The sequence below is a fragment of the Cricetulus griseus genome, chromosome 2 (genome assembly GCF_003668045.3).
Source record: "Cricetulus griseus strain 17A/GY chromosome 2, alternate assembly CriGri-PICRH-1.0, whole genome shotgun sequence".
Classification (NCBI taxonomy): Eukaryota; Metazoa; Chordata; class Mammalia; order Rodentia; family Cricetidae; genus Cricetulus; species Cricetulus griseus.
Window position 1 is genome coordinate 436,425,329 of NC_048595.1, and position 430,918 is coordinate 436,856,246.

The 430,918-nt window shown below is 43.1% G+C and overlaps 3 protein-coding genes and 1 pseudogene across 3 annotated transcripts; 3 read left to right on the forward strand and 1 right to left on the reverse strand.

The window, feature by feature from the left end:
• Positions 1-55,197: 55,197 nt before the first annotated feature.
• On the forward strand, positions 55,198-75,182 carry LOC100753170 (annotated as a pseudogene).
• Positions 75,183-129,564: 54,382 nt separating this feature from the next.
• Dner (delta/notch like EGF repeat containing) lies at positions 129,565-416,591 on the reverse strand. The gene is made up of 13 exons (XM_035441073.1): positions 416,316-416,591; positions 302,950-303,273; positions 300,106-300,200; positions 297,747-297,913; positions 267,062-267,207; positions 227,277-227,430; positions 212,194-212,307; positions 191,099-191,323; positions 166,853-166,975; positions 154,814-154,927; positions 145,266-145,397; positions 134,626-134,872; positions 129,565-129,682 (listed from the first exon to the last, which is right to left on the reverse strand). The coding sequence occupies exons 1-13, from the start codon at positions 416,589-416,591 to the stop codon at positions 129,571-129,573; spliced, it is 2,229 nt and encodes a 742-aa protein (XP_035296964.1). The 3' UTR covers positions 129,565-129,570.
• On the forward strand, positions 170,250-170,597 carry LOC100757655 (40S ribosomal protein S26). Its single transcript, XM_027397397.1, has one exon. It carries the CDS (start codon positions 170,250-170,252, stop codon positions 170,595-170,597), a length of 348 nt encoding a protein of 115 aa, XP_027253198.1.
• LOC113833620 (peroxiredoxin-1-like) lies at positions 296,332-296,973 on the forward strand. Its single transcript, XM_035441074.1, has one exon. It carries the CDS (start codon positions 296,347-296,349, stop codon positions 296,884-296,886), a length of 540 nt encoding a protein of 179 aa, XP_035296965.1. The 5' UTR covers positions 296,332-296,346; the 3' UTR covers positions 296,887-296,973.
• Positions 416,592-430,918: the final 14,327 nt, after the last annotated feature.

Sequence of the window (430,918 nt, forward strand, 5' to 3'; positions counted from 1 at the left end):
ATTTGTTGTTTTCTTTAAGCTAGCTAGCCAAGGATTACTGACCTCCCCCCTAAAAAAAATCATGTAAGTAAATTAACTGCAAAATACCACAATTATAATGACAATTTTAAACCCTCCTTATCACTTAAATATCTACATGGTCATCGTGAAAAATGAGACAAGGCTGGGGAAATGTCTTAGTGGATGAAGCACTTCTTTCACATGTATGAGGACCGGCCATTGGATTCCCAGCTCCCGTATAAAAGCTAGGCAGGTATAGCAGCCAACTGAAATCCTGGGAGGTTGTGGGTACATATGCAAGGTTGAATAGGCAGTGACTGGGTGAGAGAGTCAATATTTCACTATTATTCTATTTTACAGTTGGTTCTTGTTTCATTTCTGTTGCTATGACAAACACCCTAGCCAAACGTGACTCAAGGAAGGAACTCATGTAGCTTTCAATTAATTCCAGGTTAGTGCCCATCATTTTAAGGAAGTCAAGGCAGGAACTCAAATAGAGAATTGTATAGCATCCACAGTCAGAAGCAGAGAGACAAATGCACCCATGCTGCCTGTTTCCTATTCCACATCGTATTTCCTGTCATCAAGGAGCTTGCTTCACACCAAAGCAGTGAGGCAAGAATCACAGAGGATGCCACTTGCTGGGTGACAGACAGGCTTATTGAATGCTCAGGACCACTAGGGAGTAGTGTCACCCACAGTGGGCTGTGCTCTCCTCCATCAATTCATAATCAAGACAGTTCCCTATAGACATGCCCACAGGTCAATATGATCAAAGCCAGTTTTCAAATGAAGCTCTCTGTTCATGTGATTTTAGGCTGTGGCAAGTTGAGATTTAAAGCTAACTTGAACATAGTTCTCAAGTAAAACATCTTTCAGCATGTTTACTGCAAACTCACACTTTCTGTGACTATTTATTTGGGTCTTGTTTATCTTTTCCACAGTGGCTATAAGGCTGTATATTAATAAAATAGGCTGTTAGCTTGTCAAATGTTTTGCAGTATATTTTTCCTTATTGTATCATTTGTCTTTCAGTGGTCTATAGTATAATTCTGTAAAAAAGGAAAGTTTTGAATGCTTATTCAGTTAACTACAGTAAAGCAGAGAAGGCTTCAGTTTTTTGTTTTGGGTTTGTCATTGTTCATTTCTTTTTGTGAGAAGAGTCTATCTATGTAATTCTGGTAGTCCTTGAAACCATTAGATAATTCAGGCTGTCCTTGAAATTATTACAATCGTCCTACCTCCAATTACCCAGTTCTGAGATTATAAGCATGTGTCTCCTAGCCATAACATGAAAAAAGAAATACCACAGGCACTTTTGGACATTCCTTGTAGCCTCCAGAGTCCTGACTCAAGCCTCATTGGGGGTATTATCTGAAAAATGCTCTGTGTATAGACAGGGCCAGGCTTGAACCCAGAGCCTTGCTGTTCAGGACTAAACTCTGATAAGGCACACATATCATAAACCCAAATGTGTGCACAGACATGGCAGTAGAAACTGTAATGAAAGCCAGGAAATAATAGATATCAGCACACACATAGGTCTTCATCAAAACGTACTGGCGTGCTAAAACCCAGTCGCTGACATGGTCAGCCATCTCTAACACCACCCTGTTATGTTCTCTAAATAATGCAAAGTCCTTTTACTATCAAAACACGTGTGGCGCACCTGAATTATCTCTGCTGGAACTGGCTTAGAAATCACTGACTACTGGAAAGAGGACAACATTCACCATATGGAGTGGGGTGGCTTCCTCAGTAACCCATGTCATTCAGCTGGGCATGTGGCTGTAAGAAAGGCCTTCGTAAGGTGGGGTCCTTGCAACTTGGCCTTGTGCCTCATCACAGGCTCCTAAGCAGCAGCAGAACAAACCAGGAAGAGGGCTTTTAACAACAGCTGGTTACAGACAATTGTAGGGGAAATGTTGGCCACACCCACTTGGAGGCTGGCACAGGTGATGCAGATTATGCACACTTGGGCGTGGTCAGAGTGACGCAGCAAGACTTTAAATATGAGGGTCGCATGCATGCGGCTCTCTCTGTTCCCTGGTCCGTCTGGTAGGGACTGACTCGGTCGGGTGAGCACTTTCCTATTAAACATCTGTTCATCAAACTTGCTCTGACTTCATTGCGATCCGCATTTTATTGCGTTTCACGATAGACCTGGAGGCTCTCTCAACAGGTCTAGCAGTGATGTTATTGGTGGATACATGGAAGGAACAGACACTTAGCCAAGGTTTTTCCTCTGAGACCTGAGTAGACACTGTCAGTCTGCTTACCTAGTGCCACCTCATTAGCCACATTGCTGGACACCATCAGTTCTTGTGTCTTTGCCTCCTAAAATGATGGTGTGAGGGGCAGCCGAGACAGTGACCAATGAAAAGTTAATATGTACATGATGACAGCCAGCATCCAGATGACTATGGGTACCAGAGGGGAGATCAGAAAAATGATGGAAAAGCTAGAGCTATGGCTAAATGTGTCAAAGTTCTTGCCACCCAAGCATGAGAACTGTAGTGTGGATGCCACCACCCCATGTGAAAAGCAATGCATGGCCACATGTGTCTTTAAACTCATGACTGGTAAGATCATTGGGTTTATGGCCACTAACCTACCTCCAGATTCCTGGATAGACACTGTTCAAATAAATAAGGGACAGTGATAGAGCAGGACAGCCAGTGTCCTCCTCCAAACTCTATGTGATGCACAAAGGCATGTGCATCCACACTCATTGTGCATACGCCACATACACAATACTCACACACACACACCATCACACTCCATCACACACCTTCACTGACACACCATACACACACACACACACACACACACCACACACCACACACCATCACACTCACACACACACACACACACACACACACACACACACACACACACACACCACCACCATACAATATCACACACCTTCACTGACACACCATACACACACACACACACACACACATACACCATCACACTCCATCACACACCTTCACTGACACACACACACACACACACACACACACACACATACACATCACACTCCATCACACACCTTCATTGACACACACACACACACACATACACCATCACACTCCATCACACACCTTCACTCACACACACACACACACACACACACACACACACACACACACACACACCTTCATACACTATCACACATAAACAAAAGCAAAGGGTTAGAGATGCAATGAATTCAAGACTCCATGAATTAAATTCTTAGATTTCAATCTTTTAAAACATGTACAGACAATCCTTGAAGTGTCAAATTCTCATAAAATCAATACAGCTGTATTTCTTGCTGTGCATCTGTGAGTCTATTGTAAGTGTGTGTCCATGCTAAAAGATATGCAAGGAGGTCAGAGGGCATCCTTGGGTGTCAGTTGTTGCCCTCCCAGTTGCAGAAGACAGGGTGGCTTCACTGATGCAGAAGCAGGCTAGCTAGCAGGCTACAGTCTCCCGTTTCTCTCTCATCTCTCAGCAAGACACTTGCACTCCTGCATCAGGCTTTCACACGGCTTCTGGGATCCAAACTCAGATCGTGAGACTTGTGGGGCAAAAGCCTCACCCCGAGACATTTGGCCTATTCTTCTGTGATTCCTTAAACTGTGTCCTCACAGAACCTGGAATGCCATGCTTTTCAGATGAGGGAACTGGTGCATGGAGGGGGAACCATGAGACCCAAAGCCACAGATGATGTTTCTGCTGTCATCATCCCTTAATTTTCTCCATAAAGGGGAACCTTCAAGGTCTCTTTCAAAACAAAACTATTTTAAAGGAAGGAGGATTTTTTAATGCATAAAACATTTTTATTAGAACTCTCTATTAGGGTGTAAGTGGAATCTACAGATCTCAAGAATAGATTCACTTTTTTCTTTTTCATAAATAATATATATACATACATATATATGTACACATACACACATATGTATTATATATATTATATATATATATGTATGTATGTATGTATAATCTCATAGGCTACTCAGAAGTATTTATCCCAGGCTAGTCCCAAACTCATGACAATCCTCCTAGCTCAGCCTCCTAAGAGTTGAGATTACAGATGTACACCACCACACTAACCTAAATTCAGCTTTGGAATAGATAAATGGGAGGAGCTAGGGATGTAACTCGGTGGGAGATTGCATGTTTAGCAATTTGGCATTCCTTCTGAGGTCCTTTCTAGCACTGAAAAAGCAGAAAAGGCTAAAACCCTAGTCCTGGACTCTACATTCCACATTGTGGGGAAAGGCTAGCCACAAGTGCCCTTTACTTCCCATCAGCCTCTTGAACAAAACAGCCAAGGGAGGATGGAACTCATTTCTTCCAGGACCCACAAGGCACTTCAGACCCATCACAGCTGGGGGCCAAACTCTACAGGATGAGATGCAGACAGTAATGCGCCATGAAGAAAGTTACATCGCAATGAATGTGTGCACTAGGTAAGCTCCAAATTTAATTTATTTTATGCAGATGAGGTTTATGAGTCTTTGAAAACATGAAGCTCAGCTGTTGAGGATTTGCTTTGTTGGCTTTTCTGTAATTAATGATAGTGCCTTGCTGGACAGGGAACAACATCAAGTAAATACACTCAGAAATAATCCATTCTTTGGCCCAGGCTCTGAAGTGAATGAGATTTGTCAATCTCACTGGGATTAGAGAATTAGAGAGTTGGAGGCAGGGGATCAGATAGCTCCATCTGGAGATAGGGAGGAAGCCAATGAAAACACACATCCACTCCCAAGGAGGTCATGGTTACTATACTGTTGGCAGCTTCTGAGAGAAGCCAGGATGCCTTGTCTTAACAAACAAGACCCTCAAAAGCGCCACATAATTCAGAGACACCCAGCTCCTGAGAGTTATCACCAAGCTCCACACATACTGACTCATCCATTTAGACTTCACTATTCAGGTTTTTGCAATAACTTCCTTTTGCCATCAGAAAATCTCATCTGCGACAGAGATGGCTAGGCTGTTAGGAGTACCTACTGCAAAAGACCAGAGCTCAAGCCCCAGCACCCAAAGGAAGAAGGCCCACAACTGTGTATACTCCATGGGATATGGAGTATCCCATGGGATATCGTCCATGGGATCTGACTCCCCAGACTTCTGCAGGGACCTACACTCGTGTGCATACACTATCACATGGATACACATAGAAAAACATGTAATTAAAAATAAAATCATTTTTAAAGAGAGTCTACTCATCACAGCATTGCAAGGTAGCTGTGACCACAGTCCCTGTTTTTTCCCAGCCCCCGAAACCAGCCCATTCATTAAGCATGTCTTCTTACAAAGCCTGTATCTATACTATTTGCTCTACATAGGATGCCCTAAAAGATCTGGTCTCACTGCAAACTATAGGATACCAGTACCACGAACTCCAAAATCTGTCGTTTCTACAACAGCCCTTTGTTTTCATTAAGCGGTGATTAGAGTTCTCCTCCAATGACATATTCCAGTGATGTACTAACTCATTTTCAGAGGCCAAAACCAGAGGCCTGAAACAGACCTAGAATATACCAGGTGAGCAATTCAATATGAATGAATACAAGGCACATGACATAGATTTTTTATAGATAATTTTATGAAATTCTTGTCACCTGAACAGAAATTCTCCACAATTCTGTTTCTTAGTAAATAAGTAGACAGATGGGTAAGTGGAGAGAAAGAGAGATAGATACATGGATAAGTGGAGAGAGAGGGCACATGATAATGATAGATGGCAGACTGACAGGTAGATATATGGGTAATACATAGGTAGGTATATAGATAAATATGTAGGTGAATAGATATAGTAAGTGTGGATGGATAGATAGATAATAAGTAAACAGTTGGCTAGATTATAGGGAGATCATTAGAGAGAGATGAGTGACATAACTAATAAGCATCTGATGAAGAACAATAATAATAAATGCGGGAGTATACACAGTGCTCAGTAATCTATACACAACAGTCATTAAACTCTGTGATGCCAATAAACCACTTTATATAGAGAAACTAAGGCACAGGACTGGGTGTTGGGTGGCTTATGTGGAATAGCAATTAGCCAGGAGAGAGTCTCAGACCCAGGGAACCTTGGAGACTCCTTGACTCACAAACACTGCTCTCCATCCTCACAGAAGGTCAAGTCACAGAGAGCTAGAGGTCAGTCGGCCCCAACTCCATACAAGTTGACCACCAGAACACCAACAGACCCTGTTCTCCAGTGAACCAATAAGCAATACTGTTGGAAGGCAATGCCAAGGAACAGTCAGTGGTGAGAGTCCAACACCAGGAGGTGGTAGCAGTCAGGACCCAGCTGGGAAAATAAGAAGTAACTTCAAATTCAGTGGGCTCCATTCCATTGACATGGGTATTTTATAAGACTACAGACGTGTTAGCATTGTGTGTGTTTAAATAGCATGCTCTCACGTACCAATAAGTACTATACCTCCTCATTAGTGCAAATTAATGAGGTGTTGTTATAGGTTTGTATTCCCCTTGGCATAAAATTAAAACAAAATAAATAAAACAGTAATTGGGAAACTCAATAAGGAAGCTATTTAGATTTAAACTGTCGATGTTTTCACCAGGGGTTTTTGCCATGATTTAACTATGTAACTGTCTTGATTTTTTTTTTTTTTTAGCTAAAGAAAATTTAAAGAACAAAATTCTCAGCTCCACTCCCCCTGCCCAGAATGTCACTTGATTGCTTCAACTACAAAATATTTTCAAACAATATTCCTGACTCTGTCCCAGTGAATCAGCTGCTCAGGACCTGTTCCTCATGTTGCTGCAAAACAGCACCACACGCATCTAGCCGGCATCTTCATTGAGCTTTCATTTCTCTTAGAGAACATGCATTTCAGTCTTCATAGTTTAGACTAGAGTGAGCAACCCATTGAGAGAGCTAGACTGAGTGAGGCTGACTCCTGTCCCAGCATGGAGGAGACTTGTCCAGGATGTTGAAGGTCTTCAAGGGAGCACATGCTCTTGTCCTGATCTGAGGCATCAGCTCTCCTGGGCCTGTGGGTTTTCTGCATTATCACATACAGTCTGCCTCCTTCCCCTTTCCTCCCTCTCCGTGTACTAACACACACACACACACACACACACACACACACACACACACACACCCTCAGGCACATAATCTCATAGTTTGTTGAGTCACTTCTCGGAGGGCCTTCAACTGGTTTCCAGTTTCTTGCCACTATAATTATTGCCACAGTAAACTTTTTCTTACTTATGAATTCTGTTGCCCTGTTAACAATGGCCCCAGGAGAAACTGCCGGGGGTGAAGTTGCTGGGTCTGTGTGTGTGGAAATTCTATGATACCTTACAACTGTTGTGAAATTGATTTTCTGAAGAGATTATACATATTCCATAGTCACTACACCAAGAGTCTTATTATTTCCTAGCATTGGCCTAAAGAATTTTTTTAATTATTCATTTTGAAGTGTGGAAAATGACACTTGGTTAATATTTTAATTTGCACACATTTCATTACTGATTAGCTTGCTTTTTGAAGAAAGCATACTCAGGCGTTGTATTTTGGTGTCCATCATGTCCCTTGTCAATTTATCAACACAGTGTTACATGTGTGTCAACTAAACTACATCACAAAATTAAAGCCTTTGGCCATCATGCCAGATGTAAACACAACCCCTGGTTTTTTCTACTGCTGGCTTCATGCTACATCATTATTTATCTTATGGTGATCTAGTAAGTCTTCTGTATAGGAACTTCTCATTTCTTCTTTTATGCTGTTTTAATACTCAAGGTAAAAAGAAATCACAACACTGCTAGATAGATCAGCTGTGGATTGTGGCGTCAGAAACCTCAAGGCCCTCCCTGGGCTGCATCCTCATCTGTTAAGGGGCCACTAGAAGAATTGGGGGTCTCAACTATCTCATCCCTAACTCCTAGATATGGGCTATTATGAAACTGGATGAGAAAGCACTTCCTAAGCTCAACATTGCAACTGCTTCTGTGAGTACAAGAGCAAGAATGGCAGCCATTCTTCCATTCAGCTCCTGCTAGTCTCCATAAATTAAAGATTGACCATGTGACTTACTTGGAATTAATTTAAGGATTTGGTATTTCATCTGAACTTTTTTTTCTGAAAATTATTACCCACTTACTTAAAGATTTTCTTTTTGGTTTGGATTCATGCATTATTTCCTTGAAATTTTGTTTGTTTGTTTGTTTGTTTGAGATAGTATTTGTCTGTGTAGTCCTGGCTATCCTGGAAGTCACTCTGTAGACCAGGCTGGCCTCAAACTCAGAGATCTGCCTGCCTCTGCTTCCAAGTGCTGGGATTAAAGGCAGGTACCACCACTACCTGACTACTTGAACCTTTTTAAACTTTTTTTTTTTTTTGGTTTTTTGAGACAGGGTTTCTCTGTGTAGCTTTGGAGCCTATCCTGGCACTCACTTTGGAGACCAGGCTGGCCTCGAACTCAGAGATCTGCCTGCCTCTGCTTCCAAGTACTGGGATTAAAGGCAGGTACCACCACTACCTGACTACTTGAACATTTTTAAACTTTTTTTTTTTTTGGTTTTTTGAGACAGGGTTTCTCTGTGTAGCTTTGGAGCCTATCCTGGCACTCACTTTGGAGACCAGGCTGGCCTCGAACTCACAGAGATCTGCCTGCCTCTGCCTCCCAAGTGCTAGGATTAAAGGCGTGTACCACTAACGCCCAGCTAAACTTTATTTTTTTAACTTTATTTTTATTTCATCTTTTGCTTGTATGTACCTCTGTGAACCAGATGCATACAATAAGTATAGAGCCAAGAAGAGGGTGTCATATGCCTTGGAACTGTAATAAGAGATGAGTTGCCATTTGGTGCTAGGAAACAGACCTGGGTCCTCTGTAAGAGCAACAAGTGCTCTTAACCACAGAACCGTTTCTCCAGCCCCCCACACACACACACACAAATATAGGCCATCATTATTTGAAGGTTCTTCAAATGAGCAAAATGAAAAATCATGTTACATAAAGTAAAACACAGATTAACAATAGTCAGAACATTAGGCTGGCTAACATAATTTTGATTTTCTATGTTGCTTCAGGTTTGGGCTTAACTTAGTAAAACTGTTTCTACTGCCACCATTTTCTAATGAGCAATTTAGTGTAGTTTACTGACCAATGGATTGAGAATCAAAAACCCTAAATTCCACTGTCAGTCATGAGATTGTCTGGAAATAGTCATTTGCCCCCAAAACTAATACCTTTGTCTCCTCAAGGAATATTATAAGACACCATGAGATACTACATGTAATGTGTAAAGAGGTCCATTCCTCCTCTTGTTACAACCATGATTCTTACACAAGGCTTGGTGACCTTTAACCACTGATACATCCCCACAAGCACAGTAGTTATGCCTTGGATATGGGAGTCTGGAAAGAGGCCAGGCCACTGGAATCTGTCATTGGTCAACATATCTTCCTTAAGCTTCAATCTTCTTATTAGTAAGCAGAACTTTTGAGACGATGGAATTACCACGTGTATGAAAGAGTTATCAGCCTTGGCACACAATGGAACCATACACACGACAGCACCATGGTGGTCACTTTCTTTGACCCTCAAGAGTCATCCTCCATCTTTGGGTACTGCATTCTTGACCTGCCCACAGACTTATAAGAGGAGCCAGGAAGAGGATGGGAAGCTTCTAGAAAAAACTACTCTAAGAATACTACCGGCTCTCCTGTCGTTCTACCAGGGACAGGGTTATTTCCAAGGCTGTTCTTCTGAACCCAGGAATGTAACTCCTATTCAGGGGCCTCTCCTCCAAGGCCAGAGATCTGGGTCCTTTTTAAAGATTAGAGGTAACAAGTACTTCCCACCAATAGCATCTGCTGATATTTCATTAGCTCTCATTTGTTCCCCCAATCTTACCCAGCCTCCTGCAGATATAAGCCTCTCCACCATTACCCCTTTGAGCAAGCTCTCTGTTTGCAGCCAGCATCATTGTTTGTTTTAACTGATAAGTCAACTCTTCATAGTACTGTAGCTCTACATATCTGTAGGTTCTCCATCCTTAGATTCATCCAACCGCTGCTAAAAGTGCTTTTCTTTTTTTTAATTTAGAAAGTTTCAAAGAAGCAAAACCTTAATCTGCTACATGCCGGTGCCCTATGCTGAATCCGCATTAGTGAAGGGATATGGGCACACCTTGCTGTGACCTCCTGCCATTCCACCCCAAATTAGCACTCAGCTGAGCATTGTTTAGGTGATGCATTTCTCATATGCTGCACAGTTAGACCTATGACAGTTGAATACAGACCTTTTCCTGCCATGTTCCAAAAACAGTACAACTGATGTATCATTTAGATTCTACTTACAACTGTAAGTAATTACAACTGTAGAGATGAATTAAGTACACGGAAGAACATGTCTACCTGATATGTAAATAATTGCAAAAAGCATACCATTTTATGTAAAGGACTATTAGTATGAGTATTAGTACCTACTGAGGGCCCTGGTACTAATTCCCACTGTACATCAGTTACTACAATCCTGGCACTTAAACAGCAATGTTCACTTCCCAAGTAGATCTAATCAAAGTCAAGCATTTTCCATGTACTTTCTTTTTAAGAATTAGTTTAACAATTTCTTTTAAAAGTGTAGAATTTCCCCTCAGAAAATTCTATTACTTATTTCTGAATTATCACACAAAAGTCAAGGGATATACAGTTGGAGCAAAAAGTCACTGAAACAGTAGAATTTGGATGGCCAAAATGACTTGCTGTCATTTGTCCTGGCAAAACTCAACACAGCATGATGCCTCCCAAATCCATGTGGCACCACCCAAGTCACTAGACCTCTGAGTTCCTGTGATGTTTCCTATTAACACATCTGAGGTCCCTACCCTTCCAGCTTGGCCATGTTCATCAGAGCTCTGTCCAAAGAGCACTGGCAGACTGCTCACCAACACCCGAGTGTGAGGACACCAGAGATGGGAAGGCCTCTCAACACTGCAAGTTCCTCAGCTCCTCCTCAAATATTTCTTTCTCATGAAACTTGCCAAGAATAAAATGAAATCCAAAATAAACTCACATGTTTCTGAGCTTGGGATCATTTCATGATGTGTGTGAGTGTGTTGTGTGTGGCAGGGCTGTACTGGTGGTTTATATAACAGTAGAATTCAAGGAGGCAAGTGGTCCCTATATGAATCATTTTGCTCCATTGTCACTACAATGGCATTAAAGGGGTGCTGCAGAAGGAAATGGGCTGTTGGTACATATTTTTTTTCTTATACTTGTGCTAAGTTTTTTTTTTTCACTATAAGAGCAGTCTCCAGATTAGAATTTAGAAATCTGTGCTTGAACAAAGCAAAATACAAAGCAATTGCAGATCAAAGCAAAATACAAAGCAATTGCAGATGAATGAAAAATAAAAACATATATGGAATGAAAGACTATTTGGAAATGCGCATGCTTTGTAAGACCAAGAGCTCTACCCAGTTAAGATGCCTATGGATCGCATCAACAGCCAGAATGGCACAATAAACCTGTAGGGACAGTGGAGACACTCATAATTAGGCAGTAACCGAAACCTCTCTGTGTGGCCTGAAGAGCTGTTCAACAAGAGGGAGGCCATGCAGTTAACTAGAAGCCTAGTTAACTACTCCACACTAGTAAAATTGCAGTTATTGGAGGAGATTCTATGATCACAAATTTACTAAACCAGCATAATCCTTAACAATATATAAACATTTGTCCTTATACACACAGAAAAGCATAGTCCTTACTCCTCATCAAGGAGGCTTTTCTTTACAACAGATGGAGATCACTATAGAAAACCACAACAAATCAAAAGGCAGACTTGTGGAGCCCAGTCCCAGTGAATACAACCACAAAACACTCCCATACCTGAAGCACAGGGAACATTGCAGAAGAAGGGATAGGAAGATTGTAAGAGCCAGAGGATCAGAGAGTTTGCTGTGAGATTGTGTCTCCTTCTAATATCAGAAGCTACACCCACAAATTCTCAATAACATGATTGCCCAAACATGAACTGAACAAGGAGAACACCAGTAAACATGTCAGACTGGAAGGAGAAAATTCCATGAGACCACAACCCTACACAAAGAACCACATGCAACTGAGAAAAGCTGGGACCAGGAGAATCAATCCTACCTAGGGAAGAGAATACCAACTATGTGTCCAATGCCAAATGGTCATCCCTAAAAAAAAATACCTACTACTGACATTATACAGACCAAACATTATATTTAGGAACATATTCACGTGCATGCATGCAATAACAATTAGTTAAAAAGAGGGCATGAATTTGAAGAAGAGTATGAGAGATTATATATGAGGGTTTGGAGGGAGAAATATTGTAATTAAATTATAATTAAAAAACAAAAGAACACACGTAACTACAAAAGATTACATCTACAAATGTGGATCCCATGTTTCAAAATAATTCAGATGAGTCATCTAATTGGTGTGGTCCAAACTGGTAGCCACATATGTCTATTTAAATTAAAATTAAATTTATTTTTAAAACCACTTCTTTAGTCACAATAGCCATACTCTGAAGGCTTAAGAGCCACCTGTGGTCAGCAGCCAAGGTCATGAAAAGTGACAAGGGAAAGCTACCAAGTGTTTTCACCCTCACAGCACTGAATTAAAGAACTTTAACCTGTGCATGAGCACATCCTCCCAATGGCACATCAGTAGCACCAAATCATACTCCACTAACTTTGCAGATCTCATCGCTGGCACTAATTATCCACTCCCACTTTCCTAGGCCTTCCCCCTCAGAGGTTACTGGTGCTAGGAAAGCATGATAGGGTTGGGATCTAATTCTAGCCAATAGGATGCAAAGAGGACAAAATAATGCAGGGTGGAGAAATGCTTAGCAGCTAAAATATATGCCATGCCAGCAAGAGGCCCAGAGTTCTTATCCCCAAAACCCACATAAATGCTGGGTGGGTCTAACAAGCTAGACTGTAATTCCAGTCTCAAGAGGCAGAGGCAGGGGAAGCCTGAAACAAGCTACCTAGACAGACTAGACACATCTGAAAGTTCTGGGGTTGAGACACTGCCTAAAGAATAAGGTGGAAGAATTAAGACTCCCGACATTAACTTCAGGCTCCTACACACACACACACACACACACACACACACACGCACGCACGCACGCACGCACGCACGCACACATGTGTCTTAAAGTTTCTATTGCTGTGATAAAACACCATGATGAGAAGCAACTTAAGGAGGAAAGAGAAATTCATCATATACATTCTGGGAAGTACTCCACCACTGAGGGATACAGGGAAGAAACCTGGAGATCAGAATTCAAGCAGAAGCCAGGGGGGAGTGCTCCTCATGGCTTACTCAGCTGCATTCTTAGACAACTCAGGACCACCTGCCTGGGGTTGGCACCACCCATAGTGAGCTGGGCCCTCCCACATCATTCATTAATCAAAAAAAGAAACGCTCCACACACTTGCCCATACGCCAGTCTTATGGAGGCATTTTCTCAGTTGAGAGTCCCTCTTTCCAAATTACTCAGTTTGTGCCAAGTTGACATAAAACTAACCAACACAAGTATAATAAAAAGAAATTTAATATAGAGGTTTGAATACCTATTTGTTCAAAGCACTGCTTGAAGGGTTTCTATGAGGTAAACTCACATTTATTCTGGCGTTGTTAATCCACAATGGGAAGGATCTGTAGCTAATCACCCTAACACCTAAAGTAACACAGGATCATTTGAATCAGTAGATCTAGAACAATCCACCAGCTAACTACAATTCACACTTACCTTTACTTTCTTGTCAAGAGTCCCATTTATTTAAGCTGAAAACATAATCACAAAAGAATTTGATTGGAACTAGAAGAAACCATCCTGAGCCAGGTAACACAGTCACAAAAAGACAAACATGGTATGTACTCACACATATATAGATTTTAGACATAGAGAAAAGGATTACAAGCCTACAATCCACACTGCCAGAGAAGCTAGGAAACAAGGAGGACCCTAAGAGAGACATACATGGTCCCCCAGAGAAGGGAGAGGGACAAGATCTCCTGAGCTAATTGGGAGCATGAGGGGAGAGGAGAGAGAGGTAGGAGAAAGAGAAGGGAGAAGAGGAGGGGATAGAAGGACATGAGAGAGCAGGAAGATTGAGTCAGGGGAAGAATAGAGGAGAGCAAGATAAGAGATACCATAATAGAGGGAGCCATTACAGGTTTAAAGAGAAATCTGGCACTAGGGAAATGTCCAGAGATCTACAAGGATGACACCAACTAACAATCTAAGCAATAGTGGAGAGGCTACCTTAAATGCCCTTCCCCGATAATGAGATTCATGGCTACCTTATATGCCACCCCTAGAGCCTTCATCCAGTAGCTGATGGAAGCAGAAGCAGACACTCAGAGTTAAACACTGAGCCGACCTCCTGGAATCCAGTTGCAGAGAGGGAGGAGTGATGAGCAAAGGGTCAAGACCAGGCTAGAGAAACCCACAGAAGCAGTTGAACTGAACAAGGGGGAGCTCATGGACCCAGAATGATACCTGGGAAACCAGCATAGGACTGATCCAGACCCCCTGAACATGTGTGTCAGCAAGGAGGCCTTGGCAATCTATGGGGCCTCTGGTAGTAGATCAGTATTTATCTCTAGCATACGAATGGACTTTGGGAGCCCACTCTACACAGAGGGATACTCTCTCAGCCTAGACACACTGGGGAGGGTCTAGGCCCTGCTCCAAATAATATGAAAGACTTTGAAGATGCCCCATGGAATGCCTCACCCTCCCTGTGAAGCAGAAAGGGGATTGGGGGGCAGGGCAGGAGGGGAGAGAGAGGCAACTGGGATTGACGTGTAAAACAAGCTTGTTTCTAATTTAAATTAAAAAATAGAAAAACGATTAAATTTACACTTACTATTTGATACATGTATGTATGTATGTATGTATGCACATACATATAGATATTGAAAATAGGTATATTTCAATTTTTGAAGCATGTTGAGAAACTGCAGACTACATGACAATATACAAAAGAGCCTTGAAGATTTTTGGGAATATCTGGGTATGTCTTCTGCTCTAAAACTGTTTCTCGGTGGACATATTCTGTATTGTAAAAGTATGAAAAATCGATAAGCATCTGAAACACATGTAGATAGATAATTTCACACTATATACTTAAACAAAAAAAATGTGTCTATTAGAACAATAATGCAATTGCTTAAGCAAAGATTTATCTGTTAAAACCTTGCTGCAGATGCTTTCCTGAAATGATCTTAAAGACTCATGGGAGGATCTCTCTACCCACAGGAAGGTCATTAGTGTGTGAATGCCAACTATAAGAACCACTGTTACTATAAGAAAAACAGGCGTTTAAAAGCCTGTAAAGCATTCAGTTCTCCATGGGGAGAGACCATATCCCTTGACAGTCTTTAGCATTACATAATTTGAGAAATACTCCTTATCTCAAAAAACGTGCCATTGGAGTGCAATGGCACGAAGTTTCTTGAAAATGCAAGGCAGATGTAGTCTCATGAACTTGCCTTGGTGACATTTAGGGAAGCCTAATGCTACCCCTAAGTTAATTTGTGATTAGTAAAAGATTGCCATTAATAGGAGGTGAATGAGTCCATGAATAACAAGCAATGAAATCCATGCTTCACTCTGGAGCCAAAGGCTTTCTTTTACAGTAGCACATCTTGCATGGCAGTCTACCATCAAGGTGACCTTGAAGTCACATGACTCTTAGGGGGTCATTCTGCACTGCAGTGTCTGAAGCTGTCCATTAGGAATATTCAGACCAACTTAAAAACTGATTAGATGTTTCACATTGTCATTTGACAATGAAAATTAGTTCTTATATAATTTCTACTCAATCAAAAATGAAGACAACTCAAATGTGGACTATGCATGGCTCTCAAGTATATGCCACTTGGCTCCTCCCATAGATGCCACTTACAGATGGAGCAACACTTCATCTTCAAATTTTCAGAGGTGAGATCCCATCTCGACTCCTTGTACCCTACAATGTGATGTTCAGATTCTGCAGTCTGAACTTGGCATAAAGCAGAAGTTTTAGTCAATAACTTGACTCAGGTGATCCATTAAATTTTATTTAGCTCTTTTATTTACACATATGGTACATATTAGGACTTTTATGAAAACATGAAGCATGCTGGGAAAAAGCGCTGCCTTAGACTTTGCAAAGCAAAACAAATATCCCAGTTGATATTTTTCTGGCATTTGAGTTCATTGTTTATACACTACTTTAACTGTGATGTTCAACCTTGACCTGGGAATGAATGACAATCTAAAACAAAATAATCATTTCTAATAAACTGCCTTGGAGAGTTTAGATATATCCATGGATAAATTAAAGGTATGTGGAACTTGGAACTGTGAGTTGGTGCCAAAAGCATGCCCCATACTATACTATGCTATTGAAAGGGTTAGAGAGGAAGAGGGAGAAGGGGAGGGAGCAGGGGAAGGAAGGTACAGAAAAGAAGGGATAAAAGGAAGAAAGGAAGAAGGAAAGGGAATAAGGAAGAGTGGGAAAGGGAAGAGAGAGGAAGAAAAGAGGACGGGAGGGAGTCCTGAGCTTTAGCCAGTGATACAGATAGCATGAGTTTTAAAGCGCAAGAACTCCTCAGTTAGCCCTGTGTTTTACAATATAAACTCTTCTGTATGTTCATATTAAACACCACTCAGATCCAAAACCTGTTTATCTGTTTTTTCAATAGGAAGTTTTCCTGTGGAAAGCTTCTACAAGCCCCTTTGGTATAAAGTGCCCTTAAGTTAATCGAGTTTGTCAGCACTCTGATTCTACCATTTGTTTCAAGAACGCAGGCCCTAATGGAATCTAAATCAACAAGAAGAAGTTATTGCTGCCTTTGGGGCTTTTGTAATATTTGATTGTGATTTTTTTTCTGAGTTTTGGGGATTACAAAACTATGTCTTTAAATTTTTGTATCAGATCAGAATCTGCTTTTCAAAACCAGCACAATTTAATTTACAAAGAAACATGCTTTTTACATACACATCATTTTGGGAGGTATATATACATACATACAAACATATATATATATATATATATATATATATATATGTGTGTGTGTGTGTGTGTGTGTGTGTGTGTGTGTGTGTGTGTGTATGTATGTGTGATTGAGTATGGGTGTGAACATACATATATTTAAACAATATAAAATACAGTATATAGGTATATAAAATACATGACATTTTTTTCTCTTAATTTTTTTCTATTTCTTTCATGGAACAATAGTATTATTATACTGAAAACTGTCCCAGCACGTCCTCATAATACAATCATGCAAGTCACTGGACTTTTCTTAGCTTCTGTCATAGTCAATATTGTCAACTAGACAGGATCTGGGATCCCCTAGGAGAAAAGACCCTGCATTTGAGGGATTATGTAGTTTAACCGAGGTGGGAAGATTCACCTGAAGTGTGGGCAGACCATGCTATGGGCTGAGGTCCTGGACTGTAAGTAGGAAAAAGCAAGTTGAACCCAACATTCATCACTCCCTGCCTCAAGCTCCTGCCACTATCTCTTCCCTTTCATGATGGACTATATACACCCTGAAGGAGTGGACTATATACACCCTGAAGGAGTAAGCCAAAGTAAATCATCCTTCCTCAAGCTACACACATGCATGTATGCACACACATGCACGCACGCACACACACACACACACCAAGAAAGCCAGGATTCAACCTCAGTGTCATTCCTCAGTATCCATCTACCTTTGATTTTGAGACTAAGTCTTTCACTGGCTTGGATCTGGCTGAGTAGGCTTGGCTGGCTGGTCAGTGAGCCCTGAGAATCTACCTCTCTCCACTACCCCAGTCTTGGGATGGGATGTCACCAACATGTGCTACTGTACCAGGCTTCCTTACTTGGGTCCTGTGGCTCTAACTTAAGATGACACTTGCATGATTTTACTGACCAACCATCTAGCCTTCTTAACCTTGGAAACCTTGCATGGAGAGAATCAGCCGGGTCAAATAGTCAGAAGTCAAAACAGGAACAAAGAAGAAGGAACAAAATGCATGCACCTCCCCACCTCCTTCCACATGGAAATTAGATGAGAAGATGCAGGGTGAACTTCCACTGGCAGCCAGTATAACCAGCGAAGCCAACCATCAACAGGCAAAGTATGTTTCAAGTAAGCCACAGACTTCTAATTCAATGACCTCAGACCGAAGCCCTCCCTTTGGTTTATGGGAGAGTCACTCAAACTCCAAACCAGCCTTCTATTGTAATCCCATTCCTTTGTGTGGGATTTATTCACCCTGAGAATAAGTCATCATATGGGTATGTCTTATCTCCCATCACATTGGTTATGTCACATGGAAACCACTTGCTCAATACCTGCTAGGTAACGCACATTTTACTTACATGCTGTGTAGCCCTTCGAGGAAAGTACTGATCCAATTTTACAGATAAACACAGTGAAGATCAGGTACTCTGTAGTAGCCTAGGGCTACTTCCCTAACTGAGAAGTAGAGCCAGAAATTATCTCCCAAAGTTGTGTGGCTTTGGGGCCACTAGGGTTTTAAAGGTAAAGAAGAATTCCTGCGACTGCAGCTAGCATTCCCAAACTCTGATGAGATTCCCTGGTGATGTTTGACAATGTGTGCTTCCACTGTTGTACTGTTACTTTCTAGACATAGAATGCCATTTGCAGAATTCACCTCCCACGACTCTTTCCCTCTTTGTCGCGGTGCATTTGTGCTGCTATAAAAACATGCCACAGTCTAGTTAATTCAAAAAGAACAGATGGCTCAGTGGTTAAGAGTACTGGTTGCTCTTCTAGAGGACCTGGGTTCAATTCCCAGCACCCATATGACAGCTCACAACTGTCTGTAACTCCAGTTCCAGGTGTTATGATACTCTGTTTGACTTCTGTAGGCAACCTGGCATGCACACAGTACATAGACGTATATGCAGACAAAATATCCAGATATATAAAATAAATAAAACTTTAAGTAGAAGGAAAAAAAATCACAGGAATTTGTTCTCTCCCAGTTCTGGAGGTTGGAAAGTTCAAGATCAAGATAGTAGCAGTTCAGCTTCCTGATGACAGCTACAGCCTCAGGAAGTGAGAAATATCCTTTCATAGCAGAAGGTAGGTCAGGTGAGCTAAACACTGTGGAAAGCCATTCATCCCACTCATGAGAAGAGCACTTATGATCCAGTCATCACCTAACACCATCCCACGAGTCATTAGGTTTAACAATCGAATCTGCTGGAGTAGACGTGTCTAACCGGAGCACTCCTCGACCCTGTAAGAGATGGCTGTCAGAAAGAGGACATCTCCCAATATTCCCTCTCTCATACCACTTCCGCTTCCATTCCACCAAAACATGTAAATTTGCATGTGTCTTCCACATATGCAAATGTCGTCTACACACCTATGTGTGCTCCCAGGAGACTCACACAGGAAGGAAACTGCTAAAAATATGAGCTGTGTGAAAGTATGTGGGAACTGCTTCATTGCAAACTGGAGCAACAGAAAATCGTTCTGAACTAAAATTGGAGCATGTGGATCTCAAGTCAGCTTCTCATCTTGTAGCCACAGAAATAGCCCCATGTTCCATATCTTCAGAAAGCTGAATTCAGCTGAGAAGCGCCAGGGCTCTTACTACCAGAGAGGGCACAAGGGGAAGGCAGTTGGATTCTTCATAAACCGCCAGCCCTTAGCCTGATTTTGTTACAAATTTTTAAAAACTAAAACACAATGGTTAATTTGTCTGTATTATTACTCAAATTATTGAAATAGGGGATTATCTGCTAACTAACCTATTTAATGATCTCTTATTTCACAATGTAATTTGAATTATCCTGACCAGATTAGTTGTTGGTTGTTCAAAGCAGAATGGGACATTCCACATGTACAGGGAGGTGGCAAGGGTGAGGACTGTATAAAGTGTGCTGGCGTGGAACTTTCGGAGATTCAGGGCTGACTGGCTGTGTGACAAGGTCTTGGAATCTCTGGGTAACTCCAGATATCTGTCTACACATGGACATGGTTTGGGAGGTGAGGTGGGGAGTACTCAGCACAGACCCATGCCATGTTAGAAAAACCTGGCCATGGTTGAATACAGAAGGCACATCAAGTTTCTGGAAAATGGAAAAGGCAAAGAAAACTGTCCTCCTCATGAGCCTCCAGAAGAAAATCCAAGCTACATACGCTTAAGTCTAGTGAGACCCACTTTAGATTTCTGACTACCTGACCCATCTACATAACACCTCTGCATTATTTTATTCTCATTGTGTACCCTATGATGACTTCCAACTCACAATCTTCCCATTATTTGGGGTGGAAAAGGAAAAAAACTGTCACGGGACCACCTTCACTTATTCTTTAAGTGTGACCTCTAAAAGCATTGCCTCATCAAACTGCCCTGAAATACATTGCTTTCTAGATAGCACATAGGTTGTATGTGTGTGAGAGAGAAAGAGAGAGACAGAGAGACAGAGAGCGAGAGAGAAAGAGAGAATCTGTAGTAACACTCTGTGCAATAGAAAAATATTTGAAACAGTAAAGGACAAAAGCTTTCCCTGTGTTTGTGACTCCATGTGGAGAAAGGAGGGCAGGGGACAGGCTCAATGGAAAGGAAGGAAGGAAAAATTATACTCCTTCTACAGGGAATCTGCTTAAGATTGAAATTTACCCTAGCAGAAAGGGAGTATGATTGACATTTCTGAAGTAACTATATATTTCTTGTCCCCTCTCCATAACTACACACATGCACACCTACACACACACACACACACACACACACACACACACAGAGAGAGAGAGAGAGAGAGAGAGAGAGAGAGAGAGAGAGAGAGAGAGAGAATTTTTCTTAACTTTAGGGGTGCCCGGCAAGCATTCAGTTATTGAAATGGACCGTGGGAGGTAAGTCTGGAATTACTGATACTGGAGTTAATTTATATTGACACTGTAATTCATTTCTACTGACGTACACAGAGTGAAATAAATTGTTCCCTTTTAAATCAATGCCCTTCTTTTCTTCTCCTCTGCTAAATTGAATCTACATGATAGGCATGATGGAGCTAACATAAAACTAACTGGTAACTTTGAAGGTTACTTTCAAATTTTGCTTTTCTGTTGCCATATGGTCACATTAAAATGCAATTTAGGGAACCTCTTCCCCTCTACTTAATATTCTGTGTCTTGTCTTCCTTTTAATTGGTGGTGGTTAAGAAAACAAAATGCCTTAGAGGTAGAGTCCTGGGTTCTCATGAACGAAACCTTAAGAGCTATTTTTCATCATCCAATAAAGCCTTTCAAGTAGGGAGGGTGAGCTTCAGTCAGTAGGAAGGGGTCTCCATTCAAGCAGTAACTGCTTTTAAAATCATCCAACTGCATAGATACAGTCTCTGCCATATAAAATGCCAAACCACATCACCGCTCAGTTGCTCTTGGAAAGCTTCAAAACCACAAGCCAGAGCCCAGAGATCAGTCAAATTTATGACTTCCACAATGAGATAAACTTTTCAAAGAAAAGAAGCTGCAAATATTTGTTTACAAAAAGCAATAAAATTTAATGTTTATGCTCTGTGATCAAGGTAGCTTTAGATATTCATTTAAATGGGAGATGGGATAAGCCACAAATAAACTGGCAAGACGGGAGCTTATCTATAAGCACATGAACTTTGGCTCCACTTCTTGGATAACTTTAATAGGAATGAACAAGTCTGTAGCCTTATAGGAGCTACACAGACAGGGGCAGGAGATGATGGGCCAGTCTGAAGCCTTAGGTAGTACTACTTGGGGTTTATGGCATCTAAGTTAGTACTAACTGACGAAGCATCAAAATTCTAGAACCCTTGTTCAGCTTGACAGTGGCCAACGTCTTCCTTGTTGTAAAACAATAGTGATGATGGCACAGACCTGAGGGATGCTATCAAGCATGAAAGGAGTTCAAGATTCCAGAAGGCTTAATCCACAGGCAAACATTCAGTAAATATGAGTTCCTTCCAACTCTTATTAAATTACCTTTTATACTTCACTAACCTGAAACATGGCTCTCATCCTAATCTGTTCCCACCCTAGCTAGAACCCCTGGATTTCACTTCACTCCTGTTGCTGAGTGATCAACAGAATAGAAATGGCCATTTGAGTGCTTTCCCTTTCTCTTGGATGGTGATTCTCAACCTCCTTGCAGCTGCAGACTCTCCAGGGTATGTGGCTTCTCTAGAACTGATTAGAAACCCCACAGTCAAGTCTCAGATTTAATACGCTGGCAGAAGGATCTGGAATATACATTTCTACCATGATTTCAAAGGATTGACGCTGAAGATTGCTCCAGGAATTGCCAAGTCAAGAGCCACTGCTGGAAATATCTTAGGAGACTGGCTTAGAGGGAAAAGAGACTGAGATTCACAAATTCCCTGAGGAAATAAGAAAAACAAAAAATGCAAATATATGATTGTCCACTATGTTTTTTTTTTTTTGTTTTTTTCTGGATTGGTAGATTGTTTTCTTTGAGAGGCTCTTGTGTAATCTGAGATGACCTGGAGCTTGCTATGAAAGCAAGCTCAGCCTTGAATTCTTCTACCTTTCACCTCCAAGTGCAAGGGTTACAGGCATGTGCCATCATCCCCAGATTATGCAGTGCTAGGGATTGAACCCAGGACTGCAAGCATGCTAGGCAAGGCTTCCACCAACTGAGCTATGTGCTCAGGTCCCCTTGTAACGGTCAATCACCACCCGGGTCAATCAGTGCCGAGGCACTAGGAGTCTGGGGAAAACTCAAACTCAGCCATGGGAGGAAACACATTAGACTTTAGGATTTAGGAATAAGAGATGGGAATAGCAAACAAATTCAAAACGAAGTAAGTTATCTCCTAAACTCTGTTTCCCTGGCACCCTCCAAGACAAGATCATATCATTCAGTCACAAAGGACTAAGCCACTTAATCCCTCACTGAATTAAATTCAAGACATTGGAATTCTTCTTTAATTAGATGCTCAAGTCTTTTGCAATTAGTTCCGAACTACTTTCACAACTCGATTTTTGATGCATTTACTTTGCAATACCTAGTATATAGCTACAAGTAAGAGTACATATAAATACTGAAGAAATAGAGACCCAAAAGGTAACGATTTTATTGTAATGCAATTCAATCTATATTCCTGGCATTGTTACACTCATAAAATATGCATTGAAAACTCTAGGTGGGAATTCTATTTTCATGTATATCTAAATAGTCTAACAAAGCAGCTCTGAACAGTTTAGCCCTGCTGGAAAATATTTCACCTGGCAATAATCCAAAGCCAATCAACTCTGAAAGTGTGTTATTAGAGGAAAGAAAGGGCAATATAGATAAAAACCACACGTTTTCATGATTATAGACTCAAAAAGCTATATTGCTAATTATTTCCCAAAATCACTTCAACCTGGAATATCATAAAAATAAACATAAGGAATAAATGTAATCAAATTCCATTCCTGAAGTTGAGCATTTCCAGAAGTATTTCACAAACAGAATCCCCTGAGACAGTCTGTGAATAAGTAGTTTATGGCCTACATCAACAACAAAAACACCCAAACACTGGAAAGTTGGTGGATGAGAGATGAAACTTTTTAGAAACTCCCATATGATGAGAAATTAAATAATGTTGCATGTTATTTTCCTTAACTCACTGGTTCCCAGATATTTTGGACATGGAGCAACCCCAAAGATACATGTGTAGGCAGGCCCTGAGAGTGTCAGTATTAATGAGCTAGCATGAATTTTTAAGAGGCAGGGTATGGATGCTCCTCAAAGCGCTCCCAGGAGAACAGGCTTCTTCTCTGCCTCCAATACTGTGAGCTAAATAAACCTTTGTACATTAGCTGCCTCAATTGTTGTGCTGCAGTGCTGTAAAGCTGACTAACAGCAAACAAGGAAGCAAACACTCCCACTTGCATACATGCAGTGTATCTCCCCAGACAGAGAGGTGTGAGCTAACAGAATGTTGTTCTCCTGCAACTCATGCAACGAGGCACTGTCGATGACTTCTGCATGTACTCATACCTGCCACTGCTCTTTGATGTATGGAGAGTACATCATTGTTTACTGTGCCTGATTTCCAAATTTCCTCATCATTTTGATTCTTTTCATCTCTAACTATATTTTGTTTACATGTGGTTTTGTTTGAGTTTTCTCTCATTTAGATTTTTGAAAGGGCCTTAGATCTGTAAATTAGTACTTTCTAACAAATCTGGGAAAGTTTTATATATTAGTCATTAAAATAGTGTTCTCTGAAGGAAGGAGGAGTGAACGGGGGAAGGAGAAGGGAGAGCGGACTTGGAGGGGAGGAGGGAGGGAAACTGTGGTTGGGATGTAATATATGAGAGAAAAATAAATAAATTTTTTAAAGATTTAAAAAAATAGTGTTCTCTGTGTCTGTGATAGTTAAAATTGATTGTCAACTTGCCAGGATCCAGGATGGTCTAGGAGACAAGCCCCTGGCTATGTGGTAGAAGATTATTTTGACTGGGATAACCCAGGTGGGAAGGACCCATCCTAAAGTTGAATGGCACCATACCCTTGGCTAGAAAGGAAAAAAGTAGGCCTTCACTTCTCTCTACTTCCTGACTGCATATGCGATGGGACCAGCTCTTTCAAGCTCCTGCTGCTGCTGACTTCTTCATGTTGAACCAAAATAAGCCCTTCCTTCTTTATGTTGCTTCTTCCAAGCTATTTTATTACAACAACAGGAATGTAACTCCAGTTCCTTGGGAATATTCATAGCTGCTAATTTGTCATCGCTATTCCAACTCCATGCCATTTTAGGGTCTGTTTTTATTGACTTCTTTTCCCCTTGTCTCTGTGTTTCATTTTCCTGTCATATTTTTAATTTATGCAAACTATACCAGATGATATATTTTAGATCATGGTGGGGGGGGTTGAGGGAGTTCTGCTGTTGTCATGAAGTAAGAGGACTGTGGATTTATAGCCAAGGAACCAGCTACCATTGCTCAACAATCACCCCATACTTAACTTGTGGAACTTGCATTTTATTGTTTTATAGGATGAATCTCATTTTCATCTTCAGTCAAGATGAAAAATCCCACTTACCCAGAAAACCCATAAAATTCTGCTTATCTAGGCATAGTATGTATAAATATTGCACACCACATACAAAAATAATATGAGAAAGTATTCTTTATGTAAGCACAAGTTTTCAATATGTCCAGTTCCTCCATTATTACTCTGGAAGATACTCAAACTATTTTTTTCCTAAGAATTCAGTGAAGTTTTTAAGCAACACACACACACACACACACACACACACACACACACACCTACATGTACATACATATACACGTGCATATACACATAAATACACACACAGCACTGTGTGTAAATCAAGCTTAAATCATTTTCGTACAGACAACCAAGTCTTAAAGGCCATATAAAAACCAAAATACTTTCTCAACTGATCTGCTGATGTTAGAATGTGTTTTTAATCTTTCAGCTGTAAACCCATCAAAGTTGTCTTCTTACAAGAATCAAATATAACAGTATAATATAAATCCAATTTGGTTCAGTTTTCAGCACATTTAGCAAACCCATTATCCTTCATTGGTGTCAGTTTTCTTCACCATAAGATACTTGTCACAGGCAACTCAAGCACAACCAAGTATAGAACTATCATTGGGGAGAAAGACCATGGCCCTTAGATCATGAGGTGCAAAGGGATACTTAACCCAGCAACTGAAATACAGCTTTCCTTTTCTGTCTGATGAGAAGCCACCTAGATTAGGACTCACAAGTGTGCCATGAGTTACCTTACATTGTTTAACATGTTCTACATGCCCTCATACTAAAATAGGCACAATTTTTGCACCCAGACTGTCTCACAGTCACTACAGCCTTCCTCACCCTCCAGAACCTGTCTGCTTCTATCCTCACACGCCACTATTTTGTCCAGCCTAAAATCCCTACCACCCTCCTCGGTATGCCCTTGCCTTCTCACACGCTGTCATTGCATCCTGTTATTCTTGTTTCTAATCTATCTACCACCCAGCTCGGGTCATTGCTCATAATGATGGCTTCTTCCCTTTTAGCCTGTCACATTTGCAACGGCCTCCTAAGTTCTTTCTTTGCTTTTTTTTAAAACACATTTTATATTCTACTATAAAAATGATCTTTCTAAAATTAGCATCTATAAAAATTTTGTCTCCTTTAAGCTCACTGCTTTCTCTTGTGCTTAAAAGATAAAGTCCATGGTCACAAACATCCCACAGAACAATCATTCCAATTACTCCTACGTTTTTTGTGTTTTTTTGTTTTTTTGTTTTTTTTTTTTTGAGATTCCACATCCTTCTACTCCATCATCCTCATGTTATCCAGCCACCAGATCATGTATACTACAATCGGGACAAGCCTGAGTTCAGAGATGGGCCCAGGCTCTTTCCTGTGACTAGGAAATGTCTCCCACCCCTTCCTCTACATTCTGAATGTAGAGTAGATGGTTAGACTACTCTTTGTAGAGTCTCTGCTCTCTATGAAGATTTCTCCTACTCTGTGGTCTTCTATCCTATGTGAAGGGTTCACCTATTCAATGGAGGTGCCCTCCTCTGTTGAGGGTTCCCATGTTCTGTGGAGGGTTCCTGGGCTTTGCAAAGGGTCTTCTCATCTGTGGAGAGTTTTCTTGCTCTGAAGAGTTTCTACATAGGACAGGGCTCATAACTCTCTTTCTCTATTTTATGGCAACACCAATGCCATTGCACTATGGTCACTCATTTGCAGGTCTAATGCACCCCAAGGCTGTGAGCTTCCAGAGAACAGTACAGAGTGTGACTCAGAAATCAAGCTCAGGAAAAAATAGCCATGCTGATCTAATAAATAAATATCACCTTTCCTTCACCTTTGTGCCTTACATATTATAGATATATTTCATTTACATATTAAAGCTCTGAGATGAAAAAGCAATAATGGAAAAATGGATAATCTAACCACACAAGGGAAACTATCAAAGAGAATGAGAAGCATGGAAGACATAGCATTAATCTCAATCTTAAGCTGCATTCCTTCCATACCAAAAGGAATAAAAATCTGTTTTCACAAGATCAAGGTCACATCTAACACTGGTCAGAGCCCAACACAGCAACTCTCTGCCCTTCCTAACTCATGTGTTTTGCTTCTAATGCCTTTCTTTTTGATTATCTAATGTTAATAAGAAGAACAAAACCATCCTCACTAGGTTTTTTTGTCAAGCAAAGATTAATATTGCATACTTTAATCACAAAATTCATGTTTGGCGCCAAGCCTTGGCACAGAGCCTCACATGTACTTTTTCTAGAACTAAATTACCCATTTATAATACAAACATGGGAATAAAGAGAAAGCAGCACTGGGTAAACAAAATATGTTGCTTTCCAGTTCTGAACAGAGCAGGAGTGAAGTCTTGCATAACCACAATGTTAGGAACATTTGGAGTTCCCACACCAAGCACAGAAGGCAAGGTCCTTACATAGAGAGCAGCACACGCCCAGAGGACCCCATCCGCCATGACTTTTTGTATGGTCAAACTTTTAAGTAGTTCAGCATTGCTTTGTTTCGTTTTTTTCAAATAAAGAAAACAATGACAACAACAATAACAAAAAATTAATAATGTATCCCTGATTCTTCTCATCATACAAACAACTGCAGCCAGCTATGAAAAACAGGAGTCGGATGGAAGCTGCAGGCAATCTCTTGAAGCCACCAAGTGCACCTGCATTTTCCACAATTACTCACGACCCTCTTTCCCGAAATTCCTACCCTACAGACATTAGCATTAGACAAAAGTGGATCAACCCTTCAAAATGCTTTAATTTTTCTCCATCTTGACTCAACTAAATTAGGCAATCTTTTATAAGAAGCCTGATCACAAACTTTTGATTATGTAGATTACATTTTACATTCCCCAAGTAATTTATTTGCTGCAAAATGCAAATTTTCTCTTTTATCTCCACAATCAGTGAATACTTAACCTACAAAAGCCATGGTCTGTTGATAGGGAATGTCCTTCTCTGTATATGTTTATCTTATTAGTAGTTGAATAAAGTACTGTTGGCCAATGAAGAAACAGGGTAGGTGGACTAGGAATCAAGGAGGATTCTGGGAAATGTAGTAAAAGGAAATCTTGTGATACAGGCAGGAAGTGACATAGCAGACAGACTCATATAAGCAAGGGCAAGAAGGAAGTTGCTCCTTTTTCTCTTCCTCCTGCTCTCTGCTCTGGAGCTGCCATGTGATCTCGGCAAGAGAAAATGCCAGCTGGTGTCCGATAAGATAAGTCTTTATGGTTGATATTTAAGACTAAGCTAGCAAGTAAGAAATCCTAGTCAGTTGGCCAAGCAGCATTTGTTCCTAATATAAGTCTCTATGTATTACTTGGGGCATTAATGTGGTGGCGGGCAGAACTCGGGAATCCTGGCAGAAGGCGCCCATGTGGCAGCAGGACTCGGGTGGCTTTGGCTTACCATTACAACATGGTGTCAGAAGTGGGATCACCCACATCCGAGGTTCCCAGAGGAAGCAGGGAACCTACTGCCAGCTGCCCGGGTTCTGCCACCTTTTGACTAGTCTTGGCAAGGCAGCTTGCAGTGACTGGCAGCTCGGAAGTGGTGAAAGAGCAGAATTCTGACCCCTCTAACTCTCGAGGGCTGCAGGCCATCTCAGGAGCACCAAGTCCAACCTCCAAGAGCGCTGGATGGTGCATGCGTACTGAAGCTGCCCCATGCCGAGTAGCAGCCTGGTTTTTTGTTTGTTTGTTTTGAATTTATCTATGAGGAGGTATATTCCGAGAGAGTGTGTGTGCACAAGTATGTACGCACATGCCTGTGAACAATCCTTCAAAAGACATTGGGTGTACACTATTCCTTTCTCACTTTCTCATGAGACCTACAGATCCTAAACTTTGACCTCTAAATCATTCTCAGAAATGTGGTTCAGAAACATAGACTCCACAACAACCATCACAGTGTATGCTTACTTCTGACTGTGTTAGCTGAAGAGCCTGTGTGGCATTAGTGACTTTGGAACTCAAAACAATAGGAACAATCCTGGAAAACTCCAAAATCACACAGGCAGAAGCCTCAGGTAATATACAGGTGTGGTTAATTTGCTTCTCAGTTGCCTAATGTCAAAATCTGACACATAGCTCTGCTCATCTCCACCAGGAAACAAATTTTCCTTTATGTTTAACAGCTAAGTTAATTAAAGCATTTGCATAGTCTCTTGAATAATGTTCTACAAAACCCACTTGTGCGAAATCCTTGACACAAAGTCTCTTGCACTTTCGGGTTGGTTCCCAGCACAGGAGTTTGTCATGTTTATTTCTGTTTTGGGTTTTTTTTTTTTGGGTTTTTTTTTTTTTTTGGTTTTTTTTTTTTTTTTTTTTTTTGGTTTTTTCGAGACAGGGTTTCTCTGTGGCTTTGGAGGCTGTCCTGGAACTAGCTCTTGTAGACCAGGCTGGTCTCGAACTCACAGAGATCTGCCTGCCTCTGCCTCCCGAGTGCTGGGATTAAAGGCATGCGCCACCAACGCCTGGCTCATGTTTATTTCTTAAACACAGGCTTTTGGGGATGGAGAGGTGTGGTTAAAAGTTCTCACTGGGGCAGTGGGGGCACACGCCTTTAATCCCAGCGCTTATGAGGCAGAGGTAGATGAATCTCTGTGAGTTAGAAACCAGCCTGGTCTATTTTCCAGCACCCATCATCAGGTAGCTCACAGTCACTCTTGACTTCAAGGATCTAATGTCCCTTCTGGTCTCTCTGGGCACTGCACACATGGGGCAGACATTCCAGAGATATTCACAAATACATATTGTTATGGTGGAAACTTCACCCCAGCCCCTGGCTTCCATCTACCCAAAGAGTCTGGAATGTTATGGTGGAGGTTCCACCCAAGCAAGCCCCCTCCCCCATCTCCCTCCAAACCCTGCTGCATCTCACAAAGCCTGCAAAATGATGGCCCCTCCCCCAGAGATTCTCAAGACCACTCCCACATGGTATTTAAACTGCCCCCCCAGAAAATAAATGTGTGGTTTTCCGTTCTCTCTTTCTTGTCTCCTCTCTGGGGGACTGGAAGACCATCCGAGAGCTTTGTGTCCATTAAACATGGACATTTTCTAATTTGGTTTGATTTGGTCTGATTTGGATTGCTCCATCAGCAGAGAGGCTTATTGGGGTACAAAAACTTTTCACATATAAATTTAAAATAAGGTGAATCTTAAACAGAAGCCATTCACCATTCCAGACAGCTCTGAGATGAACACAATGCTTTTTTTTTTTTTTTAACACCCCAGACCTCTGGGAAAAGATGGAGTTGGCCTGGGCTCTTTAAGCACTTCTTAACTCTTTCCAAGGTCAAAGGAAAAGGCACTGTACTTCTCTTTTGCCTTCCTTCCCTCTCATGAGTTTCTAACAACAGCAGCAAAAAAATCCTGACTATATGAGAAAGGTTCTCATTTTTATCAGCATAGATCTCTATCCATCAAGCCAGAACTTCTGACACATCCATATAAACATCCCTGTTATCTACAATGCAAATTTGTAGGAGCTGCTTACAAGGAAACCCAGCCTACAAGCCTGAGGAGGACGTGCCACTCCTTTAATTAGTTTACTGCTAATGAACACTTAAGTGTATTTTACAAAATGTTTGTACTTGTGTGATCTCATCTTGTACTCAAAACTGTGAGAGGCCATTATTATTCTGCTTTTTTTGATGACTGGGAAACCAGGGCTCTTTGGTCATGAAGAGGGTACCACATGGGTTCCTCATGACAATTTACTGATGTAGCACGTCTCCTTTTTCTGTCATCCAGGCCCATGTTGGCCAACGGGAATACTTGCATGTTTCAAATACATCCCTCCAGATTTTGGTTTTGGTTTAGATGGTTGTAAGCTATCTTTGGTGCATCATTTGTTTGTTTTGTTTGGCTGACCAAATTGTGATGGGGGATTCTATTGTGACTGAGCTAAAATTAAAATTAAAAACCAAGGTTGTTTGTTCTCCTTTTCTGTAAGAATAAAAATAAAGTCTGCACATAATAGCCATCAACAATTCCTGTCTGGGCAGTTTGGAGTTTCAAGAGTGGGAGGGCTTCACCCAGGGCAGCTCCAAATAAATCCTTTTCATTTAAGTAATTACCAGCTATCTTTCAAATTCATATTAGTCAGGGAGCCAATTCAGCCAGCCTATCCAAAGAAATCATGTTTCAAACTCCATAGCTGTCAGCACTTAGGCCATAAAATAACATTACAGTGGAAATTATGCAAATTAATGCAATCTTCATTCATGTAACATCTGAAGAAAAAATGCTTACAGGAAAAAGAGGGAACACCAGGTCCATTTTCAACTTCCCGTACTCTGTATTCCACTCCCCAAAAATAGGCACACACATAACTGAGGAGGGAAGCCCACTACTTACACACCCACCTAACAATAAACAAGCTGAAGTCGGTTACTCTATTTGTGCTGTGCTGTGGGCACACACACCCATTTATTATCTGTAGGACTGGCTGTGCCACAAACCTTAGTAGCAATAAATAGTTTCAAAGGAGGCACTGTCCACCAAATCCTTCAGCTAAAGGAATCTTTAAAATAGTCTAAATTTTTCCTGTTTTTTTTTTAATTTATTACTATTATTCCAAGTTCTGCCCCTTCACATCCTGTCTCCAGTTGGGTCAGATGGGACAAGAAATCTCCTAAGAAAGCCAGTTCTCAAATTTTGTTCAGAAGGAATTTAGTAACTCCTTCGCGGAGAAGGTTTGCTCTGTTGGAGGAAAAAGGAAGCGGTGGGTATTCTCAACATGAAGAAACCCCAAACCACAGATACTGAAGACCAGCTCAAGGATAGAGAGGGAGTCCAAATCACAACAGGGAAGTTCTCCTCAGAGAAAACAGACACAAAACAAAACAAAACAGAGAGTCGGAATAGCTTTCATAATCACACGTCTACAACACAGATGGAATGTGAAACTCCAAAGAGGGACAGAAGTTTTAGGGTGGCCTGTAGTGGATAAATGTAGCGGACCGCTAGGGATGCTTTCAGATACAAATGTAGAAGGAAGTAACAGTTTTAAAAGAGAGATACTATTGCCCCAATCATATAGATGAAGTTTGAAGTTAGTGTGCTGTGACAGCAGGGATCTATTAGACTACTATACTGTTTTTAATTTGTTTTTGTCTGTCTCTCTGCTGTTTTGTTTTTTTAATCTATTGTTTAAGAATTTTATATCTGCATAGAATACATTTTTAAATAACTTTTATTAATTCTTAGAGAATTCCATGCAATGCATTTTAATTGTATTCACCCCTGCCCCCCCACACACACACTGCTCCCCTTAACTCCTCCCAGATCCATTCCTCCCTATAACCCCTCAATTTCATGTCCTCTTTTGTTGTTGTTGTTTACTTAGTAACCCACTGACTCCAATGGGTGTGGGGTCATGCACTGGCATTTGACAGATCTAGAAGGAAGCACATCCTTAAAGAAAAGGGACTCTCTTTCCACTGAAGCTGTGACTGTCTGTGACCCCTTAGTTAGGGTTGGAGTTCATTAGCTCCTCCCACTCCATGCTAGAATGTTGACTGACTGGCTTAATCTTATGCAGGTCATGTCCAGGCAACAGATATGGGATATGAATGTTCTATTATGTCTATCACACATTCTCCCACTCAAACACCAGCCATCATATTCATATTCCTCTTGGAACAGAGGAAAAGGTCTAGAGAGGCAGACTCCCTTTAATATCCCTCTGCTTATACCCACTGGCCACAACTATTTTCTTTCAGGACTTGGACAGAACAAAATATTTCTTTACAATTGGCACTTCTAACCATGAGGACATAGATAGTCACTAAAATTTCAATATTCAATAAAAATTTTCATCTGAGTGCTTATATGCGATAGAGAAATAAGTCTAGAATTTTTGTTTGAGTTTTAAAAATCAAAATGTTCTGACCCACACCAGGAATTTTGATGCTCAATGAATAAAAATATGTAGGAAATCTAGGAGCCACTATGAAGAGATAAGGATATGCAGAAATTATGCCTTTTAGTAAAGTTAGATGATTTGAAAAGTAACTGGCACATTATCATAAGGTGTTTTCTCAGCACATAGGAAATGTCCACTACATTAAAGTGAGGCAGGCAAATAGGGAATAGTTTAGGAACCTGGGACTCTACTAAACTTGGACATCCTTCTCTGAACAATGCACCTAGTAACCTGCTAGCCACCTGGCTCCTCACACCCGATTTAAACAATGGCAATAAATTATTCACCTTAGAAATAAAATGCCCCATTTCTACTCAAGCACATCCAGTACAAAATGCAGGAACCATAAGCAATGAGCAACCCAGTCTAGAATGGTTTGGGGATGCATGTACATTAAGGCAAACTATGTTCTCAAAGTGAACTTTTAGGGAGAACCGCTTATGTGTCTATGCATAATTGGGCATGTATATGATTAAAGTCAGATGCATTATGAGAAGTGATATGTGCAGTGGTGAAGAAAGACCTATGTAATCTATATCTGTCAATCAAAATAGAGACTCCCCCAAACTATCCCACTAGTAAGCAAATTCATCCCTCTCTTGAACTCTATATGCCCAATAATCCAGGTCCTTGAGTGTCCTCATCCATTAAGCAACCATCAGTCTTGGCAGTGTATTTCTCTCTCATTTGTTCTACCACTTTGCTTTAGATAAAATTTCCTCACTACTTCACAATCACTGAGGGCTTTTATTTCATTCTGAAATAAGAGGCCAAGAGCCTGAAAATACATAGCCTACCTCCTGACTAGCTATAACAGAAGGTTAATGATTGTCTTAACGCAAACCCATGAGCCCTTAGAGTTCCAAGATCCATTGGTCAAGAATTACTAATGAACAATCAGAACTCTTTGATGGAGTCTACTCTACGGCCAGAATCTACTGAGCTCCCAGGATATGAGCTCTCATGAGCTTGCTTTCTACTGTGGCCAAGCTTAATCTTGCTTTGATTTCCTAATCTGGATTCTGCTCATATTTACAATGTGATATTTTTCCGGTGCTAACAATTATGAAATTGTTATGTCACATAAAAATCCCTTCCGGTCTAAGATACACAAAGAAATGAAAGAGATAAAATTGATCATTCTGCCATGCCATCTCTTATTGACCAATAAGCATTAAGAGTTTAGACACCCCCCCTTGCTCCTCACCCCTCACCATCTGCAACAGACAGATGAAGGAGCCAACCCTCCCCTTTACCAGCGGCAGCACTCAGGAGAGTGAAGCAGGCCCTGCTCCTCACCTGGGCAGCACAGTAGAGATGACCCTGTTGGCAGAGGCACAGGTGAGGTGGCCCTTAGGCTGTGACAATGGGATAGCTGGCCACATCTGCCGCATCTGCCATGTGGTGGTGAGGATAAGGGAAAGATGCCCTCCTCCCACCTTGCCTCTGCCACCTGTGGTGGGAGAGGGAGCTGACCCTCCTCCTTGCTAACTTCAGCACCTTGACCAGCATAGTAGAGCTGACTCTATTGGCAGAGTTCTGGGTGGGTCATCCCAAGAATGTGAGTATGGGATATCTGGCCCCACCCCTCATCTGCCCTATGGTGGTGTGGATGGGGAAAAGATGCTCCACCCCCAGCCCTCCTGGCCTGTGGCAGGTGGGAGAGCTGGCCCTGAGATAACAAGAACAGGGGAGCTCTCCCTGCTCCCCCACCTGCTGCAGCACTTGGGAGAGTGGCTCCTGCACCTTGTCTGGACAACACAGTAGAACTGACCTTATAGATGTAGGTAGGGAGAGCTGACCCTGAGGATGTCAAAGCAGGAGAATGGCCCCTGCCCCCTTGCTGACCTCCAGCCAGAGCAAGACTGGAGAGCTCACCCTGGTGGTAAAGACAGGGGAGAGCTGGTGGGCTGGCCCAGAACCAGGGTTATGAGTTGGCACACCCAACATCCACCCCATCGGGGATCTGCTGGAGCATGTGAAGGGACTGGTCCTGTAGACCCAAAACAACACAGGGCAACAACAGGATATCCAAGAGGAGTCCCAGTGAGGGCCCAGCATCGATAGTGTACTAGAAACCAGACGCCTCAAACCAGACCAATGACTCTTTGCAATGAACACTTGCAAGTAAAGATACATGGATAAAAGGGTTTGTTGTGTGACTCACTGTGTCACACTACAGCTTCCATGCTGACATTTTTTTCTTTTTGCTTTTTTTCTTCTTTTCTTTCTTTCATTTCTTTTCTTTAAAATTTTATTTTATTTATTTTGGGGGTGAGGTTGCAAGGACAGAGGGCAGATACAAAGGGACGATGGGAAATGAAAGGCATAGAAACGCATGATAGTCAAACACTCTACCACTGAGTCACATTCCAGCATTTTTCTCTTCGGTTATAACCCAAAGAAATAAGTCTTGATGGCCATCTAATACAAACATAATACCCTTCTAACTAAAAGCCAGAAGAAGAAAAAAAAGAAAGAGAGAAAAACAACAAAGCAATAGCTTTGATGCAACAGCCAAATTTGGTTTTGCTCAATGTGGTTGTGACTTCCAGCCCACCAAGAGCCCACGGCTGCTGGAAAAGCAAGAGGGGACTAAGAAGAGGTGGCGATCCACCCTTGGAAAAGCTGTTTTTTTAAAAAAGTAGCCAAAAGGCTCAGCAGTTCTTTAGAGATTGCAAAGAAAATCAGGATAGACCAAGCTTCATTAGCTAAAATTGGGGGAAAAGAAGAGAAGTAAAAAAGGAACGTGAGGATAGAAGAATGGACCCAAATTTCAGAGCAATTCCACCTTCCACATAAAATCAGGACCCTCATAAATGCAAATTAACTTTTATTTCCAAAGGACTCTTTCCAAGTTTTTATTGGATGTTGTCCCTTCTCCTCAGCGGCCTGCCCGTGAGTGCATGCCCTCTTTTGAGAGCAAACACACAACTCAAGGGCCAACCTCTGCTCAGCAAAGGCATTAAATTATGTTTTGAAGAAAAATAACAATTCTCTGGGCCAAGCATCAGATATGTCTGCATTGAGCTGTTTACCATGAACAGAAACATAAATCAGTAGGTGTTTTCAAACTTCAGACTTTTCATTCCCCTTCCAGAAAATTTACTGAACTACAACACTCCTATCAACTTCCTAAAGCAGATCCAGGCTAGATTCTACACCTGAATATTTCAATGTAACTCCGCCAAGGATACCCCCTTCTAAGGGAATACTAATTTGAATCTGCTTTGCTTGTGTACTTGCCCAAAATTCGCACATTCTGCAACCACCGTTCATTTTTCTATAAAACGTCACGCTCCTAGACAGTAGACAGAGGGTGAGTGGGAAGCAGGGTGGGGGACCCGCCAAACTAACTTATGCCAGATGAACTTTCCTGGATCCAGAGAGCTTTGTTTTGAAGATTTCTGCCTTGCATTAAATCAAAGCAGAAAAGCGAGTCTCGAGGACTAGGGGATATCACAGTCCCTCTCCAGAGGGTCAGGACTGCCCATGACAGAGGTATTTAACTTTCTGGCCTAAAGAAACCTACACTGTCCTCAGATGAACTTACAGAGCCACTCACATTGTTAACCAGTGACCACAAATGTTCCTCGAGAAACGGAACCCAAACGAACAGCCTGAGACCGTGTCTTCTTGACAATTTTGGTCCAAGCAGCTGTTTGCATGCTTAATAGCGTTCCCATTCCAGACTCAGAAACGAGAGGTGGTTCTCTGTGCAATGCACACCAAGATGGCTTGATTTGTTTTGGATGCAGTAAAAGCATCATTACTTACAGTGGTGACACTCTGCTTTTTTAGCGCAGAGATTTTGGCAAGAAGGTGGGAGCAACAGCCAAGTTACAAAAAAACTTTAAGATTTATAGCAGATGCCAAGAACAGGCCCACACCCTGATCAACATGGATGGAAATCTTCCGGGGATGTACCAGATCAGGGAAGCCATGGGCCAGGAATATGGCAGATTCAGGATTATGTTTCCTCAGTGACTTAATAAAATAAGGACATGGACAATGGAAGGATGTGTCACCTCTTTTCTGTTCCCCACAGGAACAGTCGGCTCCATGAATAGCCTTCTAGGAAAGAAAACAAAAACTAAACATTTGTCTTCAGGGGGAAGGCCGACCTGTCTGTTCATCAGAACTCAGTGCTTGCAAGTCATCACACCAGCTGTAGCTCACTTAGCAAGGTGCCTGACCTCAGGGGGAGAAACCGGCTCCTTTCAACTTCCATGTCACTACACTAAAGATTCCAACTTCAGGGATCTAAGCTTAGGGCTCCCACTGGCCTACCACCAAAGGACCACATGTTAATGTAATGGACAGACAACCCCCCCAACACACACACACACACACACACACACACACACACACACACACACACACACACACACACACACACACGCACACACACCCCACCACCACCACCACCACCACCACCACCACCACCACTACACCACACAGGTCTTCATACTGAAGTAGGAGAAAAATGGAAAGCTTTTCAACCAGGCTGCTGTTAATGGAAGATGGGGAATGAAACTGAGCAGAAGCAAGCAAACAAACAAACAAAAACCAGATGTCACTTCTACTTCCACAAAAGCAGCTCACTGTGCCTATTGAATTATTTTTCAATTCCTAGGGGCAACTTTGGTGAAAACTATAGCCAACACAGCATCCAAGTCTGAGGGACAGCATCTCCTACAAAGAAACCAAATGACACACTGGGGATATAGAGTCACGTGTGTGAGGCTCTAAATTCAATCCCAGCATGAGACATACACACACTACACACAGAGAAAAGGGAAAAATGAATCTCTTGATACATTCAAGATGGGCTCAAGTTATCTGCACTCATACACTTTGTAGTGAGACTAAGTAACTCTTCCTGTTTATCTTACTTGAGCTACCAGGACATTCAGAGAGGAAAGTTATCTGCCCCCTCTATAATTTTAATTTTAAGTTTTCAAATATGACTAAATCCCTCCTTTTGTTACATGACTGGTATTTGAGGAATTTAATTCTGGTCTTGTTTTAATGGCATTTTAATCTTTTACTAAAAATTATTCCAAAAAAAATGATTTTCCCTGTATTAATCCAAAGTTAACCTACGCAGAACTATGTAGGGATAAAATGCACATTTGTAATTTGGCTTTGTACATTGGCTAGGACTTTGTATTCTCTGGACAACCTCACCCTTTCATTTTTGTCCTTGTAACAAGAAGCTTGTGAGTGAAATATTTCAGAAGATTTTTCCAGTTTTTAAAGCCACTATGGGAAAAGAGATCCAATAATATAGATAGATGGAGTTGTGGCTTGGATGAGAAATGGCGCCCATGGGCTTATATATTTGAACACTTGGTCCCCAGCTGGTGGCGCTATTTGGGGTTATCAAGCCTTGAGGACGTGGAGCCTTGTTAGAGGAAGTATGTCCCTAGAGATGGACTTTGACAGCTTATAGCCTTACCCAACTTCCTGCTCTCTCTTTCTCTGCTGCCTGTGTGTAACTGAGATGCCATTTCTCAGGTCCCTGCTCTGCTGCCATGGATTTCCCACCTTTATGGGCGCCTATCTCTCTGGAACTGCAAGCTCTTAAGTTACCAAGATAAGCTCTTAAGTTGCCTTTGTCCGTGGTATTTTATCACAGAAACAAACTAACAAAATGTCTAAATCGGAAGTATAGGTAGGCAGATACATAGAAAGATGATAGATTTGAGTGTGATTATAATGAGCAATGATTTTAGAAAAGTTAATGACGTTTATATTTTAATGGAAAGCGGGAACAGATAATTGTCTTAAAGCTACAGTTAGGTAACTTTATCTATCTCAAACAGCTAATGGAAACTTCCAGAACTAAGAAAGGCATATGTATAAGGCAAGAAGGTGGGTTGAGGGCAAGCGATCTAATTCACTGCTACAGAACTCAAGTCACTGTGTGATTAATTCCAGGAGCTTTGCTTGCTGAGAATAGAATCTAAATAGCAATGGGTGGTGGTGAGGGTAGGCAAAACAGAAACCAGGAGGCTCCCAAGATGACCAGAAGATGTCTGCAAAGGGATAATTAGCATCTTCCTAATGAAAACAGGGGTTCTTTAAGTATGAGGGGTGGCCACCTTGAGGATGTCTTTCATTTGGGGCTTTCTGAAAGATACCGCACAGGCTGATAATATACATGTTGAAACTCGCCACATTAAAAACTACCTACTCACCTTCAGATTTCCCCTCTCTGAGAATACTGTTTGGCATCCCCCCAAATGAGCCAATACTATGACTGTAAGAAGTTCAGTTGTCTGGAGTGGTAGGTAGAAGAGAAGTGGTCTTCATCTAGTTTAAAGAAGCCACTTGCTCCTGCCTGCAAAGCCCTCCCTAGGCTTTGGCTTAAGAAATCTGATGAGCAGCCACACTTCTGGCTCTGTGCCAGGGCTTGCCCAGGAAGAAAGAGCTGGGGTGTCCCCATTCCAGTCACACAAACTCCAGAACACACATCCCCAGAGAAGAGGGGACTACCAAAGAGTGTTTATAGGACAAATGGACGGTGATAAACAAGGCATCTTAATCCACACTCTCTAAACTCAGGAAAGCAAGTGATCTGAAGTTCATTTTCCATGTCATAAAGTGAAGGAGTTGAACTAGATCAGGATTCCTAGCTCAGGAACCTGCACTGACCACCAGGCTATGCAACTTAATGAAACACACCAACGCAGCCTGGGACAAGCCGAATGCTTCCATGCTTTCTACCAAAGGAAAATACAAGCCCTGCCTCTGACCCTCTTATTTCCAAAAAAAAAAAAAAAAATCAGAAAGTCCAACTTGCCTCATAAATTCCTGTGATTTTTTTCAACCCCAGAAACTAATTTGTAAAATTTTTATATGTACTGAAAGAGCCAAAGGCAGCATTTCTGCAAGCTGGAGCCAAACCTCAGGCCCATGTGGTGGCAACTTAAGGAGTCCATGCTCTGCAATGAGGCCCCAAGGGCTGTGGAGTTCCTACTGGGAAGGATCTGGGACTGTCACCTCTCTCTTGGAAACACATGGAGCTCTGACCTCTAAGAAGTCCTGTCATGCAGGACCAGACTTGGTTTGTTTCACCTGTGGCTTCCCAAACTTGTTCAAACTCTGAACTCTTCGGGTAAGATCTATGTGAACAACTTGCTGAATCCATGCCCCAGGGAAAACACTGAAGCTCTATTCTCTACTCAATTCTAAAGTTGTATATTTCTCTTCTGCATTTACCCTTGGAGCTAAATTAATGTTTACTGACCCCAGTGGTGTAGTAGAGACCATGCAAAGCTCTTTACAGACCATAAATATACTTCAGTTAACATTCATAGCATCTAAGAGCTAAATATTATTATCCCCCATTTTCAGGTTGAGGAAATATACATACAAACACAAAGCAGAGTCTCTGGGGCAATCCCCAGGGAGTAAGCAAGCAAGGTGTGCCTGCAGGGTGTCCTATTCAAACGCTCCCCATCCTCCCCCAGTCAACAGCCTGTGATGCAAAGGATTGATTCTCACCATTTCACATTTGTCTCCAACTGTGGCTTTGGAGATATGTATTACATATTCAAGTCAGTCTCTGGATTTGTTATGTGCAGGGCTAATGTTAGTTTAAAATAACCAGGTGATCTACAAGCTTTTAGGCCTTGAAAAGATGAGTCCTGGAATGTCTGTGCTGGACATACTAACACACAGGAGTTGCACTTAATGAATGTTCTCACTCTGAGTCATATATGTTCCAGATTCAGTGCCAGTTAAGTGTGTGGTCCCCTTTACCCTTGGGTTTCTTCCTGCCCATGGGTGCACAGCCTGTAGCTCCTCAACTTGACCTTGTTCCCTCTTCCTGACTTTCTTACCTAGCTTTCATCTTTCTTCTCAGTCTATCTCATTAAAAAGGGTTTGACCTGGGCCAGAGAAATGGCTCAGCAGGTTTTTTAAAAAGAGTTTGCACCCAAGCTGAGTTAGCTGCCTGCAGCCCACATGGTGGAAAAAGACGACTGGCTCTTGCTTGCACTCCAAAGGGAACATAGTTAAGAACAAACACTTAACATTCTACCTACAGCTCTACATGGGACTCCCAGCTTTATTCTTCTTCCAGTTAATTAAAAGCAATGTCTCTGGCATGTCACTATCACTCCAGATTGGACAATCTGCCACATGGCCTCTTTACATACTTCTTAGAGTCTTATTGCCTTGAGTGTAAGGGAGATTGAGTGCAATGTCTCAACTCTTCCTCCTGGGGAGGAACATTTTAAACATTTAGCTTAAAGCCATTCATGTGAGTCAATGGTTGATGATCCAGCTCCTCCATCCTATCTGTGTGCTTCAGTTGTCATGCTCCTGAATTATTCCTCAGAGAAGCCAGCCCTTCCATCTGTGGGGCATATGACTTGGAGACACAAATTAAAGTCCAAAGCCACTAATGATGTGGTTGATGCATTCCCTATGTGCTCTCTATACTGAAAGGAAAAACAGGAGAAGATGACCCAGAGGGCCACACGGGCAAAAACAGTGTCCCCTTTCTCCAGAATGCTCTCTGAATCTACAGACAAGAGGACTGGAGCTGGGCACTGGGATACAGGGTTTTAAAATCCCTTAATGTACTGGGAAAAAAACAGTACATATGGAAGAAGTGCCAAACCCTTGAGCGTGGAGCTTGAACAAGAAGCAGGGCCATGAAGAACGACTATTAGTAAGACCCCACATCTAACTTTCCACCTTTGACCTGGATTTCTTGTTCAGCCACAGGTTTTACCCTAAGACCTTTAGGTAAACAAGAATGGATCTGAAAATGTCATGTCATCCCAGTGTGGTGGCACATGCCTGTAATCCCAGTCCTTGGGGGAAAGGGGAGGGGGGGCGGGGAGGCTAGAAGCTACAGTACCAAAAGTTTGACAACCTTGGGCTACAGAGTAAGACTTTGACAAAAAAGAAAGGAGGGGAAAGAACTAAAAATGTCATTTCAATAACTAAGTAGAGAGTTATTTTCAATGTAGAAAACTATATGAAAAAAAAGAGGCCATTATTTAGATGGAAGCCACAGAGAATTCTCAGGATTAAGAGCAAACTAGAGAATGCATTGCTAGGTCCTTCAACGGCTAGCACAAGACCTTGCATACAATCTTGCATGTATGCATGCACACTTAGTCTTATACACTTACACACACGTACACCTTTTAAGTGTTTTTCATAGGTATAGATACCATAAAATAAATCACACTATTACATACAGCTTGAGTCATGCATAAACCCAGGAAAACTGCTGCTATAATCAAGATACGGACACACTGTTACTCCTAAACTTCTCCAAACCCCTTCTTCTCAGTCCATTCACAGACAACATTGCTCTGTTGACAGTCCAGTCCCACCACAGCACCTGGGAACTCTGACTCCTCACCCACACACATGGTTTCAACCTCATGTGTTCGTTTTACATTTTATTTACTTATTTTGTGGGAAGTGGAGAGAGTATATACCATAAGACACATGTGCAGGACAGAAGATAACTTGCAGGTGTCTGTCGTCTCCTTCTACCATGTGGGTTCTGGAGATGTAAGTCAAGTTGTCAGGCTTGGAGGGATGTACCTTTGCCAGCTGAGCCATCTCTCTGGCCCAGTGTCCTGTAGTGGCACTTCCTTGTGGCTTTAATTTTCACTCCCCCCCCCAGTCATTAATGTTATTGATCATCTTTTCATGTGTTTTTCTGCAAACCACATGGCTTTTTGTGCAACAATATGCCCATTTTAATGGCGTTATTTACCCTGTTATTAAGTTCTGACAATTTATTTTCTTATATATCCAGATTCTGAGTCCTTTATTGTATGCATGACAGGCAAATTTTTCCTCTCTTATCTTTCTATTCTCTCATCAGCCTCTTGTAAAAAACACAAGTTTTTAAAGTTTGGGTGTAGTCCAATTTGTTATTGATTGTGTTTTTGTCGTTACTCTGTAAAAATCCCTCTCTAACTCAGAGATTTTGGACGTGATGCAATGTCCATCATCTTGATTGCAGCAATGGTTCCAGTTATACAACTTTGCAATGTTTCTTACAGTACTGGAGACTGAACACAGTGTTCCATCTATGCTAGTCAAGCCTTCTACCCCTGAGCTACCTCCATAGCCCAATATAGAGAAATTTCTTCAAACAGTGATTTACATGGAAAACACAAAATAACATGGATATACCCTAAGCACCTCAAAAATGAGGGACTGGAGGTAAAATGCATTTTAAAAACTTAAAAAATGCCTGGGAAAAGTAAGCCAGGAGACAACACTAAACTAGAACAAACAGATAACAAGGGGCTTCCTTTTTGAATAAAATTGGGAATGGGGTACAGCACAGGGTTATGCACTTCTGTACATACTTTAAACAGACTGTGACCTTAAGCAGACAAGTTTATACAATTGTAAATCCAATCAAGTATGAAACAGTAACCATAGCAGCCAGCAGATATAGTCTGTATCTCCTACCTGCACTTCCACTTTGAAATAATTTTTGCTCTTATTTGTTTCAATGGTTAACCAAGAAGGAAGAAATGCATCAGTGGATGGAAGAAGTCAAAAGTAAGACTCTTAGTAAGTGTTGTGGATTGAGGAAATGGAAACATTGGGAACATGGTGGGGCGGGGAGATATCCTGTGTTGAAACCCTAATCCCAGGATCTCAGAAACTGACTTCAATTGAATATTGGGAGATCATGCCTGCAATTAGCTAACAGGACACCACCCTTGAGTAAGGTAGCTCTCTGATCTAACAAGACTGATGTACTTGTGTAAAGGGAAATTTAGACATGCGGACAGTGCCATGTGAAGAAGAGAACTATGTTGCTACAGACCAAGGAATGCCAAGGACTGCCAGCAACTCTCAGATCCAGAGAGAGGCCTGCAACAGATTCTCTCTCACTACCTCAAAAGGAGCCAGACCCGACCATACCTTGATCTTGGACTTCAGCTTCTAGAAGTGGGACACACACTATTGCTATGGCTTAAGCCACTCAGAACATGGTAGTGTGTTAGGGCAACCTTATAAAATTTATTACTCAGAGACCAAGAGTTCAACTCTAACAGCAAAGTAGAGCATCCACAAGACCACATCCCATAGCTCAGTCCTCAGGGAACAAACTGAAAAAACTCAGGAAGTGAATGTCAGTGTCCACTGTCCCACAATAAGGGTAGTTTTACAGCAGCATGCCACTTACATAGAGAAAAGTGGGCCACTCCCAATGCCCTGGCAGCCACATGTGCTGAGCTAAAACATCCGTCTTTAGTCTTAGACTTCAATAACAGAGCAACATAGAGAAGGGTTTGGTGTTAATGGAATAAGATAGGTTCTGTCCTGAGGGAGTGTGATAGTTTGAAATCACCCAGGAGACACACCCCTGGGCATGTCTGTAACAGTTTGCAAGGAGGATTGAGTCAGGGGAAGACCCACCCCTGAATGTGAGTAGTACCATCCCATGGGCTAGGATCCAGGACTGAGTGGAAGGGAGGAAAAAAGGAAGCCATCTGAGTGCCTGTATTCATATCTGTCTTTTTTATCTACCCAGACGTGTGAAAGCTCTGCTTCCACAGCTTTTAGCTGTTCCAAAGGCTCTAACCATGCCCTCCAACCATAATGGACAACATTCATTCAAACCATGAGCCAAAATAAACCTTCTTTCCTTCAGTTGCTTCTTGCTGATTATTTGGTTTTAGTGACAAGAACCATGACTAATACAGGGTGAATGGCAGTGCAGCATCCCTTGCTCCCAGTGACTGTTCACTTCCCCCATCCCTAGGCACATAGGCAATACCAGCTTCTGAAGAAAAGAATGAAAAGCCAGGCAGCAGGTAAAACTTACAGTTACCCCTTGAAGAAACACAGGCCAAAAGGCAACTGGACTGCAACATAGATGCCCTGTCTTCACGGCCTAAGGATAAAAGATGCCCGTGTCTCTCATGGCTGTTAAACCTAAAAGATGAACTTGCCAGGAAAGAAGTTCTTCTGATTCCTGGTAACACTCACTTTCATCTGGAAGGTGACTTCCAAAACCAAAATTAATTCTTCCTCAAAATATCTGATTTAGGGACCAAAGAAGACAATACAAAAAAAAAAAAAAAATAGAGAACCAGATACAGTCAACCTGACTGAACACAATGAGGCTGTCCAGGAAGGAGGTCCAGGTGAAATTTACGCCTCTGTGCCTCTGGTATGCTTTCCCAGCTGGGAAGAGGCAAACTACACAGTTCAGCTCCCATAGTCTACCAGGAACATTTGAGAACAAGATTCTAAATCTTCATGTCCCCTTGGGCCCAGAGAATTGGGGAAATTCTAGTCAGCTCTATCTGAAGGTGACATCACAACAGGCACAAGATCGTATCTGATACCGAAGTTTACTGACTCCAGAGTAAAGTGCATTGCTGTCATTTCCCAGAATCCCTGACTTCAGGGACAAAGCACATGTCATATACAAGGTGTTCAGTCTTAGAAGTCTTAGAAGGCTGACCAGAAAAGGATCAAAGAGAAAGCACAGGTTGCTTGGAATTTCTCTCTGCCCCCACTATCTCCAAAGTTAAAGTAGTTCATATAAAGAGGAAATTCACTACGACCAAACACAGGACATCTGGGAACAGGCAAACTGGTAGACATACATGAACAAACTAAGAGGGTAACAGGCTTTGATTCATGTGAGATCCCTAGCCCTAGAGGAAGAGATTACACCAACTAGGAAAACAACAGGAATTTATTCACTCACAATTTTGAAAGCTAAAAGGCAAAATTAGATATGTTAGCCAGCCATGTTCTATCAAAGGCTTTGGGGAAGAATGCTTCCTGGACTCTCCTGGTTTCTGGTATTTTCCACTGATCCTTACTTAGCTTGAAGCAACAGAATCCATTCTTCTGCCTCCATCTTCAAGTGGCCTTCCTTTGTGTCTTGTGCATGCCTGTAAATCTGGCCTTATAAGAACAGCATCCATTGGTCCCAGGGCTCTTGATACTGCAGTTTGGCCTCATCTTCGCCTGATTACATCTACACAAAGGTTTTCTTTTTTTTTCCAAATAAGGTCACATTTGCAGGTATCAGAGGTTGAAGTTTCAACATAACTGTCGGGAAGACATAGTTTGGCTCATAACAGTAAGGTGTGGAGACCTTAGTTGAACCTGAATTTTGGTTCCATGTTCATTGTGTCAAATGATACATAAACGATACTAAAGTTCCAAGTCATACAGCATGCATACTTAAATAATAAAGGAAGCTGGCATAGTACAATATAACTTTGCCTTGGGTGGTAGGTTGCCCAGATGCTTAACCATCCAAATTCCTTCCTTCTTACCACTCCAGCTTCTTACATATTGGGTTTTAGCTTTACTTCAACATTGTTGTGAATCACAACATGGCTACTGAGATGTCAGCCATTATATTTATACTCAAGACAAGAAGACAGAAAAGTAAGAAAGACTATTCCCTCAAGAAGCTTCATTTGTTATTCCTAAAGGTAAGCCATCTGTGGTAGATTTACCTCTATGTTATAGTGGCTCCAAATTGACCTCTGAAACTCCTTAGATCATGTGTGAGGAGATGGGTCTATACCACCTTTCCTGACCCAGTCACTTCTCTGTTAACTGAGGGTCATACTGCAGAGCTGAGGATAACTAATGAACTAATCATCATCTGCGGTCATCCATTCTATCACCATTAAAAGAGGAAAAATCCCTTAGGATTTTCTCAGGGGTGCAACATATTTTTCATACACAGCAAAACACTTTCTACATGACACAGGACCACAAAACACAGGATGCAGGCCTTGAAGGCAGAAAGCCAGACACACGCTCCAACTCTTCCTCTGAGAAGAGCTGGGAGGATAAGGAAGCTCCAGAAACTCGGTATTTTGGTTTAAAAGAGAATGTCCCCCCTAGGCTCAGATATTTGAACATTTGGTGTCCAGATGGAGGTGCTGTGTGGGGAGGTGCACCCTTTCTGGAGGAAGTAAAGGCCACCTTTGAGAGTGTATAGTGTCACCCATTTCCTCTTCACTTACTGCTTCCTGTTTGCAGTTGAACATGTGCTCTCCAGGTTCCTGCTCTAGTAGCCTACCCCACTATCCACTATTCTCTCTCCCTCTCCCTCTCCCTTTCCCTCTCCCTCTCCCTCTCCCTCTCCCTCTCCCTCTCCCTCTCCCTCTCCCTCTTCCTTTCCCTCTTCCTCTCCCTCTCCCTCTCTCGATCCATAAGCCAAAATAAATTCTTTTTCTATAAGTTGCTTCTGGTCATGACATAGTATCACAGCAACACAAAGGAACTGATACCCTTAGAAAGTATTATGCAAAAAAACTGGCTGCTGTTATCATTATTATTAATAATAATAACCATTGTCTATGAATGTAAGTTTGCAGCAACAAATCATTACCATTTTCATTATCTCCCTACATTAATTGAAACTGGCCAAAATGTTAAAGGCCCTGGCAATTGACAGCTCATGAAAGAGCATCACTGGGGTGTAAGAAAGCATGGCCCATAGCTCCTGATCACAATGCCATTTCTTTGCTGCCCTTTGGGCAACAATATCCCTGAGAGCACCTAAAAGCTTCATTCTTCCAGCTGTAAATACCTGAGAGCGACTATAGATAAGTGAGAGCAAGTGTGGACTTGGAAACTTGTAGAATTCCATAAGTAGCTAAAAATTTCCCCTGGAGACATAGCTCTCAAGCCCAATTTACACAGAACTTTGTAAGAATCGACTCCTATATGATATCCCTGGAGATGTTTGTGACATGGCATAAACCAAGGATGTGGCAGCATCTCAACACAGACTTATCTCCACTACACTCACAGCCAGGTTCCTTCAAAACAGGGAGCCTAATGGTCAGGGCCACAGAGTGTGTGACACCCCACCTGCCTCCCAAGATACAACCCAGCTCCCAGCCCCACCCTCACTCTCGGAAGTGTATGAGAAAGAGCTGAGCACTGGACCCATGTTCTCAGCTCCCATCTGTGAGGATAACTCCATGCAATGACTCACCCAATCTTATTAGACAAGTCTAAAAGAGCTTCCCCAAGTGAAACTCAACCACCAAGAAGTTTATAACATCCACGTAGCCTCTGGCTTAGGAAAGCCAGGATCATCAGAAACAGTGAAAGCTGCAAAGTACACCAGGGGACAAAATAATATTAAGTCCAACTTGCAGCCAAAAAAAAAAAAAACCAATTACTCCAAAATATAAAATCATATCCTTCCTTTCTTGAAGCTCCCTCTGTTGGCCTTCACTCTGCAGGGGGCTTGGGACCTGGAAGATGTATGATAATTGGAGAGAGCACAAAACCTCTGACATGGATACAGTAACAGTACTGTCTCTAAAGTCACCAACCTTAAGACACATGCTTCTGCCCAATGAGGGTAGCCTATGTTCCAAAACCTCAGCAAAGAGGCTCTTTCTATGGCATAGATAGAGAAAGCAAAACTAGAAAAGTTATAGGACTAAACAATGGGGCTGGAAAGATAGTTCAGAAGAAAAGCTTCCTCCAGTTAAGCAGGATCCAAGTTTGCTCTCCAAAATGCCGTGCGCTTTTAATGACAATACTAGGAAGGTAGTGACAGGAGGAGCCCTGGGACCCCACTGGTCAGCCAGTTTTATAGATGCAATGGGAGACTCTGTCTCAAAAAGGAACTCAAGGTGATGGTTCCTGAAGCGCAGCTCCCAAGGTGGTCTTCTGGCCTCCACGTTCAAATGCACACACAAAAACCTATACACATATGAACAAGCACACACATGTTCAAACACATACAAAATCTAAACTATAGCCTTCTTGGTAAATAACGTAATCAAATTTATTTATGAAGAGACAAGTTTACTTCTTTGGTTACTTTTTAGCCAAATGATGCCTGATTTCTGGACAGCCTGCTCAAAAACATTATTATAGGAAGGCTCCTTATCCAGGTGAGGTTGCAGGGCAAAGAGAAGACTACAGAAAGGGTTTGTGTCATCAAACATGGGAAAGGAGACCTTGCTCAGACACTGAAAGTACTGAAAAGTCCACAGCTATGAACTAACTCTGTCCCTCTCCTATGGCACCTTCCCTTGTCAGTCCTCAGGCCCACCCCAAGGTCGGATATGGTGAGCACACTATGGTGTTGCATCACTAATTAGCTGCTAAGTTGGGATCAGAACTTGGTTTTTAGCTAATGTATGATGATGGTAAGCTAATTACACCGGACATTGAGGAAGGCTATGGACAAACACCTCAACTATTTTCTCCTGTTCTCCTTCTACGGAGCCTCTGTTCAGATCTGAGCCCCTGGGGACCCAGAGGCACACTGGAGCTATTGAGCACTGTAGCTCTGAACCAGTTTTATTTGCTGGCCAATAAGGTGATCTGCTGCTATTCGGGGAGTCACACAGCAGTCCTGTGGAAACCAGCCCGATTTCTAGTGGCTTCAGAGCTACAGACTGACTCCACCAGAGTCTCATCCAGGGCCAAGGGACAGGGCAGAATGGAGTCAGTGTGCAGGGAAGTGGGGGAGAGATGATCTAGAACATCAAACAAAATTGCCCAATGCTGGAAGATAAACCAGAAGAGTCAACAAGAAACATTAAGCAATGGGGAGCCAGCGGGCTGGGAGTCTTCCAATGCCAGTGTTTCGCAAATCATTTGGTGGTGATTTTGCTGACTGGCTTGGAGAAAGTCAATGATATAAAACAGCAACTCATGTCTGGAAGAAGGGAACTCATGTTTGATTAATGACTTAATGACCACTCCAAGTTCTCTTCATGGAGGAGAAGGCGTAGTGCTGTGTGCTTTGCTATAAGAGATGCAAAAACTGCAAACTTCAGGGTGGACTTGGTGGGAAGGTAGGGCCTCTGAGGAGAAGGTTCTTCAAAGCTACAGACTGACTCCACCAGTTCTTCAAAGCACAAGCTCTGGGTTGTTGCAGCCCCCACCCATGTCTTATCTGAACTCAGGCAACCAAGTTTGACTTAAAGTGTCCAGACAAATACCGTGTGCTCCATTGGAAAAGTATCTCAAAGGACACTTTGGAATTCCAGCCATCGTGTGACTGAGTAGCTTATTTCTCTCAAAGACCTGAGCCACCAAACCTTAAAGAACCCTGGGTCAACATGGTCAACCACACTGCTGCAATAGGAAATAAGAGTAAACATGGGATGGAAATGCACACTGACACCACAGGTTCTCAGAAAGCAGAAGCAGGAGGACTACAAACCTCAGGCTAGCCTGGGCTATGGAGTGAGATCAGAGTCAGCCTAGGCAACTGGATGAGGCCACAGCTCAAACTAAGAAATATAAGTAATGGCTGGGATGTAGCCTCATTGATAAAGTACTTGTGTACCATGCATTAAGCCCCCAGGCTTGGTCCCCAGCACTATGTAAAATGGAGGTAGTGGCATAAGCCTGTAATCCCAGAGCACAGGAAGTACAGCAGGAGGACCAGGAGTTCAAGGCTACCTTGAGTTTACATGAGCCTGGGATACATAAGTCACCCACTGAACGAACAAACAAACAAATTAATAAAGCCTGAGGATGCAGTGTAGAAGGAGACCATCTACCTAATGTATGTGCCAGGCGCTAAGTTCAATCCCTCACGCTAGAAAAGAGGGTAGATAGCTCTCTGAGAAAAAGGTGACCATCATTCTCATTGTATGTATTTGTAGCATCAGCACCAATATGTCCATCACACCCTTCCTTGTCTCACACTCCTACAGATCAGTGAAGTGGGTAGCCAGTGTGGCTTACACCAAACCTCCTTGGTCAAACTCTGGCTCAGTCCATTTCTTGTTACCTGACCCTGGTCAAATCATTTCAACTCTCTGGTCTCCCATCTCTTTATCTATAAAATGGGAATAAAACCAATAAAACCGGGCATGGGAAATGATTCGGATAACTCATATAAAATTCAATGTAGTGCCACACAGAACAGGTGTTGGACAAGTGGGCTGCTATCGCCTCCCTGCCCTTCTCTGTGTTCCTGGTGTCAATTTGGTTCTGCCTGGCAAAGTGTCCAACTGCCCAAGTTTTCAGTCTGCCTGATGAGCCGGGTCTAATGGTCTCCAGCTGCTGTGATAGCTAGCAGTCAGTGTCGCTTCTGGGGGACAAGGGAAACTGACATAATAACAGAGAGACATCAACTGGGAACAATCCATTAAGCATCAAGAAAAGACACAGCAGGCATGATGCAGCAGGGCAAGCAGTTTGGAGGAGCAATATAGTCTTTCCCTCCTAAATCCTTCAAGCAACATTTTAGTGGGAAACTTTGGTCATGGTTTAGATGTGAAATGCTCCTCATAGGTGTATGTGCTTGGGTGCTTGGACCCCAGCTAGTGGATCCATTGTGAGAGGTGGGGCCTAGCTGGAGGAAGCCGGCCACTGAGTAGTGAGCTAGACCCCACCTCTCCTCCTCGCTCTGTGTTTGCTGAGATATGAAGGGTGGAGAAGCCTAGCAGCATGTTCCCCTACCATGGAGCCCGCTGTGACAACACATCTCCAGTACAGAGGACTGCATTCCCTCAAACCATGACCCAAGAGAAACCCTCCTTGCAAGTCACTTCTGCCAGCTATGCTGTCACAGCCCCAGCAAAGGTCACTAATATAAACTTCAACCTCTTTGTCAGCCAGATGTTTAACAGGAAACCAGAAGGAAGGCAGGGCAGCAATGGTTTTCCCTATGGCCATAGTTTTCTTTCTATACTTCCTCATTTTGTCCAAGGCACAGGCGTTGCTAAATGAGAGTGAAGAGACAAAGAAGGGTCCCAGTCTTGAGCAAACAGAACCCAGATGCAGGGATAAACAATGGAAAAGATGTGATCTCCCAGAAATGACTCGATTGGAACCTTTATGGAGCATCTTAGGAAAGGGTGGTTTATATGCAGTCATAGAATTTGCTGGAACTTATCTGCCAGGCTTTGTTAGGATTGAGTCCCCACTCCTTAGGATATGTTAGCTTTCTTTGTTGTGACAGTCCTGCTTTAATCTCCATCCTTCCTCTCCTCGGAGGACTTACATAACTGTCCCACCTTCACCTGGTTAGGTCGGGTCTTTCTAAAGACCACTAGAAGCAATCATTAAATCCACTGGAAACCCCAGCCAGATTTTGAGGTAGCAAAGCTGAAGTAATAATCTCTATTTGAGAACAAAAAAACAAAAGACTTAGCCTTTTCTAGCGAAAGAAGGTCCCCTCTGCTTGTCTAAATAGATCCTGCCTCAAATGGCCTCTTTAAAAATCTGTAACTCTCGTGAGTCTCCACAAGAAAAAAAAAAAAAAAAGTCAACTGCTGAAAAGAAGGTGAAAAAGGAGGAATTCATATTTACATTTTAAGAAAAATTGGGAAGGTGATTTGAGTCTTCATGTCCCTTTTGATCCTATTATATGTTTAATGGCAAAGGCATCCAGGAAAGAACTTGAGTGCAACACAGCAGTTTTAACATTCAAGGGAGCAGATGAAGTGGCCACAATTCTTGTGACTGAATAAGAAATTACCCAGCTCAGCCCTGCCCAGGGCAACAGGACTGGATTTGGGTCAAAGAACTAAATTTCAGATCAGAAAAGAAAAGCAGCATATTTTTTTTTTTTTTTTTGCTGGCAAGTAGATAATGATGACAATAATAATTCCGTCTGATGAAAGATTCCCCAAGCTCCTTAGCCCTCACTGCATTCACTGAAAAGACAGTCAGTCAGAGGGTGAATGTCTGGGCTCAGCAAAGTTGGGCCACATTCCCAGACCCTCTGAGCTTTCCAATGGGAACTGATAAAAATCAATTAAGAAAGGATGCCGTTCTTTGCTCCTGGACCTCTTCTGTGTCTAGGTGTTTATACAACTGATGGATGGCCCAGCCTGGTCGGGAAGTTCATGGAATGCTTCCTTGAAGGATTTCCTGTGCTCTGGCTCCTCTCAAAATGCTTGCATTGAAAATCAGCGAGGGACAAAAATAAGTGCGGCTGTAGGACAGAGCTGAAGATATCTAAGCAGGGAGCAGGGCTTAAGATCAGTGGAAAAGTAGGGCTCACTGGCAGTTTCCCCACCCAATACCATCCCCAAAGCCATGTGCATGCCTTTTGTGTCTAGACATGGAAACACATCAGAACCAGAAACCATTTTGTATGAATGGTTGTATCTTGAGGACCAAAGGAGGCTGAAAATCATCTCAAACTTCAGAGACTTGACAGAGATACCCAGGCAAGCAGCATCAATAACTTATTACAAGCAGCTCTCTTGCCAACTCAGCCTCAAGAGTTCCCTCTCACAGAAGCAAAAGCCAAAAAACCCTATAAACTGTGTGTCTTTAAGAAGAAACCAGGAGCAGTTTTGGAAGAAGTCATGAGCATGAAGAACACGCTGCCCATTTGGCTGGCTTGTACAGATCTCAAGATTTGAGATCGATTTTTAAATTTGGAGCTATGTAGTGGTGCTGGCTGTAGGTAAGTCCCTCCAGCAGGGACTGGCTGTTTCACCCTCTTTGCTACAGCTTTCCAGCAACCTAAAATCCAGGCTCTTTCAACATGGCGCCTTGAAATAAAGCAAACTCATAGCATACCCAAACTATAAGATGCTCACACCGAAATATATGTGCATGTTTTCTGTACAAGGAAACATGTCAATCAAGGAGCAATATCCACAGGGAATGAAAGCCAGACCACTTGCCTGCCAAGGGTCATGTGCTGCACAGCTGAGAGGAATGAAATAGGCCAGTAAGAATAACTTCAATGGGTGAAAATATACAAATAGTTCAGAGGCACAGAGTCCCAGGCAATACACACCACCTTGAGGACCTATGACCTCATCTCTCAAAGGACTTCCAAGACTTCTCACAACTTGAATGGTAACCACCACCTCCACTCACTCATTCTGATTCTCTGGAATTGAATTCAGGCCTTGAACCAGAGGAGGGATTTGAATGCATCGCTGACATCTGATACCACTTATAAAATATACTTAGATTACCGTGTGCCAGTTGCCCCAGGGGCACTCTGATGTTCTCTTAATAAACTAGAGAGGGGCTCAGGAGACCGGCACCACCTCTTCATCTCCGAAGTTATCCAAGGGTTTTGATTTAATCTATTTGAGACCTGAAAGAATTGGCCTGGAATCTGGGACTCTGTAAGTAGGAACATGTTCTCCCCAAGTTGTAGTCCTGGGGAACATTGGAAAGGGCTTTTTTGTTGGGTGGAGGGCAATCTGGTTCTGCAAAATGCAATGTGCCCCCTGCAGGCTAAGGCTGGGTATAAGGGCTGGGAGGCAGAGTTGGCTTTGCTGAGCATCTGACTGTGTTTGGAGCTTGGAATGCTCTTTGAGAACAGTCCCAAGTCAGCCAGGATCTTGGCCTCTCCAACCTAAGTCTCCCGGCAATGCTCAGCCTCCAACCGCGCTGTACTTGTACTACTTAACCACTTCTTCAAAGTTTACTATACAACAGTGTGGCCCCGAGTCTGCCAAAAGTCTAGCTGCAGGATTTAGAGACTAGTTGCTGCTGCTCCCTGCAGAGTATCTGTGAGCAAATGGCAGTCATCAAACCTTCCAGCCAGGGCCACCCCAAGGACCAAAGTGTCACTGGATGAGTCCGATCTGGAAGAACTCCCTTCTCCTCTCCCTGCTCCCTAGTCTTCGGAACCTAAATCAAAGACCCTGTGACATTTCAGAGGACATCAAAGAAAAACTTTTGGTGGGATGACCTGGGACATCATCATTCCAGGCTGAAATTAACTTTTGCCTTTCAAATTTCTGCAGGCACTTGGATTTAGGGGACATGAAGGGAGGAGAGTGCCAATGAATACGGGGGGGGGGGAGAAAATACATCGCATACCACGACCAAGCCAAACCAAGCTTGACATTTCCAAATTATATTGGCAAATGCATGCTTTCGCAAATCATTTATTCTGTCTTTTCCTAGAGACGAGAGAGAGAGAGAGAGAGAGAGAGAGAGAGAGAGAGAGAGAGAGAGAGAGAGAGATCTGGATTCAAATATCCTAATCCCAGACTAGTAAATTGTGTCAGTGGGATGCAATCTTAAATCCTGTTCAAAAAGTCTAACGGTATTTATGTCAAAATACGCACTAACACCTCCAAGCCAAAAGTTGTAAGGCTGGAGGCAGCCCTTTAATCAGTTTCATCATTCCCTGACCCGGGATGGGTGCAGGGCTCTGGGTTGAGCCCACAGCATCCAGTTCCTATAGATGCATCTTACAGGATTGGGAGGGGGCTCGGGGGTAGATAGGGATGTACATCTCCGAAAATGGGCCAAAGCATCATTGGCTACTTCAGCCCAGCACCTCCTCCTCCAGGCTGGCCCCGAGCCTCTCGGGTGCCCCTTACCTGCAGGCGCTCAGTAGCCGGCTGCCACATCTTCCAGCCTTGGGGTTTTGGCAGCAGAGACGCAGGCGAGACTCTGTGGATCGTGCGGGGAAGGAGAAGGGGCCAAGGTCCCGCTGTCACATCTGGGGTCAACGTCTGCGGGCTGAGCGTCCTGGCGCCGGCCCCAGCCGGTGGGCACAGGGGCTGCGAACGGGACGAGGTGGCGCTCAGCTGCCGGCAACTTGTGGGCTCCGCTCCGGCCGCCAGTCGGTGCGCAGCTCAGACGATTGCGCAGCTCCGCCCGGGCCCCAGCGCCACGGCCGCTCCCTCCTCCCCCCGCCACCACCCGGACCTGCGCGCTCTGAGCATGCCCGGGCGGGCGTCTGCAGGGGGGAACCAGCGCCCTGGGCTGTGGGGTCTGCACCCCGCAGACCCCCCGGCAGCCAGCAAACCCTGGAGAGTGACCAGCACAGAGGCAAGAAGCTGGTGAAGCCCCCACGTTGGGATCTGGAAGACAGCACAAGTGGCTGGGGAGAAAGGGCCTGGTGGAAAGAGAGTGATGCCCCACCGGGTTCAATTCAGTGGGAGTCTCTAAATCACTTGGGACATGCATGGCATGATGCTAGGGAAACACTTCTATTCCTTAAGTTATCCGCCTGCTACTCTAAGTTCCTGAGATATGGTGGTGCTCAGCAGAGGACAAGAGCATACCCCTCCTGAGCTTACATTGCATGAGGGAGGAGGAAAGACCCACTGGAAGTAAATGCTGGGAAGAAAAGCAGAAGAGCTGGTGCATGGAGAAAAGCAGCGGAGAGCCTCCTCAATGGGGCCTTTGGAAATGTCTTCAGGAAGACTTGAAGACAAGAGGCATTTGCATGGCATGGAGCTCTCTGCTGGATAAAGGACCTGGGAGCCTGAAGAGAGAAGCCGCCACATTCTAGCTCGCCAACAACCATCCCCAGATCTGCCAGGTGCCAAAGGAGCTCTAGGGACCCATGGGGACACCATAAGGGCTTCCCAGGTCCTGAGATCCCCAGGTTAGTGCTACTCTTCACAAAGCACCCGTGCAGGCCTGCTTTCCCCCATCCTCTGGGCACTTATGCAAGACCAGTGTGACTAGCTCCAGAGTGTCAATGGAACTGAGGCATGTGGAGTTTGGCTCACCGATCCAGGTTACAAGGCCAGAGATTGGCTTGAACAATGCACTCAGATGCCATGGAGGTGGGAGTCCCTGGCCAGGAATATACTTTGGGACACAAACCCATCTAAGATAGGGGCTTGGGGGTGGGGGCGGCAAGATGGGTCTACAGCTGAGAAAGAATGCGGGAACAAGATATGTGCGGGAAAGCTTCTGAGGCAGAAGAAATAGAGGGGCATAGAAAACATGGCCCCAACTACTGCGAGGGAAAGTTCAGAGGCCAGCAGAGCTGGTATGAACACATTATGAGACCTCACACAGCCTAATTACCCATGTGAAGTCAACATCAGCACGGGTAGAGTGCTTTCCACAGAATGAAGTAGTCCAGAGTCTACTTCTCAACTGGATAGACACCCCATTTCTCAAGCTGCACAGAGCCATGTGAGGAGGGCATCTGCTATTCAGACCCTATGCTCCAGGCTTTTGGATCTTGAAGTTGCTATATAAGTCCCAAGTAAATCCAGCACCTCAGGTGTCCCACTGAGCTGATGGCAAAGCCACAGAGTTGCCACAAGCTGGTCTTTATCTCACCAGACATCCACATGGCTCTCCTGATCACTTGAACCTTCTCAGCCCATCCTGAATCCCAGATCCTTGCTCTGGACCAGACTTAAACAAAACAAAACAAAACAAAAAACCCTGTTCACCCCACATAAGTAGGTGCCTCAGCCCTGTGTGGAAATGTTCCTTTCAACTTTGCTGATGTGGTTGGTCCCTGTCATTTTCAGATGAGAATTTTTTTCCTTTTTCTAATAACTCGTTCCCCTGCATTCTCTTAACACCTAGCAAATTCCTGATAAGATACATCCATCTGATCTCCTACTTCTCCTTAATCACAGCGCCAAGTTAAAAGAGATGCACTTCATTTAATAAAATCTAGCAATTCCAAACGTCCACATGAAACCCCTCTGTCAACTAAACTAGGAATCTACAGATGCCCGGGATGTCTTCAGACGAGCTTTGAAACCACCCTTAGCTGCAGATACTTTCATAGGAGGGGAAAAAATGATTTTGTTTTAAATAGCAGCGGGATGAGATAACAGCCTAAATTCAAATCGTATTAGAGCGTTAAATCCCGTCTTCTCACCTCCGAATGTAATTAATTGTTATGACTCAGTAATGCTGCCTCGAGTTGTGAGCATGGTGCTATTTAAAGAAAAGAGGCTTCAGCTTTCAGCTCAGGGGAGAATGCGCTCAGTCACCACCAGTCCCTACTTAGTGAAGCTGAGGATGCATTTATACCCAAATCACCTGTCCCAACTTCTCCAAGGCAGTGAATCAGGACATTTGGTAACTGGAGAGAAGAGGGGCCAGATATGAGATGGTGGAATGGGACAAAAGGGATGACTCCCACTCGTAGGTTTTCCAAGTGTTCCCATTCAGGAGGAACCGGCAGAGGAGGGTGAGTGAAACAGAGCCATCTACTGGCCAGAGTTGGAATGTGCATGTAGGTCCCGCTCAGCAAGGCCCTGGTACTTGAAGCTAGCCCATCATGACCATTCAGAAAACGCTCTTGAAAGGGGCAAACAGGTTTGTTCTTGGCGAGGGACCATTCCTGAAGTATGCAAAAGGCGCTTGGCTGCTGTGAGGGAAAACATTAGATTCATAAGTACGTGCCTAATTTCATGTATTTAATCGCTGCCAATTATCTAAGCAGGTCTAATCATGTCACTAAAAACAAGCACAAGGAAAATGACAGAGGGAGAAAAAAAGACATGTGACCCACAAAATCATTACAAACACTTTAACAATTTTACTAAACCAAATTCTGTCTAATTCAGAGTTCTAAGCCCTAATCTAAGCAACTTAGACGGTCACATCAGGGTAATGATGAAACAAATATGCCCAGCTTCCCCAAACTGTGTTAAAATACCATGAAACCACCAAGATTGTGACTGTAAAGTGTGGGAGCTAAGAAGTATTTAGGATACAATTATGTTTTCAAAGTAGGCTAAATAAAACGCATAATTTTAATACATATATAAGATATACCTGAATCAGAATAAACATTGGAAATAAGTAGGACAAGGGGAAGACTAAAGTTAAATCCTGGCCTTCGAATCCCTTCCATCCATAGTAAGTCATTTGCCTTGCAGAAATCTGTAAAGAGTAATAATACAGCCTAATACTTAGGAATATAATATATAACCTGCCCTGCCGTGGTAGGTATACGGAAAACATCAGTTTGTGTCCCTATTATATTTCTTTCCCTTTTTGTTACTGGGGAAATAAGATTCTTATGAAGTAGCCTGTGCTTCCCTGGATTAAGTCATTCCCACTTGAAATATTTGGAGATTTCATTATTCCACTTAGTTTCCCAAATAAAAATGATAGGCCCCATGAAAGCAAACCTACCCTTCTAATTTAAACAGATGCCCAGGGAGGTTTGTTATAGTTGTCTATTTAGCAGGAGTGAGCATAAGAAAGTCCTTTTGGGGGCTTCATTGACTTTATTTCCAAGTCCCTAAGACCATTGTACATATGATTTTTTTTTTTACAAAAAAATCTGAAAATTCAGGGGCTAGAGAGATGTTTCAGCAGTTAGGAGAACTTGCTGCTCTCCCAGAGGGTTCAGTTCCCAGCATCTGCATCTGATAGCTTACAACTGCTTGTAACTTCAGCTCTAGGGAACCTGACATCTTCTTCTGGACTCCTTAGGTATTTGCATAGAGAGAGCATGTACTCACACAGATGCACACAAATATACATACATAGAAACAAATCTTAAAAAAATAAGATGTATTAAACCATTAACACTTCCCTGTAGTGACAGAGCCTCTGGCTTTTGTGCCCACATTAGTGGAGGGTGTTTATTGGAATATTAATACGATCCTTTCTTCCTTTAAAAGAAAGCATTCATCGTTCATCTTTTCAAACTTGGTTAAAAATTAAGGACTAGTTAATGTGTGTGCTGGAACACAACTACTTGTGATTCCCTTGTTCTCAAATCAGTTTAATTATTTGACAGGTAATTTCCAAAGATGGCCACAGGTCTCTCTCTCTACCCAGTGAGCCACACATTGTAACTTGCCTATTTCTCCCATCAAGAGGTAGAGGTGTGTGTGTGTGTGTGTGTGTGTGTGTGTGTGTGTGTGTGTGTTATATGACATGTGCCTATGTGAGTAGAGGCATGTGTAAAAGAGTCAGAGGGAAGCCTTACATGTTGGTGTTCCTCTTTCACTATTTTTGAGATAAGTTCTATCTTGTTTGCTGCTGTGAAAGCACTCTAGCTCCACCCACCACCACCCCCCCCCAAGAAGTTCTGAGGATATTTTGTCTCTACCCACCCCCTTCATCCCCTTGTAGGTATAGGCTGGGATTGCAGACCCATGAGCTACTGTGTTCAACTTTTCATGAGTTTGGGAGCATACTCAGATTGTCATGCTTGCTCTCTCTGTGAGGTAGAATCTACCCAGCCTCCTCCATTCTGCCATGCACATGTGATTTCGCTGGCCTGTTTAAATGCTGTATGCATGGAACGTCCAAACGCAGGGCCCCAAAGACCTGGCAGCTCTGCTCTCACCTTCTTGGAACCCACAAGTATATTGCAATGAAGCCAAGACAAGCCTTTTAATGATGAGAACCACAGAGGGAGGCCAAGCCAAAAGGGAGCACTCCTGGCCAAACACGTGTATAAGTTCAACTTAGAATACACAGCTCCAACTACTAGAAGACAACAGCCATAAGAGTGACCCTCAGGCATGACAGTGTAAGAACTGCTCAGCTGAGACCATCCCGAGTTATGACATAGAATCATGAGCACAAAACTCAGCTATCTTCAATCCATCAATGTCAGGGAGGTTTGTCAGGTGGTAAAAGACAGCTAATGGGGAAAGCATCACCAAGAGACTTTCCCATTAATCCTCACATCCATCTCAGCATTGCCAAGCAACCAATAGAAAAAGAAAAGAATCGTCAATAATTGAAGTCCATCCAAAAGACTCTCTTCCTTTCCTGGCTCTGTTCTGCTCTGCCAAACATCCTGCATCCACACCTCCATCCTAGGCTCTAATCTGGAGGGTCAGGCTTCCAGGTCCCACCAGTTTAGCTGTCTAACAAATTACTCCTAAAGAAGAGGCTAAGTGGGCTGAGCATTGGCCAGAGAATGGTCAAGGAGAATTTTGTTTCTGACATGATTTGAAGTCCAGGTGGTATTATCTGTTGCCTTTCCAGCTGCCTCTGAACAAATGTCCTGTCTGTGTCAGCCAGCCTTCTGTCATGCAGCAAAAATACCCAAGGACCGCTGGGCATTGGTGGTGCAGCCCTTTAATCCCAGCACTTGGGAGGCAGAGGCAGGCAGATAAGCCAATTGCTTATCAATGGATTCATCCACAGAGGAAGCTGACACCTTTGAATAATCTAATTACTTCTCAATAGCGCCACCATCTGGGGACACAAGAAAGCCTTTGGTTCTATTCTATACATAACCCTAACATCCACTGGGTGGATAAATAGGACTTCTGCAGTCACAGAGGGCCAGGTTGGGAGTGAACTGGAGAACACTGCGTTGGTCTGCAGCAACCACATGTAAATTGGAAAGGGGCAGCTCTGTACACCCTCGTTCTTGGCAGCCCCCCACCCTCTCTCTCTCTCTCTCTCTCTCTCTCTCTCTCTCTCTCTCTCTCTCTCTCTCTCTCTCCCTCTCTCTCACACACACACACACACACACACACACACATACACACACTTATCCTGACCAAGTGATAATAAAGACGAACCCACAAAAGTTGTGCCATGATACCTGTTAGACTTTCCCCACACTTATCCATTCTCCATCTGAGCTGATTTCACACAGAAAAAAAAAAAATCTCTTTGCTTCTATTTTTTTCTCTCTTCTCACATCCATCACCAAAGCCAAGAATTACTTATTCTGAAACCTGAAAGAAATGTGTTGGGTATGACTTGTAGAAATGAAGCTGTCTAGAGAAAACATCTCCACAGTAAGAAGGATCCTTCCTGACCCTTAACCTTCGCTGAGCTCAGAACCGCTGCACTCCGCCCTGCTGTGCAGAACTGGGGCTGGGAACATGGCACCCCTGGCTAGACAGTTCCTGCTCTCCCTCCCAAGAGTCACAAACATATTCCAATATAAAAAGTAGGAGGGGAGAGCTAATTGAGAGCATGAGGGTAGGGAAGTGGGTGCTGCCACAATAAGAGCACAAGATGAAGAGTAGAGGAGAAGAAATGGAGGAGCAGATATATTGAGTTGGGGGAAGAATAGAGGAGAGAGAGCAGGATGAGAGATACCATATCAGAGGGAGTCACTATAGGTCCGAGAAGAGATCTGGAACTAGGAAGATCTCCAGAGACCTATAAGGATGACACGATCTGACAGTCTGGGCAGTGGAGGAGAAGTTGGCCTAGAAACCCTTCCCCTAGAATGAGATTGATGAATACTCTCTATGCTATTCTAGAGTCCTCATCCAGTGGCTGATGAGAGCAGAGACAGACATCCACAGAAATACACTGAGCTGAAATCTGGAACTCAGTTGAAGAGAGGGAGGAATGAAGAACGAAGGGGTCTGTACCTGGTTGGAGAAACCCACAGAAACAGTTGGCCTGAAAAAGGGAAAGCATATCGACCCCAGATGCTCTTTGGGAGGACAGTACAGGACTAATCCAGCCCCCTGATCATGGATGCCAATGGGGAGGCCCCTGCACTCCTGGGATTTTTAGACATAGAGCAAAGGTTTACCAGCCTATAATCCTCTACCCCAAGGAAACTAGAAATCATGAATGACTCCAGAGGGAGGTGGACTGGCGTTTTGCCCTGGTGGGTGGGAGGGACTTCGAGAGCCCATCCCACTTGAAGGGATTCGCTCTGTCTCTGAACACATGGGGAGGGGCCTAGGCCCAGCACAGGAAGATTTGGTGGACTTGGTGGAACCCTGGTTGGGGGCCCTACCCTGCCTGGGGAGTGGCGGGTGGATGGGGTGGGGGGTAGGTTGGAGGTGGGGGAGAAGGAATGGGGGTGGGGGGAGGGAGAGGGAGAGGGAAAGTATATGTGAAAATATTAATAATTTAATAAAAAAAGAAAAAAAAAAGTAGGAGGGGAGACAAGGAATGCAGCTCAGTGGTAGAGCCCTTGCCTAGTACTTGTAAGGCCCTGGGTTCAATTCCCAGCTCCGAAAGCAAACAAACAAACCTTATAGGAGATAACCTCAGTGAGCAAAGCATGGGCCTGAGAACAAGAACCCGAATGAAAGTCAATCGAGCATGGCAGCACAACGTCAACTCTGCCTCCTTTGCAGGCACAGGTGGGATTTCTGGAGCTGACTGTCGAAATTAGCCTCAGAGGCAGGTTCTGGGTTCAGTGAGCGATGCTGCCTCGATAAGTGTATAATATGAAAACCATCAAAGAAGATACCAGATGTCCTTGGCCTTCACACGCACGCGCGCGCGCGCACACACACACACACACACACACACACACACACACACACACACACAAACAGTCCATATACATATATTTATACAAAAAAAATGTAAATTTTTTGTATAAAATTTTTTTTTAATCAGGAGGTGGTTTGTGAAAAACTGGTAGCCTTGTGGATAACAGATAACATTCATCTTCAACAAAGTCTGTGTATGGTGCTCAGGCACCAGACAGGAGAGACTGAAGCAAAGTGCTCTCTCTCTCTCTCTCTCTCTCTCTCTCTCTCTCTCTCTCTCACACACACACACACACACACACACACACACACACACACACACACACACCAAAAGCAAGCAAACAAAACAAAACAGAAGCACACACCCCCCCATCCACCCAAGACTTCATGATGAAGAGAATGGTGTCCCACCATTCCAGGTGATGCTTTGTCAAATTTAAATCTCAAATGGGGAAAAAATTGACACCCGAGGACTTGAGGACTCGAATTCCTAGAAGAGCTGATATTCTCTCAACCCCCAAAAGAAGCCCACCTCTTACAAGAAAACGACCTGAAGCGTTTTACAGAGCACTGTGTACAGCAGTGGGTTGTCCACTCTTCATAAGCACATGCGCACACAGACTCTCAGCTTCTCCTCAGTATGTTCAAAGAACAGAAATTATGCTAAAAACAAACACATGCAGAACCTGGGGTCTCCTGCACCTGAGCAGCTTGGAAACCTGAGGATCGACCTGATATTTGACGATAAGAGAGTGGCTCTCTGACCACACAAGATTGACTCACAAGTCTGTAGCAGAGGATGCTTTCTAAGCTAATGCTTGGTAATATTTAGGAATTGAACAACACTCCATTAAATAACTGGCAGCTCGAAGACAAAATCATGAGGCAAAATTTAGACATTATATACTTCAGGATTAAGCAGTAGCCTACCACCAATTTTGTATGCAACCATCCACAGTAGGGATATATGTGACATCCTCAGAAAATACATCTAGATTTGACCGTCGGTGGTGGTGCACGCCTTTAAACCCAGAACTCCAGAAGCAGAGGCAGGAGGATCTCTGTGAGTTCAAGGCAGCTTTGTCTACAGAGAAAGTTCCAGAACACCCAGGGCTACACAGAGAAACCCTGTCTTGAAAAACCAATTTTAAAAAAAGATATCTAGATTCCATTTTCTAAGCCTCCCTCTTGAGAATCTAAGAAAGGAAAAAAGAAAAAAGGTGTGGGCTGCCGGGGACTCTTTCATGTTACCACTTAGAATATAAAATGTCACAACTATTTCAGAAAATCGCTTAGCAGTTTTCCATAACACTGAACATATGCTTGTCATATGACCCAGCAATCCCATTTCTAGGTATTTACTCAAGAAAAAGATGAGAACATATGTCCACACAAAGCCACAAGTATTTATAGTAGCTTTATTCATCGATGGCCAGATTGGAAGCCACCCAAGTATGAATAATCAAGAGATAAACGACTCACTATGTCATGGTATATCCTTACAGTGGAATAGTTCTTGGCAGTGAAAAGGGAGAAATGACTAGCCTATGCAACAACATAGGTGAACTTTAAAATATTGTATTGAGAAAAATAGAAGCTAGACACAAAGCCCTATTAATGAAGGGGCTCTAGCCAGCCTGAGCAGAGCAAACATGACTCTGGAAGGCCCTATTCCCTCTTCCTTGCAAAAAAACAAAAAACAAACAAACAAACAAAAAGCATTAGTTTTCACTCTTAAAACTAGCCACCAAGATTTATTCCCTTATTGGGTCACTTCCTCCCCTGAGGCTGACTACCAAGTTCCAGGTATCAAAGTATTGAAGTTCAGCAATCAAAAGCCCCCTTGTGGCTGCCCCAATTAACCTGTCCAATCAAAATTAAACACCTCATCGTAACACAGGATTTTCCATTTTACCTTTATAAACCGCCAATAACCTATGGGCCACATTCATCTCCTCTCTACCCAGAGGTAGTCCTTTGTCCCTCCAGGACAAATATCCCTTCCCCTTTCCCCTGCCCTATATCTCCCTGTGTTTGTTTCTTATTCCCTGTCTTCTGCCCCTCTGGGGCAAATAAATCTCCTTTGTGTTGAGAACTTAGTCTTGGGTGTCTTGTGCCAAATACCAGTCCCTTCAATTATGCCATCCCATTAAGAGTAAAGTCCTTTAAAGGTAAAGCTTATGGACATACACATAGGCAGAAGTTATCTGTTTCTAAGGGTTGGTGAGTGTTGCCAGCAGGTAAAGAATAGAAATGGATATGAAGCAGACTTCTGGTGTGATAGGAATGGCCTACTTCTTTTTTTAAGGTTTATATCTTAATTTTTATTATTAATGTGTTATATGAGTATATGTTTACGTGTGTGTGTGTGTGTGTGTGTGTGTGTGTGTGTGTGTGTGTGTGTGTGTGTGTTGGGGGGATGCCTGCAGAGACCAGAAAAGGGCATTAAATCCTTGGAACTGGGTTTATGGGTGCTTGTAAGCTACTTGATGCAGGTAACTGGATCCAAACTCCAGTCCTCAGGATACAACATCAAACGTTATTAAGCACTAAGCCAACCCTCCAGCCCAGAAATGGCCTGTCATTTGACTATGGCAGCAATAAGTCAAAACTCAGTAAAATGTACACTGGAGACATTTTCTTTAAATTTCATGTCAATCATGCCTTAATGCAGCACATTTTCTAAAAGCTTTGAAAGGTGTGATACCTCTGTCCAGTTTCTTTGGATCCTACTGCCAAAAGACAACAAGTTAGGAAAGTACACACCCTGCTACAGAAATCACCCTGCTACACAGATCTCCTGATCTAGAGATCTCCCTGCTGCAGAGATCTCCCTTCTCTACCCAGAAGATGGAAGGCTACTTACTCTTCCACACAGAGTCAGGGAAGAAAACACTTGGACACCTGTGTGGCACACTGGAGTGTCACATACACATCTCCTGCAGAGCTGTAAGGTAAATAGATGAAAGTAGTATGTATTGTTTCCACACAGTGTTACTGTGTCAAGAAAGCAACTATAGAGCCACAGAGATGGCTCAGCCCATAAAGTGCTTCTGCCAAGCCTGATGGTCTGAGCTCAATTCCCAGAACTCGCTCACAGGTGGAAGGAAAGAATGGACTCCCACAGATTGTCCTCTGACCACCACAGGCAAGCTGTGGCATGTTTGTACACATACACAGACACCAAGTAAACAAACAAACAAACAATAAAACATAACACATACTGACCTTTGAATTTTAAGCATGGGGGTCTACTTCTTTGTAGGCACTCAGATAAGTAAACAACTGTGTGTGTGTGTGTGTGTGTGTGTGTGTGTGTGTGTGTGTGTAGTTTATACAGAGCTATGCGTTGGTCTAAGGACAAGTATATGTTCTGATAATACACCATGAGTAGGTCTTATGATTACACTGACTTCACTGAATATAATTATATTAACACAGATGGCCTAGGTTAGATACATAATGTGGCCTCTGCTGCAATCTGGTGTGAGGTGTGCCTTATGCTGTGACTGTTATAACACTATAATTATTTATAGTAAACATTTCGTAAGTCATATATGCTAAAATAATAATGAATCAGTATATTACAGTAAATATACTCATTTTAGTAACATTTATTTTCAAGTAACTTGACTTGTTTTAATTTTGCTGATGAGCTTTTATATGATTGACAGCAAGAATGTTTATGAATATTTCATCAAAGACACATTGTGCCATAGCATGTGACAATGGACATCATAACTCCATTTAATCTCATGGGGCCACTACTGGCCAAAACTTCATTATGTGGCATGTCTATACATTCAGTTTTGAGTCCTGCCCATCACCACTTCCTGGACACCTTTGTCCATGGAGAAACCCAGGTCCAGAAGTTAGGTGGTATTTCCAGTTCAGTCCTGGTTTTATTTCTCACAGATAAAATTAAATTCACACTCTAGGGAAAGAATGGATAGAAAATAATTGATATGTCATATATTCCCAATTAAAGTTAGAATTGCAGCCTGATTCTGCTTGGTGAAAAGTGTGTTTGGGGTAGGGTTGGCCCCGTGGGTCAGTAATAAAATACAAAATGAAGTCATTCACTTCGACCCAGTGCCCTTCATAGATCACTGGTTTTTCTGCTTCCTCGAACCCAAAGTTTCAATCTGTTTAAAAAGGTTATGAAATCAGGCTAGCAAATCATGGTTGGTCAGTACTGCGAAAACAATAAATACCTTGGGTAGAAAAAAATAGAATTTAAGGTATCAAGGCGTTCCACACACAATAAAGTAAAACTTTTTAACATATTTGTTTTGGCAGTGCATATGTGCATGTGTGTAACATATCATGATGAAAAATGTATCCATGTGTCCCATTGTCAAATAGCACTGAAAAAATACTTCCAAGGCCAGGTATAGTGGGGCGTACCTTTAATCACAGCACCTACAAGGCAGAGGCAGGTAGACGTTTGTGAGTTTCAGGCTAGCCTGGATTGTAAGTATCAGGAAAGCCTGGACTATGTAGTGAGAGGGAGGGAGTGAAAGGAGGAAGGGAGTGAAAGGAGGGAGGGAGGGTGGGAGGAGGGAGGGAGGGAGGGAGGGAGGGAGGAGGGAGGGAGGGAGGGAGGGAGGGAGGAAGGCATCTTTCAAAACACTATTCAGGCAGTCAAAAATTCCCAGTCTATCTCCAAATGCCCTACTTCCTCCCACGTCCCCACATCCTCACATGTGTGCATGAACACACACACACACACACAAACGCACGCACGCACGCACGCACGCACGCGCACACACACGCGCACGCACACACACGCGCGCGCGCGCACGCACGCACGCACGCGCACACACACTCACACATGCGCGCGAGCGCGCACACACGCGCGCGCGCGCACACACACGCACACGCACACGCACACGCACCTTGGCTTCCATGTTTTCTATGGTTTCAAAAGGAATTACATCAGTAATAGAAATAAAGAGTCTAAGGAATTATGATAGAGGAAGAAATAATAAAAGTAATTTTATAGTCAAAAATTATAAAAGGAAAGACACTATCAAACTATCATGATGGCTTTCTCTGAAGAATGTCCATAGGTGACTTTTAATTGTGCTTTGGCTGTCTATGATTTGCAACTTTCTAGTAGCTAGGAGCTCAGACTCCAAAATCAAGCAGATTTGTTCTCAGTTATGATCCCTGAAACTCTCCAGAAACCAAATCATCCCAAACAGTCCCTCTGTATCTGGCAATAAACAAAACATTCTGTGCTTTTTAAATTTTTAAAAATATTTCTATGTAAGATTTCATTCTCTTCCACTAAGAACACATTATGAGATTAAGCAATGGTCTCTCAGTGTTCCCACTGAGACAGTTGCAGGCACATTTGAGAGTCCCTCTGGGACTTTACACACAGCTAGACATCTTTTCTCCTTGCTATGGAATTTTTTTCAGCGTGTCTGAATTAAAGGCTATAGTGACGATGTTTCTCTGGTTTTACCCTGTGGTGAATTATTGACCTTAAGAACCAATCTTCAGGGTTGGTGTCTGTCATGTCACATTTTTGAAGTTCTAACTCTTCACAAATTCTCATCAAAGACAAGAGCGCATCAGCAGGGTCCTTGCTTTCTTCTCTACAATATATTTCACAGGAGCTTATAAACCCCCGTGTTTCTTGTCCCCCGAGACAATCAGTGTCCTGTGACATCATCATGAAACCCAGGAAGATCAAGAACTTTAGCCTGGGATGATAATGTGTTGATGTGTTCAGAGTCCAGGATTGAGGACCAGCCCCAGCCTACTACTCAGTCGCCAAGTGACTTTGACAAAGCCACTTAACCCCTCTCAGGCTCATTTTCATCATCTTTGAAATAAGTGATCTGGGTTCCTTTACCTCCAAGCTTAGTTCTAGCTTTAATTTTTTATTATTCTATCCTTTGGCTAATGATCCTATTAAAAGAATATAATGTGGCACATCAATAATGCTAATGGAATTAATTTCTTAAGTCTTGTGACTCTTCAGAGTTTTTCACCATCATTTGAATCTATTTTTAGATTTGAGTAGCTAAATCGGTATTTGTCCCTCAGGTCTCTCCAAGTACAGTGTGTGGAAAGAAAGGTGGAGAAGGGTAAAAGCGTGGGAGTAGAATTTGTGTTATTTTAGATCATAACCTGTTAGTATAAATATATACATATATCATCAACATATGTATGTATTGCTAGCATAGATGATAGACTATGGAAGGATAAATGATGATAGATAGATAGATAGATAGATAGATAGATAGATAGATATCTGATACATTGGTGTAAGACAGGTAAATCATTTAAAAAGGAATTACCATCCCATCCCACAAAACACTGAATCTTCAGTTGCTTGAAAGCCTGGCTGCCATGTGGTTAGTAATGGTACCACCCATTTTAACAGGTTTTCCTGAAACTGACCAATTCTAAACACATGTTCAAACTTTGACAGAATTCCATCTGGTTTTTAATTCATGACTCAGTTTCTATCCACTCTGTGGCTTTTCCCAGGTGATTCTCTCATCTTTGATCCTCACTGCTGCCCAATACCTACTTACTCCTCCTCCAGACATGGCTTCAATGGAGAAGGAATGGACTATAAAAATTTTGTGGCAAAAAATAATATGATTCTTCAAAATTCTGAACCTACCTAGAAGCAAAAACAAATCATCCCTACAAAAATATTTGAATTTGAATTTGCAACATAAATTATAGATAGTATATGTGAACAATAGAGTATTTGAGATTAGAGTGGATGATAGATTTTAAGCAACCTTGTTATTGGAAAGAAAGAAAGAAAAAATCCACAACAGTATGTTTCTACCTATGTTAGGATCCTGCTAGCATGGCTACCTTCTACTAAACTCTTACCCTTGCCACCACTCTACTGGAACATTATATAGCTACCATCTCCTGGAGTCTTTGCAACAAATCTTTATCAGTGCCATGTTGTCAGTGAAGAAATGGAGAGAAGTAAATAATATGCCCATTTGCATTGCTACAAATTGGTGTGGGATTTACAGGTAGGTATGTCTGGCTTCAGTCCTTTTAGATCTTGGCATTAGACTACACAAAACTATCTCAGTAAGTTTCTAAGCCTGCTGGGAGAGCTCATCCATTCCATCCCAACTATCTGAGATTAACAGTGTGTCCAAACTCACCTGGCAAGCTCATGGCTAGCTAGGGATAGACCTCTAGAGTGCACAGCAGATGTATTGTGGCACATAGAAGTCAAGATTTAAGATCAGAATGTTCCAGACACTGAGCTACACACAATAGGTATATATACTATCTCATTAGTCCCATCAATAACTCCAGATATTTGTGTGTGTGTGTGTGTGTGTGTGTGTGTGTGTGTGTGTGTGTGTTGTGTATATGTTCATGTGTGTGTACATGCATGTGGGAGTGTTTGCTCATGTGTGTAGAGATCAGAGGTATTTTTATCAGTTGTTCTTCACCTTATTTTTTGAGATGGGGTCTCTCAATAACCCTGAAGCTCACCTCTTTGGTTAGGCTTGCCGGCCAATGAGCTCTAGGCATCTTCCCATGTCTAACCCCCACATCACACATTCTAGAATTCCAGAAGCTTGTGATCACCCAGATTTTGTGGGTGCTGAGGATTTGAACACAGGTCCTCATGCCTGTGGGACTTCTCTGCAAACCCCCCAGGCACTATTTTTTTTATCTCTATGAAAAGTGAAATGGAAACAAAGGACGCTATGGGCATACAGCCAATGACCCAGGCTTTACACCCTTCTCTGCAGTCCCCAAGCATATACTCAAGACAGGAACTAGGCCAGCAGTACAGTTCTGGGGTTCTTCTTCTGTAGGGCAGGCCCGAGTCCTGTCACAGGTGTTCTGTGTCTTTGTGAGTTCACTCCCTCTGTGGCTTGGCACTGCCCACAGAACTACGCCACTTCCTGAGTGCATGTCCAGAGTGCATACTGCAGCAGTTCCACAAACTTTCCTGACACAAACGCAACAGTGTCCAGTCAAATTCCTCAATTTTTCCAATGTGTCTCAGTCTCAGAAAATATTCTGCAAGGGTTGTGCAATGCTCTCAATGCCTCCGTGATTCACTGGCAAATAGTCTGCAAGGATTCTGAAAATAACAAGGATTCTGAAAATGAAGTAAGGAATGTCACCAGAATCACATAGTCTCACTAGATTCCATTAGAAACCTTTATTCTTGTAGTTATAGGTAAAATTAAATTTTATTGCTGAATGTCAAACACCTTTAAGGCCATATTATTCTGATTGTATTTTTACAAATACTACACATTTTTTTCTCAGAATTATCTGTTAATATGTTTTTATTTAGATAGCATTTTTGGTGTCCCAGTTGCCAACTTCATATTTTGCATTTGTTTATGCTACATTGTGATTTTCTAATACTCTGCTACAAAGAATTATAATTTAGGGGCTGGAGAGATGGCTCAGAGGTTAAGAGCACTGACTGCTCTTTCAGAGGTCCTGAGTTCAATTCCCAGCAACCACATGGTGGCTCACAGCCATCCGTTATGAAATCTGGTGCCCTCTTCTGGTGTGCAGATATACATGGAAGTAGAATGTTGTATACATAATAAATAAATAAAAAATTTTTAAAAAAGAATTATAATTTGTTGTTTTGTTTATGTGTGAAATGGCCTACTTTAAAAGTATTTCAAGTGTACTTGGGGTAAAGTATATTTTAATTTTGAGAATACAAAGCTTAATAAATCTTTGGATCTTTGTAGTTATTTACATTCTCTGTATCTTTATCTTCCAAAATTAATTTTAGTGTCAAAATGTCACATGCACACATAATTTTTCTCCTTATATTTCAAAGAAACAATACATCATAGATGACTTTGTGGCTATATTATTGGGCTGGCACGACACAGCTTCTCTTCCAGTTACTTGCTAGGACTCTTGATGCTGTCTACATAAAATAATTATTCAATTCAGCCATTTTGTTAATTTGTATCTAATGATATTGATGTCTTGGCTTTATTTCATTTACAGCACACTGACATGTTGCATACTTTAGTTGCTAATATTTCAGTATCATTTTCATGTCTTGTTTTTCTCAAATGTTGCCTCCATTTCTATCACTTGGTCATTCCTAAATTAATGCCCACTACTGTAGTTGTTTTTCTGGACTCCTTTAACTCTTAGATTTTACTTTTTCTCACTACTAATTTTTCAAATTAGCTTATTATGGATATTTGTCTACTTCATTTTTATCTTCTTGGTTTCTAAAAGTATAGTGTTATTGCTTTGAAATTCCACTTGGAACTTCATAAAATATTTTGGTGGTATGTTTTCACCCTGTATTTTATGTCACTTTAAAAGACAACCTATTTTTTATTCCATTCACAGTGAACTAGAACTTTATGTTTATCATTTTATCCTTTCATTCTTTAAATAGTAACTCGTGTTGATGACAAAATCCCTTAAGAGACGTTGGCTGGTTGCATAGGGTACAGTCCATCAGTGCAGGGAAGCATGGTGAACGGCTCTGCTCAGTCTGTGACAGAGAGAGTTTGTGTTACAGCTTCTTCACATTTTGGCAGACCAGAAAGCAGACAACAAGCAGTTGGGATTGACTGAACTCAACTTTCCTAAAGTGTGTAGTGGTCATTTCTTTTTGCAACAAGCCCAGCAGGATGAAAAACACATCTCTCACTGACCTCACAAGACAGGGCTAGAATACAACCAAATGGGGCTGTGTGGGGTATTTTATGAACCAAGTAGGGAGGAGTATTTCCTTACACATGAACAGCATCCAAGAAGAGAGACTGACAAGACATTGTCCTCTTAAAATCTGGCCCTAGGAAACTCCACCCGGTAGTTTAGGTTCTGAGGTAACACCACCACGCACATCCTGTCTTTTGAAACGGGACACTTGTTCTGCTGAGAGTTTTCATTATTTCCCTCAGCTTCCCCAAATCCTCATTTCATGCTACAGACTTTGAGCTTGTTTCAGCAAAAACAGAAGCAAGACACTAGGAAAACATACTCTCAATATTTTTCACCTCTTCTATTTCATCATGCAGAGGGTTCGTGTTCTCTGTGTGTTGTTCTCTTGCTCTAGACACAAGTCATGTGTCCTCCACGTCCCATTTTCAAGAATGAGCTGTGACTGACATGAGACAGCCCTTGCTGAAGGGCAGTCTGCCTGTGATCCTTGCTCTGATTCCAATAACAGCAATTTCTTTCCCTTCATGGGGATATTGTTTTTCATTTTCAATGTTTTCTTTCATTACACTGGAGAAAATACTGGATAAAAGTACATTTAAAAGTGAGCTGCAGTGGCTCTGCCCAGGCAAACTGGCCGTGCTTTCTCTGTTGAGGTCTCCTCTGTATTTGAGGGTCCTAAATTCTCAGGAGTAACAGATGCTATAGTGTCATAAAGACCATGATAATGGCATGTCAGAAACAGATGAGGCAGGAAATGCAGAAAATGGTGTTCTGATGAGGCCTGGATCATGAGTCCTGAAAGGACATAGTGGTTGGCTCCCAGCAAATGCCATGGGCTTCCTTTGTTTGTCTCTGTAACTACCTCAATCAGTGTTCTTCACAATCAAGCATCCTGTGATCACCTGCCCTTATGCGCGAAAAACAAAGGGGCTTCATTCTGCTTTGATTTAAGGACGAGCATTCTCTGCATTAAACAGAAGTTTGGGGGAGATGTGTTCTCAGTCAGTGTAACAAATAACCTAAAGCAGGGAGAGGGTTAGACAACTATAGTGGTGAGACAGATCCAAGGCTGGTCCTCGGATCATCTTAACTTCTATACTCAAATGTTCCCTTCAGTGAAAGTTAGGGAAATTCATATAACTTCTCTAAAGTTCTTTCCCCAATGCCATGTTGCAACAAGTGCTTCTCGAAGAGTATTTGCTTGCAACTTTATTTACAACTCAAAGAACTACCAACACAATAACAACTCAGGCTTCTGTCAGACCCCCAGGTTGGGGGTGCCCGCCTTCCCCATAGCTGGTCACCTGGCTTCAGACTTGCCTTTTCACCTCTACCAGGTGGCAATTATGGGTCAGAAAGATTGGAGCCCACTGGGTGGACCCTCAATCATGGCTAAGCTTCCAAGGGCCTCCAGGTGGACCTGGAATTGGACCAGGGGTTGAACCAGGCTCAGAATCATTGGGGATCTCCTCATGTTCCCCACAATATATGTTCTGTGAAGGGATGGTGTTACAATAAATCTTTCTGCCAAGACTGCCTGACCCCACCACCATGTGTGAGCTTTACGCCAGCCGCCCACACGAGTTAGGCCCAAATGAATACACAGAAACTTGTATTAGGTTCAAAGCTGCTTGGCCAATGACTAGGATTCCTCATCTATTAGCTCAGTCTTAATTATCATAAATCTATATATTTTATAAGACTTATCGACGTCTTATTGGTGTCCCTCCTTGACGGTGGATCACATTGTGCTGCTGGAGCAGGAGCAGAGGGGAAAAGAGACACACTTCCTGTTTCTCCTTCTTTAAATATGAGACTCCTTGCTATATCACTTCCTGCCTGGATCACCACTTCTCTACTACATTTCCCAGAATCCTCTTTGACTCCTAGTCCCGTCTAACTTGCTGTCTCATTGGCCAAACAGTATTTTATTTAACAATCAATAAGATAAACATACACAGTACATTCCCCATAAGGATGACATACTGTAAACCTCGGGGCAGACTGGGCCTACTGCCCAAGTTGGCCTGGAGACTTTGCAGCCTTAGGGTCAGGCAGGAGCAGGAGTAGAGAGCAATTTGGAGGGGACATCCCCTGGGCCCTGTACTGTCCACCCCAGTGACATAAAGTTGGAGAAGGTGGAACCAAGTCCCAAGGAGTTCCAGGACATGAAAGTTCTGCATAAGGAACTAGAGAAGTTTGCCAAGCTGCCAAAGCAGAAGAGCACCTTGGGGTACGCCCAGGCTAATGTAGGGATCACTCTGAGCATTCTCTTTGGAAAGCCAGCCAACCATCTGCCACCTTTGGCCTTGCAGCTCAGCTTCAAGAACTTGTGAAAGCTGCTGGAGAAATGGGTGGAGGAAGCCGACAACAATGAGAACCTTCAGGAGGTATGCAAAGCAAAGACCCTGGTGCAGGCCGGCAAGAGAAAGCAGATGAGTATTGAGAACTGTGTGGGACGGAACCCAGAGAACATGTTTCAGCAGTGCCGAAAGCCCAACCTGCGGCAGACCAGTATAATCACCAAGAAGCTTGGGCTAGAGAAGGACGTGATTTGTGTGTGGTTCTATAACCGTGCCAGAAGGGCAAATGATCAAGCATTGACTATTTCTAAGGAGAGCTCTCCCATGCATTCAAACTGAGGTGCCAACTCTGCGTGGGCACGAGGTGAGCAGAGGCAAAGGAAAGGAAGTAATGAAGAGAACTTGGAGCCACCACAGCTTTGGGGTTAAGTTCATTTACTGAGGAGGGAGGAATCAGAAGCCCAAAAAGGGTTGGGGTAGGGGGGTGGGGAGGCTGGGGTGGGATGGGGGGTGGGAGGGTTTGAAGTTCAGTGATGCTGTTGATCTTGAGCCAGTCACTCGTCATTTTGGTCTTAAATTAAGAAGCCTGGAACTTATTTTAAAATAATAATAATTCAGTTATTTTATTTCCTTTTTCTGATACATGTATAACTGTTCTTTGGAGATGTCAATCAATAAGAGATAAACATAATTAACACATTAAGCTAATAAAATAGTTGCCAGAGGCAATAAGCTACTTTGGTTTGCTCTGATGATCTTATCACAGGAAAATGCATGGTTTCTGTAAAGTTCTCAGAAAAGCTGAAATTAGTTTTGAACTCTTGTTACTCTATGAAAGTGAGGGGGTGAGAATTGGTTATCACATTTCTCTTTAGTGGATGACTTCTGAGGCGCTACAATACTAGCCCTGTCAACTTAGATAAAATAAACAAACAGACTAGAATGAAGAATCACAGTAGAGAAAGAATCAAAGAACTATGCAAGGCCTGCCTCGATGCACAAAAATCATAACAAATTGTGTTTGTAAGCTTAAATGTTAAAAATAGCTATTTGCCTCAGAGTTCAATAAGCCTTGTTGCATGTATCTTCTTCAATAAAGGATACTTCCAAGAGAAACTTTAGCTTTTAGCCTGATCCTTGGTATCATAATCAGCCCATCAAAATAACATGTCAGGCACATATTCATGCAAGACGCCATATGAGATGTAACTCTTAGCTGCTGATGGCTTGCTTACCAGTTACCTCAACAGAATGTAAATTTCTTTGACTCTAAATCTTCCATTAATGCTAGCCTGCCTTATCCCCTCTCCAGCCACCTCAATGATTAAAAATGAGACCCAAACTCGATTTGTCTATCAAGGCTCTACAATCTAGCTTAGATCTATAACTTCAATCCCATTCCTTCTTCAGTTCAGTCCAATTAAACAAATATCGGCAGGTGCTTTCTATATGGCACATCCATTGTTGGAAAATCAGTGTCCTCTGGATGTGAGACAAACATGCAGTGGTGGTGGTTATTTATAGAAGACCTGCTTACGACAGGACCCTTCATCCTTCCATCATGGATAGGGAGGAGCTGAGGAGGCCCCACCCCCACCCCTGAGGAGCCAATGGCAGTTAATGGCTCCTAGGGAGTGAGAATTATTTTCTCCTGTAGTATAACCACTGTTGAGTTGCCCATGTTCCAGTAAATAGCCATCCACTTATGCTCAGGTGGGCAACTCTAATTCAATGGGTCACATGCAAAGAAAGACATTGTTAAAGTAAGAAGGGAATTGTTGGACAGAAGGAGGAGTTCAACAGGAGGAGGGGACAAAAGAGGATAATGGAAGGGTGAAAATGATCAAAAAGCATTTTATACATACATGAAATTGTCAAGGAATAATTTTGAAATTTAAAGAAAATATAGATTAAAATGATCAAGATTCTCAACTAAAAGATGCATACAGCCTCTTAATCCAAGGAAGGAGATAACTGACACATATTCAACAAAACATACCAGTCCCTGCCTTACTGGACCTTTGTAAGGATTAAATGAAATATATGTGAGTCAGTCTACATGGGGCTAGACATAGGATGGCATCTGGCTAAAATGGCATGGCCAGACAAGACACACATACTGTGAGTCATTTTGACCTCCTTACTCTTTCTCATGCTACTTTGAGACCAGTGGTTTATTGTTCCAGATTCCAAAGAGATCCAACCACAAAGTCACAAAGTATATTTGCAAGTCATTTAGATCCCACAAAAAAAAATTAAAGAAATGGGGAAGGACATGTAGAAGGAAAACATAATTTTAAAAATCTCCATTAAGTATTTCTGGGCTTCCCCAGATCATATCAGAATCTTCCATTCATCTCTCCACTCACTACCACTTCCTACTTTCATACTAGACAAAATCCATTCCCTTAGTCTGAGCTCTAACCCTGTCTGTGTAGGGAAAAGGTGACTTAATAAAGACTGTGGCACCATAGAATGAACCTTGGCTTTTATATTTTGTATATGCATTATTGGCTATTGTTCTAGGGGAGTTCTAGGGAGATCAGGCTTTTATCCACTCACACTTTTACCTGATGAAAATCAGAGTCACTGTATTAAATAGGGACTGATACTGTTCTCCCAAGAAAATAATATATTCTGCATGACTTGGGACTTAGAATTACTGGTCAAACTTGTTTGGACTTGCAAATGTCACCAGATGATCTCTGTCATTAAATGTCAGCCAAGCTCAGGAGCAGAGAAAGGAAATTTCTTCACATGGAGTTCACTCCTGAACTTGTCCTGGAGATTGCTGTCAGGTCAAGGGCTCAGTTTTTCTAGTCCACCCCAAAATCCGTCCCTCTGTGCTGTGTGTTCTTGGGTACTCACTGGTGCATCTATACAGTTCTCAGACTCCACCCACTCCCTATGGATTGAGAATATGGAATCATGGTTCTGAAAGCTGAAAAGGGCATAGTCTGTATAAAGGTGCTCTTGTTGTTTCTTGCTACTTGCTTTGTATCCTTTCCCATTATATCTCATTAGAACCACAAATTTATATCAGTGCTGAATTAAACTCCCAGCAGTATCTCCCTCTTCCCAACTCCGTGATGCAGCTCCTGAGTTCTTTGTTTTACATACAACTTCCACAGAAGTGAGGGTCAAAGAACCACACATACCACACTGAGTGGTGGAGCTGTGTTCTGTATCTTTTATGTAGAACTAACTTTGTGCCTTTTTTGCGTGTTGGTCCCTCTAGACATCATTAAAAAATGAGGCATCATAAAGGGGTCCAGACCAGGCTGGTGAAACCCACAGAAACAGCTGTCCCAAACAAGGGGGAGCCCTAGGTTCCCAGACTGATAGCTGGGAAACCAGCATGGAACTGATCCAGACCCCATGAACGTGGGTGTCAGTGAGGAGACCTCAGAAATCTATGGGGCCTCTTATAGTAGATCAGTACTCATCCCTAGCATAGGAATGGACTTTGGGAGCCCATTCCATACAGAGGGATACTCCCTGAGCCTAGACACATGGGGGTTGGCCTAGGCTCTATCCCAAAGGATGACAGACTCTGAAGACTCCCCTATGGAAGGTCTCACCCTCTCTGGGGAGAAGAAAGGGTATGGGATAGGTAGGGTGTTAGTTGGGGCGGCAGAGGAGGAGGGGAGGGAGAGGGAACTGGGATTGACATGTAAAACAATCTTGTTTCTAATTCAAATAAAAAATGGAGAAATAAACAATGAGACATCATATTAAATTTGGCTAGATTTTGTGATTGGTATGTTCATCATAAGAAAAATAGCTTTGCTGTGACCTTAGAAGATTCTTGGCACCTGCTATCCTGTCTGGTTTTATGTCAACTTGGCAAAAGTTATAGTCATATGAGAGTAGGAACATCAGTTGAGAAAATGCCTCCATGAGCTTGGTCAGTAAGCAGCATTCTTCATGGTCCAGCATCGACCCATGCCTGCCTCTACATTGCTGCCCTGCTTGAGCTCCTGCCCTGACCGCCTTTGATGATGGACTGTCATTCAGGACACATAAGACAAATAAACCTCTTCCTCCCCAAGTTGCTTTTGGTCATGGTGTTTATCACAGCAATAGGAACCCTAACTTAGATGCTGGTGGACCTCTTTCTACTCAGACCTCAATTCTTTAGACCTTTGGGATACCAGAAGAAAGAAGTTCAAGTGAACCCTTTCCCCTACACCCAAGGAAGGCTTATATATTCTGCCACAGAATCACAGTCTCAATAGGAAGATAGAATGTGATCAATCAACATTTTCCTTAGGAGTTCTGTTAGTCTGTTTCCCATGATTGTGATGAAATACCTGAGCAAAAGTACTCCATGGAGGAAATATTTCCTGGGGCTCCCAATGTCAGAGGTTTCAGAACATCATGGTGAGGAAGGTGTGGTAGACCAGAAGGCTGGGAAGCTGGGAAACCAGAGTACATGCACTATCGGCTTTCTCCTTCTTCCCTTTTTATTTTTCTTGGTCGTCTAGCCCATGTGATGTTGCCACCCATATTCTTTCCATCTAGTTCATCTACTATGGAAATGGCCTCAAAGACATAAAGTTCATCCTGGCTGATCTTAACCCTTCTCCACCCAATCAATCTGAAAGCCAAATTTATCATCACAGAAGTCTTGGCAGAGTTAACACTGCTTTGTTATAAAGTAAGTGAATCCACACCCCACCACCTAGAACCACCCAGCAGCTCGCCGTCTCATCTCCTGGGAAAGTCTACTGAAACCCAACAGCGAAGAGCATTTCTCCAGCTTGTCAAGAGCCTCAGGATTCCATTCCCACTTCATGCAGCTGCTTCCCTTGGCACCCAAGCTAAGCTGGCTCTCTTTTTATTCGATCAAGATGTTCCTTGTTTCTGATAATGACTATTAATAATAATATTTACATGAACAAGCCTTCGTTGTGCCAAAGGATCTTCATGTGCTTCAGCAGCAGTCTATGACATAAATTCAAGGCCAATTCCAGGAGAATCCATGATGATCTTCAGAGATCGACCAGCTGATACCTGGCCGACCGAGCACAGCAAAGGGGACACTTCCTGCCCAATGGGAATTGTTAGTGTACCAACTGCCAGTTGGAAGGGAGTAGTGTGGGGAATGTGACAAAACAAAAACTGTGCTACTCGAATATGACTCTCCTATACTAAAGAAGCTTCAAGTCCCCATCTGCTGCCTTTTGGCTACCAATTCCCCACTTCCCCCTTCTGAAACATCACATTCTTTATTTCTCTAGGGAAATGGGCTCAAGGGAATGAAATGATTTCTCTACTGGAAGTACATTGTACTTCTAGCAATGAAATGGCCAGTGGCCCAATAAAGGTGGCTAGTTCATCCCTTCTTGGTACATAGGGGAATATTGGAGATGTGATGCTGGAAGAGAAAGAAGCTGTCTTCTGCAGCAGAGCTTTTGAGTGATTCCCGCACCTTCCAGGAGCTGCCCATTTCTTTGCCCTTCCACTGAGGAGTTCCTTAGTGATTCTTGCTGAGTCTCTGTCGTGCTTTTGTTGTTGTTGTTGTTGTTTAAGCTTGTCATTTCCTGTTATTTCACACTTGTACACACATGCATACACACATTCATGCTTAGTTTAGCCAACTTGCATCCAAAAAAATCTCTGCTATAAGGAGGTCCAGTGTCTTATGAAATACACTTGAGGGAAGTAGCTTAATCTTATACAGTTTGGATTTTATGCTTATACAACCCAGCATGAAGGTAGAATTTGGGGTGGATACAGGGTTCACAGAAGACATAAGCAGAGCCAGAGCAGTATCAGAAGTACCACCAGCATTGGATGGCTAGACATGGTGAGTGATTTTCAACTAGCAGATATTTTAATTATGCAAAACCTTCCTTAGACTACTGTCTCCTTTAGACACATGATAAATCAAGAGAAAATATCAGACTAATTCATTTTGAGGTTTACTTGGACTACAGGCAAACTGTGATTGGCTATGTTGCTCTGGCTTGGGATACAGAGACAGAGGGCTGAAGTAGGGTTGGAATGCACTTGAGGTCCTTGAATGGTCATCCTATTCATGGTCATGTGACACAGAATGTCCCCTCATTGATTGTATGTGCCTGTAGTTGTCATCCACCATGGACTGTAGTGGTATATTTTTTTATGATTTATTAAAGCTTGCCTGAGGATTCAGAAAGCAGTTAGCCACAGCTATAGTGGTGGCAGTGGTGGTACACACCTTTAATCCCAGGACTCAGGAGACAAAGGCAGATGGATTTCTCTGAGTTCAAGGATACGGAGGCCTAAACAAGATTGAATCAGTCTAAAAGAGTAACAGGTACACAGCTTTTCCCAGGACTCAGGAGAGGTATTTAAGACAGGAACAGGGTCTCAGAGCTGGCATTCATTCGCCAGAAACATTGAGCATACATAGGAAGACACTAAAGTCTCAGGATTCTCAAGCCACGTTGAAGAGAGCATAGCAGTCTGGGATTTCAGTCTGAGGCAGAGGTAAGAGCCAGTGGCTAGCCCCTTTGCTTTTCTGATCTCAGCTTGAAGCTTGAACCCCAAAATCAGTCAGTGGGTATTTTATTTTTCATGCTGCAATGAACCAGGTAGTCCCAACTACAGACCCCCATGCTGAAAAACAAATGCAACAGAAAACTGAGAAATTCCAAGTATTCCCCCAGTTAACTCCCCACAACCCAAGACATACTAGTGCTATGAACAACTGTAGACTATTTCAAACAAGGAATTTTGTTTCTTCTTGAGAGGAAGTCAGTATTGGAATGAGAAACTTGTTTCAGTGAAAATAAACATCTTAAACTGCTTCTACAACTGGGTAATCTTTTGTGTTGATCTCTTAGGAGAAATAAAATATCTAACCTGAGAGACCCACAGCCAAACATTAGGTAGAGCTTGGGGGATCCTGAGGAAGAGGGGAAAGGAAGGATTGTAGGAGTCAGAGGGGTCAAGGACAGAACATGAAACTGACCTAGGCCCTCTGCATATATGTCATAGTTGTGGAGCTTGGTTTTCATGTGCGACTCCTAACAGTGGGAGCAGGGGTTGTCTCTGATTCTGTTGCCTACATTGGGAACCCTTTCCTCCTACTGGGTTACCTTGTCCAGCCTTAATAGAAAAGGAGGTACCTAGACTTACTGTAACTTGATATACCATGGCTGGTTGATATCCATGGAAAGCCTTTTCTGAAGAGAAATGGAGGAGGAAGAGGAGGAGAAGGAGGAGGAGGAGGAGGAGGAGGAGGAGGAGGAGGAGGAGGAGGAGGAGGAGGAGGAGGAGAAGAAGTGGCTAACATAGGGGGAGAGGGACTGGGAGGAGAGGATGGAGGATAAACTGCTATTAGGCTGTAAACCAAAATAAATAAATGCATACATACATACATACTATATATATGCATATATATATATTGAAATTTAAAGCTTACTTTGAGTGTGGTCTATATTTGTCACAAAGTAGGCATAACTCAGCAAATCTTGATCTATGGAGAAGATCAAACAATAATTGATATGGATGAATGGAGTGCTAAGTTTATAATGCTGCAATAACAAAATACTACCGACTATACGGTAAAAACCACAGAGGGTGTATTTTTCAGCTGGAAAACTTTCAGTAGGTTTGCATTCTCCCAAAGCCTCCATTTTATGCGTGGAGATGCCACTTTCCCACAGGGTCCAATGTCCATCTGTCTGTCTTAATCTCCTCCTTTCAAATTTCTTAAAATCATATTTTTTAGTTGCCAGTATTAACACTCCAGATATTTATTATGCTCTTTACAAAGTGATTGTGTGTGTATGTCTGCAGGCGAGTGTGTGTTTGTATATGTGTGTAGGATATGTGGTTCTAAGCACCACTCACTTCAATTTTTTAGATAGAACTTCTGCTTACCGGGAGCTCAAAAAATAGGCCATCCTGAGTCTCTAGAGCTAAGTTTGTAAGCATAAACACCACATCTTGGCTCTCTTGTTTTTATGTGGATTCTGGAAGACTGAATTTAGGTTTTCATACTTATTACAAAAGGGATCTACTAAGTTATTACCCTAGATTCCCACATATTTTTAAAATAGGTACTTTTGGATCTTTGTTCTATTTCTGGTAATTTCTATTGCCTTCTTTGTTCCTTAACTTCTGTGTAGGGTGAGTGAATTATAGTCCCAACTGGACAGTTGCTCTCCTTGCCTTTGTGATGGTTTCCTTCCAACTCTGTTTCCATCTGCTGTGGAAGCATCTCCACTATGTCTGACTAGTAGGTAGTAGTAGACAGTCTACTCTATTTTCTACTTCTTGTTAAGTCACACTGTGCTTATATGCTATAGCTCAGTGGCTGAGCAGCATTGCTCCATGGCCTGGGATCTTGGAATGCATACAAAGGGAGAAGTGGGCGGGACAGCACCAGCATTCATCTCTTCCTGCTTCCAGGCTGTAGATGCAATGTGACCAGCCACCTCAGGTTCCTTCTGCCATGGCTTTCCTACCATGATTGACTATACCTCAAACTGTAAGCTACAATAAACTATTCCTTCCTTAGGTAGCATTTGTCAGGTATTTTGCCATAGTAACAAAAAGAGTAACCAGAATAGTAACTCAACTCATTGGTCTTCCAGTATTCACCAACATAGCAAAACTCAGATAATTCTCACTAGTGTTTGTCCTAGTACACTTAGATTCATGACCCAAATAACCTATAGCATGAATGAGAAGGGGAGTGGAAGAGGGATGCTGAGGACATGAGGGAGCAGAAAATATGAGTCAGGGGAAGAATACAAGATAACAAGAATGGAGATATCATAATAGAGGGAGACATTTTGGTTTACAGAGAAATCAGGCACTAGGGAAATGTCTGGAGATCTACAAAGATGACACCAGCTAACTATCTCAGCAAAGCAGGAGAGGCTGCCTTAAATGCCCTCCCCTGATTATGAGATTGATGACTGACTTATATGCCTTCATGACCAGCTGGTGGAAGTAGCAGCAGACACCCATAACTAATCACCAATCTGAACTGGAACTGAAAGACCCCTGCCCCTTAGCCCTTTCTTTCTCAAGTTTGCCTCCTCCTCTGGTCGGCGGCTTCCCCGATCCCCAACCCCCGCCGGCCTCCACTTCCCCCGCTGCCCCTTAGCCCGCCCGGCCCGAGAACGAGCACCAGGTGGGCCGGCACGAGAACAAACACCAAGTGAGCCGGCCTGGAGCCCTGCCCTGAGCCCCTGCCCGATGAGAAACACTCTGTCCCAAGGTCTCCGCCCCCAAGGTCAGCCATCAGGAAGCAGAGGGGGGGAATTGAGTCTGTTGTACCAGACACCAGACACCAGACCTTGAGAATATGCTGATCTGGAATGGCTCTGTGTCTCATTTGAACCATCCAATAGAAATGATTCTGTATTTCGCCTCATTTGAAAGACTCTGTGTTTCACCTCATTTGAATAACTCTGTACTTCGCCTCATTTGAATAACCCTGTATAGCGCCTCATTTACATTGACCAATGGGAATAGCTCTGTACAATGCCTCATTAGAATTATCCAATAGAATCCCTGCTTCTAGCTTGCACCTTTTTCCCTATATAAGGACCCCTTTCCCTTGGCTCGGCGCACTTGGCCTCACAGAAGCTAAGTCGCCCGGGTACCCGTATCTCCAATAAAGCCTCTTGCGGTTTTGCATCCAAGTTCATGGTCTCGCTGATTCCTGGTTGCGGGTCTCCCTCTATGAAAGTACCTCTTCGGGGGTCTTTCAGAACCCAGATGCAGAGATGGACCAGTGAAGAGCACAGAGGTCCAGACCAGGCTGGTGAAACCCACAGAAACAGCTGACCTGATCATCCAGGAACTCTTGCTCCCCAATCTGATAGCTGGAATACCCGCATGGGACTGATCCAGACCCAAGGAACATGGGTTTCTGTGAGGAAACCTCAGAAATCTATGGGACTTCCTGTAGAAGCCCAGTAATTATCCCTAGCATAGGTGTGGACTTTGGGAGCCCAGTCCATATAGAGGAATACTCCCTGAGCCAAGACACACAGAGGTGTGCATAGGCCCTACCCCAAAGGAAACGAAAGACTCTGATGACACCCTATGGAAGGCCTCACCATCCAGGGGGAGCAGAAAAGATATGTGACAGATAAGGTTTTAGTTGAGGGGGTAGGGGAGGACGGGTGGGAGAAGGGAACTGGGATTGTCATGTAAAACAATCCTGTTTCTAATTCAAATAAAAATTTGGAAAAAAAAGAATCAAACAAATCAAAGATATAATTTAATGAGAAGTCCCTTCTTAGCATGGATTATTAGACCTTTCTACTCTTATCTCAATTTAATTTGGCTTCTATGTATCTTGCCTTTTATCTACAAAGTTAGTAAATCATGTCTTTTTGCTGAGATTGCTGCAACACTCACACATCTTCTTGGAAGACATGAAATGATTCTCTCTTGGTGATGTCAACTTTGGAAGAACAAAATGAGTTAATGCTATGGGGATGGTGTGTTCATGTTCAGTCCAGTACCACAACATGCCTGGTGCCGGCCTCAGATTCTTTTCCTAAATGTGCTTTTGCTGCAACCACTTTCAATGACATGATGCTCTGAAAAGTTCTAATTAATGATCGTTGCAGTGCGTCACAGTAAAATAAGATCAAACAGAAAGATTCTCAATCAATTTCAAGATGGCAACAGGAAGCAAGACAAAACCAACAGATCAATCCATGCATAGAAAAGACATGAAAATAGTCATTGAGCCACAGAAAATACATCATGATTTTTCTCACATGCACACTCATTCGTGGAGCCTCGCCCATAAGAGAAGAGCTTTCTTTGGTGCAGATTAAAGAGACAGAGAGAGAGGAAGGGAGGGAGGGAGGGAGAGAGAGAGAGAGAGAGAGAGAGAGAGAGAGAGAGAGAGAGAGAGAGAGAGGTGGTAAGTCCTTCAAGCACAAAAAATTGCAGAACTTAGAAAATATTTTTGCACCACTTACCCCCAAGAATGATGAGAGTGGCAGAGCTATGAATGCCAGTTGGGGAAGTGAATTGGAGAACTGGTTTCTTCCCCTACCAAAGGGAAGGGGGCAGATTACTATATTATATTAGAGTAGTATAGTGCACCTTCCAAATGTTTCAGGGATGCCAACTGCCCCTTTCCCAGGGATCCGACCAAGAGTTCACTGGTCAAAGTGCACAGCAGCAACACAGTACCAGGTAAAAGATGCAACAGAGAACCAATATAAACTAAGTCAAGTTCTCCAATAGGCTAAGCTTCTGTGCACCAAGCACATAGAGATCCTGTGGTTAATTGCACTGTTGATTAAACATGAAGTGGTTGACCCAAAGAGAAGCTGGCATGAAGTCCAAAGGCAACAGCTATAAAAGTTCTTGGGTCTGCTAACCTTTATGCCATCATCCATCAATGAAAACCATATGTGACTCCCTTCCTGATAGATAGGTTGGAGCAGATTAATGCAGAGGGACTAGAGCCTTCTCTGCCTTCCCTGTGGTCATCATTAATAACACCTTATTTATAGTAAGTATGTGCTGAATAAATGGAGCAGGGTTGTAATTGATCACTGGGTAACAGGCCAGTTAGATTTTTAATTAAAAAAAAAATCAAATAACACACAGATGGCCTGTTAAAAAGGCACGGGTTTCATAAAGCCATACTAACAAAAATACCTCATTTCTTTCTCAAAAGAACTTGTGGAGCAGGGAGGGGTGGGATAGAGTGAGATAGTTAGCAAATGTGAGTGCCTTCTTCCCCGTCCCTTAGCCACACCCACACTAGACTACCTCGCCTCATTGCACAGGCAGTTTAGAATTCCAAGAGACACAAGGAACAAAGAGATGAACTACAAGAAAGGTGGGGAAATGTTTACAAAAGAGAGACAGAAAGTTAAAAAAGGAAGGAAGAGATATCAATTGAACATGGCATAGCATGATGCTGTAAGAATAGACAAACCCTCATATCAAGGCTGGACAAGGCCTGCTCTTTTCTGAAGGGAAACTGAGCAGCAGTGGGTCTGGAGGAGACGGGAGGGGAGGGGAGGAAGGAGGAATGGAGGGGAGAGAAATTCTATCAGCCAGTGTTTATGAGAGCAACATTAAAAGTTGCTTAAAATTCTCAAAGATTGTGCTTATGATGTTATAGATCTCTAAAAACATGCAGGACTTAATCCCTCTTTTAAGCCCTTAGGAGGTGTGCTCTTTCAGAATTATGGCAGCATCAAAGAAATTCATAGCATAATCTGGGTTTGCAGGTTGCCATTCAAGGTCCATTTCTCCATCCCTCCTCCCCTAAAGCCACTCACTTAGCTCAAGACTCCCTATGATGTGAATTAAGCCAACACTAGTGAAGGAACATGGGGTCCAGACCAAGATGCATTTCATTTTATTTTTCCCTCAATAATGAACAGTTGAGAAGACCACCTGTAACAATATTATCAAGAATTTGTTCAAGTTTTTAGTGAGTATCTTAAAGCTACATTGAGACTCAGAGGAATCATCTCCTCTCCCTAATGCTGTATCACTTGACTCCTGTTTGCTGAGGTGAGTAAGTAACAATTTAGAGGATAAGCATGGATGCTTCTCCAAACATCAACCTCAATTCAGTTTCATATGTGTCCTTCAGGGAGATCTCAGAGACCATAGCACAAGTCTGGTCTGATTTCATCCCTCAGTCTTTTATCCTCTTTTGAAGAAAAATGTTCCAATCTGTAATAGTTAGCTTCAACTGTCGACTTGAAATAGCCTAAAATTATCTCAGAAGAGTATCAGTGAAGGATTGTTAGTGTTGGGCTGTCCTGTAGGGGACTTCCTTAATACATGATTTGATGAGAAAAGACCCAACCCTCTGTGGGCAGCACCATTTCCTAGGCATGGGTTCCTGAGCTTTGTAACATTGGGGGAAAGGGAGCTTAGCATCAGCAAGCAGGCATGAGAAAATGTCTGCTTTCATTTCTCTTTGTTCTTGACTGAGGATATGATGTGACTAGCTTCCTAAAGTCCCTTGACTACTCCGCAATGATGGACTGTAACCTGGAATTTTAAGCTGAAATAAACCCCTTTCTTCCTTGAGTTGCCTTTAGGCATCTTATCACAGCAACAGAAATTAAGCTTGAACATCATCTGAAGTTCCCACACCTGGTAAACCTCGAAAAACCTTCATCCATTTGTCTGGAGACTATCTCTGATTCAAGGTACATCCTGGACAGCACATTCACTCCAACTATTTCTGTGTCTCATATATAGCAATAATTATGTCACTCTAATTCTATTACTGATATTCATTTTGACCAGTTTCTACTCAAAACTAGTTTATATCTCAATCCAGCCGTAAAATCTCACTGAAAATACTTAAAACAACTATGATGTCTTTGTTATACATATAGAACAATATAAATCATGGGAAAAGAAGGAAAAGAAGGGTGAAAAAGTGATGGCAGGGTAAAAATAATGAGAGGGAAGAGAAGAGAAGAGAAGAGAAGAGAAGAGAAGAGAAGAGAAGAGAAGAGAAGAGAAGAGAAGAGAAGAGAAGCGGTGTTGATGACATACAAGGTGTTTCCAGACAAATATGCCTTCTGCATGAACCTCTAATTTTCCCTTTAATGTCATGTTCCCTGCCACACATATCAACAGCACATGCTTTCACCCAGCCCTTCATTTTCTTCTGGTGACTCCCCTAATCACTCTCTTCATGTTCAAATATGTAGGCCATGCCATCATCTTTTCTCACCCCTCTGCCCTTGATCTGTGGCAATCAGATTGTCTCTCTATTCTCCCAGAAGCTTTATTGACCAATATCATTTCCAATCTTCATTTGAAAAGCATTTCACTTTAAATGTTTTAGGCCTGTGATCCTGTGTGACCTCATGGCAGTGCTAAGCATTGTGGATCAATTCCTTCTGCAATTGTCCACCACATTCCTTCTGTGATGCTGACTGTCCTGGAATCCTATTCTCTGTTCCTTGAACATCTTCTAAGCACAATACCCCCAGACTTCTCACAGATTTATATTTACCAGCTCTCGTCTTCATTTACTTCACACATACATATTTCTATGGAAATCATAGTCAAGGGTTCAACTTCAGCCTAGCTGCAGTTTTCTGAGTTGGCCTTAAATGTACATTTACAGATAGCCCAGGGAAAGAAAGACTTTTAAGGGCATTATAATATTATACCTGACTTCTCAGCCACATACTACTAAGTCCACAAAAGAAGCCAAGTTCAATGTCAATCATTAAAGCAGCGGTGGTTCATAGACATTTCTGTCTATCAAGCTGCTAAATAATAGGAAAATGAAAATACAGAATTTGAGCATCACACTCAGAGACATAGTATATCAGACTAGAGACCAGGGCCATGGGATCCAGGATAAGAAGGAGTGCTCAGTTATTGTAGACTTCAGGTAGAAGCAAGGACTGTGGTCATGACTTTAGCAGCAGTCTTAAAGCATGGCTGAAAGTGCTGATTGAAGACTTTTTTTTTAATTCCTACCTAAAGCCAGGGAAATATGAGAGCCGTGTCTCAGCTATAAAACAGCTGGAGTCTACAGTGGCTGTTAAGAGGGTAAGGGCTCAGAAATTTGGGCAGGTCATTAACATTCTGGTCCTATGAGGTTCTAAGTATAGAATTTTACATTTACCCGTATTAAATTTTATCTTTCTGGTGTCTGCCTGGTGTCCTGATGTCAAAATAATATTAAGTCTCAATTCTTGCATCTGTCATATCCGTTCTTTCTGTTGCTCAGCTAATATCATCTGCAAATGATGTGGCCTTCTAATGTCCTTGGCTGAGCAATTGGTAAAATGTCGATGTGATCCAAGGACCAAGCCTCACATCTCTCTTCAGTATTTCTTCCAGTTAACATCAGCCTATTTATCAACATTTCCCTTGGAAGCATTCAACCAGCCACAGTTTCACCTGACTGTCCCCATACTCAGCTAACATGGCATTACTCTGTCTGCCAGGAATCATTTGTATTTGGAAAATCTCTGTTGAAATCAAAACAGGCTGTTCTAAAGATTTCCCCCAATGTTCTCCACTCCACTGATGTAGTGGCATTAAGAAATAAAACGGGATGATTCTGATTCTGGCGTGACTTCTCCTAATGACTCAGTGCTTCCTCTTCTCGGTACTCACAGCCATCTGCCTAATATTCTATTTTAGAAGTTTTCCCTGGGCTGAAACCTGATTTCTCAATGTGCAATTTGCAGAATTCCTTTTTCAAAACTGAGAAAGTGTTTTGCTCGCTGCCAGTCTCCTGGCCATGCTTTCTTCTCTCTGGGGTTAGATGGACCAACCATTCTTGAAGGGGAACTCTGAACTCCCCAAGGAGTTTATTCTCTTTACTTCTTGTAAAATAAAGCCATCAGAAATTTCTAAATGCTTTTATTATTTCATTGCTATCTTTTTTTCCTCACTTGATGGAGAAACTATAGGGGAAAAATCAACTTCATTACCAACAGACACAATTTTTTTCTTCATTGTCACCTGTTACAGTCTCATTATCTGCCCCAAGCATTTGGACTCTGTGCAACCCTTTCACTCAACACATCGAATATACATCGAATATACATCCTCCATCTTATTCAGCCACTCAGACCTTAGCATATTCTGAGCTTCTGTCTCCCAACGATGCTCGGCATGGTCCACTTGCTCTATTGACCTCTAATGGATATTCTTTTAACTATGATTTTTATCTAAGGATTTCTATAAAGTCATATCAATCCACAGTCATCAGCTCTTCAGGATGTCATAATTCCTCTTCAGAGGTCATCTTCCTCCTGACAGCAGTACAGCATCACAGACCTAATGCCCAGGACCTTGCTCAAGCCAATCCCCTTGGGTCTCACATCATCCAAAGGCAGTAGCAGTCATGTCAGGAAACATCTCAGCTTATTTATGCTAAGTAGTCTGATCTCATGCCAAAGAGGTTCTTCTATAGTAAGGGGCAACTCTTCTATTTAACGATTTAACTCAATCCCTAACCCATGGTCTCCCCTCAAACTCTTTGAAGTAGGTTTCTCTTGAGTCACTGGCTTTTCTCTCCTGGTGGCCATTCTATAGCTCTCCCTTCATCATTTCTGGAATGCCCAGCGAGCCATTTACCAACACAATTTTGGACCCTCCTCTAACAGCAAATCAGACTTATTTTAATTTTCTGGAAATTGAAGGAGTGGATGGCAGAGGCAGGAGGGTCAAGAAGAGTCAGTAGAATCCAAATAGATTAGGCTCAAGTACAATGAGTAGAATCTATTAATTAGAAATGTCTCACAGAACAATCTGAAGAGACAGATGTCAGTAAATTTCTTGCACGCAAGCATAACAACCTGAGTTTGGTCCCCAGCACCCACATTTTAAAAGCCAGGCTTTCTGGCTCTGCTTGCAATTCCAGCATAGGTAGATCCATGCAGCTCTCTCTGGCCACCCTGCCTGGCCTACTATAGTGGCATTTTGCCTTGCCAGTGAACTTGAGGTGGTGGCCACACCCTATGGACGTGACTTCAGGTGTCCAGACCTGAGCCCTTATAAGGAAGAGGAAGGGCTGGTTTGCTTTCTTAGGTTGTGCTGAGAGCATAGGATGGGCATCTTCTGGAGCAGGAAGAACGTCACAGTTATTTACTATTATTGGTGTAGGTGCTTCCCTAATAAATACCTATTTATCATTTATCTTACATCTGATGGAGTCATTTAAACCCCACACACACCAAGCAAGTAATGAGTCAAATAGAGACCCTGTCTCAAGAGCCATATGGAAACCAACCACTGTAGAAGTTTCCTAAAATATATACATATAAAAAGGAGTTTAAAAGAAGTTACCATTTAATGGGAAAGACAAATCCCACTAGGCAGCAAATGTGGCCAAATAACACCCCCAGTACCAGGAATAGATCACATCTTAGATCCTGCAAACATTACAGTCTACTTATTGCTATGATATAGGCTACTCTCCATGACATGACAGTCAAGACTCTATTGCTGAGCATATAACATATTTATATCATAGAACAAAAAGAAATCTAGCTGATACTGGAAGTTTCATCGCTGCTGATTAACATTCATGGTACTAGAAGGAACTACATATACCACCAGAGGAGAAAAGTAATTATCAATTTCACCCAGCTATGAACCCTATGTGTTAAAATAATATCTTTCCTGTAAGCATGCAATAGTGGCACAAATATTATGGGAATATATATATATATGTATATATATATATGCAATTTTATTATTTTTCCATTTTATTTAAATTAGAAACAAGATTGTTTTACATGTCAATCCCAGTTCCCTCTCCCTCCCCTCCTCCCCTAACACCATCCAACTAAAACCCTACCTATCACATACCATTTCTGCTCTCCAGGGAGGGTGAGGCCTTTCATGGGGGGTCTTCAGAGTCTGTCATATCCTTTGGGGTAGGGCCTAGGCCCTCCCCCATGTGTCTAGGCTGAGTACCCCTCTATGTGGAATGGGCTCCCAAAGTCCATTCCTAGGCTAGGGATAAGTATTGATCTACTACAAGGGGCCCATAGATTTCTGAGGTCTCCTCACTGACACCCACATTCAGGGGGTCTGGATCAATCCTATTCTGGTATCCCAGCTATCAGTCTGGGGACCAAGAACTCCCTGTTGTTCAGGTCAGCTGTTTCTGTGGGTTTCACCAGCCTGTTCTGGACCCCTTTGTTCATCATTCCTCCTTCTCTGCAACTGGATTCCAGTTCAGTTCAAGGTTTAGCTGTGGGGTGTCTGCTTCTACTTCCACCAGCTGCTGGATGAAGGCTATAGGATGGCATATGTCAGTCATCAATCTCATTATCACGGGAGGGCATTTAAGGGAGCCTCTCCACTGTGGCTTAGATGATTAGTTGGGGTCATCTTTGTAGTTCTCTGGACATTTCCCTAGTGCCTGATTTCTCTTTAAACCTATAATGTCTCCCTCTATTATGGTACCTCTTATCTAGTTCTCCTTTATTCTTCCCCCGACTCAACCTTCTTGCTCCCGCTGTCCTCCTCTCCCCTCCTCTTCTCCCCTTCTCATTCTCCTAGCTCCCTCTCTCCTCCCCCTATGCTCCCAATTTGCTCAGGAGATCTTGTCCCTTTCCCCTTCTCTGGGGGACCATGTATGTCTCTCTTAGGGTCCTCCTTATTTCCTAGCTTCTCTGGTGGTGAGGATTGTAGGCTGGTAATCTTTTGCTCTATGGCTAAAATCCACATATGAGTGAGTACATACCAAGTTTGTCTTTTTGTGACTGGGTCACCTCTCTCAGAATGGTTTTTTCTAGTTCCATCCATTTGCCTGCAAATTTCAAGATTCCATTGTTTTTTTTTTTTCCTCTGAGTAGTACTCCATTGTGTAGATGTACCACATTTTTTCTATCCATTCTTCAGTTGAGAGGCATCTAGGTTGCTTCCAGGTTCTGGCTATTACAAATCATGCTGCTATGAACATCGTTGAACAGATGTCCTAGTTGTATGAAGTGCTTCTTTTGGGCATATGCCTAAGAGTGGAATAGCTGGATCTTGTGGTAGACTGATTCCCATTTTCCTGAGGAATCACCACACTGATTTCCAAAGTGGCTGTACAAGTTGGCACTCCCACCAGCAGTGAAGAAGTGTTCCCCTTTCTCTACATCCTCTCCAGCATAAACTGTCATTGGTGTTTTTGATTTTAGCAATTCTGATAGGTGTAAGACGGTATCTCAGAATTGTTTTGATTTGCATTTCCCTGATGGCTAAAAATGTTGAACACTTTCTTATGTGTCTCTCAGCAATTTTAGATTCCTCTATTGAGAATTGTCTATTTAGTTCTGTCTATTTACCCTACTTTTTAATTGGATTGTTTGGTGTTTTGGAGACTAGCTTCTTGAGTTCTTTGTAAATTTTGGAGATCAGCCTTCTGTCAGATGTGGCCTTGGTGAATATCTTTTCCCAGTCTGTGGGCTGCCGTTTTGTCTTGCTGACTGTGTCCTTTGCCTGACAGAAGCTTCTCAGTTTCAAGAGGTCCCATCCCCATCAAAATCCCAGCACAATTCTTCACAGACCTTGAAAGAACAATTCTCAACTTTATATGGAAAAACAAAAGACCCAGTATAGCCATAACAACCCTGTACAATAAAGGAAATTCTGGAGGCATCACTATCCCTGACTTCAAGCTCTATTATAGAGCTATAGTCCTGAAAACAGCTTGGTATTGGCACAAAAATATACAGGTAAACCAATGGAATCGAGTTGAAAACCCTGATATTAACCCACACACCTACGAACACCTGATTTTTGATAAAGAAGCTAAAGTTATACAATGGAATGAAGAAAGCATCTTCAACAAATGGTGCTGGCATAACTGGATGCTGGCATGTAGAAGACTGCAGATAAATCCATGTCTATTGCCATGAACAAAACTTATGTCCAAATGGATCAAAGACCTCAACATAAATTCAGCCACACTAAACCTATTAGAAGAGAAAGTGGGAAATACCCTTGAATTAATTGATACAGGAGACAACTTCTTGAACATTATTACACCAGTAGCACAGACATTGATATCGGCAAAATATATTTTTACTGGATTTAAGACCTGTTCCATGAAATAGAATTCATATCTGATACTGTTGACCCAAACCTGAGACTAGACAGGTTATGAACCCTAGAGGGAAGTCTACTACTATCATTCTGCTAAAAGAACATAGCAATAAAATGACACCTAATACCATATGGCAATCCCCATAGATCAGTGCATCACTCGACCTTTATCAGAGAGGCTTATTCTTACAGCAGATGATGATTAACAGAGACTCCCAGCTGGACAACATGCAGAGAGAGAGAAACTTTAGAGTTGCTCAACCCTAAATGTGATGTCTTTATCATTAATTACCTCTCTCCTCAAAGCTCAGGAGTCATGGAAAAGAGGAATGGAAAGATTCGAAGATCAAGAGATAGTAGATAATTCAAGAAAAACGACATTTTCTATATCTGACAGGGTACATAAGCATATGAATACACTGATACTTTGACAGTTTATATAGGACCTGCACGAGCTCAAGCCAGACAGACTACCACAACAGAGGAGGGGAAATGGGCACAAAGCCCCACTGCTCGACAAAATGCCACTAGCAACTGAGCTTCTGGGAGAAGGAAAAGCAGTTTTCTTCAGTGAAGTGACACTGGGTATATTCATATTCCTTGGCAGACCCAATGCTCAGAAGGAGCTGTTCAACACAAAACAGTGTATGAATTTTGGGATTTTTTTGGGGGGGTCTTTTATTTTCTTTTGTTTCTAAGAGAGAAAGAGAACATGAATTTACCTGAGTTGGGAGGTGGAGAAAGATCTTGGAGGGAAGGGAATATGATCAAAATACAGTGTATAAAGTTCTCAAAGATTAATTAAAAGCATAAAAATGTAGACAAAGTCAGAGAAATTACGCAAGACTCATTAAATGTCTCTCCTTCATATAAACACATGTACCACATGATTACACACAAACAACACACACACACACACACACACACACACACACACACACACACACACACACACACACACACACACAACACATACACACAACACACACACACCTAAAAACTAAGGTGAAACAAATGATTCACAGGGAGGGTTAAAGAGGACAATGCAAGGATATGGTCAGAGCTGCTGAAGAACGGGACCCAATCCCCAGAGAGATGGGAGGAGCACCCTTAGACTCCACAGCAAGGGACCAAAAGGAGGCAGGGAAGTTGGAGCTAGTACAGCCATCATGACCCAGCAGCAGAGGCTAGTTATGAAATTCCAGACACTGTCCCTAAACTGTGCCAATAACAGATGCCCTTCCCATATAATGAAATTGATGACTACCTTGAATGCCATCATAGAGCCTTAACCCAGTAACTGACAGAAGCAGAAACAGAGATTCACAGTTGAGCACTGAGCCAAACTCCGGGAATACAGTTGTAGAGAGGGAGGAGTGATGAGCAAAGGGGTCAGGATGATGCTGAAGAAACCCACAGAAACAACTGACCTGAACAAGTGGGGAGCTCACCACCCCCAGTCTGACAGCTGGGGAACAAGCATAGGACCAAACCAGGCCCCCTGATCATAGGTGTCAGTCAGTTGGGGGGGCAGGAGGGACATGGGCACTCTATGGGGCCTCTGGCAATGGAACCAGTATTTATCCCTAGTGAATGAATGGGCTTTGGGAGCCCATTCCCTATTGAGGGATACTCTCTCAGCCTAGATACATGGGGAGGGCCTAGGTCCTGCCCCAAATAATGTGACAGACTTTGAAGCTCCCATAGGAGGCCTCACCTTCCCTGAGGAGTGGATAGACGATGGGACAGGGGGGTTCATGGGGGGATGGGAGGATAGGAGAGGGAACTGGGATTGGTATGTAAAGATTGTTTTAATTTAAATAAAATTAATTTAAAATAGAAAGGAAAATGATAGCCAGTCAATGGTAACACGTGTTTTAATCCCAGCACTTGGGAGGAAGAGACAGGCAGATCTCTGTGAGTTCGAGGCCAACCTGACCTACAAAGCAAGTACCAGGAGAGGCTCCAAAGCTACACAGAGAAACCCTGTCTCAAAAAAACAAAAAAAAAAAGAAAAAGCTAATATGCTATGAGCCAAGTTATCGATCATTGAGTCTGTCAAGCCTGCATCTCTCTATTGGTGCCGGCTGAGGCTGAGTGCAGCAAGGCAGGAGTGGACAGATTCTGCAATCCTACATGCTTAGTGTAACACTTTAACTTCTGCAGAACCTGAAACACTGTAAGACTGCCCGTGTTGAGGAGTATCTTCAAATTCAAAGTGATAAAAAAAAAAAGAAAGAAAGGTATATGGTTCAACTTTTGGATTTGGCTAAACTCACCTCAGTGTTTTTTCTTTACTGAAGAATTATACTGATCATTCTATGTACGCAAGCTGTTTAGTCTTCATTTTTAAAAATATGTAAACATGCTTTAGAGTTTAATTCACTTCCTCCTGTGGATTTTTTTTAACAAAAGTAACAGGCATTGAATTGTAATGTGTTTCTCTGCACAAGCATGTGAGATAACTTGCATTCAAATATGCATTTATTTGCACAGACATTTATGACCCACCTACTTCCTGGTCTATGACACCACATCAAGCAGTGAGGGTGCCAGGCATGAAATTACAAATAGCATTTTCTAGCAGGTTAAATATCCGCCATTTATCATCCTTAAACTAGGAGATTATTAGAATGTACTTAAGGCATTGTTCTACACAAAAAAATGTCTTCGATCCTTGGGGACTGTGGATTCCAGCTACCTTTGAATCTGATTAGCCCTTAAGTTGTAAAAAACAGTTTTTAACTTTTGTTGAGTCTGTTCTTTGATCATTTCAACCATGTATATATTGCATTCTGGTTACTCTCACCTCGCTCTACACCATTATCGCCCCCAACCCCACCCACCACCCGTCTCTCCCTACAGCTCTTTCTCATATCCATGCCTTTGTGTTTGGTTTGTGAGTCTGTGAGTTTAAACAGGCCCATCTATGTGACCATCGACACAGAGCCTCCCAGTGGAGACTGGTGAACTCCCTGGTAGGTACTCAACTGCAGACAATGGCTGCCCTCCTAAGATTCCATCAGCAACCAATAGTTTAGGAGGAATAGGAACCCATGTGTCCCTCCCTGGTCCATGTTTGGACAGCTGACAGTCATACTGTATGTCCTGAGCAGGCAACCCCAGCTATGGTGAAATCATGATTGCACTCTTATCTTCTGGCATAAACATCCCAACAAAGGAGCCATGTACCCTGTCACCATCAGGCACATGGATCAAGAACTCTCTGCTCTCCTCAGTCTTTGCAAACCTTCCCATCCTCTTTTCTTGCCTTTATCTCACTAACAATTGGAGTTTGGTGTTAGTCCTTCTACTGGCCTTCCTTTCATCTTCATGTCTTCCAACTGTAAGATGCATTCTTCCCTGGGTTACTCTGAGTGGAACTGGACTGAATGTGACTCTGTGGCTCTTGGAGGCAGAGCTGCAGTTCGCTTTTCATAGACCTTATGTGTGACCACCCACATCACTGGACACCTAACAATTGCCTCTGCCAAGTGATTGCAACCATAATGGAAATTCAGCCTTCAGCTAGGCTGACTCCAATTTCCTCTCTTAAAACTCTAAGCTGAAAGGCAAGCACAGACATTTTCTCATCACCTTCACTGTGGTTCCTGCCATCCCTGGGGGTGGACTTCTTCATCCAACTGGATGAAGGCTATAGGTAACCCAGTGCCTGGGCAGCTCTTTCCCAATTCTCTGAAGCATGTCTCCAAGCAGCTGGGCCTCCTCCATTCATTTATTGCTCCACTGAGCCTGTGTCTCATTCAGCCAGCTCGCTAGCCTTCTTGGTTTGAGAACAATAAGTGCTTGCAAAAATTTTACATTTTAAGACCAACATGGTGAAAAGGCCTGCAGGGGTTTTTATTTAAATAACCTAGGCAATATTCATTTTACTACAGACTGTGCTGTTATCCCCTCTCTCCAAATTTCATCAAAAGCCTTTAACAACAGCTGGTTTCCCCTCCAGGGAACCTTCATAGCAGCTGGCAATGAGCCCATAGGATCTAGGAATAAGCCATTCTCAGTAGCTCCCAGCCCCCCCACCCAGATGCTTCCTGGTACCAGGGAGTCCTCAATTTGTTTTCCTACCAGAACATTTTAAGGAACCTCACAACTTTGCTTGTGCCTTTTACTTTTTATTTCCCTTCTTATGCTCTTTATTTCTCATCTTTACTTGACATCCATGTTTTTACTCTTAACTGTTTAATTGTATCTTGTGCCCTTCGCTTCCTGATGTGCTCATATTTACATGGTGTGTGTGTGTGTGTGTGTGTGTGTGTGTGTGTGTGTGTGTGTGTGTGTGTGTTGCCTGCAGGTAAATCTTGAGTAAGTGGTGATGAGCATACCAGAGCACTCACAGACTTGGATCACAATCTAGTTTATGGTACCATCGTAAGTATTTGGATCCTCTGCAATGTGTGTGATTTCCTGTTAGCCAAAGATAGTTTATATGAATCATTTTTTCTGTAGCTTCACTTCAGTCTTGCCATCAGAGCCTCCTTGCTTCTGCTCGTCTTTGTCATAGTGTCCAGGTTCCTGGGGCTACATGCATGTGTTTCAATCTCAGCTCTCACTTTTCCCAGGGAATGACCTCAGGACCTGTGAGCTTCAGTTTCCTGTCTATGAATTTGAGTGATGACAGTCTTCACCTTAGACAGAACTCTGGGGAAGATGAGATAAATTTATCTACCAAAACACTTAATATAGGCATTGGATGTGTTCAATCATATTAGCTATTATTACTTTCCATACCTTTAAAACTATATTTTGATGTATTTACTTGATGTGTATGAATGGTTTGTGTGTGTGTGTGTGTGTGTGTGTGTGTGTGTGTGTGTGTGTGTGTGTGTGTGTAAGTCAGCTCAAGAATGTATTGGAGGCCTTAAAATGGGAGGTACAGATAATTATGGGCCACCATGTGAATGGTGGGAACTGAACCCATGTCCTCTCCAAGAGCAACAACTGCTCTTAAACACTGTGCATCTTCCAGCCCCTTATTTTCCACATCTTTTATAAGTCCAATGTATTGAAATATAATCGTAATTTATACCTTAGTTGCCTTTAAATTACTTTGTAGTAAGATATGGTCTCTATTTTTCTTAAACTCCCTAAAGCATCCAAAGAGAAAAAAATCATTGATACCAGAAGAGCTGAAAAGAACATTGGCTTTCATGTTAGAGGGCTTCTGTTCATTAACATTCTTTACTTATATTTATGTACATAGTTCCATGTAGCCATGTGTACAAATATATTAGCTGGTAGAGTCACTGTATCAGGATGATGAAAATTGGAAGTAAAACCCTAAGTTTGTCAGTTAACCTCAAGTAAGACCTTCCAGAAACCCAAGAATCCATCCCCAAGAGATGGGATGCTATAAAAATCCTTGATTTAATCTAGCCATGTGATCTTTGCATTTTTATAGCCACAGTGATTATGTCTTATAGGGGAAAAGTTTCTTAGCTGTGTTTTTCCATAATTGATATTAATATTTAAAATCACCCATTTGATACTACCTTCTGTCATCTTTCAGCATTACTGTCTCCACCACTTTTTTCTCACAGTTTAAGGATAAAATGTATTTTCAATACACACCAGTTCTCTCCATTCTGTTTTGTAGATCTGTTGACCTACCTCATGCTCAAGGCCTTCCAGCTGATGTTCTAAGGCAGGCAGCTTTCTGCTTAAATTCTCAAAAAGGGGGTCTCATGGAAATCCACAAACAACCCAGGCTGATGCTAAGACAAAAGGTTTCCCTCCACAAACTGACAATGAAGGCCCCATTGCCAAAGACAACACCCACAATAAAGTTTACATGCTGTCACATTTGAGAAAATTCGTAAAAGGGAATTCTTCTGCATCTATTTTTTTTCTTAACTTTAAATTGCAAGTTTTTTTTTAACTCATCCTGAGTGAGATAACACAAACCCAGAAAGACAAATATGGTATGTATTTACTTACAAGTGGGTATTAGTCATTAAGTAAATGGTAACCAAGCTACAATGTATAGAACCAGAGGAGAGGTCTAGGGGGGAATGTATGGATCTCCCTGGGAAGGGGAAATACAATAGATTTTATGGGTGGACTGCGGTAGGTGGATATGGGGGGAAGGATCAGATTGGGGGATGGCGTCAAGGGAGAGAGTGTAGAAGAGAGATGGCTGGAATTGGGGGGCATTTGGGGAGAAGTGTGGAAATCTAGTGCAGTGGAAACTTCCTGGAATCTTTGAAGGTGGTCCTAATGAGGACTCTCAGCAATGGGGGATACAGAGTCTTAACTGGCAATCTCTTGTAGCCAGGCAAGGCTTCCAGTGATAGAACTGAGCTATATTCAACTGGCCAAAGAGGTCTCATGGAAACCCCAAAACTATCCAGGCTAATGCTAAGAAAACAGATTTCTGTCCACAAACTGATAGTAAAGGCCCCATTGCCAAGGACAACACCCACACAACTCACTGGACATGGAGAAGTAGAGCTGGTGCCTATGTGGAGCCATCACCCCTATGGTCTGGTCTTCTCAATGTAGAAAAGTACTCCAGTGGTCACTGAAAGGTAAACATGGGTACCACCCCACCCCCAGCCACAAAACCTTTTCTACCTACACTCTTTTCTAACTGTAAAATATGCTAGGGCAGCAGAGGCATAGAACCTGTGGGAGTAGCCAAGCAATGTCTGATTTTACTTAAGGCCCACTCCATGAGAAAGAACTCATACCCAACACTGCAAGGGTAACCAAGAACCAGAGACTACACAGCCCACAGGCCTAGGGTAAAAGCAAACATGACTGGCCACAAACAAACAAACAAAAACAATAGTATGATTGCTAATGATATTCTGCTATACTCACAGACCAGTGCCTTATCCAGCCATCATCAGAGAGGATTCCTCCAGCACCAGATGGAAACAAATACAAAGATCCACACCCCTGGCCTGATGTTATGTGGAGAGGGAATCTAAATTTGGAAGTCTCCATCAAATCCCTCCCCTCAGAACTCATGGAATCCCCTGGAGGCAGAAAGATTTTAGGGGGGGTGGGAAATTGAGGACACTGAAGAGAACAAGGCATTCTAAATCAACTAAGAAAGGCACATGTGAGCTCACAGAGATTGAAGCAGCAAGCACAGGGCCTACATAGGTCTGCATCATGTCCTCTGTGAATGTGTTATAGCTGTATATGCTATAGCTATTAGCTTAGTATTTTTATGGGACCCCTGATATGGGACCTCAGACTCTCCTCTATGATTGAGGCTCTTTTCCTACAGTTGGGTTGCAGTGTACAACTTCTATATGAAAGTTTTTGCTTCATTGTATTATATAAAAAGATTATGAACAGCGTGATAGTGCACACCTTTAATCCCAGCATTCGGGAGGCAGAGGCAGGAGGATCTCCATGAGTTTGAGGCCAGCCTGGATAGCAAAGCGAGTTCCAGGACAGCCAGGACTGTTAGAGAAATCATGTCTCAAAAAAAAAAGAAAAGAAAAAACATTTTTTTAACTTAACAGGTATAAGAATCAACTACAGACCTTGTTAATACAGGTTCTTGGTCCTACAGGCAGGCCAGGAAGCTGCGGATTGTTTGACAGTAAACAAATCTTCTAACATGCTGCCCAGGGCCTCATGCTTTCACAAATCTACCTTGGGAAAACATTGTCCTCTGTTAGAAATGTGCTGGTATTATTTTGAATTATAATAGCCCATCTATCTTCCAAAATCATATTCATCTGTCTCTGCAACCAGCTTACATACTGCATTTGGTACTGGACTCCCTATGTCTCCCCACACACTGATTCCTCCAGACTCCCCAGCTGTGATGATATGGTGACCATGAGCCCCATCATCTAAGCCAACCCCCTGGGAATTCCATGCACAGTGTTATAGGCAGAGTAAGGTGTTCGTGAACACTCAGATAAAAGAACATCAAATATTGATTTGGGGAACACTTACACAATGAGGTAAAAAGGATGCCTCTCTCAGTTCTCCACAACCACCTAGAAGAGTGCCAGCCTGCTGCTCCCAGTGGGCCCATAGCACCTTAGACACCACCCCAAAGGGGCTGGTACCTCAAAGACTATTGGCTGAATGAGTTCTCACAACACAGTGTCATCTCACTCTCCTCTAACCACTTACATCCACCAACTCCCAAAATCGACTCTGTTGTTCTGTGTCTCCGTTGAAACTATATCACTGCAGGTCCAGTTCACTTATTCTAATTTCATGAAATCTCATGTGTTTTCCAATGGCTCTCAAGCTCTTCCAGTACATGTTTCCACCAATTTCAGCATGACCTTTCCTATATAAACACATCAGTCATTCAACTTGCAAAGCTTTGAGGACAAAGTCAGATGACTGACACTGAAGTCTAGAGTCTGGCTATTCTGAACCTCATTATCCTAATATCCCAACTCTCCTGCCCAAAGACCTACAACTACAATCATGACTTTTGAATGCACATGCCAACCTGCCATTTCAATTTTTTTCCTTGGGCCAAAAGTCCTTTCCAACTTTATTAGGCTAGAAAATTCTCCATATCATTCCAAACCATATCCAAATATCTCTGCAAAACCCTTGATGAAAATTAAGAGACAGATTAAAGGGAATTTGGCTTTCTTACAGGGGAAAGACCAGAAATGTAGTGAGATATAGTGAGAGAACTGTGAGAAACATTTTTTAGAGAAAGAGAGAGATAGCCATGCTATCTCTGTGTTGCTAAAAACAGGGATAACCTTTTATTTCCATCAAACAAGGAGAGCAAGGTATGCCAAATGATCCCTAAGTATATTGGATACTTTTCTATTGCTGTGATAAAACACCATGACGAAGGCAACTGATAGGAGGAAGTGTTTATTTGGACTGGTGGTTCCAGAAGGATGGGCATCTGTCATGGTGGGGAAGCCTGCCACAAGGAAATATGTCAGCTAGAGCTGCAGCTGTGAGCTTTTATCCTGAACCACAAGCAGAAAGCAGGGAGACTGAACTAGAAATGGCACCAGTCTTTAATTTCTCAAAGCCCACCTCCAGTGGCATACCTCTTCCAATGAGGCCACACCTCCTAAGCATCCCCATCCACCAGATGGGGACCAATTCAAATGCCAGAGACTATGGGAGATATGTCATCTAGACAAGGACATGAAGCAGCAAGAAAAGTAAATTTCTCTAAAAGGCATGGGCTACTACTTGTACCTACTGTTCAGTGATTAGGTTAAACTCAAGACTTCCTTTGTAAGCAACTGGAAAACTGGACAAAACGTAAGAAACAATTATGTTTCAGATATCAGACAACTGGCATTATACTGGTTTTCTGTCTAGAGAAACCCTGGCTTATATGAAAGGAATTGCAAGCAGAGCACAAGGATTTAATGAGTACAGGGTACATAAATTATAGGGTGGGGATACAGCTGGAATTTGTAGAGGAGAGAGAGGAAAAGGAGAAAGAGAGGGGAGAAGGAGACAAAGAGAGAGAGGAAGGAGGAGGGAGGGAGAGAGGGATGGAGGGACAAAAGGATGGAGGAACAGAGGGATGAAGATAATGTGAGCCAGATGTCATCTTGGGCCCATTGATCATGTGATTTATCAGTGATTTACCAGTACAGTAGATCCCCAGCAATGAACAAACATGACAGGACTATAATCTCGGTAATTTCTAGAGTACATGAGGGCAATGAGACATCTGCACTCTGACCAGCCATATAGGGGACACTGTGTTAACCATCACAATCCTGTGGTATAGGAAAAACATATTAAGAATAGAACAACTAATCATATGGTAAGTGTTATCCTAAAGCTGTCGCCATAGAGCATAAACTGTCTTAAAGGATCTATTTTTAATTATGTGTATATGTATGTGTCCACGTGTGAGTTTGTCTTTGCAAATGAGTACCCACAGAGGCCCGAGAAGGTGTCAGATCCCTTGGAACTGGATCTACAGGTTACTATTGCCGTCACTCCCAGCCAATATTTCTCTGTTTCATTTGAAGCCAGGCATAGTGATAGATGCCTGTAATTCTAGCTATGCAGAAGGCTGAGGAAGACCATCTGAGCTCACAAGTTTGAAGCCAGCCTGATTAACATAGTAGAACCCTATCTCTAATTAATGAATTAATTAAATTAAATGCTTTGATGGATAATCTTATCTATAAGCAATCTAACCACCAGCTATGCCAGGAGATAATGTTATAAAGGAGATAACAAGCCCCAGACACACAATACTGTAAAAATACTAGTCTCATTGCAAGGAAGTCACAAAGGCAGAAGCTAGAGATGGCTAATCATATCACATCTACAGGTGAGAGCAAAGAGAAACAAATGAGCTCATGTTGCTTGCTTGCTTATTCTCAGCCAGTTCCCTCCACTCTTATATACAGCCACAACCCCATGCCCTGGGAATGATGCTACCCACAGTGAGCTGGTAACAATATAGATAGTCTCTCACAGACATACCTAAGGGCCATACTGATCTAGGCAATCTCTCAATTAAGATTCCTTTCTCAGGTGATTCTTGTGGGGGGTTGACAGTTAAAACTATCACAGATTCTCTGTTCAGTGCTCCTTCCTCTGGGGCAAGGGACAGGAGCACATCTGAAATGGGGTTTTATCATCAGAGACTGTCTTCATAGCCAGGTATAAGCTGGATAAGTAGGGGGTAGGGTTAAGAGCATATTTTTACCACTTTGTGGTTTCCATAGTCCAACTTGGGAAGTAAAATAAACAGGAGGGAGGAGGGGAGAAGATGGTGGAGATGGGAAGAAGGAAACAGAACAGGGAGAGAAAGTGAGCAAGAGGGAAACACAGAGAGAGAACAAGAGAGAAACACACACACACAAGAGGGGGCGGGGAGGGATTGATTTACTTTCTGAGACCTCCTTCTAAGGTCAAAAGCATCCAAACATCATGCTAGTCACAAGAGCTGTGGGTGTGATGAGCCCTGAGCCATGAGTGAGAACAAAAGCAAACCAAAGGAAGCAAAGGAAAACATGTATCATATATCCCAAGATGTGAAAAAAGAGGAGATAACTAAATGAATGTCTGCAGATAAAAAATAAACACAGTCTGAAATAAGAAATACACTAGACACAGAAGCAAAATATTAGACATTAGACACATCAGATGACCGATGAGCTGGAAGCCCTAACAAATACCCAAAATGAAGCCCCAGAAGAAAAGCAAACACACCAAAGAAGACTTTAAAGGAAGAGAGTAAAATATGGGCAAAAGCTATTTTTTAAAGAGTAATTCTTTAGAATTTTTTGAAATTATAAATTCACATGTTCAAGAAGCTGAAACAAAGCTAAGCAGGATAATCATGAGTAAAATAATGGACTAGAAGTTGTACAATCAAAGGAACCCAGTGGAAGGAAGGGAGAATATTAATGTTTGTGAAAGAAAAAGACAAACTACATCTATTAAAAAACAAGATAAGGCCGGGTGTTGGTGGCGCACGCCTTTAATCCCAGCACTCAGGAGGCTGAGGCAGGCGCATCTCTGTGAGTTTGAGACCAACCTGGTCTACAGAGTGAGTTCAAGGACAGGCTCCAAAACAATACAAAGAAACCCTGTCTTGAAAAAAAAACAGAAACAAAACAAAACAAAAACACAATATAATGGCTACAATTTTCACATAAACACTATAAGAGCCCAAATGCAATAGAAAAACATTTCATATGTTTTTATGTTAAATAAAAGCATACCATGAAGTCAAAATTGTATAGACCATGAAACTATATTTCAAAATACAGATGTGCAGCAAAGTACACATCCTAGTATTCACCAATATTAAAGACTATAAGAAACCATCTAACATTTTTCAAATGAATTTAGGACTAAAATCCTAACAATTTTATTTCCTGACCACCAAAATTTCTGATAAATTAATCTTAAAATATGTTAAAATTAAACAGGAGTGGAGAGAAAGAAAAAACAAGAATATTCTTAATTAAATGAAAACAAAACTATTAAATATCATGGAACACAATTGAAATGGAACATTTACAGCCTTCAAGTGTTTACAGTGGAAAGGAATAAATATCTTATACCTGGTGATATTAAAGTCAATATCGTATACCTTAAAGAAAAATAAGTACAAATAGAAGGAGATAATAAAGATTTTAAAAATCAATTAAATAGAAAGTAGGTGAATAGGAACATTGGAGCTAATTAAAAAATACACACAGTAACTTATACATCAGGGACATACTTCCCTTGAAGTCGTGGTTCTCAGGCCTTGGTGTACACTGGAGTTGAAGGAACACTTACTGACATATGGATTATTGGACTTGATCCCCAGAGTTTCTGGATCACCAGGTTCAGAATGGAGTCATTGATTCTCATTTCCACAGGGTGATTGTAAAGCTTCTGTAAATTGAATTTTAAGAGCCAGAGAGCTAAACTAATCACAAAAAAGATGACCAATACAGGAATAAGAATGAAACTATCACTGTAGGTCTTGTAAATATGATAAGGAAAGGATGCTCATTGTGGTAGAATTATTTTATTATTTTAAGTGTGTGACTTTTGTTTATGCTGCATTTCTTAACTCTGTGAAGTTGTGATTCTTTGTCTGTCTAAAACACCTGATGATCTAATAAAGAGCTGAAAGGCCAATAGCAAGGCAAGAGTAAGGATTGGTAGGGATGGCAAGCCAAGAGTATAAATAGAAGGAGAAGCAAAGAGGAGGAGGAAGAGAACTAGGAGAGGAGGACACCAGGGGCCGCCACCCAATCACCCAGACAGCCATGGAGTAAGAAGGAAAGTAAAATATACAGAAATAAGAAAGATACAAGCTCAGAGGGAAAAGGTAGATGGGAAAACTTAAGAAAAGCTGGAAAAAAAAAGAAGCCAAGGTAAGGTCAGGTATTCATAACTGAGAATAAGCCTTCATGTGTGATATATTTGGGAGCTGGGTGGTGGGCCCCTCAAAAAGGCCAAAGAGTAAAAGGAGCAAAAACATCACACTACAGCTCACCAATACTACTTAAATCCTCTATGTCCCCCCACAGGCTAATGTATTTGAATGTCTTGTCCTCAGATGGTGGCGCTGTTTGGAGACACTGCAACCTTTGGAACCTAGAACCTGGGAAGCTGACTAAGCCAATAAGGGAGCCTTGAAGGTTGTAGCCCTGTCTTGCTTTGGTTTCCCTCTGCTTCTTGACCTGCCAAGACCTAAGTTCCTCTTCCATGGACTTTCACAACTACACCACACCCTCATTGGCCATACCTTCCTTTCCATGATGAACTGAAATGATGAACAAAAACAAACCCTCAGTCTCATTCCTTGTCTAGTTCTCATATTTGGTCACAGTGGTGAGAAAAGTAGCTAGCACTGTAGCCAGGTGATGAGCACTAAGAATCCTGTGCTAGATATTTCAATATTTCTATGGCAGTTGTCTATTCCTTAGAGGGCATACATACAACAAATGCCAAAAGACAAAAGAAACCTGAGAGGCTTATAGTTACTGAATTCAAACAAACTGAATTTATAAAATTATCCACAGAGAAAAAATTAAAAGTACAGAAAGGAAAATTTCTCAGTTCATGAGAGGATGTTAGCATCCCCTGGCACCAAGAAAACAGCAAGGGACAGGGAGACAGCTCATCAGTTAAGAGCATGTACTGCTGTTCATGAGAATCAGAGTTTGATTCTCAGCACCCACATCAGGTGGCACATAATTTAATATTAGAAAATAATTTAAAGAAAAAGCTAATAACAAACTGATCTCTCTCATAAATATAAACCCCCAAATCTTTACTAAAGAAATAAATCCCCAATAAAGAATAGTATCTCATGATCAAGTATAGTTGATCCTCTGAAATCAAGCTTTATTCAGAAAGTCTACCAACACTCAACCATATTTTAAAAGGGTAAATGTAAAGAATCACTTCCATGTGTGAGAGAGAAAATTTAGTTGCAATGAACATGTATTTATAGCAAAAATAATGACTCATAAATATGAAATAGGATGAACTTTTCAAAATCTGAGTAAGGCATATGTGGAATATGCACAATTACGGTCATGGTTGGTGGTAAGGTGTTCAGTGATTTTTCCTCCACGACCAGGAATGTGACAAGGATAAACAGACTGTGTAGAGGCAACACTGTCCTGGAAGTCCTAAGCAACTCATCAGGAAACAAAAAGCAGGAAGAATGAAAAGGAAGGCATTATATCTTTTGTCCAACATCTTTGGGAAATCATTTAGTAGCTTCGTACAAGGTTAACCCCACCATATCCTGCTGGTCCACTTCTCATTGTTTCTTGAAGTGGGAACTCGCTTTTCATAAAGTCTGAACACATCGGTGGTTCATAGCTTTTTGTGCAGCAATCCAAAAAGTGAAAGTCTGAATGACATAAGCTTATCCAGTAAGCATCATGGTATGTTTGTCCAGTGCATTATTTGTAATATTAGGTAGTTTAAGGGAGCAAACAGTGGCATCGTTAAGTCTCATGAAGAGATTCATAATCACACAGAAAAGCATCATCCTGCATTATCCCATGTGTGTGTCATAAAATCCGCTGGAATCCAAGCTAGGGTGGCAGACAAAGGGGTCCTTGAAGGATGGAGAAAGAGGCAAGAAGGATGCTGACCACAGGGGTCATGGAGAAGCCTTCTGCAGGCCGACAGCTATGCACTCTATCCTGACTGTCGTGCTTAAATGAACTCAAACCCTTGTCGATCTCACTCTTAAAACGAGTACATCTTTTCGTGTATGAATTATGCTGTTAACATTGAACCTGATGAACAATGGTCCTCACTGGAGAAAGAAGTTCTTGAGGAAAGATGGGCAATGCGGAGGATGGTAGGGATCTCCTGAGAAGGGCACCAGTGAGGACAGTGAGGATACTCATGACGCGATGGCTTAAAGGCTTTGAGGACTTAGTAATGGTATATCGTGAGCCACTGAAACATAAAGCTTGTGTCATTACCTCTTTATTAAGTTCCACCGTACCCTCAGGTACCCTGAGTGGATTACTGATTTTCATTTGATAAAGTAGCCACATGAGATTTTTCCAGCCAGCGCCAATTCGACTGGCGATGCTTCACTTCTGTGTTTCAGAGACTCGCTCCAAACCATTATCTTTTAATATAATTCCAGAGCTTGTGTGGGAGGTTTTTGTACAAAATGAATGAGCTCGATTTCAGGGTCAGAGTTGAGCAGAGAAAAAGAAGTAAAGCACGTTAGCTTTGGGTTAGGTTTCCAGAGTTAAAAGGAACCATGAGTCCATGAGACACTGAAAATCAACAGAAGTTTGGGGCATGGTAGGAGCTCTTGCATCTCATGAACTAAGAGGCTGGAGTCAATTTTATCTACATTTCAAAGACTATCTGGAAATGGGTGATGTGCTTGCATTCACCCCACAAGCTATGGAGTCACTTTCTTTCTGATGGTGCCTGTGCCTTGTCCAGAGGCCTGTGGTCAATCTACAGCTTGTCACGGGAAGTCTCCAAACTTCTAGGTGAGTTGAGACCTAATTAATAATTATACCCCAGCACCTACACATTACTTGACCCAGAGACCCCCTTCATCCATTGCCTATAGAAATAACCTTTTGGTTTTTCATAAGGCTGAGACTCTAATAATTCACTGAGTATTGGCCCCATGTGTCTGCCACAAGGAGCCTGCTTAGAGGGTTCACTTGCTTCCTCCTCCTGGGTTCCCCATTTCTTTATTTGTTCACTTACATCTGGTTTCACTTCCTGCTTGGTTTTGGCATTCTTGGAGCACCGGACTTGGAGACAGTACCCTCTTATATTAGCTTCCTTAATGTTACTGGTGCTGATGCAACCAATGCAAAGGTTGCATAGTTGTCGTATGGACATGTAGCAACTTCTCTACTGAGCCTCACTGAGAGCCACTGTGCTGTTGGAAGGATCTGGCCTGGAAGGGAATAGGAGCAGGCCAGTGGCCCACATTAGAAGTGTCTATGAGCACCTGGAACCTGTCTCTTATTGACTAAGAGACTTTGGGCAAACACCTGTCTTCCCCTAGTTCTCTAACTTCTGGTGGACATAATAATAGTTCAGTGACCTCCAAACTCTCCCTTGAAAGACTAAGTCAAACTAGATTGGATTCATGAAAACACAGATGCCATTGTTATAACTGAATATGGAGAAGGAAACCACACCTGTCACACCTGAGTCCTGGAGAATGATGCTCACTGTCTCTGGGGGAGCTTGCCTTTCCAGTTTGTAAACAGCATCCTCACCAAGATGATCCTTCTGCTGTTGATGTGCCCTCTTAGGGGATATTGTCTAGATCCATGATCTGTCTTCATAAGGGATCTCTCCCATTATCTAAAGCTTCTTGACTTGGAAATACTAGGTAGAAGCCACCCATCCATCAGCCATCACCGCCAGTATTTCCAGCTCCGCAAGTGTATCCATCCTCCAGCACTGCCTTCTTAAGGCACATTAAGATGTGTGGGGGCAGAGGCAGAAGGCAAGGTCTGCATCCATGTAGACAGCTACCGTGCATGTCTGGCCCAATCATATCCTTACCTACAGCTTCATTGTCTTACCACTGGGGTTCCAATGAGGCCTCCATTTCCTTCTAGCTCTAGTCGTCTTAAGAGGGAAATTAACTCAGAGATGGGGGATTTTGCCTATATACAGGACTGGAAACCTACACACAATCTCAGAGGCACCATAAAGAAAACAAAATGCCCATCTAATCTATGGATTTTGTTTCTGGTGATTGGTTTGTTAATTTTAAATTTGTGAGATTCAAGATATAATTTGGGAAATGGCCTCCAAGTTGTTATACAGGCATTGAGCCAAGTATTTCAAATACTTATGAATATCATTATATAATTATATTTACTGTCATTAATAGTCATTAATCTCATGTACATGGAGAGGAGCTTTTTGGAGCAAATGGCTGTGGCTAGAACCATCTCTGTCCATCCCTAATGGGAAGCAGTCTTCCATGCTCTGCCCATAGGGTTGACCATCCTGCCTGAACACCTTGTTCTGTATCCTCCTCAATCCTAACACCTCTGCCTTCCCCTAAGCAATGAAAGGCCCCATTCAGTGCCATGTAACTAACTTAATGGAGCTCTTTCTGTATACCAAAGCCTGTGGCCACCAAGATAGACACTCTACTTCATCAAAGGAACTCAGTGTGGTGTCTGAAACTGGAAAATAACCAACCATTCTGACTTCAGTGGCCTCTGCAATGGGAAAAAGATGGAAAGGGGCCAGTGAGATGGCTTGGTGGTTAGGGGTACTGGCTGCTCTTCCAGAAGATGCATGAAGGCTCGCAATCATCTGTAACTATAGGTCCAAAGGACCGATACCCTCTTCTGGTTTCTGAGGGCATGCACATGTCGCATAAGACATATATAAGCAGACAAAACATCCGCACACAAAAAAATAAAAATAAGTACATCTTTTTTTTAAAAGAAAGGTAGGTGAGCATGAGCAGGCAAGCATGCCAGGAAGCATCTTTTCTTCACAGCTTTAGCTTCACTTCCTGCCCTGACTCCCCTCAGTGATGAACTGGTACCTGGAAGTATAAGCCACGTGAACCCTTTCTTCCCCAAGTTGCTGTTGGTTGGAGTGTCTGTAATAGCCATGGACAAGAACTAAAACAGCCTCTTCTTCTTTCCCTTGATCCACAGTCCCCATTATTACCTCCTGACACTTTTCTCTTATACTGCAGAGTGCGGCTCATTCCCGAGCAATAAACCACAACACGGTTTTAGTTCAGTGATGGAGAAGATACAAGCTTAAAAGCATATTTGATTTTAACTGAACTTCATTCAAATCAGATACCGTGAGTTAAAAATAAGCACCACAGGATTTGAGAGCACAGTTTCTTTCTCCATATGGGGTAGCTGTTCATGTGTCAACAGACAGGCTGTTCCTAAGGCCCATGTTTCTTCTGCAGTTGTGTTTGTATGTTGGCTTCTGGCAAGAACAAACTGTTTACTTATGACCTTGAGAAAATGCAGACATCACCTCACCAGGTCTCATCAAAAGCAGAACTGGCCCTCCCATTCATCTTTGTCAGACCAGGAGCAGCAGCCATGTCGGGTCAACCAGGGTCACTGTTGTTGCCTCCACCAAGGGCAGGGGGAGGTTAAAGCTTGGGTGTGCTTTAACCCCATGAGCTGGTAATGATCCAGCCAGCCACAGCAGCTCCCTCTAGACTGTGTCACCCTGCAATCAGGAAATGAAACGGGTCATTGGGTAAGTCTGTAGTTGGATTTCAAAGGTGCTCAGGGTTGCAGTCCTGAACTCCTGGTATATTATTCCTTTTTAAACTCGGGGATCCCACAGGTCTAGATTCTGTTGGGGGTTAGGCTTCCAAACTTAATGCTCCTACCCTCCCTAGCTTACATCTTCACGCTCTCCATAAGGCCAGTTTTAAGGATGTTGTGGAGTCTAGGAGAAAGCCAGTGGGGCTTCTGCCAATCTGAAAGTTGGAGAATTGTTTATCTTATTAGCAAAACCCAACTGAGTTTGCTTTACTCGCCACTGAAATTTTCTTAAAGCGCTGAGTAGACTCTGTCAGGTTATTTTGGAAACTGTTAGAAGAAGGGGTCTGTTCAATGTTGTTTACAACTCAGTAAACCCTAGCAGTTCCCTGACTGAGCCAGTTTCCTAACTGACCAGACCAAACTCTGCAAAGTTTCTCTATTCCTTAGCATGTATGGTCAGCTCATGCTAACTCCTTGCTAGACCAGCATTGTAGCCTGAGCACAGAGCCACCACGACCCCAAGTGATGGGCACACATCTGACAGTCACAGTTCTGAATCACTGGGGACAGACTGGGAAGGGTGAACGTACAAGATGGCCAAGGAGTTGGGATTGACATCTGTCGGAGAAACTTTTGGAGTGTGAGTAACAGCCCTAATTCAGGCCCAGTCTGCAGAAAAAGAAAACAGTCCATAGGTTACAGTACATGCCTGGATTAAAATGATAACTACAGCAGAAATACATAGATAGCTGTTGTTTATAAACATTGGCCATGCTCCCCTGGGGGCAGGGGTGACAAAGACTCTCTATCCCCTGGCAGCCATCCAACTGTCCTAGCTGACTTTGTTTTTTAATCTCCCAGACAATTCCAATGTTAGACCTACAACTTACAGAACCAAAAACTGAAATGCAAGAGGCTCAGTTAAATTGGAATTTTACATAACAACTAATAAATTGTTTAGCATAAGTATGCCCCAAATATTTCATAAGATATACTTTTAAAGGACTTGTTTGTTCTTTATCTAAATTCCTATTTACTCTGAATTTTATCTACTTCGCTTCTCTTCCCCACCAACACCTCATAGTCAAGTGTAAGAACAGGCCTTCACAGATACAGAGACCCACAGCCAAGCACTTGACTGAGCTCGAAGAGTTCAGTTGAAGAGAGGGCGTAAGGATCATATGAGCAAGTGGTATCAAGATCATGGCAGGAAACCCACAGAGACAGCTGGCCGGAGCTCATGGAAGCAAAGGGACTCTAGACCAACAGCTAGAGAGCCTGCATGGGACCAAACTAGGCCCTCTGCATGTGGGTCACAGTGGTATAGCTTGGTCTGTTTGTGGGGCCCTTAGCAGTTGGACCAGGATCTGTCCCTCTTGTATGAACTAGTTGACTTTTTGGAACCTATTCCCTATAGTGGGATGCCTCTCTCATCCCTGATGCAGAGGGGGAGGAGCTTGGTCCTGCCTCGACTTGATATGCCATGCTTTGTTGACTCCCATGGGAGGCCTTACCTTTTCTGAGGAGTGGGATTTGGTGGGGAGGGGTAGAAAGGAAATGGGGAGGAAACAGGAGGAGAGGAGGTAGGGGAAGCTGTGGTTGGTATGTAAATAAATTAAATTTTTTAATTAATAAAAGAACAGGGCCATGCATTGGTGGTGCACACCTTTAATCCTAGCACTCGGGAGGCAGAGGCAGGTGGATCTCTGAGTTCGAGGCCAGCCTGGTCTCCAGAGCAAGTGCCAGGATAAAAAAACAAGAACAGGGCTTCAGAGAAAGTCTTTTGATACAAGGGGCTCCAAGCAGCGCTTCAAAATCATGATGCTCCTTCAAGCTTTGTCAGTGATGTACTGTGCTTAACCTTTATTGTCAACTTGAATGAATTTTTTTTAACCACTCAGGAAGATTAGTGAGTCATACCTCTCAATGTATCTCTGAGGGTGTTTCTAGATATCATTAAGGGAAGAGGAAAGAGTCACCCTGAGTATGGGTGGCATCATCCCATGGGCTGGAGCCTGGAAGGGATTAAAGGAGAAAGTGAGGTGAGCATCAGCATCTCTTTCCTTCTCTGTTTGCCCTCTACCACAGTATGGACTCTTCATCCACCCGTTCCTCACCATGATGGGCCACGCCCTTTGAAACCATAAGCAAAGTAAGTACTTCACCCTAAGTTCTTTCTCTCACACATATGGATACAGTGATAATAAAAGTAACTAATCTGAATGCTGGCAGCAGCCAGGTAGGGTCTTTGCTGTCACAACCTGGTGGTGAGGTTCCTAAACCTTTGGAACTGGCTTTAAAAAAGAATTTGGTAGAGCCTGTAGATATATGTTGGAGAAGTTCTAGGCTACTCTAAGCAGAACTTGGTGGATGATTCTGAATGCCGAAGAGCAATATGTCAATACACATGCAAACAGCAAAGATTATACTTGGGAACAAGGACTCTGTTGGTCAACTGTCCAGCAGCTACTTCTTTTATATTCTGGCAAATTATGTGTCTACATGTTGTGCATGTCCCAAAACATTGGAGATGGCTAAGTATAAAGGTGATGGACCAACTGATCTGGTGGAAGAAATTGCAAGGCACTTTTACAATTAAGCTGTAGTGTGGTTATTGCTGGATGCTCCTAGCCAGGTTTACAGTGAGACTAAAGAACAAAAAGTATAAGAGACGGGTTTGAAAAATGTGCAGCTTTACCAGAAAAGAAGCAAGCTGAAAGTTGTGGCAGGTAAGTAGGGTTATTTAAAATAAGCATTTTGCACTGGGACCATGAGAAACTACCTGGACACCACAGGCTCCAGAGTGTACAGTTGTAAACACATTTGAAGAAAATACCCTATGTTTGTGCAAACAAAAAACATTAAAATGATGAAAAGAGAAAAGCCAGACGGGGGACCTAGTTTCTTTTCCAGACAGAAATGGCAGGGTGGTAGAGAAAATGCTGACAAATGGTCCACCACTGCCAACTCCTAGTAGAGTAGCCACCAGCTGGTACCTTGACTTCATCAGTGGCCACAGCCATGCTAAGAGAATCATTCCACAGATCCATCTACCCTCCTAAAGTCATCTGTGTTTTATAAATGATTCAGTTAGTACCAGGTGGGATTTCTGGCTGCTGCTGCCCTGGTTCAACATGCTTGTAACTTACCCTACAGTTCCATAAGCAGAAGGTTTTTCCCAGCATGCATTTTCCTCTTTGGTTACTATTTCCTTCAGATTTCTACCCATGAAACAGGTATCCATGGAACACCAAGATAGGCTCTGCTCTGCCCTAGACAACACAGACTAGCTCTCATCCCAATAGACACCAAATCCAAGACAGGCAACAAATGGATGAGAAGAGGGAAACATAATGGCTAGGACATCTATAAGAGCACATATGAAGGAATTGGGGGTAAAGCTAGGTATCTCAGGCTACCAGCTTCCATCATCCCTGTTCTCCACTAGGGACAGCCTCCCCTACCCCCCTCTCTCTCTCTCTCTCTCTCTCTCTCTCTCTCTCTCTCTCTCTCTCTCTCTCTCTCACACACACACACACACCTCACCTTACCTCACCTTACCTCACCTCACCTCACCTCTAGTGCCTCCCTCCTGGCCACATGATCGATTACAATCCACAAAGATCTCAAAGACATGCCTCTGAGGTTAAGACTATGATATTCTGTTTCTTCACTGAGGTTCTCCCAGAACCTTGGAAGCCACAAGACCCTTCCTGGGGCAGCCAGGCAAACAGCCCAGTTCATGAGACTGCCTGAGATTGCTGGCAGCAATCAGTGACCACAGTGACTCATGTGGCAGCTATCCACCCACAAGGACTCCATGGGTGAGGACACCATCTGGCCAGCAGGGACAGTGTCACAGTGCCAGGCCACCCTGGAGGACTGATGAGACAGGGGCTAAACTCCCCAGGGTACAGATGCTCATCCTTCCCCTCTTGCCACCCATCAGGGTCATTCACAAGGCATTCCTTGACACATTCCAGCATGTTCTGAGCTCTACACTAGCCAAATGTGTGCAGCAGATGGGTGAAACAGATGCTGGCCTCAAAAATTTTAACACACAAATCTAAAAGATGGGAAGAGAAAGAGGAAGCCCTCCTGGAAGGAAGATAAAAGAGTGTTTTGACATCTGGGGAAAGAGATAGGAAGGGCAGATGGTGAGAAAGGTAACTCCACGAGCAGACCTGGTGTGACCTCCTAATAAAGCTACATCTAGACATCTGGTAGAGGAAGCCACGAGACTGGGAGGGAGGTACACTGGGGTGGGCACAAGAGTCTCCCTATTGAGGGTAGAACGTTGGAAATTCCCTTACTGACCACCTGTTGACACATCATTAAAACTTGAGGGAGCAGCTACAGGAGAGTTAATTACCCATCATTCTTTCACTGTGTGTCTACTCCATGATAGCTCAAAGCCTGACCCTGGGGACCTGGATGTGAGCATGGTGACCCTGGGGGTCTGGGTGTGAGCATAGTACAACTTACCAGCCTCATCACATGGTGGAATACACGTGTATGCCTGACAACTTTCTCTATTCCAATCAGAGGTGATTTTAATGATTAATAGAGATTTGTGGCCTTTATTTGAAATAGATGGACAAATGGCCAGAAGACCATTAGGTGCCCACATGCAGGGATAAATGCAGTGACAAAGCAAATCACAGGCTGTGTGCATGGTCATACTTCAGGGAGAAGCACATGCTATAAAGTGTGTGTGTGTGTGTGTGTGTGTGTGTGTGTGTGTGTGTGTGTGTGTGTGTGTGTAAAATACAGTATATATTGTTACGTGATATTTTTTGAAAAATATAAATCTGAATGAAGGTGGTAAATTCCTCGCAGAATATAGTGATTCACACAAGTCAGAGCCATGGACTAATGAGAATAAAGTCTTTCAATGATCACCTTTCTTCTGGACAACTCTGAGCCACCCACCCCACCCCTACAGAGCCACGGAAGGTTAGGAATACATGTTGAACAAGCCCTGTTCATTGATGCTGTCCTACCATGCATCAGAAGAGGAACTAAGAAAAAACAGCTACTGCGCTCTTGAAGCAGCTGTGGTGAGGATGGGACTGGTGACCTCCCACAGACCAAGGAAGTGCTCAGCCCCTGAGCCACAGCCACAGCCTACTCAGTTCCAAGGCAAGGTATGAAAACAGCCAGTGAGAGACCAGTCTGGAAACTCCTGGTCACAGATGCCCGCCTTGCCCTCCAGATTTCAGACTGGTGAAGAGGATGGCAATCACCAGAGAGGCTTTCCCAAAAGTCTAACAGAGAGTTATCAAATCAACCTTGATCCTCCTGGTCCCTCAGACTACTTTCTTGGCATAGAAAGAGTCCCATATAGTTATTTTGCCCTGAGGACATTTTGAACAGTAATGTTTGCTTTGGTATTTTTTTTTAAATTGTATGTGTACAGGTGTTTTGCCTGTGTGTGTCTGTGTATTACATGTGTGCCTGGTGCTCACAGAGGCCACACATATGTCAGAACACCTAGGCCTGGAATTACAGACATTTGTGAGCCACCAATTTGAATCCCCTGAGAACAGCTGAGCCATCGCTCCAACCCCACAACACTTGTTTTTAATATAAATTAATTAAATGTACAATCAGTAGATTCAAAATGTGGAACCAGAAGTTAAAGGTTGAGTTCAGTTATAGCCAGATCTACATGTTTAACAGTGTTGCAAACATTCTTTAATTTACCAGACCTTGTTTTGGGCACTTGCGGGTTCTTCATTGGGGTGGTGGGCTTTGAAAACACAGCGAGGGCTCTACCCACTTCCCAAAGGCACCGAGCTCAGCACAGGTTCTATCGCTAGTGGCTTCATAACAGCCACATTCACTAATGGGGATTTTTATTGCCAATAGCCAACACAAGCACACAGTTAACTGACAACCATGTTTGAATTGCTTTCTTCCTCTGATTGACACAAAGGCCCAGTTCATGGTGTAAGCAGCAACCTTTAACACGGAGGAAGTAGTGCCTGGCCCTTCTACCTCCGAGCCTCTGCCACCTCCCCCCTGCACAGGAACACTGCAGTATTTTGTCTATGCTTTCAGAAGACTCTATGAGTTGCATCATACTGTGTTCATATGGTAAACTACAGAGCTAAATTATCTCTCCGGGATCCTTACTCACTTCCCTCTGTCACCTGTCTTCCAGTTCCCAGCTGACCTCTGTGTGGCCAATGGAGACCATGGAGGAAAAGTAAGTGGCTTATGGGATGTGAACGACAGTGCCAGGAAATGTGATATTACTCCTGGCTCATGATTCTCTTGGTGGCTTTTAGTAGCACCCTGTCCCATAAATCTCAGCAAAGCCACCACCCCCTCTTCCTGGGCCTCCCCTAGCTGATCTGCAAAAGGAGGGTTGCGGGACATGATTCCAAACATCTCAACTGTCCACAACAGTTTAGCCAAGTCAGTGTGTGAGGTTCTGCTAGCTCACAGAAAGTGCCCTCTGCACAGACAACTGGCACAGGAAATGCAGTTAATTCTTTCTCTCTGTCTTACCACCTGAGAGTCAGCATGGCTTCTCTGTACCCAGAGCTATTCAGAGATACAGCAGCAGATTCCTGGGCAAGTGTGGCATCTATCCATGGCTGTGGGCACGTCCTACCCCATCTGCTATCCTGGTGTCTTCAACATCCCTCACATAGCAAAGCGTGAGAGACTGGCTTGATAACACATAGTATGTATTCTATGAATATTTACTTACTGTATGATACATTTAGGAAGGGTCAGGTGTAGCACGATAAAGACCCAGACACAGATATTGGGGTTCAAGCTGAAGATCAGAGAAGCGAAACAGCCAAGTCAGTAGATCTTACCTCTATGCAGCTGAAATGGCAATCCTGTCTCAAATCCTCAGAGGCAAAAAGCTCTGAATTCCTGTCTCCACCTCCTTAGATTCCTTTCTCTGCCCAACCATATCTTCCTGTCTCCACCTCCCCGGTGCTGAGATCACCTTTGTGTGAGCTGTTTCTTTTAGGACTCCATCAATTCATGTAGTCAGTGTGACCTTGATCTAACAGAGATCCATCTACCTCTTAATCCTGAGTCCTGGGATTAAAGGTGTGTGCCTAATTTCTACTGATAACTAGTATGGCTGCTTTGCTATTTTGATCTCCAGTGGCTTTAATAAATCATAAACAATATATCACCACAGTCAGGATCCCCAGGATAGCTACAAATGTGCCCATCCTGGCTTTATTCTGTAACTGTGATTAAAATAGCCTGACCAAAAGTAGCTTGGAGGAGGAAAGGGTTCGTTTTAATTACAATGCCAAGTTACAATCCATCATTGCAGGGAAGTCACGGAGGCAGGTGCCGAAGACAACTGCTCACATCACATCTACAGTCAAGGGCAGAGAAAACCTAATGTGCCAACGTCACCGGCTTGCTGCTGCTTCTGCTCAGCTAGTCTTCTTTACTCTTCTTCAGTTCGGGCCCCAGCCCATGAAAAGGTCCCACCCGCAACCATGGTGCCTCCTCTCATCTCAGTAATCAAGATGATTCCACAGCAGTGTCCACAGCCCAACCTGATCCACATAATTCCTCACGGGAGACTTTGTTCTCAGGTGAATCTAGTTTGGATCAAGTTGACAGTTTAAGCTAACAAGTGCAGGTCCCACCATATTTGGAATTGGCAATGTCATGTTGCAAAGTCAAAAGTCTGAAGACTCCTGGGTGGATGGGTAGGTGGATGGTGACTAGGAGGAGGGTTTTAAAATGGCTCTGTGTCTTTAAAACTGAGGGGCCTTGGGAAGCTAAATAAACTCTCTAGATCTTAGTTCCTCTCTCAAGACAGGCAGTAATAAAGATTCCTATCACAGAGAGTCATGGTAAGGATTAAGGGATAGGATTTGTACAAACCTCTTAGAACTCCATCCAGTATGAAGCTGGCTTTAATAAAAGCTGAGAATCTTCAGTGGACTATTGAGTACGTGGGATGTTCTCACAAAAACCTTCAATCTCTCTAAATCATCAAGAAGCAAGGTATTTCAGAGTTAGTAGCACACTGCCAGCATCCATACCTAGACAGGTGTGCCACACCGGCAGGTGAGGGTGGGGTGGAGCATTTGAGAACCTATCCATCAGGCACACAGTGGGGTTCCAGGCAGGTTTACGGTCTGAATGGGTGGAATGAATGAGACAGAACGAGTGGACAGATGGACAACATGAAGAGGCTCCAAGGGAAGGACAGTGTGTCTGCTCAGTGGCTCTCACTCAGATGATGTGATTTACTACCCAAAGGCTATTTGACTGATCTCCAGACTCAGTTTTGGTCACCTTAGCTGAGAGGGACTGCTGGTTTCCAGTGCTAAGAGGCCAGAGATGTTGTTTGGCATTCTGCAAGGCTTAAGACAGCCTCTAGCAAAGAACGGACCAGCCTAAATGCTCTGTGTGTGTGTGTGTGTGTGTGTGTGTGTGTGTGTGTGTGTGTGTGTGTGTGTGTAAGACACACAGACACTGTCTTTGTAAGCAGTAGGACACATGAATATGTGTGTTGGGGCTCAGCTAAAACCCGTTTGTGTGCCTCATGTGCCCTTTGCACCGGGTTCCACAGAAGCTTGTCTGTGAGAAGGACTGTGCCCCCCCATGAGTTAACTCGAAATTCCCAGTGGGAGCCACATTTCAGAAGGGCTTGCAAGCGTTGCTTGGCTTCAGTAGAAGGAAGCCACAATATTTGAATTTCAAATTGTTGAGGGCCCTTTTGGGTTGAGAAAGCAGGAAATTGCCTTATTAAAAGATAATTTGCCCGTGGAGTGTTCTCCACACAGGGTAGTTTAATAAGAAAAGGATTTCAATTTTGTGAGCATTCATTCTCTTTAGCCCTTTGGAGTTTTCAATGAAGCCAGCAGGAAAATGACAATTGATTGTCTGTTGGCCTGCTCTGCCCTCCCACAGCCAGGAAATGTGTTTGTGGGAGAAATTTTAATCTGCAGATTAGAAAATTTAAATAACCAATGTGGAAACTCATCTAGGCAAAACTTACATTATAAAACCAGGAAGCTTCTTATTCTGTCCAGCAGCTGAAGTTCCTAAGACACTATTCAATCTCTCTCTCTCTCTCTCTCTCTCTCTCTCTCTCTCTCTCTCTCCCTCTCCCTCTTTGTGTGTGTGTGTGTGTGCACGTGTGCGCTCGCTCGCACCCGCGCACACCTTGCCTGTGTGTAAGTGTGGGGATGCACCAGCCACAGTGCACATAGGAAGGTCAGGGGACAATCCCAGGTGCAGAGGCCAGGCTAGACATCCCACGAGCTTCCAATGACTCTCCTGCCTCTTTCCCTCATCCCTTCAGAGGAGAATGCTAAGATCATACACACATAGACGACTGTATCTGTTTTACATGGTGTAGTCAGGGCATCAGGTTTCCAGAGCAAGCCCCTTCCTCTCTGAGCAGTCTCCACAGCCACAGTTCAACACAAAGTCCTGTCCTGTGGCCTCCCTTCCCCCAGCATGGGGCATTCCCCCTCCCTATCCAGATCACCCTCTAGAAGCCCTCTGCCTCAACCCACCTCTCTGTCTTCAATCTTACCCACTCTATTAGACTTTTTGGTGGTCCTATCTTTCTAAGCTTTCTTGGTGTTTTAGTATTTATTTAGATCTCACGTCGCTCCTTGGTCGGCATGTGGCAAGTGTATTTTTTCCCTTACTGTCTCTAAAATTTCAGTATGGACTCTTCCTTCAGGCCCCTTTCCCAGGCTCCCCCACACCCACCTCCAGGCTCCAGAGGCAAATGCCTGCGTTTGGATTTCTCTCACTATAATTTGACTATTTCCCCAGTCTGGCATTTCACAGGAAGGGAAATCTCATTCCCTCCTCTGATGAGACTTGCTGTTTGGTGTTCACACCTGCATTGCTGTGTGTCTCACAAGTTCTATCATTTGCTTTTAAGTGCTTTTGTAGAATCCCGGGGGACCACTGTGGTGATATCTTGCTTGTACAAATAAAGTCTGTCTGAGGGTCAGAGAATGGAGCTTGCCACTCACTAACCATAGAGGTCTAGAGGTCTGTACAGACAGACAGGAAGTGATGTAGTGGGCAGAAACAGGATATAAGCAGGGAGAAACAGGAAATTGCTGAGGTAGGTGTGGCGTGGCTTACTCCTTCTTTCTCTCTGATCTCTCAGCATTTCCCTCTGACCCTCAGACAGGCATTATTTGTACAGGCAAGAAGGCACCACAGGCCACTGTAAATAAAATAACTGTAAATACTCTTGTATGGAACTTTCTAAAACATGCTTTTCTAGCTCTTGGGCAGATACATACACAGAAGAGAAGTAGTTGGTTGTACAGCTGCAGCTGTTTCTGATCTCCATTGATACTGCAACCTGGCTGTCCTTCAGCTCCTCAGAGAGAATGTGAGCCCACCTGAGACTTCATACATCTTCCCTACCCTCTACATGAGTAATCCTTTTCCCTTCTTCGGGTTTTGACTTAGTTGTCACACAGCAGGTAAACTTCCCTCACCTCCATAGGATCTACCTGAGCCTTCTAGCTAGGATTGTCTATGATATCCTGTGAACAGGGCCTGATGTGCCTGTTTCTGGTATCTGTATTAATCCTAGCCTCCTGCATCCTCATGTCCACTTGGTTGTGAGTTAGTAATTAGCTGACTTGGTTAGCTGTAGGCACCAGCTTCATACATGCTGAGATCCCTGTTAGTACCTGTTGGATAAGTGGATGAGCTGAAGGACAGGCAGGTGAGAAGCCTTGGTGACTGGCCTCTTGAAATACTTATGCCTCATAAAAAAGGGGGGACCTCTTGGAATGGCCCTTTAGAAACCACTGAACCTAGGTATGACATCAAGAGAAGGTCAGAGGGACTGAACACCAGAGCCCCTCATTCCACAGAGGAACGTGAAGCAAAAGTAGTTGGGCAAATAAGTCATAAGTGGGAACTGACTTCATTGTCAATGACAGGGTTACAATGAAGCCAGAAGTGTGCCCCTTGACCTAGAAGGCTTCACTTCCATTTAAGCCATTTGCTGTCATATGTAAAGTATAAATTTTCAATGTAAACCAGATCATTGATTGCGTATTGAGGGGGGACAGACGGACAGAGGGTGGGAGGGAGCGAGAGAGGGAGAGAGGGGAAGAGATGCCCTTAAGCTATGAATAAATTCTATAGAATTCAGCATACACAAGGTATAGTCGTTTGTATAAGAAAATAATTTGGAATATTCCCGAAGCCTAGACACACAGGGGAGGGCCTAGTCCCTGTCCCAAATGATGTGACAGACTTTGATGATCCCTCTTGGAAGGCCTCGCCCTCCCTGGGGAGAAGAAGGGGGATGGGGTGGAGGGTTGGCGGGGGGCATGGGAGGATGGGAGGGAGAGGGAACTGGGATTGATATGTAAAATAAGATTGTTTCTAATTTAAATTAAAAATCTAGAGAAAAGAAAATCAATTGAAGCAACTTAAATAGTAATATTCTTTTAATAAAGTCAATACCCACCCCAAGTCAACATATGCAAGGAACCAAAAGCTTGCCAAGGCTTTGCACTGCCCAATGGTGCATGTTAGTGTGTTAGTGTGAGGTTCGCCTTCACACACAGTCTATAGTATATTGATTGTTCTCTGACATACAACCTTCTCTGTCTTCTGTCGATCATCTTTCAATGTGCTATTTGATCAATTAGAACAGTGCTGGTGAAGACAATGCCACACGCTGGGGAATTTACTAAAGTTTAATAAAGCAGAGGGACACATTCTGGGGAGGGACACACTCATATGTGACCCATACCTGAAGTGAATATGCACAGTGCTGGCTCAGAGAGGGTGCATCCACATATGCTATGAACCATCTCTTCTGTGGAAGCTGCTCAGACAGAGAGAGGCTAGTCAACTTTACAAAGGTCAAACGAGTCAGTAGTTTTGGCTCTGGTGCCTAAGATGTAGCTGTTTGAATAGTAAGGAAGAAATGAAAGCTCCCAAGTTGTTCATCAGTGAACAGCAAAATAATAATTGAGTCATTTTTCGTATTTAAGTCTGCTAATGAAAGGGATTCTCTAGGGGATCTGGAACATTTTTTGCTTAATCAAATTGGGAAGCACTCTTCCATAGGAGCCACTCACTGACATCAAAAGAACCACGGCTGATTTGAGGTTGGGGCAGAAATTGGAAAGACTGACCTTGAGCATTTCCTTGTGCCAGAAAACAAAAAATGGTATGCACATTCATGGGGCATGCACACACACAATGGGGGCATGCCAAATCAATAATACAGTTGCCACTGGAAGTTCTCAATGTCAATAAGATAGATGGTGTTTGGTTATACTCCAAAATATTAATAACCGTAAATCCATTCTGGTGTAAATAAATCATCTGACAAGAGAATAAATAAATTTCCCAGGCAGAATTTCAAATAATTTATGGAGATATTGCCCTTAATGAGGTAGACATAACTCCCCATTGCTTAAATGGGGTCATTGCAGACAACGAGTACAGTAGAGAAAGAGGGTGATGTGGAGTACTTTTATGGCAAGCATGGCTTCAGAAGGTAATGTAGATAAGCCGGTGTTGACAAAAGGTCCTCTTGATAGGATACGATGAAACCTACATTGGATCTCTGTGGATCTCCTCCCCAAAACTATAGACCCTGGTTGGTTGTGAGTCAAACATCCACAAGTGTACAAAGAAGAACAATAAATACAATACTTGGCCAATACTACTGAGAACTGTTAAGAAACAAGGAAGATATGAGAAATCACCTCAGCTGAGAGTTGCCTTGGAAGAGGTAAAGATGGGATCCAAGTTTACCAACACCTGGTCTAAATTAACCACTTTTACCTTCTTCGCTTTGTGGAGGGTGAGGGTGAGGGTGAGTAACAGTGGAGTCAAATTAGGGATGGTGGGATCCTGCTAGGATGAACACAAAGGTCCAGATCCTTTCTGTTGTAGCAGGAGAGAGTTGGGGTTCCCCTTATTGGAAACATCCAAGGATTCTCTAGTAGAGTCCCATCACTCCTTGGGGAGGGTGAAATACTTTTAGGAAGTCCCAGGAGATTTCCTTTAAGGTCCCACAGACCAATACCAAAGCCATGTGTTCAGCTCTAAGAACAAAGGGAGCTGAGAAAGATGACACTTGACATTGCTAGTTCTCTGATGCATCCGGAAGAGGGGTCAAGGAATGGCTGGGGTAGCAGCAGCCCATGGTACAGAGTGGTTATATAGCTACTTAAAACTCAGTGATTGGCATATATTTTCTTTGTTGTGGTCCTTCACATCTGTCCCTATTAATAAGCTATAAAATCTATCATGTCTAAAAATTTTGATTTTGATGTACTTGTGCCTACAATTTTTTAAAGCTTGTTGTAGAACATCATTTGAGAAAAGGATCTAATGAGCTCCACAGTTCTGGTGGAAAAGATAACCAGAGCAAATCATTCAAATTACAATTTCTACACATAGCCTCACAGAATTAAGCAGAAGCCACTAGGGTAGAATGACTGCTTGACCAAGGTAGAGGTTGACGATCTGAAGACAGGAATTCTGAGCCTCCTTGTGCTAAGTAGAGACTGCAGGTATATCAAGAAATGAAATAAGCAAACGATTGCCAAAAACCTTGTTAAACAACTTATTGGTGTGTATCTTGACCACTTCACTGCAAGAAAGGAGAGCTTAGAAAATCCCTCCCGAGTGGGCTGGAGACTTTACTGCATCATTCGTAGACTAGAGCTTTTTCTGTCCATATAGAATTGTGGAGACACTGCTGTGCCATTTGTAGACTAGAACTATGCCTGTCCATACAGCCTTGTGGGAGCATGTGGATAGAACAAAGTTGACTTGACCCCACAAAGTCAGAAGCCATCACAAGCTCCTGCGGTCCCAAGCACAGTTAGTCTTACTTATCAAATGCTGACTTCATGGGTAGTACAGAGTGACAACTTCAGTGTGATTCTGGAGGACTTGACACCTTGGAGATGATGCTCCCTGCTGTATTACTGTTAGTACAGCAGGACACACTGTGGGCCATAAGCACTTACCATCAAAAAGGGCATATTAACCTACTTTGTGACAATAGCCACATCTAAAAATAAGAACACCAGCAACCATAATAACAAGAGACATGCTGAATGCTTCACATATACTGGAGGTGGCAAACACAATATACATGCAATCTTCTCTGGCATTATCAAAACCTCTTTTCCAAATCATGAAGCTTAAGCACACACGGTTACTTGCCCAAAGCCATTTTCAAGTAAGTGATTAAAGCAAAGTTTTAATCTGCTCTGCTATAAATACATTGCCACAGGTCAGGGTTCATCTGCCCTTCAGTGTGTTCATAGATGGGTAATTATATATGTATTTGCTTACTAGACGAAAGGCTGATATAAAGCAAGCCAAACTTGCAAGCTAGGATTCTTCTCTGTAGCTCTTGTTGTTCATATCTACCCAACCCAGAACTAGTGCTCTGTGAGATGAGTACCCATCGTGGTGGGGGACATGGCTTTCTAGGCAAGAGCACGAACTGTTCAAGCATAGGAACCTGGGTTTGGATCCCCAGCAACCAGGTAAGAGCACAGTATACCCTCACTTTCCCATAAGGCCCGTGAAGCAAAAGGGGGTAAGATGAGGATGCCTGGGGCTTGCTGACCGGCCAGCCTAGACAAAGAACTGGTGAGCTCCAGAACTCAAAAGGAGAAGTGGGGGTCACAGAACAGGACATCTGTGGCTCCTTTCTGTGGCTCCCACATGTGCAGGCACACACCTGCATACAACACACATAAAGACAGGGAGAGGAGAGAGTCAGAGACATATAGACAGACAAAGAGACAGCACAGAGAGACTGAGAGCCATATAGTTTTAAAAATCAGAGAGGGTGGAAATGACCTAAGAGGACGTTCAACCCTGTGGACACTACTCTGGAGCTCTGAGGGAAAATCCATAGAAATAGAGTTGTAGTAAGCCAGTATTGCCTGGCCCTCTCCTGTCCTCCGTCCAGATGTCTTTATCTACAACGACTCTGCAGTGTGTTTCCAGAAGTTATGTAACTAAGAGAGTTAACATTTCATCCTTACTTTATTTCCAAACACTTAGAATGCTAGCATATTGCACTGTGTTGTTTAATAACTAGGGTGTAGGTGTACTGTTATGTCATTTGTTAGATGAGGGGCAGATGTTCTGAGGGTAGCGAGAGATGGAGAAGCATCTGAAATTACTTTTGCCTTAATGCCCTCCCTCCCACCTGATTTCCTGATGTCTTTTGGCCTCATCAAATGGTTCCATGTGAAGTTAAAGATACATCCCCTCCCCCCAAAAAAATGATAGTGGGATTTCGATACAGGGTACGGAGAAGAGTGAAATTGGATGCATAGAGACTCTAAACTGCCTTCAGGTTTCTAAGGGTGAGGAGCTGTTCTCTGGGGCAATTTCATTCCACCTACAAAGAGGAGCAGCACGGAAGATATTTCTTGAGGTACCTGCCTATTAGCAGTGGGCATGTCCTTAGATCTCATGTCGGTTCAACACTGACACAACCTGTGTCTCATAAGCAAATGCAAATTCATGGCTTTAGACAAGAATTTCTCTGATTCTCGTCCCACTCTTCATGTTGACAAACAGCACCAACCATCAGGAAGCTGCTGTGGGATTTTGATCGGTTTAGCCAATAATGTTGGGGGCAGCAAAATATCCGATGTGAGCTAGTTTTATAAAGAAAGAGGGGCCTATTGAGCTCCAAATAGAGGCTCAGATTCAAAGATGAAGTGAAGGACTCATGGTGGATGGTCTCTTAATGGTGGGAGTCATGGTGTCATAAAGGAAGCCAGAAAGACACTCGGGATCTGAACTGTCTTGTAATGGGTTTTCGAGAGAATTACCATAGTCCTAATCTTAAAGACCTTTCCCCAAGCCACACCCTCTTAAAGGTCCCATGTCAATTCTTGGGGATCATGCCTTTAACACATGAACCTCTTAGAGATACATTCAAACCATATCCAAGCTGTCCCTCAGGCTTTTTAAATGTCATGAACAGTTGGATGGGCTGATAGCCAATATCATATTTGAAACAGTTCAGGTTAATTTTTAAAGAATGAGACAAGTAGATCCTCGACCTGCTAACGTTTATTCAATATTCTTTGAAATTAGCAAGAATCATAAGAAGCACATATCAATCAAATACAGCCACAAAAATGTCTTGGGTATAAATAAAGGTGCACTATGAGAAACACTACAGAAGGGACCGGCACCTTTTACATGTCACTACCTCTTAGCAAGAAACACCTGCAACGTAATTTAATCCACTCATAATTAAAAAGAAAAACACTTGACTTTTAAAAGGGAAAATATATATATATATAGGTTGAAGCTGATCAGTGTTCGCCTCCCTAGACCCTTCCCTTGTTTGTGTTTACAAGGTCAAGTTCAAGGATGGATACAAAAATGACTAAAACAAACTCGAAAGAACAACATTTCCTCAGAGTTCAACAGAACAGTGCAGAAAATAAGTTACTTACCCATGCACAGAATAAGGCAGAGGCTAATTTCATTCGGGTTAGGAATAATAAATGTAACTAGTTTTCTTTTTCACAAAACAAACATCTCAGACATCACATCGTATTAAGTAACGGTTATACTGAATTACGCATCATACACTACTTATTTTCCTAACTCTACTCGGAAAGCCGGCACTCACACGTCAAAAGAAATTCTTCCTATGCAAGACCTAACTCTGTCACAACCACAGAAGTCCATCTGGGTTTCTTGGTAGGGTCTACTGTCAAAAGAGCCCATCCTTGTCGAAGCAGACAGTGTTGAGAGCTGAAGGTACATTAAAACATAGTCTAGGGATTTCACAAATTCTGGGTTTTTTTTAAAATACTTTTTTTTCCAACTAAAAGCTGCAGAAACTTAGTTCCTCGGTAGTCTACTGAAAACTCGTGAGCAGCTAACATTTTTAAATTTCTTAAGCTTTTTAATTTTCTTAAAAATATTTAAATGATCTTAGTATCTCATCTTTTTTGAAAAATAATCCAAAAAAATGAAGATTACAAATCTTTTGTTTTAATCAGGGTGACCAAGGGCTTGTCATCAGGGCTGTAATCCTCGTAGGCAATGGGAGTCACATCGTACATTGCAGGCCGAGATTTCTTCCCAAACCTGGAAGCACAAACAGAGCAGATACTGTTTACATAAGTATTGGACCCCAGGTTCTATTAAAGGTGAATGGTAGGAATGATTCGGGGAAAGACTAATGTTCTGGAAACTTAGTAGGCAGAACAACCAAGAAAGTAGCTGCTCATGGACTTCCGGCCTACACACACTCACACATACATTCACATACATACATACATACATACAACATACACATATACAGGCATAACCTCCGTACAATACACACACATACACTCCCATACCTACATGTAGCAGACATACAAGCATATATGTGTGTGTATACACATTACATACAAGAAGTTAACATTCAAGAATCGAGCGGAACAATAAGAATGCTCCCTAAGTATATTCTTTAGCATGTAGAAAAACTTGAGGCACCCTGATATTAACACTAAAGGGGAATAAACATTAGTCTTTAGTCCAGGAGACAAATTGGATAAATGTTAAAGCATCCAGGTTAAATCTTGGCGAGTCAGGCAGGACATCTCCATGCCAGATTTAAGAAAAATGTGTATCCATTTCTCCTTTTCTTCAAGACTATAAATATGTGCAGAGACGGTTGTGTTTTACATCCCCTCTCATAACTAGCAGGCAGTAGTCCCCAAGCAGCACTCAGACAGCTTCTCCCCTGGGGGTTTGGAGAGAACACGGGAAAGATTCTGAGGTCATCTGAAATCCCAACACAAAAAGCACAGCACAAAGAAAACGACCAACAACAAATGTCTACAAACGCTTCCAGGGCTCACCATCAAATCCCACCCTTCAGTTTTCTCAGCCCCCAGGGGTATTCTTTTTTTCTGAGTACCAAGCTATTGTCCCAACAGACCTAAGCATATTGACACTGTCGCCTCGGCAGCAGGAGTGATGCCCAGAAGCCAGAGGAGTCAAAACTCCAAGTGCAAGACTTTCTGCCAACCCAGTCTTCAGAGAGTAATTATTAAAACATGGCCAGTTCAACTTCTGGGTGGTCTCTTCCTAGTTGAGACCTCACTTTCCCCAAAGCCTCTGGAGTAAAACAGTTTAAAGTCTTCCAAGGGAACCTACCATGGTTTCTTCTTATATATGGCTTTTTAAAAAAATAACTTGTTTTACTTCCAACAGGGCTCATTAGAAAGAGATTAAAAAAAAAAAACCACCTTAAATTTTAAAAAGGTTAAGAATGGTCCCCAAGGAATCAGAGGGGGTTATTTACCATGGCTCCCTCCCCCATCCTCTCTCTCTCTCTCTCTCTCTCTCTCTCTCTCTCTCTCTCTCTCTCGCTAACTTTTGAATGTCTCCTTTCTCACATACAAAGATAAAAAGTAGGAGCCAGAGGGGAATGAGAAAGAGAACACTCTTCAAGTAAGATTTGATTTGGGGGGTTGGAAGACGGGTTCTTCGAGACAAGGTCTCACTCTGTAGCCTAGGCTGGTCTGGAATTTGCTATATAGCCCAGGCTGGCCTCAAATTCATAGAAATCCTCCTTACCGAACACCCAAAAACTGTGTTGGCATTGACATGGGGTTGAACCTCAGCATATAGCCTGTTAATCTGCCTGAATGAGGCCCATGCAAGCCTAGGATGGGAAAAGTAGCCATTCCATAATGCTTGCTAAATTCTATACTTTTCTCAAGTGAAAACATAGGAAGCTACTTAACAATAGAAAATTTTGACAAATTATTTTTCATAAAATAGCTAGATGCATTTATAACAACAGTGATGATTTAAAATAAATAAATAAAAAACTAACAACTCGGGAGCTTCCTTTGCCCTAGCCTGGTGGCCCTGGGATATTTTCCTGTGAGGTGAGAATGAATCATGCCTTAGCTGACTAAATTAATTGATTGTTTGGCCAAAAGAAAAGCAATGAGAACAACCGAACAAGCTCAATGCACCATTTAAAGCCACTTGTTATATGGTTTCAGTTAGAAAAAGATTCCGTTTTCTTAAAACTTAGAAAATTAGATGTCTCTGTGCCATGTTTTAACAAGCAGTGATTCAAATGACTAAGAACTTAAGTGCCACCATGGTGCTGAAGACTGATAAGGAAAGTTTGAGAAAGAGTGTTGCAAATCCATTGAGCATGACAGCCAAAGGATAGGTCCACTCACTTGCATGTGTGCAAAGAGGATGTGTTAACAGGGCACCTTGCCTTGTGTCTAGACTCACTTGCGTGGTTAGATGGCACAATGCCAATGAAATCATTTGCATGGATCAGAAAGTGTCATGCTGGTGACAAAAGCTGGGTGAGGTCACACTAACACACCTAAGACAAGAAGAGTGGACCCACAGACTAGGAGCTGCCATCCGGTACTTCAAGTCCCTAACTAGAGGGCACTCCTTTTCCTCAAGGCAGTACATAAATGGCTATGAACAGTCGTACTGGAACTCTGACTGCCTTTCATATGTCTTTGTTCCTCAGAACTAGCCTTTGCTCCCAGAGTGTCCCCTATATACTGGCCACTTCCAGAGACTGTACCCTCCTTTTCTCTTCTCTGTACTACAATTTCATCTACAAGCTCAAGAAACACACAATTTACCAAAACAAACCAACAAAAGGGATGTATATATATAAGTTTACCGTTTTGTACTGGGCTACATTTATAGCTCTCCTGAGCCATCTGCAGCCAATGGGCTACAGGTGGGCCACCCTAGTTGGTCTCAGTACTCATTCTCTGAAAGAATAAAAGACGCTACAGCCAGTCATAAATAAGGCAGAAAAAGGCACATTCTCCTAGCTCAGAGTCCCCTGAAAGCAGAAAAAAAAAAAAAAAAAAAAAAAAAAAAAAAAAAAAACACCACAAAGAAAGTCAGGTGGATCTGATCGTAAGCAAGGCCTGAATCTGAAGGTTTGGTATTTGAGGACAAGAGAATGTGTCTTTCTGTCCTCCTTTCCCTGTTTTCTGTGGGTAAACACTTCTAGATGATAGCCCTAGGCACCAAGATATAACCTCACTGTCTGGCCAGGGCGAGCCATGGATCTGCGCCTGCTGATAGTGACAGTCACTCTACTACCTAGGTGTAAGCAAAGCATCTGTGGGACAGGTGGCTTTTGGGACAAAGGAGAATAAATGCCTTCTCAATCTAGCTGATAGCTATTACCAGAGGTGCCAGATGCTTTCTTGATCCGTCATGAATGTCTCAGGTGACCCACTTGGAATGTACCTTGTGTGACCACTGGGCTATGGTCATTCCTACTCAGTATCACTTCCAGGCTAGCCACCAGGAAACGGCCTGTGAAATGGGCATTTGCTATGGGCCATGTTTGGGAACTAGAGAGAAGGGAACATCAAAAGGACTGAGTTTGGCCATGATCTTCCTAGAGTTTCCAGGAACAGAGGGAGCAAAGAAGGCCAATTTGCCAGCGGTCTGGCTGCAGCCTCTTCATGGCAGGCAGCAGATCAGGTTGTAGCTGCAGTGCCCTTCAGGCAAGAAATAATCCTGAATTCCAGATCCTTGGGAAGGTGTGGCCTTCCTGTGGACTGTTTTCCTCTGTAATTACTACAGGACACCGGAGCTTGCTGGCTAGGATTATGCACTGTGAAATTTTATAAAGCTGAGCAACAAATAGGAATCAGGTTTGTAACATGCAGAAGCATCGTACCCCACAGCATTCCTCTCAAATGATCTGGGCCCGATGTGCCATATTCTGCCACTTGGGGGGAGGGGGTCACAAAGGCTCTGAGTCACAGATCCTCTGAGATAGGTAACTCTCATTTCTGGGTCTCCCAAACATCCAAGTATAACATTATACTCTTGCTTCCTCCTATGAGCTAAGTTCTTACAGGAGTACAAGAGAGACTTCAGCACCAAGGAAACTTGTCAGTTCTCCACTCTCCTTTGCATCCTCTGCCTCCAGCCCAGTGATTTAGGATGCTGGAACTAGTCCTGTTGGCTGGGACCATAGTACTTGGGGACTCAGACAAGACAAAACATCCTATGCCAACACAAACTGAGATCATCCACTCATGTCAGACCTCAGATTTTAGTGACATTTGCTATGTGCCAGGACCTGTTGGAGAGGCAGGACTGAAAGGGGAGGTTTAAATAAACAGTGGGGCTTGTATGGATTGGTCCTGGGCTTCCTGGAAGCTGGGTTGCTGGAGCTGACCCTAAGAGGAAGCATCCAGATACATAGCCATGTGGGTGGGTCTTGAGTCTACCAGGTCTTCTCCCTCATAGCCACAAGAACCCCAGGGTACAGCTCCCAGTGAGGCATTGAGGCAGATACTCCAAGTCATCCAAATTCACTTCTCTGGCTCCTCTCCCTGGAAACAGGCTCTATTCCTGTTTCTGTAGCAACAATGTCACTGTTAAGTGTGAAACCTGGATTGGGGAACTTTCCCCTTGGGAAAGGAAGACTCTGAACCTCTTATCTCCTGCTTCCACTCTACAGATTTGGGGCCCGTTTGTGTCTTTACTGAGACACCATCCTAATAAAGACAATACTGCCAACAGTTTCCACAGCCCTACTCTTGATACCAACCCCAGGGAGCTGGAGAGATGTCTCCATGGTTAAGTCCTTGCTGCTCAGTAGGGCATTGGTGGTGCACACTTTTAATCCCAGCACTCGGGAGGCAGAGACAGGCGGATCTCTGAGTTTGAGACACATACACACACACACACACACACACACACACACACACACACACACACACACAGAAGCGACATGCACAGGCATCCATACATACACATGCACACACAGAGACATATTTTTTAAAATGTTCAATGCACAGTGGTGAAAATCATGTGTGTACAGTTGCAGGTTAACACAACTAGCCACAGGTTTAAAGGGCTGCTCATGAAATGGGCTGGAGCTCTGTCTTGATACCTTGTTCAGCCTGTGTTTTATTTTTTAAGACCCTCCCTTGTGGCTGTACAGTCTTAATGGTAGCATAACCTGGGAGCCCAGGTGTGATGTCTCCCTCATTGCAGACCCTGGAGCTCACCTGGCATGCCGGATGGACGCGATGGCATTGCTGAACTCGCTGTCAATGCTGCGGCAGTTGTAAAATTCCTCGTAGGCTGGCCGGGAGGAGCCCTGGTACTCAATGCGGCTGATGCGGCAGATGCCCACAATCAGGATGATGAGCATGAGCACGAAGGCCACACAGAGAGCTCCGATGATGATGTAGAGTGAGTGCCGGGGCATGTTGGTGAGACTCTCGGCCATGTGCCCAGACTTCCACTGCAGGTCTGAAGGCAGAGACAGAGAAACGGCACAGCATGAATAGTCACCGTCAGCATGACACCACTAACTCCACGTAAGGGTCATCGAACCCAGGAAAGATTATTTTCTGTGAGTAATCCAAATCAAGATTTAATATCTTTAACTTTAAGGGTCACTGACGAATTATAAAGAAAAACCAAGAGTACACCTATTTTGGTTCGGATGTGAAATGTCACCAAAGGACCATGTGTTTGAATACCTGGTTCCCAGTTGATGGATGTGTTTGGGAAGGATGTGGAACCTTTAAGAGACAGAGCCTTACTAGAAGTCTAGAGTCACTTGGGGGCGGGGCTTGAGGTTTTTACCACAGCCCCACTTCCTGTTCACACTCTACTTCCTGACTGCATGTGTTTTCCCCACCATGATGGACTGTTTCCCTTCTGAATGAGAGCCAAAATAGAGCCTTCCTTCTGGATGATGCTTCTCTTCAGATAGTGTGTCATAACCAGAAAAGTAATTAACTCCATAGTCATTTTCGAAACACAACTCTTCTACCTTTTGCAAATATTTCAAAATGACAGAAACCACAATTGAGGAGAATACAGAAATGGAGTCTGCAAAATGATACTTGACCCTTCTGGTGAACTCAATGATAGAACTTCACCCCAGATATGGCCACTTCAGACTCCCTGCTGCAGAATTAGGCCTGTAAATGTTCAAAGCTCAGTGTATAAGAATATTCACCTTGAGTCATAATATTTAAGTGTTAAATAATCAACCATCACATATTTACAAACAGCTCAGAAAATAAGGTCAGGCCCCTTATAGTTACCTCTCAGAGCCAATAAATATTAATAGTTTATCATTTTGCCTTATATTTCTTTTATATGTTTTTCCTCTTGTTTATTAATTTATTTTTACATTCCAGTCACAGTTCCCCCTCCCCCTCCCACTCCCTCCATCCTCCCCTCCTCCCATCTGCTCCACAGAGAGGGTAAGGCCTCCCATAGGAAGTCTACTAAGTCTGTCCCATCATCTAATTGAGGCAGGACCAAGGCACCTCTCCACCCCCACACCCCTGTGGCTAGTCTGGGCAAGGTATCTCTCCATATAGAATGGGCTCCACTAAGTCAGTTTGTACATTAGTGTTAGATCTTGGACCCACTGCCAGTGGCCTCATATATTGTCCCAGTCACACCACTGTCATCTATATTAAGGGAGTCTAGTTCGGCCTTATGAGGGTTCCCCATTTGTTAGACCGAGTCAGTGATCTCTCACTAGCTCAGTCAGCTGATTTGTGGGTTTCCCCATCACGGTCTTGACTCCTTTGTTCATATTTTTGCTCCTCCCTCACTTCGATTGTACTCCAGGAGCTTGGCCCATTGGTTAGTTGTGGACTTATGCATCTGCTTCCATCTGTTTCTGGAAGAGGGTTCAAGCTTCTCTGGGGTTATGGATTATAGGCTGGATATCTTTTGCTTTGTTTCTGATATCCACTTATGAGTGAGTACATTCTATATTTGTCTTTCTGGTTTTGTCTTTTATATGGTTTTTAAAATAAATAATATGTTGCAGATAAAGATGAAGTTCCCCTACTATAATGTCCTCTCCTCACCCCACCAACCCCAAAACAATTTACAAGAGTCAAAAGGAGGAAAACAATGCAAATATTTAACTCTTAGTGAGGCAAAAAGAAAGATATTCATTAAACAGTACAACCAAATAAAACAATTCAGTCAAATGAGACATACTCATGTGGTAAAAATAATTCAGCAATCACAGTGAGTTTAAAACGGTTACTTGGACATTGAAAAGCTCAAAGTAGGGTCATAACACTAGCAAGTGTTCACCGCTTCCCTAGGTGACTAAGATCTTTAGAGACATCTCCTTTAATCGTAACTACGAGAACATACAATTTTCCCACCTCACCCCCACATGAGAGGCAGTCTGGGAAGCTGACATCCCTTTAGTGGAAGCAAGATAGAAGCTAAAGTTTGCATGTCCAGTGTGCATCAATAGTGATTGTCTCTAGAAGAACAGGATTATAAGTGATTTTAGGGTCTTTTGTAGACTTTTCAATCATTTTTAGAAATAATGACCTATTTTTATATAATCCAGAAATGAACAATAAGTTGTTGGTATAAACACCCATAAGAGGACCCCCACGTAGCAGTTGAAAGAGCATAGGCTTTCTGATCACAACGGCCTCAGTTTAACCCCAGCTCCAACATTTGATACACCTCCCTGAGCCTCTGATCCATCCTGTGCAACAGGGAAGCACCAATGCCTGCTCCACTGGTCTGTCATGAGCATAGACTAGAAAACTGTGAAAAAGCAAATGAGAAAAGGCACTTGGGGGTGGTCCTTCAGCAGGGACAGCTGAGATGCTGGAAGAAGGAAGGACAAAGAAGAGAACACACTTGTGAGGCAGAAGCTCTGGGCTGAGGATTTTAAAATATTTGCTGCCCCTGACCTTCCATCAGCCTCTGTCAACAGGGGCAAAATGGAAGGACCGGATATCACCTCTGGTTGGCATCGGTTGGTAATGTGATATGATGTCCTGTTTGCAGACCTGCGTACAAATGGAAATGTCTGGCTATTATGAACAGGATGCAAAAGGAAACTGCAAATCAAAAGAAGCTGGGTTTTCTCTATTGTAGTCATACCATTGCCACCGTCATTACCCTGCAGAGTCATCACTGCCACAGTAGGACTTTGCCTGGTGTCTAGATAGAGGATTCAGAGAGGGGTAGGGACAGGAACACACCTCAAGGCACTTTTCACTAACCTGGTTATGTGAGAGTTCTGTCACATACTCAGCTACATCTTTAGTGATCAGTGATCATGGCCTCTGAGAATCGACTATTCTTGACCTTGAAAAGGACATTCTGAAGGAAAGGACAAGAACTGATATAGACAAGGGACCAGGCCTGTGGACCCATTTCTTAGAGGTCTAACAAAAAAGTGGGCCCTGCTCTTAGTCTTGAAGATTCTGGAAAGCCTGAAGAAATGTGGTGAATGAAGAGTCTTCTTAGCCAGCCACCAGGTCATCCTATCCCTGAATATCTTGTAGAGGCCTGTGACATCTGGCTTGACATTTCCATCCAAGACTGCCTGCCCGGCTGCTAAGGCAGCAGAGGGAGCTCAGAAAGCAACCGTATCCTCAGGGTACTCACTCCTCAGCTGAGTCAATAGACAGAGACAAGGAGAGCAACGTAACACTGCAAAGAAATAGCCTGTGCAGACAGCAGAAGGTGTTTTATGAAACCAGAACTGAGGCTCGCTCCCCAAGTCAGCAGCCCTTTCTCTTGGCAATAGCTACTGCCTGCTTGGAGAGACGCCTCTGTTTTCTGGCTGAAAAAGTAAGTGTGGTTCACTTGATTTCCAAGTATTATAGCATCCATTCCCTTAAAAATTCAGCAGCAGGCTGGAGTCCAAAGCTCAACAGAACATGTTTTATCATCCATTTAGCATCAACATGAGGGTGGCCAAAATGGTTTCTACTCCAACCCGAGGAGTGCTCAGATCTGATGGCCACAGAGGATCAGAATTGTTTTTGATTATGTGTGTGTGTGTGTGTGTGTGTGTGCGCGCTCACTAGTGCATGTCACAGCACAAGTAGAGGTCAAAGGACAACTTCCACCATGGTATTGTTCTCTCCTTCCATCATGTGAATCCTGGGTATGACACTCAGCTCAGGTCATCAGCCTTAGCAGCAGGTATCTTTATCCACAGAGCCATCCCTCCAGCCCTCACAGGAGTTCTCAGTGAGCTTTTCAGCTTTATGCATGCTCCGTGTGCTAAGTACAGGCACATCATATTGACTGTGACACACATGTTCACACCCACATGAGAACCACCGTGAAAGAAAACATTGTGCCTCATCACACGGTCAGTACGACAGCATCCGGTACGTGGTGGGTTGCCCACAGTTTGCATGTCCCTCCGTTTGCACCTCTTCTCAAGTATTTGCATTCCAAGGTGTTTAGACATTAAGGAGAAATCTATCACAATTTCTCAAAAAAAAAAGATGTTTTTCTTTATCCCCTGCCTTCGTCTTTAAAGCTAGATTCATCTTTGCTGTCATCTTAAATGTTCTTGACAGAAGTGAAGGTGGCTGCTTTCGCAAGCTAATTGGTTTAGTAGCCAGCCTGGACTGGCATAATCCAACACCCAGTCTGAGAGGCATCAAATGTACCCTCACCAGGTGGCTGCAAATGCCATCTCCCAGCCAGGCTTCGCCTTCATGAGGCATCGATTTTCCACATCCCCTGAGTCCCATTGCATGAATCATTTACTGTGTTGGCTACAGCCCAGCCTGGAGACGAAATCTTAAACCTGAACGTGCAGAGTGGGGCTATCTCCTGGGCCCCAGCAGGTGTGCGACCAGGAATGCTCGCTCAAGAACTGTTTGGGGAAAATTTCATAAATGTCCCACTTGTAAGTTTCAAGGATCATTTGCATTTTTGTTTAAATTTGTCTGAAGGTCTGTGTTTTTCCGAGGGTGTTTACATTGAACATTTTGGAACTGCTGGGAGCTGGGTAGAGAAGCTGTTCAAGGTGAAACAGGCAAGCTGATGGCAAAATCATATCTATCCAAATTAGGCTTCAGCTTATGTGCATAATGTATTCTAAAATAAATTGTCCACATCTATTTTGTAATTTACCTTGGTGAACATAGCTATGCTGACTCACTTACTCATCCATGTGATTTAAAAAGCAACTGGAAAGGATCATGTTTGTGATGATGTCATTTATTAATTAAACAATTCTGAAGGCCATCTGCTGCCTACAACCACAAGGTAAGATTTCAAATTATGTCATGTTTTCCACAGCTGAAGGTAAGCTTGTGAAAAATTAGCAGTCACTGTTGACCTTCAGATGATGAGTAGACAAGGAATTGTGCTGGCTTGAATGAAAACGGCCCTCATAGGCCCAAAGGGAGCGACACTATTTGGCAGATTAGCAAATGTAGCCCTGTTGGAGGAAGTGTCACTGGGGGTGGGCTTGAAGGTTTCAGAAGCCCAAGCCAAGCCCAGAGTCACTCTCTCTTCCTGTTGCCCATACATCTGGATGTAGTAATCCCTGCTTTCTCTCCAGCACCATGTCTGCCTGTGTGCCACCCTGCTTCCCACCATGATGATAATGGACTAAACTCCTGAAACTATAAGTGAGCAAAAGTTAAATGCTTTACTTTATAAGAGTTGCTGAGGCCATGGTGTCTCTTCACAGCAATCGAACAGTGATTGAGACATAGTGGAACATTCTACTCCTTCATAAAAACCCATTCACAGAACTAGGACTTGAGGGCTCTTTGTGTCCCGTTGTAAAGCATGGAGAAAGACAGTGGGGTCCTGAGACCATAGAACATCTCCAGATCAGGAAGTCTTTCCGTTTGGCCTGCCACTGCCCTGGAGAGGCAGTTCTGGGTATCAGGAGAGCAGACTGTGGCAAACTAAAGCACAGAGGCAGCAGTGGTCTTGGCTAAGGCAGGGAGGTGCATATGGAGAGACAGCCCTGCCTTTGCTGACTGTGTACAGCGCTCATCAGCTAAGCATAGGCGTGGGGTTTGATCATGCTAAACCTGAGGCCAGTGAGTTGATCTGATCCTAAAGCCACATGTCTGTCCTCACAGCTGTCAAGACTGAGAATTCTAAAGGTCCATAACAGGGCGCACACGACTCCCAGAGTCACATTCCTCCAGCAGGGTGATTCATACTCTAGAGGTCTTGGAACTATGAAGATAGGTCTCTGCCTGACCCAGTCTTGGTGCTGTGACCAAGTCCTATGCACCAGGAGGACATCTCCAACTAAACTTTAGTCACTCGAGGTCTATGACCTGAGGATTTCTCCAGAGACAATGGTGTGTACAATCTACAGAATGGAAAGCAATGTGGTCAACCTCTCTCTGGTCCCTGCTACACGAAGAATGGTAAGTGCTTGCATGAAGATGACTCTTCAGACATCAGACAGACTCAGTAACTGAGGAGCCTGAAGCCTAACTGACACCCACCCCCATGTGTGTAACTGCCGCTCTAATTTTCAAGGAGCAAGAAATAAGCTGGCCCAAAACTTCATCATTTGTTCCTTCTTGGTAACCCTTGTGAGGCTCCCTTTTTAAGATCTTTATTTTATGTATGTGGTGCTGTGGAATAATCCTTCGGAACACTGTGTAAATTACACTGTGATTAGCTTAATAAAGAAGCTGACTGGCCAATAGCTGGACAGGATAAGATTGGATGGGAGAATCAGACTGGGAGAACTCTGTGAAGAAATGGGGAGGAGTCAGAAGAGCCGCCAAGAGATGAAGAGGGAGCAAGACAGGGGAGAGCAGGTAAAGCCACAAGCCACATGACAGCACATAGAATAACTGAAATGGGTTAATTTAAGTTGTAAGAGCTAGTTAGTAATAAGCCCAAGCTATCAGCCAAGCATTTATAGCTAATATGGAGTCTCCATCTTGGTTCTTTGGGAACTGGTGGGTAGAAAAGAAAAGTTCACTTACAGTATAGGTGTTTTGTGTGCATGTGTAGCACATGCATGCAGTGTTCTTGGGAGCCAGAATAGGGTTCAGATTCCCGGGAACTGGAGTTACAGACTGTTGTGAGCTGGCATATAGGAGCTAGGAACCAAACCACCCGGGCCTTCTGAAAGAGCAGCCAGTTCTCTTCACAGCTGAGCCATCTCTCCAGCCCCCACTCTCTTACTGTGTGCATTTGGATGGGTCTTGCTTTGTGGTATTTTTAAGAGTTTTTATGCTTTTACTTTCTATTTCCCTCCATATCTTCATCTAATTCTATCTATAATTTTTTCCATTCAAGAGGAATTTTTTTCTTTTCTTTCTATTTCTGTCTTGTCCTCTCTGCTTCCTCTTTTTCATTTCTTCCTACATTTAGCAGTATTCTGTTACTTTTAATACTATCGTGTTTCAATTTTGTAGTTCCCTGATAGCTTCCTGATTTTCCTTCTGAACTTTGTCATTAATGAGAAATCACTTTTTTATTTTCCTTTTCTTTAAATTACTTTCTCTTACCCTCTCTACGGCTTTCTCCACCCACCTCCCTTCTTTCTCCTGATTATTTAACCTTTCTTCTCTCTCCCCTGTTTCTCCCCTTTCTCTGCTCCTTCCCTTATCTCATCCATTTACTATTTCACACTTACTTATTGCAAAAAAATTTTTTAGCTTCATGAAATACTCTAGAGTAGTTTCGCCATTTTTAGTTTTATAATCATTGGTGATATATTGATGTGCCATATCTGATTTTTAAGTTTATTTCTGCATTTTTTATAGTGTGAGGCAGTTGCCTCTAAAAACAGTTTGTTCTCTTTCCACCTAGTTGTACTGGGGAATTGGGCCTTCCAGAGTAGGCTGTCCAATAAAAAGACAGCATATCTCCCAAACCCAAAAGAGATATCTAAATCAATAGATGTACAGATTGCAACTTAAAAAAAAAAGTGTGAAGGGCACGAGAAAACAAGGCAACATGACTTCCCCAAATGTTCCTAACTCTGATACTACTGAACTCACTTAAGTGGCTCAAGCACCAGGTAAAGATTTCAAAAGTATTACTAGTAAGAATGATGAGTGACCAGCAAAAGAACACAAACAGATGAATCCAGTCCAGGGCCTGGAGAGGAAAGTCAGCAACATGGAAGGAAAATGGGAGGAGAAGCCAGGAAAATGAATGAGAACATCAAAAATAAGGATGAAAAAGTCGGCAACACAGGAAAGTCTCAGCAAGCAAATTGTGATTCTGAAAAAAATAAAAATAAACAAAAGGGAATGTTGGAAACAAAAAATCCTCAAGGAATAAAATTTAAAAACACAAAGGAATGCATGACCAATAGCCACAATCAATCAGGAAAAAAAGACTCTAAGGGGTGGAGGACAAAGTTAATCGAATACTACAATCAAACATCTCTAACAAAAAGTAAATAAATTAAAAGAACATGACCACAAGATCTCAAAACTCTAGGATGTGGTCAAGAGACCAAACCTAAGAATCCATTGGCTGAAGGAATTGAGATGAACACTAAAAGCATAGCAAATGTGGCCAGCAAAATTATAGCAGAAAATTCCCCAACTCTAGGAAAAGAATCAGACATACAAATACAAGAGGCATCTAGAACCCCAAATGGACATGACCAGAGAAGAATATCTCCATAATAGATTGAAGTCAAGATGTCAAAACTACAACACAAAGAAACACTATTAAAAACTGTAAAAGAAAACAACTCTCCTACAAATGCAAAAAGTCGGAATAACCTCAGATCATCAACAACCCTCAAAACCAGGGAATCATGAAATAATATATTTCAAGCCCTAAAAGTGATAGATGTCTACCCAGATCGCTATACCAAATTAGGAGTACATGAACATCAGCCTAGGAAGGGTTACCATCAATCCCAGTTCTAGATGGGAACATACTAACTTTATCAATTCAGAAGACAGTGGTCTCCTGAATATGCATCTTTGAAGACTTGGATAATACAGGACGGGCATAAGTATGTTTAACATACAAAGGAAGCAGCAACAGTTAGCATCAATCAACAGAAAAACTAAACAAAGGTTCCTTATATATATTAGCTCTGCTTCTACTCTTGAAATAAAATTTAGAATCTTCGGCTTGGTAAAATCATACATCTACATCACTGACAAAAATAAAAACTTCAAAACACTGTAGGGAATTATCACAGACTCATCTTCTGATGTTCACGTGTGTCTCCTAATCAGTAATGTCTTCACAGAAGTTTGTCCAGAGATAATGGAGGAAGTTATCAGAATGGAAATAATGTCATGCTTACCACCAGAGAGGCTAAAGCAGGAAGACTGTGCATCTAAGGGCAGTCTGGATTTCATAGTGAGACCATCTCTTATAGCAAAAAAATAAAATAAAATGGAGTCACTTGTGCCAACCCTTCCACGAGTAACTAAAGCCAAGATGCTCCGGTGTGGTGGCTCTTATGACTGGCTACCAGGCACCATCTTCTAATCCTGGATCTTTGTTTAATTCTTTTTATAATATTTGCCTCAGGTATGGGCATATTTCAGGAATCTTCACATCAAACCTCTCAAGATGGAGGTCTAAAAACAAATTGCAACCATTCTGGTACAAAAGAAAATAGTCTAAAGAGACATGCTTGTGTCTTTCCTTTTGACTATCACATTATTGTAACAGTACACTCTCCAAGGAGTTGTAATTTTCCCAGGAATCTCTCTCTGGATGAAGGGGATAGCCAAAACCCTGCTGTGGTCAGAAATGGAACTTGCCTATCAAGAAAAGATGGCACACAGTTTTGACACTGTGTCAGACCACCTTATAGAACAGACTAGAGCTGAGACACTGATGTCAAAGACAGGAGGGACCACACCTTGACCAGGAAAGCTCAGCCTCAGGTGTTGTTCCTCAGGAGCTACCCACTTTAGTTTGGTTTTGTTGTTTGTTTTTGAGACAGGGTCTCTAAATGGGACCTGTGGACCATGGATTTGGCTAAGTTAACTGGCCAGCAAACCTGAGGGATTATAAATACATGCCACTACACATGGCTTCCTGTGTAGGCAATAAGGCTCTAAACTCAGGTCTGCATACTTGTCCACAAAGCGCTGGCTGAGCCATCCCCTCCAAGCCCACGTTACTCTTGTCCCTCAGAGTACAGCAGCAATGAGAAGGTTCAGGAAGAAGCACTTTGCACACCACTCCAATGCAGAGACTGATAAACTGGGATTGGGAGGCAGCACTCCCAGAGCCAGCCTGTTGGGTAAGATGAAACTTTACCACCCTGAGTAAATAGGAAAAATGCCTTTCAATGGTGAATATTTGCCAGCTTTCAAGACAGATAAAAACAAAATCCCATGTCAGTCATTGTCACCTCCGTCAGGGTGCTACACTGTTCTAGTACATCAGACCCTGATTTCGAAATTTCCAAATTTCAGGTAATTCACCAGCAGCCCAGTGCTTTTAAGCTCTTCTCTCCATGTTCAACCCTACTGGACTTTTCTTCTTCAAGCAACTGAAGGAACCTGCTATATTCAGAGACACTTGAAAGCACAAAAGCAGCGTGAATTCAAATCCTGTGCTGCTTTTTAGACTTTCCAGAGTGGAGGCTGCATTTTTTATGGTATTCTAACACTTGTCTGTGAAGCATATTTTTTGGCTGACCAAGTAGCAATGAACTTTGGATGACATCTGAAGATGCTCATCACCAGTGGAAAGCTGGATGCAATCTCAAGGAGCAGGCATGGTGGAAAGCAAGAGACAAAAGTACTACTTGGACTCTGGAGATGGAGATGACTGAAGTGTTCCCTCTGAGCCTCTGGACTTTACTGTCATTGATATGGGGGCTTTCTGGTCATAGTTAACATCCTCTTCTTGCTAAAGGAAAAGCACATACTAAGTAGCCCACAGCTGAAATACTTACGGATCTCACAGTTTGCCCCCACCCAGCCATGAGGGCAGTGGCAGGTATAACCATTGGGCTGGTCCAAGCAGGTTCCAGCATGATGACAAGGGTTACTGTCACATTCATTGATGTCAATGTCACATTCTTCACCTAGGAGGATAAAGAAAAGTAACAGTGATTGGCTGTACCCATATCACTTATGAGTTCCTTAAAAAAGAAAGGAAGGAGGGAGAGGAGGGGAGAGAGAGGGAGGCAGGGAGAGAGGAAGGAACAAAGGAACGAAGGGATGAAGGAAGTGCTGGAGAGATGGGTCAGTGGTTAAGAGAACTGGCTGCTCTTCAAGGGGACCTGGGTTCAATTCCCAGCACCCACATGGCAGCTCACAATGGTCTGTAACTCCAGTTCCAAGGGATCTGACACCTTTACAGGCATATATGTGGGCAAAACACCAATACACATAAAATAAAAAAAATAAATTATTCTTGAGAGAGAGAGAGAGAGAGAGAGAGAGAAGTAAAGGAAAAGAAAGACAGAAACTCAAGCTAGTGACCATGATCTCCAGCCAGGGAGCCCAGCCTACTATTTGTACAAAGTAAGGAGCTCTTGGAAAATTCCAGACATGGAATTTACACTTAAGTAAAACTGAATAAAGAAAAAGCATTGTGGGGCTAGAGAAATGGCTTAGTGGTTAAGAGCACTTGGCTGTTCTTCCAAAGTTCCAGGTTCAATTCCCAGCACCCATATGGCAGTTCACAATTGTCTGTAACTCCAGTTCCTGGGGATCTGACACCTATGCACATAAAGTAAAGTTAAATAAATTATTTTTTAAAAAAAATCATTGCTAAGGAGACTCTCTCCTTGAACCCATGAAGAAGTAAAGTTACTCTCACATCTGAATAAACCTTTGGAGGTTTACCTGAAAGGCAAACTTAGGTTCCCAATGTTGTTAAAGTCCACTCTACTTTTGAGTCAGTAGTTGAATCTCATGCCATTTTCTGAATTTCCAGGAGGCAGAACACTCACAGTTTATGATTCTTTTGTAGCCAACCAAGTATTTGAGTTTGCTGGTTTAGACATTGGCTCTTTAGTGGACACAGTTGTATACCCAGCTCAAGTCATTTATGAAAACTGATTCTCCTTTCTTAATTCCTCTATATACTTGGATTCAGCAGGGAAGGGCCTGAAAATCTCAGGGGGAGCATCAGTCATAGTTTGTAGTGTGACAATTACAAACACGAGATTAACCCAAATCTGACACACTGCTTCCTGGAAAATGGTGGTCCAAAGGATGCTCACATCCACTCCAGTCTGTTCTTCCCCCACAACGAAGATGGCCAGACCCTGGCTGCTAAGACCCAGCATCCTAGGCTTTCTGACCTGCCTACAGAGCCTGCTGTAACATGCCAAACCAGCCCACAAACCAGCATCACTATGATCCAAACATCCCCATAGAGGAAGTATCTTTCTGGCAAAAGTTTCATGAACAAAGGACACTCTTGAACAATTTTACAGCCATGACACTCAACAGATACAAGATGAATACACTCCTTAAGCCTAAGGGCCTCTCATCAAAGCTGAAGAGGACATTTCACAACAAGGCAATCTCTCTTTAAAGAAAACAAGTGGAAAAGAGAACTTTTAAAAATAAGCCCTCATTTGCTTAGATAAATGCAGAAAGGGAAGTGGGGTGGAGGTGGGGACAACAACACTACTCTCATCACCACAATCAACTAAGAGAAAAACCAAATATTTTGTTCCTATCTTTGGGAGACAACAATGCAGGGTATTCATGTAATTACTTCCAGGCTTATTAAGCATTACATTGCTTTTCTATCTGCTGTTGGTTTACTTCACATTTATAAAACTGCTGTATGCTACTCACAGATTATTTCAGAGGAAGAATCTCACGCTGAAAGGTCTCATGTCTGTTCCATTCCACACTCTATGCATACCTAGCATCTGACTATTGCAACTCAAACCTGTCGGACAAAACACTCACTGTCTCTGAGCCATCCTAAAATGGTTGTAATCCAGTCCCATCAGGTAAATTTGTTTCTTGCAATAAATTTGTAGTAATTTATGGTGATAGAAGGGACACAAAGTTGACTGCCTCTTGCTAACCTGTTTTAACCTGTTTAAAATGTGGTCACTGCGTATCGGTGGGGTGATCACTCTAAGAGGAGAAGGGCATTGACTGACTGCACCACTACAGATGGCATCACAGTGATAGACTGGATTGAAAAACACATCAACTGAGAAAGGCTGAAGGATAAAAATCAAAGCTCTGACAGATAGATACATCAGTGCCACTTTCCACCCATTTAGGAAGTCACCCTTAATGGAGATATTTACTAAACAATAGTTTGTTCAGCTGGGGATCTGGACATTGAAAATTCTGAAATGAGATGCCTGTGACCTGAACAGCAACAGTGACAGCAACAGCCTGGCTCTTCCAACCTTCACAGCCACAGTCTGGCAAGTCCCAAGCCCCACTCTGCTCCAGCAAGTCCAAGGCCAATGCCACACCCTCTGTTCACCACGTGACCTCAAACTCATGGCAGGCCTCAAGCTTCAGCTTCCCAAGTGTTGAGGTACAAGCAAGGCCCCACCACACCCAGGCAAGCATCAGTCTTTCCATGCATTTCAACACACTGGCATTGTTTCCAGTCAACATGAATTTTATCTGGAAGGGCTCTTAGTGAGAGTTGTGTGTATTTACCAATCGTCAACTTAATGAATCTGAGATTTGTGAGCCTGAGACAGTTGTCTTTCTAGTTGACCTGTTTACTATTTTCTTTCACCTAAATTAGAAAAAAGAAATGCAATGCTCTTACATGACTGCTATTCTTGAATAGCACTTGTGAAGACATGCAAAATGACATTTCTCCTTGACGAAGGCTACCAATTAGGACCTGAACATGAAGTCTCTTCCAATTTCCTTTCAATCTATTGTTCTCTCTCCCTCTCCTCCCTGCTCCCTGTTTCTCTCTCTGAACTCGAGTGTACACACGTGCACATAGATTTACATATCTGTGGAAGTCAGAGGTGAAGTTAGGTGTCTTTCTCATCATGTTCCATTTTTTTTTAATGTGTACAAGTGCTTTGACTTCATAAATGTCTGTGTACAACATACATGATTGATGCCAGAAGAGGCCAGAAAAAGGTATCAGGTCCCCTGGAACGGAAGTTATAGATGGTTGTGAGTCACCATGTGGGCGCTAGACAGCAAACTCAGGTCCTCTGGAAAAACAGCCAGTGCTCTTATCTGTGGAGCCATTTCTCCAGCCTCCATCTTATCTTTTGAGACAAAGTCTCTCACTGGACCCAGAGCTCACTAACTAGCTAGACTGGCCAGATAGTAAGCAAGCCATGGGGACCCCTACTTTTTCCAACCTCCCCTTCCCAGTGCCCCACTTTTCACATGAGTGTGGAAGATCCAAACTCCGGCACTTGCATGGCAGGCACTTGACTAGCTGAGCCATTTCTCTAGCCCTCAATCTACTGTTTGCTAAGAGGCAATGTGGATAATGTGTATACTAGGTAGTGCCTATAGAAGGCTATAATCATATTGATTCATTTGTAATGCTTCCCTTATGTAAGTTAGGGAATGTAAGGCAACCAAAAACTATCCAAAGTTATTATTGTTAGTAAAGCCTTGAGTTAGCAAAGCCATGCTCAAAGTATAGATGGCAATCCCTGCAACCACACTATCTGCATTGAGCATATGGCAGGCTCCAGGCGGGCACTTTAGCTTGTTCCTTCATACTTTCATAGGATCTTATTACACACAAAGCAAGGTTCAGAAACATTATTTAGAGCTTTTCCTATCATGGTGTAAAAACTGGAACCTGTCTTAACCACTCCTATAAACTAGAAAGCTGAATGAAATTTATGAAAAATAAAACTCTTTAAAGAATGAGACACCAAGCAACACCAGTGTCTAGCTGCAAGAAGCAAAGCAGGCAACTGAGCACCACAGTCCCCCTGGACTTCCACCTGCAGCCAGATCTCAAACAAAATGGTTTCCGTGAACTAAGGAGACAAAAACTGGAGTTGGTGGAGGCCGGGATCGTATGTAAGGAATGCTGCTACAGGGAAAGCACGTGATAAATACAGCACGTGGAATACTACAGTAAGTACTCTGTATCCTGGAATGATGCTCTCTCTCACTAGAGTTTGCTATCAAATAGTGTGTGTGCACTGAATTCAAGAACCCTGACAACTAGGGTAAGAGACAAGAAGCCCCCAAACTTGTAGCAGATGAAGAGGAATTCACGGTTCACCACCCACAGTGCAAAAGGAGTAGGACACAACAACCACTACAGTAGACAGTAAAACCAAAAATGATCAATATAAAGAGATTAGCATTTTAAAAAGATGGTCTATCACTCACCACATTAACATACAATGGCCAGCATCCAAACAAATTTGAAAAAATGGGGGGAGAGAGGATGAAGTGGTAGAAGTCCACCTGCCTGCCCACTTTCAAAAGTCATGTGGCGACAATAAATTTTAGGCATCGAGGCTGTATGGCAACTGAACAGCCACATCAATCAACAAAAAAGAACGAACTCAAAATAGAGCCACACAAATATTTGCCAACTGATTTTTTACCAAGGTTCAAGAGCACTTCAATAAAAGAGAAACAGATGGCCTTTTTAACTAATGAAACAACATTTAAAAGGAAAAATAAGTAAATAACATCTAGTTGGGAAAGTCCAGGATGGAATACAGTGTATGAAGAGAAGCAACTAGGCCAGAGAAGCCTCAGTGAAGGGCAAGGCTGCAGCAGGGGAGCTGCTGACCTAGTAACTTTGAAAATGAGTTGAATTAGGACGCTGCTGTCATCTGAGACAGGGTCTTACGTAGCCCAAACTGGCCTTGAACACACTATGTAGCCAAGGAAGACCTTGAACTTATTTCCTCCTGCCTTCACCTCTGGAGTGCTGTCGTTATAGGCTTGAGGCACTATGTCTGGTTTAGACCTGGTTAAACTAAATGAGTATGAGCTCTAAGAAGACCCTGTATTCTAGTTGGAAAAGTGACTTTCTAAAAGTAGCAATTTTGATACTGCTAAGCACATGTTGGAATTAGATGATAGAGTGAATGGCGTGGGAACCACTTACAATGCTATTCTTGTGTGTTGGGGCAGGGGGAATGGATAAATAAAAGACCAGAATGGCCCTGGTGGTGCTGGATTCAAATTTGGACAACACCATGAATTCCCATTAAACGTAATAAAGGTACAGAGAGCTTCAGAGTAAGATGTCTGTGCATAGTAAGATGCACACATTAGTACATTCATGCACACTCCCTTGCTTGTCAGCCAAGACACTCCGATAGCAGTGACATCCTAATAGCAACAAGTACTTTTAGTACCTAGAGATCTACTTCAATTATTCTCCAAGAAGGAGCTGGGAGACCTTGGAGAAATGGATGACACCAGGATGAGGGCAGAAAAAAGACACGATGAGACTGAAGAGTCTTAAACATCAGGAAGTCCACAAGTGCTGAAACACAACACAACAAAGCAGCAGCCCCCACACCCATATGGGGATATGCATGTGGACACGGGAGTCAATGAAAGTCTTCCCAATACCCAAAGTTGGAACATTGTGAGCAATAAAATAAACTAAAATGTGCTGTCCTGTAACACAAACCATACACTAAGTACCCATAAACCCTAACTAATATAAATAAATGATTGAACAAACTAATAAATGAGGGGGAATAAACAAATCTCTCATGGAAAGTATCCTAAGTAGTCCTTTAACTACCCTACCCTCATACAGGGGAGCATAGCCTCCACTCATTAAGGGTTGGTTATGCCAAGTGACTTCCTTCCACACAGTGTCACATGGTAGAGGAGGGAATGCGAAATGATGGTGGAAAACCTAATGAGCACCACCCTCAGCTGGTGAACAAGGCCATCAGCAACCACAAGCTATGCTGATGGGGGAGGCCTTGATGTGCTATGACAGGATTGGGAAATGCACAAAAGACAAGAGACCGTTCACCATGGAGGATATCCAGATATTAAAATAAAAAAACATAAAATTGTTTATCATCATTTTACCGAAGAGAAACTCATACTAAAGCCATGGGGAGCTCTCACTCCCCGTGATGAAGAAAGCTTTGGAGGAAAGGGTGGATGCTGAGCCAATAACTGAAAGATGGAGAGGATTGTCCTATGGAGAGAGCTGTGCAGAAGAATGCCAGGCTTGGAGATCAGGAAAGCACCACTCCATCAATGAAGACGCACTTACTCAGTCACTAGTTGGCCAGCTGCAAGTTTTACTAGATCTCAGATACACTGAAAGAGAAGCAGGTAAGCAAAAAAAAAAAGAAAAGAAGGTAAGGGGTTGGAGAGATGGCTCCAGAGGACCTGAGTTCAATTCCCAGTGCCCAGGTGGTGGTTCACAACCACCTGTGAATCCACTCCCAGGGGTTTGTGTACTAGCTTCAGGTCTCTGTAGACTCTAAGCACACATGGTATACATACATACAGCTAAGGATCAAAATCATTCCACAGTTTCCAGGCAGAGCAATTTACAGTGCCAATAATACCATCTGAAGTACTATCCAACATTTAAGCACTTATAGCAGAAAACAAATGATAATCTATGAATTTGGTATTGCTTGATATCTCTCAGACAGTTTACTAAATTGGCAGTTGGAGATCCACTAAATATTCTGTAGTGAATATTCTACTTTCTCACCTAAAAAAATTATCAAAGCAAATTTCAAATAAAGATTTAAATGCTCAAAATTAACTCATACATGGTTATAATGATATACGAGGATATTAATAAAGCTTCGATAGTTAAAGCCATTTGATAAACAAGAACAAAAAGGAGGTCAAGATTTAATTATGTAAAGCTGAAACATAATACATATAAAGCAAAATGCTCTGTACATATTTGAAAGGCAAGGAAAAAAGAAAAAATAGCTATGACCTTGACAGATAAAAGGTAATACACTTGAACTAAATGGCTAGAAAGAAAGATTAGCGTGAATGGTCTGGCAGAAAAGCAGACAAAGTTATGAGAAGAGTGTTCATAAAATAAGAAACACAGCCAACATGAAATGTCTTTTAAAGTTTTCAACTCTTTGAGCACCAGACCTACAAATTAAATAAAAAAATAGCCTATCAGGGTGACTTCTGTGGGGTGTGTATATCAACAAAAGGAAACAGGGTGTTTGTTTTTTAAAGCCGAATGCAATGGAGTCAAAACTAGATTTAACAACAGGTACTTTATTAAAGGGATAGTACTCACGCAAGGGCCAGTGAGCAGGTTTACACCGGAGCCGGAGTGACCCGCAGATGTCCGCTCAGCCAGGCGGGAGAGAGAAAAGAGGGCCACATGCATGCCTCTCTGCTACTTAAACCCTTGCTATGTCACTCTGACCACACCCTTGGGCATGGTCAGCGGCACCTGTGGCCAGCCCCAAGCAGGCATGGTCAGCAGTACCTCTAAAAAGGATTACTCCCTACAGTTTCTGTTTCTGTTCTATTCCCTAGGTGAATATAACATATATGCAATAATACTGAATGGTTCACAACCACCTTTAACTCCAGCTCCAATGGTCCAACATCCCCTTCTGGCCCCTGTGGGTACCTGAACTCATGTACACACACATTTACACACACGCACACACGAAATTATAAAATAAATATTTTAAAGGTATAATTCTTGGTATGGAAACACATTTATTATTTATTTTAGTCTAGGTTAAAAGTATGTTACAAAGTAACATGGATATTATTATTCCATTCGTGTCCATATATGTACATGTATATACTGTATGCCATATTCTATTCATAGAACTTCAGGGAAAACTCTTGAATGTCAACATATTAATAATGCTATTTTCCAGCCATATGATGTTAACTGGTGAGTTATTTCAATAGCTTTATATCTTCAAATTTCTTCTATGCTTTTTTTAATTAAGTAGTTAGATAAAAATATCTGGAAAAGACCCAGGAATCTTCCCCAATATATTTTTGCCTCCACTGACTAATATATAAATGTCTCTCTGTGTTTATAAACCACCAGATAAACAAAACCATCTGCAAATCATTTTCTGGAGCAAGCCCACTTCTCAGTCTCAGAACAACCCAAGAGAAAAACACAGGGTGTAAAATAGATAAACAGAAAAATCAGAAGTTTCTCCTCCCCCAGCCACTTGGCTGTTGGCACCTTCCCCAAGGATAAACAGATAAAGCCTAGAGAGTGGAGTCTGCAAAGTGCTGTAGAGTTTGGAGGTGGCCACAGTGGCCCAGAAGGAGAGGTCAAGCCCAGCAGAGGACACTTGTTTCTCTACAGAGCCCCTGTCTTCTTCCATGTGCAGCCTTCTCCTGAAACCATAGTGGAGGAATCCTCCCCAAAACATAGACCTTGTGTTCTTTTCATGTTCTTTTTATGTGTATATCGTGTATTGCATGAACATATGGATACACATGTGTTTGGTCATAAACGCTCATGTGTGTTCATGTATGTAGACCCAAGGGACAACCTTGAATGGTGTTCTTCAGGAACCAATCACCTTGTGTTTTGAGACAGGGCCTTCCACTGACCTGGAACTTGCCAAGTGGCTAGGTTAGCTAGTTGGTGAGCTCCTGTTCCCAGCTCTGAGAGGACAAGTGTGCCACCTCACTCAGCTTTTGTATGTGGATCCCGGTGATGTAACTCAGGTCCTCATGCTGGCACAGCAAGCACTTTACCTACTAAGCTATGTCCCCCGCCCCTGACCTTGTCTTACTCTTTAGTTTTCAAGACTTACAGGGAAAACTAAGGCTGAAATTTGGAATATTCTGGACTCTCACAGTTTCTGCTTTCCTTTGAGAATCTGACAAAAACTGAGAACCTTCCGTAGGCACACACATCCAATACAACATTTCATTTTTGCTTTCACGGACTTGCAAGCTCCCTGAACTCAGAGTCGGGGGCTTTGACAAAAGTTCACCTTAGCTCGGATCCTCCAATCTAGAAGCAACTCCCTAACGGTGTTCAGAAACCACCGAGACGAGGGTGACCCCAGCTCCTATGTCTGCAACTGTCACACCCCACTCTAGCAACCCACTCCAGTCTGTCCCTATATTCCCATTTGATCCTGAACCCTTCCTCCCCAACACTACCCATCATCTACAGTTCTCAAAATTGTGTTACTGTTATAACATTCAATAAAAATAAAAGTATCTGAATGGAGTTCACACAGAAAACACATTCGATCCTTCAGGTCCCCTTCATACTACATTAACACTAACACTTTCAAGGGTTCCCATAAAGGCGCGTGGCTTGTGCTTCAATGCTCCTACTCTGGCAATGTACAGTGATGGCAGTGTCAGCAAATATAAATGAGAAATGCTGGCTTCAGAAGAGCCTAGTTTAATGACAACGTTGTCTGTTGTCTTAAAATAGGTCTCATTGAAGCCATGTCTCCTGACATTGCACAAAGGCATCTCCACTTTGCAATCGCTCGTGGGAGCAGGCTTGGGGGTTGTCTAACCTTGGCAACCGTGGGACTATGTAGTGAGTTTGAAGACACACTCTTGGGTCTCTCACCTGTAAACCCTGGTGCACAGATGCATGTGCCATTCAGGCCTTCACTGTCGCAGGTACCGCCATTCAGACAGCTCATGTTAGCACAGGGGTCCTTATACAGTTCACAGTGTGTCCCTGCAGAGAAGCAAACAAAAAAGGTGACCCATGGAATACTCTCTGGTCCCTGTAGCCTTCAAAAGGAAGGCGTTTCACCAGAATGTGACAGCATTGGGATAGGTTCATGATATGTATGGATGCACGTGTATGTTGCCTCTGTGTGTGTGTCATAATGTGTATGCTTGTATGTGTGTGCATGTCTATGTGTGAATGTGTGTGTGTGTGTGTGTGTGTGTGAATGCATGTTTATGTGTGTGCTTGTTAGTGCATGGATATCTGTGTGTGTGTGTGTGTGTGTGTGTGTGTGTGTGTGTGTGTGTACATCTGTTCTTGTATGCACATAAGTGTGTGTGTGTGTGCCCACTCCTCACTTTAGACTGTTATAAATTATGTCTTATTAGAAGATAACAAATTTAATCCCTGCCTATAGGCTCTACTAAGATATCTTATCCACATTTTCTCTGCATATCCCAAAGCCTATGGCATAGAAAGCCAAAAACCTGAAAGTTAAAATTTCCCAATGACTGGCCCCCAATAGCCATGCACATATAGGCAGCAGTAAAATTTACTTTAATGAATTACCAAAAAGAGAAGGAAAAGGGGAAGATATGCAGTTGGGGGGAAGTACTGGGCAGACATAGGGGAACTGGGGAAGAGATAGGATATATATGATATTATTTCGTTGTGTGTATGTATAGAATTCTCGATGAATTAAAAATCCCAATGGCAAATGCTGAGTCTCCAAAAGAAGAAGAAAATAGACAGCCTGAGAAACATTTAAACATTGGTGAATGACAACAAAGGTGAAAATTAGGAGTCAAATGTTTCAAGGATCCCAGCTCTCTTGGAGACAAGAAGAGAAGGGAAGGATTTCTCCATGCATGAACTTCACACTCAAAAGTAAATCGACACATGCTCAAGTCTCCAGGCACCCTGACAGCACATGCCCTAAGTCCTCACTGGGCACCTTATGTCTGATTTACTTCTCAGTACAACACCTAGAAGACAAAGGCACTCGTTCCCCATCTCACAGAAGGGAAACTGAGGGAAGAAGCTTCCTGCTGTCACAAGGCAGCGAAGGAAAGGAACAGGATTCAAATCCGCAGGTGAACCCTATTCAAAGTGTTTACCTCAGACCCATGCGTGCAGTTCAGCGCCCATCGAACAAAGAAGAGGCGGAAGAGCTAAGGGGTCAGTGAGATGACTCGGTAGGTAAAGGCGCTTGCCACCAAGCCTGGGTATCTGAGTTCAATCCCCAGGACCCACATGGTAGAAGGCGAGAACTGACTCCCACAAGCTGTCCTCTGACTTCCACGCACGTACTTGTGACATACATGCCCACATACACACACAAATAAATAAATAAATAAATGCAATTAATTGTTTTAAATCCTGGAGTAAAAATGGAAAACTTCGTTTGTGTAAAAGGAAAAGTAGGACATGTTTGCACATACACATACCAATGTCTGGAGTCAGGTTGGATGACTTCCGGAATAGCTTGCTTTGATTTCCCAGCTATGTGTTTCTGCCTCATTTACCCCTCCCACCTTTTTCACAATAAATATCTTATTTTTAATTAATGAAAGAAAGACTCAGCACTGTTTGGGAGGTGGGATATCTGCTGGGAAGCTGGAGTACAAGATGGGTGAGCAGATTTCTCTCCCTGTTTCTGACTCCCTCCCTCAACCCACATCCTCTGGAGTAGAAGAAAAATTACATTTTGCTCTAGATGAGAATGCAAACAATGCAATGCTCATCCTCCCTGACTGCCTCAGGAAAAACAAGCATGAAGCAAATGACAGCGACACGATGCTGACTTCACTTACACCCCACTTCCTTCCTCGGCTCCTATTGCACAAGTGACTGCCGCACCCAGTGATTCATCCTGTGGGCTCTGACATCTTGCTGGCCTTTTCCTCTCCTTTCTTTGTCCCTGCCTTAAGAAAGGAGGCTCAAGAAAGGGGACAGAAAGAAATACAAGCTTCCTGCCTGTATCCACAGGAATGCCCTACTTGACAGAGCGTTTTAGAATGGCAGCCCTTGATTTCTGGTTCTGCCTCATCTGCCATTTTCAAGTATTGCTCAGCATCGTGCCTGGGATTTTTCTCAAGTGTTTTTCATATCTCTCCTTTCTCATATCTCACTGCCTCATACCTGCAGGAACAGTCACTCATAACATGACCTAACTCCTTCTCTGTGTCCAGGGCCCTGAAGGGAATCTCTCTGTTTTGGTAACATGAAACTTTCTTCTACATTTGGGTATACAGGGTTTCTTCCTGAAGTTTCCATTTCTAGAGGCTGGGGATATACTTCACCCAGTGATTGATCCCCAACACCACAGAAACCAGACATGAAGCAAGAGAATCAAAAGTTTAAAGTCACCCTTTGCTCCATAACAAGTTCAAGACCTTGTTTGGGGGCAGGAGAGAAAGAGAGAGAGAGAGAGAGAGAGAGAGAGAGAGAGAGAGAGAGAGAGAGAGTGAGTCCTCAGGGAACAGCACACCATTGAATATCCAATATAAAATGGTCAGCCCTGTAAACATAATCATACAAGTAACATTATATAGACTGAGCACGTTGTGTTTATATGTTTAGAAACTATATATATATGCTGATATATATATATAAATACATAAACAGTTAAAGAAAAGAGAAGTCATGAATCTGAAAGAGAGCAAAGGGAATGTATGGGAGGAATTGAGGGAGAAGAGGGAAGGGGAAAGGATGAAATTATAGTATAATCTCAAAATAATTTTTAAAATCAATTAAAAGAGTAGAGGCAGGGGAGTCCTCTCTGCTTCAAAATATTTATCTCAAAGATCATATGGACTGATCAACAGGAACCAGGCAACAAAAGGATCCAACTGCAATGTGAAATAAAGCCACCACCAAAGTTCAGAGTGAAGTCCAGAAGATCTGAATAGCTGCAACGAGGCCATGCTCACTGGGCACCCAGCAATCGCTAGCCAGTCTAGCCAGGTCACTAAAACTTCTAGGTTAAAAACTTCTAGGTCAAAATTTACACATTGTAAATGCATCTACGTATCTTCTCTATTTATTTGTTTCTATCATCTATATTACACAACCCAGGCTGGTTTCAAACTCACTATGTAGCCTATGATGGCCTTGAACTTGTGATCCTCCTACCCCCACCTCTCAAGTACAGGGATTACAGGTGAACACCAGCACGGCCAATATATGTGTTCCTGGGGATCAAACCACCACATCCACAGACCTGAAAGTCTCCAATAAGATAGATTTAATTTAAAAGAATCACAAGCACACAATTGCAATCTTTCATGTATCAGAACTTCCCTTCCTTTGGCAATAATTTTATTCACTGTTACTTTTCTTTCTTGATAGATACAGCATCCAGTTACCCAAGCATTCATTGGGAGATTTTTGGCAGCAAGCCTGGACAAAAGCTCATCTTAGCAGAAACATGATCCCTATGAACTGGGAAGGGCTCATGGTCCCTGGTGCATACTTGAGTCACTTGCATTTCTATAGTCTAAGCGTGGTGATCCTTCTATTAAAAAATATAGTCACAATGCCCTGAGAGTCATTAGAACAGAGTAGCAATGCACTAGAAACTAAATATAGAGAGTAGATGGGCATGGATACTCATGATACGCCTAGGTGCTTCTCCTGATCAAGCTTTCTTCTTGGGTTCTAGGGCCTACCTTCATGCCTTCCCTGACATTCCTTGGGATGCTCATCCAGTTCTGTCTTGGGCATCCTGACCATGTGACCAAACATACCTTCACCTCTTCCTGGACTGGACTTCGCCTGACAGAACTGGGCTCCTCAGTCTATTCCCAAGACAGACGCCCTTTCATTATAAAGCAGACCCTTGACTCTCCCTGGGCAAGGCAGGTTTAGACATTATGTATTAAGAACTTGCTATGATTTCCCTTAACACAGAATTCCCTGTGCCGAATCCCAGTGTATCCATTCCTCTCCCTGACTCCCCCACAGATCTCTGAGCACCTTCAGAGGAGAGCACACATCTTAATTCGTGGAAGAAACTGCAGCTACAATGCCATAACCCTGTCCTCACAGAAAGGATGACAGACAGCCAGTGTACTTTGGCTGACATGCAGGTGAGGTTGCCAGAGGAATGAGCCATGGTTCCAAATTCCAAATGGGCCTCAAAAGCATCCTATTTTGTCAGGGAAAACCAGGTCCACACTTCAAGCTAAGTCTGAGGACTGACCTATGCATCACCCATTGGCAAGGGACTGAGCATGCACAATTACAAAACATGTTTAGTCTCAAGCAAAAATAAACTACAATTCAGTCAAAATTAATAATAATTCATACTTCTCAGATTAAGGGATGGAGAATGATGTTTCTGGAAATTTTTCTATTCCAACGGGGCTCTTTCCTGAACCTAGTTTTAAAATAATCTAGACTACAAAGAGCAATGTGCCAATTATATATCTTTGTTATCCCAAATTAGTTACAATTAATATTTGAAAACCGAAAATCATTTATTTTCTTTAATCTCCCATAAAAGTAAGCTAGGTAAAGACAATCAACTAAAAATAATCTTGGAGGACTATTGCTATTTTGTTGCTGGTTTTTTCCAGTTTGCAATCCCAAGGATTGAACCTACAACCCTGAGCTTGCTAGGTAAGGAAGCACTCTACCTCTGAGTTACAACCCCCACCTCAGATATGTTCTTAGTACTTCAGTTTTAATTTATGGTGTCATCCTATTTTATTCAAATACTACTTTCTCCTTGAAACTTGCCCAGTTTTTCAACTGTTACAGAGCTCTCCATCTTCTTGAACATATCAGAAATTACAATTGGCATGTCAACCATAGCCTTATTGTCTCTTGTGCATGCCAGCCTCTGCCTGTGCTCTCCTAGTGAAGTGATGGACAAAGCTGGGAAAACTTGGACTTAATTCACTTCTGCATGGGATCACAGTGAAGGAGAAGCACACAAAATCTCCAGGATTCTCTGTTCACTCTTTAAGTAACAAAAGATACTACTTTATCCAAAAATAAATAAATAAATATCATTCCTTCAACAGTAAAGGTGTGATGTGATCATGCTTTTAACATGGTGACATAATTTCTGGGGCTCTACCCACTCCAAAAAAATCCAGGAAATATAAAAAATTAAATAGACTGTGATAAATTATTCTACCATGAATTTTTTTTGTCCATTTCATTTCTTTGTAGCAGAATAAGTTTAATGATTAACCAATACTTATTTGGGAGTCTTGGTGACAAAGGCTAGAAAAAACACTTCAGTTTTTAATTATGAAAATAGAATACTAATGATTAAAAATGCTCATAGTTTTATAACACACAAGGGCAATAAATAACTTTTCTCACCAAGAATTCCAAACAAATATTGGTTAATCATTAAATTTATTCTGTTACAAAGAAACAAAAATGAATCCAACATGAGGCTAAAACTTGATTTTTTGACACTCTAAGGCTATAAACACTAAACAAAGATCATTTTAGATCCATCATAATTAGCTTTAAAATTGTGAAGAAGGAAGGATGAACACGTTCATGGCTGAAAGGAGGCTGCTTGAGTCCACTGATGTATAACATTGTCTGACAATGTCGTGACCCATAATACAATTTACCTTTACTTTTTCTGCCTTTATATTTTTTTAATTTTTTATAATTTCATACGTGAATACACTGTATTTACATCAGTTCCAACCCTTTCTCTCCCTCCTCCATTCCTCCAGATGTGGGTGACAGGCAACACAGGAGAAATTTACATGTTCTAACTGGCTTTCTTTACTCAATGTGATTAACAACAGATTCTTTTGAGTATTTGTTTTAGGGTTTGCCATAGTATTGATTGAACCCAGGAGCCTAAACATGCAAGGGGAACCCTACTGGGGCACTCTTCCTCTGAGCTACACTCCCAGCCTAAGCAACAATTTTAAGTAAAGGTAGCTACCGAGGACTTGCTTTGTGCAAACCACCACATTGAGGGCTTCAGAGAACTGAGAGAACCTAAGCAGTCTCACGATGTCAAGAGGCAGGAGGGGGAAATCTAAAACCAGGAAAAAAAATGGGACACAAGGCTGAATGAAATTGTCAAGACAAATAGAAAATGGGAGAGGTCAAATCACAAATCAATCCTTCAGAGAGATGACAAGGAAACACACACAGAAGTGGATGAGGAGAAAGAGGAGAGACTGGGAAGCTAAGAGTGGAGATCTAGAACCTAGCAGTATCCATAGTGTCCCAGGAGCAATGACTAAATGAAGACAGGGAAAGAAAAGTGAGGAAGGCAAGAATGAGTTGCCGGCAGAGCCAGTGACATGGTGGGGGTCAGTGATCAATGCACAAAGTTCAGAAAGAGATGGAGGGGAAGACTCATGGATGTTATCACAGCAAAGCCTTCAACCTGGTCCATGTGGGCTTCCCTGGACAAGAGCCAGATGAAGATGGTTAAGAAATGAATAAAAAGGAAGGAAATAGAGGCGCTACCTGGACCAGTCCTCAAGACACTTGGATGGAAAACGTTAAGAGTGTAGTGGCATCTGGCCTTGCCAGTGAAGTTGTAGAAGTGGCCATACCCTTTGGGAGTGATTTTAGGTGCGGATGTGACTGCTTTAAGGTGGAGAAGCTGCATGTGTGCAGAGGGAAGAAACTCTAAGAGGAGGAGTGGGCAAGGTCAGGGTAAGAGTGGAGCTCTAATTGTCATCATTCATGTAGAATGTATTGAGATGTCTAAGAACATTTTGTTTTTTGTTTATCTGGCTATGTTTTCTAGCACCATTAATTTTTAAATGATCTGGCTTTCAAACTTGTGTGACAAACACCTTTTCCTGCTGAGCCATCTTGCCAGTCCATTTAGAAATGTCTGAATTTTATTTTCTGTCTGCTTTTTCTTGCCACCATGTTTTCTTTGCCATGACAGAATGCATCCTCAAATGGTAAGCCAGCATAAATGTTGAACATAGAAGAGCTTGGAATTTGGAGCTAACCAAGCTGGGAAGGCTATGAATAGAGATTGTCAGGCCATCCCACCAGGAGTTTAGAAGACCAGAATTTAGAGAGAAGTGTCAACCAAGGAGCCTGGCTCCAGAGGGAACAAAGACTGCAGGGAACACTGGTTCTCTAAACAAGTCATCTTATATTTTGCTAAACAATCTGGCTACATCCTCTCTGTGCCCTGACGACCCTGAGAAGACTAATTTCTAAGGTAGTAGGTTAATTTTTTTGGCAGAGGAAATTTCAAGATAGGAGAGTATTCAGGAGGTGTTATGGTTAAGGCTTCCTCCTCTCATCCCACCCACTGAAAGCTTTGCCTTGTGAAGATGAAATTTGGTTGAGAGCCATGAGCTAAACTGTGACTACCATTGAAAGGAAGGTTCTCTGATCAAAACCACTGCCTAGGTAAGAAATGTATGTGACTGTGGTCCAAGGGGCCAGGCTTCATTCTAAACTGACAGCACCACCTCCTAGCATCAACTGCATGGTACTGGTTCTAAAGGCACGGACAATGCAAGATTGAAGAGTTCACGGAGTTTGCGGCCAAAGTCCCTGAGAGCCACTAACACCAGACAATATGTCACAGGGATGGAGCTCCTGCAAGGAGGCTCTGAGAGGCCAGTCCATGAAGCTGTGAAGGTGAGGCCTAAATTGAGTGTGAGATATTTTGCTCCAGCAACAAAAAAGTAATTAATGCACTATCTGCTCTTAGAAGGGAGGTCTTTAGCAGGCTTGTGTGACTCCTTGGCCTCATAGAGACTTGATTAAAATTATATAGAACTTTACTTTGGCTACATAAATCCCCTCCCCCGAGAGCCCCTATGATCTGCCCCAAGTAATTCCCTCCATCTGAATATGAACTTCTATTCCAGAGCTGTTGAAGACACATTTAAAGTTCCTCATCAGCTTCCTTGGAAAGCTCATCCTATGTGGCCCTGACTGGGGAGGCCATTAAGGGGATCCAGGCCTTTGCTGACATTGAGAATTTGGAGCAACAGGGATGAAGCAAGCTATAATGAATTCTACAGCTAGAAGGAAGAATGTGAATTCTGACCAGCCCTGAGGGTCTTCACGAGCTTATCCTTCTGGATTTCAGCCTTAGTTAGCTTAGAGCTGGCACCATTCCATGCACAGTGGCCTGAGGGACCCTGGGCATGGCACTGCTTAAGTCATGCCCGGGCTCACAGAACTAATAAATATTCAAAGCCATGTCCTAAGCCACTGGTGAGTTGTAAGCCTCTGTGCGGCGGCAGCTAGCTAATGTAGCAGTTGCGCCTATTCTAAGAGACTCTCTTCACCACAAAATTATCACAGTCACATTGCTCTCACTCATCTGGGTCACTCCCTGCATTTAAATCAGTCTTCCCACATCCTTCCTGTGCTTCCCTTTCCACTATCTAAGTGTCTCCTGAGGACACTTCTTACAAACACAGTCCCCGAGAGGGTATGTGATTTCATGGTTTCTGAATTATTGAAATGTATGGCGACTTCTTGCTATTATGCGTGTGTGTGTGTGTGTGTGTGTGTGTGTGTGTGTGTGTGTGTGTGTGTGTGCAGGTGCATGTGTGTGCATGTGCGTGTGGAGACCAAGGGACAACCTTGGGTATCCACCTCAGAAATGCCATCCATCTCACTTGAGATAAGGTCTCTCGTTAGCCTGCAATTCATCAAATAGGATAGCCTGGCTGGCCTGGGAGCCCATCGATGCCCCTCCCCAGGACTAGGAGTACAGAAGTGTACCGCCACACCTGCCGTTTGTACGTGGGCTCTGGAAATTGAGCTCAGATCTTCATATTTCCAAACATCACCAACTGAACTATCTTTCCTTTGTCCTCAAATTTAGGTGGTCCTCTAGCCCCCAGACTTTTACCATTCCAAATATGGCTGCCATGCTGCCCATTCTCCCAGTCCTCTGTTTCAATGCAACCTGCATAGCCCATGCAAAATCTTATAGACTGTTCTGTTTAGCCAAGGTGTTAGAACTTCGACCAGGAAATCACAGCCTGCACATTGTGTTCACTGGGCACTCAGAATCTATCCCACTTGCAAGCCAGGTTTCTCCTCTCACTGAAGTCCTGTACAGTCACTTGGTGATGGCCTTGTCTTGGCCTATTCCTTCCCCTTCTGGGGCATCTGCTCTATAGCACCAGTCATTTCTCCAGGGATCTCCACCTCCTCATACTTTCATGTCTATCAGGAAATAGTTCCACCTTATGCTCTCTGGAATCAAACTCAATTCTGAGTAAGACACATGACTTTATTTCCCCTCTTGAACTTTTAGAGACCCAGTTTTGTTTTGTTTTGTTTTTTCTTCTTCTTCTTTGGGTAGTTGGTATGGGCTCATTCTCTGACAGGGGCTGGAGGAGGATGTCAAGTCAAAAAGGAGGACACTGGATTGGCAGCCAGATGAGTTCTGTCTTCTGTGGCCTGGAGTAGAGAGGCCTCTTAGTCTGGATTTCTCAGGGCCAGCTAGTGCAAGCAGGATAAAAGCATTCTCTTCCAGCCACACAAGAAAGGATCCAGGCCTCCAGACTATGTAACTCCCTTAAAGAGCATCCGATGTCCACAAAATGAGGGGACCACTCTGCCTCCTGAGGTCACATGTAGTATGTTCACAGCACACCCTTCAACTCCATGAACTCAGGGATCTTTGCACCCCTCAGTTGTCAGTCATTAAGTTCTTGGCTCTTCCTGGAATTAAACCTTTTCCTCTGACTAGAAGTTGAACTTCCCAGCTCCTATAGCATCCCTCGAGAACCTCATCTTCACACGACCTTTGCCCTCCAGGGATCAAGGACACTGAATATGGGCATCATCTGCTCTCTTTCTAGAATCTTCATTTTCTTACACTAGGAGATGCATTTATTTATATAGTAAAGGAAACACTCGACACTGCAGATGTGCAAACAGCAAAGAAATTAGAGAGAGCTTCCCAGAAAGACGGACGTTCCTAACTCAGAGCACAGGGAAGTGCTGGACTCAAGCAGGTTGAGCATGGTAACCTAATGTGGACAGAATGACATTCTAGCGATTGCCATTTCAGGTACACTTACAGGGAGGAGTTCGCAAAGGCATGCCTGAGAATGTGCCAGAAACGCAAAGTCTTGGGCCCCACGTTAAGCCTAGAATTAAAACCTGAAAAGTTGAGGTGCAGTGATCTATAGCAGATCTGCTGGCAGAAGCAGGTGTGAGCTCCAGTTTGAGAGCCATGGCTCACAGCAGCAGGAGGGAGATTGGGTATATTTGAAGAATTTTCACATCATAATTTTCTTTTATCCTATAGAGGCAGATCCAGGTGTGTGTTTGGAATAAGGAGTTTGATGCAGGCCTTCTGAAGAAGTGCTGTGACTTTAGAGTAACAATGTGAACAACAACACTGAGAATGTGTGGAAGCTGCATGGAAAAAGTTAACATCACAGCCTTTGAATTGTCAGGGGCACTGGTAGGCTTTTCAATGCCACTGTATTTTTCTTGCTTAGTAAGGCCAGTGTGAGCTAAAGGTCAAAGATAGAAGAACAGACAGAAGAACATACATATTCAGGACATAGCTACTTAATGATTTTGCTAATTATAAAGATGAGATCTGTTCCACAAACTAAAGAATTTTAGTACTATTAGTTGTTTGAAGCCTATTGCCCATACCGACTCTGTTACTGAAGGATCTGGAAATCTCTGTAAGTATTGTTGGCCAAAATCTATTTGAGAGCTTTGTCCAGGCTCAGCAGACTTGTGGCACGATTAGGATGAGCTAATTAAACCTCCAGAGTCATTGTCTTTTTGTTCTTCTCTCCAGAGTCAGATGGATTCCCTCTTTCCCCATGCTCTCACAGACCCCAAGCTGAAAAGCCAGAAAGACGAACCATCATGTCTGCCCTTGTGGCTTTGAGCATATGGATGCTTCTTGGTTGTCACTGGGCATCCCGTTCCAAATGAAAATGCAAATGTGGTGGGCATAAAGACCTGGCCCAGCTTTAGCTGCATCCAGAGCCCTTACCGAGTACTGAGTGTGTCGGTCCTTGAAGTTTTCCAGAAAGTTCACAAAACAGAGGAGGGCCCGTAAAAGAGAAGCAGGGAGAGGCAGATGGAGGCTATCAAGTAAGCAGTGAGAGGAGTTGAAAGGTTAAGGGAAATGGATATAAATAGGGCCACAAAAGTATTTCAAAAATCTAAAGCCAGCCCGTGTGTTCTGGCTTAGAGAACTGTGCAACAGCTAGCAAGCAGCATTCATAGGGCGGGCAGCTGCAGTGAACTATGGCTCTCAAACTTGAGCATCTGGGCTTAGATGAAGCCACACCATCCATACACCATGGCTAGAAGCCAAGCCAAAGGCAGGGAGAAGAGCTTTAGGAACCAAACCACACTCTCTGGCTCATGATGGATAACACTACCATCTGCCTTGTGGGGCTGCCAGCAGGCTTCAATGAGTTAACGCACGTGCATGCTTAGAACGTGTTCCACACACTCTAACTACCCCATCAATGTCAGCTGTTTTTCCAGAGTGACATTAACAGGCAACCAATCGCATGAGCTAACATTTGCCTCCCAACTGACTTGTTTAATAAGAACTCACATTTTTGCCAATACACAAGACTCCCCCATCTCCCCCACCAAGGGCATTTACCCAACGAGCCATTGAGAACAGCACGGTCTTTCCTGTTCCCAGCCACTGCCTTTGACCTGTCCCTGCCTGCATACCTTAACAACCCTTTCAGTGTCTACCTTTACATGAGGTCAACAGAGATGCATGTGAAAAAGAAAAAAGCCAGGAGCAGGTTTCTTTGTTTACCAGAAGGAAGTCTGAGGCTTACAAACGGGTCTCCTGGGACCCATCCACCATCCCAGCCTCAGGATTTGGTTTTGATTATAAACAAATCCATGCTCCAATTAAGGGCTTATGTACTACATTGAAAGCTCCGTGTGATGTGGTCACTTAGAGCCAAGAAATCTTGAGAAATGCCTCACCTTTGTATTCTGCCAGGCACACACACTCATAGCCATTGACGAGGTCCCTGCAGGTGGCAGCATTCAGGCAAGGAGCAGACAGGCACTCATTGTATTCTTCCTCGCAGTAGAGGCCATGGTAACCTGGGGGACAGAGAGGAAGAACAGCTGTCAGATGCATCCCATAAAAATCCTACCTTCTCCAGACCTGCAAAGGTAGCCAGGTATTCAGTAGAAGCTATATGGCCAGGCAGGAGGGACTTAAGTGGCTGGGTCCTTGGGGGTTCGTGGAAATGTGAATTGCTGAGAAACATACTTCTTCACATATTTTTTCATGGCCCCAAGGGAAAGAGGAAATGATCCACTTAGCTACCTGCTGGCCTCACCATCATGATTCCAAAGCTTTTGGCATTGGAAAAGTCAGTCACCAAATGCATCAACTCTGGCCATGAGAGACATTGAGAGCAGCTCCATTCCCTGCACATGATGACAACAGCTCCTTTCAAGGACAATTTCCGCAGTATTTCTCCTTGTTAGTAAGAAAAATGCACTTAGCTGAAGAAAATGCTATTAAAGAGAGAACTTTTCTTTTTCCCCTCTAATCCAAAGAGAAAGTGACCTCCCAGGGAACTAACTGAAGTTCCTGTTGAGATGTGAGATGGTTTTGCCATTGTTTATTTGTTTGCTCAAAAAACACAAATCTATATGCTACACAATTTCAAATTGTACTTAATTTTTTAATTACTGGAGAATAATAGGAATGAAGAAAAGAAACCCAACAATTTTTATAAAGACAGCTTTTATGCTTCTGTTTTGCAAAACAGGTGTTTATTCTACAAGACAAGAAGACACTATTCTCTGAGATGAGGCATTATGTTGTTTCCAACTTTCAAAAACACGTGTTACTGCCAATTTGCCGTGAAACCAGGCCATTTTTGTCTGGCCCTGTCCAAACAATGAGAGCCATGTGAGTGTTTTCAAAATTCGCTCTGCCTGTGTTTGTTCTGAATTCAGATAAGCAGAAAAAATAAACCTTTGCCCAAGTGGGAATTGGAATTGCTGGTTGTCCCCACCCCACACTCCAGTCTTTCTGACATACACAAGGCCCGAAGACTCAAGAGTTCCATTAGAGTGTGCTAGTGTGTTCAATGCTGTTTCTTGTGCCTATCACAAAAGTAGGTTAAGCTCATATTTGCATTATTAACAGAGCACTTTGCAGTTGTGTTACCATCGCAGTTATTTTTGAACCACTTTCCAAATTTAGGTGGTACTAATGGCCCCTTTGAGGCAACCTTGACCTACCTAAGACAAATACACCATGGGTTTTTTTTTTCACTCTTCTTCTGCCTTATCTATGCTTTGTAATCTTAGAAAAGCCTCTCTTGAGACTCTTTATCGAGTTATCTCAGCCAATTAGATAAGAGGGTCACAACTAAGAATGATTTTGTCCCCTAAAGGACATTTGGCATTTTGTTATCATGATGGGTGGAGGTGCTGTTTCTGGCATCAACTGAGGGGAGCTGGCTCCATCCCCAACAGTACACAGGCATGAAAGTCTTGAGTTAAAAGTCTACAACAAGCAATAGCCTACAAGCAGAATCCATCGCAGGCCATTTGGATAAACAAAGCTTTATTGAGACTATATATATATATATATATATATAATATATAATATATATATATATAGTCTGTACCTGTTTTCCCTGTAACAGTAGAAACCCAACAGTTTGCCAACAGCAAATCATTACTATCTGACTCTTTATAGAATAAGTCAGTACCATGGCCTATGCTTTTTGATGTCATATTCCAGAAATCATTGCCAAGAACTATGAAGGATTTCCTAGCTGTTTTCTTCCAATAGTTTTATAGTTTAATATCTTATGTTAAATCACTTATTTTAAAAATGACATGATTTTTGTGTATGGTATAAGTAATAGTGGACAGGTATATGAAGGGAACGACATTACTAATGATCAAGGAAGCAAAAACTAAAACTACATTGAGAAACCACATCACACCTGTTAGGATGGCCATCCAGGAAAGAAGAACAACAGAGAACTACAAGAGTTGTTAAAAATGAGAAGGAATTGGAACCCATGTTAGTTCCCTTTCCTGATGCTGTGACAAAATACCAGACATAAACAACTTAAGAAAGAAAGGGTTTGTTGGCTCATGATTCAAGGACAGAGTTTATCATTGCAGGGAAGTCATGAAGGTAGGGGCTCGAAGAACCTGGTAACACCCACAGTCAAGAGCAAAGAGCAGTGAATGAATGTGTGCGTGTTAATGCTCAGCTTACTTTCTCCATTCTTATACAACCCAGGATCCCCTTCCTAGGGAATGGTGCCACCCACAGTAGGCAGGTCTTCACACTTTAATTAATATGATTGAGATGCCCACTGGCTAACCTGACTTAGACAATCTTTGAATGAGACTTTCTTTCTAGGTGATTCTAGATTGTGCTAAGTTGACCACTGTGTTGGTAGGAATGCAGTATAGCTGCATGGAAAAGAATATGCAGGTTCTTCAAGGGTTAAAAATAAAATTGCTATATGATAAGGCAATCCCATTTCAGTGTATTTATCCATTAGACTTAGGAGCAAAATCTCAGGGAAATATTAGCACCCCTCCGTCCACTGCAACATTGTTCATAATACCCAAAGATGGCAAGAGCCTAACCATCCACCAGCAGCTGAGTGGCTAAGGAAGATGTGCTACATCCACACAACAGAATGCTATTTGGGAAATGTCATGGGTAAAAATGTAGACCATCTAGAAATCATGCTAGGTGGGACAAACTGCACAATTCTACAGGAGGAGGTCAAACTCACAGAAGCAAAACATGAAAAGATAGTTTTCAGGGATGTGAGAGAGGGAAACTGGCAGCTGCTGGCCAACGTGAAGTATCATTTCAATGGCACAATATGAATAGACTCTCAGGATGTGCAGCATAGCAGGGTGCAGAGGGCAAGCACTTCTGCAATGTGCCTTTAAAATCATGTTAAGAAGGTAGACTTCGAACTGTATGTTTCTTATCACAATAAATGCTTTATATGTAATGAACTAGGGGCTGGGGAGATAGCTCAGTCATGTAAATTGCTTGCCTATAAACACAAGAACCTGAGTTTACTCCCTAGAACTCTCATTAAGAAAAAAAAATTAAAATTAAAAAAAAACCAGGCGTGGTGGCACACATTTGTAAACCCAGTACGAGGAGGGTAGAGACAGATGGATCCCTGTAGCTTCCTGGCCAGCCAGCCTAGCCTACTTGGCACATTCCAGGCCAGTGAGAGACCCTGTGTGCTGGCTAGTTTTATGTTGACTTGACATAAGCTATGCTCATCTGAGAGGAGGGAACCTTGATTGAGAAAATGCCTCTAAGATCAGGCTATAGGCTCTTTCGGGTGTTGGCTCCAAAATGGCCAAAAAAAGAAGAAACAATCATTGTGCCAAAAAGGGCCACAGCTATGTGCAGCCAATTCACTGCATGAACTGCACCCGGCGCGAGCCCAAGGACAAGGCCATTAAGAAGTCCATCATTCCGAACACTGTAGAGGATGCTGCTCTCAGGGGCATAGCCAAAACGAGTGTCTCTGACGCTTGGGTACCTCCCAAACTCTACATCAAGCTGCATGACTGTATGAGCTATGCTATTCATAGCAAGGTAGTCAGGAATCGATCTTATGAAGGCCAGAAGGACCAAACAGCCCCACCACAATTTAGACCTGCTGCTGCTGCACCACAACCCCCACCAAAGCCCATGTAAAGAGGTGGTTTCATAAGGACAGAAGAAGAAACCACCTTGGAAAAATAAAATGGAAGCTATACTTTAAAAAAAAATCAGGCTACAGGCAAGCCTGTAGAGCATTTTCCTAGTTGGTAATTGATGGGGAGGGCCCAGCCCATTGTGGGCGGTGTCATCCCTAGATTGGTGGTCCTGGATTCTATAGAAAAGTAGGCAGAGCAAGCCATGGAGAGCAAGCCAGTAAGCAGCACTCCTCATGGCCTCTGCATCATATCCTGTCTCCAGGTTCCTGTCCTGTTTGAGTCACTGTCCTGAATTCATTCAGTGATAAACAGTGATGTGGAATTGTAAACCAAATAAACCTTTTCTTCTTTAGCTTGCTTTTGGTCATGGTGTTTCAGCACAGCAATAGTAACCCTAACTAAGATACCTTGTCTTAAAAAAAAAAAAAAAAATAGACAGTGCCTGAGGAACAACACAACTGGCCTCCACATTCATGCACACATGTGCACATGTACTTACACACAGAGAGACGGGGGTGGGGGGCAGAGAGAGAACTAAGTGTCTTTGGGTCCTTTTCCTAATTGTAAGAGCATTTATGAGGCTGGGATATAGCTCAGCCAGTAGATCATCGGGTTTGATCCCACACCTACAAAAAGGACCTTTATATGTCCATGTGAGACTGTCCAGGGTAGCACAGTTCCAGCTATGTGTTCTCCAGCAGATCTTTTGTCAATCAGAAGGGATAATCTATGACTCTACCTGTACCTTTGTCCTCTAAAGTGAGGTGTCATTTACATCGACAAAAACTCCAAAGCAAGTTTCATGAAATTATCCATAATTATATTGTAATTTGCAAATGGCACCATTATATTCCAGCAGCATCATGAAAAAGCAAACATGGAAGTTGTTATTTTACAGATATAATTAAGCTGGTGATGTTTTTCTTCCTTGCCCAAGTGGGGGGTGGGGGTAAAGGTTTCATATTCTAAAATTGTTTCTTCGGAGACAGTAACATTTAAATGCCTTTAAAGAAATGTCAAGGCACCCTTTACATTAGTTGCCAAAGAGCCCTAAGTTGTGCTGTTTGAATTAAAAGGCATTCCTTCCGAAAGAGAAAGGCTCTGAGAAATGAGGTGGCCACCCCCTGCTGATAATTAATTCAGGCAAACAAATTATCCCCGGGGCAGTAAGCCCAGGGTTTGAAAACTTTGGCTAGTCCAAGGGAAAAGAAGAAGAAGAAGAAAGAAGAAGAAGAAGAAGAAGAAGAAGAAGAAGAAGAAGAAGAAGAAGAAGAAGAAGAAGAAGAAGAAGAAGAAAAGAGGCTGGAAATATGGTTCTGTGGATAAGGGCATTAGTTACACAAGCAAAGGGACCTGAGTTCATATCCTAGCACCCACATTAGAAAAATAAATAAATAAATAAATAAATAAATAAATAAATAAATCCTAGTGTGGCATCATACATTGTGACCTCAGCACTGGGGTGGGGGGGGGCAGAGTCAGGAGGCTCACTGGGGCTTGCTGGCCAGCAGCCTAGCTCCAGGCCCGGAGAGAGACCCTGTCTCAGGAGAATAAAGCAGGGAGTGATGAAGCAGGCCACCAGGAGTGGGTGGGAGTATGTTCGTGTTTACATGCGAGCATGTGTGCATGCATACATGAGTGCCTGTGTGCATGCATGCATGTGGAGACCACAGGTGTTAGGACCCACACCAGGCTGACCCCGCCCCCTGACGATGGGCAGGGCATGCACAGGGATGTGCTACGCCATCACCACGTCACTCTTGTCACACATCACAGACCTGTGTGAGGACTCTGTGCATGTGTGGAACCTCAGTGAGCATGCACGGCTTTCCCTTTAAAAGTTCCACCTACGCCCGGCTCCTCTCTCTTCTGCTCTTCTCTTCACTCATGCCCTTTTCTCTGTCTCTCTTCTCTCTTACTCTCTCCCCTACTCTGTTCTCTCTCTCTCTCTCTCTCTCTCTCTCTCTCTCTCTCTCTCTCTCTCTGTGTGTGTGTGTGTGTGTGTGTCCTCTCTCTTATCCTGCCCTATAATAAATTGGTGAATGTGCTCTCCATAGTCCATGTCCATCTCTTGAAATTCTAATTTAAGCAAAAGAATGACAACAGGCAAGGTCTCTCACTGAACGTGGAGCTTACCAGATCAGCTGGACTGATGCTCAGTAAGCTCCAAGGATTGGCCTGCCTTGGCCTTGCACACACTCCCAATGCTTAGGCTCCTGCTCTTTGCTGTCCCTGGCTCTGTACATGGGTTCTGGGGATCTGAACTCAGGTCCTTATGTATGCACAGTCAGAACTCTCCCAACTGAACCATCACCGAAGCCTTGCAGTGTGAGGTCACTACTCTTCTCTCAGCTCATCTCCATCTCATGATTTGGATCTGTCTAAAATCATCAACTGAGTTCTTCACACTTCTTGACTACTAGAACAGAAGGCTGAGGCAGAAGCTGCAGTGTTCACAACCATGCCAAACATTTCTCCGGTGGGAAACCTACCAAATCAGAACAGTTTTGGTGTATCTAAAACGCTGCTGACAGCTCCCCCATGTCTATGACACTCCAGGAGTCCCAGGTGCCCCAGACACAAAACTACGTAGCAAGGTTCTCAAAGCCTAGTAGCAAGTGAGTGGCACCTGCTTTGGGGCCAGGCTCTGTGCTGGTTGAAATGACAATGGCCCCCATAGGCTCATGCATTTGAATGTTTGGGGCGCACTATTTTGGGAGGATTAAGAGGTGTGGCCTTCTTGGAGACGGTGTGTCAGTGAGGGTGGGCCTTGAGGTTTCAAAAGCCCACACCAGGCCCAGTTTCTCTTTTCCTATCTCCCGCCTGAGAATCAGAATATAAGCTCTCAGCTACTGCTCCAGTGCCACGCCCACCTGCCACCACACTCCCTGACATGATAGTCATGAACTAACCCTCCAAAAAGCTAAGCAAGTCCCATTTAAATGCTCTGTGTTATAATATGCCTTGGTCCTGTCTCTTCACAGCAGTAGAATAGTAACTAAGACAGACCCATTGCATGTGTTGTTGAATCTTTAGCAATACCAGAAAGGTAGTATGTAGCTCAGTAGAGTGCTTTGCCTAGCACGCACAAAGCCCTGGAATCTGTCCCCAGTGCCACATGAACCAGGTAGGATGGTGCACACCTATAATCCTAGTACCAAAGAAGCAAGGCAGGAGGATGAAAAGTCCAAAGTCATTCTCAGCTGCACAGTGAGTTCAAGCCCAATATAGGCCTAATGAAATCCTGTCCCCAAAGCAAAGCAACAACAGCAAAAGGGCATAACTAGTCCCAATTTATAGAGAAGAAATTAAGGATAAGGAAGTTGATCATGGCCATACATTAAATCCTACTCTCTCTCCCCACTTCCCTGTGTTGTCCAAAAACACATAGTCTAGTGTGTCTATCTGCTAGCACAGATAACAAAACAACACAAACGGGTTCGGTTAAATAACAGAAACTTAATTCTCACAGTTCTGCAGAATGGAAGTCCAAGAACAAGAGTATCTGCTTGATTGGTCCTTAGCTAGCAGATTGTCACCTCTTTTGTGTCCTCACACAGCCTTTCCCCTGTCTATGAACGCTGCTAGGGTATTCCACTATAGCTACTGTATAACAACCTAACCCTCTGGACCCTGTTGACCTTCTATGACCTCTTTACATGTACATTGTATAGTGTGCACATGTTTGCATATGAGTGCAGAGGTTAGAGAGCAACCCCAGATATCATTCCTCAGTGCTGTTCACATTGACTTTTGAGACCTGTTGCCTGGCTGGCCAGTAAGCTCCAGGGATCACTGGTCTCACTCCCACCCCACCACCACACCCCCAAGCACTGTGTGAGCCCTCAGGTAGATTCTGAGCACCAAGCTCAGGTCCTCATGTTTCCATAGCAAGTGCTTCATACCGGAGCAGTCTCCCCAGCTCCTTTAGTCACCTCTTTAAGGGGCCTGTCTCCATAGATAACTACCCTGGAGTCAGAGCTCCAAAAAATGAATTTGAGGAGGGCTCTAATTCAGTCCTTAACATCCTAATTCAGGGTTTCTTAATTATGTGTCTGCAGTACTCTCCCCTAATCTCTAGTTTTAGTTTTTGCAGTTTCATTGACCCACAGTAAACTGTGGCCTGAAAACTTTACATGGAAAGTCACAGAAATGAACTACCCAAGTTGTAAACTGAACGCCTTTCTCAGGACCATCTTTCTTCATCCTGTGTGGGATGTGAATCACGCCACTGTACCCATGCTGAACAGCCTGTCCTCTATCTGTAGGTTCTACATCCAGGGACTCAGCCTACCACAGTTAAATACTATTTGGGAGACAAGTTATATTTGACTGAACACATACAGAATTATTTTCTTGCTATACTCCCTAAATAATACAAAGAATTCCACTCCCTGGTGACTAAGAATTCAAATATATAAGCCTATGAGGGCTATTCTTATTCAAATTGAAGGATTTAAGCTTTCACACTTTTACAGACAAATTTGGGTTTTAGTTCTCTGAGAGGGGCAAACAGGTGCCTCTCCCAACAAAGGGCCATTTATCAATAAGTTCCATTCAGGGATGAAGGACAGACCAGAAACAAGGCCTGAGTCAGCCCCACGGTATCTCAAGGGCAGTTCCTGCAACCCCCTTGAAATTTACCCAAGTATATCCAAAGATAAAACCTCAGTCAATTAAAAGTACCTAGTGTAACTGCTACTTGCTTTACCAATTATGTTTGAGATGACCTAGCTGTTCCTGAAATTCCCCTAGCTGTGCTTAAAAGGAGCTGCACACTCCTCTCTGGGTCGTTGCCATCTTGTACAGGTGAACGACCCGGCGTGCATGCTGGCATATTAATAAACGCTCCTTGCTCTCGCATACAGTTTGAGTCTTAGGTCTTCCTTCAGCACTTCCTGGGACCCTGACAAACTCACCACACACAGGAAGGCAGCATTGGCGCAAGCTCTCCCTGAGAAGGGGAACTTACTGCTGCTGCCACCGCCCATGGACATCAAGCCACAGTCCTTCCGTGTTTTAATGAGGCCGCACACCAGTGAACCCTCTGAGGAGTTTCTAGGCTGTTGGTGTCAGTGTGGGGCTGCATAAGGAAGATGTCTGAACTGAAGCTGATGAGTTTTCTGCTTCTCTCACATGTTAACAGCCATTCTGGACTATCCCATCTTGCAGTTGTACAAGCCAATCCAACATATCCCTCTGATACACACACACACACACACACACACACACACACACACACACACACACACCACACCGCTGGTTCTGTACCTCTAGAGGACACTGAGAACTGTGGGGTGTCTAGCCTCATCCACCCCAGCAAATGAGCTGATGAAGCTGTTTTCCAGGGAGGGCTACCCCTACTTTTCAGGCAAGGAGACCATTGTCACCATGAGTGAGTGGCTCAGCAGCTCAACAGATGTGGGGGACCCTGAGTGGGAGAAGAGAACACTCCCAAACACCTGCTACTCTCCTCCGAAGTGGCACTCACCCTACTCACTCCACTGGGAAGCAAGACTTCCCATGGCCAGTTCTTCACCTTCCCCCACAGACTCCATATCATCTAAACACCAATGTAAGAAGGCTTCAGCCCACACTGTTTACTCCTGAGTTCTTTTTCTCTCCTGGCCCATCATGTTGTCACCCTCTGAAAAATCCAAAACTCCACTCTGGTTGTAGCCAGATGGCTTTCACACGTTTTGTGACAAATTCCAGCAACTCATCCATTCCTGTCACCTTGGGGGAAGAAGGAGGTGATTCGTGCTTCATGCTGCCTCAAAGAAAGAAACCTGACAAGATCATCCAAAACCAGCAGCCATATGCTCAGGCCAAACAGGCCAGGGCAAGCTGCTCAGACCGCAGCTCCACCTGAATTCAGGACAAAGGCAGCTTAAAAGAACTTTTTACCTGAGTTTGCTTTGTAGTCAAGCTTCAGTAAGTGAGACTTGTATGGGGGGAGACTGCGTTAAAGACACTAAGTTCTTCCCTCTTTTCAGTGTGAGCAGATAAATAGGAACATCTATGACTTAGATTCAAGTCTAGGCTAGTTCCCAGAAGATCAAATCCTCCATCTCACCCAGGGTAGTTAAGAGCTAGGCAGGGAGGACATAATCCTATTATGTTAATAGCAGTGATGGTGAGCTTTCAAATGAAATTAACAGCAGGGAGCCCAGGGCACTGAGATGTTGGGTGATGCCAGGGCAGAGCACTACTTCAAACACTTGGGAGGAGACAGACCACTGAGGAGGCTGCCATGAGGAACAGGGATTCCAACAAGGATGAAGGCAGTGCCAGTGCGTTGCTAAGAGCTACTTAAAAGGTAAAACCAGAAACACCTGGTGTTGAGTAGACTAGGAGAAGAAAAGAGAGTGTAAGGGTCAGGCTCCTGTATCAATAAGGGGTGTAAGAGAGGCATCTACGGAAGCCAATTCCTGTTCTTCAAACTTCCAAACACAGTCAAATCCATTAGTGGGAGGTGGCTGCAGAGAGTGATGGGGCAGGGAGGAAGGCAAAGCACTTTCTAGAAGCTAACTTTAAGTGAGCAAAAGGGACGGACAGTTTCTCTCAGAAACATAAATGATCTTTAAAAAAATAGTGAGTTTGTTTTCATGAGTATTATTTGCTGAATTCTGATTCTACCAAACATCCTGCTACAGCTTATAAGATATGTAGGGCTGGCAAGATGGCTCACAGGTAGAGGCACTTTTCTCTGACCTCCACATATGCCATGGCATGCATACCCATGTACATCATGCGCACATGTGTGCACACACACTAATAAAAAAAAAAATAAAGTGTAGAAACCAGAAGCCAAAGGTGGGGAACCAGAGAAGGGGGAGAGGAAGAGAAGGATGTATAGGAACGGGGTGGGGGTGGCATGTGGTAAGGCCTCAGAGATGTCAACTTGAAGACAAGAAACAAGCAAACAAAAGATATAGATGGGAAAGCCCAGAAAGATAAGCTAGAACAGAAATTAGTCCAGAACATGATGAAATTAAAGCAGGCAAAGAGCAGAGTCCCTCCCAGAAATGCCAGGGTTCCTGAAGAGCTGCATCATCTCCCGGTGTGATGTCCTTGGGCACTGTCATTGGAGGGTCACCTGAAGAGGCAGGTGAGACAGGGTGAGGTTTCTGAGTTTGAGAAGTGTTTCAGCACTGCAGGATTATTGGTTCCCCATGTATCCTTTGCGAACAAAATTGTACTTGGTATCTTTTGCTCTTCATTAGATATTTTTCTATAAGTCAACACTGAATGTTGGACTCCTAGGCCACCCAGATATGTGACTGCAGCTTAGTCCCAATGAGTGACATCTTCCATCAAGGTGACCCATGGGACTCTGCAATGACAAATGATGTGTGTAAAAGAAGGAGGCTCCTGTCCAGTCATGTCATCAAGAGGACATGCGATTGACCCTGCCCGTGGGGTTTGGACACAAGCGATGCACCTAGCACAATGTCTGCCACACATAAGCATGTGATCCATCTGAATGCTAAAAGATGCCATTGCTCTAAAACACCACATCACATAGGCAGCACACACACACACACACACACACATACACACACACACCCTCACTGGAAAATAAAGACAATACTGGCTCAAGCTCAGGGTTCCACAGTCCCTGGCTGGTTGGCCCAGCTCTCAAAGGCCAGGAGTTTTCTGATACGAGACATGCTGTTTATATCTGACGTTTTCACAACCCACTTTCCACAGCCTCATCCCCTGAGAGTAATCTCCAGGATGGATCTGATTTCCCTCTTAGAAGTAGAATTTTTACTCGCTGCTTAACACTCAAACTCATGCTCTGCATTTTCTCTATATAATGGTTCATTTTATGCACTTAGGACATAGATTAGTAAATAGAGAAGATGCCTGGTCAAATGGGGTGAATTAAATTTGCTAAGAAAATGAAATCATAGGGCAGATAACCTGTGCATTCACAAATGCAGAATGTTTTTTTGCATATGTCTGGCTTGAACGAATATGCATTAAAATGCTTGGGAAAATATTTTCCAAAACTGACGTTTGGTTTTACATACTTAAATGCACATGTTCGCATTTTACAATTTTCCACAGAAGTATGCTATTTGTGTAATATGAAGGATATTATATCCCTACTTTCTTATATATAATGACAAATTTAAGCACTGCCTCCAATTATAAGGGAAATGATGGCCACATTCTATGGCTACAATGAGAAAATAAAGAATGACGAGAAAAGGCCTGACTTCATGATAGACTTCTTAAGATATGGGATGAGAGGAACTCTCAAAGTCTATAAAGGGAAGAACAAGCCTTATTCAGACACAGGAAGCAGCCACCACACCAAAAGGGATCGCTAAAAAAATGCTTTTAAAAACAAGAATTATACTATGCAATCAGCAGGGAAGTTTTTGTTTAAAACCCAGAAATTTTTCTAGATTACATGTATAAATCGTATTTGAAGGAAAATGCTAATAGCATTGAACTAGAGCGAACCACCAGCATTCCATCTATAGCAGCAAGCAGAATTCTCCTTCCAAAACACATGTAAGGACAAACAAAGAACCGTGTGGTCCGTGACACAGCTGATGACATGTAGATTGCACAGCCGTGGTTACAAAGAGCATGAAGAGTCAAGTGAGCTCTGTAGTGAGCCTGTCGCACACAAGTACTTGCATATGTTAAGGTACTTGATTTTCATCTTGAGAATTTTCTAGCGAGATCTTGATGTAAACATTGACCTGAAAAGACTTCTCTTAAGATTGCCTTCAGAACTAGGTGACAACCTAGCCACATGCAAAACAGAAATTAAATGCAATCCTCCCTCATTTTGCTTTTGGCCACTAGAGGGTGGATTCTACCTACAATCTAAACTGGCTACATACAGGGAGGGGTTTCCTTAAAATTTAATCACAGAGGCACCATAAAAAGATGTCTTTTATGAAAAGAATGTATGGTACCAAAAGACAAGAATCGACCCAGCAAACTGCATTTATATAATATATAAATATATATAAATGCATATAATATATAAGCACAAATTGAGAAGGATTAAGGCATAGGATAATTTTTCAAATGATTAATTGCTTTTTATTTATTTCACAATTGATTGCATTTTACTTTAATTTACTGCCTTGCCAATGAATTGAGAAGACCTAATTCAAAAATCTGAAATGCTCCAATTTTTTTTTAACTATTCTCAGAATCAGCATGATAGCGCAAGTCGAAAATTTCTCACCTAACCTAGTGATGGGTAACAGGCAAAGTGCACAAAATTATTACAAAAATGTCGCATAAGGTCACCTCTAGTCTACTATAGAAGTTAAGCATGGAAATAAATTGTTTTTTACTTTTATACTGGGGTTCCATACTCAAGATTTATCATTATGTATCTTCAAATATTCTAAAATTGAAATCCAAATCATATTTAGTACCAAGAATTTATGGTGAATGCTACTCAGACCATAAATACACCTTGATGTATCTACACTCACTGCACTGTAGGAGAGGATCTCGTGGTGCAATTCCCAGGCCAACAAGCAACACATTCACCTGAGAATATGTTATAATGCATGTTCTTAGGTCCTTCTGAGACCTCAGACACTTTCAGCATGGAGCCCGGGCCTGTCCATGTACAACTGATGTGATGACTAGCTTGCATTGTCACCTCACCACCACCTAGAAGCACCTGTGAAGAGAGTGTCTATGAACGACGTCTATAGTGGATTGCCCTGCATGTTTGTCTGTGAGGGGTTGCCTTAATTAAGGTAACTGATGGATACAGGAAGACCCAGCCCACTGTGGGTGGCACCAGTTCCGAGTGAACTGAGTTTAGCCCTATGCAATCATTTCTTTCTGCTCTCGACGGTGGCTGTGATGTGACCTGCTGTCTTATCCTTCTCCTTTGTGGTGTCTGTAATCTGGAACTGGGAACAAAAATAACAATTTGTCCCTCAAGTTGCTTTTTATGAGTTTATCAGAGTAACAGGGATGGAGCAACAGGTTTCATACATGCCTAATCAGAACGAGATGAAACTAGCCCAAATTCAGATTCAGAAACATAGTATTAACATTTCAGCTTTTTTGAGCCCAGAAACACCTCACTCATTCCCTGAGCACTGTCAGAAGTGCCCTTCTCAATCTACAGTTTGATGCTACAGAACTGTGAGATGGAAAACAGAACATGACCATGACAGGGGTTATTCCAGGTCATTTAGTGCATGGAATCTATAATATTGACCATGATTTCTTTCCTTCTAAATATCCTATTTACCAGTCAATTAACTTGGACATTCAGAGACACGATGAAATCTGTAACCCTCTATATAATCATTGCCATTCTCAGATAAATATGTGGAATCAAAATATTATTAAATACTAGAGAAACTTCTCTCACTCTTTTATAGACATTTTTGTTAATACGCCCCTCCCAGTTTGGCTACCATCACAAATAGCCAGAAACTCAGATGGATTGGACCTGGTTTTCTGAGGCACAGCTTTGGCTAAAGACTATAATTGAGATATTTCAGCCAACAAAATGTCCTTTGGGGTAATTGGATTAGGAAGAAAATTTCAAAATGTAAATAAACCAGCACCACAACTCAACAATTTGAGTCACCCTGAGTTCTGTTCCATTTGTCAATATTGAATTAAAGATACATAGGAAGGGGGCTGGAGAGATGGCTCAGAGGTTAAGAGTACTGGCTGCTCTTCCAGAGGTCCTGAGTTCAATTCCCAGCAACCACATGGTGGCTCACAACCATCCATTATGAGATCTGCTGCCCTCTTCTGGTGTGCAGATATACATGGAAGCAGAATGTTGTATACATAATAAATAAATAAATAAATCTTAAAAAAAGATACATAGGAAGTCATGTGTAAGAAGTCGTAAAGCAGGGAAGCTCAAAGCAATGTCATTACTTGCTGACTCTGGGGAACATGTACTTGGTACTCTAAAATAGAGAATGAAACTTGTTGGAAAGAAAGCTGGAGATGATGCTCAGCCCACATAGTTAGGAGGGGAGAAAGGAAGATGGTTCCAGAACCCCCATTAGCCTTGCCTCAATGGAGCCTCCTCTCCCGAGTAACCAAAAAGAGCAGGGTTTTTTCTCCTCAAATTTGCTCTTATAGAGAAACTATTATACAGGTGTGTGTTAACTCTGTGTGTGTGTGTGTGTGTGTGTGTGTGTGTGTGTGTGTGTGTGTGTGTGTGTGTGTGCGCTAAGCTTGGCCCTGCAACCAGCTCAGGCAAATGGACCATTGCAAACAAGAGGAGCAGCAGCCTTTACAAAGTGCATGGGAGGACAGGGAGGCAGCAAGGTGCCTCAGCTAAAGGCATGTGCCATCAAGCTTGATGACTGGAGTTTGATCTCCAGGACCCACATGGTAGGAGGAGAGCACTAACTTCAAATGCTGGTCTCTGGCCTCTACACACATGCTGTGGCACACAGGTCCCCAAACACAGAGTAAGTAAACAAACGCAATTTACATTTTATTCTAAAAGTGAAAAGTACATGTATATTAGGCCTAGTCCTCCATTGCTGCTCTGGGTGCCTAGCTGTCAAATGAAGAAGCTATCACTAAAGATGCTGCAAGGGAGAAACATGTAGGCCTGCCCTGTCCCCCATCACTCCAGCCAACAGCCAAACAATATGAGTGGGGTCACTCAGGACCAACTAACCACAAAAGCAAATGTGGGCACAGCTCCTGCTGATCAGAGCAAAGAGAGTACAGCTAAGCCCTCCCCAAGATGTCCCATAGAATCATGAATTATTATTTATAATTACTATTTAAGTGACCGTTTTCAGCCAGCAAGTTTCTCTGTGGTTTGCTATGCAGAGATAACTACTACAAAGGTTTCATTTCCAGAAACAATGCCTAGCTTAAAGGAGTCAGACCACCCAGATAGATAAGTTTTCAGGGGTCAGAGAACTGGCAGAAAGGTAATTTTAGGGAGTGGCTGGTAAAAAGCTTTTCCAAAACCACAGCGCCCCCCCCCCCCCCCCGCAGCACTTCCTCCTTAGTCTAGACCATTTTAGCTGCTGTGTTTCTCCAGCCTGAAAACAGTTTCTTACCAGTGAACTAGACACAAACATTTGCTTTGTGATTTTTTTTTTTTCTTTAAATCTGTGCCATCAAAAAACTGTGGGCTGGAGCAATGTTTAGCTGTTAAAAGCATTTAATGTTCTTCCAGAACACGGGGTTTGAGTCCCAGCACCACTACTGTCCCTAAGTCCAGCTCAAGGGAATCCAATGCCCTTTTCTGACCTCCACAAGCATTAGGGATACACGTAGTGCCCATACATACACAAGGCAAAGCACTCATAGATATCAAAATAAATCAATTTTTAAAAATAAAATAATCTGGAATAATAAAAATAAAGTGAAACCTGTCTGCAAGACAAGTTCAGGAGCTGGAGCAATGGCTCTAAAGGCAGGAGCACTGGCTGCTCTCCAGAGGACCTGAGTTCAAGTCCAGCACCCACAGGACAGCTCACAACCATGTATAGCTTCAGTTCCAGGGGACCCAATGCCCTCTTTGACCTCCATGAGCACCAGACATGCATGACGAACACAGACATACATTCAAGCTAAACACACACATAAAATAAATATTTTTAAAGGGTCTGTTAGTCAACTCCCATAAAGCCAAGTGGAAGTTTTAAAAAGAGGACTGCGGTGTCACCCAGGAGGTACTTAGTGAGAGGGTGGAGCACATGGTAGCCTGTAATCACCATCAAGCTGAGAGTGATCTATGATTAAAAGAAAGAAGAAAGAGGGAGAGAGAGAAAGGGAGGGAGGGGGAGAGAGAGAGAAAGGGAGGGGAGAGAGAGAGAGTGAGAGAGAGAGAGGGAGGAAGGGAGGTTGGGAGGGAGAGAGGGGAGGGAGGGAGGGAGGGAGGGAGGGAGGGGCCATGTATCAGTCTTCTCCAGGCAAATCCAGTGCCCTGAATCTTCATGAAAATAGAGGCAATTCTGTGAAAGCATCAGCTTCCACAGTGAGCTTTCAAACTGAAAAGCAGGAGGCACAATGGCAAACAATAACGGAAATGAAGGGCATTGTCCTCAGGTCTTTCTTCATACAAATCCAACCACTGAAGAATCTTCAAGCATGTTGAAGGCTAGGAGGCTGGAAAAATAGGACATGCAGAAGAACTCTCATTTGTTGTCTAAGAAGGACTCTGGAGTCAGCGATTGTCAATCACAAGATGGATATCACCAATAAACATCCACTGTTACAGGGTCTCCAATGCTAAAGTTCCAAGGTTCAGAAGAGCCACTGTTATTGACAATGATGGGTGGTCATTTCCACAGAGGCCAGGCTGTGGACAGCTTGGGACACTGAAGCTGTCTTAAGGCAGAAAACTAAAAATAACAAAAGTAGGAAGAGAAAAGAAAATTTCAGAGGCCATGGTATTCCCCGAACCGGTGAAAAGATAAATCTGGGGACTCCATGATTAACAGTAATCAATGCAGGAGACTTGTAGAGATTTAGAGGACAAGAAGAGATTAAGAGGAGGCATCTATCACATCATTTGGGGCAGGGTTAGAGGATGGGAGGGAGAGGAAACTGGGGTTGATATGTGAAATAAGATTGTTCCTAATTAAAAAAAAAAATTCTAGAGAAAAAAAAAAAGAGTAGGTATCTAGGACTCCAGAAGTGAGAGATGACAATCAAGAGAAACTCCCAGAGCTGATAGGGCAGTGTATCTGTCATGTAACTGTCTGCAGACTCTGAATCATTGAAATGCCCAGCAGACATTAGGCCAAATACAATCACTAATTCCCAACCCAGGTAGCCTTTGGCATTCAGTTCAAAGTAGCACATGGATGGATCTTCAGAGGGAAGCAAAGACAGGAAGTGGGGGGGCAGTTCTATTTACTCACAAGTGTTCTGTTACCTACAGTGTTGGACTTGGACACCCCTGTGCTGGGATGTAAGAGTCACTCACTGACCCACAATCAAAGCCACCATCAGTCCAGGTGTCCAGGTTTTCAGGGGCAATGCTGAGATGGAAGAGTCTGGGAATTTGTTCTTGTGATTGTTCAAAGTAAGAAAGGCCAAGGTCGCAAGTAGTGTGGGAGCTGAGGATCCACACTAGGCCTCTAAGAAGTCTAGCCTTTGGTCAAGAGCAGCGGTCTGTAATGTGGAGCAAGTATAAATTAACATGATAGTTCCATCACCTCCACTTCCTGCCATCTGGACTCTAGATCCCTTGGTTTCTTTAAGAGAAAACATGCCAGATGTTTAGCACAGTGTCTGGATGAAGTAAGGTCTCAGAGATGGAAACAATCCAAGGCACAGTCAGCCCAGATAAGGTCACTGCCCCACTCCACAGAGCAAGTCCATATAGCTAATGACTCTCAATTCTATGTGCTAATCTGAGGGAGCTATAAAGACAACTAACTAGCACTTAGAAACTCCAGTTAAATTCTTCAGTTTTCAGGCATTCTTACCTTCAGAGAATGAATGTGACAGCTTAATCTTGTTTATTTATTCGGAGGCAACAGGCTCTTGGCCCTAATCAGCTACATTCAAGTCCTTATTTCATTCCGATCTAGTGGAGTCAAAGGCAGAGAAATGGCAGCCTTGGGTCTCACATCATAGAGACTGGTGAGTCAAGAAATACTTCCCTTACAAAGCTCTGTCCAGCCCCTGGATCTTAACTATTCATCACCTCAGTCAGAAAATGTAATGTTCAAGATGGTGAGCAATCCTTTAACCCTGGGACAGTTTGGTATGTCCATGTAACAGGTGAGGACATAACTGGCAACTGAGTTGACAGTAGAAACTGAGCAAAGATGATAGTCAGCATCTGATTGTTACATGGTTATCTTGGGGTGGTTTTGTTTTGCTTTATTACTGGAGATCGAACCTCCATCTTCATACATGCTAGCCAAGTGCTCTACCACTGAGCTCTATCTTCAGTCCCGCTTACACTTTTTATCTTGAGACAGGAGCTCAGTTATTTGGTCAGGCAAGCCTTGAACTTATGATCTTCCTGTCTCAGCATCCCCAGGTAGCAGGGATGATAAGCATGTACCAGCAGGCCCAGGCTAATGATAATCTTTTTAAGTCTTAAACAAAATTTTGATGTGGTCTTGTTTCATCTTACCCTGCCATGACCTCTCGGCCTCTGAATGATGTCTAACATCATCACACTCATCCTGATGTCCAACAGGAGTCAACAGGACTCCACGACATTCGCATTAGGCCAGCTCCTAACAACTCCAGGGTCTATCTGCAGGTGACAAGCAAGCTTCAGACATCAGTGGTTGCTCTTCTCTTCCTGAGTTAGTTCCATGAGCAATTAAAGTAGAGATTTAAATTGTTTTTATTTGTGGTTTTTTTGTTGTTTTGTTTTGGCAGAGGACAGGTTATGAAGAGTGAAGCAGGTTCCCATGGATGAAGACGCATCTGATTAAACATGACTTCCTTTGTTTCTTCCTTTGGAGACCAGGTGATGAAAACAGGCACCACATTTTGGAGAGTGAAACAGGAAGGGTGTCACAAGATTGGGAATAAGCAATAGACAACCTGCACAGTCTATACCTCTCATACACAATCCATACCTCTCATGTACAAGGAGATGGACCAGATTACAGCGTGTCAATACAAGACCTGTCTCCATCCCAATAAACCAGAGGAAGTCTGGTGTAATAATTAGTCCTGGCTAATAAAGATAAAAATTGCCCGCTGTACTTATCCCGGAATCTGAATGTACCCAGACACTCATTAGTGAGCCAAATGCCATCCTATCTTTATAGGTGTGTTAATTTCCTTTTGCTGTTCAATTACTATGAATACTCTAACCATCAGGTCTTATCTTTATTCTGCTTCCAGGCAGTGCTCTCTGAATACTGATGTGGTCAAATCTGAAAATCATAGTAGGAAGCCACACCAGCAGAAATGCAGTCTACAGGTGGGGTAAATGTAGACAATGGAAACAAAACAGTATCTGACTCCTATAAATGTGATTTCTAAAGACAAGAGCAAAAGGACTATTATATCGATGAATACAAGGTATAGCCAGAGGTAGGTTAATAATGGTAGTTTATTTGGGGAAGATATTCACACAAGGATGGACCCAGAAATACTTCCCAGTCTTCTCAGCCTAGCGAGAGACTGAGTATCCTCCTCCCTGCTTCTTAAACCCCTGTTAGGTACCTGTGACCATGCCCAAGTGGGTGTGGTCAGCAGTACCTATGACCAGGGTTACTCCCTATGGACTATGTTTAGAAGGAGCCTAATTTTATTTACTTTGCAGCCTACATCTGGATGATGTCACTGGATCACTAGCCTCTTGGTGGAGAAGAATTGGCTGGGAAATTCAGCCAACACCCTGCCCAGGTCTAGGAGCCCAATTATTGACATTGAGATTATGCTCAGGAGAGACATTATTCTTAAATTTTTAATTTGATACATATGTTTGTATGCAAGCTACTTGGATGCCTTGTACCTTTGGTTCTTTAAGATAGGTCCACCTGCAGAGATGGGGCTAACAATAAAGCAAGCAAGTAGAGAGTGTTCACTCAAGTGAATTGGAAGACCAAACCAGTCAAAAGAAACCCTGTTCCATCCAGTTGGCCACTGCTTCTAATACTGGTTATCTCGGTATTTATCAAAAAGATGCCACCATTGTACTGACTCACAAGATGTCACCCATAATGGCCACATTGTGCCCTTGACACATTTACACTTAATATATGCAGCATTCCCAAGACCTTACTTCTGCAGCCTCTGGGAGATTTCAATTTGCATTTTTTTTTTTTTAAAGAACAAGTGGCCTGTCACTTAAAACTGTCACTGGGAGGTGACATTTCAGCAATTACTCGGTAGTGACATTTTATTATTTAGTATTAAAACACCATCAGAAACCCTAGGAACAATAAGCTAAAACTGAAGCATGAGCATAAAACACCTGACACACCTGATTTGCAGTAATCAGAATAGAATGGTTGGTTTCTTTATTTTTTTCAGATGAGAACTAATTGCCAATCTGGTATGATTTCAATCTGCTGCCATTTATGAAACAGGATCTGTTTGCTCTCTATAAAGATGATCCAGCCCACTGCTCTGCAGCCAGACACCCAATTTCACCCATTCTTATAAGATTTGACTATTATGCAAATGAGTGGTAAAGCAATTACATGCTCCAAAAAAAATTAAAACAAGAAATTTCCCACTCACAGACCTGTCATGTTCACTTCTTCACATGTAAATTCCTACCAGATGTTTAAAGGCCTGTTTTCATTTCACATAAAGTCACCCAACCACCTGAGAGAGTCTTCCCACCAGAAGCAACTGGCTGTCCTGAATTTGATGAGCAAGTCCTCATGGGATCAATTTTAGGACCCCAATAGAGGCTGCATAATGAATGAAGGTATTATGGAATAGAAAATAGGTTTTCTATGGGTTTCAATGCTACTTAGGGATAGTGCTGGACCACAGGTGACTTCCCATCTAAATATCCCAGGTGGAAACAGATGAAGCCTTAACAGAGACCAGAAAGGAAAGTAAAACAGAAACGGGAGATGTCTCGGTCCACTATGACTCAAAAGATGCTATTGGAAACCCCATGAGTGGTAAGAAAGGTTGAAAGGACAGCTCTTAACACCACACAGAGGAGATGCACTGGATCACCACCCCCCAGCTTCCTACCCAAGGAGGAAACTCAGGCCCAGAGATGCTCTGTAAATGTCTTATGTTCATAGTGAATAGTATGGCCTTCCTACTGCTCCCAACTACCTCTCCCAGAGTAGAAAGAGAAACACTGAGAAATGTATGTTGTATGTCTCTGCTTAGGATAATATCTCTCCTCTCCTCTCCTTTCTCTTCTCTCTCCTCTCCTCTCCTCTCCTCTCCTCTCCTCTCTCTCTCTCTCTCTCTCTCTCTCTCTCTCTCTCTCTCTCTCTCTCTCTCTCTCTCTCTCTCTCTCTCACACACACACACACACACACACACATCACATCACATCACATCACATCACAGAGAGAGACAGACAGACAGACAGAGACGTATTTATCTTCAAATACGTATAGGTCACTTAAAATTTTTTGAAGTACTAAATATACCAGAGATTTTAATATGTTTAAGATGGGAACTCAAAGTAGAAAATGAAGTTGTTTTCTGGCCTGTCCTGCTTGGATCTTCTCTTTGAGGCTTGTAGAGAAAGAGGGCCCTCACAGGCAGGTAAGAGAATGTGGAAAAGCTCCTAACAGCAATAGTTCACTTCCAGTTGCCACTGGGGGTGGGGGGCAACCCCATGTGCTGTGACATCTCCAGAGAGCTTGGGCATGGTGAGTTCTAGTTGTGGCAGGTGTGAGACATGGTTCTGTCCAGTATGATGGCACCTTGTTCAGTCTGCACACACCAAGCTATTCTAAGTGTGTGCTCACAAGGTAGTGAATGGTACAGCCCTGTTCTGCCTCATTCCTCAGCATGCAGCTCTGCCACACATGGGCTTGGGTTCCCACACGTGAAAGCCAAGCCTAATATGCTACCATGTCAATCAAGACTCCTGCAGAGAAAGATGATGGAGACTCAGAAAAGACAGGGACATCATACAGGGAATAGAGGATACTTCACTTAGAGGTTTACAGAGAACCCCAAATATTACTGTGATCATTAATTGCACCTGTCTGGTTAGATAGGTGATGGTATCCAGATTATTTTCTCTACATACATGTAGCCTAAAGGCATTTTCTCTTGGATGATATTAAAATATAGCAGTTGTCTCTGAGCGGAGCAGATGACCATGTAATGTGGCCAGGAATCAGCCCAGCTCTTGAAGGCCTGAAGAGCAGATTCAGGTTCTTGCAGATGAAGGATTTTAGCTTCAAAGCACTACACAGATCGTGCTGGTTTTGCAGCCTGCCAGCTTCCTCTACGGATTTTGGACTTGCCAGTCCCCACAATTGCCTGAGCCAGTTACTTAAAATAAACGTGTGTGTGTGTGTGTGTGTGTGTGTGTGTGTGTGTGTGTGTGTGTGTGTGTGTGTGTGTGTGTGTGTCCTGCTTCTCTGGAGAATCCTTACACTGTTACCAAGCAGATTAAACAGCCCCTCCTCTGTATTGCAGAGCATGGAAGAAAGAAGCACTTGGCACAATATCAACTGCTCAGAAAAATCAGAGAATTAAAGAGTCTATGTGCAAAAAGCTTTGCATCACCTTTCAAAAGCTTAGCTGCATTTCCCACTAAATCTTTTAATTAATTTGTGAGTATGAGATGTGGTCTTTGGAAGTTCTGAGCCAAAGGAACCTTAGAACCAGATGTACTGGGGTTAGAATCTTGGCTCAGGCTCTCTAATGAGTATGAGGCCACAGGTAGAAATGAATCTCCAGTGAAATTCCAGGTAAAGGTAGCCATGAAAGGCCCAAAGATGTGACATATCCAGCTAAGAACCTAGAATGCCATCCACTTAGCAATGGCTCAAGTGTACAGTTGTTGATTTAAAATCTATTTAAACACAGATACACCTTTCTTTCACTCCTTGGAGCAGAGTGTCACCTATCACAATCATTAGCATATCACCTGTCACTGAAGGATGGGGAAACATCCAAAGAAGTGCATTGTTAGGTGACTCCATTGTTGTGTAAACATCACTGAGGGTGTTCTCACACCTGCTAAGGTGGCTAGGATGTCCAGAGGCTATTCAACCCTGTGGACCAGCAATGCATATGTGTTATTAGGTTGAAACAAAACATCCGTATCAGGTATGTGACTGTGTCTCACTGTAAATATGATGAAAGTGATATTGTGGTTGGTTTTTGGAACTCAGGGGAGAGAAACTCAGCCCTGGAAGAGAGATGGAGTAACAGAGAGCAGGCATCCCAGGATAGTCATGGGTCAGTGAAAGCAAGTACTGGCTGGCCACACTGACTAGCCACTGTCACATGTGAGAGAAGTAATGTAAAGGCTTAGTTCATGAAAGGATGGAGACAGGGGCATAACAGAAATGAAAGAAAAAGATACCCACATGTTTTTTTGCAGACACACAAACAGAAAGACACAAATGAGAATGAGTCATCACCTTGACTTCCAGGTTTCAAAACTTCTACAATTTAAATATCAGGATCATGAATGCAAAGTATTTTGGGGAAACAAATGATGAAGCTATCAAATGTTTACTGAGGAAGCAGGGTGTAACACGCCACATGTGGAGCAGGAATGCTAATAAACCATGGTGATAAATGGACTGCACTGTGCTTTCCCTGAACACTAAAATTGTGTTAGAAGATTTTGCCAATTTTAAATTTCTCCCTTCTTCTTTCTTGCACTTTCTGTTTTCCTCACAATGAATGTGAATGGCCCACTTGTAAAAGAAAAAGCACGTGTCAAGCTCTACCAAGAGTAAGTCTGACGAGTAGGTGTGCACAGATGAGTGGAATTCACTGTGTGTCACACTCTGTGGGAATTCACTGTGTGTCACACTCTATGGGTGACCTTTGCTCAGAAGCAAAGACAAACTAAAAAGTCGTCTAGGCAACGCTTTGCCATCGACATGGAGAACCAACCTGGATCACAGAGGCACTTGTAGCTGGTGCCCACACTGCGGCACGTGCCGTGAGCACATGGGCTGAGGGCACAGAAGTCAACGAGCTGAGCACACGTCGGCCCTGTGAAGCCTGGGCTGCAGCTGCAGGTGAAGTGCACGCCATCCACATAGCAGGTGCCATTGTTCTGGCACGGAGACGACATGCAAGGGTCAACCTTCTCTTCACAAGCAGCACCAAAGTATCCTGCAAGAAAGCAAAGAAGGGCTTTAAATTTTTCAAGCAGGGCTAGAGAGGTACCTTAGTGGGTAGCATTAGGGAGGCAGAGGCAGGCGCTTTAGACGTTCAAGGCCATCCTCAGATATATAGCAAATTTGGGAGTACATGGGATATATGAAACCCTGTCTCAAAGAATAAAAATAATAAAAGATTAAAACAGGCCTCTTGTAGTAGATCAGTACTTATCCCTAGCGAAGGAATGGACTTGGACCCCATTTCACATAGAGGGATACTCCCTCAGCCTAGACACATAGGGGAGGGCCTAGGCCCTATCCCAAAGGATATGACAGACTCTGAAGACCCCCCCATGGAAGGCCTCACTCTCCCTGGGGAGCAGAAATGGTATTGGATAGGTAGGGTGTTAGTGGGAGGCAGGGGAGGAGGGGACGGAGAGGGAACGGGGATTGACATGTAAAACAGTCTTGTTTCTAATCTAAATAAAAAAACATGATTGCATACAATAACTAATTCAGATATGTCACAACCCAACCCACTCTGACCTATAAAATTATTTAGCATAGATTTTGTAACCCTACATTAAAATATCAAATCCTGTGTTTCTGTGTTTATTGAAACAAATATAAACACAAAAGATTGACTGGATGTACATCATATGTGCACATGGCATAATCTAAAATATGCCAAAAGTAAGTAGGTGATGATTACCTAAAAGTATGATAAGATATAACACTAAATGTAAAAGAGTGAAAAGATGTAACATAGTACATAATGAAGACAGCTCACCCATCTTCATCACGTCTTCTACTCAATATTTTGAAAACATAGAATACATTTAACTATATAATTTCTAGATTATAATTCATTCTCCCAAAATGTACATGTCAGTGTCTTTAATAAATGCATTCAGGTGTTTAATCCAATGGATGAAATTTGTTTATGTGTATAAAAATATTTTGGGTAAACAAACATGATACCATCTGACCTTACAGTGCAATGCCATTTGTAAATAGTCACTAAGTGCCAGCATAAGCCACAAGATGACTGAGTCACCAAAGCATGACACTCTAAGGTTCAGAAGACCACATAACATATCATGCCACTTAGTAGAAATGTCCAGGAAAAGTAGAAAATATAGAAAGCAGATGTGTGGTTGCTGTGGCTGAGATACAAACAGAGACGGAAGACAACAAATATGGGTGGCCCACTGGACTGAAGGGTATGCTCAAAAATGATCCGTGTGAATAGTTGCATACCTACATGGATTTACTAAAATTGCTGAATTTTACAGTTTAGAAAAGTGAATAATAACCTAGACATTATACATGCAAGCATATTTTATGATATAATATTATGTAAAGCTGCTACATATTTTAATTTTAAATAAGATTATCAGATAAGTGTTTTGTATTGTTTCCTGTATACAAAATTTGGCATTTCTCAGGCCAAAAAATGACTATATGTGTGTGTGTGTGTGTGTGTGTGTGTGTGTGTGTGTGTGTGTGTGTGTGCATGTTCTGTACATCTCCTCAGCCACACAGGAGTATATTTTTAACAGTGAAATGAACATAAGATTCTTTTGACACTTCAAGACTAGTTTGAAATTTTATTAACTATTTAAATTTTAGAAATAAAAGTTAACATTACTCATGCATACTTTCCATTTGATATTTGACTTTTCTCATCTGTTTTAGTTTATATTTATTTATACTCACCTCACACATTTCTTAGTGATATTGACAACTTTTAAGGTTATTGTTAAGAATAAGAAGACCCCCCCCATGGAAGGCCTCACCCTCCCTGGGGAGCAGATAGGGTATGGGATAGGTAGGGTATTAGTTGGGGGGCAGGGGTGGAGGGGAGGAAGAGAGATTAACATGTAAAATAATCTTTCTAATTAAAATAAAAAAGAATATACTGAATCTATAAAATCAACAAAAAGAGTCCCAGATTCAATTATCTAAAGCTCAACTCATAAGTGGGAATAATTGGCTTGGAATTGTTCTGAGTAGAAGAAAACAATTAAATGATATTCAACATTTATAACCTTCTTTTAGCTGTTATATTTTAGAAATGGAACTGAAAATGTAATCTACAGTCAGGGTTGATAATGCTTGAGTTCTCCAAAGAGCCTGCCAGAGTGAAATACTTTTCTATGTTTCATCTATTCCACTCAACTATGATTAAAAGGAAGATTTTTTAATACTCATTAGCACATGGCAGCACTATAGAGTAGTAAGTATCCTTACTTAACAATGTATTTGCAAAAAATAAAACTATCTCAAACATCTTAATCTTACAACAAAATTACTTGTTGCTGTTTGGGTCTAGAAAATGCACTCTGACCATCTGAAATACTAAAGATCCAATTTGGCCCTGTATGCAACGCTAATACAGTAGTTCTTATTTTCTTAATTTGTAGAGATAGAATTTAAATGACCAAGTCAACCCACAAGTTGCAGTCAGTCGGATGGAGGCTCAGGGCTTTAGCTTTTAACTTAAGAAAAGGAAAAGATGAGGCTCTTCCTCCCAGGGCTGAGACACAATGGGGCTGGTGTACAGATGAACTTACAGAGACCACAGCAGCACACACGAGGCCTTGACAGGTCCAAGCCAGATAAAATTCCGGCACTGAGCAGGGGAAGTAGACATGAAGTCCCACCCCTAGCCAGGAAGTGATCCCCAAAACTAGTTTCTGTGAGATGGGAGATTTGTTTTCTTCAATGGAGTGACACTGAGTACTTCAACCAGATGCCAAGTCAGGCCTCACTGAAGCTCAGGAGAAACTCTGTCTTGGCAACACAAAATGGACTCCATATTTTTACTTGTTTAATTTGTGCTTTTTATGCTGTTTTGGTTTTGGCATGTTTAAGAGAGAAAGAACATGCAGTTGGATGAATAGGGAGAGGTTGATGACCTGGGAGGGTTGGGATGGGGAAGGATACAGTCAAAATAAATTGCATGAAAACTTTTAGAAACAAAATTAAATTATGAAACATTCATGAAATTAAAAGACACCAAAAATTGGAAAAGCCTCCCATTTTACAGCCTGGAGGAATTAATATTGTGTAAATATCTATACTGCCCAAAATGACTTACAGGTTAATGCAATCCCCATCAAAATACCAACTACATTCACCAAAAAAAAATCCCTAAAATTCATATGGAAGCACCAAAGACCCCATGTAACCAAAGCAACCCCAAATCTGATGGACAAAGCTAGATGTGACACAATACCTGACTTCTGGAAACACAACAGAGCTGTGGTACCCAAAACAGCATGGCACTTGGCAGCACAGTCCAATAAAACAAAGAGGAACTCTTCAAAGCAAAGCCATAAACCTATAGCCAACTGATTCTCAATAAAAACACCAAAGCATTCCTGAGCAGGCTAAAGGAGAAAAGCTAATATCCATATACGGAGGACTAATGTATTTGACCCTGCCCAAAATCAACTCAAAATGAAGTCAAAGAGAACTGTGTTCAGTTGCCCCCTCTGCCCACTAATCTGTTAGACCCATGGCTAGCACTGAATCCCACTGGCTTGTCTTGGCATTGAGTGGGATGCAGATACTGATGATGTCTTCCATTTGGACTTACTGTGGAGCTTGGATGCAAGCATAGTAACTCCCAAATATTAGGATTGGACCACAAGCAGCCACATTTGTCTGTGACTGCCAGAGGCCATGTGGATGGCACTGGTACCAATCGCAATAGGAAACACACGAGGGACTCCTGCAGTCAGGGTTATGGGTCTAGCTGGGAGGTGGGCACCTGAAGCATTTGAGAATGAAAGGAAGAAGAGAAAGTTGCACCAGATTTTTGAAAACCCTCTGGCTTTGATTAGCAAACTCTGTGTTTCCTTCCATTGCTCAAGCCACGTTATCTTCTTATTCATATGACATCCTTTTGTAAATGATTCACTTCTTCCTCAGCCGCCCTGTTAATGACCTTCCGAGGAGAACATGAATAAGATTTTGTAACACCAGTAATGAGTATCCAAAAAAAGAAAAAAAATGAATTTCCGTATGAGCTGTCTGACCTTGGACAAAGTATCTTATTTTCAGTTCCATTTCCTTACCTTCAAAATGCCGTGGACTCCTACTAGGTGAGACTAAGTATGGTAACTCGTGGTACCTAATAAATGTTGGATTCGACTTCCTTTAAGCTGTGAGTCTTTTACTTTGTATGTATGTATACTTAGAGATTGTGTGTTGGGAAACTGGAAGGAAGCTGACCTGTTAGGCAATCTCTGGAACATAATCAAACTTCACATTTGCCCAGAGTCCCCAGGGCTACATTTCTGAACATGGCTAAGAGTGCCTTCTGGAATCAGGAGGTGGTCACACACAGTTCTTTAAACACACACAGTTATTGGGCCACCCTGCAAGGCAAAGTGGGTGAGCTCTTGGAATAATAGCTGTGGAAAGAGGTATAAGAATTGTTCAGATGAAAATTTCTTCATAAGTTCAGTGGGAGTCTGTTGAAACTGAGCTTGCTCATGCAAGCAGTTAGAAATCCTTTCAAGGATTTTACTGTATCAATTCACTTAGAACTCATATAAACCCCATGAGTACTGTTATTTCTTCATTTTCGAATGGGGTCGTACACACAAGAAAATCAAGAACTTTGCCCTAAGGCACACAGTTTGAAAAGCCAGAGTTAGATTTGAACCCAGGATTCTCAAATCACAGTTCTGTTGTAACACTCAATCACACCAGGCACATAGCAAAGAAGCCAGCAAAGAGAAGAAATGATATCTGTCTGAACCCTCACTCACTAACTGCTTAACATAATATTCATCTCCCAACTTCCTGCATTCTAGAACTTTGGCTCACACAACCACGTGAAATAATAATAATACATTTCATAGCCTCTACTACTGAATAGTGAGATATAAGTGTAAATAACCTGAGGTCACATATAAAGAACTCCCTTAAGAAAGAGTTGACATGTACCCTTTGCTTTTAGTACTTTATCCTTCTGTCTTTCCTACCACCTAGATTACACACATCTGGCTGAAATCTTCTTAAATTTAATAGAAATTACCAATCCATGGGCAAAACACAGAGAGGCACGCTTGCCATCCCAGTACTCAGGGGACAATCTAAGGGATGGAGTATTCATTTTGGCTCTTGGTCTAAGAGGCTACAGTTCATCAAGGCATGGCAGTAGGAGGCAGTCAATCCCAATGTACACACTCAGGAAGCAGAGAGGGATGTGTACCAGTGCTCAGTGGTCTCTCTGGCTTCTTTCCCCTTTGATTAGATTGGGTTCTCAAACCATGTTCAGTGTGGTTCTTCCCACGTCACACTCACTGTGGCATGTGTGAACCTACATACACAAGAAAAATAATAATTCTAAAAATTACAAAAAAAACTATGCACAGGACAGCAAATGGAATACAGCTCTGTGCTGTATTTGCTATAACATGAAATAGCAAATAATAATAATAATAATAATAATAATAATAACTAGTAAACAGTAGTATTGCGGAGTACTTCATAGTCTCTTGTTCTTTGCACCATTCTTAGTCATGGCTCTCTGTGTTAATCACCATCTACTGTAAAAAGAAGCTTTGCTGATGGGATCTGAGAAATGAACTAATCTATAGCTGTAACAATAAGTCATTAGGAATTGGATTTTTTTTAAAGATTTATTGATTTATTATGTATACAGTGTTCTGTCTGCATGTATCCCTGCAGGTCAGAAGAGGGCACTAGATCCCATTACAGATGGTTGTGAGCCATCATGTCATTGCTGGGAATTGAACTCAGGACCTCTGGAAGAGCAGCCAGTGCTCTTAACCTCTGAGCCAACTCTCCGGCCCTAGGAATTGGTTTTATGCTTTTTTTTAGCAGAGTAAAAGTAGTAGGTTCACCCTAGGACCTAGAACCTATCTACCCTCAGGCTCTTAGTCCAGATAATGATGCCAGGTATAGGTTGCATCTTGTGGAGCAGACCTCCTTAACCCCAATCAAAAAGTGGTTGGTTACTCCTGTGACATTCATGCCACTAATGTACCAGTATGCCTTTCTTCCCATGCTGATCCTTATTTGTAGTTTGCAGGGCTTACAGCTGCATAAGATTAACAGTAGCCTTTCTCCTGGAGCACTGTGCAGAGCCCCATCCAACACTATGAAAGCTAGACATTAAGGATGAAACTTAAGAGTCAATTATCAGCCTGATCTCTCCTATTCTGTGATTTAAGTATATGCTATCTTCAGCAATATGGTCTTACTATTAAGTTCTGTGATATCTACATCATTCCCTCCTCCCAAGGCTCAGGAATAATTGGGGGAAGGGAAGATAGAAAGATTGTAAGAGCTGGAGTTGGTGGGTGACTACAACAAAACAATGTTTTCCAGGTGCAACAGGGGAGTTGCACAATGAACTGTAACGGTTGTGACACCATGCATAAGACCTATACAAACTCAAGTCAGAAAAAATCCCTCAGTGAAATCCCACCCCAACTGAGGAACTATGGGCACTTGATAGCTGCCAGGAGAAGTTGAGCTAGTGTTCTTTCACTGTGTGGCCCACCCAAGATTGTATAGGCGGCACTAAATGGACTCAGTGGGTGCATATAGGAAAATGCAGAATTGGATGTGTATAGAATGGGGTAGATCTGAAAAGAGTTTTGAGAGAATGAATGTGGTCAAATATAATGTCTGAAATTCTCAAGGAACAAAAAATTTTAAAGTAGCAATTCTGAACTAACCAAAGACTTGCAAACTATATGAGAACAAAAATAGAGTTCCAACTTGGAGGTGATGAGAAAAGTGTGTTTGGATTTACAAGCCTCCTTAGACAGGAGGAAATGGACAACTGTTTTAAAGTATCAACCAACAAGCGCAAAGAGAATGACCACAGTGGCACCTCTTGTGTGCAATAGGTGGTTTCAAACTGTTCAGGCCACAGACATCAGAAGATGTTGCAGAGTAGAACAGCTCCAGAGAATGGACATGCTCAATCCGTGACATGTTCAAGCAATGTCACCAGACAAGTGATTAAAAGATGTATTCAAGGGCTAAAATGCAAGGTAAACAAAACAGCCCTTCAGGAAAAACCTACCAGGGAATAATGGCTGATTTAAGAACAAGAAAAAAAAAAAAACTATACCCAGTCGACTCTGCCTTCAAATTTTGTATTTGAATCAATATTGATATGAATGTCTGCTGAATATGCATTATGCAAATAAAAAGAAAATACCCTTAAGATACACACATTATGAAAATCAGGTATTTAAGACCAAAGGAAATCGATTCTGAGAAATTTTAAAATGCAAGACAATGAAGTTATTCTGTGTACTGTCATGAATATAAATAGCTTTGCAATATTAATGAGTGTAAATGAAATCAAGCAACACAAGCAATTGGGCTGATGGTATAAAGGCAACTCCCATGGAGGAAGTGATGTGTGTGAGCCTGGGAAACTGCCTGATGGTGCAGCCTGGTGAATGGTTCAAGTAACACCTGGGGGTCTTTCTAAGTCATCCAGCCATCAGGGTGTTTTGCAGATGCCAAAACATATTCTGAACTCAAGTACTTTGCCTCTGCTCCCTGGCCACCACCCCAAAGTCATTACTATTTCTTCTTTGACATATTTCCTCCAGCAAAACTCCTTGATCTAGCTTAACCCTACAACCAACTCCCCACAATTTATGAGACTAGCTTTCATAAAATGCAAATGTTATCACCCTTCTAATCATCTTTAGAATGATACTGGATGTCCCTCCCATAAGCAGCATTTCCTGTGTGTGTTAACTCTGCCATCCAGTCCAATGCTTCATTCTCTAGCAGCCTGCCCCAATGGCTTCCATCCAGTTCCCAGAAATAGTACACCAGGCTAATCCTAGAGCCTTGCTACCTTTCTGGAGGTTCTTGCTAGTTCCCTATAGGTGTGTTCCCTCTTTCTCTCCCCCTTCTCCTCTCTCTGAAGTATGTATGTGTTCATGTGGATGTGCCCACCCATGTGTGTGTGTGTGTGTGTGTGTGTGTGTGTTAGTTATATGCATGTGTGAAGACCACAGGTCAACACTAAGTATCGCCTTCTACTGCTCTCTACCATATTTTTGGGACAGTCTCTCACTGAACCTGGAGCTCATCTATTCATCCTGGTTGGCTGCCCAACAAGCTCTAAAGACACACCTGCCTCCATCACACCATACCCCTGGGATTAGCTAGCAGATTCTCACTATGGTGCCCAGCTTTTACATGGGTGCTGTGAATCCATACTAGAATCCTCATGCTTGCATGATTGGCACTCACTGACTGAATCATCTCCTCAGCTCCTTTGTGCTCTCATTCTTGTCTCACATGTTAGCTATGGCTCTCCTGATGACTCCAGTCTAGTAGAATTTCTGTTACAATACCACACTTGTTATTTTCATAGCATTTTTCATATTTGAAATGACATAGCCATGCGCCAGCTCACCTGCCATCTGTCTTTCCACCCTCAATGAGACCAGTGCCTTTCTGGAGAAGAAAAACATTGTCTCCCCTCATTGCCGAGTCTCAGCAGCCACAGTACTTAAGTTATTAGAAGCACTGAGGAAATATTTGTGGGGTGAATAAGAGTAAGAATGAACACATGTGGGAAGAGAACATATTCTAATAGAATCATTACACAATAGAGTAGTCAGAGAAAGAAAGCTGCTAAGTATGGATTGGGTTTTAGAGATGACAATGAGGAACTAGGAAAAGGATGAATATTAGTCATCAGATATTATGATTACAGGTGTATAAATGAAGAATCACTAAATCACAATAAAGGTAGAGAGTTTAGTTCTGAGTTTGCTCTGGATGGTACAGCAAAGTGAGGGGAAGGTTCACTTAAGAGTCATTCCTCAGTGAGGGATCCAGAATCCATGGGAGATGATGCTGGGAGATGCTGCACAGTTTCTTCCCATAGATACTGGAATGATTCCCGTCATACATGGAGAGTTGGAGGGATAGGCTGGGATGTGGTTCTGGAGACAGTAAGTGGCATCATCAGTGGCTCAAAAGAAGAAAGAGCTGGGCTTTGTGCTGGGTCCTAAAGAAAGTCCGAGATTTGGCTGAGGAGACAAGGAACAATGTTGGACTCGGAAAAGGGGTTTGGCTAATGCGTACAGAAAACTTACTTGTAAGCACACTTGTTCTCCTTCTATGAAAGCAGACAATTGGGTGGGATAAAGAGAAGCAGGAGTATCTAGGAAAATCAGCTACAACACTATCAGATGTAAAAGATCCAATTAAGGATGCTGGGTTATCTGGGTATGAAGGTATGCACTGACATCCCAGCTACCTGGAAGCCTGAGACAGTACAACCAGTCACTTCAGTTTGAGACCAGTCTTAACACGGCAAAACCTCAGATAGATAGATAGATAGATAGATAGATAGATAGATAGATAGATACAGACAGACAGACAGACAGACAGACAGACAGACAGACAGACAGACAGAAAATGGACAGGTGTGATTTTAAGAACCTATTTTAAAAAGTTTCTTTTCAAAGGGCATTAAAAATTTTTCAAAGACATTCACTTAAAATCTAAAATGATTGTCTTTTAAAGACAGAATCATAGGACATTTTTCTTTGAGCTTCCTTGAATATAGATTTTTTTGGCAATTCTGGGTAAATGCTTAAAATTATTTAAAATACTCTATAACATCTTAGCTATCATGGAAAAGTGGATGGTAATAAAATGCAATGGAAATGGCCCGTGGATTGGCATTCCCATGTGGATGCCTGAGTTCACAGTGACCAGAAGCTTCACTCAAAGCAGACTTGATTTTTAAAATAACACATTCCTGATACAAATTAAATTATGATCATGTATGAAAGGAGAAAATGAAAAGGAGATGAGTGAGGGGAAAAAAAGAAAAACGTCTAAAAAATAAAACTGTCTTAGGAGAAGTGTAAGTATCAATCAACCTGATGTTAGCTTATAAGAGATGAAATTGGGTCAAAAAAGAAGATTCAGTTAACCAAAAATTAATTGATTGAACACTGTTTTGCTTGCCCGGGTTGATTGCTTGGTCAGCCATATCTCAGGTTGGGTCCCTGTGTCCAGCCTTAAGAAGCTTGTAAGACTCAGAGCCCAATAGAGACAATTCAGAATATGTCCTTGTTCCACAGAACAGGCTATTCTGCTCCAAGTTAAGAACTTAAGTCAGCCCTGTCTTCTGTATTGTCATGCTCTAAAGAAAGATGGGTACCAAGGGTGTAAATCTTGCTTCAAGAAAAATAAAATTCACTTGCTTTTCTGGGTTAGCTATGTTTCTAGTGTATAGGAACTTTGCATCTCATTAGGAAAAACTACAGTGTCCACATTCTTTCTGCTCTCAGAATGAAGACTTCTAACAGGACCATCCATCAGGGTTGTGAGCTCCAGATCAAACCAAAAGGCATTAAACTCAAAGGCGTGGGAAAGCCAGGCAAAGCCAGCAAGACTTAGAGGGTAGTCAAAATATAGATCACTAGCCAGCAGGGGGTGTGTTGAGTTTGAAGACCTTGAGGGTAGCCACAGGTGTGACTGTTGACAGGGAACTAAGATGCCAGCATAGAAGGCATCCCCTGTGTCTTAAGGAGCCTGGGGAAGGACCTCAGGACAGCACAGTATGGGGAAAGAGCAACAGTCTTGATCAAGAAGAGAGCTAGGGAAGGTACTTCTAAAGTCTGTTTGAGTCTCTAGATGACCCCAAAGCATGAGAGAGGTACTAGAAGCAGCTAATGAGATCCACGATCTCCTCTCCACTGTTGTCCCTGAGTTTGTGATCCTAGCCAGGAAGAGCCACCTGTTTGCTCCAGTGGCCGCTAGTTAACCCATCTCTGTAACATGGTGCTTCTATAGGATAAACGGACTGTGGGGACAGTTTGGAGGTATTTGTTCATCTTTTCCAGGGTTTACGCTTTCCCACTTTTACAACTGAATTTGGGGTTCAGTTCTCTCTGCCAGGAGCAAAACAGGTTTCTCTTCTAACAAACGGCCATGAATCAACAACACCCTTACATTCAAGGACTGGGGGGGGGGGGAATCAAGAACATACAAGGCCTGAGTTAGCTCCACAAAGACTCAAGGACAAATCCTGCAGCCCCCTTCTGAGTCATGTCTGGACTTGCCCAAACTTGCTCAAGTATGTCCAAAAATGGTAAACCTGAACCTCAGCCAATAAAAAGTATCCTAGCGTGTGAGGTTGAGACCAGCCTGTTCTACAAGAGCTAGTTCCAGGACAGCCTCCAAAGCCACAGAGAAACCCTATCAAAAAAAAAAAAAAAAAAAAAAAAAGTATCCTAGTGTAACTGCTGCTTGCTTGACCTGCTATGTTTGAGATGGCCTAACTGTTCCTGAAATTCCCCTAGCTGTGCTTAAAAGGAGCCTGCATGCTCCTCTCAGGGTCGTTGCCATTTTGTACAGGTGTTCTTCCCCAAATGCTGGTAAATAAATGCTCTTTGTTCTTGCATACTATTTGAACCTGGGGTCTTCCTCCAGCATTTTCTCGGACCCTTACAGTTCATTCATTCATTCATTCATTCATTCAAATGTCTCACATGGCTCTAAGTGCTACTTGCTTAAGGGAAACAAACCCAGTCAGTATCATTGCCTCCAAAGAGTGTAGATTTCCCTGATGGAGCATGGATATGCCCCAGCCACCATCACAAGAGAAAGAACGTATTTACAGAGGACTTTGTGTACATGATGCACAGGTAACTGACAACTTGACATAGGGTAGAATCCTGGGAAGAGAGTCAGTGGTTAGAGATTGTCTAGGTCAGGTAGGCTTATGAGTAAATCGGTGGGAAGATTGTCTTCATTGTGATAACTGATGGGGTAAACAGCCCACTATGGGTGGCACAAGCCCCTATGATTGGGTTCAAAACCGTACAAAAGGAGAGAAAGCTTGCTGGGCACTAAGCATGCCTGCATTCATTTCTCTCTGCACTTGACTGTGTATATAATGGGACTAGCAGCTTCAAGTTATCATGGCCCTGACTTCCCTGCAATGATGGACTATGACCTGGAATTAGGAGCTAAAATAAACCCTTTCTCCTCTCAGTGGATTTCTGTTGGGTATTTTGTCACCACCACAGACATGAAGCTAGGACAGAGCACAAGAACAACACGGCTATCAGAATCAAACACCTGAGTCCACCAAGACCACAAAACCACAGGGTTCATCTCAAAGTGGTACAATAACATCTACCTCGTGCAGTCATCGTGGGAATTGAAAAGATGCCTTTTAATGACTCACTCCCTGGTAGATATTGTTCCAAGCAGTGTGGATTCACCCTGCTATGTAGTTGCTAATAATAATGCTACCTTCACTGCATAGGCAGGAAAATGAGACCTGGAGAATTTAAACAACTTGCCCAAGGGCACCGGGACATAAGTGATGAACACAGACACAACTCATGTAGCAGCAGCGATTTGAGTCTCAGCTTTTAACTGCCAGGTTATGCTGAACAAATAATCTTAAAGGACCAGCACACTGCTTAAGACACAGAGCATGTTCAACAACTGACCAGCATCACATGACTGCTATGGTTCCTGCAGATGCCGCCATGTCACGATGAGCCACAAGAGAAAAACAAGTAGCAGGACACAACCCTGAATATATTTTTTGAGATTGTAATATTACATTTCTTCTTTCCTTTCCCTCCCTCAATGTTCCCCTCCTTGTTCTATTTCAAAAGCATGGTCTCTTTTTTATTAATTATTACATGCATGTATGTCTATGTGCATTTATGTTCATAATTATAACCTGCTCAGTCTGTACAGTATTACTTGTATGAATGTTTTCAGGGCTGATCAATCGGTGTTCTCTTCCCTTGGGAAGACTTTCTCCTGCTCTCAGCAATCCTTAGTTGCCTGTATTTCTTTGTGTGGAGTTGAGAAAACAGTTGCCTTTTTCATGTATATGTATATGGTGTGTGTGTGTGTGTGTGTGTGTGTGTGTGTGTGTGTGTGTGTGTGTGTGAGTGCATGTGTTCAACTGTGTGGGAGCACAACGTGTTATGCAGGGGTGCCTACATGTATGTTGAAGTCCAAGGTTGACTTCAGGAGTCTTTCTTAATTGCTCTCTACCTTATATATTGAGCATAGTCTCTTGACCCAGAGATTGCTACCAGCTTGCTCTGGGGACCTTCCTATTTCCACCATTTGGGTGCTAGAATTACAAGTGGGTTCCCAAGCCCACCTTCCATTTTCATGGGTTCTGGGCATTCCAACTCTGGTCCTCACAGCAAGCACTTCAGCTGCTGAGTCATTCCTCCAAACCCTATCCACATCTTTTGGAAAAGAAAACCATAAGGACATCATTATCATTCATTCATGCATTCATTTACCAGATTGGAACTCCAGACTGCCACCTGCCAGTTTGAAGCTGCCCATCAGCATGGATTTCCCACGGGGAAGGAGAGAGAACCATAAGAGACAGGACCCAGTCACTCACTAAATGCCCCTGCAGCTGTTGTCCTCACAGATAATGGGGGGGGGATGAAGCAAACAAAAATCTCTTCGGTATTTCTATTTAAACAATTTCAGAGACACTGGACTTTGCATAAAAGGGGAGAAAAGCAAAGAAATTAGAAAATGAGAACTCTGTCATAAAAGGAAAATTAAAGTGTACAGAAAAAACACAGAAAGCAAACATCACTCACACTTAGCAAGACTCACTGGATGCCCTGCTCTGTTTCCAAAGGTGAAACCCTATACCATTTGGAAGCCAAGGATGTTGGCTGCTATGGGTTCCTAAGTGGAGTGGTGGCTCAGGGATCCTGCCAAATAGGAGAGGAAGAAGTACATTTATTTTGATCCTGTTAGGTTTATGGTAACACATTGTAAGTTCTTATATAAATACACACAATTTTATGTGGTCCTAAGAGAAGGCTTTCACCAAGCCATTATCCACTTTAGAATACTGCAGAGAACAGCCCACTCCCAGAATGGTGTGATACAAAAACAAGTATTATGTGATATGTCTAGTTTCTAAACAGGACGTATTAACTCAGATGCAACTCCTGTACTATGTGCTGTGAGCTTTTATAAACCCTTTAAGGTGCAAAGTATTCCCACTGAAACTGGGGTTGGACAAGAGGGTTCATATGGCTAGAGTACTCCAGGCTATAAAATCTGGGGAAACAGAACCGTTTGGATAAACCCACGGAGCTTGTTGAAAGACCTCTGAGCTAACATAAGGTCTAGATCCCAGGCCTCCTCAAGTGATGCTTACACTTTCCACTATGACCATTATGTAGAACAAAATATATTTATACGTTTATCAAGAGACTCTTAAAAGGATACATTGGAATCAAAAACATCTATAAAGGTCTCTTACAGGTAGTAATTAGTTGTTAAAATCCTATAACCAAGAGGCAGGAAGAAATGCAATCTTATATGACTCCCCCAAGGTGCCATGCCTGATTAACAGTCATTATTCTAGCTAATTTATTCAGTACTCTCTACTTCCCATGCACAGAGTTAAAGTCTTGTATTCTTCCCAACTCATGCTAGTAGCATCCTCATTTTGGAAATAAGAAAAATGAGCTTCAGAGAAGCAAAGACTTTGGGGTCTAGACACAGATTTAAGCAGTGTGACCCTAAAATCCAGTGTGACTTAAAAACACTTGGCTCCACAGTCTCACCATTAAGCTCAGGTTTGGGTTTCCTGCCCTCTGTGCCAGAGAACAACACCTCATTTTCTTTTTTTTCCTCCACTTTTTTTTATTTGAATTAGAAACAAGATTGTTTTACATGTAAATCCCAGTTAGGGCCTGGGCCCACCCCTGTGTGTCTAGGCTCAGGGAGTATCCCTCTATGTGGAATACAACACCCCATTTTCACGCCAGGCTGGGGTTCTTCTGTTAGAAGTTTAAAACCAGAACAGCATCTTGCTAGTCAGTAGATGGAAGATGGCGGTCCCCACCAAGCAGCAGTGCTTGCCTTCATGGTGACACAGCAAATGAGGTCCACAGACCCTGTGATCTATGATTCCATACATAAGAGGTTCAGTGTTCATAAACCTTAATATTTAACAACACCGATGTTTCAGGTTCGTTGGATAAGAGAATGCTTTCTGGAAACAGCACGCGTTTGCACTTTAGTCTCTGGCTGCTATAAGCCTCCTGTGACAGACAGCAGCTACGAAGGGACTGCATTCTATTGGGTATGCTCTGAACCACAGGAATGATCATACCTGCAAGCCCAATGGACATCCCTTATGGCTGAATGCTTTAATCACTACTAATTACTTTTATTCCTTATTGATCTCTCTGGTGTCTTTTGGCTTTCCCAGGGAAAGCTGGGATGCCGAGGTTAAGATGTTGAATGGAAGGACAGATGGACAGAAAGACATATGGATGGATGGATGGATGGATGGATGGATGGATGGATGGATGGATGGATAGATGGATGGCCTGTAGCATCCAGACTGTGTTTGCAAATGTTCTTAAACATATCTATACATCGAAAAGTCAGTATGTAGTGGTAGGGTGCATATATACTCAGAAACCTCCAGAATTAAAATCCACATAGCTTAAAAATGTAAAGCTCTCAAAGTTCTGAACCAACAACTATGAGACATTGTCATGGGAAGGAGTATAAATAATGAGAAACCTTCAGAGTTCTACTTCATCCAGTTTCAAATAAAAGAATCTCAAAGTTCTGGACCAAACATGAAATAATACCGAAGGAAAGTAGCATAGTCCCAGGCTAAAATGCCAGGCTTTCTTCCTTGTCTTTGCCATTGTTACCACTCAGTAAAGTAGATAAAAACAAAGGCTTGTATTTTTACTTTTAGTTTTTACAGTCCTTATTATAATCAAAATGAGAAATACTTTTTAAATATGAACCTAGAGAAAAGGAATAGAAATCCAAATGAAAACCAGAATTCAGATGCCAGAGAGATGGTTCAGTGATTAACAGCTTGTGCTTCTTCTACAGAGAACACGTTTGGTTCTCAGCACCCACACCTGGCAGCTCACGAGGGCCTGTAATTCCAGTTCCTTGGGCCCTGCTACCCCCTTTTGGCCTCCTTGGGCATCTACACGTGGCTCATTCTCACATGGACATACACATAATTTAAAATAAATAACATATTTTTTAAAAGATGATTCAGTGATGAAAGACAAACATCTTAGAGTCCTCTCTCTCCTCTCTCTCTCTCTCTCTCTCTCTCTCTCTCTCTCTCTCTCTCTCTCTCTCTCTCTCTCTCTCACACACACACACACACACACACACACACACACACACACACACACACCCTGAAAGACAGGATTACTGGTGGTGACACAGCTGTCTCCCGAGTGCCTGATTCTGAGCTGAGGGAAAGGCATTTCAAGAAGGCTTATGTCAGGGAGACAGTACTCAGGAAAGGCTTCACTGCCTGTGTGCTCATTCCAGATCAGATGAAAAAGGAGCCTTGAAGGGAAAGGGATGAAGGAAGACAGAGTGAGAACACTAGCAGGCACTGATGAAAGCCCCATCCACAGGAAAACCCTGCCTCCATAGCTTTCTGGCCCAAAAAAGACTGCTATGAGCAGATTCCGTGATTTTTTTTTTAAGAGAGGGTCTCCTTTTTCTAGGCTTAAGAATAGAAATAGAGAAGAAAAAAAAAGCTTTAGAACCCAACAAATTGCATTTACTTTATTCATGTTTATGGCGGTTAAAAAAAAAATGGTCATGAAAAACACGCATCAGGGCAGCTGCACATAGGAACTCATAGCAGTTGTGACAGCCTGCACAGGACATGTGCAAACCAAAGCCAGACCATATTCCAGCATGAGGAAGTCGGGCCATAGAGCTACTGGTAAGTACTAATTGCTGGGAGAAGGAGAGTGTTCTCTCTGAGAGTGAAGGTCCTGAGTTGACCATTCTCCAGTGGAAGGCCACACATCCAACAACATTTAAGCAGCACTAATTGGTCTTGATGGTTTTTGATTTCGGGGGTTTGGGGTTTTGTTTTTGTTTTTAGCATGAAGTTGGGTGGATGGGGAAATGGGCATGGATCTGGGAAGAGATGGTGACTAAATGTGGTTAAAATACATTGTACAAAATTCTTAAAGAACTAACAAAAAATAAAAATTATAAGTGTCACAGGTGACAGGGGTGTAGCTCCATCAACAGCTTGTTCTGGTGTGCATGAAACCCTGGCTTCAGTCCCCAGCACCATATGAACCAAGGGGTGATGTGTATCTGTAATCCTCTCACGTTAGGGGGAAGCATTCTCACCTATATAAAGAGCTCAAGGTCATCCTGTCTCAAAATGTGTATATGAAATAAAATAAACATCATAGGATTTATTTTAAAGAATATGTTCAGAGATCATTAAAGTAGTTAAAGAACCTGGGTTCAAGTTTCTGGTATGTGACCAGAAGCAAGCTGTTTGCCCTCTTTTCAGTCTATTAAACAAAAATATTAATAGCATGAGCTTCCTGAAACTGTTGCAAGGATCAAATTGGTGGGCGAAGTGATTAGCATCTAAGTGTTGTCTGTTATGGGTGATTTATTTACTGAATAATGACCTCTTTCTAACAGCAAGAATTGATCCTCAGCTAGGGCTGCCAGAGGCTTGGGACGAGAGGAAAGAATATAATCCCTCCTTCACAAGGCATAACAGGGAGGAGACAAGATCAACACCAATATACAAAGGACAAAGTAGAAAGGAAGCAAGGGGGTCAAGGGCTGGCTTGGAATGCAAAATCATCTCATGATTTAATACACTTTGCAGAATTGCTTTAGTGTGCTGCTGATGTGAGAGAGATCCTGGAGGCACGGCTGTCTCCAATGGGCAAAGTGCTCTACAGATTTAGTTACTGTCCAACCACCCTAAGAAGAAAGATGGACATAACGAAGGGTAAAAAGTGGCACTTTCAGGAAAAAAATGCAACCATGGATTATCCTGTTAAGCAAAATAAGCCAGATTCAAAAGTACAATTATCATATTTTCTCTCATAAAAAGATCCCAATATATCGTAGATAGATAGATAAGATAGATAAGATAGATAGATAGATAGATAGATAGATAGATAGATAGATAGATAGATAGATAGATAGATAGATGAGATATATGATACATGGCATCAAAGTAGAACTAATTATTTTGGAATTAGTTGGAAATTAGGGAAGAGAGATGGGTAAGGGTAGTGGTTAGGCAAATATAAGCAGAGTACAATGATATATATAGGACACTAAAAATTCTCAATAGGAGATGGACCTTTTTTAAATGTTCATCACCAGTTATGTATTCCTGCTACAAAGCTTCCAGGCCTTCCCAAAGACATTTCAATCTTCAGTGAGAGACCTATGGATAAAAAGACTGCTGGGAAACTTACCCTCATACTTTCAATGCCTGAGTACCACAGTGTCCACAGCATAGAGCCTGCAAAGGGCCATGGATGAAGACGGATCCTAGACCTGGTACCCAGGGCTCAGACTACTATAGGTCAATGTCTTTTGTTTAGAATCAGTCAGTACTTCTTTCTCAGTGGTATCTCTCTGGTGTGAGCCAAGGGCCTCTCAAACACAACATATAAAATCTGTATCTCCAGTTTTGTTGCCTCCATTAAGGAACACAACCTGAAAGTGATGGAAGCCATGGATTTCTATCTCACTGTCCCTTGCCTCCGTGTCAAAACTTCCCAAGAAGCCCTGTCTGCTTTTCCCTGAACTTCTCTTACACACACATCAGCTTCTTACTTCTTCCCAGAGTGTGTTCTTTGATTACAGGGAGTCAACTACTTCCTGGATTTCTGCAAATGTCCCCACACCTTTCTCCTTATTTTGATTCTCATCTCTCTCCAAGTTATGTTCAATACTGTCCCAGAATGAAATGATCAAATTGCTTGGTTTAAATCTGTCAGTGGTTTAATGGCAATTCATGATGAAACAATGACACAAGCATCAAGTATTTATCGAGCACCTATCCAACCTCTGTGCAATGCACTGTTATCTGCATCAGATTTTGTTAAAAACAGAAGGACATGCTTTGAATCCCTACACTTACCCTGTGAAGATCACATTATCATCTTGTAGATGTGATACTGAGGCCCCAGAAAGCAATGAGACTTGTCCATGGAATAGGGAGCTAAGTGGAAGAGCTAGACTCGAACCCTAAGTGCTTCTGCCTCCCTCTACTCCAGGATGAATTGGAATGCCTCACTTGCAGCTCAGGAAACCCTGCAAGCCTTGCACTAACCCCTTTCCACATACTACCCCCAAGCCTTCACCTTAGCATCACCTCTGCCCTCAGGCCTTTACCAAAGGATACTGTACCCAGGAGGGACCCTTTGGGCTGCTCCAAGCATCAAGATCCACTATCTAGCACAGCACCTGATGTATAGCAAGTACTCAGAAAAGCCTCTGCCAAGAAGGAAAATGACCTGAGTGAAAGCTAAGTCCCTAGGTTCTAGCTCAAGCTGTGCAATCTCTCCTCTTTAAGCCTCTGGTGTTTTGTTGTAGCTTTCTAGTAAATCTCAAGGAAATAATAAAGCCTTTGGAAGTTGACTAAACTCTTTTGCAAAAATCCCATATGGATCTGTATGTCCCTGAGCCCCGACCTTGACTGAAGGAGAGTCTAAAAAAAAGTGGGTGGCAACTGACTCATCTGGAATGTGACAAAGCTTTGAAAAACCACAGAGTGTTTGTAGGCAAGAAACAATGGTTCTGCTCGCCCAGACATCGACCCTGGTATGTCTCCAAGTTTGTCTACACTGCCAAAGAAAGACAAATGGAGGGTTGGGGTGCTGCGAAGAGCAAGCTCATGAAGCACATGGTCCCCCTTTGCTATGGCAACCATATGCATTACCAACACACAAAATTGGGGTAACTCAGCCATCCTGCCCATCCTCCTTCCTAGGTGAGTAGGAACAGAGCCCAGATGCAACTCATGGGAACCCTGGTATTAAAAGGGAGCCAAGCTCTTGGCCAGGGCAGCTGAGGGCATTTTAAGTATGAAGATGTCACCTTGTGTGCAGGGTCTGCGTTTAACCTCTGCAGAGTATGAACAGCTATGTAGTTGCCTGTGTTGTGTCTGTGAATCAGGAGCGGCCAACTTGACAGTTTTAAGCACTGAAAAACTCTACTATAGCATTGTTCTTACAGCATTAAGGATTTAAAGTAATCCCCTCACAGCAGACATGGGAACAAAACCATTCCAAATGCCAGGCTCTACCTTCCATCATCTGCCTGCCTCTTTCCTAACAGTAAACCTGTCTTTTAAAATAAAAACAACCCTAAAGATAGGACTCTCCGGGTGGCTTAATCTTTCTAAGACATCATAAAGCTGCTACAAGCACAAAAAAGACAAACTTTATGTTGGATGTTTTTAATGTGAATTTGTATGGGAACTAAAACAAGTCAAGCAAAATAGAAATATTGAGTGGAGTTTCACTATTAGGCTCTATTTTATTATGCTAATTCATTTTATATGTATGTGCATATATGTATGTCAATATATATATATACATGTGTGTGCCAAATTTTGATAATTTCTAGGTTATATCTATTATTCAAACACAGTGGTAAAGGGAAGCATGTTGGCAATGCATGACTATAATCTCAGCACTCAAGAGGTAGAGGAAGAAAGATCCAGAATTCTAAGTCATCTTCAGCTACACAGCAAGTTCTAGGCTTGCCTGGGCAACAAAACTGAGGGGACCATATTCTGATTTTGTGCTTGCTCTCTCTCTCTCTCTCTCTCTCTCTCTCTCTCTCTCTCTCTCTCTGTGTGTGTGTGTGTGTGTGTGTGTGTGTGTGTGTGTGTGTGTGTGTGTGTGTGTGTGTTTCTCTTGTATGGAGTGTTTAGAAAATAAAATAAAAGTACCAAACTGATCAAAAGAGTTTACTGTTTAAAGTGGAACATGAAAAGCTTCCCAAGAGTACTAAATGACATCTTACCTTCTAGACACTGGCAGGTGAAGCCACTGAGGCTGGACACACACGTGGCTCCGTTCCTGCAAGGATCTAGGACACAGTAATCAATCTTGGACTGGCAAAGCTCTCCAGTATAACCTGTAGAAAAAGAAGATGCCCGTTGTCAAGATCCAGAATTCCAAAACCACCAGTCCCCCAAATTGAGGGACTCAACCAGAATCCACTGTGGGAGACAGCAGACTTGCATAAGAGTCTCAGACACTCCTTGATCTCGTGTAGTTTTATAACCAGAAGCCACCATAACGTTAGAACTGTGGTTCAAAACTCACTCACTTTGCAAATTTCGTCTCGTATCAGCTATGAGCTTTATATCATTGGAAGCTTCAGAAGCTCAGGCTGAATGCCACTGTTCCTAGGACAGTGTCCCTCTGATATGAAGTGCCCTGGGACTGAGATGAGGGCTACCTTCCCTGGATCACCACCATACCACACTATATAGGAGGTATTAAATAGTTTTAATGGATAATACTTAGAACTAAAAAAAGCCACCTGTATTAATTCTGTGCCCTGTGCTCTCATTTTAAAGACTAAGAGATTGTGGCACACACAACAATAATCACATTAATATATTATTCTTAATACTTATTTGAGTCATAAATCCAGCTCTCCCTTCTCCCTGAAGCCAGCCCCCAGGTGATCTTGTGGGATAGTTAGATAATCCCAGGCAAGCGGTGGGAAAATCAGGCTGTAAATCTCCTAGAACACCTTGGGCAGCCTGAAGGCTTTAAATAAATCCCAGATTTTTAATTCACTTTGAAAACAAAGCCCTCCAGAGAGGCAAGTTTAAAGAAAACAGCACACTAAAATGTTCCTCATTTTAGAGTGGGTGATACTTTAAGAAAAATATGGAAAATACAAGGTATAAAATAAAAAGCAAAAAGGGTGCTCTTCATTGTGACATTTTAGTGAGGGAACCACTGATAGTCTAGAGAAACTTCCCATTATAAATTTTAATCAGACGTATTTTTATACAATTATAACTATGCAGTATTATTTCTTGTGTTTCCATGGCATCTTGAACTACATGAAAACTTGCCTTTCTCGATGATTAGTTTTGAAAAGCCATCGTCAGCACACACAACTGAGACTTGAAAAACTCAGTCAATGGAGCGAACGAGAGATGATCTCTCTGAGCTCCCATTACCTGCCCAGCTGCTGTGAATCACAGACAGTGACTGGAGACAACAATTTCAGCCTCCCCAACTGGTACTCTTCCTCACTGGAATGGGAGTGAGAGACCAGCCTGTGAGCTAAAAGGCTAGCACCAAGACAAGAGGCTGCTACATCAGAATTCCAGAAGGAATCTTCAAGTATGACATCACAGCAAGAATGTAGCTTCCAAGATTCAAAGTGGGAGACAGTATGCTGGCAAGGGGACTGCTGTGGAGGTTGGGCTAAAAGCAATGCATGTTTACACAGAGCATGTGATTTGTTTTGTTTTTTAATCTGAGACAATTCCTCTTCATTGCAACCCTGAGGTCAACACTAGTCTCATCATACATGTACCCCACTCTCCTGTTCCATCCCTTCCCTTTTACATATAAGGAAATTGAGGATTAGAAAGATCAAAACATTTGCACAGTCACCAGGGATTCAAACTCCTGAGCCCGAGCCCTTGGACACAGCTATTCCTAAGTCACCAAGCAGCCTAGACAGAAAATAGAACATGGTAGGTCCTGCCTGTGATCTCAAACTTGGGAAGCTGAGGCAGGAGGATCTCAAATTCCAGGCTAGCCTGAGCTACATAGCAGCAGCCTCGTTTTTAAAAAGAGGGAAGAGAGGTGATAGAAGAAAATTGTAATGACCATTGCTTTGAATATTCAGAAATTTCAAACATACTTGGGGAGACTAAGATGTAATGATCCACACTTGTCACCTAGCTTCAAGCTATTAATGTTTTTATATGATGTCATCAGGTCTCCTCAGAGTTCTCCATAAAGATATCTTAAAACAAATTTTATTTCTCCTCTAAATATTTCAGTAAGTGTCCTGTACAAAAAGAGGATTCTTTAAAAGATTGGTTTTAATGTCCTCTCTCATTAATGCTAAACTTTATTTATAAACTTAATTAAACATTTTTTAAAAACTTTTTATTAACCAGGTAGTGGAGGCACACACCTTTAATCCCAGCACTCCGGAGGCAGAGGCAGGCATATCTCTGTGAGTTTGAGAAACTCTGTTTTGAAAAAAAATAACTAACTTTTTATCAGATATTTATACATAATAGATTTCATTACATTTTTATATCTGCTTCTATGTTGATCATATTCACCCCATTTCCCTCTTGTCTCCCTCCCACTCCCGATGATCCCATCTTAATATCAAAATTTTATCTTTTAAGAACTGTAGTTGTGTGAAAATATATAAATAGGAACACACTTATTTTTATATACCTAGTAATCTGAAGCTGTAAGTGGAATTAATCTGAGGTCCTGTTCAATGTGCCAATACTACACACTAGTTTTATAAGAAATCAAAGAAATTAATTCATATTTTAATGTGTTAGATGTTTGGGCTGCCATAGTTACTTGGGGATCCCACAGGCATTGAATGGGTGGCAGTGCCAAAGTTCTATGTCACTTCAGAAAGTCTGATAGAACTAATGCCAAGGTCATTAGTGGGTCCCTAGTGAGGGAGCTCCCATCTGGGGTAAACACTACCACATTATCGTATTTCCCTTGTGCTTTAAAGTCTTTGAGAATTCTGAAAGTATAAGAAGAAGTAAAACATGATTTAAAGGACTCTAGTTAAGTGGATAGACATGTGATCTATGAGTCTACTGAGTCTATGAGTCTATGATTCAGCATTTCTACAAATGAAACACTATAATGGAGGCATGCAGTGGTAATGGGGTACAGAGAGGCAGGCTAGGATTACGAGGTTATGAGAGCATTCCTGACAATACTGCAAATACCTAGTAACCACCAGTAACCATTCTAGTAACCATCCAAGCAACCACTGGCATCCTAGCAATGATAGCCAATATCTATCTGTGTGAGGCCCGGGTGGTTTTTGATGCCTGTCCACACAAGGTTGGTCATTCTGTTTGTAAACTCACAAAACAACTCAGTCTTTAGCATCTGCTTCACACTAGCCTGGGACCAGATAAAGATATGAGAAGAATACAGGATTCAAAAAAGAAAGAAAAAGAAACCCTGCCCTGCCCAGAGAAGGATAGCAGAACTTAGAATTGCTATCTAATAAAGACATTACTGAAGAAAGTTAAAAACCACCTTCGGGGGAGGCTGAGGGAGTGGCTATCCAAGACAAAAGTCTGTCTGTAGGATGAGAAAAGAAGACAGCAAAGATTTAAAATAAACTAACAGTAGAGGATCAAATATAAAGGCAATGAAGTTGCCTCTAGAATGTGTAAGAGGCTGGGGAGATGGATCAGTCAGGTGTTTTTCCCACAAGCATGAAAACCTCAATTCGGATTCCAATATCTACACAAATCTAGGCCTGGTAGTGGGTACCCAGGAATCACAGTGCTGGGGAGGCAAAGACAGTAGGGTCCCTGGGACTCTCTGGCCAAGCACTCTAGACAATCTGGTAAGCTCCAGAATGAGTGAGAGATGTCTCAAAAATTAAGGTGGAAGCAGTGATTGAAGAAGACACTCAACACTGACTTCTGGCTTACACACACACACACACACACACACACACACACACACACACACACACACACACACACACATAAAATCCAACCAAGCATAGAAGGAAGCCAATTAGCTTCAATCTTAGTCAGGCCTGCAAATAACATCAGAGCATTGAAGGGATGGTGTTTCTTTTTTTTTTCTCCCAGATTCTTTTTATTTGAATTAGAAGCAAGATTGTTTTACATGACAATCCCAGTTCCCTTCTCCCTCCTGTTCTCCCCTAATACCCCCCCCCCAACTAAAACCCTACCTATCACATATCCTTTCTGCTCCCCCTGGATGGTGAGGCTTCCATAGGGTGTCATCAGAGTCTATCCTATCCTTTGGGATAGGGTCTAGGCCTACCCCCGTGTGTCTTGGCTCAGGGAGTATTCCTCTATATGGGATGGGCTCCCAAAGTCCACACCTATGCTAGGGATAAGTACTGAACTACTACAGGAGGTCCCTTAGATTTCCGATGTTTCCTCACTGAAACCCATGTTCCTGGGGTCTGGACCAGTCCCATGCTGGTATCCCAGCTATCACTCTGGGGAGCTAGAGTTCCCCGATATTCAGGTCAGCTGTTTCTGTGGGTTTCACCAGCCTGGTCTGGACCCCTTTGCTCTTCACTCATCCTTCTCTGCATCTGGATTCCAGTTCAGTTCAGTGGTTAGTTGTGGATGTCTGCTTCTACTTCCACCAGCTGCTAGATGAGGGCTATTGGGTAGCATATAAGTCAGTCATCAATCTCATTATTAGGGAAGGGCATTTAAGGTAGCCTCTCCTCTATTGCTTAGATTGTTAGCTGGTGTCATCTTTGTAGATCTCCAGACATTTCCCTAGTGCCTGATTTCTCTGTAAGCCTAAAATGTTTCCCTCTATTATTGTATCTCCATTCTTGTTATCTTCTATTCTTCACCTGACTCAATCTTTCTGCTCCCTCATGACCTCTGTATCCCTCCTCTTCTCCCCTTCTCATTCTCCTAGCTCCCTCCCCCCTCTTCCCATGCTCCCAGTTTGCCCAGGGGATCTTGACCCTTTCCCCTTCTCCAGGGAACTATGTATGTCTCTCTTAGGGTACTCCTTGTCTGACAGTGTGGATTGTAGGCTGCTAATCCTTTACTCAATGTCTAAAATCCACATATGAGTGAGTACATACATGTTTGTCTTTTTGTGATTGGGTTACCTTGCTCAGAATGGTTTCTTCTGATTCCATCCATTTTCCTGCAAATTTCAAGATTCCATTGTTTTTTTGTTTGTTTGTTTGTTTTGTTTTTCCCCGCTGAGTAGTACTCCATTGTGTAAATGTACCACATTTTCTCTATCCATTCTTCGGTTGAGGGGCATCTGGGCTGCTTCCAGTTTCTGACTATTACAAATAGTGCTGCTATGAACATCGTTGAACAGATGTCCTTGTTATATGAATGTGCTTCTTTTGGATATATGCCTAAGAGTGGAATTGCTGGATCTTTTGATAGACTCATTCCCATTTTCTTGAGGAATCACCACACTGACTTCCAAAGTGGCTGTACAAGTTGGCACTCCCACCGGGCGTTGGTGGCCCACGCCTTAAATCCCAGCACTCGGGAGGCAGAGGCAGGCGGATCTCTGTGAGTTCAAGGCCAGCCTGGTCTCCAGAGCGAGTTCCAGGATAGGCTCCAAAGCTACACAGAGAAACCCTGTCTCAAAAGCAAAACAAAACAAAACAAAATACTAAGTTGGCACTCCCACTAGCAGTGAAGTGTTCCCCTTTCTCCACATCCTCTCCAACATAAACTGTCATTGGTGTTTTTGATTTTGGCCATTCTGACAGGAGTAAGATGGTATCTCAGAGTTGTTTTGATTTGCATTTCCCTGATGGCTAAGAAAGTTGAACACTTTATGTGTCTTTCAGCCTTTTTAGATTCCTCTATTGAGAATTGTCTATTTAGTTCTGTACCCCACTTTTTAATTGGATTATTTGGTGTTTTCAAGAATAGATTCTTGAGTTCTTTGTATATTTTGGAGATCAGCCCTCGGTCAGATGTGGGGTTGGTGAATATCTTTTCCCAGTCTGTGGGCTGCCGTTTTGTCTTGCTGACTGTGTCCTTTGCCTTACAGAAGCTTCTCAGTTTCAGGAGGTCCCATTTATCAATTGTTGAGCTCAGCGTCCTTGCTACTGGTGTAATGTGCAGGAAATGGTCTCCAGTACCAATTAATTCAAGGGTATTTCCCACTTTGTCTTCTAATAGGTTCAGTGTGGCTGGTTTTACGTTGAGGTCTTCGATCCATTTTGACTTAAGTTTTGTGCATGGCGATAGGCTTGGGTCTATCTGTAGTCTTCTACATGTCTGCATCCAGTTATGCCAGCACCATTTGTTGAAGATGTTCTCTTTGTTCCATCGTATAAATTTGGATTGTTTGTCAAAAATCAGGTGTTTGTAGGTGTGTGGGTTAATATCAGGGTTTTCAACTCTATTACATTGGTCTATGTCTCTATTTTTGTACCAATACCAAGCTGTTTTCAGGACTATAGCTCCATAATAGAGCTTGAAGTCAGGGGCGGTGATGCCTCCAGAAGTTCCTTTATTGTACAGGGTTCTTTTGGCTAAGGGATGGTGTTTCTTAAAGCCAGGGCCTGTGAGTTGTGAAATCAAGGCACTGGAAGACTGTGAACTTAGAATCACATATTGTTGCTGAGGACCAAAGGGAAGGCATGACCTGTACAGGTGCCCTGGTTTCGTGAATCTGCAAGGTCCAGTTATGTGGGTCAACAACTGAAAAAAGCTTAGAACAATAAAGCTTCTTCTTCACTTGTAGGAGCTTTAACCCCAGAAAGAGGTAGAAGCATGTTGTGATTTGAACATAAAATGTCCCCATCAGCTCATCTGTTTGAACACTTGGTTCTGCTTGCTGTAGGAAGTTAACCACCAGAATAAGACCTTGGGGTCTTTTTCATCCCAGTCTTTCTTCCTGTCTGCTTCCTGCATCCTCTTCTACGAAGATGTGAGGAGGTGGAAAGACCCAGCAATAAGCTCCCACCACTGTAGAGGTGGAAGAGCCACCTATTGCTATGCCTTCCCCTCCAAGATGAACTGTACCCCTCAAACTGAGAGCCAAACAAACCTTGCCTCCCTTAAGCTGCTTCTGGTCAGGCATTTGTCACAGCCATGAGAAACTAAATAAACCTAAAAAACAGAAAGGACAGCACTGGTTCTGTTCAATCTATGGTCTTACCACTTTGGGTTTAGATTAGGCTAATTTGGCATGTGGGAATGCCAAGATTACACACATCACAACTGAAGGGATGTAGATGGTGCCTGAGAGAACCTATCGGACATGATTCCAATCACAATGTTAAATTGGGTGGCTGATTTTCTTTTGGACTAATGAATTTTAACTTGAAATATGAGGTTGTTAGATCACATTGAGATGTTAAACAGATCTCGGAAATCACTATTTAAAGCTTAATTCTCCTAGGGGAACAAACACAAAGGAATAACTCCTTCCTTTTTAAAGTTTTTAAAACTGTGTCTGTCTTTCTGTCTGTCTGTCTGTCCACATATATGTGGCAGTGAATGGGTATGGGCAGAAGATAATTTGTAGCAGTCAGTTCTCTTCTTTCCAACACATGGGTCCTGAGGATGGAATCCAGGTCATCAGGCTTGGCAGCAAGTGTCTTTACCCACTGATCCATTTTGTCATTCCACAAAAGACAATTTCTGATAGTCTTCCCTAGGACTATTCTAGGACATCTGAGACCTCAGCCCAGGTCACTCTATTCACTTTACCTCTGCATTCTTTTGGGACGGCCCTGCCCAGAAATCACCAACTTGGACCTGGGCTCTGGTCCTCCTTTGCCCTCGGACGTGATGCATGTCCCTACTTGTTACCATATTCGTGTGTTTATTTCTTCCTCACCTAGAGGAATCTAAGAGCAGGCTCTATCCCCAGAGTTCACGCTCCTATCTTTATACTTCCCATTACCTGATATGACTACCCTCCCTACCCACCTGTCATTATAACCTGACCCCTCAAATGGAAACCTTTCAGAGGTCAAGGATGAATCACATGCATATAAGAAAAGTCAGACTATTTCCAAAGCAATTTATCAGTTATATCTTTAAAAGAACACATTCGCCTCCCTTCACAGCACAATTGTTTATATGTAAGAAGTTTATTGCATGATTCTTCTACTGAAATGAAAAGCATTCCCCTTGCTGTGTTAGCTCTATGAGGGAGAATCTAATTGTTTCGTTGGAGCACTGTTCTGAAAGCTTCCAAAGTGGGAATTAAAGTGAGAGCTATTTTTAGCGCAGCCGGTCTTTTTATAATCTAGCCTGTGCAGTGGAGCAAAGCTGTTGGACTTGAATGGAAAGCCTCATGCCACCAAGAAAGCCCACCAGCTTCAGCTCTTAGCCTCTGGGATCTGAGCAGCTGGTACCAGAGCCTCAGCCACAGCTGTTAGATGAGATGCAGTGTCTAATATCTGCCCGCTGGACAATAAATAAATATCTGTGTACCATCAAGAGATTTCCATCTTGGTGCATGTAATCTCAATGTTATTCAGAAAGAGAGAGAAAGATAGGCTGGCAGGAGAAAACCAAACATGTCTGGACAAATGTAAACCTAAGTCAAAAACCAAAGGTAAAGAAAGAAAGATATATATGGTTCACAAAAGGCAAACCAGTAGCATATAAGAAAAATGGGAATGTGTGATATGAATAAAAGCATGACAGAAAGCTTGGCATTCGGCAGAATTAAAAAAAAAAAACTTAGTCTCAAGGTTTGAAAGAAAGTAAATACACACAATACCCAACTACTAAGGAAGTAGAGAGAGCAGAAAGGATATGGTTTGGGAAACCAAAGGTTCATGGTGGTAGGCTCAGTGGGCTCATCCAAGTCTTGATAACATTCATTCCCATCATGGCCAAAATGAGGATAAAGATGCCTAGCTCTTAAGACATTGAGTGAGATCAACTCCAAGCAGCAGGTAAAATGACTATCAAACATACCTTTAAATCCACAGCAGCTTGCACAGAGCCTAGGCACCAGTGTGTCATAAGTGGCCCTGTGTTCTATGAATGATGGAAGGATTTGTGGATATGAAGATTGCAGAGCAATGTGCCTATCATCATTTGAGCTCCAGTTCTTCACAGGTAATTTAGAACAGTGGTCCTGTAAGTGTGGATCAGCATTACCATTGCCTGGGAACATCTGGCAAGTGCCTATCAAGCAGTAGCATCCTTCATTTGCTGAGGCAGAAACTACAGGTGGGTCCAGAGACTTAAGTCTAAGAAACCATTAAAGGATGAAGAGACCCATAAAGCTATATTAGGTGGTACACATATGTAATTTTGTGCTCCTGTTGGGAAATGGAATGTGGACATGGGGAATTTCCGGAGGCCCAAGAACCAATAACCCATGTATGCACAGTGGCTAACACCAAAACACTCTGCCTCAAACAAGGAAGAAGATGAGCGCTGACACTTGAGATGTCCTGACCTCCACACATGTCCTATGACAAATGCATGTACCCACACACATACACACCAACACACACACACACACACGCACACACACACACACCAACACACACATGCCACTTTCAAAACATAAAGATTTTAAAAAAGAAGAAGAAACCTTCTATATATTCTGACATGGTGTACCTACTAAATAGGGAAGTGGTCAGCAAACATTCCTTTTAATATAAAATATTAATGTTAGTCATTTAAATTTTTGTATATAATTCAGATTGTTGTGGGGAAAATTTTTTAAAAAGTGTAACAGGTCCCCAGGCTTTAGCACAAATAATGCCATGGTGGAAGTGCCCCTCAGGCCTTGGAACCCAGGACATGGTCAGCAACAGCTGCCAAATGAGAACGAAGACTTAACCCATCAAAGTCCATAGTTCCATAAATGGACTGACCTTGCTTTTTGGCTTCTGTGGTTCCGCTTCTGACTAACTGTTCTTGCAAACTGAGGTGTGTCAACCCAGGAAGTTGTTGTTTTGTTTTGTTTCTTTGTTTGTTTTGTGCCTAAAAGCCCACCCTGAGAAAGGCCTGGGACTATACTTGGGTCCTGAACACCCAGTGTAGCCACTGGTCAGCTAATAAAGACTTTCTACTGGCTTGAACCTGTGTCTGAGTAGCCTGCTCAGGTGGATGCCTCTGGGCTGGATGCTATTCCAAAGCTTTAAAGAAGCCCTTAAACCAAGCTCAGGATGGAGGGATGGAGGAAGGAATTCATTCTTCACCTTTCTCTTGTATCAATGTCCAAGGTCAGAGAAAGAGGTGTCCCATATGTACCACCCATCCTGGGCCTGTGTGTGTGCTTGTGTGTGTGTGTGTGTGTGTGTGTGTGTGTGTGTGTGTGTGTGTGTGTGTGTGTGCTTCTGTGTGTATGTGTGTGTGTGTGTGTGTGTGTTTATGTGTGTGCATGAGCATGTGTGACCATACAAATGTATGTCTATATCTGTATGTTGTATGCATATATGTGTGGGGGGTTTGCACTGGCACAAACATGGAATATACAGGTACATAAACATGAATATTTAAACATATATATTATATGTCATATTATATATTATATAAAATTATATATTATAAACATATATATTATAAATATGTCTGTGTATGCATGTTGTATTCTCATTAACTCTTTCAAGATCAATACTGTCGTTCTGTTTCATAGCTAAGTACACTTGAGATCAGAGGAGCTAAGCAGAGTTTACTGATGACTGGGGAACTCCCATCATCTTTGGGATTAAGATGCTTGCTTCTGTCAGATCCACACTCATCCCTGGCTCTCTTATGCTCTACACTCCTGATCCACACACACTCCATGCAAGTTCCTATTTCAGGACCTTTTGTGTTATCTTCCTCCACTCAGGCTGCTGGAGCAGAGTGCCTGATACTGGGAAACCAGTAAATACCAACGGCATCATGCTGGTAGAGCTAGAGGCTAAGCAGTCCAAAATCAAGGTGCCAGAAGATTCAGTATCTAGTCAGGTTCTTTTCCTCATAAATGATGCTTTCCATATGTCCTTACATGGCAGAAAGGAAGGCAGGAGCCTCTTTTATAAGGACAGCAATGCCATTCATAAGTGTGTCGTCATACCTCTGAGGTTCACCTTCTAATACCATCTTCTTTGTACCATCTCAGTCTCAGAAAGGCATTCCCTGATGACTCCACCACACACTATTTCTTTCTGTTGACACATGCAAATACACATATTCACAAACATACTTGTATGAACACATACAGACACTATAGTACACACATGCTTGCATATGCTTTAGCCAACTTCATCCCTAAACTGGGACCTCTGTGTGCACAAGGGCTTGAGCAGTTGTATCCACAGAACCCAGAGAGCATGCAGCAAGCATTTGATAAATAACTGTTGGCTGAATGAATGATCATTGCATCATCCTTTATTTTAAAGATGAAGAAACCTGCTAGGGTTTTTAAGAAAGGGGCGGTCACATAACTGGTAAATCAGAAAGGCCAGTTTGAAACCCCCTGTGAGCACATAATTTTGGTTTTGTCATCCCAACCCCCTTAGTTCTATCAGAGATGGTGCCATCTCTGATCCTGAGAAGAGACAATGCCACTTGGAGTGATGAATCCATCCTGGTCAGAACCACCTTGTACCTTCTGCTGTACACAGAGTGAATGAAAAACTGGTGTGGAAAGAGAAGCTCCCTGGCTCACAGATGGGCAGAGTGATGGAGCTGTGTCTGTTTCTCCCATGGGCCATGTGACCTTGAATATGCCCTTTGGCTTCCAGACTTCACACATACAGAGGGAAGATCTGAATGTCCTCTAGCCCAAAACACTGCAGCAGCCCGTCTTTAAGCACAGCACATGGTCCCACTTAGACACACATGGATTGTGCATAAGGACTCACGGTAGATGCTGGGACTTGTTCCCAGGTGAAGGGACCAACTTCAAAGGCACTGACCATCTAGCCATCTATGTTTCCAAGGTAACAGTAGATGGGCCCACGTGCTACACTTGCCTCAGCAACTATTGAGTTCTGACTAAAATCACCAATTAGTCAGAACAATATGGTGCTTGGAGGCATTGTGGAAATCCTTTGCAAAATGCTAATAATATTTTGGCAGTGGCAGTTGTGAATTCGGATCACAGCTATTCTTTCCAGAAAAAAAAGAAATGGCTCCTTTGATGAAAAATTATATTCTTTGTTAGAAGACATTAATAAAATAATCCTGGTTTAAACAGTTAAGTTTCATTTTAGTCGTATATTTCCTGAATGTTACCAAAGCACAGAGTTTGACATGATGGAGAGAGTTGTGGGTGTTCCTTCCCCAAACCCAGGCAGGCTCAAGACCCAAACACAGCTAATTTTATCAGTTCAAATCAGAAGGCCCACATGGGGACCAGGCAATGGGAGATTACCAAGAATTTACACAAAGCCTGATTTAATTTATTCCAAATTCAGAATCGCCTGTTAGATTCTCCCACAGTATTTGATGTCTTTGGCAATCTTCTTTCTGAAAGTATTGACAGTTTCAAGAAAAATACTTACTACATAATACAAATTCTAACAACAATATAGAACTCATGTTATATTGTTCAGACATGTACATGGATTTTTCTGAAACCCATGACTTTTCTCAACAACTAGAAAAGTCCTGCCTATAAGCTATTGTTCTAAAAACCAAATGAAAACCAAAAACCACAAGAGTTTGTTATTGAATCAACTCAATTTCTAATCTGCTATATTCATAATCTCTAGATTACCCATGAATCAAAAAAAAATCTCATAAACCATAACTGGCTGACTGCACAAGAATTGCATAAAACCAAGCAAGCCAGAATTCTAGCACAGATGGACAAGGTCACACCCCTAACTGATGGAGCTGTTGGCAGTTGATAGGGGATTGGGAGGGAGAACCGTTCTTTTTATTGAGGGTCTAGCCAGTGGTAGGTCCCTGCTCCTGTGATGGTCCCCGCACACATGCACACATGGGCGACACTAACTGGAGTAGTAAGAGATTCCGCAGAGCCATTGTATCTGCCATGAATTGGGAGTGATGGCACTGAGCTTTGGAGTAACCTTTTGAACAGAGTCAGTGATTGTTATCTGAGGTTTGTGGAGCTGCTTTTCCCTAATGGATTCACAGTCTTTGCATAACTTAGTCCCCAGACATGCCTGGCAAACCAGGAATTCTGAGAATTGCTTAGGTGATGGTTTCTTCAGAAAACTCCGAGATCAGATAAGAGGTTTGGGTATACAGAACTTGACGCGCTAAAAGTGCCTTTCGTGTAACAATAAAGAGTCTTCTGTGAAGCTGCTAGGCGTTCAGTTCTTCTGAAGCTGACCCCCCTGCTGCTCAAAAAAGCTGTAATACATCCTGCAGGGTCGCTCTTTCTTCTACCAGCATGGACTTAAGTAACTCAGAACACTGACAAAGTGGATTTAGTGAACTATTTTTTTAAGGATCATAAAAGGATAGAAAGTTTCGAGGGAGCATGTGGAGGGGGATCCCGGGGGAGTTGGAGGGGGTAAGTGGGAGATGGATACAATCCTATTTCATTATATGCATATATGGAATTCTCGAAGAATAAAAGAAAACCTTTTAAATGGTGTCTGTGACTTTATAAATAGTGTCTGTGACTCTATAGCTGTTTTAAAATTCCATGAAACAAAGAAAGTGTCCATGGGATGAGTTTCCCACAGCTGGACAACTTCAAGCCAGCAGCACATCTCCAAGTATCGAGAGCCTCAAAGCAGCGAGATCATTCATTTCATTTTGAAACCTGTTTAATCTGTGAACAACATGTAGTGTCACCTAGATGTAAACATGATATTCCTTGGAAATTGTGGGGGAGGACAATATATAATATTCAGAAAATAACACAACTGCCTTATTAAAAAGCGGGGCATTAAACAACTCAAAGCTATGGTAAGTATGGTAATATGAAATAGCTTTATTATTAATAGAAGAAATAAAATACGATCAGAAACAAGAAAGCAGTATCTTAAATGAGACATAAAATGTAAACTATAAAAGCAAAGTCTACCTAGCACAGTCCAAGAACAATGTATTCAAAACAACCATGCGATCATGGCCCCGAATAAGTCCTTCCCCTTGAGATTTCCCTCCGGGTATCTTGTAACAGAGGGGAAAAAACTGGCTGTTATTGGTGGTGAAATAGAGGATACTTGGAAGTAAAAATCTTGTAGAAATAGAAGGCAAGGGGCATTTAGGATAACTTATAGAGGACAGGCTAGAAGACAGGAAGATGAGCTATGTAGAGCTGGGTCACTGAGTTCAATTTAGGGATGCCTGAGCTTATGGTGGACTGGACCATCCAGATGTTGATCCTTAAGTGGCATTCGGATAAGTGGGTTGGAGAAGAATCTAACCCAGACATACAAGCATAGGAAGCATAATTGTTCAAATGAATGACACTCTTCCATGTACACTGCCATGAAAGGATGCATGTGATCAACTTATAAATAGCTTGAAAGTACTATATACAATGATCTTCTAGAATTGTGTATTTAGAAAAATATCATCTGACCTATCACACATACACACACAAATATGATTTGACAAATGTATCAAATTATTAACTGATTCCTAGGATTTGATTACGTTCAGGTTGGAACAATTAAGAACTCTCATTTCTAGTTTATAAACTTCTACACTGTTGGGCTGTTTCATATAGTGAGTAACTAACCTCTATGACTCCCTTTTCTCCATCCCCACTCTCCAATCTCATCACCTGTCTAATTCCCAAGTTCCCCCACAGTAGCAGAAACTGGCAACAGGATGAGATGCAAAGGAGGAAAGTGATTTGAGTTGTTCACATGGCAAGAAAGAAATTTAATGTTCTCTCACTGTTTCACAACCATATCAAGATACTCAAATGCCTAGAGAATTTCAATTTTCCATGTTCCATTCAAGAATATCCCATACTGATCAAGACTTGCCCTGCGATGGAGAACAGCCTACTGGGAACTCCTGCTGAGGTTCACACATGAACAAAAGGAAATGATCATAAACAGGAAGCTCAGGCACCTGTGCACACAACTTATGTGGTTCTTCCTAGATTTTTCTTAAGTGACTTAATGTAATCACCTGGAGCAATACCACCCATTTCAAGACATACTCCTGCAACTGTTTTCTGAAACACAGTCTGATACTTGACTATGAATATCATTTTCCTGAACAACAGTGGACTGCATCCTAACATCTGAAAGCAAGCCAAGGTGTGTGTTTGGCCCATGCGCTTCCTTCTTCCAGTCCTTAAGTCTATGCAGACTGATGAGTTCAAATGAGATCCTTCTGCCCAGCAGCCGAACAAAGCATTGCTTGCCCACCCATAATCGATACGCATACATTCTCTAGAACATTCTCCAGAGAGAAATGTGCTGGCTACTGGCTAAGTAAACCTTACCAGGAAGGCAAAGGCAAGTGAAATTGCTCCCATCCTGCTTCTCATTTGCATCAATACAGCTCGCCTCATTCTGGCAGGGTTTCCTCTGGCAGGCATCAAATTCTTCACAGAATGTGCCAATGTACTGGTCCTCACAGGTACAGGAAAAAGTTGCCTAAGACACAAAAAGAGAGTATGTAATACCTGAACACAATACTCTATAAAACACATGTTTTGGGTAAAACTGAAGGTTCAAAAGTCCTGTGTCCTTTTATAAAGTACCAATCAGTGCTGAGTGATTTAATAACCCAACTGTATGTCATAATCTGGTTAAATTGTGTTATGTGAAAAATAGTGCGTGGCTCTTTGCAGTTTAATTTTGGGCATTTATTTTTATAGCTTATTCATATTTATCCCAACCACTTTCAATCTTCCTAAAATAGAAATAGAAAGAACAATTTGTTTTAAACTAAAAATGAAGTTTCGCTGACCCATGGGAATGGCAGCTTTGCCATAGTATACCATGCTTTAGCCATCCAAATTAGGTACCATGCCAACCAGCTCAAATCCTCAGCATGGATGATGCTCACAATCCAAATGCCACCAAATGGCCTACTTGGCCCATCTTTCCAGTGCATCAAGCGGACTCACTGAATCACTTTATAAATTGATCTCAAAGATTACATGGGAACAAGGGAAAATATAAAGAATCCGAAGCAAGAAGCATTTCATTTCATTTATTATAGTCATGTGACCTTAATATAGTACTACAGCTCAAACATCAGACTCAAAGAAATCACACTGACATATAGCTTTATTTTTGAAGTAGCTGAAAAGCCCAAACAAATCTGGACTTTCCTAAGTTCCTATTGCTGAAAACACCGTGCACTGCAGACACAGTGTCCAGAGGATCAGAACTGGATCGGACATGAAAGCCTCCTGCCTGAGAACTAGTTTGATGGTGCCAGAAATGCCATGCAAGCTTGCAAGGAAGGGAGGCACCCAACAGTCCTACTCCCTACGATGCCTATGAACCACAACAAGCACCCACATGACACGGGTACAGTAGAGGAACACACACCTTTACAGTGACCAACAGCTCTCTAACTGAACTTAAGACCTGCTCAGCAAGAGGGAATCATGCTTGGCACTAGAAACCTAGACAGCTACCCAATGAAGTCACAAATCTGGGAGGAGAACCTACAGCCATCGCTTTACTAAACCAGCATAATCCCTAACTATATTCTAAACATTTGTCATTATATACACAAGTAAGTACTTACCACCCCTCATCAAGGACACTTCTCCACCTCTCTTTGCAACAGACAGAGACCACTACAGAAAACCACAATCGTTAATGTGCGGAGTTGCAGAGCCCAGCAACTACAAATATATCTACAATACAACCCTTGCATGTAAGGTTCAGGGGTCATTACAAGAGAATGGAAAGATTGAGAGAGGCAGAAGAACAGGAAATTTGCTGTGAGATTGTGTCTCCTAGAAATTCCAGAGAAGCTCCCCCCATGACTTCCTAAAGATGATCTGAACAAGGATGACATCAATTGACAATACTACTGTAAAAGGAGGAAAGCTCATCAGGCCTCAAGCCTAGACAAAGAACTATAGGCAACTAAGGAATGTTGGGAGTGTGAGCAGTCAGTCATCTTATACAGACTGAGAGGGTTGGGATTTTATAATAGGAGAGAGAGAGAAAGAGAGAGAGAGAGAGAGAGAGAGAGAGAGAGAGAGAGAGAGAGAGAAATAATTAAAGAAAGCCATAAAGGGGTGGGGATATGAGAGGGTTTAGGAGGGTTCGGGGATGGGAAGAGACGGGAAATGGAAACTGGACCTTCCTGCAGGCATGAGGAAAATGCAGACCTGGCTCCAGAGCTTAGGCAAAACAATGCAGATCAGGATGAAGATGGGGAGGCAGAAGAGGAGAGTATTCATGAACACTGAGGCAGAGAGAATGTAAGAGGAAGAGTTAATGGATGTCTACAGTGAAACAGTATTTTTTGGACACAGCAGGATTTTTGGACACACAAACTCACTGTAGCTGTGACTGTATGCACAAATCAAGTCAGCCAAAATCTCCACATGGATGGAGGAGAAGCCCATGAAGCCCCAGCCCTAGCTGAGGAGCTATTGGCAACTGATGGCTGAGGTGGAGCAAGAGTCACTTCCTTCAAGTGTGAGAACCCTGAAAGGCTCTGGGAAATGCTCCTACACCTATGTGCATATGGGCAGCGCTAAGTAGACTGTGTGTTTTTAAAAATAGAGACAGCAGATTAAATTGGGAGAGAAAAATAGTTGGGGAAAACTGGAGGAGGGAGGGGGCTGATTTGATAAAAACATATGCATGCATCAATTTTTCAAATTAAAAATTTGAAAAATTAAAAGTTTGCCTATATAATATGGAGATTTGCTACCACTAGAGCCCTTGGGTCTATAAGGATGCAATACCCAGTGAACAGCCAAAAACTTCACCGAGAATAATGAGTTTAAAAATAGGTGTGACTACTGTCTTCCAGAGTGGCAACATGAAAGATTGCATAGCCCTCAACATTTACCCACAGCTTAATATTTCTGTATTTGCCTTCTTATTGTGTCATGTTCTGCCTTTATTATATCCTAAGAATAAAGCTACTTAGTTAAAATATTAAAAAAAAAGATCTAAACCAAAGAACCTTTCTTGGCTCTCTCCCTAAGTCCTGAGCATGGGTGGGTGTTCCTGGGGAGAAGGAAAGTAATGAGGGTGGGTAGAATGTTTGTGTCCTGCAGGCACACGTGTGCAAGCGAGTGTGCAAGTGTACACACGTGCATGGGGAGGTCATACCGTGGGTGTCATTTCTCAGGCACGGTTCATCACTTTTTTTGACGGGATCGGTCATTGGCCTGGATCCCACCAAAAAGGCTAGGCTGCTTTCCCAACAAGCCCCTGGGATCTACCTCTCTCCACTTTCCTAGCACTGGGATTACAAGTAAGTGCCACCATGCCTCTGATTCCTGGTGATCAGATTCATGTCTTCATACTGGCGTGCACTATAGTAACTAGGCCATCTCTACAACCCTATGGCAGGCATTCTACCACCACTGTTCCAAAGCCCCACCTACAATCTCTGTCCCCCACCCTCTCTTCCTATCCCTTACCCTAGATACCTGCCCTAATAGCTATTATTGTTGTTTGAGGTAAGATCTTATAAAAGCTGGCCTTAAATTCATAACTGTCCTGCCTCAGCCCACTAAGTGCTGGTATTGCTGGCATACCACTGTACTGGCTGGTTTTGTGTGTCAGCTTTTTACAAACTAGAGTCATCAGAGAAGAAGGAGCCTCAATGAGATCCAGCTGTAAGGCATTTTCTCTTTTGGTAATCAATGAGGGAGGGACCAGCCCATGGTGGGTGTTGCCATCCCTGGGCTGCTGATCCTGGGTTCTCTAAGAAAGTAGGTTGAGCAAGCCATGGGAAGCAAGCCGGTAAGCAGCACCCCTCCATGGCCTCTGCATCAGGAACCCTGTTTGAGTTCCTGTCCTGACCTGACCTGTCCTGACTTCCTTCAGTGATGAACAGCAATGCTGAAGTGTAAGCCTAATAAACCCTTTCCTCCCCAGCCTGCTTTTTGGTCATGGTGTCTTGTCGTAGCAATGACACCCTAACTAAGACAGCCACTAATCTTAGAAAGAGATTTCCAGGACCTCCATCCAGTACCCTATCAGCACAACCTGTACCTTCCTTCCCCCTAAGAAGACAGAGTTGTCCATGCTTCTCCTTACTATACTCTGTCTCTCAACCCAGTCCAACCATTGTGGTACATTTCTTGATAATACTTCTACACATTTAGATTTCTTAGTAGGTGACAAAAGAGCTTCCTCATTCCATTCTCCTGGTGCCCTATTTTCTCCTATTGTGAGAAAAATCACTAGTTCTCACTAGTGATTGTTCCCGACATAAAATGCTAGGATTTTATTACCAGTCATCACACTGACCTTTCACCATGAACCAGTTTTTAGTTGAATCTCACACAAAACAGAACAAAACTTGTATCGATTGTAAATAACAATGTCACCCTTCTCTGGAACTCAGTCACATCAGCAGCTGTTTTATTTTGATCTCAAAGATGTTTTTAGAATTTACCCCAGAGTGGGATGCTGTAATGACTGTTGAATTGTATCAATGCCATTTTAGGTCTGTGTAAATTATTATTGCTTTCATTTGTGTCTTGTTATTATATAAGTTGAATGTCTAGGTTTCCTAGCATTGACTCATCTTTATGTTCCTGGAACACCCACTGAAGTCATTCTGCAAAATGGCTTTCATTTGGCTTTGGTTCCATTCATAGTTACACTTCTAGTGTCTTCCATTCCTGCCCTCCTGCCCACATCAGACTCACTTTCTAAGAAAGCCTATCCCTGGCACATGAGATCATGTTTTACATCATAAAAGGGGGCCCTTCACAAGTGGCTGAATCAAGGAGCAGCAATATAACTCAACTTACTGACCAAGCAAGAGGTCAGAACAAAAAAAATAATAATAATAAAATAAAATACAACCTTGAATATGATCAAACTGCCAGGGTTTATGCTGTTTCTTTCTACTACAGGAACAAGATGAGTTCCTGTTTTGTTCTTCACAACCAACTCTCCTTTAGTTCAAGGACATGGTCTTCCTTAGACAACAAACAGCTAGAATCAAAGCAGCAGGCTTTCTTCATTGAACGCTGTATTCCCTTCCCTGGATATCTAGCACCTCTCAGAACTCATCCTGCTGAACACACATCCCTCTGCACTCTAGAAAGAGTTTCTGGGCTCATCTGGTTTCCCATGATGCTGGCTTTCCTCTTGGTTGTGTTTGCAGAGATACTGTGGCTGGCTGAAGCTACATGAGGCTGTTAGCAACAGAGATGTTTAAACAGGAAACTCCTTTCCCAAAACTATATTGTGAGAAAAATCTTTTTTGTTGTTCAAATGCAAAGGAGAGCACACATTCAATATTTGCAAGAGTTGTGTCTGGAGCCCTTTGTGCAGAGGGAAATTTGTGACCACGCCCAACACAGACAGGCCTCCTGTGGTGGTAAATTACACTATGCCATTGGCATAAGCAGCTGTCGTCTATTTTGCTTGGTTTGTTTCCAGACGTTCTATACTATGAATAAATTGCCTTGGTTAGCTGAGAGATGCATTTTGCACTTAACTTACCTAGTGAGTACCATGAAAACATGTTGATTGTAAACATAAATTATTAAAGCCCCCAAATCAAATATTATTGAGTTGGCTTTTATTTGAATGTAAAGCTACAATAGAGACATATGCTTTAGTTTGCTTTGCTTTAAGCAGGAACACTGAAAGAAGTGATAAGAAACTGCTGAACCCATTGCTTTTTGGCAAAGCAAAACACTGAATGGGTTTTAATTTTGTTTGATGAGTGAAGAAAGAAATTAACAGATGTTTAAATACCCATGAATATGAAACATTTTTGTTAAATCTTTCTATCTTCTGCAGCACACACCCGTAAAGTTCAAGTTCATGAAAGAACAATAAACTTCCCTGCAATGTTAAAAGGTTTAGTTTGAATAGAGCAGGAGCTCAGGGACCCACATCATCGGTGCTGAATTTGACAGACTTATTCTTGACAGACTCATGGAGAGGGGGAGTTATCGCTTTCAGTTGTGCACTGACCCCATCAGGTTCAAATCCAATGACCACAAACATGGCCCTGGTTAAACCAAGTGGGTTCCAAAACCAAACCAATAGTCACAAATCTGAAAAAGGGACTTGTAAGAAAGAGGGTTGATAGTTAGACAAAAAGGGGAGGGGTAATCAGACTGCATTATGCACATGAGTATAATTATCAAAGAACAAACTCAGTTGACAAAGGAGTTTGCTTTATAGTTTCAAGACTGTTGATTTATAAGAAATTGTGAATATTCATAACAGAAGAAACTATGTTGGTATATTTATATGAAAAACTATTGTTTAATCATTGAAAGCCATAAAACATCCTTGAGAAAGTTAATGTGCGCCCCATAATTTCACCAATCTGGTTCCAGCCTAAGAGACAAAAGATATCTTTGAAGTTAGTAGCTCACCTAAGCCACTGAAAGATGCTTCCCTGTCAAAATATTATTCGTGTACAAGAAAATGTAATTTTGAAGTCATATGAAAGTGCCATTCAGAGATTAATTTCCAAACTCAGAATAGAATATCAATTTTCCTCAACAGCTTGAAGTCAAATATTCTATTTGTATATGAATGAATCTTTCTCCATGGCTTACACTGACAAGCTCCAGGTTAAAGGAATATTCAGTAATATGTGTATTCACTTACCCGCCCATTCAACAGCTTACTGAGCACCAACTTCAGTCCAAGAACTGTTCTGGGAAGGTTTTGTAAAAACAGGGTTTTAAAGAAGATGTGCTGGCATTGCAATAGGATGAAAATGAGAGGGGTGCCTTCGGAAAGATCATCTGAGGAAAGACACGCCAGGGAAAGTCAACTGGCAGTGAGAAGACTTCCAGAAGAACTTGCCTACAATATTCAAGAGACAGCCAATGGCCAATGTGGTCAAATCAGAGCAAGTGGTGCAGAGTAGTTAGACACGGAAAAATACAAATAATCAGCTATGAAGTCATACAGAGTAGTGATTCTCTGGGAACTATTTACCCCACAGGACACATCATAGATATCTGGAGAGATGCCTGGTGGTCACAGCTGGGGACCTGCTATTAGCATCTAACAAATGGAGTTTAGGGATGCTGCTAAGCATTGTACAGTGCACCTTAAGGAGTGTTCCAGTCCCAAATGTTAATGGTGTCGATATTGAGAATCATTGATATAGACGGCCTTATAAGTTCTGGCCTCTGGCATGACATAAAACTTGGGGAAGGGTGTACCAAAAGGATGCTGGCACAGTAACGGTGCTTGATAATATGTTACCTGTCTCTTTACTATAGGTCACCTACATAATAGCCAATCCTGAAACAAATGGTCCTACAGCCTCCTTAGCATAGAAGCCGGAGAGCCACTTAGGAACATTTTGTTCACTTCTTCAATTTTCATAAAGCTATGTCAGTCCTACTCTCTTAGGCAATTTTCCAGACATGTGCAGTATCTTTATTCCACTCTATAAAATAGCTCATTCCTTCCAGACGATGTGGAAGAGATGCTTCCCAGGACTTATTCGTTAATCACACTCATTCGGCAAGCTTGCTTTGCACTCACCATGGGTCATGGTGTTGTGGGTTCTAGAGAAGTGGTGAAGGACAGAAAGAAGCTACGCCTGCTTGTAAAGCTTATATTACACTGTAAGAAGTGGACACATTCTTTGGAAGGTAAGAGCTTAGAGTGACAACAGATCCACCCTGCCACACAGGCATGCAGACCAATACGCAAGGACAGGAAGTGTTGTGGAGCATAGTCAACTTCAGTCCCATTCAGTGGCTAACGGAGAGGAGAAATGTCTAAAGAATTATACAGGTGTGGAACTTAGCTGAGCTTGGTGATTCATGCCTATGATTCTAGTAGACGAAGGTAGGAGGAGTACCATGAGTTTGAGGCCAGCCTGGGCTACACTCTCACAAAAACAGAAAGACAGGTGGCACACACCTGTAAACCCAGCACCTGGTAGGTGGGGAGACAAGAGGATCAGGAGTTCAAAGTCATCCTTGACTATATAACAGAAACTCTATCTCAAAAGAAAAAAAAAATCAATCCCTCTCAGTACAATCAGGGCTTTTCATTACTCTTAAATCAAGTTGGCCATCAGAGCCAGAACCCCAGCCATATTTTCTTATTCCCCTGGCAAAACTGCTCTCACTGAGTTACTACTTCGATTTACATCATCAGCTGAGTATTGGAAGTGCCCATAAGAAACATCCCTACAACTGCATTTACCCACAAGGATGTGGTCAAGAACAGCGGATGACATATATCATGTGAAGCAAGTCGTACCCAGGGAAACTCACCTATGTGCCAGGGAAAATCACTCATGTTGTGAGTCCCAACAACAACATGTTTTCCTTATCAATGGTGCAGACAACATGAGCACCCAGCTTTTGAGCTCGCTATGGTAAGTCATTTGAAGCTCATGTTTGACTACTATACAGGGCTCTGTAGCCTACATAACTACTTCTTCCTCCTAACTCAGCTCTTACTACCTGACTTGTGGAGGCCTCTACTCTGGCCTGGGACTATTTTTCTTTTCAGATTATATAACAACTGACAATATTATATAAAATAGAGCTTAATATATGAGTGAGTCTGCACTCCCAAGCATGACACTCAAGGGCCCAGCCCACTTTGAATGTCTTTCTTTGTCTTTTTTACATCTTCACAAAATCTCACTACCAGAGAACAGACAAGCCAGCCCCAAAATAACCATTCTGAGCAACTGTACTTCTCTCTCTAAAAATCAGAGACTGAGAGATGGCTCTGTAGTAAAGAGCACTGGCTGCTCCAGACAACATGGGTTCAATTTCTAGCATCCACATCATGACTCACAACGGTCTCGAACTCAGGGGATCCAATGCCCTCTTCTGGCCTCCTTAGACATCAGGCGCACACATAATACACAGACATACATGAAGGCAAAGCACCCAAACATATAGGATAAAAATAAATATTTAAACATAAAAATGTGAAAGGGCCAAATTCTAAGTTACCTTCTCCATAAGAAAGGTACACAGAAAACACACTTGGTTTTGATCCCCATGACATCAGTGAGAACACACAAACACCAGCTGCCTAGATAATGGATTTCATCGTCAGTGAACTTTGCTTACATAGAATTCTCTCATTAACCTGCCCTATATCTGTCAGGTGGGTATTTCCAGGTCTGTTTTATAAAATGCAAACAGACTCAACAGATAAATCAGATAAATGACTTAAAATGACCCAGCTAGCAAGTACAAGGTTAAAGTTTAAACTCATATTGTTGGGCTCTGAGTCCTTTTCCACTCACAGCTGTTCGCTGTAACCCTCAGTACAGCCTCAGGTGTAGTACAGCACTGGGAGCCACCCTCCATCCACGCTAGGAAATAGCCCCCAAGCCAGTGGCAGCATGCCCGTGGCTGCTCTTGTTTTCTGTGTTCATACTTACTGCTTTCCTGTCAGGCTGCCTCCCTTATCTCTGCATCAGACTGTCCTTTCTGTTCATTCCCTCAAGTCTCTCATTTCTTGAGATTATCACATTTACCCAAGTGTCAATGTAAGGTATAAGCAGTCTTCCTGTTGAAGATGTCATTTGTCTATCAAGTGCCTAAGTACAAGTGAACGGACCTGAGGGACTGTTAGAACTGAATAGGAAGAGTTCCCTCAAAATGCTTGTATGGGGAAGACCTGGCCCCCAGTGAAAGCAATTGGAATATGAGGGTTCAGCCTTCATCAGTGGATGAATGCATTTGTGAATTCATAATTTGATATTGTTATTGAGAGGTGGTAGCAATAAGAGATGAGTCCCAGTTAGTTAGCAAACAGGTCACTGGGAGCACATCCTTGAAGGCTATTCCTTGCCACTGGTCTCTCTTCTCTCCTCCCTGTCCTGTTTCTCTGGTTCTTGTGAGAACCTTTGTCCCCTCAGTGCTCTTCCACTGAGATGTCTCTGCTTTGCCACAGGTCTAAGAGTGAGGAAACTGGGCAGCCATGGACCCTGAAACCATAAGTCAAAATAAATTGTTCCTCCTTGGAAGTTTCTCTTGTATATTTGTTATGGAAATAAAAAGTCTGACTTATATAGAGAGCCTCATCTATCCTTTGCTAAAGGGGGGGATACTTAAATGTAAGATTGCAGTTATACCATATGTTGCAGCTTCATTAAATTAAGTAAGCAGATACCACAGGAGGGTTCTATACAAGATCAGGATCCATATATATATATATATATATATATATATATATATATATATATCACAGATACATCCACTGGTTTGTACTGACCACTGGTTCATATAAAGGACCTAACTGCAACAAGAATTTCAAAGAGTCTCCTAAACCAAAGAGTGCCTAACAGGTCCCTGTGCCTTTGAAAATGCAGCAAAGCTGTTTCAACCCATTCTGCTCTAAAGGACTCTCCCAGCCAACACTGATTTACAGGAGAGACCAGCTGGATTCCAAAGGACATCTGGGTTATTCACAGTTAAGCATCTGGATGTTAGCAAGGTCAAAACCTGTCTACTGAGTTGCTGATTGGTGGAGCCAAGAAATGCAGACATAGTACTGTACCAGACTGCTCTGTACTTGCATATACACTGAAATTTTCCATAATAAAATGTGTTGTTCTTATTTTGAGAGCCTGGCTAAGGACCAAGAAAGAAAATATTCACTTCAGCACTGTGTCCAGCTTACCCCGAGGAACCAGCTGCTGCCGTGCAAGTCTCACTCCAGAGATTTATTTCCTATCTTTGTGTGCAGGGAAAGCTGGGCTTGTCCTAGAGGACTGACATATTTTCCCCTTGTAGACATGGATCAAGAAACAGAGTACATTTCCATCAAAGCAGCCCAATGTGCCTGAAGAGAGGGGTTAGCCAAAGGAAGGTGGAGGCAGGTGTAACCAGAGGTCATGAATGGGGCACACCCAGCCTGAGCCGCAGCTGGAAGAGAAGACTTCCATTCTGCAATGGCTTTGAGCAAACTTTCTGAAGACTTCAGTATGCTAACTGCAGCACTGAGAAGTATTGGCTGGAATTTTCTTGCTTTTGGATGAGTTCCAGGAACCACTGTCTATAAAGATGATTCCAGGAATGAGGGCTTTCAGCAGATCTATTTGCTAAGAGGTTGGGTCACTGTGAATGAGCATTAGGTTAGGAGGTGAAGAGACCCAACTAGCTTCTGTCACTCATAAAACCACACAGCAGGAGCCAGAGTCAAACCTGAAGCACACAAATGCCCCCAAGGCCCTGAATCTGTGGCTACCAAGACTTCAAAAATCTTGTCCTATTATCTTCATCTAAGAATCCATTAGCCCACCCCTTCAGCTGTGAAAACCAGACTAAGTGGTCACTGGACCTGAAATCACAGAACTGATAAGCACTAACACTAGGGTATAAAATTCTAACCACTGCTCTGGAGAGATGTCTCAGCAATTAAGAATGTTTGCTGTGTATGCAACATGAGAATTTGACTTCACACCCGTGAAATAATAAGCCCAGCTCTGAAAAGGGCAGAGATAAGAACCCAGCAGGTCTTGCTGGCTTCCAGTCTGGCCAGGAAAATTCAAGACCCAGGTTCAGGGTGAGACCAAGGCTCAAGGGAATAGGAGGAGAGTGTTAAGAACATCTGAAGTGTTCTCCTTTTGGCCTCTACATGACATACACACAGAGAGACAGACATATACACACACATACAGACAGACACACAGACTCACATACACACAGAGAGATATGCACAGAGACACAGACATACACACACACCACTAAATAAATAATATTTTTTTAAAATACCCTAGCATAGAGCCCATTCCATATAGAGGAATACTCCCTGAACCAAGACACATGGGGGTGGGCCTAGGCCCTATCCCAAAGGATACAATAGACTCTGATTACACCCTATGGAAGGCCTCACTGTCCAGGGGGAGCAGAAAGGATATGTGAGGGGTAGGGGAGGGGGATGGTAAGGGAGGACGGAAGGGAGAAGAAAACTGGGATTGTCATGTAAAACAATCCTGTTTCTAATTCGATTTTTTTAAAAAGTTGGAAAAAAAACATTATGGAGAGCAAAGAATAAAATAAAATAAAAATACCCTAACATAGCTTTCTTTGACTAAGTGCAAATGAATTACAGCTACAAAGTGATGGAAGGATAGTCTAGCACACCTAGACTGGATTGAATTTAGGCTTTTTCAAACCCCTGACTCGATGTTTCAAGAGGCAAAGGGTTATTTGGATACAAAATTTAAGAGATTTCTACTTACAATGTCAAAATGCCGATAAATGTCTTTTCCTTAGCTGAGGCCACACAAGAGAATCTGGAACCTGGCCACAGAGACAAATTAATGCCTCTTTGGGGGACATAGTGCTCAGAGGAGAGTTTACTAAGCACAGCATGTTTGCAGTCCCTGTCTCTTGGCCAGGTCCTCATACTCTGTGATTCATTACATCTGTAATTTCAAAAACACACTCCTATGGCTCACAGTCCATACATTTACTTTGACATCAGTCTTAGACACCACTGCACTTCTATTTGAGCCAATTAACTGCAAGTGTAGCAGCTTATTTTCTTGAAAACCAACATTAAACAGAACTATACATGCCATCTAAACATTAAGTTCCAGACATGGCGTTCATGAATTCATAGAATTTACTTTGTGGGTTGAATAATTGAATTCCCAGAACTTTTGCCACCTGTCAAACTCAAGATTCTAAACATCCTAAAATCAAAAGTGTAGCAAAAGCAATCCTGTGCAAAAAAAAAGAATGAATCTGGGGGGATTACCATACCAGACTTCAAGCTATTACACAGCTATAGGCTATTACAGAGCTGCAGTAATAATAATAAAAAAAAACAGTATGACGCTGGCAGAAAAATAGACATATAGACTAATGGAACAGAATAAAGAATCCAAACAATATCAACCATCATCTGACATTTGACAAAGATGCCAAAAATGTACTTGAGAAAAGACAGCATCTTTAACAAATGGTACTGGAAACGCAGAATGTTCTCATGGACAGTAATGCAGTTAGACCCCTCTATCATCCTAAACAAAAATCATCTTCAAGTGGATTAAAGACCTAAATATGAAACCTGAAACACTAAAACTCCTAGGGGAAAATGGGAGCAGTCTCCGAAAAAATGTAGGTATAGGAAGGAACTTTCTGAACAGAACTCTATTTGCCCAAAAAGCAAGGTCACAAATTGACAAATAGGGCTTCATAAAGCTATAGAGCTGTTGTATGGCTAAGGAAGCAATCAGTTGAATAAAAGGGAAGTTTACCGAATGGGAGAGAATCTTTGACAGCTATACATCTAACAGCGATTTAATATCCAAGATAGATAAAGAACTCCAAAAAAAAGTCAAGAAGAAAAGTGACCCAGTTAAAAAAAATGGGCCACCAATATAAACAGACAGTTCTCAAAAGAATAAATAAAAATGACTAAGAAATTCCTCAAAAAGTGTTCATCATCTTTAGCTATTAGGGGAATGTAAATTAAAGCAATTTTAAATGGCTAAGATTAAGAAAATAAATGACAACAAATTCTGACAAGGATGTAAGGGGTTGGAAACCCTCATTCACTTTTGATTGGACTGAAAATTAATCTAGCCATACTGGAAATAAGTGGAGAGAGTCTACAAAAATCTAAAATGAAATATACTATATGACCCAGATAATTCACTCCTTAGCATATGCCCAAAGGACTCTATTCTACTCCGCAGATACTTGATCAGCCATGCTCACTACTGCTGTATTCACAATATAGGCTATTGTTATCACCCTTAGTTGCCTTCCAGCGATTAAAGGTAAGTTCCCTATTTGTTGCTGAAGACACCATAACTTGTGGAGGAGTTGAAGGATTTGAGCTGACCTGAAAGCTTTCTCTCTGAAGACTAGCTTTTATAGTTCTGGAAAGTGCTGTGCAACCCAGCAAGAGAGGAAACAATGAATAGTTCTACCCAGCTATAATGTCTACAAGTCACATCGGTGGCCATCATGGTGAGATATCCTGAAAGGTGCAAGAGTTGCAAGTACATACTGGCAGTAACCAATAACTGTCTAATTAGATTTATGGCCCGCTCAACAGGAAGGAAGTCAAGCCTAGTACTGTAAACTTTTGAAGAAATACTAGTGCCACTTCCTTAAATCAGTATAAATTCTAATTAAATTTTAATTATTTATCCTTATACCCATAGGCAAATGTAGCTCTCACCTCTCATCCAAGAAGCTTCTCTTTGCAGCAGCAGACGGAAATCATTATAGAAAAGTATAATACAGAGAGCATTTGATCATGGGGTGGCCCAACCCTAATTTATATGTCCACAACACAACCTCTATACCTAAGGTTCACTGGATATCTCAGAAGAAGGGCTGGAAAGCTTGCAAGAGCCACAGGCCCAAGAAGTCTCTTGCAAGACTGTCTTCTAACCATGGCAGGGAAGCTACACCCATGAAATCTCAACAACACAGCTGCTTAAACACGACCTGAACAATGACAAAACCAGTTAACATGCCAGCTTGGATCAGGAAAATCTCTTGGGGCTCCACCCCTAGACAAAAAGGCTACAGGCCATTAAGGACTGATGAGAGAGGGAGAATTAGTCTTCCATATCCTTATCCAGGATAAGCCAACTGATTGGTTATCTAATACCAAGTAGTCAGCCATAAAAACATACATACAAACAACACCGAATGTACTTAGCAGGTTGTATTTATATATTTTCTGTGTGTGTGTGGAGAGAGAGAGACGGAGACAGAGACAGAGACAGAGAGAATAATAAGCAAAGAAAAAGAGGTCACAAATTTAAGGAGTGGCAGGGGGACAGGGAAGGGATTGGGGAGATGACATATGTATGTATGTATGTATGTATGTATGTATGTATGTATGTATGTATGTATGTTTTTGGTTTTTTCGAGACAGGGTTTCTCTGTGGCTTTGGAAGCTGTCCTGGAACTAGCTCTTGTAGACCAGGCTGGTCTCGAACTCACAGAGATCCACCTGCCTCTGCCTCCCGAGTGCTGGGATTAAAGGTGTGCACCACCAACACCCGGCTTGACTTGCTTATATTTTAATAATTGAAAAACTTGTGGGAACTGGGATTGACATGTAAAACAATCTTGTTTCTAATTCAAATAAAAAATGTCAAAAAAAAGAATATCACATGACTAGTTTAGAAAACATTCTAATATGTTGGTGCATAGAAAGGCTGATTAAGTTAGGAAGAATAAACTCATTTTGCCTATTCAGTGAGATCATTTGAAGAATACATCAAACTTTCATCCTAAACATGGACTGATCACCCTGGCAGATGAAAATATATTTGGATTATAAGAGAAGAATTCAGAAATAGGAAAGAATTTAATTTCTCAAAAATACTTAGGTGTTTAATCCATCTTCCATTGAGGTAAATTATATTTTCCAAAAGGAAATATTTTAAGATGAAAGAAAATAAGTCCATCTCTTTCTATCTCACAAAGGCTTTTTGCTAGAATTACATCTAAATGTGTTTTCTGGGACAAACTGGACCATGTCTCCACCATCTTTGGGATTTACTGTGCAGATTAATGAAGTTGAGTGGAAGTAGATTGCCTTTGGAAATAAATTAATGTCATTTTAATGAAAAGAAAAAAGAAAAACTCAAGATACTGAGACGGGAATAAGAAAGGGAAAAACTCTACCTGTGTGGTGTCAGCTTTGACAACAAGACACCGTCTCAGCACACCACTCTGGTACAAGGTTCTTTACCCTCTCTCCATCTTGCAACCCCATATCCCTGTCTCTCATCTGTCCACACGTCTGGTCTACAAGATCATGGGCCACAGCTAGACGGAATGTGTGAGTGTGCGGCATTCCCACCTCTAGTTATCACACCAGGTTTAACCCGGCTTCACATTCCATCTTTACTTACAATTCTCCCCTGACTTAGCTTTTGCATCTATTTTCTTCTTAGTAGGCAATTTTACAGCTTATGCACCTTCAAGTATTGCCTCAAATCAAATACAGAGAGATTGTGAGCAAAGACAAAACAATGAAGCTAACAGAAGGGATCCGTTTAGTCTTCCTTTTGGGAGTAATGCTATTTTCATTCCAGTTTTCTGGTAAAAATGAGTATATTCACCTAAACATAGAATATTGATATCAAAACCTAAGGCCTAAAAGATTTATGTGATTCTATATTCTAATGGATTTGAATGAACAAATTTCTTGTATTAAAAAAAATACAATTCATGGAGGTTGGAATAATTACTCAGTGGTTAAGAGCACTGAACGCTCTTGCAGAGGACTCAAATTTGGTTCCTAGCATCCACATAGAGATTCACAACCATCTACAGTTCCAGGTGCTCCAGTGCCCTCTGCTGGCCTCCTTGGGTATGAAGCACACATGCTGAGTGTGTACATACTTGTAGACAAATGTTTATATATATAAAATAAAACTAAAAACATCTTTTTTAAAAATGCTTTTCAACTTAGTATATTATCTACCTATAGAGTCCTTGATCTAGTCAAGGTATCTCTTACTTTATGGAGTCCAAACCTACATAAACTGAAATTATATCAGCAAAGATGGGAAGGTCCTGTCATTCATTAGAATTAACCTTATCTTGTTAAAACTCATTGTTTTCATCATTTTAATGGTGGACAAAAGTCAGGTTATCTCTAATAAATGTGTTCTGCAGAATAATTAGAAATGATTCATTTTAATAATCTCTAAGAAAAACTCATCAATATAAAATATTCATATATAAAATTAATCCTGCTTGCTTCTAACTATTTGTGGCCTCTGACATGTGCATAAAGGGATGCTTTCCTTGTGATCATGACATGATCCTCCAATTCTAACCTGGAAGGAAATCTGCATACAAACTTGAAATGTGGGAATGTTAGTACTGCTCATATTTTCCTTTCAAAGTTTTCTTGGTTAATGAAACCTTTTTTCTTGCAAATGGGTGTTTTGTCTGCATGTATGTCTACACACCATGTGTGTGCCCGGTGCCTATGAAGGCCAGAAGAAGATTTTGGATACATGAAACTGGAATGACAGATGGTTGTAAGCCACCAAAAGGGTGCTGGGAACTGAACCCAGATCCTCTACAAAGCAACAAGTGCTCCTAACTGCTAAGCCCCCTAATGTGTCATCTTTTAACCACTACAAGCTAGTAGGTCTCTTTTTCAGTCATTTGGGACACCTAGACGAGAATATTGGAATTAGGTCCCTGGTTCAGAAGAGAAGCCTGTGCTTCATTTTCAACAGCCTCTGCATCCTCTGGAGATGATGCAGAGTTCCATGGGGCTGTTGGATGTGGAAGTTTTTGAGCCAACACAGATCCTCTTGGTGACATGAGACACATTAAGCTTCCTTCATTTTACACAGGCGCAAGCCTCTAAGGCCAAGGTGGCCTGGAGTGTGGCCACCATACACTTCAGTACTCCGTCTTCAGGCTAATCTCAAATTCTTTCTTCTAGTTACAATTTTCAGAATCTTGTGTTGGAAAGGTTCTAAAACAAAGGGAATCCTCTAAACTGGCTTTAATTCCTGCCTGCTCTGAAAGTTGTGTAGCTGGACTCCTGATGAAGAATGAAGCTCAAGGCCATTGATGTCACCCATGAGGAGTCTCCAGGAGCTACTCAGACTCCTTTACAAGTTTTTGGTTTACCCAGCTTAACATCCTCCAGGAATGCTCCACCATCACTAGCCTTCCCTAGCACAAGGCTAACTGACAAGCCTATCAAAGCCTATCCTGGTTCTTCTAGACAACCCACACAGGCTGTACCTGCCTTCTAGAAGACCTGCTCTGATGCAAAAGTCATTCTGGTTTTAAGTGGAGATGACACCCTACGGTGTTACCATTTCAGGTACATTTGCATTTAAATGGAAAACTCTGCTTTTATTACAAAGGAATTAAGCTGAAAAACCAAAAATCCAAGCATCCAATCAAGCTGATGGCTCAAATAAGTTTGGACAAAAAATTCTCCCACCCCAGATAGTCATGGACCTACCTAAGTAGCCTTCTCAGCCCACTGCCTTCTGCTCAACAGCATGGGACCAGAGAAGTCACTTTTTAAATCTCTCTCTCCCTCCCTTTCCCTCTCTTCTGTGTGTGTGTGCGCGCGCGCGCGCGCACGCGCATGCACACACGCACACATGCACGCACAAGCATGCGCAAGCACACATACACATATACATATTTGTGTACATTTGAGCATGCATGTATCATTAGTGCACATATGGAGGTCAGAGGGCAAGCTCAGGCATCAGTCCTCTTCATCATCTTTATTTGAGACATATGTTGGTCATTTTGCTAATACATGCACTAAGCAAACTGGCCCACAAGCTTCTGAGCATCCTCCTGCCTCAGCCTTCAGTCTCCCCATAAGAGCAATGGGATTAAGATGCTTGCTGTCATGCCCAACTTTATATGGGTTTGGGGGATTTGAACTCATTTCCTTATGCTTTATCAGCAAGCACTTAACCCACTGAGCCATCTCCCCAGCTCCTAGACACTTTCATTTCCTTTAAAACATATCCTGATTGCTAGTTCCAGGCCAGCCTGGGCTACACAATAAGAAATAAAGAAATGTTTTGAAAATGTATTTCCTAAATATAGACCTTCATAATAATTACTTTTAATGTACACCATCTCCTGCTCTTACTGCCTGCTGGTAACTACAGATTTGCTATAACTTAAAGACTCATCTATTAGGTCTCTTCTAGGGAATAATCACAAAGTTGGGCAAATATTTCTAGACAAAGTTGTCAACACTTGCCTTTCTTAACTGCACAACGAAAGCTGATCAGAACCTCAGAACATGGGCAAAAAGTAAAACCACTGACTGGAGACTTCTGTGGTTGGTAATACATGTCTTTAAAACTGAAAGCCAGCAAATGCAGCACATGCTGGGGGCTTGGCTTCCAAAATGCAAGAAGCAACTTTCCTCCAACTATTAGGCTTTCAAATTAGAATTCCAAGAAGGAAATTACATAATTATACACAAGTAATGTCGATTAAAGGCAGTTGTGTTGGCCAGAAGCACCTTGGGTAGTTTAAGACAAAGTGGAGTGGAGGCAGGAGGATGCCAAGAATAACAGAGGTCATGGGTGTGACTATTAGCAGACTGTATATCATGTGCACTGCTTCCAATCATGAAGCACTTTTCTTTTTTCACTAATATTGCAATTATTCATTCTTTGAGAATTTTATACATGTATGCAAAGAAATGTGATCATACGTACCATCATTTCCCTCCAACTCCCCCATATCCTCCAAAAGGTTCCCCTCCTAATGTCACATCTTCTTTCTTTAAAAAATAAAATAATAATCTAAGTCTGGTTAGTACTGCCCATGGGGGGGGCACATCCATGGAAGCCTGGGATACCTATTAGTAGCTCAAAGACAGACATCAACTGCCAATAGCTCCTCCATTGAGGATGGAGCCTGGGGAACCCGTCCCCTGTAGGAGAAAATGCAGGCAGGACCTGGTGGCCAGCCTACTCCATACACTGTGCTTCTAAATAAGAAGCATGGCACACCATGCCGCAGAAGTCAGAACACTGAATTCTGGAGTGGCCAGTAGCTGGCTGAGGATGAGTCTGCACTCTCCGAGTAGTCTCTAATGTGCTCCTTCCACATAGAGACCCTGGTGGTGTGAACTCTCACTGTCCAGTCCGAGGTGATGTGCTAAGCAATCACAGTCGACAGGTTTCCACTTTGTAAGTGATTGCTCACATGCAATAAAGCAGACACAGTTCCCTGAAACCATGTCTGGAGTGGTTTATCTCCACACCCTTGACTGACACACAGGCATTGCTGTCTTATACGGGGGTACTCAGGTAACAACAGCACTCCCCCATCTATGCTAGAATTCTGGCAGGCCTGATCCTGGGCAGATATTATGCTGATGACAACAGCTGCTGTGAGTTCATATGTACAATAGCCCTTCATGTCCAGAAGTCAGCATTACACAGCTCTGAATCCCAGCATCCGGGCTCTTACATTCTTCCAGCCTCCTCTTCAGGTGATGCTCTCTGACTGTTGGGGAGGGGGCAATGGTAAGGATGCCTCATCATGGGGAGCAATTAGGGCTGAGCACTGCAGTCTCTTACTCTCTGTACTTTGACCAGTTATAAGTTTGGGCATTGGCCTTTTCAAAATATTCCCACATATGAGATCTCCTATTCTGCAAGGATTTTTTATCTGTCTGCCTGTCTGTCTGTCTGTCTGTCTGTCTATCTATCTATTTATACTGAGTTTCACTAACCCAACACTGTCTACATGCCCCAGCACTGTGACATGACCACTGTCGCCATTCTTATCACTGGATGGAGGTAATTAAGGCCACAGGGAATGAAGCAATGCTATTCCAGTAAGCATTCCAGGAGCCTGACCTTGAACCCTTATCTCTACCCAGAGACTATTGGACTCTAATACTGTGCAAAGACTCAGACTTGTCTCTGAACCAATATGGAAGCCAGTATCACCAAAGCCAACTCCTTAAAACTTAGGTATTAGCTGGACATGATGATGCATGCCTATATGGGTGGTAGAGAATGAAAAGTCAGAGTTCAGGACCAGCCTGCACCACCTAAAACCCATCTCAAAAGCAAGGAAGGAAGGAAGGACAAAAGAAGGAAAAGAAAGAAAGGAAAACCTAGGTACTTGCTGTCTCCTTGGATTCTCACTATACCTAGACAACTAAACTGAAGCCTCCAAATGTTTCTTTCTGCTCAAAACAATGGTAGGACCCTAGGAAACACAATGAACATTTTAAAGTTTAAATTCAAGCCTTATTAAAAACCCTACATTAGCAGAACTTCTAGGATAAATGTCTGGACTCTTATAGGGCCACTTTAAGAAGAGTAACAGATAAGGAGGGCACTGGACTTTCCTTTCGATCCCATCTTCCAGGTCTTGGCATGAAGTTTAGAATTAGAGGGCAGAAGAGAGCAGGCATAACTAAGCAGTCCTGGTATGGCATGGTCCCACCCATCACTGATTCCTGCCACAGGCAAGCTTGTCTGGTCCATTAAGTTGTCAGAACCTGGTGAACTTTCTTCCGAGGACACAGCTCTTCCATGGGTTGGAACCTGAGCCTTGGCTTTTCCCTTCCCCAGCATGAGATTCCTGGGAAAGGTTTAATGCGGGTGGAGGTGCTATTTATTAATCCAATAGCTGGAAAGTGGAGTGTGGTTTCTCTCTCTAGAATACCTCCTCTTCTGCCAGGATGATACAACCAGAGCATCAACATTTCCACCCAAACATCTGGGTGAAGTGAGTGTGAGCGTCACAGACCCTTCCTGAGGGGCACAGCTGTGGAACCAGTGTCTGGTGAGCATCCTGTGACTCCATAAATCAAGCTGGATGCAATGGAGTGTGTGTTTGATTAATTTGCAGATGGAATTATTCTGGCTATAGAAAATGGAGGGATAGTGTCATACTGATCTAAATATGGAAGCCCCAACTTCTCACATTTTCACTTATTTTAGCAACTTGAAAAAGCCCTTCAGGCGAAAGTCAGATTGGCTGCTGCTGCTTCTGATTTTAGATAGCACAATTTCTCTGCCTTCCCCCTTTAATCCCAAAACTCTAGCATGCAGGAGAAATCCTAACAGAGGGGCAAGCTCTGACTGGGAGGTGGAAGGAAAAGTTCAAGTTCAGAGGGAGCGACTAGACTCCACGACAAATTCCCAGTGTCCCTGGCTAAACCCCAGCCACTGCCTCCTTAGAAGTCTGTTTACTGTCACTTGGGCTTCATGACTGACACCTGGCTCATCCCTTTAATGTTTTATTCTCTACTGAATATCAATGTTTCTGCCCATTGATGCCAAGTTACCTAGTTTTCATGGTTATGTTCAGCTCCCACTCCCATTCTACACTTTGCTTCCAGTGCTTACAGACCTATGAAATGGCAGCGAAACTGAGAAGGACTAAAGGAAAGCGAGAACCAAACCTCAGTGCGGGAACCCTGTGGGGAGAGAACCATGAGAATGTTCAGTGGGTGAAGTACTTGCTGTGCAAACATGAAGGCCTGAGTTTGATCCCCATGCCTGCCTAAACAGCTGGTGCATGCCTGTAATCCCAACACTGGAGAAGTGGGAATAGGAGGATTCCTGGAGCTTGTAGGCCAGCTAGTCTTGCCAAATCAGCAAGGTCCAGGTTCAGTGAGACTCTGTCTCAAAAAAATAAGATAGAGAGTGATGGAGCAAGACATTAACACTGTCTTCTAGTCTACACACACACACACACACACACACACACACACGCACATACACACACAATAAGGAAATGAAAAAGATTAAGAGGAAAGAAAAATTCTACAGAAATCAGAAAATACTGCACTATACTGTAGAAATTGACTATGAAAGAAAAAAATCAGACTTCTTTGTGTTTTTTTGTAGATACACAGCTGAATACACATATATACAACTTATTTATGAAGTGTATAAATGACGTTGTAAAAACAGATGTAGTGATTTATTGTTTGCTCTGGTTTTCCCATTTTCTGCCAAAATATCATAACTGTTGCCACAAAAAAAAAATGTATAAATGGTCATTCTGATGATGTTCTATATAATTAATGACCTTCGAATTCTGCACCACTCTGGAATAGTCCACATTTGCCAAGCCCTCTTCTGGTGCCCTGGAGCCAGAATCCTCTGAGCCATTCTCTGCATTCAAGCCCTACATGGCATCCCAATGCACATATCACATAACCACCTCAGGCTGAGGTTTGAGACCCAGCTCAGATTCCCTGCCCAGGGGCTGTGTGGAAACCAACAGCAGCAGGAGCAGAAAGGATTGGACACATGGCAACAGCTCAAGAGGGCCTGGGGTAATCTCGCTGACTTTATCCATCACCGAGCAGCTGGTGAGTTCCAGGGGGAGCCAACTCCTTTCCCGCTGGAGTCAGCTTCTCCATCCTTTATTGACTCAGAACTACTATTAAGCTAAAAACTATGCCCTGTGGTGGCTTGGAGGGGACTAATGCCTGAAACACTGATCTCAGTAGCCTCAAAGTGCCCGTTATGTGAAAGGACATTAGCATAGAATGATCCTGCTGCCAATAAGAAACAGACAAGCACACTTAGGCCAGACTCTCAGCATTATTCTTGGAATACAAAGATGAGAGAAACCCATATGACGGCCTTGACTGTTGGACAGAGGTTGGAGACGCTGTATCCTGACCCTTCCTCAGAAAGGTGGTGGTGGCCAGTTCAACATCAAGGCAATATTAATTCATCATCTTCTCCATCTCTGCCCTATTGCTTATTCCCTAGAAACAACCACCCTTTGATTTTCAGGTCAAACATAATCTGGAGCTACACTGAGCATGAATACCAGCTCTGACCTAGCCTAGACCAGTACTCCACATGCCCAGGGAGGTTGAATCATCTGCCATGAGCCAGAGGCAAAGCATCTGGAATCCCAAGAGTTGCTGAACCCACACAACTCAACAAAGGGCCATCATCCACTTTCCATCATCCTGTCACCCAGCCCAGCCTCACACAAAGGAGGGTAAGCTTGGATTTAGTTTGAATACAGAATTTCAAAATGTGTTTCCAAAGGCACAAATCATGTTATTGATCAGCATCATTCACCATTAGGGACATATGAGTGCTGAACATGGTGGTGCACGCCTTTAACCCCTTCATTCAGGAGGCAGACAGATGAACCTCTGTGAGTTAGAGGCCAGCCTGGTCTACAGAGTGAGTTCCAAACCAGCCAGGATGACATAGTGAAACCCTGTCTCAAAAGGAAGGGATGGAAGGAAGGAGAGAGGGAGGAAGGGAAGAAGGTGTGGTGGTTTGAATGAGTATGGGCTTCCATAGGCTCACACATTTACATGCTCAGTCCCCAGCTGGCTAGTGCACTGTTTAGAAGGATTAGGAGATGGGGTCTTGTTGGAGGAGGTGTGTCACTACGAGTGGATTTTGAGGTTTTAAAAGTTCATGATAGGCCCAGTGTCTCTACCCACCTTTCTATGAATGAATGGATCGGGAACAAAGCTCTCAGTTACTGTTCCAGCACCATTCATCACGCTGTGCTTCCTGCAGTGGTGATAATGGACTAACCCTCTAAAACTGTAAGCAAGCCCCCGGTTAAATGCTTTGTTTTATAAGAGTTGCCTTGGTCATGGTGTCTTTTCTCACCAACAGAACACAAAGACAGATGGAAGGAAAGAAGGAAGGAAGGAAGGAAGGAAGGAAGGAAGGAAGGAAGGAAGGAAGGAAGACCACAGTGAGATACTACCTCATACACCACACAGTCAAATGTGAAGAGTCAAATCTGGTACAGATGTGGAGAGAATGAACACCCATACTCTCCATAGGGTCATCAAGAAGTTTTGTCACTGTAATAACAATGTGGCCATTCCTTAAAAACGCAAACACATAATTACCTATGAGGTGGAGTCATTCCTCTCCTAAAGAGAACAGGAAAACAGACAGACATTCAACTTTCATAGCAGCACTATTCACCAGAAGCAAAGGAGGAAGCAACACAAAATCCATCAGTGATAAACGGATAAACCAACCATGGTGAGCATCCCCATATGAACTCCAAAGAGCTCCAAAGTCCAAACCTTGTGGAGTACGGATGTGGAGGTGCAAATGGGAACTCTACACCTGGTTTCATGGAGAGGTGGCAGTCAAAAGATTCAATGCTGTTTAAAATATTAAATGAAATCACCTTTAAGCTATATGGATAAAGTGTACAAGAAACATGAAGGAATCTCCTACTTAGACTTGGGTCTCCTCTCCCAAAATTCTAAAGATCCAAACCACTTTTAGTTGCTTGTATTTTGGATAAGGAATGATACAGGACTTGTGATCCTCTACAATGGAATCTTAGTCATATATATTCAGCCATTAAAGGAATGAAGTACTAAACCACTCTCCAACAGGCATGAACTAGGAAATATATTGAGTGAAATAAGCCACACACAAAACCTAATTTAAAACCTCTAGAATAAGACAGAGATAGAGGTTACTGGGAAGTGGGGAATAGAGGAATGGGGAGCTTTGGAGGGACGTGGGGCTTTGTCTTTGGGAAGGTGAAAGTCTTTGAAACTAGACAGAGGCAATGGTAGCCTGTTAATGTGTTATGGCCATGTTTTTGTTTTGTTTTGCTTTTTAATTTAAAGATAATGTTAAAGAATTTCATAATGCCTCTGCCAAGACTACTATCGAGCATCACTTGCCTCACACAAGGAGGCCCTCAGCCCTTTTACTTGCATCTCTCCCTGCCTCCCTTGGTTCCCTCTCTCATCCATTGCCTACACTGTACCCATCCAGTCTGCGCCATCTCCACTTCCCCCAGCTGTAGGCTTCTTCCCTGTGGCTGACTTCAGTGTGTTGTACCCTGTGCCCTATAATTAAGGTCTTCTTTCCACCTGGATTCTGTTCCGCATTGTTTCTCTCCTCAAGCCAAACTCATTAACAGTGAGCCACACAGCTTCCCATCCACCTCTATGATCTGCTTCCTTCCTGCCTCTTTCCTGTCTTCCTGCAGCTTGACCCAGAGGGAGTTCCTGGGTGTGTCTTAGAAGGAAAGCTCCAGACTCCAGATGGAATTCATGAAGTGAGACTTGCTCTTTACTTCCTTCCTCCTATCTAGAAAGCCAGCAATGTTCAGCAAGAAGGTGGTTTTAAACATTTTTAAAGCATCTCATTTTAGTTGGCTAGCTTTCATTTTCTCTCTCTAACAGAGCTTCAGGAAGAATTCAGTTGGTTTCTTTACAGACAGCCCAGGAGTCCAAGCTGCTGCCTCAGGATGGGCATAGAGCAAGAAAGACCCAAGAAAAAAACAGAGATGGAGAAAGTATCAAGGCAGCTTTTAGAAACTGACCTGGAGCTGTTCCTAAAGAGCCAATCAAAGAAAATCAAAAAATACCCACAACATGGCTCTCAAGGTCAAAAAAGAAGAAAAAACCACTGAAATTGCCAAAACTAAATGTAAGATGTTTAAAGGTGCATTAAAGGTGCAGAGTGGAGAAGGAAGAAGAGGAGATGAAGAGGATGAATAGGAACAGGAGGAGAAGAAAGGAAGAGAAGAAGAAAGGAAAGGAAAACTCAGAGAAAAAGATCTGGACACATTCACAAAATGTGGTGTCAGAAACTTCTGGAGCTGAGCCATTCCTAAGGCCTTTCCAAGGAATCCAGAAGGTCAAAGTTGTCATATAGAAATATTAAGATGAGTCATTTTCCATATTAGCCTTGGTACTGAAGATACAAAACAATGGTGAGAAAAGTCACCCATAGTTCATGGCAATAGGAGCCAGTTTGTCACAGTTGTCTCAGGAGCTTCACCATCATCCAGGGTAGGTAGGGGAAATGTCAGGCCTACTTAGAATATTCTCCATGAGGCAGTAAAGGATACAAGGCTAGACTCTCTCGGCCTTCAAGAACACATCTTAACATTCTGCTAGAACCAGAAGTAAATAAGGAACACACCTTATACCTTGAAGGTCCAAAGGTCACATCAAGCAAACACTCCCAAATCTCCTTTTCCTTAAAATAATGACAAAAAGGCCAACTGTATTCACTCAAACCTGCCTATGTGCAGACATTTTCTCTCAAATGAGCAAAGCTAGCCTGTCCCTTTGAGGACAATAACCAAAATTTTTTGCTGTCAGAGATAAAAATCCATGCTTTCAAGGACAAATTAGAGAGTTGTGCGAAGTTGTTATCTTCCACTAATACCTTGGCGGATTCCCAATACTTCACAGCTTTTCTGGTGAGACTGGTGGCGATAGTAACCACAGTTGTGACTTTATTGATATGGTATCACGGAGTGTATCAATATTTGGAAGCTCCATTATAACTCGGCAATGAGATATTTCCCATATGATTGATGGGAGATACCACAGGCCCCATTCATGAGCAAAATAGTTGTACACAGACCAGCAGATTGTCATGTAACAAAAGTTTATTGATAGAGTCTCAGATCCCATCCACATTCAATTAACCTTTAAGAATTCACCACTTGTCAAGTTCTGTAGACTTTTCAAGAATATCCACAATTATTGAAAAGGCTATTAAAACTTTTTGTCCCTTTTCCAACTAAACGCCTGCATGAGGCTGATTTTCTTCCCAGACCGAAACCAAAACACCACATGGTGACAGATTGCATGGAAAAGCAATCTGTAAATCTGTAAAACTCCAGCTGCTTTTTTTGAAGCCAGACCTTGAAGAATTTTGTAAAAGAAAAAAAAAAGGCCACTTTCTCACTATGTTTTTTATTATTGTTTTGAGAAATATAGCTATTTTTCATTTAGAAGGTGTTGTTTATGTGAACTTGTGATGAGTTTATTAATTCAATGGATTGGTAACTTTTTCTTCAGCCTATTTCTACAGTAGGCACCAGTAGCCTCCAAAAGTTGTTTCATTAAGAATGGAATGGAGGGATGAGCAAAGGAGCCGAGATGGGGCTGGCGAGACCTGCAGAAACAGTGGACCTGACCTAGTGAGAACATGGAGACCCTAGTCATAAGGCTTCAGAAAAGCATTGGACCAAACCAAGCCCTCTGAATGTGGGTGCCAGCTAGGAGGCCAGGGCAGTCTATGGGGCCTCTAACATCAGATCCAGTCTTCAACCCTAGAGCACAAATAGATTTTGGGAGCCCATACCCTATGGAGGGATACTCTTGCAGCCCAGACCCTCCTAGAGGCCTAGACCCTCCCCCAAATGATGTGACAGAATTTGAAGGTTCCTGGTGGAGGGCTTCACTGTTCTTGGGGAGGGGTTGGGGGATGGGTTGGGGGGGTTAGTGGGGAACATGGGAGGATGGAGGGCGAGGGAATGGGGGAGATGGATACGTAAATATGAGTGGTAATTAAAGAATTTAAATTAAAAAAAAAGAATGTAATGGAGGCCTAAAACCAAGATAGATGAATGAATAAATAAATAAATAAATAAATAAATAAATAAATAAATGCCTGAAAACCGATGAGTTAGGTGACACCAGACAGTTCTGTAAAGAAAACTACTGACTTGGCATCCAGAGGACACTTGCAGTAGAGTCTGTAACTCAGCAGGCAGAAATGGGTCAAGTCAAAGAATCACCATGGAAGGCCTACAGGGCACCTGGTTTGCTCAACAAGGCCAGCAAATCTCCGTCCACTGCAGGCAAATATAGAATCATTTTGTTTTGTTTTGCTTTGCAGTTGTCCGTTTTTGTCATGTTTAGTTCTGTTTTCTTTGAGACAGGATCTTGCTATTTAGCTCAAGCTGGCCTCCAACTGGCCATCAGCCTGTCTCTTTCCTCCCAAGTGTAAGGATTATGAGCACACCACATGCCCCACTACCACCATGGCATTTTGGTCACATAGGCTGCATATACCATTGTGATCCATAAGACTGTGCCACCTACTGATATTAAAGCCATCTTCGAAGTCGACAAATGGCTCAGTAGATAAAGGAACTTGCCACCAAACATGATGAGTTTAATACTTCCTGAGACCCACATGGTGAAAGGAGAGAACCATGTTGTCCTCTGACCTCTATAAGTATGCCTTAGTATAGTCTCTCTCTCTCCCTCCCTCTCTCTCTCTCTCTCTCTCTCTCTCTCTCTCTCTCTCTCTCTCTCTCACACACACACACACACACACACACACACCAGTATACACCTGTGATCCAGTACTCAGAAGGCATAGGCAGGATGGCTGTTCTAAAGTTCAAGACCAGCCTGGTCTACACAACAAGTTCACAATGGCCTGGGCTACAGATAAAGACCCTATCTTAGGAAAACTCAATCAATCAATAGAGCTGGCCTTTAATGTCAGCACTTGGGAGGCAGAGGCAGGCAGATCTCTGAGAGTTCAAGACCAGCCTGGTCTACAAGAGGACAGCCTCCAAAGCCACAGAGAAACCCTGTCTCAAAAAATAAAAAAAATCAATCAATCAAAAAATAAATAAGTAGAGCTGACTTTGTTTACATAAGACACTGTGTGATTTCCAGTCATCTAACAATACATTCCTCAGATCATATCCCCACTGTTAAGTGGTGTATGACCACCAGCGCCATGAAGATAGCCTGCAACAATGCTTGCCATATGGACACAGAAGCCAACACCAGAACCTGCTGCTGACCCTGTCCCATTTCAAATTAGTTCAGCTGTTCTATCTTGTAACAGCTGTGTCCACAGACATACTAAGTAAGTGGTCACTGGGGAGCCACCAATACTATACAGCTTGAGAAGAGGTTTAGACTGTAAGGTCACAGAAGGAATGGGGTGACCTCTTAACAGACTAAGCTCTCAGATCACACTGGCTGAGGGACTGGAAGTTGGGGAGGGTAAATAAATCCCCTAAGGGGTCAACCTAATTACCCTCAGCTCTAGGATCAAGCACTCAGGATAATTCTCCAGTCCTAAGCAATGGCACAATGCCCTTCTGTGAATGCCCTCCAGCTACACAGCTGCTTACCCGCATCTTTCCAGTAGGTCTGGTGCCTCACTGACTTAAGAACTGAAAAGTCAGCCCTTCAGAGAGGCAGAAACAAGGAAAGTGCTCCTGCCAGGCTTCCTGGGGAGGCTTTGTTTAATCTCTCAGGCAAAAAAAAAAAAAAAAAAAAAAAAAAAAAAAAAAAAAAAAAAAAAAGTCTAGCCAGACCTTTAGTGCTGTACTTCTTGCTCTCGTGTTGAATTATAGCTGGGGAGATGGTAAAGCACTCAAAGCACTCACTATGCAACCATGAGACCCAAGTTCTAATCTGAGTGCAAGTGCAGTGGGGCCACCCTTAATCCCAGCACAGAGGAGCAAAAATGGCAAGTTCCTGGGGCTTGCCAGCAAGCCAGTGGCTACTCTAGTCACTGGGGAGGCTAGGCTCAGTGAGACGTCCTGTTCTAAACAACAAGGCAGGGAATGACTGAGAAAGACATCTGATGTCATTGTCTGGCCTCTGCATGCTCAGGTGTACATCCAAGCCCACTCATGCATGTACACACACACACACACACACACACACACACACACACACACACACACACAGGAATTAAATCAATAAACTCTAGTTATTCCCCTGACACAATTCTGCAAAAGGCATTTCTTCTCTTTGTGAAGGCTTGAGTCATAATACATAGAATATAAAGCATTGTTTTCTCAAACTTTGCTCTAGACAAGGTCCAGAGAGTTGAGTCCTTGGTAGGATATATACCAAAGAGAATCATAGAAGAGATCAGCTGAGTCCCCTCAACCCTTCCAAGAGCTATAATAGCATGCCTTCAATATCCTGCTCTTTTTCCCATACTTCACCTCAGGCTCAACTCCAGACCCCCAGGGTCAGATCATACAGTGTGACAAGATGCTCCTTACAGGATCCATGCACACATGAATGATTGAGAAATGTCATGCCTGAATGTGTAAGGCGATGGCAAGTGACCAAACACATGTTTCCATCTTAGGCCTCGATTTTCCTATAAACAATAATCATAACATGGGGACACTGAAAATGTAACAGAGCCTGAGTGTCTTGAGAGAAGACGTGTGAGGCTGGGCATGGGGGAGCAAAGGAAGAGCTCAGCATCATCCTCAGCTACATGACGAGTTCAAGGCCAGCCTGGACTATATGGCACGCATCTCAAAAAACAAAAATAGTAAAAACCATAAATAAATTTTAGAGTGGGGAGGCATGTGGCAGGTTGTATGGCCCAAAAGTCCAGGAATTTCTCTTGACACTCTCCCTCCGTGAAGTAGCTCTGAGGCCTTGAGCAAACAACTTCAATCTATCTTACACATTGGCTCTCTTGGTGTTTAAAGTAAAATAAGTGGAGAGGCCTCCAAAAAACACCTCCACTCTAAATTCTGTGACCCTCAAAATGGCAGTCAATAATACAATCTTCAGCCTAATATGTTTGGAACGCCACCAGCCCTCCACAATGTCTCTGCAATTCTTAGCCCCAGGACATAGATACATTTCAACCTTGCAAAAAACATTGACGCCAGTTAGGAAGCACACTGAGACATTTGTCCTTTGAGATGTAATTTAGCATCTCTTGAAATAATCTAGAATCAATGATTCAAGCGTGTTGCCATATTTTTGCGCAGGCAATGGCACTGTCATCCTTCTGTTCTAGGACATGAAAGGCAGAGATGGCTTTTTAATTACACTAGCACCAAGAGTTGATAAAATCCTAGACGAGCTTAGCTGTGCCCATTAAAAAGAAAAAGAGACAGCTGGACCACACTTCCTTTGATGATCTCTGTGGTTAACGTGCTTCCTATTACTTGTATTTTATAATTCACAAAAATATTCCTTCTCTGGGGTCCACGGGGAACTCTCTGCAATAAAATATGAGATCTCGCCTCCTTTCATTAGCTAATAATGAGCCACCAGGACCTTGGCCCATTTTTATCACTCTGCGACCCGTTGGGGTGTGACTAGGCAAGGTGTCTTAAGCCATCTAAATGTACTTGATACCCTCTCCTTTGTTTTACATTTCATGGGCTCTGACACTGGGTTAGGGAGTTTTGCCTGTGTAATTTTATCTTGGCCTCACATCCAAAACATATACCCTCTGGCTCAAAAGGCTCTCTCTCTCTCTCTCTCTCTCTCTCTCTCTCTCTCTCTCTCTCTCTCTGTGTGTGTGTGTGTGTGTGTGTGTGTGTGTGTGTGTAGGCCAGAGATAGGGTCTCTCACTAAACCTAGAGCTCAGCAATTCAATGAGACTGAATGGTCAGCAGGCTGCAGAATCCTCTGACTCTGCTTCACCAGCACTTACATACCCAGCTTCTTTTGTGGGTACTGGGGATTTGAACTCAAGTCCTCAAGACTTACACAGCAATCACTTTACTTTCTGAGCCATCTCCCTGGCCCAGGCTCAAAGTTTTTAATGAGCCCTGTTATTAAGTTACTCTATGTAGGAAAAAAAATAAACAAGACTTGGCCTCCCCCTTTACAAGAACACTGTCTTAAAATAAGAGCCAGTCTTAAAATAAGAGCAAGTCTTAAAATAAGAGCAAGTCTCTCTCTCTCTCTCTCTCTCTCTCTCTCTCTCTCTCTCTCTCTCACACACACACACACACACACACACACACATCACCTATTAACTGGTTCATCAGGCATGTGTCACCCATTATCCATTATTTTACTTAGCACCCTCTCTGTTGTATCTTGCTCCCTTCTGGAAGGAGAGATTTCTCCAGAGTTCTGGCAGGGCCTGGGGGACCTGACCCCATTGCACACTAAATAAAGCATGAAAGGTCTTTCTGCATCCAGTGATTGCAGCCAGCTAGCCTTTGGATGCTAAATGCAAGGAACAGAGGCTACTCCTTTGATTTTTCTGTGAGTTCCTCATCCACTCTTCCACTCCATTGCTTTCTCACAATCCTGCCTGGTCAAAGTGCCCTTTTCCTCCAGGTCTCATGAGGGCCTGTGCCTTCCCTAAAATGTGGAAGAATTAGCTCTTAGATTATTGATGGTGAGTAGCTATGACATCTATGTCTGCCCTTCTTGCACATGCCACTGCCACCTACAGAGAGGCTCCCCATGGTGATGGTTTCAAACCAACAGGAGGACGACATCAAAGGGGTCACAGGCTCAACCATTCTGACCTGTTTCTTTCTGAATGGTGGGGAAAGGGCTGTGATGTTTAAAATTGTCACTGAAATCTACAACTTCCCAGGTCTTGCTAACTGTGAGTCTTCAACCAGAGATTATTTAATTCTGACTCAGTATTTTCAAAACTCACCACTTAAAGTGTGTGTGTGGGGGGGGGGGGGGGGGTACATGCCTTTGATCCCAGCCACTCAGAAAGCAGAGACAGGTAGATCTCTATGAGCTGAGGCCAGCCTAGTCTACTGAGTGAGTTCCAGGGCAGCCTCCAAAGCTACAGAGAGACCCTGTCTCAAAAAAAAAAAAAAAAAAAAAAAAAAAAAAAAACTTCGCCATTTTTTAGCCACATCCCTACATTTGTCAAACTTAGAACTGAATTTACACATCTACCTCAAAACTTGAAGAACTGGTTCCCTATCACATTCCCGCTCTTAAATTTCTTTTCCTAGTTTGGCTCACAGTCCTATAGCAGCTCTCACATGCAAAGGGCTATACTATTTGTTATATTAGTATTAACAAGTATATACTATACTGCTTGTTATACTCACAATGATTCTGAGTTGGTTGCTAACATGAAGGGAGCCCATGGTCACAGACTGTGGGGATGCCACCCCCTATAACCTCAGGCTGATCTCAGACATTTCTCTGGGCTCTCATAGAACATTTGCAAAGTTCTCCAAACACATGCATCACTGCGCTCTACTCCATCAAGAACTCTTCCAGCATGCTGCCCCAAGGCCTCTGGCTCCTTCTAGGCATCCAGGCCATGTCCTTCTAGACCCAATCTGTGTCCACCAGACCCTGGGAAGCCTAGACACCAAGAAGTCACTCAAGAACCCAGGCATGAGGTAGATGCAAATCAAGACAAATATATAAAAACATAAACACAACTCCAAAACCCTATTCCCCAAAAGATAAGGAAAATACTACCAGACTCGAAAAAAATTGCTTAGTGATACTTCTGAAAACAAAGATATTTGGAGCTGAACTTTAACTCTAGTTGGGAAGCTGAGAGAACAGGATCCAGAGGGCAGGCAGGCTGGTTAATTTTCAGACAGAAATCAGCATAAGAAAGAACAAAACCACATCTTATGACCCCCCCCATGGAAGGTCTCACTCCCCCTGGGGAGCAGAAAGGATATGTGATAGGTAGGGTGTTAGTTGGGGGGGGGGTAGGGAGGGAGGGGAGGGAGAAGGGAACTGGGATTGACATGTAAAACAATCGTGTTTCTAATTCAAATTAAAAAAAAGGGAAAAAAAAGGAACAAAACCACAGAGATCTGAGGGAGCTGAACAGGTTGTGGGGGTAGGGGCCAGAAGCTAGAAACACTGCTTGTGAGTCCCCATCATTTCTCTGTAGATGAACCCTGACATAAACAACCTCAGGCCCTGGGATTTCCTGAAAGCTCTAAAAAAAATGTACCAACTTCCATGGAAGGAAAGGGATTGGTCATAAGGCAGGCAGGGCCCTAAGAGGCCAGCATCTCCTACCTAGGTCATGTGGGACAGAAAACAGGGATGTCAAGCACAGTAGATAAAGCCATTTGTTACGGTCAATGATTCAGAAATGCATTTCTCATAAGTCAAAGCAACATAGAGGAACTTAATCTGGCCATATGTCAGACAGGATTCCAGAAAGCACAAACCTGTGGCTGCTTTGAGAGTAGGGAGAAAGGTACCACAAGGTCAGGACTCCAGTTCCATAGCTAGAAACCAAGCTAAGACATGGTCTCACAGGACACAAGAGCAATGGAAGAGCAATGGCAGCTGAGTTCTCTCACAAAGCTAAGTCTCAGTGTGTGGCTCCGGTGTCCCAGCCTCAAAAGCAAAGGACAGTGGTTTCATTCCTAAGGCAAGAGCTAGGGAAACTTCTAGGTAATTTCCTGAAAGCAGAGCCCTGGCCCCTTTACCTATTGATGGACACAAAGCCAACAAGTGGGAAAATGATAGAGCAGTCATTGTTCCATCCAATCACTTCCCTGTCTTAGGTTCATTATTAACTCCATGTGGAAATTACCAGGACAGTCATTGAGTGAAAGCATGGTGCACACTCACCATGGGAAATCAGCACGAAAGGGGCAATGGTGAACACATTCCTGGGCTCTGTTCATGGGACTATTGTCTGCAGTCTACCTTCCCTTCCATCACCCAACTATAGCATCAGAGTTTGAGTGACAGGCTGAAAGGCAACCTTCTGTCAATGGCTTCAGGCTATTCTTAGCTGATGGAATATTTTAAAATTCCCTAAGACTTGTGTATGAGGCAATTAACTACACAGAAAGAGGCAACAGAGAATCAATGGCATAGCGAGAATATTATGGTCAATCTCACACATCAATTTGGCTGAGCCACCATCCCGATATGTCTGGTCACCCGTTATTCTGGATCTTGTTCTGAAAGGGTGTTTGTGAATGAGATTTACACTGAAATCAATAGGTTTTGAACAAGGCAGATTGCACTCATAATGAGTGAGTCTTATCATTCAGAAGACCTGCCTGGAATGAAAGGTGGGTGTCCCCAAACCAGAGGTGAGCCCAACAGCAGATGATCTCCAGACTTTGTTCAGCCTGGTTCTGCGGCAGACAGTCTTAGGACTCAACTGTGACTATTTGTGCGGCCTCCAGTTTTCAGGCTCCTGCCACTAGATTCAGGACTTGCCAAGATTTCACAGCGACATAAACTTATTCCTATGCCATCCTATTGCCTCCATATTGTTGGAAGGTTCTAACAAACCTCTTTCCATTCAGAGACAAGGCCCATGCCATCTAGTTTTGAATCTAAGCATACTCAAAACCCCATGCTGCCTTTCTGACAAAACACCTATAAGATAATCAAGGGGAACTGGGAAGATAGCTCAGTCATAAAAGTGCTTATCTTACAGGAATGAGTACCTGAGTTCAATCCCCAGAGCCCACATTAAAAACAAAGGAACAAACAAACAAAAACAGGTGTGGTAGCAAGCACTTCTAATGATAGTATTAACCAGGAAAAAATAGGCAGCTCCCTGAGGATCAGGCTACCCAGTCCAGCATACTTGGTGAGGTCTAGGCCAGAGAAAGACACTGTCTCAAGAAACAAAGTGAACAGCACTGGAGGAATGATCCCCAGCTTGATTTCTGGCATCCATATGTGCACACATACACGTACATGTACACAAAGATAATCAAAGTGTTGATCATCAAAGGTGACCACTGTTAGCAGGACGCCCTTGGTAACAAAGTTCAACAAGAGAAATTGGTAGCCAACAGTAAAATTCCTTCCATAAGACATAAGATCAGCACAAAGCAGGCATACAAAAGGCCCTTCTAGGGATGGTGGGGTATCTAAGAAGAGCAACCACAGCCACCAGTCAACCTGGAATTGAGAAATATCACTTCACCAAAATACATCTGACAGGAAAGAAATGAGCTCAACTACTCAGTGAGAGTGGTGTGGAAGTAATGGAATTGTTCCTATCTTGATGGATGATCTAATACAATAATATAAAATGATTAGAAACAATAAAACAAAATCACCAAATACAGTTTTATTTTCCTCGTGCTACAAAGTAGATTCTTGCATGGAGTGAAAGGCTGGACTGTGTAACTTTTGACTTTAGGGAACAATAAAAAGAAACACAATGACAATGGTCCTCTGTTGCTGCAGCTACTTAAGTCACTGTATCTGCCCAGACAATGGCCACAAAAAAGATACAGAATTCAAGTAAGCACCAAAAAGATAAGCCACCTTCCTGTTCCTTCTCTTCTTGTCATAGCTAGCAGCTCTGTCTATGGAGACAGTTCCTGCCTGGATAACAACACACCATGCAGTGTTAGGTTTTCAATAGACATGATGATCATTGGCTCAGGGTCTGGGGACACAGCTCAGTCTGTAAAGTGCTTACAGGACAAGCATGTGGACCCAAGTTCAGTTCCAAAAATCTATATTAAAAAGTCAGGTACTCTTCTTGTACAGCCACTTTGGAAATCAGTATGGCAACTCCTCAAGAAAATGGGATCTACCACAAGATCCAGCAATTCCACTCCTAGGCATATACCCAAAAGAAGCACATTCATATAACAAGGACATCTGTTCAACAATGTTCCTAGCAGGACTATTTGTAATAGCCAGAACCTGGAAGAAACCTAGATGCCCCTCAACCAAAGAATGGATAGAGAAAATGTGGTACATTTACACAATGGAGAAAAAAAAACTCAGCAGAAAAAAAACAATGGAATCTTGAAATTTGCAGGAAAATGGATGGAACTCGAAGAAACTATTCTGAGCGAGGTAACCCAATCACAAAAAGACAAACATGATAATGTACTCACTCATATGTGGACCTGCTTTATGATACATAGTAGTGACCGTGCTTTATCAGAGCTGTTTTTAATGATGTTGCTCAGAATGGTTTCCTTCCAGATGATAATTGAGAAGCTAATTTATAAAAAAGAAAAAAAAGAAAAAAAAATGGTGCCAGGTACCACAAGAGTAACAGAACTGTGCTGTTTTCTGGGATTTTGTTTTTTTTTTTGTTTTTTTTTTTTTTTTTTTTTAATGGAGTGTGCTGGATGTCTCTACAATTTTGTTCAAATGACTGCAGAACCTGGAAAAGCTGTTGCTGCTATTGATGCATAACATACTGCTATTATTGGTCTTTTATATAAATATAAATATATATATACATATATAATTTGAATTTTTGGAAACTTTAGCTGTGCTGTCAACTTTGGAAAAAAGTAACCGTGTTGAGTTGGCATTGTACAGAAATTAACAGCCATATTGGTCTAGAAATGTTGAACTTAATTTTTTCCGTTTTTACAGGGTTAACGCACTGTATTAAATATGTAAGGTCTTATCTATGTGGGTTTGATTACAAAAACTAATAAAGTACTCTCTAAATAAAAAAAAAAAGTATGGGACATAAGACAAAGAGCCCTGGGTAATCTTGTTTGGCCTTGGTTGCTTTATCTTCAGTAAACAAGCATCCCAGGTATAGTCTGAATACTGTTCTCTGAATATGTCAAATATGAATATGTAACCCTTGAAAGTATCAGTGTACTGTACACCCTGAAGCACAAACGGACCTTTTTTGTTGTTGTTGTTGCTTGTTTGCTTTTTCAGTAAACGTTATTTTATGACCTGGCTTAATCTTAAAACTGTAAAAAAAATAAATAAATAAATAAAAAGCATAAAATTCACAACAAAAAAAAAGTCAGGTACAATGGTGCATATTTGTGGTCCCAGCACTATGGAGATGAGATCCTTGGGGCTCATTGCCTAGTCAACCTAGTTTAATGGGTGAGCCCTAAGCCCAGCAATAGACCCTGACTCACAAGGCAAAATGAGGGTAACAGGAAGAAAGCTGAGGCTGACCTCTGACCATCACATGCACAAGCAAACATGCTAGTATATATCCCACAGATACACATGAATGTGTACACACACTGAGATACACATGCAAAACGACTCAGAGAAGTTGACTGATCACAACATTCTGAAGGGAAATGCAAAGCCAATAGCAGTGAGACTCCAGTTGACCTGGTGCAGGGGGATGACAGCAGCTGAGCCAGGATAGCTACAACCTGCTGGAAGCTCTTCGGAGAAGCCAATGTCCCCAGTGAAGATGTGCTTGCTCTGAAATGATCTGTCAAAATGAATGTGGACTCTTCACCCAGGCTTTTGAGTCTTTTTATCCTGTGTTTGGCAAGGTTTCCCAAGTTATCTGCCAGGTGCTAAATACCTCTCCAGCCTTTTCAATGACTCTGAATGCAAGCAGAGGCTCCTGGCTAGAGCTTCCTCATACAAGTCCTACCTCCTCAGTGCATCCCTGCCACATGCCATTGTGAGGTGATGCCTGCCTTCTAGTGAACCACTTCCCTACAGGGCCAGCCATTAGAAAACAGAGCTCATCAGAGCTTCATCAGTCACTGAGCCATCTAGTCCATTCCTGGGCACGTACACAAAGGACTGACGCCATATCCTGCCACAGAGATACTTGCTCGGCCATGCTCATCGCTGCTCTAGTCACAGTAGCTAGGGAGTGGAGTTAGCCTAGATGTCCATCAAGAGATGGATGAATAATAAAAAATGTGGTAGATACACACATGACAGAAACCTTCAACTGTAAATAAAAATGAAAATTTCAGAAAATGACTGGAATTGGAAGATATCATATTGAGGTACTCAGGAAAACAAAAGCTGTGTGTCCCCCCTTCTCACGTATGGCTCCTAGCTTCTGATTTGTTTACAGTTTATGTGGCAGTGAGTGTGGTCAGAGGCCAGGAAACCAGGAAGGGGGCAGTGAGAGGGAGAAAGAGAAAGAAATGCGGTGAGTACAGAATGCATGTGATATGAAAGAGAAAGGAGAATACTGGGGCTGGAAGGGTAGAAGCAGGGGGTGGGGAAATGGGAGAGAGAGTTTCAGGGAGGGCAGATTCACCACAAATAAGTTTGATGATGGGAAATGTCCTTCTGTATACATGTTTCTCTTATTGGCTGATGAATAAAACAATTTTTGGCCAATAGAGGCAGGGAGATAGGCAGGACTAGGAGATGAGGAGAATTCTGGGAAAGGTAGGCAGAGAGCGTGTGCGAGGAAACACCACGTAGCTGCGAAAGGAGTAACAGGTCCAGGCATTCTCCGGTGAGCCGAGACCATGTGGAATTATACTCAGATTTATAGAAATTGGTTAATAATTAAAGACAGAGCTAGCCAATAAGAAAATGTCTTAAGGAAACCTGTTACTTTGTCAGCTCATTTTTTTAAAAAATAAGGTAAAACGCATTTTTTGCAGATTTTTTTATTTGAATTAGAAACAAGATTATTTTATATGACAATCCCAGTTCCCTTGTCCCTCCCGTCCTCCCCTACCCCCCCCAACTAAAACCCTACCTATCACATATCCTTTCTGCTCCCCTGGATGGTTAGGCCTTCCATAGGGTGTCATCAGAGTCTATCGTATCCTTTACGATAGGGCCTAGGTCCACCCCAGTGTGTCTTGGCTCAGGGAGTATTCCTCTATGTGGAATGGGATCTCAAAGTCCACACCTATGCTAGGGATAAGTACTGAACTACTACAGGAGGTCCCATAGATTTCCAAGGTTTCCTCACTGAAACCCATGTTCCTGGGGTCTGGACCAGTCCCATGCTGGTATCTCAGCTATCAGTCTGGGGACCAACAGTTCCCTGATGTTCAGGTCAGCTGGGTAAAACACATTTTTAAAGACTTCCAGAGTGGCAGTGCTCACTTGAAACAGTTCTCTTTTACTGACACTGCCTTTTTCAGAACTAATGAGGCCTCAGAACAATTCAGTGGGGACAGTAAGGGTGGGGGCTGTGTACATCTTCCCTGCAGGTTCACGTGGAAGCCATGTCACCAAGTAGGCTCCACGTCACTTCCTCATCTTCTCTGCAGTTGCCAGACCATGACATTCACATTCCCCCACTTCTCTTGATTCTTCTACCAGAAGTAACATCAACTTCATGCTAGTTCAGGAAGGTCTGTCTATGCCTAGAACTTACTCCAGTGACTTCAAAGGTCATATGGAAACTCATATCTGTATGCTGCCTACACATATTTACAAATACAAATCTGTTTAGTTATAGTAACAGAAGCTATCGGGTGTCCCTTACCTCTGATGGCTTCGTGACACATTTTCCTTTTCCTGAACACTCTATGTCATTCAAGCGGTTGTCCCCAGGCACACAGTTGCTGGCCTTCACTACCAGAGTTAGACGCAAAGCCACGATGGACTTAGCAACAGAATCGTTCACAAAACCTAAAAGAAAACAGGATAACAAGAAATGTAAAGCCAGCTCTTCCAACACATTTTCTACAAGACTAGAATTTTGCCTAGGCTGAATTCAGTCTGAAAGTCAGATAAACACAGTAACACAGAGGGGTAAAATAAGCCACACAGCTTCTGTCCATTCAGACCTCAGGTCCTTAAGATGCACCAGTCCCTCCAAACATTATGGGGAATTGCCAAGGACAAAGAAGAGGAGCATCAGGCATGTCCTTATCATCTTGTTCCACTCCTGCCCTTGTCTTGTGAGAGACACTTGTCTGCCAGGGCTAAATCTTTGTGATTCAAGTTCTGAGATTGCGCCCTGGTCTTCACCCAAGGAGAAAATGCATGTGTTGCTCAATGCTTCCTTCATCTGTGTATCTCCTGGATAGTCAAAAGTTCTGGAAATTTCTGAAGGCCCCACCTTATATCAGCCCACCCCAGTGAGTGCCACGTTGGGCAACTCATGTCTTCCTGTTACGCTAGCTCCAGGAGATCTGACACTTTCTTCCAGCTTCTACAGGCACATGTGCAAGCTTGCACATGAACACACACACACACACGCGCGCGCACACACACACACACACACACACACGCGCACACACACACACACACACACACACACACACACACACACACACACGAAGAGAGCTTCTGGCTTTTTGTATAATATAATACATATCAATTATATCATACAAAAAGTTAATTCTTGTGTATTCATTTCACAGTCATGTATGACTTAATTTTCATTTTCATGTAATGGAGTTTTTAAGTTTAGATTCTCTATTATGCTTCAGGTATCACAACTTCCTACAGGCATTGCCAGGTCAAATACCTATATCACATAGGTTCAGAAGGGTTTCATGGTCACTGTATCCAAGCTCTTTTAACAGTCTATTCCTCTGTCTGTCCTGAGACACAGGGACTTAGCAGACTTACATTTTTTTCTTGTTGAGTACACTGCAGTAAAATAAGAAACTGGGTATGAAACAGAATGCCTTGGGGCTGCCTTGCCTGCAGGACAGCCAACACCCTCTCCTTAATGATGGTCACTTAAGAACACATTGCTTCTGTAGATGAGAAATCAGCAACCTTCTAAACAGAGTGTTCCCAATTTAGATGCCCTTGCACCCCAGGGGTGCTGTGTATTATTTCCTAAGGCTCATTACCACAGAGTTGTTCAAAGTGTTCCTTGACATACTGGGTTCACTTTCCATTCTTTTAAATGCTAAATGGAGGGCAGGCAGAGAGCAAAAGCATGAAACAGGTCTTGAATTGGGGGAATCAGAGGAGTTACGAGGTTCTGCAGTTCTCAGACTCCCTGAAGGAACACACGGGTTGTCAGGAATGTTGATGAGGCCCTCTGCTCTCAGAACTATTCCTCAGAGCTGTGGGAAGTTAGTTTCTAGACTGTGCTCCTGTTATTTCTTGAACGTTCAAGCAAGTCCTGCTGACACTACACCAGCTCCCCATATGCCTTACAAAGACACTGTGTCAACTTGGTGTCTCCGTGGAGATCAGAAGTAGGTTTCTGGTGGACAGTGGTGTTTTCATCCATGGGTAGTGGCTGCTTTCTTCCTCACATTTGCTATTGAACCTCTGCTGTAGATAGGTTCTGGGGAGGAAGGAAGCAGATAACTTGTTCCACGGAGCCTCTACACTGTGCAGAAACATGCTGCTCACCCCAGCTCTACAGACACTTCCATCACTCTCCCCTGCTGGCAATACTCCTCCTTTTCCCACTGTGAAAAGCACTTAGATCCTGCTCTGATCTCACCTCACCTGGGGGCATTTCCTCACTCTTCCAGTGCATTTTGAGATTGGCTAGGTCCACCCATGCTCAAGTTTGCGTCATGCATCAGTCCCTGACTATTTGTCTTAGATGGCTCCTTCTTATGCCACCCCTACTGATACCTCCTTGGTGACCAAGAACAAGTCTTGGAGAAGGGATGGGTAACAGGTCAAGACATGGGTACACAGAGCCAAAACAGCAAAGACAGTGCCCACAAAAGAGTTCCAGAATGCCTTATGAAATATGTACTATGTCCACTCGTGTGGGGGGGGGCATGCCATGCACATTCATGTGAGTGCGTTCCATGAGGAGGCCTTGTAACAACCTCAGGTGTTGTTCCTCAGATGCTGTCCACCTTTATTTTTAGGCAAGGTCTCTCAATTGCCTGGCACACACAAAGTAGGCTAGGCAGGGTGACCAGCAAGCCCTGGGAATCCAGGTATTTCCGATTCCCCACCTCTGGAATTGAAAGTACATATCAGCACACCCCGATTTTATTACATGAATTCCCAAGGTCAGAGTCATGTGCTTTCAAAGCAAGCACTTCACTAACTGGGCCATCACAGAAGAACGTCAGTCATAGTAATGCATGAATCCCAAGTTATTGTCAACTTATGCTTACCCCGGGTGGACAAAAGGTGACTGACAAACACTGAGATCTTATTCCAAGTGACATTTTCACACATAAATAATAGAGACAAGATATGGCATCCATCATTATAAAAAAATGTTCTTCATATCTTTCCTTTGTTCTCGGGCTTCATATTAAATGCTTTCAGTTGTTTTTTTTTTTTTTTTTAAATCGAGCTCATCTGTTCTCTAAACATTTAGAACACATAATGTTCTACAATTATGTAGAAGAGGCTTTCTTCCAAAGATTATGTTTTAAAAATCTATTCAACTACTAAATGCATTTAGCCAGCAATAGTTTAGACAAGTACATACTTTTAAAGTACACAGGTGTAGTTTCCTACATAATTCGCTTCTGTTTCTTCAATGAGCACTGATGAGTTCACTTCCAGTTCCCCAATGAACACTGAGGGAGCTCCCTTCTACTGATGAGGTGGCCAAGCAGACTAAGAGAACAATAATAAGTCACCCTTGCTTCCTGTCACTCTAAACTTTCGGTCAAAAGGAGTGGTTCTTTCAGCAGTGTTGAAACTAGTGGCTTCAGCCAGGCTTGTAGTACAGGCCTATAATCCCGGCTACTCAAGAGACTGTGGTAGAAAGATCAAAAGTTCAAGGCCAGCCTAGGCAATGTAGTAAGACTTTGTCTCAAATAAAATGCAAGAAGCTTGGTGGTGGAAGAATTGCCTAGCATGCCTAGGAGGGGTCCAGCTCCCAGGAATGAGGAAAGAAGCTTCAAACCCTTGCAGAACATTCTCCAAACTACATATTTCCAGACCCCAACATACATGACAAAGAAGCTGTGATTTGGAGTAGAATCCTGGCAGACTTGTTTTTGAAAAAGTTTCCAGGGAGCTGGAGAGGTGGCTCCGTGGTTAAGAGTGCTTGTTCAGTTCTCAGCACCCATTTTACACAGCTCACAACTGCCTGCAATTCCAGTGCCAGAGAATCTGAGGCCCTCTCAGTGCCCATGATCACCTGAACTCACATACACACATACTCACACGCACAGACACCCACATAAGTGCATAATTAAAAAAGAAAGATTCCACAGCATAATTCTGGCATGTACTTCCAGTTAAGAATCTGATATAAAAACTAATAAGTCATGTCATCGTGTCATTTAAGTGACAATCACTTGGAATGAGAGACATTCATGGAGACTCCTAGAGTATATTTTATTCACATGTTTTTGGAATCCAGGCAACTGATTTTTACTCCCATGCTCACCATACATGACTGAAATTCTTAGTGCAACTCAGAAAGAAAGAACTGTGCTGGCTGTATATGCTTAATAAGATCAAGATTATTGGGGCCTTAAAGGCCTTATTAAACTATTAATGAAGTTGCACCTGTCCCAATTAAATGCAGGAATTAGCTATAAACTGGCAAGTTAACCAGCCCTGATCTCTGTCCACCGGAGGGCCACACTGCCTGTGATATCATCTTTTACTTATTGAAAAATCATCTTTCTAAACAAACAGCTTCCTCTGCTGCCCACATTTGTGAACTTTTTGGTATGGCATGGAAAGAAAACACTTCTATTTTGAATTTGCACTAGAGGCATTTCTTTAAATAAAACTTTGTAATATGGGGGACTAGGTGGGGGGATGGCTCTAGCTGTGCAAGCATAGGGACCTAAGTTTAGGACACATTTTAAGGAGAGAGGCAGGGGAGATGGGACAAGCCAGGTATGGAGACTCTCCCTGTAATCCCCACATTGAAGAGGAGATATGGGATGGTCCACAGGGTTTACTGGCCAGATACTCTAGCCAAGGGGGTGAATTCTAGATTCAGTGAAAGATTGTCTCAAAAATAAGGGCAATTTGGATTAGTCGAACAGGGGTTGAGAGCAATGGTGGCTCCTGCAGAAGACCTGGGTTTGATTCCCAACACCCACATGGAGGCTTCCGATCATCTGTGCCTAGGCTCAGAGCATCCATGTCCTCTTCTGGTCTCTAATAGGCACTGCATGCACATGTTACACAGACATACTTGCAGGTAAAACACCTATACACATAACATAAAATGCAAAAAAATAAGAGCAATTGAGGAGGATACCCTATGTCAATCTCTGGCCTCCACCCATATACACACATACACACGCATACAGATATATGTATGAACACACACACACAGTATTCTCAAACTACGTTGCATCATCATGATACCTGTTGCTGCTTAGCCATGTTCTCCAGTCCCTTATAGTGAGTCACTGAAATGAATAGCTCATGTGCAAGGCCCTGTGTGCATGCTATGAGAATAGTAGCTAATTGCTCCTGCCATGTCCGAATATAACTTAACTAAGTTTTTGCACCTCCCTTTGGGGTTGTCTAGGGGAAATGTCTGGAATACCCAGAGTGAAAGCAATGCTGTCCAATTTTTCCAAGCAGCAGTAGCTAAGTCAGAGCAAAGGAACACTTGGGAAATTCCATGTGTCCAGGACGGGAACTGTGCCCCTTACAGGAAGAATCTGAAATAGAACAAAATGTACTCCATAAAAAAGATACTCTTTGAGACATACATGGTCCCCTGGAGAAGGGGAAATGAACAAGATCTCCTGAGCAAATTGGGAGCATGAGAAGAGTGGGGGGAGCTAGGAGAATGAGAAGGGGAGAAGAGAAGAGGTGAGGAGGACATAAGGGAGCAGAAAGGTTGAGTCAGGGGAAGGATAGAAGAAAACAAGAATGGAGATACTATAATAGAGGGAGACATTTTAGGTTTACAGAGGAAATCAGGCACTAGGGAAATGTCTGGAGATCTACAAAGATGACACCAGCTAACAATCTAAGCAACAGAGGAGAGGCTACCTTAAATGCCTTCCCCTGATAAAGAGATTGATGACTGACTTATATGCCATCCTATAGCCTTCATCCAGCAGCTAGTGGAAGTAGAAACAGACACCCACAAGTAATCACTGAACTGAACTGGAATCCAGTTGCAGAGAAGGACAAATGAAGAGCAAAGTGGTCCAGACCAGGCTGGTGAAACCCACAGAAACAGTTGACCTGAACATCAGGGAGCTTTTGGTCCCCAGACTTATAGCTGGGATACTAGCATGGGACTGATCCAGACCCCAGGAACATGGGTTTCAGTGAGGAAACCTTGGAAATCTATGGGACCTCCTGTAGTAGTTCAGTACTTATCCCTTGCATAGGTGTGGACTTTGGGAGCCCATTCCACATAGAGAGATACTCCCTGAAACAAGACACACTGGGGTGGGCCTAGGCCCTATCCCAAAGGATATGATAAACTCTGGTGACCACGTATGGAAGGCCTCACGCTCCCTGGGGAGCAGAAAGAATATGTGATAGGTGGTGTTTGGGGGAGGGTGGGGAGGAGGGGAGGGAGAGGGAACTGGGATTGGCATGTAAAACAATCTTGTTTCTAATTCAAATAAAAAAAAATCTGCCAAAAAAAGATACTCTTTGGGACATTTGAGAACTGCTAGAAGTCAGTATGATCCCTTTCACAGACACTCCTAACATACTCAGAGGAAACTCAGAGTGTATGGCACTACTTTACCTTCTTTGAGATATGAAATCAACATATTATGAAATAAAGTTACCAGAAAAAAAAAAAAGACATCCCTACATCAAACATCCTAGAGGGCTGACTGACTTATTGGAACCTTGATGATTGACAAGCATTGGACTGTTATATCTTGAGCTACTGTTAGCTCCCAAAGTAGCTATTAATTGCCCATCTCTGGAAATAAATTGACCTACTATTATCCTTGAAGCTTAAATTAAGTAAATCTTTTGGGATGTACAAATAGAGCCCTAGTTTCCACCAACCCAAAGGCTGAGAATGTCATGAGGCAGCATTGGAGCCCAATAGCAAAGATTCCCCTTGTGTAGGGGAACCTACCTTCTTGCTGTTCCCACCAATGTATTTGAAAAGCATCTTGATTTATGCTGTCCTTTTGTCCTGTGACTCTGAAAACTTCACGAAGCTCTTACCACATTGGAACATGACATTTGGGTGAACCTGAATCTGTGTTCCCATGCCATGCTCACTTATATCCAACTCCAGAATAAACTTTCTCTCATCCCCTTTGAAGCAAGAGCTGTGTTCTTACACTGATGATATGTAATATAATTCCTAATACAGGCCCACTGTGGTAGTTTGAAAGAAAATGGCCCCCAAAAGGAGTGGCACTTGTTGGAGGAAGTGTGTCACTGTGGGGGGTGGGCTTTGAGGTCTCTTTTTCTCAAGCTTCCTTCAGTGGCAGTCAGTCAACTTCCTGTTCCCTGCAAGATGTAGTACTCAGCTCCAGCACCACATCTTCCTGCATACTGCCATGCTCCCCTTCATGACCATAAGGGGCTCAACCTCTGAAGCTGTAAGTGAGCCACCTTCAATCAAATGTTTTCTTTGTAAGAGTTGCCATGGTCATAGTGTCACTTCACAGCAATAGTAAACCCTAACTAAGACACCTACTCAGAAAGACTTGTCTCCACACCCAGCACTCTAAGAGCCAGGGGCTTAGACACAAGCTGTCAATGGAGAGGAAGCTCTGTCAGTACCCACACTTTCTGTGGTCTTTTCAAACACTCAGGGACTTGTGACACACAGGAGGCTAAGAAGGTGCTCCAGCTGCAGCCTGACAGAGACTAAAAGCAAGGGAGAAAGATAATTATTAATGAAAAGAGAGACACAGGAGGTAGGATGGGGAAAAGGGAAGATAGCCCAAATCTTTCGTGTAGATTGGACAAAGGGTGTGAGGGAAAAGATGAAATCACATCTGATATAGTTAGTTGAGGTATAAATAAATGGGTCAAGATTTCTACTGTAAACATTAAATTTGAAATGCTTTTCTGATTTAAATATATGAATATTTATACTTTTGTGCATAAAGAATAAAACTGAAAATACACCTGACCGAAGTTTTATACTTTCTCTTTTTAAATTTTTATTTTTGAATAAAAGAATAATCTTTTATTGTGTTGTTTGAGAATTACACATATGAGTACACCCATCCCTCCCTCCACTCCCAATTCCTCCGTGTCCCCTTTCACCTGCACCTCTCATGTGCTCTTCTCTTATAAACACACACACACACACACACACACACACACACACACACACACACACACTTAGAGTCCAATTAGAGTTGTCCATGTGTACACGGGTCAGGCTGACCACAGGGCCATGGGAAACCTCTCAGATGACTTGTCCCTAAAATGCTGGTGAGACTCCCCCAAAAAAATGGGGCAGGCAAATTGGTAGTCAAGACACATAACATGGATAGTTGTGAACATGAGGGCTTATACAAACTTGATATCATCTGAACACAGATGATAGCAAGTATACAGGAACAGAGAAGTATGCTACGGGGGAGAAAAGGGAGAAAGAACAGGACTCAGCAACAAGACCAGATGTAATGTCTGAAAATAAATTGTTGGGTTGTTTGTTTGCTTCTTTTTGTTTTTTGAGACAGGGTCTCTCTATGTAATCCTAGCTGTCCTGAATTTTACTGTATAGACAAGACTGGTTTCAAACTCACAGAAGTCCTCCTGCCTCTGCCTCCCAGGCACTGGAAGTAAAGGCATGTGCCACTATACCCAGCCTGTTAATTGAGTTGGGTATCATTACCAGGCCATAATCATACTAAAAAAGAAGAAGAAGAAGAAGAAGAAGAAGAAGAAGAAGAAGAAGAAGAAGAAGAAGAAGAAGAAGAAGAAGAAGAAGAAGAAGAAGAAAAGAAATGCCTATAAAATGTTTTCAAGCACAGAATTGGTGAGAAAAGTTTCAATTTCTATTTCTTTTTTCAATTATTTATTTATTTATTTATTTTGGAGAATGGTGGTTTGGCCTTTGGTCTGCTAGCTAATTTGTTCGTGTGCTTTGTTTGGGTGTTTGAGACAGGGTCTCTGGTGTTCCCAGGCTAACCTTGAATTCACAGCAATCTTCCTGCCTTAGCTGATAAGTACCTGAACTGCAGATATGAACCACCACACTCCACAGTGAGATTTCTTAGAAAAGATAGAGAACTACAGATTAGAACTATGATTGTATTATAAAGGAAAACTTCGGCCCATGGTGGGAGTGGGTCTTGAGCTCTCTGCAGAGCTCAACGTGCCATTTGGGTGCTAGAAAAGAGAAAGAGAGTGCTGGAGGAAAACAGATGTTGAGTGACTAGATGATTTCCCTACTGAGGTCTAAAACCATAATGAAAGCAACCCTACAAAGGCTACCCAGGGACCTGTTAACACCCCCAAGGAACTAGTTAGGATGACAAATAAAAGTTGGGCTTCCCCTTTCCCCCATTTCTGCTCTCCTGCCTCCCCATCCTCCCAACACACAAATGCACACAGTGCTCTTGCTGCTGCCTAGGGGTGCTCATTAACACAGTAAGGAAGTGTTCTCCAATCATTACAACAGCCCCCCTTGGTGCAAATGAGAAGTGAAAGAGGGCCCAGCCATTATCCTTGGAATGCAGTGGTCAAGCATCAATTAAAGTGCAGGGAATGGCTGGCTTCAGGCCATTAACTGTTTATTTTACTGCCTTCTTCTCTAAGGCTAATGCTAAAGAGTCTTAAATGGACTTTGTAGTTAACACCTCATTGGGATTAATAGCAAAGGGGATTTGCACTTCTCACTTCAGTCGTTTGGTTCAAGATCACTTTCCTCCCTCTTAAAGGGAAAGCATACATGGAAAACAAAAATTCTGACCATAAATTCTTAAGCTGTAAGTGCTCGAAATAGATTGCACTAAGTTTGCTATTAATGCTTGGAGTCATTTGGCACAGGCTTATAACCTATAAATACTATTCTCAACTCAGGAAATCCCAAAGCACGGAGATTTTCAAATAGCAGCTTCCAGCTGCCAACCTTGGGGCTCTGGCATTCACTCCAACCAGCTCACAATGACCATGAGGCACAGGGCAGGGGGGATGGCACGCCTGTGCCAGCCTGTTAAGAAGGTCAGGAAGGATTCTACCTGCATCTGTGACTCAACACTTGGAGACCAGGTAACAAAATGGAAGAAATCAATTCTTGACCAGGAGCAAAGAGCTCCATTCTGGGTGTGAGCTCCAGGAATGACCAAGTTGTGGGCTAACAAAGCAAGGCTACCTAACACTTCTTGACCACAGGAACTCAAAGGATCTTCAGTCCTGTTTTCTCAATGAAATCTGGATCAGGAGGTAAATTGGGAGGAGGGACTGACTGGTCAGCTCGTTCAAAAATGCCTCCCGTATGTCAATGCATTTGTGCTGCCCCCAGTGAAGAACCTGGCGGCCACCCAAGGACACAGGACCTCATTGCAATCTTTTTTATCTTCTCTGCACAAAGTTTTTAGTCAGTTTCTACCCAAAAGGTTGGCGATTGTCGTACCTGCTTGTAATATTTTGTTGTGGTTTGTTTTATTTCGTGTTTGAGACAACAGCTGGCCTTCACTAGGTAGTGAAGGATAACTCTAAATCCAATTCCTGCTGCCTTTACCTTCAGTGTGCTGGAATTATGGGCACACACCACCACATCTGTTTTATTGGGTGCTCTGGAACCAGTCTGGGGCTTTGTGCATGCTGGGCAAGCGCTCTAAAACCTGATGTACCCCAGTCACACTGTGAGTGTTGATGCTTAGAGGAGGAAGCTGTTGGGGAGGGACAGTTTGCCCATGCAGATTCCTAACCTTCCTAACGCTGGGACTGTTTAATATAGTTCCTTGTGTTGTGGTGACCCCTAACCATAACATTGTTTTTGTTGCTACTTCATACCTGCGATTTTGTTACCATTGTGAACCATTATATAAATATCTGGTATGCAGGATATCTGATGTACAAACCCTGTGAAAGGGTCATTTGACCCCCAGAGGAGTCATGATCCACAGGTTGAGAACCACTGATGTATTGAACCATGCTTCCTGAATTAGGGGACACAATGGTACATAAACAGCAGCCATCACATTGAAATTTCTTGTTCTAAACCACCAAATGGGTTACAGTTAGGTAGCCACGTGACTATGGGGACTACATATTATTATTTTGCTTTAAGGGGAAAAATGGATAATGTGAAGACATTCTAGGAAAAAAGTACAGCCAACTTGTTGTCATCTGAGCGTGATTTTATTTTCAACATTCACTGCTGTCATACAGAGCAATGTTACCACCACTTTCCTACTCAGGCATCTCTCCAACCTACAGAGAACTCTGACAGTGCAATGTCCAGGAATTGGCTTTAAAGGTTAACAAAAAGGACTAGATGGAAAGTCTTCCCTAAGTTACAGTGCAACAGCCACTTAGGGATTAACCTGAAAAGCTACATTTTTGCAAAATTTCTTTTCAGAAAAGTATCCATGCTATAATACTCCTTTTCCCAAGGCTGGTGTTGGGTAGCAATTTCTCTGAATCGAAATATTTTCTCTTGTCCTGTTCTACCAAGTTAGGCATCTGGTCTAGAGGAAATCATGAAGGTACCACCTTATATGGACAAGGTACTAATTACATCACACCCTCTCTGCCTCTTCTTTGCTATATATAAAGCAGGGTGATTGTCAGAGTGGTCACCTTCTTGGGGACCAGGAAGAAGAGAAAGAACTTAAGTAATTTTGTGCCTTAGACTCCTTTCTAAAAGAGAAATAATTATTTCCTAAATGGTTGTTTTTGACAGGGTTCATAAAATGCAGCCCAAACAGATAAAAACTTTATAAATCATCATTGTCATCAACACCATCCTTATTACCTCCATCAGCAGCCCCATTAGCATCACCACTATCATCAACAGCAATATGAACAAACAATATCTATGTAAAATAAGGCCTTAGTATTTGGGCTTCAGGAAAAACTACTGCTGGCTGTTAACTTTGAAACAAGAGAAATGGATCTGTCTGGGAAGTTCAAGGTACCAGCTGAGCTGGTGTGTGGTGAAGGCCATCTCTTGATTCATAAGTGGCCATCTTCTCACACGCAAGAAGAGGGAAGGACTGCCCGGTGACAAGTCCTCCTTTGCATGAGCATTGCTTTTAGGTGCACTACACTCTCACAACCTAATCACTACCTAAATCCCAAGACTCCTGATGCCACAGCTGAAAGTCAGGTTTTGACTTATGAATTTAAGGAGGCTAGAACAGATCCTGAATATAACCTAGTTCAAGTCCTGAGGAGAAGACTCCAGAAAAGTATGTTCCCTTTCAAAACAGCAGTGCCAGGATACAAGTAAGACAGCCACCAAGATATTCCCCTAACTTAGTCCTACAAGTCAAAGCTTTGAAATGAAAATTTTAAAAATTATTTTCACTCTTTAAAATTCTTTCTAGAATCTAAAAATAATGTGTTTGTTTTGTCTTGTTTTTGTTTTTGTTTTTGTTTTTCAAGATAGAGTTTCTTCATGTAGCCTTAGCTGTCCTGGAACTAGCCCTGTAGAACAGCTGGCCTTGAACTCACAGAGCTCTACCTGCCTCTACCTCTCAATTACTGGGATTAAAGGCATGATCCACCATCATCCAGCTAAAACTAATGTTCAAATCAAAGTATCACTTATACTCATGTTGTATAACCCTTTCCAGCAAATTAAAATGGTCCATCCTAGAGAGGGGTTAATCAAGACCCAGGAAGTAAATAACTTACAGGTCCCAGTAATTTCCTGAAACTTATGAGTCTCAAAAGCCACTGTCCAGGGATATATAAGCAGAATGGAATAGCTGGGGAGAAGAGATTCTCTAACTGGCCAAGCTCCCTACAAGACTATAAAAATGAAGAGTCTTCCAGGGATAGAGCCTTCAGAAGTCATCAGCTATTCTGGGGGTAAGCTTTTAATGATATAGCTGCCTTTAAGTTATCATCCATGCCCCTGTAAGTAGCCCTAATAAACTCACTGGTTCACTAACCTAGAGTTGGATGGAGCAATTTCTGTTAAGTGTTTATAGAAATAAACATTGGATAGCTACAACTTATAAGATAGCCCAGGATTAGAAAGACATTTTTATAAATGACAAGCAACCTATATAAGAATGACAAACTAGTATAAAAAGGCATAATGTTATAAAAATACTCAACTCATAAGGTCCGTATTTGAAGCAAAATTTACAATGAGGCTTGTCAAGTCTAACCATGCCCCTGCATCTGGCATTAAATAATCTCCATTTAAGCATGTGAATGATCTCCTATTCTCATTGTACATGAAAAACACATCAGAATTGAACATCTTTTTTTAAATGCCAGTCCTAAGAACTCATTAGGGAGAACATGGAAATTGATTTGTATTTTCCTTTGAAATTTTGTTGGCTCACACAGAATGTACAATTGAAATTCTCCGTGTATGTAATCTATTTTTCAATGCTGGTTTGATCACTCTCTTATAATCAGTCAGAATTATATATCGTTTAATCTTCCATTCATGCAATTTGGACTCATCAAATCCTAGTAAGTCACTTGTTAAATCACTGTAGCACTCCTACACAACAGCCACCATGTCCAGTTAATGAATGGTTCTCCATTAATGGCATTACGGTGAATGCCAAAATAATTAATCACATCTCTCTGCAGATGGGAGGAAGATGATAAATACACAGTTAATTGGGCTGAAGGTGACTTCACAAGCGTGGTCATGGAATTGGGTTCTCAGATGAGCTTCCTCAGAAGGCTGTTGATTGACGTGCATGCTTCCCTGGCCCTTAGAAGCATCCGGAACATGATCTTTCAATTGCCTTAGCTCTAATCTTAGCTCTCTGCTCTGCTTCAACGCAAAATTCAAAGTTGAAGTGGTCACCCACCAGGCTGTCTGGTAACTTCAAGTCATATGAAAGATGTCACCTGAATGTATGAGTATTTGGTGAGATTTCTAGCTGGGATGCTGTGAATTCCTGAATTCTGTTTAACTTTGTTTTTTTTTAATGCATGAATTTATTATGCTAAAAATAGAACTAACTGATGTATTGCACTGAAGCACTCACGGTGCACCATAATTTGAGAGAGGAAAACAATGGGAAAATTAGGAAAGCAGGTCTGATTCAATGGGTTACTTTTGGTTCACATCAGTGTTATTTCTCATCTTACTCTTCACCTGGTGCTAGAAGAGGCTCCCTGGCTGTCTTCCCTATCTGCTCCACTTGCGAGAGCTCTAGAAAGGGCTCTGCCTGTCCTATTTCCACTTCTGTTGCTGTAATAATATACTCTTACAAAAAAATGACTTTTGGGAGATAGGTGTTTTGTTTTGGTTTGTTTTCAGGCTATGTCTCTAGATTACAGCCCATCACTGCAAGAAAGTCAAGGAAAGAACTTCAGGTACCTAGTCAGATCACACCCACAACTAAAAGCAGAGAGAATGAATGCATGTGTGCTACTTGCTAGCTTGTACTCAACTCTATTTCTCTATTTCAGGACCCCCTTGCCTAGGGAATGGCACCATCCACAGTGGGCTGTGTTTCCCCACATCAATTAACTTAATTAAGACAATCCCCAAAGACATAGCCACAGGTCAAGCAACATCAACAATCTCTCATTGAAACTGTCCTTCTAGGTGATTCTAGGTTGTGTCGAGTTGATAATTAAAGCCAACCATTACACCCCCATTCAGGTCCTCTTCCATCTAGTTTAAAAAGGCCCAGTGTTGCTTATAGAGTCCATTCAGTAAACCGTAACTTAGGCTCCAACAGACCGTTACCATCACATGCCTGAAGATGAGGTCTGAAAGAAAACACTCCATTTGTCAGTGGTTTCTTCTCTACAGAGTTAAACGAATATACTTCCGTGGGGATTCTAGATCCAGATGAATGTATTTTCTAGTTCCTTGCCTGTGGTAGTTCCTTACTGCCATAAGAAACTTAACAGCCTCTACCACGAAACATGTCTGGTATCTACCATGTCTCTACCACTTTCCTGTCTCTTCTCTGAGCTCCAACCTTATACTCTTGTACTTTCTCTGATATTTTATATTCTCTCCAGCCTAGGACATCTGCACATGCCCCTCCACGTTCTGCCTGGAAGAGTATCCCTGTTGCTTAGTTAACATATCAACTTTGTTATCTCCCTTCAAGGTAGTATCCTCACATCAAGATGATGTTTTTGTTTTGTTCTGTTTTTACAGACTATATATCCATAGAACAGCATGATGGTCACAGTTACAATTGTTGGTTTGATTAGATTATTATTTCTCTAATAGCTGTTGCCTCACTAAATAAAACAAGATCCATCAATTGAATTGCCAGAACCAAGCAGGATTCTAACTCACAGCAGACATTCAGAAAGTACTTGGGAAAAAGACCGAGAAATATACAATACATAACCATATAAGCCTGAGTATTATTGTTTCACTATGGAACGTCTCCTCTCAGTCTCCTGTCTTTAAATGCTTGGTCCCCAGTTTGGGGAGCTCTTTAGAGACCTTTACAGTAGTTTGAATATGAAGCATCTCCCATAGTTTCAAGCATTGAACACTTGGTCCCCAGTTAGTGGAACTATTTTGAGATGTTTAGGTAGCTGGGCCTTGCTAAAGGAAGTACATCACTGGGGGTGAGCTTTGAAGTTAAAAAAAAAAAATCTCAACCACTTCCAAGTCACTCTATTTGCTGTAGGCTTATGGTTTAAGATTCCCGTTTTCAGGCTCCAAAGCTATAGAGAAACCCTGTCTCGGAAAACAAAAAACAAAACAAAACAAAACAAAAAACAAAAAAAAACAAAAAAAAAAAAACAAATTCCAGTTTTCACATTCTTGCTCTTGCAGCCAGGCCTTCCCCCTGTTGTCATGTTGTCTCCACCACTGGGAACTCTAACCCTCTAGAACCATAAACCAAAATAAATGCTTTCTTCTATAAGTTGCCTTGGTCATGGTCATTTATCACTGTGACAGAAAAGTAATACAAATTTGTGGAACCCTGAGGAGGTGGAGCCCCGAGGCAGGAAATGGATCATTAGGGCCAGGTCTTAGGGGTTACAGCCACACCTTGCTTACTGGTCTAAAAAGGTCTGAGCAGGCAGCCTATATTTCTACCACTACAGCCACAGGCTGTTCCTGCCACGCCTTCCATCCCATGAACAACTATACCTGCAAACTGTCAGCCTCCCTCCCTCAAGTGGCTGCTTATAAAGTATTTTGCCCCCATATCCAGAAGACAATAGCTAATACAGTGAGTGATTATGGGGACAGCAAACCTAAGGATATGACAGAACAGCAGGGTGGTGGAATGACACAGGAGCCTAGAGAAGAAAACCAGGAGTAGTCTGTTAATGTAGGTCCCAGCTCCAGGCGAGGTGGTAACCAGTAACTGCTCTGCCCACAGAGAAGCAAGCTTCATCCTCACCCAGGAGCCCCCTGAACTCAGTCTGGGTAGAAAGCTTCATTGTGCACTGGAACTGCTGCAGACCACAAATGCCATACCAGTCCTGGTGGAAGGTGACAGAGGAAAAATGAGCTCTTCCCACTTAGTTCTCCAAGTTCAAGCCTTTGTTGCAATGTGACTGTCATTTGCAAAGGGTTTCTCCCCTCTGTCCAGAGCAGATTTTGTGCATGCTTGGTCTTTTCAAAGCCTTGAGGTGGCTATCTGATTATCACTCCTTTCTGTTACAGACAATGTAGCACATTAGAAATTCTATTGCTCTCTCTTAAAACCTCTACAGTCCCAATTCCCTACTCAGCTTTGTTTGAACAGCCTGCCTTCTATGTTGGAATATCTAATAGGAGTCGTGCATGGTGTGTAAAGTGGAGGTCCAAAACAAAGCAAGACAATGCGAACCTTGGTGTGATTCTAAACAAAGAAAGCACCACAGGAAACATCAGGTGGCTCCCATTCCTTTCTGGATTGTATTTCCAATCCTAATTTGTAGTCCCACCTTAGTAAACTGCCTGCTGGCCACCAAAAACAGAAACCCAGCTCCTGGTGTGGAATGCAAGCTTCAGAACCAAGCGTATTTGTACAAGAGAGTCCTGCATTAATAGTCCAAATGAAATGCTTTGCAAAGTACAACCATCTCATTAACAGAAAATGGATTTCCTAATTAGCTGATTGTTTTGCCTTCATGAATATTAGCTATTTATACCATACCATCCCAACACACACACCAAAGCATTAGTGTCATTTCCAATTCTAAAAGCTGCTTCTTTCAAAGCAATTGCCCTCTCTTAGATGTCACTGTGGACCACACACTCATTCAGGCATGCTATGAGCTATCCTATTTCATAATTATCTGCCTATGAAGTCTTTTGAACTAAGTATGTGCATAGGTATACCTGTTGCCCTTGGTGCATGCAGGTCTTCATATGGGTGGACATCTAAGTACAGATGTGTGTGTAGATACATGTGTGTGTATGTATGTATGTATGTATGTATGTATGGATGGATGGATGGATGGATGGATGGATGGATGGATGGATGCATTGCACCTGTGTATCAACAGAAAATCTAAAATCAGGCCAAGGACAAATGCATCAAAGGGACTGTCATTTTCTTTTGAGACAGGGTCTTGCTGTGTACCCCTGGGTGACCTAACACTCAGCTGAACCCAGACTTGCAGTTCTCCTCTTGATTCTGCTTCCTGGATGCTGGTACTATAGGCATGAGTCATTTTCTTGTAGGAAATTATTTGATTAAAGTTGGAGGTGACACTTACTAAAGCCAGATCTACCCCTGACCTTTAAGTTCTGTGAGACTCACATATCACCTTTGATCCTGGGTTTGGGAAACTTTTTGTGGGCTGTGTGCACAGTGGGGTGGAGGGTTTTGTTTGTTTGTTTGTTTGTTTTGTTTTGTTTTTAATTGTTTCTCAAAGGCTTGTTTGAGCTGGGTTTCCATAATTATAAAATATGCCTCTGCTGGCTTACCAGGAACCCCATGCTTACCAAACATGGCCTATGCCAAGTGTTTATGATATAACAGTAAACAAGGCATACTAACAGTAGTGACAAACATTGATGAGGAAAGGCTACTCTCCATAAGGAAATGATTATCCCCAAGGAAGAGAGAATGGGGTTCAGAGAGCACTAGAGTGCAAAGGAAGAGAAGGGAAGCAGTTGTTGTCAGGGAAGATCACTCTGTGGGCATCACTGGAATCCATCAAGGAAGAGCCTATACATGGGAGAATTTCTTGGCAGTTATCACAGAAAGAAACAGACCAGACATTTACAGGGCCAACACACTAGGCCTTCCTCATTGGCTGCTAGGCCTCAGCTTCTACTCTGAGGGACAGAGGAGCCAGCCAGCCAGTGAAGAACTGTGAGCAGAAAGGGATGGTGCAAGCCAGGTGTTGATGGCCTTTAATCCCAGCACTCGGGAGGCAGAGGCAGGCAGATCTCTGTGAGTTCGAGGCCAGCCTGGTCTACAGAGCAAGTTCCAGGACAGCCTCCAAAACAATACAGAGAAACCTTGTCTGGGGGAGGGGGAGTAGGGATGGGAAGGTGCAAATGGCCCTCCCTGATATGGCTCAGGGGTTAGGGAGGGAGTCACAAGAAAGCCAGTCAGGGAGATCTCGGACAGTCCGGGTACTGGAGACTGTGGCTGGGTAGCCGCACAGTGAGGACAGAAGGGATCTGTTAAATTTGATGAAGCTTGAAGCTTGAGACCAAACACTTCCTGATGACTAGATTAGGAAGCAGATGAAAGGGGAAGGAGGAAATCAAGGCCTGGGCTTGGATGACCAGAAGAACAAAGCTGACAGCTATGAGAAGCCACACTCAGGAATCATGACCACACAAGTCTGATGTCGACCTGAGATGACTCAAGCTTGTCCCTTCCAATCCCTCACACCCTTCTCTTTGTCTCCCTGCCAGTCCTTACACCTCTCTGCCTGGCTTCCTAGTTCCTTTCTGGGTACAACCACACAACAGCACGTCTTTGAGCCTCCTTCACCACCACCCCCCACCGCCATACACCCTTTTCTGCAGTGTTCCTTCTTTCCCAGTAGCTCAGTTTCCAGCCTCCACAGAGAGCTGCCAAGACAGAGCTCCTCCTCCTCAGCTGGGGTCCTGCATTTTCAGCTGGCTGCAGAGCATCAATACCACATCCAAACTGAAACAGAGCTTTTATCACTAATTTGATTTGATATATTCCAATTGATTATATATATATACATATATATATATGTATGTATATATATACATATATATATATGTATATATATATATATTCGAGTGTGTGTGTGTGTGTGTGTGTGTGTGTGCGCGCACACACACACACACACACACACCCTGACGTAAGGCTATCCCTGACACTTGCTGCCTACCCCTCATCTTTTTTTTTCACCACCAAAAGCTACTCCATGGTACTCACCACATATGCCAATGCCATTGTCACCACCCACTTCTGCCTGTGAGATAAAAATAAGCTGTAACACAAGAATGACCCCTTTCCAGTTCCACCCACACACCTCATTCCCCTCCAACTTTCTTGTTGAAATCCACCGCACAGACAACTCACTCTGCTGTTAGCAAACACCATGTGCACCCTCCACCACCACCACCCCCAAAACCACAGTGTGTCAGTCAATGCCTTTCTCTACTTTTTGCTCAAGGCCCAGTTCAAGGTATACCTTGGGTCTTTCCCCTTGGCAACTGACCACTGTAGTAGTTCATCTTCTCTGTCAACTTGATTGGATTTGGCATCACCATGGAAACACACATCTGGATATGTCTGCGTGGGTGTCTCAAGAAGGGTTTAACTGATGGGAGATGACTCATCCTAAGGGTAGGACTCACTCTCCGTGGGTAGGGGATTTGAATTAAAGAAAGAAAAGGAAACAGCCTGAAGAGCCCCGGCGTTCTACTCTGTTTCTTGATCCACTGAATGAGCAAGCATCCTTAGGCCCCCAAACGTATTGCTATCATGCCTTCCCTATCATGATGGGCCAAAATAAGCACTTTATCCCTTAAGTCGCATCTTTTCAGGTATTTGATCACAGTGATAAAGACAGTAACTAATATATATTCTCCCTTTCTAAAAGCACACAGCCCTTAAATTGATTTATGATTCTCTAATATTTAATAAACATGTTTTTGTCGCTTCATCTACCTCTCTATGAACAACACCATCACAAAAGCATTGTAATTTTACCAAGACAGCTTGCTTGCTTTGCAAATCTTTCTAGCTGCCCCCTTATGTCGATTGTACGGTTGTACGGTTGTACGAAGGAAGAACTCTTGCCTGTGGTGTCAGTTCCAGGTCAAGCCCTTTGCAGTGGGGAATTTGGACAATGGTCAGGACAGAGAGAACCAGATGCAACCAGACACCATTAGTGTTCACTGACACACAAATGAGCAACTGAGGAAACAAGAGAAGGTGAGAAAGGACCAGAAAAGCCACCAAGACTAGGTTCTTGGCTAGGACTGGGGGTAGGGGTGGAGATCTGGACTTTAGAAAGATGATCTCAGAAAGCAGGTGTGCCAAGCACGTGGAGACCTTCAAGAAGGCAAGGTCAATGCATAACAGGTATGCATTTTCTCCCTTTTGCATAATCCCCCTGAAGAGGAGATTCAAAGTGTTTTAATTCACTATTTGGCTGCTGCACTGCACTTACTTGAATGTAACTTCATGAGCAAGGCTAGGCAATGGCTTTATCATCCAGACAAACTTAATCCCAACCCTTGTGAACCTGACACAGTTCGTCACCCCTCTGAGCATGACAAGCAGTACCCTGGCCCTAGGCAGGAGCAGGAGTCCCTTTAAGAGACAGACTCCGCCTACTCCTGCTTTTTAATTCCACCACTTCTCTTAAGAGGCAGACAGATCTCTGTCTGTCTGTCTCTTTTCTCTGTCTCTCTTCTCTTTTTTCTCTCTCTCTTCCTCTCTTCTCTCTTTTCGCTCTCTTTCCCTACTCCCCTTCCATCCTCCAAATAAAACTTCCCTCCCATGTAAATTCTGCCTGATAGCGTGTGTTGTTTGTCCCTCGCCTGCCATGGATTTGCCAAGGTCCCATGTGTAGCATATTATAACAATGGCACCACAAGATTCATGTGGCCTACTTAATAGGAATATCCATGGGTCTGAAGCTGAAACCTGGCAAGCCAGAAATGAACATCTTATATGTCTTTGTATCCCCAGTATGACAACAGTGTCCTATGCATAGAATCACACTCTCTGATGGTTGTTGGTAAGCAGAGCTGTGGGGAGATGCATAGACACTGAGGGCCCTGTGTGTGTTTCACAGGGCAGTGTTGTAGAGTCTCCCATTATTAACCACATAGGCTAACAGAATTTGTCAGTGTATTCGTTTAAGGAGACTTTTCCATTTGTCTACCCAGCAAATATAACTTTTGTAGGTCAGGCTCACAATTACAGCATTAAAACAAGACAGCTGTGAGAGTGTGGCTTGTTAAGCATCCCTGTAAAACCAAAAATACCCCAGCACTCAGAAACTCAAATGTCAGGGGGAGTCTCAGACATGAGAATGCAAGAGAGGCCTCTGGAAACTTAATCCCCTTCCCCAGGGCTGGACAGTTTTCCCTTTCTGAGATGACCTACTTCAGTCTATTAACTTACTACTCTGAGGTTTATACCCACAACCTTTGAAAAAAAATTCCAACAATCAGGATTGTGTGAAAAACTCGGTGTTCCTCTCCTAAGCCTCCCTAACAGGTTTTCCAAATGTCTGTCTTTTAAGGAACATGCTTTGCAGCATTCTCTTGAAGCTTCCTGACCCTGTAAGAGGTCTATGACAGAAGGAACTTAAATATCTACCTTTGGGAGACCGTAGAGAGAAAGTGAAATCAGTGCAGAAGGTGGGAACAGCAGTCAGGGACTGAAGGTCTCCATGTCATGTGACACCCATGCCCAGAGCTGGATGGTGTGATGGTGCCTTGAGAACAGGTGAGCGCTTGGTCTCGCCCCTCCCCTCTGCTTCTTCACATTTACTCCAACATACAAATGTAACACTGACTGAGACAATGACCATTCTCCTAAGAGGATATTGCAACTTAAAGTTCTCCTTTTCTGGAAACTGTTGGGTCCACTTTCCCTCTGGAAGAGATCTCACGAGACAGGCTGCTGAGGAAATGCTGAGAGGTGTGTGAGAATGTTGAGTTGTATCCAAACAGCCTCTCGTTACACAGTGGACTATGCTGGCTTTCTGCAGTACGTCCATCTGCTGCCATGAGTAGGAACAGGACGAAAGTTAAGGACAACTTGATGATCTGTATCAAAAACTGTCATTGCAACTGAGCCCCCTTTTGATCTAGAAAATACTGGATTGTAGAATTTAATCTCACATATGTCATGAGATGACACCAAGCTACAGTTACAATTATGCTTGAAATTTGAGCTAAAAAGAAGGAAGGGATGGAGGGTGGGGGAGGGAGAGAGGGCGAGAGGGAGGGAGAAGGAGGGAAAGGATGGAGAGAAGAAAGGCATGAGAGCAGGAAGGAAAGGAGTGAGGGGAAATGAATGGGAATGGGGAAGAAAAGGGAAGGAGAGAAGGAGGAAGGAAAGCAGGGAGGGAGGGAGGGGAAAGGGAATAAAGGAAGGAAGGGAGGGAGGGAGGAAGGGAATGGGAGAGAAGGGGGATATTGTTTAATAATTGTTCAACACTAGCATATTGGTTAAATAAATTATATTTTGATTCAACAAACTGCCATACAACCATTAAAATAATGCTATAAATTTCTATCCACTTACATAAAGGAACAGCAATAAGACATGAAGTGGGAAAAGCAGAAAACCAGTGCACCCATGAACATGGTCTCATTTCTAAACCTCAGTCTGTGCATGCACGCCATGACACAGGAAGGAATCTACGAGCAGACCTCACAGAACGCTAACAATGGCTATCAACGGAGGGAGCTGCGAGGAAGTAAATTCCCATTTCCTCTGCCTTCTTCCCATCTCTTCTTTCATAATAAGAAATAAACAATACAGCCTTTTATCTTGTCAAAGAGATGGGAAACCCCTTTATTTCTCTGAAAGAAAACCATTGTCCAGTGAGTTTATACACTGAGCACTCTGAGCTTCTCCACATCCCTCAGTTCTGGCCCTTGCTCCCTCCTCCTCCCTCTGGTCTCCTGTGTCCTCCTCCATCCCTCCCTCTTGCCCTGGCTCCTAAGAAAGAAGAAAGGGAAGAGAAACTGCAGTAGCCCAGAAATTCGGCTGAGAAGAATAATTGGAAAATTACTATCCTGGTTGAAATTGCCACTGACAGAAGCTAAGGAAACTTTCTGGAGGTCAGCTGGCCAGAGCCCCAGGGAACATTGTTGTTTGTTTGTTTGTCTGCTTGCTTGCTTGTTTGTTTGAAGTCAAAAATCTTCAGGTAAAATCTGGAATAAAATAACAGTAGCCAGACATGGTGGAGAACATCTTTAACCCCAGCACTCAGGAGGCAGGGGCAGATGGATCTCTGTGAGGGCAAGGCCAGCCTGGTCTTGGGCCAACCAGAGCTACATAGTAAGGTCCTGCCTAAAACCAACAAATAAATCCATAAAATATAAAAAGCATTCATTAGTTTTTAATTTTTCCAAGTTGATTTATACATAAATCCTACTCTCTTTACTTTTTAATAGAAGCTGAGGAAGAAGGAAGGAGAATGAGGCAGACTGGAGAGGCAGAGAAAGGGCAGGGAAAACCTTATGCTTGCTGCATGGAACCAAGAAAATCCCCAACCTGACACCCCGGGGGCAGATTCCAAAGTGTCAGCAGCTCACTCTCTGAAATTCTCAACAATAGCAGACACCCTTAGAGCCTCACTTGGTTGACTTCACGCAGTAGGTGACGTCACATGTAGGCTTAAACAGGCTTTACTCTACCCTAGCAGACTTCTCCACATTTTTAAGTGCCCTTAAAGAATCCCCTGAGGAATTGGAAAGATTCTCTTTTAGACCTACCAGGTCCACTAGCTAAAGAGCCTGCTTCCTGGGACTATCGTAGAAAGTGAGAGAAACACTTCCTTTTATTTTTAACCCCTTGCCCCAATCCCATCACAGCAGGACCCTGAAACCTCAGCCTGCCAGCTGAGGCACCTTGCATGTCCATGGTGGAACTCCATACAGTATGCTCGGTTCATCACCACAATCAACATGGGTACCAACAAAAAATGATGGCGGTCATGACAGTACTTGAAAAACGTGAAGTTCAAGGCTAAGTCTTCTTTTGCATATTAATACTCAATCATGAAAAGAACACTTTTAAGACCCTCCTTGCTGATGGTATTGAAATGTGGTTTTGGTTTAAAAACAGCTTGTTCTTCATAGCCATCTTCTAATGAACTAAGTGAGTACAGCAAAGAATTTACCTAAATTATGCATGGGGTGGGCAATTTTGCACTTCCTCTGCTCTGGGTCTTTAATAACTACTTTTATTTTAACACGTCTAAGTTCGGGGGTCTTCTCCCCACTTCTACTATAGAAACTCAATAGACCTCATGCAATCGCACTCTTAAGATGACCATGAAAAGGTGCCATTTTTGCATTTTCAGTTTTGAATCTTAAGGTTTTCATCAAAAGAAGATGTTAATGAGTCTACCTTCCTAACCTTTCCTAGCCTGACCTCCCGAGCAAGAAACCTTAAAACGGCAAAGTGTAGCATTCCCATAAGAAAAATCAAAACTTTCTTTTTCTCTCTTTTTTTTTCTTTGCATTTGATCCTCTAAAATTCTTTTAATGTAATGAAAAAAAGAGGGCATTTAAATGTCATAGAGGTGGGTTCTGAAAGTCTACAAAGAATTCTTAAGACTGACATTTTGCAGCTGGAAGTTTCCTTCAAGTGGCATTTATGGAGGGAATCACTGATGTGCAAGCGAATTTTACCTGGCAGGTGACCACCCTTGGCCATCCTGACCGCAAGCAGCCGTGACATGGGCCCTCTTCTCTAGACATCCACAGTCCATATAATACATAGAACCAACACACCAAAAACAGTGGGGAGGGGAATGGAGATGGTTCATTCTTCAGTTGTGGGATGCCAGCTGCCAGTGCAGCTGTCAGAGGGGAAGAGAGACAAAAGATGGTGGTGCAGACATTGTATGAAAGAGCTGGAAGAAAGAAAGGGTGTTGGAGCTGGGGGAGGATGTGCTTACTGGATGGGAAGAATACACAGTGTGTTTGTAGGGCTGGGACCATTGAGCTTCCCGGAAGAGTAAGCAGCAATCCAGCCACAGATTCGGAAGCCCTGTGCTAGGATGTGGCTCAGCCGGTATTTTGATTGTCTAGTGTATGCGAGGCCTTTGACTCCATCCCCACTATTACATAAACTAAGTGTGGTGACTATAATCTCAGGACATGAGTGATGGAGACTGAAGGATCAGGAGCTCAAGGTCGTCCTGGGTGTGATCACGTATACTTCCCAAAGCTGACCTAAAATCTTGGAGACCATATCTCAAAACACAAGGTGAATAGTGCATGAGTAACAGCATTTGAAGCTGACTTTGGCCTCCACATGCATATATGCATAGACACATACACACATGTACACACAAACACAAACATGCACACACACGTACATAAACACACAGGTAAACATTATAATGATAGTACAAGAGTTAAGGGAGGGTTTTTTGGTTTTTGGTTTTTTTGTTTTGTTTTGTTTTGTTTTTTGTTTTGTTTTTGAGAATTCATGGAGATTTTCGGAGGACCCACAAAGAGAAAAAGCTTTGGCTAGTCAGTTTCCTTCTGAAAGACTCCAAAGAGGATGATTTTATTGTTTGGGTATTGTATGGTGAGAGGAGGCGTAAATGGGGTCCGGAAGATGGCTTTGGCATCTAAGGTAAAGAACGCTGGAGGATGGCTATCCAGATGGGGCTGATTTGGGCAGCGATGGAGCACAGCCAATTTTTGTCATCCAAAAGGAGAGAAGGCTGCCTGAGAAGAGGCGTGAGAGGGGAAAGTCTGAGGAAGGGATCCTGTGTGGTTTCACCCCAAGGAAGCGCTAAATCCATTCCTTCCACAACATCCTAACAGGGGCCACACCCCTAGAAGGCTAGCTTGGTTCTTACCCCTAGATAATCCATCACCCCCCAGTCACCAAGCAACTTCAAATGAAACATAAACACCACGTTCAAGACCAGCAAGCAAGTCACTGTGTTTTACCAGACTAGGACTGGAGCAATGAACTTGACTGTGGAAGTACAAACCACGAGCCGAATGGATCACTAGAGAGCTAATGAGCGCTGCTGGTGTTCCCTGCAGAGTAGACAGCGTTAAACAAAGGTTACTGAGTTATTTACCCTCAAACATTGCATAAAGCCAATTACATATTTGAAAGGGGGCATGTTTGGGGAACAGAAGGGATAATTAAGCAGAGGGCAGAGACATCAGGATTTGATGACAACTTGGGGAAGAGGTTGATGGAAGAGGCACAGCAGGAAGCGTCTGTGTCTACTTCACAGACATCACATTATCTCTTTCCTTCTTCCCATGACACAGTATAAATATTAATAAGACAATGGTAATGAAGGAAAACTGTAAAACAATGTTAAATGTGGGAATTGTGAACTAGGACCAAAGAGCATACATTATGTACAATCCTCCATAATAGAACATTGGACTTACTGCAATAAACTCCACAGAAGAGCAGAACAGAGGGTTTTGACCATTGGTAGTCAAAATAGATGCTTGATGAGATAGAGACAGTCAGCCTGGTTAGACACTGTACAATATATTCATGTACTGAAATACCACATGGAAAAAATACTATAAGGGGTGGTGAAATGTCTCCATGGGTAAAAGCACTTGCCATGTAAGCCTGATGACCTGAGGTGCACCTCAGAACCCATGCAAAAAAAAAAAAAATGGAAGGAGGCCATCCAGCACTCAAGAGGCAGTAGAGGGCAGATCTCTGTGAGTTCAAGGCCAACCTGGTCAACATAGCAAATTCCAGGCCAGCTCACAAGTGTTTGTATGAAAGCCAGTGGTAAACACCGGGTGTCTTACTCAATCACCCTCCACCTTATTTTTTGAGACACGTTCTCTCTCTGAACCTGGAGCTTGTCAATTCAACTACACTGGCTGGTCACAAAGCCTTAGGGATCTTTGGGTCTCCACCTCTGTAGTGGGGGGACTACAGGCATGCACAGACATACCCAGCCTTTTATGTGGTTATTGGAGATCAAACTTGGTTCCACGTGTTTATGTGGCAAGCACTTTACCAAATGAGCCATCTCCCCAGACCTGTGAAAGAAGGTTTTTAATAAGCAACTTCTCTTAACAAAACAAGAAGAGTATTAAATACATGTCCATGTAATAAGCATGAAGCTTCTGAAATGATGACTGAAGGTCTGTCTTGTTCCTTTAAGATAAAAAGACTGCATGAAGAGGTTGGCAGTGTACAGACAGAACCCTGTTGTTACTCCAGATGGGGAGCTGGCCATGTGTTAACTCGGAAGAGCATGAAACAGGGCTACCTGCTACCTTCAAAGAGACAAACACAGGGCTGAAAATTGTGTTAAGAGTGCTTGGGCCAGCCGGGTGGTGGCATATGCCTTTAATTCCAGCACTCAGGAGGCAGAGGCAGGTGGATCTCTGTGAGTTTGGGTCCAGCCTGGTCTACAAGAGTTAGTTCCAGGACAGCCTCCAAAGCCACAGAGAAACCCTGTCTCAAAAACCCAAAACAAAAACAAAAATAAATAAATAAATAAACCTTTCTCGATGTTTACCCAGAGGACCCAGAACACAGGTCAGGTGACTTACAACCACCTGTAACTCTAGCTCCAGGAAATCCAAAGCCTTCTGCTGGCCACTTTGGGTACCAGCACACATGTGGTATACATACACAGACACAAGTACACATACACATAACGTTTTTTAAATTAATTTGGGGGGGGGGGTTGGAGAGATGGCTCAGGGGTTACGAGCACTGACTGTTCTTCCAGAGGTTCTGAGTTCAATTCCCAGCAACCACATGGTGACTCACAACCATCTGTAATGTGATCTGGTGCCCTCTTCTGGCATGCACTGTATACATGATAAATAAATCTTAAAAATATTTTTTAAAAAAACTAGAACATTGCTAAAGAGACCAATACTAGAAAACTGTGGTGTCTATTGACCAGTCAAGTAAAACACTGACAAGGTTAAAAGACATCAGACTCCATATATCCAAAGTGACAAAATGGTGTATGGAAATAATGTTATCCAAAATTACCATCTATCTCTTCATGAGAACCTAAAGCAGGGGGTTCTCAATCTGTGGGTCATGAACTCTTTTGGGATCACAGATATCCTGCATATTAGGCATTTATATTATGATTCATTAACAGTAGCAAAATTATAGTCATGAAGTAGCAATGAAATAATTTTATGGTTGGGGGTCACCACAACATTAAGGAACTGTATTAAAGGGTCAAAGCATTGGGAAGGTTGAGAACTGGTGACCTAAAGTATAATCTGAAGGGAAGGGTCCCTTAGTTAATAACATATGAAGTTAATTTTTAAGTTATCCCTTTTGCATTTGAATGAGAAATATTTTCTATGAATTTTTCATTGGCATCATGAGCTCAGCTTGTACACGAGCTCACAAAAATCTCTCCCATCTCCAAAGAATAAGTCCACAGTAACACTAGTGAGTCCTTCTGTACTAACCCACACTTCCAATATTAGTCTCCACCTGTAGTAACACAAAAAGTGACAAGAAATGTCAGCTAATATTTCAAACACATACCTTCTCAGAACATCAATGATATTTTAAAGTGTGGTGATGCTTCGTATGCTTTCTTGAAATACTACATAGTTCTCTGTCACAGAAGAGCAATTACTCCACTAAGGGGGAAAACTTAAGATCACTATGAAAAAAATGGTTTGGGGTCATTGAGATGGCTCAGTGGGAATAGTCACTTGCTTCAGAGTCTTGCCAGCCTGATTGGATCCTGAGACCCACAGAGTGAAAGGAGAGAGGAGAATCCACTTCTCCAGGCTCTCCTCCAACCTTTACATGTGGCATGTCTGCACCCATACAATCACACACATAAATAAATATCAGAAATATAAAATAAAATCATTTATCACAATACACCCACTACTTCCTTTTTAGATAAATTGTTACAACACATACAGAATTAACTAACAGTTCCCCGGAATGTGCTGGGGAATCAAATTCTTATTTGCATCTTGACAAATACTTCAGCACCCAAGTTCTGTTTATCTAGAACACATCTTGATAGTCAAACCTTGATCTGAAATCCAATGTCTCTCCTCTTTTTATAGCCATTTCCATTCCTTAAAATGTCTTTGGACCTTATCTCCATCCAGTGAAAGTCCTGCTTCTCATATCTGGATTGCCAAAACTTGAAAAGGGATGTTCTCATGAGAGGAAAGTGACTCAAAAAGCAAACTGCCCTGCACACTACTAAATAAAGCTGCACCCTTTCCTCTTAGCCTTTACCTCCATTATAATATCTTCTTCAAGCTCATGTCTTGGAGAATAAACCTCAACACATACTTTCGATTCATTTATAGTATATCTCAGAAAAAAATAAAGAAATCACCCAGGAATAATCCCTAACATTTGTAACGTTGCCTTTTCGTATACATTATAACATGTAACCACTCCAACTTCCCCTGAGACAACTGTGGCCTGACTCCATCCTCCTGGGGAGGACCGTTGGACGATAGAAGGTACTAACAGCAGGAACAAGAGGTTTGGGTGTACCGGACTCTGACGAGTGAGTTCTGAACTTGAACTTGTGTCTCCAAACTAAAATGATAAAATGGAATAGACTGTTAAGAAGTCCACAGTGGTCGTCTTCCTCCCTCGCCTTACTTGTTTTCCTGTCGGAGACCTGTGACTCGGCCCTGCTGATAGCAAGAGGTTGTCAGGAAATGCAAAAATTGGGTATTCTGCCCCCAACTTCAAAGCCACAGCTGTTATGCCAGACGGACAATTCAAAGACATCAGCCTAAGTGAATACAGAGGGAAATATGTCGTATTCTTCTTTTACCCTCTTGATTTTACTTTTGTGTGTCCCACTGAGATCATTGCTTTCAGTGATAGGGCAGAAGAATTTAAGAAACTCAACTGTCAAGTGACTGGAGCTTCTGTGGATTCTCACTTTTGTCATCTGGCATGGATTAATACACCCAAGAAACAAGGAGGATTGGGACCCATGAACATTCCTTTGGTATCAGATCCCAAGCGCACCATTGCTCAAGATTATGGAGTCTTAAAGGCTGATGAAGGAATCTCTTTCAGGGGCCTCTTTATTATCGATGATAAAGGTATCCTTCAACAGATCACTATAAATGATCTTCCTGTTGGAAGATCTGTGGATGAGATTCTGAGACTAGTCCAGGCCTTCCAGTTCACTGACAAACATGGTGAAGTGTGCCCAGCTGGCTGGAAACCTGGCAGTGATACCATCAAGCCTGATGTCCAAAAGAGCAAAGAATATTTCTCTAAGCAGAAGTGAGCACTGGGGCCATTTTTCTGCCAGGCTGCACCAGAAGAAAATCTCTTACACTCTTTGTGCTCAAACACAAAACAAAATGTGTGATCCGAGACATGCCTTTCCTACAGTGCTGGGGTGGTTAGCCTTTCTTCCACTATCGGGAATGGCCTGAGCTGTGTTGTAGGTAGACTGTCTGATATACCTGTTCTTTTTTTAGTGTCTATTAAACTTGAATTCTGAAAAAAAAAAAAAAAGAAGTCCCCAGTGCCTTCAGTCAGTGACATTAACAGGCAAGAGTGAAGTTCCAACTACAGAGATAGTATACTCTGATCGACAGATGGAGCTAACTGGCAGTATATGGTCAGAACAGTGACCCAGGGGAAAGGCTGCCCTTGGAGGAGCAGAAAGTGGCTGGGAAAGGCTAGAGGAAGGCTGATGGCTTCTCTTATGAATCAGACTGTTTGCTCTGCAGGACAGAGGAATTTGAGAACAACTTCCTGGCAATGTGGTAGTTTAGAGAAGGTAAAAATTGCAGAGATAGAAAGGTTCAACAAATTAGCAGTGATGCATGGGAGAGCAATGGACTCGGGAATTAGGACACCACAAGAGAGCAGACATACACACACTGTTACTTCTGAGTCAGTACTCAGAGCACAGTTCCTGAACTCCAGCACCCATGCCCTTCCCACATAAAGTCACGCCAGAAATGCTGTGTTAGAAGGATGTTCTGACCATAGTTCAGTGGTCAAGTGGAGGACATACAGTAGTGGTCAAGAATTCACACCATCTCCTCCAGACATAATTCCTATGGACCATCGCTAAACACCAAACCAAGGTTGGGCTGAGTCAGACATGGGGTGGACAAGGTTTCGATAACTCACCAATGAAGTGATTTGGTCCCAAGGCCAGCATCTCCTCTAGCAGGACAAGGCCCCCTGGAGCCTGGAGGGGTGTCACGCTTCGTCCATCTATGAGGGAGCACTGTTGAAAGCCTGTGGCTGTGACCTTCCACAGCAAGATCAGTGAAGCGGTGGCATCCTGCCGAATTCTGAAAACAAAGAAACAGATCAATACAAAATCGCTCTTCCTAAAACGCATCTCAGAACCGATTCAGCAGGTCCAAGATGAAGATACAGATGGCCTGTACATCCACACAAAGTGTCAAGAAATCAAAGGAATGGTTGTATAAGCAAGTGTCCACATTCTACACGCTAAAGTAACCACTCTTACTGGAAGCATCCACCCTGCCCCCACTTGTTCAAAGTCTACCACAAAGTGGCTAGTCAGTACTCCATCTTTTGCTAATGATAACGAATAATAAAGGGCAGGTTGGGGTCTTTTACAGAGAAATAAGATAAATCCTGATTAAATTTATCATAGATGCATACTGCAATCCAACCTATCCTTCTGAGACAAGCTATCACAGCCAGCAGTGTGTCAGGCCTTTCTATCTTCCCAAGGCTTTCAGGATAAGATCCAGCATCTTCTAAAGCCAGTGAACTCCTGCCAACTCCCTCTCAGCTCTAGTCCCAGCATCTGCATCCCTGCCACCCAGTACTCCAGCATCAACAAGCTACTTACATCTCTTCCCAGGATTTTACCTGGCCACCACCACAGGTGCTCCCGTGGGAATTATGCCCCTAGCCTATGCATCACCTCTGCTATGGAACCCCAGGCCCTTCCTATGATGCCAGCAGCTGCTTGTTCTCCTTGTACTTTAGAGGACCCAGTTCCTACATCCTTCGGTCAGCCCACCCCACATGGCTGCTCCCCCAGCACAAGCTCCCCAGTTGTAGCACAGAGCTCAATAACATCTTGGTAAATGACTGGCTTCATAAGTGAAAGTACACTATCAGGGGCTACTAACACCCATATGTGAATTCAGGGTGCCAGTAGATCATGGGCCATTCCCCTCTTGCTCAGCCTGGGTCATACCGTGGTTTCCACCCACCCAAGAGAGGTCCAGGGAACATCAGATTTGTTGAGAAGGAAGAAAAGGAAGCCCTAAATGAGGTTAGAGAGTAGGACTACTGAGAAAGATTATGACAGTGGATGATGTGACCAACACAAGAAAGAGCTTGAAGATGCCACTACAAGAGCAGACACGTGAGCTACTTAAAAAAATAGTGAACTCCCGTGTTTCCCTCAAGCCAGCTCCCAACCTCCAGACCTGCAGCTATGGAAGGTACTTTGAAACCCTAAACATGGGGTTCCCCCTACTGGTAGAGCTGGGAGCGACCTCATACTCCACCTCTGCCTGTGGGGACATTCCTCTAAAACCTTCAGTGCCTATCTAGGCTCTCTTCTGTCAAGGTGACCTCATTGCTTGGGTTGGAGGAGGAGGTGGGGAGGTGCAGGGTGAGTTTAATGAGGTCCCTCTGGCAGACATTGTCAGTGAGCTCACTGCTGGGAACACCAGACAGGCAAAGTTGGTCAGTACCCATGGGATAGGTGGATAGTGAGCCAAGGCATACAACGGAGAGAGCCAATGCACAGAACTAGCCCGTCAGAGCCACATGTCTCTCGCCTTAAAGTCCCCTGGGGACTGAGGGTGGGGGCTAGGGCAGGAAGGGGGGCAATTAATTGCAACAAAGAAGGGCAAACAGTGTGTCTGAAACAATCTGGGATTGGCTCCTTCCGACTCCCAGCTGTGTGCCCCCCCCAACCCGGGCAGACGCCAGCCTCCCCGTGTCTATGTGTCATCCATACACATCAGGTGGCTGCTCAGCCACAGCTGCTTTCCTGTGTCTCTCTTTCATCTCCCAGGAGACAATGGGCAGTCTGTCTGTCACTCAAAAGCCTAAGTTTAGAGCCAACCGGACGCTTTCCCTAAGATGCTTGCCTTGAAAGAAAAAGTTATAATATGTAGATTTTTTAATTTGTAGCAAATTACACAATAGAATTTAATGGTCCATTAAAATTTTTAGAAGCAAAAGTCATCTGGGAGATGAGGTGACAGGTTCCAAATCTCTCCTAAGGCTTCTGGGTTTCTTCTGTCAGCTCCAACTTGCCCAGCCCCAGCCCACTGCACCTGCGCAGCTGGCCAGCCCCTAATCCTTCAATCCTCCAATCCTCCTTATTCTTGTTTTCTGAGTGGCATAAGCCAGGTTCCCATATGGGGTTCATTCAAGATTCCCACTAGACTGGCCATCAACACCCAGATGCATGGTAGATACCCCCTCCCCCAGCACACTGGGCATAGCATTCTTCTTAGCAGGTTTGATCCAAGAAAATTCTTACTTTACAGAGGTGTTCTGTGGCACTTCAAAGGACACAAGGCGGCCACCTGCAGAGTTATTGGAGCTGGCATTTCCGCAGGCAACATCAGGTACCACCTGGAAGAGAGAAGACCCATTACCCAGGAGCAAATATAACATAAAATCCACAAGCTGTGCCCCTTCTGTTTTGCTCAGTGATGACACTGTCACCCGACCATGAAGGGGACACCTAGAACCTTGGAGACTCAAATGGAAAGCACTGCCATTTTGTTTTATGGCGGGTAGCTTTGCAGAAAGCAGTCTACAAATGGGCAGGATTGTTAACTGATAAATGGAAGCTTCAGTGAAGACAGTGGGATGTCACTGCAGCCACTTCCTTTGACAGTTAGTCCCTGGTTCCTGCTCTGTGCTGATCCTGAAGGCACTAAATGATTAAAGGACAGAGGCACAAGACTAGCTAATGGACTAGCTAAGGACTAGCTAACCAGGACTAGTTGCTAAGGACTAGCTAACATTTAATCCCAGCACTCGGGAGGCAGAAGCAAGCGGATCTCTGTGAGTTCGAGGATAGCCTGGTCTACAGAGCAAGTTCCAGGGCAACCTCCAAAGCAATACAGAGAAACCTTGTCTTGTAAAACCAAACCAAAAAAAAAGGGGGGGGGACTAGATAACAAATCGGAACTAACCAGGTCTAGCTGAAGACTAGCAGAACCCTTATTGCCTAGAAGAAGCAGCCTCCATGCCTGCAAATGACGAGGCCTTGAAATGGAGCTCTGTAGTAAGGGTACTGACAGTGGGATAATTGCCTTTGTCTTTCCCTACACTCTTCCCGTGCTGGGAACTGATTCCAGGGTGGTACAGAGGCAAGTGCTCTACCACTGAGTTATAGTCTCCAACTAGAATTTTGGGTTTTGTTTTTGTTTTTTCCAGCCTCAACCTCTTAAGTGCAGGGATTACAAATGTATAACACCACATTCAGTTTATATCTATATTTTTAAAGACTTTATTTTTAAAAAGATTTAATTATTCTTGTATTTTAAGTATATGAGTACATAGTACATATCTTCATGCTAACCAGAAGAGGAATCTGATCCCATTACTGATGGTTGTGCATCACCATGTGGTTGCTGGGAACCGAACTCAGGACCTCTGTAAGAGCAGCAATTGCTCTTAACTGTTGAACCATCTGTCCAGCCAGACTTTATTTTTTTTAGTGTGTGTGTGTGTGTGTGTGTGTGTGTGTGTGTGTGTGTGTGTGTGTGTGTGTGTAAGTACAGTGCCTGAAGAGACCAGGGATCCTGGAGCAGAAGTAACAGGCAGTTGTGAGCCTTTTGATTTGGGTGCCAGGAACTTCACTCAGGTCCTCTGGAGGAGCAGCAAGCATTCTTAACTGCTGAGCCACCTTTCCAGCTCTCATGCCTACATTTTTTAACTTACACTATTGTGTATTACCGGTTCACGCAGATGGTCAGAAGTAACTGCAGAGACTCCAAGTAGAGAATAAGTATGCTGGGTGCTGGACAAAATATAAAGCATCCCTTCCTCCCCTCTAAAAGGCCCAGGGAACATTGAAGAGGCAGAAAGAATGTAAGAGTCAGAGGAAGGGGTGAAGGGAATGCTGACCTTCAGGTACAACATGGCTACTGCACACTTGAACTCACGGTAGCCATGATTACATATACAAGGTCTACACAGGATCGGGCCCGCCAGCATCCTAACAGGCTGAGGAAGGGGCTCATGGGGTCCCATCTACCTCAAGATTTACACACAATTAATGATGGAAGGGAGTGGGACGGACATTTTGTTCAGTGGTGTAACCACTGTCTCGGCACCCATGCTCCTGTAGACAAACTCTCTTCCATCCTCTATTTAGGCAACCATGATTAAACTGACTAGGTCACACACACAAAAAGACATGAAAGTAGACGGGAGTGGGGGATGCTGGGGGGGGGGCAGTAGGGATGATGAGGGAGATTACAGGAGAGGCCAAGAGAGAGAAATGGGGGATGAATATGACCAAAACACATTATGTAGATGTATGAAAAATGCCATAAGAAACTCATTATTATCTACAATTAGTATACACTAATAAAGACATTTTTAAGTTAATTGCAGCATGTGATAGTGTAAGCCTGCCATGTCAGCGCTTGGGGGACTAAGGATGACCAAAGAAATCTAAGGCTGGTCTAGGCCCTATAGTGAGTTGAGGCCAGACTGGACTATGTCTTAAGACCTCTACAGAGGAGGGGGGAAAAGATGATAAGAACCAGTGGTTGGAGAGGACCAGAGTGAAACAGTGTCTTCTGAGACATGACAGGACCACACACTCATGAATTCATGGCAATTGGGACGACAGTGTGTGGTTCTGTGATACGGCAGACTTGTGTGACCCCACACACACATACACACATTGAACTAGCTCCCAAACTCCAAAATTAATGCACAAAATGTACATAGAGATCATTCCAGGAAATAATTCAATTCATTTTAAATTTCTGTTGAATCCTTTTTTTGCTCACAAAATCATCATATAATCTGGACTTGGGAGCCATATGCCCACCTGGGCAGCATAGCAAGTTAGAAGTCAGCCTGAGCAACCCAGACCTTGTCTAAAATGAGAAAGGACAGAGAGGGTAGATCTGTGTTAGAGTACTTACTCGCCTGGCATCTGTAAAGTCCTGAGTTCAATGCCCAGTGCTGAAAAAGTCATGTATACAAGTAAAGATGGATGTAAGGTTGCATACATGCTTTGCTCAGTGACTAACCTAAAGACCTTCTATTTTTATTGCTTACATTAAGACAACTGGAATTGTTTTGACATTTCTGGTTTCTTCTGTGAAAAATACATGGCATAGAATATTCTTACCTCTACTTGATCCCATTTCATTTCTACAACTTTCTGCCCTGTTTTTGGCTGCCAGGTTGGCAGTGTCACAGTTGCCTGAGAGCGGGGCAGGATTATGTCGGGCTCCTGGGTGGCGGGGACAGGCTGAAGCTGTCTGGGTGCCATCGACTCTGTCCAGCCAGCGGCTGGAATACTGGGAAGTGGCTGTTCACAGTTAAGACCTTCATAGCCATCATTGCAAATGCAGAGGTAGCTGTCGCTGCTGCTGCTGCTGCTGCTGCTGCTGCTGCTGCTGCTGCAGTTACCATGGTTACAAGGGTTGCTGGCACAAGGATCTGCAACAAACTGAAAAGAGACCATAAATGGGTCAATTATTCCCTCACAAGGAATGTGATGTTGCTGATAGGAAATTAGCTTCCTGGCTTACAGCTCTACTCTCTTAATACCATTGCTTGTGAACCTACAATCCTTTGCTTCCCTGGGTCATCCCATCAGGACACTGATCTTAGATAGTGGAAGCTCAGCAAGAGAAACACGATAAGGAACAGCCTACTCCAACCCTAAACCCTAAACCATCACTGAAATACATCACTGAGTAGAATTTTTTTTTTTTAGACAAAAAGTTTAAAATAAGACCCCTTCTAAAGGACTTTGCCATCAGCTGCCAGTCATGACAAACGTCTTCATGGATCTAAATTGGAATCTTTTTCACATCCTAAACCTTTGTAAGATTTCTGAATGAGAAATGGTTGTCCAATTTCTGGCTTGCCTGTATCTCACCACTTCCTACTGATCGTTGGAGCAGATCTTTAAGACAGTGTTATTCAATTAATGGTTTCCAGGACTGTCTATTGCTATGATAGACTTTGGCTGGAATGTCAGGTAAGTTTTGTGAAATTTTTGGTCACATCACTCTGCAGGGTCATCAGAGAAAAACTGGGTCTCAGTAGAGGGAAAGACTAAAGAGACAGTTCTATGTTTCTTCATGTTGATCTCTGAGTTCCTCGCTGCTGACCACTTAAGGATCATTTGCTTGAACCTGGAAACATACTACAGAATAGGAGTAGCACAAGGACCACCTACTTCTCTGGTGTTATCATCAGTGTTGGGGCTCATGCTCTGTGCTATTCAGTTACAGTTTGTTCCCAAGATATAGGAAAATTCAGTCACAACTGCTACACCCCAGCTTCTTAGAGCTGATTCCAGAATAGAGTTCACTACAGAATCAACGGCATAGAAAGGGACTCTGTGTTGTCTTGCTCAAATGTGTTCACACAAGTATGTGTGGTCAGAATTCTGCATGGTAGAAATGGCTCTCCTTATGCTAACTATGCTCATCAAACAATTTCCAACAGACTCCTTCAGGGATGGAAGAGGATTAGGGACTGAATGAAATGAAGCTCCAAAAATACCACATTAGTTCTGCATTATCACTCAGTGATTGCTGCTCAGAGTCCCTAAGAGTCGATGAGTTAGCCTCTGAAGAGAATATCAAAGCAGTCAGTAATTTTAAATATTTATACTCTATAGACACAAAGTAAAACCCATTCACCATTCTGAGAAGACGCAGCCCTCCCTGATCTTGTCCCTTCCTCTTCTCAGAGTTTGCCCCCCCTACTCTTCCTTATACCTTCTTTGTAGACTAAAGTTCTCTGGGCTATACGAATCCTCCCCCACCTTGGAGCCATGGCACATTTGGTCTCTTCCCCAGACTCTGCAATGGCTCCCTACTCCACCACATTCAGTTCTCTCCCTAGGTGCAAACTTCCTTCACTATGAAATTTAAAAGAATCCCTGTCCCTCTGTCCCACAAAAAAAAAAGATGCTCTGTGAATGAGGAACTTTCAAGTGCCCTACTTACTGATCTATTTCCAGCACATCAAGAGAGATGGCAAGGCTTTTTAAAAACGTTGAAAGAAATAAATGTGGATGTATTGATTGATATTTGGATGGCATGTGATGTGGGGGGGTGTGTTTAGTCACAACACTGGCTTCTTTCTAGTTTATTTTAGAACAGCCCAGTGGAATGAGTGTCACCTCAAGAATTAGTTGACAGGAGGATGGAAGGATTTAATTAGCTAGAACAAAGGGGACAATTACAACCATGTTTCTGAAATCAACTTTTAAATCATCCAAGGATGACCTCGGCACAAAGAAAAAATTGGATACATGCACCAAAAAAAAAAAAAAGAACTGCATTTAGATCAGAAAGGATCAATATAGAAATTAATTCCAGAAGCTGAAGCTGCCATCAAGCAGCTGAGAGAAGTGGTGTCATTGAGGTGAAAACTGCCATTCTGGGGACAGAGAGACTCTGTACCCCCCTGCTCCAGCATCACAGCCAACTGCTGAGACATCTCACTATCAGAGGGGCCCAGGCGCCTCACAGAGACACCAGGCACTGCTCAGTCAACAGCCTCCAAAGAACTTTAAGGAGAATGTACCCACCCTTCCTATGGCATGAGGCCACTGGGTGTGATGCCCACCACACCCTTCACATGGCCACACAGAGCTCCAGAAGAACACTGCCGTGTAGCTCTCTCGTCCTTACAGCCTACAACCCTAAATCTGTGTCACTGCTGGGATGTGAACGAGTAGAGAAGGAACAGGGGCCACCAAACACCAGCACAACACTATGCCTGCTGCCCAGGCAAGAATGAGTCCTGTAATTCATTTCCACAGGTATGACATCAAATTATCAGGTCCCAAAGTCCCTTTGTATCAAGCAAAGGGTAAGTATTCCATTTCTTCAGACAGCAAAAATTCATAGGCATTAAACTAAGATCATGAATACCACCTCAAATGTGCTGTTTCTGTGCCTCCATATCTGTTCGTGTGTGATATGTTTGTACATGTTCATGCTCATGTGTTTGAACATGTGTGTAGAGGCCAAAGGTCACTGTCAGGTATCCTCCTTCAATACTCTTCATTTTTTGCTTTGAGACAGCTCTTCCACTGATCCCAAGGGCTCTGGCTCAACTATCTGGTCGGAAATCTTCAGAGATCCATCCATTTGTGGTGCTGAGGTCACAGGAGCAAGCCACCTGGTATAGCTTGAGGGGTTGGACTCGAAACTTATTTTGCTGGTGTGGCAAGTACTTCCCCTGAGTCATCACCCAAGCCCTCAAATACATATTTAGAAAAAAAGGCACAGGAAGAGAACTACTCCATGGATATCGATTGAGGGCTTACTCTGTGACTCCAACTGTGCCATGTCTGGCGATCATTGTTAAAATCACAAATGACCACCCAATCTCCCTCCGGAATTCATACCTAGTAACCCAGTACAGAGAACAAGTCCCACCTGCCATCCATTGTGTATAGCCAACGGACGTTTAGTGATGCTAAACAAATGATTCAGAATAGAACCCAAAGTCTTCATGGACCCTTACTATCCTATATTTTCTGTCTCCAGCCTTTGGGCTTCTGCATCTACCCCTCCCTCCTCCATTGTCTCCAGACATGCTGATTGTAGTTTCTTCAGCCCTCCAGGCATCCCCCTGCCTCAGAGCCTTTATAAGTAGTTAGCCCTCAGCCCAGAAAGCCTTGATTCTTGTGGATGCTCTGAGCTTCCTATCTTTGTTCAGTTACTATCTTCTGATAAGGATGTCCCAACCAAGCGTCCTCATTAACAGCGCAGTCTCCACTCCTTGCCACGGTGACTCCTCCTCTCCTACTTTATTTTCCCCCAAACACCTGGCATCTTGTTTTTTTTAAAAAAAATTTTTAAAATTTTTTAACATATTTTTAAAAAATTGCTTTCTGTCTTCCTCTATTATAATATAAGCCTGCGAGGTCCAGTTCTTTTCCTGTCCATTTTGTTCATTTGAATGTCCCCAGCCCCAGTGCCTGGCACCCAGTATCTGCTGAGTGATTTTGTGAGGGACACTGACTGTAAGAAGCTGCTCTGAGGTGTGTGGTATGTAAAATGGAGCCTTAAGTAATCCCACTATCACATTAGTGGAGGGACTAAATAATGTTCCATCTGCCCTAAAATCAGGGAGTCGGTACCATGCTGGACCCAGGCAGTAGGGTGAGCTAGCATGGCATGCAGCCACTGGCTGAGAAGGCAGAAGCGGCACAAAGGGGCTTTGTTGGAAAGGATGCCAGTCTCCACTTAGAGAATCAAGCATACCTCTGTCCTCAGAGGCCAGCTGAGGAGGTGGGATGGAAAAGACCATACAGTGAAATCATCAGAAAGTGCAGTCTACACTTTCCAGCTAGGATGGGACCACATGGCTCTAGCTCCCAGAGTTTGGAGCTATGGGAGGATGGAAAAGAGTAAGTTTCCAATGCCGACATGTTCAAGGCTACCTCCCACTTTCTCTTTTAGCAGGTTTAGTGTACCTAAATTTTTGCTGGGGTCTTTGATCTGCTTGGACTTGAGTTTTGTGCATGGTGATAGATACGGATCTATTTGCAATCTTCTACATGTTGGCATCCAGTTATGCCGGCACCATTTGTTGAAGATGCTTTCTTTTTTCCATTGTACAGTTTTGACTTCTTTATTAAAAAATCAGGTATTCATAGGTATGTGGGTTAATATCAGGGTCTTCAATTCTATTTCATTGGTCCATGTGTCTGTTTTTATGCCAATACGAAGCTGTTTCTGTGACTATGGCTCTATAGTAGTTAAAGTCAGAAATGGTGATGCCTCCATAAGTTCCTTTATTGTACAGGGTTGTTTTTAGCTGTCCTTGGTTTTTTTGTTTTTCCATATGAAGATGAATAATGTTCTTTCTGAGGTTCTTTGAGGAGCTAAGGAAGTCCAGTCAAAGAGAAGGAGGAGGAATTATATAAGCAAGGAGGGGTCAAGATCATCACAGAAAACCCAAAGAGACAGTTGACCCAAACTTGTGGGAGCTCACCAACTCTAGACCAACACTGGGGAGTCTGCATGGGACTGAACCAGGCCCTCTGCATGTGGGTGACAGTTTTGTAGCCTGGTCTGTTTGTGGGACCAGAATCTATCCCTAGTGTATGAGCTGGCTTTTTGAAGCCCATTCCATACGGTAGGATGCCTTGCTCAGCCTTGGGGAGGGGGAGCCTCGGTCCTGTCTCAACTGAATGTGCAGGCATTGTTGACTCCCCATGGAGGCCTTATCTTTTCTGAGGATGGGAATGGTTTGAGGGGGGGTGGGGGGATGGAAGGGGGAACTGGGGTCAGTATGTAAAATTAATTTAAAAAAACTAAAACATAAAAAAGGGTAAGTGTCCCCATAGATTGTCCAGACCTCCAAACTGACCTCCTCATTCAGGGGGTCTAGAACAGTCCTATGCTGGCTTCCCAGCTATCAGTCTGGGGTCCATGAGCAATCCCTTGTTCAGGTCAGCTGTTTCTGTGGGTTTCTCCAGCCTTGTCTTGACCCCTTTGCTCATCACTCCTCCCTCTCTGCATCTGGATTCCAGAGTTCAGCTCAGTGTTTAGCTGTGGGCGTCTGCTTCTGCTTCCATCAGCTACTGGATGAAGGCTCTAGGATGGCATATAAGGTAGTCATCAATCTCATTATAGGGGAAGGGCATTTAAGGTAGCCTCTCGACTGGTAGTAGATCAGTATTTACCCTAGTACACAAATGAACTTTGGGAGCCCACTCCACATGGAGGGATACTATCTCAGCCTAGACCCACGGGGGAGGGTCTAGGCCCTGCTCCAAATGATATGACAGACTTTGAAGATCCCCCATGGAAGACCTCCCCTCCCTGGGGAGCAGAGAGGGATTGGGACAGGGGGTCAGTGGAGGGCAGGGGAGGAGGGGAGGGAGAGGGAACTGAGATTGACATGTAAAAGAAGCTTGTTTCTAATTTAAATATTAAAAAAAAAAAGATAACTACCAGAGAAAGCCTGGATTCTACTCTCATGTGTGGTGAGCTTGGACAAGGGAAAGGAGGTGCCCTAGAGCTCAGCATCCCCAGAAGGACAGGAAGAGGGATAGCTTTCTCCTTTCGCTTCCTGGTGCATGTCTGTGCTGTCCATCGAAATGGCTTTGAATGCAGCTGTCATCCCCACGCTCAGAGGCAGCTGAACAGGCTGGGGTCCAACTGTCACAGCAACTTTGTATTGAAAAGGAATTCTTCCTTCTTCCTTCAGTAAAGGTCTCAACTATACTCTAATACCAAGTCCCCAAGTGCTTCCCATTAGAAGTACTGGAGAACAATTCCATACTTTGGTACCAGGCACATGCAGCTGCTCACTTGCTGAACCAATAAGTACACATCTTACTAAGACACACAGCCCTGTGCCTTGGTATTTCTTTATTTCTGTATTAGGAACTCTCAATCCATTCAGAAATGATTCCAAGATAACCTGGGAAGTTGGCATTGCCCCTCAATTCTTCATTGGCTTCCTGATTCTTGCCTGTGAGGTGAGCCAAGTTTATAAGTAGGCTAAAAGGACACTGAAAGTAGAATTCAAGCACATGACCATGACAGTAAGCCATTAAAAATGAGCTCTGATTGGGAGTTAAGGACATCACAGGAAGGCTCACACAATCAACTAGCCTTGGCTTACAGGGGCTTGCAGGGACTGAACCCACAACCAGGGAGCCTGCAGGGGACTGACCTAGACACTCTGCATAGATGGGACAGTTGTGAGCCTTAGTCCTCTTATGGACTCCTAACAGCAGAAACAGGGGCTGTCTCCAACTCTTTTACTGGCTTTTGGGACTCTACTTCTCTTACTAGATTGCCTTGCCCAGCCTTAATACATGGGGAGGTACTTAGTCTTACTGCAACTTTATATGCTATGCTTTATTGATACTCATAGGAGACCTGTCCTTTCCCGGATGGAGACAAAAGAGGAGGGGTTGGGGGAAGGAGGAGAGGGACTAGGAGGGGAGGATGTGTGGAGAGGATGCTGCTAGTATGTAAAATAAATAGTTGAATAAAAAATGAACTCTAACATGTCTGTTTGCCCACTTCTTATTGATATTTCTAGATCATGAGGTCTTTGGAAACCATCTAAAAATCCTCAGGCTCTCACTTTAGTCTGGTCAACTCATATAGAGTTTTCCTGGTGTGTCTTTCAGTCCTGCTCAGTTGCAGATATATGGAGAACTGAGTGAAGCTTGAAGTTTTCTTCAAAACCTGGTCCAGCCTCTTTTCCCCGTTTCTATTCATAACCACATTCTCTGGGACGGCACCCCACCGCACAGTGTCAGAGACATTCCAGCCTCAACCAGATTCTTTCTCCTTCCAGTCATCCAAGATACCAGTTTTTTACTCAGAAACTGCTCCAGTGCTATCAGAGGCACCCATATGTGCTAAAGCACAACAAACAAATGAAAACCCCTTCTACAAAATCACAATCCTATCAACCCAAGAAGCTTGTCAACTTTTGCCTTCCAGACTGCTTAGGAAGAGATGTCCACAAGCAAACTGTGAATTAACTTGTCTGTGAAGATCATCTCAAGGCTGCAGAGAAGCTGGCTCGTAAATTCCACAAAGCCCTCAGCAGGTGTGTTTTTTGTTTGTTTGGTTGGTTGGTTGATTGGTTGGTTGCTTAGTTGGTTGGGTTTTTTTTTTTTTTTTTTTTGTGAACCGTTGAAAGGTTTCTCTATAAAGCTAAGAACAAAGCAAGGATGTTGATCGTGATCATAGCACTGTACACTGCATGAAAGGCTCTAGCCAGTGCAAAGAGGCAAAAATTAAGAGCGGGGGGGTATGACTGAAGAGGGTGGTAATTCATAGACGGCACAGTTATGCATGCACATCAATTATTAGACTATGGAACTTCAGCAAGTTTATCGGACGCAAGGTGAAAATTTTGATAACAAGAAATGGGGCTGGTGACATGGCTTGGAGGGTAAAGGCATTTGCTGCACAACCTGATAACATGAGTGCAATCCCTAGAACCAGCACTGAAGAAATGAAAAATCTAATTCCTGAAAGTTGACCTCTGACCTCCACACATGTGCGTGCTCTCTCTCTCTCTCTCCCCCTCTCTCTCTCTCTCTCTCTCTCTCTCTCTCTCTCACACACACACACACACACACACACACACACACACACATGCAACACACATATCACTCAAATAAACACACACATGATAGTAACTAATAATATACATGTGTATCTATTTGAAACAGGTTTTCACTGTGTAGTCCTGCTAGGCTGGGATTCACTATGTAGACTAGGCTGGCCTCAAATGCCTGTACTACTACACCCAGCTCAAAATGCCTATTTTGTTCAGAGAGCTCTTCCTTGATCAAAGAAGTCTAAGATGTACTCATCATAACATTAAGAAAACCTCTATTTGAAGAAAGAACGCTCTAAGCCTCATAGCAGAAACCTATGTGTAACATAATACAAAGTTGGGATTTTCACTGGGTTGGGCACTGGTTTGGAGGGGAGAAACAATAGCATTTCTGAACCAATAAAAAGAAAGAGAAACAGAGAATTAGGGATAGGTGCTTGCCTTTACTGCCCATAGTTAACATTGTATTACATTAGCCATAAAAACTTGAAACACTTTTATATTCATTTATTGAGGGGAGTAATCCATACATGTGTGTCACGGAACATGGGTGGAAGTCAGAGGATAGCCTGCAGAAGTTGGTTCTCTCCTTATACCTTGTGGGACCTAGGGATCAGACTCAGGTCATCAGACATGGTAACAAGTTTTATTCTCCAAGCCATCTCACTGGCCCCTATGTTATTTTAAGTTGCAATGTGTAGTACATAAATAGACAAGTGCCCCAAACAAATGTACACAGCTCAGTGTGTGTCATTAAACAGGTGTCTGTGCAACCACTGCCAAAGCCAAGAGCAAGAATAATTTCCCTCAGTCCCTTCCTGATCCCCACTTTTCCCTGTTCTCCTAAGGTAACCATTGTTATGATGCCCAGTATGGCTCAGTTGTGCTATTTGTGTCTTTTACATAAATAGAAAAACACAGTGTAGAAAGAATTTATACAAATGGTTACACAATTTTTCATGGCTATAAAGCATTTTGATATGGGTATAGTAAAATTTGTTTATGTGTCATATTCTTGGCAGACACAGGGGTGGTTTCCTCCTTTGAGCTGTGACAGGTAGTGCTGCCATGAGTGTTTTTGTATGTCTGTTGGTGCTTGTGCTTGTATCAGACAGTAGAGTTGGATACCCATATATTCATTTGACCTTGGTAATAATCCCTAAAGTCACCCAACTTGTTCTTAACAGTATCCCTCCCACCATTCTGTGATTGTACTTGGCATTGCTGGTCACTACAATGATAGGGCATCTCAAGGCTGGCTTCATATCAGTGGGGAGGTGGGTTGAGGAGTCACCAGAGAGAGGCTCACTGATTAAACATGGTTTGGCACAGAAAGTTATTTAGGACTCTGGGGGATGGCACAAGGCAAGGCCCTGAAGTGATTGTAAACACAGACTGATGATCTGTAGAAAGACTTGAGTCAGCTCTTCTACAAACACAAGACCCTGAGGTAACTAGAGGAAGAGTCAGCAGGCTGGGAGGGGTCAGGGAGAGAGGTCTGGAGAACATCAGCATGAAGGAGGAACAGGATTGAGGGTGGATATAAACCTGCCCTGGGAGTCCACAACACTGCTCACTTGCTCCTACAAGCATCATGAAACAGACACTGTCTTCCTTTCTCCACAGGGAGCTAGCTCAGGTCAGAAAGCACTGCCATTGTTATCTGAACCCAAGACTGGGTGGTTTCCAAACCCATCCTTTTTCTGTATTCTGCACAGCCTCCTTCTCTCATCATGACGATATGTGATTTTGGAAGGTGACTGTGACTAACCATCTTAGGGCACCAAAAAGTAAGTCACATAATTGCTGGGCAATGAACCCTAGATTTGACACTGGTTACCTATATTAGAGCCATCTGAATACCTTGAGGGATCAAACACTACCTTACCACAGAGCCAGAAGAACATGCTCAGGACACAATGGAAGAGGGAGAACTGGTCTACCCTAAGTTCTGGACAACTCCTCATCCTTTTAAGAACTCTGCTTGGAGCACATTCAGTTCAGCAAGAAAAACAGCCTCACCCAGAGGGCCCTATCACAGTTTGTTGAAAGGTCTTACATGGAATGTGAGGTACCTGTTCCCAGTCCTGGGAAGTGAAGCTCTTTGGAGTACAGAAGCCAGAGAATCAGTGTAAAAGCTATCCTCAACCAAGAAATCCTCAGGTAGATGTGACTTCTGAGAGAAAGTAGCCTCTGTGAGCCACGTGATGCCCAAGTTTTAGGAATATGTTCAGAGAGTCATACAAAGCCAAAGAATACATGTACATGGAATTAATTCTCATACAAAAAAGGAGGGAGTAGAGTACCCCAAAGTAGGGCCCCATTGCAAAGAGGACCAAGGATGGAAGAGCCTCGGGGCCTGATAGTGGTGAAAGAGAGGGTGCCCTCATCCTGTGAAGACGAGATCCTACTGAGACCCGCCCTTTACAAGGGCTTTAGCTACTAGCAAAGGAATACAGCATGTTTTGTGCCTATCCTTTACAACCATTTGTGGCAACATCTCCTCTACCACCTATGCAGACAGAATGCAACCTGAGGCAGAGGGTGGCTGCTCTCAGCAGCTGGCCCTGTCACCAGCAGCACCTACCTGAACCTCTGTTCTGAGTTTCCTGCTTCCAGATTCTCATTCCTGAAGATGCTGTGGACTTAACAAAGGCCCTTTCTGCCTTTCTCACAAGTAATCCAAGGGTCCTCCCTGACTCTTCTCCTAAACAAGAGCAGCAGGCACACTCCATGGAGACTCCCCAAGCACAGAAGCCACAAGAAGCCCCAGGGAGAGGGGGTCAACCAAACACAGCCAGCACCTCTGTCCTCTATCCCTCCTGACATGTTGGCCTTTGTCCTTGAAGCTATGGAAAGGAAATGGAATACCTAGCTATATAGAAACTCAAGTCAGACCAACACTTTGCAGTAAAGCCTCTCACTCTTGCAATGGATCCCATTTAAATCATATCATTTTTATTATTACTGTTTCTATTATTATTATCATCAACAATACTGTCATATTGGTGTGTGTGTGTGTGTGTGTGTGTGTGTGTGTGTGTGTGTGTATGTTTGAGTGAGTGCAATTGTCACAGTTCATGTGGGGAGGTCAAAGGTCAGCTCTGTGGACTCAGTTCTGACTCAGTCCTACCTTTATTCTAGGGATCCAACTTACATTGCAAGTCCTGCAAGTGTCTTTACCTGCTGAGGTATCTCAATGGCACCTGGTGCATTTACTTCTTAAACAGAGATAACAAATAACACTAATGTGCAGTCATGAGGAGCTAGAGAAGCAAGTACATAGAAGGTACTCAATATTCATTTTTAAATAGAGACTGCATTCCATTTATTTGGACCCTTGGGCTATTCTTCACTCGGACCATTTCCCACCAGTGAGCCAGAGCCATGAGGAAAGTTATGAGACACTTATGGTGTCGTGGGACAAACAGCTAGTGCAGAACCCAGGGTCACCTTGAAGAGGCTTTTAAGCTATGAAGTGACAAGTGTGCTGTATGCCTGGCTGGTGCCAGGATTTTGATATGTTCTCTTCTCTGCAAGCATGCAAAATTTTCTCTGCTCTCTTTTCGGCATCTCTAACCTGAAATGGAAACCATGGTTCTAATTTGTAGACCCGTCTGCTCCCAGGGGCTCAATCAGAACGGTGGCTCTATAGACAAACTGGAAAGTCTCCACATTGTCTAACCTCATTTACCTGGAGATGGGCCTTCTATGTGCAGCAGGCCTCATACAAGCAGCTTCACTAAGCAAACAAAGGAAAGAAAGAAACGTTAAAGGAGCAGACCTGTTGTAAATCAGAGATGCCCAATTGTATGCATGTTTGGATCAGCCATCTTGCTGATTGGCAGGAAAGAACTGATATTGGATCATGTGGGAGCTGGGGGGATACTTGGAGGGAAGCACTTTAAATCTTTTAAACGCAGAAGAAACAAAGAAAAATTAGTGAACATACATTAAAATAGAGGTCAAAATATAAGAGCTCATCCAGAAAAGTTCTACCAACTGGAAATAACCAGAAAACATGATGGCCACCAACAGAGAGGAGTCTGCAGATTAAGAGTAAAGTTAGGGACTGAAAGGACAAGGCAAAAAGACATTGTCACCTTGACTTTGTGGACCTGTGAGCAGAGAATGGCCCTCCACAGAGGCAGAAGAGAAAATGCCCCTCCTGCACTTCAGGAGCTATCTTCTGAGGCACAGAGAAATGGCCCCCGCCATGACCAGCTAATGCTCACATCCGAGGAGATGGCACCTGTCAAATAATATCTGCAGAAGTATTCAGCAGATGAGAGGAGTTTCAAAGACAGTCTACAAGGCTGATCATCCAAATCATCTCTTTTAAAAGGCAAATAGTTAGCACTTGCAATTAAGGCATAAAATTAGAAGGTTAGAAAGTCCCACTGGGAAAATCATCAGTAAAGCATGGCCATGTGGAATCAAAGGGTTCCCGGTGAACTCATTCCCAAGCCCAGAGCCTCTTCTGAATTGCTTTGAGAATGTTGATGACACCCATCTGACTCCATAATGCTTGCCAACTGAGCCTGCAAAACTCGTTAGTGGACAAAGATTATAGTGCTATGACTTGCTTTGGCTCTGGAAACAATATAGACCTCCATAAAATAAACCTTACTGATGGAAATTTTCATTATTTGGCACTTCTATGATAAAAGATTGATGGTCAGATCCATCACATCCATGTAAAATGTGTTTTTTAAGTCAATTCAAAACAAAGATGTTTTAATGGGGTGGGAGGGGTAAGTGAGAAGGACTGAGGGGAGAAAGAGATCCTAAAGTTTCAAAACAAGAGAGTTCAGAACCAGAGCAGTCAGCAGAAGAGGTCACCGCACTGACCACTGAGGCAGCAGACTCAGGAATAAAGGCTGGGATTTGAGAGCTAGAAGTCACACAAAAATGGGAAATAGAACCCTGAGCATAGAGAAGACAGGAAGGGATGATGTTAAACCTCCCGGGGCCTCCCTGATGGCTTAGAAAAGAGGACAGAATGGAATTAGATAAATCTACAAACCAACCTACAAAAAAGGAAGAAAATCTAACATTCCAGCATCTTAAGATGGATGAGTTTCTCAAGGGTGATCAAAGTCTCCCTTATCAGTGTTCCGGGTGTCCATCAACATTCCCTTGATATTCTAAGTCAAGAAATTAACATAAAAGCTCACTATGAATGTTGGAGTGACAGCTTTCACAGTTTGAGACACGAGAAATCACAAACATTTATGTGACACACCAGCACTTACAATGAGCTCACAATATAAAACTGCAAACCACAGAAGGAAAAACATTATAATGCAACCCAATACCAGCATGTGGAATTGTGGGCAAAGGGTCAACAAAATCCCTTCCTCTACTTCACAAACACACACCCATGCATTTTAAGATAAATACCTGCTTAAAGTCCACCTGCAAAGTTCATGATTGCCTGCTTAGTTTCTTTGATTAAGTGACTTGATTAACTGTACTGGTTCCTTTAATGAGAAGACTTCTACCAAAGAATATTAATAACTAAACTTTCCGAATGCTTACATTATGCTGGCACTGTTTTCAGCACCTCCCCTATATGTGCCCATTGAATCTTCACTGTAGCCCAATGCGGCAGATGCCATTGTCTTCATATTATATCTGAGGCTTTCAGACTGAGTAGAGTAAGTTACCATGGCACTCAGCTGGCAATGTGATGAGAATTCTAATCAAGACAAAACAATACAATTCCACCCAAAATCCCACTTGCTATCTGTTATTCTAATTTGTCAAGTTGTTCCAAAATTCACACAAGAGATGAAAGTATTGCCAAGGTAATTTGACAAATAGAGACATCTTATCCCTATAGTACATGGAAGATGCTATCTGATGGCTATGACATGTGACAATAGCAATGGGGAGTCAACTGAACAAACACAGCGGAAGAGAAATCATAGATATTGACCATCTACTAAAATTAACATAATACTATATTAAAATTAGCAAGAAGCAGGGGCTGGAGAATTGGCTCTGAGGTAAAGAACACTTGCTGCATTTCCGAGGACTCAGGTTCACCTTCCAGCACCTACATGTCAGTTCACAATCATCTGTAACTCCAGTCCCAGGGGATCAACACCCTCTTCCAGCTTCCAAGGGCACCAGGCAAATATATGATGCACAGAAATACATGCAACAAAACACTCATGCATAAAATTAAATGAAAATAACATGGGACTGAGAAATGTTATGTAACTCACAAAACATCCCATCCCTGTAGCTGACATAAAACACTCATTCTCCCATACGTGTATACACATGCTGCTGTGTACACTGAGAGAAAGAGAGTTGAATTCTGTATCTAAATGTTAATATACAATCTCAAAACATTTAAATCAGGAGCTGGCAAACTGCAGCTCCTCAATGAGGCAAGAGTAAAGTTTTGGAAGTCATTACCCCATCTCCTTCCCCAGATTTATAACACTCATTCCAATGGTTGGCTAAAAATATTCAGAACATGAATTTTATCTTGGAAGAAATGTCACAAAGTCAATCCACCCTGTAAGAACAATAATAGGACTTCAATAACCATGTGATTTTACATGTGATTTTTAATATATATATTCAGTATAAAGTGAAATATTAAAAGTGCTGTGCTGCCCTGTGTTTTAATGATGAAAAAGTTCTTAGACTTGAGAATGAGCACACCCAATAAGTTCAAACCTAAGTTCTGAAAATAAACATGAAAGACAAGTGTCCTTTATTGGTGGAGACTGTGAATGACACAGAAAAAGCAGTATTTGTGGTCAGTGTGTCAGATAGCAGAAATCAAAAGCAATAGGTCAATAGGCACTGAAGAAGAGAACAGCTTTCTTGATATAAACAGTCCTCTTAGAATTCAAGAAGACACACATCTCGTGTTCTAAGTAGGACTAACATTCAGACACACACACACACACACACACACACACACACACACACACACACACACACACCTGCCATTTACATCATCCAGGAGGGAATCTGAAGAACTGACCCAGAATGATGGAGGACACTCTGTACAGATCTGCCTTTGTGATGGACTGACCACAGACGGACATTAGCAGATCCTCTTCTTGGCCACCAACTCCCTGGAAAATACGCCCCAGAACTGCTGACTGCTTGAGTCTTTTCTCAGTACTCTGTTCCCTTGGGCAAAAGCAAATCCAGTTTCATAACCTGTCAAGTGGCCAGGGTGACACATGCATGCTTCTATCCACAGTTCCCACACTGCAGGTCAAAGTATGATGTGCCACGGTGTCACACCAAATGCACTACGGTCCCATGGATGACACATATTTCTACATTTTCAGGAGAAACACGAGATATGTAGCCTCATTCAGAAACTGGACCAGCTGCAGTGTCAACATTAGATTCATTTACAGTCTTTGGATGGTAGTGCATCTCCCCAGTGCTGGGGGTTTTTTTCCATCAATTACTGTGATGAATGTTGAAATCAGATGATCAACTAAGAAGTTGTCCAGTATCCAACACACACAGACCTCCCATGAATATGGGTCTTGGGCCACTTCATGAAATGAAAGTATATGTTTTCTTTCAAATGGCTACAAGTGGCTTAGATGTGAGTCATTGGGATAAAACTGTTTAATAATTTAAATTATCATTAATGATTTGACCTGAGGTGTTAGAGGAAGAAAGTTACTGTATAATACTAAGACCACTGTGAACCAGGAAGTTTGGGAGCCTCTGGTGCATATAAAAAAATAGTTGTGACTGCAATATACTTTTAAACCTTCATAAGATATGTCACTTTCTAAATAATTCCCACCAAAACATCCATTCTGTTGCATAAAATAACAGCTTAGAAGCGCAACTGCCCCTCAGTCCTTCTAAAAGAGATGAAGGCTGAAGTTTCAAAGGACCAGAAGGCCAAAGACACAGAGAATAAATAGTACTAAAACCAAGGAGGTCATGCAAAGTACAGCCTCTTGAAGCAGTGGCTTGCAACCTTCCTCGTGTTGTGACCCTTTAATACAGTTCTGCATGTTGTGGGGACCTCCAACCATAAAATTATTGTCATTATTACCTCATAACTATAATTTTGCTACTGTTATGAATCATAATATACAAATATCTGATATGCAACCCTATGTGACACCTTGTGGGTGTCACAACCACAGGCTGAGAACCACTGCAAGGGACAGTTGACTTCCACTTCAACCCAAGCCAGATTCCACCCTCATCTCATGAAGAAAGTGAAGTCCTGAGAAGTTTTTTTTTGTGAGTGGCTAGACTCCTGATCAAATAAAACCCTGCTTCCTAAGCCTGTCTCTATCAACCTTTCCCTGGGACACACACAGGTTACAGGGTTTGTGTGAATGGTCACTCTGCCTAAGTCCCTTGAAACCCTCTTCTTCAGCATACAGGCAAGGGTTTGTGATGGCTAATTTGGATTTTCCTCTTTGTCTGATTGAGAAGTACCCAGGGGATTGTTAAAAGCACCACTGGGAGACTGGAGAGATTGTTGGGTAGCTAGGAGTATCTGAATGCTCTTGCAGAGGACCAAGATTTGTTTCCTAGCACCCATGTCAGGTGCCTCTCAAGTGACTGTAACCCTAGTTTCAGGAGATCTGATACCTTCTTCCGTCCTCTGAGGGAACCTGCACCTATGTAGTACATATAGGTATACCCAGGTGTGCACACACACAAATACATATTTTTAAATAAAAAGGGAAGGTGTTTCCAAAGCAGGCCCTGAATGTTGGGCCACCCATACCATAGGCCAGGGGCCCAAATGGAGTGAGAAGGAAACAGAAGAAAGCTCACAGAGCAAGCATTCCCTCTCCCCATTCCCCTGCTCTCCCTCTTCTTCCCCCTCCTCCTCACCCTCTTCCTAATATTGGCATCTTAATAATATTGCCTCCCCTGGCCTCTAGAACCATTAGAAATAAATTTCTATTCTATGAATTACTCAGTCTGTGGTACTCTGCTATAGCAGCACACCACGGACCATGACGGTCTTCTCATCCATAGCCTGCCACTTTCTGATCTCCTACCACTCTAGGGTTCTGAATGCTCACCAAATACCATGTGGATATTTCAGGTATTCATTGAAACCTCAAGGCAATGGCTCTGGAGTCCAGCACAGCTTGGATCAAGTCCCAGTACCGTGGGCCATACGTCCTTATCCTTGAGTATAAGAACCTTAAAATGAGGATGATACCATCTATGAGGCTCTGCCAAGGGGGCTCTGGGACTCACATTCAGATTTCTCACCAGGCACAGTTGAGGACTCCAGTTGTCCACTCACCAGGTCAAATGATCAGATTAATAGAACACAAGTTCCATCTGTGGTTGGGGATCAGACTTTACCAGCATCCCTGAAGAACTGGGAAAGCTTGATGGAACGTATCCCAGCACTGATAGGAAGGTGTCTGACAGGGCTGGCTGCAGCTAGCAGGGACTCCTCTTTGGTCAAGGAGAACAGTCTTAGGTATAAACAAACCATCTGCTGACATCAGACTTAGGCAGAGCCAGCTGTCCATGGGGATGCCCGCTGAGAAAGCGCACCCTCTGAAGGTCATAGCACTGTGGCTCCAGCAACCGAGCTATGGATCCAGAACTGAGAGAAACATTCCAGATTCATTGTCTTTTGTACTTTGCCAGAATGGCCAGGATATGGATGCCACCAAACCCTCCAGCTTAACCTTGACCAGTATTTGGCATTGCCAATGTTAAACCAGTTATCTTTGGTCCTCAGTTCCTACCTCCTGGCTTTGTGTAGAGTAATCTATGAAGGACTCTGGTCATTGATTTTTCATTGCTATACCTATGACCATATGCAAGGGGAAATAGATACATTAATAAGAAATCTTAAAGTGACCCAAACTGTCTTACTATTTCTTATACAACAGGAAATTACTCCAATATATCAAAATAGTTTTATACTAAAACACATGTTTTTCATAATCAAAGCAAATATACAAGTGACTTGCTAAAAGGAAACAAGGGCCTGGCTCTATTTAAAAATCCAATCACATTCCTGATCTCATTAAAACATCTGCATTGCAAAGCCTCCACCATGAGATACAGTTATCAGAATCTCTAATGTTGCCAATTCTTCAGGGAAGATTTTCATCCAACAAAGCCATTTTAAAAATCTAATTTTGCTGAACACAATGCAGATTAATTACTGGCTCATTCTATAAATATCACTTCTAAAAACAGATTTTTTGCTGGTAAAGAAATAAAATCCGAACGCCATGACCAATTACTACCCTCGCATTTGTATGGGTTACCAATCGGTGCCTGCTATTACAAAAAAAAAAAAAAATCAAACATTCTAGGGTAGAACTACATCATTCACCTGAATTATAGTCATATCAAATCTAATCTATGAGCTGTGACACAGTCCACATATTGTGTAGAAAATGAAACTGATGATAAAAATTCTCATATCCTGTGTGAGTGTCCTATAGCGATGCTACAATAATGACAAACATTATTCCTTAGCCTAAATATAAGCCTGGCAGGTAGGCTGGACCAGTTGTATTTTAGAGGTGAGAAATCTAAGCAGTAGGGTTAATACACACCACAAAAGAATCAACCAAGGTTGTTTATTAGAGTCTCCCCTCCCCAGAGAACACCTCAGTTTTCTGGATGATAGGGGGATAGGGTTGGTCTTAGTTGTCCCTCTTAGCCCTTTATATTCCCAGAAGGGTATTTCCAGTCAGGTGAGTCTGAGCTTACATCCAATGACAAGGGATGTCATGTATTATTCATTCTGAGATTCCAACTTAAGATTCCTAACTGTACATGCTAGCACTAATGAAAGGGCAATGCCCCACAGGTGAAGCTAGTTAGGAGCAAAGTAAAAATAATTTTGTGTTCAGGGCTGCAAGGAATTTGGGTTTTGTATCTGAAGATGAGAATCTGAAAACTCAAGACCCATCAGAAAACCCTGTGAAACTAATTTAAGGGATCCTAGAAATCTCTGAAGCTGCTGAGCTCCCAGAAGTCCATGCCCAGAGAGCCTGAGGACCTCTCCCAGCCTTAACTATGTAGTACATCTTGATTGGCAGTCATAATTTCCTGGACCAAGGTAAGAATCTTGCCTTTCTGAGCTACATCAGGGCTGTCTCTAGGCTATAAGACAAGCAACGCTCAAAGCTAAGAGTCCAGATTTGGAAGTCTCAGCTTCCTACATTGTCTTGTTTGATGACTAAAGTGTGGTCTGGAATTACAGCTTCCTCATATCAAAACACAAAATGATAATTCAGAGGTATAATACATGCCTGGAATGCAGGGGATCCTAGGTTCTGGCCACAGTGGCATAGAAAAGGCAATGGGGAGGTTGATTCAGCAGATAAAGTGCCAGAACAGCAAGGCAGCTAGTCTATAATTCCAGAACAGGCAGAGACTGGATTGCTGGTGTCAGGTTGGCTAAGCCAGACTGGATAAATCATCAGTTCTGGGTTCAGTGTCAGAGACTGCCTCAGTCTGTATGGTGGAGAACAATAAAGAGACACTCCTGATATCAGACTTGTTGGGTTTCTTTATGAATGCATATATATCTGAATGTACACACACATAAACATATACGGGGGGGGGGAGGAAAAGGAAAGAGAAATAAAGACAGAAGGGGAGAGAGTTCTTGGCTTCCTCATAGGTGGCTGGGGAAAATCACACTCATGATGAACACTATTATCCAAACCAGTTATTCTGATGTTGCAGTCATCCCACAGTTTTCAGGATACAGTCCCTTGAAGTCTAACACCCTGGATGGTTGCTTACGACTTTATTAAGATTGGAAACTAATCTACCAAGACTTCATCTACTCAGAGCAAGGATAGTTGGTGGCTTCTGGAGTAAAGGGAAACATTTTTCCTTGGAGTTGTGCCCATGTTCCAGTGGGTGGCTCCACACCCATGCACATGGGTGCAACACTAACTGAATTCAGTACATTCTCACCAAATAAAGGATATGACATTGGGAGGAGGATTAATGACGTAGTCTCAGGAGAATGGGAAAGGGAAGTTGGGTGTATGTCAAAATACATTGTATACATGTATAAAGTTCTCAAGGCATAAAAATTATATTTTGGGGAGCTGGAGAGATGGATCAAGTGATTAAAAGCATTAGCTGCTCTTCCAAAAGACCTGGACTCAATTCCCAGCAACCACATGGCAGCTCAAACCTGTCTGTAACCCCAGCTCCAAGGGATTTGATACCTTCATATAGACATACATGCAGTCAACACCCCAATGTATATTAAATAAATCGTTTTTAAATCATATTTTAAACCACAAACAGTCCATATTATTTCTACAAAGTCATGGACATCTAGAAAATACTCCTCATTAATGATGAGTGTGTCCCTCCTTCCTCATTCTGTCATCAGAAACACTGCTGATGAAGGAACACAAGCTAATAGCTTTCCTAGTACCAAAAGGTTCAATGCAATATGCTGGGGAAGAAATGTCATCAACAGTCTTACTCAGCTGGGATAACTGTGAGCTACAATCACAACCAATGTATCAAGACGTCCTCGTGGCTGCAATAGTGGTACAAATGTTATAGGGTAACCAACAACTTTCTGATTAGATTTAAGGCCTGCTCTGCAGAAGGAAACACTTAGCTGGTACTATAAATCTGGCCGGGAACCCATGGTTGGGAGCTCAAGGACTGTCACAGACAGAGCTTGTCACACACATCAGTTGGAACTTACTAGTAGTTTGATAAACGGAAATAACATCAAACTGCCCTCTAAATTGGTATCTTGATGCAGCTCAAATACTTCATCAGAGAAGTTTCTTTGTGCAGTGGATGGTAATTAAGACAGAAAATTAAAACTGGTCAAAGTGCAGAAAATAAGTGTCTGTGGCATGCTCTGCCACAATGGGACATCCATCTCACATTGTCTCCCCCTAGACTCAGAGTCCACTGCAGAGATTGTGAGAGCCAGAGACCAGGGAGGACCAGAGAAAAATGGTGTCTTCTGGACACAGCAATACCACTCACTCAGGAATTCACAGCAGCTGTCATTGCCTACACAATACTTGTACCACAAGATCAAACCAATCAACATTCCAGAACGGAGAAAGGAGAAATTCATGAGTCCCCACCCCTAGTAGTTCCTAGATAAGGAACTACTGCTGGTCTGAGAAAGAAAGTTTTCATTATGGGTATGGCACTTCATAGGTGGACTTCACTCCAGTGGATGGCCCTACACCCATGAGTATATGAACAACATAAATTGGACTTGGTATATTTTTTAAAGAAATGAAAAGAACATGAAGTTGGAAGGTGGTATAGGGTATGGAAAGAGTCCAAGAGAAATTAGAGGGAAGAGTTAGGGGTGCATATGGTCAAATACATTATATGCATGTAGAAAGCTCTCAAAGAATTAATAAAATATTATAATAAAAAGGAACTCCTGGCAAGGAATCAAAAGAACAATAGCATTCTCCATCCACTTATGTGTGTCATCTCTTCACTCAGATTGTCATGAGCAAAATGAAGGAACTATCAAGAATCTAGGCAATGTTCAGGACTATTGGAAGGCCAACTTTTATAATGTTAGTAGCCTCTAACACAACTGGGGTGGTTCTGTACAAAAGCTTACCATAGGCAGAGTAAGACTTGCAAACACACTTTATAGTATTTACTTAGACATGTGGCCAACCATGGTCTCCAGCTGAAGGCCACGGTATGGGAGAAGGTGATTTACATGACTCCAGCCATGATGGAGCAACTCTGGCCTCCCACAAAGTACTGAACATAGCTGACATCACAACATATACACGCAGAGGCATCAAAAAACAAAAGGCAGGCATTTTAATCTTGTATTAACTTCAAAATGTGCAAAATAAATTCAATGGATAGAAAAGCCTATCTATATCCCACTCAATCTCATTTATCAAACTCAACAAAAATCAAGTTGAAAAGAATAGGAAGACGTGAAAGGAGAGAAGAGGGGAAAAAGAGAGGGAGATATGGAAAGAGGAAGGGTGGAGGAGGGGCAGAAGGAGGAGAGGACTAGGCTCCCTCTTGATTCTTTGGAACAAATTTGCATTCTAGCACCCAGATTATGACAGGTTTCGTTTTCAGCATTTGGATCCAATTTATTCAAATAATTGCAACCTAATTACACCGAGCTATTTTAAATACTGATTTGCTTCCCATTTAATTTAAAGCCTTGTCACCTGTGACTATTATTCCAAATAAGTTCCTCATAGTTTAGACAATGGCAAATTAATTATAATGTTTTTAATTAGCTTTGCTGAGAAGCAACTGTTCTTCATAACCTGCAACGAACAGAAAGCACTGTCACAGACACAGCTTGTCACATCAGATAGAACCTTTTATCTGTCATTTTTTTTAGCAAAATAAAGTTTACATTTCTGTAATAATTGTGGAGGGGTGAGTGTGCACTTAATGTGTGTGCACTTGCTATGGCAAACATATGGAGGTCAGAGGACAACTAGCTACAGTCAATTCTCACCTTCTATCATGTAGGTCCCAGGGATAGAACTCAGGTCACCAGATTTGGCAGTAGCTACCTTTACCTGCCAAGCCTTCTCACCAGTACCATTTTCCTAGCATTTAAATAATTAATATTTCTATACCCCATAAAGAAGCCAGAAAAATCCAATCCCCTGTCCTTTGATCTTGGAAAACTCAAGTAACCAACTATACTCATGAAAAGAAGAGCAATAAGTATTATTTATTGTCACTTTTAGTATGTGACTGCAGACTGAATGTTCTGTGACACTGTTGCTGGAGAGATGTGAACAAACATATACTTACTCCAGATAAGAAAGCAACACAACAGACCAAAGTATGGAACTACCAAAGTCCAACTTGGTTGGATTTTGCTGGGCTACAGGATTATGAGTGAGTAGATACTTACGGGGAGCAGAAATGTTTCAAAGACAACCACATCACCAACAACCTATCCCAGCATGAGTGACAGTTCATGAAAGCTGGAGTGTACAGCACAGCCTATAGGCAGCTGAACAGGCTGGAGAGTGTCCTCCATTCCTCAATTGGTCTGAACCTCTTCCTGGTAACTTGGCTGGTCTCTACTTCTAGGTTGTTCTGCTAGACAGTGTCTCCTTACAGCTTATATATGTTTGGGGAGGGAGGAGCATAGTGAATCTGGTCAGTTTCCTAAAGCTGTTGAGTTGTTTACTTCCTGAACTTAAGGAGCTTCCCAATAGGATTGAATGTTACACACACACACACACACACACACACACACACACACACACACACACACACACACACACTCACACCTCTTAAAACATACTGTTGTTTCACCCTCCTACATCTTAACACACATCCTTCCAAGATGTTTTTTCTTGGAGGAAACTGCTACACAACACTGTAATTTTCACCCCAAACTCTGTTACTCTCTTGAAGACTTATTTCCAAGAGCCCTCCACCTTGTTTGATATACTATATGTGCATTCTTAATGAACAAATGTAGTTGATTCAGACAAGATACTAAACATGTTTTCAAATGCCAAGCATTTTATCAAACTCAACCATTCTAAATCTTTGAAGAAAATGTCATATGACAATGGGAATTAGTAAAAATTTAACATTGGCTTTTGATAGTTGGAAAAGTTTTTGTTGCATTCCAGTCATTAGTATACTCTCAGATTGCCTACAAGTCACAATCTGCTGGGCACAACAGATTGTGTTCTGCGTGTGACAAATGAACCTAACCTAGTCCAGAGGATTAGAACCAGACTTTAAACTAGAAATATGATCCATGCATTTACACAATGGAGTACTACTCAACAGAAAAAAAAAACAATGGAATCTTGAAATTTGCAGGAAAATGGATGGAACTAGGAGAAACCATTCTGAGTGAGGTAACCCAATCACAAAAAGACAAACATGATATGTACTCACTCATATGTGGATTTTAGACATAGAGTAAAGGGATTACCAGCCTACAATCCACACTGCCAGAGAAGCTAGGAAACAAGGAGGACCCTAAGAGAGACATACATGGTCCCCTGGAGAAGTGGAAAGGGTCAAGATCCCCTGAGCAAATTGAGAGCACGGGAAGAGGGGGGGAGGAAGCGAGGAGAATGAGAAGGGAAGAAGAGGAGGGATGCAGAGGACATGAGGGAGCAGAAAGGTTGAGTCAGGGGAAGAATAGAAGATAACAAGAATGGAGATATCATAATAGAGGGAGACATTTTAGGTTTACAGAGAAATCAGGCACTAGGGAAATGTCTGGAGAGCTACAAAGATGACACCAGCTAACTATCTAAGCAACAGAGGAGAGGCTACCTTAAATGCCCTCCCCTGATAATGAGATTGATGACTAACTTATATGCCACCCGATAGCCCTCATCCAGCAGCTGGTGGAAGTAGAAGCAGACATCCACTACTTATCACTGAACTGAACTGGAATCTAGATGCAGAGAAGGACGAGTGAAGAGCAAAGGGGTCTAGAGCAGGCTGGAGAAACCCACAGAAACAACTGACCTGAACAACGGGGAGCTCTTGCTCTCCAGACTGATAGCTGGGATACCATCATGGGAATGATCCAGACCCCAGGAACATGGATTTCATTGAGGAAACCTTGGAAATCTACAGGACCTCCTGTAGAAGTTCAGTACTTATCCCTAGCATAGGTGTGGACTTTGGGAGCCCATTCTACATAGAGGGATACTCCCTGAGCCAAGACACACGGGGGTGGACCTAGGCCCTATCCCAAAGGATATGATAGACTCTGATGACACCCTATGGAAGGCCTCACCATCCAGGGGGAGCAGAAAGGATACGTGATAGGTAGGGTTTTAGTTGGGGGGGGTAGAGGAGGAGGGGAGGAAGAGGGAACTGGGATTGACATGTAAAACAATCTTGTTTCTAATTCAAATAAAAAAGTCTGAAAAAACAAAACTGCAAAGCAAGACCATAAAAAAGAAAGAGAGAGAGAGAGAGAGAGAGAGAGAGAGAGAGAGAGAGACAGAGAGAGACAGAGAGAGACAGAGAGAGAGAGATGACCTGTATTTGTAATCTATCAGTCTTGGCTTAAGTCCTGTCCTTCTTCCCCTTAGCTATGCAATGCCGTTGTTACCTGTCTGTTTAGGCCTTTCAAATGTCCTATTTCTGACAGGCATGGAGGTATGTGCCTATGATCCCAGCACTCAGAGGGCACAGGCAAGAATACCAGGTATTCAAGGCTATCCTTGGCTATAAATCAATGTTTGAAGCCAGCCTATGGTTAAAGGAGACCTGCCTAAAAGGGTTGGGTAGCTACTTCCAAACATAGGGACCACATAGGCAAACATACTTAAGGCATTTGCAATGTGTCTGTTGGGGAGCAGACACAATGCTGGCCAATTCCAGTTTTACCCAGAATTGTAAGGATGGTTGGATTACATGGACTGAGTTTCCAGGTAGGTCAATGAACTATCTTAATGCCTGAGAGTGAATGAGTAAGGATTCTTTTATTGTTATGAAATATAGACAAAGAGAAAAAAAGCACCAGGATGATAGTCCTTCACACTTGAGAAAGCTGACTGCTGGAGCCAATATGAAGCCAGGAGGAATACTATTGGGAGTGGAAGCCACAAGGGCCATACCTCTCAGCATGTAGCTGCTTAAGACTGGACATTGCACCTCCATGGCATGATAAGAACATTGCTCCCCACAGCACTGGATGGAAAGAATAAGGGGAAAAAAACAAATAAATCCAGAAAGTAAGTAGGGAATGGTCAACAAGAAGAGCTGAGCAAAACTAGATGCTGGCCTTATATCTTCTTCTTTTTCATGTCTCTTTTTTGTTCCAAATTTCTCTCATATCATAATTATAAGTATAGGTATCACTACAATCCACATTGACTTCATAGTTGGCACTTCCTTTATGCCAACCAATTAAATGTCATTCATTGAACTTCTGTCACCAGCCTGTCTCCCAGAAAATGGCTCCTGTCAATCACTGGACTGTGATGATAAAATGAGTCAAGGGATGAAGGCAAAGCATCTCTGTACAGGGTTGGATACTTGGTACATTCCAAAGACAAAAGCCTTGGTGCTTTGCACAGACCTACACAATTCTCTCTGCTTTCCTGATAGAGATCCTGCCAGACCATCTGAGAACCACCAACCAACACTGTGATGGGGAACCCCCTTGAGAAGGGTTATGGACTGTCTTCTCCTGGTACCTCAGAATGTCACCATCTATGAAGACAAGTTCCTCACAGAGATGATTACATCCAAATGAAGCCAGTAAGATGAAGCCCTAATCAAGAGAGGATTGGTGGCCTTATACAATATGAGGTAGACATCACAAGCACAGAGAGAAGGTCATGTTGGGACACAGCAATAAGGCAGGTCACCCAAAAGCCAAAGAAAGAGACCTCATAGGAAACCAACTCTACCAACCTTTGATCTTGGACTTGCAGCCTGAGAACAGTGAGAAAACACATCTCTCCTTTATACATCGCCTGGACTGTGGTACTTTCTTACAGGAGCTATAATAAATTAACACAAGGGACCAAAGACATGGCTCAGCAGATAAAATCACTTGCTGCCACACCTGAGGACTTGACTTAAGTCCTCAGCTCCCATACAGTGGAGGAAGAGAAGCAAATTCCACAAACTAGCCTCCAACCTATACACATGCACAAAATAAATAAATGTAAAAAACAAATACAAGGTTGAGTGTGGGTGCTTCCAAAGACAAGAAAAGTCCTTAGTGACAGAGTTAGTAAAGGTTTTACAAAATATCTGAATATTACAGATATTAAAACAAAAGTGATGCATGATAACAATATAGATATGCCTAGCACCAAAAAAAAACTCACAACTTTTTAACTTACCCCACCCTTAATCAATTATTACCTCATTTCATTCATGAATTCCCATAAACCACTATTTTGGTAGTTTGAATGATTTGGGCCCCCATAGGCTCATAGGGAGTGTCATTATTTGAAAGGATTAGGAGGTGTGGTCCTGTTGGAGTAAGTGTTTCACGAGGGTGGGCTTTGAGGTTTCAGAAGCTCAAGCCAGGCTCAGTCTCTCACTCTCTTGCAATATTTTGATTTAAGACTTCTGGCCTTGCCGAGCGTTGGTGGCGTACGCCTTTAATCCCAGCACTCAGGAGGCAGAGGCAGGCGGATCTCTGTGAGTTCGAGGCCAGCCTGGTCTCCTCCAGAGCGAGTGCCAGGCTAGGCTCCAAAGCTACACAGAGAAACCCTGTCTCGAGAAAAAAAAAAAAAAAAAAAAGGACTTCTGGCCTCCAAACCCACAAGAGAATACATTCATATTTGAGCTACTCATTTGTTGGCACTTTGTGCAATGGTCCCAGAAAACTGTTAACAACAGGAAAAAGTATGGGCTTAGCTGTGAGCTCATGCTGCCTACTGTAGGGGAACCTGTAGCCACGCCTGCTTAGGGGCTGGCTAAAGGTGTGTTTGACCATGCCTGCGAGGGCGTGGTCAGGGTGAAGTAGAGTGAAAGGTTCAGGTGGCGGGGTTTCACTTCAGTTTCACTTTTCGGCTTGCTGTACAGACCGCTGCCACACCGGCTGGCTAGGTCGCTCTGTAAGTAAGGCTTTTCCCTGTTAAATACCCTTATATTTCTACGTGGCTCCGTATTGGTAATTTCCCACGTTAGCCTACTCATCCTGCTTCTTCATCTAGCCGGGTGTGGGCCTCCCTACACACTTTCTGCATGCCTTCTGAGACACTTGCAGATCTTACAGAGTGTCCTTGTCACTATTCTGTTGCTCTGAAGAGACACCATGACCAAGCCAATTATTATAAAGGAAAACATTTAACTTGGGTCTTGCTTACAGCTTCAGGTTTAGTTTGTTTTGTGTTTGTGGTTTTTCTTTCTTTTCTGTTTTCTTTTTCTTTTTTTTTCCTTATTTTTGGTTTTCTGAGACAAGGTTTCTCTGAGTAACTTTGGAGCCTGTCCTGGAGCGCACTCAGAAGATCCACCTGCCTCTGCCTTCCAAGTGCTAGGATTAAAGGTGTGTGTCCAGCTAGTTTCAGAGCTTTAGTCCATTATCATCCTGGTAGGGAGCATGGTGACTTACAAGCAGGTGCTGGAGCAGTAGCTGAGAGCTACATCCTGGTCTGTAGGCAGAGAGATAGACACTGGGCTTCTTGGCAAAAGCTTCTGGAGCCCCAAAGCTCACCCCAAGTGACACACTTCCTCCAACAAGACACGCCTTCTAATTCTTTCAAACAGTGCCGCTCCCTGGTGACTAAGCAGTCAAATCTACAAGTCTGTGGGGACTGTTCTCATTCAAACCGCCCCAAAGAGGAAAGTTTTTCCCAGTTAAGATAGTCCTGTTCTCTTACTGCAGTGAAGCTTCTCACAGGGTGTAAACATTTGGTTTGGTTTTTGTTGTTGGTGGTGGTGGTGGGGTGGTGGTGGTTTGGTTTTTTGTTTGTTTTGTTTTGTTTTTTGCAGTACCACAAATGGAAGCAGGCTCTTGTATGCTAAATAAGCACTGTGTCCCTGAGACATACACTAAGCATTTGAGTTTCTAAAGTCGCCACACGGAGAACTGGGGTAAGTCCTCCATCACCCTCCCCAGGGGAGGCTGCAGTCCCCAGGGGTGGGGCAGGAATATGGGTCACTCAGAGTTACTTTTCCCCAAGACCTAGGAATATATATATGACATCCAACCCCAGTGAGAGCTAACAGGACTGCTCTTTCTGAAAATCCCACAAGCCAAGGACTTTCTAGGAATAGCAGACAGCTGTTGTCATCTCTAATCCTCTACTTCCTGTTTCCTCCCCAGAAGTCAGAGGTTCAGTGTTTAAAGGGAAATCCTCAATGGGTGTCCAAAGTTGGGCATGATCACCCATAAATGAGCATGATGGAGCTTCCCATAAATAACCAATAGCTGTGGTGGAGCTAGTGAAATCAGAGATTCTAGGTTAGAATGGGTTCCAGAGGGACACCCTGTCTCAGAACACAAAGTGTGTAGTCAATCGACTCAAAGCATCTTTGTGATCATCCTTTAGTAGCTGCTACTTTTTTTCCAAGACAGGATTTCACTGTGTAGCCCTGGCTGTCCTGGAATTCACTACGTAGACCCGGCTGGCTTTGAACTCACAGAGATTCACCTGCCTCTGTTTCCTGAGCTGAGATTAAAGCATGCACCACCACACCTGGTGGCTTTTAAAGCCTTCAAAGCCAATGACCCAACCCCTCCAACTGCTTCCTGAATGTTCCTCAGTGCTTATGAAGCTGGGGGTGGGGGGAGGCAGAGCAGTCTATTGCAGAAAGGTAACCATCTTCTGAGCCCTGCTGAAGAATGGATCAGGAAAATGAAATGACAGAGACAAGGGGAGGAGAGCACAGAGGGAACACCCCATATGCAGGCTAGAAACACTACAAAGAAAGGGCTGGGATGTAGCTCAGTGATAGAGCATTTGCCTAGCATGAGGAAGGTTGTAGGTTCAATCCCCAGCATTGCAAGAAACAAAGAAAGAAGAAATGAAGCAGAGAGAAGCCTTAGCTCCCAAGTGTTTGGTAAAAATTCAGATATGCCACTCATGGACATGGGGTAATATATAATATAGTACAGTAGAGCATAATAAATATAATATGCCAGGAAAAGGGTCACAGGAATCCAAGTCATTCCTTCCTTCAGCTATAATTTACCCATTTTTCCTTATTTGCACTAAAAATTGAAAAAGTAAGTCTGAAAATGTAAACTAAAAATGATCATTGAATAAATATCATTAAGAGATTTTCCAAACTTCAGAACTAAAATAAAATGTCTTCTTAGACATTTAGCAAATTAGCAGAGCATGAGCTAATCTCCACCTTAAACATGCCTGACTTGCCCTGATTTCACCAAGTCCAGGTATGTTTGCTTGCACTTTACCAACTGTTTCCACCGGTTACTAAAATAACCTAAAATCAGTTCTTCTCCCTGCTTTTTTTTTTTTTTTCTATGTCATTCATTCAGCTTGGCTTCCAGACAGTCTGCACAGAGCCAGGCTTGAGCTACACAACACCCTCCTGTTTGTATACAATTCCAGAAACTATACAAAATGATCATGTCAAGTCATACACCTTAACTTTATTCTTGCTAGGTTAACTCAACATACCCAGGTCCCGGATTTCTATGACTTCTTCTCTTAGTCCATTTCATTGGATTTCCAATACAGAGGCAAATCTCCTCAAGTCCTTCCATGTGCGAGTGAGAGATAGACTGTTATTTCATTTTATGGTATTATAGATAAATAAGACTCTGAGAAATTTTATAGGATGATGCCATTTCTTTGAAACAGACCCATAAGCCCAAGGCTAAATAGAAATTGCAACCAAATCAGGAGAAATCACATAAAGCATATTTAGAAAAACCTGTTTCCCCTGTGTCATTCTCCTGTATTCTATATTCATGGAAAATCAGTTAAAGCTGAGAGAGGGAAGGAATGAGGGAGAATTTACAGAATATAAAGAACTGGATTCCTGGCTCGGCTCCCGCTCTTCTCAGGTGGTCCTCTATGTATCCCTGCTTCTCTCCGTGGATTTATCTCCTGCTATCAGCATCTTCTCTCCTCACTAACAACTCCCTTTATCAAGCCTGCCTCCTCCACCGTTGTGAGAGCCAGCCCAGAGCAGGGAGGCTATTGCTGGCTTGTGTCAAAGGCTAGAATGAAAAGGAGTGAGCAGAGAGGCTCGGCTCTCTGGTAATCAGAGATCCAGGCTCCAGACTCCACAAAAAGCTTTTTGCCCAAAACTCCGACAAGTTGCAAATGAACTGAGCTATCGAGTAGAAACAAAGTATCAAGGAAAGAACAGAAATGAAGAGGAAAGAATGGGGCCACGTGCAACAGTGGTCTGGGTATGGGGGCGGGGTCACAGACGTTTTGGAAGCAGGGCTTCAAGAGCCAACACTGAAGGGCGGTGAGAGGGTCGAGTCTCATTAGTCTGAAAAGGGGACTGAAAAATTGGTGGAGATTAAGAGCTCACGGTCCTGCGAGAGATCGGCTTCCACCATATAATTTTGATGGCAAAGATGAGACCAGAAGTTTCCATTCAATCCAAAAGCCGGGAGGCAAATGTTGAATATAAAAGAATATAACCTCATAATCAAACAATCTCATTCAACTCCAATATATAAAAAAAAAACAGAAGCCATGTTTTTAAGGGTTTTTTTTAAGGTTTTTAAATTTCTTTTCTTTATGTGTGTGAGTGTTTGCATGTACATGTGTGTACTATGCGAACAACTGGTACCTAAGATTAGAAGAGGGCATCAGGTACCCTAAAACTGGAGTTAGAGACAGTTGTAACCATGAGGGTGCCCAAACCCAGGTCCTCTGAAAGAGTCACAAGTACTCTTTACCGTTGAGCCATCTCTCCAGCCCCTGGATTTTTTTTTTTTAATTATATGGAGAAGAAAGCTAGAGAAAGCATGAATTCAATAACTTCCCCTATTTACTTATACAACGATTACTTTTGGTCTCTTCTTTAGACCTTTTAAAAAATTCAAACACATTACCAAAGCAGTTACAGGGAATCAAGCAATTACGGAGAATCGACGTTCCTTCCCTGGCGGGGGCCCAGTGGAAAAACTCGTTGTCTTGAAACCATAAAGGAAGCCTGGCTTTTCTTTAAGCAGGCCTTTTCCTTCCCATCTTTGTCTGGTTGGGAATAAAGCCTTCAGCATCCGAAGTTAAATCGATAAGTCAATACAGTCAACCAAAAGGCATTGACACAAGATATTTTAATTGATTCATCTCAAGTCCAGACTCATTCCAAGCTGTCTTGTACTTTTAGGTAAATACCAAGGAACTCACCTCTGAACCCTGCTTTTGGATATAGTGCATACATATATTTTCTCTGCATTAATAAAGATCATGTAGATTATTTACCTGAAAGTTAAAATCATACCCAATGTGAGCGGCTTCTTTAAAATTGCTAACACAGTTTTAGAGCTCAGGAAGGAAACTCATTACAGGTCACATCGGGGAAGCTGAACCCAGGGGAGGTTAAATAACTCACTCCAAATCCCAGAGCAGATGACATATTTTTCTTTTCTCTAAAGCACACTGTCCCAGGGAATTTACCAGAAAGTTCTTAGCGAGCAGTTGGTTGCCCAGATACCTCAACTTGAACTTCCCTTCCCCTTTGGTTAGCTACCAGAAAGATGATCTGTGTTGGCCTCAGACAGGCGCCCTGTGATGTAGCGCCGTGGATGCTTCACTCTGTCAGTCGATGCCTAGAAAGTGTGCACCACAAATATCCATGAGTTAGCATGCACACATTATCCTGCAGCTTATGTTATGGCTAGTTACAGAACAAGAAAACAAAACATCATAATGCAATAAGTTTACAACTTCAGATGTGGCAGGGTGCAGTCAACCAAGCCTCCTTATTTTAATGACATCTTAACCACTTGGTTCCCAACCATCCAGCCTTTGGTATAGTACCAGCTCCAGGGAGAGACTGTTTTTAAATTTGAAGCAATTAAATAGATGTGTACCACCTATTAACAAAGATCAAGTTGACAACAGGGTTGTCGTGAGGAAGAAGCCCACCTAGCAGATGACACTTTACCTATGGGGTCTGTTCACTAAAAAGGATATCCATAATAACCAGTTGGGACCAGGCAGCACCGGTAAAGAGATGGAGAATTCTCTACAAGCCACTAATGTGCCAATGTGAGGAGCAGGTTGTAAGCAGAGTAACCAGGGAAATAGAGAGTCCCTCAGAAGCAAGGAAATAAAAGAAGAGCTAAGAAACCTGATGAGCATGTGGAAGGAACTAAAGAGATCCCGTGCTGAAATTGCATCTCTAGCCCAGAGGTACCACAGTGGCAGTGAGATGTGACAGATTGGATTTTCCAAAAAAGGTACAACAGTGGCTCTCAGCCCATATCTCCTTCTGTCATGAGACTTTGCCATTTTCCTTTCAGAAGGTGGGAGCCCTGCCCTATGCTCCCTTGGGTTCCCAACTGTCTTGACCAACCAAAAGTGCAGAAACGGCATCCTACCAGATCCTCAGAAGAGCTTATCAGAACTGGTAGCTACTGCTTCCTGCCTCTGGGAGGCAGCCACCGTGCTGGAAATGACATTATCCAGAACCCATCATACAATGAAGCTGAATCTTGTGAAGAGACGCCCTGAAGCAGGAGATATTTGGTGTTACCAGCTGTTAGGGTCAGAGCCTGGGCTCTGGCAGCCCTGACAATCTAGACTTGCCACAGGCCAACTAAAGAGGCAAATTATGGTGAAAATCAAAGAAGGTAGATTTATTCCATGTTACCACATTGGGAAGAGGAACAAGGAGACCCAGCTACCCCACTACCACCACCAAGTCTACCTCAGAGTCTTGACGTGAAGCTCGGCTTAAATAGGGAGGGGCATGAAAAACAGAGCAAGCACTCTTAGACAGGCTATAGTCCTAGCCAACACTGACCTGTCATTGTCTCAGTGCCTGTCTCTCAAGCCAAGCGGTCTGATGAGCTGTGAGAACTGTGGAGTCTCTGTCAGGGAGATCTCTCTCAGCTCTGGCTGACACCAGGCTTCAGCTTTTTCCTTCCCCCAGCCTGAGATTCCTGGAGGAATTCTAATTTCCTGAGATTTATTGTCTGAATAATCTGGCAGTCAATGAGAGGGGGCTCAAGTGTCTCTCTTTAAAATGTCCTTCCTCCTGCCAGAATGGTCACAAGGAAGCTGGAGGCAGGGGAGAGGGAAAACAAGGCATGGCAGAGAGCAGAAATCACTGGCCTTGAGAGAGAAGGAGCCATCTTACGGGGACCAGAGCCCCACGCATTAAACACCAGCTGACACCAAACAGACCTGAGCAAACTCATTTTTGCTGTTGCCACTGCTGCTGTTATTTTGCTGTATGTGATGATGGGCACATGACAAGAACAACACATGTGTGGAGAATGGAAGACAACCTTGAGTGTCGATCCTCACCTTTCACCTCGTCTGAGGAGGGTCTGTTTTCTTGCTGTTTACCATGGCATACACCAGGCTAGCTGGCCTATGTGCTTCCTGGAATCCCCTTACACTCCCATCTCCCCATAGCAGCACAGGTATTTTAGATGTGTGTGGCTTTGGGTGGGTTCTAGGGATCCAAACTCAGGTTGGCAGGCTTGCCCAGCAAGCATTTTATCTACTGAGCCATGACACCAGCCCCAGAGACAAAGTCTGAGCTCTCAACTCAGGAAATAAAGAGTGAAACTAAAAGGCTACTTCAAGTAACAGAGTTTGGAGATTCACTTGTTACCCAAAAATAAATGACCAAAATGCAGGAACACCATAGTACCCAGTCTTCCCTAGACCTTTTGTTCAAAAGATATCATGATAGAATCCAAAAAACAAAAGCGAACAAAAAGCAGACGGCTGTGGTTTGTTAAAGCAGAGGACAGGCCAGGACTGCCCTGGAATGCTATGTGGTACTAGAGCTCAGACCCTGTGAGACCTATGAGAGGACCTGAAGATATTACCATGGTAACCCAGTTGCTCGGTAAAGCATTTCATCTCTTCTTTTGCTATGCTACTGGCCACTTAGGTCTGTAATTTCACCCACCTCAGTTGTTCTGTATTGAAAGAAATTTGGAAACAGAAATTAGCCAAGGAAAATAGATTTGGTTTTGACTTGGTCAAACCATAGGGAGGAAAGTTTTAAATTCCCTTCCTGCCTCTGCCTGTGGCCATCTTCTATGAGATAAAAGCTAGAACACATGTAGATATAACTGCACCACAGATTAGTGAGGGAAAAGTCTGCCCAGGTTGCCTCTGTTTTCTGTAACAGATACCACAGTGTGTGTGTGTGTGTGTGTGTGTGTGTGTGTGTGTGTGTGTGTGTGTGTGTGTGTGTGTGTATTATAGTATATATCCATGCACTTTTATACGGAGTAGCATCCAGAGGTCAGTATCAGGTGCCCTCCTTAATTGCTCTCCACCTTATCTTTTGAGACAGGGTTCTCTTCCTGAACCTAGTGCTCACCTATTGGCTAGACTGGCTACAGCAGCATCCTGACCATGTTCCTATCTCCAGTGTTTCCTTGGAGGACAGAAAACACAGATCTAGCCTCAAAGGAACGGAGGGTGTATTATGGAGCCAGGTATGAATGACCACGGTCTGGGAACATGTATCCAGGTTTCTCTGTTGGAAACAGAGCCATGAGGGCTAGTTTATGTTTAGACAACATGGCACTGATATGGACATCTGATATGAGTCAGCTTAAACGTGGAAGACACCAAACATTTTGGGTACTCTGAGTCAATACAAAGTGGCGGACAACAGATGCTCAGGGACCCCAAAGTAAGCCATGGTTAACAGTGGTGTGCCATTCATTATATAGCTACTATGGCAGAGTGTCACTTTTTTGTGATTCTTCTTTTTTTGTTGTTTTATTTATTTTATGTGTATGGATGTTTTACCTGCATGTATGTCTGGTGCCCCTGGATGCCAGAAGAGAAGGGTTAGATCCCCTGGAACCAGACAGTTGTGAGCTGCCATGCGGGTGGCTGCTAGGAATGAAATCCAGGTTCTCTAGAGGAGCAGCCAGCACTCTTAAAGCACCGAGCCATCTTTGCAGCCCCCGTTTTCATGTGATTCTGTATAAATACGGCCTTGAGGGAAGAGGCCTGAGCCCTTCATTTCCACCATTGCTTCCTGCCTGTATCTGTCTGTCTGGACACCTGTGTCCCTATCTCCGTGTAGCCTGTGTACCAGTCTCTATATCTATGCCCACCTGTGTGTGCCAGCATTCACTTGGGTGCCTGCCAGCTGCGTACTCACTGGTCTGCCTGCCAGTGAAGCAAGTCCATCTTATCTCCTCCACAGCTCCTCCAAATCTCTTCAACCTCCCAGTCTCCCACGATTCCTCAAACCTCTCATCATCAAATGCCATGTTCTAATCTGGAAATGGTTTCATGAACTTTTGATCATTACAGAAAGAATGACAATCATAACTCAAGGCATTTCCCCCAGATATATTGACAGAACATCAGGTTACAGCAAAGCCAGGAAATCTGTATTACAGGTTTCAGATGCTGTCTAATGACATTCCCAGCTTGGAGTTAGTGGTCTGTTAAGTTGATACATTCCAAAAGGTTTCACCGGTGTGTACACACACACACACACACACACACACACACACACACACACACACACACATATATATATATATATATATATATACTATATACACATAGTCAAGACTAAGAGTGGGCAGCAAGTAGCTATCATGGGATTTAAAGATAGCCAAAGCTAAGTTTGCTCTCTATTGGTAACATTCCAACTCTTCACACTTTCAAAGTTCTACTAGACAGTTGGTTATGTAGATCCTTTAACACAGGTGTAGGTTTTATTTTATTCCCCCTGGGAGCTTCCATTCACAAGAGGGAATGGCACCTAGAAAATTTGCCCTCATCCTGTATGCTGCCCCCCCAGTTCCCTCTGAGAACTATCGTTGGTATTTAGTTATGGAGAAGGCTGACGGTCTTGGGGAGTAAGGCAGATAGGAAGGAAGGAAGGAAGGAATGAATGAAGGAAGGAAGGAAGGAAGGAAGGAAGGAAGGAAGGAAGGAAAATGAGACTCTTTCCCCCAGTGAACTTCTGATTGGGCAGTATTGATTTTTATTAAAGAATGCATTTCAAGAATTACTCAGTTTCTCAGCTCTGATTGTTTTTCTCCCCTCATCTGAAAAAAAAAGCAAGACCAAGCTACAAACTACAGGATAATAAAGACATCATTTTCAGATCTTCGATTATGCACAGAAATTCTTTCTGCACTGCCAGTTACCAGAGCCCATGACTCAACTTGGTCAAGAGCAATGAGGGGGAAACAGAAGAAAACAGCTTGTCCCTGAGCCTCCATTTCCTCATCTGCAAAGTGTAAAGCTGGGTCTTGGCTATGCATGTAACCTACACCTGTAAGCCCAGCCCACTGGAAGCACAAGCAGAAAGGTTGCCCCAGGTTTGGGGCCAGCCTCGTCTATATACTGAGACTCTGGCAAAAGCCAAATGACAAAAACAAACAAACAAACAAAAACCCACAGAGTTAAATGAGCTATCAGAAAAGATTGACAAGAAGTTAAAATGTCAGCAAGGATTTTTTCATTATATTCGTTCTTAATTATTTTATGTCAGCCAATAAAGTATTTGTCAGTATTTTTCCTTGTCATACTTTTAAAGTGGACACACACTATAGAATTTTCAGGGCACCTAACACAATTTAGTATGAAATGTACAGCTTGATATGAATATCTCTTTGGGGACCAAGATGGCTGGGTAAGTGTGTCATGCAAGCCCAGCAACCAGAGTTCTGTCCCTGGAACCCATGGAAAGACAGAAAGAGAAAAGCAACTCTACAAAGTTGTCCTGTGGCCTCCATGTATGCAGTGTAGGACACACATGCATGTATGTAAGCATACACACACACACACACACACACACACACACCAATAAATACAGTGTTTTGAAGACTCTATCTCAACTCTCCTAAGGAAGACAGCACAAATTCAGAGTTACTCGTGCTTTCTCTTCACATCCCACACAAAAAGTATGTGGGAGACTCTGGCACATTCCATCTAAAGCTACATAAACATTCACTGCGATACAGCCCCTGCACCCTAAAAAAGCCCAGCAGCTCACAGGGAGTGATATGACTGAAGAAACGGAGCCCCTTAAGGGCCCCAGTTCCTGAAGCATTTGCTAATGGGGCTCCTCGAACAAGCACCAATACAGTTTGAAGTTAGTGTGCAGCTTTCAAGCAGGAATAATGTTCAAATAGGAGCTTGGGGGCAGGATCTGGAGTGAGGGCAACTCACCAAACGATTACAAGTCTCACGTGAAAGGGTAGAAAATAAGCTCCTAAAATGCCGTAAGCATTCCAAGGCAGCAGTGCTTAGACAGTGTGCTAATACAGAAAGTCTGCATCACTGCAGTAGATACATCACCCCTTGAAATGTGCTAGCTAGCAGACAAACTAGCTTTGGAAGCTACCTGTTAACAGCCTTTCTTATTTAAAATAGTAGGGAAGGAGTTAGGTCTGAATATTAGGAGAATAAAGAAAATAAAAATAAAATAAAAAGATGCCTCACCAGATAAAGAAGAAAGCGAGGGAAGGGAGGTCACCAGCAATTAAACAGTAGATTAGATGAGCTAGGACTTTCCTTTCTACCATCAAAAATAGTTGTTACCCAGGCATGGTGGGCACACCTTTAATCCCAGCACTCAGGAGGCAAAGACAGGTGGATCTCTGTGAGTCAAGTCCAGCCTGGTCTATGCAGTGAGTTTAGTGAGTTCTATGACAGCCAGTGCTACATAGTGAGACCTTGTAAGTAAGCCCCCAAGTTTTTATTTTTATTTATATGCATGTGTGAATGTGTGGCACAAGTGTGTGGGTACCACCAGAGGCCTGTAGAGGGCGCCAGACCCCCTGGAACTGGAGTTACAGGCAGTTAGTTGTAAATTGCCTGACATGGTAGCTAGGAACTACATTTAGGACCTCTGGGAAAGCAGAAAGTGTTCTTAACCTTTGAGGCATCTTTTCAGCCCCAGGTTTGGATTTCTAGGCAGAAAGGGAGGGAGGGAGGGAGGAGGGAGGGAGGGAGGGAGGGAGGGAGGGAGGGAGGGGAGGAGAGGGAGGGGAGGGAGGGATAAAACATCTAAGTGATATGGTTATGCATCTTTCTTTTTATTGCTAAACTTCTCATAATGGCACTATGCCACTTTTATAATGCCAAAAAGAAAAAAGATGACATTTTAAGAACCAAGAGAAGACATAAAAATTCTTTGGAAGAGCAAAAATGAATCCAAAGTACTATAAACAATGATTTCAAGTGTGAGCACAATAAAAATACTCAAACTGAAATGAAGATGGGGTGTGAGATCTGCAGTTGTCCTCTGGCTTCTTCACACATGCACAAACACCCACACACAAGGACAAAAATGCATAAAAGCCGGGAACTGGAATGTTTACCCAAGTGAGAACACAATGAGGATCCCGAGTTTAAGGAATAAATTACAGGCCCAGCACAGCAGGCTATGACGTCATCCTTTACTACTGGACAAAGGCACACAAGCACAGCCTGTGAGGAATGAGAAAGAAGATTGTGACTTTACTTTTGGATCTGAGAAATGTGTACCTAAAAGAGAAAATCATTTCATTTTACAATGCTACCAGAACTTGGCTTGGGTGAAATATTTTTCTCCCTAGAATTTATGGCACAAAGTTCAAGGAGAAACCATATTTTCTAAGGCAAAAACAGAGTGGCATTTACTGCCATTTCACAGTCTGGGCAGAATGGGAACTAGGGAATTGCCATCTTTTCTGCTCTGATACCATCTCAATGCTGCTGGCCCAAAGGAGTCTGTGGTCACCATGGCAACCTGGCACAGCATTCTCCATGAGGCGGAAGGAGGTGCCTGCCTTCCTTGTCTAGCTCACACTGCTCACCCTCTGCCCTCACCTGACCCTCTGCCAGTGGAGACCCTTCAGGCCCACATCACTGCCCTCCTTCACTGGGTCTTCTTCGTGACTGTCAGCTGTGGTGACTCCTCCTTAAATCAATCTTATGGGATCTGACCATCACCTGGGTTTCATCTCAGGCTTAAATACTCCTGGTAGCAGTGAAGACAGCAACTGTCCAAGGCTGACATATCTAGCCAGTGTGCATAAAGACAGCTGGAAATGTTAACGCAGTCAAGTTCTTTCGTCTGTCCCTCCACCCCCATCCCTCCATCCCTCCACCCCCCATCCCTCCATCCCTCCATCCCTCCATCCCCCCATCCCTCCATCCCTCCATCCCCCATCCCTCCTTCCCTCCATCCCTCCATCCCCCATCCCTCCATCCCTCCATCCCCCATCCCTCCATCCCTCCATCCCTCTGTCCCTCTCATCCTAAGGAGCCTCAGTTCTTCCTCCCACAGCCCTGTGCTGATCCAGATGCTTTAGCTTTCTCCTTGGGAACTCTTTGAACTCCCCAGAATTCCAGAAATAAGCAGCTAATGCCTGGCACAGTGGGGGCAGGGGGACCTCCAGAGCAGGGTGAACTCTGATCAGCCCATGTCACATGTTTTGACTACAATCCTTTTCCATGAAGGCCCTGAGGCTCCACAGAAGTGACCTTCCATATTGATTAGCTGTACCTGTCAAGGGCAAGAAAGGAAGCCCATGTGCTGACATCACGCCAATCTGATCAAGTGCCTGCAACCTTTAATTCAGCCCCTCCATGGGCGTGTTGAAAGTCTAGCTGTTGTAATTCGTTTTAATATGCCATGAAGAGAAGTCACACCAAACAAAAGGTCTCACGTGGGAGGTTTATTGGAAGAAGAGAGGGAAGAGGCAGAAAGGGGGAGACCGGTTCCTGGGGACAAGAGTGGTGGGAGAGAGAGAGAGAGAGAGAGAGAGAGAGAGAGAGAGAGAGAGAGAGAGAGAATATGAGAGTAGATAAGAGGTGGGCAAGACCCACTGTTTAAAGGCGAATGTAGCAAATGTGTACAGGTGGTGCTCTTAATGGCTGCAGCTGAGGGTGTACCCTGTCAGGACCCCAAGGGCAGGCCAGTGCAGATGCCTGAATACTAACACCAGTGTCTTATGTTTCAGTAGGGAAAAAGAGATTGGAGGAGAGAAGAAGGAAGAGTGTGAAGACAGTAAGGACGAGACAATGAAGGCTGCTTGGAGTAAGACTGGGGCCATTTTGAGTATTCTCTGCACAATCTATTGAACCAAATGCCAGCTCTAACATCCCAGATTGTGGCTATTATTTCCAATAAAGTGTCCATAAGGGTGCCATTCCTTAAATACTCTGAAATAATAGTAATCATAATGACATTGAAACTGGCGCTTTTTACAGCATCTACCACATGCTGGACATTGGCCTGGCCATGCAATGGGTATTTTATATTAGCTCTCTTAGTTGACATTTACAGAGAAGAAAGCTGAGGCACAGGCAGGTCAATTAATTTGGTCATGGTGCAGACTCTGAGAGGACGGAGCTGAGATTTGAACCTGCACTGACTGGCAGAGACCCTTCTTTGACACATACTACAACTCCCCCAAGGCATTGCTTACTGGAGCAAACTGGAGGTCCAGCACTTTGAACTTGGCATTTTTCTGACTAAAGCAGCATGATATCTTCCCAAGAGATCCCTGATCTGCGCCACTCGTGGCTGTCCCCAGATCCAACAGCTGCACTCAGTCCCACAGATCCCTGAATCAGCTGTGCCCCCCCCCACAGCCCAACCAGACAGTTGGAAGAACTGCCCAAGTCCCAGGGAGACCAGGGCTCCCCTATCAGAAAGGGGTTGGTGCCAGAGAGACCAGAAAGGACAGAAGAGAGAAAGGGGAAGGCTGAGCAGGGGAAGGTGGGGTGAATAAGCATTGCCACAGAAACCAGGACCCAGCACACAGCACAGGTGACCCACATCCTGCAAACAACACACCAAACCAGGGCCAGGCCTGTCCAGGAGCAAAGCTGGTTCCTAAGGGAAGTTCACTTGTTTCAACACTCTTCAAACCCCCTCTGATGGAGACAGCTAGAAAGGTCAGAAGAAATAGCCAAGTCTCCCAAAGCTGTTGTCTCCATTTCCCATCAAAGGGCAGACTCCCTCTCAGGAGGGCATGGTCATGGCCTGAATTGGGACTAGTGGGATAAAAGAGGGAGCTCCCACTCCCCACCTCTGGCCACGTTAAGGCCCCCTACTGCTCCACAGGGTTCCCTCTGGTCTGTTTGAACCCCAGGTAACTTTTTTAACGCCCATACCATTCCTAGTGAACCAGCTTCCCTATCTATCTCTGTCTCTGTCTCTCTGCTTTGAACTCGCAGCTCTTAGTCCCACGGCCATGTCTGCCTGCTGTGCTTGTCAACATGATGGTCATGGAAGGTAACTCTCTATCACTGTGAGCCCCAAGTTAAATGCTTTCATTTATAAGTTAGTTGCCTTGGTCATGGAGCTTTGTCATGACAATAGACATGATACTAACTAAGGTAATTAATAGACATATAATATAATAGCCACACAATTAATAAGGTAAGACAGATACTACATCCTACAAACTCTTCTCTTCCTAAATAGTTTGGTATATTTTTGCCATCCATACTCTCAAAAATATTTCCTGCCATTGGAGCTATCTGACAGAAACTGTAGACAGTGGTATTGCAGTGTGTGTCTCTTCTCAACATTGCAGAGTCACCACCCTAGGAGGCTGAAAGTGGCTCCAGGAATATTTACAGCACAGAAATGAGCAGACAACAAATTCGGGTGGGGGCGGGGAGAACTGCTATTCCTGGAGCACACATGGCTGAATATTCATGACTAGCCCTCCATGAGAGGCAGACTTGAACACCACTCTCACAATGGAGACATTGGGTCCTTCTGTCAGTATGGAAAACCATCACTTTTATTTGTAAATTTTTACATGTTTTGACTTCTTTCAAAAATCACTGTGTGATGTTAGCAAAATTAATGTCCTTACTGCCATGGAAATAACTGGAATAAATGCCACATAACTTATATTGGTAGAAAATTGATCTCATTGTTTATTTTCAGAGTATAATTCACTGTGTAGGATTTCTCTTCTGTAAATCATGAACAATCCTCTAAAACCAAAGCAAACGTAACAGAGGGTAGAATCACAGAAGTTTACATGTTTATCACTTTTTTCCTAAATGACATATAGACTCCATGTAATCCTAGCAGGCCTTTCCATAGATTTTTGGAAGCCAGATTCTCAAATGTATTATATGTGATGCAGGATAGGCTGGAAGTATTAAAAATTGATGTAGAAGACTTACTACTAATAAGTTTGCTTAGGAAATAGTAAGTTAATAGTAAGTTACACATAGTAGAATTTAAATGAAGGAGGACTGCCTCCAGTGTGACTGGAAGATAACAGTGTGTTAACCAGACTTGCTGGACACGTATAAGAGAGAATTTTGTACCATAAATGAAGTTTGGGGTTGCTGAGAAAGTTTCTGCTAATTTTTGCTTACAAAGATTGGCCCCCAATTAGCCTCCATTTCCATAACAAAAGGAGACAATCCTGACTTTCAACCAGCCATTAGGCCCTTCCCCATATCAAAAGACATCAAAACGCATGCCTCTAATCTGCAGCTCAAGGGACTACGTAGAGTCACAACCATCATTAAGACCTGGTCTGCCAATGAAGGGGCCAGCTCCCCATTTCGGCAGCCGTAACAGCCTAGTGACCTTGCCTTGGTCACTAGGAGGTCAGATGCCTGCCTCTTGGCAAGGAACCAATCAGAAGTTAGCTGGTGCTATGCTTTATGGCTCTGGGTGTGCTTTATGGACAAGTGCACAGCAATGACATGCAGAGCATAGCAACTGCCCTGGGAGGGCCTCTGGGCCATAACAACCAGTTGGCCAATCAACACAGGGCAAGTCCTCCAAGTCTGGAGGCACACCAATCCCGAGCCTGTGAGTACCCCTAAACACTCCCCTTATGCTGCCCCATAAGATCTCCATCCTGTGGCTTCTCAGGGTCTTTCCCCAGCCATCCACCATGGTTAGCTCATTAAACAACTGCAATAAAGCCTCCTGCTGTTTGCATCAAGCTTTCACCTCTGCCTGGTGATTGGGGTCTCCGCAGTCCTGGGCTGAAATCCTGGGGTCCTGAACCACCAGGGTCTTTCACCACCAAGTAGCCCAAGTTCTTATTTAGGAAGACCAGAATTCTACCAACGGGCAAAATGACCCTGGGTAACAACTATTCAAAAAAAAAAAAAAAAAAAAAAACCTGTGAGCTCAAGAAACAATCCGATGATATCTTTGCTGTGTAACTCTCCCATCTGCCCAAGTGACCAGACTTACACAACCTCCTGTCTCCATTTATAGTGTAACCTGGGGCCAGGGCTTGAAGGAGAGAGATTTAAGGATGACAATGTATGTGAAATGTATAAGCCTAAGGCCTTATACAAGCTGGAAAAAAAATTCTATTCCAGGATGGTTCCCGTTTGTGCATTAGCGGGAACCAATCCTGCACTATTACTCAAGAGCTTTTTTTTCTTAACGTCTAAGTGATTTCTCACTACAAAAGCATGTTGATTCTAAATCATGGTGCTATATACATTTTTATATATACATATATAGTTTATTTTTAAAATATGTCCATTTAAAAGGGACTGAAAAGTCCATCTTAGAGAGAAAACAAACAAACAAGTATGAGATTTATCCTAGTCTTGACACTGTGGTCCAGTCGAGTACCCAGAGTGGTGAAAGCATATAGTATTATTAGTCTAGCAGCTGACAAATGGAGTCAGTAAACAGAATCCAGAAATAGACACAATCGATTTTCGGCAAGTGTGCCAAGTCAGCTTAATGGTTAAAGAATACTCTTTTCAGCAAATGGCACAGAAAAAAAAAATAGGTATCCATATGGAAAACATCTCCACGGTGTTCAATTCTGTTTCTAAATCTGCACATTTCAATATGCAATGTGCATGAGTGGCAAGGCGATGAGATGCCCAAAATGTGTATTTTCCCTAGTGATGGGACTTTAATTCCAATCAGAAGGTGCATAGATACTGCCTGCTGATTATTTAAATAAATTGATGACGTGCAGGACTCATTTATCTACCTCCTGACCCTGTAGCCAAAAGACTAAAATCAAAATGCTAATGAGAACCACAACCTTACACTGGTATGTCACACTGTCACCAAGACACACAGAACCATGCTTCTGAGACCATCTAATTCAATCCTCTTCGCAGATTGAGAAAATAAATGCCAAGGCAGTGAGGCTACTCATTTGAAGAACATGAAGCCTCAGAGCTGGGTCTCCAGGCTGCTGGAGAAGCCACTGAGAAGGCTCCCATGGGTCCTCAGAGCATCTGTGGTCACCTTGTGTTAACCGAGGCAGAGTTGACCAGGGAACCTAGGACTGTGGAAGTCTTGTGGGAATTCCTTCACTGGGCGCGGGGGGTCTATCAAAATACTGCTCCTGGGTAACCAATGCATTTATTAGGCTTGTATTCAGAGCATGGATGAGGAGTTACAGGCAGCTGGGTGACCCTAAAAGGCAGCAACATGTTGACAGCTCCCCAGTAGCCATAGAGAGCCCGGACTTGGCCATGTAGAGCCTTCCTGGACTCATTTTTATACATCCCCCCACCAAGACCACATGCAACTAGGGCAGAATTACATGCAAATGGATGGGAGGGTGTCTCAATATTCAGTGACCGTCCCTCCCCTCCCCTTCCATGAGGGAATGTCAACAGGACACAGGCCTGATCTGATTGACTCTTGAAGCAGGCACAGCTGATCCAATGAACGTGGAGGCTGTTTCTCTTAGAGGACTAGGTCTACTCTTGACAGGAAAGTCAAGAGTGGGCCAGCTTTGCCCTCCGAGAACACTTTTCGAGAGGGGCTGAGTCACCTCTTTATAACAATGCCTGCTCCATGCAGAGAAGAGCATGGAGGAACAGGAGAGGCTGCAGGAGGCAGTTTTGGAATAAGAAGAAAGGGCTTATCAGTCTTTTATCTTGACGCTAAAACACATTTCCCTCTGATAATTTTAAACCTTCTGAAAGGTCTTGTTTGAACACCACTCTAGGACATTAATCTAGGATAATGAGTAAGGACACTAATTCCTAAATGCATGATAACTGGAAAAGTAAGCTTTTGAAGGTGTCCCTTTGTAATAGGAAAGCCCCTATAAGCCCAATGTTCCAATAAGACCAGGGTCTCAATGCCAGTTCTCATAGTGCCTGCACAGCTATCCAGGAGTGGGTGGAGCCAGGAGGAAAGCAGGTGAGGCTTCCAGAAGCCGCAAGCACAGCCTTCCCCGGGCAACACTCAGATAATGGCCCCACACGGCACTTAGGAGTTCCTGGATCTTCCATGTTCACACCAAGCAAACTGAACTCGATCTCTGGCTCCCTCCTTCAAGGGTCAGTGCCCTATTTGAACATGGATCTCAATCACTAGCTGATGTTTATAAAAAGATCCCTTAAAGAAAATGACTTCCTTGTGAAAGAAGCCACCTTCTTCCTGCCTATCTCTTAGTTGATAATCTTCAAGAAGGCTATTGTAAATTTTTGTTACATTTATTCATTTGCTTGTTGGGGACAAACATGCATAACATGTGGGGGGTCAGAGAGCAACTTGAAGGAATCTGTCCTCTCCTTGCAACACGTGGGACACAGGGATGGAACTCAGGTCACCAGACCTGGAGAGCCTTTATCCCTTAAGCCATCTCACCTGCCCAAGGTGGCTATTTCTGAAAGATGGTAAGAGGTTCCCAATGATCTCGGGAGTGCCTCTGTGAAGAAAGTCTCTCATTCAGCTGCCTGTTGTGGCAGCGGCAGCTCTGCCTCCTCACGGAGTGCTTCAGGATGACGCTCGGATGCAACTCTTCCCACTCATGATCCCAGAGCTTTGTTGAGACGGAGATGTGGAAATGTGCCAAAGTATTTATAGATATATGAATAGTGAACAAAACACTGTCATCAGCTGATCCAGGACGAGAATCCTGCACAAGCGCTGTCATAGGAACACCTCGCCTTTGTGGGCGCCCACACAGACTTTGCCTATGTGGAGTAACTTCAAATCCCTGCAGTCATTTCTGGAATCCAGACGTATTTAGGGACAACCAGGTGTGGTGGCTCACATTTGTAATGCCAACATTTGGATAGCTGAAGCAGGAAGTTCAGGATAAGCCTGGGCTACATAGTGAGTGCCAAGCTAACCAGCCTGTGCTACATAGTGAGATCCTGCCACCCCCCCCAAAAAAAGTATTTCATACCACTTTAATTGTACATATCAATCATAGGTAACACAGAGAAGACATAATTGAAATGCATACCCTGCTTGTCTGAGTTGGTCTCTTGTTTGGAAGAGCATGTATGTGTATAGTGAGACTAGTCAATGCAAGTGGTACCAAGGGCTCCCTGAGGCCATAGGAAGGGCTGCTGGGCAGGAATCAGGATCCAGCTGATGTTGAAAACCATGGCTATATTGTTGCACAGGGGTCCAGATGGGTGGTTTCCCACCTGAGGACACATATAACCAACACCTAGACATGTCTGGGCTGTGGTTCCGCTGAGCTGGTTGGTGAAGAAGGATGTCTAAAGCAGGAAGAGAAGTGAGACAATGGGCTAGAGTTTGGTTTGGATGACCACTCCTGGGCTTTAACCCAGTGGGATGGTGAGGACCAGAAAGTGCTGTTGTCTAGTAAGGGGCCCCATTCAAGATGGTGAAGCCTTAAGTGTTCTGCACATCTGGACCTGGAAGGACCGGTGTGGTGACGGGCATAGGGTGTGGCAGTGAGGACCAGGAGCAAGGTAAGGGATGCAGACAGGTGTGAGAGATCAGAGCTCTCGGAAGCTCCAGAGCTGACTCTGCCCAGGACATCCTCAGGGACAATGAAGGCCAAATGCAGCAAGAAGGAAATCTGCTCAGCTTGGGAGGGCGGAGCCAAGATGGACTTGAGGGTTGAGTTAGATGGGTGTTTTTTATAAGCATGCTGCATCAAAGCTAGTCTAATGACCAAGACTTAGGAGAAGAGAAGACTCAATCAGGTATAAGGATTTTAAGGAATTCAGGATATATTGGGGTGTATTCCCACCAGAAAAAAAGCTTTCAAGGGGGACAATTTGGCAAACATATGTTGAAGGACACAGTATTTTCAAGTTATCCCGGGAATTGAGGAAGATCTCCCCCTCTCCCTCCCCAACCCCACCCCTACACACCTGTATGCATACAAGAAGATCCCCAATTAATGTTCAGACCTACGATCCCAAGGGACTTCTGAAACAAACAGCCCCACTAGGCAGAGATGATATGGAGAACTATGCTGCCAGTCTCCTGACCCATCCACAAGATTACAACCCTTGTACTGGGAAAAATGAAAATATGCACACAGCCCTCTAGGAGATGAAGCAGCATCAAAAAAGAAAAACATGAAAACATCCTCCTGAGATATTTAAATTTTCCTTTTCAAAAGTGGGAAGTGATCTAGGGAGAGTAGGTTTATCTCCCCCTTTGCTTCTCAGCGCCCTCTGCTGGAATATTGATTTTCATGTCACACCCCCTTAAAATCAAACTCCATGCCGGCAGAGAGGCAACATCAGCACACCCGGATGAAGGAATAGAAGTCATGAAAAAACTGGAAAGAAGCACACCATGCAAGTCGCGCACGCGCACGAGTACACACACACACACACACACACACACACACACACACACACACACACACACAAAGCCAAGAAATCACTGCAAAAGTGTCACATTCATATGGTTGTTTAAATATTTCTATGTTAGAGTTTATTACAGTACATTAAAATTCTAGCCATTATACTAAAAAATCTCCTCTAAGTGAATTTTCCTTCCAGCAGGGATGAAGTTTGCTCCAAAGGCAAAGACACCAGAGACATCTTGCTGTAGCTTTTAGAGAAATTGCTAACATATTCTTAAATTTGGGATTTGTTCCTTGGAGGGTGTCATTTTGAAGATTTGTTTGGGAGGACCTGGGAGCTTTATTGACACAGGGTCTCATGTAGTCCAGAGTGGTCTTGAATTCACTATGTAGCCAGGGATAATCTGGAATTCCTGATTCTACCACCCACCTCCAAAATTACAGGTATATGCCACACCCCATTCAAATTTTGTTTTTCTCAATCCCAGAACTTATTTGCATTTTTAACTGAGAAACAGTTTCATCCAAGGAAATATCAGCTCTCCAACGATGAGAAAGCCACTTTGATAGTGGTCATGGTTTTTTTTATGAAGCACACCAACCTCTCCACAGAGGCAGACATCCACTAAAATACAAAGAGAAAGCCAGGTGAATGTGTTGGGACCCTGCTGAGCATGACAGTCAGGGTTTGACATGATCGGCGACTTCAAAACACACAGCACAATACAGACTTGCAGAAAACCACACCTAGCTCCGTGCTGGCTGCCCTGATCCTCTTAAGCAGGGGAGGTGGTTTTTGGGAAGGATCCTTGAGGTGTGTAAAACTTAGAATTAGCACACAGAAGGCTGAGGAGATGGATATAACTCAGTCGATAAAGTGCTTGGGCAAGCTTGAGGACCTGAGATAGACCCCCCCACACCAGCATCCACACTAAAAGCCATACACTGTGGCAGTGTCCCCATCGATACCCCAGAGCTGGGCCCAAAGCAGTCACTCAGCAATTGCTTAACTCACCTGCACAGTTAGCGATCACACACACACACACACACACACACTGCAAAACTCACGTGGATTATTGACAACTCAGGATCAACCTGACAGACCTTCACATTTCCCAAAAGTCAGTAGTCGCTCTGTTTAACTAAAACACCTGCCATCCACCAAGTAAGAAAGATTGTCTTTATTTCTGGGAAGAGAGCTGAATTTTCAGCCCTAGGCATGTGAAGAGGTTCTCAAACTCAGTGGTCATCCGAAGGCTACCATGGTAGCATCTTTTCCCTGTTCACCTTGGTAGTTTAGAGATGAATGGATGCTAAAGAAACGTGTGCTAACTTTGTGGCTGAAGTTCTTCAAGTATAATGAATTTCTAATCCTCTCAAAGGGGCCCTTACAGCTATAAACACTACTCAGTGAAACCAAGATGAGTATCGGTGACCATCAGGGTCTGGAAAATGTGTTTGTGCCATTTCAGATCCTGAGTGTGGTGTGAGCTTGCTGGATCAGAGCTGAGGGCCCTTTGATGGTGGCGGAGGAGGGGGGTAGGAAGCCATCTGGTATTACAGTGTATAATGAATAAGCAAGAAGCCCTGGGGGCCTGCTGCCACTGTAACCTATAGTGAATAGGAGACCAGAATCAAAGTTGCTCAAATGATATTATATTCCCACTCAATCTGTCCTTCTGAAAAATTCAAGCTCTTATAGGATCTAGAAATAGCCTTCACATCTTGCACAAATTGGATTGTGCTTTCTTGTAGCTGCTTAAGACTCCTTCACCAATCTATCCAAGGGACCTGCAATGCAGGTTGACAATATAATTTATCACTCAAGTCAGATTGTTTTAGAGTAAAAAGGGGTACCACCCGTAACTGCCAGGAGACAAGTCTGGGGTCATGGTCCCACTGTGTGAACACAAGAGAATTAACATCACCTAGCCCAGTGGAACATCCCACTGTAGTTTCTTTGATCTGCTGGGCAAGATGTTTCCTAGGATGGAGACAAGGGACTGGTGACCGTGGAGATGAATGAGTTGTTCTGCGGACTCCACAGACCCATCTTGGGCTGCAGAGGGAGCTGCCAGGAGCATTTGGGAGCTGATTGCCAAGTGAGAAGGGAGGTGGCACAAATGACTATGTGAACACTGTCCTGAGAAACAGGGAAAGAGGGGGTGCTTGTCTCATCAGTTAACCAGTCAGGATTAAGTTATCTGGGGTGGGGGATGGAGATCGGTCTGGTGTGAATTGTGCAGAGAGAACAAAGGATGGGCCAATACTTGGCAATTCAGATTCTAGCCCTCTGTTACTGCCTGGATCTGTCTGGATCTGTAACTTCAGGCATCTCCCTCCCTCCCTCCCTTCCCTCCCCTCTCTTTTCCCCCTTTACCGCCTTCTAGGAAAACAGCAGTGGGCAAACCTGACAGAGGCTATTCAATCCACCCATGTGTGGGTCCCTCCACTTTCTAACACAAGACATTACAAGAACTCCCAACAAGCAAACAGGATATTGCTGGGCTTCTGAAGTGGCTATCTTGGTTATCAACTTATTAACTAAAACCAGTCGGCTGGGTACACTTGTGAAGGGTTCTTCTTAATCGTTTTACCCTAACCCCAGATCTTTTGAGATGGGAAGACCCACCTCTAATCTGGGCCACACTTCTTCGGGCAGCCTGTTTAATGGACATGAAGGAAGGAACTGTTTGTTCTTTGCCTGCTTGCTTTCACTCTCAAGGCAGGTCAGTCCCGTCACTCAGGCCTTTTTCTTTGGGATTCTGGTGTGTGCTGAAGACCAGCTGAGACATCCAGCCTCATGGACTGAACAACTGCTGAATTCTTGGACTTTCCATTGGCAAACAGACATTGTGGAACTAGCTGGGCCACATCCTGTAAGCCATTCTAATAATTCATACATATATATATATACATATATATATATACATAATTCATATATATGAATTCTAATAATTCATACAAAGAGAGAGTATATAGTCATTCTATCAGTTTTATGTCTCTAGAGAACCCTAATGCATGTTCCAAGAAAAGCTTGTGATAAATACTAAGATAGCTGAAAAATGTGATCTGGATAAGCATCACAAGCATAGATTGCTTACAACATGAAATAAATAATGCTACTGTATTGGTTCAATTCAGAACCTCAAGTACTAGAACTGACACAGCAAATAGCCATAAGCTTTTATTTGCATCTTGCTGGTGCCAGCTGTGTAGATTATGCTTATGGAGGCTATTGTGCAGGCGAACTGATGTAGGGAGGAAGGTTGGGACCAGCACTCTCAAAGCTCCTAAAAGGGTGGATGCAACATCTGACAGATACTTGTTACACAACATTACACTCGGGTTTTTTGAAGGATTGAAAATAAAAATGAAAACAACCAAATTCTGCAAGAGTCTTGGCCATCCTTTACTGGCATCTCCACCCAACATCTGTTTGCTCCAGTCTACTCTGTGCCAGGAGCACACTGGATACTCAGGGTCCATGGCTACCCAGACAAGCTTCCTGCCCTCAGCCCCCAACGGGATGGTCACTTAAGCCCAGGAGTTCAAGATCAGCCTGAATGACACAGCAAGACCAGGGGGAGAGGTCTAGGACAGATAGAGGGGAGAAACAAGCTTAACAAAGGTAGGATGCCTTGGGAGAACAGCAACAATGAGCTCTAGGGGGGCTAATTCACAAGTACAAGGTCATCCTGGCCTCTGGGAAGGGAGGGAGGGAGGGAGGGAGGGAGGGAGGGAGGGAAGGAGGGAGGGGGGGGGGGAGGGAGGGAGGGAGGGGGGAGGGAGGGAAGGAAGGAAGGAAGGAAGGAAGGAAGGAAGGAAGGAAGGAAGGAAGGAAGGAAGGAGAAAGGAAGAAGTACAAAATTTACTTCACCTATGCAAAAAAATATTTTTAATTAGCATTCCACTTCCTCATTCACATCTATTGTTGTGAAGATATTCATATCATTACAGTAAGAGAGCTGGCTTGACATTTAAGACTACTAGCTACTCTTCCAGAGGACGAGGGTTCAGCTCCCAGCACATGCATGGAGCCTCACAACCATCTGTAACTCCATTTCCAGGGGATCCAATGCCCTCTTCTGGACTCTGTGAGTACTGTATGCATTTGGTGCATAGACATAAATGCAGGCAAAACACTAATATACATATAATAATAATAATAATAATAATAATAATAATAATAATAATATATGTTTTAAAAAGAAAGACTATAAACTGGAAACTACTGTTAGAATGCAACCTGAAAATATATGTCAAAAGCCACTGTATACATCATAATCATTCAATTCAGTAATTCTGTTCTTAAAAATATACAGTAAAGACACTATCCAGAGACAGACACAGAGATGTTTGAACATGGATATCTGCAGATATCCATAGAAAATGCATCTGCAACTAACAATAATATCAGAAAATGGGCAGAACTTTCTGACCTACTGTCTGTATGAAGAAGTACCAGGAAACAAGTAAGAAGCACTTTTTAAATAATATTTAATAGCATGTGTTTAGCCTCATGAGAATTTTAAAGGAGAAAGCAGTTTATAGATTTGTATGTGGGCTAACAGATGACAGTTTGACATCTATAGTATGTTTGCATTAATATAAGCGATATCCCCATGTTTGCATACACATACAAACCATGATCATATGTCTGCATGTGTATATAAACCACATTTATATGCTTGCATACCCATATGATGCAGGGCATCATTTCAGGGTACCGGAGAGTTCCTCTCCTTCACTCTTGTGTTTGTACTTTCCCCTTGGAATCTGTTAAAACTGCGTTCTCATCAACCCACATGAAGAACTGGACCAGGATGACCTCAGCATCCTGGGGTCTAACCCTGTACATGCTATGAAGCAGATTCTTAGGAAAAGTCAGGTGACTCGTGTAGGTCACAAGTTCAAAGCAGTTAGCTCCACTACTTAGAATCATCCACCCACTGAGTCAGGGTGATGACTGGCTTCTGTGGCAGTCAAAGTACGCACACTCTCCTCCCAGAGTGACACCTGCTTGATGGAGTATTTAGCACTTTCTTTGTACAGAGTTTTTGTGTGCCACTTGTGAGAGCAGAACTGAACCTTCCCAAAGTCACTGTAGTCATTCCATTTCCCCTTCAGAAATGTCAGAGATGATGGGTTAAAATGGCTGCTTTTCTAGGGCATTCTTTTTAAAAAGGTTTTAGTCCTGTGCTGGGAATTCGAATCACATGCATAATAATAGGTATCATAATAAAAGCCCCCTAGAAGTGGCATTAAATGATAAACAGGGGTCCCAGGACCTCTAACCTCACACAGTCCCTTACCTGACAAGCACACAAGCCAACCAATGTTTCTCTGAATTAGACACCTTGCCCCAGAATAATTATATTCTCTTGCAAAACAGATCTTGCAGATCTTCTGTTGAAAAGGTGTTTGCAACCACAGTAGGCTTCCTCACACCCAGTGACAAGGCCGCTGCAGACCATAAAGCCAAAATTCGCAAACCAAGCACACAGTCCTGAATCCACTGGATTTCACAAGTCACTGGCACCTGTGATCTTGCCAGTAGCCGCACCCTTAGCAGGGCCTCAGAACTCTCTCTACTCCACCCACCTTTGTCTCAGCAGCCATTCCCACCACAGCAAGTTAACAGCATTTTCAGTCATGGCAACACATGCCTATAATACGAGTACTCAGGAGGTGGAAGGGAACCACTGTGAGTCAAGACCAGTCCTGCTACATAGAAAACTTCCATTTAAAACAAACAAACAAACAACAAAAGGCAGTGGTGGCGCACGCCTTTAATCCCAGCACTTGGGAGGCAGAGGTTGGTAGATCTCTGTGAGTTTGAGGCCAGCCTGGTCTCCAAAGTGAGGTTCCAGGACAGCCAGGGCTACACTGAGGAACCCTATCTTAAAAAGAAAGAAGGAAGGAAGGAGGGAGGGAGGGAAGGAGGGAAGGAGGGAGAGAGGGAGGGAAGGAGGGGGGAGGGAGGGAAGGAGGAAGGGAGGGGGGGAGAGGAAAGAAAGAAAGGAAGAAAGAAAGAGAGAGAGAGAGAGAAAGGAAGGAAGGAAGGAAGGAAGGAAGGAAGGAAGGAAGAAAGAAAGAAAGAAAGAAAGAAAGAAAGAAAGAAAGAAAGAAAGACAGCTATAAAAAGCTGATCACAAAGATTCCTTGAGAAGTTTGACCATACACTTTGTTTTTGAGACAGAGTCTCACTATGTAGCCCTGGCTGCCTGAGAACTTGCTATGTAGACCAGGCTTGCCTAAAATTCAGAGATCTGCTTGTCTCTTCCTCCCGAGTGCTGGAATTAAAGCCACCACGCCTGGCTTTAACTTTACATTTATATGCCCATCCATGCTTCCTTAAAATAGTACATCGTTATTGCATTAACTATGCTACCTTACGTCTGAGGGTAGGAATTAGAAACAATCAGGCTCCTTTAGAATGGCTAATTCACTATGATATACAGATGACCAACTCCAGAAAAATATTCCAAACTTGCAGGATTCCCTGTTTCCATGGTGTAATATGTATCCTCATCAGATTCAGTACTTAGCTACCAGCATGATAGCACTAAATACATTCCAGAGGAGTTGGTGGGTCCATCACACCACTATAATTAAGGACATCATGGAGCTGTACCAGGATTAAAGCAGTTGAGATCATGTCAAGATTTATGTTTATGACCTACAATATGCTTTCAGAATTTTTTTTCTCACAGCTGAGTTTGTTACAATGTTATATAGCCTCCGATGAAAAACATTCTTTTTTAAAAAAGAGGTATATTTATATGTGTGTGTATGCCTGTGTGTATATCTGTATGTGTATCTGTGTGTGTGTGTACCTGTGTATGTCTGTGTGTATATGTGTGTCTGTGTTTGTGTGTATATGTGTGTGTCTGTGTCTGTGTGTGTGTCTATGTATATATGTGTCTCTGTGTCTGTATGAGTCTTTGTGTGTGTCTGTGCCTCTGTGCCTCTGTGGGTGTGTGTGTGTCTATGTGTGTGTCTGTGTGTCTGTGTCTGTGTGTATATGTGTGTCTGTATCTGTGTTTTGTGTGAGTCTTTGTATGTGTCTGTGCCTCTGTGTTTGTGTCTGTGTGTGTATGTGTATCTGTATGTGTGTCTGTGCCTCTGTGTCTGTATGTCTGTGTGTGTGTCTGTGTGTGTATATGTGTCTGTGTGTGCCTCTGTATGTCTGTGTGTGTGTCTGTGTGTCTATGCCTCTGTGTCTGTGTGTATGTGTGTGTGTGTGTTTGTGTGCATGTGTCTGTGTGTGTGTGTGTGTGTGTGTGTGCCTCTGTATCTGTATGTCTGTGTGTGTGTGTCTGTGTGTTTGTGTCTGTGCCTCTGTGTCTGTGCTTCTGTGTGTGTGTGTGTGTGTGTGTGTGTGTGTGTGTGTGTGTCTGTGTGTCTGTGTGTCTGTGTAGGCCAGAAGAGGGAATCAAGAGACTCCTTGTATCACTCTCTGCCTTTTCCTTTAAGGCTGGGCCTCTCCCTGGAACCTGCCAACCTGCAGCTCACTTGTCCTCTGCTAGTCTGGAAACCAGCAACCCCCACTCAGAGCTGGTATTACAGATGTGCACAGGACACACAGCTTGCTATGATGATTCTGGGATCCTCATGGCTGCACAGAACTCACTTTTAACCATTGAGATGTCTCTCCAGCCCAGAGAATTATTCTTAATTCTTCCCTTCTTCTCTTCTCATATCTTATCTTAAAGAATGACATCAGAATTGATGCTCAATTCCCAAGTAAACTTTGCCTCCCACAAAGCACAACCAGCTATTACCTACTATCACACACTCTGACCAAAGACATTCCATGGGCTGGAGAACCCACACTTTGCTCAGACATTTATGCCCGGTGATCAATACAAACACTGCTGATCTCTCTCACGCCATAGCTTTGCCCAGGGAAAGCTTGTTCCCCTTCATCAGCATTTGCCCAGGGCTCATCCTCAAAGGCAGCCTTTACCCAGCATGCTCTGTCCAGACCCTCCCTCCCAGAGGAAAAGCAGAATCCTGCCTCCTAAAAACCTGGGCATCTCAGGTCCTGCCCCCTTGATCCTGCTACCAAGTCTCCCAAAAGACCTCTCCCCACTGGCTCCCTACCTGTGGTTTCCTTCCCTGGTACCCCTCATTCACTAGCATGTGTTTTTTTTCTGCCTGCCCAGGGTGATCCCATCACTGTCCATCATCACATCCACACAGCACTTGTCTCCTGATGATGTCTACTCCTTCTACTCCAAGGGACACTTGGTGACTTGTTCTGAAAGAATTTGGGACCCACCAGTGAGAAGAGACAGGAAACGCTTTAGGTTGAACTCATGAGCCTGGAACCAGCACATCCTGTAGGGGACACACAATGGTCTTGCTGGCCTCTCCTCTGCAAACACCAAGATTTCCCTTAGAGAAGCTTAGTGGAACTGTCCATCCAGGCATGCTCAAAGGTGGCTCATGACACAGTCCAGCCATTCAGCGTTTCCTAATATAAGTCATGAGTCAAGAGATGGAGGACAAAGACTGTTCCATCCTAGGACAGCACAGACGAGAGCTGGCCTCCCAAACTACCGTGGTTCCTCCTTCTCAAGGTGGGTCTTTCCTCTGTGTGCTATCATGAGGCTGACAACTAGCTCCTTCCTTGCCTAAATATCTGAGACCATTTTGGCTTCGTAAAGCCCTAACTGGCATCAACACATCCATAGGTGTTTGGGCAATGCAGTTAAGTCCTCTGTGTCCTTTCTATTTCCCCACTGCTCTCAAAGACAGTGTCACCACAGTATCTCCCTAAACTCTGGACATGGCAAGCTCTATGTTCTTTATCTTTCTCCTCCTTTAGGGTCTCAGACGTTCTCCAAAGGCCTCAGAGAAAGCCGAATTCTCAAAGGAAAAGTGCTCAGGAAGCTGGAGGCAGAGACAGTCTGTTCTAAGAGTCTGTCAGCTGCTCACTGTTTGCTTTATCGACTCTGTATGGGGCAGATGAGGATAAGTGCATGGGAATGGGATACTCGTGGAGGAGTCTTTATTCTCAAACAATGAATTAGCACAATATTAACCAAGGAGACCTCAAGGGCTGCTAGAGGTGACATCTCAGCGCCAGTCTCCCAGTTCCAAAAGGGATCATGAGGAAGCAATCAGGCAAAGGGTAGACAAAGGGTGTTGTGTGAGTCAGCCCCATGCAGCTGACCAACCCCAGTGCCCAAGGTGCCAGCAAGCAGGACTCTTTTAAGATTCAGCATTACACCATGCAGCAAGGAGGGAGGCAATTAAATCAGAAGCCCTGGTGAGAAGGAAAAAGCCGGTGGGGAGCACAATGCATTTGTCTCAATTAGAAAGGAGAGATGGCAGGCATCTGACATCCTACCCTATTACTGGTCATTTCAGTAATGCTTCTAAAAAGGAAAACTAGGCTCCAAGGAGATTTGCTTAATGATAACCTCAAAAGGCTGCAAGCCTCCCAAGGAGAATAAAGTCCCACCCTGGCACAGGAGAGCAGTTTGAGGGCAAAATCAGCTAGAGGGAACCTAGTCTGAGGTCTGGGATCAGAATCAAGGTTCACAGTCAAGTTCTGACCTGACTTCCCCAAGCCCTAGTTCTCACTCTCTCTTCACCTAAAATAAATAAGGCCACCCTGGAGTAGGTTAATTCCGCAGAATAAATGAGCATGTGAAACCAGACCTTTAGTAAGCTCTCAGTGTGATCTTCTGAGTACACTAGATAGACAGACAGCTCAGAGGATTGCAGAGGGAAAGCCCACACTGCACAGCTAGATGCAATATGCAAATGACCTATCTCCCATTTGTGCTGTTTTTAAAAGACATGGAGGAAGTCAAGGGAAATGGCTTAATCGGTAAAGTGTTAGATACTGAAACATGAGGACCTGAGCTCAGGTCTCCACACAGCCCCCCACCAAAAAAAAGCAAGTGTGACAACACAACTTTGTACTATTTGCTCAGGAGAGAGGAGGTGGGAGGGGGGTCCATGGGGAAAGAGGAGGATTCCTGAAGGTTGCAAGCCAGATATCATCCCAGCCAAATTAAGTGAGCTCCAGGTTCAGTGAAGAGATCCTAAAATAATGTAGAAATTGATGGAGGAAGACTCCAGACACTAACCTCTGGCCTCACACACACATGCACACACAGATGTCAGGAAAAGAAGAGAAAGAATTATTGTAGAATGCCACCAAGAACCTAGAAGAGGTGCCATGGAGGGGACATGGCCTGACAAATGTCCCTCTGCCTCTGGCTTAGTGACAGAGGAATCCTAGACAGGAATCAACAGTGGGAAAGACAGTACATCTTCATAAGCTCATGAAAGGGCCAGGAGTCGATTCTTTTCAGCCTGGTGTCTTTGGGTGTTTAAGTGTGGAGGGAGAATATTCAGACCTGAGCTTTAAGAGGATCCCAAAATAGCACCTCACCTGCTGCCACTCTTTCTATTGGCCACAAAGGCCATTATTTATTTCAGCAGATGGTGAGAAGCTGGGAAAAGCAATCAAGGGGATGCAGGCATGGGCAGGTGATTAGCTCACAGTTAATATAAGTGCTTTCTCTCCCCAGAGTTTGTAGGGACTCCGACCTGCAGCCTCTGGCACCAATGTGCTAATTTGGACCCTAGTCTCAGTGGGCACAGTGGTGAGCAGGCTTCCAGCAAGTTGAGTTTCCATTGGAGGCAGTGGTCTTTCCTGGCACACTCTGAGAATTCAAACATTCTCTGCACAGGTAGCTCAATACCTGAGAAGCACTTAGCTCCCAGGCTAGAGACAAGGAAAGAAAATTAACTGCCTTGGGAGACAGTCTTCCCTTCTGCCAACAGCTGCCGCCCAGTCCTGCAGGCTGGTGGAGCAAGAGGCATCTTCCAGGAGGCTCCATGGGAAAGATTCATTCCTTGGACGCCTGGAGTCAACCAGGAAAGCACAGGCACTTGAGAACCATTGTTCCCAAACCAGCCAGGCTGTTTGCTTCTTCACTGAGCCCCTTGCCACAAGACTAGCAGGCACATAAATTCTCCACTCCGTAGTTATTCCTCTGTGTAGATGACCAATGTCTTGAGATCTGCATTCCCAAGCCCAGAGCTAGATGCACAGTTGTGACTACAGTACCATTTTCCCCAGCCTCTGCCTGGCACCAATCCTTTCCTGCAACACCTAGGAGTTTCAAATTGACAAATGGCACTAAGGTTGGAGCTGGGGGAGGGGAGAGGATGGGCAGGGATATGGAACCTCACCCAAGCCTAAGACCCAGGAGGAGCAAGCAGTCCAGAGAGTCTCTATGACTGAAACATACAGCAGTATTCACAGAAGTGGTTTGGTTGGTGGTTTTGCTCCTTGATTTCAAAAGCAATTGGTGTACCAGGGAGTATATACAAGGAGATAAGAGGATCTACAGTGGATGAAAGTGAGCTGAGGACCAGCATGCACTGCTGTCTGCTTCCTGATTTCGGAGGCCATGTGACCACCATCCCCATGCGCCTGATGCCATGACTTACCCACCATGATGGACTATGCCTTCAACCTATGAGCCAAACCTGGCCCTCCCTTGTTAGGCTGCTTGTGTCCGGTGTTTGTCACAGCCACATCCAGGGTGGTTCTTCTTGTCCAAGTTAACCCAACCTCACACAGCCCAGAGGCTTATCTCCTAGGTGACTCCGGCAGGTGACATTCTAAGTAACTGAAGATCCATCGTCCGTGGTTTCCACAGCTGCTGTCTGTGGGACAGTAGGTGTCTGCACAGCAGAGGGCAGAAACTTCTAGATGAAAAGGGCCCAGGCTGAATCCAGATTTTGACAGTCACTCACTATGTGACCTTGGACATGTTTCTTAACTTCAGCGTCGTCTCTTAAAAGTTCTCATCTGATAGTATCTCTGGGAATTAAGTCCAACCATCCCTGTAAAAGAGCACGGTCCGGGGCAGACACATGCAGACATTCCTACCACAATGCGTGGCTGAGCTTCAGTTCAGAACCAGCCAGCCGTGGTGTGTGTTCAGGAGTCAATAAAGAATTAAGAGTGGTTAGAGAGGGAACTCAATGGAGAAGCTGCCTGCCCAGCACACATCAAGCCTTGGGTTCAATAGCCAGCCCTTAAAACTGGGTATGGTAGATCACACCTGTAATCCCAGCACTCAAGAGATGGAGGCAGGAGGATTAAAGTCAGTCTCAGCTACATAGTAAGTTTGAGGCCAGTCTGGGATACACTAGACCCTGAAGGAGGGGAAGGAGGAGGAGTGGGAATGGGGAAGGCCCATTGTAAGACAGCAAAAGAAGCCACCTTCCAGCTCTTTGAACCTGATTTTCGCAGTACATTTCTTGTCAATAATTAAAATAGCTGCAGTGTCTTGATACCCACAATTCTATTTATGAGGCTTATTATCTGCTTCATTCCAACTCTCATCCTTTAAGGACTTACTCATTAATTCTCGCAGAAGGAGTTTAATTTCAGCAAATGTGTTTTTGAGATATTTTGACGTCCTGGAGCTATAAAACGAAAATGCGATTCATTTACTTTCTGAAAGGCACACAGGCTATTATTTTTTTTCTCCTTTCCCCACAGTTTAGTGATGCATACTTGAGAAATAAAAGCTGTATGTACTTGAGACACATGGTAGAACAGCTTTACATGTGCATTGTAAAAGCAATGGCCAAGTCCAACCGCTTCCCACGCCTTCATTGTGCATCTGTGGAAATTTCCAGTAAATCAGACGGTAGTACTAGCCAGTGGCACCATGCTAGACCTTACATCCCCAAACTCTTTCATCTTATAAATGAAAATATATTCACTTCTACCAACACCTCCATGTTTCTTAGACCCCCCCCCCCCCCGCAGGATTCTCTTGAGTCCTGCTGGAATCTGTTTCTATGGATTTGATGTTTTTGTATTCTACCGTATGTGAGAACACTGCATTTGTCTTTCTGTGCTAGGCCCATTTAATCCAGAATAATGTCCTCCAGGTTCTTCCTATTGTCTCCTGTGACTGAATTCCTCTTCCTGGCTGAATAATATTCCATTGTAAATAGATACTACCCCTTCTTTAACCACCCATCCATGAATGAGCATTTAGATTAATTCTTTATCTTGACTGTTGTGAATAACACTCTGCAGTGAACATGGTGGTTCAGTCAGTCAGTGGGATGAGCCTCAAAATGTAGGTAATGATATTACAAAATTTTCAACTTTATTAGGGTGGAGAGGTAAGTGGTTGTAGTATACACCCAGGTGTACACTATTTGAGACAGGGTCTTTTACTGAATTTGATAACTAAGCTGGCTGCTAGTAGCCCCAGCAATTCCTCCTATCTCTGCCACCCATATATGGTTCTGGGGTTACTCGTGTGTGTGTGTGTGTGTGTGTGTGTGTGTGTGTGTGTGTGTGTGTGTGTGTGTCACAAGCCATTCCAGCTTTTTCTGTGAGTGCTAAGAATCTCAGCTCAGGTTCTAGTGCTCACACATGCTGAGCCATCTCCCCAACCCCACTATTCCAACATCAACATGACAAGAAATAGGTAGCAAGAGTCATGGTGACCCTGAAGGTATTTACTTCCAAGATGGCTTATCAGCTAGCAGCAGTCCTCATTCATTATTCTGCTTGCTCTGTGCACATGTCAAAAAGACGCTGTGTAAGCCCTGACTGCTCACTCACCACCAAAACATGACCTCCTCCAGCCTCTCTCTGAATGGTCCAAACTCATCAGAGTAGCTTTGCCTTGAGAGCCACAGCCCCAGCTGGGAGCAGGGAAGTCAGCAGCAGCCTTCTTGCCTGGATTGTGAGCAGATTTCCCAACACCATGGTGACCCTGAAACACCCTGATCTGAGGGCTTGACAGCATTTCAAAGGAATTTCACAGAATTTATTAGAAACCTGTTCCTCTTGACAGGCTTGGAAACACAGTTGCCCTAGCTCAGTGATTTGAAGACAAGTGAAAAAAAAAAAAAAAAGGAAAGGTGTTTCAAACTAGAATTAATACAGATGTGGTAACTCAAACCTGTAACCCCAGCACTCCTGACACTGAGGCAGGGACATGGCAATGAGTTAGAGGCAATGCAGGCAGCATAGTGAATTCCAAGCCAATGTTGGCTACAGAATGAGTCCCTGTCTCAGATAAAAGAGAGGTAATAGGTAGGCGATAGATAGGTGGATGGATGGATAGATAGATAGATAGATAGATAGATAGATAGATAGATAGATAGGTAGGTAGGTAGATAGATAGAAAATTTGATTTAAGCAGGCTAAAGTAAAAAAAAAAGCAAACAAAAACAAAACAAACAAACAAACAAAAACACAAGCATCTAGTTAGCCTAACTATTCTAGAAAGACCACTAAGGCTGAGAGGAAGAGTCAGATTGCTTTAATTATCTGATAAGTCTAGTCCTCAGAAGCATGCCAACTGCAGCAGCTTGGCAGTATTCTTTCTGTTCTCTTTCCCACCTGTGAGACCTTAGCATCCACAAACACTCATCAAGTGTCCCCCAAAGCCAGGACTCTGAGCCAGCTGTTGATTCTGCCACAAGTTGCCCAGGTTTTAACAAACTACTCCCTTCAGAGAGGCCCTCAGGTACCCTGGAACAACACAGCATCCTTATGTCACTGCGGGGTACCCAAGCAGGGCCAATCCATGGTGCTACCCAACTCAAATCTCGGAATGACTCTCCTAGTGATCCACAGAAATTTAAAGTAAAGATACTGTGCTGGACCTGTTCCTCAATGAGAACCTGATAGAATGCATGAGGCTTAGTCCCTAGTACTACTAGAAAAGGGGGTGGGGGAGGAAAACAGGATAAAACAAAAAATACCACTCCAAATGAATCCATTCATTCAGTAATCCTTTGCTAAACTCCAGCAATGTCAGTAGTACTTAGGGATGTTTGGGAAGGGGCTTGTTTTTATTTTCCAACTGACCATCAGCAAGGCCTTAGATAAACAGGTGTACCCCTACTCCTTTATCTAATTCACATGCAAATACAACACATCCAAGTCTACCTTGATCCTTTATTCTTATAGAGTTAGGAACAAATAAAACTATTCTAATCCTTTCCTAAGGCCATAACATTTGTAGTTCAAATTCAACAGTATATCATTTCAAAGAACTGAGTAAATGAGCCATTCCTATAATGCTAGCACTTGAGTGCTGGGGCTGGGAGATGATAAGTTTGAAGCAAGCCAAGATTACATAGTAAGACTCTGATAGAGCCGAGATAGACCTCTAATAAAATGTGCTACAAAATTAGCTTTCTATTGAAGATACTCTTTTTAACTCGTCCTTCTCTATATCTGAACTTTATCCTACAATTATGTGATGGCCTAGATGCCACTGACATTGGTGATCAGAAATCCACAGCACCCAGAGCTTGTAGCCACTAATGAAGATGCCCTCCACTCAGTGCAGAGGCACCTCTGCTTCAAGGTGAAACCCAAGTGTAGCTTTTTGCCCAGAGATGTATGGCAGAGATGTATGTTCCTTTTAAGGTCTCTTAAGCTAGACTTTAATAAGCACTGGAAACAGAAGCTAAAGATAGGGTTGGGGAGAAAAGACAATGCGGCAGGTAAGAGTCCTGGTTGTACAAGCATTAGAATCTGAGTTCAAATCCCAGGCAACCACACAAAAAGTTAAGTGTGGCCACATGACCTTGTAACTATAAAACAGTTCATTGAGAGGCCATCTCCTGGGAGTAAGGCACGGACCATCCAACCTCCTCTTCAGCATACACACACAAGAGAAAAAGTGAGGAAATTACACAGAACTAGATTCCTAAGCCATTAATCTTTCTGAAATCAGGTTAGTTTGCCCCTCTTGACACTTACTATAGACTCAGCTACAAATTACTACAAATTCCAGAAACAAATGTCAGGAGCGCCCCACTAACAAGGTCATATGTACCATAAGGGCGGCTTGCTCCCATCCATTCAGAAGCTAACTCACCCGACTCCACACGTTCACATTCAGTAGCTATTATATAGAACAGAACCCACGACCTAGTTGAACCCCACTGTGATCTAAATATTTCTAATTTGCAGTCTGGTCACGAGGTGTGAACTGGAGAACTGGATCTAGGCCGGCAATCTGGTCTGACCTTGAGTAAGCCAATGCCTCCCTAAGCAGTCTGCAAGAGACGACTGAGAGCCCGTCTCCATGAGCTACTACTCTTCAAGGAATTACTTTGCGGGTCTGCTAAGAGTTATGTGGGGCTCCTCAGAAGCACCAGCATTTGTGACAGATCCAATAGTGTATAAAAACAGCCCTGCCTCCCAGGGAAGACAATGACCTAAAGGACCCTGTGCCACCACCAGGCTGTGATAAGCTAGATACACATAGACAGAATATAGGACACTGTATTTATTCCATTATGCTATATGCTGTGCCATTATTTTATATCATTACCAGACTCTAATTGCTTCTTTATGCCTGCATCTCACTCCCATCATAACTAAGGCTAGGTTCTGACCTACTACTAGAATGGCTGACAATTTTCACACTTCTTTTAAGTGATTATAAAAGTGCCTTTCAGTGACTGAGCACTTGATCTCTCCTACTTACAGCAGCCACGTCTCTTCTTTGGCCTGGCAGAGAGGAGGTGCCATCACTGAAGCCTGTGGGCAGATGGGAAGCTAGTGATATCAGTACCATCAAGTCACCCTAATACAGTGACTCTCAACCTGTGGGTTGTGACCCCTTTAGGGGTCACACATCAGATATCCTGAATGTTAGATATTTACATTACAATTCACAACAGTAGCAGGATTACAGCTATGATGAAGCAATGGAATAATTGTATGGTTGGGGATCATCACAACACAAGAAATTGTATTAAAGGGTTGCAGCATTAGGAAGATTGAGACCCACTGCCCAAATGGAAGATGCAATGCCTACTTGGGATGCTGAAGTATCCGTCAGGCCTGTCTGACAGGATGTCATGGGATCATTAGCACAGGATGGAAACCATGTGGTCAGTCCTGGCCTTTAATTAGTCAGAACTGTTGAGCTTGACCTAGGAAACTCTAGACTTAAATTCAACGGTGGAAGAGAGGTCTGCTTTTGCAGAGTTTGTTGAAGATTGTGACCTGTCACCGATAAGCTTGCAAGGAATTTAAATCATTGAAGTTAAAGAAAGTGAATAATGAGCCAGCGTACAGGATGGTTTAGGTAAGGCAAGGCTGTCACTGACAAGCCTAACTATCAAGTCCGTTGTTTTGTACAAACCCTCCTCTCTTTTTAAGATTTTTATTTATTTTTATGTGTATGAATGTGTTCTTGTATGCATGTATGTGAATTCCATGTATGCCTGATGCCTGTGGAAGCCAGAAAAGGACTTCAAATCACCTGGAACTGGAGTTACAGAGAGTTGTGAGCTACCATATGGATGCTTGGAATCAAGCTTGGGTCTTCTGTAAGAGCAGCAAGTGCTCTCAACTACTGAGTCATCTTTCCAGTCTCCAACCCCCAACCTTTTCGTCACCCATCTCATTTCCTCTCCCTACCTTTTACTCAAATGTAAATTCTGTATAAAAAAGGTTCTATCTACTATGTTTCCTTCTGTGCCCTGTGCCCTAATTATGTCAAGCATTGCCTTATGTCACAAATACTTGGTAAAAAAAAAAAAAAAATGAAGTAGTTTATACCAATGACATTGAAGTGGTTCTGCGTGGTAATCTAGAATTCATTCACTCACTCCCCCTCCCTCTTTCCCTCCTCTCTCCCCATGTGTTTATCTGTAGTTACTTAGATGTGATAGTGAGGCAGAAAATGAGAAATAAAACATCATCCTAGCTTTGAAAACAGCTGCCCACTCTGTACATGGCTCCGTGAGCAGAAAAGACAGAGCCATCAGCTAGAGCCCTAAATTCCCAAGATCACCAGCTACCAAAAGCAGAAGATGAGATGCAATTTTAACTGCCCATCAAAAGTCAACCTCTTTACAGATGGCCCGAAGAAATATGGGCCGGATTGTGGTTCTTCATCAAACAGACAACGCTGATGAAATTAAAGAGAAAGCTTTCTGGGAAGGATGACCAAGAAAAGGAAATAAATGTTGAGAGAGTAAGTGAGGATCCGTAATGCAACACAGATACAGCTAAGCAAAGGAAAGCCTTAGAGTCAGGGCAACCAGAAGAAGGCAGCAGGCATGGAACCCATTTGATAATGAAATGTTTATGTGGAATATCCAGATGCTGTCATTTCATAGTGACTTCATTGATAAAAGTGGAAGAAATAATGTCCCACAGAATGACTTATTAGAATTAGGAGTCATAACTGAAAAAAAAAAAAAAACCAACTCACAGCTGCATTCTCACAGTAACACCCCCACGATCCAGCAACCAGAAACCTACAGGAGGCAGTCATGAGACTTTCTTTGCCCATTATATCAAGTAATGCATTTCACTAATTTTAAGCCAATTAACATATGATTCCACATCATATAGTTATGCGCAAAGGCTTATCAGAGTCTACAGCACTAAATTTAATCATATCTGTATTCATTCTGCAAATGTATGCTACTTCTCAGAGTGCTGGGCTGACAGCAATAATTCCATTGGTCAGAGAGGATCACAGTGTCATTAGAGGAATTGGGACAAGACTTTCAAAGTCAGCCCAGCAAAGGCATCCAAGGCCATTCACCCAGTGAGACACAACTATGCTCATTGCCCTTGCATCTGCGAGCAGTGTTACCCACGAGAACACACACCTTGTTGTCTGTTGTTATTTCGGTTTTGTTTTGTTTTAATTGTAAGTCAACGAGTTTAATTAGAGTTGCATACAGGAGGAAGGATGAAGGGCTCTTAACAGATACAGATACACTACAGAAGAAAATGTCTCCCCCTCCCCCAGTAACCACTGTCAATTGCTTCTTGGGAAAGAGTGGGGGCCTTGTGAGTCCCTCCCCATCTTGTACAAGTCCTGGAGGACACACATTTTGATAGATTTGAGGGGAGCGGTACCAACCCTGGGATGCTCGACACCAGGCGTCCTTCTCTGTGGGTCATACACAGCACATGAATGTCACTCTCATTTTGCAGGTGAGGAAAGTGAAGCACACAGTGACAAAATAACTTGATGAAGGTCACTCAGCAGGTAAATGTCAGGGCCAAGACACAGTGCCAGGAGCCCTGGGTCCAAATGCCATACTCTCAGCCACTGAATGTAAGCATGGGCTCCAGGGAAAGAAACACCTGTCTCATCCCCTCCCCCAACTCTGGACCTCCAAAATAAGGTGTCTCATTACCTAGAACAAACCCAGGTGTCTGAACAGATATGCCAGGCTTGCCAGGTCAACTGAACCAAAACAAACCAATGTATGAGCAATGAAACTTCTAAAACCCACTGAGGAGGAGGTGAAAGTGAACTAGCCCATATCAGGAGGTCCTGTCAGAAACAGTAAGGACTATGCAATGATGATGATGATGATGATGATGAACTGAATTACAGGAACTGCCCACCCTTAAAACAAGACTGTGGTTTAAATAGCATGAGACGGTTGCAGTGCTGCACACCTGCAGTCCAAAAGGCAAGAGGCAAAAGAAATACCACAAGTTCAAGACCATTGTAGTCTACACAGCAAGCTCCAGACATCCCTGCCTAACTAGCTTGAGTAGGTTGGGCCAATGCTAAGTCCTCCTGTTCTAAGATGTGGGCCTCTGGTTCTCCTCTGAGGAAACCCACACCAAGCCTTTCCAGGGCTTCGCCCCAGTAGATGCTGGATCGATGTAACTGGAGTAAAAGTAACTCTTCAATGCTCTTTTCCTTCTTGAGATTCCAGTTTTGATCAAGGACAAGGCAAACCGGGAGATCTAAGCAATTTCACTCTTGGCTCTTCTTTGAGGATCCCAGAAAGGAAATGTGGCAGAGAAGAGCCTGTAATAATCAGAAAATGCAAGCTTCCTCCCAATCAGAAAATGCAAGCTTCCTCCCAATCAATCAGAACACCATTTTTTGATGTTGAAAGCAAATACATTCAAATCACTCCAAAGACAACTCTTTCTTCCACACTTGATTCAATCCCAAGACCTATGGCAGGACTCATTTCCTGAGTGCAGGAACAAATTACAGCCATCATTTATCCAAACCAAGCGACCTGTTGTGTGCATGAAGGAAATATAGCTTGGTGTGCTTGTACCCTAACAGCAGAGACAACCTAAACATGTACAAAAACCAAACATTCTCTTTTTAAGGCGTGATTTCAATTTCCATATCTCAGTTTGATTTAGGATTTTAAACAGGATTACCAATCTGTGGGCTTACACCTCACATCAACATCACCAGTCTTCACTAATGCACTCAGCAGATTAGCTGGGGATGTGCCATTCCTGAGGGAGAAGAGTTAGAAGTCCAGGAGGGAGCTGGGACACCAGCACACACAGTTTTCAGTATTTTTCCTGGGGTTACAGGAAATACACAGATGGTTCTAAGCAACAAGCTTTAGCAACACATGATATAGTCAGCTTCCGTTGCTGCCAACTGAACTCCCCAATGGACCCTTCTTGCTTTCCATATCCACCACCAAGTGAGAAAAGCAGGGGTTACTGGCTTGCAGCAAAACTTGGTCTCTGAGACTGTTTCAAAATAAAAATGGCACTAGCGAGTCCACAAAAGTTCCAGGGCTCAGTGAAGACATCCCCACCTTGAAACTCTCTATCCAAGGTGATGCTGACACTGAAGTTAGCTGGCATGCTACCAGGACAGTAATTGCTTCATTATCCCTGCTCACATTTCAGTTCCTGACTTGCACTGGTTTTGAAAGGATTCATAAACCCTTGTGTATTTATCATTTTTTTTGACTGCAAAATTCTGATTTCTTCCAAACAGAACAGGGATTTCCGCCCAGTATATGCTTTTAGTAACTGATTTGCTCAATCAGTGTTCAGAGAAAAACTGCTAAAATAAATATAGTTTTTAACTTACAAGCATTTTGTGTATACCAGCTGTGACTGTCAATTTGATAGAACCTAGAAACCACTGGGGACATCAGACTCTAGATATGCCTGTAGGGGGTTATCTTGATTGTGTTCAGTGAAGTTGGAAGAGCCTCCCACAGTGGGTGGCACCATTCCTTTGGCTGGGATCCTGGACTGCATAAGTGGATAAGGAAGGCTGAGCACAAGCACTAATTGCTCTCTGTTGCTGATTGTGAATGTAATGTTACCAGCTGCTTCAAGTTCCCTCTGCCTTGACTTCCCTGTAAGCCAGAATACAGCATTTATCCCTTAGGCTGCTTTGTCTGGGCATTTCATCACAGAGGCAGGAAAGAAACTGAACACCGGTGACAAGATATACCACCCAATGCTTCTGGAAAAGCAAAGAACAGAAGTCAGTAGGCAAATCTTCAGGAGTATGGCTTCATATTTACTATTTTAAACCTACTTAATATTGGGCAAGAATATTCATAGAAGTGGTGCATAATTAGATTTGAAGTCAGACTACAATAGAGCCAGGTGGTGATGGCACACACCTTTAGTCTCAGCACTTGGGAGGCAGAGGCAGGCACATCTCTGTGAGTTCAAGACCAGCCTGGTCTACAAGAGCTAGTTCCAGGACAGCCTCCAAAGCCACAGAGAAACCCTGTCTCGAAAAACAAAACAAAACAAAAAACTACAATAGAACCTAATAAACATGTTTGGGCATTGTTACAAGCTGGGGTCATGTCCCATATGAGGTTGAAGATCTTTCTTTCATCTTTGTATCACAGCTCAGTCACCTTTCCTTCTCCATCTCTACAAACCTTTGGCAGGTATGCCTGAATTCCTACGATTTCCTACTAACTGATCTTTCCATTCTCCACTCCAGTCTAAGCACTGCAGGTGCCAAGTGAATGTCTCACATTTTCCTTCTGTCTCATCCACGGTGATCAGTCTTGATTGCTAACTTCACTGTGTATGTAAGTGCAGGTGCCTTCAGAGGCCAGAACAAGACGTGTCGTTCCCTAGAGCTGGCCTTTCAGATGGTTATGAGCTGCCCAACACGGGTGTTAGGGTCCCAACAAGAGCAGCAGACTCTCTTAACCACTGAGCCATCTCTCTAGCTACCTTCAATTCTCTCCCTTACCTCAAACCTCTTTTCCTTTGCCTCCATTGCTTCACTATGAGTTTCCATAGCATATAGTATCTAGGAAAAACTCTAGGAAAAAAAAAAAACACTAATGTCTTTCCAAGTAGCATTTTCAAATGCAAATTGGTATGGCTCACTTTAAAATGCATAGCTATGATGAAACAAACACCCCAAAGATAGTTTATCAGGTTCCCAAAGACAAGACACAAATGATAAAGGTGAAGAAGAAAGGTGGGAATCATGTTTTGCAAAGCTAAATTTAGAAGAGTTTCCACAACTAGGCTTAAAAGTGTTCTCTGAGGGCTGGAGACATGGCTCAGAGGTAAAGAACATTGGCTGCTCTTCCAGAGGTCCTGAGTTCAATTCCCAGCAACCACAAAGTGGCTCACAACCATCTGTAATGTAATCTGGTGCCCTTTTCCGCCCTGCAAGCATACATGCAGGTAGAGCACTGTATATATAATAAATAAATAAATCTTTAAAAATAAAAGAAAGTGTTCTCTGAGCTTTGAGGTAACCAAGACAAAAGACCAAGATGACACATGAAGGACTTTTTTAATCTGAGTTTTGTCCCATGAATGAATTCATCAGTAGAGCTTTGGATTTGCCAGTTCTGAACTCAGAGGAAAATTCCACATACAATATTATTTTAAGAGAATTTGGCTCCACAAAGGATAATATGCCTAAGAGCTGTTTTACAGAACATGTTAGCCCATATAGCTATTTCTCATCTAATATTAGCCTTATTCAATTAACACAATCCTGTTGGGAGCTAGAAAGCAACAGCCCAGGTGCACAGCATTGTGGTTCTGTGACTTGGTACAGGAATCTCCCCCACCATTGTGCATTGTTCTTCCAGGGCCTCTGAGTGGAGCAATATATAGCATGATGAAAACTGAATGTCACCAGCCAGACCTGGAGGGACCCGAAGGGACCTTACCAAGTGCTGTTCCCCTCACACAGGAAAATATTAATCACTCTAAAAAAGGAACACCTAATATCCCTAAGGAGAAGTTCCTAAGGAAATGTCTGAAGGCTCTGGGGAGACACCTCAGTGGGTTAGGTGCTTGTCATGCAAGCATGAGAACCTGAGTTTAAATCCCCAAGGCCCATGAACAAGCAGGGTGCAGTGTCACACATCTGTAATCCCAGTGCTGGGGGCAGAGACAGAGATAGATAGATCCAAGGGGTGTTGGCCAGCCAGTCTAACTAAAATGGCCAGCTCCAGGTTCAGTGAGGTATCCTGTCTCAAAAAATAAGGTGGAGGCTGGGTGGTGGTGGCACATGCCTTTAATTCTAGCAGTAGAGAGGCAGAGGAAGGCAGATGTCTGTGAGTTGTGGCCAGCCTGGTCTACAGAATGAGTTCCAGGATGGCCAGGGCTACACAGGGAAACCCTGTCTCAAAAAACAAAACCAAAAAAAAAAAAAAAAAAAAAAAAAACCTAAAGTGGAGATGTATACTGGAAGATAACCAACACCAACCTCTGGCTTCTACAAACATACACACATGCACGCACGCGCACACACACACACACACACACACACACACACACACACACACACGCATACGCACATGCACCCCTCGAGCATATACACATGCCCAAAAGATATAAGCTAAGACCATCTCCGAAACAGCACTGTATCCTGCACTGAACACAGTACTCAATACTCATACTACCCATGACGACTCCTCTGTCACAAATGTAGAAAAGACCCCAGGGAGAAGATTACCAAGCACGGTTCTCTGTCACAAGGAGCCTAGAAAATGGCCCCAGTGGTATTCCTTATCAGTGGGACAGCAGCAGCTGGAATGGTCTCTCCGGGACTCTCTGGCAACCAGGAGGTAACTCATGGTTTGAAAGGCTCTCGTGGCACTCCCTGGATGCAGAATGCATCTGCCCAAAAGAGTCTCTTCATCCAAACACCCTGCAAAGTGACACATAGGAAAGTGAAAAGAGAAAGCACAAGAGGCCTTAGAGGATTTCAGACAAAGCCGTGCCATCGAGAACACCAAGTCTAGCTTTTAACACAAGGTCAATGGGAATGCACATCTTTCTGTAAGCTGCTCAGGAGCGCCTGTGCCAGGATGCTGAGGTACACTACAAGTATTGCTGTTCTTTGTTACTTCGGGGGTTTTGTTTGCTTTTTGTATTTCTTCTAGAACTGGTGTTGTTGTCTCCAGTACCTGCCTCAACCAATTGCAGCCACACAAGAATTGTGCGTCCCTTGAATTTCTTCTCACTCCCAAAACGTCTAATGACAAGTGTTGTCTATGAAAAAGACACACCTTTGGTCACTGAACACATCTGTAATCCCAGCACTTAGGAGGCAAAGACAGGAGGATGGTATATGTGAGGTTAGTCTAAACCACATATAGCAAGTTCCAGGACAGCCTTGGCTGTATAATCAGACATTGTAGCAAAAGAAGAGAGGGGGAGGGGTGGAGAGAGGAGGAAGAAGAGAAGAATGTTTTCAACCTACCTTAATGTTTTCAACAAGACCATAGCATTTATAATTTAAATGATAAAAATAAAAATTCTGTTTATAGGGGGGAAATGGAGGAAACAGCCTGGATGGATGGATGGATGGATGGATGGATGGATGGATGGATGGATGGATGATGGATGGATGGATGGATGGATGGATGGATGGATGGACAGATGAAGGAAAGCAGTGGGCAGTGCCATTTTCTCTCAAATGGTCATGATAATAATAGACTCCAGCCTGTTCTGGAGAATGTGAACAAACACACTGGAGGTTCCACAGCAGTGCCCATGCCACCCTGGGCTAACAGAAGGCATGTATTGTGTGGCACTGAGGCTGTTTGAACTCAAACATACAAGTGCAACCTCACACAGCACCGGAACTTTACACAGTTAAGGATAAAGAGCACTCTCGGATCAGGCTCTCTTCAGACAGAAAGCTCCTGTGCCCACATGCCCATGGGGCCTCTGCTGTGGGGCTGCGGCTACTGCTGCATCTGTCCCCGTTTGGAGACCCTTCTGAGGGCTCTGTGGGGGATGACATGGCCTTCCATTTCATATATGCCCAAGGGAAGATTATGATGAGGGACACCGTATGTATCATATTGTGTCCTAGATAACACAGGGCATCTTCTAATGCTTGGATCCAGAAGGAATGCACATTCTTCATAGGAAGCAAGAGTATATCTTAGAAGTAGACAGACAGACAGACAGACAGACAGACACACACACACACACACACACACACACACACACCACTGGGGGGGGTCATAAAGGTTTCCTGAATAAATAACAAATTGGTAGAAGATTCTTACTGAGTGTAAAAACACAGGTACTAGCTCTCCAGAGAAGTCCCAAGCAGCTCAGGCACATCAATTCTTGTTGGAGCTTCAGACTGACATCAACAACTCCCTCCAGACCAAGGCTGCTGAGCTAAATTCTCATGATGGGAGGGCCCCTATGGACCCAACATCCTTTACAAATTATAACCATTCCCAAACCGCTGAGACAGCAGCAGTCCTCACCAGGCACCAGAAAAATCACATTCATTTACAGACACAAATAAAACAAATAGATAAAGCTGAGTCACTCAAACAACCCAGCCCAGACTCACGGCCTGACATATGAAGGTCACTACTGAAAGAGCCACATGTTGAGAGTGGAAGCTGGTTGTAGGTTGGTCTTGTTGGAGAAATACTCTAGAATGTATTCTACACATCCAAGGTTGATGGGGCCCCTTGCCTCCTTGTGCTGATTCCTGGGGCCCCATGGCTCCTGCTACTACAACTGTGTGTCACTGTGCTATGAGCATAATTGTTCCTAAGCCTATCCCTCATTGCATGGCGTGATTTGTAAAGACTGCAGCCCTGGGGAAATGAGCCACTCAAAACAACAGTCTAGCATGATGGGAGGAACGAAATATTTTCCATGAGATTCTCCAAAGACATGGAAACTCAACAAGGGAAGATGGTGTTACTGCATTAGTCAGTGGTATCTAAATACAGGATTGTGAAATAAGAGGAAGCGTGTGAAATGCCTTCTTATACTTTTTCTCTATTTCTGGTTTTTCTAATAATAAGCATGATACTTTTATAATTGGGAAGGATAAGGAATTAAGTGCTGGCCACATTAAAAGAGTAAGAAGGGGTGATCTCCATACTTGGAGTATCCAGTGACTCTGCCTCTCTAACTGCCGTAATGAGATGGAGGTTTGAACTGAAGCCAGCTGCAGTGGTGCACCCCTGTAATCCCATCACTCGGGAGGCTGAGGCAGGAGGATCACAAATTCAAGGCAATTCTGGGCTACATAACAAAACCCTATCTCAAATAATAATATCAACAACAACCAATGGAGATGCAACCGTGGCCTAGTAGTTTTAGTGGACCTTCCAGATCAAATCTTCCTGTAGTCCACACCTTCCAACAGGTGACTGACCATAGAGGACTTGAACTTTCGGGGGGGGGGGCCACTTGGGGGCATGAACCTTGATCTGAGTATTTTTCTACTGTGGCTGTATGTATGTAAGTCTACTCCCCTTTGGAATAAACGGCATTCTCCTTGAAAGAATGACCCACTGTCTTGTCTTTATTCAATCCTCAGATTCCCTCGCCTGAACTTGTGAAAAGTGTTGTAACACAGGCATTACACAGTGTCACTTCTAGATGGAACCCAAACTGGGCCTTGTGAACTCTCATTCTTAAAAGTAAATAAGTGGTAAGAGATGGAGAGATAGCTGAGTCAGTTAAAGTGCCTGCTACATAAGTCCAATGGGCCTAAGTTAAGATCCCCAGAAGCCACAAAAGACAGGGACGGTTGCACACTTCTGCAACCCAAGGACTAAGAAGACAGAAGCAAACAGATACCAGGAGCTCATTGACCAGCCGGACTATCCAAATCAATGACCTTCAGGGTCAATGAGAAACCTTGTCTCAAAAATAAATAAATGAGAGTCATGGCCACGTGGAGCCTCCCTACACATTACCCACACATAAAGTGAACACACACTCACAGTTACAAGTAGACAAACCATATCCATATAGAACACCACATACAGACACACACACACACACACACACACACACACACACACACACACACACGCTGTTAGTCAGGATTTCTATTGCCTCAATGAAACACACTAACCAGTGCAATTTGGGGAGGAAAGTGTTTATTTGACTCACACTTCCACACCACTGTCCATCATTGAAGGAAGTCGGGAAAGGAATACAAACCAGGGCAGGAACCTGGAAGCAGGAGCTGGTACAGAGGCCATGGAGGGAGTGCTGCTTACTGGCTTGTTCCCCATGGCTTGCTCAACCTGCTTTCTTATAGGACCCAGGCCCACCAGCCCAGGGACGGTACCACCCACAATGGGCTATGCCCTCACACATCAGTTCAGAAAATTCCTTACAGCCAGATCATGTTTTTAATCATTGTTTACTGAGTGTTTGCGGATTTCACATCATGCATCTCAATCCCATTCATCTCCCCATCCCTTCATATCCACTCTCTGGCCTTGCAACCTCCCTGCCAAAAAATCTCATCATGGAAGCTGTAGTGTGGACCAGGGAGTCACACGGTCTATACATCCTTATTTGTGTCCATTGCAATCAGTCATTGATCTGGTTTGACTGTCTGGCTTCCGCTACAACTATCAATACTGGACACTCACTGGGACTCCTCTTGGATATCCTGTTGTTGCCTGGAGTCATGCAGATCCTGTAGCTTTGGATCTGCAGACCCAGCCCTTTCATGTGCTCCAGCAGTTCATAGATGAGGTGGGTGTTAGGATGGGCTAACTCATAGCCCTGGTTCTGGGCCTGGGTAGTTGCTGAGTTGGTCAGCCGGCCACCTTTCCCTCACCACCACTACCCAGGCAAGGTCTCCAGCTAGCTCACCCAATGCAGCAGGCAGCAAGGAGGAGGGTCAGTTCTCCTGCTCTCATGCCCTCAGGGGCAGGCTCACCTGCACCCACACCACCAGGGCCAGCTATACTGTTTTTCCCAGGTGAGGTGCAGGGCCTGCTCTCTTGAGTGCTGTAGTTGGTGAGAGGCAGGACCAGCTCTCCAGCTCTCATGCCCCCAAGCCAGCTTTCCCACCTGCCACAGGTGGAAAGGGAGAAAATGAAAGACAAAAGGGAGTCATTTAATTTAAAAAATCCTATGTTCTAGAAACCATCAGTCCCACTAACTCTGCACAGAATCTCCATTACATCTGGTAATTACTGACACACAGGTTGACATATGTGTATATTTTTGTTGTCAGGACATATGATGATGCTAACTGTAAAAGTATACCAGAAGGAATATGTCAGGCCACACAACACAAGTCACCAGAGACACCTCCACACTATGAGGATATCCAAGAGCCTATTGAAGGAGCTAAGCTGGTGCCATGGGACCCATCAGAGATGACACTTTTGAATTGCTGCAGGTGAAGTCAAAATGGGCCTTTTCCCTTATTTTGGCCAAGTCTATTCTTTGCCAGTCTCCAGTCTCAACACCCACCAGTTGTCAGATACCATCATCTCTGCTCCTGGTGCTGGAGATATTTTGGATAAATCCAAAGAATTCATGGACAGGAATCTTATCTGAGCTTTCATATTCATATTCATTACCGTCCAGCACACAGCTGGACTTAAAGGTGGCCCAAAAGCACAAAGGAAATTGGAGCCATGGGCCACCAGCAGCCACAGGCCTCCACCTGTGTCCACTGATTAGTGCTCCCATGCACCAATCATCCAGGCATCATCTTTTTCTTTTCCCAAAGACAGTCTCCAGAGGCTGCTCTCGGTGATCTCGGCTCACAGGTTCAAGAAGGCCTGACAGGTTGCTGGTATCTGGCCACTGCTCCACCCGCACCTACCTATGGTTGCCCTAAGGCATCAGCAGGTCTTCGAGGGCATCAAGAACTGGACCCATCTACATCAGCCCTGGCTGATGATCTGAGGGCTCACGGCCATCCCACAAACAGCTCAGTAAAGCCAGTGCTATAGTGAAGCTTGAAGTTCTTCCAGGAAGGGCTGTCACATTGAGGCTCCATGGCACTTGACGTCCAGGGCTGCCAACTAGCACTTCGGGAGCACCTCAGGAGGATTATGAAGTGAATGAAGCCGCAGTTGGCTTTATACAAGGCTGCAACTGATGTGGGGTACTTGCTTCTCACCCTCATTGGAACCAGCACAGACACAGCCTCAAAGCCTGCTGCCCTTGACTGTGGGGGAGGGTCACACTTCCTGAGCTGCAGATGGTGGAACAGCAGATCTGCCCTCAGAAAAGTCAGCCTGGTGCTAGGACCCCCCCCTACCGTGAAAGCTCTGGTCAGCCACTCACAGCACCTGCTTCAGAAGGTGGCTGTCTGATTAAATGCCTCTGGAAATACATCTGACATTTACTAAATGATGGATTAATAAGGTTAAAAGCATGAAAAGAATCACATCGCTATATATGCTAAATGCGGCTGGTGGCACCTTTCTTAGATCCTGTTTGCGTGCTACAGCGATGACAGGTTTGATTTCTTAAATAAAGGTCTGTTTTAAAGGTCTTCACACCACATCTCTATTTCTAGCCACTTCAACAAAATTCCACTAAGCAACACAATGGGATAAATGTTTTTTGTGCAAGACCTACAGACATTTATCTCCCAAAGAAAACTCTGACAGTGGTCCCATGGGATGTTCAAATTGTCTGTTTTCATAATTAATGAGCATCAGCAAAATGTCTTAGAATAAGACTACCTGGGATTGAACTGGACTGGACTGTCTGTCTGTCTGTCTGTCTATCTGTCTCTGGTGGTTTAAATGAGTATCTCCCCCTCCTAGACTCATATATTGGAATGCTTAATCCCCAGTTAGTAGAACTGTTTAGGAAGGATTAGGAGGTGTGTTCTTGTTGGAGTAGGTGTGTCACCAGGGGTAGGCTCAGTCTTGCTTTCTGTCTCTTGCGTGTGAACCAGATATAAGCTCTCAGCTACTGCTCCAGCACCACACCTGCCTGCCTGCTGCCATGCTCCCCACCATGATAACCATGGACTTAGCCTCTGAAACTGTAGGCAAGCCCCCAATTCAATTCAAAAGGCTTCTTTTATAATTGCCTTGGTCATACCATCTCTCTCTCTCTCTCTCTCTCTCTCTCTCTCTCTCTCTCTCTCTCTCTCTCTGCTTTATAAATGGAAAAGCTTTACATATTCCCTTTATCCTCATGTCATATTTGGGTACACGTTCCAAACAGCCTATAGCCTGAAGATATGCCCGGCATTTGCCCATCACTATGTTCAGGAGATGGACATGGATGATTCTTATAGCTCCTCTTCTGCATGAGTCCTATGAAGTCTCAATTCGAGCCCACTTAAGCATGTGGGATTATACACAGAATCTGCTCGCTCCATTGCTCAGGGTTCTCCCCCCTTGATGGTCTCTTGAAGAAGTTCATTAGCATCTTCTCCCTAAACTCCTCATCTGCTGCGAGCCAAATCTCGGGGCTTGGCATGAGATCCTAGGCCATGTTTGGCAGGCCACATAGTTAACCTTTACATAGCAGCTCCTTAGAACCTCAGCTCAAGAAAAGAAACAACTTGACCCAGTCCTCCACCCACAGGCTCAGTCACCTAGGCAACCCTTCCTGGACCTCTTACTCATGAACTCTTTACCCTGCCAAACATCCTCTTTGTGGCTTCCTAATATCCTGCCTATACTAACACCTGGTGTACAAACAACCCATCCTGCCCCTCCCCATATCCTGGCTATATAAGCTAGCCTGAGAAAAGTAAAGTTTGACACTTGATCAGAATCCTGTCTTGTGGTCGTTCTTTCTGCGTCTCTTGTCCCCATTCCCTCTCTCTGACTCTCTTGCCCCAGGATGATGTTCTGCAGGTCGGGACGCTCATCTAGTCCATCCTTTCTTAAAAGTCCTGTCCATCTCCCACCTTCTGGGATGGCTTCTTTGCTGGCGCTGCTTTTGTCCCTGTGCCTCTTTCTCATTTGAGACAGTTCCCTCTGACTGGACCAGGTACAATTCTGCTGATGGCAGACCTTGCATCTTTTTTAAAACTAATTTTAATTTCTGCATGTGTATGCTGTGTACGAGTGTGCATATGTGCACACTTACATATATATTGGTACACATACGTGCATTTATGTAGAGGCCTGAAGTTGATGTTGGTTGTCTTCCTGCATCTCTACTTTTTTATTGAGGCAGAGTAAGGATCTCTCACTGAACCCAGAGCTTGTCAAATCCACCTAGTCTAGCTAGCCACCTTGTCCCAAGGATCCTGTCCCTGCCTCCTAAGTACTGGGATTATGATAGTAGCCACACCTGTCTGGTTATACATGAGTTCTGGGTATCCAAACTCTAGTCCTCATCTTGTATGGCAAGTACCTTATGCACTGAGCTATATCCCTGCACCCCTCCTTTTTTGAGATAGGGTTTCAATAGGTAGCCCAGGCTGATCTCACACTTACTTCAGCCTCCCTGTCACTGGGATAACAGAGTTGGTGTCTTGGATTTTCATCCAATATACCTCCCTTGTGTCTTCCCACATTATAAACTGTGTTACTCTGGTACAATCTGAGATGGAGGTGTCAATCCAAGTCTTCCCATCACCACAGCTGTCAAGCATATGTTAACATCCATAGTCTCTGCCTTTACTTGTTTTATAGCCAATACTAAAATCTCAGAACTGAAAGAGGGAGGCCCAGGGATTATCAGGGTAGAGGTGGTAGAAGGAATGTAAGAGTCAGAATAGAAGGAGAAAGACTGTGACATGTTGTCCTCTGAGCGTGGCACAGCCATTCAGTCACAACTTCACAGCGTTCTGGCTATATGCAATAGGACTATATCCGTGCCCCTCTCCCTGCTGAACAACTGACTCTCAATGGTTTCTGGAGGATAGGCAGAGATTGTCTTCTGTTGTGTAGCCACTGAGAAACCCATCAGGCTCCAATGCATAGTCCCAATCCATAGTCTCATAGATAATCCTCAGTAGGCCTTATAAACTCAGTAGGTCTCAAAGGGGCATGGGGATTATGAAAGACACAGTCAGGGCTAGAGAGATGGCTTGGCAGTTAAGAGTACTGACTGCTCTTCCAGAGGACCTGGGTTCAATTGCCAGCACCACAAGGCAGCTCAGAAATGTCTGTAACTCCAAGATCTGACACCCTCACAAAACCGGCAAAATTGGCAAAGCAAATTTTAAAAAAAGAAAGAAAGAAAGAAAGTCACAGTCATTAGGATGCACTTTATGTACATATGGAATTGTCAAAGAACAAAGTCAATGAAAGCTTGAGGTGGGGCGGGGCAGAGGGTCTCAAGGAGGTAGGAGTCAAACTACTTGTCCATTCTCATTTCTCGAAGCTCTAGACAGTCATAACTTGGAAAAGCAGAACAACTTTGTTCTTTTCATAGACACACCACCTCTCACTCCACCACAGAGTACATGTGTGATCACAGGGATTTTTTTCAGATCTATATTTAGTGTACTATTCTAAGACATAGTCCTCGAGGTGTGATGTCAATGTAACTCTCTTCCACACATGGGTCAAAGACAGCTTACCTTTCTGGATCTGGATGCAACGAATCATCGAACTCACATGAGTGTTTTAAGCTTTTTGGAAGGATTAAAGGAAGACCAAGTGCCCTTGATCTCACTTGGTTTCCTGACCAATGAAAATAAACATAGCCATGGCTTAAACACCAGTGTAGACAGGGGGACTTAGCCTGGTTTTCCACTGCAGCTCATTTAACTGATAATTGCTGTCCTCCTTGAGAACTACTGGTACCAAGAAAAGGGCCTTAACATAGCAATTACAATTCTCTTTACCCTGTGCTTAGGCAATGGGGGTAAGGCTAGACTTCCTCTTAATGAGTTTTCTAGACACAACAGCAAATGTCAAAACTCATGCTTGCCAGAATGATCACATGTCAGGCGTATCATCCAGGTTTATACAAGTGACAGCCACTTGCTCCTCCGTAGTCATTTAGTAAAGGACTCTGAGGAAGTGGTCTCTGTGTCCTGCACAGCAGGTATTCCAGTGACTCCTAGATTCCTTCTAACACATAGTGGGAAATGCTGCAAATATCTCCATTAGCACTCATGTGACTACAGTTGGGAAGGTGCTATGGGTTGTATGGTATCCCACCACCCAAACAATATGTCAATGTCCTAAGTACCAATTCCTCAGGATATGTGCTTATTTGGCAACACAGTCTTTATAGAGATAATCAAGTCCAAATAGGCTATTCGAATGAGACCTTATCTAGTATGAACAAGGAAAGCTGGATACAAGATAGACAGACAAGCACTAAGGAAGGACAACAGGAAAACACACAGCGAGATTATGAAGGAAGCAGGATGAGGTGGTGCACCTAAGTTGACCAGCAACCCACTGGAAACCATCAGGCAGGTGAGGTGTGGTCTCCTTACAACTCTCAGAAGGAACCCGCCATGATGGCATCTTGATTTCAGACAGAACTATATGACAACTGATTTCTGTGGTTTCAAGGTGCCTGGTTAGTGTCACTTGGTCACAGCTGCCCTAGGGAACTAACACAGATGTTTTCTTGTTTGGGTTCTGATCTTGTTTCCAATAATAGCAACAACAGCACTGTTCACAGCCTCGAGGTTGATCCTGGAGAGCTAGAGCGGAGCCCTGCCTAATCCCAGTGTGTCCAATTCAGTTGGTCTTGGAGAATGGACATGCCATGGGATGCTTCTACAGTTGAATGTGCCCAGTTGAATGAAGCCTACACACATAGTGAATTCTCCAGGAAAGCCATATTGCACTCAACCACCACCACCAGATATTATTATTTTCTGATTCTTTCTTATAAAAAATTTCAATGTAGAATTAGCCACAAGTAATGTTGACAAATAAAAATATATTCTGTAACTAGGGAGACCTTGAACAACTTAGGTACGATGATCAAAGAACCTTGGCAGATGAGGATTAGGAAGCCAGGTCACCAGGATGCACTAACACACTATTTATACATTATAAAAATGAGACCAGAAGTCAGGCATGGTGACACACATTTAATCCCATGCTCAAAGGGTAGAGGTAGTGGAATTCTGTGATTTTCAGGCCAGCCTGGCCTATATAGTAAGCTCCAGACCAGCCAGTGTTACCCAGACTCAAAAAAAAAAAAAAGTGACATTGGATCTGGGGAGATAGCTTAATCAGTATTTACTCTGTAAGCATAGGACTTGATGTCAAATCCCCAAAACCTACATTTAAAAAAAAAAAAAAGTCAGGAGTGGTGGCATGCCCTCATAATCCCAGTGCTGGGGAGATAGAGACAGGCAAATCCCTAAGGTGCTCTGGAGAGCCAGCCTTGTCCTTCAGTGAGTCATAGGCCAATGAGAAAAAAATGGATGACACCTAAGGAACAGCACCCAAAGTTGTACTCTGACCTGTATATGCACACATACACTTGTGTACACACACACATATATACATACTTCATATACATATAAAAAGTGAAACCAGGGTCCTTCAGGCATGAGTTGTCAAATCCCCTCAACCTGTTCCATAGGATGTGGGCACTGGGCCTCAGTACCACCCATCCAGACCCAGCTCTCTCTGGGACTTAGAGCTTTGAAGTTCAACATGTTTTAGCATCTGTAGACAGCCCTTCATGCTCCCACTGCCCCAACCGAAGTCACTCTGCTCAGCATGTTCACAGTGATAAGAAAAGTCACTAATGCAGATATGTCCCACAGTAAACAATATGGAAATGTGCACAGACAGCTATGGTGAGGCACACCTTGCATCCTCAGGCCCTTATGAAGACCCCTCCTCTTGAATGTTGACTCATATCTGCTCCACCTTGACCCACAGTGTACAATGGAAGAGACAGTGTGTTAGTTCTAGGCCTCAGAGTTAAAGAATCTCGTTTCTAATGGATTGTTTTCCTGTAGGCAGCTAGCTGCTATGTGGAAGGGGCACCTACTATGAGGCCATCCTGCCGTGAGAAGCCCTACCTGGACACGATGGCAAAGTCACATGAGAGGGACAGAGGTCTTGGTCCACAGCCCCGGCTGAACTTGCAGCCAGCAGCTGGCACCAGCCAGTCACCAGTCTGGAAGCTAATGCTTCAGCCCTATCACGCCTTCCTACCCAACACTAGATGTCCTTTTCAGCCCTGCCAAATTAAAGGCCCATTTGCAAATAAACAAAATGATTGTTGGTTTGAGTGACTGTGGTCAATGAGCCCAGAACTCACATGTGTTTCTGGAATGCTCCAAAACTAACCAGTGTCTTCAGAATGTGACCCTAATAAAGCTCCCATCATGGGGCCATATCCAACCTTTCCAGTTACACGGACTGCAGCAGCTTTCTACCAAAACCATTTCAAAGCAGTTCGATTCCACACATGAGCACAACAGGGCTGGTGGTGTCTCCAGTTCTACCCAAAGTCACACAGAGTGACAGGATCTACCCAGATCTACTCTGCAGTTAAACTTCCTGGCAAATCTTGTCTTTGTGGATATAACCTAGTTATAGACCATGGCTCACCACAAACCACAAAGCGGCACAGGCTATTTTCCAACTGAAACTAATTTAAAATAATTCACATTTTTGGAGAATTATAATGAGAATCCATAGTTACAGATAATTGAGATGAAAGCTGTTCTTATGACCTAGTAAAAATAAAGAGGCAGCATATGTTTAGGAATAAGTGTGGTTCTTGAGGAAGCAATCTAGATAATCACTGAATTATTATAATCATTCTGGGACCTGTTTTTATCTTTGTTGATTTTTTTTCCCTATCCACTGGGACTCTGGTTGTATAATAGTAACACAAGTTTAGAGGGCTCTCATCTCCAGTTGCCTAGCAACCTACAGCTTTGAAGAAAATGAGAGATGAAGGGTCAATGGCAAAATAATGCTGCTTGCAATTTGCCGAGTATTTAAAAGTTTCAGGACTATTAGAACTGTCCTGGATACAAATATGCAGAGGACCACCTCACTGGATCAGCTGCCCACTTGGGTTTCTTTCTTACCTTGAGTTTGACGTTGGGGCCAATGATTCCATAATGGCATGTATTTACCAATCTAAACGAAGACACAGAATCCTATTGTTACTTCCAACGCAGAGCTCATAACAATGTTGGGGAAAATAAGTGAAAAAAAATTGTGTAAATTATAAGGGTGCTGATAAGTGGCTAGTAACTTCCCAGGAAGTATTAATTGTCAACACCACCATTATTGTTGCTATCATCAAAGAGAAACAGATAAACTGGCTTGTGTGAAGAATTCAGCAAACAACAATTCATTCTGGTGGTGGCAAATGTAAAGTCAGTCCCCATTCCTTCAATACTATTTATTGACCAGGCATGGTGGTGCACACCTCTAATTCCAGTACTCAGGAGGCAGAAGCAGGCAGATCTCTAAGAGTTTGAATATAGCCTGGTTCTACATAGTGAGTTCCAGGCCAGCCAGAAAAGAAAAATCTTCCTTCTAGTCATTTACTATTTACTTGATCAGCAAATGACCATAGAGCAACTGCAAGCACAGAGAGAACATCTGGAAACATCATGGACTTGAAAACTATCTTTGTGGGCTCTCTAAGGGGAGGAGAGATGGCCAATGACTAACTATAAGCCATAGCAAGGAGGAAGCAAACAGGAGACCAAGATCAGCTGGTACTTAACAAATAGGTACTGAAAGATGAGGGCAGCTAGCCATGAAGATAGGCAAGAAACGGGGAGGGCTGTCTGGAGGAAGATCACACACAGAGGGCTGAGACACAAGTTATGATAGGCATAGTGGAGGAAGAGGGAGCCTGGCAATGGAGATGGCCCTGGATCCTTTTGAATTAGGAGCTACAGCCAAGGCACTGGAACCGCCAGTCACTGCTTGTTTGCTTGTTTGTTTGTGCTGGGAATCAAGCCCAGGGCTTCACACATTCTAGGCAAGCATTCCACCATTGATCTGTAACTTCAGATTCTAGCCTCTCTAAGTCACAGATCCTTGGGAGGTGGGGGGGTGGCATGCATGTGCATATGTGCGTGTGTGTGTTTTCGTGTGTGTGTGTGTGTGTGTGTGTGTGTGTGTGTGTGTCTGTCTGTCTGTCTGTCTGTCTGTCTCTCTGTCTCTCTGTCTCTCTGTCTCTCTGTCTCTCTGTCTCTCTCTCTGTCTCTCTCTCTCTCTCTCTCTCTGTGTGTGTGTGTGTGTGTGTGTGTCTGTCTGTCTGTCTGTCTGTCTGTCTGTCTGTCTGTCTCTCTGTCTGTCTCTCTCTCTCTCTCTCTCTCTCTCTCTCTCTCTCTCTCTCTGTGTGTGTGTGTGTGTGTGTACATTCACATGTGTGTAGGGAACCCAGAGTTCAACCCTGAGTGTTGTCCCTCATGCTTTGCCCAATTGATTTGAGACATTGAGGAATCGCTGTGTAGACTACGCTGGCTGGCTAACAAGCTCCCAGGAATCCTCCTGTATCTGCCTCTCTAGGACTAGAATTACAAGTGTGCAGTACCACAGCTGGCTTTTTATGTGGGTTTCTAGGGATCCAATTCAGGTCCTTAAGCTAGTGTGACAAGCACTTTACCAACTGGGCTATCTTCCCAGCTCTCAAAGCTACATTTTTTGTAGAAAATCATGCCCATATTTTACTCCATACAGAATGAAGCAAGGCCCTATCAGTGGAATCAAACTTCATCCATTGCAGTCACTGACTTGTCCATCACACCATCAGCCTGGGACATCTATATGCTCTAGACCAGACTCCACTCTTATTACCATGAGGGCATCTGGTTACCAGAAGGTGGAATCCCAGGAAACTGAAGTGCAATGCCTTCTAGAAATGTTCCACCAAAGACAGGGCACCGGGTGGGTGGCCAAGGGATAGAGCAAGCAGAAATACCCGACAATAGAGTATCCCAGCAAAGGCAAGCCTGGAGATTCACAGGCTCACACATCCTGAACCTCAGCATTCTCACAGTGATTCAAACTTTGCCTTGATAAACAAACACCTTTTGCAAAGGCTTTTTAAAATTCTGCCACTTAGGGGCGGGAGAGATGGCTCAGTGGTTAAGAATGCTTACTGTTCTTGTAGAGGATCCAAGTTTAGTTTCCGGCCCCCACAAGCTCACCTGTAACTGCAGCACCAGAGGAATCTGACTTCTTTGACCTCCATGCACCCAGACACACTTGCATATATACACACAAATACATGCACACACACATGATTTCAAAATAATTAATTAATTAAAATCTATCACTAAGCTGTGTTAATATCTAGCCATTCTACTGTTATGTTGCTCCTTGGGGGTTGTCCCATTTGAGGGAATAAGTAATACCTTGAAAACTACCTCTGTTTATAAAACTTTGTTCAAATTTCTAACTATTTTGTAGGAAAAGCTCCACAAAGAAGTATTGTGAAGTCAAAAGATTTGAGGGTTCTTGATCTATAGTGTCTGATTGCTTTCCAGACTAAACAAAAAAAAAAGAAAGAAAAGAAATTTTCATATCCAACTTTGATCTAAGTGCCCATTCTGTTTCAAGGGGTATATTTTCAATGCAATTTAAAATTACTTTAATCTGTCATAATATTTTAATATAGCTAGCTGCCAAATGCAAGCATGGGGCTAATAGAGTGATTTTGTACAATATTTAGGTCTCTGGCAGTGTTCTGTGCCATAATGATTTCCAGATGGATTCTAGTTGACTTTACCTTATCTGTCATCATTTTACTCTTTTCTTTCTATCCTCATAATCTGGCTTATAATTAAAATTGGGCAAACGGTTGGCAGGCTGTAGGTGCAACACAGAATCAGTGCCCACTCTCCATCAAGGCATGCCCACATCAGCAGACACACATGCTGGAAGGTCTTTGAGACCATCTAACATCATGTACCATAATAGAACAATCAGAAAGTTAAGAGGGCCTCCCGAGACAGAATACACCAAAGGGACTTTCATAGGAAGGACATGGTCAGAGCCAAGTCACTAGAAACCCATACATCTCTCAGAAAACTTGTAGACAGCTATCCTGCACTTGACTGTCTACTAGGGATTCCCTGAAGCAGCCATCAATGAACCGGTGGCATTCATGCATGTTTGGATGTCAATAGCCTCAGCCACATGAACCAGGCCATTCTTGTTGCCTTTACTTATGGAAATTTGTAGAAAGAAAGGAATTTCCCTAGAATTCTCCTGAACACTATGATGTAGCTAAGTATGGGTTGTGGCACCAGTCAGACACCTTCTTGGAACCATCTGTGGGGTTCCCAGGATCCTGTCTGTAGTGGGTGAGATAGTCTGCCTATACTACATGAGATACACCACTGGACAATACACCAATTCTCTTCAGGGCCTTGACCTTCTAGAAGGCAGGACAGAGCCCTCATGAAACACCATGCTTCACACACTGTGAGCTTTGACAGCACATTAGAGGATTTAATCTACAAAATTGATTCCTGGGAAATATTTTCTGAATTTGCATCACCTGAGCACATAGCGAGAATGAACTCACAAATCTAACATACGGAACGTAGCCCATGGTACAAGCAATCTCCATCCTTCTACCCAGGCATTTTGTTGACTCTTGCCTTGTTTCTACCAAAGCCATCAATTGGGAAACTTCGGTGGAACCACAACATTTTTTTTTTTTGAAATGGGATTTCTCTATGTAGCCCTGGCTGTCCTAGAACTTACTCTATAGACCAGGCTGGCCTTGAACTCAAAGATCCACCTGCCTCTGCCTCCTGAGTGCTGAGATTAAAGGTGTGTGCCACCACTGCCCAGCTAGGCACCATACCTTCCTAATGATGCATGAGTTTAGACATATGTCTCTTACTAAAACACATTCAAATATATGCAAAAATGTAAAACCATTTAAAAATGTGTTTCTGCATACAATTTATTTCTCTTAGATTCAAAGGTATACAGAAGGGAAAGAAACAAGCTGAGTATAACCAGGTCAGCATACTAGAAAGCACTGGTGATGTAATTTGGAAGGACATCAAAATGTCTGAAAAAAAAAAATATGTTGGGCCCATTGAACTCAGGCTGGATGGAGAGGAAATACCACCACCTACCAGTGTGAAAATCTCTTGGCACATCCCACATTCTAAAAGCATGCACATACACATGAATATTCCTTTGATTGGGACAGCAGGAGCAGCAGTGAGTGGCAGAACCAACCACAGTCCTCTGTGACTCCCTGGAAAGACTTCAAAGCTCCTACCATTATAGTAACCACAGCCTTCCTAACAAGCACAAGGAACATTCTAGACTTACAACATACACATCATATAACTAATCTTCAAAGGTCAAGTCATTTGTCCCAGGACTTCCTTCAGGCTCTGGTGGAGCCTGGCTTCTAGAGTCCTATCTAGAACTCTCTCTAGAATGTCACTCCAACACACAAGACTTACTAGACTTAAAGATTTATTTTTCCATTCAAGTGAGGAATTCCTAAACATGACAAATGTTTGGTTTTTGGTTTGGTTTGGTTTGGTTTTTCGAGACAGGGTTTCTCTGTGTAGCTTTGGAACCTATCCTGGCACTCGCTCTGGAGACTAGGCTGGCCTCAAACTCACAGAGATCCACGAGTGCTAGGATTAAAGGCATGCACCACCACCACCTGCAAACATGACAAATGTTGGCAAGCATAATTTGAGTAGTTGTATCTAAGGCTGCAATTGTTTCATTCCAGTGGATCACTGGAGTTTCAGATTGTTGATGGATACATTTTCCAAATGATAAGCCTCAAGTGTAAAATTTCTTCTCCACTCTCAGACATCAAGTAGTTAGCTATTTAGCCAACAAACTTCTCCAAAGAAATAGATGCAAGACAAGAATATGTCAAGATCAATAGAAATATAATACAAAGAAAAACTTGCCATGCAAAACCCAATATAATCCAGGTAATGTTTTTTAAAAACTAGATAATAAGACCCTATTGCTGAAGACTCCACATGCTCTGGTCCCAAGACACAGAGAAGTCAAGCTGGAACTGAAATGGAAACTGTCCACCTACTGATTAGCCTTCCTTCATAGTGCTGGAAGGTGATGTGTAGGCTACAGGGGACAGGCAATATTGTCATCAAAGATGTTACCTAGCTGTGGAGCCTAGGTGCTACTCTATAAACTGGTCAAGATGTGCCCACTGGTTTAATAGTGGCAAGGCTGTTATAGTCATAACCAACAGCTTTCTGCTTAGATTTGAAGCCTACTCCACAGGAAATTCAAGTCTGGTACTGAAAACATGGTCAGCAGCCCCATGGCTGGAGAGGACATAGGTCCTAGGCAGGAAGCTATAGCTATTGTTACGATGAAAGACATGTTATGCTTGTCTATACTTTTTCAAGGGCCTGGATTATATCCAAGGTGTGGGGAGAACACAAACATTTCATGGAGCTTAAATTTCAGCAGGAAAGTTTGCAAAGTAAATAGGTAACAAGTGTTATAGGAAATTGAAGCAAGATAACAGAATTACATCCTTTCTATGTATTTACATGTGTGTATTCATAAACCTGGGGACTATTATTTTATTCTTTTTTTCCAACTTTTTTATTTGAATTAGAAACAGGATTGTTTTACATGACAATCCCATTTCCCTTCTCCCACCCATCCTCCCCTACCCGGCCCCCCAACTAAAACCTTATCTGTCACATATCTTTTCTGCTCCCCTATTATTTTATTCTTTACTTCAGTTTTTTGTTTGTTTGTTTGTTTCGTTGGTTTGTGTGTGTGTGTGTGTGTGTGTGTGTGTGGTTTTTCAAGACAGGATTTCTTTTGCTATTCTGGAACTCACTCTGTAGACCAGGCTGGCCTTGAACACACAGAGATCTGCTTGCCTCTGCCTCCCTGAGTGCTGGGATTAAAGGTGTGCACCACCAACACCTGGCTTACTTCAGTTTTCACTTAGCATATTGCAATATTAATGTTTATGATGTGTCCAAGTCTATTCTTATCAATGCCCCACTAACTAAGAATAAATGTCAGCTGAGTGCATTGATACATGCCTGGATTCTCAGCACTTGAGAGGCTGAGGCCAGAATATTGCAAGCAAGGTTTAGATCAACCTTAGCTACACAGTGAGATCCTGTCTCTAAATAAAATTTAAAAGGGGGACTAGAAGTATATCTATGTGATAGAATGCTCATCTAGCATGTGTGAGGCCCTGAGGCATTCCAAAGAACCACACTCTAGAAAAAAAAAAAAGAAATCAATGTACCATATAGGACCTTATGTCAGTAAAGTTGTAAGACCTTTACAGCATCAGATTTAGTCTTTTAGTCTTGGTTTCCTACACAGATGAACCTAGCTATACAGAGCATTCATCCTGTTGAGAACAACTAAGATCCTTTAAAAATGTTGCTTAAAGAACACCAAGAGGTGTCCAGCTCTAGAGAAGGCTTCTCCTCCAAGAGTATCTGAATTTTCCAGAAGACAATAGGTAGCTGAGAAATTATGATGAAGCAGTGACGGCTTTGCTGAACCAGACAATATTGAGGTTCTAGACCATCCTAAATGCAACACCTGGCAAATTCCTCTCACTTGGGGTTGGAATCCAAAAAAAAATATTTAAAACTACACAATTAAGAGTGAGACAGAACTGCAATGTCACAGTTATAAATAAACCTAGCTATAAATATAAACAATCACATCTTCCCATTAAAGGACAAATGCTATCAAACTGAGTAAGACGTGAAACTCAACTCTATGATATTTATATGAGGCATAACCCAAAAATAAAAGTGGAGGGTGCTAGACTCAGTTCAATGATTATTTGGTATGTGGAAGGCTAGATTTGGTCCTCAAAACCACAGAATAATAATTATGACAAATAAAATGACAAGGGTGATGGGAAGAATAAGAATAAAAGAAAAAATAAGAAAACCCAAGAGGAGAAGGAACAGGAGGAAGTTGAAAGAGAGGAAGAAGAAGGAAGAAAAGAAAATGAATGGGGGGGAGAAGGGGAAGAGAGGGAGGAAGAGAAGACTACAAAAAGTAGAAAATAAACCAAGTGGGAAAAGACATCAGAAAACACTAAACAGAAAATAGATCTCTACAGCAACAGCAGACAAGACACACATTAAGATAACAAACATATCACCCTCGTTTGCTTTCTGTTACTGCGATAAACACCACAATCAAAAATAACTTGGAAAGGAAAGGATTTATTTCATCTTAGCATCCATCATCCAGGGAAGTCAGGGCAGGAAACCTGAAGGCAGGAACTGAAGCAGAGGCCATGGAGGAACACTGCTTCCTGGCTTGCTCCTTGTGGCTTGCTCAGTCTGCTTTCTTATATTTTTGGTTGTGAGCCTAGCCTTATTTCTTATACAACCCAGGAATGCCTACCTGCCCAGGGATGTTACCACCCACAATGGACTGGGCCCTCCCACATCAATCATCATTGCCTACAGACCAATCTGTTGGAAGCAATTCTTCAGTTGAGGTTCCCTCTTCCCAGGTGACTCTATGTCAAGCTGACAATAAGAACTAACCAGGATATATCTAATAAAAAGTAAAGAATGTGTCGTGACTATGAGGGTTCAGTTGACTAAGAAAATGTAACACATAAACACATACACGTTAAAAACAAGAAGCTCATTTACTCTTTACACACACTTTTTAGTAGTTGTAAATCACAGAAATGTTGCAGGGGCAGCATGGAGTTCCTGCTTGCCCATATAGCGTTTCCCTTGCTATACGCCTTACACCAGTGTTTATTCCATTAATGAAGCAACAATGGCACACTGTCATCTAGAGGCACTCTGTCCCGATTTTCTCAGTTCTTCCCAGAGCTCCTTTTCTATTGCTGGCGCCCATGGTGCATTTCATCCTTGTGCCTCCTTTGTCTCCTCTTTGAAGAGACAGTATCTTCCATGGTTTTGCCTTTTTTGATGACCTTGATGAACATTGTAAGGAACGCTGATCCAGTATTTTGTAGATTGTCACTCAATTAGAATGCAATTAAGAGTTTTTATATATGACCATATTGGGATCACAGGTTTAGAGGAGACAAAATAAAATAACAAGAGAGTAGATTAATCTCGAGAAGGGAGACGTTTTTCATTGGTGACGTAGCCACTGCCCTGGTGAGTAATAAACATACACACTTATGCTCAGTTGGGCAAAATTGATCAAATTCACTGGGTCACTAAAACATAAGAAAAAAGGAAAAGACTATTCCTCAGCTCATGCTGTAAAAGTGCCTACCGTGGGAGACAAGAAGTGTCTGCCTGGGACCCCCTTTTTCCATCATATGCTCCCTAGTCAGTTTCTGCTGGACAGTTAAGTATCTCATGTGATGCTGAACTACTCTGCTGCTGCTTGCTCTTTTATTCCTTTATTACTGCTTGCTGTATTCTTAATGAATGCACTCCTAAACTAATTCATGGCTCTCAGAGATCATTTTCAGTACACAACTGGCCCCTGAGCACATGCACTACAATATTTTGAAACTACCTTACCTTTGCTCTTCATGATAGCACACTATTACTTAAAATAAGAGACACGGAGGCCAATATGAACAATGACATTTGTTCATGGCCACTCTAAAAGGTACATCTGTGAGAAGTCTCAGCAGATCTGGCAGCAGATGCAGACAGAAGCAGTTAACATGAATTGCTGAACTGCCACCCAAACACGGAGCATGAGCTCCATGAGGTAAGCGGGAAAGCATATTAGCCATCTCCCCTTCCATTCTCCTGATTTCCTTAGGAAGTTCTTCCTTCCAGTTTCAGTCCTCAGGTGGGTGACTTTAGCATGGCCGAAATCCTGACACAACAATTAAGGAAAGATTTGCTTTGGTTCGTGGTTTTAGAAGGTCCAGTCTATGTTCATTAACCCCATGTTCTTAGAAAGGCAGAACAGTGGAAGCCGTAACTCCAGCAGACAACAGCTGTTCACAACACAGTAGACCAGGACACAAAGAGAGACCGGAAGTGACCAAGGATAATGTATCTCTAAATATCCTCCTCCAGTGACCTACTTTCTCCAACAAGGCCACACCTCTCAAACTTCTAGAACCTTCTCAAAAAGTGCCACCAGTTGGTGACTATGCATCCAAACTGAGAGCCAGTGAGGAACATTTCACAGTCAACCAGTAACAGCCCATGTGATTCCACTGGGCTACCCACCAAGACTAGTGGTGGGCACATGGCCCAGGCCTGGCCAATCTGCAGAAGCCAATATTCTGACCACAATGATTGGTTCAGAGATACATGTCTAACTGACTCAAGCCCGCTCGACAAAGCCAAGCTCATGGCTACCTAGAAAAGCACAGTAGCATCTCTCAGTACTTGCAGTTCCTAGCTATGGGATAGTGTGAACCTGCAATTATCAGAAGTCACCATCAGAACTGAGGGTGAGGCCAACACAAAGAAAAATTAAGCCAACTGATGTGACTTGTGGCTCGGGTGCCGCATATTGAGTTACTAAACACTGTTCTGCCCACACACTTCAATCACGTGACACTGAAAACTTGCATGTTTGTGTACACTGTCTGAGTTGGGTTTTCTGTTGCTTATAACCCAAAGAATTCTAACATGTGCAGGAGGAATGTAGTCCAATCTCTATGGTTTTTATTATTTTCATTTATAAGATGAAAAAAAGCTAGATGTGAACATTTAATATTCTTATAAATGCTGTGGATCTACTAAAACTTCCACAGCACTGTAATTTTGCTCATATGGACACAGAGAGTTATCTTAAAACCAGGGCTTCCCTGGCAATTGTGGTAGTTAAGTAAATTACTGAACTTCATATTCTAAGTGGTTATGCAAGCTAATTCCTGTTTTTAAGACTCAGTTTACCATTACAGGTTTTATGTCAGTTAAAATATAAAATCACACTTTGAACCTGGTTACTTCTAAAAAGCATTAGGAGGGAAGACTTTAAGACATATGGAAAAACCACTTCTCATCTAAGTTAAAATAGGTTTGTATGACCAACAGAAAGCAACGGCTTGTTCCTCTAAGAGGTCTTTGTTTCCAAAAATATTAAGTGATGCTATGGTTACAGTTAATATTCCACAGTCTTAATTCATCCTGCAGAGTCTCCAGCTGGCTAGGTTTTATCTGAGGACTTTGCCCAACATCTTATACACACAGTATTTTTCTTCTGTTGCAGCAATGAGTAGAGCAGACAGCTGTGACCACACACGTGAAACACTGCACATGGGGCTCCAGTCTACCCACCTGCTCGATTAACTTTCAGTAATTCATCAAGACCCCTACCCAGTCTCTCCTTGCCTAGCTAAAGGAGCTCCAGTGAACTGTGTGGATCAGGACAGGTAAAGAATAGGAAACCAGGAACATGGGTTTGGCATAGAGAATTGAGTGAGCATTTGGTTGACTCCCAATGTCCATGAAGATGGCTGTGGTAAGTGCCCATAGGAGTGTTTTCTGGATTTGAAATGTCTAGACTTAAATGCTTAGTGAAGGAGCCTTGGATGGGGAATTGGCAAGTTCTTATCCTGACTCTAGCATCCATCTCTTTGACTTTCATTTTCTTCCATAAAATCAGTGAACTGACCAAGCCAAATTTACATCCCTCTCAGTTACATTCAAGATGCTGCCAGTGGAGTCTGTTTTAGAGTTCTATTGCTATGAAGAGGCGCCATGACCACAGCAATTCTTATTAAGTAAAACATTTCATTGGTGTGACTTGCTTACAGTTTCAGAGGTTTAGTCCATTATCATCCTGGTAGGGAACATGGCAGGGTGCAGACAGACATGGTACTGGCTAATCTTGGCTTGCGAGCAACAGGAAGTTGACTGAGACAGTGAGCAGTATCCTGAGCATAGGAAACCTCAAAGCCCACTAAAGTGGTAAATTAACAATACGGAGCAAAGTAGAAATATAAGGGTATTTAATAGGGAAAAGCCTTACTTACAGAGCGACCTAGCCAGCCGGCACAGCAGCAGTCTGTACAGCAAGCCAAAAAGCGAAACCGAAAGTGCCCAGCTACCTGACTCTCTCCTCTACGTCACCCTGACCACGCCTAGGCGTGGTCAGACAGACCTGTAGCCAGCCCCTAAGCAGGTGTGGCTACAGGTTCTCCTACAGCCCACCCCACAGTGACACACTTCTCCCAGCAAAGCCATACCCACTCCAACAAAGCCACATCTCCCAAAACTGCCACTCCCTGTGAGATTCTGGGGCCAATTACACTCAAACTGCAACAGAGTTAGTACTCAAAAGTGGCCAGCAGAAGAGTGAGAGCCCTACAAGGCTTGACTTTGCATTGAAAATCCAGAGAACTCTGTCTCCTCTCCTTCCCAGACATTCCATAAAGCTGAACACTGGAGGGTCAGACTGTGAGTAAGACAGACAACTGCTGACTCTGACTTGAAGATGCAATTACCTTCCAAGAGTCTTCTCAGGAACTGAGAAGGCTCAGTCTGTAAAGAGTTTGCCACACAGGGATGAGGACCTGAGTTTGATTCCAAGTATCCACATAAAAAGCTGCCTGCAGTGGAAGCAGCGACAGGCAGATCCCTGAAACTTTCTGGTCAGATGGTCTAACCTTGGAAAGTCAGCGAGAATATTTCATTTAAGCAAGGGGGAAAAAAGAAAACGAAGTGCACAGCACCTAAGGAATAACACCCAAGGTTTTCCTCTACCTGCCATACACACAGGTGCACATAGGTGCATGAGCTCACACACACACTCACACACACACACACACACACACACACACACACACACACACACACACACACACACAAAGACTCTGGACCTGAGAGGACAAATTGAGCTTCCAAGCTCCAAAACCTAATTCCCCAGGAATTAACAAGAACCACTGTAGCAGCCAAAGAGCCTGGCAGTGGTTGCTAAGCAACAAGGGATCTCTAGTCCTTTAGACCTGTTTCCGCTCATCAGCATCTACAGGGGTCCCACCCTCCAGCCTACTCTGACTTCTCATTTCCAGGGAATCCATTAAACACAACATGGATACTCACCATCAACTCACATGAAGCAATCCCTCATACAAGGCAGCTGAGATGGTATTACAGCCCGAAGTGACCACTGGGGAGTCTCTGCTCCTCTTGTGGTATTGAATGTGCTCAATAGAGAGCCAAGAGCCAGCAGACTGGAACTGTACAGAGTTTTGGGAGACCCCCTGTTAGCTATCAAAGCCCTTTCAGGAGCCCTATGCACATATGAGGGTCTATCAGTCTTCACCTTTCATTTTGAGGCACGGTCTCTTGTTTTCTGTTGCTGGCCTGCATGCTTCTGGCTATTGTACCGTCTCTGCTTCCCATCTTGCCATTGGAACACTGGGATTACAGATGTGTGCTGTCTTGCCCAGCTTTTTGTAGGTTCTGTCAATTCAAACTCATGTTCACACACTTGCAAAATAAGGGCTTTACCTACTGAGCCATCTTCCCTGTCTGGAGGCCACTTCATGGTGCCTTAAGTGTCCCTGGAAAACACTGGTTTTCTCAGAGGATCTGACCACAGAAAATAGAACAAGACTCCATCCACTGGCAGGAAGGGGCTGTGCTCAGGGTCTGGGCAGAGTCATAAACAGGGCTCTCCTGTATGCAGGCTGTTCCAGGTGGGAGCCATGAAGGGCTAGGCCCCTAATGAGGAGACCATGAAGTTGGGATATCAGAGTGTCACTGAGAGCTGGACTGGGCTGGGCTCAAATGAGTTCTGGTATACTCTATACCCAGGCCAGTATAGTAATAAGAGTTTATCAGTCTGGCCTGTGAGTGGGGAGTGGGACTTGCAAATAACCACCTGTCCTATTTTGTTTGTTGCTTTGACAAAAAAAAAAAAAAAAAAAAAAAAAAAAAAAAAAAAAAAAAAAAAAAAAAAACAGAGGAGGAAAGAGTCGAGTCGAGTCTATTTGGCTCACAATTCCAAGTTAGTGTCCATCACTTCATTTCAGAAAAGTCAAGCCAGAACACAAGCAGTTAATCATATTGCATCCATGGTCAAGGGCAAGAGAGAATAAAAGCATCCTTGTTTGCTTGTACAAAGTACTTGGTTAGCTTTCTCCACTCATAAAAAAAAAGCCTAGCCTAGGGAATGATGCCACCCACAATGGGATGGGTCTTCCCGTGTCAATCGAAACAATCCCTCACAGACATTCCCACAGGATAACTTGATCTTGATAATTCCTCATTAAGACTCTCTTCTCAGGAGAGTCAAGGTTGTGCCAAATTGACAATCAAAACTAACACAGAGGAAGCTGGGGCTCACTCTAGAAGATAACACAGGTAGAAAAGCATCTAGCAAAGCATGGGAGATTGCTGGTTCTGTAAAGTGCCTGCCACACAAGCATGAGGACTTTGGGTCCCCAGTACCCATGTCACAAATCAGGTAGGGCAGTATATCTACATCTACAGTACTCGGGAAGCAGGGATAAGTGAATCCCTGGGGCTCACTAGCCTAAATAGTCAATGAGCACCAGGTTCAACAAGAGACCATGCCACAAATTAATTAATTAGTTAATTAGTAAGATGGGGAGTGATAGAGGAAGACACTCAACATTGGCTGTGGCCTCTGTGCAAGCATGGCACACACACACACATTCACACACACACATACAAATTTTTAACTTAGAAAGAAAAACTTAAAAAGTTTAATAGAGCATTATATGATCCAGCCAGTCCACTCCTGGCATAGACTTAAAAGAATTGAGAACAGGAAGTCAAATGCTGGTAGAAGAATGTCCATAGCAGTGCTCTTCACAGTAGTCAAAGAACAGGAGCACCTCACATCCATCAACAGAAGAACTAAGAGACCAAATATGGCATTTATGCACATATGCACAAATATGGATTTATTCAGCTAAGTCCATTGAAAAAAATGAAGTAGTGAGATGACCTGCAATACAGGAGAATCTCAAAGTTTTAAAGAAGTCAGACCCAAAGACTGCATAACTATACTGTTCCATTCATATGAAATACTAAGAGAATGCAAACCCAGGGGCAAATGCAGGTCTGTGATTGCCAGAGACTGGTGGGGGAGGGATTCTTTATTTCATGAACACAGGATTCCTGCTGGAGGTGATAATAAAGTTTTATGTCTTAGTTTCTTTTCCCATTGCTATGATAAAATGCAACATCAAGGAGGGAAAGGTTCCTGTGGTTCACAGTTCAAGGTACAGACCATCCGGGGGCAGCGGCTGGTCTCATAGCATCTTCAATCAGGAAGCAGAGGGCAATGAATGCACGCTTCACCTCAACTCCCTTTCTCCACTTATTTAGTTCCAGATCCCAGCCAGGAAATGATACCATGCATAATCAGTGGGTCTTCACTTCTCAATTATTGTAATCAAACTAATCCCACAAGCATGCCTAGAGGCTGGCCTCCTCAGTGGTTATAGGTTATATCAAGTAATACTAATCCTTACATTCTGGAGCTAGAGTGTAAACCAAATGTCCCTCAATTGTTCGTTTTTTAAAAAAAAAAAAAGATTTTTTTTAAGGTCAGGAATTGGTAGTAGTTTTTATATTATGTAACTTTTACTTCAATTTTTAAAAAATCAAAAATCAAGATGAGATAGCACAGATCTGCCTGGCTGGTGTGGAGAGAGCCTTGCTGTGGGGACCAGGAAGAATAGAAGTGTTCCAGAGATCTGCACAGCTACTGCCATCCACCCAGAGGAAAACTGCTGTGTCCAAAACTCCTTTCTATGCACCGTACCCAGAGCCCTAAGAATAGAATTTTAGAACTCTCCAGATCTTTCCAAAGATACCAAAGACAACAAGCAAGCTCACAACTGGATCCTTCAAAGGAAGCATCTGCTGATGAGCCCTGACAAAAACATGAAATTCCTCTTTCTGAGAGAGACCCATATTCCACTATTGAAAGGATCGTTAGGGATACCCAGGGAAAGAAGGTAAGGAATTCAACCCACACAAGGCTCCCTGTAGGTCACTCTTCTGGAAGGATGTTTCTCCATCATTGAATCCAGGGTTCTGTGTTTCCAAAAGTATGGGAGGAAGAACCTAGGGCTGCACACACACTAAACTTGCTGCTGGGAAGACATAGGTTCAGAAAAGGAGATCTCAGTTTCCTTAAATCTTGTTGGACTCTGGCTGGGTTGTGGCGCACACCTTAGTCCCAATACTCAGGAGGCAGAGACAGGTGGATCTCTATGAGATCGAGGCCAGCCTTTGGTCTACAAAGTGAGTTTTAGGACAGCGAGGACTGTTACACAGAGAAACTTTGACTCAAAATACAAAAACAAACAAAAAATTTGTATGGTCTCTGATTGAAATGATAGTAGTAACCCTTTAAGCATACAAAAAACATGTAGGGTCCATTGAAATGACAGGAAGCTAGCTGGACATGGTGACCCACATCTGCAATCCCAGCACATGGGAGATTGAGACAACAGGATCACCACAGGTTTGAAGGCAGCCTGGGCAGCACAGAGAGACCCTGTCTCAAAAATAAAAACGTTAAGTATGAGAAACATTGCATGATAACATCCATTTGTGATTTTTTTTAAGCTGCTGGCGTATAATATTGAACTTGGACACTGCAATTTTTCCCCTGCGAAACAAAAAAGATTAATCTCCCTTTGTGTCTGAATAGCTCAGAAATCCCCAGAATGCCCCTGCCCCATCCCTTCCTCCTTCTGTAAAAGGAAAAAAAAATAATATTAAATCTACTTTTCTCCAGCTGAGAGTTTATTTTGGGCCTCATAAAAATGCTAATATTAGTTCTCCTTTTTCTGTCTCTCTTATTATTTCTCTCATTATGAAGCTTTTCTACAGAGATAAAAGAATTCTCTTTTGCACAACTAGAAACCAAAAACAAACCTCCAAAATGGCCAATTTTAAAGTGTGAAAATAAACACAGAGAAACAGAAACCCGATGGACAGGACTAATGAGGCTGTTCTTGAAGAGAAAGAGCTAAAAATACCATGTGAACATTAAAGCATGGGGAGCATTGCATCCTACTGAACATTAGGCCAATCAATCCTTTCCCTGTCCAAGAGGGATGAAAAGAACCTTCTAGAACCAGAACATTACATTACATCCAAGATCAAGGACTTTGAAGAAAATCTCTATTCACCCATGATGCCACTAAAATTAAGTTGGTAACTTTAACGAAATACCAAGGCACCAAGGCCAAGTATTAAAGGGCAGGGGAGCTAAGTAGTTCTTTTTTAAGAAGAAATGAAGATTCCTGATAAAACAGTCATTTTATTCAATATTAATATAAAGCCATCACAAACTAAAATATTTAAATATAATTTATGCCAATCTTTTTTGGGGGAGGAGGGTTCTGAGACAGGGTTTCTCTCTGTAGCAGCCCATAACAGTGGAACTTGATCTGCAGACCACCTGACCTTGAACTCAGAGATCCACCTGACTGCCTCTTGGGTGCTGAGCGATGTCAACCTTTCTTAAAACAAACACATGCTAAGACTGTACCAACAGTGTGTTTTTAAAAGCCAAGAGGGTCAACTCCAGCAGTACAAATCTTGGCCAGAATGGAATTCTTCAACAGTGCTTACATTACCACAGATAAAGGGCTACTTTCCTTCATTAATAAAGGGTTATACAAATCAATGGGGTGAAGAACAAATTGATAATACCAGGGACCACAGGAATCAACCTCAAAGGCATTATACTAGCCAAGTATGGCTGCATGACCATAATCCCAGCTCTTGGGAGTCTGAAGCAGAAGGATTGCCACAAGTTCGCAGACACCCCTGGCTACATAGTGAGTTTAAGGCAAGCCTGAGCTATCCAGTGTGAGAAATTGTTTGTTTTCTATCAAAGGTGGCTAGCCCACCAAGAGTCAATGTTGTGCAAATCTCTACCATCTTATAAAATGTTTATACAAATCTTCCCCAACCCCAGAAAACTTCTGTTTACACGAAGGCCTCCCTGCATTCCCAGAACTGAATAACCCAAAGCGCCACTCCCTTCCTTCTTTCCCTATTGGCCAATCATAAGTAGACTGTCAGGTTGAACACCAGCCAATAAGGAACAGCCAAGCCCCCATCCCCTTCCATTAGGGACAAAAGACAGAGGCCATCAAGGCTACGAGTGCTGCACACTAGCCCAGTCTGTGTCATGGCACACCCTTCTCACAAAATTTTGCCAAGTAACTTTTGCTTGGTTTGGGTGTTCTTTTGTGCAATACCAGGAATATTCTTTTCCAACAACCATCAGAGCCTGTCTCCAAGTCTCAAACACACACACGTAAAATTATATTAAGTGGGGGGAAACATCGCATGAAGAGGGAAAAGCACTTACTGTGTGATTTTGTTTGTATAACATTCTAAAAAAGGGCCACTGGCTGTCTGGGCTGGGGATGTGACAGTGTTGACAACAAAAGGGCAGAAGGCTATCTGGGAAACAGGGTAATTGTGATGGTGATTTAAAACATTTCACTTTATGTAAATTATACCTAAAGAGAAGTATCTTAAGATCCACTGATTTCAAGGGAGAGATCTTGGGTTTCTCAATATTGCTCTTGTGTTATATCCACCTTTCCTAAGGTAATATAGAACACATTTAGCGTTTTTCTTGTTCTGTTACATTCAACTAAGCATAGAATTTTGTATCTTTACAGAAAGCTAAGCAGAATGAGGGAATGGAGAAGACCTAATAATCTGTACTTCAGCATCCACTGTGTGGTCCTTTTAGCCTCTCCTCTCCCATGGAAAAGAGGAACTGTGGAAGGTGAGTTGGCTCAGTGGGTAAAGGTACTTGGCCAAACTGAGTTTGATCCCTGGGATCAACATGATGGTAGAAGAGAATCAAACGCCAAAAGTGGTCCTCCTACCTTGGAAACACTCAGTGCTAAATGAGATATCTACATCAAATCCCTCCTCTCAGAGATCTAAGAAGAGGAGATGGAAAGACAGAGAGCCAGAAGGTGAACGACCCCCCACGGAAACAGTGTCTTCCAGACACAACAGGACATAAGAGTTCAGAGACTGTGGCAGCATCCACAGGGCCTACACAGACCCAAGCCAGATGGGGTCACAGCACTGAGAAGGGGAAGTGGACAGGAGCCCCCCCATCCCAAAGCTATCTCCAACTGACAACTGCTTACAAAGACAACAACTAGTCCCCCCCCACCCCCCACTGGATATGCAAATCACACTTAAGAGCAGGAGCCAGGCCCAGCAGTAGATGCCAACACAAAAGGAACTCAGTGGTCCTTTTGAAGATTTTTTTTTTTGTCTTATCTTGCTTTGTTTTTGTTTTTGTTTTTTGCTTTTTGTTTTTTTTAACCCTACTGGTCTTTTGCTAGTATGCTATGGTTCCAATTCTGTGGTTTTGTGGGATTTGTTTGTATGTATGCATGAGTCTTCAAGTGTGCATGCTTCTTGTGGTTTTCTTTGTTTTTTTAAACTCTGGTTTGTTTGTCTCTATTTGCCTGTTTGTTTTCTAAAGAGAAAAAGAAGCCATGGAGTTGGATGGGTGGGAAGGATCTGGGAGGAGGTGAAGAAAAGGAGACCCTGGTCAGAATATAACATATGAAAAAATATATTATTTTCAACTAAAAGAGTAAACTGTCCTCTGAATTCCATGCCTGTACATGCCATATGCGCGCACACACAAATAAGTATATAAATAAATAAAAATAAATAAATAGTATGTCACTTTAACTTTTTTTGAAAGAAGTCAAAAGAAAATAGGGACCACATTCCCTCCCTTGTAATTCCACCCAGCACAGAAAACTCGCCCCATGGAGAAGTTTCACTCTGTCTCTGAAACCCAAAAGTAATTACAAATCCTCCTTTAAATTAACTACAAGAAACAGATAAGTGCCGGCATCGAAATTCTAAAGCATGCTCTTGGCTGCAGGAGCTGTGAGCAAAAGATAGCAGAAGAGTGTCTTTTTCAAAGCACCCTTCTCCGCTTTTCTCAATTCCTCACCCTCCTTTGTAAACCATTCCTTTTCTTTTCTCTTGAAGAAGAGAAACTTTCACTTTTTTAACCAGTCTGAAGCATCCATCCATTCAGAACCTGCCCATCCCCACTACTACCCCCCTTTCCCTCTCCAAGCCTGGCTGAACTCTCTGAAAGTTACACGGAGCAAGCAGGTCAAGGCACTAGCCATATAGTGATCAAAATAGCACAAAGCCACAACATCTAAGCTTAGCCGGCACCAAGCTACAAGGCTCATAGTAAATTTCCTCAGCTATAAGATTGGGGGGGGGGAGCCGAGTTTCCACTTTTAAAAAGACAGCAGCTCATGCAGGTCCAGTCTCTGCCAAGGCCCCCTCATGGGGGGGGCTTTTATAATTCTTCCATCTTACTAATGAATGAAGAACTAGCTTTTAGAAAATCAAAAGAGTTAGTAGTAGCTTAGCAGGGACCAAAGCCTTTCAGACCAGCATTTCCCTCTCCTGCTGCACAAGCTTTTCTAGAAATGGCCATTACCAAAGTGTCCAAGCACCAGGGCAAAGATAAAACAAAGGCCACAATCCACCCTGGAGGACCCTGATCTCAGGAGCTGGGCAGGTGGTTCCATTAGCAAGCTTGAGGACCTGATCATGGGACCTCAGTGCACATGTAAACATCCAGGCATGGCACCTGTGACCCCAGTGTGTGGAGGCTGAAACAAGAGAATTCTAGGAGCTTAGTGGCCAGCAAGCCTAGACAACCAGTGAGCTCAGCTTCAGTGAGGGATCTTGTCTGAAAAAAATACAATGGAAAATAATTGAGGAGGACACCCTTCTGGCCTCCTGTCCCAAGAATTACTTCCCTTGAGAGTTGCAAACAATATCCACCCCTTCCTTATAAGGTCCCGAAGCAAACCAAAATATGCTCCCACCAAAGTTCAACCTGGAGAATGAGTGAGCTTATTGTCCTTACTTACAGAGGATGGGTGAGGGATTACTTGCAGGAACATTGCTGACCCCCAGCCACCCACACTGGAAAGTCTTTATCCAGCATGATGGTTTCCATAGCTACATAGATAGAACCCCTCCTAAGTGTCCTGCCCTAGCCTATAAACTCTAGCACCTGAGCCCTGGAGGTGAGGCTTTGAATGGCTAGGGCAAAATTTCATATAAATGGCTAGGAATGGCTGGGATCTCAGCTTTCCCACGTCTTCTTCCTCTGAGAAAATGTCAACAGTCTAAGGCCTGTCCCTAGTTATCTTCTTACAAGCAGGCCCAGCTGATCTGACAAAGATGGTGGCTGTTTTCCTCAGGGACTAAATTCTACAACACCCCCACATGTATACATAAGTGCACACACATGCACACACACACAGCCAGCAAGCTCCAGTGACCTTCCTGTCTCCCTCCCCTAGAAATCTGGGGTCACAGATGCATGCAGCTCTATGAAGCTTTGGACATGGGTGTTGGTATCTGAATTCAGGCCCTCACATTTGAGCAGCAAGCACTCTTACCTACTCTGCCATCTCTCCAGCCTTGACAGGTATTTTTAAAGGATTATTAGAATATATGGGCTACATATATATATATTATATTATATTAATATATAATGTGTGTGTGTGTGTGTGTGTGTGTGTGTGTGTGTGGTGTGTGTGTCTGTGTGTGTGTGTGTGTGTGTCTGTGTGTGTGTGTGTGTCTGTGTGTGTGTGTGTGTGTGTGTATCTATACATAAATACATCTGGAAGGGCCAGAGAGATGGCACAGCAGTTAAGAGTACTTGCTGCTCTTGCAAAGGACCTTCTGAATTTGGCTCCCAGCACCCACATCAAGTATCTCACAACCACCTGTATTTCTAGCTTCAGGCGATTTGACCCCCTCTTCTGGCCTACACAGGCATTCACATGAACTTGTGTATACATGTACATAAACACAGATAAACTTTAAAAATAATAAAATAGATCTTTTAAAAAATATTTCGAATAGCCGGGCAGTGGTACTCATGCCTTTAATCCCAGTACTCTGGAGGCAGAGACAGGCAGATCTCTGTGAGTTTGAGGCCAGCCTGATCTACAGAGTGAGTTCCAGGACAGTCAGGGCTGCACAGAAAAATCCTGTCTCAAAAAAAAAAAAAAAAAAAAAAAAAAAAACAAAAAAAAAAAAAAAAAAACGTGGTTCCTGCCCACATGCTCAGTGTATGTTCAATGGGCCCACAGCTGTGCCCCACAGAGGGCAGCTGTCCATGCAGCTGTACTGCAAAGCACCTCTGAGGACTGGGGGGAACCTGAATAATCCTCGAGATTTAACCCATACTACCTGCCAGTTTACTGTCAAAAGCATCAACTTCAGAGCTAGAGATAAAGCCTCTGGCTCATGGGTCACTGTGGCAACAGCTGATGAACTGTGATGCCACGTGTGCCGATCATCCATTAGTCCTAACCTCCAGTGACTTCAGCCCATAAATATCCCAGAGGCTCGGCCTTGGAGAAGAGGACTCTTATCTGCGCATGGGACCACTTAACTCATCCTTTAAGCAATGGGCATAGCACATGAGGCAGGAAACACAGGCTTGGTTTGGTAACACTCATGGATGTGGCTCCTGTGTGGGTGCTAAAGCTCCCTCTCTCTGTCGGGGTTGGAACTGTTTTAGTTGGGAAGCCGAGAGTCTCCGCTTCAGTACAAGGGCTCTAAGACAGATGCACATCACGATCAGTGACTGTCAGTGGTAACTTAGTGAGTTCAGTCAAAACAACCGGGGCAGGGCGGGGGGGGGGGGGGTGCTGGAGAAACGGGTCAGTTGGCTAAGCGCTTGTCTTGAGAGCACAAGGACTTGAGTTCTAGCCCCCAGAAGGTGGGAGAAGTGACACATGATTATAATCCCAATGCAAGGACAGGCAGACCCCCCGGGGCTCACGAGCCAGCAGACTAGCCAAGAGACCCTGCCTCAAACATAATGTAGATGACAGCCAAGATTGCCCTCTGACCTCCAAGTGCACGTGAACACACAGGGCAATCTGTTCGTGCTCCATTTGTCCTGTTTCTTTGCTATTCTTTGTATCTACTGGGTTAGGGAGGCAAATGTCTTTCATCAATGTCTTCTATGGGCACATCACTGGGCTTGACCTTTCTAAGCCATAACCACCTTCAAGGCTAGCATCCTGATCCCTGCTTCCCAGAGGAAGACACTCATATTCAGAGGAAGGAGTTACCAATTGGAGGGCACCCAGAGAGAGCCAGGTTCTGACCCAGGGATCTCGCAGTTGCATTCTTACCATCCGAAGTCTACTTAAGGACCTATACCACTTGAGGAACCTGTCTGGGAATTCCTGAACTCAGAAACTGACCACCTTTGAGTGCAAATGACAAGGAATAGATATGACCGCCTTCTCTCTGCCTCATGCTATATGCTCAGGAGTTTGGGGGTGGGGATGGGGGTGGGGGGTCCTCTCAGGCCTGACAATATAGTAGAACATGTGAAATTACCAGTGCCCAGTTCTACCCCAGACTAATGGGTAAGTCAGAATCTAGGGGACAGAGGACACTAACAACCCAGACATTCATATGAGTTAAAGCTCCTTGGTTTTTTAATAAGTAGCAAGGACTGAGCTCCAGTGAAGGGACTGCGTGCAGGGCAACTAGGAAGACATCTTAGCTAGGAAACTGTCATGCTGGTGGATGTTCCACTGGAGGCCTGGATTCTGCAGCAGATGCTCTGGGGTGAGTAACTCTGGCCATGTCTGCCTCCTGAGTTGGAGAGGATGTCTAAAATTACAGCCAGACATCCTGGTTTCTGACTCAAATGCCCTTCAACTGCAGGCTAGGTTTTTTGTTTTTTTGTTTTGTTTTGTTTTTTGGTTTTTGGTTTTTTTTAGACAGGGTTTCTCTGTGGCTTTGGAGGCTGTCCTTTGGAACTAGCTCTTGTAGACCAGGCTGGTCTCCAACTCACAGAGATCCACCTGCCTCTGCCTCCCGAGTGTTGGGATTAAAGGCGTGTGCCACCAACGCCCGGCCTGCAGGCTAGGTTTTCTTCCCACATGGATGTTCATGAAATGAGGACACAAACAAAGCCACCTTGGATGTTGGGTACCATGTCATGAGATGTTTAAGCAAGACACTAAAGACCGGAATGTGTTTTGTCAAGTGGCCAGGATGTGGAAGGTGATGTTTCCTATGAATGGCCAAGAATATTATTCACAGATATAAGAAAAGCATAGAAAATCAACGGTTTTCTTCTTTTCTTAAAACTGTTACAAGAATGTTGACACTTTAAAAAAAAACTTTCATTTTCAAGGAAATGTCAGCTCATTGAGAATTTTACTGAGCCAACATTTATTTCAGAAGAAAAGAACAAAATTTTAATAGTTAATTTGCCATTTTAAAAATGTATGACATGGTGGCTCTAGTACAGAGAGAACCTTGAACCTGTTAACTGAAGGGAACCAACCACAGACACTGTTTTAACTGATAAGACTATACCTCATACAGGAAAAAATAAGGTCCTTTTCTTACACTTTCTATTTGTGTACCAATTTATGTTTCAAAAATTTTCCACATTCATTCTTATGCCAAGCACAGTGGTCAACCTATAATCCAACACTAAGGAGGCTGAGGCAGGAGGAACCCAAGTTCCTATACAGTCTGAGCTGTGTAATGAGACTGTCTCAGAAGGGTAGTAGGGACACCAAGATGGCTCAGTGGGGAAAGGCGCTTGACACCAAGCCTAACAACTTGAGTGTGATCTCTGAGACCCACATGGTGGAAGGGGAGAGCTGACTCCTGAAAGTTGTCCTCTGACTTCCCACCACCAAATAAATAAATAAAGATGTAAAAACAATTGTTATCTCTATTTTCACACACTTCTTTATGCTTAGAGTACAAACTTTCTGAGACTCTCATTTGTGATTTTATTACTTCTGGGAAGAAAATATGGGAGGCACTAGTAGTCCATTTCAGAGATCTGAACACTGGGGTTTAGGGATGAGAAGTGACTTCTTAAGCTGTAAAAAACAATTCATAGAGAAGCCACAAAGAGGGTGGTGGTGGTGGTGGCGCAAGCCTTCAATCCCAGCACTTGGGAGGCAGAGACAGGCAGATCTCTGTGAGTTTGAGGCCAGCCTGGTCTACAGACCAAATTCCAGGACATTCAGGGAAACTTGTCACTAAAAACAAAAACAAAATAAAAACAAACAAGAAAAGTCAGAAAGAGAGAAGAATTTGGACACTGTAATTGATTGCTATAAGTTTTCTAATACCACAGTTGTGTGTGTGTCTGTGTGTCTGTGTGTGTGTGTGTGTGTGTGTGTGTGTGTAAAAGGCCCAGTAAAAAAGACTGATGTAATACAAAGAATTACAACTCTTGGTTATTAGCAAATCTCAGTCAGAGACTGAGGTGTCAGCGGTTCACTGATGGCCTAAAATTTGCAAGACTCTTTCCATCCCCAATAAAACAAACAAACAAATCTTTGGTTAGAAATTGGTTTGCTCGACGGGCGTTGGTGGCGCATGCCTTTAATCCCAGCACTCAGGAGGCAGAGGCAGGTGGATCTCTGTGAGTTCGAGGCCAGCCTGGTCTCCAGAGCAAGTGCCAGGATAGGTTCCAAAGCTACACAGAGAAACCCTGTCTTGGAAAAAATCCAAAAGAAATGAAGAAAGAAAGAAAGAAAGAAAGAAAGAAAGAAAGAAAGAAAGAAAGAAAGAAAGATGGGTTTTGCTCAGGATGGCCTAAGGGGGGATGAATTTATCTCCTTGGGAAGAAGGAAAAGAAATAGAATAGATTTCATGGGTCGACCGCAGGCAGGCAGGTGGGGATGGGACAGGATGGATTAGGTGGGTGGGTGTGGAGGGAGAGAATACTAGGAGAAATGATTGGAATTGGAGGGCACTTCTGAGGTGAGGTAGAAACCTAGTGCAATGCTAACTCCCAGGAATCCACAAGGGTCACCCTAGTGAAGACTCCTAGTAATGGAGAATATGGAACCTGAACCAGCCATCTTCTATAACCAGGCAAGGCTTCCAGGGGAGGGGTTGGGACACCAACCCAGCCACAAAACCTTCAACCTACAATTAGTTCTGCCTGCAAGATGTGCTGGTGTAAAAGTGGTACAGAATTTGTAGGAATGGACAACCAATGACTGGCCCAACTTGAGATCCACAACATGAAACAAAGCCCATGCCAGACATTGCCTGGAGGGCCAGGAACCAGAGTCTGGATAGCCTAGAGATCTAGGATAGAACCAAACATTGGGGGTGGGCAGTCAATAAAATGATTCCTAATGATACTCTGCTATACTTGTAGACTGGAACCTAGCATAACCATCATCTGAGAAGATTCACCCAACAACTGAGGGGAGCAGATGCAGGGCCCCATGGCCAAATATTAGGTGGAGCTTGGGAAATCCTACAGAAAAAAGCAAGGAAGGATTGTAGGAGCCAGAGGGCTTGAGGACACCAGGAGAGCACAGCCCACAGAATCAACTAACCAGGGCTCATAGGGCCTCATAGAGATTAAATCAACAATCAGGGAGCATGTATGGGTCTGACCTAGGTTCCCTGCATATGTTACGGTTGTGTAACTTGGTGTTCCTGTAGGACTCCTAACAGTGGGAGTGAGGGCTGTTTCTGACTTTTTTTACCTGCTTTTGGGACCCTTTTCCTCCTTCTGGGTTGCCTCATCCAGCCTTAGTACCAGGGGAGGTGCCAAGTTTTATCATAACTTGACATGCCATGTTTGGTTGATATCTCTGGGAGGCCTGCCCTTTTCTGAAGGGAAAGGAGGAGGGGTAGATCTGGGGGAGAGGGGTTTGGGGAGGGGAGACTGGGAGGAGGGGAAGGGGAAACTGCAGTTGGGATGCAATATATGAGAGAGGAATACATTTAAAATAAATACCGATACCGTTTAAAAAAGAAAGAAATGGATTTGTTCATCTGAAACAAATGCTTGATCAGAAGAGGAGATTCTCGAATGAGCTTAATGAATACCGTTAGCTTAAATAAAAAGTAGCTATTAAGTACCCTCCTTTTTCTACAAGTGCAGGAATTGATACATTTTTACTTTCATTTTAGAGGGTAAGTCCCTTAAGGAATGTGTGATGAAAAACAAACAGGTGTCTAACTGCTTGCATATATTCATTAAAATAAGCTTTACAAACAAATACAGTCCCCATTAAATAATCCCTGGCTTCCATGGTTAGTCCCATAGACAGCAGGTGACAATTCTACCATGGAACCACTTGTGTGCTAGGCTGAAAGAAGAGAAAGGCTGACCAGATGCTGACAACTGCCACCTTTCTGAACCCCAGCCTCTTGGGGGGATTTATTTTTGATGGGTTGGTTGGTTTTGAAACAAAATCACTCTGTAGCCCAGGGTGGCCTGGAACTTGTGATTCTTCTGCCTCCACTGTCAGAATCCTGGGATTACAAGTGTGCACCACCATGCCCAGCACTTTTATTTAGTGTCCATTTGGTTGCCATTGTAGTAAAGTATCCCAATAGGACCTGTAATCATGATGACTTGGGGTGAGGAGGGACTAGCCTGGGAAAATGGAGTTAAGAATCCAGCTGCAGCAGCAGCATGAGGGGACCAGTGAGTAAACCTCCCCATCAGCAACAAAAGAGGAAGTGTCCAGGTCCTTTGTCCCCTTGCCTGGATGTAGAAGGGAGGAGGAAAACATCAACAGGCAAGCCTCAAAATCTTCCACCAGCCAACCCCATGGTCACCAGGCTTTTCATGACAAACACAAGGAGGCAGTTTGAAGATGAGAAAACTGTGCCCCAGACACCTTTGTCACCTCTCACCACAGGTTTAACAGAAGCTCCAGCACGGTATGACCCATCTCCAGATCCTGTAAGCATGCATCACACCACTGATGCCTCAAGAAGAAACAGGTTCCAGAAACACTAACATGACAGCTCATTAGGGATTAATACAGTTTTGTTGTTGTTTTGTTTTGTTTACATTTCTCAAAACAAAGGAGACTTTGGGGATAGGTTATAAGGTTGCCATGAGCATGAATTATCTTTGGAGGGGGAGGGGGAGACTATTTAAAAGACTCTTCATGGGCAGGTAAATTTCCACTCTCCATCTATGCAGTGAGCATCAGGTTCCCACTAAGTACTAACAGCCATCCCCTTATCTGTCACTAACCTTTCATATGTTTCTGGTTTGATTTGGTTTGGGTTGGTTTGGGTTTTGATTTTTGAAACAGTCTATTATAGTCCAGGCTGGCCTTGAATTTGCTATGTGGCCAAAGATGACCTTGAACTCCTGAACCTTCTGTCTCCGGCTCCCTTGTTTTTCCATTCAACCCCCACACCCAGCCTGTATTTGTACGTAGGTTTCTGTTGTTGTGTTTTCTTTTTCTGCCTTCTCTGTTAAGGTTGCCTTCTGTGTATTGTTTTCTGATACCAAAGAAAATGAGAGTAGTGAGTCTCTCTGAGAGCTCATGAAAGATTAAATTAAAATCACCAGGAATCAATTTTTTATGGGCTATAAAGCTCTGAATCACCTAGTATGTTTTTTCTGGGTAACTGAGTCTGATCAAATCCCCACTTCACTCAGCTTTCCTGTTGGAATTGCAGATCCTTCACTCTCCCTACTCTAACCTCAGGGCACACAGTGCTGCTTCTCCTTGGATGGGCAGACTCACACAGCTAAACCTGCCTTGAGTGGGAGCTGTAGAGGAAACCCAACTCTGTTTGAACCATTTGGTTCTGTAATATTGATGACCCTTCTGGATAAATGACCTTAGATATTGAACCAAATATTTGCGCTTCTCTGTTATGGTCTTTGGGGAGCAATAGAGAGTTCTTTCCCTTGCTTGAATATTTTCTATATCTATTTTTAGAGTGACACAAAAATATCTCAGAGTTGTATTAAGTGTCCAATGCCTAGTTAGCTTTCTCTTTTTACCTAAACTGATATAGACTGATATGGCTCTCCTCCTATCTGCTTCTACTACAACCTGAGCCCAAATCACCAATTTGTCTCAACGAAGGAACTCAGTCATGCAAACATAAGAAGCAGATTGGTAGAAGCAGTCAGACATCTCCAGGAAAAAGCTATCATCTGCCAGGAGAGAAAACGAATATAAATCCACCCTCTGACTTCAACCTGCAGGTCGGTCTCACAAAGGCCAGACTTTGTGTCCTATGGTTTGGCTGACTCTGCCAGGCTTTTCCCCACATGAATGGTCATGTTGAAAGTCTACTGGATTTCTATATCACACAAAACTCCATCGTCATCCCCTCTTTTCCCTTAAGGGAGTTAACACTTACTGAAAACAGTTAAAAGAGAAGAATACAACACGGAAAAAAAGAGTCAGTCTCCAGTTTTTGCCACTATATGGGGGGGGGGGTTATAATAGAAAAGAAAAAAAAGAAGTCTGTGTGCCAAGGTCAAGCCTCTTTATCCCGCTTTGCTCTATTTTAAAAATGAAAGCCTATCCTATGAAAGGGTGGCCTCCTCCTCATTTGACAGTGGAGCTGCTCAGAGTATTCTTAAAGTCTTCAATCATTTTAACAGTTTATCGGAAACAAGCTCCTCCACCCTAAATATAAAAAAGAAAGGCGACCCCAGATACATTCTACCTTCACGTAGTTTAATCTAGCTGTTTCAGATCGATGCATTTTGGTTTTTTTGTTTTTCTTTCTTTCTTTCATCTTTACCCTAGAGGATTAGCTGTGCGCACACAAGGAGCTACCAATTCTCACACTGAAAATCGTTTGTAGGTTCTTTGAGCTTTAACACACTTACAAAAGCTGCGCTTATTTTCTGTCAGATCCCTCTTGAACATTTCCAGTTCAAGGACAGTTGCTGGCCACCTCCCATCCCTCACAGGGCTACAGCTTCCTGAGACTTCCCAGTGCCCCTGCTTGTGTCCTGGCTTCGAAAGCGTCCAGCCAGAAGGGCGACTCGGCAAGCCCCAGCTTGATGCCCTCAAATGTCTCCACCTGTTCCAACATCGTCACCACCCAAGCTCAGAAAGGGCTGGATGCTGGCCAAAGAAGGCAGCTGTCCTCCCAGCCTCTGGCTGTCTTGTCAGAGCCCTAGAGGTGGAAGAAAGGAAGGAAAATGTCCCCACCACCTGGCACAGAGCCCACTATCCTGTCCCCTACTTATTGCATCCTTTACACACGCCGGATCCAGTAGGACAAGGAACAGAGAGCCCAGCTGAGTACTGAGTACCCCACGGGGGACTCACAGCACCGACTCCTCTGTTCTGCCTAGCCGGTGCTTAGCCTGGGCCTCCCCGGAGGGGCGCGCCACTTGGTGGCCGTTGGTAGATCCACGGGTACCAGGGATGGGGTAGCTGCCAGGCCCTAGGACACAGGACACGCCCCAAGAGCCCTGGCTGGCATTGCCAGGTAACTGAGGTAGACAGCCTAGCCGCACTTGAAGGGGAGCCCCCGGTCTGCACTACGAATTCCCTTCCTAAAGTAACAGAAGCTAGTATCTGGAGTACAGAAGCCCCAACGGCCAAAGAGAGGCTGAGACTCCAGGCGACAGTAGGGTCCACTCACCTGGCAGTCAGTCCCAGAGACCCCAGCGGGACAGGTGCAGCTGTAGCCGGGCTCAGCATCGGCCGTGGGATGCTCCTGGCCGTCCACCGAACGTGGAGTGCACACACCCCCGTTCCGGCAGGGTTGAGAGGCGCAGGGTCCCGGAGCAGACAGGGGCGCGGCAGGCACCGGGCTGGCCAAGCAGCCGCCCTGGGGCCCAGCACCGAGGAGCAGCGGCAGCAGGGCCAGCGCGGGCAGCAGCTGGGCACCGGGCGCCTGGGCGCGGCGGGGATGCATGGCGGGCGGAGAGGACTCGGGAGCCGGAGAGGAGCTAGGCGCGGTGGCAGCGGCGGAGCTAGCGGCGGAGATGGCGGTAGCAGCGGCGCCAGCGGCTGGTGCTGCTCAGCGGGACCGGACGCCTCCTGCAGCTGCAGGAGCCCGTGGTTCCCCGGGCAACCGCGGGCGGGGCCGGGGGCGGGGCCCGCGGAGGCTGGGCGCCGGGCGGGAGGACCCGGGATGGGAACGCTTCTGCTCCGAGTCTCAGCAAGTTGCAGGAAGGCTGTCCTCGGTTTCCAGCCTCAAGGGGTCAGAGTCGTGGGTGTGTCCAAAGGAAGACGGGAAGGCACAGAGGTGGGGGCGCGGGCCTGGAGCTGGCAGCGAGGAGATGCTGGGGTGGAAAGTGGGTGGAGTGCCCCCCCCGCCCCGCGCGCGCAGCCTGGAGAGACCGCTTCAGATGACTCGCAGCTGCTACTCGCGACCTCTTGGCGCAGAATCTGTGAGGCCGCAGCGGGACCGGCCTGACCTCATTCTCGCGGGTGCTCCACCCGCTCCCTAACACTGGTCCCTGTCCCCAGCAGGTACAGCTGTCGCGTGCCACGGGCGAACTCAACCCACTTCGCGTGGACCTGACCTTGCACCTCCAGGACCCGCTGCGGGGCCCTTGTCCTTGGTGCTGAACCTGTCTCTTCGACAGGCTTGCGGAGCACGCAGGGTTGTAGTTCACAAAAGCTCAAAGAAACCTGGGGTGGCTGGAAGCAGGAAAATCAAAGTGCCCAGCCCTATTGTGGAATACAGGAAGAAACTGAGACCCAGACAGGCTAGGTGGAACCCAGTTGGTCACTTGATTTCCCTCCCAGAACACTGTGAGAACCTCCGTGCAGGTTCGCAAAGGCCCTTCCAGCAAAGGCATTCTGTTACTGAACTTGGCGGGGGAAGGAGGTTTCACCGTGACCTACTTCAAAGGCTGTTGTATCCTCTCCGTTAGGCTACTCCTGGTGTGGCAGCCGCAAAACTCATCCGGCTTTGTCTCCACTCACAGCCCGCCTTTCACATCCCTACTATGAATCGACTCCTAAACTAGTTACCTCTGTCTATGAAAAACTTAAGGGGGGTCGGGGCGGTGGCTAAACTGGGCGAGATGGCTCACATCTGTAATCCCAGTAGTAGGAAGGCTGAGGCAGGAGGATTAGGAGTTTCAAGGTCAGTCTTGACTACCTAGGGAATTCAAGGCCAGTCTGAGCTACATGAAACCCTGAAGAGGAGAAGAAGGAAGCAGGGGAGGGGGGAACGGGAAGAAGCAGGGGGAGAGAGGGCGAGAAGAAAGGAGAGGCTAAAGGAGGGCAGGAGACTAGGGAAGGGAAGAAAGCGAAGAAAAGGGGGAAAGTGACTTTTGGATTAACAGACTGGGAAATTTTTCTAGAGAACACAAATGGTAGTTTTGTAAGAGGCTGATCTAATAAGAAAGTAGAGACTTCGTGAGACTCTTATAGGTGCCACGGATCTAGAGGATCCAGGGGTTGTTGAAAGCTCTCTAGTGGAAGCAGAAGGCCAATTGTTTGGCCCCTGCCAAGCCAGTTTAGATCTCAAATCAAATCTCAAGCCCCCGTGTTTAGAAAATGCCTAAAATTTATGTGTTGCAGGGTGACCCCCCCAGACCCCAGCCAGATCTGTGCCCAGCAGGGGTAACTCAGACTTGAGTGGACCCTACTCATTCACGGCATTCCCTCCCACCTGCTGGCATTTTATTTGAGACCTCGTCTTTTTAAGTCCTAATTTTGTGCCACTCCAGCACCCTCTGCTGGCTCTAACGTCATCATTCAGGTGGTTCTTGTGTTCTCTGGACCACACCAGGAACTACACTTAGTTCCTCTAACATCTCCTTCCTAGAGTAACAGCTAGCGTTGTTCGAATCCTTCCATCAAGACACAAAAAAGCCAAAGGACATGTTTTTCAATCAAAAAGGTTGTGAATAATTAAAAGCACATTTCCATTTATTAAGTTTTTGCCCAAGCAAACCTATTTTTAATTTCTTAACATTTTGAAATAAAGAACAGCCTATTTTCTGGCACTGATGTCTGAATTTTTTGGGAATGGCCCTTGGTGTTTTGGTTTTTTTTTTTTTAAGTATTATGTCTTTAATTTTTAAAGGACATATTATGGGGGTGAAACACAATACCACACCAGTTTCTCTTTACTACAAGCTAAATCTTGCAGCTATGAGAGGAATCTCCCAACTTGCACTCATTAACCAATTTTGCCTGGAAAATATAATACAACATTTATTCATGGATTAAAAAGAACTGACCGACCAATGAAAAGATTCCATCCAAGTCCAACTTCATGAAGCAATGGATTTATTGTAATTATTACAGGGGTATCAGTGACACAGCTATGGTACTGGGAAGTCACCTGAATGACAGATACACCACAGAGGATTCCCACTTGCTTTGATCATACAGTGGCAAGTGGACTCTCTGGGAGGGGAGGGGCCTTGTGAGGGGTCCATGCATCCTCCTCCCTCCATGAGAGAATATTAAGAAGCCACATCTTGTGTGGAACCTCACAGCTGCTCTACTTCAAGATGGTGAAGGTCATGTCTCCTCTAATCAAGAGGAGACAGCTATGTCACATATACAGAGTCATGTGGTTAATTCTGGGGAACAGAATGTGGGTTTGTAGCTCCTGGCCCCAAAGCACCCACACAGTAAACACCACGCAAGTATTGCATTACTGTTATTGCTGTTCATTATACACTTTCCAGAGTGTAGCATTCTATGACAGGGTTTCTCTGTGTAGCTTTGAAGCCTATTCTGGAACTCACTCTGTAGACCGAGATGGCCTCAAACTCGCAGAGATCTGCCTCTGCCTCCTGAGTGAACCAAGGCAACTCTCATAAAAGAAAGGATTTAATTATGGACTTGCTTACAGTTACATATATTAGTCTGTTATCATCATAGCAGGAAGCATGTTAGCACACAGGTAGATTAGTGCTGAAGAAGTAACTGAGAAATCTATATCCTGATCTGTAAACAGCAGGAGGCTGGATCTGGTGTGAGCTTTTGGAACCTCAAAGCCCAACCGCAGTGACACACTTTCTCCAAAAAGGCCATACTGTAAGGAGAACTCTTTCTTCCAGTTGCCTGGGTTTCACACCTATCTTGCTTCCCTATTGGCCAATAGTGCTTTATCAACCAATAAGACAAACATATACACAGAAGGACCTCCCCCATCACCATACCTCCTAATACTTTTAATCCTTTCAAATAGTGTTACTCCCTGGTGACTAAGCATTCAGATATATGAGCCTATGGGGGCCATTCTTATTCAAACTACCACACATGGGTTATTGAATTTCTAGAGTTAATGTAAACAGAACTAATAATGTTTTAGTCTATTCTGCTATTATGGCAGAATGGGGTGGGGTAGTGCTTGAAAGAGCTTTTTCAAGGGTGTGCTGACTGGTTTTATGTCAACTTATATAAAAACTAGAGTCAACAGAGAGGAAGAGGCCTCAACTGAGAAAAATACTTCTATCTTAGGGTTTTATTTCAGTGAAATGACACCATGATCATGGCAACTCTCATAAAGGAAAACATTTAATTGGGGCTGGCTTACAGTTCAAAGGTTAGCACATTGTCATCATGGCAGGAGCACAGCCACACAGGCAGACATGGTGCTGGAGAGGTAGCTGAGAGTTCTATATCTGGATCCACAGGCAGTAGGAAGTGACAGTGACACACTGGCCAGGCTTGAGCTTCTGAAACCTCAAAGCCCACCCCCGAGTGACACACCTCCTCCAACAAAGCCACACCCTCTCCAACAATGCCACACCTCCTGATAGTGCTACTCCCTTGAGTCAAAGAAGTCATTTTTTATCCAAACCATTGCAACCTCCATAAGATTGTCCTGTAGACAAGCCTGTAGGACATTTTCTTAATTAGTGACTCATGGGGAAGGTCCAGTGCATTATGGCTGGTACCATCCCTGGGCTGGTGGTCCTCGATTCTATATGAAAGCAGGCAGAAGAAGGGCATGGTGGCACATCCCTTTAATCCAAGCACTCGGGAGGCAGAGGTAGGTGGATCTCTGTAATTTCGAGACCAGCCTGGTCTCCAAAGTGAGTTCTAGGAAAGCCAATGCTACACAGAGAAACCCTGTCTTGAAAAAAAAAAGCCACACTGGTATACTAGGAAGCTTCCTCATACCCTATCCTATATAGGGGCTCCCATCATGTGGAAAGGAACATGTCTCCTCTGTAACCTGGGGCGTGTCTCTCTAACAAATCTCTCAGTCCACTTCAGGATGCCCTGAATTGATTTTTTTTTTTTAAGTTTCTGAGAACAGGGTCTCTCTGTATGAGCACTGTGGCTGTCCTTGAACTTGCTCTGTAGACCAGGCTGGCCTGAAACTCACAGAGATCTACTTGCCTCTGCCTCTTGAAGCTGGGATTAAATGCATGCACCAACAATGCCCAGTTGGATTGAAATTCTTGCTACCATAACACTTACCCTCTGCTTCCTCATGGCTCCTCTTAGCGCCTCCCTGGAACTTCCTAACTCCCTCCACCCCAAAAGCTTGCTTACACATTCCTGGGTCTGTGACTCTTTCCTTACTTCCTTTCCCTAGGAGCTACCTGTTCTCTCTCTCCTCGTGTCCTCCTGGGCCTGTACGCTGTGTTTCCTTGCCACCCCTAGGAGCTGCAGGGCTAAGTCCCTCAGTTTCTATTTACTCTCATGGCTTCTGCAATATTGGAACCCTCCCTTGGGTGGAGTTCCTGCTAATTCCTCCTCATCCTTTATGGCTACACTGTTCTCTGTCTCTTAGCTGCCTAACCCTCACTGTGGCAGTTCGTTTTGTGACCTTTCCTTGTTTTCTCCTCAGTTTCAGAGGTTTTCTTTTTTAATAATTTATTTAACCTTTATATGCATTGGGGTAAAGGTATCAGATCTTCTGGAACTAGAGTTACAGACCATCGTGAGTGCTGGAAATTGAACCCCAGTCCTCTGGAAGAACAGTCAGTGCTCTTAACCACTGAGCCATCCGTCCAGGCCCAGTGATTTTCCTTAAAGCCTTGATGTCTAACTGAAAATGGTTTGGCCTCAGTATAGCTGGGTGGCCAAAGATGGCACACTGAAATTCCAAATTCTCCCAGCATTCCTCAATCCCTACCTGTTATAGGGTGTGGCACCGTTACCTGGCCCTCTACCCTGAACTCTCCAGGGGTTGGACTGCCCTTCCCCCAGAGGCTCCTCTAGATATATAATGCAGACATTTTGGTTATGTGTCCCTTTTGTATTTTTGGTCTCCTAGCTGCTGAGCCTAGTTCTTCTCTCCCTTCTCCTCCCCCCTCTCCCCACATGGCCCAGCTCAGTCTGGTCCTGTCCACTCTGGACTCTCCCAGACGCCCCTGCCTCTACCTCTGCTCTCCCACAATAAACTTTCTCCTCCGCCATACCTAGGAGCAGCCATGCCCTTTCCTTTTTATTCTTTCTTCCTTCATAATACAAGTAGTCATTTGCATGTCCTAGCACATATAGTCAGGTTAGTTCATTCTGAATTGTCATTGAACAATTCCTCACTGCTGACTAAGACAAGTTCTCTCTTAATGTTCTTCCTCTCGGACTTATTCTGACTTAATTAAACCCCTGTTCTGGAAGCTGTTTAATTTCTTGTATATTATCATTCTCATATTGATTGAATCTTGAGCAGGTTTAAATGAGAAGTCTTGAGTATAAAAGACTTGAAAGAAGCAGACCTTCCCTATATAAATATTTCATAACCCACTTGAAGTACTACCAAATGGAAAGCCAATCTCTCAGATGTCTGAAAATAGGGGAGTTAAACTCAGTAACTGCTTTTAGCCCCAATGTATTACCAGAGATGTGCCCTACTAGAACACAGACTCTTCGGGAAGGAATTGATCCCAGTGTTCTACAGAGAAAGAGGCACGGTTCAAGCCCACCTCTATGGTGCTATGAATGGCTCTAGTCTGAATTTTCCAAGGTCTTCACTGCTATGCAAAACAGTGCATGCTTTTATATGGAGGGTGTTTTCCATTAACGGCATATACTAAGGGTTTTTATGTTCACACAGAGGTCTAGAAGTTGCTGGTTCAGGGTGGTTCTCCTGGGTTCCAAGAGAATGTCTGAATTATCCAAGCAAGACTATCACCAACGCTGCATATGATGGGGCTTCTGCTGTATACACCCGCCTTCACTCCCTCTTGGGTGAGTGACCCCAATCCTGCTTGGGAGGAACCAGTCCCATTGTTTCTAAGCCCATTCACTGAGATGAAAGCATCCCTTCTTCCCAAGTGGCCATGTGACCTAGGCCACTGTGCTCCTACTCACTTCAAGCTGTTTTGATGTGTTCATGTCATCAATGCCTAAACTCAGTAAATCTATCAATGCCAAGATGGCTCAGCAGGTAAAGGCACCTAACGCCAAGCCTGACAATCTGAGTTCAGTCCCAAGAATGTGCAGTGGAAGGAAAAAAGTGACTTCCACACGTTGTCTTCTAATATCCACACACAACATGGCAAACATGGGTGTGTGTGTGTGTGTGTGTGTGTGTGTGTACTCAAAGCTTGGTAAGTCTGACATAAAGCAGTGGGAGAGGGAGGGTGTGCTTAGGACAGAACTAGAGAAAGGTAACCTCAATAGGAGATGGTGAAGCCACCTATACAGGTAGGGTAGGTGGTCTGTAGGGTGGAACAGATTGGGGAAAGGCTCGACTCTCCAGGCTTGTAACTACACTAAAGATTTCTATCATTGTGGAAGTTCCTCAACAAAGTCAAATTTAGAGCTGTCCCACTCCTGAGTTTGTCTAAATGTTCATCAACAGAGGAATGAATAGAGAAAACATGATCCAAAATGGGATTTCATGCAGCTGAAAAAAAACAAAAAAAAAAACAAAAACAAAACAAAACAAACAAACAAAAAACCGAAATCATGACAATTGCAGGGAAAAGCAGATTTAGACGGACAAGCACTGCTTGGGCTCTCTCTCAGCTGTGGGATCTGGATTTAAAACTGCACATGTGTGTACAAGCATGTTGTGTTTCTATAGGTGTGTGTATAGGTCCCCAAACTAGAAGAACGTGATAGAGGAAGAGTTGATCTTAATGGTGACGGGAATGGGATTAGATAACAGAATGCATTTACTGAGAAATCAGGACGGGATTCGGGTGGGGGGGGGACGACAACCGATGGGACACCAGCCAGAGGGGAAGAGTGGACAAAGAAGGGCAGCAGAGAGGGGGCGCAGAAATGAGAACAAAATATAATGATGCATATGCATGAAGATGTCATGATAAAACCAATTACTTTATATGCTGGCCTAAAAAATGAAAAATCAAAAATGGGTGCTGGAGAGATGTCTCCATGTTTAAGAGCACTTCGCTGCTATCCCAGAGGGCCTAAATTCGGTTCCCAGCACGCACAGAAGGCAGATCCCAACTGCCTGTAACTCTAGCTCCAGGGGATCTACCCGCCTCTTCTGGACCTGCATCCACTCAGACACACACTCATGCAGACTGACAACCCCCACCTACCACTCCCTCCCAATCTACCTCTCTCCCCCTGTCTCAAGCTCCCATAGAAAGGACACCGGTCCCTCCACGTGCTGGTGTGAGTCTTCCCCAAGGCGCTAGTAAGAGGGAGCAGAGCTTTAAGGGGAAATCTGGGCAGAGTCGGCTCTATAGGCTGTCTCTCTAAGCACAATCCGGCTCTCAGAACACAGTCGGCGCGTTTCTGTCTTGTTTTCGCTAACAATGCACGAGGGAATGCAGCTGTGATTTGTAGACTAGTTAAATTACAAGGAAGAGTCTAGGGGTTGGAAACAGGCAAAAGTCTCCCAACACCCCCACACCTCCTTCTCCCGGCGCAGGCTCCAGCTTTCTCGGACTGCCAGGTCATCCAGTCTGGTGGTTTTCTAAAGCACTGAGCCCACGTCACTATGAGATGAGATTGTGGCGTCACGTGATTCTTCCTGCGTAAGGAGGCGAGGTGAGATTTGAGCATCCTCGACAGAACGAGCTGAGAATATCAAAGGGCCTTGGCGCAAAGCCATCTGCAGCACCTATGATCGTTTATTTCGGATGAAGCCAATTTATTTAGAAGCAGATGTCACTAACTGATTAAAAACTTCTCAGCAGCGTAAATTCCATTTGCTGCCGAGATGAGAATTAATAGACCCAAGGCAGACGACATTTTTACTCGCAAGACAGCTCATCAGAGGCACACAGCACGCGCCCAGGCATCCACACTGGCCAAGGTGAACCCTCGGCTCCTTGTCGCAGCGTCCCTGCGTGAATGCTCATGACACTACTTTTTACTTCTCTTCTTCAGGAAGCTGTCAGAGTTCTTTGTCATTGTCCTACTTAATTAACCACCTATGCTGAATTTCAGAAAACAAATATTTAGGAACATTCACTCCAAGGTCCACTGAACCACAGAATATTTTTTTTTTAATTCCGGGGGTCGGGGGATGATAAAAATGTTTTTCTATTGAATCATGCATGGCTTCCAAGAATGAATCCCAAAGGCCAGGGCAGAACCAGCAGCTTTAAAACGGTAAAGTGTGGGCAAGGCATGGGAGTCAGAGGACTGAACAAAACTGCTCACAAGCTACAGAAACTGTAAGTGAGCCATCAGGAGACAGGGCAGAAGCAATGGCGGGAAAGGGGCAGACCAAAGGAGGGGGCACAGGAGGCCTGTGAATGAATTGTCTTCGTGACTCTGTTGGTCACGTCCACACAGAATGAATACTTCCCTCTGTCAGATTCATGGTAGCAAGGCAAAAGGCAACCCAGACTGGAGACTTTGTTGGGCAAGACACTGTTTTGCTTTTTATTATTTAGTTTTAAATGATGTGGGGGGGGGCAGGGGTGGTGTCAAAGGATAACTTACCCTGGCTTGTCCTCACCTACTGTGTGGAATCTGAGAATGTAACCGAGGCTGTCAGGCTTGGAGGCAAAGGCTTTTACCTGCTGAACCCCCTCAACAGCCCTTGTTTTACTTTTACATTTTAAATCTATTCCTAAAAAACACAATATAAACTTCTCAGTAGCCGCTCCAAAAGCATGGCTCTCCTTGCAAATGGATGATGCAGAGAAAACACCAAAATAATGGCCTTTCTGACTAAAGGGAAGCAATTAGACACACATTTCTCCTGGGTCACCTGAATTTTAGTTACCAAAGCAGAATCCACCAAGCCTGATGACCTGAGTTTGATCCCCAGAACTAAACAGAGAACAAACCTATTAAGACTGCCTTGATCTGCAAGTTCTGTTTTATTTTTTTTTGTTGTTTTGTTTTGTTTTTTTGGGACAGGGTTTCTCTGTGGCTTTGGAGGATGTCCTGGAACTAGCTCTTGTAGACCAGGCTGGTCTCAAACTCACAGAGATCCACCTGCCTCTGCCTCCTGAGTGCTGGGATTAAAGGCATGCGCCACCAATGCCCGGCTTGATCTGCAAGTTAAACTCTTCCCCACCCTGCCTTATTCTCATCTCCTTCACCTCCCTCTCCTATTGAATAATGGCCATGAAAGCAATTTTGATGTGTAGTAAGGACCTCTAAAAATCTAATCTTCTTAAAAATAATACTAGCAATGTTTGTCAAAAACAACTGAGAATCAAGAGTTAGATAGCTCAGTAGTTTAATTCTTAGCACCTATGTTGTGAGCAACTCTCAACAGCCTGTAACTCCAGCTCCAAGGGATCCAACACCCTCTCTGGCCTCCAAGTGCACCTGCACTGATGTGCACAAAACCACACAGACACATACAAGCACACACTTAATTAAAACTTTACCAGCCCTCAAGAGGCAGAGGCAGGTGGCTCTGAGTTCAAGGCCAGCCTGATCTACCGAACAAATTCTAGGACAGCCAGAGTTACACAGAAAACCAAAAATAAAGATTTTTTTATAATTGTTTTTATTATTTTTATGTACATTGGTGTTTTGCCCTTATGTATCTGTGTGAAAGTGTTATATTTTGGAGTTACAGACAGTTGTGAATTGCCTTGTGGGTGCTGGGAATTGAACCCAGGTTCTCTGGAAGAACAGTCAGTGCTCTTAATCCCCGAGCCATCTCTCTAGCCCCATAAATAGAACTTAAAAAAATTCTGCACCAAGTGGTGGTGGTGTAGTACTCCTTTAATCCCAGCACTTGGGAGGCCAAGACAGGCAGATCTATGTGAGTTCGAGGTCAGCCTGTTCTACAGAGTGTGTGCCAGGACAGGCTCCAAAGCTACACAGAGAAGCCCTGTTTGGAAAAACCAAAATAAAATAAAATAAAATAAAAATAAAAAATTCTGAAAATCACCTTTAGTTATTCAGACACCAGAGGAACACTTATTTAAGAAAACTAGCTTGACCTTGATTTTTAAAAATTAATTTTAAATTAAACATTTAAGTAAAATAAAATTCAATGAACTCTGGGATGTCCATGAATTATGACACACCTAGAAATCTAAACTTTGATGTACATTTTCTGGAGCTGTGCACATTCCTAGAAAGTATGGAAAGGGCAATGATCTCTTACCTCTGACTGACTTTTGAGTTCTTTCATAAGCCAGAAGCAAAAGCCAAGACAGTTCTACACTGCCTCCAAACACTGACAAGATGCCCCATTGAAAGGATGCTTCACACACACACACACACACACCACATTTACACACTCATGCTCAGGAAAAGCTGTAAGAGCTAGTAATACTGGCATTTAAAGAAACCTTCCTCTAACTCTTAGCTTTGTCAAGCTAACAGAAGAATATATACTTTACAGAATTGGTTTAGAAAAGCCACTAAACCATAACAACCACTAACAGCAGCAGATTCCACAAAAAGAAAGAAATCTTATCAGCATTATCCAATTAAAAAGAAATAAAATGTATAAACAGAAGAGATGGTGGGTGGGGAATCAAAGTTTGAATATTATGCTTAAAGATTTTTAAGGCTATAAAGGGTATATTCAAATGCCCAAAAGATACATCAAAAATTAAAGAAAGTTCTAAGAAAAGTGTCTCATCAAATAGGGAATAGCAACAAAGGAATGGAAATTATGGAGGAAAAAGAGTTTCTAGGGTCAAAAAGTTCAATAACTGAAATAGCCTCAGTGGAGGTGAAGTCAGAAGCATATTTGAACAAGTAGAATAAAAAATTACTGAACTTGAAGATAGTTCAGTTAAGAGAAATAGAAGAAAAATAATAGAGCCTCAGAGACCTTGAAACATCATAAGACTCCAATATATGTATAATGTGAGTCACATAGGAGCGAGGATAGGAAGGAGAAGATGGGGTATATTTGAAGGAATGTCTCTCAAATGTGTTTAAGGCGTTGCTTCCAAGGCAGCACTATTGGAAGGCAATAGAACCTTCAAGAAATGGCACCTAGTGAGAGATCTTTGGGTCATTGGGATTCATGTCCCCAAAGGGATTTAGGGGGTGGGGGGAAATCTGGTTCAGCCAACCTTTCTCTTTTTAAAATTTTCTGACTCATGGTGTAAGAAGGTTTGCTCAGTCACATAGGTTGTCATTGGATATGCATGCCCTCCAGAAGCCTAGAACAATGGGTCCACCCAATCAGGCAGAGACTTCAAAAACTATGAATCAAAATTAACCTTTCACCAAAGAAAAATTCTTCACATGTATTGTTATAGAAAGCCTACTAGCATGACAGCTGACTTCATACCAGAATCAATACAGAGCAGTGGATAGCATATTCAAGGTTGTGAAAGAAAAGGAAGGGGTAGAGATAGCTCAGTGGTTAAGAGCACTGACTACTCTTGCAGAGGACCCAAGTTTAGGTCCCAGCACCCACATCAGGCAGCTCACAACTGCCTCTAACTCCAGCTCACACTCATAGGGATGGACACACACACACACACACACACACACACACACACACACACACACACACACACGAAGAGATCAATCCACAGTCCGTAAGGCTAAGATTTCTTTATTCAGATAAACACCAGCCAAGTGCAAGCCAGAGCGTGCCAGGGGCAGCAAGGCAGCCAGGCCAGAGAGAGGAGAAGGGAGAAGGGACTCTCCACGTGAGCGCAATCCCTTAAGAACCGTTCCAAGTCACCTTAGACTTCCCCTCACCACGCCCTCACTGGCGTGTCCCAGCACACCTGTCCGGGCTACTAGGAGGTGGGGCTACAGTGTCTCCCTACACACACACTTCAAAATAATAAAAATAAATCTGAAACTAAGAGCTTTAAAGATTGAAGAACAGAGGGAATGACTGGGAGTGAAGAGGAGGATCCTGACTGAGAACTGAGAACTCACTTGGCATCGAAGAGGGTTGGTGCCTCAGTCTCCTAGATATCTAGTTAATGTGGAGAGAACCTAGGCCAGGTTTGCATTCTGGCCATGGCTCTGCCACTCACACCAGCCAACACAGGTCCTTGAACTTTCATTGACTTCTCTTCATCCCTAACACAAGACTTCCAGGTCAGATGACAGCTGAGACTTCAGGAGCTCCATGGAACAGCATTCAGAGAGGGCAATCCAATACCCATCTGCTCCAAACACATCCACATCCTTTCAACAATTAAATTAGACCAACTGGGAGGCAGCTGCTTTTCTACCAATGTTAGAAACCACTGAAGAGCATAGAAGCCAGGGTAGGTCAAATTACACCTGAGAACACTTATACACACCTTTTCAGAACTGATGTGATTAGAAAGAACAAGACCTAGACAACTCAGTGTCATTAACCTGAAACTCCAACTGTAACCAAACCCTTTAACAGAATAGCTTCTCTCTGGTTTAATCCATTCACGGCCACAGAGAAGTGTCTTTGAATATTTAAATATGCTTCTCAAACATTAAACAGATCCCATAGGCCATGGAAGTGGCATGTTTATTCTGCCCTCCCTCCCTCCCTCCTTCCCTCCCCCCTCTAGGTACCACCTGTATGTCTGCAATACTTCTGCCAAGTTTGAGACTTTTGAGAAGGGACCAGAGAGAGACTCATCCATTAAGAACACTTGCTACCTCTACCCTGGCAGAGGACTCAGGTTTAGTTCCTGGGACCCACACGGAGGCTCACAACCATCAATAACTCCAGTTTCAGGGGCCAGCAAGCCCTAACAATCTTCCTGCTTCAAACTTCCTCAAAGATGGAGCTACAGGAGGTTGCATGAGGATTCCCAGTGTTTTACATGGGTGTTGGAATGCAACTCTGGGTCTCATACATACTTAGCACTCTTAACTGCTCTCAATGTTCGGAAAGCAGAATCATTGCAAATCTTATGGCAGAATACAAGCTTTAAAACTACAGTATCGTCATGTGTAGATCAATGCTTATTTTGTTCTTGTTAGATAACTCAAATCGGCTTCAAACTTGGAATCAACCTTCCATAGCCTCCCTAGCACTAGGATTATAAGAATACACCACTAACTACAACTGGCTGTATGTATGGCAAGAAAATAACATATGGGGAGAATGTGAAAGATTGAATCATTTAATATGCTTTTATGCTAACTTTACGTTGAGAATTTAAAAGAATATTAGCAACCACCTAAGCCAAGAACTATGGAAAAGGCAATTGAGCTCATTTTCCTCAATCATTCCAGCAATGCTGGGGGGTTAGCATTAATCACAGCCTCTGGACACCTGAGTCAAGGGCCTCAGCCCGATGTGAAAGCTTTTCTACTGAAACTTCCACTTGCCGCCTCACCATGCTGGACCTCAGCTCTTCTTAAACCATGAGCCAAAATAAATCCTTCCTTCCTAAATTGCTTTGACCAGGCATTTTGTCAAAGCAATGAGAAAAGCAACTAAGTGCTGAAGGGAAGGAGGTTCCATGGCCAGGAAGACTGTAGTGACAACATCCCAGGCAAATAACTGCTAGAAAAGGCAATGGGTCTCCGCTAAAGCCTTCAGCACAAGCAACCCCTTTAGTTTAACCTCATCTATCAAAGTTACCTTCAGTCATAGTATTGAAGTTTTGAGGACCAAGTATGCTTTTGGGGGGTTCTCTTGCAGATTCCCACTTGGGAAGCTAAGCGTCACTCAGCCTGCACTGATGTCCCAGCCTTTCTTACATAAATTGGGAGAATAGGGAATTGGATAAACCTCAGTTTATGTATCTGGCAAAGACTCATTCAAGAACAGCCCAGGCTTCCATAAAGAGGGACATGAGACCTGTCCATAACCCTCCCTGCACCTGGCACACTTCAGTAACAGTGACATCAGAGGGGATATTGTGCTGTCTATTGAATACTAGCCCCAACAACCACCATTAAGATTTAAAAGGTCATTGCTGGCCCCAGAGAACATAGGCAACAAAGAGGACCCTAAGAGAGACATAAAGGATCAGCCTAGGAATGGGG

Coding starts and splice junctions, on each gene's coding strand:
- Dner (XM_035441073.1), bottom strand. CDS start 416,591: ATGCATCCCCGCCGCGCCCAGGCGCCCGGTGCCCAGCTGCTGCCCGCG. Junction 191,324..212,193: donor CACCTGCCAGTGTCTAGAAG/GTAAGATGTCAT, acceptor GCTTTCTTGCAG/GATACTTTGGTGCTGCTTGT. Junction 145,398..154,813: donor CTGTGCACCAGGGTTTACAG/GTGAGAGACCCA, acceptor TTATCCTCCTAG/GTGAAGAATGTGACATTGAC.
- LOC100757655 (XM_027397397.1), top strand. CDS start 170,250: ATGGCCAAAAAAAGAAGAAACAATCATTGTGCCAAAAAGGGCCACAGC.
- LOC113833620 (XM_035441074.1), top strand. CDS start 296,347: ATGCCAGACGGACAATTCAAAGACATCAGCCTAAGTGAATACAGAGGG.